We start from the raw sequence: 576,716 nt of genomic DNA, 5'->3' as shown, positions 1-576,716 counted from the left end.
CTTTGTTTTAAGTCCACGCATCGGAACAGAAGTTCCACATTCTAGTTTGCCAGACCTTTGCGTCTAGACGGAGGGACCATCAGGGATATACAATCACCTTTATTGCACAGTGACAACCGTCAGGATCTTTAGTCATCTTGAATGCGAGGAGTGACGGTCCTTAAGTGTATTTAATCATCTTCGGTCTGGACTCTAAGGCACAGTCAGAATGTTTCTTAAGTCTCCATCAGCCTCAGGTCTAGACAGTGGCATCGTCAAGGGTCCTCCATCACCTGACAAAAGGGCCATTTGCTTCACACCAAGTGTGTCGTGTGATATTTGACAGTTGGGACCCGGTGCGTGTTAATGCCACAGGAAAAGAGGGCTGCACACGGTGGAGGATTTAAAGGTCGAGGAACTTTCTGTGCACTGAATCATTTTGTGAAGGAGACAAGAGGAATGGAGGCTTGGCAGTGGGTCACAGCGAAACCGTCAGGTGACCGAAGCCCATTTGCAAATGAATTTACCTCAAAGTGTCTGCAGTCCGTTTTGACAAATCAACAGCATCGGACATTCAAAAACATGCAGTGGCCCTGTCTCACACCTGACAACAAAGCATGACGTGTGTACATTGTTTTTAAACTAAGTAAAGAGCTGTATCGTGAACAATATCTGTAGAATGATAAAAGACCAGAATAGAAATGGACCACCCACTGTCCGCGCTCGGCTTCGTGAGACAATAGACGATTTACCTAACGATCCTGGTTCCGTCAGCCTTGATCACTGCACGGATTTTCAGAATGTCCCCAAGCGCGAATATTTGGAAGGGGGATTTGATTCTTGCATTTTTTGTTTTCGTTTTGTACGTGTAACTGTGGTCCTGCCAGTCGAGTGCTGTGCAGCGCAGTGTGCGTGTAGACCTCCCTATCGGACACGTTAGGAGACGTGTTTGTGGCTAATGCTAGCGCTCGCGACTTTAAGCTCCCTCGGTAGTTGCGCCCGTCTACCATTTTTCACAAATCGCGTCCTGGTAATATGTGCCTACATAGGTACATTCTCTCTCACTACATGACACATTTGCCCTTGTAATAGGTTACTTAAAGGAGGCGAGATAAAATGAAATATATTGAAAATTTCACAATAAAAACTATCTTGTTCTTCTTTCTTTTTTTTTAACTCCCTCAGAGAAAACACGTGTATGACATCGGTAGACCCATTTCTTCTGGTTTCGCGGACGGAGATGATCCAGCCATGATATCTGGACACACGTGATTTCCCACCTGCGACAAAACCAACACTGAAAATGTGTTTGCTCTGAGGGGACAAACTTACATTCTACACAAACAGGTGGAGACGAGTGGAACTTTGAAAGCAGCCTTGCCGCGGTTTGTAAGTCTCCTCAACTTGTACTTTGGGTATTTTTTTCCTGGATAAACTTCACCATTGTGATTGGCCCTGTGGAAATAACACCGGCGCAGAGAACAAGCGCCCTGGGGGAAGAAGCCAGCAGTGTAACACGTTGGAGATTTGACACCATGTACTGTGGCGGGTGCTACTTTGTCCCTTCACTGCTGCCATAGTGTGAGCTTGTCCAGAGGGGCCTCGACAGTGCTGTCGTGTGCTGCCTTCTTCTTAACAACTGATTTCACACAGCCTCACACACACACACACACACACACACACACACACACACACACACACACACAGATGGTGTGATGGTGTCAGGATCTGTTGCCGCGCCTGTCACCAATGTGTGGTGCTCCCATTGTTCCTCAAAAACACACACGTGTTAATGTACAGACATACGTGTGGGCAGGATAGAGAAAAGTAATAAAAGTAAAAAATCCATCTTGTCCTCACCTTTGAGCGTCTGCTGCGCCGAAAGTAATGGATCTATGGGGGGAAATAAAAAATCAGAGAGGTACAACCCATTTGATATCTTTTCACTGATGCAGATCAGGTTATTATATCATCTCCCCTTCCCACACTGAGTGGTCGCAGGAGGCCTCCGTCTGGTGTCAGCTGAAAAAACGTTTTATTTCCACCTCACCTGGTCTCAATTCACTCTCAACCGGCTTTCAGTTAGCACGGCTCAGAGTGTCAAAAGAAACGACATTTCACGCAACAACGACGGAGGCTTCGCTCTCGGTCGCCCTCTGTGCTATTTTGTTGAGTTGATAGAAGTTTTGTGATTTAAAGAGTCTGATAAGGTCACTGACTTTGAAATAAATCGACTGGGAGAGAGCAGACCTTTACAGACCAGATGAAACCTTGATGAATTTAGAAGCTGACACCAGTTTCAGGAAGTGGTCTTTTTATCATTGATTTTGGACTTCTTGTTTTTTTTGTTTTTTGTTGTGTGTGTTCAGCTTGAGATAAAGACACAATGACAAGACCCCGACTTTGCAGGTTTGACCTCAGCATTTCACAGGAAGAAATCTAATCATATTTTGGCAAATGATTCATTCAAGTTGATAACTACATGTTGAATATAGGAACGGATTTGGAGAAAGCAGAAAAGACTTTGCCGTTTGTAGTAGGCTAGTGTGATATTTAAAAAAAAATTGTTTTGCCGTTTTTCACTGGATTTTATTTCTTTTGGGCAGGTGGAACGATTTTAATCCTGAACACATCGGTAAGTTCACCTCCACCCAACTGCTGTTTTTACTCGCTTATCTTTTTGTGATTTAAAGCCGGTATGGTGCGGCACCTCAATGTTTTAGAGTGGATTTCAGATACTTTTTTTCATGCTCAGTGGAACATTTGCTGTACATTTAGTGTAAAAAGGGAGTAAGTTAAGTGTCTCTTCTTTTTTGTAAATCTGAAAGATGGAAACATGCGTACACCAACACATAGTTACAGCTACAGATGTTCTCTTTTGAGCTGCAGCCATATTTGTTTACATTTTGGCAGATTATCTGTCAAACTCAAGGGGTGGATGATGGACCAGTCAGTGCCCCGGGGCCTCGGACTTGAACATCAGGGCCCTTAGTGTGCACAGTGCGAGCTGACCACCAGGCCCCTGTGTGCTTAAATGGTGAGTGGACCACAAAGGGCCCCCACACCCCTCAGCACTTACAATTTGAATGCCCTATGGTGTTTAAAACATAAACTGACCACAAGGGCCCCTAGGACCCTGGGGCGTAAAGCATGAGCTGACCACTAGGGTGCCCGGGGCTTACAGCGAGCGCTTACAAGGGACATACATGGGGGCTTCAACGGAGACGCTTATCATTTACCTTGAATATGATGACAAGCTTTTCCACTGGATACATTTCACTGGAATGGCACTGGAGGTCATGATATTCTCTGGAGGTGGGAGTCAGACTGAATGATATTAATGTGTTTCATGTCTGTGTGTTCTGCTTTGACTGAGTTATGTCTCAGGGAGTTATGAGGGAATGAGAGGAGTTTGAATGACTGAAACTCACCTCCCCTGCTCCTGCTGCTGAATGAACGAGTTAAATAACAGAGGAGCACAGGGAAGATTTAATCCGCCAAATCCCTTCCTACTGTTAATCCCATTCAACTGACTTTAGCCACATTTTGCAGTTTTGGTGGACAAAAGACAAATCTGATAGCATCTGTCTTGGTTTACACATGACAATCAGACTCAGCTCTCTTCCAGTCCATAGGTCAGTATAGTTATACATCTGAAGCTGTTTCGTAAATGGCAAAAAAAGAATAAGAAAAAAAAAGCATTACATTGAATATGAACCATGGGGAAGATAAATGCTTCCTCATCAACACGTCACTGAGTTCTTGAACTGATCCAATAGAAACCAATGACAGCAACTTGGTGGAAAGAAAAGTGACAAAGAAAAGCTGAGATAAAGAAAATAACTATATATATATATAAATAAATAAATAAATAGTTATAAGGCTAAGATATGACTGTGAATTCATCCAGGATCAAGATAATCTGCGTTGCACTTTGTGACCATGAAAATAGATGAAAATTTAAACAGAGTTACAAAGCGATTGAGCACTGCCCAAATAAGAGGCAACCGTCTCTGAACTTGAATGTGAACTGTGAACATGCTGAAAATATAGGCATTATATATATAAATGTTAGATTTCTATACAATACACACACAACAAAAGATGTTTTAATTTTTATTTCCAGGGAATACGTTATATCCCCTGCTTCAAGCCAGGTCAAGTTTCTTTATTAAGCACATACAACAACCACAGTGCTGTACATAACTTGACATCATAGTGACATATTAGATTAAAATGCATTAAAATAAAAATATATCAATAATAAAATGAAAGGCTAACAAGTGAATGAAAACAATCCACACAAAACAGGACAGGCAGAAAGCCTGAGAAAACAGGTGAGTCGTCAGTTTCACTGTCTACAGAAGGGGAACCCTTGCATTGTCAGAAGGGGCAGAGAAGCTAAGAGATGTGAATCTTTATTTGTTTTAAGATTTTAAAAACAAATAAAATAAGCTTAAGCTGAATCTTATGCTTTACCGGAAGCCATTGTAGAGATGCAAGTACAGGTGAGATGCCGTCTCTCTTCCTGGTACCAGTGAGGAGCCGAGCGGCTGTATTCAACCATGGAAGTAATTGCCCTGTTTTCTTTTCATACTTTTGTGGAAGAAAAGGAAGCGTCGCACCTCACATCTTGGGGCCTTACAGGAGGTAACACAATTTTTTGTTTTTGGCTCTCATGGAGTCACCAGACGTGAGGTCCACATCTGGACACTGTCGGAATAATGAGATAAAGTCCAGGTAAATGGGGAGGAAATATTGGACTTACATATGAAGTGGTGCTTCGTCTCTGGCCGATGTAAAAGTAGGAAGTCCTTTGCCACGCTGGTTAGGCTACCAGTCAGTTCTGCCCCATATGGGACAATTAAACAATCAACACAGATTTAAAGATCTGGAAAAATCTATGTGTTTGATTCTAAATTAGTGTGTGTCTCCTGATGTAGCGTAGCTGCACCACTGTGCACAATTTTACACTTATTCCAACCGATTTCTAACAGAAATGTCAAACTATTTCAAAATAAATGATGACCATTTTAATGTTATTTTATTTAAACTGTGGGTACTGTGAACTCCTAACTAACACTATCAGTTTGCGTTGTGTCACGGTAATGTTGTGGACAGCTCTCAATGACAGTGGTGTTGCCCCCCCCCCCCCCCCCCCCCCCCCCGCCCCCATCACTGACCCGTGTAATATTTGAGCGGCTGCCTGGATCAGAGGCCTCCCTGGGTGGAAACGATGACAGGAGGGCGTTTCACCAACACCGAAGAGATGACCATGCATGTCAATTAGAGTCGCTCTAGGCCTAATGTTAAGATAAAGTTTAATTGGTATTTCTTGTTGACTGATTCACTCTACTCTTACCCCAACCCCTTGTCTCTGTCAGATATGCCTCTTGGTTCATATACTTAATTCATTTTCCTGCCCCTGCTTGTTATCCTATCAGTATAACATTGCATTACAGGAGTGCCTGTATTAACCTGCTACAGGACCCCTGGGTGAGAATTAGCTGCTGCCTGAGTCTCTATTAACCTCCCTTTCTTATCCCCGACTGTTCATTGTGAATGAAGTTTTGCTGTGAGGTTATTCAATCAAAGACATACTCATCAGGGAAAATGAGCAGCGTTTTCTGCAAACGCATTTAATGCAGTGTTCCATTATACCTCTGAACTCGGACCCCGGAAGTCGGGGTGGTGATTTTTTCCGACCTCCCGAGTCGCAGTGGAACCGGAACGCAGTACAACATGACGACTTACACAAAGGTCCGGTCTCCCTAATGTAACTATATTTAACTCATTCAAAGTTGACGAAAAAACATTGGTTCTTTGTTGCAGGTGATAATACATATGTATATTAACACATAGTTATCGACAATATATTACATTTTTGTGAATACACTCTACTAAATATTACACACTGAAGCTTTAAGCAATTAAAATTATTATATTTTGTGTAACAAGTTTCCTAAATTTGTAGCCTTAAATATGCAAAATATCTAACATATCTAGTTACAAAGTTATCTAACTTAAAATGCACACATTTGTATAATTCTTTACAACAGACACATTAACCTTGTTCAAGTTGTCATATTAGAGCCAGATGTTTTTACTGAAGGTGTTTAGGATTTGATCTGAAAATACTCCAGGAACACTGTCAATTTTCACTGTATTTTTCGCAATCATATATTATCTAAATCAGGCTGTATGAGAAAAGTGATTTTAAAGACACATTTTTTTGAGAATTAATTCCATACATGTAAACCAGTAATTATAGACAAAATACATAGTATAAAGGAAATGAGAAATGAGTTTATATCCAATAACATTGTGCAGGAGTGAGGAAGCGTTACAACAGTACCTGTGATAACATGGTGCAGAAACTTGTGTGCATCATATCATGACACTGACATCAGCTGCTCAGACTGTACACACGCACGCACACACACACACTACAGATGTGTTTATGTGTGTGTGCCTAAAAACTGGGAATTACTTCTTGAGCACAGTGCAGTTTATCTGCCAAATTAATATTGGCTGGTAATTAAAACCAAGAGGCAATAACTGCAAAGTCATATTGATGATAAATTTGCTCTCTCAGCGGTTCTGTCTTTGAGGCTGGACTGTGTTTGTGTGCAGACATGCGTGACTGTGGAGGAACTTCAGATAGCATGAGGCTCGTTCCGCCAGCCGTGGCTTTTGTAATTTTACAGATGGCTGTGCTAATACAAGTAAACACGACTCAATCCAGCACTGGTATACCACATCCAAGAGATGTACCAACATCCTCATCGGCTCGGCCTTATCACAATTGTGAGGAAGATTGTAAACAAGTCACCTTCCACAGTGGAACTGGTGCAGCCTGTCACCTGCAGCACTTCATCTAACTGTTGCTGCTCCTTAGAAAAACGAAATGTTTTGTAAAAACATGGTGATGAACAATAGTTGTCAGTGCTACTACCAGAGAAAAAGACATTGCGTTTCTAGTGACTATATACATATATATATATATATATATATATATATATATATATATATATATATACACGATTTGCATTTGTTTTATCTAATGAAGAGATGTGTTGAATGAAAGTACATTTTATGACAGCTACTTTTTGATCAATGTAAATTTGATCCACAGGGGTGATCCACAGGGGTGCTTCTTCAAGGTGCCCTTCTCCCAGTGCGCTGGGTTTTGTAGCCTCCTCTAGCTTCTTTTCTGATCCGGTGTGTCTTCTGCAGAATTTCAAACGAAGGATTTTTGGAGGAGTTCTTACTCCCTTCCTTTTAGAAACCAATGACAGACAAAAGGAAGTGGCCTAGCAATAATTCCTTCATACTGGGGCCACGGCAGCCTCGTCTAGTCGTGTCTCGGGCCGATAAGGCTTTCTGGGGGCTTTCTGTCTCTGTTGTCTGTCAGAGTGAATGTTTCCAAGGTCATGGCTGCACACATTTTGGTATCGTCCCTTTGGAGCATGTTGAAATCATTTTATATTGTTTGCCTCTTTTTGGAGAGGGGGCTCAGTAACTTTCTCAAACTCTGTCTCAGTCACTTCCTTTCATTACATTTCATTCAATTCAGCAGATCATCTCTATTGCTCCCATTCTCCACCTTTATCCACTCACTTCCACTGTGCAAACATTTCTTTTTGCATGCTTGTGTATGTGTGAGGGAGTCTAAGTGTGCATTTGGGGGGTTATTTTCTGTGGAGACCCGCAGCAAATAAGGGGATAGAGGAGCAGTGCACAATTGGCTGGGTGCTTAACTTACTTTACATAATTGTTGCCTATAAATGCATTCCCAGCATCAGGGGTTTAAGCACCTGATATGCTTAACGGAGAGAGTGAGCGAGAGAAATGGGGGGGCTGAGGTTGTCGTAAGCCGTCCTGGCGATGGAGATGGAGAGGAGGAGAAAGAGGCAGAGACGGGTTGCACGGGGAGATGAAGGAACAGGGAAAAGGAAAGCAAGCGAATTAGGAAGCTTGAAAACCGGTACAGTCGGGCCGCCCTGTTGCCTTCGTTAAGCTACATTGCGCACGCCTTACTGAAAGCTTTATTAGAATTTACAGGAGAAATGACCCACACCTTCAGTGTGCACTTCCTAATCCTATTGTTCACTGATGCATGTGTGACACACACTTTCTAACTGTGAGATTGTACACACACACAAACACACCGAGGCGCAGACTCATGTTAGCTTCAACGCAGGTCCATCAAAATAAAAACTGAAACTAACAGTTATATTTTTTCATCATCATTTAATCTACTGGTTAATTTCTGGAGTCATTAATAATTAGAATAAGTCATCAATTAGATTCATCCACACCCTGAGGTGACATATTCAAATAACGTCAAACCAATGAAGTAATTTCCGTTTTTTTAAGTATACTACTGACATCATTCTATTACATATAGAAACAAATTATCATGTGTAGCCTTTATGTATACATATATAATAAGATAAATATTAAGGATCAATAATACAAAATAAACACAGATCAACAGTGTCTAAATTATATTAATTTTGATGAGAAACAAAAACAAAAAGCCTATATGTCACTTGACCGGACCTCCAACAGTGTAGTACCATCTACTGAACTGAAACACCATGGAGTATATTCCTCGTGTTCCGCAGATTTCCCAAATTGGTTATCATTTTCAATGACCTATATTAAAAGTGGCATCTCTTTATCATGCTTTATGGCATACGTCACACTACACAACTAGAACTTGAGCTAGCAGACACCTATAAGAAAAAGTATGGACTTTATGAGCCAGTGAGGAAAACCTTATGAGGAAATTATCCGAGGAATTTAAGAAGAGGAAAAGTGAAATTGACCAAGTAAGAAACAGGACAAGAATGAATATTTAATTTGGCAAGAGCTTAAGGAGGATAAGGACCACAGGACAGATGCCGACCTGGCCTTGTTGCTATTGGACAAGTGACAACAATGACGACAATCCGACAGAGGTGAGTTCAGTTTCAACGCCTGCAGAATAATTATTGAAAGGATTGAAACATAAACTGTGACCTTATCGTTGTCATCTCAGTTATATGGACATTTGCATTCTCTTCCCGATGCCAGAACTGATCTGAGGCCGTCATCCAAATGAATCCGATTATCCTAAGCCAAAACGTTTATTAAGTCTCGGAAGTTTGAAATCTTGAAAACCTCATGATGTTGTACTGTATAATGCATATTATGTGCAGTATGTGCCTATGACATTATACCATTGTATTTCATCACACACATACACACAACCTTACTACACAAAATATGGGCTGAAAACACAAGCATTTTTTCAGCTCCACTAAAATTGTCCTTTTATTGTTATATTATGTCGCCAACTATTAAAACTATACTGTCATATCTGTGTCAAATCATTTAACAATACCCTAACATGTCAGTCAACCTGGTTCTTTGGCGTCTGAGCTTTCTGGTTCCTTTTCCATCAGCTTGTCAACAAATGTCCAAAAAGTTGCATAAAGTTGCTTTAATAGCTAAAATAAAGATATTAAATACCGTCCTGCTTGAGGAAAAACATATTTTTTACCAGTTCTACACCTAAAATATCATTTGTGGGGCTGAAATATGTATACATTGGCATTTTGAGTCACTTCTATGTTTGGTTGACCGACTAAGCACTTATTTGCTGTTCCACCAAATCTGTTTTATATTGATATATATACAATAAGTATATATAGATGTGAATTTCAATTATTTTTTTTGTCTATCAGGACAAACAAGTTTTAAAATGTATAATTTAAAGACATAACTCTAACTCCACTGTGCTTTGTAAGTAAGTTGTATGTCAATGCCACAGGTTTTTGCATAAGATATCTGTTTTCCATTCAAATCCTTTATAAGAAGTTGTGCTAGTTGAACTAGTACTGAATGAATGACATGAATACTTGTACTGCTCAGTTTCAGAGGATCTGCAGTATCCCACTGTTTTAACACATCTGTTAACCCCTAACCCTACATTAAAACACAAAATGCCAAAGTGGAAAAAAAGGACAGGCTTTTTTAAAAAGCAGTTTAACCCACCGTCTTGGTGTCTAAAGTGAATCTATGAAATAAAAATTGACATCATTGTTGTGTCAGTTACGGACCTATTAATATATGGGTCAGGTTCTTTTCATCGCCTCTGCCATTCCTTGCTGGCTGAAAGCAGTAAATTAGAATTACTTAAAGCTTCCTTAAGTCAAAACTGAATTACTGACATCAAACATGACTCCACTGCAGTGAGGGGAGTCAATGCCTTTCTGTCCTCGGTGAAAGCAGACAGGCACACTTACCACCACTCTCATCAGCAGAGCCAGAAAGCCTTGTTGAAACAATTTTTTCCTGGTTTGGATCCATTTTTATTTCATTCAGTTTCATCCTCTCTCTTAATTAGCCTGCACCGGCTTATTCAGTGGGCCTCTCTTATTCAGTAAGAGTCTGGACGTGAGGCAAGGTCAGACCTAAGTCACCAAAGTCCACTACTTATCTGTAGTCTGGGATGTGCCCCGTTAACCTCAGCAGTAACCATGGCAACCAAGGTTGACCCAAGGAGCTGTATAGATAACAACAGAAGGAAGTCCCAGACGTTCTTAGAAGCGTATACTCTGATGCTGGAAAGCTAACTGTCCCCTTCCTTAGCGGGGCCAAATCAAGACAAGCTGCAGCATGGGTTAAGTAAGACATGCGATCATGTTTGAAGATAATTGTCTAATACAGTAATTCCACATAATCAAATGTTGTTTAAACATTATAAATAAATTAAAGCCAAATGTGACATACAGATTTTGGATGTATTGCTCATCCACTTTCTCCTTCAAGTATTCTGCTTCAGATATCGTTTGTCTCCTGAAAACACATTCCCCCGGCTCACAACCTTTCCACCACACCCTCCTGTCACCCTCCTGCTGCCTACACCCCCTGCTGCAGCAGGATGAAGGGGGGGACATTGATCAAGTGTCAGACGCAGAAGAGGGCCCGGCGGATCAAGAGCTGCTGTGGGGGGGGGGGGTTAACATAAAGTTGGAGCCCATCCACTTTCCTGTCGTTAAATCCTCTGAGCTGCTGGAGGCCGCTGGCTGTATCCTCTCCCATCCTGTGCTGGCTTGCTTTGTCTGCCCAACGTAAACCCAATCATCTGCAAGATCCCTGCTCCTCCCTGCTAAATCCCAGCATTTTCCCAATATTTTGTATGGTCTATTGGTGATGTAGCATTGATCACTTTAAGGGGGGGATACATTTTGTCCCCCCTCCCTTGCTACTGGCCTCAGAGCTGTCCCGATAAGAGGACCCCCCCCAAGCAGCATTTTCCTATCTGAGATGCTCAGGGGTGGTCCTGAAAGTGGGTGGTCCATTTTGGATTTTATTGTTCTATCGACTATAGAATGTTGACATTACAGCTCTTTACTTAGTTAAAAAAATTGTATCTGAGGTATTTTGTATGGTCTATTGGTGATGTAGCATTGATCACTTTAAGGGAGGGATACATTTTGTCCCCCTTGCCTTGCTCCTGGCCTCAGAGCTGTCCCCCCCCCCCAGCAGCACTTTCAATCTGAGACGCTCAGGTGCTGACAGTGCTGAGGAGAGGTTGTCTAATGTGGACTCGCAGAAACGTCATGCCTCACCAGTTGGAATCATTTCTCTCGTGCTGTTCTGCTGTCTGTCCTCACTGTTGCCTCCACTTTAGAGAGGCGGCACCCGCTGCTGTTCGGGACGGAGCAGCGTGAGGAGGGAGTCCTTAAATCCTCCACAGGCACGAGCTAATCCACAATGTAACTGGATCCTGCATTTAAGTTGAGAATGATCCTTGTGTGTGTATTATCTACCCACCCTGCCAATGTGCCCTCACCAGAACAATATCATGACGCTGCAGGTACAGTAGACTCCTCCACCTTGGAATTGTGAGATGCTTTTCCCATGTCCAGCATTTGTTGGACAATATGAAAGAAGGAAAATTTAGTGCATAGGAAAAATGTGAATTATCTTAACAACTTGAATTAGTAAGAACAAAGTAGGCAGAGTAGTAAGTCAAATAAAAGTAACTTTGACTTGAAATTAATACATGCATTAGTCACTAATAGGTCATCGATTAACAAAACAAAGTTTTGTTTTTCGATAAAAGATGTATTCCTAAGCAAAAGTAAATTCAATCTGTAAAAGAAAAAGAAAAACCCTTGTGATTTCAACAGAGCTGACAAGACATGATAATGTTGCCGCTGGAAAATAACTGAATAAGAACTGAATCTTTACCATATTCACAGTACTGTCCAAAGCACACAGGGCCATTTTGGTGCCCTGTGCCAAATTCTGACTGGGTGCAGAAGAGCCGCATGTAACTTCCAATAAGTCACCTTCTTTTCCCAAAGAATTTTGAGAGACTATGGTGGTTGACGTCAGACCCAGTAGAGGGACCCGGGGTCATGCTCCCCCGGAAAAGAACATTTTGCACATTTCGTAGCTAAATCCATCAATCTGGTGAAGTTTGGTAGCAATTTAGGAGGCTATATCTAGCCTTTCCTCAAATTTCTTAGACCAGAATTATGTCTGTATTATGATTTTCAGTTAATTACCCCTATCATACATATGTTTTGTGATCCTCAAAGGAATGTAGATCATTTTCAGACATACGTTTTTTATATAATGGACTCATCAACGAGAGACAGTGTCAATCATGACAAACGGTGTGTTGTTCGCCAGTTCAGGGTTCTGTCTGAGTCGCGCTTCACCGAACTCTGAATAATCAGGAGGACTGCTGTTAGTTAGTGCAGCAGCGCGGCTTCAGAACTCTAAGGACTGAGTCCTGCATGGGGCGCGCTTTCACCCCCCCCGTATCCCACAACGCCTCCTCTCCCGTCCCTCAGTCCGTCTGCCCTGCATATGCCTTTAATCTGGTTCCCCTCTATCCTGATTACAGAAACCAGGCTTTCCCACAGAAAATCACAGAGGCACAGCGTTCAGGCACAGTACGCCTGTGCGCTCAGAAATGTTGGTGATGTAGCATTGATCTCTTTGAGGAGGGGGATTTTGTCCCCTGGGGATAAAAATAATTCAGCAGATGTGGGATATGTAAACTAGAAAGGGGGCAATCCCAAGCATCCCCCCCGACAAATCACACCCTGTGCATACCCATGCCTTCTACCACAATTTCATAATGATTTGACATATTATGTCTACACAACAAAATCGATCAGTAACCTAGGTGTTATGTTTAGGGTGACACTAGAACCAGCTGGTGTTTTGTGCCTTTTTCTATTTCATTGTAGAGCTGTGTGCAGTGCTTTCTGCTTCGCAGTTGCTCTTGCACCCTCTCACACACAGACTCAACATAAGCAGCACCGGTAGAAAATCATGGCCTCGTCTTTGTCCCGTTAAGTCATTCAAGTTTTTTGCTTTTTTCAGCTTGGCATACTTCAGCATATACTCGGTGGATGCTACTTTCATTGCGCACAGGCAACAAGCCGTTGTCAGCCCACAGACCTCACCTTCACACTGGCCCTGGTCTGTGAGCAGCATACTGTGTCGTCACCCCCACCTTGCTGTGTTATGCCTAATGAGAGCAACTTTTGTCGCGCCTTGTAAAACTCTCCAATCCTCATCACTTTTTAAAGGTCAACTGTATTATCTCCACCTCTGGTTGATTTAAGGTTATCAACCTCCGTTTGCATCACAGTCCTCTTTGTTGATGAGCTGAAAAACAAACACCGCTAATTACTCCTGTCTCTGTCACTAACCACTAATCAGGGCTGATGCTGATAACAAGGACACGCGCGCACAAACACACAGACATTTACAGTGCCGTGCCCAAAGCTAAAGACACGTGATGCTTTTCACACACTGCTCATGTGTAGACAGGCTGCCCGCCCCGAAATATGTTATATGTTACAAAAAGTCTTATTTGTTGAGAACAATGGGGGATGGAGAGATATTGAGCCTTAAAATAGGATATATGTGAGCGGAGTTTAGATAGCTGGAACGTCATGGAATGATGGAGAGATCAAATAACTGTCAAATGGAACATACAGTAGATTAAGTCAATATGTATGAGTACACAAAATATGTATGCTCACAAACACAAATATATACTGTATATATAAATACATCTGTGTGTGTGAGCAGATTTGAACACTGATACAATTGTCATGTCCATTAGGTAAATGTGATGGAACAACTGGTCACAAAAACATTAAGCCACTTCCCTTAGCACAAATTATTTGCTAATGACCAAGTAAAACATTTCCACACATTTGAGTGCTGATTAGATAAACAAGTGATGACATATTAATTAGTGAGTGTTAGAGGTGCTAGTTGGAAGATTTTGTTAACCTACGATAGAGCCATGCAAGCTGTTTATCCCTGTTCCTAGTTATGCTGTGCTAAGCTAACAAGCGGCTGGCTGGGGCTTGATATTTTCCATACAGACATGTGAGTGCTGTCAATCTTCTCATGTATCTCTTGCTATAAATAGTAAGTAGATGTATTTGGAGGGACCAGCTGTCAATCATGCTGTATCCACATCTCAATGTAAACGGTGCGATACTGTCTATTTTACTCTAAAATAACATCATGCTGTATTGAAGAAGACTTAAAACTAGCGATTGAACCATAAACTCCTCAGGACAACCTTTACTGACATTATATATAAGATAATGAATTTATGTTAAGAATAATAATAATGCAATTTTCTCATAGATTTCTATAGAAACTGACTTCCTTTTGCAACTAGCAAGTCGCCCCCTGCGGGTGATTCCAGAGAATACAGACTTCAGGCACTTCCACTTTGGCTTAATTTTCCGAAACCCTGTGACTACGTCCATTTCTACATAGAGTCTATTCTAGGCTAAGACACTTTTACTCACTAAATTAATCACTTGTCTGTAAAAGGTGGTAGTCTATGTTTGATTTTATTTTTATTTTTTTTGGGGGGATTGGCATATTTATATTTAACATTTCATTAATTTTTACATTTACTATTGATCATTTCTCCTCATTTTCAGTGAATTATTGCTGTGACCTAATGCCGATCAGTCAATTTCTCTATAGAGCTGATGTCTGGCAGCAGAGAAATGTCACCCAGAGTAATATTATGGTACACGTGTGTTTTAAATAGTTTTTGGACAACAACTGAGCTCTATGGTGCAGTCGAATGAGGTATTTCAACCTATCAGTGGTTAATCAATAAAATAATCAGAAGGATTACTTCCATGTTGGTTTTAAGATTTCATGTAATTTGTTGATAACATATTAATTTCAAAATGTTTCCCCATAAATCACTGATATTGTTTCAGTGCTTTAAGACCACTTTGATGTTCAGTCATGGCAACATCATACATATATGTAGAGTGGCATAAGCATAACCGTCCTTTAAAAAAGGTTAATGTCGACTCTGGGGGCTGGGGGACTGGAGGCAATACAAGCTGCACTTTGAACATGCAGCCAACCTGACTTGCCTGCTGTGATGTTTTAATGTAGGCTATAGGAATTACAAACACTGATATGAAAGGGCTGCCATCCAAGAGATTAAGGATTTAATATTCATAGACCTCTGATATTTGCTAACCAGAACCAGAAACATATAATTTATTCTTCAGATTTACAGTAGTGGCATGTATACTTTGTTAAGTCATGGATAAATATTTCATCAGCAAGCTTTTTTTCCACACAGCTGGTTAAAGATGTAAGTTTTAATTGTAAAAAAAAAAAAAAAGAAGTAGATGTTAAGAAAAAAATCCCCCTCTTCAGTCAAAACAAAACCCAACAAAAAAAAGCAGAAGCCATGACAGTTCATGAATTACTGTGATTTTCCTGAACGGTCCTGGGACCACAAAGACAACCAAACTGAACCTTTTTCAAAACTTTGCAGAAAAAGAAAGAACAAAGAATTTTATAGAGCTCATTAGTGGTGATTCATATTTAAATAAGGTTTTAAGGGTCACGGGGGATTGCGGACTTTATAATGCCATTAGTAATTAAACGGACTAATTTTGTTCACAGTCAGAGTTGTGCACACAAAACCAAGAGGGGCAAAAACGACTGTTGATCATATGTTCGGGGAAAAAACATCTTTGTGAAGAATTAACTATGTACATTATGTTATTAAACTAATAGTGGGGTATGATTCTGCCGCAATAACACACAACTGCAGATCAAATTAGCATTCTGCAGGATATTCAGCATATTTGGCTGTCAAAAAATGGATCTCCCTGCACTGCTGTGCTACAAGCATGTGTGTGTCTAAGCGTAATAGCTGCCTCGATTATGATCTGTGTTAAATCATTTTGTTTGTGAGTGAACTGTTTTATTTACCACACCGAGTTCACCGGGAGGTGGTGGTGGCAGATTGTGGGCATTCAAAGAACAGGACTATAACACTGAAGACCTGGGTTTACATTCCATGCTCCACCAGAATTCTGAAAGCATGAGTGGTTTTATTCAGAAAATGTGACTGAAAATACCATATTCAGGAGGATGTCTCTGACCCTTGTGAGGTAAAACCTCGGTCTGTCTTTTAAAGACTGGCCAAAAAGTGTTCTCCTCTGACAACTGTGTTTACTGCTCTGGTGGGTGTAGTGAAGTCCCAATGTGGTAGCACAGTTGTGATACAATGCAACTTTGTAGAAGCAAACAGGGACCTCTGGAGATCAGCACAACTGGGAACTCCACTTACAGTTACTTTAGATGCCGTGTGTGTTCATTATTAGTGTCCATGGGGTAAACCAAACTAATTACTGAATGTCTCAAGTCTCACTGTCAGGTTGCCTGGTGTGGCATCATCAGCGACCGATAGGCTACCAAACGTGATTATTGCCTGTAGCTGGCAACCTGCACTATAGGTCAAGGCATGCCAACTGCACACAGAAAGGTTGGTACCGGGATTCGAACCAGGGAACCTGTGCAGTGATAGTACTAACCACTACAACACCGTGCAGCCCAGGAACGATGTCAATAGGCAGATTGTCTTAAAAAATCTTGACTTTTGCATTCTGTGAAGCATTTGAGCATTTTACTGCTCGCTGTTTTAGCTTTGGGCCTACAGCTTTACTGTTTGGACATGTCTCACAGTGCTCATCAGTGTCACTTTCAGCCAGTCGACAGCTCTGAAAAACACAAAAAACGAAACAAAAACTCAATCTACACTACCTACCAAACACTTAACAGCTGAGAGACGAAGTTGCAGGTATAGCTAGAGGAGCATAGGGTAGCTAAGCTAACCAAAATAAATTGTAGTGAATACTGCATTCACCAGTTGGGCACGAACTTAACTGAATGCTTAAGGTGCTAAAAAAAAAAAATAATAATAATAATATATAGAGTCTGATTCAATTAGCCAACATTTTTTACCCTAAATGTACAACCCCTGTTTCAAACAAGCACTGAGGACTCTGCATTTTAATTGTTTTATGAACCACGTGTAGCCTTGTGCAATTTTCAAAGGAACAATTGTCTACCTTGGGCAGTCAGTCATCCCTGCCACCGAAGCCTCTATACCACCCATTCCTCTTCCCCTCCTCCCTTCCATCCAACCAGGTCATCAGTCTGTGAGTCAGTGTTTCACAGCCGTGGGGAGTCTGGCAGCCCGTCTGCCACCTCATTACTGACCTTCCTCTTTCATCTCCTCCTCCTCCTCCTACACTGTCTTTTTCCCTGCTGTCACTCTTTGCTTCACTTGTTCATTTTGCTTGCCGTCTCTCCCTCTGTTCTCTTCCTCTTTCTTGCTGCCCTCTTCTCTCCTTCATCCCTGACCTCTTGCTCAGCCCGATGCTCACATTCTCTCCCCCCTCCCATCATTATCAATCTCCCTCCCTCCCTCACGCTCTCTCTGTATGCATGTTGATGAATGCGGTGCGCTGGCCGGTACCATTGCTCTTGCTTGTTCATTTTCATATAAAGTGCCATTCTGCAGCCAAAGTGCAGTGGGAGAGTGAAGGAACATATTCTCCAGAGCATTATTGGTGGATATTAAAGAGATTGCGGTGTTTCAATGCAGAGGAGAGGAAGGTGGCATGGGAAGGGAGAGAAAGAGAGATGGCTACAGAAGAGGAAGCCAAATGAAAATATAATGGAGAAAGCAAAAGGCAGACTAAGTTTTGCAAATGGCATTGCATGAACTCTTTTTACTGTATTCTCAAAAGGATACCGTGTCCATGCAGATTTTAGATTTTTGTTTGAGATTGTAATACAATGACATAAGTTGCCAGTGACAAAAAAGTTTTCGCACCGTCCTTCACTGCCCTTATAAAACAGTGTGTCATCATTTTAGCCATTCCTTATTTAAACTAATGACTCCTGCTTGCCACAAGCTAATGAGGCTGCCTGCTGCCAGCAATGGTTTTAAGTAAGATCGCGTTCCCAACAAACCATTTTTCAACTTGAAGGCAGTCGGAAGAGCAGCAACCTTTAATGAATGCAACACAATCAATAAAAAAACCAACAACAACAACAACAATAGATGTGTTGCTTTGAGATACTCAAAACCAATACCTTAAATCCTTAATGAACTTGAAGAGTAGCTGCGCTCGGTCTAATAATCCTGCATGTGCTGCACTTACAGGTACAACAATAGGCACTTTTTTCTACTTCCAAAAACTACCTTCAGAGAGACAGTGTCCTTTTAAAGGAGACGTAGTTTGCTCATATTCAGGTTCATCATTTTAATATGGGTTATGACTTGAAAAGGTTTACATGTTCTAATGTTCAGTAAACAGATCATGTCCCTTTAAGGCCCCCTTCCCGATAAAGCCCAGTCTGATCTGTGTGGCCAGCTGGCCCACTTTGTTGTGATTGGTCAACCGATTCCATCGTGTGTAGGAAGTTAATCTCGCCCTCACTTTACCCGGCTTTGTTGGGGGTGTGCCAGACTAGGTGCTAGGCGTGCCTTATGTACTTCTGTAACCTTGTGATTTCATGAAGCTTCAGTCAGACAACGTGTGTAAGGAGATTCAGGATCAGCGCTCTCTGTCGTGGAGAGGAGCTCCCTTTAGCGGAGACCTTTGGCTTTTTAACTTTGCAGACCTTTTACGTACACAAAAAACCTATATAACACACTAGAGGAAAGGGGGGAAAAAGCATGCCTCCTTTAATTTAACAGGCATATATTAGACCCTAACCCTAATTTAAAAGTTCCTTTAGATTTTGTATTAATATGGCCTAGTCTATACTTTATTATATTTTAGAAATTAACCTCTGCGTTTCCTTATGTACTCTCATTTTAATTTCCTCAATGTTGTTCGCTATTAACGCAAAAATACAGGGCCCTGGAAAGAGTTCAGCCCAGCCAGCTGCAGCTATAGAGATGGTAAAGTAACTGTAATCACTTCCGCTGTACAATGACACTTACAGGCAATTTGTGGAATAGGATGTGTGTGAGTATTACAGTTGATGCTTTAAAATTACATTGCTGTCATGCATTGGTCCAAACTGGTCACATTGTCAAAACTCTTCACACAGTCAGTGAAACAGAAGTCTCTACGGACCAAACTGTGCATCTTTTTTCAAATGCCTTTACACAAAAGGCATTCAATGACAAAATTTCGCCCCAAAAAAGACATTCAAAGCATAATGATGGAGAATGTCATGCATTTCTGCAGAAACCATACTTAAATATATTGAAAACCTAAGCAGAATATTTACATTAAAATTAAATATTCATTCCAAACAAAGCTGATTGCAAATTCAGCTGAAAACCTACCAATGTGATTTTAGTCTTGTTACGAAAAAAGACAAAAGGGGACGGCTTCAGAGGGATTTTGTTTTAGAAACGGATCACAGTAGGTTCGTTGACGCGGGACTGAAATGGAGGTTAAGGGGAAAAGGGGGAATTTAATAAAAAGTAACAATAAATAGACTTCCAGATTTTACAAAGGAAAATAAACAAAATCCAAACTCAGATGATCCAAAACTGAAACTCAGGAACGTGGATACAAAACACAAGGGAACGGAGCCACAAAGTGCAGAGCTGACACATACTAGACGACCCAACCAGAACAAAGGGAGGCACAGAGGCTGATTCTCAATGTGCGTTCTTCTCTGATGACGTTTCACGAGAACTTGAGAACACAAGTACAGTCTCGGCCAAAGTACTGTTCCAATACGAAGAACGCATCGAGCCAAGAACGGCCCACACGCCCAGATGTTCTCGCCGCGCCCCCTTTACCGAGAACGCATCGGAGCAGACCTGTGTGTTCTTGGCAGAGCTAAGTATCCCAGAATGCATTTCGCGACAACAAACGGCAGCAAGGGGAAGGAGAAAAGTCTCAGCCGTAAGTTAAAACTTGTGAAATAAATCTGTTGTTGTGTCCCGAAATGTACTATAAAGATGTTTTGAGGCGAGAATATAGCTGTTTTGACTATATATATGTATGGTTTATTTCTCAAGTTAGAGCCTATTAAAACATTTGCTCCGACGTTTTCGGAGTTGATTAGCGGCCTCGTCGACCATCCAGATGACCGGGCGGTCAGCGCTCTTGGTGCCCGCCGAGAGCAGCCTCATCTCGGCAAGTCCTTGCGGAATGTCCAGCTGGCTCTGTCGCGGTTCAACATGAGCAATTTTTCCATTTTGGGTAAATCGAACGATCAATAGCTTGTCTCAGAGCTTATAGGTATTTTCCCTTATATTTTTGTCAGAGGGCAAAGTTAACGTTCGTAGTTTTAGATGTTTATTAAATTAGAGAAGCTGTGGTGAGAGGAGAGGGAGAGCAGAGCTGTGCCTGTCTCTGTCGGACACACTTGTAAATAAAAACTGTTCGTGTCTTATTTAACCAGGAGATTCATTCTTGGAAAGCAACAATGTCTTATTTGCGGTGTATATATATTTGCAACCAAACAAAAGAAATCCCAAAGTTCTATAATATACAGTGATATCTGTTTTTTTTTTCTCCATTAAAATTCACGGATTAAATGTTTACTGTATTTCAAAGTCACCAAAGTTATAATCTGCTTTGTATCCTGTGTCTGTTTAGGTCTATTCTGTGAATCTTTAGGAGGAAAAATCCTGATGTGGCACCATCAACATGGCAAAACGCATCATGACCAGCAAGAAGAGCAGCTGTCCTCCACCTCATTCACCTCCTCCATCTCCTCTGGTTTGGGGAAATGAGTCGCTTTGTGCAGGACGGTCGTCATTTTCTGCACAACAGCATGTTCCTGGAAGCCTGAATGTTTATCAACTCTTTTGCTTAGTTGTGTCTTTAGAATTTTATACATATTCATTTAACTATTTAATAAATTTAACTATTCGAATTGTCTGATAAGAATTGTTGATATATACCAGAATTAAATGTTCTATTTCGTATAGGCTTCGCCCTCTAAGAGCTGTCGGTATTGGATTTATCCCTCACGCATGCGCAGTAGTGAAGATCTTCTTTTACGCCCCGTGCCGTGCACCGGGCCCTAATCAGGTCCACTCATCAATATAAAACAACTGCGTGACCTGATGTCTGCTCCCTCTTTTTCTTCAGCAAGCAAAGAGTGAAGTTGAAAAATAGAGACGATGTCCAAACGCTCCTCCGACGCTTACCGCCTCTGCCCGCCCTTCCAGGCAGGATATATCATGAGCTTCAACCCGCATGCCCGTTGCGAGTCTTGCCTCGGTCCGGAGCATGCAGGTGTAGCTCTCACGCCTCGGACCACGTGCCCATACTGTGCACGCCTGCCCTTGGCTGAGAAGCAGTGGCGGGCTGACGCCTTTACGGCGATGCAGGAGGTCGACGACGACGATAGCTGGGCGAAGCGCGCTAGCTTTACCGTCGACGAAGCACTGGAGATCCTGGATCCCTCATGCCGATAAGCTGAGGGTGATGGAGGGCAAGAGTCTTCCGACTCCGCTCCCTCCATTTGTGGATCACCTCCGGGATCTCCCATCCCACGTCTGGGAAATGCTGAGCCAAGCTCCGAGGCCACTGCCTCTGGATCGGCCCAGCTAGCCGGTCATGTGCCGGCTCTCGCTGCTCTCATCCGGGATCTGCCGGACCTCATCAGCAGAGCGGCGGGGCGCAAGGAGATCCCTCTGCCCCTGGAGCCCCCAGCACCTGCGCCTAGCGCCATGGTGGGGGATATCTACAGTAACCAGGCTGTGGCCAAGAGCCTGCCCAGGTGGCCCCATTTCCCCCAATTACGTTGATTCCTGTCGGAGGCCGGGGCGAATCCTGGAAGGATTAGAGCCCTGGTCGCAAGGTTCGTTCCCCTAAACCCTGGTCGGGGAAGCGAGGGAGTGTGTGTTCCCTGCCGTCCCCATACTAGAGCCCAGCCTGATGGCTATCCTTCTGCTGAAGGCAATGTTTTTCGGGGGACGCCGACCGACTCCACCCATCGCCTTGTGACCAGGTCACCACCAGGCTCACTGACAGTGCCCACCAGTGCGCCGCCCAGGCGGCAGCGGCGGTGAACAACGTGTCGTTGTTGGCGTCGTCCCTGTCATCCATTGCGGCTCAGCCAGGGGCTCTCCCCTCTGATGATCCAGTGCAACCTGTGGCTCAACATGTCTCAACTGCCGGAGCAGACGAGGAAAGGCCTGCTAGAGGGTCCAATCAGCCGCAGAGGCCACAGAGAGCAACGCTCTAGGCGGGGACGCCCCTCGGCTTCGGCTGTAGCCGCGTCTCCGGCCGCTCCACAGCCCCGCCCTCCTCACCAACACTATTCTGCGGCGGCCGCTCAACCTGCTCCGCCGTGGCGACGTGTCGGTGGAAAAAAACGACGTCCGGTCGGCATCTGGGCCAACCGGCCTCAGGAGCCGCCCCACAAACAGAGGCGCCATTGACGGGACGCGGGGACCATGTGCATGGCTGAAGCTGCAGCAAACAATGGCTCTTTTGAGAGCCAGCTACTTCTCCCTGAAGAGAGGCTTCCTCACAGTCAGTTAACTTTTTTCGGAAAGCAACTGTCACTGAAAATGCACGTTCCCCACACACACACAGATGTTGACTCTGCTCTCACTCTGTGTCATCAGAGTCACATCTCTGGTCATGTCTCACCAGGAGAGAGATCTGGTGACCCCAGACTCTCATCTCAGGTGAACGCCTCGGCTCAGCCAGACTTGTCTCACCTCTGTGGCCTCCCCACTTCTCACCCATCCGTGTGTTAGTACTGGTTTCTCTCCGTGGCACGACTTGGATACGGAGTCTGATGTCACGGGGTCCTCCCCGCACCAGCCCTTTCGACTCAGCCCTCCCATTGGCTTCGCTGAGCTCGCAGGGGGCTCACGGAGCGGCGGCGAGGGCTCTTCACTGGCTGTCGGTGATGTCCACAGAGACTCCGCAGATGTGTGCACGCCTGGTTTCAGAGCGCTACTCGGTGTGGCACACTCTGCTCTCCATGAACGGTTGGATGAGCCGAGTGATAAAAGACGGCTACACACTGCAGTTTGCCAGCCCACCCTCTCCATTCAACGGGTTGCTGGAGACTGTGATGTCATCTCAGGCCGGTGCTGAGGCTCTGATGACAGAGTTGTCGGAGCTCTTGGTGAAAGAAGCCATCTCCAGGGTTCCGTCAGGCCAGGAGTGCAAGGGTTATTACTCCCGGTTCTTCCTGGTTCCGAAGAAGACAGGCGGAATGAGACCCATTCTCGACCCCTCTCTCTTCAACAAGTCGATTATGAGGAGGCCGTTCCACATGCTCACAATAAGCCATGTGTTGGAATGTGTGCGCTCCGGCGACTGGTTCGCATCCATCGATTTAAAAGATGCGTATTTCCATGTCCCAATCGTCCCCAGGCACAGGAAATTCCTGCGTTTCTCGTTCAGAGGAGTCCAGTTCCAATACAATCGTCTACCCTTCGGTTATTCTCTGGCTCCACGCACATTCGCCAAGTGCGTGGAGACGGCACTGGAACCGTTACGCAGGCGCGGGATCAGGGTATTGTTTTATCTGGACGACCTGGTGATTATGGCCTCCTCCGAACGCAGCGCGGCTCTCCACACTGTGGAGCTCGCGAGTCACCTGACGCTGCTGGGCTTTGCCATAAATTGGCGAAAGAGCTCGCCAGTGCCCACTCAGTCCATCATGTATCTGGGTGTGTATCTGGATTCATCCAGCATGAGAGCGAGACTGTCTTTCGCGAGGCGGGAGGCGCTCGCCTCTTTCCTGTCTCGGGTTACGCCTGGAAAGACAGTGACAGCTCTCTCTGTCATGCGTCTGCTGGGCATGATGTCAGCCGGTCATGTGGTGGTCCCTCTGGGACTCCTTCACATGAGGAAACTCCAGAGATGGTTCAGTCGACTGCGCCTCGACCCCATACGCCAGAAAATGCCGCCTGGTAACTCTGCCCTCCTCCGTTCAGTCGGATCTGACCTATTGGGAAAACCCTCGAGTTTTGTCCGCGGGAGTTCCCCTGGGCAGGGTGACGTCGCACGTATCGGTCTTCACAGACACGTCACTGTTCGGATGGGGAGGAATGTGTCAGGCTCAGGTCATAGGAGGAAAATGGCCAGAGCCTCCAACCCAACACATCAATTTTCTGGAGTTGTCCACGGTGCTGAAGGTGCTGAAACACTTCGCTTCCCTGCTGAGAGAACAGCATGTGTCAGTGAGGACAGACAACAAGACGGCAGCCGCCTACATCAACCGACAGGGCGGCGTCCGCTCGGCCCCGGCTGATGGAGACAGCCAGGAGCCTCCTGCTGTAGGCTCATGCGAACCTGTGTCCGATCAGAGCTGTTGCTACATACCAGACAAACAGAATCAAGCCGTAGACTTGATGTCACGGGAGGGTCAACATCAGAGCGAGTGGAAGCTGAATCCAGCTCTCGTTCAGACGCTGTGGGCCCGGTTCGGAGAGGCAGAGGTGGATCTGTTCGCTTCACACAAAAACGCGCAGTGCACACTTTCCCCCCATTCCCCTGATACCACGCCTCTTGGCTCGTGTCCAGGAGGAACAGCTCTTGGTGATTCTGGTTGCTCCAGAGCGCACGAGTGTGTCCTGGTTCCCCACGATGATCCAACTGTTGGCTCACGACCCGTGGCAGCTCCCCTGGCGCAGGGACGCGCTGTCACAGGTCGACAATTCGATTCAACAGTTCCCGGTGATTGGTCAGCGCCTGTGGGCTTGGCCTCTGAGCGGGAGAGGTTAGAAAGCCTGGGTTTACCTCCCGCTGTTATACACACTATCCAGGGCGCGAGTGCTCCATCTACGACCGCCTCATACGCGTCAAAATGGTCTGCTTTTCAGCGCTGGTGTGTGGAGAGGGGCGCGGATCCCACATTCTGCCCCGTGGCTCAGGTGTTGACCTTCCTCCAGCTTCTGGTAGACAGGAATTTATCCTGGTCTACCGTTAAAACGTATGTTGCTGCGATCTCCTCCTGCCACAAAGGGTTTGGAGAGAGATCTGTTTTTGTGCACCCGTTGGTTAAGCGCTTCCTGAAAGGAGTCAGGAGACAGCGGCCCGTGACACGCTCTTTTGCACCTAAGTGGGATTTACCCCTGGTGTTACATGCCTTGGGGTACTCAGATCTCTCTTAAAGCCCTGTCTTAGAAGACAGCACTTCTCTTGGCCTTAACGTCGGCCAAAAGAGTGAGTGACCTGTGCGCGCTCTCCGTCTCGCCAGCCTGCCTCGTTATCAGAGAGGACGGGGGCGCAGCAATCCTGAGGCCAAACCCTGCATTTGTGCCCAGAATCCTAACCTCCTCCTTCAGGTCCAGAGTGATTTCCTTGGAGGGGTTTTTTCCTCCTCCTCATGGGAGCGAGGCGGATGAAGCGTCTCACCGTCTCTGTCCGGTGCGCGCACTGTCTCCTTATGTAGCGCGCACTGCGGCCGTCAGACAGTCTCAGCAGCTGTTTGTACATTACAGAGAACATTCTCAGGGGAAGCCTCTGACTAAACAACGCCTTTCTCACTGGTTGAGCGATGCCATTGTTCAGGCATATGCTGCGGCAGGGAAAGATCCTCCGCACACAACATTCGTGCTCACTCTACGAGGGGTGTGTCCTCCTCCACGGCTCTTTTCAATGGGATGTCAGTGGAGGATATCTGTGCAGCTGCATCGTGGGCCTCTCCGGGCCCCTTTATCGGCTTCTATTCACGGGACACAGAGTTTTTCCTAACTCACTCAGTGTTAAATGTGCGGAGCACTGCAGCCGCCACATCATGTTCCCTCACTGTTTTATTTGTGGAGCTTCAGGACTGTTACAGTGCGTGACGATCGTCCATCGTCTCCTCATAAAGCAGCTCGAGATGTGATTGATGAATCTAACTTGTTAGCTCACTTGGTTGCGATGTGTGCTAAAAAAGTGCGGACCCGAGATGAAATCCCGTCCATTTTTTTGGCCTGTCTGTTTGGCCTTCCTCCCTGTCATGTCGCCATGTGGCTTACACAGATTCGCTGCAGGAGAGATGAATGGCTTCACCGTGCTTCTGTATATTGTTGTGCTTTGGGTCAGGGAGGCATGGACTACATCCAGTTTCGCCCTTATCCCAATAGCGACAGCTCTTAGAGGGCGAAGCCTATACGAAATAGAACGTTGGTTACTTATTGTAACCTTAGATTCTATGAGTATAGGCGTAGCCCTCTAAGCTGCAGGCCCCACTGCCCCTGACGACGTCAGCTGAAGAAAAAGCCTTGTTGTTGGGAGCAGGCATCAGGTCACGCAGGGGTTTTATATTGATGAGTGGACCTGATTAGGGCTCGGTGCACGGCATGGGGCGTAAAAGAAAATCTTCACTACTGCGCATGTGCGAGGGATAAACCCAATAGCGACAGCTCTTAGAGGGCTACGCCTATACTCATAGAATCTATGGTTACAATATGTAACCAACGTTCCTCTAACATCTGACCTGTGTGGTCAGGTGTCTGCTTGAGATATTTCTGTCTTTCTTGATAAGCAGTGTAATCGCTCAGGTCAAAAAGTATGTTTATAAATAACTAATGATGTATGTGACACAGATGAGGTACAGGTACTTCTTAGATTTATATATATATTTGTGAGCCTAATTGTACGAGTCCTGTTTGCGTTCCAAGGAGACAAACAACAGTAGGTACGTATGTGGAATGTAGGCTAATCTATTTCAGTATGATTACATTATTAAAAAACCAAACCTCTGTACCTGTCAGTTTGTTAGGTATACCTAGATAATTCTGAAGTTATGCAGCCATCCTGCCTCAACCAGTTTTTATTATTTTGCTTTTTATGTGATCAGTTTTTGAGTGTTGACTATCCGTCCCATATGAATGAGTATAGACCAAATATTAGAAACACCGCTCAGTAAAACTCAGTACAGTTCATGGCAGTGATTTTGATGTTGTGAATGATGGGGTTGTACACAGTATATATATGTATGTGTGTGTGTGTGTGTGTGTGTGTGTGTGTGTGTGTGGACAGTATTAAACTGCATTAGTTTTTATATTGGTGTACAAAAAGAACTGAGGTCTAAATATATGGGTCTACCCATATATTGTTTAAAAGATGCATATTGTTTAGTAATGCTATAATATGTAAATATATCACATAATATTAGTATTAAAAATAAATGCTATATGTATATATCGTATTTGTATTAAAAAGTAATGCTACAACGCAGCATCTCTTCATTCTCAACTGCATCCTGGCTGGCAAGTACGCTCCTGTTCCCACTGCACAATGACCGAACTGCGTTCTCCCGTTCTCGGGAGAATGTTCTCCCGAGTTGAACTCCCAAGTACGTTATTGGAAAGAACACGAGTACATACTTGGGTTCTTTGGTATTGAAAAACGGCCAGAGACTATATACACAAGAGGGTAGAGATAATTGAACACAGGTGAGACACATTAGGAACAGGTGCAGACAATCACAGGGTCACAAGAAAATCGTAAGGGAACAAATGAGACACAGGGGAACAGGAAGTGAATGGAAAATAAAACAGGAAATACCAAACTGACGGTGAACAAGACAATGGATGAAAAGAAAGTCACTTAACATGAACAGAGACACACAAGGAAGGTCGAACGGCAGTAAGTTTGTTTTGAGTGTGTGTGGTGAGATTATTGTTTGGCCAAGATGCCAAACAATGATGCAGACTGTGAAGAGTTTTGAAAAAGTGGTTTCAGTATTGTCTGATGCTTGTTAGGGAGAAAAAAACCCTGTAATTTAACATGTTTAACCCTCACTAACCTAACACACCAGCAAGACAGAGGAGGGGAGACAGAGAGATCATCTGTTAAATTCAGTTGCGTAAGAAGTGGCAGGAATATGTCTCATGAAAACAGGCTGCATGCTCGTCTGGTCACAACTTTTGACTGTGTCCGTGCTGTTGCTTATTTAACACTCAGTACGCTGGTTTTTGAACGATTATATAAAATTTATACTTGGCTTTTTTGATTAATATGAAAATCATGAAGGTACATAAACTGAGTTAGGGTCAGGGCATCCAGTGTCCCTGATGAGAAACATCTGCAAGAAGTGTGTGTGTGTGTGTGTGTGTGTGTGTGTGTGCTCATGATGCACGTCACATCTATCTCTGATTTATGGCTCCTCCATTATTTGAATACCAACTCTGATTACAGAATTTACAGTGGATCAATAAAAATGTCCTTCCAACTCACTAAAAATATATGACTCAATACTTTGCTGTAAACAGGTTCATCATAATTTGTGCGCTAAATTAGGGAAGAACAATGGGTGGTGTGACTTTGTTTTACCTCTCCTCTGCTTGTGTATTCATCCATCCCTTCATAATGTGTCAGCAGACACCATAAGGGTTAATGCAAACATTAGCATGAAACCACAGCTGTGTTAGGCACATCCACTCACAGCACACACTGTGCGCTATACCACGGCACAAGTGCCCATATAACGCTTGTTGTATGAACACTCCTGTCTCGTCTGCGGGTTGACTAGAGATGTCATGAGCTTATTTGAGTCAATTGTAGGTAAATCATCTGAACATAGCTTTCATGGCAACAATAAACAACTGACATCAATCCTCCTAGACTCCTATGACAGGTCTGGACCACTCTGGTGGTCAAATCTGTGCGTATTTGAATGCTTAATCACATGTATTCATGATTTAGGAACAAATCTATTTGTACAAAACGTTTCTTGCATGAGGCCCCATGTTTGCTAATTAGCACAAAACTTGTTGAAAACTCATTAGATGTGGTGACTTTCAAAACTTCTTTATATACTCCCCCCCCCCCCCCCCAAAGAGCCAAGCAACAAATTTTGTAAGAAGTTGTAGAAAAAAAAAAATCTTCCAGTCCAACAAATAGCTGTATTTCAGTCTGGACCAACCATCATTTCTGTCCCTACAGCCATATCACTAGACAGGCTATCCTGAATCAATCCTGTAAAAGTGAAGGCATTTGTTTTGCTTTAGTAATTTAAAGAAATCAATTTACATTTTCAATGTGACACCGTGGGCCACACGTCACACAAAACTGAATAAGCATTGCTTATGTTAGCCATACTCTGACCTGTGGTCCTCGGTCTGAAAGGAGAACTCATCACAATGGTCGCAGAAAGATATGCTTCCACTTTGTTAAAGGCAATGGTGATCCTTTTTTTCTTTTACATTTTTCTTACTTTTAGACTAGTCTTATCAGTTTAATTTAAAGTTCTTTTCAATTGATAGAGGGGAACAGTCATTGGGAACATCCCTATACATCGCCCAACACCACCACTTGACATCTTTAGGGTCTTTGTGGGAAGTAAAAAGTATAATCTTGGAGTGAGTTAACTGAGGGCATGAGTCACAAACAATTTAATGTCTTTTTTTTCTGCCTTGTATTTCATTTTCCGCTACATTAATTATTAACAGATCCTATGTACAAACCATTGGTATAGTATATATGCAGACAACCATCAGTGAATTACCTAAATGCTATAGAAAAAAAGTGTTGCTTGTCATGCTAGCTCTGGAGGAGAATCATATTTTTGTGTTTGATTTAGCTGAATTATGGTCATTCGAGATAATCCTTCTGGAGGTGCTACAGCTGTTATGGGGATTTGGTTTAGGTGGTGTATTTTGTTAATTTGGTATTATTCTATTTCATTTAGTATGCATTGTCTTATTTTATTTTACCCAGGATGACACAAAATGCAAAGTGCAGGTATCGGTAAAAACGGATTTAATAAAAAAGCAACAAAACAACTGACTTCCAGTCTTTTACTGGAAAAAATGAACAAAATCCAAAATTTAGAAGATCCAAAACTTAAACACTGGTTCGTAGACAAAGAAGCACTAAGGCGATACATGGCATAGCTAAACATAGAGACACAGAGATAAGCGGGAATAAACAGACGAACCAACAAGAACAAAGGGAGGCCAAAATACTCACAGGGGCACAGGTAACGGAAGGTGAGATACATTGGGAGCAGGTGCAGACGATCACAGGAAATCATAAAAAACTTTAAAAAAAAAGAATACCAGACAGGAGCAAAAGAAGTGAATTACAAAATAAAACAGGAAATACAAAACTCAAGATCCAAACGACACAAGGGATCACAAGAAAGTGTAAACCAAGACACACAAGGAAGGGCAATCACAGAAATCATATACGATGAAGTCTTTCACTAAGACCACAAGTGTGTCTTGGTCCGAGCGGATCATGACTGTAACGTCAGAAGATTATCCAAGTTCACCATATATTTGTGTTACAATATAGAATTCCATTTTTCTGTTTTGCAGTGTCTGAGTTAGTCAGTCAAGTAGATAGCAACGTGAGAAAGGTCCAAAATATCTCTGCGTGAATACACTCTGATGTTGTGGAAAACACAACAATGGCGAGGTGTTGGCGAGGCAAGTCAAGACTTAAATTTGTTCACTCAATTGAGAAACTCCACATACAGACTAATGGTATGTGGCCACCTTGACTCGACGATGCTCTCCCTGCTGGCACAGAACTCTGTGGTCGTTTTGTGCCTTCAAAACATCAATAAAGTTTTAACCGTCGTCGCAGACAGCCTTCGTCGTAGTTTTGCCTTTCGATGTGCATGTGCTTAGGTGTGTCAGAAGGCAGAGAGACTGCACTCCCAGCGACTTGGGCTCTGACACGTCAGTTTGGCTTCTCTGCTAGTCTCCTTGATGCATCGCTTTCTGCCTAAGACATCATCTGTCTCCAGGGAAACCTAAACATTCCTTGATCTGACAAGATTTCTCTCATAACACAGAAAAAAAGTGTATTATGTCTGCAAGGTCAGATTTCAGCTCATGAGCTCTGTGTCACAGCCTCTGATTTATAAGTGGGCCAAACTACAATAACTTCCTGTTGTTGCTTTGGGACACTGAGCTTTGTAACGGAACTGGGACACAGGGCAAAGTGAATTGCTCGTATGGGATTTTAGAAGACACTGACGATGAGCTTCACAACCAGGAACCCACAGGTGTCAAGTATATCTTTACTGCAGTGGAGCCCTGCTAAACAGAATGATGTTTTTCGAACCATTCCTCTGAGTCCTGAAGTGATCCCTCTGTTTCCTTGTGCCGCACTTCCCCTGCACGCACTGCAGGTAGCCGACAAAGGTTTAATTCTGCCTGCTGCCGCTACCATCGTCTGGGAAGTCGATGGGGCTGCTAGGGGAGCTGATAAAGTACCGCTTCTTCATCGACACGGTGGTGTGGAGCATAAGTGAGATGGTGCGCGTATCAAGGTAAACACTTGAATAGAGCACTCACAGCACCTGGATAATTATTTGAACAGGTACATTTGATAAAAGCCAACTGAATAATGTATGAATGGAGCCAAAGATAAAAGAAACAAACATGTAAACGACTTTCATTTTGCTGAAAGACATTGAACATTAGTTACACATTTGACTTCTTACATTAGTTATACATTGAGCAAAACAGGACACAGGCAATGCAGTTGTACGCACAGTGCATCTTGGTTATTCATCCAACCCAAATGGTGCTGGGTCTTGCACATTGTGTAGGTGGATGATAGCTTAGGTTTGACTGGTGCCCGGGGGCCTTGGCAGGACACTGCTCCATGTTAGTCGTCCTTGACATAAAGGAGATTGAAGTCCTAAGGCAAACTGTAGCTCTGATTACTATCCTGTTTGCTCTAAAATGTGTTCAAATGTATCTTATCTACGACCCGGGTTTATATTAAGTTCAATGGATTATTATTATCTTTTGTAAACTTGTTTATTTTCACCTAATCACATCAACCAATACGCAAGATCAGATGTAACTGTTGTGTGCGGTGTCTGCCCCAAAGCCAGGCTCAGGAAAACAAGGTGCGGCAGAGCTGACATGAGCTTGTCCTATTCACTATCAGATTCATAGCACCACCTCATGGCTTGTCAAAACTTCATTTGGACACAACATCCGTTGCATTAACTGCTGAAACTCTTCGCCTTTCGGGTTATTGACGTTCAAGCGACAGTTATTTGACAGAGGACTTCTGTAGGAGAAACCGTCGAAGCGAATTGTGAAATAAATAAGATAAGTTCAGTTTTATTGTACCCAGCAGGAATAGGATTTTATTTCTCTACGAGACTATTTCTCGCACAGATGGGACAACTTATCATATTGTCATCTCCAAACAAAATCCTTTTGAGGGCCTTGGAGGATTGACCCCTAGAATTCAGACAAGGCAGCTGTGGATCAATAAAACTGAGCACTGAAAACAAGACCATCTCCGAGCAGATTGGTGTCGCTGTGATCAAACCTTCAAATATTATTCAAAGTGTTTAAGGTCCATGGGACCAAGGCCAACCTCCCTGGATGTGGACGCAGGGGGGAAATTGACCCCTGAAGCAAAGGATAGGTCAAATGAAAAATAACTAAGGAAAACTTTGGAAAACTGATACAAGCCGACCTTCCAAGATCAAGGTAACAGTGTCCAGACGCACCATACGTCCTATTATTATTGAAAGTGGGATCAATGGAAGAAGAGACCAGTGACATTTTGTATTTGCAAAAATATATAAGTTGACAAGCCACAGTGCTTCAGGAGTGTCCTGTAGACAAAACAAAATTTTAGCTTTTTGCTAAAGGCCACATTGGCTCAATGTTCACAGAAGAAGACAAAAATCAAGCTTTGATGAAGAAAAGAACACCATCCCCACTGTGAAAGAAGAGGCTCAGTTGTGATGCTTTGCTGCATTTGCACAAGGAGCCTTGACTCAGGAAAAAGACAGGAAACAAAGGAATCAGAAGATTATCCAGGTGTTCTGGAGCTTCCGTCTCAGACAGGGCCCAAAACACCCAAATGCACCCGGGGATTGAAGAGAAAACACAGTTCTGAAGTGTCCTACCATGGGTCCTGCTCTCTATCCATCTGAACATCTATGGAACGAGATGCAGCACGAAGCAGGAAACCTTCAAAGCTGAGAGAAGTGGAAGAGTTTGCCCAATAAGAGTTGGGTCAATCTACCAGCTGAGATGCGTGGGAGTCTGATTAAAAGCTACAAAGAGCTTGTTCTACAAAAAGAGCTTTGTTGCAGTGGATGCCTCAAAGGAGTGGGCTAAAAAATATTAGGGGAAGGGTGCCAGTACTTTTGTCAGTGTCATTTCAAGTTGATGTATTCTTTTTTTTTAAAAAGGTATCATACCACCAATTAATAGAAAAAAACTGTTAAATATGGAATAGATAACAGTGTGAGCCAATGTCTTTTGTCAGTTTCAACTTATTTCAGATCTCTTTTTTTCCTTTTTGAAGGGGGGGCGGTTCTTTTTGGGCTTGCTTCTATTGACCTGGTTGCTAGTTTCTCTTGCAGGATCTGGCAACACTGGAAATGCTGCTCCACTGAGATTAAATCCCCTACCCCCCCCGATTACACCTCATTTTAAGTCCAATACACCTGGTCACTATTAAAGTATAGTAACTGAACAGAGATGGCGGCAAAGACCAGATTGTGAACATAGACAAGGCAGAGCCCTTCACAAGAAACCTTATCATAAAGCCAAGTGACTACCACAAAGTTACAGTAGGTGTTTAATCCCACGGGGAGGGCTGGAGACTTTATACTGAGGAGGAGAAGATTGATGATTGTGCTCAGCTGCTGGACCACACCTACACCTGCACACAGACAATCATACACACCCAAACTCTCTCTCTCTCACACACACACACACACATAAATGTTAAGAGAGAGGAGGCACAGGAAGACACCAGGAGCCCTGGAGAAACAGCTGGGCTGTGACACGAATAACCGAGACATCTGCATCAAGCATCTGAAAGAAAAAAAAATGTTTTAATCAAATATTTTCAATTACAGATTAAATTACAAAAAAAAGAGAAAGAAAAAGAACTCAATGGCAGCAAGTTTTTATTTTTTTCTTGTCAACAATAACCCGCAACAAGGCAGAGTATGAGATCCTTCTGTGTAATCAATAAGTCTGCCCGACTAATTCAATAGTTTGGACTCAAAGGTGGCTGTGTGATACTGCAGTTCTCAGCTTGTACAGTGTGTGTGTGTGTGTGTGTGTGTGTGTGTGTGTGTGTGTGTGTGTGTGTGTGTGATTATGTGTGTGAGAGCAGCTGTTTGGTTATCCCCTCCCATGGTTTGCAGAGAACTTAGCTTGTCTGACAGAAGAAAGGCCCAACAGAGGAGGAGGTGTTCTAAATTCTAATCTCTCAACGGTTTGTCGATAACGCTGCTGGCGGTTTCACAGCCCATTCTGCTCACAGCTTTGTCAATTGGGTAAACCAAGCACAGGCCAAGATATTGCGCTCCCTTTTCTTTTCCGCTCACACATTAACTTGACGCTTCTGTTGAGTTTAGGTTCTGTGTGAGGTTATCTACAGGGAGAAGGCTTAGCTTTGCATGTGCTGCACTGCCACTCGTCCTCCTGGAGAAGTCCCATCTCACAGAGAATTGTTTGGTCTGAGATTTATCACAGTCATTGAGATTTAAATAATAAATAAGCAAAAGTCTTTGAGAAATGTTATGCCCCATCTGGGGTTGCCAAGGCCCAAGTAGCCACAAAGTTCAGTTTGTTGACTCAAATGTATTCTATAAATTATTTCCAAACATAAATTTGGTCAATGCTTTAGAGTGGACAAAGGCCAAAATAACATACATACAGAGCTATCTCAAAAACAAATCATACATTTTAACTATCATGATATGAGAAAACAAGAAAACTGATTAAACTTAAACTTCCTGACCGGAGAAAACATGTTAAAAGGAAACAGCAGTCCACCTCTACTAATTATATTAAACAATAAACCATGAAGATGGCTCCAAGTTCAACAGAGTTCGAATACGAGTGGTGTGGCTGGTTGGCACATGAGGAGGATGAGTGTGCTCCTTTGAGATCGGGGCCAAATGTGCCATCTTGGCTCTTCATATATTTCATGTAGGGGTCAATCATCTGCTGGATCAGATGAGCTCCTCCAATCAGCTCCTAGTCATGTCACACATCTATTTACATATTCAATTCAATTCAACCAATCATGCCAACATCCAGGCCACATAAATGAGAGCAAAAAAACACAACCACAGTCGTAACATCAGTTATGGGAGATCCCGGAGACTCAAGTCACAAAGATGTACACATAGGCACTGGACCTCAGTGCTGCGTTTGATACGGTGGACCACAACATATGGATAGACAGACTTGAAACATAGGTGTAGCTGTCTAGCACAGTACTAAACTGGTTTAAATCATACCTAAAAGACAGAGATTACATTTTTTCTAATGGTAGTGTGGAGTTCCCCAGGGATCGATCTGTGGGCCTCTTCTGTCCAATCTATACAAGCTGCCACTAGTATGCAAAACAATATTTCCTATCACAGACACACTGATGATATAGCTTTATCAACTGATAACTATGGCCCATTAGAATCACTAATTAAACAAAAAAATGATTGGATGTGCCACAATATCCTACAACTACATAAAGATGAAACTGATTGTTAACTAAAGACTAAAGACCAAGTAAGAAATCTTGGTGTAGTTCTGGATTCTGACCTTAACTTCAGGTACACATCAATACAGTTAGAAAAACGGCCTTTTAGCACCTAAAAAAATATTGCAAAATTTAAAGAACTCATGTCCCAGAATGGCGTCGACAAACTTGTTCATGCATTTATTTTTTGCTTTGACTATTGCCACAGCATCTTTACAGGTCTCCCGAAAAAAGCCAGTAGACAATTGCAATTAATCCAGAATGTTGCTGCCAGGGTTCTAACCTCAACAAAAAAAAAAAACTGTACTGAAATCACTGCATTGGCTTCCCGTGTCTCATAGAATTGACTTTTAAAATTGTATCGCTTGTCTATAAAACATTTAATGGGTTATCTCCTCCAGGGTTATGAACCTGCCAGACCCCTCAGATATTTAGACGCTGGTCTGCTTATTGTTCCCAGGGTCAGAACAAAGCATGGACGCATTAGTTGTTATGCCCCTTATGTCACCACACTACAATCATTTAAATATGGTCTTAAAACATTTATTTTCGACAGGGCTTTTAAAGAAATCTAGGGAAGCAATTTTTTTTAAATTTTACTTACATTTTTTAATGTATTTTTGCTGTTCTCATTCCCTTGGACTGTCCTTTTATTTTATATATATATATGTCATGATCCGCATGGATCATGACCTCTTAGCTATAGTGGACTCTGTTTTGTTTATTTTATTATTCCCTTTGTTAGCGCTTTTGATCCCTTGTTGTTGGTTCCGGTTTTATTTTGAAGTAGTTCTTTGTGTTTCCGCACTTCCTGTTTCCCTGTCTTTTGTCTGTTTTCTTTACTTTGCCTGTGTCTCCTGCCCCTGGGATTGTCTGCACCTGTTCCTAATGTGTCTCACCTGTGTTCTATTTGCCACACCCACCTTGTGTGTATTTAGTCTCTGTGCTTCCCTTTGTCTGTGTTGGGTCGTCTGTTGTGTTTCCCCAGTCTGTCCGGAGACGTCTGTTATTGTTGGTTTCCTGGTCGTCTTCCCCGATCTGTTTCTGCGCTTTCCCCCCTGGCTCCAGTATTTGGGTTACCTGTTTTGCTACATGTCGTGGACACCCTTGGTTTAATTCTGTTTTCATTTTATTATTAAATAAACTTTTTTCCCCACATCTGCATTTGGGTCCTGCTTCCTGCTCAACCTCGAGAACATATATATATATATATTCTCTATTTTAATCTTGTGAACTTATCACTTTACAGAACAAGTCACATTCACCCATTCATACAGTGTTGCTATTTACTGTGCTTTTTCTGTCTCATACACATTCAGGTTACTGGACGTCCGACTCATCATGGATGTATTTGGAAAACAGAAGACAGTGTAAAATGATGGTGCCCAATTATTTTTATTTTATCTTATTCTGCTGCTATCTCAGCCTGGCAGGAACCTACAGAGAGGGCCCTTGAATGTGTGTTGAATACTTGATGATATGTCTACCTGGTGAACATTTAAAGGCCTGTGATCAGATATCATTATTCAGATAATGTATCCACATACACCAGATACATTGATGTTTAAAACAGGCAGAAATATGGTATTTCAATTCATCCATGACTGATTATCTTGAGTTCTCAGTGTGCCCAATTAAAAACAAAGGAAATGATCTGGCCAATGTAGCAATGAATCTGTAAAAGAAGTGGAAAACTTAGAAAGTTGCACCCTGTAAAGCTTTTTTTAAAGGAAACGCTTGGTTGCTTGTATGTATATCACACACTCCCACGCTAGTAAACAAGCCATACAGAGCTTTTAGTCACAGTGCAGTGCTATGATGTAAATGAAGGGTTGTGATCCAGGTCAAAATAGGCTTGAAGCTGCGCTTGGCAACTTATAATTCAACGTGGGAGATAAATTCAAATTCACAAGGTTTTTAAAGTCTCACTTACTTTATGTAGGAGTCATTTAATCAGAACACAGTGTTTGGTCTGAAATTTCACCTTCTTAATGGCTAAGGGGGCTAGAGAGCTCCAGCTGTCAATACCTGCTACTGACACGAGCACACCTCTCTCACCCAATGTCATCCCACCCACCTGCTTGACTCCGCGCTGTGCAACAACACGGTCTGGTGACTGGACCGTTGCGACATCTGTTTCATCTACATTCCATATGTCGCTTTAAGTGGTACCTCTCAATGACCTGTCCAAGGCTGTTGAAGAAGTGGCCCACAGTTGTGCGGTTAAAACTGTTCACCCGTGAAAGGCCGGTTACCACTGGACTCCTCATCAATGGGCTGGGGTTCTGCCTCATGAAGAATGTGAATCAGTCAGGTTTCTGCCATCTGCTTCCCATCCCATGTTTGTGGGAGTTTGATGTCTTCACTGCCAGCTGATATGCACATTTTCTGACCTAAAAGACATTGGAATAGAAAACCTGACTACTTTTTCAATGTGTCTGCCCCCTAATGCTAGAGAAAACCTTGTTGCTGCTACAGTAACCTTCACTGGGAAGATCACCGGTCTCGCAGCTTCTGCAGTGATTTGCAGTATCGGCTTAGTGTTACATGGCAGATCCCATGGGCCTTTGCAACTGATCTGACTTACTTTCCCTCTTTAGTCACATCAGATGAGTTTTTTAAAGCAATGGCAGGCACACCTCTGTCAGTCTTTCTTTTCCACTGCCTTGGCATTCTATAAAATCATTAAAATCAAGAAAGTTTTCTTAGTTTCATCTAATGGGATGCTGTAACACTATTAAAATAAGCGAAACAACCCACCCACCCCCGGCTGCTATTGTTTAGCTCACTGAAGTAGAATAGTGGCTTGAAATTAGCAGGGGGATGCATCACATTTTGCCTGAAATCTACAATAGTATTCGTATTACAGTAGTAAAAGTACGAAACAAAATATGGTCTTTTTCTTCTCAATAAATTGAGTATAAAGCAGTTTCCAGAATAAACAGCGACCATGTGGGATCGAGGAGGAAGTGAGTGAATACTGAAATGATCACATGACTCATATCTTATCCCTAATTGGTGGACTTGGTGGTGTTACAATTCTCCCCATGTGAAAACTCCATGCCCCAACACCTATCTGATGTCAGAGTTTATGACAATAATAGGAAACCTTCTGAAAACCAATATTCTAACATGCACAGATACCTAATGGTGGTGGAGGTAAGAAATCCGGCAGGATATGAACTTTGCTTTTATTTGTCAGTTTCTTGCCAGACACTGTAAAAAGGAAACCAGAGCAGGTTTGTTTTATATCCTAATACCAAAATTAAATTGCAATATTTGTGTGTGGGAATTATATAAATTATTCTACTCCGACTAAGTGTGTTGGAGAGAAGCCTGGGAGACAGAAGTAAATGATGTACCTCACAGGGTATGAGCGACTGATTATTCCACATTCACAAGTTGTTAAAAACAGAAACGAAGGTTTAAAGTGATACTATTATTCAAAAGTCGTATTACTCATAGTTAATACCTGAGTGACTTAATTTTATGATGGATGCACTAAAAAATGGCTTTTATTCCGCAGTGGTTATTCCTTGGTGGACAAGAGTTCCACCTTGCAACCAAAATAATTTCTGCAATATGTTTGAAAATATGTTGGTTTTTTTTAGGGTTTTTTTGTCTGGAGGTTCAATGTTACCCACCAATTTTGTCCCAACACAAAATAAATGAGGGTTAACTTTGGGATCTTCCATTCCTGCCTTAAATTGAGCAAAGTTGTAACGATTATGGAATTCTCATGTATTTTCTGTTGCTGCTATTGATTTGTCCTGTTCTTTTTTTATCTTCCCTGTGTATATTTATATTTACTATACACATATTTTGTTACTTCAGCCCAATGTCAGTTAAAGAAACTCATCAAACGTATATACAAGCTCGAAGCATCAGCCATATGGATAAAGACAATAGTGTGAAAAATGAACCAGCTAGTTTAGAGAAATTAAGTCATCAGGGGATTTGAAAAGTCAACAAATCTAGCAAAAAAGTGACCGAGATGACAGTACTGAGACCATTTCTCCCTAGTGACCATACCCAACAGCAGAATTAAATTTGAACAACACACACACACACACACACACACACACACACACACACACACACACACACACACACACACACACACACACACACACACACACACACACACACACACACACACACACACACACACACACACGCACACACACACACACACACACACACACACACACACACACACACACACACAGGCTGTTAGCAGGGAATGTTGTGTCACCTGCTGCATGGTGATGGCAGGTCATTCTCTCTCCTTGGGGTCCAGACAAAACCTTTTCCAGGGATACAAAACATCCATTATCACCTGTGTGTCCCTGGTGGCAAACGGCAGGTAGGGATAGAGCACAAGAGAATACTTTGACACACTCACACAGACGGTCACACAATATGGTATTTACATACACACAGCGAGAGGTTTTAGCTTGTATTTTAATCATGAGCACACAGAAGCAGACACCCTCAGCGTTAACCTATTATGAGTAGAGGATCTGCTTTAAAACTTAAAAGCACACCTATCAGTACGTTGTTAATGCTTTCAGAGCTTTAGCTTGAAAGCCAATGTTCAAACTAATGTGCACTGAGGGAACATTTCAGGGCATATTTCACTTTGATGAAACCTTTATATCTTTTCAAACGCGTATTTCCATGGACATTAATCTTCAAATATTAGCTACCTCCAAAGTATGTATTCAGCAATGACATTCAGGCATCCAGATGAGATCAGAAAATGAATTTCTTGTGCATGGTGTTTGGTCAAACCGCTCTCAAAGACAAACAAGACTCACAGCTCACATTATGGTATGCTGTCTGTGCATGATTACACTCCTAGCTCTTTTATTCTCACACAGAAAACAACCTCTAACTCTGACAGTGTTTTCTTCAACAATTTTGCAAAACCTAAACCACTAAATAAGTCTGTCTTCGAAGACACACTTCACAAAAACTTCAGATTTGTGGTTTTGAGCTAAATGTCTAATCATCTATTGGATGGATTTTGCAGCTGTAGGAGTTTGCCAAAGCTGGGTTGTATTAACTGCCCTGTGTAATGTTTTAGATTCGATAGAGGTCCCGACTTGCCGGCCTATATGTGAGCTGGGTGATAGCAGCTGCCTTTAATGAGCATTCAACCAACCCAGTTCAATCATCTTGTCAGACATGGTTGTTGTGTAAGGACCATGGCCAGTGACTGTATATATTATGAAGATGGATGGCATGACAGCTCCCTAAAGAAAAGCCAAAACCTCTGGATTGGTGGCTGACTGCAGAATAGGTCATAAACTTCACCCTCTCCACATTGGCGGATTGGACAAACAGAAAAATCTAAGAATACGTAAATACATTTTTCCCGGACATGGTTCTGGTTATTCTTGGTGGGTCTTGTCACACTGATGTACAATGATTAACTGAGTTATAATGTTTCTCAGAAGTTTGGTTTTAATCAGTGATTTGCGGCCGGAGAGATTTTGATTAACGACTGAGATTGACTAGTGATTACTTGGATGGGGTATGGGCGGGACAATACTGCGGCTCCAAATCCGCGATCACTTCTGCGAAGAGCTCTAAATGAAAATGTCTTTACGTTTTGACTTCATGTTTGGGGGAGGAATTGGAGAAGTATTGTCCATCTGCAAAAACCCAGACCGAACGTGCCACAGTGAAACTGCAATTTTAAGATAATTTAACTTATTATTTTTGCACAATCATGAGGTCAATTTTGATATGTCACTTTTTTGGGTTTTTGACCAAAGTACCTGCAGACCTAATGACATTCCTATAAACCTCTGATTTAGTGTTAATTGGTAATGCTAAAATACAGAACTGACTGATGGTGAACATCATATCTGCTGAAAATCAGCATAGTAGCATTGCCTTAATGCGCATGATAGCATTCTGTGTTTAACATAAGCACCACTGTGCAGTAGTACAGCGTTCTGCTAGCATGGTTGAAGACTGTTGTATTACGCTGCTTCCTCTTTGGTGAAGACTTCCTTCTAATTAAATGACTGGATAACATAATCCTGTGCATATACAGACATTATTCCTTTCACCTCTGTCTGTACATGTTTTAACAGTACATTTATGTGATACTTAATCATAACCAGCAACTGTATCTGCAGGCGGAGCTGACACCTATTACCACGCTATTATCAACCTCCCGCTGACATCTGTGACTGTTGCAGACCATCCACGAGTCAATCATGTTCAGTTTTTGCTCATACACGTCTGTCATTATAAAGCTGCCACATTTAGCATGTAGTGTGACCTTGAGACAAAGTCAGCCCTCATTTGGTACAAAAATACATGGAATAAAAATAAGTTGCTTCAAGGGGGAAAAAAATCTGTCCTGTTCACTTTAAAGCAGATCTGAACCCATCAGCACTCAGCTTTTCACCAAAATATGTTTTTTTAGTTTTTATTTAATTAATACATTTTTTAGTCAATGAAAAATACTTTGTCCTTCAGGGCAAACTAACACGCTCCACCTCTGCAGCAGTGGTTTGTGCTCCAACGCCCACTGACAATGCACTCACAGAATGAGAGATTTCCCAGCACTGACATCCCCACCACAACTCACCCGCACACACTCACGTTCCAACTGCAATCGTGGCGAATTCGGTAAGAATAAGTGCTATTGTGTTTATTTGCGGTAATAGAACCCATTTTGGAAAACAAAGAATGTTATTTTCCAAGCTAAAGACATTTTACACTCCACTCACCCTCAATTTGGTTGAATGGCCTAATGGTTATGATGCGTACAGCCTGCAACATGTAAAAGAAACCACTGTGAATGAGGCGATCAGACATTATAGCTTTGGGGAGAATTCAAACACAGGATTTTCATTTTTAATTAGGTCTAGTGATATAGTGAATCTAACCGTTGAGTGTAAACTACTGGAAATCATGTCCTCTTTCTCTTCCACACTTTTTTGGTTTCTTTTGTGGACCTTTGGTTAATTGGCAGCCATCTCTTTTCAGATGACCATATGGTGTGTTGACCTGTGAAAGAAGAACAAATATGAAATGCTGTCACGTAAAAATGATGGGACAAAGATGCCAATGGCCTGAATTCATTCAGTCCCATAAAATGTGTAAAGGCAGTGAGGCACTTGTATATGAATGGATGGGGCCCTGTTGCTGTCGACCTCTCCTGCATTTTTCTTATTAGGTGAAGAAATTCCAGCACTTGTCATTTTAATTCTGACACTGTCTGGGGTTTTAATAATTTTCTGACACTGTGCAGGTTTTAAATGATATTCTGACCCTGTCCAGGGATGTTTACAATATCTTGTAAACAAACCAAAATGTGTGACATTTAGGGTTTCTCACCAAAATGCGTGGTGCGTATCCGTGAGGCTTAAGGAATGTTTCGAATGGATTTTCTTTCTCACTGAATATTTGCAAAGCATTTTATTTTGGTGGCTGAATGTTTACACTACTTGTATTCATTGCGAGAGGACACCTTCCTCCATGGCACTCAGACTCCTAAGTAAAGTGAATGGATTGGAATGAAACCATCTAAAGGAGGACCAAGGGAATAGTCCTGCTTGACAGCCAAAATGGCGGATTAAGTGTCATGTGGTGCGTTTATTTTACCCCCAAATTATTGAAAATAAATTAATTATTTTACTGTAACTGCTTGACGTGTGTGTGTGTGTGTGTGTGTGTGTGTGTGTGTGTGTGTGTGTGTGTGTGTGTGTGTGTGTGTGTGTGTGTGTGTGTGTGTGTGTGTGTGTGTGTGTGTGTGTGTGTGTGTGTGTGTGTGTGTGTGTGTGTGTGTGTGTGTGTGTGTGTGTGTGTGTGTGTGTGTGCGCGCGCGTGCGTGTGTGGTGGCTTAATGATTAATTAACACTGACAATCTGAACAATTGGTATCACTGTTGGAGAGCAGGTGATTTGACACACTGCTCAGTAAGTGTACACACACACACCCACACTGAGGTTTGCAAATCCAGGAGACAGATTAAACGGTATTCACAAACACAGATGTGGGCTGACCATTGCCTTGACACACACACACACACACACACACACACACATACACACAGACTAAGGGGCAGATATGTTGGCGAGCAGGTGGTGGCAGAGGCCACATGCGTCTGGCTGAGTGACAGATGAGTTTTTGTGTGACTCAGACATAGTGGCATGTCCTCTAAACCTCAGCTGATGTATGACTAACCTCTGTATGCGTGTAGCCTACAGTATGAGTGTGTAAATCACTCAGACAGTGGCAGGCCAACCTGTGTGTCTGTGTGTGTGTGTGTGTGTGTGTGTGTGTGTGTACATGCAATGAATAGAAATTGTGTGTTAGCATTTGTCCCAGGCCTTAAGGGGAGCCTCAGGGAAATACAACAGAAGATGGCCACAGTGGCTGCATGGGTGGATGATGTAATCTCCTTCATACACTGAGCCAGACCTCTGCAGGTTTGTACCTTGTGTTTCCGGCTGTGTGCTGCTACGTCCAGCATGGCTGCGGATGGCAGTAGACATCTTTCACAGTGGTAATCAGCATGAGAAGCTACCCGAATGAAGAAGTGGAGCCCAGTTACCGTATCGCCTATTGCTATGCATCAAAATGCACACCATACAAACCTGTAGCATCTTAGATTCCTCTGTGAAAACACATTAAGGACAAGGTGGGAAGTTGCCAGCGGAAAATATCTCTTTCTGACCTTGGTGCAACAAAACTACGGATGTGTGAAAAAACTGGTGTTTCCCTGGCTACTCGGCAGCACTACGAATGTTTCACAACAGGTTACAGTAACTAAAATCAATGTTTTGAAGAGAGCTGACTGATTTAGGATTGGACCATGCTAAAAAGGACACCAAAAACAATTTGCAGTACATCAACATAACATAATATTACAATAATATTTACTGCTCACAAGTCAGACAAATAAAAGCCAAATGTTTCTTCTCAAGAATTGACAGAGTTGTTTTGTACCTGCATGTTGAACAGAGCAACTGATTATATATCAGCTAAAACCGCTATATCAGTAGTCAGCATACTTGTGGTTCGATGGTGCCAGGGTGCCAGTCAGAGAGTTTGTTTGACAATAATATATTTCTTTTAAGTAGTCAAACCTACAAAGGGCCCATGCCTAACCATGCATGGTACCTAACTAACAACCAGGTATATGGTATATGATTTATGGTATAAGACCACAGTTGCTGACAGGAGTGGAGAAGAAACAGGAGAATATCCCGTTTGAGTCAAAGCGAATACTGGACAACTTAATAACGGACTTCAAACTCGCTGCCAGGGGTTGGCAGGCTACCGATGCCGACTCGGAATGGACAAGACCTCGTTCTCGTGAGCATCTGCGGGCTGCCATTTTGAAATTAGCATACCGTCAATTTTATTTTTGCTGGCCAGTGGGTGTGTGTACATCCAGGGCGTGCCAGAATAAAGGCACCAATCGCTACAAATTGTCATTTAAACTGCCACTTTGTCGTTGTCGTCTCAGTTTTCACTTGTTATTTTGCCCACAACTAAAAATCAGCCACTATTAAAAGCAAAATGCTGGACAGACCTTCAGTTTGGGGGGAATAATGAACCCATACATCACATTGTGTAAGTCATGTTATTTGGTAGAAGGTAGTATTTATTAAAACATTTACCTGTATGTTATACACGTGCTGTAGAGAAAATGATCATATCATTATAACAAGCATCCATTTAATTATCTCATCTCATCTCCTCTTCAACCGCTTATCCGTGGTCGGGTCGCGGGGGCAGCAGCTTCAGTAGGGGGCCCCAAACTTCCCTTCCCGGGCCACATTAACCAGGTCTGACTGGGGGATCCCGAGGCGTTCCCAGGCCAGTGTGGAGATATAATCTCTCCACCTAGTCCTGGGTCTACCCCGAGGTCTCTTCCCAGCTGGACGTGCCTGGAACACCTCCCAGGGGAGGCGCCCAGGGGGCATCCTTACCAGATGCCTGAACCACCTCAACTGGCTCCTTTCTACGCAAAGGAGCAGCGGCTCTACTCCGAGCTCCTCACGGATGACTGAGCTTCTCACCCTATCTCTAAGGGAGACACCAGCCACCTTTCTAAGGAAACCCATTTCGGCCGCTTGTACTCGCGATCTCGTTTTTTCGGTCACGACCCATCCTTCATGACCATAGGTGAGGGTAGGAACAAAGATTGACCGGTAGATCGAGAGCTTTGCCTTCCGGCTCAGCTCCCTTTTTGTCACAACGGTGCGGCAAAGCGAGTGCAATACCGCCCCCGCTGCTCCAATTCTACGGCCAATCTCACGCTCCATTGTCCCCTCACTCGCAAACAAGACCCCGAGGTACTTAAACTTAAAATTTTGAGGTGCTGATTCTCATCCCAATCGCTCCACACTCGGCTGCGAACTGATCCAGTGAGTGCTGAAGATCACAGACCGATGGTGCCATCAGGACCACATCATCTGCAAAAAGCAGTGATGAGATCCCCAGGCCACCGAGCTGCAACCCCACCCCACCTGACTACGCCTCGATATCCTGTCCATGAATATCACAAACAGGATTGGTGACAAAGCACACCCCTGGCGGAGACCAACCCCCAACGGGAACGAATCCGACTTACTGCCGAGAACCCGGACACAGCTATTGCTTTGAGTATACAGGGATTGGATGGCCCCAAGAAGTGACCCCCTCACCCCATACTCCCTCAGCACCTCCCACAGTATCTCCCGGGGGACCCGGTCATACGCCTTCTCCAAATCCACAAAGCACATGTAGACTGGATGGGCATACTCCCAGGCCCCCTCCAGGATCCTTGCAAGGGTAAAGAGCTGGTCCGTTGTTCCACGTCCAGGACGGAATCCACATTGTTCCTCTTCAATCTGAGGTTCGACTATTGGCCGAACCCTCCTTTCCAGCACCTTGGAGTAGACTTTACCCGGGAGGCTGAGAAGTGTGATACCCCTGTAATTGGCACACACTCTCTGGTCCCCCTTTTTGAACAGGGGAACCACCACCCCGGTCTGCCACTCGTTTGGCACTGTACCCGACCTCCACGCAATGTTGCAGAGACGTGTCAACCAAGACAGTCCCTCCACACCCAAAGCTTTCAACATTTCTGGGCGGATCTCATCAACCCCTGGGGCTTTGCCACTGTGAAGTTGTTTGACTACCACAGTGACCTCCGCCAGGGAAATTGACGATGATCCTCCATCAGCCTCCAGCTCTGCCTCTACCATAGAGGGCGTGTTAGTCGGATTCAGGAGTTCCTCAAAATGCTCCTTCCACCGCCCGATTACCTCCTCAGTTGAGGTCAACAGTGTCCCATCCTTACTGTACACAGCGTGGATGGTTCCCCGTTTCCCCCTCCTGAGATGTCGAATGGTTTTCCAGAAGCATCTTGGTGCCGACCTAAAGTCCTTCTCCATGACTTCTCCGAACTTCTCCCACATCCGCTGTTTTGCCTCTGACACGGCAGAGGCTGCAGCCCTTCGGGCCCGTCGGTACCTTGCAACTGCTTCCGGAGTCCTCTGGGATAACATATCCCTAAAGGACTCCCTGACCACCGGTGTCCACCACGGAGTTCGAGGGTTACCGCCCCTTGAGGCACCTAAGACCTTGAGACCACAGCTCACCGCCGCAGCTTCAGCAATGGAAGCTTTGAACATTTCCCACTCGGGTTCAATGCCCCCAACTTCCACAGGTATGCCAGAAAAGCTCCGCCGGAGGTGTGAGTTTAAAATCTCCTGGATGGGGGGCTCCTCCAGACGTTCCCAGTTCACCCGCACTACACGTTTGGGCTTACCAGGTCTATCCAGAGTCTTCCCCCACCCCCGGATCCAACTCACCACCAGATGATGATCAGTTGACAGCTCCGCCCCTCTCTTCACCCGAGTGTCCAAAACATGCGGCCTCAGATCAGATGAAACAATCACAAAATCGATCATCGACCTTTGGCCTAGGGTGCTCTGGTACCATGTACACTTATGAGCATCCTTATGTTCGAACATGGTGTTCATTATAGACAAGCCATGGCTAGTACAGAAGTCTAATTACAAACAACCACTTGGGTTCTGATCAGGGAGGCCGTTCTTCCCAATCACGCCTCTCCAGGTGTCTCCATCATTGCCCACGTGGGCGTTGAAGTCTCCCAGCAGAACAACGGAGTCCCCTACTGGGGTCCTTTGCAGGACTCCATTCAGGGTATCCAAAAAGGCCGAATACTCTGAACTCCTGTTTGGTGCATATGCACAAACAACAGTCAGAACAACAGCCCCACCAGATCCAACTGGTAGCGCTCCACCTCCCGCACAAGCTCCGGCTCCTTCCCCCACAGAGATGTGACGTTCCACATCCCCAGACCCAGCTTCTGCAGCCCAGGTCCGGTTCGTCGAGGTCCCCGACCTCCACTGCCACCCGTGTGGCAGTGCACCCGACCCCAGCGGTTCTTCCTATGAGTGGTGGGCCCACAGGATGGAGAGGAGGTAGGTGCCACGTAGCTTTTTCGGGCTGTGCCCAGCCGGGCTCCGTGGCAAACCCGGCCACTAGGCGCTCGCCGACGAGCCCGCCGCCTGGGCCTAGCTCCAGACGGGGGCCCCGGGCTTCCTCCGGGCTGGGTCCCTTTTCTTCTTCCTCTGTTGTCCATGGTGTCTTTGTTGAACCATACTTAGTCTGGCCCCTCGCCTGAGACCACTCTGCCATGGGAAACCCTACCAGGAGCACTAGGCTCCAGACAACACAGCCCTCAGGTTCATAGGGACACACAAACCCCTCCACCACGGTAAGGTGATGGTTCCCGGAGAGGTTTAATTATTTCCAAAGCTAAATTGATTGACCTTTTATAATAAATACATTTTCTCAACGTGCAGAATGACTGTACGTGGCGCGGAGCTGTTCTAGGAAAGACCCATATCTACTCTTCAGCGTCCTTTGGCCCGCTGTGACCGTGCGTGGAGTAGGATAGTGGCAAATGGTGCTAATGAAGAAGTGAGGGTGCTCTCTTTCACACTCTCACAATGAGCTTTAGAAACTCTGGCGCACGCGATGACCATGAGGAGTGTCAGGGCAGACACTGAAGACTTAACATTGTTTTTTATACTCCACATATTTGGACCAAACTCCTGGAGAAGTTTCATCTCTCTTGCATCTCTGTTCTTTTAAAAAGGAAAGTCATCAGCCTTGATTTCAAAGTGTTTTACTAAATCAAAATCTTTCACGTCTTACACTGCATTGTAAATGTTTCTCTTGGTATTCTCATGATCTCTTTTTAACTCTTTAAATTTTAATCTAAATGCTTATGTGGTATTGCCTGCTGTTGCTTTTTATATTTGTAATGCTTTTTATATTGTATGGAAAGCACTTTGAATGAAGTTAACTTGCCTTGCCTACAGAAAAAGCCACCAGTATGTTGCGCTTGTTGGACTGCGAATGTAATCCAATCACTGTATGTGTACCTAGGGTAGTGTTGTTCACCCTCACAAGCCAAGGAGGAAGGAAGGAAGACATATGCAATGTGTTCATGTCTGAGCTTCGCAAATTCAGGTACTCCAACACAAACCTAGTTTTCTTTCCCACACTCAATCTCAATGGTTATTGTCTATCATGATACATTCACATGACAAAGAAAATAAACTGCGGAACAAAGAAATCTGTGTTTGAGGCATATGTGTAAAAATTCCCATGTCCCTTGCTACAAATTATTCTAATATGCAAAGTAGACTTAATCCAGCACACCACCATAGGCAGCGGTTTGAACATCTCGTTCACGTTGCACCACAGGTGCTGTACTCTTTTGTCTTCTGTACTTAGGCGGCAGCTCGCTCAGTGGGCAACTATGAGAGTTTCAGAGAAGGATATCCCTCCGTTTATCTCCACAAGATCGATAAACATCTCCTTTTCAAAGATGGCTCCCTTGAGAAAGATACAGTATTCTGAAGAGGGATGGGGAGAACACATTAATGACAATAAACAATGGAAGCGAGAGCAGTGCACCTCCCCACAGGGAGCGTTAAGTGTGCCAGCATGTGCAGAAAGAGATATTCCTAGATGAGAAAAAGTAACCATAAAGAGTGCAAATGTGACAGGATGAAATGGCATGGGCCAGTTTATTTGGAAAATACAGCTGGTGTTGAGTGCATTTTAAAGCTGCTGTCGGTAGGATTGAGAGAAGTGTGGACATAGTCTCAGAATTCCAAATCCAACGACTCCTGCTCCCTCCCCCTGCACCTCGGTTCCTCCTCCACAGCTCCTCCCAGCCCGCCGTGCCTGCCTACGCTACCATGGCAACCGAAGCCAGGCAAGATGCGTAACATGATGTTCCCACCGGTGAGAAGCTAACCTGAAGTTAACACGGACTATTGTCCACGTTGATAGACTATTACACGTTTTTAGTAACCGTTGCCTCACGTTATTACCTGTGACTTTTTGTGAAAACAACATCGTCAGTGTTTTTGAACGTTAGACTACCGTAAAACAGTTTACATTAGCTTGTTTACATACCTAGCGTGAGCTAGCACATTAGCTACTGCAGTGTTACATGGTAGGCATGTAAATGAACAGCTTTATCTTCACATACATCATTTGTTGCTTTGCAGGATGACTGACACTTTTATCTATATTTTATAACATTATTAGAGCTTTGAGACTGGTACACTGGATTCAGATGAGGAAGTGAAAACAGCTGCTTCGACGAGTAGATGAGCGAGGAGAAGAAGGAGTCGCTTACATGGCGCACCGTGCAGCGGCCGTGGGAGACGGGGCAGAGGTCGACGTGTTGGCCCCACACCCGAGGACCTGGGAGCCGAAGACACAGCTGATCTTCATGTGATCAGCCAGTTGGTCCCTGCAGCGTGAACTGGTTTCATCACAAGATGGTTTAGCTTCAGACTGTGCTATATGTAAATAGTGTGCTGTGCAATATATATTTTTTTCATTTCATTTATTTATTTCAACATTATATTTTAATATTCATGCAACCTCAGTATTTGCTTTGCAATAAAGTGTATTTTGAAAGTGATCGGTTTCTCATTGCATAAATATACAACAATGGGACGATTTTTTTATCAATATACTTTTTACATCAATTCAAGTCATTACAAATATATTAATTTGGGGTAATTTGTTTCACTGGTTCAGTACTACCAATGCAGTATTTTAAAGAAAAGCATGACAAATTTATCAAAGTAGACAATGATGTAATATTGACAAGCTTTATTTGCACATGAATAAAATACAGTAAGTGTGTTGAATATTCCTTCCTCAGCTGTTCCCCCAGCACAGTCAGCATCTGTGGAGAAAAACTCATGTGAAACTATGATCCAGGAAAAAATACTCCTTACAAATTCATCACGCATTTGCCAATTCAGTACGTGAACGTGTGCTGGGAATATCGAAACGTACTTAGGATTTAGCATAGCACGGGATGCTACGTTTGGTGATAAAATAATGAAGCTAACTAAACAGTATGACACTAATGAGGGAGCATTTGGCCGCGAGAGCGCAGAAAATGACACACACACACGTCTGAAATACTCTCAAAAACAGATTAGACTGCTTGGACACGAACATATTTTCAGCTTTTATGATACAAACACCTCTAACCACTAGCCATAGCACTGTGATATGTGTGTCACATATTACTACCAGCATATAGCGACAGTTTCAACAAATATGAAAAAAAGTTATTTTTACAAATCCTACCGACAGCTTCTTTAAGTGAGCGGATGGAGTTCTGAAGGGTGTGACTTGATGCAAAAACTGAGAATGTGCGTGATAGATGGATAGATAGATAGATAAATACTTTATTCATCCCAAGCTGGGAAATTCTGGCGTAGCAGCAAGATGTTTCACACAGCACACATCACACATTAAAAAATATATACAATATTTACACAATTAGTTTAATTTCATACTTTATCTTGAGTTTGTTCCTCCCTGGAGGAAAATTAAGAAGCAAAGGAATACCATACTGTAAGAACCAAAGAACATAAGACGATGACCCACGTTTGCTGTCTAGCACTTCTCCTTCTGATCTGTACACATGGACACATCTTGTGCTGAACCTTGACTTGCCACTTATCTTCTCAACTGTAGAACAATGAACAACTGTAAAACGTCCATGCAAAGATCAAGATAGGTCACTTGTAGCTTGCCATCAATGTGTTAATGTTTTGGAAATGCATTGTTTTTTTGTAAAGTTGTCATTATTCTCAGATACGCAAAGCTTTGATTTTGAGTGACAATATCAAATATGAAGAGCCAAATGAAAAAGTACTCTGCCGTATCTCCATGAAATACTATATTCCCTTGTTCTGTATTGTGTATTATGTCCAGTACCTTATGCCAGTATCAAAATCTAATCAGCTTTAATTTTCTTTTTGTTTTATTATATTTGCTGTTGAATTATACCACCTTGTAGCCTTAATATTAATGGGAGTTAAATGTTAGTTTCGAAGATAACGGCAGCACAACAATTATTTTCCCCACATTGCGTGGTCCAGGGTGTCACAGGAATTCCAAATACATAATTCCTTTCTCCATACATAAAATAATGACAATAATTAAATTCTATTCACTCTAAAATTAAGCTTGTGCACATTGCACACGGCCAGTGGGCAGATCCAGTGGAGTGGGATGGAGGGAGCACCTCCACAGCAGCTGCTGGGAGGGAGACTATTATTGATTCACGTTCTCCACCCACACCTTACCATCCACGTGGGGGATTGCAACTTGACATGCTTCACCGGCGACATGCCTACTGCTAACCTCACTAGACTAGAAAATTCTACAGAGAGGAGAAACACTGCACCCACTTGTCAAAGTGTGGCATTGGTCTTTCATAGAGCTTTCTTATGGTGCTGTGGTCTCTCAGACTCCCAGGGAACTCACGCAATTGCAGGCAGGATACCCGTGTAAATAGTTATTGCTCCGCAGTTAAATAATGTACAGCAACAGTGTAGCACATCCTGATTGTTGTTGAGTTTGGCCTTCAATCATATTGATTTTCAGGCTTATTTCAGAACTGGCTGCAGAGCCAAGTCTTTGCAGGAGAAGATGAACCATTCTTGACAAAACAACAACACTAAAACTCCAAACCATAGCAGTATCCCTTCAAGGCTGCAATGTTCTTTGGAGATGAGATAAACAAACACAAAGATAGGCAATTTTTTGATTATCAGGCCCTTGACTCAGGAGGGGCTGCAAATGTCAGAGTGTGATGATAGGTCATGGGCCTCTCCACAGGAACAGGAGTGTGCTCAACAAATTCCTTCCAATTAAATCATGGAATGACTTGTGTGCCAAGTTGATATTTGGGTTTGGGGACAGCGGAGTCCGGTTTGCAGAAGCAAATATTTGTGCTTTGTGGGAGCGTTAATGTGCCAAAGAAGTTGACTGTGACCACTGACCTGTAGCACTGACTCCCATCAGGATGAAGTGCTTCAAGCTGCTATAGTTATGAGAAATCCGCCCTCCCCACTTCACCTCCACCTCTCCAATTTGCACGTCCTCCCAACCACTCAACTGAAGACACCCTGCACTCAGCCCTATCAGACCTGGACACTGACGACAGTTAAGTTAGCCGAAGTCAATTAAAAGTGTGATGCTGAAAAAAACCCCAGCAAAATTATTTCAATTTTGAAAGTATACGTACAGTTGAAAGAAATCAAGGCATTTCCTTAAGAGTATCTCAAACGGTATACAGTTTATATATCACATATAGCATTACACATTCCCAGGTAAGCACCAACCAGTATCAAAATAAAACTATACAACTGAAGAAGAGAGGTCAGGGGCGATGAGTGTGGTAAGTGCGCACAGGTAGTCAAAAAGATGGGTTGTCAGGACGAAAAAGACATTTGGATGTACTAATTTACAGCCCTACAGCTTCCTCAGATGATTTTTTTTGTTGTTGTTGTTGTCAGAGCTTTTCATTTATTTATTGCTATCGAGACGCAAATAAAACAAAAAAAAATGCTTCTGTAATTGTCCACCCACCCCTTTAAAGTTTTGGGATTGCATTATTTAGAGGCCAATATTAAGAGACCAATAAACAATGCAGGTAAAGGGCGGTTGTGTTTCAGTGTGAAGAGACTCACTCTCTTTTCTCAGTTGCAAAAATGACTAAATTCCCAATGATGTTTTCAACTGCTCTCACTACCTACCACCATTCTGAATGGTGCACAGAAATGTAGAATCATAATCAAGCTGGGGGTAAATGAGTACGGCAACAGTAAGTTATGACGCAAATGGCATTACGGTACTTCATTTTATTTTGCTTTTATTGTACTGAACATTGCAAAAAATTCAACAACCCAAAGTCTTAAGTGTAACTTTTAGCATTGCTACATGACACCAGCTTTCCTCCCTCCCTCTATATGTATCTGTCGCTTCCTCATTCCTTCTCTCTGTCCTCTTTCTCATCGTTGAATTATAACTCTCTGTTGAATAGAGCAGTTGGAGAGTAGGTCTGACTTTTCCTTTGATACTGCAATCGTTTCATCATATTATTAATTCTTCCGAGCATCTAATTAGGGCATTTGGAACACATTTTTCTTTGTTGCATGCCCTAAGTCTTTGAGTGTGGCAAAAATAGAAGGTAGTCTGTCAATTTTCCACAGTGGTAGTGTTTCCTTTTATTACATCCACTCCTGTTACATCAGAAGTGGACTGGGAACCCACACAAAATAACTTCCAGTTACTTTTTTCACCCACCTTTTTCAAATGTATGATTTGTAGTAATGTTCGAGGCTGCTTGAATCAATACTGAACACAAACTTAAGGTCATCCTTATTCAGCACTACATTTCAAGTTGTAAACTGAAAAATGTACTTATCCATTCAGTTGTGCTACCACTGACATTGGTACTGTGTATGCATCAACATTTGCATTCATATTACATATAAATGTCACATATAAGCAACAAGATGGAGCTTTTAGCATAATAACAAGTTACTGCAAAGAAGATTGGCAGCCTCTATGAGCCTCTGCTGCATTTTAACATTGTTTGCAATGAGGTCAAATTTGGATTTAGATTGGGCAGAATTTGATTTAGAGCACAAACAGAGTGCACCAATTTTCCAGTGGAGCACATGCATTTTCTATTACACTTTCTACTGACAGGAAATCATCAAGGTTAGTATACTCATGATGATATTTGTTACATTTGACAAAAAACAATACCAACTTAAAGTCCGGTAATCATGGAATTATTATCAGTCTGTAAAGACAATGGAATAAAATAAGGCATCTAAAACGGGAAGATACATGAATCTAGCTCAGGAATACTGATCACAACAGAATTCAGCTTAGCAATAGTCTAAAAAGACAAACTGAAAACCTGAAACAATAGACAGCACAGTTGAGCAGAATTGCCAATTTCAGAAAAGCTAATATATTCAGCTAATCTAGCAGTAGAGTCAAAATCTTAGAAGTCAAAATGCACGCTTGTGTGACAGTTGTAGCAGTCACACAAGACTGGTATAGGTGGGAAAAAACAATAGACTTTCTTCAATGGCAGTTTTGGAAATTTCTATTGACCCCCTAATAGAAGCTATTGCAGTGATAAATATAGCCGCAATAGGCGATTACAGGGTTCAAACCCTCTGCCATCTGTCCCCCTTTCATGGGATATAAACCAAACTGTAAATGGTCTGTGTATTCAACAGATGACTTGAGAGGTCTCCAGTGAGTTTGGTCATGAAAGGTATTAGGCAGCTTGAGTTATTAGCATATATGCTATAGCCCATTCCCACTTTAACAAATCAAGATGGCGCCTCAAATTTTGATCAGAGCATGCACACCAATTTTGGTGAAATTCTGTTCAGTGGCTATTGAGATACACGTTTGTGGCACCCCCTATAGGTTGGTAATAAAATGCTTTAACTGTAGCTAATCACAGCTGTAAGTTAACAAAGATTTGTGATGATTGGAGAAATGGTTATTGACAATATTCCTCTAAACCCCGCCCTTTGCGAAGACATTTGGCTAGTAGCGGCCATTTGTTTGTCCCAATGTTGATCATTTCTAATATAAATGTGTACTTTCATACTTTAAGGCAGCATACCAAATTAAGTGTTGATAAAGTTAAAATTTCAAAAGTTGTATTCATATTAACGTTTTCATTTTTTACTAATTGGCGCACAATTCTGTCAGTTTTGTTTTCAGTTATTCTGAAATTTTTTGTAGTTTTGGCTTATTCCAGCTCACAGGAATTTGAGGTATTGCAGAACAAGGATAATAATGATTGCTATGGACCTATACAAAAACAATAGGGTTCTACACTTGTATGGGTTTGAACCCTAATAGGGTTCAGATAACTGTCACCCTGGACGTTGGGGTCATCTTTGGCACCTTAATGTTGCCTAATTTACGGCAAAACGGTTCCTTTTTATTTTGAGGATGTCTCAAAAGGCAATCATGCTTTTTTGTGTATCGTCTGGTGAGATCCTGGTTTAGAGAGGCGCTAATCTGACATGCATCACTGAACCCTGCAGTTTACTCTGCATCACATAATCACTTTGTCTTGTTGTCTCTCCAGCCATCCCTCCGTTGATCAAGACTCCATCTGGAATAATTGCGCAAATATTTGTGAATATTTCTAGGCGTAAACACAGCAAATGTGAGGGAGTTCAAACCGGAAGTGAGCGGACACAAAGAAATGACAGTACATGCTGCTTAACTTTTTATTTTCAATTAGAGAACTACTTTCTTGCTGAAAAATTCAAGTCAGTCTTTTCTGTTTATTGTTATTTCAGCCGCATATGATCGTTATACTGAAATGACCTGGTCATTGCAAAGACAACGACATGGAAGCAGTCTAAACATAAGAAAAAAGAAATTGTGTTTGCATCCAATCCTGAAAAACTTTCACACTCAATGTCTATGTATATCAGGTATAAGGTCACCGTTTAGCGGGACAATGTTTTACCTCCTGTGGGGTTTGAATGTTCGAAATTAGGCCCTGTGTTCCCTCATTTTTATACACATACATATACATCAAATGCACTCATTCATTAACCATACTCTTCATTCCTGGTCAGGGTCAACATGAAGCTGCAGCCTGTTTCAGATTGAGCCCGGCACGGGGAATGTAAATAATAACGTAAACTTGTCACTGTCTTATGAATATATCAATTAAGACACAGTTGAATGCTGACATGACTCACACACACAGCGGAGATACGTATACCTGCACGAGTCACTGAGCATGATCGCCTGATTTTCTGCGTGTGTTCATGATTAAAAGGCTTTGCCAGTGTGACAGTGGGTAATATTGTGTGTGTGTGTATTATTTGCATGTTACTTGACGGTGTACCTCTTGTCCCCACAGCCACATGCACAAAACAAAAATATACAATTAACTGACTTCTTTTGCTACGTAAATTCACTGAGCCAAGGGTGTATATTTGGTTGGAGGGGATAAAATAATGGGTTGTAAATTAAATAAATAATAATAATAACACACAGCTTACAATACTTTCCTCAATAGCCAAAAATGCTGTTCACTTTGCCTTTGCATCATTGCATTATTGATGCAGACCTGATCCTTAAGATGACCATGAATGGATATGGCAGACTCTATATACATATGTATGATATATCTTTAATTTGTGCAGGCTCTTAAATATGTAGGTTGCAGTGCAGAGGTGTTGTCCACAACATTGTCTTTGATTGTCATTCAATTCTATAATTTTTCTAGGACAATATATATATATATATATATATATATATATATATATATATATATATATATATATATATATATATCTATGTTGGGGTGGCAATATTTATCAGCCCTAAAATAGCACCTGCACATCCTCCAACAGCCCCCTGAAACCATGATGTCTCAGGTGTATCTTTTTCACAAGGTAAACAGTAGAAATATAGTATCCAGGTCACCATCTTCCATGGATGCAAGCTTACATGTCAGAACTGTAATTTGGCCTGTCATCTCGCCCTGTAAGTGTTACATTTATAGGCCTTCTACAGCCTTGATGAGCAAAATGTACTGATGCTTTATTTCACATACATTTTAAATCCAGTCAAATTCCTCAGAACTATCTTTCCAGTGACATTTAATGTTAAAAAAATTTTCTCACTTTTTCAACTTCAACTTGTAGCAAGAGTTCATCAAGTCCAAAACTTTTAATGATAAAAGAAATGTATAGAACAATCAGCCCCAACTAAAAAATTAAATGTGAAATATTTTTGATGTGTTCTTGACCACTGGGCAGCTGCTTGAACCTGGAGTCAACCCCCCCCCCCCCCCCCCCCCCCCCCCCGTATCTCTACCAGTATGGGAACAATACGGTGTTTCGGTAGTAAATACACACGTATGGACTATCACTCCAACTTCTGGATTTGCTGGTCAAGCTTTAAGGCGCCATGTTAGAAAGAACGTTGTACGTCTGTTGATGACAGTGCTATCACACACACACACACACACACACGCCAGCTGTTTCAATCCAGGTTTGAAAACAATGGAGGCTTCATTTACAGAAACTTACTCACAGACAAATATCATAAAAAATATGTGAAGCTTCGAAACACAAGCTCTGTCTAAATTCAGTCACTCATGTACTCTTCCCGATGGGCAGTACATCGTTTAAGTGAGCTGTAGATTATGATTCCACACACTTCTCTTCAAATCTTCTCAGTTGTAGATAGGTAAAATATTCTACATCTTCAATCTACAAAACATGGTTAATGGACTCTATTTATATAGCACTTTTCTAGTCTCGTTGACCACTAAAAGCAATTCAAAGCACATTCATACAGCCAACAACATACAGCGCTGCTTTATACTGTGCTTTTTCTGTAGGGTTAAAAGCTAACCCTAACCCTAAACTTCATGGGACTGGGGGAAGCGGGGATCGGACCCCCGACCTTCGGGTTAGTGGACGACCGTCTCCACCTCCTGAGCTAGCTAAGCAAACACCAGTCCAATAGAATGGTGAGTGCACAGCTCCACCAAGACCCCAGCAGCCCCCTTAAATACAGTACAATCAAGGTGCACCAAATTGGACACTCATAGATATCAGTTCCCTAAATATGCCAGATTTTTATCATCAAGATCTGTGAGTTATTGCCTGGTAGCATTTCTCTGAGCAATTCTACTATGAATGTAAAGGCAGAAGAAAAAAAAAAGAACAAACACATCTTCCAGCTACAGATAGCTGGAAGATGCCAAAAAAAGAATGGTTCTGCAGAGAAGTTCAGCAGCTCAAAGTACTCGATGAATCACAGTCCATCTGGCAGATATTCGTCCCAAATCTAAATTTAGTCAGGGGCAATCAAAATCTGGCTCAATCAGTGTCTGTCAGGCGAAAAATCCAGACCAAGCCATGGCAAAAGTGTCTAAAGTTCTACTATTAAACCTAAGTACCATGACCGAACGTGGCCACGCTTCTTTTTGGAGAGATTCTGGTGTCCGTTCTGCCTTGAAGTTCAAACCTTTAAGAGGAAGGTGAAAAAAGACACAAGCAATAACAGCAACAAAATTCACGCTGGTAGCAAAGCTGCGATAAGTTTAAACTGTAATTCATGATAAATAAAAAGAATGTTGCACTGAAAGTCTAAACTTCAATTAAGTAAAATTTTATATGTATAGTGGTCGAGATCTCACAATATTACAGAGGAACCTAGCAGTGCCCACAATGAGCAGCACTTGGCGACTCCCTTTCTCTAACAGAACCAGGCTCAGTTGAGGGTGGATCATCTGCCGCGACTGGTTGGGGTCAGAGGAGAGACATTGGGGGAGAGAGGAGAGGAGAGGTGGGCGGAAAAAGGGAGAGAGGGGAGACAGGAGATGATAAGAGAGAGAGAGAGAACAGTTGTATAACCGTTTTAAGCCCTGTCAGACTGATTATCATAGACATATTGATGATGGTAATGATAACAATCATGGCACCAGTCAATAAAAGTAGTAATAGTAATAATAATAGTTGAGTAGTGTCAGATCTATATCCTGTAGCTCTGGAGTTAGAGAAAAAGTTTGTGCCATGTAGTAGTGCTATAAATACAAAGGGGGCATACAAAGGTAGAGAGAAAGTGTGACAGAGAGAAAGTCTAAAGAAAAGTTTGGATGGATTTTTATTTCACTCAATTTAAAGCAGGTCTATTAAGCTGTCGCTTTTTATTGATTTAATATTAACGAAGTTGAATAAATAGACAAATAGACGGGCACAGACAATAGAATGAGCCACGACAAGAATCCCAGACTCGCAAAGTCTGTATGCTCTCTTACCTCTTTTGCTGATTTAGCTGATTTCTATCATAATTGTTTTTGTGTGTGTGTGTGTGTGCGTGCGTGTGTCTCTGCGTGTGAATTTGATGTCCTTTGTTGTCACTATTTTATCACAGTTTTTTATATCTGCCCCTTTATGACGATGGATTTCAATCAGTATAACAGCTAGACCTACCTCCTGTGTTTTTAAATAACACGTTTTCTAATGTTGACAATCACAGAGCTTGCAAAAACCGATCATGAGCCAACATCAGCACAGGTGAAACTTTATCAGCAGACGAATAAAAGTGATGCTGGAGCCGTCCTCAGCTGTGTGTGGTAACTGACAAACACTTTGACAACTATAATTGGACAGATAGACCGGATCTGCGTTTTTTTTAAATGCAGCCATTATCCTTGATGTGCACCCAGATAAGAGAAACAAAAAGCAAATCGTCCGCGTTGTGTATGAGTAGAAATGCCTGCTGATCAGCATGCAGCCCGGGTGTTCACGCAGGCCTCTAGCGTTGCTCCTAATCAGACGGCAGACAATACAGATGAATTGTGAATTCCTAGTTGAACGAGATAATGACAGATAGCAGAATGGAACAGACTGTACTGACACCGACTATGATGAGCCCCCGCTGTTTTCCGCCTCTTTGTGTCTTTTTGCTATCTTTCTTCTCTCTTTTCGTCCCCCTCTCCTTTCATTCGCACCATATCTCTCGCTCTCCCTCTGTCTCTCTGTCAACACACAGACACTCTGTTAGAACAGGGCACTGATAAGAGGCAAACTAATTCTCTGTGGTGCTCTAACAACTGTTACCAGTAATGTCATGCACCAGACACCACAACTGATTTCATTAGCGTGTCCTGTGTTTATCCCCCATGATCAAAATGGTTATTTTGCATCTGCAGAAAAAGGAGCAGTTTTTCAAAAACTATCAATGATATTTCGACCGAAATTAATTACAGTCGTAAGATTCATTTTGAGTAAGGTTCCCAATTTGACGCCTTAGCTGGCTACTTTTTTCCCCCACTGGCTTGCTGCTCCATATCCTTGTGGAATGTTTTGGGAATAAACAAGATGATTTGTCCATGCTGGAAAACCTTTGATTTTGACTGAACTTCATCACGTTCTCTTCATGATACTGTGAACATAACATCCTGCAATATGATTATCTGAAATTACACTGTAGTTTAATGTTTCAGACATCTCATGGGTGTGTGTGTGTATGTGTGTGTGTTTGTGTGTGTGTCTGTATTTAACTGTCTCTAATAGGGTGTGTACCTTAAAATAAAAGGAAGAGCAGATGTGGCACAGAAAACAAGGCAGGGATTGAGTTTGTTCTGTTGTTCTCATACTGTACAGTGCCATGGTGTAACAAACCGGTGGTAGAACAGATGCAGCGCACACCTGATGCCAAGCAAATTATTTGCGCGAGTAGTTTACAAAGTCAATGCAAAGACTAGACGCGGATTTCCTGTCAGCGACGCAGATGGCGCGAATAGCACAAAGACCTCCTTCACTTTCATCTGATATCCTCTCATTGTATCAGAAGTAAAGGATCACTACTGCGCTGTGTGTGGGCAGCCCGACCGTGTTGCTAAGTGCATTTTGACCGGGTAAAGAAGGAACGGGCAGGGCAGAAAGTGATCGAGGAAGTTGGACACTAGCTTTAGCCCCAGTTAGCACAACCACATGGTGTGGCTTTTCCACAGCAATCCAGTCTGACACTGTGTGTGTGTGTGTGTGTGTGTGTGTGTGTGTTTGTGTGTGTGTGTTTGATCAGAGGAGGTTTGTTGGAGAAAGTGGAATTAAGAAGGGGCAGATATTCGCAAGAGTTAAGCAAATGAGCACAAATATTCCAGCAAATAAAGCGTCCGGTGTGAACCGGCACACTTAGTTGACAATGTCCTTTAATGTGCACCACAGAAAAAGGTTCAGGCAGGCAGGAAACAACTTAAAGAAACCGCGGGTATAGAAGGCATATTTGTGTACCGAGGCACAGGCTATGAAGAAGAAGAATCAGAGTCAGGCAAAGTCGGCAACAGGAAATCAATCCAAAGATGAGTGCTGGATAGTCTTGCATTGAAAGGCGAAGAATAAATCTGGCAGTGAGTGTGTGGAAAGCTGGGGTGAGGTCGAATAGTCAAATTTGGCTTAGGAAGTTTCCTAAATCTTGACGTGACCCGAAAGTATTTGATAAGCAGCCATGATAAGAACTGTTCGGATTCTGTGAATGCATAGGAAAGGAGCTTCAATGCTTCCTTTCCTATCTCTTTTAGCATAGGGTACACTAGAGCTTCCTATGTGAGAGTAAGGAGATATAGACGCCCCACAATTCATTGCGGCAGCGATATTTAACGTGACGCGCCATGCACGAACGTTAACGTTTCAAAGTAGAAGTAGAAGAGTATGAATATGACCCAGAAGAGACGCACGTCATCATGTAAGTTACTGTTACATATGAATCATTTACATCTGATGTCACAAGGTGGTAAAACACACTGAAACATGCTGATGGAGCATTTTTTGATATCTTCGGAAATTTGTAGTTTCACCACGGCAGACGCACGTCAATAACATCCGCCGTGGCGTGATGACGTAGTTTATAGTGAAAGTCGAGTCGGATTCTCTAAGCAGCGCTGTCGGCTTTTCCTAAGTCCTATGAGTCCTCTTTTACACCTTTCCTTGACCTCATGACGTTTTCCCTGAGGCCAAGAAATAGTAGATCGGAAAAGTAGATAGGAAGGACAATTTGACCTCACCCCTGGAGTCAAATGCCTCCTATACACTAGACGACTTTGAGAAGACACTGAAACGACTTTTAAAAGACGTAAGTCTGACACCCTCTCACATCTAAAGGCAATTTGTCATAAGTCACAGAGCTTTTAGTCGCATTCTAGCCACCAGCAGCCAGCCACTAGGTGTCCTGGTGTGTGTGCAATGGTCTGTGCAGAAAATATAAGCCAACAAGAAAAAGAGAAGACACTGCAGAATGTGGAGACGACAGGAACACATGCTGCAACATCGCATGGAGACTCAGGTGAAGCCTCGAACGCTGCGGTATTGAAACTATCTGGTTGCTCTGTCCCCTGCCCTGTCCCTGTTCACGCAACCAGGTAGTTTCGAAACCGCAGCATTCGAGGCTTCACCGGAGTCTCCATGCGATTGTTGCAGCATGTATTCCCCTACACACCTTTCTGCTTCCTGTTTGGAGAGACAGATTCCCAAAGTTCGAAACAGCTTTTTGACCTACTGTGTGGGATTCTCAAAATAGAGGAGAAATTTCTAAACACACGTCTCGTCGCACTTCTCTGTTGATGCATTTTGATTTGCTGCCTTTCCCTTAGTGGTGGGAAGTGTTTGTGAGATTTTGAGTGATTAGAATCAAGTCTAGACTAATTGGGTATTTAGAATGGTGTTGTGTTTATTTACCCTTAATAAATTCTCTTCAATCAGTGTGTAATTTTCATAACAGCAGGGAACTGATGGAAATTGTTCCAGGCTTAAGATTTTGTATGGATGATACATTAAATTGAAAATAGTCTACTAAGATTATTTTCAATTAAAAGTTGAAATTGCTATTTAAATTGGACCACCCCTAGTTTTTGGATAATATTAGTATTATTAGTTTAATAGTAATATTATGATAATATATCCTGTTCATATTATACCCCTGAGGGACTAGGTAGTCACCCAAGGTGTAACTCATGTGACTTTGCTGATTGTCCCAATGGCTGCCTTAAATTGTGTTTTATTTGCTTAAATTTCACATACAAGGAAGACATATAAAGAAGAAATTAATTGATAAAGGATTTTTTTCAAAAACATACTAAGCAAAGGGAAATGTCCAGATGACACTGTTGTAGTCTGCAACTACAACGAACCCTGAAGCTAGATTTTTGCTCGACGCCATTGCGCACGCCACCTGTCACGTCACAGCAGTGCCAGACTAATTTATGGTCTTTTGTTGTTTTGTAATTTGTATTAGTACAGATAATCATTGCCAAACATAGTCAGGTCATAGTTAATTTTGTCTTCTTTGTAGTGCTTGTATAGCAAGCCACACATAAATATTTCTTTGAATTGATAAATCAAAAAATCTTTGATTGTAGTTAAATACTTCTGCATCTATTAATACAGGCTATTACATTTGACTAAATATTGTGTAGCACATTTTTGCGTGTTCTGCTCATTCAAGCCTTGTAAGTGTTCCAACTGCAATTCATTCGACGATGTAGTGAAAATAAAAGGACTAACTTCCAGAACATTGCTTTTCAATGTATCTGTACCTAATTTGGATACCATTCATTTCTTGAATTGATAATGGTGGACAATAATGTAAACTTTGCAAATGTTGCAATAGATAAAGAACATTGGCAGTATCCAAAACAGATGTGAGCAAGAATGTGCAATTGCATATCAATGGTGTCACATTTTGTGACATTGGTTTGCTCACTGATGACTCACTGGCTCTGTAATTCAATATTTATAAGGGAGTTTTGGGGGTTTTGTTTTTGTTTTTTTTCTACACTCACATTGCATACAATATGTAACTTTAAAAAAAAAAGATCTCTCAAGCAGTTCCATCTGCTTCTAAAACAAATGTCAAACACATCAAGATTCCCCTCTCCTGCACACAGAACTAACAACAGAATAACACAAGCTGTTTTTCCAACAAATGTTTAATACATTGAAATTTCCAGTCGCCAAATCTGAGTCACACATATGTGCATGTTGTGAATCCTGATAGGGTATAATAAAAATCACATACAGCCTGTGGGCTGCACGGTGGTGTAGTGTTTAGCACTTTCGCCTCACAGCCTCACCCTCGCCTCACCTCACTGGGTTTGAATCCCAGGTTCAAACCAAACAGGGCCTTTCTGTGTGGAGTTTGCATGTTCTCCCTGTGTATGTTTGGGTTCTCTCCAGGTTCTCCAGCTTCTTCCCACAGTCCAAAGACAGGCAGAATGGGGCTAGGTAAATTGAAGACTCTAAATCGACTGTAGGTGTGAATGTGAGAGTGAATGGTTGTTTGTCTCTGTATGTGGCCCTGCGATAGGCTGGCGACCTGTCCAGGTTGTACACCCCAATGTTAGCTGGGATTGGCTCCAGCCCCCCCCCTGCGACCCTTAAATGGAAAATACCCTTAATAGATGGATGGATACAGCCTGTCTAAGAAGCACAGGTCTGAAGGATGATGGCTTGTTAGCAGCAGACAACAGGAGAGTGTTAGGTGCCATATGTACCGGCGATGGCAGGTATGTGTGAGAATGAGCCATCAAAATGAGCCATGGATCTTCCACAACATTAAAACCAACTGGTTTAATTTTTTCTGCTTGTCTCTGTCTGCATGCATCAGTGTACTCCAAGAGTCAGATTATGTCACTGTTGGTGTGGTCAGGGAAATTTCTGTGGATGCATTATTGCATATTTTCCAAAACCAATCCCTAGTCAAATCCCAAGTCAAATTCAATAACTCCTGAGTAAATTATCTGGTAAGGTGCCAAGACCAACAAGTTTCAAGTCCAGATCAAGTCCCAAGTGAAAGAATCAATGACTGACTGGCACATCTCAAACAATGAAATGACTGCTTTATATTGGTGTAATTTTAAGTTATCATTCTTACCTCTGACAATGTGGTTGTGTTTGTGTGTTGTTGTCGATTGGTTGGTTGGTTGGTTTGTCAGCAGGATTATGCAAAAGCTACTGAACGGATTTCCACAGAACTCGGTGGAGGAATGGGACATGGGTCAAGAAATAAAACATTAAATGTTGGCGCAGATCCAGATTGTCCAGGAATACTTTAAATTTACATTGCGAGATGTGCGTTTTTTTTCCCAGTGAATAATGCACGGATTCTGAAAAAATTGCCATGTTTAGGGAACTGATATCTATATGTGTGTGCAATTTGTTGCTGCTTGATTGAATTCAAGGGGAGGTATGTGCTCTACTGAGTGCTCTATTGATTGCCATTCTGGTTTTAGTATACATTTTAGTTCTACACTGAATGTGCGTCAGCACATTCTTTATATGAATAAACTCATGAAAGGGCACCACATACTCAAGCCTCAGAGCTTGAGGGATGTATTTACCGAGGTAACAATAACAATTCAGGTAATACGCAACTGAAAGAGGAAAACACAAAGACGGGTCCAGTTGCAAGGACGAATGTCCTCAAATGCATTTGCATGATTTTCAATCTATTCTTGATGTCAGATGGTCAAGTCAATAACTTTTCTTTCCCAGCACACATAATACAATATAAGGAGGTGTGGTTATTAAAATGTGTAAGGAACAGACACATACTGCATACTGCTGCTCAATAAAGAGACAAAAATGGCCTAAACTATATTACTCATAAACAAATACAGGGAGTGATGGTCTTCAAATAAAACTCGATAAGCACCAAGTGCGTATCTCTTGAGAGCATTTTGTAGGGCTGTATGTAGTATCAACTCTCTCACTTTGTTCACCAATAAACAGGGGATGCTGAATGACTTGGTGTTACAGCAGAGTGACTTTACTGAAATATTGGTAAGATACAATTCAAAAGCAATGTAAATATTGATAGCATGCTTAGTTTTGCCTTAAAAATAAAGCATTCACTTTGTTGCAGTCAAAATGACACAGTTTAAGTAAGACTTTGTGATTGTAATGTGTATACTTGAAGACATGGCATTTGGTACAATAACTGCTCTAAAAAGTCATTCCAAAAAGCACTGGTAGGTTGCCAGGCCTAAGGAAAATTTAAATTCAACAAATATTATCTGTGATTGCAATCCAAACCGAATTCGATGATCAAAGGCAATGTGCATAATACAAGTGGCAACCCATTGGTTTGTGAAGTGCCGTTTTGAGGGCCTTAAGGTCATTTTGGCCAGCGCCATCTTGTTTTTTTTTGTTGTTGTTGTTCTTTTTTTAACCAGAAAGGGGGTAGGCCTGTCTGCACATCTATAAACACCTGCAACTTGCACAATACTAGCTGTCCACACCCCAACGCATTACGCACCTTAGTGTCTATTTTACTCTAAATGGGACCATAATTTACTTAATTAACTGTTGAAGAGGTAGCATCATTTTCACATAAAACTGCCTTAATTTTACAACCGGTGGATACGCCCTCTGCTGGAATGGACTGTGGGCTGTATTTATATAGCGTTTTTCTAATCATATAGACCACTCAAAGCGCTTTACAGGAGAGTCACATTCACCCATTCACACACATTCATACAGCGCTGCTATTTACCACGCATTTTTCTGTCACATTCATACTCATTCGTGCACTGTCGGAAGAGGCAAGTTAGGGTTAAGTGTCTTGCCCAAGGACACAACAGAATGTGTACTGGTGGGAGGGAACGACTCTATGTCCTGAGCCACAGCCGCCCCTGTTGATAACATGCTGGTGATTCCACATAATACAGGCTTCAGCCACTTCCACATTGGCTTCACTTTCCAGACCAGGTGACAACGGAATTTTTTTTTTAAACTGTACAGTCTATGGTATTTTTAGAGGATAACATGAAAATTTGGCTTTTTCCTAAACTTGTTGGTTTTTCATTTAAATTATACTGACACCAAAATATGACCCTCTCCACTCCCAAGGTTTTGTAATGCAGGAAATGCAATGACGGAATGATAAGACCATTGGGAATACAAACATTTTTGCTCGGACACATAACATTAAGAAGAAAAACTTTTGGACTGAAATTACAATATCTTAACACTCAATGCCAAACTTCTATGGCCTCCACCTCAAATCAAGTTCCTGTCTCAGAGTGGACTAATTGAGTCTTTCTCTGTGTTCCCCCTCAGTTATTACAGTTGTGCTCCGTATTAGCATGTTTGCAGACAATATGTTGCATATTGGAAGCTCTTAGGATAAGGATTTTAGCTTGAAATGTAATATATGGTAAAAATGAAACAAATCATACTAAGTCATTTTTTTTCCACAGAACAGTGGAAAATAATAATATTATTATTATAATAGACAATTTTCAAGCAGTTGTGTTTAGTTACACAATGCTGATAAAAAAAAACAAATTGACATTAAACTTAAGTTCTGTGGACATGAATTGAGAGCAGGGAGTCCACATGTCTGTCACACAGTATCCACCTCTTTAACCACTACTTTCACAGAAAGTGCGCTTAAACTGGAACAGATAAGTCAGACACTCTGACTGGCCTTTGGTTATGATTATTCATAATAAATCTCAACTCCCAACTGAGCGGGCGCCTTGAGCTTGGTGGGCTGGACGGAGCAGCTCAGAGTTATGTTTCGCTAGTGACCTGTGACAGGAGTGCATCAGTCATGCAGCATTGTGTTGGTCCTCCATCGGGGAGATCTTTCGCTCCAACCCCCCGTCAGTGTTGTGATCCCACATAGGGAGCAGCAACAGGGCAGCAGCCCGCTAGAGGATCACTGCTTGTCAGTGAATGGCATTTGTTTCTTCTAAAGATCCCCCCAATAGTCTCTGCACCAGCAAAGCCTGCTGCTCTGCGACATAAAAGCTCCTTGTTGGTGCGCTTCAGCACCTTGTGAAGGTCTACTTTTGTTCTAGCTCATTGAGGTAACAAGCACATCAAAGATTGTCCAGCTACGCTGTTACACTATTAACAATTTCAATTATATATACTATATCTACATTAGATGTCCATACCTGTGTAATAATTGTTTTGTTTTTCTTTATATTTACTTAAACATAAAATATTTATACTTATATATACAGTATATATACTCATCATGAATTATGTACCTTCCTAAGTTGTCTCATGCTGCTGTTACACGCGCCCTCCATCTCCCCTCCATCACCCAGTCTTGGCAGACTCTTCAGATTTATCTCTTCGTCAGTCTGAGCAAGTCAATCAAACACCATCACCACCAGTGTCTGGACTCCATGGGGATTTACTTCGCCGCTCAGGACAGACGCCCTCCACTACAACATCTCCCCATTGAGTCCAAGCGCCAAAGAATCTATTCAGACTTTGTCATCACATACAATTCTGTTAAATCTGTAATGAATACTTATTCTTATACCACTTGTCTCTCCTAAATGAAATGCAGCATGATTCTTCAACAATCTGAATTGATTTGTCTTAACTGAGTTCCTTCAGCATCTTCTACAGAATCATAAAAGCGTGAGTGTGGCATGGAATGGAGGTTTCCTCTGCGAGCAACAGGTCAGGCCTTAAGAATAGCACCATCTACTGGCACAGTTCATTTACAGTAAAACGATTCTTAATACTTAATGTGCAGGGTGTAAAACATTTTTTTTCTTTTGCATGAACAAAATAAAATAAAACATTACATTTCAGCCTCCCCCCACTGCATGGTTATAAAGTGATACAGCAGAGGTACAGGTAAAGAAAGAAATTCCCCCAACTCCATATGCACCATTACACATAGATTATCAACACACCCTACCTCTGACACCGATTTATTTTTCTATACTGGGTGATTTTTTTTTTTTTCCGTCAAAGCTTCCCTGCATCAGCCTATCAAATAACAATGGAGAGTGACATGAAAGACTGTTGAAAGTCAATGACGTCTGACAAGCCATCCGGCTAATGGCCTAACACCGCTGGCTGCCCCTCTCAAAATGTGTATCCAGTTCATTTCAGGTCACTTCACATATGCATGGATTACAATTCTGTTATGCCCCCTACTAGCTTTTTTAATTATATTGTGGAAAATAAAGGTATTTTAGTGTGTGAGTCATTGGGAGATTGAGAATGAAGGATGACAGATGAGCTGAAACAGTGGGAGAATTAAAATGAAGTGTTAAGTTTTCAATATTGTAACATTTTTCTGTCAAACCTTTGGCATCTTTTATTTAACTGAATCCAATAAACACTTCCAGCAAAAAGTATGAGCATCTGTAGGGAGAAATGGGAAAAGTTGTCAAAGTGCCGTGTATTTGTTCACCCATGGGGGGACATGTTAGGACCCCTTGAGCGAGGGGCCTCCATGTGACATACTGTCTTAAAACAACAAAACAAGGACATGATCCCCCCTCAGTCACAGAAGATGAGCGTGTGTCTAATTGAATACATTTCCAAATCATGACAAATTATCTCGGAGCAAGCCTAATTGCAGACAACAACAAAAAAAGTGGACCCCAGACAAAGATGAGCATGATACAACAGCGGCCAGGCGCAGAGGTGTTCTAGCTTTTCCTCTTGGCTTTTTTTAAAAGACTAAACATAACAGAAAGGACAACACAGTAAAAATATGAAATGCCTTAAATGTCCCACAATGCCCGTTTTCACCTCAGGCTCCTGCTGAGAAAATGAATGCTGTCTGACGACGGGAACCCAGACTAGTCCTGAGGCAAACTGTACCCTTGCCTGAAACCAGAAGATCCTCAGAGTCGCCAGGCTGGGACGGAGCCTCCAGCACGTAATGCTTTATGTTTGTACTCAGCAAACATTTCAAAGAAGGTGACCTGCAGGTCAACATCAAATGAAGTGAAAGAAATTGTATCGTGCAGATCTTGATGCGCAAAGGTCGCAGTCAGCTCTGTGGGCGACAATGGCGTTTGGGCCATTTTCCTCATATTGTATGTAAAACGTTTAAAATTATAATGTTTGCTGAGTCACTAAAAAGACTTAAATGTTGTTGAATTATAATGCGATGCTAGATGCTTCAATCATGTGAAGAAAATGGGTCTGAAAATTCTGCAATAATTATACAGCCTCAGACACACTCAACACACAAAAATGTAAAGAGCTTTTCGCAAAATCACTCAATAAATCACTCAATAAATCATTGAAAATGTCATCAACATTTTGTGGACTAGGGGTAAGAGGGATAGAAGTGACAGACATAAAACGCAAGGAAGGGCCAACATAGGGGTAGGGACAGGCAGAACCCAAAACTATATTTCAGCTAATAATTCAGACTGAAAATGAATGTTGCCTACTCGGGTAAAAGGGAATTTTTGTACAGTAACATTGTACACGGATAAACTCCCCATATATAAGAGGAATAAGGACCACGCTTAGACACCACTGACATTTTAAAAAGATTATTACGGAGAGAAGCAGGAGTAGAGCAGGGTACTTATCTGTCATACTCGTCATACTCATCTGAACCCCATGCAGTCTTATTTCTCAGTGGCCGGACAGACGGACGATGCAGTCTGCATCCTCTTTCCTCACAAGTGTGTAACTGGTAGGTCGAGCCTGCCCTGATGTGTACCCGGTGTGTTTGCGTACATGTCACGATGATAGATTGGTTTACAAAGCTAATGCAGCCTGTAATCCGTCTTCCTTGTCAGCATCCTGATTAGCGGGCATGTTTGCAACAAGTTCAGTGCGATGATGCCGCGGAGCTTCCTCGGCGCTGACAGACCCCCGCCGCCACCTCCCTCGTGTTTTCTCGGAGTGGCATGTTGCTCCTTTGGAGCATCATTTGTCATGGACCAACATGTATCTTTTGCTCATATTTTTTGATGTCTTGGTCCAAGCGTCCTCGCATGAGTTCATAAAACTGTGCTAGTGGGTGTTGGTGTGAGAAGATTGAGTGAGCGGATATGTTGTGTTTGAGCGTGACGTGTCAATTTACTGTGACTAACAAACTGTGACTTTGTGAACAAAATAAGTGGTGCAGGAAGTGGAGGGCTGAGACAGAATTTGGATTCCGTGGACAGAACAGCAGTGCTGGGGTGTGGGATATATTTACTGTGATATGAGTGTTAGCAGGTGGTTATGATTAAATATTAGAAAAAAAATCTCTATTATTTTTTGGGCTTTACCATGCTTGTCAATCCACTTATTAACTGGTAAACTGTTTATCCAGTGTATGTTATGTATCAAACAAAATCCTATCCCCATCGAAATCTGATAATCACTGGTACTTCTAAATTTGACACTCTGTTATCTATTTGAATAAATTAATATAGGAAACAACATAAGCAGGGCCAGAATATATAAATGTAATATAATGTCATGTTTTATAATCACGTGTAGTTCCTGCTGCCTTGAGCAAAATCCATATAGGCTGCACTTTTTTTTTGCCCTGCCGAATAGACTTTTCAAAAGAAAAAACACAACACTGATCTCAACAAAATTATGAACAGCTTCAAACAAAGGCTAGAATTAGATTTTCTTTTTAAGCTTATGTTGTTGTTGACATTGTTTGTAAAAGAAACAAAATGTTGTTCGCAAAGTGAGCACAGTGCATCATTATTGTGCAGGCTTCTTTGGTTTCTCCAAAGTCAAGAGCAAAGATCAAGGTCTATGCATATCCATGCGCAGCAGGGTGTTATGGGTAACTGTAGGTTCCATAGGCTTGGGGAGGGTACAATGCACACACCTCCTGAATCCCAATAACAAATTGTGTGCATTCAAAGTGGTTGATCCAGTTGCTGTCATCATGTGGGTTTTAAACAGAGAATGAAAAAAAACTAAGTTAACATTGAATAAGTTCTACAAGTATGTTTCATGCAGAAGCATATCCTTGCTCATGAAGCAATTTTTAACTATCATGTCTCAGAGGCAAAGGAGGTCCGGGGTAGTTGAATGTTGGCTCAGCACCACAAGGCACGAGTCTTTGTCACCAAATACTGTAACCCACATCCAGACACCTTCAATTTCTTTCAACCACAACCATGATCTCCGGTCAACCTTAAACGCAACGTTTGGGTTGCCAAAACCAAAAAAAGATGTTAACTAAGTAGATCACAAAATGGTCATACTATGAGGCATTTTTGGAATACTAATAGGGGTCTGATTGTGTTGTCGAAAATTACTTATTGAAACATTTTGGCGTGGCGATTTGTTCACAAGAGTCGAGTGATTGGAGGTGGGAGCAGGATTCAAGACAACAAAGCAGGGAAATGCGTCAAAGAACACAGCGTAAGCCTAACGACTACTAACTCCTGAGCAATTTCATTCAAGTTGAGTCTGTATGTTGTGGCAGACAATCTCACCTAAAGGTGAGTGGAGGAGCTGCCGGGAAGCTTTCCATGTTATCATGTGACCTTTATCAGCACATGGAGTTTGCTCACTCGTCAATGGGCAAATCGTTGATTTTTAAATTTCCATTTTTTTGGAACGCCTAATAAGCATCTTGTCAATTCTGGCTAAAAAGCTGGAATTCAGAATAGAGGTCTTCACTTATCAAAAAACAATTATGTGCACAATCCCAAAAAGAGGCAGAACTGTACTGCCCATAACCAAATCAGACCAGTCTATTACTTGAAAGCTAGAACCTGATCAACACTGATTGCTATCAACAAGTTGATGCTAAGTTGTTGAAACAAAACTGTGTCTCATAATGTTAGCAGCCCTCTCTCCTGATCTTGGCTGTGATACAGGGATTTGTCTACAACTATAGGCATGTTATATAATGTATATTCTAGAAACATTTTTGTGCGACACATAGACTGAGGGCAGCTCTCTGCTGCTCTGGAGAGAAAGGAAACCATATCGGTACTCTTTTTTTTTTTTACTGAAACATGGGTTGTGTTATATTTCAACACTAAAACATTATGTGATAATTCATTACGACATATATTCATTTTGAATGGAGCCAGTAGCAGTGTAACTACAGTGCTTTACAGAGTGTTGCATCATGGGTTTTTTGTAGGCCTAATGTTGCTATGCTAGCGAGTGTCTTTGTGTCCGTCTTCGTGAAGGCTGCTGTGAAGGCTGCTATAACATCACAACGGAAAAAAAGTTTGCTGTGTCTCCTAAATGTCTGAAATGAAATAGAGAAAATGTGTCAAACTGCCAACAATTACAGCTGTCACGGATGATGAGCACAACAATAATACTCTGAAAAATGTTGAATATCACTGAAGAGAATTAGGCAAGAGAGAGGTGCGTGTGAGAGGAATGGACTCGCTTACAGTAACTCAGCTGGTTGGACGTCTGTTGACAGCTCAAGTAAGCAGTCACATGGTTATACTGTCAGATGAATATGAGATGATGAGACAACTGCGGTTCATATCCATTCAGTCCAGGTCTCTTGTTTAAGCAACGTCCTTTTGCATGGCACAGTGAGATCAGTCACACAAATGTGAGGGATTACTTCAGGACATAGTGCTCACTTCATCATTGTGTACATTTGTTTCACTTTTCCTCTTGCTAATATCTGAGTGAAATGTGAAAAACAACAGCCTGTGCTGTGCTTTCATATATATTGTAATGATGTGAGAATGCACACCCTGCCTGTATCGCACTGTAGAGAAGACTCTTCTTGCATTTCTAATTGTCTCCAACAATCATTATCGCCACTGTTCCAATCTGATAGTCATCTCACTTTCAGCTTAAAAGACACAATTACAGCTGACATTTACTTCTTGAGGTGACTTGCATGCCAACATAGTTTGGCTTTGTGACGGCAGTATGCAATTTGAATCTGAGTCCCTCTTGTGTTGTTACACTAATGGGATATTGTCTGATTTAAATACATAGTGAAATCTTTTACACATCTAGAGCTCAGAATGATAAAAAAAGTATTATTGGATTATGTTTCATATTCATCTTGTAGGTTGTTTTTTCAAAAAGATCTGCACTGTGCATTCAAGTGACTTAAATCACAGGCCACATTGCACGTCTATGCAAATATAAAATCCTCTCCCTGTTTTGATCTTCGTACATATGTGTACATATTTCATTGATTGTTCTTTACTCTGTGATTCCTTAACATACCTGGACCAGACAGGATTCATGCTGATTTCTCTGCTTTGCAGCTGTAATCATATCTACCACATTTAGTTTCCACTAACCAACTGTTGTAGGTACTGTGAAGCAGTACCAGCTGACTGTAGTCTCTTTGGACATTTGGTCCATCACTTAGACTCATAAAAATAAAAATAAAAGATAGATATTGGATGGATTACCATCCCCAGATGTTGAATACAAAGATGTTTGGTGATCCAAAAGTCTAAGCTGTCCCATAACTAGTGATGTATTTCGACATTGACTCAATGGTTTGAAAAAAACAAACATGTTTGTGGTTCCCAGGTAATGTCTTCTAAAGATATTTTGTGATCCCCTGACTGTTTCTACAGCGCTTTGTTGTTTATTTAAATATGTTGACACCTCTTGGATGGATTGCAATGGAATTTGGTGGCACACACATGCATGGTCTCCAGAGAATGGATCACTTTGGGGATTTATGGATAGATACCAATGAACCTGATGATATCCCCAGCGACCTGTAAGTGATAATAAGTAAATGTTTGATTAATGACAAGGTCAACTAAGATTGTGAAAAATGTAAATATCATTGAGCCTCACTGAGTGGCCAGTTAGATCAACTGTGATTATTTTCACACGGAGTGACGCGTGTGTCCGCCGAATATGAAAAGCCATCATCAATGGAGCTCGGATACTACGAGTCACCATGGCAACCGAGGCAAAAACAAGGTCCTCCTATGTCACGCCGTTAGAGATGGAGATACAACTTTGTGCTTATGGAGAAAATAAGATAAGTCTGAGAAAGAGGAGCATCACAGCTGCAGCTGATGAGGAGAGACAGTTTGTGTTGGAGACAATTACGTTCGATCCGATATTTTCGCCACAATTGTCTTGTCTAAGATGCTGGTATAATGGCTGGTGAGGTTGTCCGCTGCACAGGAGGCCGTGGTTCAATTCTTTTGCTCACGTCTGAAAAATGTGCAATGTTATTTAATATTTTTTTATTTCGTTTCAATCCCACCGGCACAAAAATAACGTGGCTGCAGCTGAAAATGAATTATAAGAATATAGTGCAGATAGGTAAAGCATGGTTTTAATCAGATTCCACATGTTAAACAAAGAAAACATCAGTGGCTATTTCAATTTGTTGTACAGAAAACGTTCGTAAAAAAAAAAAGGTCAATGCAAATACTTTGATCTGGTCTGAGCATGTCCGTGATATTATAATGCTGGAAATAAGGTTGGAGGATATTGTTCAGATATGTGATAGATTGTGAGAGAAACGGTAAAGTTCTACTGAATAGTCGTCGGGGAATGAAAGCATCGGGTCTGAACATCCTATCATTAATTTGCTTGACAGCGAAATCAGGTTCAGTAAAAGGGAAGAGTTAAGGAGAAACTCGTCATCTTTTTCCAGAAAATCTGCCAGTGAGCAGGTTAGCGTCACAGTGTCAGTTACCATGGTAACTGACCTACAGTTTAAGTTCACTCGCTTTCTGGAACGGAAAACCCAGAGCTTCCCTCTTTTCAGCGTTAAAATACTCAAGAGATTTAGCAGAACCTGCTTCCTGGAAAAGGGCCCATGAATAATAATAAGTCTTGTGTCCCTAAAATGCTGTTGACTTTATCAATAAGGCCATAATCATTTTCATGTTTAATGATGGTTAAGTTGTCCATATTTGTATATATTCATTGGCTCGAACTTAATATATATTGAGTCAGTGGGACCTGAATTGAGTTTTGATTTTAAATATCTGTAAGGTAATCTGTAAAAATCATAAGAGCAACAAATAATAAAAACAAGGGTTTTAGTCAGGGTCTTGACAGATGACAAATCATCTTCATGTGGGTATACATAGTGTTTCAAAATCAGATATGTCATGTCAGATCCAATTCAGGTTAAGGCCTTCCCACATACAAGCTGTACATGGCTGATCAATTTCACCACAAACATGCCATCTATCATGTCCATCTACACCATATCTATCATATCAGAGGTGGACAACACTGACCAGGCCAGGTCAGACTTAACTCGTGGACACAATTACAGCTACACTTTCAAAGATGCTACCACAGTTTAGATCAGGGTTGCTACCCGACTACAGTCTGGACGACAGGCAGGATTAAAGATCAACACTATGGATGCGACGCATTGATATATTAAAACACTTTTTTTTTATCACCCCGATCCCCTAAAGAAGAGGTGTTTCCTTTGAAATAAAAAATTACAATTGCCGTTATTTATTTCCATAGTATATTTTTTTTAAATTCACAGGGAGCCAATGCAGAGGGCCTGACGAGCCGCAGGTTGCCGACCCCTGGTTTAGATGCTCGTACCTGAGGCCACTAAATTATATAAGTATAGCCAGTCTAACATTTATACCTATAAAAGTACAGAATCTTTAGTCATTTCAGCCACACTCATACAGCTGAATGTGCTTTCCTGTCCACTCACTATAACACTGTATGATTTCCTAAATCATTTATTTGTTCTAAATGAACAGGGATGGGGACTGAAAACTGTTGTTTATTCTAGCAGTTAAAAGTACAATGCTTTAGTGTCTGGCTGCACCAACTACTCACTTAGAAATTCAAAACTCAAAAGCCCATGCACTCATGCAAATCAGAAATGTGTTGTTATTCCATGTGAATAAAAAAAAATCGCTGGTTGTAAAACTTTCCCTTGTAGCTCTCCCTGCCTTTGGGTGAACTTTTCTGTGAAAGGACGTCTCCCTCTGCAATGAATATCCATGTGTTTGGGGGGGAAAAAACTATAAAAAAACAACATACAACTCACTGAGTTATTATAGTTCAGTCCCTGACTTTGGGACATGTGGTAATATTACCACATTACCACATCTTCAATTTGTTGAGCGATTGAACGGGTCCAGCTAGTGAGCAACGTAAAAAGGTAATTTGTAAGGAAAAAATACCTAACAAATTGGGCCGAGAAATTAAATTTGAACATTTTGAAAATAATTAATATAACTGCTCCGTGAAACTGCTAGAGCGGCTTTCAGGTGGAAGGAAGATAACATATGTGGGAAGGCTAAGACACTTACTAATGATTGCCAAGGGCAAAACAAAACAAAATGTCCCCTCAACCCATGTTAGCTATGTCTCCGATTCTCTTTTCCAAAAGGCCTCTGTGAGATAATTTATCTTGCCACAAAAAAAAAAGAACTCACTGAGAACACTGAGCTTCAGTTCATTTAACCAGATTATTTCTGCCTCCGGAAGCATCTATAACCTCCCACAAATGTTTGTACCGCTCAGACTCCAGTCCTCATTTACACGAATGAGTTCAGGAGCACAGATTAGACCAAGATTCAAGCTGCAACCGGGCGTGAGCTGCAGCCGCCCGACTAGAAGAAGAGAGCAGTGTTTTCTGTCCACTAAACTGTTTGCACGCGTGAAAACATGCAGATTTCGGTTCCACCCGAAAGCTTTCGCTCAGTGAGAAAAGATGAAACCTGATCTGTAGTTTTTCAGTAGGAATACACAATTGCGCTGTTATAGGCCTCACTACCGTGTTTTCATCGCCTCCCCCCTTTTGGCAGCTGCCGCAGCAATATGACATAAGCAGCTGAAGCAAAGACACTGTCAGCCTGGGACACCACTGGGAAGTGCAGCATTACTCAAGAAGCAAGGCACAGGGAGAAAAAAAATAAAGCTTTTCTCGCTGGGCACATTTCACACCATCATTTGTGACATAGTTGTATATGAAGCTGAACATATGCATATGCAGAAAATAGTACTGGTCTAACAGCTACACAAACATTAAAAAAAGGACAGCAGCTGTCACGACCACTGACGAGACAATGCTCCAAGTATGTGTTTCCAAGGGGAGGCTCTACTTTTAACCTTGTGGCTGTCTAACTTGGGGTAACCATGGTGACTGTGGGAGCATTGCATTTGCAATAGGCGCGTCATGGCAACAGCAGAGCCCACGCATGTCACCGTACCCACGCTATACACATGGGGGGGTTCTTCCTTCTCCAGCAACTGGATGACACGAACACCTGGGAGGATGAGATGAGGATGCGTCCGAGTCATCGAAGTACAAATCCAGAATGGGTCCTAAGGGAGATAGTGCCAGAGTTTTACTCCGAGTGGAAACAATGGTACCGTGGTACTCTGTTCACTCTCTTTCAGGGATTGTATCCTATATGTTTTGTGTCCTCAGCAGCCTTGTGGGGAGCGGTATGTCTGATTCCGCTGGCTCAGCTGTTCGCTGTAAATGTTAAAGTGGTGGAGCGCTCTTGTAAACATTGAAGATTAAGTACAGCCTCAGTTTGTGCCAGGACCCTCCCCTGGAGCGTCCTGAAAAAAAATAAAAAATTGCAGCAACGGAAGGGGAGGTCAGTGGGCATGGCAGGTGTGAGCCATTGCCATGAGGCTACATAGTGTCACAATGCTCAGAGTATACACTCATGTGTCTGTAATATTTAGGGAGTTTCAGGATCCAAATTCAGACGCACATGTAAACAGGGAGGTGAAGTGAACTACTTCAACAACAAAAAGTGGCTTACAGGCTAATGGGTGGAAAGCACTTAAAAGTTCAGGCAGGCCGAAAACAAAAAAACTCGGAAAATCCAGGTCCACAGGAAAAGAAAAAAAACACTAAACGGCAATGAGGTACGAGGAAAACATCACGGAACAGAGCGGGACAGAACTGACAGGGAAGACTGAAAAACACAAGGGATGCAGGGATAAACAAACAAATGTGAAAGAACAGAAGCAGATCATCACAGGACGTGAGGGAAGAACTCCAAAGTAAAACAGGAAGTAATGAGTTCAAACGAGTCCAAACAACAAGAGCACAAATCCAATAACAAGTGCAAACCAAAACTCCCGAAAGGACCCTATAAAGTCCAACCAAACGGTTAAAAAAAAAAAGAGGAGTCACAAGAGTCTTTGGTGGGACAGATCATGAGAGTGTCTCCGGCTGGAAAACTGGCGGAGGTCTGTGTTGCCTCTTACAATCACTACAAGCACATTTATTCTCAGAAAAGAGAGCGAGAGACAGAGGCTGCTAACCATGCTGCAGATTTTCTCCTCTGCAAACCTTGCTGCGACTAGCATCTATCCAGCAAGAGAGGTTGCCCAACTGTGTGTGTGAGCCCCTAATGCCTGTGTAAATTATGAATATGGTATGTTTTGTTCTGTTTTTTTTTTTTTTTACATTAAAGGCCCATTTGTCGCCGCCAAAGAACGAATAAATTATAAATCTCTTCTTCGTGTACGCAGCAGTCGTGTCTATGAAGACCTGGTAATGTTGTTCCAGGCTAAATAGGCGTATGGAAGCCGAGGTATCCCATCGTTCAGAGCCACAGACGTGGGAAGTTAAACACTGCGCGGCGGACAATGGAAAACACCAATTACCGGAGCTGTGGGCTTCACCTCGCACATCGGCACTTGGTGGATAATGAGTCTTCATGGTTCATTCCTTCAAATAACATTCGTCCCTAAGAATATCGTATAGCAGACGTTTTTGTATACACAAACAATTGAGAGATTTGTCTCCGTTTTTTTTTTTCATAATTCAGTTAAAAAACAGCAGGAATGTACAATGGTATCCCACACACCCACAGATCCACTTTTTTTATAGACAGTATAATGATTTTGTAGCACGGGCACAACTGCTATTCTTGTATCCCATGTTGTGTAGTGCTTTGTGCACTTGGTGTGATCATTGTCGGGGAAATGCTACTTACCACCGGAACTACATAGGTAGTAGTTGGGTTTAATTCATGTCTTGTTGTTGTGACCGCTTGTCGGCTCTGGTGTGGACTTGATAAAGGTTTGTCTGCACTGGAGTTAAAGCGTTCATCAGGCTGTACGAGACACAGTAGACGCAGATCACGACAACGTATTATCCCTTGTCCCGTGTGATCCTTCCTCCTGTATGCTGACGTACTACTCTAGTACTCCTTGTCGGCAAAAGCTAAAAATATATACAGTGTGTCTATACATAATGTAGCTGTTCAGAGCAGCTGCCACAAAGTGACAACAGGTTCACAGCAGCACTGTTTTTTGAAGCTGCACATTTTGAAACACCAGAGCCATTGAAGCCGTTTGGATTTGGAGGTGCATGGCTTTTTACAGCAGTCGTCTGCAAAACGAGCTGTGGGGTGAATGAGTTTGTCTGAGTCAGAAGCGTCGTTTGATGCCCAGGAAACATTTCTGTTGGAGTAGCTGCCAAAATGCCAGGTTACTTTTCTTTCAGCACTCGGTGCACAAAAGTGAAAAAAAAACTGCATGGAAGTCTGCCAAAACAATTTTGAAAACCACAGATTTTTTTTTTTTCATTTTTAAGTCGTGAGTTACCATTTCAATTCTTAATCTCTGATTATTATTATTATGTCCATCTGAACGTACATTGACATGACACTAAAGCTTCGGTGTTTCATCAGAAATTCTTGCTGACTTAAACGTTTGAGAAACTGTAGACCGGCAGAACTGTAACCGTATGTTTCATACTTTTACTGCAACAGTATTGGCAGCAAATGACAGAAAGACAAATCATGTTAAACTGCGTTTCCCCAGGAACTATAGGGACCTTTACAGAAAAGTATAGCATTCCTGGTGTGACCAAGCTTTGTTGCAAGTGCTTGTCTCTTTTTACAGATCAACAGCGGCAGGATGTGAATGTCCTCCATGTTTACTGTCGTCGTAAGTGTTGCTCGGTTCATATAGCATTATCATAGTTGAATAGTCTTAGGCATTACTGCCAACTGGTGGACTGGAGTGGAAAAAACGTATTCATGTCAGCAGGCTAAACTCCTCTGGTGGAAACACAAGTGAACAACAGCCTGCAGGAACCTTTGAATTCCTTGATCAAAGTTCCTGGGACGAAAAGTTGCAGGTGCTTTTAGTTGTCATTGGGATGTTATTGCACTGGCCGGGTCGGGAACCCAAAGCCTCGGGTATAGGAGACCCACGCACTTACCACTAGGCCAAAAGCCCTGGGTTCTAGCATCTGTTGCTAGCACGTGTCTTAATGTGTCTGCGGGTGATGTACTGCACAGGTAGTGTTGTGTGGTGCGGTGCTCAACATTTTTTCCCTCGAGGTCCGCACACACAGCTCGCGGACCACGAGGAAACATTTGCTGATTTTTATGAAACGTGCAGTGCTTTAGAATTGTTTACTGCCCCTTCAATTCTGTAACGGTGACAATGTAACCTTTGTTTGGGAAGAGTCATAAATAAATGTTTCCACCATTTTTTTTATAGTTTAAATTAAACTTATATTTGACAATATACACAAAAATATTAAGGGGTGGCACATATGTCTTTAAAATAATATGATATCATATAAATCCTTTTTTTAAATTTAATTTTTTACATATTTCTTGGTATCAATCTTAAATACCAAACTTTGTTTCGGGTTCACAAAGTTCTCTTGTAAAGCGGTGATGGGGACATGCTGGAAAACCACTGGGCAGATGCAGGAGTCTCACAGAGTGAGTGATGTGATGGATGGTGGTGGTGGTGGGGGGGGGGGGGGGGGGGGGGGGGGGGGGGGGGGATAGTGGTGTGTTACTCCCCCCCCAACATGAAATAAATCAGGTTTAGTAGCTGCATAAAATATAATGTCTACACTTGATTATGCATGCTGACAAAGCATAAGTTCCTCAGTAAGTGGGCTCTTGAGATTAGCACTGAATGGCTGGAAACAAATAAAGTTAATAGGGTAAATAAGGTAATATGGTAAGGAGGTTCATCGGTGCAGGGTCACAGGAGTGGAATAACGTTAGACAAGGAAAAAGTGTCAGGGCAAAAAGGAGATCATTGGGTTAGGTAAGGGCTTCATTTTGATTAGCTTAATGCTTCCAAGAGTATGTAGACAAGTCCAAATGTTGACTCATTTGCGAACCGATTAGTCAAAGTGTGGGGAAAGATTTACTATAATGTCACTGCAGTAGTTAAATGTAGCATTTTGAACGGGCCTGACTGAGATGAAACTACACGTCAATGGCGGGAAAAAAAAAACTTGGCATTCTGGGAATCATATAACTGTGTGAAAAAAGACGAGACTGTCAACACTCCCTGATATAGTGACACTGTGGAGCTATTCTTCGCATTGCACAGTCAACAAGCATCTGCTGAATGGCTCGTCAGTCGAGCCGGAGGGAGAGGGAGGACAGACGAAAGACTGGTGAGGCAGACTAAGTTGGGGTTGAAGTTGTTGTGAGATGGGAGGGGTCGCCTCCCCTTCAGAGCTGAGTGTGTTGTTCCGGAAGGCTGAAAAAGTGTTGCACTGCTCGGGTTTTGTGCTGTTGTTGCTAGGTGATAGGTATTCTGAGGTGCAGAATCGTGACGATCTCCTGTCAGTCACCATAACAGTTATTTACTGTGTAGTTATTTTTACAGAAATGTACAACTGTTAAAAAAAGGATGAATATAAAGCGTTGCCATGGTTTCATAGAGTTCAAGGTGCCGGCCATGAATTGAAACTGGTGGGGACCAATGGGTCTTTCAAGAAACATTATTTTCATTTTTTTTTTTTTCATTTAATTTTTTTGCACTAGCCATCTGCATGAGCACCCCGTCATACCAACACTGTGTTCACATCTAAATGAAAAACCAGGGCATCACTTGTGACAGGCCCCACTCACTACATTAACTACAGTATCCAACACACCCTGTCAGTGTAGCAGTCGACACAATCGGGGCTGTGGTGGGGTCACTGCAGATCGAGGGTTGAGCGTTGAAATCTTGGAATGAGATTGGGGTCATGCGTTGATCAACTTGTGGAAAAGCTTTTTTTTTCTCCTTTAATATACGCATGGTCACTTCTCTGGTACATCCCCATGCAGTCCAATATAACAGACCTGCCACAAATGGTAAATTAACATTGACATGTCAGAGAGGTGTTATTGCTGAGGTCCATTTCAGCACTGCCCAAAATGTAACATATAATTAAGCTAATACCTCCCCGACAGTGTCAATACAAACTGAACTGCATTATTCATGACACATTGTGACATTAAGGGCAAGAGGGAACCCATCGAGACACGTCCGCGTGTCCACTGCGTGACCACCTACACTTGCAACCATACACCGATTGGCCGGCACCAGCTGTCGATTATGCAGTATCCATGCCCCAATGTATACAGTGTTTTATTGTCTATTTTCCCCAATTTACAACAGGAACACCATGCTGAATTGAAGAAAACTTGAAACTAGCGATTGTAAACTCCTCTGGAAAATGCTCACTGACATTATAAATCAAGTGAGAAGTTGAGTTGTCTTCTCATAGACTTTTATAGAAACAGCTTTCTTTTTTCAACGAGTGGAGTCGCCCTCTGCTGGTGATTTCCAGAGAATACAGGCTTCAGGAAATTCCGCATTGGCTTCATTTGCCGGACCAGTGATTTTTATGTACAGTCTATGGTTCAGGAATTTACAACATGATGTTGGAAGTATGTTTAATAATCAGTTGAAGCTTTCACATAGACACAAAATGCACATGCACAGAAATGTGCAGCGAATTGAATTAAATACTTGAAAAAGTGCACGAAGGCTCCCGAGCAGCCGGTATTCTGCATCCACTGCTACTCTGTGTGAGCGTGAGGCCGACTTCTCTTCCATCAGGCCTTTGCTCAAACTTCACGTAAAAATATGGACGAGCAAAAGGGGTCTTCTCATAACTTTCAAGTGATCTTAAATCTCGACACCCCCTCAGAGCACCACGCGCTGACCTTAATGTCAATCCGTGAGCTGCTAACCGTAATAAATGACTCTGCTAACAAGGAGCCTGAGCCTCGCCATTGATACAACAACATCTGTTCTATTAGGAAAAGAGTCGATACACGACTTCTGGCTGCCAATGCCCCTCTGCTGGTCTTGGCTTCTCCCAATTTTCTGTGCTTTCCAAGTGGACAGTGAAAAGCTTCCAGCCCCACTCTCTCCACCAAAACAAGTTTCCTGACAGCAGGGCAAATGAAACCCAAGAAAATTGTAGCCTTTTCTTCTGCTCCGTGTCAATCCCCCCCCCCCAAAAAAAATACTATTACATTTTTCATTCCTGAAGCGATCATTGTCAAGCCTGGGTCTTTGTTCATCATTGGCCAAAAATGAGACCACAGCGAGCTTTACTCACAGGGATACCTTTTTTCATTAAAGTGTGTTATTACTTCCCATTTCCATGATTCTAACACCCCACATCTTAATTTCCCCCCCCCCAGCCCCAATCCCTGCCGTTTCTCCAGCTCCCTCCCTCTCTGTCACTTTTCATCCCCATCCATGCCTCTCTTCCATCCATCATTCTTCTTGTCTCCAGCTGCTGCTGGATCAGCAGATCCTGCAGATGCCTCTTTAGATCCCTTGTGTTAATGAAAACGCCGACACTCCGCAGACAGCTGCAACATTAACTCACTCACCGTGTGAGCAGCCATAGGGATGGGGCCTAATTTTTACGCTCAGTATTTAGCGTGGAACACTTTGTGGGTTTATTTTTAAACGAGGAACAGTTTGAGCAGGGGCAATGATTATGTTTAATTTTCACTTCCAAATAAGTGCTGTACATAACTCCTACCTGCTGGCGTGTGCTCTCTATGAAACCCATGGTTAAAACACTATCCTAGCGGACATAAATTACAACCAAAACTATTAAAATATAAACTACAGAGTAAAACAAAAGGCACGGTCAGGACAGCTTTACAGCAGCTTTCTTTTTTGTTGATTTTTATAAAACTGATATCTATGAAGCAAGTATGACGGCTCAGTGGGACTGATATTGAACAACCCCCTTTTTTTTGGTACAGCAGATAGATTAGCTTGTTTTGAATGATATGTGCTGTACCTTTGTTTGAGATGAAATAAAAAAATAAAATTATTGTATGGGGGGAAAAAACATGCTTTCTGGCAGTTAGCTGCTTGATGCTGGAACATCGGATTGGGGATGAAAAGTTCCGAAATATATATTTATACTGTAAAGAAAAAAACTTGCCACTTGATCTGGATGCAGGTTACAGTAAAGAAAAGGAGGCAGTTGCAGACTCTGAGGACGAGCCAAGTGATGTCTCATAGCGCTAACGGAGCTGGTGGAGCTAGTGACGGAGACAACAGCGCTAGGTCAGAAGGGGTTGCATGATGCAGAGCCAATTTGGTGGTATGTGTTTTTCAGCCTACATGTTATAAATGGCCTCATGTTGCAGTTGATACAAGTACTTCAAGACAAACATGCTTTGCTTTTACACAACACAAACGGGACAACAGCAACACGTTGCCTCTCAAGCAGGTACGTCCTCATTATCTAGCGGAATGAGTCACACGGAACGACCAAAACATGCATCTGCAGCTACCAACATCGAAACTGTTTCAGAGCTGAAAATTTGTCGACCCAAAAAATAAACAACTGATTATAGTTTAACCTGTCAAGGAAGAAAAAAATTAAAAATATTCAAAACCTTTTTCACTTCCAGGGTCTCTAATTACAGGGTTTGCTGCTTTGTCACAATGCAAATACAATATGGACCAATCAAGGCATATTAATCAGGGACGAAAATAACTGTTGGTTAAAGGCCAAGTCTGTACTTTTACTTATTGGCATCGTCTTTACTTTTTCACTACCACAGCTTAGAAAACACTGTCTGTCCATGGCTTAAAGCCACATTTAGCAACTCCCCTTTGCTTTTTTTCTTGCCCAGCTGTCAATCAAAAACATACATTAGCCTACCCATTCAGAGGATCGAAGGCTAACTGAGCATTTCAAATTGATTTCCAAAGACCAGTCGTGGAGCTGATGGCTCATTGCAGAGGAGGCACAGACCTGCAGCGGGGCCGTTATGTAGCCTATTTTAAGGCTGCACAGAGGTGCAGGTCATATCCAAGGGAAAATTTATGAAGATAGAAAGGGAAGGAAGGGAGAGAAATGTGGATTGCAATGAGGCGTGTTATATCGGCGCCATGGACAGTGCCATTGATTTATCACTAAACAGCAACCTGCTGATGTTTAAGACTGCACAAGTGCTGATCATGGATTTCAGAACCATGGTCAGCGCCAAGGAGTTCAGCAATTTGTTCAAAGCTCAGTCCGATTCAGGACGAAACTGGAATGTAGACTAAAATACAGGCGACCAAAGGATAGAAAAAAAGATTTGTGTGTCCTACCCACGAGATAAGGCATCAGCCACCACATTATCTGCTCCTTTCTTGTGCTTAATCTCTAGGTTGTATCCTTGAACCAGCAGGGCCCAGCGCATCAAACGCTGGTTATGGTTATACATTTGGAAGAGAAACACAAGAGGGTTGTGGTCAGTGTAGATGGTTACAGGAGAAGAGCTAGAACCCACATACACATGAAAGAGCTGAAGAGCATGGCCAGAGTCTCCTTCTCAATAGTAGAATAGTTCAACTTGTGGCGTTTGAACGTTGCAGAGAAGTAGCACACTGGATGGCTCACTTCACCCTCACTGTCCTGCAGCACTACAGCACCAGCCCCAGAGGCGCTCGCAGTTAGGAGCAGCGTGAACGGGAGCACTGCAGAGAAGGGACTTCTCCAAATGCACATTCACACTCCTCGTTCCACCCAAATGGAACAGAGGTACTACACAGCCGCGTAAGCGGGGCAGAGACATTTTTACAGAAACACCGATAATAGCCAGCCATACCCAAGAAACGCCGAAGCCCAAGGCGGGTAGTGGGAGCTGGAAAAGACACCACAGCTGCAACTTTCACAACGACAGGACGGACTTGACCATGACCAACTTGCTTCCCTAAGTAGGTAACAATGGCCTTTACAAAAAACTCACTTCGCGAGGTTAAGGGTCAACGATGGCTCAGCCAGCCGTCCCAGCACCACCGCTAGACTAGAACGGTGCTCTGCCCACGTGTCAGAGTACACAACCACATCATCAAGGTAAACATTACACTGGGGCACATCCCCCAACATTAGGTGCATCAGGCGCCGGAAGGTGGCAGGCGCGTTCCTCATGCCAAAAGCCATCACTCTATACTGCAAAAAATTATCAGGGGTTACAAATGCGGAGATTTCCGATGCTTTAGGGGTCAAAGGCACTTGCCAGTACCCTTTGAGCAAGTCAAGCTTAATAATGAAGGTGGCCGGACCAATACTGTCTATGCAGTCCTCCATGCGTGGCGAGGGAAATGAGTCTGGGATTGTTACCGCATTAACCTTCCGAAAGTCTGTGCAAAAGTGGGGGGTGCCATCAGACTTGGGAGCCAGCAAACACGGAGAACTCCAGGGACTGCGACTATGCTTCGCCAATCCATTTTCTAGTAGGTACTCAGCCTCTCTCGTCATTGCCTCTCTTTTAGTAACAGGACAGCGGCAGGCATGTTGCTTAATGGGAGATGCAGAGTCGAAGTCAATGTGGTGTTGCAACACATTGGTACAAGACGGCACGTCACTGAACAAGGTAGAGAAAGAACCAAGTAGCTGTATAATGTTAGCACGCTCATTTTCAGGTAGATTAGACAGTTTTGATTTGATGTTAGCAAGGAACTTTGAGTTCACCAACTACCGCTTTGCTGACCATCACTAAGCACTGTCAGACCATCATCATTCGAAGTTTCAGCACAAACCAAGGCAATGGGACTTGCACCAGGGGCGGCAGCCTCCGGAGTTACTTTCTGCCTCCCATGATCAGCATCCCTGCAATGATAGGGCTTCAACATATTAATGTGGCATAACCGATTCTTTCTCTCCCTGCACAGAAGTGCAAATGACATAGTCTGTCTCCGACACCTTACGTTCCACCACTTACGGTCCCGAAAAGCGAGCTGAGAGCAGTGCCAGGCATGGGGAGCAGAACCAAAACTTGGTCCCCAGGCTGAAACTGTCGCTCCACTGCCCTCCTGTCAAACCAGCTCTTCATGCTACTCTGAGAGGAAGAGAGAGCTCCTCTAGCTAAGGAGGAGGCACGGTGCAGTCGCTCCTTGCACTGAGACAAACTCCAACACATTAGTCACTGTACCCGAATCAGACATTAATCGCTCTTTCAGTACCTTCATAGGACCGTGCAAACTATGTCCAAAGAACAAGTTCAGCTGGACTGAACCCGAGGGACTCTTGCTTGACTTCACGACATGCAAAAAGGACAAAAGGAACTCCCTCATCCCAATCCTTCTCGATATCATGACAATACTTGCGTAACATTGACTTTAGAGTCTGATGCCACCGTTCAAGAGCACCCTGTGACTCTGGATGATATGCACTGGATACCGAATGGGACACTCCCAACATCTGCAAGTTCTGTGTGAAGATTTTAGAGAGAAAGTTAGTTCCTTGATCGGTCTGCACAACTTTTGGCAGCCCAAAGGTGGTAAAGAACTTGGTCAACGCTCTAATGATAGTTGGTGCAATGATTTTCCTCAACGGAATCGCCTCAGGAAACCAAGTGATAACACACATTATGGTCCACAGGAACTGATTACCTGACATGGTTCGCGACAAACGGGCCCACACAATCAACGATGACACGTTCAAAAGGTTCCCAGACAGCGGGAATAGGACGCAGAGGAGCTGGGGGCACTACTTGATTCGGTTTTCCCACAATTTGGCATGTGCAGCAGGTTTTGCAGAAACGTACCACATCCGCCTTCAAACCTGGCCAAAATAAATGTTTCAGGATACGGTCATAGGTTTTGGTAACACCAAGATATCCCGACCATACATGCTCGAGAGCCAACTCTAAAACATACTGTCGACAACTAGTGGGAACAACAATCTGATAAACAGTAGCACAGTCTTCACCTGCATCTGGCTGTGATTCCCATGTATGCATCAGTATACCATTGTCAACCAGATATGATTGGTTCTCACCACATCCACCATCAGCGACCGCGGCAAAACACAAAGGACACCTTACCGGCCGCGATCGACTCCGTCTCACTCCTGGGAATGCAGTTCACCACCTCGCCAACAGGAGGCAACCCATCCCCAGACAAAACAGAAGCAAACAGTGAGTCACACAAATCAACATTTCCAGTCCGCTCACGTGCTTGGGCTCGGGTCAAGCAACTGGTCGTAAACACTCGAGGATGACATTGGGCCATGTCATCTTGCGTGGACTCAGGTATGGGAATATCCACCACCTCAGGAGTAGGATACACTTTACCTCCAGCAATATCATTTCCCATTATGAAGTCCACACCGAGGACAGTGAAACACGACAGAACTGCTACCTGGAAGAAACCAGTCTTAAGCTTAGAGCTTATGTGCACCCGATGGAGAGGGGCAGGCACAAAACTCATCCCAATAACTCTGACTATGGTGCTGCTGTCACAGGCAGACTCCCCACTTAAAGGCAAATCACTGGAAAGGATAAAGGACTGAGAACCCCCAGTGTCCCACAACACACCGTGATAGGACGCTGGTCCCCCCCCTTCGCTCCCCTCCCCAGGATTACCTCAAAAACAAAGAAGGCAAAATAATAATAGTGACGAAGGAAAGGCTGAAACAGCCCAGCTAACCACTCGCCCCAACCCTTCTGAGGAAGCTGTTAAAATGACCACGGAAAACCAAACAATTGACACCCACACACCAATACTCACCACCGCAGCTCACACTCACTTTAACAGACAAAACAATACAATCTCCCACTTCCTTCAAAACCCGGACGATCCCCCAAATATGTTACGTCCCGATCTTAAAAAGGGAGTAACTGTGGACGTTAAGTTGACGGAAGGAGGGATGGGAGACACGGTTTAGCCGTGTACAATTTATTAATAAACAATCAAAACAATAATGCAGATGACAGTTCTGCCAAAAAACATTAACTAAGGGCGGGCTTGCCACACAGAGGCAGAGGCCGATCCGGCCGGTCACAATAACCACCAGTCCGTGTGGCCTGCCAGCACACCGAAACGAGAGAGAGCACCCGGGATTTTTCCTGCAGGTCCTTTATCCTGGAGCTGATTAAGCTCAGGTGTGCCCTATCAGCCACAGTGGCAGCAGCCTGGAGAAATTAGGAAGAGGGGGAGGGAAGAGACACACACAGAGAAAAAACACATACTCCTATGTAACACCAGCAAAAATAACATTGAAACCTACGCGAAATTTCCAAAACGTCCAATATCCAATACTCCCACACGTCTGAAAACTCCAAACTCAAATGTATTCCTCAACTACATACAGTGATTTCACTTAATCTAACATCCCGATCTTGTGCTTATTTTATTATGATATTTTCACTTTCTTGGCCAAAGAGATGCTTGCGTTTTGTTTGTATTTTCCCCAAATGGGATTGTTTGAATCCAAAAGTGACCTTGACTTCTTTTCTAAATGCCACTTTTTGAAAGGGGTTTGAGGACGCCCCTTGCTGTGCTGTTTCCTAACAACGTGGCCCAGATCACATCGCCATACGGTTTGTCAGGCGGGTTAACGCAGAGGTCCCTGGAGAACCACAAAGTATTTATCTAACAATGTGACCCTGCTCTGTTGGCCATAAGGTTTTCAGAGCGGCTAGAGTTGTCACCTGTCAGGGGACGTTGCACCTGCTACCACCTGCTACGCCGGCATATGTTCTCCTGATATAACATATATATTACAGTATGATGGTGGAGCCAATCTGTAACTTGAAGGAGGGCACTAAATAACCTTTTTTGTAGGAAGACATCTTCAAGGTTAATCCCTGGAGGCAACTTTGTTACGCTTTTCTGAAAGATATTATATTCTTTGTGTCAGTAAAAGTGTGTGTGTGTGTGTGTGTGTTTGTTTTTCTTCAGAGGTAAGTCTACCAATATAATGCATGCGTCCAATACAAGGCCATGAAAACTATAATGGCCAATGACGCCTGGAACAAAATCATTTCCACAATGTGTCCATGACCTTGAGGGGCCTTGGGATTGTCTTTACTAACTGTGCTGGAGACACATCATCCCATATTATTCAGGTTATCTTAAGGCCTCAAATAAAAAATGATTGAACAGAAACAGAATGGACGTGGCAAACCGTCCACAAACCGAGGGGTTGGTGGTTCATTGCCGCTTCCCCCAGTCTGCATGCCAAGTGTCCTTGGGCAAGATACTTAACCCTGAATTGCATCTGACGGCTCTTTGACAACAGTGTATGAATGTGACGGGGAAAACACTGTATGAATGTGTGTCCATTTACCATTACTGTATCTCCAAATTAATGCTGATATCTTCTAATTGTGTGAAGATATGTTTTGGTAAAGATGTTGTTGATTGTGTTTACAGATTAATTTTGCTGCCCCCAAGAGGCCGACATATCAGTAAGAGTGGGTTTAAACATCCTGCTATAAACCTTTGTAGGTTCTGTGTAATGATTAATAATATCAACCTTTTGGCCATGAACACATTAAATTTTACCTCAAAATGAAGCGGATTGATCTGGTTTTGTATATCACTGGTCTGATGCACTGATCATCCATGTTCTATCGCTGCCTTCCAAGTGGAACTCCTTTAAATTGTGCCCCTTAAAGACCCCCTCGAGTCACATTTTAAAGTATATGAAAATAATCTGCTGTGCCAAATATATAATTTTTTTCCCCACAATTTTTTTAAAAATCCCCTCTGAAATGGGGCTGGAAACCATCCACTATCTCTCCCTCATTGAGAAATTCTGAGACTATGAACAACACAGCCCAACACAGCTGCTCTCACTAGGTTGACCAGCGGAAAAATATGCGCAACAAGATGGCTAGTGGGAACATCAGCGAGATTCAGCCATAAAATATTCACGAACTGTTAATGCTTATGCTAGCTGTCTGCTCGCACACCTGCCGTCCTCTCGTGGATGCGCTGCCTTTGCGTGCACTGGAAGTTTGTGGTTTCTTTGCCAACATTTGCATATTCAACAGGATGGATTTGTTTGAATTTGAAATTGCAGAGAAGTGCACATTCCTCTCCTATCCAGGAGAGGAATGTGAAAACACCTCTAATGACAAATGTTGCTTAGATACAAGTCCATGTAGTCAATGTCAGACATTTTAGAGGACATAAACAGACGAAAAACACTTGGAGGGGGACTTTAAGCTAGGCAACAACAAAATGGATGCGTCAGGGTCAGCATCTAGTTACCACACAGGCTAAGGAAGTAGCAAGTTAGGAGGCAGGTAAGGTAACACATGAAGTACAAAGGCACAAGGGAAAAGACGAGGCCTTCTGAAGCGTGAGCATTTTCCTCAGACTTATTATGAAACTTCCATGACCTCTGCCATTTCTGAAAATGGCAGCAAACACATCATAACTCGAGAGGTTGGAAGATCTGAGTGGGCGTATGTATGATTATAAAACCTTGAATAAAAACGAGGCAAAACTTGAATGCTGAATGCTAATGGAATCACGCTAACAAGGTTACAGTGACAGCGCTAACATGCTAAATATTCACCAATCTATGTTAGCAATTTTGCTGGCTTGGAGTTTGCATGTTCTCCCCGTGTATGTGTGGGTTATCTCCGGGTTCGCCGGCTTCCTCCCACAGTCCAAAGACATGCAGAATGGGGTTAGGTTAATTGGAGACTCTAAATTGACCGTAGGTGTGAATATGAGAGTGAATAGTTGTCCGTCTCTGTATGTGGCCCTGCGATAGGCTGGCGACCTGTCCAGGGTGTACGTCGCCTCTCGCCCAATGTTAGCTGGGATTGGCTCCAGCGCCCCCGTGACCCTTAAATGGATAAAGCGGTAGACCAGGCATCACCAAATGGCAGACCGCGGTCCGGGTCCGGACCCAGTGACGGTTCTGCTCGGACCCGTTAAAATTATAATATTAATAAAAAGATAAATCATTCGCACATGCGCAGCTAATCTAGTTAATACGACAGGAGTGTCATCAATAGCCAAGCCAATCAAATCCATTGTTTACCTATCAGCACCAGAGATTTGCGAGAGAGAGGAGATGACAGAAAATGGCGTGCTCAAAAATGATAAAAGTAGATGGTGAAAACCGAACTTTTGAATGATGAATGGACGGATCAGTACATGTTCGTTTTGCCTGCAGCCAGTTCTAAACCTCTGTGTCTCATATGCTGTGAAACTGTGGCATTAATAAAATTGGCACGGTCACTGTGAGACCAAACACGGGTCATTTGAGGAAAACTACCCGCAGAAGTCCGCAGTGAGGGCAATAAAATCCTCGAACTGAAAGCACAGTATGACAGATGCATTTACAGGCCAGCAACGTGCAAATGAGTGTTCATTAAAGATTGCATGGATTTTGGCGCAACACAAGAAAGCATTCAGCGAAGGGACAGTTGTGAAGGAGTGCTTAAATGCGGCTGCAGAGACTTTCCTCGCAATAAACAAAAGACGACGTGTGAAAAAATCAAGCAAATCCCATGTCAGCTTCAACAACAACCAGAAAATCTGAACTATTAGCAGAGGATGTACTGGCACAGCTTGATGCAGCTGTTCAGAATGCAGTATGCATATCCTTAGCAATTGATGAGTCCACAGATGTAACGGATAATGCCCAGCTTTTGGTGTATGTGAGAATTCTTCACAAAGAGAAGATAGAGATGTGTGAGGACCTGTTGGGTTTAATGCCACTTGAGACACACACAAGAGGAGAGGATATATATGAGGGGATAAAGGAAATGCTCACAAAAAGAAAGATTAATCTGAAGCAAGTAGTCTCAGTCACCACAGATGGTGCACCTGCCATGGTTGGGAGAGAGAAGGGGGCTGTGGCACGGATGAAACAAGACAACCCTGATCTCATAGCCTACCACTGTATCATCCATCAGAATGTTCTCTGTGCCATTCTGTCTGAAGGGTTTGCTGAAGTAATGGATACCATGATGACACTCATCAACATCCTCAGGGCATCCTTATCCCATCAGCATCGACTGCTGAGAGAATTTCTGAAAGAAATGGAGGCAGATGCAAATGACCTCCTACTCCACAACAACGTGAGATGGCTGAGCAAAGGGAATGCACTGGGACGCTTCTGGTCAATCCAAAAGGAAATAGCTGCTTTCTTACAGCAGCTCAAGAGTCAAAAAGCAACACAGTTTGCAAACTTTTTGCAAGATAAGCACAAGATAGACAGAAAAATTCTGTCTGCGATTTGATGAAAACTGTCCGCTCCTTCCATATGAAGCTGCACATTTTCAAAGAAGATCTCCAAGTGAGCACTGTTATTTTATTTAAAATATAGTTAATACATGTTTAAAAAAAGGGGGTGGGCGGCTCAAAGGTCTTTTGTTAAATTTTTTTCTTAAAGATGCGCTTTTATTTTATTCAAAAGATTCTGAATGTTTTTACATTACTTGAAATATAGGCCCTTGCTCAAAGCTGTGTTTGCACTTTTAATTTATTTTATTCAGAAGAAATTCAGTCTCTGTTGTCTGTTACTTGAAATGTAGTAAAGACAACTACAGTTCAGACTTATCGGTATGTTCAGACTTATCGGTATGAAAGTTCAGAGTTCAGACTTATCGGTATGAAGTTCAGACTTATCGGTATGTTAAAAGTATATTACTTTGAAAACACTTGAAATTTGACAATAAATGATGTAGAAATGTATGTGCGTTGTTGATTTTATTTACATCAGGGTACACTATTTCGAGTGACAACATAAGATTCGGACCTTTGCTGAGAGGAAATTTTAGTAACTGGACCACTTTGAATTTTAATTGAATACCCCTGCGGTAGACAATGGATGGATGGATGACAAGGAAAAGTTGATGCTGATAGAAATGTCTTTAGTTTTAGACACGTGATTTAAACTTAATTAAAATGAAGAAAAAAACGACAATGATGGCACTCATGGTAATATCAGGTTACTGTAATGACCTCGAGCCGGGTTTAGTCTGGACAAACCTAATTGTCATTTAAGCAACACTGCTACGATGGCTAAAATGTAAATAATAATCATAATAATGATTTACCGTGTGTGCATGTATGCAATGTGATGGCAGTATTACCATGGTTGGTAATCCTTTACACCATCCTGTGTGTGTGTGTGTCACGCATACACACTTCCCAGCTGCCATTCAGCAGATGTTTCCTGACACTGTTTGATATGAAGACGAGCAGCCGACTGTCTCTGCATCCGCTTGAGTTGAAGTTAAAGTGAAGTAATTTTCATATCATGCTTCCTATGCAGCGTGTGTGTGTTTGTGTGTGTGTGTGTTTGTGTGCAGTCTGCACCTGCTGTGATTTTCTCTGTTTTTGCCGCCCTTTTAACTGCCATTTACCGTTGCGCGTTGTTGAAGTGAGGGGCCTTCGGCTCCGATAAAGTGGCTGTGATCTGCGGCTCCTCACTTCTGCACTCGGGGAGAATGAAAAAGGAATGACGACAGCACATTGACCTTTATGATTCAGACATTCAGAAAACAAATCATTCATTATTCAATATTATTGTCGAATCTCGTTCGGACGACTAATCCCTTTGATTCTTCTAAAGGCAATGAACAACAAATCCCAAATACCACTGCATTGAGTTATTGCCATGACCTCAGACAAGCCAATAAACAGCTCCAGAAGTCTGAAAAATTGGCACAGGATAACAGAACAAGGTGACAGCACCTGCTGTGGTTCAGTGAGTGTTACTGTGATGGCACACATGGATTTGAATCAATATATTGTCTTTGAGGGGTTAGAAGTTCAGCCTGCATTTGCTAAGTGAGTCAATATAAGTAATGTAACCCTGGCTGTAACCTCACTAGTCAGGGCCCTTCTACCCTCACCTTGCCCTCCATGTGGTCAACTATTGGTTTAACCAATAAGAGAGGCACGTTGACTTAAAGGGCTTTCATTAATTACTTAAAGTAGAGTGGCAATGCAGGGCTGGGCAGTTAATGATAGCATGAAAAGGCTCTTGGATTATAACAATACAACCATAATACACAAGAAATTCACATATGCCTGTTCGGCCTCTTTCAACTTCACTGTACAATTACAATATTCATGAGTGACTGGATATTCCAGGGTTTTAGGGAAACGTCAGTACCAATGTTCTGTGTCTTCAGCAACTGTTTGTATGTATTGTGATTTTCTTTGAGTTTTTTAGTCATCACACATCAGCAAAAACAATATGAGGTTCTCCAAATAACGACCAACTGCAGTTGGCACAGCAACAATTATTTTATTTAATATAACTGTGATTGGTTTCCCACTGAAACCTGTTTGAAACTTCACAATGTGCATCATGAGATGTGGTAGCTAGCACATTTTGGGGTTTTATATATATATATATATATATATATATATATATATATATTTATATATTACACTATTTAAATAGGACATGTGCATTTGTTTTAGCTGTTGTAAAGAGTGTATATCTAAGTGTCTGTCTGTGTTTGTGAGTGTCTGTTTAAATATTTCCAAATTCAACAGCAGGAGCAGTGCTCCTAATCTTGTTATATGAGAATTATACAATGACAATAAAGGCTTCTATTTCTATTAACCTTTTTCTATTTCTTTTGGTCCAATGGACAAAATCATCACTATGTTTCATCTTTTATTCATTTTCATTTCAGAAACAACCAACAGCAGCAACCAGGAAAGGTAGTCTGAGGAATAGTAAGCCTTGAAAAACTGTGTGTATGAGTAAAGCATTGGTTTGTGTAGAGTGCTGAATTCACGAAGACAGGTAAACATGGAGGTTTTTGGCATTTAGAGGAAAAAAATTATGGGACAATTCTGACAAGAAATTCATAAATATACAAATAAAGCCTAGTCTAATAAATTAACTTCATATAAACAAGGGCATTCCTACAAAATAATGAAATGGCTTTCATTGATGATTTCTAAAAAACATTAATGGAGCAACATAACACACCACAAACACAATAAAAGGATATATTCATGCAATTTCAACATCAACGCTCTAATTGATGTTAATTGAATTATATCATGTTCACAGATGTTAATAGAAAAAAGAATGAAGTCTTGAGTTATAGTTTGAAGAAGAGTGCATTTTGGCAGACAGTCTGCGTGTATATGCAGAACTTCACAGTAACATGAGTCTTGTCATTTAATAGTATAAAAAGGCTAACATCTTTCTGCCCTCTTTATACAGGGACTTTTGAGCTAAGTGCATGTATATGTTTTTTATTTTAATGTGAACCTTTAAAAGAGTCATCACACACACACACACACACACACACACACACACACTGTATATACATGATGTTGTAGAGCTGACATAATCACCCACCACTGTGGGAGTGAGGGTCATCTACAGCTCTCCAGCTGCTCCTTTTTGAACTTTGAAATCTTTGTGAAATGTCGTGACATTCACAGAACCTATGAGAGTCACCCTTTTTCCCGTTTTTTCATGACAATGTACAGAAAAACTACACAAAGTTGTATTACCTTTTTCAACTAGGTGGAGCCCACTGAAGATGAGGTATTTTCATTCTGTAGAAGTTACCTCTGCTACTGGAACACTTCCTATTTCCATTTTTAACAGGTTTAGTCACGAAGGATTGGGAAGCCATATATCAAATATAATCGTCTTAGAGCAGCATTATAGTTATTTGGAGAACAGAATAGTCACTTAATATGAAAAATTCACCTGAAAACATTCCTTAAAAAAAAAACCCAACCTGAGTGATGTAAAGGAGGCACTGAAAGCCTTTTTAAAGCAGCTTATTGCTTTGGTATGGCAACGATTCAGGTATGATTTTCTCTTAAACAGTCTGCTGTGAGATATTTCACAGCAGACTGTTTAATGATGTTTGTGAGGCAGAGGTAAGGAGAACTGCAAGCGGAGTCGACACGAGAGCCACTGTGAACCATATGAGGAGTGTTTATGATTGGTTAAAGTTTTCATGTTGTTTAAACTTCCTGTCAAAATATGCAGAAACTTTATGTGGTGGTATGCAAAAGATAGCATGAGAAAAAGAAAAAAGGCTTTTAATCAAATCAAGAAAATGGCCTTTTCAATTAACAGCTTGTTTTCCATACTTCTAGCTTAATTTTAAACTTGGGCGATGGCGGTACCTGTTTAAATGTAATAAATATTAGCCTCAACAGTTTCTTTTTAAATTTGCAGTAACTCCCTGGTATCTAAGCAGTTTACTGATTTCCGTACATCCAATGGCACAATTATAAAATCGGGCTCAAGTTGCTGCCCACAGTCTAACGCCCTGTATCTTTTTCTACTCAAGTGAAGACGTTCAACGAGTGGTTTTCCTAGATATTTATTTTTCTTGATGTTCAAGCTCATATTCATTACATTAATCACGTAGTTCCGTTGCCCATGTGTATTTGCTGAAAGTTTATCACACAAAGAAGTCAGTAGGTTCCTTGTTTTACAAATCAGACTCATTTAATATCAAAAACAATTTTGGTAATGGCCATTTTTCCCCAAGCAAGTTAGTAGGAATAATGAAAAAGAAGCCTTAGAACATTAAATATCACACAAACAATGATGTTATTAGCTGACACGTATAAACCGTATAGCTCACATTTCCAAGTACAAGACCATGGGTCCCTTTAAGAGAAAATATACTATATATAATATATATATAAAATAATATTTTGGCTCAAAGTTGTCATTATGATGTTAAAACTGATGTAATGGTGATAGAAAAACTTGAAAAACTATCTATGCCACCGCGAGAAAATGACATTTCGATTTACAGCACATTCACCCATTGCTTAAACAAGAAACAAAGAAGAGGATAGCGCTCTCCAGGACTCTATCCCCAGCGATGGAAATGACAGATGGTGGAACAGTTTAGTTGACTAACATTTCCTCACAAGAGAAAAAGAATCCCGTTGACGAAGGAACAAAAGCAGGTGAAGGAGGAGAGTTATGGAAGAAGAGATAAAGAGTGAAGATCGGACCGGCATCGACTCCGTGGAGAGAGCTCCGGGACTTGAGAGACTTTAAAAAACGACATAGATCAGTAAGTAACACCACCAGCCTACTTATTAATACTACTACATGTTTAACTCCAGGTTATTTCTTCAAATGGGGATTTGTTGTTTTCTGCTTTGTTTTCTGTTTTCTACAGTAGCAAGGCTGCTGGCATATTGGGTTATCCATGATGCCAAGGAGTCAGAAAATGAAGTAGGATCTGTGTAGAGTTGGAAGAAAGCTCAGAACATTAGGAAATAAGGACCTGTTCGTTACGCCAAGCAAGTCTGTTTTGACTTGTCTATGCGAAGCAATACTGTCATGTTCAGTATAACATAAGGAAAACATTAATTTACCTCTATAGTGTACATACTGTCATCTCCAAAGTGGTGTTGAGAACTTCCCCCGGAGCCGGCCTGCTACTGCGGCGCCTTCACAACAGTAACCAAACAATGATACCACCGAAAACAGTGTTTATGTTAGATGGATTGTAGTCGCTGTCTCTGTCTCCATGTATAAGATCAGCCACATATGCCACATGAATCCATGAAAAATAATTGAAACTCCCATATATATAATTTTTTTTTTATCACACTGCTGCTGGTTTAGAATGAGCCCTTTCAAGACAGTGGCACATTCGTACAGTACACTGATCAGCCATAACATTAAAACCAGTTCCCCGTTTTAATGTTGCACCTGATCTATTGTCCATTTGCAGGTCAGTGCCCAAGGCCAAGTAATGCAACAAATTAACCCTGAGGCCACTGAGGTATGCTCGCGATCAGATAAATAGACTGTCTCCTTCAGACATATTAAAAGACTTTGTAGAGACATATTCTGCAGCAGGGAGAGCTCTCAATCTCGCAACGTCACACTAGAGTAATCAGTTTTCAATGCTTTCTGATTATGTTCGCTGAGCGCGTTTCCCAGCAAGAGTACCACGAAGCTGTAAAATAAGGAGAAGAAAACATGAAAATATTTTAAGCCACTTGGAGCTCTGCACACACAAATTTGCACAGAGACTCTTGGCAAGGAAGACGCCTTTTTCCCCCCACTTATGAACATTAAAAATAGGCATTAACAGCAGGAGCAGCCACAGGATCTTTCCTGACAAATGTGCTTCACATGTTATGATCATATTTGGCTTTCACTGTACTTTGTGTTTATTTATAGAGTAATGAATCACCTCGAGTTGAGTGCTGTGAAGACTAATTCTTAATAAAATGAACTCTTCATAATGCAAGAGTTCATTTTCAATATAGCTTAGTAGTTGGCATGACAACAGAATCAGTTTCTGATAAATCACATCTTAAGGAGCTCTTCAATAAAAACTGTCTATCAGATATTAAGTGCACTGAAAAGATTTTTCCCCCTCCTGCATGACAGCAAACAGTAATGCTTTACTGAAAATAAAAAAAAACAGTACATGAAATAGAAATTGTGATTCATACAACATTAACTGCTTTGCAAAACTGTTACTTAGAGTTTACATTTTGTGGATAAAGTGATAATCTTTTAAAATTACATTGTTTTTTATTTTTCTTAGTGTTAGTCCACTACTATACTGCACTGGATCCAACTTGCCAAATATGTTTGGATTTTACTAATATCAGCGTCACAGCTGGATTAGAGCTGTTACTACTATTGTTAACCAAACATCCTCCTGCCAGTACGCACTAATTAACACAAGTCTGTCCGGATGCTGGGTAAATAGATACACCAGCCACTTGTTATTAGACAAAGCAGCTCATCAATCAGTCTTCGCTGTTGTATTATACCACATTGACATTGTAACCACTGGTGAAAATCCCACGGATTATGATGCAGTATGAAATGGTATGCAACCTGCTTGGTTTGAAGCTCGCTGGTGGGTGATCTCCAACACCTGACTTTTTTAGCCAGATGGGCATGCATCAGAGGTCTGCAACCTTTACTATCAAAAGAGCAATTTTTTGGCCCTTCTCCCAACATATATAAAATTCATCTGGAGCTGCAAAACCTATTTGACCGTTAAAATGAAGCTAACACAGCTTATAAAGGTTTTATATATATTTATAATAAATGTAAAACAACTTTAGTTTGTTGCATTTATGAAATTATAGAACAACAAAAAGAAAACTGTTGACCTGCTGTTTTGAACTGTAATAACAAAGGAAAATACCCAACGCTTATGAAGAAGAGAGAAAAAAAACTGGCATGTGTAGGCCTAGTTTGAAATAAAACACAGAACTATGCAGGCCTATTTGAGTCCTTCCCTTATTTGTGGAGAATTAATAAAATAAAAGATGAACCACCTGCAGGTCGAACGTAGAGGCGGCAGGCTCTAGTCATGAAGGATGTAGTCCTGGTCCCCACAGGATGAATTCCACTGGCAGCCACAACATGGTAGCAAATATTAACGTGACTGTCAGTGTCCTGAAGCTAACAATTTAGCAGGCTAGCAGGTGGATAACGTTATGCAGGAAATGCAAAGGCAGTAAGACTGAGAAAAAAGGTGTGTTGGAAATATCAACATTTTTCTCAGATGTGTAAATTGTGAGGAAAAACTCTATATGACTGAAAATACAATAAATCATCTGTCCATTCAACAGAAAATTAACTTCCATGGCCTTCGCCATTTCTACAAATGTTGGCAAACACATCGCAACTCATGAACTCATAGCTTTCATAACTTTTTGAGGTACTTAGACGTGAATACCACACGACGGGGGCGTTCACACGCATTTGAAGGCAGCGTTTGACACGCAAGTACGAGTTTCACGTTTCTCAGTGGAACGTTCAGACAACTCATCATGAAATTTCACCAACGTTAATGATGGTTTATGAAAACTGGGCTCCACAATGTGAAAATATGATTCAGGGAAGTGAACCCTCACTATGTATGTCACCGCCTGTGAGCAACATATCCTTTAATGTTGCTGAGGTGACAAACTGGAACGACAAGATGGTATGCGCTTTCTCCAGTGGACACTTATGAATTCAAGATGTCAAGCCGTGGTGGCCTGTTGTGATCATTATCATTATGAGAGAGCCAGTGAATATGCATGAATAACAGCTGCAGCAGCAGTCAATAAAGCATGACGCTGATGAAATAAAGGCTCAATGATCACCTGCTTTTGTGTTGGGAGCGCTGTTTGCTTTCACTGAAGCACAGACACAGTAAATATACAAAATGGCAATCACACTAATATTGGTTTGTGCATGTGGTCCGACAAATTAATTGATTGCCAAAAAGCCCAACACATTAAATCAGGACTTTTAAGCACAGACGGCCAAAGGGAAAGGACAGTTACTCATAGTTGATTTGACCACTGCAGTATCGCTAAATATCAAGAGCTAAATTAAACTGCAAGTTCAATCTAAGTTCAGGTCATCAATAGCAAAATGCCTTAAGCATGGGATATATAATTTCTAAAGTCTCCCTGTTTGAAAAAGTATTTCATTTAATAAGGACAGCAGAGAGGAATTTATTTAGAGGGCATTGCTTATGCATGCAATTAAAAATCAGATCTACTGGGAATACCACAGAACTTCCTAGTTAGGTTTCATGCTTTACGTCAGATGTGGAAGACAGAAAAGCAGATTAATAAAAATGTGGGTGTGTCTTCTGCTATTCATAGAGCAGATGTGACTCAACATTTAATTCCCCCATTTTACATAGAGATACTAAAAATAAGACTGGCGCCCATATTAATAAAATAGGATTGCATGCAAACGCGTCCAGTCTGGATGTTGTGTAATCCTCACAACATCCAGGCAACTTGTGACCAGCTCCCTCCAACAATCTCCCTGCAGCTAAAACCCAGAGCAGCCAAATGCTCATAAGTTTGACAGAAAACTGTGAGAGGGAAAGGTTCAATCAAGCGCAATGAAGGACTCTGCAATGCATTTTATTCATACAAGTGTATGGGAAGGGCTTTTTTTTTTAAGCTTTGAAAGTTCTCGTCAGGCATGTGTGCTAGTTTCACAAGACAGCTCCCCTTAAGTCCTTTGAAATGGCTTTAGTGTCGGCTGCAAGCACAGTGACTGATTCCATGATACAGATGACATCTGGTTGCTTACACCGTGAGGGCTCAACAAAGGATTCTGTCAGACCACATCTCTTCAACATGGTAGGTTACAGTGGAACTATATATGTACGCAGCCCTGCAACACATAAGTAACAGGTTCAAGAACCTCTTGTCTGTAACATAGCCAATGTAACTGTAAAATCAAATAAATATATATGTTGACGAGACAAGCAAAAGTAGCAGTCAGATCTGACAGGCAAGTTGAAATCCTGACCAGGGTCAAAAGACGGGCAGACAGAAAATGGTGACAAGGTTGTGATTTGCAACACCTGGCAGGGAGCAGGTGGAAATGGACTGCTGGTGTTCAGGGACACCTGTCCACCTATTAATTCATGCAATTATATGAGCAGCCAATCGTGTGGCAGCAGTGGGATGCATAAACTCATGCAGCTCCAGGCCAGTGGCTTCAGTTCATGTTCACATCAAATATCAGAAGTCCCAGAGATCAGAAAATGTAATTTCCGGGACTTTGACCGTGGCATGAGAGCTTCAGACTGACTTTGTCAAATGCAATAAAACATCCAGTGAGCAGGAGTTGTGCTCAAAATGTCCAGTTGATGAGAGAGGTAAGAAGAGAACAGCGAGACTAGTTGGAGCAGACAGAAAGTGACTCAGATGACTTCAATCAACAATTCTGAAATCTTAGTTCTTTTCATGTATTTAAAAAAGAATATGACTGATGGAACAAAGTCTTCTTCGTGATTGTGAGATTTGTTCCTGGCCCCCACATTATAGTACAAAAAAATTATTCACCAAAAAAGTAAATCCTTGACTTCTGTGGCGTCCAATAGAGTAACACACTAGATGGCCCTGAGACTGTTTTATACCTCTGTGAGTGTTAGCCGTGCACACTATGAGAAGTGCAAGCACCTATGTGATTAAAATCAAAGTCTCCCAGCTTCAGACAGAACTACTCATGTCATGTTACCAGCTCAACTCATCTATGATTTGGCTCAGCTGCACAGTTTCTCCACGCTGAGGTTTATCAGTTTCTGTGAATACTTCAACAGTGAAACTAACGCCTCCTCCTCCTCTTCCACCCCAGATTCCTGCCTGTTCCTGAAAAAAAAATCAAATGTTGCCCCTTTCCACATTTATTTCCCCTCTCTCAACCTGATTTCCAAGCATGTAACAAAGTCCTTTCCAAATTATCCATGCTCACACACACCATAACCACACTCCATCTCTGCAGCTCACTATCGTAATCTCTCCCAGCATAAAATATGTCCTGTCTCCGCATGTCAGAGGCAATCAAATGTATCTGGTCCTGCAGCAGTGAAACTCTGTGTCCTTGTTTCGTCCACCAGAATCTGCATTGCTGACCCTGCACGTACAGAACAAACCACAGTTCATAGCAAAGCTCCAGTGATCGCCCCCGTTCCAGCACAGATTCCCATCGAGACAAATCAAAGCCACATACTTGTGTCGAAACCAGATGATGGTGAACGGGTGTGACCCTCCCCAGCCTCATATCCTCCCCACTGTTGCAATCCATCACAACAGAAAATGAGTTCCGTCTCCATTTGTGAGAAGCAGTCGGGTCTGGTCAGCCTTATCCACACATTGCATCATGTCTTTGTTGTGGTCAGAGATTGGTACAGCGCGGCAGCCAGCATCAGCTACGCTGTTAGTAATAATACAAGATGATGAAGATCAGGCCATGAGTTTGTTCCCAATCCCTTCATGACTGAATATCTGCTGGGCCTTAAAGTTCATTAATTTCAAAGTGTCATACTTTGTGGTATATCATCTTACTATTTATCATTTCTTGTCAATGATTCACTCAAATTTATTCGTCTGTCCTATTCTTCCCACATCGTTTTTGAGTCATTGTAACTTTTAATGTAAATACAAAAATTGAATTTTCATTTCTATCAAATTATGGAGGATAGATTGTCCTGCAGATATTTTCTGCGATGGGAAAATAAGGACACATCAAACAGAGGAGAACGCAGTTATAACTACTGTGTCTATGCCATAGGCCACGAGAGTGCCTCACCATACCAGTTTTACTGGTGCCCAAAGTCCCAAAGAGATATGAACTAATGGTGAACAATATTATCAAAAATGTGTAAAACAACCCTACCAGCACCACGAGTACAAACTCACTTAGGACGCAGCTTGAGTGTCACACGTGCTGGTGAAGAAGCTCCGCAGTTGAGATTGATGGTCGTCTAACTAAACTTACTAAGACTTACACTCCGCGGTCACACTAGCAGCTTTGTGAGGCTTGACTTTGACACTGGTACTGCTAAACACCTATATATGCTCACAGTGACAATCCTAATGTAATACGGTTCACCTTGTATACCAAAGCCACCATGTAAGAGTGTTAGCCTGTTTGTTGGCAAACACAAATGTCTGTCATTTACGTGTCATTTAGACAAATATTAATTAAATTCAATCAGGATAAGACGAATTAATAATGACATTATATTTATTACAAATTTAACAGAATGACACAGATGATTCTGGTTTATTTTGACCTGCTTTCTGATGCGCTTCGGCAGTGACGCTCACACTCACACCTAAGGTCAATATAGAGTTTCAATAAACCTAACTCCAATCTGAATGTCTTTGGACTGTGGGGGGACGCTGGAGAACCTGGAGAGAACCCACGCATACATGGGGAGAACATACAAACTCCACAGAGAAAGGCCCTGGTTGATTCGAACCCAGAACCTTCATGCGCTATTCACTACACCACCGTGCATTCGAGCAAAGTAAATCCCCCCCAATGGAGTCCAGACACTGCTGGTGATGGTGGTGGATGACTTGATGAGTTTATAGAGAGAAAAATGTGATGAGTCCTCGCAGACTGGGCGGTGATGGGGAAGTGGAGGGTGCGTGTAACATCAGCAAGATGGTAGGCTAACAAGGCAGGTGTGTAGCAATGCTATTGGATAGATGAGACCAGCTGATGAACAGCTGATCACTGAAATGACAGCCCAGGGAAAAAACAGCAAGACACAAGTGTGCACATGCGTGAGTGGATGAACAGCAAGATGAATGAGGAATAAACTGCATCCGAAGGAAGCATGAGAGTAGCCTTCCTGACTGAACTTGTCAGGTTACTTTTTTTTAAAAAAGCCATTTTAAACCACAAATATGCCTTTAATGACTTCCCAATCTTACAAAGTGTCACACTTACTAACCCTAACCCTGTACTTAGATCATCAATATGGACCTTATCAATGGTAAATGGACTGTATATAGCACCACTTCTAGTCTCATTGACCACCCAAAACGCTTTGCAGTGCAAGTCAAATTCACCCATTCACACACACATTCACACAGTGCTTTTTCTATCACATCTCATTAATACACTGCCCGCACAGCCGTCACGGGCAATTTTTAGGGTTAACTGTCTTGGCCGGGGACACAAGAGGAAGCTGATGATCAAACCATCGTCCTTCTGGTTAGTGGACGACCCTCTCTACTGCCTGAGCCACAGCCGCCTACAAAGTCCAATACTCCTCCAGACATTTCACACAAAAGCAAAAATGCTGGTGCTATATTATAGTCATTTAATCTTAAAATCTTAATGTCTCTGTCTGTTGATTATGACTGTACAACATATCATTATAATCACTTCACAAGTTATGGAGGCAGTTCACTTAGAACTGAAAGCAATCACTCCAATGTCTGTTGTGGCTAAGGGCAACTGGCAATGGAACAAACATCTAGCTCAACTCTGGAGACAAAGGAATCTAACTATGACAGAAACCTCTGATCAGATAAATGGACCACAAAACAGAATACTATTTATAAACCACCATTATGACAATGGGAACTGCTACAATAGTACCACAGGGCTTTTGTTCTGTAGTGTGACTGAGACTGTGATGAGAGTGCAGTGGCAATGCCTGCCAAACACACCACTAACTATACTGACAAATTTAAATAGCAAGGTGACCTTGCGGCGCAACGGACCAAAAATGAATAATCTTGAAAGGTGCTCATCACATCCTGGAGTCAACTGCACGCCGCCACATCTATCTTTCCTGTCAACCTCCTCTTTGTTCCATCTAATGAAGCAGAAAAGCCATAAAAAATAATGTTCGAGAGAACCATGGCAGTTCAGCTTTATTTGTGTCGCGGTTTGTTTGGTGTGGTAAAAAAAGGCACTCAGGGTATGAGCCTGCATCCTTGAACCAAAGACCATCACAGGGATGAGAAATGACTGCGGGGAAATGGGTTATTGAGACAGTAACACCCACGGATGTGCACTTGCTCACACAATAGCACCAGTCCTACAAACACAGGAAATAAATCCTGAATTGACCTGGACACACTGTTGCATTAAAAGGTCTGAATGGATGCATAGACTTCGGCCTACTCTATGCTCTCATACACATGCACACACTCACGCACAAGACACAATGCACCTAAATATCAAGCACACAAACACACACTCAATGTGAGACTCTATCAGGGATGATGGAGAATTTAATGGGACTACTTGTGAAGTAGAAAATGTCTAAAAACTTTTGTCAGAGTTCAAACGAGGGATGGTGTCAGCCTTGAGTTTATAAAGTCAGGTTTGTGAGTGTGGAAGGCCCCTCTCTGGAATACTTTGATTCAACAGTGATATTCCCAGATGGGGAGGAGTGTGAGTCACTTGGTGCAAATGTGTATTTAGTATTCATTAAACATGAGGTTGGTTGGGGTGTCGAGAAGTCTGGAGGCTCAAAACAAATCAAAACTTGAATAAACACCAAATTTTTCCCTCCTTTTTTTAAAAATGGAAAAATGCAGCTTTTCTTGCCAACAGATCAAATTTAAAACAAGGTCTTAGAGTCTGTACTTGAGTAAAATGCGCCAATGCAAATTTGCTTATACTATTCAGGCCTTGAACACATGAGGAAAAGCAAACTTTTGGGGCATATTCAGTTGATTTCAACAGAAGAAAAACACATGGACAATCTAGGAGGCAAAATTAAGATGAAAGATAAAGTTCAACTGATGAAGTCTGGCATATAAATGTGTGCTATTTACCAGTCCAACTTGATAGGGCAGACTTTTGAACACAAGGAGAGTAGAACAGTCAAAATCAATGACAATAACATGGAATATTAGCTGTGTTATAGTCTTTGCTTTCATTTAAATTTCTTTTAAGGGTAAAAAAGGCTACAGTAGTAGCACGAGCATACAATGGCTACCACCTATACCGTGTCAACATATGAATATCATTGCTGCATGATGATTACCATACAGTTCTCTGTCACACTATCTCTCTAACTCAAATTAATGTTTAAATAACACCCCTAAAATACCAGATTTCCACGTAACCAAAATGACAGACATAAATATTCACTCACTCACAAGAATATTTGAAAATTGCAAATTACACTTAGCAGTATTCTCTTCTCAGGAACATTTTTCCTGAGAACTGTACTGATGCAAATTTTGTAAATTTGCATCAGTACAGTGGTCACTGTATAAACTATGTAGCCAGTGATACTAAAGGAGTGCAGGTAGTTGATGCAGATACTTGTCTGTGTGGGATAATTGTTCGGCGATCTGTTGGTAATACCTCAGGGATCCAGTAGGGGGGATCGCGCTTCTGGAGTTACTATTCTCCTTGTTTAAGGACACAATTGACTTATTACCACTAGCATTATGCAAAACCTTCCCTAGAACATTCATACATGTCACTCGCTCTCACACACACATGCTTAACTGCAGTGCTGAACAAGATGGCAAAACCACGACATGTGAGCAAGTAAAAGTATTTTTGGATCTTGGATCTTTTTCAATTTACTCATTACTGGCTCATGAATACTAACAATCTTTAGAACACATTTTTTCTCATTACAGAATGCTTGAGTGAACTTGATGCATTTAATACACATCTCAAACATTTGGCACAAATATACCTATCGAACTCACTAAAGAGGTGAATTGATCTGCTCATTGATTCTATAAGTTGTATTGCGTTGACAGGTTTTGGATACTTTTGCGACAAAACCTTATTGCCACATTGAATTGCATGTATAAAAAAAATAATGTAATCGTTTGTGTTCTTATTCAGAAGATTTTGCTAAAGAAATGGAAGTGCTGTGTCAACTTCCACCTGGTTGAATAATAGATCATAATACCGGCTGGCGTTGGTCTTCCCCTCGGCCTTGATCAATTACCCAAACAGCCCTGCCACTGCAAATCGATCACATTCCAAAGTGCAGAGACACCAGCACATCAAGACCAAGAAATATTTTCTGCACCGCAGACTGCCAAAGTTTTCCATTTGTCGCAACCAGACAGGCAAACATCCCCCGGAAAGTATGATGAATGTTTTATCTGCCTGCTTCTATTTATCTGCCATCCTGTGTATTTAAAGAGAGAGAGATTTATGCACCCTGGCACTTCCACATACAGCGCCAGGTGAACAAAGAGCAGGACTACTAGGGAGTTGGAGGATTGGAGGTTATCTTAAAAAGCACCTGAAATGCAAAGGCTGCCACATGTATGTCTACAAGTTTGTATTTGTGGATGTGTGCCTCTTTGGATATTTGCATAATGAAGTCCCCCACAGCACTAAAGTGGAAAGAAGAAAAAGAAAGGCAGCCTTCCTGCCACCTCACCGAAAGAAAGACAAAAGCAGAGGCAGAGAGCGAAAGTGAAGCAGCTCTCCTTCAACGCCGCTGGGAATGTCCGACAGATGCTGACAGCTCATTTCCATGAACTGTCTGACTGTGGGAAATATCTACAATATACTGGAGCAAGTGAAAGGAAGTAGGAGGCAGAGAAATATGGAGGTCCATGTCGAGGTGAAGCCAAGGCGGAGATGAATAGCGGGAGGATGAAGGCGACGTGAGGACAGGAGGAGGAACATAAACAGATAGCTGAACCTTAGGGGGCATGGAAGGACAAAGAAAGACAGAGAAGGCAAAGGAAACAAGCTAGGGGAGTCGAAGCAAAAATACCCAGATGTAAATGAAAGTCTCCATGACTTGCTAGAGGACAAAACAAAAAATATGTATGTGTGACACTTTTGCTCTCATATCCCGGCACTGCTGTGTGCAGGGGATGTTGAATGACTGCCGCAGCTCTGCAGCTGCATTTCAGCTCAACATGGCCTCCAGTGTACTGAATCCCACTTTCTTGCACACATGGATTGTAACTCCACTATAACTCCTATATATACCAGTGTTTCTCAGCACCATAAACAACTGTCAAATCCTGGTTTAGTATCTGGAAGGATCTTTTGGTCTTTGGTCAGGACATGATCAGTAGAAAAAGCGCATCGTGAAATCAAGAATCTGTGTCCTGTCAGACTACCTGTCTACCTACTAGTCCGTCCTACCTACCAAACATTTGTCACTGCTATCTATTGCTGACTAGAGCTGCAACAGTTGATTGATTAATCGATTAGTAATCGACTGTTAAATTAATTGACAACTATTTTCATAATCGATAAATCGGTTTAAGTGTTTTTTATGGGAAAAAAAGTCTTAAATTTGAATATTTTCTGATTTATTTGCTCCTCTATGACAGTGAACTAAATATATTTGGTGCGTGGACAAAACAAAACATAATCCTGGGGGTTTGGGAAACCCGATCCACATTTTAACCATTTTATGACATTTTATGGAAAAAAAACAATCAATCGCTAACATAATCAAGATAATCCTGAGTTGCAGCCCTATTGCTGACATAACAGTCTGTTCTAGCCCAACGATGGAAGGTCAATAGGCCTTCTCCATCCAACTCTAACCACTATGTGATTTGATAAAGGTCAATAATTGACTTTAGTGCTCATAGCAGCAGAAGCCAAACCACAGTGGAGGTGAGAAGGTGAGGTAGCACGGCTGAATAATCTACAATTCTGCATCAAAACCCTGGGGATCTCAGGAGGCGTGGATCCAGATGGTACCATTTCCATATGTTAGCCACCTGTTCTACTGTCAATTTCAGGTCTAGACAAAAGGACAGAGTCCACACACTGTGTTGTTGTAGTTTCCATGGGTGTAAGGGTTGGTAAACTTGTGTAAAGCAACCAGGCTTACCGCAACATACGTGGCAACTTGGTTGTGCCATCATTGAATGGAATACATTTATGATTCATTGATTTTTCTGGAAACACACCGAAGAGTGAAATGGTAAATGTAGGTATTGTGACCAAAGACTGTGTATAAAGAAGAGGCTGAAATCATCTTGATCGCCCCTGGTGGCTGACTTCAATGTAGCTCATTATCCCCACGTCCCCCATGTTATATTTTATTTTATTATTTTTGTAAGATGCTTTCTGTCATGTAAGGTACTTTTTAGCAAACTGATGTATGGTAAAGTGTTCATTTTTCTAGGATAAGTGTTAACCCCTAACTCTAACTTTAATTGGTTATTCCATGCTATTAACAATGCTGTGAAACCTCATTATTGACAACCGAGACTGACTCACGATTGGTCAAGTGCGTGTATTGGCAGGACCTCGATATAAAATATATGATTGATTTGAAACATCGGTCTTCAAAGGTTAAAAAATGAGAAGTTTTTGGGGGAAACCAATCTCTTTTATTTTACAAAATGAACATCATGCTGTTTTTGAAGAAGACTATAGATTGAGACAATAAACTCACAAGGATTTACTAATGTTATAAATTATTTCAGTCATTTTCCCAAAGAGTTCTATAGAATCTTCTGTATTGGCTTCATGGGTGAATCCATACGTTTATCAGTTCAGTTGCAAGCAAATGTAAAGGGTTACACTCACACGCTGAGTGAAGAAGACCACAGGCAAACCTCCACATTTTGATTTTGTTCCCAGGGATACATGTAGGCCATTATTTTCCCTGATTTAACAGCTGATGTAGATGGTAGTTAGCACAAAATAATCAATGGCTGTATGCCTCACTTACAAAAGTCTCACAGAAGCAAATGCACACCTTCAAGTTCCCTGATAAACACAAAGTTAAAACGTAAGGCTGGCTTGTATGAGAGAGTGTGGGGAGTCACAGGTGATGAGAGGAAAAAACACTCACTGACAGATTGATTCATTTTCATTTAGAGGAGGAACGGAGTGTATTTAAGTATTCAGGTCGGCACTTCGTCGATCCCAGAGGGAAATTACTTAACCAAAGCAGAAACCCACATACAGTACAACACAAGAAAAAGCTGAAATCTTGATTCTCTATGTCCGTCCTTGACACTCTGGTCAAAAAGTCCTTAAATCATAAAGTGGGCCATCATGCTCAACCTCACTGTGGCAACATCGATCCTGCTCCACTTACATTTACTGTATACTGTTATTTTTAGCTGTTCCACAACAAGACAACTTTTTGTCTTAAAACTTGCACCTAAACAGCAGTGAATAAACACCTTCCCCCCCCAAAAAAAGCTGGACCTACCTACGATGGTTGAGCTATTTAAGAATTTACAACTCCGTGCTCCTATGATACCTAATATGGCACAGCATGATCTATAGAATACATGTAACCCTTTATTGTTTGCATTCAAATGTCCATTATCAAAATTACAAATTTCAGATCCAGGCCCAGTGAACTATAGTCACTAGATCCTGCAGTATAGGCTCAGTGCCCAGCTTGGACTGTTTGTGAAGGTACAATTCATGATGTTGGCAAAGTTATGTCTAAGTTGTGTATTTTAAAGACTTTTAGGATGATTCAGAAAATTAGATATCATCACAATCACTGGGTGAATTAGAGTTAAATTATGTTCACGGTGACTTTAATGCATCAGCGTCTGTATCTTTCTTATTTCCAGTCTTTAAATTGTCTCTGATGATACATCGCCAGCAGCCTCCTCCTCCTGGTGATTAGTAGGACTGGGAAGAAAAGTGTGTCTGCTACAGTACGTAGTCATTTCAGTTTAGTTCTTAAATGTAAAATGTGTAGATGCTTCTTTGACAGTGAGTGACATCATTTTAACGTTGCACCGGTAACATTGGGCATCATGTTGGGCAAAATGTAAAGTTTTGAAGTGTAATACTGCTTCAATCCATATCCAGACTTAATAAGTTCAATCTTAATTAACAGCAAACAGATTTAAAGTAGGGGTCTAAATCCACATACCCACTAAGAACTGCTTCCAGTTTTGGTACTGAACAAAGGTAGTGGACTTAAATCGTGAAATTTAAAAAAAATAGTCCTGAATGTGTCAGGTTGTACAGAACAGGTGGCAAATGCAGAGTGCAGTAAAATAATATGTATTTCAATTGAGGGAGGGACAAAAAAGTCCAGCGACCAAAACAATCTAAGAAGTAAAACAAAAGCAAAATCCAACTCAGGTAATCCAAAAATCCAAACGGAGAAACACAAGGAGCAAAATTACAAAGAAAAAAAAGCATTAAACATTACGGGGGGCAACGTGGAGACACCGGAAAAGTAAACACACCGAACACAAGAGAGGAGAACAGGACATGAAGCGACACGAGAAAAGAAACTACAAAGTAAAACAGGAAATAGCAAACTAATTACAAGAAACACAAGGGATAACAAAAGTAACTTAACCAACGCAGAGATACTAGGAAGGAACAAAAGGAACTTTAACAAAGATGCACAAGGAATGCAAATCAAGGGAATAATGAAATGAAAAAAACAGAATCTTTAAGAAGTTCAGATAGTCTTTGAATAGTTCATGAGTTCATAGAATATTAAGTTCATAAAATTATTACAGTATGTATGTAGATCCTATTAAGCTGGGAAACATCACCTAATTAACTTGATGTCAACAGATTTTAATCTCGATGACAACTAATTCCTCTTCTTTTTAAATCTTTATATGGAGAGCATGTGATCTAGTTCTTAAAAAAAAATTTTTTCTTGTACCAATGAAAAGTAGTACATAGGATTACAACTATTCATTATTTTTGTCATAGATTAACCTGAAGAAAAAAAATATGACGTGACTTCATCTTCTTCTTATTTTGTCCAACCGGAATTTTAAAACCTATGAATATTTATTTCAGTTATTTTGCAGGCAAAAAAGGAGCACATTCTCACATTTGAGATGTGAGGGCTCTACTCTCAAGTTTTTAAGATGCTTATAAATAATTAGGGGGTGCCAACAGAGGTTTTGTCACGAACATTAAATATGAATCAATCGCAAAGTCAGAGCTGAGAGTCTCTGCTGGCTGAGGTGAGGCAGAGCAACAGAATGCTTTTTTAACATCCAACATTGTTTTGTGTTTTGCTTGGAAAGGAAGGGAATACCTGCGGGATACACACACATACACAGACACACACACACACACACACACACAGAATTAGACATCGGCATGTAGATTGAGGCACATCCACTTTCAAATACAAAGGTTACAGATACACAATATGGAATAAATCATGCACCCAAACAGATGAGGACTGTCTACTGTACACATACATGTTTATTTAACCCTGTTTGCATTTGCAGACATATGCACACAACAAGGGAACAATGCATACACTCATCCACACATCAAGTCACAACAGTAAACATACCAACACAAATAAATGCAAAATCACACATTTACAAATGGACAACAACACGACTTACTCATACGTGCTCAGTGACCTCGCACGCTCTCATCGTCTACCTCAAAACACATGCACGCGCCACATGCACGCAAAGCGTTAATTGACCTGACCTTTTGTAATGTCTCGACCGCCCATTCCCAACTCCTCCAGGGTGGCCCCTGATCAGCCAATATCCCGCTACGCTCCATTAGGCTGAAATTTCAGAGATAACCTGCCTGTTTCCGGAGTCAAGGAGAGAGAGAGGTCCAGGGGTGGAGGTCACGAGGGAGCTGAGTTGGTTGGTTGATTGATTGATTCGTGAATTGTTCGATGGGAGGCACAAAGCCTATATGCATCCCAGAGTCATCGGTATGTGTGTATGTGTGTGTGTGTCACTTTGGGTTTTTAGAGATGCAGTTAATGCATCTTGGCATTAGTGTGTGTGATATATGGGCATCTATTGTCGATCAGCATGACAGCAGTATCCCCTGTTTGGTCCTAATCTCACCTATACATCCATCTTTCTCTCTCTCTAAAGCACACACCATTACCCCGACAGCCATTGTCATCTATGGCTCTCGTCACATAATGCCATGAGAATAATGTAGTAATGTCCCTTGGCATTTTCAAAAGTCACCTCCTCAGGGTGCTTTTATTTGCACAGGTTCTATATCAGTGCTGCTAAGGCTGTTCCGGAAGTTCCACAACAGCCCTATGTATAGATTCGTAGCATTTCAAAGACTTTCATAGACACAAGCAATGGTGGCTGTGATCATGCTAAAATCAAAATTAAACACAGCCCCGCACAGCCTCTTTGCAGACAATATATATGGAGGATTTACTCAATTAAATTAAATTTGCAAAATAGTCCATAGACTTTTAATCTAAGTGCAAAATGTTTTTTTTCTTTTTTCCTCAATGCAGGGTACACTGATTTAACGTTGTTGTCTGCTTGTTCTTCTTTCAAAATGTGCTCATTACTGTCTCCTCCACACAGTTGATGAAACTGGAAGTGCAGACTGATCAGGGTTTTTTTTTTTCCCCACCACAAAAAAGCCCCGGTCCATCTGTCCCTATATCTAATTATGCGTATCAAACAGCATCTCAGATGGTGCTGATCATTCACAAACCCCGTTGGAGCTAAATTTGAATTAGCGTTTTCTTGACACTTTTACTGTGAGCCTGAAAGCCTGACTCTGCAACTGACTATAAGCTTCATTAGCGTATAAGCAAATGAGTGCTTTCGCTTCAGCAGACGCCTCCGTCCACACAAGCTCCTGCGGTGCAATTGCACACTGAGTTGGCTTTGATGCCTCATAGACAAGTTTTTTGAATGTCCGCCCAAACATAACCAGTGTAGACACTATTGACGTTAGGCCAAGCACATGGGTAAAGTGCTCTGGAGCATAGCTACAGACAGTTGCAGTGCAATTGTAAAGACAACGGATAATCCAACTTGACGTCATGCTGGTACAAATGATCAGTCTCAGAAACTTCACAAACCCCCCCGTGCCGCTTTAGGGTTTCTGTTAGGGGCTCTCCTAGTGTTTTGCTATTGCTTAAAGGAGACATATTATGCTCATATTCAGGTTCATAATTTTACTTTGGGTTATTACTTGAAAAGGTTTACATGCTCTAATGTTCAGTAAACACATCAGTTTCCACATACTGTCCATTCCTGCAGCTCCTCTTTTAGCCTGTGTCTGAGACACTTGGTTTTAGCTCCTGTCTCTTTAAGCCCCCCTTCCCAATGGAGCCCAATCTGCTCTGACTGGCCCGCTGACTCACACTGGGTGATTGGTGAACCACTTCCAGCCCATCTAGGAAGTTATCTCTCTCTCTCTGTAGTAAAATAGCCACTAGACCTACCTTATGTACTTCCATAAAATGGTGATGTCACCATCTCACAGCATTATCAGGTGTTTTCTGTTGGGAAGAGGCGCTCCCTTTACCACAGACTTTGGACTTTTTTTTACTTGGCAGACCTTTTACATACCCAAAATACATAAAACATTAGAGGAAAGGGAAAAGTATATATCTCCTTTAAGTTAAAAAAAAAAAAAATCTGAATTGAGAGTCTATAGACAACATGAGTTGTACATTTTAAAGATTGTAAAGACCTCTGTGATAGACTTGTCTGGATCATGAGCACATCTGTTCACGTCCTTTGTTGAACTCGATTGATGATTGATCAAAATGGGTATAAATTAACTTGTAACTACACATACACACACACACACAACACACACACACACACACACACACACACACACACCAACACAATGATGGCCCCTCAGGTGAGCAGAGTCAAAGAGCTTAATATGAGGTCAACCTCCTTTTAAACCTTCCTGCAAATTAGTGTTTGAAAAGATGACAAAAGGTCAGTGGAATTACCCTCAGCAGATTGTTCTGGCTTGCAGCACCTTCGCCATCAAACAATCACACACTCACCTCACACCCTCTGGAAAGTGAACAGCTACTGGTGATTTTCCCGCTGTACCCGAAGCCACAGTTCCTTTCCACCTCCAGATCCTGTGGCTCTGCCATGTGGGGGGAAGGACGCCATTAGAAAGATGAAGAGAAAAAAAAGATGAAATGAAGGAGAGATGGGTGGAAGGGGAATAAGTTAGGTTATTCATTTTAAGCATGAACACACACACATGCACACAGTCATCATCTGCCAAGCTGTTTGTTATTTAGGCCACAACATAAATGTCCATGGGTGAAGTGTGTGTGTGTGTGTGCAGACATTCAGAGCCACACATCAGCCCCAACCACCCAAACCTCAGCGACATTTCTCCCATCCATCCATCTCTCTCCCTCCCTTTCTCTCTTTAATCATACCCATACATCTCGTCTCTCTTCTCCCTCTCTCTTACTCAGTCATCCATCCAGGGTGGAGGGCTGCCTCCGTCAGGTCTCAGGGCTGATCACCACATTTCATCACACCACACGTGGGTTGGGAGGGAAATCTCGATCAGTCACAGTGTATGAGTGTGAGATGGGCGGGGGCAGAAGAGCCCTTTGTGTCCACAGGTTTAATTACACAGAGCTGAAGTTGCATTCAAGTTGCACCATGAAAAGGCAGCCTCACAGCATAAGTGGCAAAATTAGATCATCACCACTGACATGAAATTGTGTTTGAGATTTTGTTTTCCAGTTCAAACCACTGAAGAGTTTAATTGAATCAAAAATATGTAACCTATAAAAGGAAATCAAAAAACTATATTTCTACAATTCTTTTTCATGTTTGAAGCATTTTAGACAACTGAATATTTCATTTATCTGTATGTGCATGTATGTCCATACTTTTTCCAGAATTCCCTGTAAATTTTTCAGAGCATATTTGACATCGAAGTACAAATATAAATTAATTAGTTATTTTGTATTATATTATTATATAAGGGCTGCACGGTGGTGTAGTGGTTAGTGCTGTCGCTTCACAGCAAGAAGGTTCGGGGTTTTGTGTGGAGTTTGCATGTTCTCGCCGTGTATGCGTGGGTTCTCTCCGGGTTCTCCAGCTTCCTCCCACAGACCAAAGAGATGCAGATTGGGATTAGGTTAATTGGAGACTCTAAATTGACCGTAGGTGTGAATGTGAGAGGAAATGGTTGTTCGTCTCTGTATGTGTCCCTGCGATAGGCTGGTGACTTGTCCAGGGTGAACCCCGCCTCTAGTCCAATGTCAGCTGGGATTGGCTCCAGCCTCCCTGTGACCCTTAAATCAATAAAGCGGTAGATGATGGATGGATGGGTATTATTATATAAATAAATATTATTATGTAAATGCATGATTTTAAAATCCAGCTGTTTACATATTAGATTCTGACTGTATGCTGTTATGTTGCCAAATAATTGCCAGAAGACTGTAGCCAGGTACTGTATCTCACACAAATCCATGCTGCGGCTGCATCTGGGAAACTGTTCCTAACTGAGCTGGACAGCATATTGGTACTTTCAATTCCGACGTTAGTTGTTCTCGGACTGATTCTCATTTTAAAAGATTAATATAAAATGTGTATTTTAATCATCAACAGGGGACAGCTAAAAAAGTAATTAGCTATCACCAGGATAATCTAAATAATGCCCTGTTGATAGGAATTAGTTATCCTTCCGCCTGTCATTCATATGCGAAACTAGGGCTTCGGTCGATACCATAGTGGCAGTGGTAGGTACAGAGAGTGTGTAGCTATGACGACATTTATCACTGGCCGCTGGAAAATGATTCACGAGACTAGAGACATTGAGACGGATTGTTAGTATTCACGTTTAGACTTCAATCTGTAAACACAAATATTTTTCACGTACTTATATGGACCGGGGAATAACTAAAATCAAATTCCATACTTTTCCATTCTGCCTAGAAACCCTGAAGGTATACACAGTAGGATCACTAGGGAAGTGCATGAATTCCCACAGAAACATCATTTTTAAAACATTTTAATTGATAATCATTCCTCTGACTCCCATGTTTGACACAACCGTCTTTTCTTTCCTTTATGTCTTCACCCTGATGTTTTCAGTAGAATATCACTTCTGACTGTTAACATGGTAAAAACTTGTTCAGTGCCACAGATGTTTTAGTAGCAGCAGCAGCAGCATCAGGGTGTTAAATAGAGGAGTTACAGTAGCAGCAGAAGCTCTAATAGCCACATCACTCTCCCCCCAGCTCTCAGTCGCTGCTGCAGTCACCTTCATTCACTTTCACCAACACCATCCCCCTGTCAAATGGAGAGCCATGCCTCTTTTACTTTGTTAAAAATATTTCAAATTTCTCTTTCCTTCTACATTTTCACCTTTTGGAAGAGGCCCAGTGAACTCTGTACTGATCTCCCGCCCTTTCTCTCTCTCTCTTACCCTCTCTCTATTCCTCCGCATGTCTTTGCACCTTAGGTTTTTAAGATCTCGGGACTTGGAGGGTGATTTCATCCTTCACTGGGCCATGAAAGCTCTTTATAAGTACAACGCCACCGCTAGCACATTAATCGCCTCGGCCATATTGATTTTTGTGTTCTGTTGTGCAAGCCAGCCTTTGGTTTGGGGGGGGGGGGGGGGGGGGGGGGGTTACAGAGGGAGAAAAGTTGTGGAGGGAAATAAAGAGAACATTAGTAGCTGGTAATTAGACTTGTTTACTGTATAATGAGGTGGTTTGAAACTGGAAGTGAGGGTGAATTAATATATGCATGTGAGTTTGGCCCTGCAAGTCTTGAATAAAGCAGACACATAAATTAATATAATAAAACCCCTTAATAAATCAGGAAGTACAGGAACTAAAAGTGCAGACAAAATCAGAGCACACACACACACACACACACACACACACAATTGTGATTACAAAGGTTTTAATGTCAGTAGTTGTCTGTACAACCAGCTGTATCTACTGTGTCTGCAGCACATTAGCTTGATGTTTTTTTATCATGGTTCGAGAGCACTTGTGTTATATATATCAGTGTGATAGTGCAGGTTATTACCTGTATTTTCAATTGTCACACAATAAATGAACTGTTAGAATAGGTCTGGAAGCTTTTTTATGAACATGAATTTGTTTTATTAATAACACAATCTGGAGCAATGAGTTTGTTCCACAATAATACATTTTAGATGTCCATGACTAACCAAGTCTGAAGACAAAATCCAACCAAAGTATATTGATTTTGTAGTGGGCTGTGAGCACTGCCAGGATGGCTGTAGTGCACAACAGTAGAGTGACTGAATCCACTTTGGCCGCTGCAGTGTTTGTGTTTACAGTGAAGGTTCCATCACTACATGTGTTGACAGCGGCTGCAAAACGTACAGGGGGTCAAATTCAATAGGGTGCAAGTTTGGATGTCAGGAGGTAGAGCTCAGCTCCTCCAGTGTCAGAGTTCTGGCCTGAAACATCCACATTCAGACACAAATGTCGAGAGATGGCCCCTTCTTTTTGAAAATATTCCAACCAATACCTGTGATCGTCTCGCAGCAGCTGGATGTGTCGCTGAATTAGACTCAAATTTACACACGTGGCACAGGAGCAGTAAGTTCATTCTTTTTTTAAGTATTGTAATGTGGCATTTTGAAATTGTAGCAGCCTCATTAACCAGAATGCTTTTCTGCACAGCAAATAAGGTGACGTGTTGCACACTGAAAACAAAGCAGCAGTGCTTAGGATCAAGTCAGCACCATCAAGTGGAGGGATGTTTTATTTCCTGAAAAAGAACAAGTATAATTTCCTGTAAAGAATCACAATGGGTTTTCTTTTTGGGGGGGGACTCAAATTACTATAGGGATGTTCCAGTTTTCATCTAAAATGTTGGGATATTTGCCTTTGAATTGCCATTACTGCATGTAAAAATATTTATTAATTTATGTAAATACAAAAGGAATATATAATATATATTATAGCCAATATGAACAATACAAGGACTTTGAAATTACAGCAGCTAAATCGCATTGAATTGTAGTTCTATTACTCACTCAAGTCATCATTAACTGTTTTCTATACAGCACACACACAAAAATAATTGAGGATCTTTTTGATAAAAAATAGGGTTAATATATTACAATCATAAAAAATTCTGTATATACACTGAAAGAGTTTACCCCCGATGGTCAGCACCAACTGCTCCAGATGGGTCCGTGCCTAAATAATTTATGAATTGAAATATGTCGGTATATCTTGGCAGAGCGGGTTGATAATGTTGAGAAACTTATCACCTGCTCACAACCCCTTACCAGGCCAAATAAATGTATGGGCCAAAATCATGAAAATATTATTGTAGTTCGATGGAGAACTTTTGTTTTTGATTCGGCTGTGTGCTCAAAGTTCACATACAGCTGTTATTAAGCAGAAGGGCGAATGAGCAAACCGGTCGATCCCAATGATGAAAGCGTCACAGCATATCTGAGCGAGTTTCAGCAGAGTGGAAATAATATTTCACAGTGGATAATTGTTCACAAAGACTACAGCTCTCCCTGTCAAACGTCCTCAGCTTTAAAATGCAACATTGTTAATCTGCAACATCAATTCAACAGCAGCTGTCTAAAAATCCATCTTTCATGGAGCAGAGGGCTCCAAGAGCATGGAGTCAAGAGATTTAGCTCCATTTTTGCTGCGGTGGCATTAAAAAGTGCTGAACCATTCACTTAAAAGGGATTGAGACCAAACGGAAGTTTTGAAATATGGTATTCCCTTACCCTTTATGGGGACATTACAGCTTAAATTACTCAACAGACACTCGCCAGAGGGAACAGTAGGAACCATCAACTTTCTACTTAGGAACAATGAGACTGGAGAAATAGCCATGACTGGCTGTAGCAGCACCAGCAATACTAGACTATGCACTTAATTGTATTAGGGGCAAGTATGCACTTCTGTTTTCTGGATTTACCCATTCAAAAAATCTGGCTGTGTTAGGCACTATTTCTGGTTTTAGGAAACATTTAAACACCAAACACACTAAGAATACTGACCAACAGGTTGACATTGAGGTTGATTTAGGCTGTGCAGAAGAGGCAGTGACATTTGAAGTAGATGAGACAGCCTCAGCATTTGAACTTTTGTGAAAGTCCAATAGCAGCACACAAATAGTTTTATTTCATCTATGCAGGACGTGTTTTTGGAGATTCATATTCAGGGAAAATATGCAGATTTACAGTCCTTATCTCCACAGGACACAGGAACTAAGAACAACGTAGAAGAAGCATTACAAAAGTTGGAGACCCATTCACACACTTAAATTTGGAAGCTAAACACTTCACTGAGAAATGGGGAAACGTTAAACCTGATGAAAAGGTCTTTGGCACAAGATTTGACAGTAGAAGAAACAAAAATAAGTTTGCATATGTTCCCATTTTGGAAACAGTGAAGACAATTTTGCAGAACTCCCTGACATGTTCAGGCCCTGGTACATGCCCAAGGAAGGTGTGTATGCAGACTTGAAATATGCTAGTAATTTCAAAGAAAGTCCCCTATTTCTATCCAAAATGATGCTTTTGACGTTTTATGACGGCTTTGAAATGTAAAATCCTTTGGGCTCTAGAAAGGCTTTACATAAATTAGGCACTATATATTTTACACTAAGGAATTTCCCCCAATCTTTAATTCGTCTTTGATCAATATCCAATTTTGTGCTCTTTTTAATGCACAAGACAAGGTCATGGTGCTTGTTGCGCAATATGCCTTTGCTATTTGGGGATTTCAAACAGGCACAAGTACTGACAACTTCTACTTTTGCTCCTACAGATTGTTAATATTGTACTTTCACCAATTCTGTCAGAAGGCATGACCATTTACCTCAAACATTCATCGGATCCTCAACCAGTTATTTCCTGGAATGAATCTCTTGCCAAAGCATCACTTCATGATACATTACCCTGGTAGCATATATATATATATATATATATATATATATATATATATATATATATATATAACAGGTACTATAAAGCCAAACATAGTTTCTTCAAAGCACACTTCAAAACTTAAGACAAAAAGCACCAAAGTTGGATGGCAATGTATCAGAAAATGTACTTAAGGTAAACTTGGTAAGCTTAAAGAAGGTCTAGATATTGCTTGCAAGCTTAGAACTGTATTGTCCATTCATGTGTTTTCTGCCTAGTGGATAAAACATCACAGAGTACTGCCGTGACTTCTTCATCTGTACTGAGGTTGCATTTGAGATGCCCTTGTTTGCTAAAATCAAGGCTATTGCTGTTAAAGATGACAATGTGTTTCTCTCTGGAAAAGTGATGGAAACCATGTATTTTGATGAGCATTACAATGCATTTAAGGCCAGGCTGCAAACCAGACGGTGTTCCAAAAGTGTTGCACATAAATAGGCTGTGTTAATCCAAACTGTTTAATGTTCAAATGAAGTATAGAACAATGTATGTGGTTCCATATTTCCATTTTATGGAGACACTTGGTTAGTGATTTTATAAGCGTTTTTATATGAGGAAATGTTTTGCCCTGACAATAGAGTTAAATAACGTTTTTGAGAAACTCATCATTTTGGTGAAATGTGTGATTTTTATGATGTGGTATATTTGAATAAAGCAATAATGAAAACACATTTCGTTAGATCTAATTTGATACCACAAAGAAGTAATTAGGAGTCAAGTTGAAAGACACTGATACATGTTAGAGACTTTTAATCTATCAGAGCTGGATTTTGACTGCAAGACAGTAAATTATCAACACAGTAGTCTGTGACATCAACACTTATTAAAGTTATTTTACCCTCTAGTGTTAACTTTTAATAACTCAATGTGGTGTTAATGAGCGCTGAAATTTAACTCCATCAGTGTTGATTTTTTTGTCGCAGAATAGTAAATTACCTACACTACAGAGAATAATATTTACACTGTCCAGTTATTTAACCTGTAGTGTTAAGTTTGAATGACACAAGTGTGTCCAATAATTGTAATTTGGTCTGTATTACATTAGCTAACAAGTTAGACCATTGCTGCCATTATCAATAAAACAATATACCCTACTCTATGTTAGTGGATGGGACGTGGACCACACTTTTAGTAAATGTCAAAAGAAATTTTGACAAAGATGGTTTCTGCAATTTAGGTAGTTCTTTTCACGCCGACGCATGTTCAAGTGTTTATTTTCTCTAAGTTTAATTACAATTAGTTAATTCATAAAAACTAGGGGTGAAATGCAATGATAGACAGCTGAGACTGACTCGTGATTCGTCCAGTGCAGGTATCAGAAGGACCTCAATACAATGGTTCCATTTCACGATCACGACTGTGCTGACTCTGGCCTCAAATTACATCATGAGCGCAAGATGGCAGCGCCTGTATGCGGGATATATTGGCCTCATTTTTGTACAGTGGGAGGAAGTGGAAATGCATTGTCCATCTTTATTTAAAGGTCTTGGTTTACATAGATCGTAATTGAGGTCTGTGGAGATTGCAGCAAACTTGGAATTGCTATAATGGGATGGTGCCAGGAATTGAGGCTAATTTGGAGAGACTGCACCTGTTTTAACCTTTAGCCTTGACACAACACCATTCATTTTCCAGTGGAGCTGTCTCTATGCTACAGGTTTGTTTTGAGTGCACCAACTGGCAGATATTCAGAGAAGCAGCAACTGGGGAGGGCGGGGTAGACCTGGAGGAATATGTGTCATCTGTTTGTGGTAACATTGATGACATCACCACCACCAGGAGAATAACCTTCTGTCCCAATCAGAAACTATGGCTGAATGGAGAGGTATGGCCTCTTCTGAAGGCAAGGGACTCAGCCTTCAGGTCTGGAGAAGCATGGGCACTGAGAACAGCGAGGAGGGAACTGGAAGCTGGCATCAAAAGGGCAAAGGCTACATCATGCCCTCAGGGTACAGGGTCATTTTTACACCAACGGCCCTGGAGCAAGTGGAGGGGCATAAGGAGCATCACAGGCTACATAGGGAGGGACACTGAATGCCCTCGGGATCCATTTCTTCCTGGTGCTCTGAACACTTTCCATGCCCGCTTCTAGTCATCCAACTCCTCCTGCTGCTGTTGGGACTAAAACCATCTCTCTGCAACTGGGTCCGGGACTTTTTGACAAACAGGTCACAGTCAGTTAAGATTGATGGCGCCTCACCTTCCACCATTACTCTCAAGATTAGTTCGCCACGAGGATGTGTCCTGAGGCCCCTGCTGTACACTCTCCTCACACACAATTGCTCTGCAAGGTACCCGAGCAATCATATAGTGAAGTTTGCAGATGACACAGCAGTGGTTGGACTGATCTCCAACAATGACGAGTCTGTGTACAGGCGGGAGGTGGAAGAACTTGTGGACTGGTGCAGAGCAAACAGTGGGGAAGACTAAGGAGATGGTTGTGGACTTTAAGAGGAGAGGCCACACCCACCCTCCTCTCTTCCTCGGAGGAGCAGCTGTTGAGATGGTGTGCATCTTGAAATACCTGGGCCTGCATATCTCCAACGCCTTTACGTGGGCAACGAACACAGCCGCCACCAATGCCTGTATTTCTGTAGGGAGCCTGAAGCGGGCCAGCTTCAGCCCTGCTGTCCTGACCTCCTTTTGTGTAGTGGAGAGCATACTGACATCCGACATCACTGTTTGGTATGGGAACTGCTCTGTGGCTGACAGGAAGGCGCTGCAAAGAGTGGTTAAATCTGCTCAAAAAATAATCAACAGCAGACTCCCTTCCTTGGATGACATTTATGTCAGAAGCTGCAGAAGCAGAGCATCAAGTAACATCAGTGGTGGACTGTCAGGGCCATCAGGGACTGAACGTGGATGAATTCAATTACGGTTTTTAGTACGTTATAATTATATTTTCCAGAAAGAATATGTTTGTTTTTTTCTGAAGCTGAGGTAGGGGATTTTCCATATATCCGTGGACCAGCACTAGTAGTATTGCTAGCCTTTCGTTGAAGCTGCCATTTCTAATTTGATTCTAACTTTGACTGATGTGTGTCATCAGCCAATTCAATTTTGATGCGTAGTGACAGAACGCCCTAGGGGCCCAGCGATGTGTCAGCGTTAGCCCCCACTGACCAAGGCCGGCAAAGGTTTTGTGCGGCACTTCCCTGAGGGTAACTACGACAGCTATGACTGGCTAACATATAGCACAGAGCGGAACAAGATATTTTGCTGGCCGTGTTTGCTTTTAATACCCTGTTATGACTGAGATTGTATTGTGTATGGTTGTGTGTTGTGTGTTTTCTTTGCTCTTTTCTGTGGCCTGGATGTTTGCATAATGTGTGATTGGTGGAGTGAATGTATGTTGATTGATATGTGCCAGGACGAGGAGGTGATTGGTGGACCAGAGCCTGCAGATGATTGGCCCTGCCTGAGATATAGGAGGAAGCAAGATGGCACGTTTGGCCCCGGTCTCACTGGAGCATACTCACCCTTCTCATGTGCCAACCAGCCACAGTCTTTTTCTGTTTAACTTGTGCCATATGTATGATTTAGTGTTCGTTAAAGTAAGTAGGGGTGGACTGCCATTTTCCTTAAACACCTTTTTCTCCTATTTTGTGCTAGTCAGGAAGTTTAGTTATTGCCATTTTGTTTACTCAGATCTTGTTAGATTAAATTGGTGATTTGTTTTGAGATAGATTTTTGGGGTTGTTGTTTTGGCCTTTGTCCACCCTGAAGTTGAAGAATTGTCAGTGCACTAATGTTGTCGCTATACTTTATAGAATCCATTGAAGCTGCACGAACATCCGGGGAACCTTATGTCGAAGCTTGTTTTTGTGTGATGTGGTGTGCGTGAGAAATCTGGTTGCTGCGTGACATAACGGAAGATCTGGTGGTGATGCTTCAGTAGCCTTTAGCTGTTAGAATTCACAGTGGTGTGCACTGTGGTTGTCAAAGATCAACTGTCTCGTTGGTGTTACGCAGTAGTGCATATAGTGCACAAAACTGTATTTTGTCTGTGTGTTGTTTGTTTGGGGGTTTTTTTTGGGGGGGGGGTTCTGTTACTGAAACCACGGTACGCTACTGTGTATCATAAAGGATCCCACCCACCTAGCACACAAACTGTTCACCCCCCTCCCCTCAGGTAGAAGGTTGTGCAGCCTTAAAGCCAGAACAACAAGGCTAAAGTGCACCTTCTTGCCAGAGGCTGTGAGACTTATGAACTCCCTGACTTAAAGTCTGTCCTCTTCAATTTTACTTCAGTGACTGCATGGATGCTACTAATGCACTTAACTGTGTTCTATTTACTATAGGCTACTTAGGTCATTATTTATTTATTTAGACGGCATATTTTAGCTATGACTGTCATTTATTGTATACGCTGCTGGTCCTGGGTAACAAATTTCATTCCCTCATGTCTTAACATGTTTGAATGAAATAAGCGACTGAACTTAAAAAGTTTCATCTTTTTTTTTTATTGAGTTATTTAAAAGTACAAAGACCATAGCAGGAAACTCCTGCATCAACATATCTATTTTATGTGTTTTATTTAACATGTATGTATGTGTGGACGAAGCATGAAGACAGTAAAATGCTAAAAGGGGGTGTTTCATCTTGGTGGGGCAATTATTCTCTGTGGATTTGGCACTTCTATCAACCCCCACAGTCAGTCGATCCATTGTTCATGTAAAAAAATATTGATTATTGATTGATTTAAAGTTTCATTCTGCTACTTGGATATTCAATATGCAGCCAAGCCAAGAGAGGATCTGGTATGAATTTGTTCACCTTTATGATTTTTATATCAGTTTAATTGTTATTAACCAGGCAACATGAAACAATTTTGATGTGACGAGGCTAAACAGCAGTTTCAACCAGACAAACCAACATTTCTCAAAAGCAGGGTACTGAGAGCACCTGCAGTCAATATCGTACCACCATCCGTCATCTATATGGATACAATAAAGTGTTAATTAAAAACACTATGGATTTCAGTTTTAAGTACCCGACACTCTCAAGGTAAAGATTTTCAATTCTGTCAGGCAGCAGATCGGAGGTCCAGAGGGGGCAGCTTTGAAGATGTTTGTGCAAAGCAAGAGTTAAATATCACTGTTCATAGAGAATACTTCTCTCAACAACACTGCTGGTAGTGAAATTCAATAATGCTAACCTGACACATTAATTCAGCATCCGTAAATCTATACTTTCCCACAGCATCAGTCATGTTTGACAGAACAGTGCGCAGCTGAGCCAGTAAGTCCAGGACTGATGGAGAGGAGACCGACTGCAGCGGCCTTTCACTGTTACCTCAGAGGTTATATTGGGTAGGTAAAAACAGAAACGCAAATTCTGAAAGAATGAAAGGCAACTTCACACAAAAAAATCAAACAAAGGCAGCAGTTTCCCTCTACCAAGGAGCAGAGGATATGTGACTTTGCATGCTTGAACACACAAGCTCTGGATTTCTGTCCCGATCATGAAGTCCTAAACAATGAGTGAGCGAGCTGTAATTTCTTTTCTGCCTAGAGACAACAACAACTAAATCTGATTGGATAACTTTATTTCCAAGGCTTTAGGTCACTAACACTCTCATTTCTGAAGCAAACTTGATTTAAAATCAGCCAAAAATTAGAATTAAAAAAGATAATTATTATTAATTGATATATGTTAAATATGACATTTAAAATGCTGATATGTTGGGCCTTCTCTGAAGTCCTAGAAGTCCCTAAGGTTTCCGCTCTGGTAAATAGATAGGACAAGGTGCCAGGACAAGGACCTGATTCGACCACGACACCTGATCCTGCAGATGATTGGCCCCTGTTTGAGATATATGAGGTGCCAAGATGGCGCAGTCGGCCCCGGTCTCACAGGAGCACATTCATCCTCCCCATATGCAAAGGAGCCACAACTTTTGTATTTGAACTTCGTTATAGCTGGTGCTTTAAGTGTTTATTAGAGTAAGTAGGGGTGGACTGCCATTTTCTTGTAACAAGTTTTCTCCTGTTTTTAATAAAAAGTACTTTTAATACGGAAAAGCGAGATACGGGATTGGGCAGTTTCTCTGTTTCATATCTCTGCCGGTCTCCTCTTCTTTTATCTGCTGCTCCTGGATTACTCTGATCACCAGGCCGCACTTTAACCCCAGAGAGGAGCTTTTAGATGCCTATTTAAATAATCCAAACTTAAGGTTGTTGTTTGCTTTTCTTTACTTTCACATCATCAAAACAGAACTTTAATAAGACTGTTGATGATGGTAGTTATGGCTTATTTTCTAATTTGTGACCTGGCTGACCCGGACGCAGCCTGGCTCTGAAGGAAGAAGCAGTGATACAGATCGGAGAGCCCAGCGTGGGCTGACTCCTAGCAGCTACCTCTCCACGTTCTGTCTGCTTTGTGTGTGAGCGCACTTTGTTGGATGTGTCTGCTCTCAGTGTGTAGGTGGTCCTCAGCATGGCTTTGTGTGTGTGTGTGTGTGTGTGTGTGTTTTTGTAACCGTCTGTTTATCTCCCCTCTCTCAGACACCGGGTCAACACAGTACCTAAACCTGGCAGTGGATGCAGGTTCTGCTCTTATCGCTGTAACCGTTGCCACCTCATCATGTTTCTCTCTCTACCTCACTTTCTTTTTTATCTCAGTGTCACCCTGGAACATATTGGCAAGAAGAAAAAAAAAGATCAATACCACTCTCATATCTGTGTGCTAGCATGGTCTTCCAGCCGAGAGATAGCCTAGCCTACAGACTGGAATACGGAGAAACAGCTTGTATACCACTCTATTTCCAAATGCTTCTCATTCAGTTTAATTTGTTCAGAAACAGAAACATAAAACTGACTGATTTTGTTGATGTAATGGGTATTTTCTAGTAGAATGTTCAAGAGTGAGGTTTAGGGGTGTCGTTAAGTTTATTTTGAAAGGAGAATTTGTGATTTTTCAGTATTTCCCTTTCCTCTCGTGTGTTAGGTTTTTGGTGTATGTAAAGGATGTGCAAAGTTGTAAACCCAAAGTTTGCTGAACACTCCTGAAACACCTTGTCAGTACTTCTGTAACATCATGACATTACAATGGCCCGGAAGTTCATAAGGCATGCATGTCTAGCATCTAGTCTGACACGTCCCCAAACAAAGTCAGGTAAAGCGAGAGCGGAGACTGACACTTCCTACATGCACCGGAAATGGTTGACCAATCACAACCGAGTGGGCCAGCAGGCCAATCAGAGCAGAATGGGCTTTATCTGGAACAGGCCTTAAAGAGACTGGCGCTAAAACCATGTGTTTCAAACAGAGGCTGGAAAGAGGACCTGCCGGAATGGATTGTCTGAGGAAACTGATGTCTTAACTGAACATTAGAGCATGTAAACCTTTTGAAGTATCTCGAATTATAATTATGATTCTGAATATGAGCATACATATGTCTCCTTTAACAGGCCATGGGTAACTGATCACAGTAATGCCAGTCGCTAAGCTAAGCAGATCTAGTCACAATCTGTCTCCAGCTCCACAGGGTTTATGCAGCTAACACATAGAATAGTTAAATACAGCATGTATTTATAAAAATGCACTAATAACCATTTAGGTCAGTCTAGGGAAAAATGTGATTACTTAACCACAAGGGTGAGCTAGCAAAATATGCTATTTTGTAATTTGGGTGAAACATCCCTTAAACCTGGCACTTTATCTGATATCACCTTAACTGCTGTGGTTGAAATCTGAAATAAAGATTCTAAATGCAAATCAATGTCTTGAGTATTTTATTGTGCATGAATAAACCTTTGCAAAAAGGATCAGAGCATCAAGAGATAGACTGAGCGAGAAGCTTTGTCGGGGTGATAACAGTGTCAGAAAGAAAAAACAAAGTACAAAGATTAGTTATGGGAAGAAAATAGTTTAGCAGGAGGAGGGGAGGGCAGGCTGCATGGGTCACATAGGTCAGGTCACACATTTGCAGAGAAAAACATCTTAAAAAGAACAAAGAACATTGTAAATCAATCCATTTAATTCCATTAATTCCCTCCCTCTTTTATAATTTATGATAACCTTAGCAAATAAAACTAAAATACAATCATTAAATATACATAAAACTATCACAAAGGCAAAACATCATACTCTCATGAAAACATCAGGGAATAACTTTTCCAAAAAACTGCATTAACCAAGAGATGTGAAAGTGGCGTTTATGTGAGGCAAGATGTAATGTGTAAATGAAATATATAATGAAACAGATAAATCATCAAGACCATTAACAATGTCAGGTATACAGTCACAGAAGATCTTCCATAAATACACACCAATGCATGGTTTGAGTAAAGAATTCATAAACTGTGATTTGAAAAATGCTGAGGCTATTACTGCGGGGAAAGACCCCTAAATATATGTAGCAAAGCTAAAAGTAGGACAATTAAAAAATTATAATCAACTACACAAAAATGTCAGAGTCACTGTCGACATTGTTGACAGGAGGAATCCAGCCAAGTGTGCCTTTTAATACACAAACATCCTCCTGCGGTAGTCGTACATATCATGTCATGCCTTTATGCATGTCAAAAGCATAGTGCAGAAGCAAACACCAAGGGCCAAAACAGCAAAAATAGGAACCAGAGTCTGAAACAACATGGCTCCCCAGGGTCCAAAATTGTCATTCAGGCAGTCCATAGCACTGAACCCAGCATGACCAGATGCCCGGCAGTGTGATGTTTCAATGATGTCAATTATCTTATGTTGTCATGAGGATCGTGGGCAAGCCCACAACAGGCGTCATCTGTTACAAAGCAGCACACATCAGCAGCAAAGGGGTTGTTACATGATAATTCTTCAACTTGTATCCACAAAATACCTGTTAGAAATGCAACCAATGTTGTTTCACCCAGTACAAAATGACCAGCCTGTGTTTGTTGTTCTAGATTACCTTAAACTTGTAAATTCTAAATTTTTCTCGCTTGTTTATTTTTTTACTCTAATCTTTAATCTTTGAGAAAGAAATCCTGTCTTTACTTAAAGCACTTCACTGGAGTCTTCACACAATATTATTAGTGCACCCAGTAATCGCTGTGGTCTTAGTAAACTCTTTTTAGGTGGACTCATCAGTACACCTCCAAGTTTCTTCTAATACGTGGTTACATACCTTTTCGGTACTCTAACCTAGTGAAAAAGGGGCTCTAAAACTATTAAGACAGCAATTATTTTTTGATCACAATTTCAGATTCTCACCAATTAATTCCCTTGATCGCAGCGGGGAGTGAGACCAGGCCCACTGTCTCAACCCGCCTCAACTCGTAGTCTTCTGGGGTGGCTGAGGAATTTCTTTCAGGACGTGCACAATCGCCTTTGAAGACTGGAATCTAGAAATCATCACTCGAGCAATCCCACTTCAGACACCGAGTTTGTAGAGGGAATCTGAAATAAAGATTGTAAATGCAAACTGTTGTCTTTGAGTATTTTATTGTGAATGAATTGTCCTTTGCAAAAGGATCAGAGCATCAAGACAGAGTCATGCCAGTTACATTGTCAGTAAGAAAAACAAGCCCAATCAGTTTTGGGAAGAAAGGAAATTGGCAGGAGGAGGGGAGAAGCCGCATAGGTCGCATTGGTCAGGTCACACATTTGCAGAGAAAAACATCTTATGGAGAACAAAGAAAATTGTATATCAATCTGAAAACATGGTAAGAACATTGTACAGTAAAATTCCATTACAACTGGGCTACTTCCCTCTGCTCGTTTTTTTTCTGAGTCTCAGCATTGCTCCCCAAACAGCCTTAGCGTCAGGGTTTTTCTTTTTTCATGGCACCCTGTTGCAAATAGAAACATCAGCCAGCTGGATGATAGATGGCATCTTGTGTTATTGTGTGAGAAACGTCTCCTGGCAAAGTCTACAGTACCTGGCCTGTTAGGCAGAGGATGATGATGCAACGTTTTACTGTAATCATCTCCCATTCATGAGCCACCTCCGAACATTTAGCGTCTATCTCACTTCATCTGACTTCCTTCCGTCCTCATAACAGTTTTGACTTTGAATATGGACACGACTGCCCGCAGCCACTTTCCAAGCTGCCTGGTGCCACAAAAACAAGCTGAGATGGCTTTTCACCCTTTACTGTAATATTGAGAAAATTGTTGTGTTTGTGTGGTTGTGTGTTTGGGTTCATCATGACCACTTGTTGCACATCACCACCAATCAAAAGGCCTCGCAGCGAGGTGTGTGCATTCACGGCAGCAGTGAAAGGAGCAGGTAGCAGTTCAAAGACTCACTGTGTGACTATGAAGGGGGATGAATATAGATTGCTTTGGTGAATCCAAAATGAAGCAGCGATCTGTCGGCATTAGCTCAATGTGAGGTTATCTGGCCGGGCATGACCAACTTTGTTTTCTGGTGGAAATCACTTTTCAACCTCTGGTGTAAAAATGGCCAAACGGGAGCTGCGACAGTGAGGGCACTGAGTAAATGTCAGCCAACTCTGCTGCATATCAATAACCCTCAACAATTGGTAATATGTTACTGTAGTTGAACATATTTGGTTAGAATTGTTTTTCATCTTACATGCTTTAAAAATATATATTATTGTAAAGCCTAAGTTGTCTCAGAACAGATTTAGTCCCTAAATTAGGGAAAATATTATTTTTAATGTTCGTCATGGGGGGAAATTGACCCAATTGTAGTGACCTGACAGAGATTTTGTATATGGCAATTACATCTTCGATTTTTGAGAAAATTCATCAGGGATTATGAGTATACACAGTATATATATATTACTGTGAGGAGGGGAGGGACTTTTTCACATAGGGAATATCTTTTCAATAAAAACTGTACAAAAAACAAACATCCTGAGTAACTGTGACCAGTGGCCAGACAGGATGCAAGGAAGGAAGTGGGGAATGAAAATATTTTAACTATTTCATTTAAAAAATATATATATAGTAATGAAGCAACAACCCAAATGTACTGTACTCAAATACTGTTAACACTTTAATTTATGGTTCATGTAAATATAATACAAAAGATAGAAACTGTCAATGTTTGCTTGTGATGTACTCCTCTTACGTCTTCACCATCAATCACTTTCTTTTTACAGAACTTACTTTTCTTTGTCATCCTTCCTCTGAATGCTGTTAGCCATTCGAAAGCATTAGAAACTTTTCTTCACAAAATAGGCTTCACCATTGTGCTAGTTGTTGTATCCTACTCCCTCTCTGTCACCATGGTCGCTCCCCTCTTCGGCTCTGACAAACTAATCATTGCTGTTCGACATTAATAAAAGCATCGCAAACGGAGCACGAGCACAAGAATGTTCATATTGCCACATGCAGAGATATCTACCTGGCGCAGATCAGCATTGTGTGAACTAGTTTGAAATGGGTTTGAATATAGGTGATGTTCATTTGTGTTGGTCCCACGATCTAGCTTTAAGCCTTCAAAAACAGATGACATCCCTGCAATAAACCATTTGACATCCCAGAGAAAAACATTGCGATCGTCCATAGAAAACCCCATTTGGACTGCAAATAAAAAATATACCAACAGAATAGATGGTGCTGGATTCATCCAGAGACAGTAGGATCACGTTACCATTGACAAAGTTACTGTTGCTGAGTCGTGTGTGTGAACTGTACTCAGCCCTCTCAGTTTGGGGACAGTGTGGATCCTGCTGCTACTGTATGATCACCACAGACAGATATTTAATAAAGTCAAAGAAAACGACCCATTTCAAATTTATTTGGTCAGTGTGAGACAACAATTTGAAAGAGTTGTCGACGCTGTGATGCTGAAGGAGGTGGAACTGAGCTCTATAGATTTAACCCATGACTATCATATTTACAGGAACCAAAAATCCTTTCTTTCATTAATAACTTCTCCAAACCATTGCAGATAATTACTTAAAGTCCGACATTGAAATTCAGTTAGTACTACAATCATTGATAATGAAATGTCCTGCCAAATAGCTGCTTTCAGTCAAGCTGTGCGGCAAACTTTTTTTTGAAAGAATTGTGACCAAAGTTCAGATCAAAATTGTGGATGTTTATTCATAATCAGACATATTAAATTATATATTTTACCTCTGCTCCATCCAAGAATATAAAGATATATATATATATATATATATATATATATATATATATATATATATATATATATATATATATATATATATAAAGACGTAAAAGTGTAATACATTAAGAATGGACACTGTATATAATGGCATCATTGCCAAGTGTAAGCCATATTGACTGTTAAAAAAAATACTTGTAATATTTATAGCACAGTTGTATTGCTGTATCTATTATCATTAAATACTGTGTGATTACAGCTTTGTTGCCCTGCCTTATCAATAGTTAATCAACTAACGATGTTAATGATTAAAAGTTGTACTTGTTGGCACATAAATGAATTTACTCCTTTTTTTTTTTACAGCCACAATATAAAGGGTTATGAACCATTAATTAATTCAGAGGTAAAAATAATTTGTTGCCGCAGAGGATTAGAAGAACAAAGCAGCAGCACAAACAGGTACTTGGCAGCCTCCCCCTGTCCATGACCGTGTCGAGGTTAAAGAGAGGAACAGTGATGGGGAGTCCACTTTACAACCAGCCAGTCTTTGTCTTTTCGCATCGCTGGCATCTCCAGCCTTCCTGCACATGGAGCCAAATCGGAAATGTCTCTAGTTGCCTCTCAGCCCTTAAGCAGTCATTAACCTTGCTATTGTGTCTGCACACATACTAACACTTACAGCAGGGGTTTGGCAACCTCTGTGTGCAGCCTGTCAGACAATACAAAATAAGCATCTCAGAAGAAAAAAGAAAACAGAAACTGCAGTACAGCAATTGTGATTTCTGCCACGAAAGAAAACATAAAAATATGAGACTAACATGTCCTTCAGGGTGGTTACCTCTGACTGTCAGGTCACAGTCAGGATGAGCACCAACACATGTAGCTGTTACGTGTCACCACTAAAAAACATCACGGCTACTGTCGAGATACAAAGTCTGACATTGCGCCAGTGGGCGTTGTTCACTGCAATGAAAAAAAAGCAAATCTCAGCATCATTCCAGCTAGAAAAATGGAACTAAACTACTGTAGATGAGTTACAAGGACCAATGCTCATGGATGAAGCTAAACCTCTTCAGTGGGGTTTGGTGTCCAACAAGCAGCTTTCATAAGACCACCTTCTGACAGAGAAACTGTTACACAGACATTTTTTTCCTGTGGCGAGCGAGCCGATGGCTAAGAAGCTGGAACCTCACACCAAACCCATTTGGTCCTTTCCACAATCTGAAACCTAAGGGGGGCGTCACGGATCTCTGCATGTCGTCGCACCGCCTGAAGCTCAATCTGGACTGAAGACTGAGATGCTTTTCCTTCCCCATCAACGACCTCTCCATCACCATTCAGAACTCTTTGACTGCAGCTCAAACTGCAAAGGAATCTGGGTGCTGCTGCGAAGCTGCCGAAACCATACAAGAAGTACAACTGTTTCAAAGAGTCTTGAAGAACCGTCAAGGGGAGCATTTTACTGATACGGAACAAGATATTGAAATAACACTGATGGACACTGTGGCAAGCTTCTCTGCCACCCTGGTATGGCTTCAGATTTATGTCATATCTCACGAGCACGATAAAACATTATATATATATATATATATATATATATATATATATATTTATAGCCTTGAATGCTGCGGTTTCGAAACCGACTCCTGAGCCACCTCTGCCCTCACACACACCTCTGGTTTTTCAACAAGACAGTCTGAACGAATGACTGTCTTTACAAGCCGCCCATGTCACTACTACACTTATACGAAGAGCATCATCGTCACCCTCTGACATTATGTGTGTTCAATAATTTATTATATGTAGAAAAACATATATTGGCCTTTGCAGGAAAACGCTTCCGTACAGGATGATCACAACCGGAGTCCTGCTGTTGCCAGCTGTTGGTTACTGAGAATGCACAATCTCACACTTGCTTGTGCTTTCATGGAGGCCTGCACACACCTGGAACATTCGCTAACACTCACACGCACGACAATTTATGACACAGATGTTGCCTTGTCAACATCACCACAGAAACAGCATGAGTACACGAAGGCACTGTACACGGACACATATGTATGAGCAATAACAAGTAGAACATTCACACATATTCACAAAGCCACTATTATGCTTTCACGTGAAGTTTCAAACTCGGCCATGTACATTAAGACTATTTGAGGCACTTTAAAAAAATATATGATTTTGGAAAATTAAACCAAATTTACAGTAATTACAAAAAAATATTACTGAATTATAATGAATTAATATATACAGTGCATCTCTTTCCTATGCGCTTTGTCTTATCTGTGGAACTCGTTTTTGTCTTTTTGATCATCCTCATCCCCAGTAGCTGAAGAAACCCTGTGTGGACATCTTATGCTTCATAGCATCGCCAGTCCTCCTCCGGCAGCATTTGTCGACTCCCTGTCATGTTTCACTCAATGAACTTCAACAACAAAGTTCTGCACAGGAACAAGAGGCAAGAGAGAAAGGTGTCGCTGTGTATCTTTGCCACATCTATTCTAGACTTGCTTTGGGTGTGAAGTCTTAAAGGCCTCACATTTGCCCCGGAGTGATATCTTCTTCCTGGGATGATATATGATGGACATTGCACGACAATCTCCTTGTGCCCGGTGTCCTCATAAAAATCGAGGACGTTAGCCTGCTTGGATTTTATCAGTTGCATGGACATTTATTTTGTGAGTTATCCAATCCACAAAAACAAACTCTTTGCTGTAATTCAGTAAATGAGTGGTGCTAGTCGTGTAGCTGTACACTCAGCTAAAGAGGATTTGTTAGAGAGTAAAATGTAACTTTACAATGACAGTGCAGAGACAATATACACAAGTGCAGGAATCGAAAGAGTAATAACAAACTAAAATCATGTTGTGGCAAATAAACATGTTGGCATGAGCTAGTTGTGTTGACAAGTTGTGATTTACCAAAGGCGTCAGGGTCGCAGCGATGTCTTGGTTTGCTCGCTCTCACTTCAGTTTTGAGCGTTCACTCAAGTTGTCATCTGCTCCCTCCCTCTCTCAAATTTTTTTTCACTCCTTATGTATTTTGTCAACTGGAAAGACGTCATTGAGCAATGCATGACTAGACGATTGCCCTATTAAAACTGGGTGAGGTCGAAATTGTCAAATTGGCTTAGGAAGTTTCCTAAATCTTGAAGTGACCTGGAATTATTTGATCTACGGATGCACGATATGGATTTTTTTCAGCCAATACCGATAACCGATAATTGCCTGCTTCTCATAACCGATAATAATTTCACATTTTTGTATTTTAAAAATAAGTTCACAACTGTAGCTTATGCACCCCTGAGGGTAAAAAGGCTCACATGTGGTGAGCTAAAATGGATTATATAACATCCCTATCCCAAACATTTGACATCCCAATTGTTAACACAACAAAAACAAAGAACAGTTCTGACCCAAGGGTTCTGACTTCAAATATTACTTTATTTTGAGTGAGGAAGGTTTTCCTGTACTCTGGCTTTCACATAACAAAGCTTATCAAATATCCTGCATATGAATTCAAAATGAATTAAATGCACTAATAATCTCAAATCAGATAGGTTTCTAACGCTAAACACACAGACGCCACACAGGAGCAGCCAGAGAGCTGCTTGCCGCTTGTGAGACACGGTTTCGCCACAGCCGGACTAGATGCCCGCCGGGGAAAAATATAATTTTATCTTAACACACTATTGGACTATTTATCGGCTATAATTTAATTATCCGATAGATAAATAATAGTATAAAATTCCCACTATATATATCGTGCATCTCTAATTTGATCAGCAGCCATGATAAGAGAGCTGTTAGGATTCTTTAAATACCTTTTAGCATAGGGTAGGAAGGAAAGGAGATATAGACCCCCCAACAATTCATTGCGGCAGCGATATTTAACGTGACGCGCCATGCACAATCGTAACAATCCAAAATAGAAGTAGAAGAAGTAGTAGAGTATGAATATGACCCAGAAGTGAAGCATGTCATCATGTAAGTTACCTTTGCATATGAAGCATTTACATCATCATCAGTGGTAAAACACGATGAAAAATGTCTCGTTCGGTAGTGCAACTGTGATTTTTGCTCTCTACTTGGATATTTGTAGTTGTTTTTTGCTCTGGTTCCCAGTTTCTTCTCGGTAACTCATTTTTCTTTTTGTACCTTTTTTCCAGTGTGTGCTTCGCTGCCATTCCGACGCTGTGTCCTCCCTCGAGTCTGCCTGCTTCCTGCCGTCGCCACCTGGTTATTCTGTTTTGTATCGGCATTCTATTTGTTGGTGCCCTTTTTTGTAAAATAATTGTGAAGAACTCTATTTTGCCTGTCTCCACCTCAGTTGGTCCGGAACACTTTATAATGTAACCGTAACAAATTTGCTTGTAGTGATGAACCTATGAAGTAGTGTCACTCAAATTGTACAGCTCCCCTTGGCTGCATGAAGCTTTATAGTGAGTTTCAGCTCATTGTTGACCTGTTTGGCCCATAACTTCACAGCGTTGGTTCACTCTGACTGCTCTCATAGTGTTGTTGTAGTGCTATTACCAGCCCACTGTCCACTAGTTGACAATAGCTTAAAGACATAAATGCATCACTTTATTTGATAGAGTACCAGCTGATGGCCCTAGCTTGTTGTGCGATTTAATCGGTGCAACAACGTGATTTGGCTTGACATGTTTCCCAGGTCAACTATTAAAAAGCATGATTCAGTTTTTGGTGGGAGAAGCACGATGGGCCATATTTGACAGTAAGCCATTTTTGTCATTTTGGAGGACCCATTGTGCTATTAGGTGTATATTTAATTTGGAAAGCTAGGCCAATTATCATCTCAGAAAGCACATGGAAGTTAGCCTTGCCAATGTTCAAATGATCACATCATAAAGGAGAGGTATAGTTAGTGTTGGCTGTCTCCCTTTCATGGGTCTGTCATTGTCAATCGGTGCAAAATAATATATCTTCACTGCAGAACACTAATGTAGGGGGTGCTGTCAGTGCAAAGAAGACAGCTTTTACGAAATCAAATTAGATCCAGGTATCAGATGACAATCTCTGGCTATTACAGAAACATTGTACAATAGCAAATGCATTCAAACACAATTATGTGTATATAACTATAGAACTTTTGGACATCTGATGTGGCGACACGCAGAGGACAGCTCTGCTGTGCTGAGGGGGGTCCCAGGTTCAACACTGAGTCCCCCAGTAAAGTTTTTATTTTCAACATCTAGATAAATGGCTGAATGTACAGGTGAGTTTTTCACGCCTTCTGGCAAATCTGCGACAAAGAGAAAATAATTTACACAGCAAATTGCCCAATGAGTCTAACCTGCTTGTGAATATGCAAGATTGTTGGTAGTCCAACCGTAACTAGAAGCTATAGAAACCTTGCAATTATTTATTTTTTCTGAGATGCATGTATATTTCCATACTGCGTCTCAGAAAAGCCGCAACAGCTTGTATGTAATCAAGCTGCTGAGCAGTCGACTCAATATTTAGTTTTCTTTTTTGCACTCTTATAATTCAGATTAATCTTCTTCCTCCTCATTTTTCTTTCATTGTGTTTTGTTTTGTAAAATTGGTTTTGGATTACACCGAAAGGAACTAAATAAATCATTATGAAATAAAATCATCTACATGTACTATTTAGGATTGATCCTGATGTAGCCGTTTTCTATGTATTGGGTCCACATTGAGAAAAAAAGAGCCGACTTTGAGATTGAAGTCATAAATTTATGAGAATGAAGTCATAATACCACAAGAAGAAAAAAAAGTTATAGTATTGCAAGAAAAAAGTCACATGAGAATAAAGTCGTAATTTACTAGATTATGTTAAAATATTTTGAAAATAAAGTGGAAATATTTTGTGAGTAAAGTCATAATTTGACTAGAATAAAATCGTAATATTATGAGATAGAAGTCTTTAATTTGGTCTCTGTGTTATTTTAGTGGAGAAATGTCAGAAGAGCGGTCCCATGCATTAAAATAAGGAACGTGGAGTCACTTTGTGATGCTGTTCTTCAGTCTAGGTCAACAAGAAAATGCGATTAGTAAACGTTTATCATGGACGACATGATAAACGCAATTACGTTCCTGTTGTCAGTGTGGTACGACACCAGAGAACGTTATTTCTGTAATATAATATTAAATCAAATATTTTTTTTTCTAGTAAAACCTATTTATTCTTCTAAAATAACGACTTTAGTCTGATAATATTACGACTTAATTCTTGTAAAATTCCGACTTTATTCTCTAAATATCCCAACTTTAATCTCAAACTCACACTTTTTCCTCAATGTGGCCCTAAAATTCCCTCATAGTTTTCAATGTTAAAGCTGCATTTCTTTTCCAACTATTTCTTTAGCAAAAGCAACCAGAGTTTACCAACAAAATTTAAAACATGAAAAGGCCAGACTATTTTTTCCGTATGCATGTGGTGGCTCGGCTCGACACGGTTTGGCTCAGCTCGTCTGACCAGCGCGACATTGGGTTTGCTTTTCCATTACAGCAGGGCTACCCGGTTGTGGTGGTGCTCTCAACTGATGATACGCCGCCCTGAGTTGATGACGTATAAAGCCACAGCCCACTCTTGCTTTTTACCTTACCCTTTGTGCAAAGGTTGTTTGTAGGTCTCATGATGGATTTCCAGGCAGTTGTTTTGATTTGGCCCGGCATCTACCACATATTGGTTCGTTCACACTGGACGCGGTGCGAAGTTTGGTCGCAAGCAAACATTTCTGTTTATTCGCGTCATACATGCTATTATTTGCCCGTTCTTCCTTCCACTTTTTCCGACAAATCTCATCTGAACAAACACACGCAGACAAAGACACACGCACCCGCATGAACTGTTGAATGAAAAAAAGGCAGACAGGAATGAATGGGAAAGCCACGTGCACACACACGTAAACATGAACTGTTGAAGGAAAAAAAAGACAGACAGGATTGCCGATGGCAAAGCTACACTAAAAAGTGGATGCGCTAACTGTGGCTAAAGCTATAGTGTCCAACTTCCTCGTTCACCTTCTGCCGAGCCCTCTCCCTTTCCAGCCGGTCACGATACAAATAGCAACCCGGTCGGGCTGCGCACACACAGCGACCGTAGTGATTCTCCCTTCCCGATCCAATGACAGGCCGTCTGACGAAGCGCAGCCTGCTCGGAGGAGGGGCTGGCCCGCTTTGGCCCCACTCCAGAGAGGGTCCATCCCGGATGCTTCTCGGCACAGTAAAAGCAGTAATGGAAAAGCAAATCAGCGTGGCGCGGTTTGGCTCGGCGCGGCCAAAAGTGCCAGTGGTAAAGGGCCATATGAGTCCACACCTACACTAGTTGCCTTTGAAGTTGTGATGAATTAAAGTGAATTAAATGGAAAAGAGGGGGGTGATAATTGGAGTTTGCTCTGTGTCCTTGTATAGTTGCTAAACTGTATAATAGATCTGCTTCAAGTACACTTGTAGAAAAAAAGCTAAAAGACGTGGTGAGGTTACATAACCTTGTTAACATCTGTGTGCGGATATTAAGTGGAGCATTGCATGTAAAACGCAGCACTCCAAGCTCCCACACTGTGTGAGACACTGACGTAACAAGTGCGAATTCTGACCCTGTCCTTACACTTGAATCTGAGAGTTAAAAACAAAACTGAAGTAGTATCCCCAGAGGAGATTTGTGATTAAAAATGTTCAGAGTTGTGCCTGGCATGAGTGAAGTGTGATTTGTAAGAGGATGTTGCAAGCTGAAAGGTCTGTACGTCCAGAGACTTTAATTCAATTTCCTCACTAATGCTACTGTAATTCATCTTGTGAGGACCATGAATGTCTGCATCAGAAATTGAGGAAACAATGAAAATGGGAAGGACACACCGACATTAAGGAGAAAAAAGCCATTATTACCTTTTCATTTGGACTTGAACGCAGCCAGAGCAATCATCATTTGGCTCTTGCAGCAACAGCCTGTACAACACACCCATAAACACACGCTGATCAGGCCCGCGCGTCCTCATATCGTGTATTCACAGTAGCGGGTCTGGTCTGATGATACCCCTACTGATAGCAGGATGGTAGCCCAATATTTCACTCTGTGTGTGTGCCTTAATAACAAAATTACCTCTCGGTGCACTTTGTGTAAGTGATACATGACAGATACTGGACAAACACACACACACACACACACACACACACACTTTCTCACCTGCATGCACTTTTTCTCGTGAATGCCAGGAAATAAAACAGATGGCACACATTTCCACAAAAGCTGAATGGAAACAGTGGGAGGGACATGAGACACAGTGGAATGGGTTGGGTAATTAGGCCCAGTTTTAAATATTATGACACTTTTTCTATATCTCATATCTAGATGTGGGAAGTGCCTGTTCATTCCTGAAGTAACGTTTCCACAAAGAATTCTTCTCTCATAGTTTTCTTTTAATCCTACCTGCAGTCATAGGTGAAACCTACAAATCCACAATTGTATTAGCAATCTTTAAAGGGAATGGGAGATGACAGTGGCTTATCGCAAGACTCTTTTCAACCACGTGTCCAACACACGATTTGAAAGACCTCAATGCATTTGCACCATTGAATCACATTGCATCATTTCAGACCATGTGCTCAGACCAGAAGAGGCATTGAGGAACAACGCAAGCAAATATTCCACCTTAGAAGTTGATGAAATATCAGCAGCCTTTTAAGACGCACAGTAAATGTATTGGTTCCTTCTACTGAGCTAACAATAACTAGTGAGATGAAGATGAAAAGGCACCACAGACTCCTCAGGATGGCAGTAGAGGAAGTGGTGTGGGTAGTTTGTTGAAGTCTTTTGTTTGTTTTATCTGCCTTTGGCTTCCACACAAGGTGGGATTGGCTCCAGCCCCCCCCCCCCCCGGTAGACGATGAATGAATGAATGGCTTCCACACAACAGCTGAGATTATTGGCGCAATTTACGAATATGAGTAACATTACATTAATTTAGACGCTTTTGTCTGTTACCCCAAATAGGCAAAAACAGCTCATTTAAATTTTTGTATTATTATTTTTATTGAATAATAAATTTAGGGAGTAAGGTGCAGTCTGAACAGGTGAGTTTTCATTCTGCGACAGAAGCATTAAAGGGTTTCTGCTGTCCTGATGTCAATGGGGAGCTTGTTCCACCATGGAGGAACCAGGACAGAAAACAGACGGGATTATTTTGAGCGGTGGCTGCCTGCCCTTCACAGTGAGGGAGTAGCAAGCTGTTCGGCAGTAGCAGAGCAGAGAGACGGGCTTGGGTGTAAGGTTTGACCATTTTCCGGATCCATTCGCAGCACGGTAGGCGAGTACCAGTGCCATGAATCGGATTTGAGCCACGACGGGAAGCCTGTGCAGGGTTCGGAGGAGCGGTGTAGTGTGGGAGAACTTTGGTATGTTGAAGACCAACCAGGCCGCTGCATTCTGGATGGGCTGCAGAGGTTGAGGTTGGATGTCACATGTCGGCAGACCAGCTAGGAGGGAGTTGCTGTAGTCCGGTAGTAAGATGACAAGAGCCTGCACCAACACCTGCGCAACACTGAACTGGATCACCCTGCTATCCATTTCCATCACCCTTCTCTGTTTCCATTAGTTTGTTTTGTTGTTTGGTAATTTTTCAAGGAAAGACTGGGTTTGTAAAAGATTAGCCTGCTCAGTGTTTGTTGCTCTGTGTACGATGACACAGCAAAAAAAAAAAAGTTAAAAAAAAAAGGTTAAACTGACAGGATGAGGCTCAAGGCAGGTATTTCTTGGCTGATTGATCACTGATCGTTAGGAGTTAGATTTAGAGAAGAGCCTGACACGCGTCCAGGTCACGCCCCCTGTCTTGCCGTCTGCATACACACTGCACTTTTCTATTTTCAGTGTAAATAAAATCCTTTATCATTGTCATTGGCAACGACACATGGTGTAGGACCGCTGCGCCTGCTTGGTTTGATAGAGTCAAGACAATTTCGAATACCAGGACAAAACGGCTACCAAAGCTCTTTGAATGTGACTTTTTATTTTTATTTTTTAACTTGGCCTCCAGCTACACATCACCGTCTGAGAAATGCTCGCTTAGAGAGCTTAAACAGTGCTTTACATACCAAGTGAAATCAAATGTCAGATACTTGGTTAAAATAAACAGAGACATGAATTTGTATGAAAAGAGAAAATAGAGGGTCGATACCATATTAAATTGAAAGTATGACAAAGCTACTAACTTTTAAAAGTGTTTTGAATGTTATTGTGACATTATTATTTTTAGATAATTAGACTACGCCCCCAAACCTGGCTGTTTAAAAAATAAATAAAAAGCAAAACATAAGGTGTTTATACCTGACACTTTTCAAAGTGACCTCTGTGTCAGAGGATCGTATCACGGGCCACCTCCTGCCCCTCCTTTACACAAGGACGGTTTGATGAATTAGAAAATAAGGTCAAACTTTGATGCATTTTCACAGTAACTTTGCAGCTGAAAGGGTCAAGTACTGTAGCGCAAGGCAAGTTTATTTGTATAGCACATTTCAACACCAAGGCGATTTCAAAGTGCTTCACATAAAACATTAAACGCATTGGGAAGAAACACATGAATTCACATTGAAATACAATAATTAAAAACAGAATAAGACAAGTGATAAATGTTACAGTGCAGTATAAGAAATGCAGAGATAGTTTATTTACTGAAAGGCAGCGGCAAACAGAAAAGTCTTCAGTCTCGATTCAAAGGAACTGAGAGTTGCAGCACACCTGCAGTTTTCTGGGAGTTTGTTCCAGATATGTGGAGCATAGAAAGTGAATGCTGCCTCTCCGTGTTTCGATCTGACTCTGGGGACTGAAAGCAGACCTTTACCAGACGATCTGACTGGTGGCACAATAGAAAGTGCCATGACTTTTCCCACATCACTGACTTCGTCTGTCTGCTAGAAGTGTGCTTTAAAAAAACTTTTGTTCTTTTTCAACTTAATTGTTAATTCCAACTATACAATTGCAAAGAATTCAGAACCCTGAACTTATTTCATATTTTTAATGTTACAGCTTCCTGCCAGAAATTAAAATTCCCACAATGACAGAGCAAAAGCAAATCTATTGAAATGGGAGACAGCTGAAATATCCTATTGCCATAAGCATCAAAACCCTTTGATAGTTGAAATTTAGCTCATGTGGTTCCCATATCATCTCCCAAATGTTTCTACTTGACTGCAGTGGTCCTGTGGTAAATCCAATTGATTGGACAGGAATTTGAAAAACACATCTTCTCCATGTAAGGTCTCACGACTGATGGCACATATCAGAACAGAACTCAAGGCCCGAGTCGCAGCTTGCAGAGCTCAGGGACAGGATTGTGTAGAAGCACAGATCTGAGGAAGGCACAGCAAGAAAAAAGTGCATTGGAGGTTTCCAAGAGCCGCTGTGTTCTCTGTAAATCTCAAATGGAAGAAGTTAAGGAGAAAGAGGACCCTTCTTACCACTGACCACATGGCCAAACACGAGCAATCGGAGGGGAGGGGCCTCCGTGACAGCGGCGAGCAAGAATCCCGGTCACTCGGGCTGAGCTCCAGAGAGACTGGGAGAAACTTCCAGAAGGACAACAATTTTGCGGCGTCACGTCTGGTTTCCTCCAGACGTGACGCCTCGAAATTGAGGCCAAGCAGCTCAATCTTGTTTTCATCAGACCAGAGAATCTTGTTTGTCACAGTCTGAGAGTCCTTTAGGTGCTTTCATGTACAGTATCTCACTGAGGAGAGGAGGGGAGAGGAAGGAGGAGGGGGGGGGGGGGGGGGGGGTTGTAAGCGTTGTTTGTGTATTGAAGTTTTGATGTATGCACACATTGACTGATAAACTGAACACGTTGAATTCAAGCAATTTTACACTTCAATTATTTGTGTTTCTCAGGTTGGAAGTGTGGCACTTAATTAACAAAAGGGCAGCGATATAAACTACACAGCAAAACATTGACAATTAAACCTCCTGCAGGATTAACAATATTGTTGTTGTTGTTGTTGTTGTTGTGTCAAGTCATTTTCAAGCTCACTACTGCTTCTGTGGTCTCAGACAATGATCTGTCAATCGCAATATCCTGGTTTTAACTGTAAATAATCAGTACATTGTGGTCACGCCAAGAATAAATAACCATAATGTGGACCAAAAGAGGGGTGGTCTGAGGCCAGAGCCAACTGAAACATGGCTAGGTTGGTTTGCAATGTGCAAATGGTTTTGGGATGGTTCAGACCAGGGACGGACTGGGACTAAAATAGCCCTGGACTATCTAATTGTAATTTGGCCCATGAGCTAAATCAGAAGTACTCCTAGAAAAATGTATAAAAATGCTTTTCTGAGGGGATGAATGAGAAGAAGCTCATCTGTTTACCAATTAATGATAAGTATTGGGAGACGCAGCACATGTACGTGATGCGTAGAAGCAAAGTTCTTAAGAAATTTCTGAGGCTTTGCGATGCAAAATTTAAAAAAAGTTTGAACACAAAAACTTTAAAGCTGTCTGTCAACCTTGCAGGCATAAAAAGGAGCTTCTTTTTTTTTAAGGTTATTGCTGGAAAAGAAAAGTGGAAAACAATAATGTGAGGTAATTGTATGCTAATGTAGGCGAAGGTGCCTGGAGGGTAAACGAGTACACAAAAGGAGTGTCAGGGGGTGAGGCTCGGAAATCGGCTCCCATCTGCTGCAGCCGCGGACTCGAACGCAGCGGACAAGAGATGACAGCTGCTGGAGGTCAGAGACACACGGGGCACAGAGCATCTGTATTTGTAGCCGAGAAGAACTGTGGTACTACTGTGTGTGCGTGTCAGAGGGACAGATGCTGGCACAGCGGGCACACCGTCCCCTGACAGGTGACAACTCTAACTGCTTTGAAAACCTTATGGCCAACAGAGCAGGGTCACATTGTTAGTTAAATACTTTCTGATTCTCCGGGGGAGCTCACTTTAACCTGCCTGACATGCCGCGGGGACGCCGTTAAATAGGTTCTTTAGGAAGTGCTGCCAGGGCTTGCATCATGTCCACGATGAACTGCCAACATCCAGACCAGGTTCGCTGTGAATTCTGTTCTGTGTGTGCAATACTAACATTGAGGCAGCAGCAGTTTGTTGTTGAAAGAATAGTTGTGCAAAATTGAAGTTTCAAGTAGTGGAGCTGAAACTGTGGAGTTTGAGGGATTTCACCCTAATTTGTTGACTTTGCAAACAGATGAGATGACATTGGGAAAAGGAGGTTGACACTCATATACTGTGAATTAGACGCACCACTCTACCCTTGGGAAAGGTCAGGACGTTATCTGTGCTTTTTTTGCTATATTCACACAAACCTGACCGCCGCTAAAGATGGATACAGACAAGGAAGGAGTTTAAAGTACGTTTTGTCACGAAAAACACATGCGACAAGTGACACGGGAAATATGCGATACACACGCGAAATAGGAATTGTTTGTCACCTTGACCATGGATGTCAAAAAGAAAAGCAATCAATATAGCGCAAGATACTCTTATATTGAAAGAAACAGGAAGTAGTTTGAGCGGACGCTCTCTGTATTATCTGAGAGAAATAACTTGAAGCGTTAATATGTGGCTCCACATTAAAGTCAGCTCGAAGTTACGCTCATCATCTGTTGCAGTGAAAAACGCTCAACATGACAGAAACAAGTCCCACATATAGCCTGCGCGATGATTTTTTTCAGAAACACGGAAACCCAGTCAGCTGACTAGTGGCCACTGTTACACCGATTTTGGTTGGCAGCCAAATACTCTTACAACATTAAAATGTCTATCGCTGGATGAGAAAACAACATTTTTATTTTTACTGATGTCAATTTGTATGATAGTTTGATCAATCACAAAACATGTTAAGGATTACTTCAGCATATAGCATTCAATTCATCGGTGAACATATGTTGTTTCACTTTTCTTTTTGTTAATTTCTGAGTGTATTGTGGGAAAACAACATATGTTTACATAAATACTATGCACATTTCAACAATATACAATGGCCAAATGCCCCGAATAAAACCTATACTGTAATATGTAGTACACAGTAAATTCTGCACTATAATTCTAAAGGACACAGCTAGGGACACAACCTTGATTTGACACACCATATAATTAGCAAAGCTCCTCTGAATATTCATTGTTAGCAATTGACATGCATATAAAGGAAAGGTCCATTGTGTTTTTATCACTTAACGTAAGTGGATCCACTTCATTTGAGCGTTTTTCTCTGAATAATAGACATTCATTTTACTTATATTGTTTGAAGTGGTAAAAACCATGTTGTATAAATTTTTGAGGCAGGAGTTGCCATGATGTCTGGCATTGGCATAATATTGAGGCAGAGAATACCAGTGAAGAGTGTTGTTGTGGTTTCCAGGTTGACACACTCACTGCCTGTCACATCACAGCTCACACAGGAGATGGTTCACTGACGCGTCCAGATATTTATCTGATAGATATCTGGACATGTCGGCGAGGCCTCAGTGAGTCACTTTGGCCTTAATGCTTTTATTGGAAAATCTGTAGTTCACAGGAAACAATCTGTGCTCGAAGTTAAAAGGATGCTATTAAAACAATAGTATTTGAATTTAAATACTTCCTTTGTGTTGATTCTACATGAAATCCATCATTTTACATTTAAATATCCATTATTACAAACTTCAGTCTTAAGAAAACAAAATGCGATTAATCGCGATTAATCTCAGTAAATTGTGCTTTTAATTAGTACTTTTTTAATTGATTGACAGCACTAATTTTTTTATCATAAAATCAGTAACATTTAATAGTGTGGGAGCCTGGGTGACAGGTGTACGTGGGTGGTCACATGACCCGATCATGTGTCAAGCAGCCAGTAGTCAGGAAACGCTAAAGGCCTGCTCTATCGCAAAGCTCTCTTATGTTGGTGGTAGGTTTAGACTTCTCTGTCAGGATAAAAGTGGTGTTCATAGCACAACCATTCCATCTTTCATTTGATTCCCGCTCAAACTGTCAGCCTTCATTCTCCGCCCTTGAAAACAAGTGGCCTTAGGCCAAGCTGAAGGGCAGAGCTGACAGGGATGAGTGGGTTGCCTTCATTCCCACCCCAGGTTTGCTGGGAATAAATGGATAAGTGCCCAATATTTGAAAGTAAATTCCTTTTTCACCTAGGCCGATGATCAGAGTAGAACAGGTTTATCTTCTTGGAACAGGTCCACTGGGTGCCATTTTGTCAGATTCTGACACTGTAACAAGGTAGAGGTGGCTGGCACAAATTAACCATTCACACTCCAATAATGTTTACTCATTCAATCAGTGGGTGGAGCAGCCGAGTTCATATTCCTTTCACGTCACATTGACAGAAAAGTTGCAGGAGCCTTAACAGACAGGAACTTACTACAAGATACAAAAATACATTTTGGTTTCGGGAACAGTTTGATATTTTTGGAAGTATGTTGCAAAGAGTTAGATGAGAAGATTGATAACAATCTTATGTCTGACCCTTAAATATGGAGCCTTCTTTGGACGGAGCCAGGCAAGCTGTTTTTTGGTTATCCGCAGTCTCTAAGCGAAGCTTCACTGGTGTTCTTTAAATGATCTGTGCATGAGTATTAAATCATTATTGTTAAAAATGAAAAATATGAAATATAATATAAAATATGACCATTTTGATAACAATCTTATGTCTGACCCTTAAATATGGAGCCTTCTTTGGACGGAGCCAGGCAAGCTGTTTTTTGGTTATCCGCAGTCTCTAAGCGAAGCTTCACTGGTGTTTTTTAAATGATCTGTGCATGAGTATTAAATCATTATTGTTAAAAATGAAAAATATGAAATATAATATAAAATATGACCAATCCCTCTTATTTTTCTTACTGCACATCCTGCGATGTTAAGAGGCTGTCCCCCTTTTGAAACAATGTATTACTGTACAACCATATGTATTCATTTTACCGCAGACCTCTAGCGGTAGTTATGTACACGGCCGCCAGTGGACCTGGTAAGTCCGTCAAGTTTGTGTATTTTATCGATTTTTCCTTATATTCTGTAAAGTATTCGTGCTGATTCTCTAACCCGTCACCCTAACCCGTGTATTTAAAGCCCACGATGCTCTGAGGCAGGAAACGGTCGCCGTATCACCTACCAAGAAAAGGCAATGTGAGAAATGTGTTTGTTTTTTTCAGCTTTTTTTTATGTGCTACAAATATTTGTAAAATAGCTCAACTCACTACACCCCCCCCCCCCCCCCCCTTTATTTAAAACTAAAATAATGCTATTAATCTGGTCACATGGATATTGAAAATGATTATTCCAAGATGCTAATTAATATAAAGTCATGCAATCTCAGATTAATGTAAAACGAGCACATGACATACGTTCAACTGTTACACCCTTACTTACTATTATCTGGACAGGCTCCAGTATGTCCAGAACTCAGCTGACAGGGTTCTCACCTGAATCAAGCCCTGGCAGCACATCACTGCCACCCTCATCCATCTTCTCTGGCTTCCGGTCAAGTCCCGCATCATGAACAAAATTCTCTCCCTCACCTACAGTATAAATCCCTCTGTGCCCCTATACCCAATCCCGCAGCCCCCACACTCTGGAACTCTCTCCCAGGAGAGATCCTGCCCAATGTCTATCTTGATTATTATTATCTATACTGCTTCATCCTTTAGGGGTCACGGGATGCCAATCCCAGCTGACATTGGTCGAGAGGCAGGGTACACCCTGGAGATGTCGCCAACAGATCACAGGGCCACATACAGAGACAAACAACCATTCACTCTCACATTCACACCTTCGGTCAATTGAGAGTCCCCAATTAATCCAACCCCAATCTGCATGTCTTTGGACTGTGGGAGGAAGCCAGAGAACCCGGAAGGAACCCACTTAGACATGGGGAGAACATGCACCCACACAGAAAGGCCCTGGTTGGTTTGAACCAGGATGCGAACCAAGAAACTTGTTGTGAGGTGACAGTGCTAACCACTTCACCAGGGTGCAGCCTTATTATTATTATCATTATTATTGTTATAATTATTATTATAATTATGTGGTCTCTAACTGGAGTTCGAGACCACGAAATTGATATTTGTGCACATCCAAAAACCTGTTGAGATCTAGTTGTTTCATAATACTTAAAGTGTTTTTATCCTTCTATCCAGAAATGTGAGCTTTTCATTTGGACATGCATCTCTACACCAGCCTTGCAAACTGTTGTTAGTTGGTTTGTGCATATCGCACAGAACTGATTGTAAACAGGAAAGAGTTTCAGTGTCGCCAACTGATGTAAAAGCCCAGGTTGAGGCGCTCATCCCAAATGTGCTGTATTTTTTATATGTTGTATGTTTTACCAGGAATATGCCCATTGAGATTCAAACTGTCTTTTTGCAAGGGGGTCCTGGCCATGATAGAAGCTTAAAAAATTATCAATGCATGAAACAAAGCACCAAATTAAAACAAACCACATGAAAACTGGTTTGTACATAACAGAACCAAGCGGTACATAATAAGACAGCAAATTACAAAAGGGAATTAATCAATGCTCAAAATAGGACACGTTTACATGCTCCTGAAACCCGAATTATAACGCCATATCCCACACGTCTTCATCACCAATACCTATATGGAAGACGCCATATATCACTCGTATTAAATTCTGAATATTGCCACAGAAAAATAGTGGAATAGTACTGTGCATGTAAAAGCACTCAGTGATGTTATGTGAGACTGAGTCAGTAGACAGAAGTCCACATCTGTCACTCTGTGGTGTTTATTGTTCACCATTTTGTTTTAGTTTGAACAGAAATGGAATGCAAATGGTAAAATGACTGACCAACTTATTTTGCGACTGTAACTCTTGCACTTGTGCACACTCACTGTTTTCCTCTGCATTCATCAGTTATTTTGGTGAGTGCAGCGTTATCATAACTAGACTGATCAAAACATCATGATAAGAATAAAATGTATTTATTAATAAAGCGTTTTCTTTCATTATGGTTAATATTCCTTTTGAGCAGAGCATAAAGGGCAACTAATGATGTGGCTGTAACGAGACAGAGAAGCCTAACTTTTGGTCAGCTTATAAACTTACCCTGCTGAGATGAAAACATAGAACATTTTTAAATTCATATTCCACCAGGAGTAAATGAATAGTAAAACACAGAATGTGCTGCTCGTGGTCTTGGCCAACATTTCCAAAACCAGAACTCGAACAAGTCAGAGCACAGAAAAATAGACAAGAGATACTTTTTTGAGAAAAAAAAAAGTTTTTGTCCTTGGTGATACTGTAGCAGAGGAAGCTTTGCCTCGACCAACATGGAAATATGAAGACACAAGTCAGAGCCCTGTATGAATCATCCAGTTCTTATTTGCACATATGTGTGTGTGTGGTCAGATCTTTCCGCAAACTGTAATGGTTCAGTGGCCCATCTGTGTGTATATACTGAGAAGGGAGAGATGTGGTGCAGACGTGTGTGTGTGTGTGTGTGTGTGTGTGTGCGCGGTTCTGACAGCTAATCTGAGCAGGTGTGGTTTTTGAACACATACACACAGTAAATCAGTTAAGTCTTGCTGTCTGTGGATGATGCATGATGCCACTGGAGGCACATCACTCACGCTGTCATGACACATTTGAGGCAAACACACTCAGAGATTTCTCCTTTCGACTTTTTCCCCCCACAGATGACGAGAGAAGTCCAGATTTATGTGGTTGGATTTTTATTTTTTTTGTGTGGGTATGTGTGAGGGTGGGGATTCAATGTCATTATTCTATCAAACATTAAGGTGGGTGACATTTTATATTCGACAAAAACTTATGTGTAAAAGAAAAAGTGAAAGAAAATTAGGAGATTTCAATTAACATCTGATCTGGATGTCTTTCTTTTCAGTGTCACAGCAGAGATTGCGTTGCTGTGTTATTGCGTCTGTTGACATCAGAGGGGCCACTAACCTGAAGTCTGCGCTTTCGATTCCAGCGTACCCTAGTCCGCATGCCGATGTGTCCTTGGGCAAGACACTCTTCCGAGAGAGTACAAATGTGACAGAAAAACAGCAGCGCTGTATTTATGTGTTTGAATGGGTGAATGTGACTTGTACTGTAAAGCACTTTGAGAGGTCAATAAAGCTAGAAAGGCACTATCTAAATAGACAATTTATTACGCTTCCCCCATCATTCACAGATGAATCACATTTAGAACCTATGACATCAACGCTACCTATGGTACTGTGGGAAAATAGGTGCAGGCATGTTTTCAGATTACTGGCATTGACTTACCCTTTTTAAAAATTTTTGCTTGGTCTGTGAGGCTATTGCATTCATCTTTCATTGCGAGATTTCAATATCACAGTGGGATAAAATAAGTAAACCAAATAGATATATAATGCAAATACACACACACACACACACACACACACACACACAGAAGACTTTAAAATGAATTGTATTCAGAAGAAAGAAAATGGGCCTGGGGCTGAGTTCCACAGCCAGTATAGATAGTCAGAGAATAGAAAAGGATTTATGTTCAAGAAATATAATGATAAATGAGTCAGTCCACCCTTTAAGGCCTTTTTTAAAATAATGTTGAACTTGCTGTAGGCCGTACTTGATCCCTCTGCGTGTCTGTCTAACATGACCTTCAAAATGTGTGGCACCTTTGCACAACAGGACACTGTAACATGAAGCGTCTTATGAGCTCAGTCTTCCGTGGTCTGTGTCTCCCCCTGATGTCCTGCTACATCAGCTGGCGGAGCTGTCAGTGTTAGACATGGTCTGTGGGTTATCAGCCGTGGAAGCTGCTATCCGGTGTAGGACAGGACAGTCGAGCAGACGGGCTGACAGGCTGACAGGTGTCAGCTCCTCAGGATCCAGACTGATCCAGACCTCTCGCTTGCCAACAGGTGGCTCACACTGATATATCATGCACACTAGCATGCTCTGGTTCAAACACACGTTCAAACACACCGTCAGAACAGCACACTCCCTCAGCAGTATCGATGTGTATACAGATCAGCATGTACGGTCGTGCAGACAGTCGGACTGGTGCACAATTTGTGGTGCGTCAGTGTGGTTATAGTCACGAGCAAAGGTGCAAAAATCACAGACGGGAATGTGTCCTGAATACCAGCAGAGAGGAAAACACAGACCAGGAACACAATATTTACTGACATTGCACACGCATGCATGTGTAAGCAATCAAATGAATACTTCTGTATCCCATTAATAATATTGACACCAACAAATAATGTACATGCATTTACATGCAATGTACTTTTAAACACTTAGCTGCCCACAAGTCAGCTCCCAAAGTATCCGACAATGACTTTGAACTAGGCCTGCAACTAACGATTATTTTCATTATGGACTAATCTGCTGATTATTTGCTCGATTACTCAATTTGTTGTTTGGTCCACAAAATGGCCGGTGACGTTTTTTTGTTCACACACCAAAACAATGTAGTTTACTGTCATAGAGGAGCAAAGGATCGAGAAAATATTCACATTTAAGAAGCTAAAATCATAGAATTTTTTCCTTTTTCTTCATGAAAACTGCCTGAACTGATTAATCGATTATCAAAATAGTTGGCGATTAATTATGTAGTTGATTGCTAATCGATTAACTGTTGCAGCTCTTCTTTGAACAGCTTTGATTGACGTTTCAGAAATCTACTAGAAAACCAGTACAGAGAAGAACACAGACTGAGAGCGGCCTGATATGCTTCATCATCCTCCCAAAACATGAAGCTGCAGGTTACATAACACTAATAAATTCTGAAATAAATGTCTTCACTTTACATACACTGATACATTTTTGCATGTGTGTGTGTTTTTACAGTAAATAAACCAAACTACCTGCGCTGCTTAAGGCTAGCTCAACTTTATCACACACTGCTACCACTATTTTCATTGATGTGGCCGGCAGTTTGTTCAGTAGCCTGTACAAGTCGGATGGGTGCGCGGAAGTGAATTTTGTCAAACAATGAGGATGTGGCTATTTCCTGGAGGAAGCATATGCCAGAGAAAAGTTGATTGATTCATGTTGGGCCTTACTCCTCTCTAACAAAGGTACAGGGGATGTGACTGATAGTCTGTGTTGAATTGTTCTGCATGAGAAGAGCTCACCGAACACTTGCCTTAACAATAGATTTTCTCTACACAAGAGGGGTTGGCTGGGTGAAGTGTTGAGGTGAAAATAGGTGTTATCCAATTGTAATTTATTTGTGCACCAAGTAGGAGGGAAAAAGAGACATGAAAAGCGAGCACACTGTATATGTCACTGTGATTCCCATGTATTACTTGGACTGTGGCGGTACTCCGCACCTTCACTTGCTCTCCCTCTCTTTCTCTCACACACACACTTCACACACACTGACCCGGCTGTCACAAACAGACCAGCTGCAGATCCAGGAGAAATCCCACCCGCGTCAGTGGCCCCACTGTTCTCTGCAGTCAGGCAGGATTCAGTATGAACTTGGTTAGGTATCGCTTGTCCCTGTACACATTCACTTGACAAGCGCAGACAGGCCGACCTCGGTTTAACAACAACAATGCTCATACCGTGTCGAAACCCCAAGCATGCAGGGAGATGATAACTTAGCACTGGACATTTTATAACTACTAAACTGCCCATCGAAACACCCACCTTTTAAAATTAGTCACCAAGGGAGGAGCAGGGAAAACAGGTTAGAAATGTTTCATTTGAATTATTATTGAGATGTGTTGGAAGAATGTCATAAAACTAAGTGCACTGTATTTGCATGTGTATTTATGTATGAGCACAACATAGCTTTTATAATGGTTTGTTGTGCAACTTTTTTTGCAGTTTTCTTTTACTTATTATTACTACGACTACTATAATGATGAGTGTGCATTTGTTTTATTTGATACACACTAACGTATACCCTTCAAAAGTGTTTATCTTTTTTCCTTTTTGTGGACAGAGCCTTTTGCAGGAACTTTGTTTAGGACTTTCATTATAATACACCCTGACAAGGTGTTTTGCTCTCATAGCCCCCCCCCCCCACACCCCCTCAGAGGTGTCTTTGATGCATTTACACAATGCCCATCACCCTTAACACAACAGAACATCCACACACATACAAAAACATACACTTCCCTTTAACCAAACAACAGAGTGATAAGCAGCACTGAGAACTCAACGTTAGCCACTGACGTTGAGTGGGGTTTTTTTAGAAGAGGGAGAAAATAAACAGTTTTCTCGTAGACGGCTCGTCGGCTAAAAATAGATCTGTAATTGGACACAATCAAGTGGAAAGAGATGGAAGATAAACAGAGGAAGGGGGGGGGAGTGTGATGACACATGGGTAAGAAGAAAGCAAGGTCATGCTATTGTGCCATCAATACAAAAGAGGTAAGACAGTTGCTCCCAGTGAAAGTGGTCAACCGTCAGTGGGAATCCATTTAGCTCATGGAGGATCACGTCATCTCATGGGCCTTTTGTTATCTAGTTATTCTACAACAGCATGGTTGTACAAAGAACGCAGAAAGCCTCTGCTCACACTGGACGTGGATCAGCTGCAAAACTATTTTGTCCAAGCAAAAGAAAACTCTCTGCATTTATGAATGTACACAGCAAAATGCTCCCTTGCCCTTTTACAGTCCACATTTAATCTAGTAACTATAATGTCACATGTAAAGGATATACAGTAAATTGAATAGACATCCATCCATTCATCTTCTTCCGCTTATGCGGGAGCGGTTCTTCCCGGCAACACTTTCCAGCTCATGGGGGATCCCGAGGCGTTCCCAGGCCAGATAGGATATGTAGTGCCTCCAGCGAGTTCTGAGTCTACCTCTAGGTCTCCTTCCAGTTTCACGTGCCCGGTAAACCTCCGCAGGGAGGGGCCCAGGAGGCATCCTTACCAGATGCCCGAACTACCTCAACTGACCCCTTTCGACACAAAAGAGCAGCGGTTCTACTTCGAGGTCCCTCCGAATGTCTGAACTCCTCATCTTATCTCTCAGGCTGAGTACAGCCACTCTGCGAAGGAAGCGCATTTCGGCCACTTGTATTCGCAATCTCATTCTTTCGGTTACTACCCAGAGTTCATGAGCATAGGTGAAGGTGAAAATTAACAGCTACATATTTGCCAATGGAAATGTTTGAAACAATGGATACACAGCAGCAGACAGATGCACCTTCTCGTTCCTGATCAGAGACCACCTTTCCCACCTAAATAACAACTACTGCTAGCACATGTTATAACTATCTAGGTAATTAAACCAACATTAGCTCAATGAGTGACTGACTGACTTCGTACTGACTAGTCTTGAAATGGGACTCTGTAAAAAGGTTATACATGTACTGGAGTATTAGCTGCATACATATGTGCTAAAGGATTGGCTAAAACTGCATGAACAAGGCAAAAATATTGAGCATTTTCATTAGTTTGAGACATTTAATTTGGATAAAATGGCAGTGTAGTTAATATTAAATAAATGTAGGATCAGACTCATTTAATTTGAACACTGTTGGCTACTTCGCTAGTACACACACACAAACACACCCACACACACACACAGTCAACCCTTGACAACAGATTACAGCGTTTCAGCAGCAACACTGGTCTAACGTTCACTTCCAGGAGATCACAGCAAGGGCAGCCACCATAAAAAAAATTAAGTGGCTGTCATCTCTGATAATGAAACCATTACAAAAATCACTTTATATGAGGAATTTGGAAAATAAATGACCAAGGGGTCTAGCTTTGTCATTAGAGTGTGTATTAGGCCTATAATATAATTAAAAAATATACTGTATATCACTGCATCTCCTGAGGCAACAGGAGCTACATCCACTGATGTGTCTTTTGATGACAGCATTGATGTTGGACCTTCACGAGTTATTGATGAAAAATACAACATTTATAATGTGTCAGCTTCAGGCTCTCTCAGCTTTTAAAAGTAGGCCGTGGACAATTTTACATTTTTGTTGAAATTAGTGGTCTATGGCCAGAGGTGGAAATAGTATAGTACAATATAGTACAGCTACATAAAAGTAGCAGCATCCATGCTGCATGCGCAATCCCAAGGAAATTTGCAATTCTGTGAATATTCAACTGGTGTGGCCTAGGGCCTTTTTTACACAATGGTATTCTACTAATGACAGGCAAAAACATAAATTAAAAGTCTACATTCATACACAAATCTGCTGATGGCCAGTGTCCTAATTTGCACAATTTTTAAAAAAGTCAACATAAACAAGGACTGGCTAGCACGTAGCCAAATGCTCTTAGCAAACCACCAAATGCAATTGCATTATGCAAATCCTGAGTTTCTAGCTTCACGTAAATCAATCTCCTATGTGGAATAAAAAACAGCATGTTCGTATCATCAACACAGGTTATTATTATAATCCAGAATTTACATACTGTGAGAGGATGGGTGACAACAGATATTGAAATATATATATATATTTAGAGAGGGAGAGAGAGAGATTTAAAAAAAAAAAAAAGTTTATTAAGGTTTACCAGAGAACATCACGGTCCTCTACCAATGAAATGAAAAAAAAAACACAACAACAACAACGCAAAACAAAAAAATAACTTAAAAAACAGAATAAATCAGGTCCTGAAAACGTAGTGAAAGATGAGCTCTCCCTCCTTCACTGAACACACGGCCGTGGTGAAACACCACTGTTTTAAAAAATCCTGTATGTCGTTCATCAGAGAGTGGAATCTGAAATCCACTCTCACTCTGGCTCTTACCACAGACACGTACATTTTTGTCAGCTGGTGTCCGGATACATTTCCTATCTTGTCTTTCCTGCTTTTATAAATCAGCAGTTTGGCCTGACCAACCACAAAATTCAGCAACTGCCACTTTTTAGCATCTTGTTTGCTTGAGCCAGCACCAAAAATAAAACAGTCTCCGTAAAAACTTCCCCACAGTCGAAAAACACCGTTTTTAAAATGTTAAAAAGAGGTTTCAGTCCAGATAACAGTGAATGATGGTCTCCGCGTGTGGACAAAATGGACATGTGGAGGACATGGTGGGATTTATCTTGGACAGAAAGAGATTCACTGCCAGAGCCCCGTGGAGGATCCTCCACTGCAGGTCTCCAGACCTCTTGTTCAGTGGAGGCTTGTACAAGAGTCTCCACACCGGCTTGCTGTCTCGTGGTAGTCTGTCCTTCCACACCATGTCCTTCCCCTCAGTTTCTGTACATACCTTTCCAGTTTGCATGTGCAAATCAGCAGCAGTGTCCGGTGAGTCAGCATGATGTATTTAAAAACCAATGTCCGGAAAAGGGTGCCACAAGTCGGGGGCTCCGGTTCCATTAAAATAGTCCCACAGCATCTCCTTCTCCTCACTGTCCAGTCTGTTGTTCCACTCGTTCAGAATGGTCCTGGTGTGGCGGGCCGACCTCAGGCCCAGCAGGGAGGCCACTGCCTCTGTGTTCTGGAAACCAGGACGAGCAGCCTTCACGATTCCCCTCAGTTTTGTCACTCCAGCTCCCGTTAGTCTCACGGTGAGTCCGGGTCTGCTACCATCGTGGAGATCCAGCCGGGCCCCCCACACCAGAGGCTCTTCCAGGAGCCAGAACAGAGATGCTGCAGGTCCTAGTTTGGACCACTTAAAAAGTATCCACGCTTTAAAAAGTCCTTGATAAAAATGAGGCAGTTTACACAAAGGGACAAAACCACAGTCCACTAAAAACAATGAAGCATCGAGACCCAGACCTGCTACCCCCCTTAAAATGGTGCTGGCCACTGGCCTCCATACGACATCATCATTCCCAAATAAAATCTCTGCATGAACTGTAGTCTAAAAGCAGCTGTCCGGCTCACTAAGTCCACCAATCCCTGCCCACCCTCCTCTTTTGGCAGGTACAAAACACATTGAGGAGTCCAGTGTAGATCGTCCCAAATTTTTTTTAGGATGATCGACTGGATACTCTTCAAAAGACCAGCAGGGGGCTTCATACATTTCAGTTTGTGCCAGAAGCTGGATGCTACCAAGTTGTTTATGATAAGCACCCTGCCTCAGTATGACATGTCGGGAAGCAGCCACCTACATTTATTCAACTTTCCCTCCAGTTTGCCAACCACCCCTTCCCAGTTCATTGCCGTGGTTCCCTGATCCCCCAGATAAACCCCCAGGTACTTTAAACCCCCTCTCTTCCAGGTCAACCCACCTGGAAGCTGAGGAAGACCTCCCGCCCATCTCCCCACAGCCAAGGCGTCACTTGGCCCAGTTCACTTTGGCCTCTGAGATCTTCTGAAAAACCTCAACAATGTGTTAAGGCTGGGGTTAGGACCGAAGAAATTGCAGGAGACCAGGGACAATAACTGCTTTCAAGTTTTAATTTTTAACAAAAGTTCACAAGCCCCATGGGAGGGAAACAAAGGGAATCTTCTGGCAGCGTGGCTAAGTCATGACCGTGTTTAAGTAGAGGAAAGGGTGATTGCTGGTGATGCTGGACAGGTGTGTGTCATCTGTGAGGCCAGCCACTTCTCCTGCCATAACCTGAAGCAGAAACAAAACACAGGGGAGAGGGGAGAAAAGGAAAAACAGAAGCAACAAAAAACCGAGACCATCACAGTACCCCCCCCCCCTCAGTGGACGCCACCTGGCGGCCTCCCAGGCTTGTCCGGGAACTCCCGATAGAAATCAGCGAGCAGAACAGGGTCCAAAATGAGGGCCTTGCTGATCCAAGACCTCTCCTCAGGGCCGTACCCCTCCCAGTCTACGAGGTACTGGAAACCACGGCCCCGCCTGCGCACATCCAGCAGGCGGTGGATCGTAAATGCAGGATGACCGTCAATGAGCTGGGGGGGCGGAGGGGGCTCGGCCGGAGGGCTCAGGGGGCTCCTAATGACGGGTTTGAGCAGAGACACAGGGAAGGCAGGATGCACCCTCAAAGCGGGAGGAAGTCTAAGCCTAACGACACTAGGGTTAATGATGCGTTCAATGACGTATGGCCCGATGTACTTGGGAGCTAGTTTGCGTGAATCAGTGTGAAGAGGGAGGTCACGTGACGAGAGCCAAACCTCTTGCCCAACCTGGTAATTCGGAGCAGGGGTCCGATGTCGATCTGCCAATCGTTGGTTTCTAGTAGCTGTCCGTGTCAAAGCTGTTCGGGCTTCTCGCCAGACACGGCGGGCACGGCGTAGATGGGCCTGGACTGAGGGGACTGCAACTTCAGACTCCTGACTTGGAAATAGAGGAGGTTGATAACCCTGGGAGACCATGAACGGGAACATACCTGTGGCAGTGCTAACCAGGGAGTTGTGGGCGTATTCAATCCAAGGCAGGTGAGTTGACCAAGAGGCTGGAAGACGAGATGCCACACATCGTAGGGATGCCCCCAGGTCCTGGTTGGCTCGTTCCGTCTGACCATTGGTTTGTGGGTGGTAACCGGACGAGAGGCTGGCTGAAGCTCCCAGAGCATGACAGAAAGCTTTCCAGACTTGGGAGGCAAACTGGGGACCCCGGTCAGAAACAATGTCCTGGGGGATACCATGGAGACGAAACAAATGAAGCACAAGAAGGTTGGCAGTTTCTAATGCTGAGGGGAGTTTAGGCAGAGGTACAAAATGGACTGACTTGGAAAAACGATCGACAAGGGTAAGAATAACTGTATTACCATCTGATGGGGGTAAGCCAGTAATAAAATCCACAGCAACGTGCGACCAGGGGCGATGAGGTATCGGCAAGGGCCGGAGGAGACCAGCTGGATCACGGTGAGATGACTTACTGCGAGCACAGTCAGAGCAGGCGGAGACAAATTCTCGGGTGTCAGTAGACATGGACGGCCACCAGAATCTCTGCTGAAGCAGACCTAGCGTCCTATGGTATCCAGGATGGCAGGCCAGTTTGGACGAATGACACCACTGGAGCACAGACGACCTCACCAAGGGTGGAACGAAGAGCTTACCTTCTGGGCAGTGCTCCGGAATAGTATGCCCGCGGAGAGCATCCTCCACTTCCTGCTCAACCTCCCACCTGGCTGCTCCAATCACACAGGAGGACGGGACAATGGTTTCAACAGGAGCCTCCTCAACTGGGGACGTGAAGTGGCAGGACAAGGCATCAGGCTTGGTGTTTCGGGAACCAGGGCGGTAGGTAAGAGTGAAGTTGAATCTTCCTAGGAAAAGTGCCCACCGTGCCTGACGAGGGTTCAGCCTACGAGCAGAGCGTAAATATGCAAGGTTTTTATGATCAGTCCACACAATGAAAGGTTGTACAGCACCTTCAAGCCAGTGCCTCCATTCTTGCAGGGCCAACACGACTGCTAGCAGCTCCCGGTTCCCTACATCATAGTTCTGCTCAGCTGGAGAGAGGCGTCTGGAGAAGAAAGCACAGGGGTGGAGCTTGTGGTCGTCTGGAGATCGCTGGGAGAGTATGGCACCCACCCCTGAGTCCGAGGCGTCGACCTCCACGATGAACTGCAGACCTGGGTCAGGGTGTACTAGAACAGGGGCACTAGAAAACTTTTCCTTGAGGATATTGAAAGCAGCCTGTGCCGCTGAGGACCACACAAAAGCCTTCTTTATTGAAGTCAACTGAGTGAGTGGAGCTGCCAACCTGCTATAGTTTTTAATAAATCGTCTGTAGAAGTTTGCAAACCCCAAGAACCTCTGGAGGAGTTTGCGAGTGGTAGGAACCGGCCACTCCATGACAGCTTTGATTTTGGCTGGATCAGGTTTTAATTGGCCTTTGTCAAGTATAAAACCCAGGAAAGTAACAGTTGAGACATTGAATTCACATTTTTCTGCTTTAACATAAAGCTTGTTCTCCATTAGCCTCTGCAACACCGTTCTGACATGCAACACATGTTCCTTTACATTCTTGGAGAAAATCCAAATGTCATCAAGATACACAAAAACAAATCTATTCAACATGTCTCGCAGAACATCATTAATCAGTGCTTGAAACACTGCAGGAGCGTTAGTTAGTCCAAAAGGCATTACCTGGTACTCAAAGTGGCCAAGGTGAGTATTAAAAGCAGTCTTCCACTCATCCCCCTCCTTAATTCTCACCAAGTGGTAAGCATTTCTCAAGTCCAATTTGGTGAAAATCACAGAGTCATGGAGGGGGGCAAAAGCTGAGTCAATAAGTGGTAGAGGATACCTGTTCTTAATTGTGATTGCATTCAAACCTGTGTAGTCTATACAAGGACGCAGGGATCCGTCCTTCTTTTCAACAAAGAAAGACCCGGCCCCCACAGGGGACGATGAGGGGCGAATGAGGCCGGTCGCCCGGGAGTCCTGGATGTACGTCTCCATGGTTTCTCTCTCAGGCTTGGAGAGGTTGTAGAGTTCCTTTGAAGGGAGAGGAGAACCAGGGAGTAAGTCAATAGCACAATCATAAGGTCTATGAGGGGGCAACGAGAGTGCCTTGTCCTTGCTGAACCCCTGCTTGAGGTCATGATACTCACTGGGGACAGCTGATAAATCAATCTCCTCTGGGAGGCTTGGAGAGCTGGGAACTCTGGTGGGTATGGCTGAACGTAGACAGTTAGCATGACAAAAAACACTCCAGTTAACTATGGAGGCCGTGGACCAGTCAATATGTGGATTGTGAATCTCAAGCCAAGGTAGCCCAATTACAACAGGAGACATGGGTGAGGAAATTACATACATTGCTATCAGCTCGTGGTGATTGCCAGAGAGAGTTAGGGAAATGGGTTCAGTACGATGGGTAACTCTGGCTAATAGCTTTCCATCAAGAGCTAGAACCTCCTTGGGTTTTGAAAGAGCTATAGTTGGAATATTAGCCTGGCTAACAAGTTCATTGTCAATGAAATTATCGTCTGCACCAGAGTCTATCAGAACTTGAATGGGCAAGGTGTCATATGCCCAGCGTAGCATACCTTGGACTTGGATCCTCTTGCTTTTTGAGGGGGTTGAGGTTAGGGAAGTATGGCTCACCAACGCCCCCCTGCTGGCTGATGAGCCTCCCCTTTTGGTCGAACTGGACACTTGGCCATGGGATGTCCTTCCTGGCCACAGTAGAAACACAGGCCGAGGTGGAAGCGATGTTGTCTCTCAGCTGGAGTCAGCCTAACTCGTCCCAGCTGCATGGGGTCCTCAGAATTGGCTGGTGGATGTGAAGTGGCTTCAAGGTTACCACTGAAGTCTCTCAAAGGGGTTGGTAGCTGCTGGTGGGGCCTAGAAGTTGAGGAGGAGAAGAACCTGGCTCTCCGACCCTCAGCCTTCTCCCTTTGTCTTTCCCTGAGTCTGTTATCTAGTCGGGTGGCCAGTTTAATGAGTTCTTCTAGGGATGTAGTTTCATCTCTAGTGGCTAGCTCATCCTTTATTTCTTCAGAGAGTCCCTTTAAAAATACCGCCTGTAAAGCTGCCTGATCCCACCCACACTCAGCAGTTAAAATGCGGAAGTCCAGTGCATACTGGGAAACTGAGTTTCTACCCTGGTTCAAGGACAATAACTGGCTGACTGCTTCTTTACCCTTAACGGGATGATCAAAAACCCTTCGCATCTCCGAAGTGAAAGCTGAGTAGTCTTAGCACAAAACAGGGTTGTGTTGGGAGAAAGCTAATGCCCAGGCAGAGGCTTTATCAGAACACAGACTCATAATAAAAGCTGTTTTTGATTGATCTGTAGCATAAGTAGCTGGTTGCTGACTGAAAACCAGTGAACACTGGTGTAGGAACTGGGAGCAAGTACCTAGGTCACCGGAGTACCTGGCAGGGATCGGGATGAAGGGCTCACGAGGCAGGAGAGACTGAGAACCAGGAGGAGCAGCAGGTGGTGTAGATTGAGGTGGAAAACTATCGGTGGTCATGACGCTGGTGAGCTGAGTTGCCACATGGTCCAGCCGGCCATCGAGCTGCGTCACACTGGTAGTGAGCTGTTGCAGAGCCTCCATGACTTTCCTCAGTGTGGCCTCGTGTTGGCTGACGAGCGCACCTTGAGTCGACAAAGCATGTTTGAATTGTTCGGTCTCCGCAGGGTCCATTTTAGGGCCAGAAGATTCTGTTAAGGCTGGGGTTAGGACCGAAGAAATTGCAGGAGACCAGGGACAATAACTGCTTTCAAGTTTTAATTTTTAACAAAAGTTCACAAGCCCCATGGGAGGGAAACAAAGGGAATCTTCTGGCAGCGTGGCTAAGTCATGACCGTGTTTAAGTAGAGGAAAGGGTGATTGCTGGTGATGCTGGACAGGTGTGTGTCATCTGTGAGGCCAGCCACGCCTCCTGCCATAACATGAAGCAGAAACAAAACACAGGGGAGGGGGGAGAAAATGAAAAACAGAAGCAACAAAAAACCGAGACCATCAAACAATGTGTCCTAAGCTATCCACATCTTTTTGACCCTTTGTAAAAACTATGATGTCGTCTCCATAGGCTGATACAGTAAAAGGTGTATTAAAACCAGGTTAAACCAGGCCATTGATAGACGACCGGACATTGTGCAACATGGGTTCGATAGACAAAGCATATAACATACCCGACATCGAGCAGCCCTGCCTTATCCCCCTGGTCACTTTGAAAGGTTTACATGAACCACCATTAATTTTCTATCAATGTTTTCATACATTACCTTTATCTTGGCGATGAAACCAGGGCTGAGGCCGAACCTTCGCAGCACTTTCCACAGGTAACGGGGCTCAACCCGGTCAAAAGCCTTTTACTCATCCAATGAAACTAGGCCAGTATCTAAACCCAATGAACCAGAGACGGTCAAAAGACACATCGTCAACAATGGACCTGCCGGGCACACAGTAGGTCTGGGTCCTGTGGATGACCCAGTCCATCACCTGTTTCAGCCGGGAGGACAGGACCTTGGACAGCAGTTTGTAGTCCGAACACAGAGAGACTGGCCTCCAGTTCTTTATGTCCATTAGGTCACCTTTCTTAGGGAGGAGAGTTAACACTGCCCTCCTGCAACTCTGCGGAAGCGAACAGTCCCCAAAACTTTCGGTGAACACATCCATAGTGTCTGTTTTCATTTCCTCCCAGAAAGTCTTGTAGAACTCTGGGGGGAGACCATCGATGCCAGGGGCTTTTCCCCCTTGCATGCTCTGTAGTGCTCCTCTGAAAACCTCCTCTTCATTCAGGGGCCCCTCCAACTCCTGGTTGTCATCCCCAGAAACTGTGGGCAAGCCTCTGCAGAACACATCGAAAGCCTTGTCATCTGCCGTGTATCCCGTACTAGCAGGTCGGAGTAGAAGTCCACGGCTCTCCCCCTTATCTGTGACGCCGTGGTTAGCTGCTGTCCTCCTGCTGAACGCAGAGCGTGGATCATTCTGCTCTGGCCATTCTTCTTTTCTAGCCTGAAGAAAAACTTTGTCGGCGAGTCCATCAGTGCAGCGCTCTGGAACCGGGACCGAATCAGAGCCCCCTGTGCTTTCAAACCGAGTAGGTTTGCCAAGATGGCTTTTTCCTTCCTGAGGTCATCAACACAACCCCGATTCCCAGCGGACTCAGCAGAACCCTGCAGGTCCACTATGGTCTTTTCTAGATTTTGCATAGACTTGGCAATGTCCCGAGAAACATTGAGAGTGTACTGTTGACAAAGCTGCTTGATGTCAGTTTTACCCCGGTCCCACCACAGCCTCAGTGAACTAAACTCTCCCTGTCTGTCCCTAAAACCTTTCCAAAAGTAAATGAAAACATTCCTAAAGTGTGCATCCAAAAGCAAAGCAGTGTTAAAATGCCAATATGCAGATCTGCTTTTTATGTGAGCAATATATACATCGCAAGACACACATGAATGATCAGAAAAACCAACAGGTGATATAGTGCACCCCTTAAAAACATTAAGATGGTGCGTGAAACAATAAAACCTGTCCAATCTAGCCATAGTGAAAAAAATGTCCCTGCTATGAACCCATGTGTACTGCTTTTGCGCCGCATGCCGTTCTCTCCACACATCTGCCAAACTGTGTGTCTCCATCAGCTGCTTCATGGTTTTTTTTGAAGGAGCATGTGGCTCACTATGATCCTGTCCAGTACATCATCACTAGTGCAGTTAAAATCTCCCCCTAAAAACAAATACCCCACTGGGTCACACTCACTCAAAAAAAGAACTCTATCAGGTCCTGAGTTTGGAGCATAGACATTCATAAACACCAGATTAAAAAGCTGATACTTGGCTCTGACTACCAAAAGCCTTCCCTTCACCATCTCGTCCACACTGTGGGACTCTGGCAGAAAATTCTTTCAATTCATTTCAATTTCAATTCAATTTTATTTGTATAGCGCCATATCACAACATACATTGTCTCAAGGCACTTTACATAGTGAGGTCAATATTACAATATTACAGCGAAAACCCAACAAATCCCACAATGAGCAAAGCACTTGGCGACGGTGGAGAGAAAAAACTCCCTTTTAACAGGAAGAAATCTCTGACAGAACCAGACTCAGTTGTGGGCGGTCATCTGTCTTGACCGGTTGGGGTGAGGAGAGAGAGGAGGAAGAGAGGAGAGGTGGGCAGAAAGAGGGTGGGAGGCGAGACAGTAGGAGAGAAGAGAGAGAGAGGACAGTTGTACAACCGCCGCTGTAATCTCTACCAGACTGATACTTATAATTAAAAAATACAATTATGTTGTTGTTATTATTAGTGATGATATTAATATTAATATTAATAATAGCAATAATAATGACGGGTTTGGGTCCTGCAGCTCTGGGGTCAGAGATACACTAGGAGAGATAGAAAACACAAACAGGGTTAGTGACATGTACTGTAAACATATCGGGGGATGGGGGGGTAGTATAACAGTTGCTTTAATTTCTACCAGACTGATACTTATAATTAGTGAAAACTGATACTTATAAATACAATGATGTTATTAATAATAATGATAGTAATAATAATAATGACGGGTTTGGATCCTGCAGCTCTGGGGTCAGATCTACTAGGGGAGAGAGAAAACAGAGTTAGTGACATGTAATGTAGATACATGGGGGCAGAGAGAGAGAGAGAGAGAGATTGAAAAAGGTGGGAGAAGGAGAGAGATATAAAGGGAGAGAAAGAGGGAGAAGGAGAGAACGGGAGAGGGAGAAAGATGCTCATGATATAAGTTCCCCCAGCAGTCTAGGCCTATAACAGCATAATAAAGAAATGGTTTATTAAACACCTGAGCAGTTCTAACTATAAGCTTTATCAAAAAGGAAGGTTTTAAGTTTAACTTTAAATGTAGACAGGGTATCTGCATCCCTGACACAAACTGGGAGCTGGTTCCAGAGGAGAGGAGCCTGGTGGCTGAAGGCTCTGCCTCCCATTCTACTTTTACAGACTCTGGGAACCACAAGTAATCCTGCATTTACAGAGCGAAGTGATCTATTGGGATAATATGAAACTAGGAGCTCTGTAAGATATGATGGAGCTTGATTATTAAGGGCTTTGTAGGTTAGGAGCAGTATTTTGAATTCTATTCTGAATTTTACAGGAAGCCAATGCAGAGATTCTAACACTGGAGAAATATGGTCTCTTTTTCTAGTTCCTGTCAGAACTCGGGCTGCGGCATTTTGGATTAGCTGGAGGCTTTTCACAGACTTATTGGGGCATCCTAGCAGTAATGAATTACAGTAGTCCAGTCTAGAAGTAACAAAAGCATGGACTAGTTTTTCAGCATCCTTTTGAGAGAGGATGTTTCTAATGTTCTTGATATTGCGCAGGTGAAAGAAGGCTGTCCTAGAGACTTGTTTTATGTGTGAGTCAAAGGACATGTCCTGGTAAAAGGTAACTCCAAGGTTTCTTACAGTAGAGCTGGAGGCCAAGGTAATGCCATCCAAAGTAACTATATGATCAGATAATGTTTCTCTGAGGTGTTTAGGGCTGAGTATAATGACCTCAGTTTTTTTCTGAATTTAGAAGTAAAAAATTATAAGTCATCCAGGCCTTTATGTCTTTAAGACAATCCAGAAGTTTGTCTACCTGATTAGTTTCATCTGGCTTTATAGATAAATACAGCTGGGTATCATCAGCGTAGCAATGGAAATTGATGTGGCGTTTTCTTATAATATTGCCTAAAGGAAGCATATATAGAGTGAAAAGTATCGGTCCCAGTACAGAACCTTATGGTACTCCATGTCTCACTTTTGTATGAATGGAAGATTTGTTATTAACGTTAACAAACTGAAATCTATCAGATAAGTAAGACTTAAACCATTCTAGTGCTGTTCCTTTAATCCCAATGTGTTCTAGTCTCTGTAACAGAATTTTGTGATCGATGGTATCAAATGCAGCACTAAGATCTAAAAGGACGAGAATAGAAACATATCCACTGTCTGAGGCCATGAGAAGGTCGTTGGTAACCTTCAGTAGTGCTGTTTCTGTACTATGATGTTTTCTAAAACCTGACTGAAAGTCTTCAAGCAGACTATTCCTGTGTAAATAAGGAATAGTCTGCTTGCAAATAGGAGAGCTACTCCTCCGCTGGTGCTGCTAAGATGACTTAGAACAACCTCCCCATCCCACTCCCACCTCCAGTCTGTTCCGTTTAAAGTGTCGCTGTGCGTTTCTTGTAGCGTTGCTATGTTTATTCTCTTAAGCTGTAAATGCTCAAAGAGGCAAGCCCTTTTTTTCACAGTGGAGATGGTAAAATTACTCATAAGATCAGACATGAGGAGAGATACACACATTAAAAACGATACAAAAGTTGAGACTCACAGCAGACGGACCGACTTACATGTCTTCATTTTCCTCAACATTTAAAAGCTCAAGTTTGACCCTCCGAACCAGATTCTTTAATCTGTAGAACTCCTGTTCAGTGAAGCCCCCTTCACCTCTAAGGTTCATCTGAGCTCGCACTGAGGTCAACAACACCATCTTGTCCCCAAAATGGTCTTCAAACTTCACATTTTTGCGGTGTTTCGTTTTCTACAAAAATTGACACCACAACTTCAGGGAGGGAAAGAAAGGGAATTACCTGATTTAATGTGCAGCTAAATGACTACCCCCCCATCCTGCTAGAATCGACAGGAAAATATGGATGGGGGACAAATTATACTTCATAAGAAATGAATTGGTCGTCCTAAAATTTCATGGCACACTTTATCTCGCTTCACAGTGCGCCGGTTGACAACCACTAGCTTAATAACTAGCTTAACCACTAAGCCAAAGCCAATTAACATAGGCCACAGCGTCAACATTAGCATGCAAACGAACTTCATCTGAGCAGCAGACTTCACTCAAGGATGGGGAGGAACAGAGGGCTCAGATTTCTTATGAGTAATTAAACAATCCAACCTGAATTACAGTACGAAAAAAACAAAAAAACATTTGCCTTTTCCCCACTGTTTTAGTACATTCTCAGTCAGTCTACATTTGGTCAGAGTTAACTTTGTTTAACAACAGATCAGCTTGAGTCAAAGTGCACTCTTTAAGTATGTGTGTTCACGCTGGCACCAGTCCATGTGACTGGCACGATCCTACCACGAGGCAGAGAACTGTTTCAGTGTAAATGTAAATCCGGGTTCTTGGAATTAAAAATAGCAGGATCACCATCTACTGGAATTGTTGGATCTATATAACTGGATCTTCTCTCACATTGAAAAAACTTGACCTGCATTTACAAAGAATGCTTTTAGTCTCTGTTCTGCTCGCCTTAGATATTCCATTATTCATATTCTGCAACACCCGCGACCCTTAAATGGATAAAGCGGTAGACGATGAATGAATGAATTTTCTGCAACATCATACCAGATCAGAGCAATGGAGTACGTGCAGAAAAAACAAGAAAATACTTGACATAAGAAACGTGTGTTACTCTCTCATCAATTTCCATATTCTGAGTGATATATCAGACTTATTTTGTTGTGACAAATAATGTATGTTCGCATCCATTGACACAATATAAATAGTACACTTTGAGTTAAACAGTTCAAGCTTCGACAATCTTTGAGAAGACAGCACATCTCTGGCTTTTAGTGCAGGTAAATAATGCACACATTGAGTATCCACATCATCTGTTCACGAAATTCTGTCTTCACAGAGGTGATTCCAAGTTGTCTCACCTTGAGAATAAGTTAAATGCATTAGAACCAATTGTCTGGCATGTCAAAGTTGGTCAAACTTAATTTTTTTGGGGGGGGGGAGTGACAGACCTAATCAATAGGACAAAGGGTCATGACACAATAAATAAATATGGTCATGATTGATCTAAATGTCTAGACCAGTATTGCTCATTGCAGGGCTCGCAAAGCTTTCATTGGGAGCTCGCTTGACATCCACCGCAGCCAATAAAAAAAAAACCTAGAGAGACGCCCGAGCTCCGAGGTGTAATTGAACGCATAAGCGCAAGTTGACTAGTGCATAGGTAGCAAATTCTGTACCCAGGCCCGGATTAACACCCTACGGTGCCCCAGGGTAACTACTCTTGAAGTGCCCCCCTACTCTGATTTTACATGTAAAACGAAAGTGACATTTAATATGACATGAACACCAAATATTTACAAGAACATATAGCTATAGTAGAGGCTTATCGTACATACTACAGAAAAAGAATTTCAATTCAGGTGCAAAATATATATATATATATATATATATATATATATATATATATATATATATATATATATATATTGTTTGCACCTGAATTGAAATCCTTTTTTGTACTTGTTTGCATATATTCCAGTAAATATGTATATTATAGAAACCTCTTAAATGTTTATATTATAGAAACCTTTACAACGGTTTGCCCCATCTGTCAGTCTAAGAATAAATAGATCTAAACAGAACAGAATGAGGTATAAACAAACTATGTTTACTAACAATCAAGCATCTCCTCTACTGACAAATGTAAGCCTCAGCAACTGTACATTATAGATTATTTACATTTTATATACGTATATATATTATATATTTTAATTATACATGTTATGAGCTCCATCGAGCCCATTCAAACTGGCTCCCCCAGGTTTCCTTAAATACATTTCAAATGTAAAAATACTATTTATGCTATGGCTTGTCTGAATACTTGTATGGTTATTATTTACTGATATGTGCATCCACATTGCTCTGCAGTATGCTCTGCACACAACACAATTCAATGTTTGATCATTAGTCAATCTCAATAAATAGACATCCATCTTGCTATAGTCCATTTTAAAATGATGTGCACCAATGAGGAGTGACATCATCACATTCATATAATGTCTGGACTGGTCCTCACTGGTTCGCATACAATGCGCTCACACAACGTTCTGAAACAGGATGAGCACTTTATTCTTTGGCACACAATTAACTCAAAAAGAATGTTCTTACAGTAAAGTTGAAATACTTTCCAGCGCTCTGAAAAAAATCGGTAAAGTGCGACAATCATTTTTCTTTGGTTGCAACAGTGCGCCTGACAGCTAGCTGGTCTGCCTGTGTGTAGCATTAAGTATTTTTCCCCAACAGCCTAGAGCGAAGAAGAATACCATGGTCTGAGCCAATCAGAGGCAGAGAAGGGGCGGTCTCCCACCGCCCCTCACACACGGAGCACATACAGAGACGCAGACCTACGATAAAGAGTGAACTTGTCTAGAGTCTCGACAACGCTCGTGGCGACAGGTGTAACAAATGTTTTGCTAGTAAAGGCAGTAACGTAAGTGATCTGTGGAAACATTGAAAGTGAAAGTACACTCTACTTCTGCTGGTCAAAGTTACAGACAAGTCCAAAGCCCCTTCACAATGGCAGCTAGTGGGAGGATGACAGAGGAGAGGGTGCTGAGGGGGAGTTTCAATCAAGATTCAGTGATATGAATAAGTACAAAGACATTTTCAGCTTTAATGCATGCCTACTTCTGCTCATCCCAGTATTAAGGAAGGTCTAACACAGTTTTTTATGATTGGAACGACAGTGGGTATCCTTGCATTGCATATTGTATGTTGTGTGATTACAAATTAGGCAGATATGTGAGTCTGGAGTGGATTTTGTTTTTGTGGCGACTCGCCTGTTGACTTAATTCTGCCAGTGCAGCTCACTTGGATAAAACAGTGAGGATCACTGGTCTAGACACTTTACATTCCAAACTTCAAACACGTTTATTAAATCACCCGTTAAGTCTGCAGAGCAGAGGGTTTTTTTTGTTAGCACATCCACTCAGATGTGACCAAAGTTTGGTTTATTGTTACCAGTTTAGACATCCATCATTCTATGCAATGTCCATGGATTCAAATATCCAGGTGAGCAAGTTCTACTTGCAAACAGTGAAGCAGTTGACATGTGGTAACCAAATCCTTGGCCCCCAATTATTGCCATTTGCACAATTAATTATAATTCCAAATGGATAAAGTTAGATAGATTACCTCAACCCAATTGTCATAATTTTTTAAAAAACATATAATAATAATAAGGTGAGTTCCAGTACTGCCTGTTGTCCACAGAGGCAGCAGGTTCCTCACATGCCCAAAGCAACATTGTTGCATGTAGTCTGCTGTAAATGACCTCACTGAATGTGTGACCTCATGGGCAGGCGGCAGAAGAGAGGGGGTTTTTTTTCTCTCTCCCTGGTGATGCTCCAGCTGTCAGCACTCCCTAAATGACTGATCACTTCTACAAAGTGTATATAAAATTGGAAATAGTCACCGGGTCCGGAAAATGAAGTGCCTGAAACCTGTATTCTCTGGAATGACCAGCAGTGGGCGACTCACTGGTTGCAGAAATAAATCCTTTTCTATAGAAGTCTACAAGAAAAATATATACTTCTAACTTGATTTATAACGTCAGTTAACACTTTCCTGAGGAGTTTATGGTCTCAGTCACTAGTTTCAAATCTTTTCCAATATAACACAATGTGCATTTAGTAAATGATGGTCTCATTTAGAGTAAAAACACCGGAGCTTGGATACAGCGTGTAGGTGGGCGCGCCGTGGACGAGCTGTCAGTCAGACCCACCCCCAATCCTACGTCTGGTTCCAAAGAAGCTCAAGATGGCACTGGTCGAGCGTCGGTTAGGTCACTTAGTAGCACTGGCTCCCCATTTGCGGAGGCTTGAGTCCCCCTGCGGCTGCGGCTTCAATTCCAACCCCGGTCCTTTGCTGTGTGTCCTCTGCACTCCCCCCCCCCTTTCACTCTAATGACTTTACTATCAAAGAAGGCTTAAAAATGCCCATAAATATATATATTTTTTTAAAAGATGGCACTGGTCACAAGCCACCCATTCACAACCCGACGGGTGGCTTGTGCCCTTGACACCTTTGCATTTTATTCTAATGCTTCCCTCAGTCAGTTAGTGTCATGCTGTTACTCAATAGGATATTGTACTGGTGTCGCAACAAAAAAGTAATATTCATTAATAAAATGAGTTACTGTCTAAGGAACAATTGTTAAATGGTTGCCAACTTGCCTTGTCTTGGTGGCATCTTTTAATAACAACCATAATTCTGCAAGTCAACAAACTTATTGAAATGAATTCTAAATCATTAATCATGTTCAGGTGTGCTGCACAGATACAGTTTAAATGACTGTTTTCACCTCCCTTGATTCTGTGCACATCCAGTAATTTTTCAGTAAATATAGTTTTTTGCAAAATGCAACCACATGGTTTCCATCACTAAATTTAAATGACACCCTTGCGTTGACCAGACTGCTTGCTTTTATTAAAATCAGCCCTCTCTACATGGGAAAAAATGTCTAATTGAAGTTTCTCTTGTTGTTTTTCTTTTGATATGTTTACAAACACCAACAGAACATTTTTTACCTTGCAAAGCCTGCTTTCAATTCTCAGTTTAAGGGGTGAGAAAGAGACAACTAAGGTGATAGTGGGAGGAGGAGGCTGGCAGGAGGGAAAAAAGGAAACAGGGACAGCTTTGTCACTTCATGAGAAAAAATTTATCCTGTTCCTTGGATCATTTGAACGCATCATAAACTCTCTCGCTCTGCCTCTTACCTTTCCTTTTCTTTATGCAACTCTCTCTCTCTCTCTCTGGCGTCATTTGAAAGGTGCATGCCTCACAGGTTTGAGTAATATTCCCAACTGGCTGTCAGATTTCATATGAGGCAGCTTCCCCCCCCCCCCCCGCTAACGCAGCAGGCAAGAGTGGAACCTCAAAGAGAGGCGGCATTAGAGGAAATCATTTCTGGACAGCAGAAGAAGAGGAGACGAACGAGTGGAGAAAAATACAAAGCGTAGACTGTCTCGAACACCTTCTCATTAACTCACAAACAAGTAACATAAGTTAAATTCTTCTGATTTCAGGAACATACACTTCATAATGCCAAGAGTCAGACTCTGCTGTCATTTGTAGTAGCTCAAAAAATATTATGTAGATTCAAAGTTAAGACAACTATTGAATTCTCTTGAAAGATCATTCTTGCACGATCTCCTAGCCCAAACAGACAAGGTTCAGTTCCGTTCAAGGTACAAATAAAAATATCGAGAAAAAAAGAAAGTTGTCAGCTCACTTCTCTGATGAAAGAGCCCGATGAAGTCACTTCAGTGGGTTTGCTGTTTCTGTAATGATCAAACATTAATAATGAAAGTCTTGGAACAGGTGTGAAGGAGCTTTTGTTTGTCGCTTATGAACTCTTTCTGGAGAGCTGTCTAAAACTGTAACCCTGTCAAAACACGAGAAAAGTGGAACAAATATCAGAAATACATTCACGCAGAATTGTCACGTTCCATTGATTATGATCAAAACACATTAACTACAGTCACAGTAGCTATAATCACCATCCATAATCCATATCTTTCATATTAACATTAACTTACTGTAAGGAAAAAGGCTCCACTGAGTATTTCTTATTCTTAATCTCCTTATTTTTGGTTTTCTGATGCACAACTTTTGAAACATTTGATTCAGTTTTGCTTCACCCATACCAGAGTAGCAGCGGTTTTTGGTGAAACAGCTCTGCAAACCCACTGTACACATACTGATCGGGAGCAAAAGACACACATACAAAGTCACTGACTTTGGTATGGTGAAGACCGAAACAGGCCTGGAAGGAGAGTGAATATTGGATTTACATCTGTCACACGGCCATAAACAAATCCATGTGGATGCAGTGTTGCCAGATACAGCTGATGGTTTCCAGGCCAAAAACTGTTCAAAAACCACCAGAACACACAAAAAGATAGAAGATATTTTTGTGTGGACCAGAGTGTTGCCCCCCATATAAATAAATATTTATTAGATTTCACTCCATACAGATGTGTGTGTGTTTGTGTGTGTGTGTGTGTGAGTGTGTGTGTGTGTGTGTGTGACAGTGTGTGAGAGTGATTGAGTGAGAGAGATCTCAACTTAAAATGTAGAACAGGCTCTCGGTTGCAACTTTAACAGGCCGCTGAACTTGAAATTTAACATTCAAACTTTAATTAGGTATCACAAACAGCAGCCAATCAGAAACTTTTATTTAGTCTCCAGCTAGGTGACATAAACAAGCACACCCAGCGAGAAGAGATAATGAAGAATGAATGAAGTTACCTGAAAGAGAGCAGTGGACTTCACATGACAACAATGTATAATGAAGACCGTTTTATAACGCTGCAGTACGGAATTCATATAAAATGAAACTCTGATTTCCTTCCCGGGAAGGCAGCACAGAGCTGCCTGTCGAGGTGTTGGAAAACGGCCAAGGTGTCTCCTGTTTCCAGCTGAAGGTACTTGTTTACAACTTTGGTTTCCAGAGTAATCAGCCGTAAAAGAGTTAGGCACATATATATTGTTAGACTTATCACTATATATCTCACTCAGGAGTCGTGCGGCATTGCAGTGCTCAGCACCTTCTGCCCGGGAGAAGTGTAACTTCAGCGTATCTTCTTTATCAAGTATTCTGTCGATGCAGTCAGCTGTCACTAACCAGCGAGTAACACTTGGTGAAAGCAATTTCAGGGGACACCAATGCTGGCTGAAAAGGGCGAACCACTTGTAGGTCTCTCTGATCGAGATTGCTGGGGTAATGCTGCTTCTAAGTCAGGGACATTGGCACACGCCATTGCCCCTGATAAGTTGTAAACTTGGCTTCCTCCGTTTAAGCAGAGTGTAAACTGAATGTTGTTGACCAACCATTATACTTGCTCCGTCAGTAGCATTCCCCGCCATATTCTTGATTTTTAGCCCACAGGCTTCCAGAAAAGTCTTGACACTAGGCAAGCTACGAGACTGATGTATTTAAGTTGCCCCGTGAGCCTTCAGGGGCCCGGTGTCTGGTGTTGCAAAATTTGCAATGTGCCTTGGAATCATCTGTAACTGTTATTATCCATTGTTTCAGGTCAGGGTGTCACGGCTCCCCTTTTCTGTGTTTTCGGTGTGTATCTGTCTTGTGGTTATGTATGGGTGTGAGCGTGTGTGGGTGCTTGTGTGTGTATTTCCTCCCCGTAATCAGCAGCTCATCACCCACACCTCATCCTCATCAGACACAGGCAGTATTAAGACATGGACCTCGCTGAGACACGTTGCCAGAATTTTATACCAGTTGCAGAGATGCAGGATTGGATTCTGGAAAAAACAACTCATGCCACAGACCAGCACTCATCAGCTGGCTTACCTCCCGTGCTGCCTCACTCCACACCACGTTTGGCTCCCTGTCCGAAGCATCAGGATATGTGCACAGCAGCTATCATTGCCCAGCAAGCCTCTGCTCAATATTCTGCACGATATCAAATCAACCTGTTCCTCCTTTTACCCCTCAATCCGTGTCTCCCTGCTTGTTCTGAAATGTACCACCGACCACAATGCAGGGTGCTTTTCCCATTCTTTGCTGTTTGTTTTCTTATATTTCCCCCCGCCTTGGCTTCTTGGTCTTACTTCTACCGACATAATCTGACCAAAAACACGTGCCACTGCTTTCAGCGCATGCTCTATGATATGATGTTGAAGGTTGCAAAATGATTGTGTGTGTATCCAACTCACACAAGCTTTTGCAGTGTCAAAGTAAACTGCAGGTGGCCCAGTGTGGTAGTAAAGGTAAGTCATATCTTCCTCACCAGATTGAATAAAAAAATGATGTCATGTCAGAGTTGTGCTGCTTGACTGGATGTGGAGAAAATAATTTAGTTGAATACACTTTTCTGAATATATTGTAATTTGGAATATAATGAAAAAGCCCATCCTGGCAACACTTTGTGAATGCTGATGTTGGTTTGGACTGTTGGATGTTTTTTATATATTGATAAATAACAGTTTTTATCCCGCTGCCCCCAAAAACTGATGAAAGTTAATCCTGTTTTTTCAAGTTTGGCGTGTACAAGGTCTATACTAGTATCCACCATGGACTGTATATAAAGATGGATGACATGACAGCTCCCAAAAGTGAGACCAAATCATCTGATTGCCCCCTGGTGGCTGGTTTCATTATAGGCCTCTTCAATGTTAGCAAACCAAAAAATCAAAGAGGGTTTGTTTTAGTTAATGCTATAGAAATGGGGTGAAACATTGATCGACAGCAGGGACAGACTCGTAATGAGTCGAGCGCATGAATCCACTCCATGATTACTAATGTGCAGACTCCAGCTCCTCATGATGTAAAAAAAACAAGATGGCAGCAGGAAGTGGAGACACTCCATACATTCATTGATATCCACTGATTTCAGGAAATAGTCACAATCCCTCTGATTTACATGTTGAAATAAGCTTTTCCTCTCTGTTCACCCACTGTGTATTACCAAATTAGCTGCCAGAGATCAAGAAAGTTTTTTTTTTTAAATCACTTAAATCACTTTTAAATCACTGGTAATCACTTATTACCAGTTTTCCCTCTGGGCTAGCTGTAGCTGTTTTCTGTTCAGTACAGACCTTTGTGTTTGACCCGGATCTTTACAAGACTTGTTGCCATTAACAAGAATTCAAAAAATGTTGGCAGAATTGTTACAGTTCTAGTTTCACAAAGTACAACTCAGGGCTCATTAGCCCATGGATACTATTTTTGGCTGCCTGCAGAGTTTGGCAAGATTCACTTCCACAGTTTGGTTGACTGACTTTCTTCGTTTTCATCAAGTGAGCTTAGCTTTTTGTCCCCATAAAGAAGACAAGTTCCCATTATGTGAACCGATCAAGGCTCAAAGTTTGATCCATTTAGAGTTCCACACTCAGATGTTGTGTGGGTGAGTAAATGCCACTCTGTGGCAGATATATTCACTGTGGTACTTCAGGATGTGAGATCCATCAGCAGCACCAGTACTGTGGCAACACTGTTGGTGCTGGTGTGTAGTATATGAGAGCAGAATATTAATAATTTCTGGCATTAATATTTTTCAGGTTTTTCGGACAATTAATTACGTGAACAGTAGTTACCTGATTACTGTAAACCGCTTGTACATGGAGCTGGTGAGTCAGGAATCAGATTTCCTCTTCCCATGACCCCTGACCCTATTCTAGATGTGTCATTACCTCTGCCAAGAAGGGTAAGTTTTCACACCTGTCCAGTTGTTTGTTTGTTTGTTGTTTGTCAGCATGATAACCAATTCAATTTTTATAAATTTTTTTCACTTCTATGACATTGAAAGATTGTTTTGGGGACATTTTGACTGATTTCCCAGGACTGATGCATGGATATTGGTGTGGATCCAAAGGAAATTTGGACCTAATGGATTTAAGTGCTGTTTCATATGGGGATAAGTTATGTAGTGAATAAATTATGTTTTTAGTTTAATTACTTCCACCATGGAGGTTATGTTTTGGTCAGTCATTTTATCAACTGATCATTCTTCTGCAGTGGAGAAAATGATTTCACGATCTTTCCTGATTCATGATTGTTTTTTTGGCTTGGCTATAAGGCATTATTGAATTTGAGGGGACGGTTAGGCCTTGGCAGAGGCTCCACTGAATGACTAGTTTTCCTGTGATACATTACACTGCCTGCTGATTTTTTTTTTCCTCTTTGAAAGGGGCATGTATTAGAGGAAATACTGTGGTGAGAGCACAGATTTTCATTGGAATGCAAATTTGTGTTTATTTTGCAAACAGATATTCATTGATGGACAAATTTAGACTTCTAGAGGCTATGCTGTGTAACCGTCAGTTTTTGTCTGATATTGGATTTGAATAAGTGAATGCAGTGCTACATGTAATGATCATTCATCCAACTGCTCGGTGGTCACACCATCACTTTCCATGTCTTATCATCCATATGCTCTCATGTAAAAAAAAAAAAGCCTGCAAGGAAGGAAAATACATGATAAAAAAAAAAGTTTATCTGGTATGTCTAATCACCTACACCAATAAAATAGTCACAATCATTGAAACAGGATAAACATCCATCTGTTTTAAATCTTAGATTGTCACATACACTCACATAGTTTTTTGTTTGCATTTTGGGTCCTATCTATTCTAAAAAATTGGGAATTGTGGTGATTTAATTTTTGAATATTGAGAAAAATTAACAACCATCTATAACCCTGTTATATGTACTGCGAATAATATATACCTGGTATTGTGTAGTACGTCCATGGTCACGTCCATGATCACCAGGGTGCAGCTGACACAGCGTCCAGAACGACGTACATCCCAAAAGAGATCAAGAGGAGGACACAGACGATGCGGAGGAGGAATTGAAGTGACAGGGGGAAGAGGGCTGCGTCCAGACAACACAGACTGAAGAAGAAGAGCTTCATCTCTCTTCTATCATCGTGGGCAACATGAGATCGCTGGTTGATAAGATGAAGAGGACTCAACGCCCTAGTATGGACTTGGAGGGAATCCTGCAACTGCAGGGCCATGTGCTACCATTAACAGTCCAGGTGGACAGAAGAAAATCGGAGAGAGAACAGAAAGGAGGCAATTATCTACAACAGATGAAAGGAAACATTTCTGCAGCCCTGAACCATTGCTATGTTCATACGACATACCCAGGGAGTTCTCACGTGCCATCTTGGTTGTTGCAACTGCGTGTGATGTGATCCACTCAGTTACCAGTGATCTCCAGGGGACTGCAACTGCTCTGTGCTGATGAAAATGCACGTTTATATTCACTATTCACCACATATCTAGTATCATTACTATTGTAGTGTTGTTTTTACTTACTTTACTTACTTATCAACTTTCCATTTACTAATTGCATGTTGTGTAACCCTAACAAAGGATTTTCCCTCCTGGTATTAATAAGCTTTTTTCTGATTGTGATTCTAAAATTAATCCAACGTGTGCGGTCCGTTTGGACAAAGCATTGATAAAGGTCAGTTTTGGCTGGAAATCCAGTGTATTGCTGAAGCTGTCAGCGGCTTTACCCACATTATGTCATGAGTGCATCAGCCCCTTATACTCAGACCTTTCCTCAGAAAAATAACAGACACACCAGAAACAAGAATGTGGAAGGTAGAGGTAGAAAAAGGGTAGGAAGAGGCAGACTAAGAGCCTGCAGTCCGCCCGGCCAGCCAGCACTCAGTAATTTGGACTTAAAAAGGTCAGAGCTGCTGATGGCTCTATCCATCTTAAAAGCGAGCTGACCGGTGAGAGTGGGTTTGGGGTCAGGGTGGATTAGAGAGAAAGAGATGGCGATAAACAACAGCTTCACAACAACAGGTGTCTGCTGATGTAGCTCCAGTGCAGAGCATATAGAGGTATAACTTGGTATAACTTACGCTGCATGTGTACAATTTATCAAATATCTTCATCCTTTCTCTTTGTACATTTCATTCTCCAGTGAGAAGATGCAACAGGCTTTCTGATGGCTCAATCTGTCTAATTTGGCGGCTGACCCCAATGAGCGTGCACCGAAAAACAGTGGGAAGACGAAAAGAAGACAACACAGATGCGAACCACAAAGATGATGAGTAAGAAAAAAACATATAGGGATTTGGCGAAGAAGACTCTGGAGAAGACTCACAAAAAAGAGAGAAACAGCCAGATGGAAGACAGAATGAAAGGCTGTATTTTGGAGCGAGATGTGGATTTTGAAATTTGTTTGAAGGTCTGTGTCCAGCACCTCCATCATATCTAATACCCCTCTCCACCACAGGCTGTCCACTGATGGCTTCATCCATCTAACATGACAACAAACCGCTGCGAATTGCTTTGGGGGTCGTGATGGGTCAAAGCTAGAGAGAAAGAGAGGCAGAAATAGAAAGAGGCAGAGAAAGAGAACGGCGAGTGCATCGCTCTGTAATTCAGAACTGGTAATGATTGATCCAATCAAAGATCAGTATTAACATTATGGGGCCATGTGAAATATGGCTGGGGTTTAATGAATTCCTGCCTTCAAAAGAATCTCACAGTCCACCAATTTGTAAATTGCATGAGCAGCTTTTATGTTTTATTGTATCTTTAACACTAGTCTAAACCTGGGAGTTCTCATTATTTCTGACCTAGAGATCATCTGTTACAGTTTTTTAGTGCACTGTAGACAAGCTCTGTGTCATTTTTGATCACAGCAGATATTTTCCAAACAACGCTTTTCCACAACTCATCAAAAACACATTTTGACTGTTCACAACAAGCTCATTAGTGTTATATCAAAATGACCTTCACCATAAGTGCCTGGCACGCGATCAACATTTTTTATTTCCGTGCAGTGAAAAGGAAATGCATTCAAATAAAATAAGGAGTTCACAAAGCTGCATTTCCTGGTTATTTGGTTCCCGTTTTAGGTATTATTACTCTGCAGTTATTATGCAACAACTAATGTTATTTTTTCATAGCATTAAGACAGAGAGGGTTAGGGCTGCACATGGGCAGTGCTTTGGAATCACAGCTGACAGATAAGTGGTTTAAACTATTGTATTTAAGTGAAAGTTATAAAGTAATTAAATCTGGGTCAAAAAATGTACCTTAAGTCTGTTTTGTAGTGTTTCTAATCATCACATAGACATTTCTCTCCTAAAAAAAAATGAATCAAGTTTAAAGGTCCCATATTGTCACCTTTCTGGTGTTTTATTTGACATTTTTGATATTCTTAAGAAGATATATTTGGGGTTTTTTAGTACCAAAAACATCTCAATATGGTTTTAGAACTCTTTTTAAGGAGCTCTTCAAAGAAACAACTTTGGCCTGTCTAATTATATAAGTTATGAGCCTCTCTTCTGATTGGCCAACTGCGTCTGACTGACGCACGGCCAGGCCAACCATCTTCTGTCTGTTCACCGTGCTCAGAGCCGGCTCTTTCCGCGCTGTACCAGAGCGAGGCAGCTTCTGCCCTTGATTGATTTGTGTTTCTTTTTAACATGAAAATGGAATTGAGAATACTAAATTAAATATTTACAACTTAAAGTTTACAGTAATATGGAGTTCAGCTAGAGTTTAAATAATTCTAACACTAATGAATTTTGGGGGAAATGAGTGTAAAACTTACATTAATTATGCCATTGAGGAGACGGATTCCTGTAATATGTGAATTTTAGCCCCTGTGGGTTCAAACCTTTTAATTAATGTTGCAGTTTGAACAAGGCAAAGCTAATTATAATTTCCTGAGAAATATCAAATGAAGCATTATCGGATCATTCAAATCTAAGTAGAAAGGAGGTAAAAAAAAAATACATGGAACCAGATGTAGAATTAGAGGTGGGTGTGACTGAGAGGTCATTCATTGGGTGCCCACCTGCAACCATGCACCCATTGAACGGACCAGCTTATCAGTCATCCTATATCCATGATCCTGTGCTTTATAGTCTATTTTATATAAATGAGACCACAATTTACAAAACATCAACTTGAACATCATTCTGTATTGAAGATTTGAAACTGGCAATTGAGACCATAAATTCCTCAGGAAAACATTAACCGACATTATAAATCAAGCAAGGAATAGAATAATTTTTTCTCATAGACTTCTATAGAAAATGACTTATTTTTACAACCAGTGATTCGCCCTCAACTGGCCATTCCAGAGAATGCAGGTTTCAGGCCCTTCTGCATTGGCTTCATTTTCCGGACCAAGTGATTACATCCATTTTTATATACATGCTATGGTTAAGATGGATAGCATGTTAGCAGTAAGCTAGCAAGCAACAGTATTTTTTTGGCCTGCAAGTAGTAGAACCCAACTGATCAACCTAAATAGCCAAGGCAATATACCAGCGTATATTAGCTGATGACAGAATTGGGAGTATACAGAATTCCAGGAATATTATATTTGTAAATGTGTCACAAATCCATTGTTTGTACACCATAGATAGTGACAAGTTTATTTTTCATCTTTAAACTAACCGTCCCACTACATTGTTTTTGTTTACAATTGATAAGAAAATTAAAATTAAGGGAACCTTATTTATGTAATGGGTTGTGTAAATAAAATTAACATAGTCTGATATAAAATTATCTGACTTACTTTTCAAATTTCAATTTCAATTTCAGATTCCACAAAAATTGCTCCTCAGCCTCCAAACTTTTCAACCACATATTTCACTTTGACATGTGGATGGGTTTTTGTGCTGCTTTCTGGTTTGATGAAAGGCAGATCAATAAATACTGTTGAACAGACCTGCAATTTAGAAGCCCCTAGTATATGACTTTAATGCATTCCTGCCAGACAATTAAAAAACTGTACTTTCATTGGTCATGGCAATTGTATTGTATTGAATATCAAAAGTTATTTTTGAAACACTAGTGTGTTCTGCTGGCTGAATTGTGTCCATATTCATGAACGGCCAGCAGTCATCCTTGGGCAAAAATGAATAAATATGTGGTGTAAGTTAGTGTTGACATCACCATATTCCTGAGAGTCACACTGGGAGAGGATCCAGGAGGAAACAAAGGATGGAGAGGAGGAGACAAGGAGGAAGCAGCAGTAAAGCTCCTGTTTGAAGGGGAGATGAAGGGCCTGGGGAATGAGGAAGGAAAGTGAAATGAAGAGAAAGGTAAAAGGTCAAACTCCTCCTTAGACAGGTTAGAGGAAGGAGAGAGGTCAGACTTAAAATTGATGGGAGGGAACACAAAGAAGGAAGGAAGAGAGTAAAGCAATTCAATATATATATGCTAGAACATATACCTTACAAATGTTGATGAAAAAAAATACTCAAATATACAAAAAATTTAACTCACACCACATCTTTGCTGGCATGCATTATGAAAGGTAAGCTAATTGTATTGAAGGTAAACTGATAGCAGTTTAAATCTTAGACAGGTCAGTGAAAGATGAACATTTTGGGAAATGCATTTTTTTTAGATTCTTACCCAATCCCCTAGAAGAACAATGCTTAGCACCTGCAAACCTTTTAACTAGCTCAGTTAAAAGTGAAAATACTGTTTCTCAGTTTTAGTGAATAAAGATTCCCAGATTTCTATTTAGACGTGTTGGACACATGCTTCAGATACACATTTGTTAGATATTTGCACTAATGCTAACTACCGGAACTAGCAGTGTGTGGAATGCAAAGAAATGGAATTGTTACTGATCGTCTGATGTGAAACCGATTTTTTTTTCTTCAAATTTCCCATTATTCATTGTGGGGTTTGGTGGACTTCCTGATGGGCTTTAATTCACCTTACATTCACTGATGTCCAATACTTTTTGAGACACTACAAACAATTGCCGGTTCCATCTGTGTCCCCCATCCAGCCCTAATTGGTTGAGGTAAAGTGTACTCTTCACGTTTGGACTTTAAGAAGAAAGAGTCGAGAGAAAAAATCTGCGAGTACATTTTGGAGAAAGATGAGAGGAGGCAGGGTGGTTACTTGATGTCCCGGGAGAGTGCGGTGGCTGGGCGGACATGACAGACATCTTGGAGGAGCGCTTTCAGTCCGTATGTTGCCTGTCAGTCGATAAAGTTTCGCCCTGTTGCACATCCACCCAGGAGAAAGACATTTACAACCGAGCTGTTGTGAACATCCAGAGCACTCGCGCGCACATGCACGCACACACACATTTTCAGACACACACACCTAATGCATGGAAAACCAAATACACAGGAGAGGAGAGATTTACAACTCAAATGTTGTTAACATGAGGCCTCTTGTGGAATACACACACACACATACAAACGCACACGGCTGATTTTAGTGCTGCAAGACTGAAGCCATTTCAAACACTCATTTTGTGTAGCATGCTCTCTGCAGCCATTACACACAGCTAAGTCACTCAAGGGAATTATTATTACAGTATTATGAAATCCAGGAGGCCTGTCATGACAGCATCACAGACACCTCAGAGATATTCTTGATTGGAACATGCAGTATGTAACTGTATACTAAGGCAGCATCTGTCTCTTTTCATTACGGCCTGTTGTTTTTGTTCTTCAGGCAACTGCAAAAATAGATGTTTGACATACATTAATGAACATTTCTGTAGTGTAAGCGTATGCATTCATTTAAAATATGCCGTACGTTTGTATTAATGAAAGATTATATATTGATTGCGTGCAAGTCATGAATTTAGGCCTCAAGACCATATAAAAACATGTAGACTAATAAAGATTGTGGGGGGGGGGGGGGAACCTGATTAACATAATGTTATACATTAGTTACTTTGAATGGAATTGTATTAATAATATCAGGCAAGAAAAGTTTTGATCAATTGAAACAAGTTTTACCAAATCTTGTTTTCAGAAACTTTGAAAACTATTCAATGCTGAAGTGTTACTTTTCTTTTCATTTGAGAATTTGTCTCACGTTTTTTTCATTGAAATAAGTGACACTGCAGAATTTTGCAAAAAAACGCTAAAAAAGCTGTGAACATAGATATATAAACTGTGAATTGGACTACGCTCACTTCAAAGACGGCTGATACACCACTTACACAAACTTTGATGGTTGAAAAAGAACATAGTGGGTTATCTTCAGGTGTTTCACACAGAGTGCGTTTCAACTTTTATTAGCTAGAGGGTAGTTCAGGAGTAGTCAGTAGACGGTGTTGTTGGAATCATCATTTAACCTTATTTGCATATCTTATCATCATTTTTAAATGATATATTCACGTTTTAAATTGCTATATTGCTGACAGTTAGATGAGAAAGTTGAGACGACTTAGTGGGTTAAGAATAAAGCGAAAACCAGGTGGTGGTGAGCTTTAGGTAGCTTAGCTAGCTTAACATGGAACGTCCTGTAAATTCACAACAAAATTTCCCAAAATGCTAAATCTTTTCTTTAAATTTATCGCCACGGAGCTCTAAATTAGGACCGCTGGGATTTTGGGTAAATATTTCCATTTGTTTGGTCTTTTTTTTTCTATAGGAGTTCATCAGAGGTGGATTAGGTTTGACCCCGAAAGGACTATACTAATTTATTTATTTTAAACAAAATCTGACTAGTCATGTAGTGAGGAAGCAAGTTGGTGATTAACCGTGCTACAAACTTCTTGCAAAGCACAAAACGTTTGAAAATGACATTTAGACATTTTCCTCAGATTGTTCAGTCCTAGAATGTTCATGATGCAAACCATTTGAACACACTTGTAGCTGCTTTCTTGCATTACTTGGAAGTTCGCATAAATTGCTGAGTGAATGTTCCTACCCCCCCTGGGAGCCTGTTAAAAACCCTTAAATCCAAAACCAAACTACATGAGCATCAGTGGACTGTCAAAGCTTACATTTTATACTTCAACTATGAATCATGTAACCATGCTACAGGCTTGCGGTTTGCCGCATTAAAATTAAACGCTTGTACTAATTAGACTACTTATACTAATACTGTGTAATATTACATGAACAGGGTCATAAATTTAATTACAATAGCCTTCACTGGAGAACTGCGCCTTCAGACATAAATCCTGTTATATATTAAGTATCTTTTAAATCGCCTGGGAACCTTCAGCCTCCTTTCATTTGGCACTGAAGAACACCGCTGTACATACACACGCTAATTGTCAGGACGAGCTAGAAGGCATTCACTTTCAAATTAAAAGTAAAACCAACAAAGCCTGAATTTAAAATATGAATGAAAAATAGAAAATATGGAGAGAAGGTAGAAAATGTAGTCAAGAAATCAAAATATTAAACTGTTAACAGTTAAACAAAAGCCCTGAATGCTGCACTCTTAATATGAAAGCTGCAGGGAGTATGGTCCGACACACACACACACACACCCAGAGCGATTTCCAAATATGGGGATTATTAATTGACAAAATGAGTTTGACACTGGTCTGATAGATGTGCAGTACAGCGCAGAAGGCAGACCTAATCACTCTGGGCCTAAATGGATTCATTATGACGACGAGTGCGACACGCAGCTACTGCCACTACTGCAATGCAGAGAGAAAGGGCGGGGGGTGAAGGGGGGGGGGGCCTTGACTGGAAGACTAATATAGCACAACGACAGCAATAAAATCAGCTCTTGCTTTATGACAGGACATTACACTGTGCTGAGAGTGGTGCACGCGGAGGGAAACGGCAGTAAGTACAGGTTTTATATAGTCCCTCAGGCATTTCATTGTAAATGCATGTATGTAGATTGAACTAATTAGCAGTTATCAAGATTGTGATTTCAGCTCTGTGTGACTGTAACAGGTGCAGCACATGTGGCCATGAACAAATGGCACATACAGTAGTGGGCACACTATGTGTTTTTTTTGAAGTACAAAAGACACACTTGATATGGGAGATAATCACCACAGGTGATCACATAAGCATAATGTAGCACTTTCGCAATCTGTCCCTGCATTAACATCACATTAACTTAGACAAATGACCCCATGCTTCAACTAATTGCATATAATTTCCCTGCTATCATAGAGAACAAGAAGTGTGTTTGTTTTCTTTTGCAACAAGTTCGTACTTTGCCCTAAATTGGTTTTATCATAATTTGTATCTGCAATTCTATTCTTGAAATCTGCGAAATGTGCACATTTTGCTTGTTTAGATTTTAAAAAATTAAAAAATTAAGACCACTCATATATTTCCTTACTGAATATTCAACTTAAAGTTGGAAAATTATACCAAACTTAACTAACATAATTTTTCATAATTCTTTCTGTCTATGTTTTGGCACATGCAACATCTGGTTAAAGACAGGGAGCGATTGTGGTCCTGGTAAAATACTGAAAAAGTCAAAGCTAAAATCTTTCCACATCCATAAACAGTGCTTTTCCCCCCCACTTAGACTAACCACAGACAGTGACTCGGGATGTGAACTTCAGTGTTAAGTGTAGGTGCACCACACTCTGTATGCACAAGATGGTTGATTTGATTAGTAACAATAAAGACAGATAATTACTGTGGTATCTGACTAATTGAGCTTACATAATTTACAGAAAGAATTGTATCCTTTTGTAAATTAAGCTTTGAAACACTTTTCATAAGCTATCTATGCATAGCTTTGCTAAATTAGATCCCGTAGAAGGTTTAAACTAAGCCTCACAGCTGAGGTGGCTCTTAAAGGCCATAGTGTCACTGGGTGGAACACAGACTTTGGCACAGAGGAAGAATGAAAGAGAGCCACGGAGCAGATTAAAACAGACTGCTAAAGAGGGGGGAGTGGGAGTGGGAGCGGATCAGCGGGTAGTTGTTCATCACAGCATTGTTTTATCACAGTACAAAGAGGCGCCTTGTGTTTAGAGCATCAGCTCTGGGACCAGCTCCTTACTCTGAGACATTTGCTCAACAGTGAGTGTGTCTATGTGTGTGTGTGTGTGCTATCTGTCAACTGTGAAAGGACAGGTCTCAAAACACGTTGACCTGAGTTTGATTCTCTCCAGCTGTTTCCGTTGTTACTGTACAACAAGCCAAAGGCACCCATTCGGCGGAATGACCTATCTCATCAGTTTTCATGTGGAGAAAGGTAACTCTTACTTTGCAATTTGTCCTGATGTTTTCTTTTCTTTTGCAGTAGCCTAAATGAGGCTCCCTGAAAACGGTCCACCATCTATAAAGATGGCACTGAAACGTACAAGACACTTTAGTGTCAACAATGCCTCTGCTCTTTTGCAGGCCTGTCATTCAGAGATTTCACATCCAGCGCGATTAGAAAGGTTTCTTCAGTATAACATATGTAACAGAAAATCACAGGTGACCACACTTTCATGGATTTTTTTTTTTTTTTTTTTTTACAGTAGCAAGTTTGAACAGACCTTTTCCACTTGTGAGGAAATTTATGATTTGTATTTTGAAATAGAAGCGTATGCACCTCATTCCAGATCACTGAGGGGTTTAGTCATTATACTTTTACTTCAGGATGACCAATGTTAGGTCCAGTGACGCCAGGTATCCACACAGATAGACTAGACTAAGCTAAACGCATTATGATGTGTTACTCTGTGTTTTTCTGTGTTACTCTGTGTTTTAGATGAATCGTGATCCCGCTACTGCTTAAAGGGGGGTGGGGGGAGTAATAAGGAAGGCAAATTTAGACTCTGCCGACGGGTCATTTGTATCTCACAATCCAGAAGGCTCGGCTCAAGAGTGCGGCCGGTGAACTTGGGACGCAGCTCGGGACATGAGCAGCTGCCAGTTCAGTATCATCTTTATCTTTAAGTATCAGGAAGGATTTGTATGTGACTTGAAAAAAAGAGATTGCTTAAAGAGGGGGCTCTTTCCAAACTGGTGCCTCCCCTGTGGCATTTCACCACGCCAGGCACTCACACTCCCAGCTGTGAAGGGCACTCCACGTGAAGAGGACAGGTGTGAGAAGAAACTGATTCTTACGATGGAAGAGTGCACGTTTGTCACCATGGATACTGATAAGTGTTTGTTTGCCAAGCTGCTGGGACACATTATGCACGGTTTCCCCACAAATACACGGCATCCCCAAGAGTATGATATGTTATTGGATAAACACAGCAATTAAATTTATGGACAAATGAGGAATGTTCTCTCAATCCTCGGTGCCGCAGAGCTCCATCGTCAACGCTCCGCACTGCTGCTCTCAGCGAATTTCATATGCCTCAGGAAATAGTCCCCGAGAAAAAATGCACTACTCTATGAACTCCTCAGGCTACATCCACCATAAAAAAAGGTTTTAGTCTTAGAGTGCATCACTTCTGCTATGTTAACCTTTTGTGTTGGACTATGGAAACGCTGTTGGCCTCATTTTACCCGGGACCTCGGGTATGGGAGACCGACGCGCATACCACTAGGCCACAACCACGGAGTTGCGGCGCAACCCACTAGCACAGGGGTATTCAATTAAAATTCAAGGAGGTCCAGTTGGAGAAATTTTCCTCAAGCAAAGGTCCAGAACATCATAATGTCTAACTTGCGCTATGATTCATTGCCATATTGAAGGAGGCCCGTTGTATCAGCATCTAGTCTAATCATCAACAACTGACTGTCAAATCAAATAAGTAAAAAAAGGCCTAAATCCAATAACATTTCAACAATGTTAATTGTCAGTTTTCATATTGACCTGGAGGAATTATAAATAACAAGTACTCTAATAGTGTTCTCTTCTAACTTCATCCAGCACGGTGCTTTTATCACTGCATCTGCGCAACTCTTGAAGATCCAGAGACTTTTCAGCCAGTTAGTAATGGTGCGCTGAATGCAGTATTACTCATTTACGATTCAAGGGGAACTTAATGTCAGCAGTTGATTAAGATAAAGAACACCATTACTGCTTTTTGTTTTTTTTAATTCACACAAGATTTCTTAAGATTAGTGTTACAAAGCATTTTAAAGAGGAATAAAAAACAGCTGATAAGAGCGGGAAAAAGCACAAAGACCGAGAAACAAATAACTAAACCAAAGCCGAGTCAATAAAAGTCTCACTAATTTCACCAATGCAAGTAAAACAATAAAGAGTGGTTGATAAAACTACAACAACTTTGGAGGCTCCTTCTATGAAAGCAGTTGTTTTAAAGCTGACACTGTAGTGACTTAGTCTGCTTGAGGGCTGGGGGATGTCCGTATGTTTGTCTCCTCCTGTCATCCTGGCGATCAGGGAAGTAACTGCAGATGAGTGGCATCTGTCAGCTTCAGCTCAGAAGAAGTCTCTCTTCCCTACAGAAAAATACCCACCATACTGCTTACTCAAGTTGAAGTTGTAGTTTTATTTTTAATTACAGCAGGTCTCACTCACTGCTCAATTTTTTCATGAAATTTCAAGAGTTGGATGTAACACAAATCAACAAATTCCCACAACACAACCAAATACACACAACGCCATGACTCCATATCCACCATGCTTCACAGATGAGCTTGCATGCATTAATGTTATTTGTATGTGTGTGTTGAATTGTAATTAATACATTATCTTGATTTTGAGGTCACGTCTCCACAATGGCTTTTTACATTTGTGTTGGCATAACGTTGTAATACAAGAATAAATACACACATTAGTTTTTAATTGGTAACTGTCAAATGAAGATGATGATGGAATAATGATGTCATGCTCCTTTGATTGCTAGGAGTATGCCATTGTCATGGCGATGGGGTGCTCCTTTGATTGTTAGGAGCCTTTGATTGTAAAAAATATACGAACTCAGTGTGGAACCAGCAAAAGTCAGTCATTTCAATATCAGAATACAGAAAGATTGATATGAGTCTTACCTACTAACATTAACAATCTACAATGGCGAAACCAATTCTTGACAGCGAAACCAATCACTACTTCAAGTGGAAGATCAAAAAACTGGAGGAGAAACTTGAGGAATCCAGTATCTTCTGGAAGGATACAACTGTATCAAACTCTCACAAAATAGAGTCTCTTGAGAAATTCAAGTCTCAAGCTGAGAATAAAAACCGGGCTCTGCAGGAAGAGGTGGAAGCTGCCAGAAAGATGGAGCGGGAACACTTGCAACAGTGCCTAAAAGAAATTGCAATACTTCAACAGAACAATTCTGTCTTGCGGGACGCCAATGACTGCAAAACAAAAGAGCTGGCAAATCTTGAACAGCAGATTAAGGATTATACCCAGAATAATAGAGAGGGTGTGAGTACAGTTAGTGAACCGACAGACGAATCCACGGTACGCCTGCAAGCAGAATTCGACCAGAAGTTGGCTCGGCAAAAACGCAAAGCAGACAGGGCACTGAAAGAGCAGGCAGAAAAACATGAATGTGAGATGTTAAGGATGAAGCTACAGCTCAATAAGATGGGAGGTAATGACCAGAGTAACAAATACATGTTACACATGCAAGCACAATTCGACCAGAGGTTGGCTCTGCAAACTGACAAAGCAGACAGGGCAATGAAAGAGCAGGCGAAGAAACATGAATGTGAAATGGTAAGAATTAAGCAACAGCTCAATGAGACGAAACATTTCAACAAAAGAGTGGTGGAAGACCTGGAAAACAAGCTGAAGGAAGTAAAAGGAAAAGTCACTGGGGAAGAAATTAAATTAAAAAGCAGTGTTAGAACTTGTGCACTTAAGTACGAACACCAGATATACGATTTGAAGAAAAAGGTAGTGGCAATGGAAGAACTGAAGAAGAAGCAGGCTTGGACAGTGGCCAAATTAGAAAACAGTATCACGGACAAAAATGCAGAGATCACGAACAAAGACCACGAGATTGCTCTTTTAAAGAGGGGAAGGGCAAATGTAGATGGTGAATTGAGTAAAGAAAAGGAAAACATTGCTCATCTACATGCTTTAGTTAAAGTACTGAAGGGCAAAACAAAGGATCTGGAGGATGAAAATAGGAAGCACCAGGACAAGTTGAAAGAAGAACGTAGTTTGCTATATGTGTCCAATAAACAACATTGGGAATTGAGTGAAACGGTCATGCTTCTCACCAACAAACTGAACGCCAGTGGTTTAGAGCTTAAGCAGCAGAAGGCTGAGGCAAAAAAATGTGAGACATGTCTGCTGCGCATCAAGGAGGAAATACAGGCTTGTCTGTCCGACATTGATGAGCCTAGAAAATTAAAAGGCAGAATTATCAATTTGAAAAGACTATATATAGACGGTGCAAAAGTTATAATGAATGCGAATGATACGATGAGCTTACAGGATGAGGTTAGCATCCTGAAAAAGAAACTTGTTTTCCATGAAAGGATCCAGAAGAATCATGACAAAGACAAGAGGAACTTGGAGAAGGAACGAGCGAAAGTACATGAACGGTTCGATAACACAAGGAGTTTTTTGATAAACGTAATCAATGAAAAGACCATGCAGGACATATTGAAAAACTGAATCCATAGAACTGCCAATGCTCTCCCGTCTGACGTCTAATTCACATCATGGCCTTCTCTCAACAGAGAATTTGTCCCAAGTGTTCAAATTCAGACCCTGCTGCCTTACAAGATGCCGATGGGGCAGCCAGGCTAAAGAGTGACACTTAAAATGAAAGAAAAGATGGCCTTGTAAGATAGCTGTTATGGATAATGATTTACACACAGTTCACAAACACAGACAAATTGTGTTTGTTTGTTTGTTTGTTTGTTTTCATGACGGACACTTGAGTCGATGAAAACAAAGAAATTGTATTTTGAGTATTTTATGTTAAGGTTGGGATAATAATTTAGCAGTCATTTTTGTGCCGTAATGACAGACAGCTGAATTTGTGAATAAAAACAATTTAGTTGAATTCTTGTGTATCGTTAATGTAGCTGGGATTTCGTGTTGAGAGTGGGGTTAAAAAATCTGTCAATTCTTAAATCTCGTAACTTTCACTGTCACAATTAAAGATGATTGGTCGTCCTAGTGGAATTCTGTAGGGGATGGTCCTTGTTTGTGGAAGGAAACTACTTTTCTATTCTTTCAGTCTGTGCTGTCAAAAATCTGCTTTGTGGTTACCTCAAGGCTCTTATCATAGCTGAAGACAGTTGGGATAACATTGCATTCACTAAAGTTGTTATTTTTAACAATATCACCACATTGCCAAATCTCAGCACTTAGAGTAAAGATTACAATGTGAGTACTTTTTTCCTACTTTACTTCTTTACATGTCTGGTTGATTTGCCTGGAGTATAACATGAGGCTACACAATTCAGCTGAAACTGTCATCTATGCATAGATATGGTGACATAGAACATATGCCGTTATTTTGTTTTAGTGTTTTCATACAATTACTATGTGGGTATAAGCCTTTTGGAATAAAGTCATTCATTATGTTTATTTATTGCAGAGGAAAAAGTACGAGACGTTTAGACTGAGACCAACTGTACCCAACTGAAGCTGATCCTACAATGATTTTTTTAGTTCGACCCCAATTTATCAAGAAACGCAGATTTGCTGTAGCTTGTAATGAGCGGTTATCAGTGTGTGTGATTTGATTTGTCAACACATTTTCAGTCTTCTCCATTAATACCCACGCAGGTTTGCTAATGACTTACGAGGCCCTCGTGGTGGAGCGGAGCTGCTTCTTTGGTGAAATGCACTGATAAAATTTACAAAGTGAGCAATAATGGATGAGTAGTTTATACTAGGTGATTAGGCTAATGTGCGTTTAATTGGCAGGAGGGAGCTACTTTTGTCAAGGCATGCAGAATTAATGTGGTAGAGTAGAAAAGAGGTGTTGAGCACCATGCTTTTCAAACAGATAATGAAAAGACACCATGCGACGGCTGCAGACACTTATCATTTCAATGTGAAATTTGGAAAGTCGTTATTTTAATGATTCCCTCCATCAGGTTCAAATTCCCTCTCAGCATGTTTTGTGACTGAACATGTTAAAAAACGTCATTAATGTTTGCACAAGAACACTAACGTACTCTTTCACCTCCTCACATTCCTTCTTAGTCCCACACAGTTTAGATTAATTGTGAGTGGCACTACGTTAACACACACTTTGACCGAACTCGATAGCCTGATCTGATTTGCTCGGAACCTGTAAGTGAAGCCACAGCAAATGAGGTATTGACCTGATTAGAGAGAGGGTATGTAACTGTAGACCAAGCAAACCAGTCAGGGAAAAGGTTAGTGGCATGTTCAGAAAACAAAAGAAAAATCGTCCAAAAAATGTGGCACCATTCTGCATCCCAGCAGCAGCAGTTTACATTGGCACAAATGTAAGTGAGCACTTTGAAGTGACCTGGTATTCAGCATTAATTGGTCACGAAATGTGATCTGATCTTTATCTAAGTCAAAAACATAGAGGAAAAAACTACAGTAGTTTGTGTTTGTATTGAACAAAACCACCAAGTGGAAAAGTTATTGCTCAAAACTGCCTTTGGCAGCAACAACCTTGAACAAACACTTCCAGTAGCTGAGGATAAGACCCGCACGGGAGGATTTTTTGACCATTCTTCCCACAGAACCTCTGCAGCTCTGTCCCGTGTTCTTATGGGATGATGTGGTGTGAACGGCTCTCTGAGGTTAGCCCACAGTGTCTCTAAAGGTTTTAAGGTCCGGTCTCTAACTGGGACACGCCAAGTTTTTTAGTTTACACGTTTAGGGACACTGTCCCTGCTCCATCACCCAGCTTTCTACCAGGCTTCAGCTGGCAGACAGCCACCCATATATATCATCTGGTAAGATTCAGACACATATAAAAAAATATGTGACTGACACCTTAGATTCCTCAAATGAACTTGAAACTCTCTTGAGCACAGAAAATAAACAGCTATGTCTGAAACGCTGTATCTGCTTCTTTGATTATGAAAAAAAAGAAGTTAAACAACCTGGAGCTGAACACACTCAAAACTGTGGAGATGACAGTGGACTTCACGAAGAGCCCCCCTTCGCTGCCCCCCCCTTACCATACTCAACAGCACTATGTCAGGTGCAGACTCCTTCAGGTTTCTAGGATCTACTATCTCCCGAGACCTGAAGTGGGAGTCCAACATCAATACAGTCATCAAATAGGCCCAGCAGAGGATGTACTTCCTGTGGCAGCTCAGGAAGTACAACCTGCCTCAGGAGCTGCTGATCCAGTTTTACACTGCAGTCGTCAAATCTGTTCTCTGCACTTCAATAACTGTCTGGTTTGGATCGGCCACCAACAAGACAGGAACAGCCTCCAACGGACAATCAGGTCTGCAGAAAGGAAAATCTGTGCCGACCTGCCCACCATCCACGACCTGTACTCCTCCAGAGTCAGGAAACGGGCAGGGAAAATCACTGCTGACCCCTCCAACCCTGAACATCACCTGTTCCAACTTCTCCCCTCTGGTAGATGATACAGAACACTGTTCACCAGAACCAGCAGACACAGGAACAGTTTCTTCCCTCAGGCTGTCACGATGTTGAACAGTTGATATCATAGTGACATGAACAATCATCTCATAACCATAAACCCATATTTATAACAGCACCTTCTTGCACAATGCACCATTACACTACTCATGTTTACAATTTTTTTTTATAATTTTTTTTTTATATATACACTTTTTTATCCTGTATATTATAACTAAATGTTATATGTTTGTGTGTACCTGTAAATTGAGCAAGAGTCCAATTCCTTGTAAGTGTTACTTGGCCAATGACACCAATTCTGATTCTGAATCTGATTCTGATTAAAGGCACCAGCCAGCATTTTGGGAAGGAAGTTTGCAACTCCCACGCTGCATTTTTGCAAGAAACATCCAAACATGGATTTCAATATTCTGCTGCATGTGATTTTTGTTGGATGTGGATGAATTCAGCAATGATGACTTTGTGTATCTGTGTGAAAGTGTTGTTTACAGTTTCAACAGCGAGAGAGTGGATGGATGGATGAACATGCACTTAAGAGTGCAAAGAAAAAGCGAGGGCCCTGAAGATGTGTGACGTCTTCCCTTCCAGAGAGTTACTCACATCATTTGAGCAAGAGAGGATAACATGAGAAATGTCGCGAGCTGGAGTCACCACTCATCCTCTACTGAATACGTGATGGGGTTAACGCTGTAATCCACCGAGCTGCCAGGACGTCCCTGAGCTGATCAAATGTCCTAGCTAAGCAAGAATGGATAAGTAGTTTTTTACTCGGTGATTAGACTAATGCGACTCTAATTGGTCGGGGGAGCTGCTGGTGTTGAGGTATGCAGGTCTGAAAGGTAGAATTCCCCACATAGACACCAATACGTCAAGGTTGGCTGAGATCATTTTTACTTTTCCTTGTCAAGATACAGTATGTTTCCCCAAACATGTGTGCTTCAAACACAAGCTCCGAGCATACAGACACTGACTTTCCTGAAATGTGTCCATAAAATATATAATGCATATTCATAATCTGTCCTGTATAGTTTTTTTATTAATTATGTTTTTGTGCTATATGGAAAAGAGGAATGTGATTTATATCAGCAAGTCAAAAAGTCTCCATTCATCCTACAGCTCTATGTTAACAGGTATTTATTTTACTTGAGAAATAATTCACACACCAAACAAAAGTAATTAACACACGAGTTGCTGATCAACTGGTTTTCAGATTACTTCTGAATGTGTCCGTAACAAACCACAACTGAGGCCGCAGTTTGTGTTTTGTCACTTAGAAACAGAAGCACATCTTCTCTGTATCACCAAATACAGTTTAACAGCACCACAACCCTACTACAGCCTCCAAAGTGATTATACGGTTGAATCATGTTTCCCCTTTAGTTTATCTGTTGATAAACTAACCTGCACAATATCCTCTGAACAGACTACTGCTCCTCACAAAACAGTGTCAAGGCACCACTGCTGGCCTTGTTAGAAGAACAACTTTCCCCCTGGGGCTGAGCAGGACATGGGGTTCCGCCTCGGAGGAAACATTTGCAACATTCTGTCACTGTGGTGTCTGGCTGTGATGCAGAGGGAGCTGACGTGATTGAGATCAGTGGCGCAGATGTTTACTCTGAGAGAAAAGCAAAGCTCACTCAGCAGGAAAAAAAACAACCCAAACGGGTCAGGAAAGTCTCAAGTCTTCAACAAAAGTTGAACAAGGTTTTTGTTAAGGTGATAACCTCAAGATGACCCCCTCCATGCTGAAACCACAGATCCCTTTACAACAGAAACTGTGTGCTCCTATGAACTTGACAGACGCACACTCTGGGGATGAACATGAACCTTGTGTATGCATATGTGTGTTTGACTGTTTGTGTATGCTTCATGACAGTCAATCGGTGGGTGCAAATTTGTGAGTTGGATCTGCACTTGCGGGCTGCACGGTGGTGTAGTGGTTAGCACTTTCGCCTCACAGCAAGAAGGTTCTGGGTTCGAATCCCGGTTCAACCCGGGCCTTTCTGTGTGGAGTTTGCATGTTCTCCCCGTGTATGCGTGGGTTCTCTCCGGGTTCTCCGGCTTCCTCCCACACTCCAAAGACATGCAGAATGGGGTTAGGTTCATTGGAGACTCTAAATTGCCCGTAGGTGTGAATGTGAGATCTGTATGTGGCCCTGCGATAGGCTGGCGACCTGTCCAGGGTGAACCCCGCCTCTCGCCCAATGTTAGCTGGGATTGGCTCCAGCGACCCCCCGCGACCCTTAAATGGATAAAGCGGTAGACGATGAATGAATGAATGAATGATCTGCACTTGCAGGAAAAGTTTGACATTTTGGGAAACTATTTATGTTTCTATGCTGCAGCTAGGAGACTGTTGTCCTAGCTTGGCATACAGACTAAAAACAGGGAGACACAGCTGGACTGGCCACGTCCCCCCCAAAACAATGAGCTTTGGCCATGATAACACACACCTGCATAAGAGTTTTGAGCCAATAAGCTACGAGATGAATAAAACAATGATCATAAAATGTTTCATTCAGAGCAAAACAAAATCGGAAAACTGAAAAAAGGGCAAAGGTACAAGACTATGTACATAATTATTTCACAAGCGAATGAACTACTCATCCCATAAGCCATTGCGAATGAATTTTCAACAACTTTAAACCGACAGTTTAGCACACTACTTACATTACATCTCGGAACTCTGTGTTTGGTCAGAAGTCAGGGTTGGTGGGATTACTCTGACTCGACAGGGCATTCGAGTTGCAACCTCCGACTCCGAGTTGTGAAATTTCGTCAAAACCTGACGCCCCAGATCCCTGTTCCGGGTACAATGGAACGTAGCATCACTAGCCGACGTGAAGTTCAGGGGAGTAGTAAGCGTTTCCACGGTAACAGCGATTTCCACCAATCACAGACATCGATGTTATACTTCAGGATTGTGGGTAGTGTAGTATTTCTCAATGACATTGCGAGGATGACACGGACTTATAGCTTCTACATGTGCATGTACCATATTTTCACAACCTCGTAGCTTATGGTGAGTCGACCTTGGATGGTTACGACCTGAGCCGTCTAATGAGAGTCACGACAACTCTGTTCACTCCCATGGACCTTTTTTTCCAGCAAGCATTTTGGACATCCGTTGTCGCGACTCTCATTTGACGGCTCTGGTTACGACATCATGGTCATTGGAAAATATGCATGGGAATTTCACTTCCGGAACTTAGCTGTTGCACTCTATTGTGCTGATATTTAAAATGTTTACAATTTTCACCATCATACTTAAGCATGTTAGCAATGCTTACACTTGCTTAGTGAAATAAGGGGGATTACAGCTGAGGCAGGGGACAATTAAAAACAAACTTCATGGCAATCCATACAGTAATGTGCCAAAAGCTATTCTTTTTGTTTTGACCATGCACAATTCACACAAAACAATTGAATGAGATATGGACAGAAGTGTGTGTGTGTGTGTGTGTGTAATGGCAGTGTCAGGAGCAGGGCCTGAGGTGATGATGGTGCTGAGGGATTAGTAAATGACCCTATATCACTCTTGCTGGTGGAGAAATAACTACTTACTGACATTCACTACGCAGCCATAGCAGGGACGTGTGTGTGTGTGTGTGTGTGTGTGTCTGCTACACAACTACCTGGGGGAGTAATGGGATTTCTGCCTTTGTGTTTGGCGAGAAAAAGACCAATTGTGTGGACTTGCCCTTGACTGCCTCTGCTGCTGGACAACCTGGTGGTTGAAATATAGCTGTTAGGCAAGAGTGTGTGCGTGCACCCAAGGAACTACTTTATTTTCCCTGTATGTGTGTCTGCATATACTTTGGCTTCAGAATTATACTGTGTTCACCACACTTGCACTTTTTGCACACCTTATTGTGTTGTAGATTTAATTATTAATGGATAAAAAAACATTTTTTCCCCCCATCAATCTTCACCCAATAATTCCCATGGAAAACATGTTTTCAGTACTTTCTGCAAATATATTAAAATCTGAAACTGAAATTTCTCATTTACTAAAGTATTTAAACCCGTAATCCAGTAGTATGTCCCTCTGGCAGCCTCTACAAACTTTGTTTTGTCGAGTTTATTCCAGTCTCCCTCGCAGATCCTCTCAATGGGAGGAAAGTGTATTTGTGAACTGACATCATATTTCCGCAGATGTTCAGCAGGGATTAAGTCTGAGCTTTGGCCGACCCAGTCCTGAGCCTCTCCAGAGTTCGCTTGGCTGTATACTGCAGGTCAAAGATGTGCTGAGAGGTGAACTGTTGCCCCAGTATCAGGTCATGCTCTGAAGCCGTTTTTTCTTGATGGACCTCTGTATTTGGCTGCATCCATCGTTCCATCTGACAGTAAACAGTACTTCTTCAAATACTGGTTGAAAAGTTGATTCTGTGGGAGCATCATTACAACCATAGCATTTGTTGACACTAAGAAAAATGTCAAATATTTAAAAAACTTAAAGAAATAGGTGATAAAACAGCACAAATCACACAAATCAACCTCTGTGTCTGTGAGGCTGCCACATATTTTTTTCCCTTCCAGTGTTATTTCCACTCCAACAGACATGACATTTGATTTCCGTTTTATGAGTATCTCCAGGTTGAAGCAGTGACCTGATCTGTGCAGACACCTGTAACAGCCTGTGACTGGTGTCGGACACTGATTCAGTGATGCCTCAAGTCAAGCGCTTGCCTAAGGAAATCAAACTGGAAATGAAAATGGGTTGTTAGAAGAAGCAAGAGGGAAACTGTCTTGGCTACGTTGTCATGAGCTGAACAGGACCTGTCTGAGCTGTCTCGTGATGAATTTCCTACCTTGAAACGACATGAGTAGCCAAATAATATTGAAGCCTTCAGTATTTTAGACGACTTATAAAATTGCCAGACTATACTTGGTAAAATATATTTTTATAAATACTGTTACACTGCACAAAATCTGTGTTAAAACAGCTCTTTCACAACAACTGAAAGCCACAAAATTAGACTTATGATGTAGTTGTCGACTGGTACTTAAATTTGGACTAGTGATATGCGATACCACTGATTGTCTTTCTGATCTGATATCAAGTAAACACGAAGGCGGTACCACCGATGCTAATGTGTTCAGAAAAGTTAAATAAAAAAGTAAGCTTTGTCCAACTCCTCGCCACATAAGGCAAAGACTACTCTCAATTTTCCACTATTAAATTGAACTGTAATGAATTTAATCATGTTTTATCCTCACGAAGCACTTTGTGACTGGTGTCTATGAAAGGTGCCATACAAAAAAAGATGACTTACTTACCTGCAGTGTTGTTTATTCTTTGATCAGAAAGAATTCTCAGATGCAGCAAAAAAGTGTAGAAAAATGTCATCAAACTGTATCAATAAACAGTGCATGGTCTAACACTTCCATCCAAGACACCTCTGGATACAACCTGTCGGGACGCGGTGATTGAAACTGCCCTTTCAATCTGCTGTCAAGGAAATGTGATGCGTGAGAAAAATACAGATTAGACTGATCAGCAGGTGAATGTGCATCTGTCTAAGTGAGGTGCTCCCAATTAAAAAACCCAGCGAAATCAACAGCTATGGATTACATCATTTTAAGATTTGATACAAGATTATAATTGTTAGTATTATTTAGCTAAGTTTATCAGCCCATCTGTCTGTCTGCCTGAACTTCCTGAGATGGAACTGTATGTACTCTCTCTCCCTCTCTCTGGGTCCTCAGCGTCAACCCCAAATCTTTTACCAGATGACTGAGCTGTCACTCACTCAGTATTCGGTATAGTGTGAATGTGTGTGTGAATTGAGGGTATAATACATGCAGGACTCAGACACTGCCACACACTCGGGCTGTTTTTTTATTTAAAATTTGAACATTTATTTGAATGTAGGTAGAGAAGTTCATTTTCAATCTGTAATGACCTCTTTAAAATTTAAAATATACAGTCTATTAGTATCAGACCATCTGAGGTATATCCACATACAACACATGTACTCATGTATAATTAGTTTGGTATAACACAATACAATATAATACAATAATAAAATAAAATAAATGAGTAGAAAAATGTAGCTTGTGGTTCCCCCTGCAGATTCCCCAAATTAAATAGGCACTTGTTGACATTTTTTGTGGTGGTCTTTTAGTTAGCTTAGTTAATTTGTCTTCACCTTAAGAAGGTTCCTAAAATAGATTTTAAAATCATCTTGGTCTCTGATTTCTTTTCTTTTTCTGCACTGTATTTGTTTCTCTGTATACTGCTTGTATCCTCCTCTTCATTTACATGATCCTCTTGTGGTATAAGATAACACATCTCATGAGTAAAAGAATAAATTAGTAAGCAAGAAATGAGGAAAAGATCTTTACATTGTTTTGCCCTGATTTGTTTTCTCCAGGTCATTGCTGGTGGCTGGGTTAGGGACATCAAGCACAATGACGTATATAGTTTGACCATAACAATGATTAAGGCCGATCTTAAAACAGTCACAGCTCATACCAGGACTGGGAGGGCAGTGAAGTGCAGGAAACTGCTTAGCGAGGTAAAAAAAAAAAAAAAAGTTTGGCATTAATCATAGAGAGAACTAACTGATGCAAACTTGTGCAATCTGTGATCAGAGTGATCATTGAATGATAGATATGGATGAGTGCTGCCCGCATAACAAAGATGAAATGTATCAACCACAAGGTCTTCAGTGACTGTGTGCAGGTACTCCTTTCTTTACAGTTGTAGAATATAAAGTGCAGGTTTTAAGTTAAAGTGAGGTATCTATTTTTTTTTCTTCTTTTACATGAGGTTACCTGGTATTCAGAGAGTCACGGATACAGCCGCTAACCAGAAAGTTATCCATAATTGATTGTCGGCTGGATACAATAAATTCAGCAACTGCCTTAGAAAAGATGAGGGTGTGTCCAATGTGCTGGGAGATGGCTACAAATCTTGAATAATGACTAAACGATCTAACAATGAATTGATATCACGAGAAAAAAAAAATCATATCAAGGATTTATGAACCTCCATCAGCATTAATATTTGCACATTATGAAAAGGTGAAACATTAAAACACATCCACTTGTGTAAGTCTTTATTCTCGCAGCCAGCAAAACACTGGTCTAATTTCCCCCCTGGTCTGAGCCACTGCCTGATGGGCCACCCAGCAACTGATTAGATTATCGCCCTTCGCCCTCCTTCCATTTATGGCATATTCAATCACCTCTGTGTTTTCATCCACAGCCACTGGCAGATTAGCCCAGGGCTTCTAGGCTGTGATTATGGCCACCCCCTCGAAATGAATCTCCACTAATCATGTTATCAGGAGCCAGTAACCTGCTGCTGCAAAAAACACAAAAGCCTAATGTGGCTGAAGGCTGCAGGAACAGAGATCTAAAATGAAAAATGTATGATTAGCCGAGCACAGAGGGGGTCCCTATATACAATGCTAAAGAGGGACAAGGGGACAAACACTGATAAAAGAGAATGGAAGAGATAAATCTCATCTACACTGAAATTGGTAGCAAATCTGGTGTTCCGTTATCTCTCAGTGGAGCTGAAGCAGAGGGATAATAAAATGTTTTCAACAGTCACCACAAATCTCACTTTACAGTTTTTTAAAATAAAGCACAGCCTTTAAATAAGCAGCTGCATCCTTTTTAGAAATGCACATCGGCAGAGAGGGAAATGTAAGAAGTTGACAAGATTTCCACCAATAAGCAGGAAAAAGGTTGGACAAAAGATAAGAAAAGCCATGGTTGGCAAGTGCAGATGTAGAGAAGCAAAAACTATGCAACATGTTGCGATCCACTTCTGCAATTATCCCAAAGGAAGACACATTTAGCAATGTAGCAAATACAGAGAAAGGAGCAACAAGCTGGACTTTGAAAACCATACTTGGCACGGATGATTGGGAATTAAAACAAACAGATACAGAGTTGCTCCATCTCACTGGTAGATTTATTCTTAAGAATTCAGATGAATCAATGCAATTCTGCACAGGCTCTGTGGAGGGCAACAACATCTCATCGCCACGTCCAGGCTGCAGCAACGTTAAAGGTGGGGTAGGCATTATTTGTGAGAAGCACCTTCTGTCATATTACTTTCTCTCGTAACAAACCAATAGCGATGAATACATTGAATGATCCGACACTGAAATGAAAACAATTCCTCATCTATGGCCACGGCAGGACTGTAAAAAACACGACCAATCGGAGAGTTTAGGTCCGAAGAAAGTGATTAGATAAACCGTCTTTCTCCTACCTGCGGGCACTCCGCTCGTTCACCACAAATTTGGGCGCGTGACCAGTCTCCTGCACGGCGTCGGCAAACAACCGGAGTTATGGAGCTACGGTAAGCAGCCGAGTTGCTGCATTGAACTAAAGAAGAAAAGATTTGCAGAACGATTTGAAGTGCCTACAACAGATTCTGGTCACGACAGACAGAGCAGTAGAGGTGGCTATGGACTTAAAGAGGTTGGATACTATGAGGAGTGAACAGAGTAAACATCGGTGTGGCTCTTCACCGATGACGTCAACTCCGGGAGGAGAAGAGGGTGAAAGGTGATTATCTGCTTCATTTGGGTGAAAGTGGTTAATGTGTAAACTGTGTAACCAACAGAATTGTTGGAAACCTTGTGTGTGTATCAGCCAGCACTCAGTTAGCTTTGCTGGAGGACACTAGCTAAGTAAGCTAACGCTACGTTAGCTTGTGTGTATCTACAGCTAAAGCTGCCTGTGTGTTCGCCTGGTGTCTTCACTGTAGCTATGAGCAAATGTCGTTTGATTGTTTATCTATATCTGCTCTGAACTGGACATATCGTCAAGTGTGTGTGTGTGTGGAGCAGGCGTGAGAATGCCCGGTGTGCGTGGCTAGAGGCTTGCAGTAGCAGTTGATGTGCATGTTGCAGTCTGTCTGCAATAATAAATGCTGCAACGCCGGGCATGAGGGGCAGATCCCGGAGCGATGCAGAGCTTCGGCCCTAGAGAAACCGTCTCCCTGTTCCCAGACTACGGTCCGGACAACGGGCACGAAATAAAATGAAAAGTACTGTTCAATGTAAGGTAATATGAACATTTCACTAAGTTGACCTCCTTTCTCTTATACCAGGAACAGCAAGTTGTACATGAAGAAGTCCAGGACCTGTCTGCCACAGACCAGAGCACTGAGACCAGACGATCCCCATCAATAGCTAGAGCAGCAGGTCAGCAGAGGACCAGGTGGGTCAGCTCATGATACTGTAGGTTGAGCATGAAATGGTAACATACTTATGTACAAAAGCTACTTTAAAATCCATAAAAAATTCCAAAGTGTAAACATTTATGCCAGGTGGGTTGTTTTAACTTTTTCTTTTACAGATTCTGAACCTCAGAACTACTTGTTATGATCTTCATTTCTATCTAAACAAAGTCATAACACATCAATATGAAAGAGTTGCTGGACCACCAACAAATCACTAAATCAATTATCCCCCACCCTAACCCCCACAAAAGGTGACAGAAAACTGTGTTTGTCACTGCAGATAATGCTGCTGTAGTGTTGTCAGTCTTTTACAGTAATGTTGATCTATTATTGTGATATTCTTTTTACAGGACCACTGCCTAAAGGTTCGACGAAAGCAAAGCCTGAACCGTCAGCCAACAGACCTGCTTTGACACTAGAGCTAGGAAACCCTGTGCAGAAAGTTTCTTCATTGTTGTACATATGTGGTTCATGCTAATATTATAATATATATTTGGTATATTGTATGATGTTCCAAATAAATAAACAGGTGTCATGACACATTGTGTTGTCAATATTTGTGCAGCTTGTAAAGAGGTAAATGTAATGGTTGGATTGTTTATACTGTGAGTATAAGGAAAAGGCCTTGAATATTTAAAAGATTTTTATTCCAACAATATAGAGCAGGTTATGCAGAACATAAATAAACATTGGTATTGCACAAAATACTTTGTGCAAAATGTAAACCTCCATATGTGGCAGCCTGGACACGGGAGTCATGAAGTGGCCCACAGCACTTTCTTTCCACGCCTGTGGGCAGTTCTGGCAGACACAAGTAGGTTGACCTGCAACGGAACGGCCCGGTGGAGCAGCATCTGCTGATGTGAGGTGTAGTAAGTGAAGCAGCAGGCTCGTGTCACGTCACTGCTCCAAGCTCAGTCCTCGAGTTCTGGCCTGTACAGTAACACATGGTTAGATTAGATACATGATAAATGATTAGATGTATGATTAAATACATTGAACAGAGTCTGGAGTAAACTCAGTCTGAGCTAACAACACTCATTGTGGAAGCTCTGACGTGCTAAACAACATGTTATGAGTCCTGTACAAAATTCACCTTCATTGTGTCACAGACAGTAACAGAAAAAAAGGGCAGAAAGCTACGAAGCTGCTGCATCATCGTCACAATATGGCTGACGTGCTGAAGTTTAAAAATATAAACTCAAAACAAACGTTGTCTGTGTAGTATTGCTAACCGTGTTTATGTTTTAGCTTAGCCTGCAGCAGCCTGTTGCTAACTAGCCAGCAACAACTTATTGCATCACAACTCTATTTTCAATGAGATTTCCCAACACAAACATGTTAGCTTGACAAATGTGCCCACCGACAATAGCCATGTTCATTGTTTACGTTTATATTATGATAATGTTCGGTGTTTTCTTACTTGTGAATGAGCCACGAGCAGTCAGTTGGCATGTTGTGCTCCGCTCATGTCTTCCTCCTCCGACAGACTCAGAGTCAGACTCAGGCAGCGATGCACGTTCATGTGTTTTGGGGGGAGGGGCTTGGGACGGAGGTCTGAAGGAAGTGAGTCGGACTTTGCGGGGGATTTTCGAAATCATCTTTTCACCAACTTCCATAGTATTGTCTTTACTATCAACAGTCCCAACAGGCAGGAGAAAACACAATTAACTGATCATACTTCTTTTGGTCCTCTGGTGGAATCAGTTTAGCCATTGTTGCCGTAATGTGAATGTCTTTTTGAAGTGGGGCACATCATGGAGCCTGCGCACAGAGTTGCCGATGAGTCACTGCTCATGTGTCTGGCCATCTGATGAATTTAATTCCAAAAGTCACTCTCCAGTTCAGTCTTGACCAACTCCTGAGGAGGAATGTCTGGGTCCAAAGCTGCTAAAATGCTTATAATGATGGATAATGTACACTGGGATTATAGAAACCTTTTTGCTAAAAAAAAAAGAAAAAAAAAAGTTGATTGTTGTTGTTCAAGAATAAAACGAAAAACAAATCTTGTTTTTGCACTTCTGTCTTTTTTGTGTCTCATTAAATCAGTTGTACACAGTACTGTCAGCAAAACAGACATTTTCTACATGTGGACTGCATCGTGTGTGGTTGTCAACTGGTAGTGCACAACAAACCACGTCAACCAGCTTGTCGCTTATATTGTCTGCCATTTTGTGCTGATCAGGTAGAATTCAGAGAGTTCATTACTCCAAAAGGCTGCCAGATGTTGGTTGAAACAAGGTTGACAAGTGTAGAGGGGAATTTTCTAACTCCAAAGTTGAGGGCAGCTGAGTCAGGTGATAATTCTCTGTTGGTTGGTCACAAAGTATTACACCTTTCATATTTTGCATTATATTCTCAGTGCCGCTTTAACAGATGAGTTTTTTTACAATACTCAATGCTTGGTCTACTTGTCTGAATCACCTGCCAAATGGCAAGGCAGTTTGCCATTGAGCCAGTCGTCCAATGGAAACGTCCCTCCTTGTCCATACATGGCAGATTTTTAATCAGTTCAGTGTTGCTAACCCTGTGTGTTGGCAGGAGGGCCCAGGGGTTCCTGCTCTGTGATTACAGCTGCCTTCAAAGTGTTGCTAATTATGTTAGTGCAGGCCGCTAATGCACTGCTTTTAATTTGGATTGCCAGCTTCACTGAATCCTATCCGGTAGACTTAATCACTGAAGGAGAGGAGGCCATATTTCACGTGGTGGCACTAAGGATTTGGGACAGTATACCTCACCTGCACTGACGGAAGGGGGGGAGAGGGAGCAATGCTAAAGAACTGAAGTGCACATTCATTTATATGCTGTGTCGACACTGTGTTACCTACGTCCGGGCCAATTAAACAGACACCCTTCAAAAGGAAGAGTTTCACGGACAGAAAGAACAGGCCTTGTAGGAGAGAGGCCGAAACCCAGAGTCATCACTTCACATCTCATTGATCCAAAGTCTACAAAGTCATGGTTTGGAATAAAAAAATAAATAAAGAGGCCAACTAAGCGATGATACCTGATTGTCTGTGTCCACCCAAGAGCCATAACAAATAAGCACTGACCTTGTTTTATTATTATTACCATCATATCATATTCATATTTTCCTATCACTTTTTTGCCACCTAAGTTTAGAAGTTGAAATGTGAAGCCAACATCAACTGCTACGTTGTTACTACTTTGTATCACATTAATGCCACAGACTCAGCTCGTATGGGTAACTGTAGGCTTCAGAGCGCTCAGAGGAGCCAATCATATGCCTTATGAATTTCAACAACGCGTCACGTGGACCTGTCATCAAGCCGGATGATTGGTTGATTCAACCAACATTAAACAGTTTTGTTTTATGTTAAATGTGATACAACAACTTATAATCTAATATCACCTCATTATTCAATAATTCAAGGAGTGGTAACTATGAAACAATGTTGTAACTCAATTTGTGGAGTAAAATTGTGGAACAGTCTGCATGTCTACAGCAATGTCCAAACATTATCCAGTTTAAAAAAAATTATAACGATATGATCCTCACAAAAGACAGGGATGAAAAAGGGCTTTGATCACCAGGTGTGTGTGTGTATATGCATAATGCATGTATGATATGTGTATGTTTATATGCAAATGTGTATATGCTTATATATTGCTCGGTCTTCAAGACAATTAAGGTTCTATGTATATAGTTATGTAAATTATGAACTGTATGTTACTGTAAATATTTAACTAGGGGTGACAAATGTCAAGCTCTATATTGTATTTCTTTATTGTACATAATGATTTAATTATTAAGGGTTAGGATTAAATAAGTTTATACTTCCTACTTAATACTTCCTATTAAAGGAAAAATCTATTTTTTCTTTTCTTTTATTTCTTCTATTTTGTTGGATATGTTTTCACAACTGCTTTTTTGTTGTTGTTGAATTTTACATGCTTGAAATAAAAAAATAACTAAAAACAGTACTTTCCTTTTCTCAATAGTTTCGAACATAATTAATGCATTCGTTTATCCTGCAGGGCATCAATTTAAAATTTAGTAGTCAGTCATACTAACAAGCAATTTTGTCATCTTGTTTGTTTTCAGTGCCAACAGAGGGTAATGGACTTCTGCAAGAAGACCACGGACCAAATTTGAGGTCAACGCTGTAATACAACACTTCAAATCTCACATCATGAAAGGCCATTGAATGTGAGGTGTGCAACAACTGAAAGCATCCAGCTTTTCAAAACAGGACATTCCAAAATATCAGAGGTTTTGTTCGACGACGAGGGGCTAAACTTTAGGTGAAAACTGACCTAAATGAATTTAAATTTCATTTGACAAAACCTGTTTTTCATTTCCAATCTCACACTTGTGAGATTGACTTATTGTCATTCTTAGCAGTAGTTTTGTCTTTAATTCCCATCAATGACTGGCAATGTTCTGTGCATTTATGTTACGACATAAAAAACAGTAAAATGATTTATTGCGAACAAGGACGGGTGGATGCTGTTCAAATCAAAAAACAACTAAAACGAAAAGAGAACTCTATGAAAGCAAAGTTTACAAGTAATCTAATCTCTCAAAATAAACCGAGTTAAATCAAAACCTACTAAACTACCTCATTTTCAATACAAACAAAACACATTGGAAACAGCACCCCTGTTCCTAGTGAGTCTAAAGATAATCTAATTTCTAAAGGTGAATGTGCACAAATCAGTGATCAACAAAACTAAGCCTGTGCAAATCCCCAGGTTCTTAATGAAATTAACAAAGGTCTTCTATTCAATATGTAATAAGCCAAAAGGCAAAAAACACAGATTGCACTGTTCGCTAAATGTCTCTATGGCGTACTGCAGGGTCAGCCGCCACGAATGATGTGTCCGTTCATCCTTAAGAGAAGGGTACTCTTGATTGATGGCTGTGATTAGAGAGCCAGGCCAGGTTCCGCGCGAATCAGGCCCACAGGAACCCCAGGAGCTGCATCTAATCCCGCGTGAGTAGAGAGGGGGCGGGCCTATAGCCGTAACAATTTGCTTAAAACTTGTTTTAGACCTTCTCTTTTTTGAAGTCAAAATCTCAAAACCCCTTTCTCCCGTCAAATGAAATACATGGATGAGTGAAAGGGCTTATGTGCTGAGCCAAACATTGGTTTCAATGGTCTCATTGATTGATTATTGATCAGAGTAAGTGCAAGGTATTGATCACTGAGGTTTTTTAACGTGGCTGGCAGTGACCTCTGTAGCGTTCTATACTTATACTCCTACTTTTACAGTAATACTTCATGTCAGCGTCAGATACTTTCTCTCTACTCCAGCAATATGATATATACTGACCCAAGTAATGCCTCTATCTTCACTCCTCTCTCACCCTTTGTTCTCCACTGATATTCTGACTTTACACACGCCCCATTTCATCTTTAATGTCGCATTCAGTCTGATACTTGAAGATTTACTCGTCAGCATAATTGCAATATTATTACTGAAATCGAAGCACTTGCTGCTTGAAAGTACATTGTAAGACAAGGGAAAATCTTATTGACATCTAACACAGAACTCAATGATGCATAGTGTTTTATTAAAGTAATTTGCGATGGAAGCGTCACCTCATGCCACTCTTCACGCCCTCGAAATGCAAAATACCCGGGTCTCTAGCCAAATTCACACAAATGCACTCTGCTTGCTCTCTCCTCCATCAACTTAATAGAAAAGAGACTTCATCACAGACCCTAACCCATAACCAATTTTCTTCAGTATGCTCACTCTGCTTCTCCTATGTCTCTCTAGCTGCTGATCCTCTCAGTCCCTCAAAATGTAACGCAGCACAGCCCCTTACTGGAGTTTTCTCAACTCATATCCATTCACCTCAATCTCCTGCTAAACTCAATCTCCCTGTATGATGGATAAAATGTTTCCGTTGTCTTCCATCGATCATTGTGTCCAAACAAATTTCCGTCAGCAGTTTTACATAGCTCACTTTCCTCCTCATCCCTCTCTCAGTTTTGCTGTTACCTCCAGCTGCCACTTCGTCCAAGGTAACTGACTGCAATGCAAGCTTCTACTTTGACTATTATTCTTCTTTTTATTATTATTGTTATCTTATTATATTTCGATTCTTCTTATGAATCTATATAGTATATCTTGAAAATACACAAATATTTGCATACAAATACAGTCAAAAGACAAAGTATGTACAGAAGTGTCCTCTGTTTGTTTTAAATTATGCAATCTGTAATTATTTTCATTTCCAGATCTTGGAGAACACAAAAGAGATTTTCATAGCTTATGCAGAGATGCCTATTCATAATTATTGAAAATGATCCACAACAAAAGGTTGGCTAAACCAAGGGCACCGCCTCAGTGTAGCCAACCTCACTCTGGTCTTCTCTGAAGTCAGAAGTCATTGTAAGTGCTTTACATAACTTTGAAGCAGACTGTTTTTACCCAACGAAAGTTCACCTTTTCAATCTTTCAGCCACTCTCCCTCTCCACCCATCCCTCCCCCTGCTTTACATTGCATATATGTTGACGCCCTACGCCTTACATTCATCTCCAGGGCCCATGACACCTCTCGCTGCAAGAGGAAATTAGTTTACCGTCAATTAGCATATTACTCCTATTAGCGCAAATGCCCTTCGCCCCTGTTATCGCTAAAGTCTAATGAACAAAGGCTAATTAGAAATTAATCTGCCCCCCCCCCCCTCCTTATTTTTTTAAATTAAAAAACGACCTTTGAACACTATTATAGAATAAGACAAGGTTTTTGTTGTGTAAAATGGATCATTAATTGTTAAGTGTTATCACCCAGGCATGAGAAAACAACACCAAATTTCATATTAAAAGCTCAGATTATCAACTCAAATGGTACAATAAATGTACATAGCAGCAAGTTTGCTCAGAATTGTGTGTGTTTTATGAAAGTTTATATAAAATAGGGCTTTAAAGTAAACCCCGGACTGTACTCTGAAGATGTACAATCACCTTTAAAATGCTCTAATGACAGGGTAGGAACGTATAGGAAGTGGATTCAGTTTGCATGGCGGCATCGGCTTTATGAAGCTATTAAGTCGTATTCATTTTATAGCTGACAGGGACGAAATTGGTTTCTTTGTTGACCTGACAATGTAATTATATGCCAATTAGGAAATGGCACATAAAAAGCCTCTGTATGAAAAGGTGCAGCCGGTTTGCTTTGGAGGGATAATTAATGTTGTTGTTGTAGTGGAGAAAGGTTTGGTCAAGACCAAAGACATGTAATGATGCTGCAGGAGTCAAAGGATATACTCGTCGACTGTGTCACATGAGAAACTTCTGAAAAAAAATGGTGCTGTTCCACTGCCAACTCTCAAATCCTGGAAAACAGAGGTTCAAACTACATTTGAATGCATCACAGCACAAACAACAAATATGAGCCACACAAGAGACTTTACAAATCAAATAAAGTAAACGGGCAAAAGCACCATTATGGTGCTCTAGCGTCAGCAAAAACAATACAAGAGGAAATAGGGATTTTGTCATGAGAGGCACCCGGTTTATCAACTCAAATTCCTAGCATCAGCTTCATGAAATTAGAGTTGTTGTTTTGTGTGAGTGTGTTATAAGAATATTGTAGTCCAACCAGAGACAGAGATATCTTCATTTTCACAGGCTCTACTGAACATGTTCAACGCCTTGACAAAATAAGGAACCCAGTTGATTTCACAGTACACAAAGCTTTGATCACTAACTGACCCTGCACGTTAAATACTGATAGCCATTTAGTTTAGTTTATTTCGATCACCTAGATACACAACATCACATACATAACAAATAGTAAAAAAAAACTAGGACTGCAAGCAGTGTATGACGGGGACCAAGCTCTGGCGATAGTTTCTGTATAAACAAAGTATTACATATTACACTCATATTATTTGCAGAAGATAACAAAACAAAACATTCCCATTCATATACACATGTATAACTCACTTTTATATTTATTTGTCTTTTATAGTATTTTTTATAAATCTTTGTAGCGTGTTTCACATTTTCATTTCTTCATCTAAAAAATGCCACCGATATCTAACACATGTGCATGGACCTGCCGATCAAAGTGTCAATTGTGTACATCAATACAGTCTGGGTTATGGACCAAAAAGAAAAAGAAGAAAAAATGAACCCCCATGTGAAACATCAGTGTAAGAGAAGCCTATTTGTTGCCCACTCACTCACATAAGGACAGGGTTGTGTGTAAGAGTGAAGTCGGTGGAAATGCACAGCAGCGCTGTGGCTGGACAGAATCAGTGAAGACAGTGACAGAGGACTGCAGCTGTGGCTGTTGCACTGCGGATGTTACCCTTCTGTCTTTGTGTTTGGACAAGGTCGGGGACAAATAAAAGAGGGTTTATTTTTGCCGTTTTCTTTCACCTCTACAAATCAGCTTTTCTTCTCTTCTCTCCACGTTAAGTCTGGATTTAACATCAGATACTGTGAAAGGTCTTCCTGTCAGAGTATTTCTATGTTTATCTTGACAGATAATGCAGTTGCTTCACCCGCTTCCACCTTAAGTGAGATAGATATTTCATACAAGGCAAAGTTTAACGCTGTATTAGAACTCCAACCATGAGGGATACGAAGAATCAGTGTACTGTACGTGTGCTTTAACATTTCTGAGCAGTAGTCATCAGTGTGGCTTTGTACAGAGCTGCCACTTCAGCTCCTCTGCTTCTGCCTTGGCAGCAGCTCAATAACCTCAAGTTAACACTCCCCTCTCATTCGCTGCAGCCATCGTTCTTTTTTTTTCCTGCCTACCTCTCCTTCGCTCTCTATCCATCTCTGAAATGTGTTGACATTGTGCTCTCAGTCTGTACTCCCCTCCCTCCAATCTAAAATCAGATCAGTGCCCCTGTCCCTAACCTCCCACTGTTTTTGATCTTCCTCATTCAGTCCAGGAAGTTAAACTCACTCCATCTCTCCCTCTTTCCATCCTGATTGAAAATCATGAATATGATTAAAGTAAGTGTAATTACTACAAAAAGTGAGCCTCTCAAACAAGGCCGATTCAGAACGAAATCAAGATTAAATGGGTCGGGCCAGCTATACAGCAAATACCACCTCCTATTAGTACAGTCACAAAGACCTACCAGATTCACCAAACACATGCTTTGGTCTGAATAGGCGGGCATGCACGCAGCTCCCAAGACTGCAACAGGTTAGTTGAGTACACACAGTTCCCACAACTGCAATAGGCTCAAAGAGAGAGAGAGAGCCTCCAATGGTCTCCTCTGTTACTTGAGGGGTGAGGTTGATGAGGAGCATTGGACATGTGTGCACCTATATTGTATGAAAGGGGGAGGGTAGACCTTGGAGTGAGGAAAGCATTAGAACCAACATCTCATTTGTCAACACACTAAACTTGATTTCACTTAATTACTTCAAGGGGCCATCCCAAGACACATCACCAAATACCCACCACCTCCTATACTGTCTATTAGTTCTCTGTCTGTGTGGCAGTGGCGTGGTCCTCCTGAGTTCCTCGCTGGGCTGCACACCTTTTCCTGATCAAGCTTGTTATCTCCTGCATTACAGCTGTGACTCTTCGACTGCTCGCCGCCAGATTGTTTTGTTTCGACCGTGGGTTAAACACTCGGCAAGTTGCTTCTATGACTTTTGTTTCTTGTTCAGTGATTTTCCTGAAGCTGATTTGACCTTCTCTGGACGTTTTGCTCAGTTTCTGAGGCAGGCAGTGCCAGTTATAAGCAGCCAGTCCTGGAACTCAGTCACGCAACCATTGCCGAACTCACGCTACCTCGCTCCTGCTCCTCTACATAACTGCTCAATGTTGCCACCCTCAATCCACACCCTCTATTACTTGGAAGACTATAAAATCTGTTAAAACTTTAATAAAGTCTGGTCGTCTGCATTTAGGGTCCAAATTCTAGCTCAGCCCTGAACACTTTTAATTGCAAAAAAAGACAAACTGCACACCCTGAACTGTCAGTCATGAGCTGACGTCATGATGAACACTGTCTGCTATCATGATGTAATGCAAGTAACCAATACATGCACGTCATTCCGCACCATCCGAGACTGTCTAGGTTTGTGAATAATGAGTCAAAAAAGTATCAAATTATTCCGTTCAGGGTGAGTTTCTTGAATTATTTATTATGCATAATTAATACATTGTTTATATTTTATTATTATACTGCACAGATGTGCAATGTTTAATTTCTTGCATTGCGAGTGGTGATAGTGTTGGAGAAAAAATGGGGGTGGGGGCATTGTCATGTACTGTAAATACCCTGTTTTGAGCCATTAGTTTGGTTTTCAATTTACAGAAAAAAAGGCTGAGGGAGCAAAGAACAGGCAGCTAGCGGGCCGTGAGGAAATATTCGCAATATAATCGAAAATATAAGCTACTTTAGCATGAGAGTAAATGTACTTAGTTTCACTGAAAATGGCACCCTTTTCTTAGGACATGATTCTTCTAAGTGAATCCAACTCAAACATACCAAGTAAAGAAGCCTTTTCAACCCAAAATTAAAGGTAACTTTAGTGTTTAGAACAGGTTGATGTTAGTATTTACATTGTATAGTGGAGTAGTTTAGTTGATGTTGTTTCAACTTCGCAGAGAAGTAGCGCACGGGGTGGCTCAGACCATCCTCACCATCCATCCTGCAACAACAGCACACCCCCATAATTACTGGCATCTAGTTTTAGCTTAAAGGGAAAAGAGAGGTTAGGAGCAGCCAAAACAGCAGCACTGCAAAGGAGAGACTTGGCAGCATTAAAGGCATGGTCACAGTCTTTGTCCCACATAAAAGGAAAAGCAGGGCTACAGAGCTTAGTAAGGGGAGCAACCACCACAGAGCAGTTTTTGCAAAGACATGGGTAATAACCTGCCATGCCTAAGAAACAACGAAGTTCACGTCTCATTGAAGGTGAAGGTAGGACAAAACAGCAGCAACCTTGACATCTACCGGATAGACTTGTCCATGGCCTACTTGTTTAACTAGGTAGGTAACGTTGGCTTCACCAAACTCACACTTGGCAAGATTAAGGGTTAGCGGGTTAGGATACCTCTGCTAGCGGCTTTAACACCTCTGCTAAGCTGGAAAGGTGATCCTCCCAGGTGTCTGAATTCACCACCGCATCATATAGGTAAATGTTACAGTGGGGCACATCTCCTAAGACCTGGTGCATCAAACGCTGTAGGGTGGCTGGGGCATTCCTCATGCCAAATGCCATCATGTGTACCGCAAGAAACAGGTGTAAAAAAAAATGCAGATATGTCAGAAGCTCTGGGAGCCAAAGGAACCTGCCAATACCCTTTAAGTAAATCTAACTTTCTGATAAAAAACAGCTGTCAGCTATCAATGCAATATTCAAGGCAAGAGAAATACATATGGCACTATTATATCATTCAATCTATAGAAATCTGTGCAGAAACAAGGGGTGCCATCAGATGTTGGTGCCAGAATATATGGAGAGCTCCAGGGACTATGGCTAGGATTGGCTAACCCATTTTTTCAACAGGTATTCGGCTTCCTTCTTCATTATCTCTCGTTTTTCCATTGGACAGCAATAGGGATGCTGCTTAATAGGGGCAGCAGGGCCAACATCAATATCAAGCTGTAAGACATCAGTGCAAGAGGTTACATGATTGATCAAGATGGGGTAGGATCTGAGGAGTTGAACTATATCACTTGCTGACGATCAGGCAGGTAAGACGGTTGTGAGTCAATGTTCTAAAGAAACTCAAATTTGACAACGTACCACTCCGCTGAAAATCAGAAATCTCCAAAACTCATCATCAGTTAATGATCCAGCTCAAACCACAGACGCAGATTTCTTAGTGAGAGCAGCAGTCTCTGGTTTTCTTCCTGCTTTCCTTGGAATGGTAGGATTTTAACGTGAATGTGGCACTAACGTGTCTTTCTTCTTCGCTCAGGTGTATGTATCACATTATCAGTATCAGATATTTTGCTTTCCACCACATAAGATCCTGTAAAACAGGCCATGAGGGCAGAGCCAGGCACCGGCAGCAAGACCAAAACCTGACCCCAGGTTGAAACTGCTTTTCTGTCAAAACACTTCTTCACACTACTCTAATATGAAGAGAGAGCATCTCTTGCTAATGAAATGGCATTATGCAGCCTTTCCCAACACTGTGACACAAAATCTAACACAATAGTTTTTTCAGTGGAAACTGACACAAACTGCTCCTTTTGTGAAAAGGAATAATTGATGGAGTGGATGTTGATTCAGGGAGACGGAAACAATGGATGTCTTAAGCAGAAGTATTTATTATAAGAGCTCAATATATATCAAGGAGATTCTTGTTTCGTTTACACAGATCAACAAGGTGGTCAGTGTATGGCGCCCCAAGATTATCTTCCTGTTCCCGGTCTTTGTAGTGTATTTAGTTCAGGGTAATGTCGTCATCTCCCCGCGACTATAACACCTCGAGAGAGACTTCAGCTGCTCGATGATTGTTGTGGCTTGCCACAGACAGATTGACCTTGCTTGGTGCATGAGAAGACTTGTCTAAACAGGGGAGGATAGACAAAATTCCACGACATTTTGTACTTTCATAGGACCATGCACATTGTGACCAAACACAAGTTCAGCAGGGCTAAATCGAAGAGACTCCTGTTTAGCATCACATAAAGCAAAAATAACAAAACGTACTCCATCATCCCAGCCTTTTCCTGTAACATGACAATACTTCCTCCACATTGACTACGAGGTCTGATGCCAATGTTCAAGTGCCCCTTGTGACTCTGGGTTGTACGCACTAGCCCCCTGAATGGGGGATATCTAAAATCCTGCAAAGTTTGTTTGAAGGTTTTGGAAAGGAAGTTAGTCCCCTGATCAGTCTGCACAACTTTTGGCAGTCCAGAGGCGGTAAAGAACTGGATTACAGCTCTGACGATGGGTGGTGCAGTGATTTTACACAGCGGAATTGCCTCAGGGAACCTAGTGGAAATAAACATTAGAGTGAAGCAAAACCGATTCCCAGACATTTTTTTGGGCAATGGGCCCACACAATCGACGATGACATGTTCAAAAGGTTCACCAACAGCAGGAATGCGGGGGGGGGGGGGGGGGGGGCTGGAGGTACTACCTATTTGGGCTTCCTCACCATCTGGCAGTAGGGACATTATTTACAGTACTGACTTACATCAGTTTTTAACCGGGACAGAATTTTTTTTTCAAAATACGATGATGTCATTTTGGTATTCGACAATTATGGGGAACCACTTTTTGGCAGACAGAAACCCAGTCCTCGACTTAATCAGCTCTTGCTTCACTAGAATGTGAGAACCATTTGTGCATCAGAATGCCTTCATCCACTTCTTCACCTACTAGCATCCTCAGCAACATCAAAACACCTGACCAATGATGGATCTCTTCACCGACTGCACTTCAAGGGACAGAAATACAGGAACTGGATGGGTAATCACCAGCTCTGCTGGACTTTCAGTTTCCCCAAGAGAACCATTCCCAAACTCACCAACAGGTGTCGCCTACAGAGTTAAAACGACCTACCAGATTAACCAAATTCATGATCTAGTCTAGTACTTGAGAGGTCAGGTTGGTGAGTGGCATTTGACACAGGTATGGAAAGGGAAAGGCAGGACCTGGAGTGAGGAAATTAAAAAAAAAATGCACTTGGGCCGTAACACTGGCTGTTGACGCTGCCTGATGGACAGGGCCTGTCGGAGTTTAGATTTACAAGCATACCCGTGATAGGAGCATCTGTCTGCATCCTCTCCCCTGACGTCCATCCATCCATACAGTCATGCATCTCCTTTGTCCTTTTTTTCAGACAGCAGGGTTGTATGTCAAAGGTCTTTCTACCTTTCTGTCTGATCTCATCTGGATCTCCCTCAAATCCTGTCTCCAAACATTCATCCACCCACTGACAGCTTTTTGTAATCAATTTCACTTTGTAGTAAATGTTTTATCTGGTTCCCGTGACCCCTCTCTTTCATCCAACTGTTTCATCAATGCTTCATAGATAAGATTTTAAATGTTAGCTTTGCTGCTTAATTACTGATCTAACACAAATGCAACTTCTAACCGGATGATGAAAGAGGTTGAAACATCTTTTGTCTCGTAAGCGATTCTTGGAAAAAAAAGAACTTACGTCTCTTGTGAGGCTCTAAGTATGCTAACATCAGCATACAAACATGCTCACTGTGAAAGTTTTAGCAGAAGAGATTTGTAATTATCTCCCCCATACATACTTATCATGAATACACCCTTTGTGCTGGCACTACAATATTAATGCCAAATTGAGTGGGCATCTTCCAAATCTGCGGCCTTTACCATACCTGAGTTTCTGTGATGTGGAATATGGAAGAAATTACAACTCCCATAAGTGAAGCCAAGTCCTTTTGATCGTCAACTGGTGGCTGGCTGCTTTATAGGTCATCATCCCTGGCTCCTCCATGTTAGCAGACAGGACCGCCCCTTTATTACTGTTACTTATTACTCTTGTTTCTCCCCATTTTTTTGAAGCATCAAATAACTAATTAAAAACAAACTAATCAAAAAAAATAAACACTTTAACAAACATCAGCGTAATAGGAACTACTTAAATTCTGGGGGAAAATGTATTTGCTTTTAATTTTTAAGTAACATAGAGGAGCCAGGGACTCTGAGCGATAACACCGCCAGCCACGAGGGGGAGATCAAGAGGGCTTTACTTTTGGGAGCTGTCATGTTGTCCATCTTCATGCACAATTACTGGGCATCAGGAGACCAAGATACCAAAACCAGGTCCGTACAGACTAAATACACCAGAGAGATGGTGCCGATTATACGCAGGTGAAACACATTAGTGCAGGGTAGACGATCGCATAAGTGGAAGAACCCACAATTTGCAGGAAGTGGGGATCTGGAATGAGATGAGAGGTAAGAAACATAAAAATAAAACAATAAATGAACATGACGTGTCAAAATAAAACAACAGAGGACCTAAGCAGCAGGTTCAGACATGACAATAAGATGTTGATCATATGGCACAGCCCTTCTTGTTGTTATCAAGATATTTCAGTGTGGAAGACCAACCACCCACAGAGACTGAATAGACAGACGAACACAACATAAGAGAAATATCCCTCTGATCATCAGGGGAATGGATTCAATACTACACAACAGACTGCGCAGATCATGATCTCCCCTGTCTCTGTGTATATGTTTCCATTCATGTATATATCAGAAGCTGCCTGTAGCTCAAGCACTGTCCATTATTTAGTTATCTATATTCCTCCCTCCTGCTGGCCCTCCTCAATCCTCAACAAGGCAGTCCACACTACCTAACAGGCACCGTCCTGTCTGCTCCTCCATGTCATGGTTTCTGCCCCCATGAACTCTGTTGACTCTTAAGTATTTTTGTTTTTCTTCATGGACAGTTATTCGTGCTTTAATTATCTCTTGTGGATTTTGATTTGGCTATTTCCTTTATTACTATTCCTTGTGTATCTGTTATGTTTGATTCTTGATCCCTCATTGTTGGTTCCTGTTTCATTTTGAGTCCTGGTGTCTGCACTTCCTTTTCCTCTGTGTCTGTTCACTTTACTTCTCTCATGTTTTTGTGATTGTCTGCACCTGTTCCTAATGTGTCTCACCTGTGTTCAATTTGCCCCGCCCCCCCACCGTGTGTCTATTTAGTCTCTGTGCCTCAGTTTGTCTGGGATTTTTTCCCCCCAGCCTGTTCCTGTGATGTCTCCTGTGCCTTATTCCCTGTTTTTTTTTTATTTGTATTTTGATCTCTAGGGGTTTTGTTACTTCTACCTAAAAGACTATCTCTTTTTGATTTGTATATTTAAAAATAGTTTTTATTTTGCACTTTACATTTTGGGTCGGGCTCCTTTTCAAACCACAACACTCCCCTCCCCGAAGCAAAACATTGCACTCCAGTAGCAGCCAAGAGGCTAAGCTAAGCTATCTCATTGCAATATGGCTAGTAATGCTATTAAAACACCACGGCCTATTGCATCTGCTACACAGGAGGTTACATCAGTGGGACTACTTCAGACATGTCAACTCATTTACGCCAACATCAACCCGTGTAGAACTACATGGAAACACGAAGCAAAACACACACACAACCTACACACTCTCCCTGCAGTCTTTTGAGACCGTTCAACTGATTCAAACAGGGAAAAATAAATAAAAGCGGCGTTTGGTGCATTTATAGCCGCGGATTCCTGCTTTGTATAATGAAACAAAAGCCCAAACAGAACCAACTGTCCGAAGCACCACTCCAAGGGCTCCACAAAGCTAACGGCCCAGTACCTCACCGCACAGCGGCTGTGAACACCTGTCCCTAGTGACATTGTCACATTAAGCAGATCTTTGCTGTCTACAGATGATGAGCATTCTCATATTCCTTCTGAAAATTTTTTGAGAAATACAGTGAGTTCCATAAATAAACAGATGTTAGTTTTTTCATTTTCTTTTGTTTGTATTTGGTCATAACTACTACAATACTACCCATTTTTTTAATTATTAAATTATCTGCTTTTGTTTGTTCAACAAACACATTCAATATTTTGTTATTTAAAAATCAAGGACATTTCTATGGTATTTCTCCTTTTTTGCTGTATCAAAAAGGTTCTGAACAATGGCACCACTGCATAGTATTGAACCGAACTGTTAGTTTTGTGAACCGTTACACCCCTAATTATAGTTGTTCTATTATTTAATGTAATTATTGGTAAGAATGAATACGTTTGAGTGTACCTGATTAGAAATACATTTTGGTTTCAAACATTCTTCATGTTCAGCAGCCTGAGCAGCTCTCCCTCTAACTTTATTTTCTTCTTTTTTTTGAAAAGCATTCATTCCACTTACATTTTACATGTGGCTCTAGCGTGACTTTATGACTCCTCTCATGCTTGCTTTGGCTGTAATTTACAGTTTTTCCCCATTGGTTTGGCTCATTTCTTGAAAAAAAATTACATTCTCAAAACCCTAAGATCATTTGGCAAAACAGTCTTACAGTTCAGCACAACACCATAGTTTACTTGCAAAAGCTCATATCTCTCCCAAAACTGTTCACTCATGCTTCAAAACTAAATTCCTTTCCCATATAAATAGTCAGTGCCACCAAAAGGCAAAAGATCCTTCTCAATTTCTTTGGCTCATTTCTCGAAACAGACGTTCTCAACACTCTTGGTGCTTTTGCCAAAATAACCTGGATGGTTCAGCACAACACCATGGTACACCTGCAAAAGCTCATATCTCTCCCAAAACAGTTCACTCGTGTCAAAACTAAATTCCTTTCTCATATAAATAGGCAGTGCCCCCACAATGCATTGTGTAAGCACTGCAAGTCAAAATGTTTAGATGTTTTGTCACTATGGCAGAGGACCATTGAAATATCCCTCATGTCCACCTCTCAGTCTTAGCCCAGTCCTTCATTGACAATGGTTACTGTACTAGTTTTTTTTTGTCTAGCTAACAGAATACAATTGTGTATGAAACTGAAAAAAAAGGATTTTACAGTAAGAGTACCCTCCAAGGTTTGACATCAGACATTGCACTCATATTACCAAGGAAATTGTAACCATTTTTATTCACACACAAAGTAACTTCCATACATCAGAGTTAAAAGAAAATGTAAACAGCACAATATACTGTTATATGAACAAATGAAAAAAAAACTAAAAACAAGGAAAAATTTTTGTAGGATACAGTGCTGTAAATAAAGCTGGAGATTCAAAAATAACATTTCTTCACTGGTCGCTGTCCTCGCCGTCCTCCTCACCCTCCTGGCCATCCACACGCTGCTGTCTGTCTGGCCACAGATTCTCGTCCACATCACAGCGTATATTCTCCCTTGCGATGCAACAAGGGATGAAAACGGCGGGCATGTTGCAACCATCCCCTGCTCTGATCTCCTGTAATATCATCACACGCAGCGTCCATTGCATGGAGCAGGGACCTCTGATTTTGAGCCTTATGTTTTGAGCCTGAAAAAGGTTATAAAGATAGACAACCAGTAACTGACTTACATGTACATACTGGTACCGCAGCTCTTTCACTCTATCATAGTTCCTCTCAAATGGTACCGTGTAAAGTTGCTTCATGGTCATCTGATGCTTGTTCAATATCCGGTCTATTGTGGAGATGCTTATAGAGTTGACATTTTGGAATATGGCATTGTCTTCTATGATTGCAGTGCGGATCTGTCTCAGTGTGATGGCATTATTTGCCATCACCATGTTACAGATGTCTTGTTCTTGTTGGTCATTGAGAAGTTTTCCTCTGCCACCTGTGCGAGGTTGTCGTCCAATCCTAGACATACAATTCAAAGGACAACACTATTACCTTTCGTAAAGTATGCCTTATGTATTTCTTACAGAATGAGTTACCAATGTAATTGTATTGTTGTTTTACTTACAGTAACTTTACAATAATTCTAATGCGTCACTTCACAGTGACTGTAATACTACTACTGTAAAATGTATCATCAATAATTGGATAGTTTATTTTCTCCAATATTTTTGTCATTTTTAGTGTCATAACATCCCATTGAGGTAAGATATTACTGTAGGCCTATCACACACACACACACACACACACACACACACTAAATGAATAGGTAAATGAGCAAATAAATACATTTCTTGCTTTATGCACAGTGTCCTTAACTGTTTTCCCTGCGAAAGGTTTGGATGATCGAGGAGACTGTAGAGCGGGGCACATTAGGCTGCACTCGGCGACCTGCCTCCGCCATCGAGGCGATGGTTGATAACATGGTCTATAAGTGTGGCCCGAATTTCATCCGGGACAGCATGGTGTCTTTGTGCTCCTCGGCCTCTTCCCCCTATTCTACCACCACGCACCCTTACTCCTCCTCCTCTTCTTCCTCTCCTCGAGCAGGCAGTTGCCCTTGTTCATTTACTCGGCCAGGTGCCTCCATGTTCAGAAATTGTACTGGTCCTGGTCAAGCTCTATTCATACATGTTTGGCAGCATTCACAATCATGGACAGCACCTGTCAGGTAACTAAACATGTTGTTTGATTGGTCATCTGAGATGTGTGAAACTCCTCCTTTGTTAGTCAAGTTCTATTTTCACCTGACTGTCAATTAATCAATTTATCAAATGTTCCAAGAGATTCATATATGGTATTCATGGTATTAGGTTCTTGACTAATTTTGACAATTGAACAGACTATTGTGCATGTGATAACTTATACATGAAATGATGCTGACATGTTTTGGAGAGAACAACCATTAGACTGCGAATCAACAATCAGTTTAGATCAACAAGTGGATTCAGTTGGAAATTGTGCTAAATGTAGGCTAACTGTGCTAACTGTAGGCTACCTGTACTTAATAATTTGCAAAGATATACTAAGACATTTGCAATTTGGTGAAATTAATGAGACATTCACTTCTGTTGTGAACAATTGCCATAACTGTCATACGCTCACGCATGTGCATTATCAGTGTCGACATTGCTGCTATCAGCGTTAAGTCAGCTGGTCTCTTCTATCCAATAGCATTGCAACACACCTGCCTCGTTAGCCTATCATCTTGCTGCCGTCTGTTTAAATATGGTTTCTCTCCCCCTGCCTTGCGTACTTTGATCACTCTGCAATATATCACAAGTTTTTTTTGCTTTTTTACCATTTTATCATTATACACGTCAGACTCCGGATCGGATCTGTTCAAGGCCATTTTACTAGTTCACGTTCAGCTTTCGGATACTCCAAGTTCTACAGCTCCCAGTCTGATCAGCATCACGGCTCCAGCCTTGCACCGGCGGCACCTTTAAGCACCTCTGCAGCAAGTATTCTGTCGCTTGGTAGGCCACATATTTCACGCAAACATTTCACATTGTTCAAGTTTTGCGAGGGTGAGTATTAATCTCATCTGCCGCCGCCGCCAAGTGAAATGTTTGTCAACTAGCAGCTTGTCCGTCACTCACTGCAGCGTGGCCTCAATCACAGCTGAGAGTCATTTAGTCTGTCAGCTCTCAGCAGCGAAGCATCCTGTGGCTCAATTCATGGCATTCTCACATAAACCTAAAGCAGCAGGTAGTTTTCATGCTTCTGTTTAAAACCGCTGCAAATAATCAGCAAATTTAATTAGTGTGCCTGATTCACTGTTTGGATCACTATCTGGCGCTCACCCTCTTCATTCATTCTGTCAATTGTAAATCTCCCGACCACTGCTGATCTCTCCCCTTGTCAAACCGGTGTTCCAGCTTGACTGGTGAATATTTGTTAACTGGTGATATTTGTTTACATATCAGCCTATCTGAACAATTCCAAATATTTGTGGTTGATGTGAGTCGCAGATTCGTCATATCCATAAAAATTGTGGTTATCAAAACACACGTTAAAAAAAGGGGAACACCAAAAGGCGGCCCTTTGTTCCTTAGGCATACAACATGAAATCCAGTTCATTGGGAAATGCTGCGCAATAAAACACTACGGTTGTATTAGAGAGAAGTCAAGCCAAAGCTCCTTCCCCCATTGCAGTGCTTGTTAGTGTAAAGTTGATATCCTGCATCTCTCTGTCCGATTGCTTGGTTCTTATGTGACCCTTTGCAGATTGGATTTAGTGTATTTTTTGAGCCTGAATTTGTGGTGTTTTGTGAGAAAATTCAAAAGTTCAATAAAAAAGATTACATTTAAATAAAACACTCATATCAGACATTAAAGCATGTGGCATAGCAATATTGTGAATGTGTGCTAGAAAAGCTAAAACTATGCGAAAGTACCGCATACACAATTGCTGAATAAATGCAACAGAATACATATGGTTAAAAGGGACTTTATTGTTAATACATTAATGGACTTTCAACACCATTGTCAAAAAACACAAATTGCACATTGACAGAACATCAGATAGGTGACTTGCAGCGGCCAATATGTCAAACGTCATAATTTCCACACAATACATGTCCGGAACCTCTGTGGGACCTGTCTGATCTTCTCCACAACCACATCCCCTCCAGAGCACTACGGTCAGCTGACCAACTGTTGTTGGAAGTGCCCAGGTCCAGGCAAAAAAACAGGGGGGACAGAGCCTTTGCAGTAGCGGCCCCCCAGCCTCCCCCTGCACATCTGTGCAGCCCAGTCTCTGAATATTTTTAAGTCCCATTTAAAGACCCACCTCTTTTCACTAGCCTTCGATTGGTGTCTCCTTTTTTTTTTAAGTGCCAGTGCATAGTGTTCCCTGGTTACCTTTTTAAATTTTCTTTTTTGCTTTACTTTACCAATTGTATTATTCTTTGTTTATCGCACTTAAGCACTTTCTTGTGAAGCACTTTGGTGTGACTCAGCCGTTTGTAAATGAGCTATAGAAATAAAATTGACTTGACTTGGGATACCTGGCCTCACGGCCAAACATAAGGAAGTAGGTGGAGAACTTAGTTGTCAGCTGCTTTTTTGTTCTTAGTGCAAAAAGCGCTGACTGGAGGTTACTGTCCTAGGGATAAGGTTTATCACCCACCAACTTAGTCAAACTTATTCTTCTTTTCCATGGACTTGGTAACGTAACTTGGGCATACAGCGTAGCATAACGCAACACGGCTAAGCATAGGAATGTTAAACCTTAAGTGTACTGTATTGATTTGAGTCGATGTGTTCACTTAATGTTGTTGTTATATCTATCAATAGGTTATTTTGATGTTAGGACCCTGTGACTAACCCTCTCTTAACCTGAAACTCTTTGTCCTGCAACAAATGGCCTTATCAAAGAAGCACAGCATGTGGCTGAGCCGATGCAGCCATTTTGTAGTTTCTTTGTTCACCTCCATCTTGTTTGTAGTACTTCTTAGACCTTTGACCTTTACGGCCACCTAGTCTGTGTACACACACACACTTATATATATTTCGTTTGTTAGATTAGATATTGTTGTTTCAACTTGTCTTTTAAATAAATGTTATTAAATATGCAGTCTGGTCTATTTAATGTTGCATATGTGTGAGTATTGCCAACCTCAGACTGGCAGAACTCCAAATCCTTCAACCTCTGCTAACTACCAAGGTGGTTATTATGGTGGTAATTATTCATTTAATTATTACTAAGAATTCCAAATTGATAGTTAGCATATTGTAAATGAGACTGAATCAATTGAATGGCTATCATTTTCCTTCCTTTGAAGGGTGATGCCCTGAGGAACTTTGATATTAATTTAAGTTATTAGTTAATATTAATATTGAATTATTTTAATAGCCATAACTGATCAATTATATTGCTTAGACAGATGGTACTTTCACCAATGTCCAGGCGCAACACTATATATCCCTAGTCCTATCTTGTACTACCTGAATTTTATCCTACAGTAATCTATGCTATACCTACAATATATTCTTACTTACCTATATTAACCTCCCCCTCCTTTAATTCTTTAGTCCTTTACTTAAACATTCTAAAACTGGCGGAGCTCGCCTAGTCATAAAAACTTGTTCTGATACTCAATTTTTTCCTTCTAAATCCCATGCTCAAGTATCTTAAGAGCAGGCATCTTTTGGGCCCGAGTGCTGTGCTTTTCCCGACCTCAGATAGTAACCACATGTACAGGTCCTGGTTTTTCTCTTAAAGCATTTTCCCCAAACATTGGTCAGGTCATTCATTTCAAAAAGGTGCCGCAACCTCCGCAGCTTTGCAAGGCCTTCCCACAGCGTCCCTTCAACAACTGGGCCACTGGTCTTCCTCTGCCTATGCTTCCTTGTTTGCCTGATGCCACCATGATCGTTTAATCATAACCCGTCTTTGTCATTGCCTATGGGCCATAGGCAATGACAAAAACAGGAAAAGAAAAGATATGAGGCATGTTAGTCGGTGTGGCATCAATAGTGTTCATGTGTTTGTGGATAATGTAGTGTAGGGTGTTGTGGCGTAAAATATCAAACACCAAACTAAACAAGGCATAGCAAAAGTCTGTGGGTGCTGGCAGCAGGAGAGACATAGCGAGAGACAGGAAGCCGTAGCCTGCAGAGCACTGGGCCCAGGTGCTCCAGATCTGGCTGCGATTACCTCTTTTGGCTCTTGACCTTTGACCTAAGCAGACAAACAATGACTGACACAGCACACAAACAGGGGTTGTCACAATATCAGCATGAAAAATAAAATCTCAAGCCTTAAACTGCATATGGTAAGCATCTGCATATACCTGTTGCGTTTGGTTTCGGTTTCACATACATTACGGTCGGTCATTAACGTTACCAGCCTGAAGACAGTGGGAGTGCTGTTGTCAGAGGAGAATGAAGGAAGCAAATAGAAAACACAAGGCAAAGAAACCAACACATGAAGTTAAAATTCACCGTGATAAAAACCCCGGATCACCAGCAGTACAGAAGCAGCCACTCTTGCGCTGGCTTCTCTGTCGCCGCATTTGTCTCCCATGGGGAGGAGTGTTTAACATCACGTTTCATTTTACAACTTTGAACTGGTGTCAACTGGTGTGTTATTTAGGCTATTTCAATGTCATTTTTTTTGACTGAGTTTTAAGTTAAATGTAGCTATAAACATAGTTGGATAACGTTGGCCATGAAAAAGAAACACAAACGAAAAACCTTAAAAAAAAACACAAACGAAAAACATTACATTACATTCATTTAGCAGATGCTTTTGTCAAAAGCAACTTACAATAAGTGCATTCAACCATGAAGATATTACCAAAAAGTGAAAGAATCAATAGAGTACATTAAAATGAGCGCTTGAAGCTGTTTTTGCCTATTTGACCAATTTTTGTCTGTTTTTTTTGGGGGGGGGGCATTTATGGTAACACGATTGAAGCATATTGGACATACTGCGCAAAGAATACATTGTATTGTATGTACTGTTTTGCATCGGTTTGGGCTAATTTGGTTATCAGCAATAATTTATAATTATCAAAGATAATTATGAATTATGAAAATCAATAGAGCTTATTACCGTAATTTTCGGACTATAAGACACGCCTTTTTCCCCCATTTTTCGACCCTGCGCCTTTTATAATGGTGCGGCTAATCTATGGATTTTTACAGCTAACGGCCACTAGGGGACCTCCTTAATCTAACAGGTTACAGTCCACCAACTTTAACTCTACGGGCTCTATGACCGGTCCGCAGTCCGCGGTCCACAGTTAAAGCAGCGAAAAGCAACTTTCGCTCAAGTTTGCGAGTGGATCCTGATGGCGTGGAGGAGTGTCAAAACATCCACGATCACCAACGGGTTCCGAAAGGCTGGACTGCTGCGTGATGAAGAGGAGGACGCCGCCACAGGCTCAGCTGAGGCCCTTCAGAGGCTGTTCGATTCCGACAGTGACGAAGAGGAGTTCGTTGGTTTTGAGAGCGACAAAGAAGGAGAGAGGAGAGTGGCTGACGAAGCCACCCTGAGCCTGTTCGTTTCCGACAGTGAAGATGAGGACTTTGGTGGTTTTAGTACGTTATGCAAATATGCAACTTGTTTGTTGAAATGTTAATAAATGGGAGCTTCCTCAAGCAGCCGTCTCTTTCCCGACAATCCCCTCTGTGCACGAACTCTTACATATGGTAATTAACCATTAAAACACCTGCGGCTTATAGTCCAGTGCGGCTTATTGATGTACAAATCATTAAATTTAGCTGCTGCGGCTTAAACTCCGGTGCGCCTTATAGTCCGGAAATTACGGTAATCAATGTTAATAGCAACGGGGCACGACCCGGAAACCGGGACCAATAACCAAATCGTTAATTCAGTCTCAAGAATTAAAGGTGTTCACTCAAAATGTTCATATCTGGTAGATATGAACATTTATGGAGTGAACTGAAGGTGTGAATTCGAGCACTGACTGTCAACCAGCTACTATCACAAAACAACTTCTCTTTAAAGTATAACAGCATTTATTAACTTTAGCAATATCAATTTACAATCAATACTACTTTTAATCAATAAATGTCTATTATAAGCTAAGCTACCAATCATATATCATTTGCTCATCATATGAAAAGACAACAACAAGCAAGTGAGTGTGTGTGTGTGTGTGTGAGTGAGTGTGTGCACAGGCGTGTGCCCGTGAAAGGGGGAGGAGGAACAAGATGGCGGACGTGACCTGGGAAGTCAAGTGGCACCAAAAAAAGGTGGGGCGTGAGACCTCAAGTTAAACGGTGGCTACCTTTAAACATGTGACTCTAACAAGAGAGATCGGGACGAAGTTAACTTCGGACCAGAATCTCTCCAGCACCCACGAGTGTGTGTAAATGTTTGTTAGTAGGAAAGCAAAGGGAAAGCGATCAAAGCAGCAGTAAGGCTCATGCGATGATGACTGTCCAGCACCTGGTCTGGGACGCAGGGGCGCAGCGGCTCAGCTTGTGAGCCGGCGCAGCGGCTCAGCTTGTGAGCCGGCGCATCTCTGGTCTTTAAACAGACGACAGCGTGCTGAGTTCAGACACGATGGCAGAGCAACACACAATAGTCCGACGTGGTCGGACACAAATCACAGTCAAGCAACACTGATAATAACACGGTTATTATAGCAGCAATAAACGGGACACGGAGGTCCGGTACAAACTTCACAACAATACACAGTAAGTTAACTTACTGAAACACACATAAATAATCTACGTTCTGCCCAGAGCTAAAGCCTCTTACTGTACTCCTTGCGGGGGAACAAGCGTGTGTGGTCCGTCCTCGGATGCGGGGATGCGGGAGCCACTGCGCTTTCTAGCGACTGGCGGCGGGGTGCGCGGTCCTCCGGGGTTCGGATCGGACCGACGGTCGACTCGGTTGAAAGACTGTGGGTTCAGATCTTTCCTTCTGCAGGGATCAATAGACAGAGTGTTCCGTCTCGGCGGCTCTTGTCTCGGTACCAGCGCGGTGTGCGTTTCCAAACGCGCACAAGGAAGAGGAAAAAAAATAAGCGGATTCCGATTCGTCCGCCGAAGTTGGTAATCCTGGGGCCTGGTTCAGCTGCGTGCACGGTCACTTCTTCTGGGTTCTAGAGTGATCGTCGCGGTGGATGAAGTCTAGATTTAGAAGTGGTTGCCTCCTTTGTAGGTCAGAGGAACCCACCTGATCAAAGTGGGTTTCTTTCCTGGAGAGCGATGATCGGTGGGCATCACAATGTTTTATAGAGTCTGTGACGTTGCGCGACCCCTCGCGGTACCGTGCGGGTCTCTGCCAATGAGGGATGCGAGTTGGGCTATGTCAAAACCACGCCCTCAAGTGGGAGATGCGGGGTCTCCGCAGGTCGCCGCGGGGGTCCAGGGCTCTTGGCGTTCCCTTTCTTCAGAAGACCACGCGGTCAGTCTTCTGAGATAACATGTAGGCCGAAATTGTCCTATACCCATGGTGCTCGTGCACAACAATCCCCCTTTTGCTCTGAAGAGTGGGATGCAGTTCGCAGTGTTCAGACCAACTCAAGGGCTGAGCATCTGTGGGAAAGAAGGGGTAACCTGAGGGTTACTGTCCATGTATTCCTGAGAATGGGAAAGAGTCAACAGCCTATGCAGTTCATACAGTTCAGAGAGGCTTTGCGTCGGGGCAGTTAATGGACAAAGTCTGTGCTGTTACCTGAGGCAAAGTCTGGGCAGAGTTTTCTAACTAAGCCCAGTTGCATTCAAACATCACACAAATCAAAACACGAGATGAAATATTAACCATAACCCTTCCCTTGCTGCTGTTTGGTCATCTGTGATGGCACAAAACAAAAAGAAAAGGAAAAAGAAACAGGAAAGGTTGTTAATGGTTAATACGCTAGCTGGAGTTAGCCAGTGGAATGGCACAGACTGGTGTGTGAGATCGTGTCTGAACGAGGAGTCCAGTCTGGCCTGTGGTGTTTTGCGTGTCTGCATGTGATGTGTGCAGTAAATGCCGTGATGATTCAACCACTAAAAAGACTAACTGACTTGGTGTTTTGGAAAACCGACGACCTACTAGTTTACTAGTAACTTAATTATTAGTCTAGTTAGTCTAATCGCTTTGAGACTTAGTTTACCAATTTGGTCCCTTCAGCTTGACGCTGTCTTTGAAGGGTGTCGTCTGCGGTGAGGTTTTGACCTCTGAATGCGTCCATGATCTCAATCTCCGTTTCGGCGGTCGAGGTTGAGGTGATGGAGGACAAAGTGTACAGGTCTCCTTGGGGAGCCGTTAAGAACATGGTCTAGTTTTCAAGGGTTAGTTTAGTGGATGGATCATGGCGGTTGTAGGACATGAGCTTCAGTGGCAGGTCTGCTAACGTGCCAAGCTTGTCCTACTTACTTTTACATGTATTAGGGTGTAGTACCATACTATGTCAGATGTAACTGTGGGAGTTATGTAATAATTGTTCCTATTATTACCAACTAAACACTAGTTCATGCTGTCTGGAAGCTGCTGACAAAGTCTAATCATGCAAAATATAGAAAAGCAGGAAGTAACATTTACAGTGACTCTGGTACCCTGGAGGATCTTATCCAGGTCATGCAATTGTTCTTGTTGGAGGAGGAGTCTCTGTGGCTCTCAGTGACGAACCAGAGTCTGACTCCTGTGTGAAAGGGGAAGGTCCTGGGAGTTCTTCCCTTTCAAGGCTGGAGGCTGCTTGTTCCTGGTGGACGAGAGACTGCTCCTGGGGGAAGGCATGGCTTTGACCCCCTTTGCTATGTAGGTCCCTCTGCTGATAAGGTGTTTGGCGCTACTAGCGCCACCTACATGCTTGCTAGCAGGCTGCATGCATGTCTTACATGCCAGCTGCACATCTCCTACTTACCTGCATGTTGAGGTTACTCGGTTTGCAGTGCAAGGTGACTCTGGTCACAGCTGTAGAAGAGGAGGGACTTCAAGTCTGTCGGACCATGGATCATGGATTGCTTCCTCTGCAATTCCTCATTGCAGGCAAAGATCTTAGTTACAAAGGTTATTCTCTTGGGGAAAGGAAGGAGAAAAAGATCACAGCCTGCAGGTCTGTGTGAGAAAACCTTGAAGGAGCTACAGCTCCGGCCACTAGGGGTGCTGGCGACTTATTTTACCTGTCTGTAAATGCGCTACCTAGGGCTACGCTGAGCTCTGGTGGTAGGTCGCAAGAAAGGGTGAAAGGTGCACAGGTGTAGCTAATACCTGTGGCTTACAAGGTAGCAGTGTACTGCTGAACATTTGCTAAATCCTATCTTATCAGGAATTTAGTGAGGTGAACCGGCAGGGATTGGACCTGCAACTGTGGTGGTTTTTGCACCAGGTTCAAGTGAGCTGTGTAACAGCTATGTGTATGCCTCTGACCACATGGGGGCAGTACAGGGCTGAGTGTGTTTCTCAGCGAAGGAGAGAAAGGCTTGTGGTCAAGAAAAGATGACGATTGTCATGCTGCAGTGGCTGTGGATTCACAGGCGGCAAGAAGTCAGAACCAGGATCAGGTTCTGGAAGAAGAAATAGGCGTGGATACACCTCACTACCACTTCTTGGGTGTAGCGGAGTTGGCGGCTTGGCCACTCAAGAAGGACAGGAAAGAGAGGGCACGGGTCTTGTGTGTGACGGTTCAAGAAGTGTCCTGGGTTCTCTTGGTTCCACCCCCCAACCTGCAAAGGGAACTTTGGCAGTGGAAGGGGCACTTACCCGACCTGGTTATGCTGGCGAGGGACCAGCATATAGTCTTGTTAAGGGGTCCGGCGGACCTGGGGGAGGACGGGACATGTCGAGCGGCTTTGCTTTCTCCGTCAGACGTCTTCGGAGGAGACGTGCCCTTAACAGGTGTCACAAACCTTCCCTTTTTGGCTGAGGGAGGTTCTGCAGACATGGTTCGACTCGAACCTGGGGGTGGATTTGGTCATCACCCCCCTGTCTGTGTTGCCTGCCTTGCTGGCGAGGTGGCCGGCGTCTTTGGGGTCCAGTTTTGCCGTTCACCTTAATGCGAGGCCTGTCATCACCATCGAGCGCTATGTTCCCTGGAACTAGGATATTGGCATTGCCTTTATATCCTCTGGAAGAATGCACGCGTGTTGTGCATTCTAGCTTGCAGCAATCGTCCTTTCTTCGTTCAGAACGCAAGGAGGTGGGGCTGAAGATTGGTGGGTGTGCGTCCCTTGTTTGTGGGGCACCCATGTCCATCAAGCAGGCTGGTGGAGATGCCCGGTGGTCGGCTGAACTGACGAAATGGGAGACTGCCCCGGCAGGGGTCACTAGGCTACTAGCGTGTGTCTCCTGATAACCTGGGTTCATCTGCTCCATCGGCTGGAAGGCATCATGGAGCAGGTGTCGGCTGGTTAGGCCAGAAGAGGACATCTCTTCAAGATCAGGAACACTGTGTGGTTCCTGGATGGCCGTGCAGGCAGCGATGCTTACCTTGCTGGTGTGGCCTTCTTCCGGGTCGCCCTCAACTCTCGGCTGAGGTGCCTGGATCTGCTCCTGCAGATTTGTGTGGTGCTCTTGCACCAAAGTCATCTCTAGCTGGACTTCTGGCCGCAGACTGAGATGTTTGTGCACAGCTTGGTCGCTGTGATATACCTGGGTGAGCTGCTTCATACTCACCAGGTTCGGATCCGAGCTCTCTGGCTTCCCGACCGGGTTGTTGGCCTGCCCAACTGGTTCCTGCAATGTGTTTCCGCAGGTGTTAACCTCAAAGCTGTGGAGGTTATCTTGTTATCTGTCCTCTAAGTGAGAGGAGGAGGAGAGCATCCTCTAGGTCTGTGTCGCTTGGTCTCAGAGGAGCCTCAGCTCCACCCACCTGGGGTGTTTGGGGAATCATCTCACTGCTTAGTGAGTTCACCCTGCCCAGTGGGTTTGTTGTGAGCGGTGACAGCAGTGGTGCTGACACAAGTGCACAGGTGAAGGCTTCAACCTGTGGCTTACAAGCTGCTGTCCTATGCTGGTTGTTTGCTCTAAAAACCTATTCTGTTGGAATGGTAATTAGGTGAGCCGGCAGGGGAACGAACCCGCGACTATAGTGTCATGAACACCAGGCTCCAAACAAATTAGTGATGTGCATTTGCAAACTTGAACAATTCACCATGAATCTACTAACTACAAATTACACACTGAAAGTGAACCTAAAAATCAAACTACGCGTCTGCTTGGCAGGTAGCACGAGATGCCTAAAAAAAAAAAACAATTATAATAATTGAGGGAAAATGAATAATTCATAATTATTGATATCAGGTTATTTTGCATGTACATATGGCAATAAAGCTGAACATGTTCAGAGCTTCGCACCGGTTGTCATCATGTTCAGGCAAATGATGTCTGTTCTCACACGGTGGCTCCATTGGTCAGAACAAAACGACATCCGGCCTCACACGGTGGCTCCTATCTTTGATAATTATAAATTATTGCTGGTAACCAAATTAGCCCAAACCAATGCACAACAGTACAGAGGGGTAAGGGAGAGATTAGACATTATACTCTGACATCGATATATTTTGGCACGTTCATTTGTCTCCTAAATACTTTGGAATAGGATCCAATGGCTCCTAGAATTTATTTTGTCTGGAGCCCTGGGCAAGCTTTCATATTCAATTTAAAAAAAAAAAAAAAAAATGAACAAACAACAGTGAAGAGCAAGCTCTTAGATGTGATAAGGTAGTATATATCACTTTATATTTGTCAGGTAGGTGAGCAGGAAGCAGGACCCAAATGCAGGATGTGCAAAAAAAGGATATTTAATAATAAAGCATACAACTCAAAAATCCAAACAAGGGTGTCCACACTACGTATTAAAAATGAAAACTGAAACACTGGAGCCAGGGGAAAAAAATCACAGTGATCAAACTGGAACAAAAATCACAAAGACAGACCGGGAGACAATCATAGTTACAGACTCGGGGTAAACAGCAGAAACAGACTAGGGAAAACAACAGGAACAGACTGGGGAAAACCACAGGAACAGACGACTCAGGACAGACTAGGGGAAAAACAACAGACGATCTGACACAGACAAAGGGAAGCACAGAGACTAAATACACACACGGTGGGCGGGGCAAATTGAACATAGGTTAGACACATTAGGAACAGGTGCAGACAATCACAGGGGCAGGAGACACAGGAAAAACAAAGTGAATAGACACGAGCCTGGGAAACAGGAAGTACAAAAACGAATTCAAAATAAAACAGGAAATGCCAAAACACAAGATCATGACAATATTCTCACTCAATTATTCTATCAAGTCTAATTAAAGTCTGACCTAGGGATAGACCGATATGGAGAGTCTCTCATTACACAGGGGCCATAAACTGTTGGTAACATGGATGATGTAAGGAGCCCATTCTCCTTGTGGCTGCAGTTACGTACGGTGTGTTTGTAAACTTTGAAAGAGTGAAAAGTACAAGATATAAGGTAGCGTTGACCACCGGCTCACTGGCTACCATGCTTTCTGTTGTTTACTACACTGTTCTTCTTCTTTGGTTTATGGCGCCACCGTTATTTACTGCCACCTATGACCGCCACATGTCATTACACTGTTTTCCGGCTGGCGATCATCAGACCCCTGGTCTGCTCGCAGTCTACGGGTCTACATGGTAATTTTGGTGTGAAAGTGGTATATGTGTTCGCTTGAGTTCAATATTTTCATCTCACGCAAATGCAAATTTTTGCGTGATCGCGTCTGTACATTCACTTTTGTTGTGGACGCAACATAAAACTGCCCGCTCAGCTTGGAGGGAGGGAAAACCTCATTGTTGAGTAAACAATTTGTGTCAAGTTCGCTGGGAAAAATGCACAGCAAAACGAAAATATGAAGATGAACACAGGACGTTTTTAACAAGAGTGGGAGAGTTTATATTTTTTTGTTTAACGTAATGGCAAGCCATTCTGCCTTATATGCCAGGCGTCATTAGCACATTTCAAGGCTTCAAATCTTCAGCGCCACTTCAGCTCACTCCATGTTAACATCGACCAGGAATTTCCAAAAAGGACTGAACTTCGCAAGCACAAGTTAATCACTTTGAAAAGTCAGGCAGAAAAGCAGAAACAGTTGTTCCAAAAATTTACGAAGCACTCAGAGACCATAACGCTTGCATTGTATCAACTGGCTTGAACATTGCACAAGCTAAAAAGCCATACAATGACGGGGAGTTACTTAAAAAATGCCTCAGTGACGTTGTTGAAATCTTGTCTCCTGAAAACGTCAAACTAAAACGAATAGTATCAGACGTCCAACTGTCCCGCCAAACTGTTGAACACAGAATATTGGACATTAACACGGCTATTGAATTGCAGTTGCACTCTGATCTTCAAGAATGCAAGTATTTTAGTGTCGCATTGGGTGAGTCTTGTGACCAAAGTGGATTATGGATCTGGCCTTTTTGGTCACATGCTGTGTCACTTGGACAGACTAAACCTGACCCTGTAGGGTAAGTTAAAAATGCTGCGTGACCTGGTGCAAAGTGTGTTTGCGTTTGTCAACAAACTGAAGCTGTTCAAGACGCATATTCAAAAGGGAGATTTAGCGCATTTTCCTGCTCTGCTAAAAGCCAGCAGGCAAGTCACCAGCGCCGCCCTGAATAAGCAAACAGCCAGATATGCAAGACTGGATGAAAACCTGCACGAAAGCTTTGTGACCCGGTTCCGTGATCTACAACTAAAAAGGCCAAAGATCACGTTCCTCGTCGACCCTTTTAATGCGGAGACATACTGTTTGAAAGCCCCGCTAGTCACAGATGAGGCTGCGGCTGAGTTGGAGATGATCGATCTTTGTGAGGAGGACCAACTGAAACCTGCTTTAAGGGAAGGCACCATTGAGTTCTGGAAAACTGTGTCAATGGAAAAATACCCCAATGTCAAATGGGCTGCGGTCAAGATACTGTCAATGTTTGGGTCAACATACGTCTGCGAGTCTGTGTTTTCTACCCTGAAACATGTGAAATCAAAGCATTGATCTGTTCTGACTGACACGTGAAAGAATTGCTTCGAATGCCAACAACGGAGTACAAGCCAGATTTGAAAAAGATTGTTCAAGGCAAGGAATGCCAGCAGTCCTACTAAGCAAAATGCATAGTAAGAGAAAAACACTGTTGTAAATTGTTATATTTTTGTTTGTGGACTTTGTTGTACTGAGAGTTTGTGTGTGTGAGACTGCAAACAATGTTCATTGTTGAAAATGACTGGCCTGTGGTCTTAGTACTGTAGGAATCCATTTCTGTCATTATCATGTTGGTGTGTGACATTTACAGTAAATCTGGCTGAGCAGAGGTGTGTGTGTGTGTGTGTGTGTGTGTGTGTGTGTAATGGATGGGGGGATGTTCTTGTGTGTATGATGTGGCTCTTTGCAGTAACACAGTAAAACATTTGGCTCTTAGTCTCTGACTGGTTGGCCGACCCTGCCCCAGGTCTTAATCCTGACTGACATTGTTATTTTCATAAGAATCAATGGAGTTAGAAACCTTTTGACTGGAACACAGCCATTTTAAGGGTTCTATATTTCTACATTCTTCGCCAGTTCATTTTTTTTGTTGGCGCTTCCTTACCCCTTTCTCTAACTCTTTCGTTCTTCACTTATGACTCTCCTTCTGCCTTTTTTCCCCTCACTTTTTCACAAAACTTTCCTGGACTGAATTTGCTGTATGATGTAGAGCTTTATAGTATCCTCCTCAGCTTATCTCGGCGTTCTTTCAGCTGAACCAGTGGGCACCCATCAGTATTTCATGACTATTGCAATCCCCCATTCTAGAAATGACAATTATTTCTCTAACGTTTGGGAGGAAACATCATCACTGGCTGGAGGTGAGTGGTGTGGGTGGCAAACAGCCCAGATGTGACACCAATGACCGAAATTTCCCTTGGATTTTGTTAAAAATGTAAAACAACAGGTTGTGTCCAATGACAACTATCTTTCCAGAACCTTTAGCATTATACAGGCGTACATCTTACTTCTTGTATGAGTTTAGCTGAATCAGGGACTAGAGAGTTTGCTGTGTCGAAAATAGCAGGGACTTGATTTATGACTTATGTTTTATATGGCATGGAGGACCTTGTCATTTTTGATAAATAAATAGTATGTATCTTTCTGTGGTGGAGCAGGATAAAAAATCAATGGTCAAAATGAACATTCAATCATAATTTCATCTCTAATCAAAGAAGGAGAGCATCTGATTAAATGCAAACACCAAGATTCTATTTGAGGATAATATTGGAATTTACAGCTTAAAAGATGAGAAATGAATAGGGGCTGTATGAAATATGGAAAACAGATCAGGGGAAATCAGACTGCCCATACCTGCCAACACGTATTAATACTTTAACCTTGTGCTGCCGAATGGAAAATGCTCATACACAATGCTGAAGCCATCAGAGACTCACCTAATGAATTCACAAATCAAATCAGCATCTAGTGAACGCAAATGGTGGTGGAGTAGCATCGTTCTTAGTCTGAGAGAAAATGATTGTGTGCGTATGAGAACACAAGAGTGTGCTGGGTGGCGCTGAGAAGCAGAGACAAACATTCAACCATCTCTATTCAACTAACTCTCGATATAATTGGATGTACCTCAGCTTGCGGTGCTGACCTGACCCTCCCCGAAATGTTTCACCACCGTTAAGAATCAATAACCTGTCCAGCCTGAAAAAGTTCCTCGTGCTAGTTAGACATGCAGACCTGGTTGCTCAGTATGCACGCTGAAGCACCCATCAGAAGCACTTAAACGTTAACCATCGTAGTCTGCTAATGCACACAGTCCCAGTAGGTGCTACAATGGGTGTTACATCTTAATGAATTCTTAAATGTTAATGAAAATCTATCTAAAACAAAATGTGTCTGTTCAGCTTGGTTGGGAGTTATTCTTTCATGGCGTGTAAAGACTGGAGTGAAAAGATTTTTCACTCCAGAAGACTTTTTTTCACAACAATACTTTATGGTAAGGATGCTGCAATAGTTGAAAAATACACCTACAGCTACAAACCAGACTATATTACCCAGCAAAATACTCATTCAGGCCTAATATGCACTTTCTTTATTGGGGTTTGGAATGTTTACCAAACATATTGGCACAAACTATATATATTTTTTAATGTTCTCATGTAAATTGATAACAAAAGCACAAATGTCACCTTTGGTTGGCTTGTTCAGGTATATTTTTTTATGATGGTTTTCACCTTATTTTATTGTGCGAAGCTGTAGTGATGGCATTGCTAGATCTGTGTTTGAAGGAAATCCTATTATCTGTGGTGTTCATTGGTGACCAAGCCCAGATTATCCATGTAGTAGTTGTGTCCTAATTCAGGGGCTCCATCCTTCTGAGGGTGCATTTGTAGACCGGTTGCGACTGGCGACAAATGTAACGACTTTTTCGTGTTTTATCCAAGATTTTTGGAAGCACGTACCGTTCTTACTCTTCTCAAGGAGCAGTGCGTGCTGCCGATGGCCCCTCCCCCATCCTACAGCACTCCCAGCTGCAGTCAAAGCAGGAGATGACGCGTCCACACTGCAAATGAATCGCGCATGCGCGAAGCCGCCGGGTGATCCCTCCCTTGTTTAGTAAGGGCAGGATGTAAATGTAAAATTTTCTGTCTAAAGATGAATCACTGCATTTATAGTGACATACAAAAAACAAGAATCCACATATTTATGGTGTTTTTTTACTCCCTCTTTGTCTCTCCCACGACATTATTCCTCTCTGCTACAGCGACCATTACAATTACATGCACATGGCCACTTATGCAAATAAGGTGATGCCGTCATTTAGCGACTTCTAGTGACTTTAAGGACAGCCAATAGCTACTTTCCATACTGAGGAGTTGGCAACACTGGGCTTGAAAAACATAACGGCGTCATGTGTACACATGCAATCACATTTGTGTAGCAGCCACCTGTGAGGAGCAGTCCAGACAATTTATGGATGTGATGTCACACCTCAATGGCGCACATTATTTTAAAATGAACTAATGTAGGATGAAAAGCTATTTATTGATTGAGACTGACTAATGATCAAACATTGAATTGAAACTGTAGATGTACTGGGCAAACTGCAGGGCAATGTGGATGCACGTCTCTCAGTAAATAATACCCATCAGGTATTCTGACAAGCCATATTATAAATAATATTTTACATTTTAAATGTATTTTAGGAAATGTTGTGCATCGGTTTGGACTAATTTGGTTAGCAGCAATAATTTATAATTATCAAATATAATGAATAATAATAATAATATATTTGATTTATAAAGCGCTTTTCATGTACCCAAAGCGCTGGTATAAAAAGAAAGAAATAAAATAAAAGTGGAACGGGGGGGAACTAGGGATATGCAGAGGAAAAGAGGTGGGTTTTTAGGCGTGACTGAAAGGTGGTGAGGGAGTCGGAATCACGGATCTCTTGGGGGAGGGAGTTCCACAGCCTGGGAGCAGCCCTGGAGAAGGCTCTGTCTCCAAAGCTGCAGAGTTTGGTTTTGGGGGTGGAGAGGAGACCGGCAGAGGTGGATCTGAGGGACCGTGGGTTGGTAGGGGGAGAGGAGATCAGTGAGGTATTGGGGAGCAAGATGGTGGAGGGCTTTGAAGGTGAGGACCAGGACCTTGAAGGTAATTCGGTGGGAGACAGGGAGCCAGTGTAGTTGTTTTAGGACTGGGGTGATGTGGTGCCAGGATTTGGTGTGGGTGATGAGACAGGCGGCTGCGTTCTGGACCAGTTGGAGTTTTTTGATGGAGCTGGGGCTGATGCCAAGGAGAAGAGAGTTACAATAATCTAAACGTGAGGAGATGAAGGCATGAATGAGTCGTTCTGCGGCGGGGGGTGTGAGTGAGGGTCTGATCTTGGCGATGTTACGGAGGTGAAAGAAGGAAGTTTTGACTATGTGGCGGATATGGGGTTCGAGGGAGAGGGTGGAGTCGAAGATAACGCCAAGGTTGCGGGCCTGGGGAGATGGGGAGACAGTGGTGCCATCGATGGTGAGTGTATCGAGACCATCGAGACCAGGTTTCTTTAAAATAGGGGTGACAGCGGCAGTTTTGAAGGCAGAGGGGACAGTTCCGTGGGAGTTGAATAGGTTAGTGAGGTAGGGGCAGAGGACGGGGAGGCAGGTTTGGTAGTTGATTTGGAAGAGCTGATGAGTTTGGAGATTTTGGGGGGGGGTAACCAGGTCAAACTGGGAGAGGCGGCAGTGGGGAGGAGGGGTCAGGGGGTCAGGGGAGATGGGAAGGAGAGGGTCCATGGTATGTGCTGGAGTAGAAGCAGGGGGTGATATGGGGGATAATGATTGATTTATTAGGTTGATTCTATCAGTGAAAAACCGGAGGAATGAGTTGCAGAGATCAGGGGTAGAGGTAGGAAGGGAGTTGGTACGGGCCTGTAGGAGGTTGGTCACTGTGGAGAAGAGGGTTCTGGGGTTTTGGCAGGGGTCCGTGAAGATGGTGGAGAGGTGGGCAGATTTGGCAGCGATGAGGGCGTCTTTGTAGGCATTGATGTGGGTTTTGTATGCTTCGTGGTGGACTATGAGTGGTGATTTTTTTGTAAGTCGTTCAAGTTGGTGGCCAGTTCGTTTCATGTCACGGAGTGCGGGTGTGAACCAGGGTGAGGAGGTGTTGAAGGAGACTGTTTTTGTTTTTAGGGGTGCCAGGGTGTTAAGGGAAGTAGACAGGATGGAGTTTAGGTGGTTTGTGAGATCGTCAGGGGAGATGAGGGTTGAGTCCAGGGTGAGGTTGGTGGAGAGCATGTGAGAGAGATGGTGAGGGTCAATGGATTTGAGGTTGCGGAAGGTGATTTCTCTGGAGAGGCGGAGTCGGGGGGTGGGAGAAGGCATGGTGAACCGTATGAGTTTATGGTCAGAGAGGGGAAAGAGGCATGAGTGGAGCTCGAGCACCGGTGTGTTAATGGTGCAGACGATCTCGAGGATGTGTCCTTCGTCGTGGGTGGGGAAGGTGAAATGCTGGGTGAGTGCTAAATTTTCCATGAGAATGGTGAATTCAATGGAGAGTTTGCAGGTAGGGGAGTCCATGTGGATGTTTAGGTTTGGAGATGTAGCTAAAACCAGGGGGGGATGCTTGGTTGAGGGAGAAGAAGTCGTTGGGTTGTTGCCAGGTTTCAGTGATGAGAAGGAAATCCAGGGTGTTGTCGAGGATTAGTTCATGGAGGGCAGGGGCTTTATTGTTAAGTGATCGGGTGTTGAGTAGCGCAAGGTTGGCAGAGTAAGAAGGTGGTGGGAACGGGGCAGGCCGGAGAGGTCTGAGGTTGTCCCACCACTCGATGGAAATGTTGTGCATCGGTTTGGACTAATTTGGTTAGCAGCAATAATTTATAATTATCAAAGATAATGAAGGCCTGCCTGCCTGCCCTCCTTCTCGACTGGCGAGAAGGAGCAGAGTTCGGCTGGACCACCGATGAGGGACGCGTCGATCGGCCCACCGACTGGCGAGGTGGAGCATACTTCGGCTGGACCACCGACTGGCAAGAAGGAGCAGAGTTCGGCTGGACCACTGACGAGCGGAGCGTCGATCGGCCTACCAACTGGCGAGAAGGAGCAGAGTTCGGCTGGACCACCGACGAGCGGAGCGTCGATCGGCCCACCGACTTGCGAGAAGGAGCAGAGTTCGGCTGGACCACCAACGATCGGCCCACCGACTTGCGACGTGGAGCAAGGCGTTGGTCGGCCCACCGACTGGAGGCTAGGAGCAGGCGATAGTCGGACCACCGACGGGGAATGTGTCTATCGGCCCACCGACTGGGGGCGTGGAGCAGGCGTCGGTCACGAGTGTGTGTAAATGTTTGTTAGTAGGAAAGCAAAGGGAAAGCGATCAAAGCAGCAGTAAGGCTCATGCGATGATGACTGAGGTCCAGCACCTGGTCTGGGACGCAGCGGCTCAGCTTGTTAGCCGGCGCGTCTCTGGTCTTTAAACAGACGACAGCGTGCTGAGTTCAGACACAATGGCAGAGCAACACACAATAGTCTGACGTGGTCGGATACAAATCACAGTCAAGCAACACTGATAATAACGTGGTTATTATAGCAGCAATAAACGGGACACGGAGGTCCGGTACAAACTTCACAACAATACACAGTAAATTAACTTACTGAAACACACATAAATAATCTACGTTCTGCACAGAGCTAAAGCCTCTTACTGTACTCCTTGTGGGGGAACAAGCGTGTGTGGTCCGTCCTCGGATGAGGCGTTGCGCGAGGCGGGAGCCGCGGCACATTCTAGTGACTAGCGGCGGGGTGCGCGGTCCTCCAGGGTTCGGATTGGACCGGTGGTCAACTCGGTTGAAAGACTGTGGGTTCAGATCTTTCTTTCTGCAGGAATCAATAGACAGAGTGTTCCGTCTCGGCGACTCTTGTCTCGGTACCAGCGCGGTGTGCGTTTCCAAACACGCACAAGGAAGAGGAAAAAAAATAAGCGGATTCCGATTCGTCCGCCGAAGTTGGTAATCCTGGGGCCTGGTTCAGCTGCGTGCACGGTCACTTCTTCTGGGTTCTAGAGTGATCGTCGCGGTGGATGAAGTCTAAGTTTAGAAGTGGTTGCCTCCTTTGTAGGTCAGAGGAACCCACCTGATCAAAGTGGTTTTCTTTCCTGGAGAGCGATGATCGGTGGGCATCGCAATGTTTTATAGAGTCTGTGACGCCTCGCGAACCCTCGCGACGCCGTGCGGGTCTCTGCCAATGAGGGATGCGAGTTGGGCTATGTCCAAACCACGCCCTCAGGTGGGAGATGCGGGGTCTCCGAAGTCGCCGTGGGGGTCAATCGACAGAGCGTTCGGTCTCAACGGCTCTTGTCTCAGTACCGTTGCTGTGTGTTTCCAAACACGCACGTGGTCACTTCTTCTTGGTTTCTAGAGTAATCGTGGCGGTGGATGAAGTTAGAAGTGTTTACTTCCTTTGTAGGACAGAGGAACCGACCTGATCAAAGCGGTTTTCTTACCTGGAGAGCGATGAGCATCACATTGTTTTATAGAGTCTCTGATGTCACAAGACCCCTCAAGGTGCCGTGCGTGTCTCTGCCAATGAGGGATGCGAGTTAGGCTGTGTCCAAATCACGCCCCCAGGTGGGAGACGCAGGTTGTCGCAGGTTGCTGCGGGGGTCCAGTGGTCTTGGCTTCCTTTTCTTTGTTCGGATTCTTTCTTCAGCAGACCATGCGGCATTCAGGGTTCTGAGATGCCTTTAGGCCAAAGTTCTCATATACCCAGGGTGCTCGTGCACAACAGTGTAGATAATATGAAAAAAGTGTTGCACACTCTAGCTCCATATGCATATCTCTGTTCATTCTGACGAAGTTTCGGCCCTTAGGCCTTCTTCAAATCAACAATCATTGTTGCGCCAATATTCTGGACCAGATCTGGTCCACATTCCATATCCACATCCGGTCCACATACCTCATGGAATAATGGCGCTTGAGCGGTCCACTCCTGTTAACAAGATCTGGGCCACAAGCAAGTCAATGCAATGCCACATGTCAACCAAAGGTGAACCAAATAAATTAGAACTGCCCCAAATCTGGCCCACAGTTAATTTTTATTCTGTCCCAAATCTGGTCAACATTCCATATCTTCATCAGGCCCACATACCACATGCAGTACTTGAGCGGTCCACTCCTGTTTACCAGATCTGGGCCACAACTAAGACTGCATTTCAATGATAAATGAACTGTAAAATGAATTACAGTAGAAATATTGGCATTTGTAATATTTGAACAGAGGTATCTATACTTTGACTTAAGCAATAGACTGTGAAATTTGTCCATTAAAAAAAAAGAAATGTATGTGCTCAACTACTCCAAAGACCAAGGGTTATTTATGTAAATCAGTATCAAGAGCCATGTGATTAAACTCAGAACTGTCAACTTTAATAAGGTGAAATGCAAATTACAGAAACTTTAATAACATGAAAACAATGTGATACAATTAGAGTAAGTTGACTATACAAATGAACTTACAATACAAACTATTAACCTTGGCAATGGGAACCAACTGGACATTTATTGAGCTCCTCAAGTTTCATTGGTTTCTTGCAGGCCTTAAAGAGATGCACAAACAATTAAACATTGTTGACTCAGTAACTGAACCCCGATCACACAACACAACAGCGATGAAGTGCAAAACACAAAAAAATATTTCAAAACCAAATTAACTGAACAAGAAAAACAATGAGTTTATTTTATGTTATTGGGAGGATTTTTTTTTTTTCAAACTATCAGGCACGTTCTGTGACAACTTTCTAAAAGAAGAAGTTGAGATCAAAACTATAGCAGCAGAGATAAAAACAAACAAACATGGAAGTAGATGTTATGGTCATGACGAATTGGAACATTAAATTTGTTGAAAACATTTGAAAGAAGACGGAATGACAACACATAGCAGCTAGCAAATCCTAGCCACTCCTCAATGTCTTTAGGCTTGCATTTTCATCAAAAATTTCCACAGTCCTGCTTCATGTGTTTTCAGGGTTCTACGGGACATTAAACTGTTCTGATAAGTTAATTGCAATAACATTATATGATTGCCATTGTTCATAATATTTCTATTTTTAAATTTTTATCTCTGATGCCATTCTTTTATCTCATCCCATGTTCGAAGTTTGTGCGAGTCATAGGAAGTGTCATAAGTCTTTCTTAAAATAAATAAATCCTGACTAATAACAAAAAAGAATTGTGGTCCTTAAGTTTGCCATGATTTAAATTTTTTTTGTTATTGTGTTTTGCACTTAGCACCATCATACTAAGTTTAAGGAACAGTTCATGCAAAAATCAAAACAAACAAATTTACCAATGTCTCGTTGACTTTTGACTTATTATTTCTGACTTACGGGTTTCTTGGGCAATCTGTCTGCGCTCCTCCCTTTGCTTTCTCCCTCCATCTCGGTCTCCAGCAAGGTGAAGCCATTTTTTAATATAGGTTTCAACCTCTTGATTGGTGTCTGTTTCCGTCGATTTGTTGTTTCTAATAGTTCCTAAAAAAAATTCAACATCGTAAAGCCTCGGAAGAATCACACAAATTTCAAAATGTTTTTGCCGTGTCCTGGTTTACCAGCCCCATCAGCAACAAGCTTGACACCTGCTAGGAAGATCAGACTGTAACTCCTGCAACTCTGTTTTTTGCTTAGAAAAATTCTCAGTCAGGCCAGTGACGTGACCTCATAAATTGATGTCAAAATTCCCACAATGGTCAGGCTCTAGAACAAATGCTTCACAGCTTATTTGACTTATTCTGTGATGTGATGTTTTCAGCAAAATAATTTAAGATGGTTGAACCTAGAATAAAATTTTAAAAATGACCCTTTTTACTTATACTATTCCAATACTTATACTTAGGCATACTAGGCCAATATAACACTTACCAGTGATGACATCCTTCAATTGCAGTCTGTGAAAGGCTGTTTTTCCATTGATACCACGCAAGGGAGTTGGTAAAGCAGTGTTTCATGACCCGCCAAACACTATTCTTTACATCCACTCCACCGATGACACTCATAGCAGCAATCTGAAAAAGATCATGAAGATACATGCCTTAACATTGTTTGGACTCTGGAGCTAGGGCTGGCCAGGGCTTGGTTGTTCTTTATTGCTGACTGTACATCAAAACCAGGTCCTTTTACATTTGGGGCTGGAGGCAACATCCGTTTGGCAGTAACCTGGCCATCACTGTCACTCTCAAAAAAAATATTCGACCTTTTGGGGGGAGAAGTAGACATAAAAAATAAGACATAATTGCCTCTTTCTAGATGACTAGTCATTCACTGTGTATAGTTCAACACAATACTGTATCTGGGTTTCACCAGATACATGCAGTATGTTACTCATGTAAAGATATTAGGGATGCACCAATTCTGAAATTCTGGGTCGATAGCGATATTTACAATAATAATTTGGCCGGTTTGTTTATTTTGTTTTTGTTATTATTATTTATAATAAACCCTTTTGCAGGGAAACAATGCAATCTTTATTATAAAGAATAACTGAACTGGTTTAAAGTATTCCAGCCCTTCATCACACTATCAGACAAATTTATGAAACATACACATTATTTTTGTGAAAATTTACTTTTTCAAGAGAATGGACAAATGTTTTTTTTCTTGCACTTGTACTCAGTACATTGTTGAACAATTAACAGCACTATTATGAACAAATAACAAATATAAAGTACATAATGGTCTATGTTGATGGGACTAACATAAAATGAATGAAGTAAAACAACTTAATATGTACAGTCAGACTGTTGGACTCTACTGTTGTAAAGGGTTGTAGATCTTTCACTATAAACCTAGTCACAGCACCAAAGTACTCATTCACCGTCTCCTCCCACTTGGTGCAGCTTTGAAGGGCTTTGGGCTTAGATGTACTTTCACAAGCAGTTTCGACAGATCGCTTGTGTTACCGCCTTTACTTGCTAGGTATTTATTTTCCCTCCACCAGCGCGGTGAATAGACACACAGGACTTTCTTGTGGAACCGAGGCGTTGCTGCATTCATTATTGGACATCAGCTGAAACATTAGCCGGACTTCTAGCTGCTCCGCTCCTTTTCTCTCTCTTTCTCTCGCACCACGCACGTACACACACCACACCGCACATGCTCAACAAACTGCCCCATTCACAACAGGAGCAATATTAAATATACAGGAGTGGTTTCCTTTTCAGAAAAAACAACATTTGTATTGCTTATACGGAAACTTGGACACTTTCTGTCATTTTCTTCCGCCTGTTTCACTGTTATCACTCAGGAGCCCGTTGTGCGATGGTATTAATCATCCGTGCAGAAACATAGGGAGCGATACAACATTGACCTTACTTGGAGCCTGAGAAGACTCGTCTTAACAGTTTCTCTGGGAGGATAGACGGAAATTCCTCAACACCTACCATGATTCCTTTGTATCTAGGGCGGGTTTCACACAAGATGTTTACAGCTCCCAATGCATCTTTTGTGTTTTTGTCAAATTTGCTCAAACATTCAAGTCCGAAAAAAATATGTAATTTTTCCACAGCATTTATCATCTACAACAATACAATGTAGAATGGCACTTCAATACTTACTGCTTCTTTCGCCTTTTCTTTCGGAGGTGAACCTCATCATCTTCCTCTGCTGTCTGAAGGTCGGTCTGGGTTTCCGCTTGAGGAGGTTTCAGATGAGCAGTTTTGTAGTTTGCTGTAAAAACAAAGAGAAATTACCTTTTAATATTTTGAATCAGTAAACCCTTACAGTAAATATGTTATGTACATACCAGCGGAATAAAAAGTTCGGACATTAAAGGCATCCCACATGTGTCCAGGCAGCTCCTCACTTCTTATGGCCTTCACCAATTCGTCCAGTTTGTAGTTAACTGGCCACTGACAGATTTCACCATTTACCCAAAGTGCTGGAACTACTTCAACCTCTCTAGTTTCCACAAATTCCACAATGTGTAACATAGAACAAAAAAAGGCACAAAGTTACTAGTTCTAAGCGTGTTAACATAGTAACCTTTACTTTAACAGCAAAAAATTCACATCATTTTAATTTATTTTAAATAATCTCCATCCATTCATTCAATTTGTATTTGTATAGCGCCAAATCACATAATACATTGTCTCAAGGCACTTTACATTGTGAGGACAATATTACAGGGAAAACCCAACAAATCCCACAATGAGCAAGCACTTGGTGGAGGGAAAAAATGTCCCTTTTAACAGAAAGAAATCTCTGACAGAACGATTGAGGTGAGGAGAGAAATGGGGAAGAGGGGAGAGGTGGGCAGAAAGAGGGGGAGAGGAGAGACAGGAGGAGAGAAGAGGGAGAGAACAGTTGCACAACCGATGCTTTAATCTCTACCAGACTGATACTTATGATTTCAAAAAAATTACAATTATGTGTCATGATCTCGTATTTTGTGTTTCCTGTTTTTATTTTGAATTAGTTTTGTGCACTTCCTGTTTCCCTGTCTTTTGTCGGTACCTTGTTTCCTGCCACTTTCATGATTCTGTGTTTTGTATTTCCTGTTTTATTTTGAATTTGTTTTTGTACTTCTTGTTTCCCTGGCTCGTGTCTGTTCACTTTGTTTTTCCTGTGTCTCCTGACCCTGTGATTGTCTGCACCTGTTCCTAATGTGTCTCACCTATGTTCAATTTGCCCCGCCCACCGTGTGTGTATTTAGTCTCTGTGCTTCCCTTTGTCTGTGTCAGATCGTCTTTTGTTTTTCCCCAGTCTGTCCTGTGATGTCTGCTCCAGTTATGTTCCCTGGTCGGCGTCTGTTGTTTTGCCACAGTTTGTCCTCTTGCCCCTGGCTCTAGTTTTTTCAGTTTACCGGTTTGCTACATGTCGTGGACACCTTTAGTTGGATTTTGTTTTTTTTTGTTTGAAACATCGTAAGTCTGTTTTCTTTTCTATTTATTAAAGACTACGCTAAGTGCACCTCTGCATTTGGGTCCTGCAGCTCTGGGGTCAGAGATACACTAGGAGAGAGAGAAAACAGTTAGTATCATGTAATGTATATACATGGGGGCAGAGAGAGAGGGAGAGATATGCTCATTATATAAGTTCCCCCAGCAATCTATGCTTATAGCAGCATAATAATAAGACTTGGTTAAGTGAACACCTGAGCAGCTCTAACTGTAAGCTTTATCAAAGAGGAAGGTTTTAAGTTCAACTTTAAATGTCCATCACATCACTTATAGGCAGGCTGGACACCGCTGATGCTGCTTAGACTACACTATGAAATCCTGGCCATAGAGTTCCCCAAAATGCTTAACAAATGATCTTAGTAGTGAGTTAGCAAAGTCATTTAACAGCAAACAATATGTTGGACTTCCCAAAATGTATATACTCACTGACAACAGCATAACATTTTCATAGACCTCAGTAGATAGCACATCGCTCAAAACAACTTGACCTGTGTAGAGTAAGAACTGCCTAAGTTCTGTTGCCTTCCAGCGCAATCTCTCATCAAGTGCCCTTGGCCTTCCTACAAATTGTGGGGAATGTAACCCCTGAGAGCAAGCAATTTGCCTGAAATGATAGACTTGCCTGGATGAAATACGGACATGCAACTTGAAGCAAGTGCCCATCCACAAATCAAGCAGACGACGCACCACAGCTAAACATACTAAATACATATATATTCATTTGGAAATCCACTGACCATAGGAACAGATGCTTCACAAAATGGGGCCTGTTGTACATGGTGGTCTTCATTCTCTGCATTTCTAAAATATATCAGTTCTTGCTCTAGCATTTACTCCCGGGAATGTCATGCGGTGATTCATGTAAATGCCTGACTGTACACATTTATCACAGCCACTGTATCCATTGAACAACTTAATACCCTTAATAAAAGCCCTCGCAGGAGCTTCACAGATTACTGAGCCCACAATCAAGCAGTAGGTCTTACCACTAACAGCAAATCCACTACTCATGGATTTCAGCTCACAGACCAGATCATTCAGATATTCTGACGATGACTGGGGCTTTGAGTTCCCACAGAAAAGAGCAATCAGGACAGGTTTTCTACTATACCCCTGGAGACTTCCAATTTTTTAAAGTTCAGCTGTACAGTTCTGGCCAATTTGGGAAGACCATCAATGTTCAATTGTAATTTGAAACAGTGATGTTTCGGGACAACTGATGAAAGTTTCCGAAATATTCGGCTGAACATATTTTGTATGCCAAAATAATGGAATGAGCCACCCACCAAGGAAGCAACACTATGGCAAGTCTGTGTTTTAAGAATTGTTCTTGCATCTTTTGGCAAAGAAGGATGATGGGCTTTCAGTATAAACAAAAGGGCAGACAAAGCGATCAATGAAACACCAAATGGGTTTTCCAAATCTCTCAAACAACTCGCTAAATCATCTTTAGGAAGCTCAGCCCTCCATTCCATGACTATCCTCATCGCTTGTTAATTCACGTTCCCCATTACTATCTGATCCACAGTTTGCTGGCAAATCAGAGGTTGAAGCGCATGCTCCATGTTCAAAAAGATAGACCTCTTTTCAAACAACTTGTGACTCTTTTCACAGCCCTTTTCCTGTAATTGCGTAGTAGTAGTATTCCACTTTTCCCACTCCATGAGACAGCAAATGTTGAAACAATTTGTCTTTGAGAATGACCTATCAATAAAGGTTGTCAAATATAGTCAATCTGAAAAAGAAATAAGAAGCAACATTTTAAAATGACATTTCATATAATATAGCAAGAATGCATCACATGGAAGCAGCTTACCTTAATGGTACTTTCCAGAGAACACGTGCTAGAGAATTTCTTTAACATGCACAATGACTGTTCATCACACAAATATTGCATAACAAGTATATAATGTAGGACAAGCACTTTTTTCAAAGTCATATTATTTTTTTCTTTGTGATGAGCTCATGAAAGTACTTAAATAATGTTCATATTACATATACTGTGCACTTTACTTTGGACATATTATAGTTTGATGCTTAAGCAACATTAAACTTGAAAATTTAAAACATTTATGCTAATAACGCGACATTGAACGGATTGAGGACGGCATGAGCCCAGCAACATATTAAAAGGAGTTCAGCGTCATACGAATTATAATCACGGTGTGTGGCGCCTTGGACAGCTGATCTGTTTATAAAGTTGGAATGTTTCAGTCCTGTTGTAACACAGCCACCGGCAAGAGACATACCCATAAAAAGCAAAAAAATGGGACATAAGAGCGACAGATCGCTGCCTAAACGCGCACTATGCATTTGCATAAAGATTTCATAGATTCATAAAAACGGAGCACTAGTAATATCTTCCGACATTACAATTTAATGTACCGATTCGGATCTTTATAATTACTCCAGAATATTACAAAGATGCGGTCAGTGAAACGGTGAATCCTCCACCCCCCATGTTGCTGGATCACTGCCTGTTCTTTATCCATGTTGAAATATTCATTGGACGGCTCAAACGGCAGGCAGCATAGTCGCAACGTGTTGCCTTCACAGGACGTCAGAATTAACTTGTCACGGTCCAACTTCCCGTGAAAGCAGCGTCGTCTGGTTAAACGTTAATGTTTAATGAAGCGATAAAAATAAAATAAAGAAAAATGGGTAAAGAAAAAACCTAGCTGGCATCAGTTGATGTTAGCTAGCAAGTTTCATTCTGCCAATGTCTCTCCTGAAACATTTAAACCTATTTCTAATAATTTTATCTGAAAGCCAGAGATGTCAATAGTTGGACTGCTATGGCTTAATAACTCTTCAAAGGCAATAGCTTGTTCATGTTCAAGTCAAGTTAGCTAATTTGCCGTCTTGAGAAAGCAAATTGTCTCAACCCCCTTCACATGAAGTTCAAAAACGGTTAGAGGGTTCGAACTGAGAAAAGCTAATGCCAAATAAAATATAGATGGCTTAACGTTGATTTTGAACTTACAGTGATTTTTTTCATCGATGGCTTAACGTTGATTTTGAACTTACAGTGATTTTTTTCATCGATGAAGACCGTTAACGTCTGAGCGCGGTCTTCAAGGTGCAGCTTTCTACGTCGTTTTAAAATATGCTGCATTCAAAACCGATCCGAAATTGTAAAACTCCAAACGCTGACACTATGTTACCCCCAAATCAAGATAAACTACAAATACAATGTGGTTAAAGGTCCATGAAAAAAAATGAAGAGTTCAAGAATGTTAGTGTTGTAAGTAGATTTTTTAATAGTTATGATATTTTAAATGACAATATTAATCAACAAATGAAGTTATTTTATTAATTCCATATTTTATTGCAGTTTATTTTCCCAAGAAGAAATTTGTGTTGCACTCAAAAATGTCTCAGCCAGGGGCGTACGCAATGAATGGTTGAAATGGTCCACAAATCTCAATGTAACCGTGCCTTCGTGTGCACTCAGCAGTCACGTTTGACATTGGTGCTGTCAAGTACAGCCAAAGCCTAAGAAACTTCTTTGGTTGAATTAAAATATATTTGGTCTTCTGGTTTTAGATTTAATTTGTTTAATTGATAATTTTACCTAATAGATTGGACAGGAATTGAAACATCTCTAACCTGTTATAGGAGCATTTGTGGGATAGTAATTCGTGACTTGAAAGGAATTAAGAGGGTCAGGGGCTTCTGAACTTAAGGGGGCAAAGGGTCTCAGCCAAATACAAAATATCATGACCATATGTATTATGCTTTGCAAGGTTTTAATCAAAGGCTTCTTCTCCAGTTATGCTTCCATAGCTAATTTGAGTATGGAGAGACTGAAATGCCTAGGAAGAGGGGAAAAGAGAGGGGATATGACATACAGCAAAAGGCCCAGATTGGATTTGAACTTAGGTATGGCCTTGCTAGAAAATGTTGTACAAAAGGGTAGAACATGGCACCCCGTTGGTGCATCTTGTTGAGCATATACTACAACAGACTAACTGATGTGGCTTGGGTATTTCCTGTCTCTCTTCACTAATAAAACACGGAAAGTAATTCTCTTTTAACCTACCTACAAATCCTTTCCTCAATTGAAAAGCAGACCACACATTTAGGGTGTTTTTGTACATGGTCAGAGGCTGCAGTGGACGCTGATGCCCAGATATGGAATTTTTATGGTGTGTGGACCCTTTTGCCTGTCCAGGAGGGTTCACAGCAGTTTTCATTACAGCAGTGTATATGCAATTAACCAAGAGGTAATGCTAGCTGGCTTTGAGATAAATATATGATGCCATAGGCAACAGAATAAATAACTGGACAGTATCTTCATAGTGACAGGTGGATTTGCTCCCCATGAACAAATCTGAGGGACATCTCCTCCGGCCGTCTGGGTGGATAGTATCAGGAAAGACCCCTCACACCCTGTTTCCCACTTGTTCACCACCCTCATCTTTGGCAGGCTTATGTGGACTCACATTCAGGTTAGCCAGTAACAATTGTACCAGGTCTTTGCTTAAAGTGGCTCAATACTGTACACAAATATTTGGGCCTAAATTGCTTTTTCAATTGTGGGCCCTATTAGGCTCAGTGTCTGCTTAGCTGGTGCTGGCTGTGCCGTACATTAGCCAAAATTTTGCCAAATATGTTGTAAAGCATTTGGTCCATACTTGCCAAGTCATATGTGGACCACTTTAGGGTCACACCCAGATAAGCCAGTGTTGACTGTGCCGTATCTCTGCCAAATGTGGCCCAAATATGTTTTTAAGTCACAGGGCCACATTTGTTTCCCCATATATGGACCACTTCAGTCTCACATTCAGGTTATCCAGTAGCAATTGTACCAGGTCTTTGCCTAGAGTGGCCCAATACTGTACACAAATATTTGGGCCTAAATTGCTTATTCAATTGTGGGCCACACTTGGCTCATTGCCTGCTTAGCCAGTGCTGGCTGTGCCGTACATTAGCCAAAATTGGGTCAACTATGTTGTAGAGCATTTGCCATGTCATATGTGGGCCACTTTAGGCTCACACACATATTAGCCAGTGTTGACTGTCCGTATCTCTGCCAAATGTGGCCCAAATATGTTTTAAAGTAACAGGGCCACATTTGTTTTCCCATATATGGGCCACTTCAGGCTCACATTCACGTTAGCCAGTAGCAATTGTACCAGGTCTTTGCCTAAAGTGGCCCAATACTGTACAATAATATTTTGGCCTGAATTGCTTTTTTAATTGTGGCCCACATTAGGCTCACTGTCTGCTTAGCCAGTGCTGGCTGTGGCGTACATTAGACAAAAGTGGGCCAAATATGTTGGAAAGCATTTGGTCCATATCTGACATGTCATATGTGGGCCACTTTAGGCTCACTCCAAGATAAGCCAGTGCTTAGTTTGCCATATCTTTGCCAAAGGCGGCCCTCATCTGTTTTGGTTTATTTGGGCCATATTTATTATTCACTACATGGGCCACTTCAGGCTGACATCCAGATTACACATTGCCAAGAGTGCTGCTTTAATGCCAAATATGGGCCATATTTAAATTGCCACATTTGGGCCACTTGTGGTATTTCATATTTCGACCATTTCGGGCTCACATTCATTTTGTCCGGGCCAGAAGGCCAGCAGTGCCGCATCATTGCCAGAAGTGGCCCACATCCGGATGCTATCTGGGTCGTCTTGATGAGAAGACTGACATATTCCATTTTCAAATTCAAGTTCTAAGAGCGTGATAACAAGTAAATTCAAATACTATGGCTGGGGGCGCTGTTTCACCTATTGCATTTAAATATTGTCCCCTGAAGAGCAGCTTAAGTCTTTGAAAATGAAAAGTCAAATGTTTTCATTTAAATTTTCATATTGTAATCAAAATGCATTATCAGTTCATTATAGTCATAGAATGGCCATACAAGCGTGGGAAAATGAAAATAGGATTATTCCATTTTCAATAAAATTTTTCCTCAAAGAACATCTGTGGAAAATTATAATGCGATATTGTGAAATTAAATTTAAATTTTCACATTTACATTATCATTTTAATTAAGTCCCCTATAGTTTTCCATAAGAGCAGTTATAGTTGACAAATATATCAACACACAAATGTTAAAAACATGTGTGCTGTAATAATATACACACTATTCATTGTGTAACTGTAAAATGTTGATAGACACACACGTTTGTGTTTAAATAACCACAAAGTAATTATTACGTAATCGTCAATTACTTTCTGGTCTTTCGATGAAGCAAAATTTGATTTCAGATTATAGACCATGAGCTTTTGACCTATGGCCCCTCATAGAAATGGATTATGTGTTAATGCCAGTGAGGGCTGTGTCATGTTAGTTTATTTTGTGATATCAGTGCAGCAAATGTTTTGCCAATTCATGTACTGTATACAGTGACATGTAACATTCAGCAGGTAGAAATATGTGAAACCGGGTCAGTGTGCAACAAAAAGCACACCTCATCTGAATTTCTTCATACTGGTTTGACAAAGTTCAATGCTCAGAGGGAAAAGCTGTCTCTTGAAAATCCCAATATTCAAAGAGAATTTTACAACAGAGAGTTCCGCAGTTACAGAGACCCTGTCCCTATAACATTTCTTCTTTGATCCCAGGACCGATTCTGATCAGAAGCTTGCAAGTCCCTAACTGTGCAATGTTTCATATACTGTAGAGTGCAAATGGGTGTAGTGAAAAAGACAGGTTTGAAATTTCAAAATGTTTCCTTCTGAGAGAAGTTTAGTGGGATTTACCTTTGCGAATGGAAAATTGTTACTTATCTAGCTATGAAGGATGTTAGTAAGACAATCAGACCTCCATCCATCGCTGGAATCGCAGTTACTGACTTCTCAGGCAGTATGCACAAACGTTCAGCACAGATAGTGTCGCCGTCAGTTGAGAACACCCGTTCACTAGGTGTAGAGGAGGACTGGACGCATAAAAACGAAAAGGCAGTGTCTGACAATAAATGTGCTGGTTCCACCACCAGGCAGCAGGGTCATCAGACGTAAACAGGTTGGTGGGGTTTCCTTATACATATGCATCTCCTTCTCTGCCTGTTCCTGGATGTACATGGTCCTTACAATGGAGACTTTGTAGGATGTTTGCTGGGAGGTGGTTGCTGAACAAACAAAGAAGTGACTTATTATCATCGCTAAAAAGTCTTCAAAACATCTAAGCCTAAGACTTTTTAATGCTTAAATTCCTCCTCACTCCATCATTCTCGTGCCTTTTCTCTGACCACATTTTTGTGACATCACCATCCACTCCACAGGCACCCTCTGTTGAATGCAGGGAACATAGTTGGCATTTAGATCAAACATTTGAATGACTGAATAGAAGACAGTATATATTTGTACATCAATAACATGATATTGCCTGCTCAGATGAAACAAACAACGGATACAACGTTAGGACCTAACGTTAACGTTACTGTTACTGTAACATTAGGTCAGGGAGTTACCGTTGGGTAGCGAGCTTGCTAGCTTAACTCTGTTTGCTTACCTAAATGTCGGGGATTCTACGTCAGAGAAGGGATGCAGCTTTTTCCCCACATGTGGTAACTTTTCTGTGGCACTCCCATTTTCTCCGCCCGCATTTTCCCATGCTTTGCTGCTAAGGTGAATGGAGTTTCACGCTGCGGTTTAACATTAGCAGCAGTAGGTTTGCTACTAGCAATTTGCATACATTTATCTACGTGGAAGAAAAAAAAATATTTCTGTAACGTTGTTCACCACAATTTTAGCAAGCAACTTGTTTCACTAACGTTACTAGTTTACTTACCTGATAGCAACGAGAGTTGCCAAGGATGATGAGGCAGGACAGGGAGACCCCTGGGCACGTCGAACATGGTACACTCCTCGTGTTTAATCATGGACTTAGTGCATACTCCAAGGCAAGAAAATAAGTGTCTCACAGGTGTTGCTTTTTGCCGACGTAAAATGAAGCCACACTTTTGAGCGCCGCTTACTGTGCTTCATAGCTGCAACACGACAAGCGCCTGGAAGTATGGTGGCCGGCTGGCCGCTACGGAGACCAAAAACTTGCGCGTGTTAAATTTGGAACCAAATTTTCCCAAACCGTAATTTTTGAAACGGTTCCAAGCTGGAACTGCTTCTTGATGCCCAACCCTATCCGCGAGTGAGGTTTACACACATTGGCACTGCATGCAATTGACTGGCTGGCCACCGTTACACATGCGCAACAAAACATGCAGGAAATAAATCCCCCTTCCAAATATTTGTGCTTGGTGACATTCTGAAAAGCCGTGCAGTGACCAAGGCTGATGTTACCAGGATCGTTAGGTAAATCCTCTATTGTCTCACAAACATGAGTGCTGACAGTGGGTGGTCCATTTCTACTTTTATCGTTCTATTGCACTATAGACAGGTATTGTTCACGTTACAGTGCTTTACTTAGTTTAAAAAATTGTATTTTGTATGATCTGGTGAAGTAGCATTTAACATATGAAGACCAGAAGGGGGGAAATCACATGCACCCCCCCAGCAAATGGCACCCTGTCCATGTCCATCTTAGATTAGCTATATCAGACAGCCATTGGCTTCCCTGGTCCTTTGAGATAGATCAATTCCTCATTAAAACAGTCACCAGGTTTTTATGACTACAGTGTTCTTCAAATGAAGGAGTCAACTGGCTCCATGCTGGTCAACCCTGCTGGTTTGTTTGAGGTTGTGGCTGTACAAATCTATTTAATGACTTTTAGCAAACTAGACCAATTACACCAATATCCCCACAGAGTCTATATAGATACAGCGCATCCGCACGTCACTTTTTCCACATTTTATTATGTTACAGCCTTATTCCAAATTGGATTTATTGAGCAAAAGCTGTGAATAATTCTATAATAGTTCTATTTTCATTTTCTTTTTTTCTTTTTTTTAAATTTGCAAATATTTCAAACAAAACTTTTTTCATTTTGTCATTATGGGGTATTGTGTAGAATTTTGAGGGGAAAAAAGAATTTAATCCATTTTGGAATAAGGCTGGAACATAACATAATGTGGAAAAAGTGAAGGGAATACTTTCCGGATGCACTGTATGACCATTTCAATAGAGGATAGCTTCATTGTCATTATAATTAAGGTATGCATGTATTCTGTACAGCTCCAATTTTCTCTTGTTTCTTTCCAGTTCTTTTCTCACCACAAATACCAGTTTTGCCGCTCCCATCTCTCATCTGTGTTTCACTCACTGTCTATTGCCACAAAGAGGTTTGCAGCTTAAATTTAATGACTCATCCTGCAGTTTAGAGGACAAATAGTCTCGGTTGGCAATTCACATCCATCTGGATATGTTCAGACACAGGCGTGTGTGCATATGTACAGTGGTTATTGAACTTTCTTTCAATTTTCTCAACCACTGATTACTCATTAAACAGCTCCCTCACACAACATTACGTCCTCCCATTATGTTTCAGCAAACATGCCAATACAATCGGACTGAATTTACTCACAGTATTGTAAACAGTTAGAGCTGCTGGCCAATTTATTGGCAATGTATGGAACACTAACACACTTGGGCAATGCTGCCATCAAGATGGGCTTTAATACTATAAAACTCTAATATAGCACTTCACCTGGTTCTCTTTGAATGTTTTCTACAACTTCTCAAAGGATGGAGCCTCATAGGATCAGGTGTTTTCCCAACAAGGACACTCCTGTGATCTGGATCTGCTGACAGCACTAGACATTAGACTGGAGTCATTCAGATGAAGAATGGCCTCTAACCATTAAACTACTGTGTCGTCCCTGGGCGTTCGGGGTTCTTGAGGCAAAAAGGTGGTGGTGGGTTCCTAAGAACCTTTTACCTACCACCATCTGTGCGTATGTGGCCCCTAAGTTTCCATTTATACCAGGACAAGCGTTAATCCTGTGCTACAGTGCTCATTCACAAATTTGGGGTCTTTAGCTGCTGCTCCCCCCTTTTCCCTGCCAGAACAGAGTCATACCACCAAATATAACCTATTGCGATTATTTAAATTAATTATAATTGTCTATAGTGGTCTTTACTGAACTATGAAATATACTTGAAATCAGATAAGTTAAATTATGTAACAAATTTAGATTACCTTTTGGGAGTCATATATATTCTTGTGTCATATGACTTAGAGAGGTTAATGATTTCAGTCCTGTGTGTTTTGTTTGTTTAAAACCATGATCTCTGAGAAACTACTGAAATGAATTCCACATATTGGTCACACAAGTCTTAGTCACATTTAATATTGAATTGACAATTTTTACATTAAACATTACAGAAATTGTAATTACAGCTCTATTTGCATAGCTCTTAATCCAAGTTTGAGTTTTAGAGCAAAAAGCTGCAAGGCATCCACATAAGTGTCTTTACAATATGCCTGAAGTATAGCCAACTGATTTCTGTTTTCATCTGGCTGGAGTTTTTCTTAATATTGCCTGAAGGAAAGATATATCGGGGAAATAGATACAGAGTATACAACAAAGGACAACTGCATGGGTGGCTTTGGCTCAGGAGATAGAATCATCCACGAACAAGAAGGTCAATGGTTCTATCAACGTGCCGATGTGTCCTTGGGCAAGACACTTAACCTTAAATTGCCCCTGATGGCTGTGCAGGCACTAAATTAATGATGAGTGATAGAAAAAGTGCTATAGAAGCACTGTATGATTGTGACTTCTACTGTAAAGAGCTTTGGGTGGTTGGTAAGACTAGGAAAGTTCTATATAAATATAGTCCACAGACCAGAGCTGCTTTTAAAAGTCATTATTCTGCTTTAACATGGGTTGACAGGACGTCATTGGGGCCTCCAGGAGAGAATAGATTAAACTTGATGGATATGCCCCCCCCACAGGTCAGACAGAAATATTTTTTGTTGCACTCTCACTCATTTGTCTACCATTGAAAAATAAAAATGATGTCAATTTTTGGTGTTTAAATCTACAGGACACAAATTAACTCTGGTTATTCCTTTTATAAGTCCAATGTAAAAGTTTATGTTCCAACAGGGTTTTCCCTATAATAGTGTAGGCTTGGCGGGCCAGTTTTGTTGCCCCTCTTCTTCCTCTCTCATTTTCTGATTGGTGAAACCAACCAATTTTCTTTATCTATCAAACATCCCAGACAGATTTGGCCATCTCTGAACACAAAACGCCTGTGTGGGAACGGTTCCTCATTTCTGGCAAATATGTCAAGTTTTTCATAGCTCCTGTTCAAATATTTTGGATCCTACAACTCCTGTCAGATCAAGAAAACTGAAAATCCTCTTTGCTATTCAAATAAGAAATAGGGATAATGCAGGAAAATAAAACAAACATATGAAAGATATACATATTATCTCGTGTAGGGCTGGGCAATATAGACCATAAATCATATCTTGATATTTTTTAGCTGAATGGCGATACTCTCTCTCTCTATCTATAGATATATATAACTATAGATATATACAGAATACACAGAGCTGTGCAAACAAGGCACAGCAAGGCTGAATGAAGCTTGCAACGTTTGTTTCGGTGCAGAAGGCTGCGAAGGCTTCAAGTTCTGGGTTGCAAGCACAACGGTTAAAACACTTCTCGTACTGCATTTTATGGCGTTGTTGTTAATGGTGGTAGAGATTCATCATGCTGGAACTTTAAGTTGAAACCTTTTTGCGGCATTCTCTACATAATATTTAAGAAATTAACAATATTTGAGGATGTATTTGTATTGAAGTAAAGAGCTGGAGGGATAACAGTGTGTTTGACAAAGTTATATGTAACTTTGTCAAACACATGTCAACAAGTTGTCATGACCTTGTGTTTTGTATTTCCTGTTTTATTTTGAATTCGTTTTTGTACTTCCTGTTTCACTGGCTCGTGTCTGTTCACTTTGTTTTTCCTGTGTCTCCTGCACCTGTTCCTGATGTGTCTCACCTATGTTATATTTGCCCCGCCCACCGTGTGTGTATTTAGTCTCTGTGCTTCCCTTTGTCTGTGTCAGATCGTCTGTTGTTTTTCCCCTGTCTGTCCTGTGATGTCTGCTCCTGTTATGTTCCCTGGTCAGCGTCTGTCGTTTTGCCACAGTTTGTCCTTTTGCCCCTGGCTCTAGTTTTTTTCAGTTTACGGGTTTGCTACATGTCGTGGACACCTTTAGTTGGATTTTGTTTTTTCGTTTCAAACTTCGTAAGTCTGTTTTCTTTTCTATTTATTAAAGACTACGTTAAGTGCACCTCTTTATTTGGGTCCTTCTTTCCTGCTCATCGTGACAATGAGTATACACTAATGAAGAAGACTTCAACGTTACTTTGGACAATCGAGCAAAGGATGCTTGTGTCAAGTGGCAATGGAGCAGGACCCAAATACAGTGCAAAAATAATTATTTTAATAATTGGTAAACAAGAAAGACTTACATTTTAGAAGTAAGAAATAATAAATTCCAACAAAAATCCACTTGGAAAAAATCACTGGGGACCAAAACCAAGAAACGCAGCATGGAAGACATCACTGAACAATCAAAACCGACAAAGGGAATCACAGAGACTATAGACACAAGGTGGACAGGGCAAATTGAGCACAGGTGAAACACATTAGGAACAGGTGCAGACAATCACAGGGGCGGTAAGAGAAGTAAAGACACCAAACAATAGAGAGGAGAACAGGAAGTCAAGACACACAGGGAAAGGGACTTCAGAATAAAACAGGAAATACAGAAATCAGATTAAAACTAGGGATAACAAAAAACTAAACAGACCAAAGTTCACAAGAAACAAGAGTTCACCAAAGTCTTTACAGATTACAGAGTTGACACTTGCAGTGTCTTTCTGCAAGAGTTTTGCAGATTCTTGAAATTGTGTAATTTCCTGGCCACCGTAGTTCATAGTGCTTTAAACAGTCATTATTTTTATCCATGCTGGTACAATTACATTTCAAAACAACAATCGGAGTTACTGAAGCGTGACTTCCTTCATCTTCTTAAAACAGTAAAAAAAAAAAAAATCCACCACAGTATTTTCATCTCTAGGCTAACCCCCACCTGTGGCTGTGAAATGGGGCCATTCAGCAGGCTGCTCAGCCTCAACACCAGCTTTCTCCTGTGACTTCCACGGCCTGGTCTTTATTTACAGTTTAAGTTTTTCTGGGACAACAGGCATCTTTTTGGAACAGACAGGCTTGTACTTACTGTAAATACTGTAATATATGGCAGTCTTTTGCTATTTTCATATGGCATAGAGCATGCTAACACCACTGACCATGACCGTCCAGACAACCGGCTTGCACCTGCATAACAGTCCATCTCAGACTTATGTCCCCCAGGCTATGGTTACTATTTTGTTAGTTCCACCTTTAACAGTAAATCATGCTTCACAGGACACGAGTCCTTTAAATGTTTATATCAAGTCAACAATCCCTTACGTAATTACCACCAGACATAGCCCTAAACACCATCACACAAAACAAACTTATGGTGTGAATTTTAATAATCTCAGATCCATATACATACATAAACCGTCATCTGTTTAGCCACCCCTGAAGAAAGGAAGAAAATTAAGATCTTTTAAACAAGACATTTCTTCACTTGATTTTAGAAAACAATATTGTCTGCTTGTTTTAAACTGAGACATAGCTCAACAATGACGGATCAGCTACTCTCATCGAAGCCTCACCACCGAACTACAATTTTGTATACTCCTCCAGGAACGTTTTTTTATTTTTTTTTATAGATGACAGCACAGAAACCATTCACAGAGCTTCACTTTGTTTTAAACACATAATTTCTTTACTTTCTAGCAGCCCTCCCATATTAACAGTTTACAGATTACCCAAATGATGCTTTTTATTTTTCCAAATTAATTTAAATTTGCTTAACTGTATGACTTTTATTCAACCTACTCAGAACAGATGCCCCACTTTAGACCTTGTAATAATCCACGGCTTGTCTGACAACTTCTCAGTTGTCGACGACGGTGTTGTGCTCTCTCACGGAGAAGGCCTGGATTCAAACACAGAGCACTCACACACAGAAAACAGGGAGATAGTTGAGGTAAGTAAAGGGAATTTATTTTACAGTCAAACGGAGGACTGGAGTTCCAGGCTGTGCGGCGGTGATCCGGGACTGGTGGGCTCAACCCCAGAGATGAGCTGGGAGCGACCCCGGGGACTTGATCCAGGCAGGTAACTTGAAGGTTGGAGGTGGAGAGCTGGACGAGGCAAGACAGCATAAAAAAGGAGACTGGACCTGGAGCACACAGAAATCGAGGTAGGTCGTCTTAAACATAGAAGTTTGATCTAAGCACATGCCACAACCTGAGACCTGACGTAATACCACGGAAGGTGACTCTACAATCTGGCAATGAGTGGAAGAATGAGCCAGTCTTAAATACTGCAGACGAGATGATGGCAGGATTGGCAGCAACTGTGCAGGCTTGATTGCATCCAGGAGAGCAGAGACCACGGCGACGCCCAGCTCCAGACACAGTCTGGGGACACAGGCAAGAGGGAAGGGGAGGCAGGAGAACAAGGGGAAAGAGGCGGATCCTAACAGTAGGCTTATCTGATCAACGGTTTTCTACAACATGATAATCCAGACTGAACTGTAGGGACAAGCTCCCTTTCTTCTGAAGTGGCTGCACATTTTAATGATCTTTTTTAACAGTAAACTAAGGTGATTCCTTGACAGAGAGGCACTACTAATCCAACACTATCCCAGAAAACTTTGGAAATCAAACAATTAAATCGGAACTGTCAAGCAGCAGAAAAAAGATGGAGGTAGAACTGTCATTTTCAAATCGAACAGCTGAGTATTTACTATCAGGAAATTGAACGAAGAAGAAAAGAGCACTTCTCAAAACTGACAACGCGAACAACCCCAAAGTCCTCTTCTCGTCCATTTTATTAACCCTGTTTTATATAAAACCCACAGCGAGACATCTCTTTTATTCTGATGGTCCATATCTATGGAACAGCCTGTGGATATTTTAAAGTCAAACTCAGGACTTACCCTTTTGTCAGACTTTAGTTGAATTTGGTTTATTTATTCATCTGTATCTATTTATACATCTCTTATATGTACCAACTCTGATTTGTTTTCCCTTTTATACCCCACTTTTTATTTCTGTTTACTTACTCCTTTTCTAGCATTTTATTACTTCTGCTTTTATCATATCTTTATCTATTTCACATCTCATTTTATTATTTTATTTTTATTTGACCGTTATCCATTTCCCATGTCTTTTAGCATTTTATTATTGCAATTTTATCTCCATCCTTTTCACATCTATTTTGTCATTTCATCTATCTTTATTCACCAGCGTTTTCGTCTTTCCTCATCTTAAATTTATGTGATTTATGAGTGTTTCCTCAGTTCCTGTTAACGTTGCTCTGTGGGTGCGAGGGGGTGGAGAGATGGGGGTATAGTTTTTTATTGCTTTTAGTCTGTAAAGCCCTTGCATTGTTTGTATGAAAAGTGCTATTCAAACATATGATTGATTGATTGATTGATTGAAGACATCAAGCTCTGCAGGGTGAATTGCTTATTTTTACTCTTGCATCACAAGCAGGTTACATCATCAGTTTTTGGTTTATGGGGTTTATATGATCGCCATGACATTTGGTAAAACCATTCATGTAACCTCAGGATGAAGTGTAATAAATGTGATGATCCTCAGACTTCCTATTCAGGCTCAGTTCACCTGTGTGTGTAGTGCTGAATATTAGCATGGGGGGATATTCGTTTTTGTATTCATTTTTCTGCTTTAGTATTTAACTTCTTCACCTCTGTACAAGGGGGCTGTACGGTGGTGTAGTGGTTAGCACTTTTGGCTAGCAGCAAAAAGGTTCTTGGTTCAAGTCCAAGTTCAAACTAACCAGGGCCTTTCTGTGTGGAGTTTGCATGTGTTCCCCGTGTATGTGTGGGTTCTCTCCGGGTTCTCCGGCTTCCTCCCACAGTCCAAAGACATGCATAACGGGGTTAGGTAAATTGAAGACTCTAAATTGACCGTAGGTGTGAATGTGAGAGTGAATGGTTGTTTGTCTCTGTATGTGGCCCTGCGATAAGCTGGCGACCTGTCCAGGGTGTACCCCGCCTCTTGCCCAATGTTAGCTGGGATTGGCTTAAATGGATAAAGCGGTAGACGATGGATGGATGGATGGACCTCTGTACAAGGAGAGGAGACCAAATGTTCCTAGAGTGAAACTGCATATCTAACGACCAATAAAACTGTGCCATGGTCAGTCACTATAGAAAGCATTGATTAAGTTAAAGGCAATTACACTCTGAAAAAGTCCTCAAGATGCAGGTGCAGTTGTATTTTTAACCTTGTCGAAGACGAAGGAACTGGAGAATGCTTTGCATGTTTGTTCACCTGGAATCACTTTATTACGTCTATTATAAGTCTTCATCATGGGAAACACTGTTTCTTGGTTCCTTTACATTTAAACGTTTTTAACCCTATGCTTCTGTCAAAAAGACTATATTTCTCAAAATTTAAGCTTGTAGAAGAATAATAAGAAACTACAATCCCAAATCCGTCTTTCTTTCTACCTTCCTTATGAATGGTTCCTCCACAGATAATGGAGCAATTCAGAGGCAATACTGCAGATTTTTTTTTCAAACCAAACACTACTTCAGGTGGTTTAACAGACTGCTTCCTTCTTTCTGGGTGAAAATGTAACTAGTGAAATCAACCGTGGTTGTTGGCACTGACTCCGTACACAGCAGATGGCACAGAGACGCCAACATGCGAGAGATATACCGTCTTACCCTCATCACTAAAGGGCACGTTTTAATGGGGGAAGAAATGGGAACATTTCTGGCTTCAAAGCAAAGAGAACTTGATGACTCACTTGCTGTTAGTATCATAAACAATTTGTCGATACAAATGGCAACTGCATACTCAACAGCAACTGTCATCCACCAGCTGGATTTTGAAAGAAAGTAATTTCCGGCTCTTTATCAAAGGGAACCGAGAGGAAAGCCACTGAAATAAGCCAAAGAGACCAGTAGTGAGTCACAAACGAGGGGCATGAATTAATGACAGAATAATGGAAGTTCCATTACTGCAGGCCACTTGATGTACCGTGTTTCCTCCTTGTTTCTCTCCAGGGGGAGACGGAGCAAAAGCTATTTACCTTTTTTTTAATTTCTCTGTGTCTGAATCACGCTCTCCGTCTCTTACCGCATCGGTCCCCTTCCCCAGAGTAAAAGCTATTAACCATTTAGTTATCTATATCTCGCTCTTAATCTCCTCGTACTAAGTGCTGTGGCGCCAGAGCATCGAGATAACAAATACACATCTGCACGCAGTCCAGCTCTGAGTACAATCACAGTCACTGTTCACCTGATTTTGTTCACCCGTGACAAATTAGCAAACACTCCGAGGGTGCAATTGCAGATCTGAAATGCTTTTAAATGTCGTGCTAAGTTGTCATGATGGTGGTGTGTTTCTTTACTCATCCTCCTCGTTATGGCTTTGTTTGACTAAACAGTGCAGCTAAGTATTATTAGACAAACAGTTTGGCCTTGTGTGTGACTTTAATCTGACACTGCATTGATTCCTGTTGGGAAAAAAAATCCTATTTGTCTCTCCCTAATTGCAAAAGGGTCACACAAGAGCAGGAAGTTGTAGGGATTCAATGTCTTTGTTAAATGGACTGTATTTATATAGTACCTTCCTAGTCCTATTGACCACTGAAAGCACTTTAATGCACAAGTCACATTCACACACAAAAAACTAAATTTTTGTCATTGTTATTCACTTTTTTCCCCATTTCACATTCCCATCACATTTCAATATCTTTGAAGTTGTAAGGACAACACCGACTGATTTCAGACATATGAGAGCTGACTATTCATAATGAAAAACAGTCAGATAACATATGTAAAAATAGAGAATAAGCATGGTTTGTTCTGATATGACTCATGACTCGAAAACCATTTGGACCCAGGCTTGATCACACAACACAAAATGCTGCTGGCTACATTTCATCAAGTTTTTTTTGTTTTTTTTCATGAGTCCCGTAAGTGATAGTAACATTGTACTTGACATGTTGTTCTACAATTAACATTTGTAACAAAACAATATTTCCCTTGGACATTTTGGCTAATATTTATTCTTCAAAATCAATTTAATGCCATAAGTTCCTGGACATTTATCCTACTGACCACTATTGTGATGCAGTTGAAACAAATTCCATTGCAACTTTTGTTGCATTTGTATAATGAAACTTTAGCTGTCCGTGATGTTTGTGTTTCTCGTACATCCTGCCATCCAGTCCATTATAATGAACCTGGTTACATATACAGTTCAGCCTGAAGCTAAGTTGTTGTGAGTTCAATCTCTTGGGAGTCAATGGCATCCGCACAAAGCTTCAACAACGGTTTGTCAGATTTCATGGACTTGCTAGCTATTCTCTACCCATCTCTCTTTCTCTCGGATTGTTGTGACAGAGAGTAATTCACCATATACACAGCTGCTATGTTGATACAAAATGAATCAGAAGTATGGCATTGTTCTGTTGAAAACAGCATTTGAGCTTCCCACCCTGAGTATGACGTCAGAGAAAAATGGTTGCCGTGTGAATATGGTCTGTGAAGAAATGCCCAACAGACAGGGGTAAGAAACACACACAAACACACACTACTACTGTGGAAGCCCGGTGCTGTATCAGATCAGAGAGGATCCAGCTGGTGTTTGAAATGAGACTGGTCAGAGGTTAAAGAGACTGGATACGTGGTAGAGTGGAGGTAAAAAGGAAACAGTAGAAAGACAGAGAGATTAACAGATCTCTCTCCACTATAAATCGAGTTGTGATAAGTAGATTCTAGTGTAGTGTAGTGTAGTCAGTAGTCCCTTTGTCACCAAGCTTCTGGCACCACCTCCACACTCATACGGAAACTTGGCTGTGCCAATTTCTGGTGAGTGAGGACTTTCAGGCATACTAATGAGATGAGTTTAAATGCAATTCCAGCTGCACAGTTTGCAGCATTTATTCTGGACAGAAGAGACAGACCTTCAATATTGTTCATATACTATGTATAATTATCCCTTCTAGTTGTGCACCATACAAATAATCCATTACATTTGTCTTATTGCTTGCAGAAAGGGTATGTTTCCACATTTGTGTAATAGAGGCTATACATTTTTGATTGTATTCCACTATAAAAGCACAACACAATGACATTAGACACATTGCTTAAGCAACATTTACACAGGGCAGCTCAGCAGCTTCAGCCGCAGGGTACTGATTCCATTATAATGATATATCTCAAAGATTCTTTCTGACTGACAGTTGATCCATCCAATTACCCAGTTCTGCGACTGTTTCAGAAGATGAGGGGTTACTTTTCACATAGTTTCTCCTTCCATCTACTAAACCTTTATACGTGGAATGTTTGAAATGTTGCTGAATGTGCAGTTACATGGGTTATAAGCGTCCTCTGAGACCATATGACTAAATTATTTAGTAAGTCGAGTAATCATGCTGAATATTATAATTAATAATAATAATATATAATATAAGACAGAGTTGTTATGACAATGTGCTTCCAATAGAAGTCTATCTATTCATGCATGAATCAATGGCACTACATTTTGTATCAGAACGCTTGTATTGCTATGCAATAATAAACCTGAGGAGAGCAGTCAGATTATTGATAGAGGCCATCAATTTTAATCATGTTTATGATTTTTCAAAAGAAGCTGCTGCGGCTCAAACTGTTAGAGGTTCATCAAAACAATTTAATGTTGGCCAAGGGACTATTTATATGTTATATACTATATATACTGTATGTTAAGGCCTTACTGTTTAACTCTAATCAGGGGAAAGCATTATTTTATTTATTCTACATGGCCAAGTGCTCTGCTTTATGTTAATAATAATAATAAATCCCTCCTTAGCAACTACAAGTCCCCTCTTCCCATGCATAATCATCAAAACACAATTATTAATTAACATATATAGACCAGCCAGTCAGCTGTCTTTTCATGCAAAAGGCACTGTGAAGAATTTTTAAGCAGTCGTTAGCTATTCTGGTACTGTCAACTTCACTGTGTGGAAATCAGTCAGGAATGTGCTTCCAATTGTGAAGTTTTGGGGGGGTGGGCGGCTTTTTGCTGCTTTCTGTGGGAGGTGAGAAAGCTCATCGTACATGTAGGGTGTGTGTCTTGCAATGTGGAACAATTTACTTATGTATTATTTACATTGAGCACCTGACTGCAAAGGTATAGCACTGAACAAGTTCATGCTAATAAAAAAATGTTATGGCACAAAGTATAGTCTTCATTGACTCTGATACTTGATGTCCAGTTACTCTGGTAACTAACAGGCCCAAGTTAATACCCTAGGGTGCCCCAGGGTGACTACTCTGACTTTACACATAAAAAAGTGACATTTACCTATGGCATGAACACCATAGATTTACAAGAACATATAGCTCATGGAACAGGCTTACCGAAAGTACTACAGAAAAACAATAAGAGACAACCAAAACATGACAAATGCCATACAAGCCCTTACACTGATGCTCACATATCACAGATCAATGCAACTTACATCCCAATTCAACACGTTATGCGCCCAAATACAAATATTGTTGTAATATCTCCATATTACAACTATATATATATATATATATATATATATATCAGGTGTACCTGACACCCCGACACAATCATCCTTCCTTTAAAACAGTTTTCTCCATCTATCAGTCAAAGAATGAAAAGATCTATACAAAACCAAGATTTCTGTTGTGCACGAGCACCGTGGGTATATGAAAACTTCGGCCTGCTTGCATCTCAGAAGCCTGAATGCCGCATGGTCTTCTGAAGAAAGAATCAGAACAAAGAAAAGGAAGCCAAGTCCCCTGGACCACCGCAGCGACCTGCGGCAGCCCCACCTGGGGGCGTGATTTGGACACAGCCAACTCGCATCCCTCATTGGCAGAGACCTGCATGACACCGCTAGGGGTCTCGTGACGTCAAAGACTCTATAAAAGAATGCGATGCCCACCGCTCATCACTCTGCAGGTAAGAAACCCACTTTGATCAGTTGGGTTCCTCTGTCCTACAAAGGAGTAACCACTTCTAACTTAGACTTTGTCCACCGCGACGATTACTCTAGAAACCAGAAGAAGTGACTGGTCAGAGGTTAAAGAGACTGGATACGTGGTGCATGCAGCTGAACCAGGCCCCAGGATTCCCGACTCCGGATTCTGGTCCGAAGTAAACTTCGTCCCCGATCTCTCCTTTTGTTAGAGTCACATTTTTACACACAGTTTAAAGGTAGCCGCCGTTTAACTTGAGATCTTACACCCCACCTTTCTCTGGCGCCACGTGACGTCCCCGGTCAAGTGCGCCATTTTGTTCCTCCTCCCCTTGTTCATAGGCACATGCCTGTGCACACCCACTCACACACACACACTCTTGTTGTTGCCTGTTGTTGTCTTTTCATATGATGATGATATGATATATGATTGGTAGCTTAGCTTATAATAGACATTTGTTGATGAAAAGTAGTATTGATTGTACATTGATATTGCTAAATTTAATAAATGCTGTAATACTTTAAAGAGAGGTTGTTTGTTGTTATTTGCATGTACATTGTGATAAAGGCTGGTTGACAGAGTCAGTGCTCAGATTCACACCTCCAGTTACCTACATAAATGCTCATATCTACCAGATATGAACATTTTGAGAGGACACCTTTAATTCTTGAGACTGAATTGACTATTTGGTTATTGGTCTCGGTTTCCGGGTGGTGCCCCGTTGCTATTAACATTGATAAATAAGCTCTATTGACTTTCATAATTCATAATTATCTTTGATAATATGACAATTATCTTTGATCATTATAAATTATTGCTGATTAGCCCAAACCGATGCACAACAACATCAACTCTTTAGAAACTTAGAGATATTATGCTGATTTGAATCCAGCTCTGGCTTCCCTCTGATGCGCTAGTGCACGGAGCTCCCAGCAGAGCAGAGCAGCAGAGTAATTTTTGTAGAAAACCTGTCCAGGGTGTACCCCACATCTCGCCCAATGTCAGCTGGGATTGGTTCCAGCCCTCCCGCGAAGTGGATTAAGCGGTAGACGATGGATGGATGGATGCTGGTAACTGACATGAGGCCACTATCAATGTTGGAGGATGAAGGGTTGAGTAAAATTATTGATATCCTCCACCCTGGTTACACTCTTACCTCAAGGACCCATTTCACCAAACTTATGGAGAGGAAGTACAAGAAGACATTCCAGGGAGTGAAAAGTTCCGTTAAAGCCACCAACAGCAAAATTGCTCTCACCACTGATGTATGGATAAGTGTAGCCACTGAAGCGTACCTTGGCATTACATGCCATTACATTGAAGATGACTGGAACATGAAGTCAATCTGCCTCACAATGCCACTGGAGGACAGGCATACAGCGTTCAACATTGTTGAGTGTTTGGAGTAAGTAGCAGCCAGATTTGAAATTCCTCCAAGCGAGCGCTGTCCGACTCAACTGTCAGAGGGGAAAGCAATACCTTGACTTTGAAGCTGACCAGTGGAGCCTGCTTAAAGAGCTTTCCAAGGCCCTTAAACCATTTGAATGTGCCACTGTGAACCATTCCTCCATAGTCAAGTTCTACCACCATTGTCTGTTAAAGAGCAATTTGATGTCAAAGATGTTTTTTTTAAATCCGATTAATAATCGATTACTCGACAGATTAATTGGTTTTCAAAATAGTTGTTAGTTGCAGCCCTAACGCTGACGCTGCATTTTATGTATGTGGACTGCCCTATTGAGCGCAGTGGGTCTTAGAACATTATATTTCAAACAATTTAAGCTGTATTAAGGATTCCAATGAATTGTTCGATTCGTAATGCGTACCAAAAGGTTCGATACAAATACGTGTATCGTTACACCCCTAATTCACATAGTAACATCACCCATCGTTGCTGTTCTTCCTCTCCTGTATGCATATACTCAGTATACTCAGAAGCACCTGCCAATGGAGCAAGGCTACAATGACAATCCCCTCTGCCAGAACCAATATCAAGTGAATGTGTAAACAGAAAAGAAACCTTTATGAGAAACTCGGCGGACAGCACTGAAAAACTGATCTCCATTCTTTAAAATGTCATCAGTGTCTAATGCTCCCTTCAGGCTTATAGCTTATCCTACAGATGTACAATTCTGTCAATTCTCGATTTTCTAAGATCCGCCCCCCATGGCCTCTGCACTAAACATTAACTATCACCCTGGATTTCCACTGGATGCGGAACTGCTGCGAAACGGCGGCGCAGCGTGTCGGCTGCGTCTTTCGCCGTCCGCCAATCCCCACCGCCTCCGCCACAGTGGTGCGCTGCGGTGCGGCCATGACGTCACGAGGACCCACGAGATCTCGCGAATTCACGTATGATCGCGCGATATAACAGGGTGTAGTTCCTATAAAGAGAACCACAAACCAACAACCAGTTATTTCCATCCAGAAGAGTAGAAGGGGAACAACTCGGTGCTGACCTGCTGATCTCTCTCTTTTTTGTGGAGATTATTGTGATTTTACCATGGGTAAGTACAATAGTTATAATTATATAATCAACTTAATTTGGGTTCCTTTTTGAATATATTGTGAAAGTAGTAGGCTGCTTGCAAGACTGCGGAGGAGGGGTAGAAGGAGAAGGAGCCAGCACTGGGTCAATCCACTGAACCAGCACAGGACCCAACAAGGAGATTTTTATCATCTTGTGGCTGAACTGCGATTGGACAGTCAACGCCATCACTAATACTTCAGGATGAGTGCAGAGAAAATGGATGAACTCCTCTCAATCATTGGCCCTGAAGTCACTCGACAAAACACTAACTACAGGGCTGCAGTAGAACCAAAGCAGAGACTGGCTGTTGGACTGAGGTGAACTTAACATTACATACAACATAGGTTTGATCATTTATTTCCTAAATTAAAGGCACGCATACAAAACAGATAGGAAAAATTACAAACAACAAAATCTAAGAATTCTCTTTTAAACTAATATATACATCTAAATATAAAAAAACAGAGCACACAACTATTTACAGCAACATTAGTTATCTAACTAAAGGTTTGTGTAGGGGGTGCTGCCCTCCTCCCACTGTGTATCCTGATCCGAGGCCAGCATGTCTGTGAATGGGCCTATTGGTCGGGGGTGGGATAATGGCCTGAAATTACCTGGCCTAGGAGTGGGGGTGTGGAATGTCGGAGTGGGTCGTTGACCTGAGTCTGTGGTGCTTTCGATGTTTTGCAGCAGGTTCAGAATACCAATTTTGGCCTGGTGCCTCATGTTCCGGTCCAGTTTATGGAGGAGTGGAACCAGGCTCATGGCAAAGTAATAACTTTCATCAAGCTCCGATTCAGGTCTGGGAAGCGGCTCCTGTTGAATAGACAGAAGCCGTTCTTCCACATCAGCTGTCTGTGGTCTGTGTCTCATCCTTTGGTCTTTATGGCCTTGAGGCACCCTTTCTCTTGGGCTCCTGTCTCACCCCAGATGTAGTGGGCCCAGATTTTGTTGTTGAGGGTGAAACAGTCTGTGGCACTGAAGCACTTGAAGGACCCGCCTCATCAGATCCACACATTGACAGTGGCGTTGATGATCTTTCCTCCTCTGCCAACACACCACTCAAATTGCTTTTGGGACTACACAAAAAAAATACACACACATTTAGACCCTCAGAAACATTTATGTCATACACACAATAATTATTTTTAAATGTGGATATTGAATTGAAAGATGATATTGTCATCAATACTGTTACATAATTTCATACAGACCTTCTGTAGGTGGGGCACAATAAAGGACATGATTTCATTGTACTTCCATTCCTTTTGACAGCCTCCTGCTGAACCGCTGGCAAACACTTTTTTCCGGTTCTTGACAAAGCTGTCCCTCAGTGTCTGTCATTTTGCCTTACAAACATGAACTGAAAAAAGAAGAGAGACAGATTAAACTAATAATCACACATTCAACTAATCTTTTTTGTTTATTCACTTCACAGATACTTGGCTTCTGGGGACTCGTTGATCAGCCTTGCCTTTAACTACCGCCTTTGCCACACAACTGTAATGAACTCTGTACATATGGTGTGTGCTGCCATTGAAAAGGTCATGATGCAGACATTTTTGCCCCGGCCGACTGAAGACACGTGGAAGGAGGTAGCACAACGCTTCTGGGAAAAGTGGAACTTCCCAAATTGCCTGGGAGCAATTGATGGGAAACATATTGTTATTCAAGCCCCACCCCTGTCCGGTAGTCTGTACTTCAACTACAAGAAGACTTTCTCCATTGTACTTTTGGCACTTGTGGATGCAGACTACCGATTCAGGTGCATTCAGGTGGGAGACTTTGGAAGAAGGTCCGATGGTGGTGTGTATTCCAGTTCAGATTTGGAGAGGGAAATGGAGAACAACACCCTACATGTTCCTCCTAGGACCTCTCTGCCTGGTGCTGCTCAACTCGGGGATGTCCCACATGTTATGGTGGGTGACGCAGCATTCCCTCTGAAGCCCTACTTAATGAGACCCTACCCAGGACATAACCTCATCCCCAGGAAGAGGATTTTTAACTACAGACTCTTGAGAGCAAGGATGGTAGTTGAAAATGCATTTGGCATTTTGGCGTCACGATGGAGGATTTTTCATCGCAGGATTAACCTGCACCCCCAAAATGTGGACAGGCTTGTGGTGGCAGCATGCATCCTGCACAATTTCCTCCTTGCCCCAAGTGAAAATGTAAGGCTGCTGGAAGAGGCAGAAGAACTGGGGGGACACATGGCGCCAGTAGGACACATGGGGGGAAACAGGGCATCAAGGGAAGCCTGTGCAGTTAGGGAAAGCTTTGCCACTTTCTTCATCTCCCCCGAGGGCACTGTGTCCTGGCAGGACAGAATGGTCTGACTGTAACACTGTATATTTGTATTGTGTGTATGTGTATAGTGTTTTTTCTGGTGTGAATTATTGTACAGTAATAATGTTAAGTTCTGTGAATTGTGAATGATTTGTATTGTAAATAAAAAGTTTGAAAAACATTGGTTTGGCCACTTCTTGTCAGCCCCCTTATTTGCAAGTGTGAAAGTAACACCTACATGTCATGTGGTCAGGACACCAACAGAGAGGCACTCTCTACAGCACAACCCCCCACAATATACTTAACTCAAACAGTATTGTTGTAACTCAGCAAAGACTTTTCACTTTAACAAATGTTACAATATTAAATAAATGGTTAAATTATTGATATGTATATATATATCTATATATACATATCAATAATATATATATATATCTATATATATATATATATTTATAGCTTAACTCAAATTTCACTTACTTCATTACATAACCTAATACATGTCAATAAGGTTCTTCATGCAACTCAAACAACCCTGCAATGTCTGCCTAATTCAAAGTTTTTAATGATTTTATAGCTAGACAATTAGTCATTAAATGTATATGAAGAAACTATTTGCTTTCTATCTGCATTTCTTGGACAAAATTAGTGACTTACCATCCACACCCAGTACTCCTGCTACTGTTCTCCATGCCGAATCCCTTTTTACGTTGTCCTTATAAAAAGGATGCGACGGGTCATAAAGGATTTGGTGATTTTGTACTTGTATGATGAGCATCTCCTCATCCATGGTGACAACAGGATGAACTGGTCGCTGAAAACCTCTGACCTTTTGACTTCAGGTCTGTCTCCGCCCATTATGACATTTTCAAGGTGTAGTGCAGTGAAATATGATCCGCCGTGAGCACGGTGTATTTTATTTTGACAGTTAAAGTATGTTTTATTTTTGTTTCTGTGCTCAACTTCCTGTCCCGCACGACCTGTTTTGTGCTGAATTGCAACGTGTGTGCTCCGGCGTCCGGCAAAAATAGAAACCCTGCGTATCTTCTCCGGAGGGCTGCGGAGCGTCGGAGCTGTGACGGAGCCGTGCGGAGTCAGTGGAAATACACACATTGACTTTAATTGACACGTATCGGCTCCGTCGCCGTTTCGCAGCCGTTCCGCATCCAGTGGAAATCAGGGGTCAGGGGTTAAAAAGCTGTGTTTAGTTTCAGCTGTGTTTAGTTTCAGGAAACTTTTTGAAGCTGCTTTTTTTTCGAATACAATAGTGTCTTAAAAGTTTTAAGGGATCCTGACTTAACCAGCCCACTGGATGTAAAAACTAAATGAAACTTTTGAACTAAATTGAAAGGAGGCCACTCTGAGTGCACCAGACCGTTCACTGCAGCCCTGTCTAGGAATGGCCTTGTGGTACTTTTTTTCCATTTGGGAGCAGTAAATTGCTCACACTTTACGTATTTGAACAAGCAAGCATGCCTTTAATCCGCACAGAGCTGCTTTCTTTTTGCACACACATTTTGACTCTGCAGGAACCAGAGCTAGCGGGGCTGAACCAGGGGCCACAAGGGCAAAGAAAATGTTGATGTGAAAAGTAGATAACCAAGAGATTTTGTTAGATTATTATTATTATACAATTTTAGTGTCTCAGAATCATTTATTTTCCCATTTAACCCTCCCTGAGAGTGTTATTTATGACATGTCCTACACTTACTGTCAACAGGGACAGCAGCTATTCCTGCAGGAGAGTGCAAGTTATCTAGGCTACATGCATACATTGACTAAATAGATTACCTCTATGGATATCTACCAGTGACCCACTGTCAACAGACTGTAATGGTTTGTGTCGTTGTTTTAGAATTTAATAATAATGTGGCACCAATTTAGACAGTTGAATTAGTCTCATATTATCAGAGGCTATCCTGATTCAATTGATCTCTGATCTCTACTCTGAAGGATCTGAACAGAGCAACACATGGGTGCAAAATTAAATTTTAAAAAACATTTATAATTGTGTACTATCATGGGATAGGCGTTAATGGATATGTCTATGAATAAAAGGTGTTGTGTCCACTTCAATTTGTGCCGGAACCCACAGCAGTCAATGTTAACAGACAGTAACTTGTTCCTGACGGGCTCTGGGGTTGTTTCTCTGGCGACAACATGTAGTTACTGTGCAACTAGTTCCAACCAGTTGTCTTCATCTGTTCCAGCAATTGGAAGTCAGCAGACTTTCTCCCTCGGCAGCGCTGTTGATTTCTCCGGAGGCAGTCGGAGCAGGCATGCAGCCAGCGTGACTTGCTAGATAAGTCTAGAAGGGACTGGCATTGAGAAAATGACATAAGACCCCTCGGAATCTTGATCACAGCTTGTGCCACATGAACACACTCTCCACCGTTTGCATGTCATACCCCTTCCCTCTCTCTGCCTCTTTGTATTTGATTATCAAACAAAAGAAGAAAGACATTTTTAAAGTGAAGCTGTGGTAATCTAAAAGTTAAAAAAAATAAAAAATAAAAACAAATATTTCAAGGCACCTCTGCTCTTCTGGTTCAATCTGTTGTTGACTTGGTGAAGACTAGAGGAGAAACAAGCCACATGTTTTGACAATAACTCTCAGAAAACACGCGGTGGAAGAGAACAAAAGTTGCAAGGCCAAATATTATAGAAAAAGTGAGAGAGGCAATCTGTTTTATTTCAACGAGACCGGGCGCACATCTGATGGATAATATTCTGCCCAGCTTTATATAACTACAACACCATTATTGTTGGGAATGGAAAACTACAAGTGTAAATTAAATAATTTAAAACCAGGTTTTGACAGAAATAGAATCAAATAACGTTTGGGGCATAATATTCGATAGAAATCTTTTGGATTTAAGTAAATTTAATTTAAACATTTGCTGAGTAATACTGACTATATTACATAATATTGAAACAGCTCTTACTTGTCGTTTCATAGTAACATATGTGTTTGAAAAGGTGAAAGTGTGCACGTGTTTGTTCTCTGGTGATGAGTACAGTGCTTTTGATGCTTCCCCCCCCCCTTGACAAGCAAAAACTGTCAATATAAATCAGAGATGAGGTCTCGTTGAAAGTCATTGTCATTCTGGGCAGAGTTTTCTTGTTTATACCTGTTTGCCTTGTGTCCACATGGTCCAGTTTTAATCCACCATGCTTCGAAAGTCGCCTTAATCTCTCTGACGTGTTCAAAATCGATCGTTCTTGGGAGTGGGTAGGTTTTGTCTCAGTTTCACTCAGTGGAATAGTTAAATTGCAGGAGGGAGGAAAGGTGGATCCTTGGGTGCATAAATAAACTTAATATGCTCACTATGACCTCTTTAACAGCCTGTGACTGATGCCTGGACAGGGACGTCTGCGGCTTTTTTCTTGCAGGAGATTTTCTATCCACTCACTAAGGTACTGTAAATGTGCATGCAATTTAAAACAGTAGATAACTGTTTTCTGTTGGAAATGGTCAGGGGCAATCCACTAGCTTCTGGTATAAAAACAAAAGGTTGTGTTTTTTTTGCATGGGTTCACCAGATTCTCAGGTTGTTGCTTGGTAACCTCGTAGTAGTGACAAATCTCCAGTAAGAACCAGAAAGTGTTAATTATTGAGTTTACTGATGCTCATATTTGGATTTCTTTACTCCTTTGTTCAGAGTCGGCTAGCTGTATTCCTCTGTTCCCATCATAGACTGTGATGACCGTAGTCACCAGGTCAAGAAAATGTAGACAATTTGTGAAAGTGCCTGAAGTCTGTATTCTCTGGAATCACCAGCAGAGGACGACCCCACTTGCTGCCAAAAGAAGTCAGTTTATATTAAAGTCTATGAGAAAATGACTCATTAATAGTCAAATAGACCATAAAACACGGTATACATTGGAGCGTAGATACAGCATGATTGACAGCTGGTTCCGTCAAATCGATGCATGGTTGCGGGTGTAGGTGGGTACACAGTGGACGAGCTGATCAAAATGCTAAACTTGAGGGTTCAATACGGCAGCTCACAAACGAATGGGTGATATCACAATGAGTTGGCGCGTGGTTCCCATGCAGTTGTTATGTGAACCATGCTAACCACCTGCTGGCTGCAGCTTCATATTTAATGGACAGACATGAGGTCGGAATGAATCTTCTCATTATTTTCACATAACGCATCATTAACAAACCATTCAACTCCACGCTGAATGGTTTGTTAATGAAATAATCTGCACGTTAACTGGGGTGTTGTGAGGGTGATCAAAGTCTTATTTACGTATATCTTCAGAAAGTGTGCAGGTTGTAGCGCACCCAAATCACATTTTCAGTTTTTTCAGTGTTTGTGGAAAGACACTCAGGTCTCTTCTCTATCATGTACAAAATGATTTTCATGTCGATGCCTGCTCAGAAAGCCCTAAATATCAGCAACAGTAGGAGTCATTACCTGCGTTGGGAAAGATGACAAAATACTTACTTTACTTACTACTGCCCTGATGTCTTACTGACATGAATTAAGTTGGTGACCGGTCACATTATGTTCAATAGAATATCCACTGATCATCAAAAGTCCTCTCCAGTCTCCAGACTGCTTTCTCACTACTGTAAGTAGTTTTTAGTTTAATGCATTAAGTTATACAGACATTAAGATGGCATCAAAAAATACATAGGGACAGAATCCCCTCTATTAGCAAAAGTACGAATAATTCACTTGAGTTTTAAACTCTGTGATGCAGTGTCTGCTGCAGGTTTAGTCGGCTCTCTCTTTCCGTTTAACGGTGCCAGAGATGGGGCTTTGGAACTTGTGAATGTAAAAAAAAAAGAAAGTTTTATCTTTAACGAATTAGAGAATGAGGCCTGTGCCTTAAAGGGGCAGTAAGCGACTCTGGAGAAAGCTTGTCTCTCTCCTTGTTGTTGTAATTTTACTGCCCTGGCAGAGTCGCAAACCCGCGATCTCCGGTATGGGAGACGGACGCAAAAAATGAAGACTTGCAGCACTACCCGCTAGCACGTCTCTTAAAGGGCCCATATTATGCTCCAGGCACCTTTTCAGCCTGCCTCCACGTATATTTTGTTATCTGGGGTGTCTGCCAGCCCATGGAGAATGAAAAGAAAACAATGAGTCGTTGATTCGTGGTTTGGGTTGGCTGTGCAGACGGTCTGTAAACGAGCCATTCACAGCCCGGGCGTCAAGTGTCGTAAGTTGACTCCTGCTACTGGTGCAACCACGCCCCCGACCTGAGCAGCACCTCCCCCCTTGAAGTGCGGAAAAACAGATCGCGTCTACGCCATAATTTTCTACCCGCAAGCGAACGACGACCGTGGGCATTGCCAAGCTAGCGGCCGGCCGGGATATCGTTAAGTTCTATCGCGCAGCCCCTTGTGCTCTGTGTGTAATTATGGAGAACGCTTTCGCTGTGCCTCCCGGGTCTCTACGTCGTGTATGTGCCTTGTCACGTGCGACTGTTGTCATGGCAGCGCAACGCCATAGTTGCGCAGCGGTGGAGCGAGGCGGAACTTTGCGGAACACGAAGGAGTGAGCAGGAAAGCGCTGGAATCGACCATAGTCTCACAGGGCTGTTATACAGAAAGAGGAGGGTGCTGTGTGGCTTGATCCTTGAGGTGTTTTGACATGGAATGGCAAAGACATGTAGTGCACACACCTGAAAACCAATGTAACTTGTGTAAAAGGGGGCATAATATGGGCCCTTTAAGGTGTCAACGAGTGATATTTACAAACTGGACTCGCATTGTTGTGTGGTGAGGTCTGCACCATTATTTTGTTGTCATTTTACAGAGCCGGTGCTCAACCGAAAACCAGGATATTTTTTTGCCGCACACACTGAACTGACAGCTGACTGGCGGTGAAGAAATATTTGCAGATTTTTACAAAACGTGTATTTCTTTAGAATCGCTTACTGCCCCTTCAATGCTTTCACACATGCGCTAAAACCTTAAACTCATCTGGACATTACCCAGAGGTGTGAGAAGGCTTAGATCTGAATCAGCTGGAACAGATATTTAAAATGGGATAGGGGCTTTTAACCTGGCAGCAAAGTCTGTGTATTGTCCAATTCTGCCCACGTATGAATAGAGCAGGTTCCACCCAACACTTAAACTGTTTCCAGTAGTAAAGAATATATAGATGGAAGACACGTCTCCACTTCTTCCCACTGTCCAAAATTGAAGCCAAACTATCAGAGGCAGGTGCTGCCATCTTGCACTCCCGACATAATTTGGAGCCAGAGTCTGCACGGTAGTGATCGTGGTGTGAAGCAGACGTACCAAGGTCCCGCTGATACACAAGCTCGACCAACCCTGAGTCAGTCTCAGCTGTCAATCGTGGCGTTTCACCTCGTTTTCATAGCATCAAATAACTTATTGAAACCAAACTTGTCAGAAACATGAACAGTCGAACACCAGGGGGTGATCTGGCTTCACTTTTGGGAAGCTGTCATGACGTCCATCTTTTTTACACGGCCTATGGTGTGAATGCTTTAGTGTTGTGATACTCAGGACATTGTCAGGATGTTAGAAAATGATTTGAGAGGAAGCTTAGGGATGGTTAATGGAGGTAAACTCAGTAGCATTAGATGTAGGAGTTACTGCATCTCTCTGGGTCTGGGGTAAACATTGTTGAAGAACTACCTGAGGGTATGTTGCAGATGGCAGGGGTCGCTGTTTAATGTAAACCTCCCCCAAGACGTCTGTTGAAGCAGAAGAAGAGGTCGAGACAAATAGATAAGGGTGTTTGCATCTATTATACAGCAGAGACAACACATGACAAATCCCATACCAGACATCAGTGCTATCTATATGCAGCTCTTTCTACCGCTGAGTCAGGAAAGGCACTGGTGAGGGTGGAGCAGAATATGAATATGCCCTCCCTCTTCCCTCACTGGAAAATCCCCAGCGGGGGCAAAGTAGTTTTCATTTTAAAAGTTTAACTGCTGGGCACAAAGTGTCACACAGTTAACGTCCTACTGAAAAGCCTTTTCTAAGTGAACGTGAGCAGGAGTCAAGTTTCCAGATTTCACTTATGTAAGTGTGAAACATTTAAACGTGGGGGCTCTAAATATTTTTGTATTAATTATTTTTGAATAATTTATACATTTTTATTTAATCATGAACTTGAAACTAACCATTTTGTCAAGGCTGGATAAATGAATAAGGGACAGATTCCTAGACGTTCAGTCTTTCACTGAATTGACTTTTGGGACTGCAGCCTATCCCAGCATGCACTGGACAGAAAGATGGAAATTATCTGGACATGTCACGAATAATTATAAGGCACATTGAACTTCTCACATATGCGGAGCAGGGGGTTGTTACGTGTTCCAAGAGTATACAAGCAGTGTGCTTTCTGCACTGCATCACTGACACAGCTAAAATGCTTAATGCTTGACATGATCGGTTGTTGGACTCTCTTGCATCTTATGATTAGGTGAAGATGCAAAGAGATCTAACGTCTAAGGTCTAACTCATAAGGCAAGTTATTTTGTACGTGCTAAAAACAACAACATTGACAGTTTCCTAAAATAGCACCTCTACTGGTGACAGGAGTTACGCAACACATTTTTTTCTGCCTCAGAGCATTGTGGGGTTTTATTTGCTTTACCAACTCATGGTTAATGAGCTTGTAAAGGTAAGGGGGAGGGTTAGGGTGACACGGCACAGAATTAGCACGACTACTCTACAGAATATAAGGAAATAAATTGAAATACTGCACTGTATATGTGCATATAGGAAGCCTAAAATAATTTGTACGTCTGTTTTCACCATTGTGAAATTGTTTGTTTCTTTCTGTGTGTGTGACTTTCTGTGTGTGTGCCCTGGACCCTTTCACTCACCAGTGTGCGTGCATATTGTTGATTCATTTTAACGCAGCATTCATCTGTCAGAAATATGGTGTACAACACCCCTGCGCTCAAACTGATCTCTGTGTGTCTTTTTTGTTCTCTCTCTCTCTCACACACACACATGTAATTTCAATTATTTTGGTCCCCACAACATTGGTAATACCTGGACTACACACACACACACACACACACACCAAAAAAAGTAGCGCAAAGGGGCAACCAAGCTGAGAGAGAAGCCAATTAGCCTGACCATCTGCTATGGAGACTAGTACCAACACTTGTGCATGCAGGTGTGTGTGTGTGTGTGCAAGCATGGGCTAGTGTGTGTTTTGGCACAATGCAACTGTAAAATGTCAAGCTAATCCTTCCTGCCAACAGGGTCATATATGTTGAGAGAGAGAGAGTAAAGACAGGTGCAAAAATGTGGAAGGAGAATGGTGTGAATGTATGACAGAAGTCAAGTAAGTAAAAAAAAACAAAGCGCAGGAAGGAGGGTCAGAAGGAAATGGAGGGCCTGGTGGTGTAGGAGAAGCTAACAGCTCTAACTTCCCAGTCACATTAGATGATGAGATTCATTAATTTTGACCTGCATTTTTCACCACTGAATTATGCAGTGAGCCTACGGCAGCATTTTTCTGTATACTCTTACTTTTTCTCAGCAGTAGCAGTTGATGTTTTCCAGGGTTCCTGCTGTGATTTTAATGCAGGTTGTTCCACCATTGTAAACAACACTTATTTTCCAATTTAATGTATTTTTACTCATCATTAGAAAGTTATGGGAAGCAGTAATTGGTGCCAACAAGAACTACAATATGAGTAAATCCTGTATGAAGGTGATCAGTATGTGATACCGTGTCCTGTCCAGATAAACTTTAAACATCAAATACTTTGGTCAAGCACATTAGCACTGTTGTTTCCATTGTAGCTTTGGGTTTAGAAAAAAAGACTGTACAATTCCCATTATTATTTTTAAATTTAGTAAAGTTAACAGCATTGCATCAATAGAGTCAAATTAGAATATCTTTTATCAGGGTTCGTTGAATGAGGACCCAAATGTGTGTTTAAGGGGACAAAGGAGATTTTAATAAAAATTTACAAAAAACAGACGTCCAGTCTTCAAAGGAGTAAATAAACAAAATGCAAAAGTCAAACTCAGGAACATGGACATAAAACACAAGATAACGTTAAGCGACCAGAGAAGGACAACAGCAAGTGAACGCAGAATAAAACAGGAAATACCAAACTGAAGGTGAACAAGATAATGGATAACAAGAAAGTAACTTTACATAAGCAGAGACACAAACAATGAAGGGTAATCAAATAAATCAAAACCAACAGTTCACAAGAGTCTTTTCAAAAAAATCCATATGTCTTGGACCAAACTATTATATGTCATTCGTAAGAAAAGAAAAAATCAAAATAAATAATAAAAAAAGATGAACAAATTTGATTTCATTAAAGGTTTAAAATAGAATTCTCATGTACAGCAACTTTGCTTTTTCTTCCGAATGTAATGGTGTAGAGAATCTAAACATCTAAAACTAAACACATAAATAAAGTTGGATATACTATCTCAGTGTTACTTGTGCTTGTGTTGCTATTAGTTTGAAAATCCTGTTGCAGTGGTTCTTTTTTTATTACTTTGCTTTGATAAATCACGTTTTAAGGCACACATCTGAGAAATGCATCCATTTCCCTGAAGGGGTAGCTATGATTGGCATTGATTCTACATCAGTGTTGTTCTGCCATGATTATTAAAACAAAGGTTGTTTTGGCCGATATCTTTGCTTTTTTTGCGGTTAAGCATCAGAAGGAGAAGTTGGAAATAGAGAAGAAAATAATATAATTGAGGAATTTTGAGCATTTTAATCTCCTTTAGATACTATTGGTGTTGATTGGTTCCTGGGAAGGCAAGCTGGCTTCTACTGCACTAATTAAAACCAATTTGTTGAAATTGCAAATGGATGCCCCAATTACAGTCAAATAAATTCCAATAGCAAAGTGCAAACCATTCAATAGTAGTTTCGTTTTTTTCAGCCTTTTTATTCGTCAGGGCAAATACCAGTAACAAAAGCTTTCAAAATAACCAATTTAAATCTGGATTTTCTTGTTTAGGGATCAAATTGCATTGTAAAATTCAATCTGAGCTTTAAACAAATTGTTGCTTTTTGCCGGGGTGAAACACAGCCCTGCAGAACAACCAATTTGGCTCTGTGTAATGAGTCATGTCCTATTATTTGTTTGAATGAGGCTTAATTTAAAGGCACAATAACCACACTCTTAAGAAACGCATTGTGTGTGTGTGTGTGTTGTGTTTTTCTTGCGTGTGTTAGAGTGGTGGGTGTGTCTGGACTGCAGCAGAAGCAGGGAGTGTAAGTATGATGCGTTCAGAGTCTTTAATAGGTGGCAGTGCTGAAAAGTGAGCTGGTTCAGGTAATTATGAATTCGGCTCTTCGAGGCAGGATGGCTTGCGAATTAAACGTGTGAAAGCACTTAAAATTGATTGTGTGACTGCAAATGGACGAATGCAGAATTAGATGCTCAGCGAGTCTGACGAGTCTGTAATTATCTATTGGTGTTTAAAGTAATTACTTTGTGGATTTGGCAAAAATACCATTTCCAACCGTTTGCTAAAACCTTAAAATCAGCTGATTAAAGAATTACTATATTACAATACAAATAATTTAGCAATTTACAATACAAAGGTAAAAGTCGATAGATAGATAGATAGATCACAATCTGACTGCGATGACAATTTTCATAGAACAACAATAAATGTTTGATACTCAACAAAGAAAAGTTAGACTTTTACCAATGAAGACTAAAAATCTGGTACAATCACAATCTAGGGAGTGATGTCCCCTGGCAAGTACTTGTTTCAAACATTTTTGAAAGCAAACAGGAGGGTGTCTCCAGGTTTGACTTATATTGCTTGGACTCATTTCCAGTTTATTTTCAAAGGAAAGAAGAGCCCTCAGCAAAGACCTGCCACAATGGTGTAATCTACAAGGGATTTAAAAAAAAGTTTAGAATAAGCACTTTATGGATTATTAAGTACCGGACAAAGATCTACAACCCCAGACACCCCAATACAGCCAACTCCTGTCGCCGTCTCCACAGGGATCTCGAGAGGGTTTTAAGCTCCCAGCAGCGGGACATTAATCCTGATGACTTTAGTGACCCTGGAGTCCCTGAGGGTCCAGGTACACTATGGGACTTTAGACTTTCCCAAAAGAAAGTAGATTTTATAAGATGAAGTGGTGAAATCTTTGGTCATTAGTCCGCAGCAATAGTCCAAGATTGCATTGTGACACTTTGTATAATCATAGGAGACCTGTGTCAAAATTATGTCAATGTCAGAAACAGTGTTAATTTGGTTAAAGAAAAATTTGATGTAATATGACTTAGTTGAGAGAATCACGTGATGACACAGACGTCAACAATGTGTCAATATGTCAACTTTATCAATATAGAATATCATTGACAAAAACAGAAATGACTGCAAATGAACCAAAAATAAAAAACTTTACCGGAATCTATATATTTTGGTTGATGGAAAAAAAGCGGAAATTATCCAGAATGTTTTTTTTTTCTTTTTTCAAGCATAATCTTAATGTCCTTATTTGGATGGCTGTGAACTTGAATCACCTTTCTAGTGATTATGCTATTCTAGCTATTATGTGCCTGTATGCACTGTAGGAGGACCAGATAACATACAATGAAGGGAAATAAACGTGATCAGAACATAACGGTTGACATTTGAGTGAACTTCAATTATAACTGTCTAGAGAGAAGATCTGAGTGTGTAGTATTGTCAGGAGAGAAGTCCTGTGGCTACAATATCACTGGGATGAAAAGCACAAACCTTTTCAACAGAAAAAGTGAGCTAACCTCAGTGTTACACACAATCTGGGGAACATTGTTTCGTTGAGGGCCATTTCAATTTTAATAACATCATTTGAGGGCTATACTAAATGATTGAACACATATCACACTAACCTCTCCAAAGCGATGGTTGGAACTACTTCTCTTTGTTGTGTGGGTGTCTGATGTCAGATGGTCGTGATGATGATGCTACTCGCAGCCGGCTTTAGCCATAACAACTTTCTCTTACAAAAAGTCTATTATCTATATATCTACACTATGGAACAATTTTAAATTGCAGCAGCAGCAACAAGGCGCCTTCACGAATTCTCCTGAATGATAATTCAGCTTATCAGCTGACTCAACAGAATGCGCCAGCATAACATTGTCACTGTCTGAATGTGGTCTTGTGAAAGCTGCTTGTTGCAGCCAAACTCCGTTGAAGACCTTTAACTTTTTCCAGGAGCATTTGTCTTTGTAACTTGGGGCGTTTTAACACTTGAAAGTCCAGGGCAAGGTCCGAACCAACGCTTGTGTTTTGTCACATTGTGTACATTTGAGTAAGTTTTGGTTTCACATTTTACGACATCCTGTCGTTATCTAAGAGGGCTGCGGTTTCCTATACTTCTACTGGTTTGTAGATGAGCCTGCATCTGACGACACTGTGTTGTCAATTTGTCAGGTAGCTTTTTCTTTCCGTTTTTTTCTTCCCTATATGATAGCTAGCTGCCTCAACTTCCTGTAAGTGGTCCTAAAGTCCAAACCATCCAAAAAATTATTTTCACACAGATAAGGCACGGAACCATGGATCCAAGGCACCTCGAACACCTGCAATTTTGGTCCTGGCTGGTATTTGGAAGGGAGATTTAGTTCTTGCATACTTTGTTTTGTTGTGCCCGTGTCACGTGGTCTGTCAGGTGTAAACCTCACTCACCGACACATTACGAACCCTGCTAGACACTACTGTTTTATGCCATTCATGACATAAAAAAATATTATTTTGTTCATGCATTTCTGCTCTGATTTTTGTATCTATAAATTGCCTTGCAGGTCATATTTGTATTAGATTATATACAGATTGCTATTTGTTTTTCCTTTTACAATGTCGTAAATAAATTGAAGGGTTAATTGTTTTCTGTGACAAGATTTTAATATTCCATGGAAAACACAAATCACAATAAAAGTAATTAATTTATTTTTATATCATAAATAACTGTCTTTTAACATGTGTTTATTCATATAAGTATGGCACTGTAAATGTATACATTAAAATAATATAATTATTACAATGTGGATAGTGCTTCACTTTATCTGTTTGATTTATTTAAATTTCTGCATTTTAATTCCTCCATAGCCATATGCAAAGAGTGGCATGTATACAAAAGCACGCCTGTAAACTTCACACCAAATAAACTGAAACAAACCTATTTCAAGTCTAGGCTTTTAATGATCAAGAAAAATAGCATAAGACTCTCACAGATCTACTCCACACAGCTTATTTATAATCTGCATTATTTTCGTCAAAGGATTTTCATTGAAAGTAGTGACCTTTGACTTGCGACGGCTCACAAATTGGTCTCTCCTGGAAAGCAAACTCCATGTGGCGCCTGCGGCAGAACCTTATCTGTGGTGAAAGCCCTTGCGAACCACACCAGTTCATCATGAGGGAGAGAGATGGAGGGAGGGGGGCATAAAGGAGGAGAGAGCAGGACAAAGATTATTTTAAGAAAAAAGAGCGGCCCGGAGAAAATGGATGGACAAAAAGTAGAAAATGAAAGCTACCGGCATTTAGAAAAGAGATAAAGAGGGTGGGAGACAAAATCCCCTCCTGCTCCAACACCTCCCCCATCCATCTGTCAATGACAAGTACTTTTCTGAATCTGTGACATTCACACATATACATTCTCCTCCCTCCCTGCCATTCATGCATCCATAGATCCATCCATCCTTCCTTTCATCTTTCTTGACTTCTTTTCCCTTGTCCCGTGAGAAATCATCAGCAAACACTGTGCGGGACTTGGGAAAAAGTGAAGCAAAGTCCATCTATACCTCCCTCCAATCGTCCAGCCATCCCTCATTCCCAAGGCAAAATACTGTTTGCAAGCCACGCACCAAGTTTGGTAAAGGCAAATGTGAGGCGATATAGGTAGAAACACTAAGTTAAATAAAAAAAGGGTTATTAACTGCCCAAAATTGTCTGGAGCCCAGACTAAAGCATTAAGGTGATGTTAGGATAGAAGAAGGAAGTGGCCGTGCTGTAGGATTCAGGACATGACGGACAACCTGAGTGAAGAGTGGAGGGGGTATTACATCTTCTTCAGTCTTGCTGCAGTGTGCTCTACTGTTTAAATCATTAGGCAACAGTGCCATCAAGTGTCCTGAAGTGATTTAGGTGGGTGGTGGTTTTGCATTAGAGTTAAATAATAATAATGAGTGTCTGTACTCTCCTGAGCTGAGCCACAGGCAATTAAAGGATTTATATATTCCTGGGTGATACATTTAATACTAGTGGGGAATTGATTCCCATTTGATATAATATATCCAAGTTAAAATAGACACTCACTCTCAATATCTAAGGGATAGATTATTGGGTTTGATTCAGCCGGTATGTAATATGTATCTGATGCATTGAAATTACTGCTGAAGACTACTACATCTGACACAAGCTACCAAATGTCTATAGGTTCAAAACTATTACATTAGTATGCTTTAGTTAGTGATAATAACATGAGTGAACTGGAACAATGTGACAGTGATGTGATCAGCTTGAGAGAACTCGTCTCACTCTGTTGGATTTGCTGGAACACTCTCATTTTTTGAAGGTGAACAAATATATGCAATGTTTGCAAATGCACGCAGGTAATCAATGTGCCCCGCCATCTTGAGACTACTGCTTACTCCCGTAGTGCATCCTTCTGTTGTTTCCTCCTGACACGTCCCTGATAACAAGGGTCAAAACTGGTGGAAACGCAGGCCCATTTGCTAGACAGCACAAAAATTCAAATAACCCTGAAAAGAACTGTTTTGATAACCAGTTCCCTGTTGGTGGAAAATGGCGAGGGGTGGTGGTAGTTACCTCACAAATGATCGTTGGTTCGGTTCTGGGTTTATAATCACCGAGCAAATTCATGTAATTTAGACTCATCTTCCATATCCATATGTGATCCTGTCGTATGGTATATGAGAATACATATAATTTTTTTCCCCTTTTTTGTTTCCTTCTTGATTAATTCATTTGTTTTCTTATTAATTTTTCTTCAATATACTGGGGTCCATTATTTAAGAAATCTTTTTCCAGTATTCTGAAATTGTTTCAGCGTTTTTTACAAAAATACATTTGTGTATTATAATCCTTGAACAAATCTACTATACAAATGTTCAAACTAAGAAACATGACAAACAGGGGGTAATTAATCAAATGGTCACAAATTGTATTTGCTTCAGTGATGCACATTACTCCTGAGGCGCAAAATTATAATCATGAGATTATGCAGTGTATATATAATAATACTTTACAACTGATTTCTCATTGGAAACAAAGCTTTAAGATTATGAAATGCAGACTATAACTCACCGCTGGTGAAGTCAAAAGGTGTGTATATATATATATATATATATATATATATATATATATATATATATATATATATATATGGTGGTTGAGGCTGATGGAGGAGTTTGCTGACAGAGGTGGAGATATTGATTTGTAAAAAAATAACTAATTCATTTTAACCACAAACTTTTCTATTACTTACAGTTAGAATAGAATAGAAGAGAACTTTATTGTCCACCAGAGTGGAAAATTGTCTTTGGCTCACCAGTAAAAGCACAGAGGCATGAAGACTGACAGTCGTACAGTACAAACAGCAATGACAGACAGGGTTAGCATAAAAGCACCATAATAGCAGCATAAGAGCCACATAGAAACAACGTAAAAGCAACATGAAAAATGACATAGGATTACATAAAAGGAACATAAAAACTGTTTGATTTCTGTGTGTCACTTTGTTGAATTTAAGATACTTATGGCACTAGGTATAAAATAATATTTGAAGACGTTTTTAGTGCCCAGTGGGACTCTATAGCGCCTCCCAGAGCTCAAGGGCTCAAACTGGCTGAAGAGAGGATGGGAGCTATCTGCCAAGATACTCCTTGCTTTTTTCCTTATCCTCTCAGTACAGAGTTGGGTCAGGGGCACTTCGGGTTTGCCAACTATTTTGTATGCCATTGAGACAACCCTGGAGAGTTTGTTTTTATTTCTGTGGTTTAAGTGACAGTACCAGGCAGGCAAGAGATTTGTATACAAGTTCGAGAATCGGCTGGCTTACCACCAAGGCCGCTGAGTCTTCTAAGAAGATACAGTCGCTGAGAGCATTTCATAAAAATATACGCTGTTTCCAGAGAAGCTCACCTCAGAGTCAAGGACTGCACCGAGATATTTGAAGTTTTACACAGCTTCAACAGGTCGGCCATCTAGTGAAACTCGCTCTGTGATAAGCACTGGTTTTGTGCAGGAGGTTCGCTCTTTTGTTTTGAGCACATTGATGTGTAGCTGGCAAATGTGACGAGTGATGCCCCCCCCCGAAATTTTTCACAGGGGTGGCCAGATGGGGCGACTGAAAATCTTGGGGTGGCACACAAAAACCCATAACCGAATTTCAGGAATTCTATTATGCCGTTGTAGTATATTTTGGAGTTTTGGATTTAAGTTTTGGGTTTTTTTGCCTCAGTTATTAAATACTCTTTTTCCTTTCTTACCTTCAATAGGGTCCTGCTCCTTCAAACCCATGACACTTAGACCTAACTATACTTTTTTACCTATTATACAATATACTTTATTGATTTAAATGGATAGTACCTAATGTTAAAATATATTTTACCTAATGTAAAATATAATTAACCTGTAAAAAAATATCAGATAAAAGCAGAATTTACTATAATTCTGCTGCTCTTATAAATATCAAATACAAGCCGCTGGACTAGCTGCATTTGTTTTTATTTATTATTGTACCTAGACCATACTTTTTAACTATTATAAAAATATACTTTATTGATTGAATTGAAATGAATAGTACCCAATGTAAAATATCAGATAGAAGCATTTTACCACCATGTAACATACTATGCATATGCTACTGCAACTCTACGGGGGGGGGGGGGGGGGGGGGGCACATTAAAGCTTTTGAAACATGGTGTCACACTATTATTTAATGGGGTGGGCATTAAATAATAATAAAAGGGAGAAAAGTAGAAGGGAGAGAACGCATCCTTGTGGGCAGCCTGTGCTCACATTGAGAACCTCAGACATATTTCCCCTGACACAGACCCTCTGTGGGCGGCAAGTAAGAAAATCTCTCTTCAGGAGAATGTGGGCTGAAAGCTGAACTGAAGTCCACAAATAAGACCCTGGCATATTTTTTAGGATGCATAAGTTTCGTTATTGAGCGAGTTGAGAAGCGTCAGAACGGCATCATAAGGTGCTTCTGTCACTCTTATAACTGAACCGGAGTGGGTCCAGCATTCTGCCCGGTAAAGTAGTCATGTGACTGGCTGTAACTCTCTCCATTGCCTTGCATAATACGGAGGCTTTTTTGGTACAGGCCTGATGATATAAGATGTCGATGAGCTAGGCACTGTACATGTATCTAAGGCTCAACTCCCTGCCCCTACTCCTTGCCCATACCCCTCGGTTTTGCGGGTTCACGTGTAGGGGTAGGGGTGTCTCAATTCCCTCTGGCATCGAGGGGGAGGGCTAAGGCAGAGGGTTAGATGGCCCTCCAAACAGAGATTTTCCAGACCCACACTCCAAATGGAGGGCTGTGAGATATGCTTTGCGAATCACGGGCAAGTCGGCCGAAAAAAAATGTCCGAGGCAACCAAATAAACTCACAAATTTGTGTTACAACCTTTGTTTATCATTTCAATATATTATGGCGCTTTCTTCAGTGTGATTCACCTGTCCTGTCATGCCAAACATACTGTAATTAGCATGTTTGTTATTTGAATATTCTGGGTATGTCACCATAGTAACTGCAACAGCCTCTTTACAATGAAATCTCTTGTCATTCCAGGCATGTTGAATCTCCGGTAAAAACACATCGCGTCTGCCTACGTGATGACTTGTCGCGTGCGAAGGGGTTTCCCATTTCATAGGGGTAGGTTTTCAACCCTTTCCTCTTGAAACGGAGTTAAAAAAGTTAAAAAAAAATGAGAATTTGGATTGGGCCTAAGAGTGACTGAAACAGCCTGGTAAACACTCCTTTCAAAAAACATTCTGTTAATATGTTTTGCTGAAACTGACAATCTCACAACAGAAAAAATTACAACAACATAGGGCAAGTTTTCTGAATAAAAGTTGATGAAAGAAGATTAAAAAAAAAAAAAATCTTAATAGAAAAATCTGTGAAAGAATGAAGATTTTGATCTGATAAGTTGTTTGTTTAGCATGTACACTTGCTGTGCTTGTTGGAAGCGTCTGTCCTCCAACTCATACGACAAACTTTATTGTGGTAAAATCGACCAACATCGACCATTTCAAAAAATCAGCATGATCACTTGACAGAATATAAGCAAATCCATTTTAAATACACAAACTTGATGGACTTACCAGGTCCACGGTGACCTCTAGTGGCCGTTCACATCACTACCTGCAGTACATTCTAGAGGTCTTTAAAACGTGTTATGCTGCATCAAAATCGACATTGTTGGTCGTATGAGTTGCCGGACAGGCTCTGTGCTTCCTTGCTTCCTTGCTTCCCCTTTGAGTAGTCATGGTCTCTGAGGCGGATGGGCACGTCACACTGCAACAATACACACATGTTAGGGTGAGGAGCTGGAGTGCAGGGGAATGTACTGCAGACAGTGTTTGCATTTTGTGACAAGTCATACTGTTGCAGAGAGATGGGTTATTTCAAAAAGTTATTTGACAGGTACAGTAGTATAGTGGCAGTAGATGCAGTATGTGGTTGTGGGGAGCATCTGGGCGGACAAAGGCGTATATGACAGGATTAATTCACCCATGTGAGAAGTGGGGCTGGGGGTCGTGGCTGAAAGGCTGGTTTCATTTTAAACCATGTGTTGTATTTGATTAGGTTTGTCATTCAGTAGCTGTCACTGAGTATTTTTATGTCATCGTCACTATGGAATTTATAGTAGAGGTATAGAGTATTGAGGTAAAATACAAGTAATTAACATTACAGTTAAGTACAGTACTGCAATAAAGGCATTTGGCTACCATTTACCACTGCTTGTGTGGTAGTGTATTACCTTTTTGACCACAGGGTGGCAGTGGAGGTTTACTAATGTCTCCTGAGCAGCAGGTGCAGCTCCAAAAACTATCTTGAGTCCATTCTGCAGCATTGCAGTCAAACCACTCTCTCTCTCTCTCTCTTGTTGTTGTGTGTGTTTTTTCATTTCATTTGTAGAGGACCTTGATGTTCTCTGGTAAATCTCAATAAACACTGTGTTTTCAAAATCAAATCTCTCTCTCTCTCTCTCTTCCTCTTGTTTCTCCTGTATCTGTGTTTCTCTCAACCTTCTCTTCATCGTCCCTTTCTGTCCTTGTTACTTTCTCTGTTCTTCCCCCTTCTCGTTCCTTCTCCGTCTCTTTCTGTCCATATACTTACAGTGCATCCTCCTCCCTATCACACATTTCTTTTTGAGCGCTGCTCCAGCTGGCCGCTGGTACTTTATATAACAATATTTTGTGTCCCGGCAGCCTGCGACAATCCTTGATACGGAGTTCGGTGGGAGTGTGTGTGTGTGTGAGTGTGTGGTTTTTTCTCTCTGTCTTCCTGCTGCAGTCTTCTGCTGTCATATATCATGTCCAGCTGGGCTCATAGCCATTCCGTCTCTTTACTCTTTTAAGTAAACAGCCAGCGCAACATTAGCAGCATAGAGTTCACTGATGTCTACATAGTGTGTTTGTGCAGTTTCACACACCACTCACTCTTTCTTCTTACCTACTACTGTTTATATAGCATGCCCAGCTGTGTCTACAGCCATACATTATATCTTTTTTTTTTACAATAAGCAGCTCAACTAAAGACCGTCACACTTTACAGCAGCAGTAGAAAGAGCATCTTTTAGGAAGCCGCGGGAGACGAATCTCTTATCTCTCACTGAGACACCAACTCAAAAGTGGTTACAGTTCACTCACATATAAGAAGTATGTGTTGATATATGTTACATTTGTAATGGAAAAATTTATGAAGTTGAAGTCGACAGTCAGGCGGCCGGATACCACATCTTAAGCAGAAGCGTTTATTCAGAAGATCAGTATATTGAGGTTTCTGGGTCGATACACATATCACAGACGGACAGTGCAGTGACACCCAAAAACCTGACTTGTCCCGGTCTTAATGTCTGTTTAACCCCCTTAAAGCCATGTGTTGTAATCTAACTTAGTGAGAGGCCCCTTACCCTATAGTGTCTGTCCTCTGTGCCTATGGAATTAGGTTGATAACATTTATGACACAGGTTGGCATGTTAATGCAGGGGATAGCACTCTAAGAAAGTTCAAACCTTCTTACCACGCTATCCAATCATAACGACCAGCTGTATGGGTACTCTGGCCTTCTCCCCCACCGCAATCTGTCCAGGCGGTACCCCGCCTCTTATCCAATGTCAGCCGGGATTGGCTCCAGACCCGCAATGACCCTAAAAGGATAAGCGGTAAAGATAATCAATGGATGGAAGTTAGAACATGCCCCTTCTACTGGCCATAGTTGATGTTGTTAGCTTTCAAGTGCACAATCGCAGCTATAAATCTAAATTCAGTTTGTAATAATGAGATAGATCACCGATACAAATATAATTAAAGCTGTGTGCCTTTACGTTGAAATGTGGAAGGGGGTTTTATTGACTCATTTTGGCATTCCCATGACCCTAAAAGACAACTTTTTTACCAGTCCTGATGTATGTGCAAATTATAACCACTATTTCAGCATGTTTAGACCCTCAAAAAGCCAATTCACTTTTACAAAGAATAAGAAGTAGAAAAAGAGTTCTCACGATTACAATAGGTCAATGCTTGTCAGTAGTCTGGCGTAGTCAGACTAATACTCAAATGCGTATTCGTCAGGGACCTCTCGGTTAATTTTAGATTTCCTAGAGGCGTTACCAACGGACCCAGAGCAAAATGCCTCCGGCCGCAATTGGATAGCAACGAATCATGTGACATCTGTCGAGGGGTGCGAAAATGTCAACAAACTAGAGCAGAGAGGAGATGTTAACTTAGCGCGGCATAACAGAGGTTACAGACAATATATATATATATATCACAGAAACGCAGAAATGCATCACAACACAAAATACTCAGTCTCTTCCCGAACGCGTCCCCTGTAATGAGAGCTACGGCCGCCCCGTAATATGTATAAACATACCCATAAAATGTAAACAAAGGTCAGGCTAGCTTGTAAGTGGCTCAGGCCCTAAATACACTTGGACATGAATAAGTTATAGTAAATGCATTAATGATGTAGCACAGTAGGACATAATATGGGGCCTTCAGGAGGTGGCCCAATGTTACACATGAATCTGCTCTGAAATGGAAACGGATGGCCACCAGAAAGGTCGAGGGATTTCGAAACAGCATTATTGTAAAATCTTCTTGTAGTTTTATTGTAACCAGAGCATACGGCTCACACTGGTCTAGACACAGGACTCTTACCCATCGCACAAATCAAATTTCTCATGTACAGTTTCTGTATTTATGAATCTACATTATTATTATATTCATGATTATGTCAGTTAAAAAACCAACAGACTTGTAAATACATGTGTGCAAAGTCTATATATGCATGCATGCATGTGTATGATGTATTATTAGTGTATGTATATACATTTTTTTTTAATGTATTTTTTCCAGTGTTCTAGCATTATATTTTTTTATTAGTTCATGAATTTATTTTGATTGTTTCTTCAGTTGTGGATCTGCTATTAGAAACTGTGCTGTAAAAACAGCCAAACAGAGAATTTAATGAGGTTTAAAAGTTGAGTTGACATGCATCCATTCATTACAGACTTCTATCGTGGTTGCCGTCCGTTGTTAATAATGGTAGGGAGGTCTCAGTTATTTGTTTGACATGGGTGGGAAATTACAAAATTATGGCAAAACCTAGTCAACTTCATTTTTCAAGACGGAACCATTTAACATCTTCATTAGGTGACCATGACTAAGCAAGTGGCATGGAGTCATTAGGTTTCAGTAAGATAAAATAAATCATTAATAGATGTTGCTTACTAAGCAATATTTAATTAGGTCAAATTGACCACTCTAAGCTACCAGTGAAACCTGAACAAGTACAACTACAATTACAGAACCAGTACGCAAACTGAACAGAATAAGAATGTGTTTGAATGTTTATGAATTGGACTTTCAGTTGTATAAGAAAAAGAAATGTGATTTTCTTTTTTATAAGATACACAGTCTTGTGGTGAGAAATATATGCCAGTGGGTGATCTGGAGTAGATTGCCTGGGGAGACGTGATACGGATCACCTCATCAGACTCTTAAATTATCACACCACATTAATTTATCAGCCACAATATCTATCTTCTTTTAAACATGAAATGCATGACTGATTTCCCCCCTCACTAGGATCTGTGGCTTAACCTATTATTAAACTCATTTACAGTCAAGCTGATCGCTCTGATAGTAAGTGACGCAACAAGATCCTAATCTTTGAAGAAAAAAAACATTCACCCGCGCATAAATCCTGCGTTGTGAGTTCAATTTTGTAAGTCTTTACAGTGGCATGGTACTGTGTGTGCTCCATATGATGTCCTGCGGCAGAAAAAGCACTGAAATTCAACCAAGGGAAGACCGGCCATTGTTTCATTCAGATAAATTGACCTTTTGCAACATATCGTATCACCAGCTGAACTGTCGCTGATGTGAATGTCCAGGTGTTTGACGCTAATCACCACTAATCTGATTTACGTGCAGCTCCCAGGTTCTCAGGGACCGTTAACACACACATCATATTTCGGCTACAGTTTGCACATCACAAAACTGGGTTGTGTTATGCAATTCAATTACCGCTAAATAGAGCAAAAAAAGTCGACGCTATGAAATTATTTTCTGTTACAGCAGGAGAATCTTCCTGCTGCACAGTTAAAGGCCCAGTAAGAAAGACTTCTGCTGCTCCACGACCACAAAATGTCAATAATGTACGGTATCTGCACAGGGCTGAAATATTGATCCTCACCGAGGACTGTACCTCCAGTAGCCCGAGGCCTCAGAGTTCAGGCTTTCAACACTCACATATGAGAAAGTTAGTTTGAAAAAAGTCATCACTGGTTTATTGAGGGATTTTTCGATGGCTGCCATAGATTATTTTTACTGCAGCATTGTTCTGGATCTTCGCCTTTCAATTATGAGTTTACACTCGTGCAGGTAAAATCACGCTGTTGGTTGAAAACTGAACCCAAAGGTTCAGTCAATGACATTCTTGACTTTAACATCAGATTACAATGAAATATTGTGTAGTGCGTCAAACCCGCTGAGAGTTAACACCTGGCTTTACAGATCCATGCATTCTTTTGAACAGACACAGACAAAGATCTAGCTGCTGAAGTATGGGAAATGACACATATTTAAGGGTGCACACACACTTGGCCCGGTTGATCCGTGCCAAGGCACGATTGCTTCTTGCTTATACAGTACCCCATCACGTCATATACGACACACGCATTGATTGTCGTCATCGCAATGCGTTGCTTGGTTTTTGAAAATGCGCGGCCTTGTTTGGGTTTTAGCCACATAATGGAGAGTATCACATAAAACATGGTAACAGTATTGACTTTGTGTTTTTTTTTGACTCATTTTGGTGCGGCACGGCCCAGTTTAGTTCGACATTGCAAGGCGACGAGGTGCGTTGAACCGTAGGGTGCAAATGAAGAGGTTTTTGCTCAGGACCACCTTCAATGCTTGTGCTCGTATATGTGATCTTGAGCCCACCTCTCTCAACCGGGCCACGGTCGGGAAGCCGGTTGCACTCACACTGGTCACCAGCTAGACTTTAGCTGTGACTCGTGCTTAGGCACGGTACGAATGCCAAGTGTGAGTGTGCCCTTAGTTAACACATGACATTGGCTTGTACAGTAGCACTGGTTTGCAGGTGACATTTGTTGTAGGCATATCAATCCCCGAACAGCTCATCCTGGAAAAAGCAAATCATGCAATTGGTAGGAGGGGATAGTGCCCTACCAATTCTGCTTTCATATTATTTCCTTGCAAACGGAAGAGATTAGGTATTAGATCAATTCAGTATAGCTTATACCATGTATATTGCTCACATGAATCATAATCATTAGTAAAGACACTGATGTATGCTTTATGAGAATAGGGCTCTTTAAGGGAGAAAAAGGCATCCCTGGCCAGATCCATGCTTATGATCTGCATGATGATTGTTACCTGTTATAGTGCAAGACTGGCACACCCAAGGGCAAGAAGGTGGCACCCCCCCCCCCCTCCCCCCAGCTGATTAAAACACAATGCATTGGCTGTTTATATGATTTGAAGTTGTAAATGCTATCAGTCATTGCAAACTGAGTGGGAGTGACAGTGTGACAATAAGCTTTCGTTGTAGACATATCGCAGCTGCTCTAGAAAAGATCTATGAATCTATTCACAGAAAACTGCTTTATTCTTCCCATATAATTGTCATGCAGCAGACTTAAAACTCATTTTGTCCAGGAAACGTCTGTTCTCAGTCAGCCTGGGGAAGGCAGCTTCTCAGGAGCTGCTGCTGACTGGACTGAATGGACCCAATGCTTCCGTAGCAACGTTGATGAGAACGTTCAGCACTGTTTCTTCATGCTGGGTATTTCATCGAGACACAGTCCGACATTAACCTACTGCTTGCCTCAGGGTTTTCTAAATGTCACAGGACTGAATCACATTGGATCATTTGCTGGAACATGCAGGTGCAAATATGATTTAGCTTAGCGGCGCCCCGTGTGCCATTTTGAGTCCAGTTAGTCAATGAATTGTGCTGTGATGTTATGTTTGAAATGAATAATCATCAAAGTCATAATGCACTGGACTCTCAATAACAAATGCTTTTAATGTGAGGACTGTTATGGGGTTACTGGAGACAGACTGGACCCAAATGCAAAAACTCGAAAAAGACGAAGCAGAGTCGACAGGCAAAGGGATATCCCAAAAAATGGGGTCAGAGGCAGGACAAGGGCAAGAAGTTCAGAAACAGTACATTGACACTTTAAATGATCATAATTTCACAGAAACATGTTCTCATGTAATCATGTGTGTGTGTACTGTGCAGGTAAGCAAATGTAAAACGGGTAGTAAGTGAAAACATGTAGCGCAAACCTGGGGGGTTACACATCTTTGGGACAGTTGGTTATTTACACCTACACCTATCCATGTAAATTTAGCAGCTGGGCTCATTCATGTTTAGACATAATTGCCTCAAATTGCCTTGTAGCTAACTGTGAATACAGTATTAATAAAAATAACAACAACAACAATGATAATAATAATTACAATAGGTCCTCACTCCGACTTTGTCAATGGACCTTGGGCCCTAATAATAATAATAATAATAATTACAGTTCTAATTGTGTGAACTTTATTTGTGCTGCATAGGTTGGAAGCAACCTATTGCTCCAACTATTTTCTTTTACATTTACTTGACACATAAATCCACTATAGTGCCAAGAAACTGATGTAACAGTGAGGCAATGTTTGTGTGTTGCACATCTTACAGCAAAGAAATCTAATTATAATTCAGACTGAGTCTTCATACAAGTGTGCAGCATGTAGACCATTGATCTCATTGAATAACTTTAATACCTGACATTAAAATGCACCTCCGATGAGCACAGAAATTGGATTTTCCATGCCCTCGTCAAATGCAAATTACTGGGCGTGTTTTTTTTACCATTTGCATCCATAATAAACACTTGCTTGTTTTCAAGGCTCATTCACTGAGACAAATCCAGTCACGTCTCCTGGATGGATTTGTGCAGCAGAGGTTGCTTTTTCTTTTGTCGGCACTTATGGTTACAATCCAATCACCCAAGCTTCTATTTATTGCTGCATGGACGTGATGCCTTGTGGAAAGGTAGACACAGAGGATAGAGACAGCAGTGTTACATGGTTCACCGGATAAATGGCCAGCTGAGTAACTATCCAGTCACAAAGGCGCATTGTTTGCGTGTCCGACATGAGTTGATTGTAAATAATAAATGGTCTATTGCACCAATTTGCACTGTGGTTTCACTAATCGGGGCATTCAAAAAGAAGCTTGCCTTATGCTTTTGAGTTCCCCCCCTCCATGCTCCCATGACAGAATACCCTCCATGAGAGAGGAAGGCTAGAGAAAACAGAAGAAGAATGCTAAAAAGACTTAAATTCCACTTAAACAGTATCTCGTGTGAACCTGTATATAACACTTTTGGGTCAACAAAACATCAGACTTTGACACAGTAGACTCCTGTTTGTGATCCTGACAACCATTACATTCAATTTAGATTTTAATTGGACTTAGTCCCTCACAAAGTTGTTTTAGTGACTAAATCCTACCAAACATTAGCCTTGGTGGTGTCTGTGCAGTAAACAGTTGTGACAAATGATTGTGTCCTGATCAGAAAATACATAAAATATGTTCTATGCTGGGTAATAATAAACTACATACTGGATATTTGAAGGACTTTGAGGAATTATCACTCAACTCTGCAGCTATGAAGCATTTTAGAATCTCTCCACTGAATGTCTTGGTTATACAGCCACGCTGCTTAGCATCAGCATGTTAGCATCAGCATGTTAGCATCATCACTGTGATCATGTAAACATGTGGATGTTAGCGTCTTGCTCTGTGTCAAATGTGTGGTGTTTTAGGTTTCTTTCTTGCTGTTATTCTTTTTAATTGGCTACATGCCTCTAAATCCAAGAAAAAACACACTAACACAAACACACGCACTCTCTCTCTCGAAAGCTCTTGGCCTCACATCCACAATCCCTGATAACCTTTGCTGTTCAGGAAAATACCATGTGGCATCTGTGAAATATGGACGGAATTCATTTAATTTTTTGGTTTTGTTTATATATGCGAGTGTGAGAGATGGAATAGGTCACCACCATGCATAATAATGAGTATGTGAACATAAAATGTATTTGTCACACTCATGTGCTGCTGATTGTTAATAAATGCATCTGTGAAATGAAAGTGTGTGTGATGAGTTTGTGTGCACCTGAAATTAATCATGTAGCTACAAACTGACGATTCATTAGCCTAATGCTCTCATATTAAATTGCCTCACGCTCTCAAACACTGTAATGGATTGAAAGTATTTACCTTCGATACAAGCGTTCCATCATTAACTAAAATAATTCAAATGGGAAATCACTTGTTTGTCTTTATTAAATTCTCATTAATAAATTACGTCTTGATGTAGGGAAATAATGTTGCGTCTGCCCCGTCAAAACCCTGTGACAGACATCTGCGTTTCACAAAGTGTCTTCAGCTAAGTGACAGAGCATGGTCAGATATTACAAAGGGATTTTAAAGCTGTTTATGTAGCTTTAGACGTAATTACAAGGAATATTCTCCGTCCTTAAAGGAAGATTTAATCATTTATTTTTCAACTAATTTGGAGATACATAGTTTACACCGGACAAAATGCAGGAAGAACAGTGTGCATCATCTTGCTATCTCAAACTGCCATTTTGATGCACAAGAAAATGTTTTTTCTTTCTTTCTTGTAAATGTCCCCTCCGTCCCATTTACTGTGCCACTAAAGGGATTTATAGCAATGAAATTGATCATTTAATGGCAGTTTGTCCTCCACTTTAGAAAAAGGAGGACAGCCAAAATCCCTAAAAGCCACAAAAGTGTTGTGCTCAGTCAAATTGTTTAGTGGTCACCAGGATTGTCTGAAGCGACTCAAAGGATAGATCGGTCTCACCTACCAACCCTGCATATCCCTGATGTTGGAAACTGTGTCGCCGTAGACCAGCGCAGTCTCCTGTAGCTCAGCTCAGGTCATAAAATCATTGGGACATAAAGTTTAAAAAATATATATTTTCTTGCTGTGCTCTTGAAGTAAAAATGTTCTAGTTTGAACAGTGTGAACCATGGTTATCCAGTCTTTACCCTTGAGTACTCAAGAACATCCTGCTTGAGTCACGATATAGGACTGCTAGTTTGATTATTATTGCTGTCAGGGTTTGCTTTGGGTGAAAAACTGAGACCACCAATGTCATGCCCTGTATTGTGCATTATCAGAAATGACTAATCAAACTGTTGGTTGTTACTACTAACCTGGTGAAAATTTTTCTCAACCAGCTGATTACCATATAACGTTCAGGTTTAATGACACTGTGTAAAATAAATGTGAATTCAATTCAAAATTGGCTTCAAACGTTTGAACTTCAAGCATTCCTTGAAAACTGAGCAAACCCAACGTGGTGACAAAATCCATGTGATATGGCCAAATGTGCCAAAACAAGAAGTTTAGAGGAATTACTTTTTCAAATATAAGTGTGGATGCAGCACTTGCTTTTAATGAAATATGCTGCAAATATCATCCCAATAAGAAACCAATTTTCAAAGCCTTGGGGTGACTAGAGGTCAGATGCAAGCAATTAAAGTGAAGGTCTTCCCAACAGGGAAGCCTGTTAGACTGTCACGAAGCAAATATGTAAGGTGTGGAAATGTTTCTTGGCAGAGCAGCTCAGTGGTTGTGGTTCGCTGAGCACAGACCACATTTTTCTTAAATGTGCAGTATTCGTGTGGATCAGTGGCAGGAGACCTCGAGGGACCTTTCTGGTCAGTGAAACCCAGATATGCAGTCGGTCCGATGCTCTGCAGTTTGTCCTGAAGTTTCCTCCGTCTGACTTTAATCCTTTTACCACAGGGTGATATGGAAAAAGGACAAACCTTAAACATAACTACCTCATCAACCCCTTAAAATAAGTTATGTTTTGTCTGGGTAGGCCTCAACTTAGGTGCCATTAAAGTGTGACTCATCTGAGATACCCTGGGAGGCTAGAAAAGCCTCTTTGTTGTTGCCAGTTCTTTAGCTGTTTGGCATGGCACTGAACAATTTCTATGAATATAATCTAAATATCTTTAGATTCCCTTCTTACTGGAGAGTAACAATGTGCCTTGCAAGTATCCACACTAGGCAACAGGAGCATATGGAGTGCCTCGGGACACTTCTCCTGTAGTACATCCTTTGTGATGATTCTCTCTCAGAGAGCAGATGGAATGGTTTCTCAAATGTTAATTAGCCTCCTATTGCAGTCGTTTTGGAGAAAGAAGTATGTGATTTATGGAACAAATAAGACAGGACATGGTGAAGATGATGAATGTAGAATGTATCCATGTTTTCAGGCTGTGTATAACATAGCTGTAACGACAAAAAGGAAGCTGTTACCTTATGGACCAAATTATCAAAACACTTGGATCCCAGTGTTTTCTTTCTTCTCATCGTGGATTTCTTTTGTTTGATGTTTCCTTTTTGTTACTTAAAAGACTGAAAGTCTCTCTTTGTTTTCCTGAATTAAAATAGTTCTTTTTATTTGCACTTTGCATGTGGGTCCTGCTCCTTCACCTCCTCACAATAGTGCTGGCAAACTCGAGGCCACAAAACAGCAGTTCACAAACCAACGGGTGACGTCGTGGTGGGTTGCCACTTGGTGTAAAAACGTTTTGCATGTTAATCTCAGCTTTCCTGTCATCTCCCTATTGTCATTTGCACTGTAACTCTTTTCACACAATCTAAATGTAGCAAGACTATTTAGAATCTAATTTGTGGAGACAGTTACATTTTTCCTTGGGAGGTATCTCTCTTAGTACATTTAGTCTTTAATTGAAAAAAAAAGTTTGGGTTCAGTCACAGTATGAAAAGCCCAATTACCCCACACAATGTCCAATTCTCAAGTTCATCCCAAAATAGCAACGTCTCTCCTTGAAAATCTCCTCACAACCCACCGTGCATTCTGGAAAAGATTGTGAATGCCTTCCAGTCATGATCCATTAGTTTCTCTTTATCCTGCTGAAATATTATTGCAGCCAGCTCGCTCTTGTGCATCTCAAACAACCTATTCATCAGGTGCATCCTACCAAAGCAGCTCAGTTCACAGGGCTCCCAACCCATGTCACTGAATCGGTCGCTGTGTCCCTTCACAAAACATCTTATTACTTTGAGTGCTTCACCAAAATATTGATTTTTAAAAACCCTATACACCAGCAGCAGAATACTAGGTTGGAAGCACATCATCTGAAAAGGTGTAGATTCTCTTGCTCATGACACTTACCTCCATCAATAAGCAAAAAAAAAGACAAATATAAACCAAACACAAAACTAAATAAATGAAAATTTAAAGTGAGAAAACATAAGAATTCGTTTTTTTATTAAAGTGGAGCAGAAACAATCACCTTTTGTGCGGTGTCTTTGTGCCCTTACTGTGTGTTTCCACATTGTTAATCTTTGTCGTGACATGGCTGCCAGGCTTTTGTTCTTGGCATTTTCCTGACTCCTGCTCTGTGACATCTAGCTAAGTTTAAGTCAAACTCTTTGTTCTCCTTCTCACCTTTTGTTCAAATGATTTTTTTCCTTTTACGGTCTGTCATCACACTCAGCCCTTTGTTCCCTTATCTCCCAGTTCCCTACTTTTTGTTTTCTTTTTTTCTTTATTCAAGTCTCGTGTTGGGTGTCTTGATGGTTCATGCACACCCCAGGCAAATGTGGCATTCTGGGATGATTTTCTCTTGCTTTTCCCATCATCCCTCCATACTCAATGTTCTGTCATTGTAGCAACACTTTTTTTTGTTTCACTCTATCACTTACTCTGTCTTGTCCTGTCTATCTTATCCACATAGTTTCTCTAAAAAGCTAAAAAAAAAAGGAAATTTATACAGAGTATTTACAACATTGACATTTCAGACTGAAATCAGTTCACTCGAATTACCATAATTACCTTATAGTAACAAAGAGCTTGCGCAGGGTTTTAGAATTTTGGTGTGGAGCTACCATGCGGGCGGTGTCACACCTAATTAAACAATGTGTTTTGCAACCAGTTGTGATTTTGTAGTCACAGGTACAAAAACGTGTTGAATAAACATTTTGTCTAGCTACCGATGACAATGGAAATATAGCTTGCTTGCTAAGTGGCATTTCAATCGAAGCTAGCCTTAGTCTGCTCAAAATGTCACTCTCAGTGGCATTCTGTGTGCAAAAGTTTAAAAACCAAGTCAAACTAAGAGAGGATCAAGCCGCTGAGCGCCGGAATATTTCTTCAAAGGAAAATCTGCCCAAAGAGTTGCTAGATTTGTAGCTAGGTGTATTTTAGTTGTACAGTTTGTTTGTCTTAAAATGTCACACAATCTTGTGACAAACTTGCTAAATCAGTTAACTGTGAAGCAAGCAAGCTTTGGTAAATATATGCTATGCATAATGCATATAGGCTATATATAATTGCATTCGATTGTCCTGTCCCACACGTTTTATCTTTGAGCAACTTCTAGTGGCTGAGTAATTATGACAGAGGCAAAGAGGAAGTGCGTTGATTATAAAGACTGCATTAGTAGGGAGAGAGCGTTTATGTGGTTGAATGGAGCAAGAAACAAATCACATCTACATTGGAGACCACTCAATGTTCCAGTGTCGTATTTTTTATCCATGGCTTAATCATAACCATGACCTCTACCTGAACCTAACCATTTACTGTATTACTGTCACCATGGTGACATAGCTCAGCAGTCAGTACATTCTGCGTTTTTATTATAGATACCAATCTGTACTCTAAGCTAAAATAGTTTTGAAAGCAGCCAGTGTTATCAGAGGTTGAAAACTCCATCACTGCAAGAGTTGAACAAAGTTTAGCTATTAAGCATATACTGTACCAAAGGAAAAGAAAACAGAGATACTATGAACCTTTACAGTACCTGTACATCAGAATGTGTACTGTGTTTTCCAACTTCAATGTGATTTAGGGTGTCGGAATGGAAAATTCCTTGTTATAATTTAACTTATGTGGTTGGCTAGCACTAGCATGTTATGGGCATGTTAGCCTGCCAAGTAGTCCTTCAAGTAGATAATCTAAATCTTTCCCTATCTCTTTCACTTTGCATTGCCCTGTTCTTTCTCTTTTCTTTTTCCTCATTCTCTCAAATGAAAAAAAGAAGACAATTAAATAAAGAATACTTCAAAAAGCCATGCTGCGGTGATTAATATATCAGATAATAATGTCATAGCTATAATGAAATAATAACCTACTTTAAAGGGAAATGACACTGATTGACTGACTGACACTTGAGTTATGCAGTGACTGCCTGCCACAGTAAGTCTCTCATGTTATGACAGGCTGCCAGTGGCTTTCACTGTTCTCTCCCATTGAAGAAGAGTGTTCGAGCGAGTGGTACTTGAAGCGCATTGATTACACTGCAAAAACTCAGCTTAAAAAAAAGAAGAAAAAAAGTAATATGAGGGATATATCACTTAAAATAAGCAAAATTTTCTGTCAACAGAACAGGACATTTGATTTACCGAGATTAAGTAAAACAAGTGAAAAAAGATATAGCCATATAGAACTCACAGATATCTTAACTAGTGTGGCAGGACTTAAAACAAGTAAAATGTTCTCGGTACAAGGAACATGTTTAAGACTTATTTTTCAATATGTGGGAAAATGTTCTTTAATTCAGCAATTGCTAGTGTCATCATCTTGAAATAAGGCTATATCTCAAAACCAGTAAAGCTACACCAGAAGCAAGAACATTTATGTAGATACAAAGACATTTAAGAAGTATTTTCTTCATTTGTAGAAACCTTTATTTAAATTTAGCATCCAATTGTATTGCAGTATTCTTAAAATAAGGCTAGATGCCATTGACCTTACAGAGAAAAATACCCACTTAAAAGATAAATGTAATAGAATGACTAAATGTGATTGCTTGTAGAGCTTGCTTAAGTAAAGATATGGATCTTAATCCATTTCTTCCTCATTACTTTATTGTTTTTAATTCTGCATGCAAATTGACATAGCCAACAAATGCTTCAGGAAAGAGACTCCTTGATACACCCAGTTATGAGATAAATAAATAATAAAGGTACTGTAAGGATTGGACCAGACTCTAGGGTCTGGTCCAATCAGAATTTAGGAACAGTGGAAGCCAATAGAACAGTCACACAGGACACAGTTATACATTTTTGAATACATGTATTGAACAGTTAGCAGACAATAAGTAGGTTTTCAAATTGAACCTAGATTAGGGCGTTCTTATCGTCATCATATCACACTGATCAGGAGTCACGGCTTCTCTCTGGAACTTTGTTTTTCCGGTGTCTGCCTTTTTCAGTGGCCCACTTGTCTTCAGGTTATTCAAACTGCAGGTATTTTATAGCCTGTGCTTTCTAGAACCACACATTTTGATTCCCCTGCTGGTGCATTCCTCGAAGCATTTGCTAACAACTATGCTGTCTTATGACCAGGGCTGATAAATTTGAGCCTCTCAAATTCCTTTTGCTTATGGCTTTTGTAGCTTTGCAGACACTGGAAGATGGAACTGTGTCTTTCATGATCTGTGAGGGAATCAGGAAGCCAGAAAATTGGCTTGTATTGCCCTTTATAACTTGTAACCCCCCTCCCCTCCAGGAAAAAAAAACAATCAACAGATAAAATAAACCTGAACAATGGCTCCCATTGGGGGCCTCCATTGGGATAGTTACTAACCAGTACGACCCACATCAGCATCATGAGTCAGCAGTCATTGGTCCATTGGATGTATAAATCTGCAGAAGGATAGTTGGAACAAGCGCAGGGAGACAGTGGTTTGTCCCCACCCCGGAGGCCCAGAAATCACACCCCAGGCCCAAATATAACATCTACTTTTGGGCCTAATGTCTATATTAAAGGCTGTTGATGATCCCCTTTATAATGTAGCAAATGAACAGTGTCTGTGGAACATCCAGTTTATTCGACAACTGTGAATCCTGACAGACACAGTCAATGACAATGTTTTGGCTGATCAAAGCAATTTCTTTGATCATTTATCTTCCGGACATTGTCTGCCTGGTGACAGTGCAATGTGTTCATGCTCACATTGGGAATTTAAAGGCTGTCGTAGTGCATGGTAACATCCCGGCACTGATATTTGGAGGAATCTTTATTTATAGCCCCAGTGATCAGCTGTGTTCCACTGCAAAAACGTGTGCATTGTATTTACATATTGTTTCATTATATACTGTTTGTCATGGAATCATGATTTAAACATTTTGATTGTGGCTCTGAGCTGTGGTTGGACACCTCTTGTGCTAATGTTGCTTTCTGGGATGCTGAGGAGAGAGACACCGTTGGACACGAGCAAGACATTGTTCTCCCTCTTCCGCGGCAGTGGACTCGGCAGCAGAGCCGTGCTATATTCGGTTTCCCCAGGTAGTCAGGGGTGATGAACAGTAGCATTATCTTGACAGCAGGGCAACCATTATGTACTGGCACTCGCTCCCACACAGCGGGCGGGGGGAGCCTCTTGTAGGAGAGATGCTTTGCTCAGCTACAGCTCAGGTACCCACACAGTGACAGGGACATAAATGTGCCTCTAGTGACTGTCACAGCTCTGCTGTCCTCAAGCATAGACACACAGCCTCTGCTGGTGTGTGTGTGTGTGTGTGTGTGTGTGTGTCTCTACCTTGTGTGCATGTTGTCCTTGAATCTCTCTGTCCCCTGCATGTGATTTCTTTCCCTTCTTTCCCCTATTGTGTGTTTGTGTAGTTTGTCACCTGCCAAGGTGCATCGGTTGAAGAAAGGGCCGAAACAGAGAGAAAAATATGTGTTTACCCAATTCAGTGATGTGAAGTGTGACATATTGTACATTTGACATACATTTCTGTTGAGTTGCAGACATACAATTTGGTCAATGTAAAATTTAATATATCAGGCTACATTTTTGTGCCCCTCCCATTCTCTCCTCTCCTTCCGTCTCCATCCGATTACCCTCCATTGATTTCTCCTTTATCTCTCACTTCCTCAACCTTCATCATTCTCATCATTCCTTTCTACTGCATAGCGCTCCTTTCTTTCTCTCTCAATCCCAAAAGCAGATCTCTGACAGAAAATAAATAAATAAATAAAATCCTTGGTCTTTGTCCATCTCTCCGCCCTCCCCTCTTTTCCTTCGCCCTTCCTCTTTCTCTCTCGTCTTGGATGTCGGAGGAAACTAATTTAAGCTGGAGGCCTTGGCCCCCAGGTCTTTCCAATCTTTCAAAACGGAAGAACTGAAAATGAAAGGGCAGGTCCAGATATTAAATAGGAAAAGCTTATATTTTATAACTTATATGTCACAGCTTTGGAACCTCCGCCCTAAGAATCAAGTTTAAGCAAGTTGACAGAAGTAAACTGTTAAGAGAAGCATAAGAACACAAACACACATTAGATGATTTTGTCAAAACATCAAATTAAAGCAATAATAGTTCATGGTGTTGAAAAAATGTTTACATAACTGAGAAGGGGAGCAGAAGAGCATGTGTCCTTGCACAAGCTGTGCATCGCATTAATGAATTAGACAGAACAACATTAATTAAGCACAGCTCACTGCGTGATGTTGCTGAACCAGGAAATTTGTGCATCCACTGTGCAAGCACCACGTAATACAGTGTCAAGAGGTCGTGGCCATTTCATGTATGTCTGTGTGATCAGGCGGCATCCTTTGGAGGCCAGCTTACAGCTCACAGATATACAGCCAGTAGGGACCCGCACTAGACATGTCGGTCTACTAAATTATATTTTCTGTTGTCGTAGAACAAAGTAATTGTCGTGAGGAATTTTTCTCTCAAATGTTTCTTGCATTTTTGTGTCCCTGTCTTGCATTGCGGCCTGCGGGCGGTAAAGAATAACAAAGTGTCTAGATGTCGTGCAAATGTAATATTCTGAGCCCCGGCACCGAGGCCAGAAAGTTGCAAACAGTTCACTCAGTGAGACAGACACAGAAAAAACAGATCAGAGGCAGAAAACTAAAGCTGTTACTAAAGAGGAGAAAGAGTGACAGAAACTGCAGAGACACCAACATGGATGAAACAGACGGAGGAGGAACAAACAGCGACAGATGAAATGAGCCACAAAAAACTGAGAGAAAAAAACCCTTTCACATCAGACACACACACACACATCCTCTCTAAACAGCCATCCCCATTTGGACCGGGGAGCACCAATGTTAGGTACTGAAACGTTGCCATTAGTTAGTTGTGAGCAGCCTTGTGATTGTAGCATGTTTATAGAATTGCAAGGGTCTTTCAGATTTCAGCTGAGGGAATCTCAGTATTAAGTGCTCAATGTGTTCACTTTTATATCTTTTTCCAGTACCAGCCATTTCCTATCCTGCTTTCTTGTTGCTGCCGTCGAGAACCGCAACAGATGCAAATATTCTAGAAGAAGTAAAATGAAAGGGAAACCTGAGTAAGAAGTGCTGACTGAAGGGTTTGATCAATATGAAAATGTGAATCATGACCTTCACATTCAGCACATTTAAACCCAACTGGACACCTCCGAGAGATTTCAGAGTGACTTATTACGCCGGGCAGACACTAGGTGGGTCGATTCTTTTATCCCAGAATGGTCACCTCCGACAAATTCTGCAGTCCAGCTGAATTTCCGCCAGATAGCTATTTGTTTGATATTCAGTTTGATGGTGTTCACGACGTCTGATTAATTGCCTGCATTTCAGTAAGTACCGACATTTTTGTCAGCCATCATGGACATTTTTCAGACTGTCCGATTTCCCAAATGACTGATGTCTAAAGATACATCTCTTCCTTAAAAAGGTAGTTTTGACTGAAACTGTGCTGTTATACCAGTAGAACTAAACTTTGCTACAGAACAGACCATAATATCCACATCTTCCAGCCACCTGGCTCCACATGTATCTTCCTTTCTGCTTCATAGTTGAATTACACAAAGGAACGCTGCCTTTCTCCCTTTTCTGTCAGTATTTTTTCAATATGCCTGGGAGTATTTTTTGAATTAAACCTTGCTGCAGTCGGACAAACCTAACTGTGAACGCAATTGTATTTGTTGCAATGTGAAGGTAGCGGGCGCATGTGCTGGCAGCAGAATTGAAAGAGGTGAATCAACACAATGTACAAGATTAATGATCTTTTTTTGCCGTGCGTCTATCCAGGGGACGTCCATACTGATGGAGAATCTGTTATAAAGCGGAGTGTGGTCATGGTCGACCAACAACTGACTGACACCATTCATGTTGGTTATTTCCCTTTAATTTGTTGAGCGCCGTAAGACAGAGACAATACAGGAGTAATACTGTACAATAAGAGTAGACAGATACTCACCATTTTTATGGTTATTGATAGCGGCCATTTTTAAGCCGATTTCCCCATAAGATAATTTGGTCATAAAATGCGCTACTTTTGATCTGATGCAGCCACTGTCACTACTCTCTGGACTTCAGCAATGTCCCGTCCATGATGGTTTGTTTGTTCAACTTCATAGTTTCAAAGTTTTGTGTTAAGAGTTTGTATTCTTCTAAATTTTGACACTTTTTTACTACGGACATATATCCGTTTCAAATATCAGTTAGCGGCCTCTTAGATTAGTAATAATCGATATCGGTTTGTGACAGATTAATACATGTTGCATCATAAATCTTCTCACTTCCATCTTACATTGACCATTGCTTATCAGTCCTCAAGACTGCAAATCTCACTTAATGATTTTGTTTGTATTGTCAACTTCTCTTTGGGATGGTCATCCATCATCCCCTCAAAAACTGTACCAGGCGTGCACTGATGGCTCCTAATGCCAGGGGGGAATCAAACATTGACCCCTGTTGAGAAATTCTGTAATGTGAAATCAATGAACTGTCTGTAATGCATCAAAGAGAGAAGAGAAGGGGGGAGATGTATTGTTGGAGAATGCAGCTTCATCGGGTAGTCTCTGTTACTTTTTGTGTTTTGCAAGTGAGTGCAACTTTATTCATGTAGGACTTTACAAAGTCAGGGTTACATCGACAGAGACCATGCATAACACACGCAGAAAAAACTGACTTGGGCATAATCAGGAAACATTGTTCTGGTGACCTGGATATTAGACCATCACATGGTGGACACCTTGTTTAAAGAATTTAGCTAAGGCCATTCTGATAAGTAGTCTCTTACTGCCCTCTCTGGTTGAAAATGTTACATGTGCTTCATGTCTGACCACAACCCACCCAGACACAACTAATTAATGTTGGATGGACAGACAACCCAAAAACATGATTTTTATGCCTCTGACTATGGCTGTCGCCAGCCTGGAGGAATTAAAATACAGCAGAATCGGGAAAAAAAGAAAAAAAGGTTTGATATCAAGTTACATATTCCCATTTAAATATATATATATATATATATCTCAAAATTTCAATGTCGCATTCACTGCATATTCGTGCTGCCCCCAGGTGCCAAAATTTACACAAACAACAACAATTCGTTGAGGCCGACTTGTGTTTCTTGTCCCATCTGACATCTTTTGAACAATGCTCACGCGTGCTCAGAGCTCAGCAATGAACTCAAACTATAATCATCATCTGCCTTCACAGCTAGCACAGTGCCCAACCTGAGGGACAACGCAGCGTCCAAACACACACACGCACACACACACACACCCCAAGACCAACTGAAACACACTTAGGTCTCTGTTGAAAAATAAACAATTCATGTTCAATTTTCAATTTCCTATGGGGGAAGAAATATAGTTATTCAAATAACAGCAGGAGGGGTGTTTGTGATTTAGGCTGTTTCACTGAGTTAAATCTTACATAAAATTTCTTTTCCTTGTGCGGCTCTGAAATGAGGGACTACAGTAAAGCAATGCGTCGCAGCAGTCTCTTTTCTCTCCACAAGTGTTTGCGTCGGCGCTTTCCACTCAAGCATCAATGCAAATGCAATGCATCTTCTTTTGATCTTCTCCTTCTTCTTACATAAAATTTTAAATAAATAAATCACATGTCTGCAATGAGCACAGAAGTGACAGTCCTTGTCAAAAAGTATCCTGCAGCGCTGGTGGCAGTTTTCTTGCAGTGCCGTCCCGCCCCCATTACATGCATATTGTGGAAAGACGAGTGTGTAGCTCGGCAGTTTGATAAACGCGGCTTCTGACACTCCATCAGTTTAATTGTGTATTTACTTTCACCTCGGGCACTTTCAGAACTTAGACCCCCTCCAAACATCATCACAATAACAGTACGCTTGTGTGTGTGTGTGTGTGTGTGTGTAACGCCTGTGTCCGATGAAGTGAAACTTTTTGATTATGTATATACTGTTTGTGTGTAAATGTGTGTGTGGCTGAATGGGCACTATTTCTAGTCCCTAGCTCTCCACTGGGCACATGAGCAACGTAGCCAGCAGGAGCGCCACTCAATTCTCTCTCACACACACACACACATACACACGCATACACACACACACAGACACACACACATATGACATCACTGTCATCAACGTGGCTCTGGTTATTCCCTGCAAAAAAAGGGCCACGAAAAAAACAGTATCAGTATTTGGATTGTGGAATCACAAAGTGGACATACAAGATGTACAGGTATGTGATTGCACAATCCAAATCTTCACCAGAACATGACGGCGGAGTGAACATCCGGTGAGTCAGATTAGTTTCTGTATGTGGTTCACAAAGTCAGTGTACACACAGCTGGCGAAAGGAGAAAGATTTCCCCAGATTTATCCATAGCAACCTGACTGGCCTGATAAACTGATAAATATTTGATTAAGTGAATTCCATTGAGGTACGTACCCTTCAAGTTCTTTCTGTTCTTGATTCGGACAATCTTGTGAGGCCGTCCGCGAGCATTGCCAGCGTGAGATTTATCTTTGCAATCTTGGATCTCCAGGGGGACCATACCCACTTATCACTGCTGTTGACATACAGGCTGGAACTCACTGAGTCAGAGGAGTGAGACCTGCGATGATGTAGTCCCTGAGGGAGCTGGAACAAAAGTTTTCAAACCTCGCAAAACACCATGATGTTGCAAAACGGCTCAAACCCGACAGGGAATATGTTTTCATCTATCCACCGTCAGCTTTCAATTGTTCACACAGGGGGGGGGGGGCTCTCCCATTGGTTATAAAGACCATTCAATCTGGCCATTCTTGGACATATGCGTGCTGTGGGGATCCTTCTGGTGCATGCTCTGAGTTACGTTCATCTTCAAAATATTCATATTTGGAATTAATTTCTACATTATCGTCATGCTCTTCCACTGCATTATGTAGTTCTATACCATATTATCTCCAATGCCCTCTGAACAGTGAATCCTTTGCTAAATCTTTTGCTCTTATTGTCGGTGGAGGATGGTAGTGGCAGATTGACCTATACACTGTGATGTAGAGTTATTTATCGGTTTTGTCCCTCCCCTGATGTGCAGGTGTGAGCTGAACAGTGCGAGAACATTTTACATGTTTAGAATATTGTGCATGTTCCCACAAAACAGAGGGTAAAACGTTTGGGAAAGCAGAAGTTTCTCGGTGCTTGGATTGTAACCATGTTGCGGCTTTACTGTGTACTGTGTGTGCACGATTACTGTGTGGGTGTCTGTGTGTGTGCTTGCATGCGTGAGTGTGCGCATGTGAGTGAGTGTGTATGTGTGTCTTAGTGTGTACATGGGTCGAATTGACCTGAACAGTGTATGAAGGACATAAATGTGTGGGGGCATTGTAGCATGTGTACTAAAATTTCCTTCACAGAAAATAAGCTAAGGCCATCGATTGAATTTGTATAAGGTTTTTTATTTTTTTTTATTAAAAGTCGAAACTCGTCAATTTGACCCAAATGCCACACAAGGGTTAATGCAGACATGGTCGGTACATCGGTAGGTGGTCAGAATCAGGCAAACAAAATACCCAGAAAGAATAAGTCAAGGGCACAGATCACAAACCAGGAAACTACACTGCAACAACTGCTGGAAGGCTTGTACCAATGATGGAGATGAACCGGCACAGGGACGACAGAGCACTAGACATGAGGCTGGCAAGATTCTGCTATGATATGTTTATATTTATATATGAATGATACTTGGTTGCTTCAATGTGCTTGTTTTACATAATTCTGTCTGTGTGCCTCAGTTTTCAGTCGAAACGGTCGAGCAGTAGTATTTGCTGCCTTTTTTTTTTTAAATGTCATTTTAATTGCTTCTGAATAATTTAGACTTGTAAATACTTAAAGCCTCCAGTGTCCTCGTAAACTGACCTCGCCAGCGATGTGCAGCACTGATGAATCTGATGAATGTAACTAGGTATTTTGTTCATGGAGCCTGAAATCTCATCACTCACTCAATTTATTAGAATCAGAGGAGTTGTAAGAATAATGATATTTTTTAGACAAGAGATAAATGTGCTGTGTCCTGCACACCAACTTTTTTTTTTACATAAAAATTACCTTCGTTTCACCACACCGGTCCGTAATTTATAACATCCTCTTAGAAGGCAGACAAGCAGCAACATCTCTGTCGCAATAAATAACTTGGGCCGCGGAGAGAAACTAATCTCTGGCTGGCTCTCCAGTGCACCTCGGAGGCACAGAGTTGAGTCAATTTAAATTTCTGGCAAGGCAAAGGCAGGAACTTAAGTTGTCAGGGGGCTGATGTAAAGTCCAAGGCCAGCTCCTGCCGAGTGGGAGGAGAGCAGTTGCACTTAATGACATCAGCTAAATACGCTCTATTATTCCATATCAGTGTCTGCACAAAGACAAAACCCCGTAAACATCTACAATGAGGTACGTTGCTGGTAAAATGCACCGCGATGTGGAGGAATTAAAAGGTCTGCCCTCATGTTCACAGCATAACCTTTAATTCTCCCTTTTAAGCATCGTTTAAATCTCCTCCCTCTCAGAACCGATGAGGGGACGATGAGGATTTCTCTGCGTGAGACTGCTCTCTTTCCTCTTCATCCAGAGTTTAGGATAATAAATCAAACTGCCGGCCTGATTGGAAAATTGTTCTCACCTAGTGGGTTCTCTCCCATTCATGCAGAGAGTGTGGAGGAACTACAGAGAAGAGACAAAGTGGAAAGACAAAGAAAAAAACACGGAAAAAAAGATGAACTGAAAGAAAAATACTGAATTAAAAGCAAAAAAAGAATGACAATGTAAGAGTAGAAAAGAAAAGACGCTGTGCCCTCTTAAAAGGAGGGATAATTGATTTAATCAGAAATCAGCATTTCTCATGAACGGTGGGGGTTGCATTCATTTGAGGAGGATTGTGAACCAGAGATGCAATTGCTCTAATTAAATTGATTGTTAAAAACTTTTGTGGTTTTTTTGATTAAACTTAATTGTAAAGGCACGTGCAGCTGATGCATAACTCTGCATACATGTATGGTTTGTTTCAGGATTGTTTTACATACAGTGACCGAAAGCACCTATCACGAGAAAGTTCATCTTTCATCATATCTGTTTTGTACATGAGTGAAACTATCTCAAACTAATTGTGTTTGAGTTATCTTCATTTTCTGTCATTCATATTGTCAGTTTGATTCAGACCAGGCTGCTGACATGTTTGATTCTGACCACAGAATTTTAATTAATATAGGAGTTGCTCTATTTCCTCCATTTTCGTGCTGGTCAGAATCTCTTGAGTTTCAGACAAAGCCGACCCTTGGCATATGCTGTATACGGCAATCAGAAATCTTGCCTATGGCTCCGACATTGCCAGGGCGCCCTCTGGTTAAAACCAATGCAGACTAGCTCAATAAAAGTGAAGCTAAAACCTCTCAATCGCCCCCTGGTGGCTGCCTGCCTTAAAGGGTCATAAACCCCACCTTCTCCATGTTCAGACATGGAGCAGGCGAAAGGGGAAAGAATATTATTTTTTAGTTTGTGTCTTAATTATTTTTCTGATGAATTTCGATTTAACCATTTATGTGATGCTATAAAAAGGGTGACACGCCCCGATTGACAGCTGGGATTGACTCGCAAATGGTTGGGCAGATGTTATCAACGGAAGTTTGATTCTGCAGCTCCATCACTCCATCACATAAGAAGGCACCATCCATTACCAGGTCATTTTTGCTTCCTTTTGATACAGTGGGAGGACAAGGTGGCATTTTTTCAATTTTTAAACATGGTCATTGGATCCAAATCTGCTTTTCTTCCTGTTTGTTGTGTGTGCAACCAGCATTATGCATTTTTCACAAACTTTAGCCATTAAGCCTGACGATAGCTTGGGACATGCACATTCAACAAGGTCTTCCAAATTAGAGATATTTTGGCATGCAGTGTCAAACATATGCAGACACTCTCAGTTGGCAATTTAACACAAGTTGTATAATTTCTTTGATTAGGTGAGGACACAACACCTACTTGGTTTCAGCAGCATGAATTCATTTTTGGCCACTCAGGGGTGAGGGGGACAAGCATTAAACACAACATTGCCATACAGCATTGTCAAGTGACAAAAGGGAATGTTAGCAATTTGCCCATCCGGTTGAAATTCTTATACATATTTTGAAGCACTTGAATATTCAATTATCACTAGAGCATATGTCATGCAAGAGAGCCAATAAAATCCAAATGGAATGGTCTCAGTTGTCATGTTGACATTCAAGGTGTACTGATTGATTTACAACGTCAACTCGTGTGTTGAGGAACCCGCAAGAAAGCATTCCACCTAAACGCTGCCAGGAGCCTTTAAGTGGCACAGGAAATGAATCCTCTCTACCAAGCTAACATTATCTAGCAAAGATAAAAAAGGGCAACATAACATCCATTCACTCTTCTAACAGTTTATTTATTTGAGATTCATTTACAAAGAAACATTTCAAAGACTGTTCTTGGGCAGCTTGCCCTGCGTCCTAGATGTCTGCTGGGATTGAAAGCTAGCTTCGCAACGTTTTCATTGCCAAGCCTGAGGTCTGTGTGCTCAGTTAGAGTTGACTAACGTTTGTGAACTTGCCACCGTACAAACTTTAGCCATATAACCTTCGAAAACAACTCAACCCCACCCGTGCATGCATAGTGCAAGATACGTGTACATTGACCAACACAAGTTTAAGGTCACATAAAGATCAGCAACATCAATGTCTGTTGATATGCTATGGGAATCAGAGAGGTTATGCTGTACAAAAACGACACGCTACTTCTGCTCTGCTTCTGATAGACAACACTCATCGCACAACCACAGGAGTTCCTTGTCAGGTGTTGTGCCTCACAAAATGGAGGACTTGACCGTGTGGTCCTTTGTTGCAAAGGCAAACGAACGGACATGAAAAACTCTGATTCCCAGAATGCTTCACCTTTCACACCCTGGTGTGATATCTCTTCCAAGCTCCAGTTGCCATTGGTCACCGTGTGTCCCAGGCGCCAGGGGGTCAACAGTTAGTGTTGAACATCTAACTCTTTGGGGACACAAAAGGACACCACACAGCAGGACTGCTGCATCTTTCTGGACACACAAACAGCATCCCAAAAGGACATAAGCATAGCATAATGCAACACAGATAAGCATAGGAATGTTTAACCTTTGAAATGTACTGTATTGATTTGAGGCAATGTGTTCACTTGTTGTTACTGTTATATGTTTTCATAAGTTATTTTGATGTTAGCACCCTGTGACTAACCCTCTTTTAACCTGACACTGTTGTGCTGCAACAAATGGCCTTATCAAAGAAGCACAGCATGTGGCCGAGCCGACACCTCTGATGCCGCCATTTTGTGTGGAAGGTCATCTCTTTGTAACAGACTTTGTGACAACTTTAGAAATCCCATCAACCTTGTCACTTTCTCTGTCAGTGTAAGTTTGATCATAAACTATATTTTAAAAATATGTTGGGAATGAATAGAGATCTGAATTAAAAACAGTCAGTACGTTTTGTCATCCTAACATCAGCAAGTCACGTAACTGAGTGTGAGAGTTCAGCACCAGGGACAGCACCTCACACGACCTCTGGGTGATGAATCGCTGTGTGAAGGCTGCTGAGAAAAGACAAGTTCTCCCTCCTGATGATTGTGTTTACTTCTGCTTTTAGAGGGTAAATACTCCAGCCGGCAAAAGTACAGAGTGTTTATCGCAATAAACCACAAACCTGAAGAAAACAAATTTAATTATATCTTATGATGAAAACACGCCAGTGTTCAGTTTGTGCTGGAGCTTTTCGATTTGTTTCACAACAAAATACAACTCATCTGTCAGACACAAAGTGAAACGGATCACTCATTTCTTTTCTTTCCCTCCCCTCAGCCCATTTTCACTCCGCCTCAACCCAACTTCTTTTTTCTTCCGTCAAAGTCTAATTCAGTTACCGCTCTTGTTTCCCTGCCACTCCCCTCTCCCCATCTCTCCTCGTTATGCTGCCATTTAATGTGACAAGCCTTTTCCTAGAATAATAAAGCATGCCCTCACTCCCCACTACAACACTTGTTATACACCATGTTATCTCTTCTGTGTGTGTGTGTGTGTGTGTGTGTGTGCGCTGACAAGTGATGTGCAGATCTGTTTGCCCCTCAGCTGTTTTAAATGATTGCATGACTCATAATCCTCATGCACACCCAGAATACCGAATTACAGGCACGTGTTATCTCAAGTCCTTTTCACAGGGAATTAGTTGTACACACTTTGAATGAAAAGTGTGCTAATGCTTGAGGATTACAGCATATTTAAGCTCAAGGATGTTTTTTTTTTTGTGCAGTAGGGAGCAATTATGATGGTGGTTGGCCCCTTGGCCGCACAGTAACGTGACAGCAGTCTGACCAAACTTTAAATGATCCTTTAGCACTGAGGTACCTTGAGGGAAATGTTACCTGGTTGGTGTGTTAGAGGTATTTATCTAGCGAATATAATGCTTCAAAAAGGCATGTTAGTGAGGAAAAAAAAATAGAAATTATATTACATTCAGCAGAAGTTTATCATATATGAATGAATGCACCAGCAAAGATGCACACACACACACACTACTTTTTGAAAATGTTCCCAAACAAATCCCCCCACAATGGGAAGGGATTCAACAGTGTGTTTGATTTGTTGGCCAACCACATCGCAAATCAAAAGCGTTCTGAAAGGCTACACACACAGAGGAGTGAACTGTGTCTGAATGTTGAATTGTCAGTTTCAGAAAGGTGTAGGGACGACCAAAGAAGTCTCGGCCCTGACGTATTAACTTAAGAAGCAACTTTGACTGTGGTGATACTGAACAAAATACTTGGCATTAAACCACGGTGCAAGGAAAGGAAAGCGCAATGAAATAATGCTCTCTTCCCCCTTTATCTAGGCCGTCAATGTGATGAGACCTGCCGTCACAGGGAGTAGCGCTTAGTGACATTAAATCTGAATTATCAGGCCTGCATCAAGAACTTAAAAAAGAAATTGATCTCATCCCTTTGTGAGGAAACCAGAGGAGATATTCGCTCCTTCACTCCGCGATACATGTCATTTAAATCAGGAGAGACCAGTGAATGAAGAACTGATATTTATTACAGATTTGACAGAATGAAATGTAATGACAAAGATAGAGATATAGTCTTTGGTGCTTAGACTCCATGGGGAGATATTGAAGCAGAGGGCATCCGACCTGAGCAGCAGCAAGTAAAAGTGGTAATGGTGGTTGATGACTTGCAGGGGCAGATGAAGAGATGAATCTGAGGATGGTGAGAAGAGCGTGCGGCGAAGGAGATGTGGAGGGTGCGTGGAACAGCAGCATGATGCAGACCTCCTATCCCTGCAATTCAGGATTTTCTCAAAACTATACTGTAAACTGTTGTAAAAACATGTTGGTATTTTTTTTTTAAATGAAGTATTTAACTGCTCTAACCCATCAGAGCAAAACTAGTTAAGCCCTTCATCTCTGCTGTTTTTTTCGGGGATTCCATCCTACCCTTCCCAAGCTCCCGGCAAGGGGGAAATCTGACAAACTCTGACAGAAATAGTTATTTTTTCAATATTTCAAAATACAAATCTACCAAATTTGATGCAAACGAATAAAGCACAGCAATACTACATCCATTAGAACTATGGGTGATTCTCCATATGAGCTAGTTGGAGTGTGCCATAGAGGTATTCTGCATCCTTACAGGTGATCTAACTGTAAAATCTAATGATTTCCAACACTAATGGCTCTGAACAAAATACTCTCATAAGACATCAAACCCTGTACCTCCAAATTGAATATTTATTACACAGCAACCTCTGTTTTACCCATGCCCGTATAGAGAATTAACCTCTGCGAGGGAATAGGAGACTTTATCCACAGTCTGGAGAACTGTGTGTAGATTCAGGTGAATCTGAGATTTCAAGCAATTTTGAAGATATAATTCTGTTTTGATGAAAGAAATAAGACAAAAATTATGTTTGTGTGGCTTTAAAACATGAAATCCTGATTTTAGGCTTCAGCGGTCTCGTTGCTCATAATGTGATTTTCTTTGCCTGGCTACAAATGCGAGACAGTCTAATTTCATAAGATATCAGATGTGTTTAAAACATCACATTTCAAGTGTGACTGCTCCTAAATGTCAGTCATATAAATTGACACTTCAATGCAACTACTCAGGCTTATTTCACAAGAAACAAGTTTTCTGAAGTGACAACTTCTGAACCTAAAAGTGGTGGAACAAGCCCGGCAACCTTCTCCAAACAGCGACGCTTTGATAACAGATGCAGACACAGAAAGATCAAGTAAAACATGTCAAGGACAGATACAGGGTTTACCATCAAATGCTTTGGACAAACATCTGTCATCTGATGTGATGACACATGATCTGACGACTTCCAACGGCTGATGTTAGCTTTAGCTGAACTTTTTTCATGGCCACAGTGGAAAAGAGGAATGATTCCATCAGCTAATCCATCAGCAATGTCTGTCCTCTCCTGAGAAACTGCAAAGATGAGTGATCTCATGCACTATGCAAGGTCATCTTGTCTGTGGCAGGGCGAGACAGTCGATGGGGAGCTGAAGACTGTCTGGGGGTGTCATAGTCACGTAATTTGTGAAAGACACAAAGTGGTAAATACAGAGTGTTTCTATGGAGATAGCTATTCTGTTTGTGAGATGACGACAATACTCTGACAGAGCTAAATACACCTACAGAGACCGGAGATTGTCTGGGGATGCAATTCACCGTGAATCTGTTGGTCTGAGTAGCGAACCAGAAGTCTCCTCAATATTGAGCTCTTATAATAAATACTTCTGCTTAAGACATCCACGGTCTCCGTCTAGCTGATTTAACTGCATCATAAGCTCTCCAGCATCCCTCTCAGCATCTTTCAGCTTACTATTCTGATCTTAGACCTAACTTTACTGTTTTGGGTTCAGTCATATTATTACACTTGTATTACAACAGCTGTTTTCAAACAATCAAAAGCTCAGATATAACCATTGTACACAACCTTCTCAGCAATAGCTGGTGAACACAGTGGAGGATTTAGCAGATAAAGTCCAAAAGATTTTGCCCAGTAGTTTAAAGAGGGAAAAAATTTGGAATAAAATAGTGCACTTTTTCCTATCACAAGAAAAACTGCTCCAAATTACAGCCAATGTTGCTCAAAATCTGCTGCATGTGTAAATTGTGATGGCCACTTTATGTGATAATGGGACAAATCGATTATGTATATCCACTTATGTCCCTCACATCAAATTAAAACTGCATCGAACCCAAATTACTTACATGAGATCGTCCATGACAACCATGTCTGTCCATTATTGCACTACATGAAGACAGACAGTGCTGCCTGCGTCCTTAATAATGGTGCTGTTTAAAAAGTTTAGCATTGCGATTGTATAAATAAAAGTTGGAGAGGACAGGTATATAATGGGATATAATGATATTAATTTAAAGGAATAGATTTAGAATAGGTAGCCTGCTGCTAACACTTGTGAGAACACAGCCTTAAATGGCTGCTTAAGACACAACAGCCTGTAACTGGACGTTACAGTAACTCAGCAGTTTAACATTTGTAAGTTGTGCCATGAAATTAGTTTCTTTATCTGTAGAAACCTTGAGATGACCCAGGCGCCATAATATGAAAGTGTATATATATATACACATATTGGCGGGGTGTAAGAATCAGGCAGGTACAGCATACATGGAACGCCATAACCAAGTGGATGGCATGGTGTATAGGAACATCTGCACAGAGTATGGGCTAGAACAGGGGTGGGCAATTCATTTTCCCAAGGGGCCACATGAGAAACAGGGACTGTTGTGGAGGGCAGGACCAATAGGCTAAACTTAATTCTGCTCAATATTAATTTTATCTCTTTATAAAAAGCAGTAAATTGTAAGGTCTTTGATAAGCTGCGACTGGTAAGAGTAAATGTTATGATTAGGACATGAAAAAAGTGAAGCCGTAGACATTGTACAACATGCAATTATGTCACTATTTAATCAACATCCACAAAAGCAATTGTCAACAAAATGTGCATGCTTTTGCCATTTTTCAAAGAACAGGATTAAATTAAGTTTATACAAAGTGTTATTATCTTTTTGTTTGTAGTCTTACTACCACATTTGCTGTTTTTCAGTTCTTTTGTCTTTATCAGTGAGAGAAATGTAGTCTACGGTGGGCTTGAACAAGTGCACTGAAGTTAGGTTGAATGTCAGAGGTGGATATGCGAAGGACAGCTGACAGGTGATCATCAGTGAGAGAAGATCTGTATCTGTATTTGTTAAACTTCATCACTGAAAATGTTTCTTCACATATGTAGGACGATCCAAAGAGAACCAACATCTTCTGAGCATGCCTCCTCATGTGTGGAAAGTTCTCCTCTTTGAGAGAAGAATAGAAATCCAGCAGTGATACCGACTTAAAGCGCTCTGACAGCACTGTATCTGACTGCAGGTCAATGAGTTCGAGCTGAACATCACTGGGTGCATTGTCCATACTGCAAGAAGAAATCATGTGCATTTCACCCTCAACTGTTTGAAGTCTTGAAATTGCCTTGAAAACACACCATGCAGTGCCACTAACATGGATGAGTACCTGCGGAGTTGATCGGTTGATGGTGTGGCTTCTTTCAGGGTTTGCATGTGGGTGAGAGTGTTACCCTCCAACTGCCTTGAGAGAAACTGCAGCTTCCTCATGAAAGCATTCATCAGGCTGTGCATTTCATGTGCAAATAGGCCCTTGCCTTGCATTTTGGTGTTTAGTTCATTCATTAGTGCAGTCACATCAACAGCAAATGCAAGATCAGCCATCCAGTTTACATCTGAGAGCTCTGGGATGTATTTGCCTTTCATATCACAAAACTCTTGAATCTCTAGTCTCAGGTCCCATACTCTTTTAAGCACCTTGCCCAGGCTGAGCCACCTGACAGCTGTGTGGTAGCCTATGTCACCATGTTCAGTTTCATGCTCCCTCCAAAAGTGACACAAACTGCCTGTGATTTAATTCTCTTGCCCTGATGAAGTTAACAGTTTTAGTTATAACATCAATAAGATGGTTCAGTTTTAGCACTGACTTACACAACACATTCTGATGTGTAATACAATGCAAAAATACCAATTTCAGTTCTGAGTTCACTTCAGTCACTTTATCTTGCATCCGCTTCAAAAGCCTGACATTTTTTCCTGTCAGATTCGGACAACCATCAGTTGTAACACATGCCAGTTTGTCCCATTTAAGTCTCAGTTTGTCAAAACATGCATTAACTTCAGTGAACAAATCACTCCCCGTCGTCGTCCCTTTCATTGACCGCATTGCTGCCAGCTCCTCCGTTATCTCAGTCTTTCGTTATCCCAGGTACAAAAATCCCTAACTGGGCTGTGTCGCACAGACATCACAGCCCTTGTCCAGAACCAAGGAGAAAAGTTCGAAATTGTGTGCTTTGCTTTGCAGCTGAATCTCCAGGTTTCCCGCAATGTCCTCAATCCTTCTCGTTACGTTTCGCCTGGAAAGTGGCACATTCTCAAACGCCTCTTTTTTCTCTGGGCATATTAGCACAGCAGAGTTGACCAAACACTCTTTAATAAACTGACCTTCAGAAAATGGCTTACTGTTATTGGCGATTTTGTGGGATATCACAAAGCTGGTCTTGACTGCTGCATCCCTGGATGTGCAACGCTTGGTAAAAAAAACTTTGTTGCTTTTGCAGCTTAGCTAGCGAACCTACAGATATCCGTGCCTGCTCTGCGTCAGTCAAGTTGCTGTATTTCTCTGCGTGTTTAGTATTGTAGTGGTGATTCAAATTATAATCCTTTAACACAGCAATCCGTTCTCCGCAAACTAAGCACACGGCTTTACCTTTGACTCCAGTAAATAAATACTTAGAAGTCCATGTTTGGTTAAAAACTCTGTATCGACCTTTCTTTTTTCCCCAAGAGCTGACATTTTTGAGGGATAACAGCTCATTTGCGTCCATGCTAATGTCTCTTGTGAGCTCAGTTCGCGGCTCGCCAACCCGGGGGTCCGATACATTGCAGTTCTTCTTCTAATTCTTTTTGATTACGACTTTCAACCAGAGAAGAAGAAGCTGAATACGCTCGCACAAAAAAAAAAGCATCAACAAAAAACAGTTGCCTTCAAAATAAAAGCAATGCAGTTGTATTCCATGCTTGATGTACACTTATTTAGGTTAGATTGCTAACTTCCCATTGACCTCACGCGCGCCGGGTAGGGAATGGTAGACGCCTCCAAAGGTGGTTGAGAATGACCGAGCCAAGATCCTGTGGAACTTCTGGTTCCAGACTTATAAATGGTGATGGGGAACCATGGTCAACACACAAGAGAAGGAGGCCTTACATAGATGTAGCAATCACAAGCGACAGCAACATCAAGAAGAAGGAACACAAGGAGCTCACAAAATACCAAGTGCTGAAAGAAGAGCTAGAAAAAGATAAGGCAATCGGAGCACTTGGGCTGTAGCCCCCAAACTAGGAGAGTGGCTCCAGCAGATTCCAGGAACAATGCCTGAGATCTCTGTCCAGAAGAGCGCAGTCCTAGTAACAGCTTAGATACTGCGCAGAACCCGCAGGTTCCCAGGTCTCTCGTAGAAGACCCAAGCTTGAAGGAGGCAACTCAACACCATATTTCTCCCCCCCAAAAAGAACAAAGATTTCCTAACTTTGTTTCTAATGATATAATTCTACAACTATAGAAAAATTGTATTCAACCGGTCTCCTCCCGTAAGTGTTGCTCCACTGCCATTTAACTTAAACTAATCAGCAACACAGTGCTCTAAGTCTCTTCAAGTTCAACCACCCGTGTCAGAGAGGCAAACTCCTGTCTCGCAACAATGACAGGGATTCAAATGTTATTGTTTTGTCTTTTTCTGAAAAAATAAAATAAAAACGACAGATGCTGGAAGCGTCCATGATGAGATGAGCATTCATAAATTATAGCCTTGACACTATAATTGTAATGGGAAAGAAAATGAACTATAAAATTATCATTGCCCACTATGTAATAATTATAGTGACTGTAATGGTGGCCTAAAGTGCAGTGGTAATTGGGATAATGGCTGATGGTGAAAAAAAAAAAGTGTCTGGATAACAACATCTATTATGTTTTGCCAACAAATGCTAACTGTAAGGTGAAGCTAATTTGAAACAATGACAATTTAGAAAAAAACATCATAAAAATGTACAATTTTTTTCCGACATGCCTGTCTCCTAGATTGATGCTTCTCTGCTGACTCATAGAAAACCACACAAAAGGAATACACCAGGTCATCAGCAGTGGAAAGAGAACTAATGTGCAATACTTGCTGTGATTTTTTTTGTCTTTTTTTAAACAATGTGCATTACGCTTTTTATCTTCCCAACCTTTAGAATGAATCATTCTTATTTTCTGTACATTGCCAATGGTCACTTACTGCCTAAACACTTACTACTAAGAGGAGATGATGGGACTCATTACACAGGATATGGCATACAGAGACATCATTATGCGCCCACACGTACAAACACACACATCCAAATCAGGCTCATAGTAAACATACTTATTTACAATCTGTTGTTCAGTACTGCTATTTACACATTTGCCAACTTTCTAAGGTGCATAATTGCACATGGACATACCTGGAATCAGCAACAGCAAAACAGCTGTCATCCAACTAGTATATGGTGAATATACAGTATGTGCAGACAATGAAGATCACATTGTATCATAGGGTCATGATGTGCTGTCCATTATTCTAATTTCCAAATTCTAAAGCGCACATGATAGTCTAGTTTTCCCTAAACCAACCAGTGGGAAACCAATCAGCTGCCATTAAGTATTTTTCAATCATCTTTTATACATAAACCTACTTATATAAAATATGTTACCAAATACCAATATATATATGAAAACAAAACAAACAACATGAAATTCTTTGTTTATACTAAATCTTAGTCAGTTGTCACAACTCTGGTAAATTGGCAGCATAGACTCCACAGCAAAATTTTAACTGATATTATTAATCAAGTGAGAACTAGATACATTTACTCAAGCACTTCCATAGAAACTTTTTGCAAATCACTTTTTGGTGATCGAGGCTTCAGCCACTTCCGCATTGGTTTCACTTTCCGCAACCTGCACTACGTCCATTATTATATACAGTCGATGGATGACACTAACCCCTGGCTCACTGGCATTACTCCATATCGACCCCAGATATATGGATGGATGGATGGATGGATAGATGTAACACAGTGCGTGCCTTCTGCTTGTGGTAACTATTCGGTCTGCTTACTAACGCTCCCTCGCGAGTATTAAATAAATGGCATACATCCCCGTCGTGTCGGGATCCTGTTGGGTTAAACACAGACACACTATGGACCGTTTAGCTTCAGGCATTTTGTTGTCTTGTTGACTCATGTTGGATTATTTACTAGCTACGTGCCACCAGAGCCATGTAGAGAGACTACCAGAGTTAAGTGAAATGTTTAGTACTGTAGGCATGTGCAGTGATGTTTATGTTGCCTGTAAGTAGTGCAACTATTTCAGTAAACAGCTCTGGCACTGAAATGAGGCACCAAAATCTGTGTAGTGATTCGGTCCGGTAGGTGTCCATACCCAACCCTACTTGTCAGGACTTTCTGGAGTTGCAGGTTGATATCATCCCAGTTGAAGACTGCTGAGAAGAGAAAAAAATCGCTGCTCAGACTGAAAGCCTTGAGGTGGTTTTTAAAAGAAAGAACGATGACTTGGAAAGATTTACCAGACTTACCAGAAAGAAACAAAGTGAAGAAAAGAGGCCTCCTTGACAGAAAGAGATGTATGTGTGTTTAGTACTTGGTGGTGTCCAGATGTATGGGTGTGCACTGCACTTCTCTGTTGTTCTCGTGAAAAAAAAAGAAAAAAGTACTGTTCAGGAAGATCAAAAGTATCTTCAGAGCAACAGGAGGAAACTTATCTCAAATCAATGCTTTCTGAAGTTACTTAGAGCTGTAGTTTGCAGGTTGACAGAAACAAATCTCTAGTTTTATCCATTTTATTGACTTTGTTAGATCTATAGTTGGAAGCTTTTCTTTTACCACCTTTTCTCTGAAACGAAAGGCAGAGATTGTACTGTTTCACACCCTTACTGTGGGCATTTATAGCACGTTCACTTTCTCGCTTCTCCAGTGGAGCAGTTGGACATTGAGTGTCTTGCTCAGGGGCACTGCGACAATATTTTTCCAGCACCGCAGGGAACTCAAACAAGTTAAGTTCACAGGCCCCGCTCCTTCAAACCACGAAAACGTCTTGTACGGGAAATTTAGCAGCCATCACTCACTCTCTGACTGCTGTCCAACACTGACTGCATCTCACTGTGTGAATCATTGTCCACTGTGTCACCTTTAACAGCAGAACAATGATTTCAGACTGCCAAGCTGTTGATGCGTGTGTCACTTTAATCTCCTCCCCATCAGCTGTTAAGGTAGGTTTTTCCTTCAGCACCTGCCCACACACACATATACATAAAGGAACACAAGCTTGTCCATTTACCATGGTACTTTTGGAACAACCAATTTTTCAGTAAGTGCATTTGAGGACATTTCTGCATGTGTACTATTGATACTGATATTACCAAATACCTCAGACTTCAGGCATCTCAGGAATTTTGACCATGTTTCTTCGAATGACCAATAGAAGAAGAAAAGGGTCCTGATCTGAAAGGGACCCAAGGACTGTTAGACCCGATCCCAACAGGCCGGACAATTAGTCTCAAGAGTTGGTAGACTCAAACAGACCCAGACAGAAAAAGAACACAGTCACAGTTCACACTCTTCATCTTGCCTACAAAAAAAGAAGAAGCTCATTTTGCATCATCTCAGACCAATTTAAATAATAGATTCACACTCTGTCACAGACATGAGATCCACAAGAACCAAACATGACCCTGTGTGGCCTGCACACTGGAGGTTGAGAAGATATAGTCAAGATGTAAGAGTCAGAGCCAGCCCCTGGCATAGGCAAATGCTTAGGGCACTGTCATCCATGGGGGGCACCGCAAACATTAAAGCTGTGACTCGTCGCCAGATTGGTTTGTTTTGACCGTTGTTAAACACTCAGCCAGCTTCTTCTATGACTGTTTAGTTCTTGTTCTGTGACTTTCACGAAGCTGATTTTACCTTCTCTGTTTTACCGTTTCTGAGGCAGGCAGTACCAGGTAGAAGCAGGCAGTCCTGGAACAGCCCAAGCCTAGAACTCAGTCATGAAACCATTGCCAAACTCATTCCCTCAATCCTCTCTTGCTTGAACGACTATTAAATCTGTTAAAATTGTCTTTGAGTTTGGTCGTCTGCATTTGGGTCCAAATTCTTATTCAGCCCTTAACACCTATGATTGCAAAAACAGACATACTGAGCCCCATAAACTACAACATGATGAACACTGTCTTCTATCATGACGTGCACATTATTACGCATCATCCAAGACTGTCTAGGTCTGCCTTTGAGTTCATAAAGACTGACATAACACTGTCATAACCATGACATGACACCTGTCATAAATATAAATTAATGCTTATGACAGTTGTCGTTAAGTGTCATTCAGTAAGTTATGTCACTTTTGATGCAAAGTTGAAATTGTTTGAGATGTCCTTGTTATGACAACTTGACATAAACCAAGACAACAAAACCTGTCATAGCAGACATAACTGGCAAACCTAAAAAAAAACCATTTAGCTTGATATCTTAACGCGACATTAAACCGTCATAATAGGATGGTTTTGACACTCGCTGTCACAAGACCATTACAATTGTGTCATAAATGTTCTCTTCATGATACCACGTTTCTGCATCCATCTACCAATTTTCCTTCTGCTCTTATCTGTATTTGAGCGCCTAATAGTTTTTAAAAGTTCTTCCATTAGTGCCATTGCATCAACAACTGGTCACCCGTCTCTGAACTGATCTGCGCCCGCGCCTGATTTTAAAACTCTGAAAGTACATCAGTCTTGTTCTCGTCGCTCAATGCTCCACTAGCTAGACAGAACAGCGCCCCACGTGTGTCTACAGGAAAATTGCATCTTTATAAATTGTCTTTTTTAAGATTTGTAGAAAATGTCAGTTTATCATTCAACATGAATGATCTCTCAAACATTGCACTTTTGTCAATAAAAAAGAAAGGTGCTCCAAAAGCTCTCATAATCATGGAAAACTGTTTACAAGTGTTGTTATGGGCGCGTAACGTAACGTTTACGTTACGTGACAATCCAATAGGTAGATCCCTCCGCGACAGAGACGGACAGGTCAGGAAATCACAGGAATCAGGAGTCTCCTCAAGGTTTACTATTTGAGGTGAGAAAATACGAAATAATGGCATGTAATGCGGATTTTATTTTTTAAATTACATTATAACAGTGACGTCAGTCCTTTTGTGTACAGTCTATGGTCTTTGCCATTTTAGGTAAAGTTAGCGTTCAGCAGCCAATGGTAGTTAGCTTAAATTGGCTGCTAACTCCGTAGCCTTTAAGTACTTACAAGCAAAGTCCTTACGTCTCTGTTACAAGGCAGCCAACAGGCTATTACGTTAGTAGCACAGAGGTTAGGAGTAGGGCTGGGCGATATATCAAATATTATATTGTATGTTGAAAAATAATTCAAACTTGATATAGGATAAGACAATATTTCTGTATATCGAGATTTATGTTGTGTTAAAATTACGTTATAAGTTTCTTTCGTGGAGCCGCCAGTTCGCCTATTTTTCCGCTACCCGTCTGTCTCCCACACACACACACACACACACACACCCCGTCTCCCCGCCCCTCCCATACCTGCTCACTCACACAGTCCTGCAAGATGGAGACAGACGCCGATGAGAGAGAAGAGTTGGTGCGTGAAACCAAAAACAATGGCTCGATCATTTGGAGGTGGTTTGGATTTAAAGTAAATGATACGAAGCGGAAAAATGTATTCTGTAGAGAATGCGGCTCACCTGTTGCGACAAAATGTCCCAGCACCTCAAACCTCGTTCACCACTTACAGCAGTGCCACAAAATGCAATAGCAGTACAATACACTTATTTATTTTCACTAAATCTTTCGAAAGTTGCAAAACATTTGTTGCAACCAGACTTTGGAGCTGTTCACTGTCTGCCGACAGACTTGGCCACGCCCACTGCACCGGACATGCTCCGACAGACAGAGACGCACAGATCTGTTCTCTCCTCAGTACGCGGCTACTCTCTCCATTCGAATTAAAATAAAACCTGTCAGATCGCCCTCCCTTAACTGCAGGTCCCTTTTTGCTTTAAAAAAGGAAAAGCGCAACACCGCAGACCAATGAACAGCCCGCTGCAGCGGCAGGGCTCCGCCTCCCTCCGTCAGGAGCAAATGGGGGACGCACGTCTCATATTGCTCTGAGTCTATGGGGCAACAAATTAGATTATGATGGACCGCCACAGTCTAGTCAAAGATTGAAAAGACTGGAGTCACCAGTTGTTGGGTTTTTTTGCCGTGGCGGCGAAGATTGAAACGTTCCGATGGGAAACACTGTTATTTCTTTACGGGAAAAATATATTGATATACATCGAGTATCGCAATCCAGCTAAAACATATGACTTTTGGTCCATATCGCACAGCCCTAGTTAGTAGTATGTACTCCAGTTTTCTTGTTTTTAATTTTTAATTTTAAACAACTAATGTAACCTTAGCCGCAATGACATGGTGCTGTGTTCTTTGCTTAAACAACTGTAGCTAGATGGATACCCGTTACAGCAAACGTGGCGGGAAGGCTGTGGAAAATAATGAAGCTAACCCTAAGCTGCTACAAGCTGTGGAGGAGGACCTGGCACAAGAATGTGAAGAGGTCCCTATTCAGCCAAAGAAAGCCAATGAAATATTCCCAGAAAAAAACAAGTAAGTCTATTTTTTTTATTTTTTTTTTTACTACTTTCATCAGCAGGGCTAGAAATGTACTTACTTACTTTATACTAATATATATAGTAGTTGGCTGATTGAGGCACATATTTCCATTTTTGCCTATCTTTTCAATAAACAATATGCACAAAAGTACTGGGAATTGTGTTGGTGTACTGCAGTGCAACGAATTTATGTATGCTAATGAATTAGACAAACGGAGGACACAGATCAATATAATGCACTCTAGTACACCACCACCATTCACTGACCTCAATAATCCCCTTAAATTACTTCCTCTGTTGCAGTGTCTCCAACAGGGGCATTGGAGTTGGCCAAACTGAAGGAACAAACCAAGATGGATCGACAGAAGATTGAACACCTTGAGGAGCGCATTAATTACCTGGAGGGGGCCAACAGGGACCTGAAAGCTGACAAGACTTCCTACTTTCCCAAAATTAAGGAAGCCCCTAGCACTCCCTCATCTGCAGGGAAAGGTACAAATGCACTACAATTAACATTCATGCACTACTAGATGTTCAAGGAACTTGTGGAGGATAAATTGAAATAGGCTGGGTTTTCAGGCACAGAGTGTTAGGATATATTATTATATACAATTGCATTGTTGTTGCACACCTGAGATGTCTATTTTCCCAAGCCCTTCCAAAATGTTTCCCATGTAACCTGATAAATCTCTGATGATGGCATTGCTACACAGAAAATGATACAAAAACTTTTGCCCAAGCTAGTAATGTTAGCCACTGAGATAAAGTACAGCCATCATTGTATGCTACAGCTAATGCTCTGCTAACATGTTAACAGACACACACACTCAAATGGATGTTTCACCCACTGTTGCTGCTGCTAAAAAAATAACTCTGAGCTGTCCTGCCAGTAAGTTGCTCTGGGAGTATAACCAGAGTACAATCCAGTGTGACTTGTGGGTGCTCTGGTTCTGTTCCTGCTTTTCCCTCCACCAAACAAACACCTAACTGTGTGTGTGTTAATTATCAACTACAGTGCAAGCAAATAATAATTAAAGTCATTATCTATAACAAAGCCTCTTTTTGTACATGTGCAGTTGTCTGCTTTCAAAAACTCAAGGCAGCACCAAGAGTGACCCTGCATTGAAAAAAGTATATTCTTAGTTTTTTGCTTTGTTTACTGCTTCTCCAGCTAACCCCACTTTGCTTCCCCGAGGCAGAAAGACTGCTCTGGAACTGTCTTCATCGTCAATATCGACATCTCCATGTGCCTCATCTTAGATTTTGTACAATATCGTTTCTTGCATTGCAACAGGTGATTAGTGTTGGAAAAATAATTGGGGGGTTCTCATGTAGTGTAAGCAACATTTTGGGGAAGGGTGTGCCGATCAAAAATCTCGCTTGATCTGTGCTTCGAGTTCCAGTGTGTATAATTCAGTATTGTATAGAATCTAATAATCATAATGATGTTTTGATGAGTGCACAATCGCATGGAACAAAGCATTTTTTGTGTTTTACCTCAAAAAGAGCTCATTATATCTACATCAGGAGTCGGTCCTCTATCACAAAGTCCCCCATGGTTCTACAGTAGCCCAGAATGGACAGAGAGAACACTGGCTTTAGAGAGGGCCCTTCACATTGTTATGTTACCTAAAGTTCAAGTCTAACTTCACCACTAGATGCCACTAAATCCTACATGCTGAATGTAGTGTTGAGGTGTAGAATAAAGCAGAATCTGGAAGGATGATTTTAGATTGTAATAGGATAACTCATCCCGACTGCAACACCGTATCCAGCCGAAGTAACAACAACCACGCAATACCACTTCCTGTGTACTATCTAGTGATAGTAATAGGTATTTATTAATGAACACAACACTGAATTTATGAAGGAGGGATTTAAGGTTTAGGACAGTTGAGAAAAGAATGTTTAACTTGCAATTTTCTGCTTAAATGCATGACTCATTTAACAAAAGTTAAAAAAAAGTTGCCATCTTGTCCGGAACTAAAAACTGCTGCATGACAGGTTGTCAGTATGTGTTTTCTGTCTTGTTTCGACTGCCCACGCTCTAACAGCGTCCTGTGGTATTTTATTCTCTGCTCTTCTCCGCCTCTGCAGCTGCTGCACCGCTGCTCTGAAGGCCTCTGTTAGCAATCATTAGTCTTGATCGTTAGCTGTAATTGTCTTAATTACAATCTCATTTGTCTTCATCGCTTTCTTTCGCAAGGAGAGTTTAGATTGCTCTGATTGAAAAAGACAAGCTAAATCAATTTGCCGTTTAGGTCCACGGCAGGACACCCGCATGTTTGTCGACAGATTGCGAAGGCATCACTGGACCGCTTCAGTTCTGTTTGGAGCTAAAATGTTGAGTCATGATTGAATCAGTTCCATGTAGCAGACACAGGGAGCAAGTAAACAACTCTGTGATTGTAGGTACTGATTAGTACCAGTTGTTACAATGTGGCAGACCTATTCAAAGTTTGAGAATGTCACCTGGAGTGACTGCGGTCGGCTTTGTTTCCCCTCCAAATGTAAATGCTAATGGATACATTACATTTTCAAATAGCAGACTGACACCAAATACCTGTGGCCATTAAGTTTTTGCTCCCACTTCAAATCCCAGCAAGAGTTTTATTGACCATACAAACCACCTGAATTGAAATGAAGAAAGCAAAATGAAGACAGAAAGATGAAGACAAATACATGTAACACATTGTCATCAAAAACGTTGGGATGAATGAGATCTATCTCACTTTTTGAGTTTAAATGAAATTTGTAGCCGAGATCTCTGAATGTTCTTACATACAGTATCTAAAAGGTGTTGTAGGGCAACAATCTCAAGCAATCAGGCAAACAGGTTGTGAAGATGAAATCTGCCAAACTTATCGGGAGGTGAAATAAAGGCACTTAACTCAGACCTGCCTTCCATGCCACAGTTATTTTTCTGTGTGGTGAGGGATTATTACCAACATTCCGGGGGGGTTAACCCTTGCCTTCTTTACAAGCTGTCTCATCATCTCTCCAATAACATTGTTTGCCCTGCTTGAACTCTTGTTAGTGCTGTCTTCCTGAATTTAACTGAATGCATTCCTGTACTTAAGTACATTTTTTGAGGTATATACACATGTATGACTGTAGTTAACCCAGCAACATTTCAGAGGTTAATATTGCACTTTTTACCCCACTACATTCCTCAGCTGGAGCTTCTTTGTAATTAACTCATTAAGGGACTTATTTCTTCATAAACCATGAGGTTGGTTTTGGATGAGATACTACTTTTTATAAACTTAAATTCCATTTTGCTGGTAAAATGTCTGTACATTCTCTAATCTAATTAAATTTCACACAAAATTATACTTTATTTTATGACCCAAAGCCAACCAGCTATCCCTGTTCCCCAAAATCATCTACTCTAGGTATCAAAAACCATGAAGAACCCTATCAATTGACACAAACACATGTATTGACACATACATTGGCCAAAACTTCACATGCTACCTGATGTCAAAGCTGCTGATAGGCTATTTATCATTAAAAGGTTTGGGTCCAAACAGATGTGTGATAGATGTAAATTATGTTACTTTATATTTAGGCGGATTATTGACAGAAAGGGCATACAGTAAGTGGAATGGGGGTGGGGTTTTTGTATTAGTTGGCAAATCACTGACTAGTAAGATACAAAGTCTATTACATGCAATAACTGGATCTGTGTTGTGTTTCCTCCTGAAGTCAAGTATCAATTCCTTTGTTTTTGTGGTGTTCAGTGACGGGTTGTACACTGAACACCACTCTGACTCATCTCCCCAGTGATGAGCTATATGACGGTTGTGTTGTTTGGCAAATTTAATAATGGTGTTGAACTGATGTGCAGTCATGGGTGTATAGGGAGTAGAGGACTGGACTCAGCACACAGTCTTGGGGTGCGCCAGTGCTTAGTGTGATGGAGGAGGAGAGGAGGGCGCCTGTTTTAACTCTCTGTGGGCGATTGGTGAGGATGTTTTTGATCCATGTGCATGCTAGTTTGCTGACTAAAATGTCCGGGATGATTGTATTAAATGCAGCGCTGTAGTCCATAAAGAGCATCCTCACTGTGTTCCATGGGTGGTCCAGTGCTGTGGGTTGCTATGGCGATGGCATCTTCAGTGGATCTATTAGCTCTGTAGGCAAACTAGGGTTGTGAATCTTCACTGGTCTCGCGATTTGATTCGATTACGATTATCCTGTCAACGATTCGATTCGATATTACTGCACATCATGGCTATGTTTTCATCAATGAATCAAAGCAGTCAGATTTATATGAACTCCCTTTTTATTTTATTATTTTAACTGCTCTAAAAAAGGACACTTAACAAACAGTAACGTAGTGTAAGCTATTTTATTCATGTTATATTACAATTTTTTGGGAATCTGTTTTTGGGTTGCCTCATGAAAATATTGAGTGATTTTAGTTGGGCTTTTAGTGTGAAGGGCAGAACGGAAGAAGGGGGAGGATGCGCTGTAGTGTGTTTGACGGTGATAAAGAAAGTTGTTGTGATGTCTTGGATCACGCTGGTACATACGCTTGGTTACAGCATCAATTCTTGGCTGAGCTGGGTCTGCTATTACTTTGGCAGGCGTTACTACAAGTAATTTTGAACTCTAAAACTTTATTGTCCAGCCGCGCTCGGAAAATCATCAAGTAACAACAGTAGTCTATTATCGATTATGGTCCATCACTGCATCGATGCAGCATCGTCCTCGTCCGCATCGCGATGCATCGTAGAAACAACTAATTTCAACACCCATCAAACTGACTGGTTTTAATGTGATGTGGTATTAGTTTCGCTTACTGGAGTAAGTGCAATTGGTCACCTGAGTCATTCAGGTCCACGGAGACTGGCTTTTTGGGAACAGCATTGTGGTTATTGAGAAGTGTTTGTACGTCTCTCTTCATCCAGGGCTTCCGGTTAGGAAACAACATTATCAGCACAGCTTTTGATGTAAAATATCACTGTTTCTGTGTATTCTTCCAGGTCCCCTTGGTCAAATAAATCCCAATCTGTGCGATCAAAGCAGTCCTGCAGCTGTGATAAAACCTCCTCCGGCCAAGTTGTAATGGTCTTAATAATTGGCTTTGTTGTTCTTCTCAGGGGAGTGTATGCTGGATACAGGAGCAATGACAGGTGGCTTGACTGTCCAAGGTGAGGGAGAGTTCCAGTTTTGTCACCATGTTTATGTGGGAATAAACAGGATCCAAGGTATTCCCCCGCCTTGTTGCACATTTCACATGTTGGTCAAAGTTGGTGAGTACTGTTTTAAAATGTGCATGATTAAAATCCCCTGCTGTGATGTGTATGCAGTCCGGACGGGCTCACTGCTGTTTGTTAACAATTGCTAGCAGTTGGTCGAGGGCAGTGCTAATATTACCATTGGGTGGGATGTAGACAGCAGTGACGATTACTACACTTAGTTCAAGGGGTAGATAGAAGGGTCTGCATTAGGGATGGGCGTGAGTGATCGATTCCTCGAGTAGTCCTTGTTTCAAATGAACTTGATTGGTGAACAACGACACTCATAAACAGAATGCGTTCTCGCCTTTCTCCCGAACACGTTGACATGTGCAATTTCCTGAGCAAGGATTTAATGCATTCTAGGTTTTCAGAAAAACTGTGTTTCCAAATGTTTGTTTCCTGTGTAACGTTGAGCCTCGGTTTTTTTCAGTTGTTTTTTTTTATCATTACACGCCTACAGCATTTGTTTGACCTTAAGTCAAGAAAAGTGTGACCCGCAAATTTAAATAGGGGTTGTAAGGAAAACACATTTTGAAGTTGTGAAAAATAAATCCTTAAAGGATGACTGTGACTGTTTTTGATTGAGAATAAGCATCACATGTTGTGTAGGCTGAATTGCTGTCCATCGTTATTCCTGCTGAAAGATGCGTTGCGTTCTAAAAATAGATTTAGAAAAACGAGCACACGATTGTTCCTCGAGGAATTGATGCGATCCCTCGATCTTGGGATTTACTACTGGTGCCCATTCCTAGTCTGCATAGGAGGGCTTCAAGATCAGGACAACAGTGTTTGGCATCTATCCTGCTGTTGGCGCACCAGTCATTTTATAAGTACATACACTGCCCCCCTCCTCTGCTCTTAGCCGAGTCCTTATTCTGTCCAGCCGGTAGCTAGTGTGGCCTGCTAGCTGTACTGCGGCATCCGGGATTATTGCTATTACCAAGACACTTCAGATCTGGACGAGGGTGTTTGACGTGTACGTCAATTGCATGCGTGGTGGAGCTGGCGTTCGTGAGGAAGATACTCGGAAGTGGAGGTCTGTGTGGTTGCTTTCTTAGCCTAGCCCGCCCACCTGACCGGCATCCTCGCTTTTGCTTGTGCTCTCGCTGCTGTCTACGTCGCTTGCTGGTCCAGGTGACAATCCACGGTGACCCTGGTGGTCTAGCGATTTCTAGCGATGTTGTGAGCCTTCTGGAAATCACTTGTGATTGCTTGGTTGTAGCTTAATCCGATGTCGGTTAAGGCTTGTCGACGGTTTTTGGGTTGAACCCAGATCACTAGAGTGCACAGTGTTATCATAAAAGCCTGTCTTGTGATATACCACTTTTTTTCCTTCACAATCTGTATACCATCAAGTGGAGCCTTATAAGCACGAGGAAATATTAAAGTGATGGGTTTCCAAGACTTTACAGTGTCAGACGATCATGAAGTCTGACATCAGCTGGTTTGCTCTGTGACTCCCAGAGCACAAACAGTGGCAGCACCGGTGTGTGGGGTCAGTGATCTACTCAGTCCTCCTCAGCTCTTAACAGCTGCTGTTGTTGTATTAGAGGATTGTTTAAATGAATTAGAGGATTGTTTGGAGGAAAGTTGTTGTGTGACGAAATACAAAGCAAAACAAAAGAATGTGAGAGTTGATATTAGCTGTTGATACTGTAGCTTGTAAACTTAATTTTAGCTTATAGCTTTACTGACTTACTTCACCATAGAGGCTGGCTTTATTATTGTGTTGTCAAGTAATGAGTTCAAGATTAAACATTCAACACTTTTTCACCATATTAACATGATTTGTGAAACTTTGATGTGGTGAAAAGAAAATGAAACACCACCACATTACATGATCACACTAGAAGCATAAACTGATCAAACTGTAAAAGCTATCAATAAATATATATATTTCGTTTCCAGAAGTATACATTCCAGCTGTGGAGAGTAGCTCATGATCTGTGATTTTTGTTTGCACAGCTTTGTACTGTACACACAGTATCTTGCCTTGAGCTGAGTTTTTTCCGTGCCATCCAAGTAATTGTGGAGGTACGCAAGCCTGATGAAGTTGCACCATTCCTGCCTGTGGTTTGGAAGACCACTTTCGCCTTTTTAAAGAGCAAAGTCTTCTGCTGAGATTTCTTCAGTGCTGTTGTTGTTTTGACCTCACACCTCAAAGGAGAGGAGGGTGAAGCTCTGCACCTGAATTTACACTCCATTGATAACCAGGGCAGTAAGGCCATTCTGACTCTTACTTCTTAGAAAGATTTAACTTCCACTCATTGGTGGCCAAATAGATTTTGTAAGCAATTTCCTCAGTTTACTCTGGATGGGAGGGATGAGTGCAAAGTTTCTATAGGTCAGCACCATCTTGTTTTCAATCAACCAGCAAGCATGTTGGCACACTTTGTGCCAACATGCTTGCTGAAGTACATTTCTTCAGTAGGTCAGATTGCTTTTAACGGGACGTCTATCGCATCCAAAAGAAGAAAGGCATTTAGGTGAAGATGCTGCTGTCGAATTTCTACTAAGGATGAAACACCAACAGGAAACACACCTGCTGTTAGAAGCGTTTCTTCAGATTCTCCGTCACGCAAAAGTTTAAATGTGTTTTTTGATCATTTCATTATTTGCCACGTGGTTGGTTAAATTCATCAATAAGGCTCAATACAGATTGATATGATGAAGGCCTTCAAGTTGTTCCTGAGTTTCCACCCAATACTTTCAATATTTCCACGACTGAGCACAGTAAGGGTGAAGCTCTCAGCAGGCCACATTTGATGTCAGCAATAATGAATGTGTGTGTATACAGTACATCCATAAAGGAGCTGCCATAGCACTCCGACAGTGTTGTGGTTGCTGTGGACTCATCTTCCCCAGGCACAATAGAAAACTGTTGTGTTGCTCTCACTTTTTAAATACACTGATCATTTTTGATGATGTTTTTAAACTGGGTTTGTCAGTAAACATGCTGCCTGACAGGCTGAAAGATGAAGCAGGGGATGATTGAGGGAGACGGGAATCAGGGGTCCCACTGACCAACAAACGTATCACCACTGTGGAGCCACAGTTGGCATGGCTGCAGACTGATGAATAGGGGGCACACAGCATATGTTTACCCTTGGGCAGTCTAGCAAATGTGATGAATGGGTTTTTACAACCTCATTTAACCTGAGAGTTTTATGTGAAGGCAGAGGTTGGGGTACATGAAGTAGGTTTGGTGAATTTCTTATAGCTCAGACAAACTTCACGATTCAGTCAAAGATGCCTTTGGTCTCCAAATTATGTTTTGTCACAAAAGCACACGCGAGGAGACACCGTAAATCACGCTCGACCCTGAGTTGTCTTAAGCGATTTCTAATTGGCTGTACTGCGTCAACGCCATTGACGTAGCAGCCTACACACTCCCTGCCAGTCACAGCACAGTTCACACTAGAGGATTTGGCCTGGCCGACATGTCCAGATATTTATGCTAGATATCTGACAGTGGCATAGGCGAGGGAGAGTTGCACCTTTTTTCCTCCGAATTGGGTTTTTTGTCGGCAAGCTCCAGAATTTGTCGCCGAGTGGAAAATTGGGCTTAAAATCTAGTGAGAACTCGTCATTACTCACACTCTACCCTTCTCTCAGCATGCTATCCTGTCAAAAGATCCTCGTGGCACATTTTGCCAGAATTAAAGCTATTAAAGTGAAGTGATAAAGTCAAGGCAGTTCCTGTCATTTCCTATAGGTTCACGAGTATTTCATGAACTTCAGATGTCTCATGGGATGAAGGAAGTGACTGTGCCCTATGCTACTGTACGTAGCGGTGCCGTGTTAATAACAATTAAGACAGCTAGCATATTAATGTCACATCTGTCACACTGAATGCTATGACGTAGGAATATTACAAGAATGTGATTCTATAACTGGTAAAAGATACTGTGAATCGATGTAAGATAAGTGTTATTCACAGATGCAGAGTAAAGACACTAATCTGTGCACACTGATCTGAAGTATTTCAGGGAATCTGTCAAATGGAAAAATGCCTACGGCTCTGAAGAAAAAAGTGGAGATGTGTTGTCCTATGAAATCATATCAAGCCTTTGATTTTAATGTTTCAAGACCACTCTGATGATTTATTTAGTGCCCATCACCTCTTCTTCCTCACCCCTGGGTGGCACTATGAGTTTGAGAACCACACGGAGTAAAGAAGAGCGGGAGGAGAGAGCGAGAGCAGCAGAGACTGATGCGATGCAGCACAAGCGAACGCTGCAAGAAATGCATATTAAAGCAGGGGGAACTCAAAGAGGGAGAGCACAAGAAGAAACTGACAGTGCAAAAGAGGCAGAAACAAGAAAACAAGACGCTTTGTCAGGATCCACCTTTTGTATGCTGCTTAGATTCCCTGCAAATCGGAGAAGACAACTCTGTGTGTGTGTGTGTGTGTGTGTGTGTGTGTGTGTGTGTGTGTGTGTTCTTAATTTCACACAGTGGATTGTCTGTGTTGGCAGAATGAATGTTGGCAGTGAGAACACACACACACACATGTCTCTGGGATACCCCTGATTCCACTTGAAGTACCGCTGTCATCTTCTTCTGTCGCTGTGTAATCCCGGCAGTCTGTTGAAAAGCCTCCTCAGCTCAAACCTAACGGGAGAAATTAGGCTGCCCCCGCCAAACATGTGAACTTTGCTCATCTCCAACGCCTCTCACACCACCACAGGGATGCTTGGGCATGCTTTCTTTAATGAAATCTACGTAAGTTTGTCAATTCTTTTTTTTTTCTTCTTCATTATTCATTATTCTTCTTCATCCTGCTTTGTCCGGTATGACAACACGTCATCAGGGGTAGTGTTGCCTCATCCTCTGTAGCTTTACCCTTGTATCAGGAAATCTATCATAACTCCAGTGTTTGTAGTTGTACAACTACAACGAAGTTTCAGGGCCACATTAAGAGAGAAAAATTGGTGACTTTGAGAATAAAGTTGTATTATTATAAGAAAAAAAAGTCATAATATTGCAAAAAAATGTCATAATATGAGAATAAAGTCCTACATTTACAAGAATAAAGTCAAAATATTACAAGAAAAATGTAATATTATGACAATAAAGTCGTAATTTTACGAGAATAAAGTCGCAATATTAAATTATTTTGGTGGAGAAATGTCAGAAGACCAGTCACATTAAATAAGGGAACCTGGAGAAACTTTGTGGGGCTGTTCTTCAGTCTAGGTCAACAGGCAAAAGCGTTTAATAAACGTTGAACATGGATAACATGACATTAACGTTCCTGCTTTGATTTCAATCTATTTTCTATTAAATGGATGTAATATTTCTTTCATTATTATTTGATTAATTTCACAGGTTTACAAAGCCCGATTTACAACTCAAACTTGGAATTGCGTGAGTAATTTGATGTGTCTATCCACTCCAACCTCCCCTTTACACTGACTTTGTCACCCTGGGCACAAAACCGAGTCCAGAACCTGCTGTACACCTGTTGTTTTCAACCGTTTCCAGGAAAACAGTGCACACCGTCTTGAGTTGGAATGTGCCCCTTACATCAATGTCATCTGACCTGCTGCTTTGCCCACATCCCCTCGAGGGGGCATAGGTTTCGTTTTGGGTAACTTGCTGCATTCGTTCATCTTAACGACCGTGGAAAGATTATTCAAGCAGGTAATTTAGCATTAAATAAATCCCTATGAAGAGGAATAACTCTCAGAGCAGACATTTTAACTTTTGGTAGCAGCTGGAGCCAATAACATTAATGACTTTCCTGACAATGAGCGAGCGTGTACAGCTACAGCGCCCTGAGACTGGAACACCTAATTCCGGCCTTACACCTAACGACTTTCAAGCGATTTCACTGTCGTAGACAAATTTAACGGTATAAAATCATGAGAGCTTTGCTTGAGCTGAGGCACGCTCGCTTCATCTCGATCGCATGGTCTGCGGTGGTGATCTGAACAGTTTTAAGTGGCTCTTTTTCTCGTCCTGACATTCCGATAAAATAAACCGTGTTTAATATTAACGTAGGTTGTTAGTCTTCGCTCACGCAGATGGTTGACGTGACTCCAGAACCAAACAGGAAGCAGAGAAGTGTGTAGGGGTCTGGGAATACATGCTGCAACATCGCATGTAGACTCCGGTGAAGCCTTGAATGCTGCGGTTTCGAAACTACCTGGTTGCGAGAAAGGGGGCAGCGCAGGGGACAGAGCAACCAGGTGGCTAGACTGCGAGGAAAAACTCTGTTACTAATGACAAATTTTCTTTAGATGTGAGAGGGTGTCAGGCTGAAGTCTTTTAAAAGTCTTTCCAGTGTCTTCTCAAAGTCATCTAGTGTATGGGAGGCATGAATTGACTGCATCCATTACTGATACTATTTTATATATCTATATATATATAGATATATATATCTATATATATATATATTTATACATGTTATATATGTGCTTTGTACATAGTTAAAAACAGTGGCGGCTGGCTAATAAAGGGAGCAAGGGCACCGCCTCCCTAAAGCCACATGATAAATAATAAAAACAACAATACATTTTAGCATGTGTGTGTTTGACATAAGAGTAAAATATTATAGAAAATCATCAAATCAAATACCGATTCAATATATGAACATATGGCATAAAATGTAGCCAATCAGCGTCCTCAAATCAAATGCGAAAAGGGTGATTATTTTAACACCCCCCAAACGAGCCCAGAGCTGCCACTGCTACGTTCTTATGTACTGCAGTGTTTGGCCACTAGGTTGTGCCTTTGAGTAAGCTAAGAGGGTTTTGTAGCTGAAGTTTGGTGGAGTTTAGCTCTTCACGTCAGAGCACTTTACTCCTCATGCCCATTCAGGTGTTTAGTTTCCGCACCAAATCAAGGTCCAAAGGGGGGTCCAAATGAATACATATATTCTATTATTCTATTATATTTTATCCTATTATATTACATAATATCACATATTATATCCATCCATCCATCCATCCATTAGCTATACCGCTTTATCCTTTAAGGGTTGCGGGGGGGCTTGAGCCAATCACAGCTGACATGGGCGATTGGCGGGGTACACCAGGTCGCCGGCCTATCACAGGGCATCTATTATATCATAATATACTGTATATTATTACATGTTTATGATACTGCTTTTTTTCCTTGTTTGAATAAAATTATTTTAGTAGTAATATGTGTTTTGAATATTTGTTTTTACTTTGCTGCATTAAATCATACCTCTGACATTGGTTGGATGTGACACAGCCCTAAAAAAAAAAAAATGTCATCAATAATGTTGCAAATTTCAACAAAGGTATATCTCTGCATGTCTTTACTAACTGCAACGTAAAAAAAAATTGGAAAATGCAATGCTTTTAATGTTGCAGAACCTTAGGTTTCCTAACAGCCCTTGCACAGACTCAGCTCTCTCGTTGTGGAGATTCAGCGCACCCCCTGCTAAGATTCAGATCTTTCTAGCTTTGCATGCAAGGATATCTGGTAGATTTCTAGTGCAGGAAAAATAGGAATATCTGAGAGAGCAACGCAACCCAGAGCAGTCTGTTTCAGAACGCAAGGGGGGCTTGAGGAGTTGTGCATGCTGCGATGAAATGTAACAAGTTGACTTACATGTGCACCGAGATACCAAGTTCAACTTTCCCATAGGAAGAGTGAGCCAGCACTGTAATTAGTTGCTAACTGAGCTTAGTTTCAGATTTCCCCCCTCAAAAACCTCCAACCACCATCACACATCCAGAAAATGTGCTTCTGCGTGGAATAAATTGAAAAACCACCTGAAAACTTGTAGTGCTTATTTGATTGTTACATTTTCCTGAATCCAGAGACACTCACCACTTTTCATGTAGAATTAGGTTGATTATGAGCATTATTCAGCAGAGTGTGAGAGGTAGCAGTTATTGGGTTTCTATGTCTGTACTTGACCACTACTATAAATTCTGTTTGTACGTAGCTGATTTGCAACTACAGCTATATTTTGTTAGACGTGTACTTGCAACCCCTTCATTCATGTATCAATAATTTAAGATTATAAAGTCAAGATTGCATGTTTTCATAGAAACAGTAAGCTCCAAAAGTCTGACACCACTAGTTAAAGGTATACTGTAGTTCAATGATTTTGAAGTGGGGTTGTATGAGTTACTTCCACTTCTACTCCAAACTCCGTTAAATGACATCTCTGATCACCATCTCCATAAGGTAACATATTAACTATGCGTAAGTAACTCATACAACCCCACTTCAAAATCACTGAAATATCCCTTTAAGACACTTCTATTTTGTATTAGTTGGCGCAAATTTAAATGTTCTCAACATGTTCCACTGTCAGTATCATTGACTCTCCTGTTTGTTTCCTTACGTACACCCTAAAGTTACTGCCATCTTGATTTAACAAATAGTGTACCTGTAATCAAGTTGCTTTTTCTATCTCTCAGGGAACAAAGTTGGATGATCTTCTGATGGCGGGTCACTTTTAGAACTTTACAACTGATCCAGTTTCTGCAAAGTGTTTCATGCACTGCCCCCTGAGTAACCTTTACTCTCACACTAATTTGACACTGAAGAAAGCTCGTCTTTGCTCAGAATAACAATTTAACTTTCGACACTTTCACTAAGTCTGATAACATTTTCCCCAATTTTACAATGATCTGCTGGAAACTTAAGGCACAGCCTCATTTATAATTGGTCGACACTGGCTGCAAGTTGAGTAGCTGAAACGAGCCTCAGATGAACTGACGTGTGTCTGTGAACTCATGCTGCAACAGAAGGGATACAACTCAAAGAAAGCAGACCTTAAAGGGATTAAGTTGGTCATTGCTCTTAATTTGCTTAAATGCGATTCCTGACCTAGAGACAGAGCATAATCTTACACATTTATTCATTTTACATAACACAACTTCTGGTGTTCTTACGTGTTTCTGAATCATCAAACTTTGTGATTCAGATTTATAAATCATTTTTTAAGCGTGGACACAAGTTTGTGTTGTCCCCTGCATTACCAGTTTGTGTCATGATTGAGGGAAACATGTGCCTTGGAACAGCATTCTGCAACAGCATCACCATCATCATCATGATCAAAAGGGGGGTGAAAATGGATTTCACAAAGTGATGACACAAAAGAACATCCATCTGAGCAGGTACTATACATCTGATTGAGTCATACAGCCTCAGCGGTCAAAAATTCACCCCGAAAAAGTAAATACTCCATAAGCACTTGTTGTATGAAGAACTGCTTTAGTGCTTTGGCCTTGATTGGGGTCATCCAAGTATTTTATCTGACTATTTACTGCTCATACAGTGATGAACAATCTCAGCAATTCACCACTCATGCTTACTTACAGCTCTAATTACTTTAACAGTTTCCCCACCTATGATATCTGATATATGATTCTGTCTATCTGTCACATTCTGGAGATGTTTATCCCAAAACAACACAAGTGCTGGGGACATAAATGAAGTGAGGGATTTGAGGATAGGCGGTGAGACTCTTTTAATGCTGAGATATAAAATGATTTCATTAGACAGGGAAGCTTTTTGAACTCATCAACACATTGAGTGGGGAGTTCCTGGTGCCATCGCACACGGAGCAACGATGGAGGAGATGAGGCCGGACTATGGTAGAGGAGAGCTGGCCTGGTGGGACAGGGGTTGACAGGGGCTCGGTTGGGGCTTCACCCTGGCTGATTTCCAGCATGACAGATGGTATTGAGAGTAGGTATTTGGGAACTTACAAGTAATAAAACGTGCCTTTAAATCTGCCACATGGCTGTCTCTCCAGAGGCGTTGGGTGTGAAGGGATGCATGCATTCGAACATCATTTATAATTATTGGCGAAGAAGGACATAAAAGAATTACAAGTTTTATGCTTAGCCACTAAAAATGTCTATGTCCCTCAATGAGGTCCACTTTCCCCATTACATGTGCCAGATGGTTCCCATATCTCAATCTATCGGAGTGAGGACACATTAAAAGATTAAAAGCGTCTGGTGTATACACAGAACTGATGGACAGAGATCAACTATCTGGAATACGTTGCAGATGAACATGCTTGGTTATCCAAGGAAGCAGCTGTGTGCTGTTCTCATAGGCTGGGGAGTAAACCAGATGTACATTGTCTAACCTATCCTCATGCTTTGCCTTTTTTGCTCACCTCGTATTGCTTGAGTGCAGGCTCTTCTTCGCCTCATCGACACACCAAGTAACCAGTTTTTTAGGTACCGTTTAACACGGTCCATGTATCCAGCGTCCTGGTATTAATCCTACACTCATGGACATCATAAAGTTAAGTTTCACATTTATAGACACATGTTGATGGAAACACCACGTACAACCGTGGTGCTGCTGTTCTGGATGACTGTTAACACTGTGATTCAAGTGGTAACTCACTGTGTAACCAACACTCAGTGATGCCTTCCTGTGGCCAGGGACATCATGTCCGCCGGGGATGAAAGGGGTTATGCTCCCTCTCCTAAAAAATGAAAAATCTCATCTCTTTGCCCGCCCACTCCTACAATTTCAGTTTCATTTACTCAATAAATCTGTGAACTGTGACAGAGTGATTTTATTTCCCAGATGTCATAATACAGATGAGGGAAGGTCTGAGTTGATAAAAAAAGATGATTATATGCTGATCTAGGAGCATAAATCCTCACTGAGGGCATGGCAACAATTTAAGGCTCATAACCATTATGAGCAGCAGCAAATGCTTAGAGGACTTTTTCCATGTGCCCTGGGTTTGACCTCAGGCTTCATCATCTTTTGATTTGGTGAAGGTTATTTCGCTTCACGCTGATTGCCTTTCCATTTTAACCCCCCACCAAAGAAGATAACAATTATTTTCATATTGGGATTTACAGGTAACTTGTGATTTTAATATTCTCATAGAAAGAAGCTGGAATTGAACATCATTTGATGACAAGGAAATAAAAGGAAATACAACAATACATCAATGAAACTTAATCTAATTTTAAGTGGAGTTAGTTTATTATTTATGCAGCTACTTCCACATAATCTCTCATCCTTTGTTAATACTGCCAATTCTATAACTAGAAGATTGACACATTTCATCGTAATATGTTACTATACTGTATATACACTCACAAGGTGGCAGTGAAATGTACAAATAAATAGCAAAAATACTCTACTCTAATAACAATATCACCTGTTTTATTAATGTAATGAAATTAAATTATATAATTTCCCTCTGAAATGTAAGTATTAAATAACATAAAATCTAAATACTCATCGAATGTATAGCCTGATAAATGTAATTTTTCACCACTGAGGACAAACTTGTAGACAATAATGGCTGCACTGTTAAAATCCATCACAAATGCATATTTGCACATGACGGTTTTCTATTGAAACCAATTGAGCAAATATGCCATACAAAAAAATCACACCCTGGTAGATAGTATGATAAACAGGAGGCTGTTATCAAGCCTGAAATATTCAAAGAAAAAACATCAACCTTGGAAGAGAGTATTATTTGAATACTTGTTCTGCAAGACTGATTCCACTCATTGTAATTTCAACTCTCTACCTTTATTTCAACATGTTGCCATTCTTGATGGCCTGATGCTGGAATGTACTGTACTTAATGTTTTCTGCCTTGGCAATTTTATACCATATTTTGTCATTCTGTCAAGATCCAGAGAGCACTTTGCTGTGGTGTACTGTAATTGGACTGCAGGCTGTCCCTGCTGTACTTTCAGACGGCTGCTGCTGGGAAGCAGTCAATATTTGGATTTGAGATCATCCCTGTAATAAATTTTAAGTTACTTGGAAGGGATCAATATTCAGAAATTATTCCCTGTGCGTTTTCTTAGAACCGCTTGACTTGAGAGTGACAGTGTTCCTGGTAAATCCAACATGACAGGATGACAACATACCTTCCAACAACTAATGTGTGTGTCTGTAATATGTCTTCCAATACTTTTTTCTATAAAGGGTTCAATGAGTTGCTGTCTTTAAGAATTATTTTGTGTGTTTTTTTCTCCTATGAAAATGCCACTCTAATGAATAACAAAACAAAAAGTCAACACACTTTATGCGATGCTTACATATACGACAATTAAGACAAATCGCAGTTAACGGCCGCAATGAGACGGGCTCTGACATCACATTTGCAACCGATCAAAACTGATTTTTGACTGAGTTTCTGACAGTCACATTACATTAATCACACGCCCAGTCAATCAAGACAGATAACGCAAACCCTCGATCAAACATCATAGCTGTTTTGAATTGAACAAGATTGATTATGCTATTTATTTACAGGTAATTGCTTTTCTTAATGGGATTAAGAATTAGTGTCTTTAAAGGTCACCAGGCCACATTGACCACTGACTTGCTGAAAGGTCCAAACTGTCATACTGTATGAGTTATCCCTCAAAGTCATAGTGACTGATATTGGTTATTGATGAACATTTTCTATATAAAGCTGTTATTTACAGAATGCTATATTAGAGCTACAGTGCAGTGCAATTAAGTGTGACACACTCAAAGGTGTTGAGGGTGACATATTTGCCACATGCAGAGATTAATCTTCTGAAAAAAATACTGGACCCTGATGAGCTTGGTGATGTTAATTTTAGAGGGATCAACACAATGTCACATTCTTGTATGAATATAAAATGTGCTTCTCTTCACATATGATATCGTGGCGTTTCTGTGAAATTCTTGAATTCTATTGTCATGTCAAGCTACAGCATGGTCTAACATTAGAAGAATCCTTATGTCGTTCCAAAGCTGCTGGGTTTGTCAAGTTCCTCAAAACGCAGCTAAATTTGTCCCGTGTAGACATTTTTCTATATCCTAATGGTCTAAGGTATCAAAGTGTTATTAATTCATGGATGAGTGAAATATGGCATTTGTTCATAAAACAATTTTTTCCTACTAATACTGAAGTTAGGATTGTAACTAGCTGGCCCCAGCCCAGCTGCCCTGAATTGTCACTTTCTGATAGCATCCAGTCTGCCCTGAGGAAGTAGTTCTGAACAGCGGGCCTATTATAACCTCTTGACTTGTAAAAGCAAGAATGACATGATTGACGCAAACCAGCCATCATCTCCACCTGCTCCCAGCAAGAAACCATGTTCAGCGTAGCCGAGAAAATTTTATGTAGTTATTAGTGCAAATTTGAAAGTTCATATCCCAGACCAGGAATAAAGGACTGCTCATAAATCCCTGTGGGAGCTCAGGGTCAAATCCAACCAGGTCTGAATAATGAATTGGAAGCAATGAATGTGAAGTGCTGTTTGAAGGAATGTTGCTGCTTTTTAATGCAGAAAAGCTGGTAAACATCAGTGTCCATTCGTGGCATGTACTGTGTTGTTGTGTTGTCATGTAGCTCAAATAATACAAGTTTAACGTCACAGAGCAGAACCTTTGCTTTGTTACAGTACACTCTTAGTTATGACCTTGGTTTGACTGAATTATTAAAGAAACAAAAGGTTTATTAATGATATTTTGGCAGTGTTGGGGATGAAGTTTGGCAGGTAGCACCGCAGCTTACCATTGTATATTAAAGAGGTGCACTTAGTTGTGACCTTACCATTAAGAGTTTTCGCACCTTTAAAGTGCATGTTCCAATTGCCAATACGTGTGAATTTGTTTTTCCTCTTACGTGTTAGGCTAGTCTCGTACCCAGTGCATGCTGGGATAGAACCAAGGCCTCTTCAACCCTGAAAAAGGTGACCAAAAGAGAAGAGATGATTTACAACTTCCATCATTTGTAGGAAAAGTGTCCCTCACTGCGTTTGCATTATAATTTGTCAGGCTCTCCTCCGCAAAGGAGTAATCCAAGACTGTTGGATTCTACTTTACTCCACCAAAGCCACATTTGTTCAAACCACCAGAATCTAACTGTATTGCTCCACTGAACAGGAATATAGCAAGCTCCAAACACCAGATAAAAAAATGGTTTATTAAATACATGGAATGTTTCTCCATCAAAGTGAGGGGTTAAACGTGGTGATGTAATATAATAGATAAACCAATAAACTGCAAAAACATAAAACGGTGTCACATATTACTCTCTGATGTGAAAAGTGGCTGATTGGATGATTCTATATTTGGCCTGTGGACAACAGCTGAATCCAGTATACTACAATTTGAAGAAAAAGAAGGAAATTATTTTTAAATATTTGCCAAAATTATGTGATTAGTAAAATTTGTTACACTGACTACATTATAATGTATTGTGCCAAATGGTTGCTGTGAAAAGGGTCCATACTGCATGTCAGAATTATCTGAACCAATGGATAGTAGTTATCATGAAATAAATAGCTGTTGTACTTAATACAAATAAGTTCAGCAGCACAAAAGTAGTAAGTACAGTGTTTTGCTCCTAAGTACTAGCTACATGAACCAAACTTGCTACTTTTGACAACAAGGTTCATTCAGTCATTCCTGTTCCACATCAAAGCCTGCCTACGTCACCCAAAATACATTTTCACCACCAAATCTCCCAGCAGAGCCAATTTACTGAGAGCCTCCCTTCATACCAAAATGGCTGCAAATCACCCAGAGGGCAGTCGCAAAAGATAGTTCTCAATGAATTGAAGTAAATTGAGCTAATGGCTAAAAGGCCGATGAATTTTGACAAAACTAGTATTGATTATCAGAACTGAAATGAAACAACACATAATGTCAGTTCCTTCATTTTCAAATCTAAACTAGTGTAACTGTTGTTTCTACCACATATATAGAAACAAATTAATTTGCCAGGGGGGGAAAAACAACCCTTAGAATGTTATGTTTTTGGGCTACAGATCCTTGGCAGCCGCTCTCATTGCGGACTTCCCCCACCCCATCATTTTCAAATTATCGGTCTGCAACCCAAACTCAATGCAACGTAATTCAGATTAAATATATTGAAAATGCTGATGATTCTCTTACCTCTGAAGCCGCAACAGGCTACTTTTTTTACTCCCCAACACTGAGCACTGGCGTTCCACTTGTGATAACAATATGACTCTAAACATGTCCTTACCTGTATTACATTTAAATGTTCAAATATACCCGTGGCCAATTTGACCAAGTTTGAATGGATTTTTGCAACCGTGTTGGTAAAAGGCATGAACCTGATCCAAAATTCAACAATAGCTATAATTAGGTCTGACACAGTGAGTTGAATCACTGCTGTTAATAAAGGGTGAGAGGAATTATCCAGATAGTGATCTGTGTCTGTGTGCCACATTTACACAAAAGGGTTACATTGTTTAACAGGAGCCATAATGTAACAGGGAGACTGGCACTAAGCTTACTTAAAAGTACACACATACAGTATAAACACACACACACACACACACTCTGCAGATACAAACTTTGCAGTATCCTTAGGGATGGTTTAGGCCATTCAATGGACCAGAGCCAGCTGCAAGCTCTTTGTCTCTCTCTCTCTCTCTCTTCCCTCTGTGACATGGAAACTGATTATTTCACTCATTCTCTCATGCACCAGAAAGAAAAAAAAATGCTTATGTCAGGGTTGACGTCTCTCAGAGTGAATAACAAAGAAATAAAAATGTCAACCAACAACAGGGCCCTCTCCTCAGCGCAGATTAAACGTCTGTGTTGACGCGGCACATCTCGGCTATATTTTCACACAGAGAGCTGAAAGGACTCCTCGACAAAGGCGCCGCCGCATATCAGGAAGAACATTACAGGAGGTATTTTTGTAAACCTGGAATCAAACCCGCACCTGAACTCTTGTCTTGTGAAGAATTCAGCAGACTCATTCTTAACGTCTGAGACGAGGGGGTGGAGGATCATCTCTGACTTTCTTTCATCTTGGCTCCTGTTTCTGTTCTTTGATACTCTGATGGCAGATCAAAGATTTTTTTCCCATCCAGCTGACGAGCAGATATTCAACAGGGATATCATGTTGCCTTAAGTGAAATTTGAATAGTTGCATGTTCATTAATGAGGTTCATATGAACAACGCTGTTGTATGAACATCTTGGGCTTGCTTTTTTTTCTTGATACTGCCCAAAATGGGTGTGTTACAAAATAGGCTGTCAAGAATGAAAAGCCGTTATTAATATCGGGTCAGATTTGTTTTCTTATTCGCTGATTCTTCAGTTTTTTTTTCCATTTACCAGGTCTTACAACTATCTTCTGTACTGCAAACTACTGAATTCGCATTTGACTGTTTGTCTGTTGTACGAAGCCCAGCCCTTGTTTAATCTGTCTCTTTCCCTCCTGATGTTCCCAATCTGAAAGTGTGTGTGGTCCTCTCAAAATGTCTAGTGTCCTACACCAATGACCGCAGCGTCATTGTGTGTGTGTGTGTGCTCGTGTGTATGCTCAGGATATTGTGGCTGTTTGAGTGTCTACTAATGCTAGTTGCAGAACTTTTTCTGTGTGTGTGCGTGATGCATTGTGGGCATCCCAATGTTTAGGTAGATGAGGGATTAACAGATTAATATGGATAATATGAATGAGAGAAAATATTGACTGTGATTGAACATTCATCCGAAAAGCTGCTGGATCATTGGAAATTTTGATATTTGGAGAGTAGGCCACAAACACACACAGTGAAAACTGAATAGTTTTGAAAAGCCATGTGGAGGCCGTAGCTGCTTTAAAGCATTTACTGTCAAAAGCTTCTTTAATCATTTCCTATGATCTAAACATTTAGTTTTTTATGCAAAACCATGTAAATGAGATGCCTTGTTGATAATTATAATAACACAAACGTGTGCAGAGTCTCAGTGGGAGTATGTCAGGGAGAGGATGAAACTCGTCGGATCACTGACCTCCATGTTAACACTGGAGGAATGTCAGAAGGACTTTAACACCGACCATAATAAATCACCGCGAACTCCCAGAGTGAACTCTGGGACGTCAGGACAGTCCGTGTGTGACAGAGAAGTATTCCAGATGTTTATAGTCCGTCGCTCTGTGCGCATTCGATGCTTCATCACAAAGCAAACACTGGCGCTCCTTGATTTACCTTGGCTGACCTCAGTTAGACAGATCGCTGAGCAGTCCTTTGAGTCCTTTTGGTTTTGTTTTGCCGTCTGGATGAGTGCTTTTGTTCAATCTTGTTCCTGAGACAGCTGACGTGTGACATTTGGTGTTTTGCTGCTCGAATTTTTTTTTCTGATGTTGGAAAGATGGGTCCTGATATGTCCCACTAAGACATGTTCACTTCTTGATGCATATGTATTATTATAATCTTATGACATTATCTTCTTGGGTATTCCTTCTCTCCAAGGAACGACACAGCTGGTATGTGTGTGGCATTTTATGTAACGGAGTGTTTGGGTTTTTTTTTTGTAAAGCCTTTATCACAGAGCAAAGGTAGAGAGAGATGATTGAGACAGAAGAAGATGCAATAAATGTCTCTGTCCTGCCGGTTTCGGACAACATTTTTGAGTCTGGGTTTGGGTTTGATTTGGTCATGAAACTATAGGCAGTGAACATTTGACTTTGTGTGTTAAAATACCAAAAGCCAAAATATAATACTGCCTTTTGTCAGCCATTCGTAGAGTGCCTACAAATGTAACAGGGGTAAACAGGGAAGCTGTGATCATGGTAATAACACCACCTGCGTGACATGAACATACAACATAAACTCCATGTGTCAGACTCAGGTTGGGTTTAGACAGAAAATCCAGAATGTCGGCCCCTTCAGGTGGGGATGGTAACTACTCTCTCCTCGGGTAGTTTTCAGACTGGAATATGTGGCACTGGAGTCTAAACCCCTAAGCTATTGGGTAAACTGTTCACATTCTTTGTGTGGAAAAAAGACTAAAACGTTTTTCATTTCATATTTCAGAATATGATATAAAGCTGAATTTTATACAAGCAAAATATAAAGGCACCACTGCACGTTTTCTCTCAAGGCCTCCCGAGGTTTCTCCCTATCAACTCTTTTTGTGGCAATATTGTTCTGTTCTCATTTCATAACCTTGTGTTATTTTCAGCATCTGTTTTTATCTATGAAACTACAATAATGCCACTGGTGGAAGGCAAAGGACGTCAGAACCGATTCCCATGCCGTTATTTAAGCTTAACATTGTATATTAAATATTTAGTGCTAGCTTCAGCAAGGAGGTGGACACCTTAAAGGCATAATTTGTAAAAACTCTCTTTACTTTATCTATATATCTCCCCCCCTCTCCTCATTTATTCCCGGTTCATTACACTGAGGCTATGTGTTTCTGCAGTCAGATGCCAAGTCCCGGCTGGGTTTCTTAGCACCTCGTGGCAGTTTACCTTCTTGGTTCCAGTTTGATTCGCAGGGTGTACGTCCTTGAGCCAGTGTGAAATGGCTCACCAGCCCACAACCACCTGCTCTCACATGGCATGAGGCCACAAATCTTCATTATACACTTCAGTAGAATACACAATTGGCTGAGTGAAGAGAGAGAAGGCTCATGAACAAAAGTGTCTCCTCAGTATGTTGGTAGCTTGCTGCATTTAAATATTTGTAAAATATGTGTTTTTGGTCAACAAGTGAATCTTACAATTCAATTTAATGACCAAATTTATTTTCACTCAGATGTGATAAAGATTTGGAAAAAGAAATAGTGATGGGTTGGCTTAAATTTTCAGTTGGGGGGGATGGGTTGAGATCATCTCTCCACTTAACCTCACAACTGTTATGACCACTCCGTCATAATGTCACCTCTAAAGAGAAAAATGGGCTAAAACATAAAAATGGGCTAAAACAGGGAAAAAACTAGCTAATACAAAACGCCGATATAAACATTTTATCTATTGACAGAAAATGTTAAAGTCACAAAAAAAGCGGTGAGCGTGTCCTTATTACACTGAACTTGCTATGTTTAGAGGTCCTTCTCTGTTTTTCTTTTTTGTTGTTTTAGCCCATATGCGTTGGAGTGAGGCTTGTCTGCTGAAGGTAAAAAATTTAATGGACCTGTGAAGATGGATTATATTGTTGCATTTCAGGTGACATATTATGCTAATATTCAGGTTCATACTTTTAATTTGGGTTACCACTTGAAAATATTTACATGCTCTAATGTTCAGAAAAGGCATCAGTGTTCTCATACTGCCCATTCCTGCATCTCTTCTTTTCACTCTCCGTCTAAAATGCCTGGGTTTCTTTTAGCCCCTCCTCTCGATTAACCCCAGTCTGCTCCGATTGGCCAGCTGGCCCAGTCTGTTGTGATTGGTCAACCGATTTGAAAATGTGGAGGAAATGTCACCAGAGAAGTGGAGATTCTCAGATTGCAGGTGGGGTTACCCTAAAAGAGTCCGACTGTGACATCAGAGTGGGAGAGAAATCTGAACCAGGCTGTAGGGTTTAGCCAGCTCACAAACAACAGGGTTGTCTTTTTTCACAGTTAGTCGGCTGGCAGGCTCCACATGTATGTGCATAAACACTAAAAAAGGGATTTTTGCATAATATGTCACAAACTCGCCGGTCTCGCCAGTTTTGAATGGACAGATTGCTTGGCCCCACTGCTGTACAGAGACGTGTTCACCTGCAAAGTTTGGTGAAGTTTGACCCGCGACTCGAAACCCCATGCCAGAGAATGAGTTGTCATCGCCGTTGCGGTGAACACGCTGCGCCTCGATCGGTAACGTGACTTGTGCTGAAGAGTCCAAGCCCCCACTGCCACACAGCCCTGTTTGCTTATATTGTTCCCGGTGTCCAAACTGCATCAAATTCAACACTGCGGTTCCTCGGCCCCCAAGCAACACGCCAGTCAGGTCTCAGGTGGGTGGGAGCAGACGGAGATCCCTTGCATCACAGTAAGATGTAGTGTTCTCTAAGGTCAAAGCCACGCTTGAAGCAACAGTGCAACCATTCCTCCCACAATCCACTCTCATAACCAGTGTTTATGCTGAGCAACATTGTATCCATGCAGGATACACGGTAATCATCTGCCGGGAGTGGTGATTGCAGAATGATCGATCCATTCTGCCACTTTCACTGTATACCTGCTTGCAGTGCACACATCTCACTGACGATTTGTCGGTGGCTACTCAATTTTTGTGCACTTAAGGTGTATTTGACAATCAATTCATTCCTCTTGATTGCCTATCAGCACCCCCAGCGTGCCCTCCCCCCTCCCCTCACTACAAATGAGTCCCACTGTGACACTGTGCATTTGATAGAGTCTCTGATTTGTCTCAGTATGTGGCTCCAGGCTCAGAAAGCCACAGTGCTTTGAGATCTCACACGACTCGAGCATTGCCCCCGCTTCCATAAGGTCTTCTTCTAGATCATTAAAAAAATTGTGGCTATAACCTGCGTCATTTGCTGGATATTTATGTGCGAATAAGAGAGAGAGAGAGAGAGAGAGATTGAGACAGCCGAGCTCATCCAGTGATGGGATTTCTATCCTGTAAGTATGATTGCTGTCTCTCCTCCACTCTGCTGTTTGTTATGCATCGGAAAAATAATACTTTCCCTTTGGGAGGGTTGGGAAATGGTGTATAAATTGCACTTACCTCTGGGATGGGTTTGGAGCACTGTGAGTGTACCAGACAATCATCAGCTTTATCTTACAAAACTCCCTCTCTTATACCCATTGTTTCTTTGTCAGAAACAAAGAAACACAAACACACACACACACCACCACCACCCTTTTATTACCCCCTGTCTCTATGCATTCATGTATTTGGGCGTGTGTGTCAATGTATCTCACGGGTTGAGATGTCCTTGTCAATTGCAGAACATCCATCAGCACATCCCACTGTTTTGGGAGTGACATTGTGTGTGTGTGTGTGTGTGTGCGTGTGTGTGTGTGTGTGCGTGTGTTTGTTTGTGTGTGTGTGTGTGACAGACGGTGGATCAAATGAAATGCCACAATTCTATAAAGAATTTGCCGATACTACGCTTCATTGGTTTGTGTGTGTGTGTGTGTGTGTGTGTGTGTGTGTGTGTTTGTGTTACAGGTGTGAATCCTTGTTTACGGACAGTTTGTCTTGCTTCTGTCTCCACACAAGTGTGTGCCCTCTGTGTGTGTTGTCAGAGTAGCCGAGCATTGTTGTTGAACAGCATTGGTCTGTTGTGTCTCCTGTGTGCAGATAAAACAATGCAAACAACTTTTGACCAACACATTTCCACGGCTACTTTGGTAGACATTTAAAATGTGCATCATTCATACCTGATCAATAACGGGGGTTAACACGTGGTGCTTCATGAATGACCTCTCCATCACATACAGCACTGAAGCCACTTCTGCTGGGTGATGGGGATCTTCCACTCCGTGCTGCACTTGTATTCCACTCTATTACAAGGGTTATAGCCTGCAGACAAGACTTTGTTAAATAAATTATTGTTTGAAGTGCACGCTGTTCCTATTGTAGCATTGATTTCCCCCAGCCGAGACTCAAAAGGGAATTAATTGGAATGCCTCAGAGAGATTGCTCTCTGAACTCCAAGTTGAGCTACACACTCGACTTCTAACTGATGTATGTCAGCAATACACCAAACGTCACACTGCTCACGGAGCACTTGAAACATGAAACACACACATTACCCTGTGCTTAGGTGTTCGTCACAACCAGGTTATATTTTAAGTTTTTACTCGTGTTTTTATCCTACTGCTTTCATTTTTTGATGATTTAAAATGTACACTGATTGAAGTCCTAGACACTCTCAATTGCACTCAACTCAGACAAAAATCCATAAATATGGATTGTGGGGTGAAGCTGCGAAACCAATTGAATGAACAGTAAAGATGACTGGATTGCTATGGCTACAAGGCACAGCAAACGTGAAACTAATTCTCACGGAGACTCAAGTGTCCCATGAGAGCCAGCAAGCACAATAGCAGAAACCTGGAATTAGCTCCCTTAAATGGAAACGATTTTTTTCCCCATCAACCATCCGTTATCTATACCGCTGATTCTTTAAGGGATGGGTGGAGCAAATCCCAGATGACATTGGACTAGAGGTGTGGTTCACCCTTGACTGGTCAGCTGGATATCGCTGGGCTGACATAGAAGAGACAAACAACCGTTCACACTCACATTCAAACCTACAGGCAATTAAGTGAGTGAAAAGATGGTGACGATGCTACAGACCTGATTTGTTTTCAGCGGCGTGAGCGCAATGCAAAAGGGTATATATTGCTTGGTTAGTGGCCATCAGTTGCACACTACTTTTTACGATGCATTGTGGGATACAATGAGTGCACTATATATGGTATAAGAAATAGAAGAAAAAAAAGCACAAGAAAATGGCGAAATCACTATAAGTAGTGGGTGATTTTGGACACATCCCTAGACTAACAGGGTGAGGAGGGCCATGTGTAAAGTCAGGTAGAGGATCAGGTAGCAGGCTTTGTCTGAAACCACTTCTTATTTACTATACACTGCACTGTGTTTATTGCCCACCCTTTTAATGAGTGTTCTAATTCTGTGAAATGCAATGAAGCAAGGTTTTCAGCGCGATATCCAGCTGACATTTTAAAGATGCAAAAATCATGATGCGGGGGTTCTCTCCGGGTTCTCCACCTTCTTCCCACAGTCCAAAAACTGATTGCAGATTGGGGTTAGGCTGATTGGAGACTAAATTAAGTTAACAACCTGTCCAGGGTGAACCCTGTCCAATGCCAGCTGGGACGAGAGCTGACATTGTCCCCGCAACTCTTAATGGATAAAGCAGTATAGATAATGGATGGATGGATGGATGGAGTATACAGTAAACTATTGTGTCTCTTCTGGGAGCAGTGGATTGAGTGAATCAGGGAATAAATTGAGAAACAGCATGGCAAAGGCAGAATATGTTAATGGCCAGTGGTGAACAAGGACAACGTGAGATGATGATGTTTGTAAATGTGTGCACTCATTACCCCTTCTCCACCAAATTAGCTCTGGTTCTTGGACAAGTTCTGCTCAGGATTATCAGAACCATTGTGCTACCCAGTGAACCAGCCCACACTCCCACCAGTTTTGAGCAGATCCACTGTAATCAAGAATGTCTCTGTAACGGAGGGGTTTTGCACAATGCAAAACAACAGTAGGAGCAAGATGGTGGATCAAACTGATCATCTGCGAGTATTTGTACTGTTATCAAAGACACTATTTGTCGGCAGACCATTGCAAGCTCTTCAATTTTTCACATGCCTCATCGTTGTTGCTTTCGTCATCCTCATCTTCCAACAAATAGAAAATGACACGCCTACGATGACATCATGGTTCCTTCTCTGTTTTTCTGTTTCCAGTTTGGGACCTGAGTTTTCAGATTCTGACCCAATGTATTCTTGGCTCCAAACGATTCGAAGTTTGGTGCAAGAACAGTAACTTGTTCCGCATTGATGATGAAACAGTAAGATTGTAAATGTACACAACGTCTAAGCCACGGAAATCCTTTTGCCAAACATTATCAAAGCTCTCTTTTTGAGATTTTTTTAGATTCTTTTAAATAATTTTAAAGCATTTACAAAGACCACAGGTCACAGAAGTATATTCACCCAAGAGATAAAACACAAATGAACAAAACAAGAGGTAGCAACAGCAAAGTGTGTTTAAAGTTGTAAAAGGCTTTGAGCAGACCCTCTAGTATTGAATGAATAATATCCCAGCATAGTTTTGTTACAAATTAGAGGCCGGGAACTAATAATATAAAGAAACCAGGATTGCAGCTCCTCTGCTGTTGTGTTGATTTATTCATCCATCCATCAGTTAAGCAAAACAGTCAACTGTCAGTCAATCTCTCAGACAGTCAATCAGGCAGTCAGCTGCTGCGTCACTCAAACAGAGCTGAGGGCAATCTGAAAACTCAGTCATGCCAGTCACTCAGGAAGGAAGCCAGTCACCCCATCATGCCATTTAACCTGGTGCATCTCAACAGTTTCAGCATATCGCCTCAACGGCAGCTCGGAAACATTTCAGCTTGTAATACATTCACACTTATTCTGAAGAGGCTGAGTAGAAAATGGAGAACTAGGGGAAAAAAACCCACAATAATTTGTCCCAAGAAGGACTATTTTCATGCTGTGCCGTGTTCCACAATTTGTTCAGTGCACGCATGCATTCAGTCAGCTAGGCATTCAGTCAGTCATCCATTCAAGCACTCAAACAATCAGTGGGCTTGTGAATCAGTCAGCCATTTTAGCCAGTCATCCATAAACATAGGCAGTAAAATTCAACCATTTCAGGACACTAACAGTGGTTTGGTTTCACTGGGAAGGTCCACTAAGTAGACAGCACAGCAGCAAAAACAAATAAAAATGTAAAATGACATTATTAAAAAAAATTCTTGTCATATTTTGGTGCCCATCTTTTTGGCTTCATAATGAAATTCCAAGATCTAAGGATTTATGAGAAAACATCAGTATCTAATAATACAGTATGATACTTTTCACCATAGGCTGTACAGTTTATATAGATGGACGTGATGTGACGTGAAAGTGAAGCTTTCGTCTTTTCATACTTTAGCTGCAGTTTCAGTTTGCTCTCAGTTTCTGCCTCACAACTGCAGGACAAGGGCTGCATCGCTATGAGGCCCTCCTGAAAACCTTTAGAAAACAATGAGCATACCCAAGAGTTGTGAAAAGAATATCATTGCCTGTAACGCCGGGGCTCGAACAACAATTACTGCTCCAGTTCTCCTCGCAGTGGCCGCTTCCATATCAATCACAGTGCCAACTTGTCAGGGAGGCACACTTCAGCTGTATGTATTAAAATGCATGAGGTTCTCTGAGTCAGGACCGTATGAGGGGGGGGGGGGGGGTTCACTGGCTATTTACAGCCAGTGAAACACTTAACTTTAAAAGGAGGGAATTTTCTTGTATTTCACGTGTAAGTTATAAATATTCATAATAACAGACATTTATTGACTGTAAAAAGTTGTTAAGTTGTACAACCAGAATTCCAAAACAGGTGGTTTGTTATTCTTACCGATGTCAGTTTTTTAATTTGCCTTCCAAAAAAATTAGCATTAGCAATTAGCATTACACTAAATATTCACGGATAGGTTTCGCCAATTTGGTTTGTGATTGATTGAATCAATGTTTCCCCTCGATGCTTCCCCTAGCTGTATGAGACCATTCAGTGAAACAAACCCATACACATTGTGTACAGTAGTACGCTGATACCAGCTCTGGAAAAGAATCCCTTGACACGTCCTGTATATACTGAGCTGTAAGCTGTACGCCTGTTAACCCTGTGGATATTATTCCAGATCCCTGCTGCCTTGCGGACTTTGATGAGACTGAGACTTGTGCCTGTAAGTTTTATAACTTAGCATTTTGATTTAACTATTTGTATCGTCCCCAGGTGGGTTTTTTTCTCCATTTATGGTACTGTCATGACTCTAAAAGCCACGTGAAAATTCTAATTGCCATGTGTTCTTGTACCAAAATAAAACTTGTGAGCAACTTGCAAGCTTATACTTTGTATATGCTGTCAGTAGTTTCTGTATCTGTAGTTCTGTAACACAACATACTGATTATGCATATAGTGGACTCACCTCTCTTTTAAGATGTCATTATACCCTGGGTGGGAGACAGAGGTGGAACTTTTACCTTGCCCCCTTGGTTCAGAAGAAGTAACTATATTTCAAAATCGAAGACAAATTATGTGATAGTAGTTAGTGATATGGGGGTCAGGCGGGTTCCTCTTTTAACCAAAGATTCATCCCACGTGCTATTCATCCAGATAGAGAATGTGTGTGTGCAGGTGAGCATTCGACATTAAGTGCTGCGAACTATATCACATATGGGCCGCAGTTTATTTGAAACAACCTGCTCCAGCAAGATTTGCATTGCCGGGACCCAAAGCAAAACGGGAGGAGGTCAGACCGTAGACGTGGTCAGAGGCAAGCAGTGAATAGCAGCAACAATGGCATGGAAAAGAACAGGACAGGTTGATCTTTATTCATTTCTTAAAAAGAAAGAAAGACAGGTGAGATATGAACTTGATTTCTATGCAGACAATTATGATAATTGGTTTGTTTTACACAAAGGTAGTCTTTGGATGTAAGCTTGCTTGCTTGATACTCAAACAGGAGGAGGAAAATAGCACCAAGACACCTTATACATATGCATTATCTGAGGTAAGTGCATTAGTGAATGTTCCAGACATTATTGTATATGCTGGAAGGATTTGCAATGTCACATTGAGTTTGCCTTGGAAAAAGTAAATACACAAAATTTGAGTGTGTACTTTTCGTGCGTAGTTATCTATCCCGGCACAGCAAACCATATCTGATAAAAACACACTTTCAGAAAATGTATTATCTGTGAAAAATTTTAAATTAACACACACACACAAAAGTCTACCTGATAAGTTTGGGGATTTTACCCACGTGCTCAAGATGCATCAGCAAATCTTCTTTTCTATACATCATTTGTTTATCATTTATCATTTTGTTTTGATCAATCATGAAAATGAAAATTGTTTCCATTATATTCTATAAATAATTATCAATGGAATAGATATGTCCACTGGAAGGTTATATTTGCCATTATATTTCCCAGGAAAAAAACACAACAAAAATATGCCTGTAGCAGCATCCTTGTAGTAAAAATAACGTGTTCTAAACTTGAAAACATTAAAAGCTGCTCTTATCCACAAATAAATAGAGACTTCTCTTCCAACAAAATCCTGCTGCTATGGGCAATGAGGATATAATTCCTGAGACCATAAAAACAAAACTGTAGCCTATATCAAAATCAAAACAGCCGATAAGTTTGTCCCACCTCTCACACAAAAATAGTGCTTTCTGTGGAATATGTGGTAAAACAAACAAAACAAAAACAGGGCACAATTAAATCATGATCGACCTGCAACATACATGCCATGCTAAAAAGTAGCTTACGACGTAAACACGACGCGCATTGTCTCTACGTCTGTGATGTTCAGCCGTAAGGAACGTAACGTACGTCAGATGTACTTACATCACGTGCCTCATTTGCTTGCAGCGGTCCGCCATACAGTCTAAAGCTCGGTGATAAGTTGCGTCTTGAAGTTGAAACTTGAGATGTAAAATTTTGTATAGAAATTTTTTTTTTTCTTAAATTGTACATAGGTAGGAGCTGGAGGTCGCTTCTCCTCTTCCAAAAGGGCATCTCAAAGACTTAGACAAGGCACAAACCACATCTTGTGGCAGTTGTAATACATAGTCACAAGAGTACCATTCCACCGGATGACGTCCTGCAGCCCTCTCAGCATTCTGTCCATGAATAGCCTTCCAGTCAAAGGTGCCTGTAATTAACATTCAAAAATGATTACTTACGTAATGACATATTCATCAGGACTCAAGCTTCACAGATCAGATGAATCATCCTTCTATGAAAAGATACTATATCTTAGATATGCCCTACAGCTATATACATTTTTAATTAGCCAATTAAAGTTGACGGAGCATTGGAATAATTCAATAAGAGTTAGCTAATTAACTTAATTTTTAAAAATGATGTTAACTACCACATAATTTTTTGTGAGAAACCTCTTTCCCCAACAAAAAACTGTCACTGTACTTTAAGGTCCCTGAGCAAAACAAATAAAGGGCACAAAAACTTAATTAAAAGTTGAAGTATGAATTTATCTTTGGAAGTCATGTTTGTTTTATGCTTTGATATTGTTTGCTGTTGTAGGGAACTTTGACCAGTATATTCTGGCATATGCTCATCAAAAATGACCACTTGAGACTTGCTGGTTTGTAAACAACATCGTCAGTGTTTTTGAACGTAGGCGACCGTAAATCAGCTAATATTTGCTCGTTTACGTACCTAGCGTAAGCTAGCACGTTAGCTACTACAGAGTGTTACACGGTAGGCCTGTAAATTAACATCTTTATCTTCACATACATCATTTGTTGCTTTGCAGGATGACTGACGCTTTTTATGTATATTTTATAACATTATTAGAGCTTTGAGACTGGTACACTAGACTCCAATGAGGAAGTGAACACGGCTGCTTTGACAAGTCGAGTGAGGAGAAGACGGAGTCGACTACGAGGTGCAACGGGCAGCGGCCGGGGGAGACGTGTTGGCCCGACACCCGAGGACCTGGGAGCCGAAGACATAGTTGATCTTCATGTGATGAGCCAGTTGGTACCTGCTGCTTGAACTGGTTTCATCCCAAGATGGGTTAGCTTCAGACTGTGTTATATGAAAATAGTCTGCTGTGCAATACATTTTTTTTTCATTTCATTTATTTATTTCAAAGTTATATTTTAATATTCATGCAACCTCAGTATTTGCCTTGCAATAAAATGTATTTTTCAAAGTGATTGGTTTCTCATTGCATAAATATAAAACAATGTAAAGATGACTTCATTTCTATCAATTTTGAATCGATTCATGGCATTACAAATATATTAATTTGGGATAATCAGATTCAGTGGTTTAGGACTACCGATGCAATATCTCAAAGAAAAGCATAATCCATTTATCAAAGTAGACTGATGTAATATTGTCAAGCTTTATTTTGCACATGAATAAAATACAGTAGGTGTGTTGAAGTCAGCATCTGTGTAGAAAAGCAACATGAGTTTGTGAAACTATGATCCAGAAAAATTATTTCTCCTTACAAATTCATCACACATTTGCAAATTCAGTAGGAGTACGTGACTGTAGCCACAGTCGAGCACAGGCAACGACACGTCTGGAAAAAATGTCTGAACGTGGAAAAAGCTAATGCATTTTCCACAACTCGCCGTGACCGTGTGAAGAGGAAGTTGTGGTCCAGTTGCCTGAAGGAGCAGGGCTACAACAGGTCTGATGCCTCATCACCCATAGGGGAGCACAACATCACTATTAGGAAGCTAAAAGTGAATCCAGTCCAACACTTTGCCCAAGTCAGAATGGGCAAAGAGCCCAGCATTTGAGACCCTGCCCTGGGTGCCACCACTAATAAAAATGAATTTGTAACTGGCATCAACAGAAAATCTGCTCTCATATCTGTGCCATGTTCTGCCACTGCGGGCCGCCCACACACACACGCATCTATTTTTTTCACAGCGCCTATGAATTATTTCAGTTTCACCAACACGGTTATACATTGCAACAGTGGTTAGATAATGACTAGTATTAGCATACTTCTGTTCACACGTTAAACTGACAACTTAAATCTCACCTCCAGGCCTCTGAAGAATATAAAGGGCTGAGTTGATGGATCTCCCCAGCCATTGTCTCATTCAGACTTGTTTCTTCTGCTTTATTCTTTTCTTTTGTATCAATGCAAAAAATTATTACAGCAAGTTGTCGCACTGCACCAGTCTTGAAGGTGTTTGTTTTGCAACCTCTTCTAATGAGATCACGTCAGAGAGGTTAACTCATCTTAATAAAATCCTGTAGTGTATGATATGCCATAATTTTAAAATCTTGGAGTATGTGCAGGTTTGAGGTTAGAATGAAGAATATCTGTGAAGATTCTCCACTGAAGCGTGATTTCACGTAGTCTTGAGTCTCTTCTTCTTTTTGGTTGTATTGGTCAAAGGAAAATGTATTTTGGGTTAATTGCTGCTATCCAATGATATGCAGGTCAGACTCACTAGTAGTGACATCATTTTGTGGGTATACCCCTGAAAGTACCATGTTCTGTTTACAACCCTACTCCGCAACTTACACTGTCGACAGTGTCAACATCGAAGTATGTTAAGTACAGCTTTAACTCGTGTCTTGATTGATATTAGTACTACTGTTAACACTTGAAAAGTAGTGTCAAGTATAATAAATACTGTTTAATAGCCTGTGACCAATAAAAAGGAGTGGGTAAGAACAGCTCCACTCCAGCTGAGGAAGCACCAGGCCCAAAGGCTCCTAACTACACTGATGGAAAACTTCACCTTTAGCCCCATGCAGCAGCATACAGATATGACCAGTACAAGTAAAACCAAAGGTCCAAAACAGTCCCAAAGATGATCTCTGCAACAGTTAGTGATAAACGTAATGTTCTGGTTTATTTTGGAAAAAAGAGGGACAATTTGGGGAAAAAACTAAAAGAGATACAATAGGAGGAGCATGAAAATATTTTCACAAATGAAGCTCAGGGAAATGCCACCATGTTCTTAATCTGAAAACAATGTTAGAATAATGAGTAATTTACAAAATTAGTCTGAGATTTAGAGAGTTGTTAGTGGTTTACATCTCGTATAAGCCACAGAAGGTATTAGAACATTTGGGAGGGCCTTCAAAAGACATGGCCTCTTTTGTGGTGGCCAAATATTGTAGTTTAACTGACACTTTCTTTGTAGCTGTTGTTTTAGAGATCTGGTATGTCTGACTTTTGGCACAGTGGGACAAGACCCACCCACTTTTAAGGACCAATAACATTGGACCCACCCACTTTTACCATCTCTAATTTAGCGCATCTGTCTATTCACTCGGTGTTACTTTCAGAGCACCATCAGTCAAATCCATTCCGCTTGTGGAATGCCTCAATAAATGAAACTCCATACCGCATTTTCACTACTCACTTGCCTTCCACACTCCTGCTTTCTTGACACCCCTCAAATCCATTCCGATTGATTTGCTCATTGAGTCCGTATCAATCAAATTCTATACCGCGTTTTCCCCACTCCGGCTACACCGAGACACACAAGCTGCTCCCCCACTGAGGCAGCAGAAGACTGCACATAGCACCATATGCTGCTCAGGTGGGTCTGGCTGTGCTCACATACTGTCACTATAGAAGCTTGGCATGTTGATGAAGTTTCATTTGTATACCTTTTGCTTTTAAAGGCATCATGCAAATATTATATGTTGTTTTGTTAATTTTTGGGAAACCTTGCCAGGTATGTGGTAATTGTTTTTTGGCTATAAAAGCAATTTCTTAGGTAACAAGGGTGAGACCTCCGGCATGAGAGACGGACACATTATCAAAAGAGCTAAATCCCTGAGCCTGAAATTCAGTGACGGGTAGTGATCTTCACAAACACTGCAGGGCACTCGACTTGCTGGCCTCTGTTACACTTAATTAAAATGCACCAGAATATAGGAAATGGCATGTTCTCTCGTAAAACAATTGCGCGGGGAGGACCCACCCACTTTTTATTTTGCTTCTGATGCCGATGCTCAACACCACTAATCACTTGACCTTTAAAGCCTCAGGTCAGAATATCTTTATAGAAAGTAGCAGTGTGAACAACTCCAGATCCTGAGGAAAATTTTAGGAGGTGCTCGGTGATGGACCTGGGCAAACACAGTAACTCACCTGAAAATAATCCTCTTGTTTAATTGTCATTAAAAAAATTTTTTTTAAAAATGAACGTGCTTCAAGCTCCTCATCAGTGCAATAACGATAGCAGACATTATAATTCATATTAAACAGGTGAGGTCAATCATCTGTTTATGAACAATCCAGAAGCCGCCATCCTGGAGGAGGAAGGTGTAAACTGTAGGAGCAGCCTCACACAGTGTCAGACAGCTAAACACAGCATTAAATATCAGAAGCCCCACATGATGTACTACTGTCAAAGAGCTGCCCAATTACGACCTGCAAATAAAGATACATTAAAAAACACAAATACAAAAAAATACTTTGTAAAGGAATACTTCAGCGTCAATAGAGGAGAGGACAAGGATTTCATTAGAGGCTCAAAGTGCTCAGTGGATAGAACAGATATCGGGAAAATACCTGTGTATAATATGGACAAAGCATATAAAAAAGCCTTGGAGGAGAATTAAGACATACATAACTCTTAAAGATTTGAAGAAAAGAAGTTTGCAAACTTTACCAAATGCCACAAGACACATTTTAATACATGTTCGGAAAATCAGTTTAGTGAAGACAAATTGCATGAGCCTTTTTATTCAGTTTGCCCAGGTCAGAATTTACGTGCGTCTTAGGCTTTGGTCTATGACCGAACAACTTTATAGCTCATCAAATTCCTCATCTGTGCTTTTTTTGGTAAGTGCTAATTAGCACCCTTGCCAGACTGGCAAATGCAAATTGGTCTGGTTAAGTACGAACCAGTGTAGTTGGTCACATGTGCATCATTTTATCCTCAGACATCAATGGTTCGAACTGGTCTTGAAGAGGTCTTGAAGAGTTTTGCACATGACCACAAAACACCTATAATATAATCCACATGCAGCTGTCCCTGTCCAACAGCTCAAAGATCTGATGTAGAGGATACTTGAACCTGAAATATGAATGAGAGCTGATCGTCAGAAGCCTAGAGCAATAACATGTTGTAATGAGGCGAGCAATATGCAAGGCTCAGTCTATCAATCACAGTTTTAACTTTCATTAAGTTGAAGTTCCCGGAAAATGTCCTCACACTGTGCCCCCAGCAGCAGTTCGTCTGACCGATTATGCCTCGCACGTGCAGAATAATGGACGACAGGGGACCTTGAAAATGTTAAAACAATCACCTCTGAGAAAAGTTCATGAGATTATCAGACAGTAAGTAATATGAGGGTAGGCGGAAATTCCCAGATTACTCAAATCACTCCACTATCTGCTATATTCAGTGCTGCTTATATATATTTTACAGGAAGCAGACGATGGGTCAGTGGCTTGATGTATGACTATTATCAAATACACAGTATGTCCTTTCACGGTGTCCCTGAGCAGGTTTCTGCTGTCAAATGATGTGTGCAGCAATTGCTCACCTCCCTGTGAACTGAGACGAGAAAAGTATTTTTTTTCTTTTCATAGGGAGACGATAATGTTTCTGATGATGTAAACCTCTATCTCCACTCAGCTGCTGCGCAAACGACGGGGGTGAAATTGTCGGCCCGAGATTACAGCTCCCTTAAATCAGGTGAGAGAGAAACTTTCCATTTGAGCTGATCCTATTGGACCCTGCAGCTTATGCTGTTAAGAGACGAAGCTTTATTAAAAATGTTTTATTAAATTTCATTTTTTTGAATGATTTATTTAATGACCACTATGAGTTCCCACTTCAAAGGATACAAATACTTTGTACTCAATATTACAAGTTACCTCACAAAGAATCTTACCGTGAAAATGAAATTCATGAATCACGAGCAGCCAAAAATGCCAAGGCTTGTACTCTATCGCGGAGTTCCATGTTTTTCAATTACATGCACTTCTACATGGAGCCTTTTTATGAGCAGGTGGTGTCGGTTCCAGGATTAAAACCTACAGCTCATCTGGTTCGACAACAACTCAGCCCATGATGCTTCTACTACAGCTCATTGTAAATAAAAGTACTTCCGTACAGTTACTGTGTCTCACAGCAACGATTTGTGAAGAATGCTCCAGACTTTGCTCTATTCTAGGCTTCCAAAGCAGCACATACTGCCACGTGGCTGTCAATATGTTACAGTTTCAAAATTGATCCATCAAAGGTGAACAAGAGCAAAGATGTTTCTCTTGACAGTAGAACCTCCATATCGCATGACGCTTGTGTTCAATGTACTTAATGTGCAAACAAATGGGCTAATATGTCGAAATGGCTTGTTTCCTTTACAAATTATGTTAGAATCTTAACTTCATCTGTCATGTTCTGTACAGTAATTTGCTGTGGCGATCATTGTACTTTTCATTCAACAATTAGCTGTACTAAAGACCCCACGTTAAGAGTAATCACTTCTGCTCATACGCAACTGTCTCATCTTTAGCCTTTCATTAAACATTAGCACATCTCTTGACCTGATCTAATGACACTTCTTGAGTTTGAACAAGATTTGTGAGGCAGTTACAAAGCCTTGTTGTCCTCTCTTCTTTATCTACCTTCCTCACATCTCTCCGCCTTCTTATTTTCTCTCTGTTTTACCCACTGCTCCGTCTACTCTCCCGCTCTCTTGCCTGCAGTTGAATAATGAAAGAGGCAGGATGATAAAACGCGATGTACAAAGATCGCACATCCGTTTTCTCCAGATGCTATTTTGTAGTCGTACGATCTTGTGGCATCTTAATTGACTCACACACGCGTACCCGTACACATACAACAGTATTTCTTCATTCTCTCGCGTCACATGAAAGCAGTTGATGAAATCAGTGTCTTTAGATAAAACAGAGGGTGGAAGGAAGGTGGCAGGAGGGCAAAGAGGAGGATCACAGGTGTTCATTGTGCGGGTGTGGAGTTGTAAACCTCAATATAAGTACAGAGGTATATCAAACCTTTTTATTTCTGTCTTTCATCCTTTATCTCTCTGAATTCTTTAAAACCATGCATGGCAGCAATATGATCAAAGGAGATGCCAGAGATCTCAAATCTGAGGTTGCACAGGGGAAGTCTGCAGATCTATAACCACCACAACTTTGCTTGGAAAGAAGATATAAAACTTCAGGGATTGCCTTAGACTCACTGGAGAAGAGCTGTTGTGGATTTTTTTAGCTAACTGCAGTGCCGTGCAGTGTCCGGCCCCTCCTGGATTTTTACAATTAAACACCTCGATGAGATGTAAAATGTTCTCAAAATGAAACGTGACACAGTTTCGTCTGAGGATGTATTTACAAGAAATCGATAATGTGTGAGTGCATCTTTGCTTTTAAATATAAACTATAGTTGTATTTACACTGTCTCTGCAGCAGTTTTATAGTTAGATGAGAGATTAGAGATTGGCCTCAGTGGAAACTCTTGAAACATCACAGAAGACATATCGTTTTGCTTGGGGGAAAAATGCAGGAATGGGGGTTTGGGGAATTTGAGTCTGGTTTGAATAAGTTGTGTTGAAAGTTCTCCTTGGAGTGGACCTAACATCTCTCTCCCTCTGTCTCCAGCGAATATACTTCCCTGGCAAGAACAATAGTTTATTTTGTATCACTCATCTCTGTCACGAACGATACACGGTGGAACTGGACCCAAATGCAAGACACAACACGGGATAAAATATAACGTGATTTAATGTGTAATCTAATATACAGTGCAAGGTGCACGTGTCCGGGGTCTCAGTGGTGAGAGGTTGTGGTGGTGAGCTCTCCAGAGCGTGCAGAGTGAATCCCACAGTCCCAGTACGATACGTGACGTTCCTCCACGTTGCGATGGCGTCCTCCGAGGGAAAAAACAAATCCCACACCGTGGAGGCAGGCAGGCAGGCAGGCAGGCAGGCAGAATGGTTGAGGCAAGCAACGAGGGAAAACTATAATAAATGAACACAAGAAAGGGTTAGCTACACAACAAGCTAAGGACACGGGGAAAATGACAGAGGTAACTGGAGCCAGGATCACAACAACGATACCGCTCTTGCTGACTGAACGATCTGGCGACGAGTGGATCTCAGACCGGTCTTCTTATACTGAGGGGGAATGATCGGTGATGATCTTTACCTGTCGCCACCTGCAGGGAGAAGCCACGCCAACCAACACACAGACAGACAACGAGCAGGGGAGAAACATGCAGGATGAAACACAGGGGGAAAACAAACAATGAAACAAAAAAGGGGAGAGGAGGGCTGCCATGATACCATCATGACAATCTCACCATCAATAAATGAACTTAGACTGCTCATTTCCAGCTTTGTGTTACTCCAGATCCTTCTTCTTAATGAACCCTGTCACTAAAAAAACAATTCTGCATAACCCTGGATGAATTAATGCAGCAGTTTAACAGGATTACTGCTGTTAACCTATAATGTTCCATGTCCACATTTTTAAAATAAGTCCTGTCTGGTATTTATGGGCATGGCTACCATGGATGGCTAAGGTTAGGGAAAGATCATGGTTACAGTGTAGATTTGTTTAGGGTTTTAGGCCAGGGGTGTCAAACCTCGGGCCACATCAGCATTATTGTTGCCCTCAAAGGGACGGTTGTAACTGTTTAAAAGTAACTACTCCTTAACATGTTGTTAAATATGTCTGCATTGAATTCAATGGTGCAAAGACAATTGTTTATTCCAGGAGGTTTTATGAACACGGCACCAGGCAAAGCCAACTAAAATGGATGAAAGGGTTAAAACCACTTAATAATAACATTTAAATATGTGGGCTAAAAGGGTTCAGTAAATAGACTAAAGCAGCAGTGTGCAACTTTTGTACTTTTCTGGCGGCATCTGGTGTAAAGTTGCAAACTACAGCCAACTAAGCATCGGGGACACTTTATGGTGGCGCACTTCTAATTATATTTCCGGTTTACGGCAGTGCTGGAAATTCAACGTGGATGCAACGTATTCTGGACCGTTTTCTGCAAACGCATTTAATGCTGCGGTCCATTATACCTCGGAACTCGGACCCCGAAAGTCGGGGTGGTGATTTTTTTCCGACCACCAGAGTCGCAGTGGAACCGGAACTCAGCTCAACACGACGTAGCAAACATGGTACTATGTTAACTCATTCAAAGTTGACAAAAAACATTGGTTCTTTGTTGCAGGTGATTATACATATATTAACACATAATTATGGACAATATATTCAATTTCTGTGAATACGTTCTTCTAAATATTACACACTCTAGCTTTAAGCACTTAAAGTCCACTTAAAGTCATTCAATAAAGGAGGGGTATAAAATAGCCAAGCTGAGGGTTCTCTCCTGTCGCACGTCCTGAGTGGGGCCTTCCTGGGGTTCACTGCACGTACACACACCAGACGCCACACCTGAGTTACAGAAATCCCTGCCAGCATGGTGCACACACAACAAGTGTTTCAGAACCGCCGAATCCAAGTAACAGTGTGTCAGATTTCCCAAAGGGTACTCACACCGCTTGGCAGAGCTCCTCACTCTGCCGATGCATGTTCGTCGTGTTGGAACACTCTGGTATGTCCCTGCAACCAGATGGCGTCCCGGGCTGAGGCACAGTCACTTGCTGTCCTCTATCGTCGGTGCTGTGCCGGTCATGTTCCTCCGCTATCCGCTCACCAGGCATTCCGCTGTCATCCTCCTACCTGTCCGTGGTCCCTTTTGTTTCCGTATTGACCGCGGTTCACAAAATAAACATGCATTGTGGGAGATGTTGGTCATGGTCACTGTACGATGTAAAACTATTATTTTCAGGCAAACATATGCCTTTTAAGCTCTCGCGGGCCACATATAATGACGTGGTGGGCCGGGTTTGGCCCACAGGCCTTGAGTTTGTCTTTGACCTGTAGAGTAACGTTTTCAGGAGGTAACTGAGGTGTAGACAACAAAGTGAGAATGAGCTTGTTCATTGGTTCACCGCTTGCGCATGCATACAGTCAAGTCTCCTGAAATTCCAAAGATGGCGGACAACAATGTAACACCTCATGTATTTTCTTTGATTTTACACTTTATTTAACTTCAGTTGGGCCGGAGTTAGGGTCAGGATTTGTTGTTGTTGCAGACTAAAGGGAACATCAAATGACAACTTATTTTTATAACATATCAAAATTAAGAATAAATTGCTTTTAAAATTGCACTACGCTGGTTGCCAACCACCGCTAAAATTAAGAAGAAGAAGAAGAAACAGAAGTACGAGTCTTCTGTATTAACCAATCACGTTGCAATTGCTTATCGTGTGTGGGTCTGTCCGTCCACCACTTTGGTCCAGACTGAAATATGTATTCAAGAACTGTTGAAAGACCTTTTGGTTCATCAGTAATGGACCTTGTCATTTTTTTGTGTGGACTTGTGATTGCACTACTGATTCATAACCCTTTTTATTCTGGTCTTTTCATACTTTCGTTAAGTTATTTTCTTGTGTATTAAATACATTCAATAGGTTTTGGAGAGAGAGGGAGAAAGTGAGGTGGGCTCCTTTGATGTATTGTTGAGGTTAGGGAGGAGTTAACTAGCTTGTAAACTTGAGCCTGCCAGTATGTTTCTCTCTGTTTGCTAAAATAACAATATATTGACAAGGCTTAGCAGGATGAATAACAAGCTTTGAATGCCTTCATTATTCATTTTTGTGTTACTTTAGTGAGGGACCCAGAGCACATTGTGGTTGAGGACCATGTACCCTGATCAGTCACTGAGCACAATCATCACCTTGTACACAGAACGTTAGTTTGGTATGTCAATCATGCCTCTGCTATCCATAACCTTAGTTGTATCTATTATTGTGTCTATAATTATGCATTAAATCCCTTGTTGTACAAGTGTGTGTTCATGCCTCTTACGAGCGATGTGCGTTAGTTTTGTACGTCATAGTTCACTGGTATGAGAGAGAGGAATTGCAACACAATTGTTGTTCACATGGGGGTTTGACAATCTCGTAGCTTATAGGTTTTACACCCTGTTGCTCAGGGGAAAGTATTCAAAGAGCAGTGTACCGCGTAATTGCTGAGAAAAACAGACACAGCCATTGGCTCGTAGGAGATCAGAAACCAGGGACTCTAATCATCACATATAGATCTGCAGATCCCCCCCCCCCCCCCCCCCCCCCCTCCCCCTGCTGCTTGACAATGCTGCATTCTGATGTTTTTTTAACACTTTCCAAGTGAATGTGGCCAACTACAATACAGTGGTAGGAAAGTGCCTGTTACACAATGAAAAGTGTGAACCTTCTTATTATTATTAATGACCAAATCAATTGACTGCAACCACCCTCCATTAATAAAACACAAGCGCCTCCGAGCTATCGATATCGCATCGGAGAACGAGGTTGGGTTTCAAACTTTAAAGGATTTAGATTAATTGCAAGCAATCAAGGCTTTCCCATTTTTCAACATTACGCTGTTTACTGTTTGTTAACACAATTAATTAGCTGAATGATTGAGACTATTAATCTCTGATAGGGAAAATTATAAGCTTCACTAGTTCTAGATCATCAATCTGTCATTGTATACAGACACACTGTGAAAACTAACAAGGGCTCATTACACACTAATATTGAATGTGAATCTGAGGAGCTGGGGGACTATTCTATTTTGAGTTTAAGGTTTTTTTGCCAAGCACCTGCCTTTTACATCCCAGTACATATTTAATTCCAGCATGAATTTATCATTCATTCATTCATTCATCGTCTACCGCTTTATCCATTTAAGGGTCGCGGGGGGTCGCTGGAGCCAATCCCAGCTAACATTGGGCGAGAGGCGGGGTTCACCCTGGACAGGTCGCCAGCCTATCGCAAGGCCACATACAGATACGGACAATCATTCACTCTCACATTCACACCTACGGGCAATTTAGAGTCTCCAATGAACCTAACCCCATTCTGCATGTCTTTGGAGTATGGGAGGAAGCCGGAGAACCCGGAGAGAACCCACGCATACACGGGGAGAACATGCAAACTCATGAATTTATCGTATCTATTAATTTCCGCCATTTCATCTTAGTGCCATTTATTCTACCCCATTGTCCAATATGTGGTTAATTGAAAATATTTCTTAATTTATAATGTAGTTCTAGTTTTACTTCAGTTTCCGAGTTAGTTCCTTTATGGGATATTCACATTGAACTTGATCCCAATTTTTAATATATTTGACCATCATTCCACCACTGGTTATGTTCAGAGATGTTTAATGAGAGTCGTGACAACGGAAGACCAAAATGCTTGCACGTCACAAGACTCATGTAGACTTCTGATAGTTCCTGGACGTTCTTTGCGCACAATTAGAATCCATTATTCAGAGCTACAGAATTGCAGTTTTTGGTAATTAGTAGTCAATAAATGTAGGCGCATGTTGATTTGATTCAGATGTGCTGATAGTGTACTATCTGATTATTTAAACGTCTTACCCTTAATAATTGCAACACAGACGGTCCATTGACTCCATTCTGCTGCTACTCTAATGCGCTGCTGCTCACTTCCGGGAACTATGACAGGTGAGTGTGAGGTTGGCACGTGTGACAGAAACCGGGCAGAGTCACACATAGTTTAAGTTGTAAGTATGTTTTGTTTTTTTTCATTTATAATTGTTTCTACGGTGAGCGGCTGTTGGTCTGGTGTGTGTTGGGTGACCCTGGGTGGCAAGGATGTTTGCCACAGTGTGAAAAAAAACTGTACTGCTTCAAAAAACAGAAATGAGAAGGGAACAGAACCAGCCACAAGTTTGAAACAAACCTCCAGTTAAGCCAAAGGGAAAACTGAGGCAGGTTTAAAAAAAAAAAAGAAGTCAACTGTCTATTGTAAACATCCATTACAGTTAACAGATCGGGTTCTTGAGTCAGTTGTTAAAAGTCACACAGTTATCCTCTGTAATGAGGAATGTAAATGCTGGTTTACTGTTGTTATTAATATGACTCTGTAATAAAATGTGTTTTAAAATATGTTGTTGAACTCTTGGCTTGGTTACAACCTGTGTGATTGTACAAACATTTCAACTTCTTTCCCTTTTGGACTTCATGTAGCAATCTTGCTGTGTTCCCAGATCTCAAAGATTACTTGTGGTACGATTTCATTTTACTGGTAGAAAAACGATGTTCAAACTCATAAAAAATAAAGTACAAAGTCATACTGTAGAGCAATTATCCTTTAAATCTTCATTATAAGATCCATTGACCTCTTAGTTGCAGCAGAAACAAGCTGTTTACGCAACACTGCCATTTTTTTAACAACATAAAGTTAATAAGGCAAACTAAACAGCAAACAGTGGAATATCTTTCCACCTGCTACAGCCTTGTCTTCACCAACTCCTGAGCGAAGTATCCAATTCTGTAGCAGCGCAATTCTCCACATATTCACCAGCTAGCTTCTGACTTATGCCTGTCTGCTGTCCCTTGCTGAGCAGGTATCGAATGGTGTATTTATTAAAAGCTGAATATATGACATTGATGAGAGTGGTGAAAGTGAACTGTGCTACACAGAGCTGAGAGGGAGCACAGGGCAGTGTTTGGTGATAATTCTCTGGCACTAAATGCAATACCTTTCACATTACGCATCTTTATATGACCCATTGTTTATTTTCTTTAAACGGAGAGTTACCCTGAAGTGTGTCCTTGTCTTTTTTTCTGAGTGATATGTGACAAGTTTCATGTTGAAAGCTCATGTTTGAGTGTGCAGCTGGTTGAGTGGTCCTTCCAGGATACCATCAGAATGTATCCTGAGGGTCAACGGTTGGATTCCAATGTTGGACTGTTGTTGAGTTGGACTGGATGTTTGTTTTTTTTACATGGTAAATCGAGCCACTTCTTTGAGCAATCTTGGTACAAGAAAGAAAATAAGTTATAAAATGACATAAAATGCATATTTACTCCCCTAAAGGAAACAGGAACTGTTTTAATGATATTTTTTACATTATAATTACAGAGTTACACAAGTACCAAGCTTTTGGGTCTCAGTAGTACGTTTACGATTGAAATCAGATTATTCATTCACGGTTTATGATATATGATCAAAACTGCATCATGTGCCGACAGGTGTGTCTTGATTTCTCTGGCAGATGTTCTAATTCAACCAGAGGCCTGGGCTATGAAGCATGATTTGCAGTTATCAAGGTTACTTCAGGATTAATGAAACACCAACTTTTGACAGCAGCTGCTAGGATTCATTTTACTTGTTTGGGCTAAACCTCCCTTTCTCACTCCCTCGGACTTGCTTCATTTCAGAGATATTTACTTATTGTCACAACGTTTCATTTCACTCTCAAATACCAATCTCAAAAAACTTTATCCCTGCACATGCACAGATGTTTTTCCATTCTGTTTATTCCGTTGCTGTCCCTTCTAATAGACTGCATCAGTATAAACATCAAATTTCAGGTCTTTATCAATGACTGTTACAAGTCATAGTAGATATTGTAGATATTGTATAGGTTTTTACAAATTCAATTCCTTTGATGACAGTCTGAGGCTGCGTTTGCTACCCCCAGTATTCTGGGACCTGTAGTATTAAGGGTCAGTAAGCGATTCTGAAAGCAATACATGTTTTGTAATATATTTCCTCGCTAGCTGTCGGTTCTGTGTGCTCCCGGGAAAAATGCGGGTTTTTCGGCTCAGCTCCAGTAAAATGACAACAACAACGAAGAGAGAAACAAGCTTTCTCCAAGATCGCTTAATGCCCATCCACACCTGCTGTTACCTCCAGTCACCATGGACTGAAATATTAAGGCATTTAAAGTAATACCCAACCTCATGCAAATTAAAATTGCAATGTGTTTATATATTATATCTTGCTTTAATGCAAGCAGGATCAACACGCAGCATCAAAACATACATTACAGAATCCAAGCAGTTGGTTATTACTGTATATTCAGGTGTGTATTTTAGGATATGAGTGCAGACATAATTAAAAAAGCTGACTGCAGTTTGTCCTTAAAGATAAAAGTTAATTTTGTAAATCTTCTACCACGACAAAGTTCTAAAATCTAACGAGCAACTTCATCTCTGTCTGCATTCCACATTCTAACACATGATGAGTCAGGGAAGTGCACTGGAATAAGTTTAGGCAAGCCCAGCGCTAACCATGCAATTTGTCACAGATGACTGAGTAGATGGGTTAAACTTAATTAATATTTTAATGGGAAAATTTACCTTTTGTGTGCTCGACTTTCAAGATAGATGAGTTCCACAAACTCTCAGTCCAAGTGAGGAGAAAGTCTGAACTGGGGGAAAGAAAAACTTCCATGGTGGTTTAACTGACTGTGAGCTTTGAGTTTGCATTATATTCAGTAGTCTACTTTAAAAAAAATCATATACTCAGCTGGAAAACCCTTATATAGGCAGGAAAGTTATATGCAAGATCATCTCTGCTGATCTTCACTAGAACTCAGTACAAACCACACACTGTAAATAAAAATGGACGCCACATCTTCACCTCCTCCCATAGAGCGAGCGTGAAGCCAAAATATTGCAGACACAGGCACTGCCATCTTGTGCTGATGATGTCATTTGGATCCAGAGTCACTGTGATAAGAACTACCTAAGTTGACAGAAACACAATTTGGGAAAAAATGTATTTCACATTTATTTTGACTCGTTTTCGTTTACTGAGATGCTTTTCCTCCCAGGGGAGGCTTTTCCCATCAACAACCTCTCCATCACCATTGAGAACTGGTGATGGAGAGTGGCGACTCAAACTCCAAGGAACCTGGATGTGGCACTGGACGACCATTCGCTGTCCTTCACTCCCAACATGGCAGTGACGACCCTACCCAAGTTCTCCCACACTACACCGCTCCTCCGAACCCTGCACAGGCTTCCGGTAATGGCTCGAATCCGATTCGAGGCACTGGAACTTGCCTACCGTGCTGCGAATGGCTCAGGCACTTCCTACATCCAGAACATGGTCAAACCTTACACCCCAGCCCGTCCACTCCGCTCTTCTACTTCCAAGCGGCTTGCTTTGCCCTCACTGGGGGGGAGGGGTGGGCAGCCTGGTTTTCTGTCCTGGTTCCTCCATGGTTGAACGAGCTCCCTATAGAACTCAGGACAGCAGTAACCCTCCAATGCTTCCGTTGCAGACTGAAAACTCACCTGTTCAGATCAGCGCCTTACTCCTTAATTAAGAAATAATTAAAAAAACTAAATAATATTACTAAAATGAGCACTTGAAGCTGTTTTTGCTTGTTTGATACATGTTTATGTATTCTCTTGTCTCTTTCACTTCTTGGGTAATATCTAATGGTTGAATGCACTTATTGTAAGTATTTTTGGACAAAAGCGGCAGATAAATGAATAAAATGTAGTTGCATTTCCCGTCTGCAAACATGGAAGAGGCCGGGTATATGAACTATAGTGGTTGGCTTCACTTTTTGCCGCTGCCATGTCACCCACCTTATATATACAGTCATATATATTGTAAGAAAAGGTAAAAACATGTCACAATGAAAAAGGAGGGAAAACTTGGCCGCTGTGTTTCAACCAGTTACAGTATAGTATAGTATTTACTATCGTGAATATTCAACCATAAGCTTTGCTCTGTGTTATTGGTTATATGAGATGACATGGACTCACATCTACATTCTTATAAAAAATATGTTATCACTTGGTATTTTCATCTCAAAAGCTGTGGAGGACAAGGTAACAAACGAATTCCAAGCTTATTTAACCAAAGTATTCACACTGTCTAAATCTTACCATAGGTCTATCGTCCTTGGTTCTTTTTATCTAATAAACTTTTTAGCTTGTTGTCGGAAACGGCCTTGTGCTCCTTTGGAATCTCATTTTCCCAGAACTCCAACTTTATGATAGGCAAACAGAGATAGAGAGGAGGCATCGTTTGAGTTGTGACTGTGCTGGAGGGCAGATCCACCGATTTCATCCCGACAAACGACAGTTACAAAGTACCCAATAAAACACAGAGGACGTCTGCAGCTGTGACAACTGTATGAAGTCATTTATTCACCCACTTCAGGAAACTTTACCATCTGACACATGCACTTGAGATGCATACTTGCTGATTCCGCATGCCTCTTTAGTTTGCACAGACTCCTTCCTTTTCCCTTCATTCTGATTCATGGTGACTCAGGTAGTGTGTGTGCGTGTGTGCGTGTGTGTGTGTGAGTGCGTGTGCGTGTGTGTGTGTTGAAACAAATTGAAGTCCGGCCAACAGCATTAAGCCATTTGTCATGGATGACAGAGTAAACGGGGTAGTCTTAATGAATATTTTAATTGATGCATTACCTTATTGAACTTTTGCCATCTGACTTTTCTCCCGGCTGTCTCCAATGGTTTAGGCATCATTCCTAATTAATAGGCTGGTTTTCTGATGCTGACAGTCTGTTATAAACAAAAACGTATGCATAAGTTGTTACGCGCAAAACATAGGCATTGATGCATATGTAGAGTGAACACATACACACACACTAGCTGCAAACCATCCTAATTTGAATAAAACTGTCAGAACTCCATTCATCTTTAATATATAAGGGAAGTCTGTAAGCGAGTTCAGTGCATTTCTGTTCGCTAGTCAAGCTCTTTTGAAAACATACTGCAGCAAACACACACACACACAGTCAAAGGGTATGATGCATGTGTGCAGACAAGCATGTACACGCAGTCCTACAGACGGAGCAGATAAGTGGTGTATTTGAAAAGGAAGATGCAAAGCTGACAAAGCTGCTGACAGTCATCAGTCACAGCAACACATGTCACTGCATTTCCTTCCTATTCTATAAAGACTGCTGCCCTTAAAAGTATCTCCTCAGATGATGGGCTGTCTGCTTGACTTGTTTATCTATTTTCCTCCCAATAGAAGTCCACATCTTCCTTTTATGTAGCATGGTTACATCTATAGCCTTGGTGTGTTTTCTCTTTTAATAGAAAGTGTGATATTTTGATTAAAAAAAAAATGCCCTTTTAACTTTGCAAGAGAAAACTTTTTCAGGACTGCCAATGACTGTATATCAAGATAAAATATGCATCTCCACTTCCTCCAACTGAACAAAAATTAGGCCAAAATATTGTAGCTACAGGTGCTTCCATCTTGTGCTGGTGACATCACTGGGAGCCAGAGTCTGACCCATTGTTAAAGTGGAGCAGAGAAGCAGTATCGATGTCCCACCGATACACAAGCTCGACCAATTCCAAGTCAGTCTCAGCTGTCAATCATGACGCCTCACTCCGTTTTCACCAGTGTGATAATAAATACCTCAAATGTCAGAAGCCATATTTAAAGCCCCAGTGTGTATTTTTTTTTTAATTTTCTGGCAACATCTAGTGGTAAAGATGCAAACCGCAACCAACTGAGCAACCGACAGGGACACTTTATGGTAGTGCACCGCTAATTCCATTTCCGGTTTCCATCAGCGCTGAAAATTCAACGTGAATGCGATGTATTCAACACGACGTAGCAAACATGCAGACTTACACAGAAGTCGGATCCACCTAATGTAACTATATTTAACTCATTCAAAGTTGACGAAAACATTGGTTCTTTGTTGCAGGTGATTATACATATATGAACACATAGTTATGGACAATATATTCAATTTCTGGGAATAAGTTCTTCTAAATATTACACACTGTAGCTTTAAGAAAAAATATTTTACGTGTATTTTTTTTCTTTTGGTCCATGTCCCATCTGCTAAAATGGAGGCAGTCAAGTCAAGTCAAGTCAAGTCAAATTTATTTCTATAGCGCATTTACAGACGGCTGAGCCGCACCAAAGTGCTTCACAAGAAAGTGCTTAAGTGCAATAAACAAAGAATAATACAATAGGTAAAGTAAAGAAAAAAGAAAATTTAAAAGGTAACCAGGGAACACTATGCACTGGCACTTAAAAAAGGAGACACTAATCGAAGGCTAGTGAAAAGAGGTGGGTCTTTAAATGGGACTTAAAAATATTCAGAGACTGGGCTGCACGGATGTGCAGGGGGAGGCAGTTCCAGAGTCTGGGGACCGCTACTGCAAAGGCTCTGTCCCCCCTGGTTTTTAGCTTGGACCTGGGCACTTCCAACAACAGTTGGTCAGCTGACCCCAGTGCTCTGGAGGGGATGTGGTGGTGGAGAAGATCAGACAGGTACGTGGGGGCGGTAGCGGATGGGGAGCCAGTGGAGTGATGCGAGGACCGGGGAGATATGTTCGCGCTTTTTTGTGCAGGTGAGGATTCGGGCGGCTGAGTACTGAACCAACTGCAGGCGGCGGAGCTGTGATTGATCAATGCCGGTGTATAGAGCGTTACAGTAGTCCAGTTGAGATGTTATGAAGGCATGGATGACTCTCTCTAGATCACTCTGGGGCAGGTAGGATTTGATCTTAGCTAGGGTTCTCACGTGGAAAAAGCTTTTCCTAACTACTGCACTGACCTGCTGCTTGAGCTTGAAGTCACTGTCTAAAATCAAGCCAAGATTTCTGACAGAAGGCCTGACGTTAGAGGCGAAAGGGCCCAGGGCATCGGTGGAGAAGCCCGTTGATGATTTGCCAAAAACAATGATCTCTGTCTTACTCTCATTGAGGTTGAGGAAGTTTGCACCCATCCATGCCTTGATGTCAGCCAGACCGTCAAGCAATGGATGGAGTGCAGCCTGCCCATCATCCCTTAAGGGGAGATACAGCTGGATGTCGTCGGCAAAGCAGTGGAAGGAGATGTTGTGTTTGACCAGGATTTCCCCTAGGGGTAAGATGTACAACAGAAATAGAATGGGACCTAGTATAGAGCCTTGAGGGACCCCGCAGGTGAGGGGGGCAACAGAAGAGGTGGAATCTCCAAGCTGGACAGAGAAGGCCCTGTCGGCCAGGTAGAGCTGAAAGAACTTCAGGGCTGTGCCTTTGATGCCTACGTGCTGCTCGAGTCGAGACAGCAGGATCCTGTGATCCACAGTGTCAAAGGCTGCTGTAAGATCTAAAAGCACCAGGATCATGGGGCTACCTGAGTCAGCAGCTAGGAGCAGGTCATTTAGGACTCTCAGGAGAGCAGTCTCTGTGCTGTGGGCTGTTCTAAAGCCAGACTGGAATTTCTCATAAATGTTGTTGTTAGTTAAAAAGGATTTCATTTTCGGGGAGTGGGGTGGCAGAGGTATCAGAAGGCCTGAGTGCTGCAATCTTTTCGATGAAGAATTTTTGAAGGCTTTCACAGAGGAGCGGGTGTGGGCTCAACAGGGGATTCAATTCGGGGATTTATGAGAGAATTTAGTGTATTGAAGAGAACCTGGGGTTTGTGACTGTTTCTGGAGACCAGGGAGGAAATGTACTTTGATTTGGCGGTTTTAACGGCTCGGTGATAATCCGCCAAGCAACTTCGGAGGATTTGGAGGGACACGTGAAGGCGGTCCTTCTGCCACTTGCGCTCAGCCCGCCTACAGGCGCGTCTGAGGTTACGCGTTGCATCGTTGAGCCATGGTGTTGACTGTGCTTTAGTGCGTTTGGGCTTGAAAGGGGCAACGGAATCCAGAATGCCAGTGCAAGCTGATGAGAACGTAGAAAGAAGCTCATCAGCAGTATACTCAGAGCTAAAGCCCAGTGACGGCCTACTCAAGTGAAATTTGCCCAGCAGTCGAGGAGTTAAGCATGCGCAAGACCCGTTTGGAGACACTAGGGGTACTACCAGGATTTATGACCTATGGTGCAGGCAGTCAACAGGGGGCGATGGAGATGTTTCGGTTTCACTTTTGAGGAGCTGTCATCTAATGCATCCTTATATCCTAACTTATATCCTAACTTTTAATTACAAAGCGTTGAAAGGGGCTGGTAGGCATATTTGTTTAACTTTGGACTGAGCAAAGCAAGCTCCTCTGGTTCCAGTCTTTGTGCTAAGCTGAGCTATCCGGCTGCTAGCTGGAGATTAGTACTTATCAAACGGACATAAGAAGGTTTTCAATCTTTTCCTCCAAACTCTGGACAGGAAAGGAGATACAAACTTGAAAATCTATAAACTGATTCTATGTTCTATCTTCTAAATGTGGTCGGCAAAGTAACTAGTTGAGTGAAAATGTTGAGCAAAAGGTAGTGAAGTGCAGTGGTGTATATAATATGTACAAAATATTTAGTATAAAATAAAAACACTCAAAACTTCTCCTAAGAACAGTACAGCAAATTTCACATGCAGTCTCAACAATTAATGTTTTATATTTTTGGCAGCTCAAAACAATGCATATAAAAGGGGGAGGCGTTTGCCCTCCAAACTTGAGTTTGGAGTCCCGATTTTGATTAATCCCAGTGGGACATTCAGCTATGGCTGCCAAGACCCATCAATCACAAACAACAAAAGGTCAAATAAACGTCATAAGACATTCTAGACGTGCCTACCTTTAATCTTTATCTTTATTCCTTGCTGTCACTGTACAACAGCATCTTGGCCAAAGTCAGAGTAAACAGAGCCTGTGAGGACATACTGGTTGCATGGTTTAAAAAGCACTATACTACAATTCTACTAAAAATGTTTGTGTCCTGATATAAGCAAGGTTTTTAAATAAAAGACACAAAGGTGTTGAATTAAATTATCTTACCAGGTGCAGTATGTAAGTGTAACGGCTGTAGTATGGTCGCTCAAACACCACTCAGACCAGGATTCAGGATCTGTGCATTTAATCCTATGGAAGCAGCGAGGGACACGGTCAACACACACAGGCTGTCAGGCACTCTGCCTCAGTCTCCAGCACAAGATCTTCCAGAGTTTTGCCAGGAAGATGCAGCTGCGTCACTACAGCGTCATTGTGCGCAGTTAATGAAAATTCCCCCCGCTACAACAGGTAACATGGAACTATGGACATTGTGGCAGAGAATATCACACAGGTTTTGAGAATGTTCACACAAATTTTAAAAAAATCGAAAAATAATGATATATGAGCAACATATTGACACAGCTACATAAGTAAATCAAAATGCAAGTTTTATTTCATTATCCACAGTGTTACAATTAGCAGTTGTAAAACGGTTGCTACACTTGTAGCAGCTAAGGCCAACTCCAGCCAATGTATTTATGGTTTAAGGTTCACAGAGATGAATAAAACAATGAATAAAAGTTCTTCAAACCTAGTTTAAAGAAATAAACCTGTGTTTTACCTTTTGCAGACAGTAAAGCCCATCACTCCATGAACACAGCATTCAATTTTGGAAACCATCTGCATTGCCCTCTTATACTTAAAGTGACTGACAGGACAAAATAAATAAAGATAAAAAAGGTTGTTATCTAAGAATGATAATACATCGACTGATGTTATGCTTCAGGCTGAAGCAGCACGGGTGTGAATTGGACACCCTTTAAACAATTGTTGGATTGTGTTTCACAGTGTGCAGAGGTGAAGCTGTGCTGTAACAACACGTAGTTTGATTTCCTGAGTATTTTTTTTCTTATTTTGTTTAAGTTACACATATAATGATGAGCACAGTAAATACATTAAAAATTACCTATGTGAAAAGAAAAAGCCTGCTGAGTGCGCCTGGACTCACTTCACCACTTCAGACAGAAAAGGATATTTAGAGTTTTTGACTTGGGGCTGCCAGACCACAAAGTTACCTTGGATGGAATAAGTGTTCCCTTTTTTTGTCAGTAGTTGCTCGCATCTCCACATTGACTTGTTTTTTCTCCCTTCTTCTGTCTCTCTATTCACTTTAGAATGATTGATAGGCAAAACATCACAGAGTACAAAAACACACACACACTTTCTATCCCATGCCCACCCCTTTGTTTATCTCTGAGGTATCTGCTGTATTTCTATATTCGGACCAGTGAATAATATGACTGGGGGCCTCTGGGAGGAGGATTGGCTTATTATTATGTACAGGCTCCTGAGTTTACACTGACAGGGTTATGGCAACAGACAAACACAGGTTTTATGCTTATATCTTTGTGAGGACAATCATCATACTCCAGCCCCTCAGCCATCTCATTTAAATGCCAAACGCTGATACTAACTGTAACCCAGACATAATTAACCATAACCCTGTAAACAAGTCTTGACCATCAAACAACTTTTGTGCCCAAAAGTGATGTCCCTTTGTTTTTATCATCTGGCTTTAGCGCAAATGAACACTCGTTAGACTTTATTCGTTTTTTTATTTTATGGTATTTCATCATTATTTATTTGATGAAACTATCCAACGATCACAGAAGCTATCACCTATAAACATAGTTTATTTCAGAGTGTGTGTTTGAGTATACTGGATGTGTTTATAAAAGCAAAGTGTCTGCTAGAGAGTGTGCCTTTGCTGGGAGATTTACATACATTTGCTAATAACAGTGTGTCTCTGTATATAGATTGTGTTCATTTATCTGTGTTTGTGCTTCTCCCTCTTTCTGTATCTCTCTCTCTCTCTCTGTGTGTGTGTGTGTGTGTTGTGTGTGTGCGTGTCGTCTTCTGAGAACTTAATCTAAAGATATCACACTAATCAGAGATGACCTGGATAAAAAAAATGGAGAGAAAATCTGTGATTAAAGTCAAGTCAAAGAAGACGACTGCAGGGTGGATGAGAGAGAAATTTGAAGATAGAAGATAAACCTTGACAGGCTATTTCACACAACTAACAAACAGGATATATGGCAGTAGTTCCTAAGACGTGAAGGACATACAGGAGGTTTGTTGACCAGCTCCTTCAGAGAATGTCTTATTCAGGTTTTGTCAATTTGGTACCAGGCTGTTAAGATTCTCCTAACACGTAGGACTAGTTGTGTCAATAATAACAACACATTTTATTTGTGAAGAGCTTTTCCACATAGTCAATATATGCTTTAGATAACAAGTTAATAAAAAAGATCCTATTATATGAAATTCACACTCATGCAGACTGATGGGCATGTACTCATTTGCTGCAATTATAATGCTTTCTAGAATTTTTAAAGCTACTGTGTGTAATATTTAGAAGAACGTTTTCACAGAGATTTAATATATCGTCCATAATTGTGTGTTCATATATGTATAATCACCTGCAACAAAGAATGCTGCTTTACAGACAACCCATCTGGTTGGTTTTTTTGGTGGAGGACTCCCTGTTCATGTTACCATGTAATCTCAAATGAGATTATGATTTACTTAATAGAGGGCGTCAGTGTTACTATAACTTTCAAAATAACTTTAAATAGTCCAACTAGTTCACATACTCTACAGAAACCCCAGCTACACCGAATGCAGAGGTCAATGTAAGAACATCCTTTAATAATAAAAACTCAGAATAATTCATCAATTGATTAGCATTTTAAAAGAAAGAGTGAGCAATCTTAGTGATGCAAATGTCAGCACTGTGTTGTATAGAGGGCAAGTGTTGCACTTCTTCACTGGTTGTGGTGGATCAGATGAGTCAGTCACACATGCGGTTGTTCATGCCGGCAGTCATTCATGAGGCAATAAACTGCAACCAGACATCAAGGTGTTGAAATTAACTTCAAGTGTCAGTCTGCATGACAACAATCACCTCCACCTGCACTCCAAACCTCTGCTCTCTGCAATGATTCTGTGTCTACAGGCTGCATTATGCATTATCATGCAATATTTATCTTCCTTGCTCATCAGTGCAGCATCGTTTGTCTGTCAGTTTCGTTTTTTACTTTAATCTCAGCCGTTCTCTGATTAACATTCAACTTGTCAAACAACCTGTTGGCAGGCTGCTGTGGTTACACCCGTCATGTCAATCACCCATACATGCCCACACAGATGGCAGGCACATCCCCTGCCTGCTGCCATTCCTGACCGATGTAACTGATGACTTAATCGCTGCCTCCTTTGATAAAGTCAACGCTTGCCCCAAAATTAAAATAGGAACAATAAGTAAAGATGTTTAAGACATTTTGACTCAACCCAAAACCAAGGTAATATGCAAATGACCTAAGTATATCTTAAAGTTGGAAAGTGCATCAGATACATCAGCTCATTGCCTACCATAATTATATGCTGTAAATACCTTGAGGGGTCGGCTAGTTTAGGTTTCATGCACCGGTGACTCAATTAGCTAGTTCTTTTGCGTGAATGCATACATCGACAAATGTGATGCACCTCAGAGACCATTCCTTGGGAGACCAACCACTGGCCTGAACTCTGGTCTCCTCCCCTTTCTTCCTTCCCTTCCTCCTCTGCTCCTCTGATCCACAGACGCACGGAAAAATGGAAGACATGCAGGAGGCAGAACGGGAGGTGGAGGAGGAGGAAGGGGGAGATCAAACACATGGCAATCTTAAAAGAGAGGAAGAAATCCAATTAGGGTAAGGAGAAGAAGGAAATGTATGCAATCAGAGGATTTCCCCACCAAAAGCAACGGCGTAACCGGCTCTAAGACTCGTTGTTTATGCATCACAGGAAAGGAATGAAAGTCTGTGGAGAGAGAAGTAGACTGCGGCAGGATAGAGAGATGGGTCCATCAATAATTGGGTTATAAACCAAACAAACCTTATTCTGAGTTTGGCCTAATAAAGCATATTGTTTTCGCTCTCATTTATTAATTTTCTCCTTCCCATACATCAGGCAAAATTAACAGGAAGATAATGTTATTTCAGTGAACATGATAACAGTATTATCAAAAATAATAATAGGCATCACAAGTAATGTCATTAATTTATTTAACTGATCTAAACATTTCATTAAGAGTTAATTTATATAATGCAAACTGCATTACTCAGCCACGCAGATAACAACCATAACGATGGATGGCAAAGGATACTGCAGGGATGATGCATTTTGAATGGAGGTTAGTATAACACTGGTTCCCTCAACAAATCGCAAATGAGATTTTCTTCTGTGCCAAAAAAAAAGTTTATGAACACATCTTTTAGTCAGCAAGATAATCACAAATTAACACCACTTTCGTGATTTATGTAGCCTAAATACAATAATCAGAAGCAAAAAGACTAATTTTATAAACAAACTACATCACGGTCACATGCTTTCAATGTCACTGCCACAAAACTTTCAACTTGCAATCTACAAAATCCTTTATTCTTCCAAATTAAGAAATAGTTTGTAAGACTCACAGTATAAACATAACAAGGCTGTAAAGGCAGTGTTAGCAGTTAGCAACTGCCTCTACTAACACACGTAAAGGTATAAAAACACAAAAGTCACCACTTGTTCTGTAAGAATGTAGGACTGACTTTATAACCTATATTTACAATGACATAGGATATCGAGTGATTAAAATAAAAATGTTGGAGGCATTACTCTATATGATTTCAAATTGTACTTTAATCTTTCTTGTTGTCTTGCTGTGTGAGTGCCACATCTTTAAGGTGACATATTATGCAAAAATCACTTTTTCAGTGTTTGTGCACATGTGTATCTGTGGAGCCTGCCGGCCCACAAACTGGGAAAAAAGACCACCCAGTTGTTTTTTATGTGAGCTGGCTAAACCCTACAGCCTGGGTCTGAACAACTGGTTTAGATTTGTCTCCCACTTTGATGTCACATTTTGACCATTTTGGGGCTTGCAATCGGAGAATCTCAACTTTTCTCGTGAAGGGGCGTGACATTTTCTACATATTTTGAAAACGGTTGATCAATCATAACAGACTGGGCCAGCTGGCCAATCACAGCAGACTGGGATTTTATCGGGAGTGAAATCCAGGCGTTTTAGACATGGGGTGAAAAGAGGAGCTGCAGGAATGGGCAGTATGAAAACACTGATGCCTTTCTGAAAATATCAGCATGTAAACCTTTCTAGTGGTAAACCAAATTAAAAGTATGAACCTGTATATGAGCATAATATGTCACCTTTAAAATGCTCAATGATTAAGACTCAATGACCAACATACACGTTGTTATTTATATATTTTTAATTCCGGAATGAGAAAATGGCTGACAGCAACAGCGTGTTAACACAAAGAGGGAAATAAAACTGAGGGAGGATGGATGAGTCCCCGGAGAGGTGGAGGATATCTGTGTATTTGGAGCGGCAATGCCCCTCAGTATCTCTCGTCTTCTAGCCTTGCTGTGCCTCCACTCTTGAGATTTGTTGGGAGGCTTTGGTGTGTGTGAGAGCAATAAAGCAGGACCTCATATTTATTTCATCAAAATGAATTCTGTGACTGCCTGTCAGTGTGTTTACCTTTGTGTGTGTAGAAGAGTACTGCAGTTGGCAAGGTATTGTTATCTGTCATTGCATACAGAACATCTCTTTTCCATACGGTTGAGATACTCACGGTGAGTCATGCCACAATCAAATACACTCATGGATTGTGATGTGTGCACAGCCTACAAAACCTTCTATCCTTAGACCCCAGTAAACATTCCCCAGTAGAATCCTTTAACAGGGGAAAAAGGACACGGAAGATGCCTCATGGAGAGCCACAGAGGAGGGATCTCTCTTACAGGATGGGTTGACATGCAACAGACTGTCGTGTTGCTAAATCACAGATTGTACAGAGAGCACCCAGTCTCTGTAGGACTGAACGTAACCAGCTCACTGATGTTTCCTCTTTTGGAATTCCCCTTGATCTGCGATCAAAAGTTCTGACCATATGTTTTTTTTTTCTGTAAAAACAACAGGAGTCTGGGTAATAAGTAATATTTATATATATATATATATATATATATATATATATATATATATATATATATATATATATATGTGGATGCACCAAAATAAAAGCCTCCTCAGGGATTGCCAGCGTGAAGCTTTTTATGTAGAGAAATAGCAACAAGTGTGCTATACCCAACACTTAAAATAAATGTACGGTAACAACTATGGATTCTAAAATGAGACTTATTTTTGCTTCTTCTTTAGCCACGTTAGTGTCAGGGCTGACTTTGTTGTTGATAGAATACCCTGACAGCTTTTGGATGAGTTCTGTACAGGCACGTCCACTGAGTTCTTAAAATTATGGCCATCCCTAGATGTTTCATAAAGCAACAGCAACAGCATTTGGTTTAAAGTGAAATGTCTGGATGACAATTACTGTGTCGCTTGCCGTTTTTAAACAATACCATAATCAGGTAAAATTTTTGTTTGTTCAGTACTTTGATTTATGACCAAATACTTGCAAACTGATTTAGCTAGAGTCTTTATGTGTAATTCTTTAAATGCTGTTATTTTATCCTGTAAATTGTCAAAAAAATTGTACTTCTTAATACTGTACACATTTGAGTGTGTGATTAAGTGAGTTACACCATTCGTCGAATGTTTGACCAGCAGGAGACAAACTCTGTGTTCTGGGAGGATGTCATAGTCGAGTTATGAATGATTGTATGAAAAACAAACAAAAAAATGGTTAAACCTTAAATTTCACACCCTACACAGCTTTATACTTTTTCATATAATTTTGTTTAATTTTTAATTTTAAACATCTGTATCAGAACTGGAAGGTAGGAACACTTGGAAAAATAGTGTTTCTGTAAAAAAAGAGACACTCAACCCGTAAAGTGATGAATATGACATGATGGCTTCCCATGTCACTGCTAAGCAGATAACATCCAAGTATACCCAATGTCCCAACCAGATGACCCCAAAGTCTTGACATTAACTAGGCTTGTCTCTCAGACATATCCACACGGATGAAGGAATGCCACCTTCATCTAACCTCTATAAGACTTAGTCATGCTGGCCAATCAATCTCCAAATCAAAATATCAACATCAAAATCTCCTCTCCATCCCTCACAACTATCAAGGTTCTCTGTCTCTGACCATGTTGCATCTGTTTCCAGGTCATGCCGCTTTGTGCCACGCGAATTAAGAACATTTTGTAGACTAATCTATAAAATAAATGAGAATTCAACACAACTATCATAGGGATTAGTTTTGTGGTTTAGTATGGGATGAAATTCAGTTCACAGGCCAGGTTAGATAAGCCAATTGCCAACACATATATTGGGATGTTACATAACTGTTCAAGTAGAAAGTAAAACAAGGCAGTGATCAAAATGTGGAGTTAATGAAGGTTGACAGTTCAGCTCGATCGTCAGCATTCTCTACAGAAGTACAGAGAGAGAGAGATCGCCGCTAAACTACAGTGAATTGTCAAAGCTGCTCCACTGTGGAGAGGCAATGGGAATACATTAAAACAGAGTTGTTAAGGGCTTTAATGACAGGCATCAAATGATGAAACAGAAAAATAAAGCCCAACACTCATGGCTGCAGTGACTCAAAATGATGAAAAGGTTTTTATCCAAGTGGATTTTAGGTTGGCCTCGGAGTGGTGTACAGTCTAGCGGGGATAGATTGCTTGAGCGGCAGTGGCAGATGTTCCATGATCAAAAGATTCTTCATACAAAAGATTTGCTGATTGGTTGGACTTGACGACATGATGAAATTATCTAGAAATGTTTGGAAACATTGTTTGTCAAAATCACCGCTGCTGCAAGTAGGTGTTCGGATTATAATTAGTGGGGTTAAAGTAGTCGTGCTGTGAGTAGAAGGACATGCATTTAATTCTGGTTTAGGGAAGCAGATGAGAAATGCTATACCCTCCTAAAAAAAACAATGTGAAGTTTTCTTTGAGCAAGGCATTTGTATCATTCATTTGTTTGCATCTGTGGAACTGCAAAGAAGACTTATCAAACAAGAGAAGTCTACAGCCATGCTAGCAGCTCAGTGAGGCTGTACTGAGCCATGGCAGGGTTTTAAGCAGAATGCTAACGTCAGAATGGTAACATAGGGTCATCCCTATGTTCCCTCATTTCTGTGTAATTTCCCCCCCCATGGAAATAAGGCCCTATGTTCCCTCAGCCATATGTTGTAGGGTTGAGGGAACATAGGGCTAAGGGAACATAGACACACTCCCAGTAAAAAGCTAACAATGCCAATGCTAGCACTCGGTAATCCATCCAGTATTTGGGTCTAGTCCAATACCGTGGTGGACCAACATCCCTTGAACCACAGTGATTCCATTTCCAGTTGCTACAAGGTCAGATTGTTCAGTGTTCTGGTGATATAGTACTGAATTGGTTTTGGGTTGAAGCAGTTTCATGAGAAACTCTGACTTCTGTCAAAGGACAGATTGTATTAACTGAGACAGTCACTCCCCCTGTATGGAATTTGAATAAAAAGTGAAGGAGGACACAGAGTTGTCACTGTAGTTTGTGTGTGAAGTTTTGGGAACCTTGTACCTACGATTGAGAATTCCCCAACACACGTTTCCAGCGTTAGATGCCTTTAGGATGAAAAGCGTCACGACCATGAAGACGCGGCAAATGCATAAGTTGTGGGATGTTATGATGAATGGCTTTAGTTTGGACAAAACACGCAGGCTCAGGAATTAATGATACAAAGGGAAAAGGAACAGAAGGATTGTATTGCATGTATCTGATTATATCACATCACGTCATACCCTTCTCTAATTTTTTTTCTTGTCTGTGGCTGGGATCCTTTGAGTTAGACAGCAGTATGGATCTTTTAGGAATGGGAGATGGCGAGTATTCTCTCACAGGACCATTTACAGCTTTTCAGTTCTGCTTCTGCGCAGATGACATATGAGAAGTTTCTGTTGTTTTGCATATATATTTATTTACTTGGTTTTCCTTCTTATTCCTCCATCCGGGTGTTTTTGAAATAGGCACATAAGTCCATACCTTAATATATTTCTCGCTTTTAGCTCCAACAACCTGTCAAGCTTCCAGGGACCTTATTTTTCAACAGCTTTTCTAGTATCACTGGTTACATTTCATGTGCCAGCAAATGAATTAGTGTTTTGTAGACAGTACAGATCACTGACTGTTGCACATAATTTTAGTTATTTCTCTCTCCACAACACAGCGAGCGTCCTCTCAAACTACTTCCTGTGTCTGACCTTTCAACATAAGAGTATCCTGCAATATATTGAACAGTTTCTTTCTGAAGTCCATCGTAAAAGTGACAAACAATTCCTCTTTTTCGCACGTGTATCGCATATTTTCCCGTGTCCCTTCACTTGTGTGTTTTCGTGAAAAAACATAATTTGAAGCCATTTCTCCTGGTGAAGGATTGTGTAGTGTGTGACCCCCGTCGCAGATGAGTCATGTATTGTGAACAGCACAAGGACTGAAAGACTGCGATTACAAGACAGCACCTTGTGTATTTTAAACAGTACGATCCTACGACTTTGAAAATCGCCTGATTCTGCCTGAGGCATAAGGTGCACATGCACAGACATGAAAATACATGCAAACATGTGAAGGCACAAAGGAGTCACTTTTTCTTTCCCAAATCACACAGATAAGTGCACACTGACAAACACACACTGACACCATTAGAGGCAGACAGTTGACAGCAGGCAGTGGTGGCAAACTGTGACAAGAATCACACGTTCTTTAATCACAGAGGACACACACACACACCTTTATGTGATAAAAAGGACAAAACAGGACGACGTAGAGTGAGGGGGAGGGTAATGGGATAGTGGGAGGGCAGAGGAGGAAAGTAGTGAGAGCGAAGACGACATATTGCAGCGCCCTGGAAAAAGATGAGGAGATAAAACACGCTTGAGAGGGAGCAAATGAGAAGACAAGGGACCAAACAAAAGAGGACAAGGGGATTCCCTGCTGGAAAAGGCATGAGAGGGCAAGTGGAAGCAGGGTGGCAGAATAGGTGGCCAAATGACTCACCTCAGCCCCAATGAAGTGTACCAGATGTTCAGCTGTCAGGTGTTATGAACGTTGTTGTGTCCGCTGTCATCTGCTGCTACAGTCAGCAGCTTGCTCCCTAGTTGTCCCTTGTCTCATTCTTCATCTTTGTCCCTTCTATGTTTTCTCCATCTCCCCATTTTCTCTTCTGTCTGCTCATCTCCCCTGCTGCCCTTTGAGGTCATTTATTCCTTCTTTGCAATCTCTTTGTGAAACATTCCTTTTTGAATTCAAGGAGGCGCTATCAACAGTTGCAGAGCGGACTTACACTCAATCAGAGCAACGAAATGTGTGGTGTTGTGCAGATCCTTGATAGCAAATGTAACTAACTTCTCCACATCAGCAGCGTTGGCATTGGGCGCTCTTCTGTCACTCGTCCCATTTTAGATGGAACAGTTATGATTGGCCGGAACAATGATTTTGAAGATAGACAACATGTCTCTACTTCCTCTCACTGTTTAAACAAGTAGTTGAAATATCTCTTATATGGGCGCTGCCATGTTTCACTGGTGACATCATTTGGAGGCCAGTCTCTGCGCAGTAGTCATCATGGAGAGGTAACACTTATCAAAGTCTCGCCCATGCCCCCTTACCAATCCTGAGTCGCTCTCAGCCGTCAGTCATGACGCCTCACTCTGTATTATAGCACCTGACAATTATTAAAAAAATAATCAGAAACATTAACACTATGGTATGATGTGAGATATGTGTGATAGGAACTATCTAAAATGACAGAAACTTTTTTGGGGAAAAAAATAAATGAATGTGTTCTTATCAAGAATATGACCGATCAAGATGCTTTGGCCTCACTTTTTGGGAGCTGTCACTTTATTAGGCTATAAATGATCCTGATCCCACTCTATGGGATTGATTACAGCAAAGTTTATTGCCTTTCTTTACAGGGAAAGACGATGAAGGTCACTGCTTTCAGTTATTTTTGTATGAAAAACGCCTCCCCACCGTTCTTAGCTTTCACAAAACAGAAAAAACCTGGTGTGCACAGCAAATTCATGAGTGTTAATTTCGTTAGACGAGAGGAGACTAAATATGTTCGTCAACGACCCTTTTTTCCATGACTAAGACGAGACGATGACGAGACTGCACCAATGTCCAAAAACGCTGACTAAGACTAAATGAACATGCATTATTGTTGACGAAAAAAGATAAGACTAAAATCTTTTGCATAAAATAAAAACTAAGATTAAAAAGCTCTCCTTTTTAGTCTATAATCGTCTCTACGTTTTCATCATGAGATAGAATATTCAGCTGTAACGCCTTCAAAATATTCTGAATGAGTTTGTGCTGTTGCTGCCAGTCTGTGGCTGTTGCTGCTAGCCTGTGACTGCAACACGAAACTACATGGAGCAAGAACACAACACCCATAGACAGTAGCGAACACCACAGATTTCTGCCAGAGCGCCGACGACATGCTAGGTAGAAGGAAGAGGCTCGATATTTGGCCGCATTTTGCGTACAATGATATTGACAAAAAGTCAGAATGTGTCATTATAACTGACGGGAAGCACTGCTGACAAAAAATATCGGGGAAAAACACCACCAACCTTAAGCGACATCCAAAGGCTAACCACCCACACATTCAGGTAAGTTAACTTAAATTAACGTCTCATAAGCTAATGCTGATTGGGTGTGGGGGGCTTCACTTCATAATCAAAATGAATGTAATTAGGCATAAAAACTAATTTATATGCAAGGAAATCAAGTTTAATAATAACATGTAATATTGCTCCAAATATTATCAATAATGGTGTGTGCAATACCATGTATAACTTGCATGAAGTTGGTAATTTACTTTGTTATATAAAATATATCTACCTACAGTTTTGATCTTAGGCTTGTCATTAAGTTATTTATTTCCACTATAACACTTGTGTTCCTGATATTATTGCATTAATGAGGCCTCATTGTATTTATTCTTACCATAGATTTGGTCAAGCAACCAGCCAGGAAAGAGGAGAGGCCATCTATGTCAGGTGCACTCTTTTCTCACATCAAGTACAACCCAGACTCCCAGGAACAACGCACCAAAGAGGAGGCTATAGCTAAATGAGTAGCGCGGACAGCCCACCCTCCACGGACAGTAGAAGATGAGGAATTCCTCAACATGATGGAAAAAACAGATAAAAGATTGACCGTGCCAAAAAAGACCAAAATTGCAAATCTAGTGGACCAAATGTACCTAGCTGAAAAGGTCAAATTCAAAAACAGACTGGCTAGGGCCCGCAAAGTAACCATTGGCATAGACATATGGACTAAAAAGGGGCTCACAGCCTCCTTCCTTGCTGTCAGTGCTTGTAATTTCAATGTTCAGGACAGTAAAGCTGAACACATACTCCTAAACTTAAAGCAAATGGTTCACCCACATACTGCCCATTCTATTGTTGCACTTGTGCTCTTGTGGAGGAGTTCACAGAAGAATGGGGGATCCCAAAGGAAAAAATTCTCATGATTATAACAGATAATCGAAGCAACATGGTTTCTGCATTTCGCCACGAAGAAGAGGACACCAGTTCTGATGAGAACAATTCCCAGGATAGTAGTGATGAAGAGGAAGAGGCAGACGAAAGGTCAGTCTGTGAATGGTGTTGGTTATTACTGTAATAGATATTTGATATTGAATCTAAAGAGAATCTGAAATATGTTTAATTAATTAATTCCATGTAGTGATAATGTGCTATTGTATACATTAATAGTTATTGTAGGATTTTTTGTTAAACTTTCTATCAGATATGGAACCTTGGAGAGGACCCCATGTGTGGTCCATACCCTTCAGCTTGTCGTCAACATGATCAAGAAGGACCAAGCAATCAAACGTCTACTGGACAAGGTCCGGCAACTGGTGAGACAGTTTCGCAAATCATCTGTTGCCACAGAACGGTTGCTGGAACAATGTGGACTCATTCTCATCAAAGACTGTCAAACCAGATGGTCCAGTTCTTTTTTGATGTTATCTCGCTTACTCAAAGTAAAGGACCACGTGATATCAGTGACTGACACCATGGGCTGGGACTGTCTACTGCCCAGTGAATGGCAGAAGGTGGCCATCCTCAAAGACTTGCTCCTTCCATTTGCAGAACACACAAAGGTGCTTGAAAGTGACACAAGTTGTTTCTCCCTGGTTGTGCCTGCACTACTGGACTTAAAGAGCCACCTTTCAGACTTCTCCCTTGCTCATGCCAGGAGCTACAGGGATGTAGCTACAGCAAGTTTTCTCCTCTTGCTGCAGCTGTTTGTTTTGTTGACGCTAGTGTGTCAGCAGAGGCCCTGATTGACTATAATATTGACGACATGCAGAATCTCCTCAGTAAAGCTGAAGAGTACATCACTCGCAGTGTACCATACCAGGAAGAGGTGACAGATGATGAGGACATTGGAAATGCAGAGGTCTCAGAGGCGCCTAGATTCAAGTTTTTTAGTGCCCATCGGCCATCAAGGCCAAAGACCTCCAAGACCTCCATCAGACAAGAGGTCCAAAAATTCAAATAAGCCCTGTCCCATGCAAACCCGGGAGAATCGGGCATGGATTTCTGGTCTTCTCAAAGCTCCACCATGTTTCCACTGCTGAAACTTCTGGCATTAGACCTTCTGGCAATGCAAGCTTCCGAAGCCTTTGCAGAGCGGGTCTTAAGTTTAACTCGAGACCTTTCAACTGGAGACCTGGCCGCCGCATAAGAGCGAGAGTTACATTAGAAAGAAGAGCTTTTTTAAAGCTTAACAAAGTCTAGAGTGATAACTGCATACTGTTTTCACTAAATATCCCTCAATTCAAAGACACACATTTTTTCTAGCACTCTACCTTTTAATGGATTTTGCTTACTGTTGCAAATCTTGGCTTTGAACCTGATTGTTTAATTGAGTGTTTAACCTAAAGTGGAAGTTTCAGCAGCTGTAGTAAGCTGTAGTAACAGCAGAAATATTAATTGTTAAGCCTTGTTAAATCTCATTTGTTATTTCTCAAGACCGACCTAGAATGTAAATAGGTTGTATTTTAGGGGTACAGTACAGTAGGCCTATTCTTTTCCGTTTTTTTTTCTTTTCCGTTTTTTCTCGGTATACTTATTTTATTTCTGCTCGGAACAGAAAAATGATACACAAGGCAACCAAAAACAGTTTTAAAAACCTTTGTAACTTGTCAGTCGGAGTCTGTTGGGCCCCAGCTTTTGAATTGTGTTGGTTCAAAATAAAATACCCTTCAGAAGAAGTTCATCATTTGTGAATGTGTCTCTTAAATCAGAAAACCACATGCGTTTAACAAAGTTGCATTCAACAAAAATCATTCAACAGGTGTATTTTGTCAGGTAATTATGACATTTAACCAATATTTGAGATGTGTGAAACACTATTTGACTGAAATGGTTATCGGAAATAATCCCAGAAATAATTTAAAAAAATATATATATATTTTGTCTAAAACTTGACTAAGATATATTGAGTTTTCTTTTGACTAAAACTAGACTAAAATGACGAGACTTTTAGTCAACTAAAACTTGACTAACAAAAAAAGATATGTGAATGACTAAATATGACTAAAACTAACAAGGACATTTGGCACAAGACTATGACTAAGACTAAATTAAAAATAGGTGACAAAATTAACACTAAAATTCACACAGCTATTGGCCTTGTGTTTTTTGGGTGAAAAAGCGTGGAGGACTGGAACGTTCCTCTTAAGCTTGTGTTTTTCATTCCTTGCACAACAATCTTGGGACCTTTCAGAGTGCACCACTGTAAGCATGTACCATAATATCAGTGTGTACTCTGTACCCTGCCTTCAAGTGTTACCATGTACAGTACAGTAGAATAGGTGCTATTAAACCTTTTGAATGATCTAGTTTTTTTTAGACCTCCCAATGTCTGTTTGTTGCAGACTGTTCAGAAAGTTTGGCTTGGAGGCCTGCACACACTCAAGTGTCAGTGTTTTTTTGCCTGTACAATACCAGCTGCCATTCTGTTTGCCAATTCAGTGACTCTCTATCTTCAATCTTTCTGGGTTTTTTTCATCAAGCCCTGCTCTTTCCCTCCACTCCCCCTTTGGTACTGAATACGATAACATGCCTTTAGCTTTTGTTCATTTTCCTTTTATCTTCTCCACTTTTACCTTTCTTTTATATTTCCAGTCTCCAGATCAGAGCAGGGAAACAAAAACCTGTCCTCAGTTCATGCTTTGGGTCTTTTGTCATTTCGTCAAATTTCTTCCGTATGACAACTTCTGTTTTTTCCTTGGCTCTGTTTTGATGCTTCTTCAAAGCTTTCAAAGTTTTCTTTTTATCTGCTAAGGAAACTTTAAAAACACTTCACACCAGTGGTTCCTGTCCTGACGTGCAAGGGAAGCCGTGCTTGACCTGTTAAATCCAAATCCAAACATGAATTAGATGATGTGGAAGTGATAGCTCTCCTTACATCTGATATCAGAACAGCATTATGTCCAATAAAACATCTGATGACGGATATTGCAAACTGTATTATACACATATGCAGATGTGTGTAGAAACGGTGCTGGCCCATTAGAAAATGTTTTTTATTCTTCACTTTTAAGAGACAGAAGGTAAACAAATAATTTATGAAGAGAAGTTTGAGAAAGCATATTGTTACACAAGTAGAGCAGCTGCGTTAAAGGATAATTCAATCCAAAGGTTATGTTGTTTGTAGGCGAGAGATTGGTTGTGTGATGGTGTGTCTGATGACTGGAGAAGAGAATTAAGATTTATTTGCTGCAAACTAGCAGTGCAATCTATGTGCAGTTTGGGCTGTTTGTCAGTAAATAAAGCAACCTCAAGACCTGAAACAAGTTCCTGTAATCTCACTGCTGTCAGATGCCCTGCAGCTCTGCCTGCCTATTTGTAAAAGTCACAGCATGCGACTGCTACTGTTTTTGCTTTTGGCTAATGGTGTCTACAGTACAGAGAGTACATATGACGATGGTAGAACCAAAGCTCATACTTTGGTAAACCAGTGTATCAAAGTTAGTATTGGACATATTTTTTACAAACCAGATTGACTGGAAAAATGTGTTTTTGTGTCCGGATGGAAAACTAATTTCTGTCACACTGTCAGAGACTGTTGTGGTCTTTGCTCCAATTCAGCCGCCTGTCATCCTGTGTACACAGGAAACCCAGCAACCTGTTCTCACCTCCCCTGCCCTCCTCTCATTCCCTCTCTTTCTCCCCCCACTTCCTCTCTCACCTGGTGGGACTATGAGATCTGTTCTCACTTTGCCGCACTCCCACAATCTTTTCCTGACCTGTGAACCTCCCAGCACGCACACACACACACACACACACACACACACAGACAGACAACACACACACAGATTATCTTATCTTGCGGTAAAACTTAAATTAATATTTTCAAACTACAGCTCCGAGTGTACAGTATACCAGATTTATTCATAGGGTGGACAGGAACACAGCTCTACAGGAATATGCTAGTGTTGCTCCAACTATCTATACAGACTGTAAAGTTAGATGTATACTTGACAAAAGGTCAGCGTTGGGTGGAGATATTGTACGTGATCGGGTCAAAATTGCGTTCTCTATGCATTCTGTTTTGAATATGGGACTATTCCATATGGGCACCATGTAGCAATGTTCTGCTCTACCTGACTTTATAGAGAAAGTCATCTCGTCTTGGAATATGGACACTCTTCAGTGTCCAACTTTGTACGTAATCAATCTTTTTTTTGTAATTTAATTTCACTTTATGGCCCCATTAAAGCAGACTTACAGCACAAAAAGGTGATAACGCTTGTTATTGGACCTAAAAACAAAATGTTAGAAAAAAAACAGCAGTGCACTTTAAAAATACACATTACTGCTCTAAATAGAACACACATAAGCACACACAGGACTCAACCACTCTAAAATAATTCACGGATACACTTGCAATAACTAACTGTGCAATATTTATGTTATATATTTTTTGATATTCCATGTACAACTATATGCTACTGCTCGGTATATAGTATTTATATACCTTTGGTTGTTTTTTTTATTTAATGTTATTTTTTTGTTAAATTTTGTACATACTAACCCTTTTTTGTAAATTTCTTATATATTCTTCTGTCCACTGTGCTGCTGTAATGCCCGAATTTCCCCATTGTGGGACAAATATAGGTATATCTTATCTTATCTTATCTTATTACAATAAAACGGTAAAAAATACCTGAGCCAGAATAAGTCAGACTAAGTTTGAAGAAAATACAGCTGACTATTATTTTCAATCGGAAAGACTCAAATCATTGCAGTCAAGATTTGCAAACACTGATAAATATGTTATACCCAATGTAAACACTTATTGTATTCCAATATTTATATCAGTATAACAAAAATATAAGTGCATTTATGTGGGCCTACTCTCCAATGAATTTTTTTTTAGAAAATAGAAATGATTATGTCAAATAACCCCATTGCAGGCTTGATTTAAACTTGTCTGCACGGGGCTAGAAATAAGAAGAATGCCAACTTTGGAGACCGGCAAGATTAAACTCACACATGAGTGAGTCCATTTGACACAATGGACCCCCCTAACCAATGGGCCTGATTTTCGTCATTTCCGAAAAGTGAAAAATTAATACAATGTGATGGGTAAACTTGTAGTCTTTGTCGTCCTCAAAGCCAGTGATTGCGCTATCTCAATCAGCCCGTCTGTCTTCTGGAGGTGGGGATGTCCTCAAAAAAGGCACTAACTGCTTTAAAGTGACATCAAGCCTCACTATCTCATTAGTGTCCAGTTTTTGCTTAATACTAGGGCTGGGTGATATTGCACAAAAAAATCATCTCTATATGAGAAAAATATTGATACAAGACAAAATAACTAAAACCTTTCCACTGTATAATTTTCAAATACCATCAATAAAACATTTGCCAAAAGCTGTCACAAGCAGTGGAAAGCAACAACAATGACAACTCACATTTTGTTTCTCTAATTTATTTGCTTTTACTGAAGTTAGAAGTCAGGTGGCATGGTGGTAAAGTGGTTAGCACGGTTGCCTCTCAGCAACCAATAAGGACCTTTCTGTGTGGAGTCCTGCATGTTCTCCCAGTGTCTGCGTGGGTTTTCTCAAGGTACTCCAGCTTGAGAACCAGAAACATTCACAAAAGACACGGCAACAAAACAAAGACAGCCCAATTATACAAGGTAAGAGTAGAGTTTCATAAAAGAATAGCATGAGATGAGCATGAGAGTTCTTCTTGACTGTGGGGAGGTGCAAAAGAAGGATTTTTCTTTGATAGTATACTCATGGTATGAGACAGTCAGAAGGCATAGGGCAGCAAGGTCTGTGACCTGGGTTCATATCCTGAGCAATTTGATTGGATTCAACTCTACCCTCTCACTGGCAAGAGAAGCACTGTACACAAAATTCAGCTGTAGCAGCTCCTCATCTTTAGGTGACACCAATGGTTTCACCAGTTAGAATGATGAAAGTATATGAACCCATTAATTGTGACAAAACATCACTAGCTTAGCTATGTTTGTTAGAGCAAAGATGAACAAGAATCTGTAAATCTCGGGGAAACATTTCTTTTAACAGGATGATTTCAATCCATCGACCTCTGGGTTACAGGCCCAGCATGCTCCTGCTGTGCCACTCTCCTGTTACTCTCTCCCGATACGACTCAAACCCGCAATTCCTGGCATAGGAGGAGAGTGCCTTAGTCATTAGGCCCACTGAATGCTATTGATTGCTAATCATCAATCAACAGGAATGTGTGAATTTAGAGCAAAATACACTTTGGTGGAAGATAGCCATGATCCTTTGACCTCTGGATTATAGACCTAACAGATTTCTGCATAATATCTACTCTGGTGCTAGGCTCTCTGGGAAAACATGGCTTATTAGAGGATGATTTCAATCCATGGATGTGACATCGATCCAGCTCTCAGTCACTCATGATGAAAACCTTCAATTCCTGTTTTTAGATTTACATTCATGTTTCATCACCTGTCATGTTCTAGCAGCGATCAACAAGCACCTATGAATTACAGGGAAAGGTGCTCAAAGCAGATGGTCTCAATCAAGACAGTCATATCTCAAACATATAGGTCGTAATGATAGCTTATGACGGGCGTTTTTTCGTAATTTTTAAAGACCGCAGACCTCTAGCAGTAGTTATGTACACAGCCATTAGCGGTCAGCAGTGGACCTGGTAAGTCCGTCAAGTTTGTTTATTCCAATGGATTTGCTTATATGCTGTAAAGTAATCGTGGTGATTCTCTGCCTGCATTTCAAAAAAGTTCATTAACCATGCGTTGGTGAATGAAATAAGAACCCACAAGGCTTGAGGCAAAAGAAGAACAATGCAGTATGTGATAAAAAACGTCCATATCGACGTTTCCTAAAATAGTGCCTCTACCAGTAAGGAAGTATGCCACAATTTTTTTTTCACTCTTGGCCACTTTATTTGCTTTACTTACGTATGTTTGATGAGCTTGTAAAGGTAAGTGTGATGGTTTGGGAGACATGGCACATAATCAGCACGATTACAGATGTTACCAAACCATCTAAATACACAAATTTGATGGACTTACCAGGTCCACTGCTGACCTCTTGCGACAGTGTACATAATTCCCACTCTAGGTCTGCGGTCTTTAAATTGACTACTTACCTCGTAATAAGCTGCTTGGTGGAGGACAGTCTTAGCCTGGCATAGCCACACTTATTCTCAAATGCGTATTACCTCACGTTGTTTTCGATTTCCTTGAGGCGTTACCATCGGACGCAGAGTCTGTTGAGCGATGGGAAAATGTCTACAGACTAGAGCATGCAGAGAGGAGAGGCCTGAAGTAATAATTACACAATGTCTGAGAACAAGTGTTGCCGTTTTTGTGGGAGACATTTGAAAATATAGGGTACTTTAAGTGAAAATCGGGTTCATCAGCGGCAGTCTTGGTTGTTTACAAAAGTCACTTCCCTCCGCATCGTGGTATAAACCCCGCCTATTATCAGATAATCGGCTGTGATTGGACCGGCAAGTTTTCTGCCGGGGGAAATCACTTCCCAATGGATCCTGACTGTTTTTTCTGGCAGAGCAAATTTAAATGAGCCCCCAGGATTCGTCTGGGTCCCAGGCTAGGACAGTTCTCAGTCAGTTTGTCGTGAGTCTCGGAGGACTTGTTGTCTCAATCCATCAGCTGCAGGGTTCTGCGACCAACACATTGCTGCTGCACCACTCTGCTTACAGTTGCTCCCCCCGATGGGACTTGAACCTGTAATCCCTGGTTTAGGAGCTGTCACAGGGGGTGCATTAACTCCCCAGATTGGCTATTGATCGCTATACATCAAGAACAACCTGAATGGTTTTGATCCTTGATCTCAACGTGTCAGGAAAATAGCTTTCCTGTGCTCTGCTGTTGCCCCTCCTCGCTGTGTTCTGTCTGTCTTTGTGTATGGAGCTGGGTGGAGTTTTGGAGTTGCTGCTGTCTTCTTTCTTCTCACAGTTTGCTATTTTTGCCTTGCTTTGCCCTAAACCTCTCTCTTGGTGTTCAGCGCTACCTGGTTCCACTCAACTCCTCATACGACTCTGTGATCTCCGGCTCCCTGCCTTACTCCCTCCTGCCCAGCTCCAGCACCCAACTAGACTCTCTTAACTGGACCCGGACCACCACCACTCTCTGGACTCACATTCTCACCCCAGACCCAAAGGCTCACAGCAGCTAAGACTCTTGACCACATTCACATTGTACAATAAACCTACTATTTTGCTATTCAATCAGTCTGAGTCTCCTGGGTTTGTGTCTGAAATTTATGGATCTTAAAAAGTTTGGTTCAAGTCATTCTGACACAAGGGTATTTGTTTTTTATTTTGTATTTCCTCCAAACAGGGTGAAAATAACACACATTTTAAGCAACTCAGTTAAGCAGCCTCTGCAGCCCAAGAGGCAATTCATTCTGTTGAGCTCAGAGTTTAAGTAGTTGGTTTCCATGTGCAAAAAAACCCAAAGGTTATAGATCACTGGACCAAAGCTCTAACTGCGTAGTCCCACTCACTTAACAGAAACACAGCCGGACAGTGTATATTCATGATCCCAAGCTTCTTATACTTGAAGTATTGCCAACACTGCGATTTATAATTCTTTATATTTTAATGGTTTGGCACTGCATATTCAAAACGAACACTGTTTTTTGGGGGGTTTTTTTACTTCTATTTCTATTTAACTGATTGTCAGTTCAGTGTCATTCTTGAACTCCCATCAGTTTACATGGTAAAAACACAGAGGTCCATGGATTAAAAATCATCCTGTTAAAAGCCCTGTTTCCCAAAGATTTACAGATTCTTGTTCATCTTTGCTCTAAAAAACATAGCGTAGCTAATAGCTAGTGATGTTTTGTCACAACCAATGGGTTCATACATTTTTGTCATTCTAAACGGTGAAGCCATTGGTCAATGTCACCTAAAGGTGAGGAGCTGCTACAGCTGAATGTTGTGTGCGCTGCTCCTTTTTGCCAGTGAGAGAGTTGACCTGTCAATCAATCAATTCAATCGGGCACTTCTTTTCCGAGATCTTCCCCACTCACCAAAACTGCATTGTGCAACAACAGACGTCCGGGACTCTGAGTGAGAATGAAAGAAGCGCTGTTCTCCATATTATAAGTCAGCGTAACATCAAAATGATTCTGAAGCTGCTTCTTTTAGATAAAACTGTTGCACAATGCAGTTATTAGAAGAACAATTGATTACTGGGCCATGCAAAGACTCACACAACCAACTCACAACAACTGAAAAACGCCTACAGGACTCAGTAAAAAAAATGTTGAAATAACTGTGCCTCCTGAAAAAGCACACTCATAACAACCACACATACACACACACACACGCACACACACACACGCACATACACACACACACACACGCACACACACGCACTGAACTCAGTAGGCAATTGGTATCCAGCGTAGTACCCTTCATATCAGCATACATAGATTCATGTGCACACACATATCTGTTCATAGCAGGATCCCACTTTATACTCCACTGGATGCTCAGTTTGAAGGATTCCACAAATAGCACTGATACACACAAGCACACACACACACACTGTACACATACTGTACTTACACCAGTTCAGAGTTCTCACAGCAGTTGGCCACTTTAATTTCAGTTCTCCTGTGCGCGTGCATGCACACACACGCACACACACACAAACACACACACATACACATTGAAACACCCACACTGCTGCATGCTTTTAAAGATAGGGGAGTTTGATTTATTATGCATTTCCCAGATAAATTATGTACATTTTGATTCCATATGGTGCTGAATAAATCTCATTTGGTTCTTGTTAAAGCTCCATCACCCTAAATGAAAAATTCATTCTCGAGTCAGACGTCGAAAAAAAATATCTCCCGGAACTGCTTAGTCAAGTGCACTGATTAAAGTCTGCATTCTATATTCTGTGTTCAAATCAGAATCAGGAATTTGTTTAAACAGGAAGCTGACAAAATGTCATGAAAAGCCCACTTCATTTTAAAATATATCTTTCTATCAATAATGGTTGAGCTTGTACTGATTTCCTATTTAAGCCAGATATGTGTAATAGATTTGATGGATTTATGTTATGTAATTACGTTCATGCATCCCACTGGCCTCAGTGCGTGCAAGTGCATAACGTCTAAAATTAACTTTTGGCTCGCTGTCAGGATGTGGTGGACTCAGGGAATCAATTTTTTTGTGTTTGCCAAAATTTGTCCCTATAAATATTTTCACGCAAGTTCATCTCCTCTGCCGATGCCAGGGATTTTTTTTGTTTGTGTGTGTGTGCGTGTGTATGTATGCCAGATGGCAAAGGAGTAGGTTTGGTGTAGATCAGACGCTATAGGGAGCGCATCATCTGTGATAGCTTTGCCTTTATGGTCAGAGTGTCTGCACAGTAAGACAGCGGGGGGCGACAGCTGAGAATGGGCGCAGACCAATGTTGTTGAGAAAATAAAATATATCCATAATTGGACACCTTAGATGACTCTGTTTCTTAACTTTTCCCTTTGGTTTCATCTTGTATTTGCCTGCCTCTGTCCCGTCTGCGCTATCTGCTCAACTCTCTCCCTCCTCCTCGTCCCCTCACGTAGAGCTGCTGTCCCCTTCATCCAATCTGTGCCGTCCCCTTTACTCTACCTCCTGAGGCTAGATGTCGATTCACAGGGAAGGAGAACTTCAGAGCAGTTGAGGTGAGAACTCGTCCAAAATAGTCTCTTACTTTAACTCTCCCACACCCTTTCAATATTCTGATAACTGAAGCCTACTTTTGTGGCAGGAACCACTTCAGCTTGCTAAAAATATAACAGAGTATTTGAAGCTAGGCAAACTGATGATTAGAACCTTCTTGAGCAAATGGGATACTTTTTTCAATTATTGTTGCAACAACGGCACATATCTGCTAAATTAGTATTTAGCAGTTATTGTACTAACGAGGAATAATCTCAGTCTGGGATCTTTCTAAACTCTTTTATATGAACTATTCTTACCCCGGCTTTCATGATTTTGCATGGTCTTTAAAATGATTTTGTAAAATCTGATAATGCAATTAAATCTAGAGAGAATCATTTCAATGACAGTTTGAGGTTTGAGTAGAAAAAGAAGCATAGGTATTGGAGTGGTGGTGGTGGTGGTGTGTGTGTGTGGGGGGGTAGTTAAAACATACAATATATAGGTATGTAAAGCAAAAGTGTTTGCTCCAACCTTTTAAAAGTTAAAAGTGTTTCAAGTTTAAATGTTATTCACCCATCTCTTCCTACAACCTCAACATACTGCTTTCTACACCTGTAGCATTTTTAGCATCATAAGTAAAGCGTTAGTTATCACATACTGTGCTATAACATGCCAGGAGACAATGTGTTTGTCACTAGCTGTGACCAAGGTTATAGGGTTTGTTGAGGCTCCAGACTCTCCGCACATACACAAGGTCCATTTCACATGACCCCACTTCCAGATTTCAGATGCTGCTCATACCCACTGTTATTTTTAATTATTAGGAGCTTGTATGCCGGAGACTGTTAGCGGTGATGGATGAGGGGGAAGTGTCCAGAGTTCTCATGATAAAACTCCTCACCATACTGTCAGTCAACCGCGTTGAAACTGCTTCATCCCTCCACCGTCCACTGCCTCATGGCTGATCTGAAAATGCATCTCTAATACCTGACCTTGCCTAACCCCTCTCTTCTCTCGTTGCGTTGTCATGTCTGTATTTGTATTCTTGTTGATACTTTCTATGCCTCTTTCGACCCTCGCTGCCCCTTGAACTCTGCCACATTCATTTCAAGCCACTTCTCTTCTGCAAATAAAGCGTTCCCTGCGTAGATGCAGTCTCATGGTTATTTCCACTTTACTTGTCTCCAAAGCTTAAAGGGCCCATATTATGCCCCCTTTTACACAAGTTACATTGGTTTTCAGGTGTCTACACTACATGTCTTTGCCATTCCATGTCAAAACACCTCAAGGATCGAGCCACACAGCACCCTCCTCTTTCTGTATAAACAGCCCTGTGAGACTATGGTCGATTCCAGCGCTTTCCTGCTCACATCTCGCCCCCCCCTCCCTTCGTGTACCGCAAAGCCCCGCCTCGCTCCTCCCCGGGTCTGCTGCGCAACTACGGCGTTGCGCTGTCATGACAACAGTCGCACGTGACAAGGCACAAACACGACGTAGAGACCCGGGGACGTAGAGACCCGGCCGGCCGCGAGTCTAGCTACGCCGGCCGTATCGCTCAGCCCTAGAGCACATATGATCTTGAAAACGTACATTTGCCTCCTCCGGGGCTTTGCCTCGGACTGTTGGAAAGGCTTCATCTTTCAAAAAGAGATGGGTTGCCAGTCCGGCGTTATGTTGGTCTGTACATCCAACAACAGAGCAAACATTATTATCTCTTTTGGCCATGCCCGCGGTCGTCGTTCGCTTGCGGGGAGAAAATTATGGCGTGGACGCGATCTGTTTTTTCCGCACTTCAAGGGGGGAGGTGCTGCTCAGGTTGGGGGCGTGGTTGCCCCAGTAGCAGGAGTCAACTTACGTCACTTGACGCCCGGGCTGTGAATGGCACGTTTACAGACCATCTGCACGGCCAACCCAAACCATGAATCAACGACTCATTGTTTTCTTTTCATTCTCCGTGGGCTGGCAGACACCCCAGATAACCAAAAATACCTGCCCAAGGCAGGTTGAAAAGGTGCCTGGAGCATAATATGGGCCCTTTAAACAATATTTTACCTGTGCTTCCTCTATGTGTCTGCCGTTCTGCTTTTATTTGTGGCTTTCAAGTCCCATCTTCCTGCTCATTTTTTTTTTTTTGGTGGCTTTTTTCTCTTTTGTTCATCATTCAATTTTTTCTTATGACCTGCTGCATGATCTTTTAAACTTAAAATGTGAAGCTTCAAAGATTCATTTTGCTCATTATTTGACTGTGAACATTACAGTGTCAAATGCTGCTCAGCAGGGTTTTAGTCATTAGGGAGCTTTTCTTGAAAGTAGAAGGGCTCTGCTCAGCCCACGGAGACAACAAAGTCAGAGCAGTGAAACATGTTCTTTTTGTAATATTCTTTTCTGCGGTAAATGACCTGGTCAGAAGGAAATCACTGCGAGAATGTTTAAAAAAAGGACTATGTCCCCTCTCCTTTTTTCAAAGGAGGAAAAAAAACTGAATCTTGCTGTATTTCCTCTCTGAATGCTGGCCCAGTATAATTGTGTAATTTATAGTAACATTCTTAAGGATTACATGATAATGTCTTTAGAATGTGGTATTTTTAAGATGATGAAGCTTTTTTCCTTGATTATCAGTGCTAAACTTGTACAGCTCGTCTGACATAATTTCACTGCCTTGTGGCAAAATAATAAAATAATGTGAAACAGAAGTCTGTTTTATTGCTTGAGTTTGAATTTGGGTCCATCCATTTTCTCCGCAGTGCTCACAAGTTCATTTGCATTGGCCACAGCTGTGTGGCTGATATTGGTAGCGACGGCATTGTATTTTATTTGCATTGAAAATGTTTGACGAGGGAAAAAAGAAGATATTTGTGAAACTCAACATTTTGTGGGTGCATCCATTTGTTTTCCCCTATAATGTGCAATTTAAAAAAAATGCTTTGGTAAATAAATGACTGTATTATTAATGTGTAGTCTCCCCACGGTCACATTCATTTTACAGTTTCCCTGTTCGAGACCTGATAGTTTATGATTGATAATTTTATAGATCCCTCTTTACTACAGTTTACAAAAAAAATGCACTGTTGATGGTTGTTTAAAAAGGCAAGGTGGACGCATTATCTCAGCTCAATATGTGTCTGCAGGTCCAAAACCTCCACCAGGACAACAGCGCATCTGTGGATATGTAGCCTGAGAGGCAAACGCAGGAACAGAATAATGCTTTGTGGTTTTTTTTCCATAAATCTAATATCTGTGAGCTCAAGGTAGAAAGTGAAGGTGACTCAGACGAGTGCAACTACATTTAACATGACACTTTGGAGAGATTTTAAAGGGGTAAATTAGATTGGAAAGAAGTGGGGGGGGACGACAATAGAATTTTGAAAAGTGAGGGAGGATATACCACCCCCCATCCCCAGTGGAAATTATGCCCTTGGATGATGCTCATAAAATGTCTTAAAAACATTGCTCGTCTTCTCAGCCAGGTCAAGAGAATGACAATTGCGTGTCGTTGATGAAATATTTATCTTGATATTATTTCTGGACATAAGAGTTGAAGGTAAAGTGATGGATTTTGATGGATTTCTTCAAATTTATATGAAAGCAAACTGCTGTATGCACACAGCATAATACTAATAAATACAGATCAAAATATGACAAGTTCAGAAAAAAGTAAACAAAGAATCATATGTAGGTAAATAAGTGATATGCAAAAATATATATACATTCCCATATACAAAGGTTGGGTACATTGTGATATCTGGGAGATGCTTCTAATGGTTATGATCTATGGTTTTGTTTGTGGCTGTGGTCTTTGGGCGACTTCTGTTCTGTATTTACTTGAGTTAAAAATCTGTTCCATGTTTTATTACAGACTGATATGTTGTTCCATGTGTAAGCTGCCATTTTCTCAATTGAAATGTGTTCTGTAACCAAGTTAATCCAGTGAGTGAGTCATGTGGCAAGATTTTCTCGAGTTCCAGTTTTGAAAGATTTTTTTTTAGTGATAGAGAAATTAGTAATGGGTTTTTATATTTAGGCCGGAGGGGGGACATCATATGATATCACCCAGCAGGCACAGCAATGGGGCCTGTGGGATTGTGCAGCTCAAGATAGCGGCGAGTTTCTCGCTGGGCAGGGGCCAAGTGGCGTGAAAATAATTGTCTGTGCCAGTGAACAGGTGTCCATGTCAGCAAATCCCATTTACTTTGGCTGATGTCGACTCTGCGGAAAGTTATATATTGTGTAAGTTCCACATTAATGTGAGAAGTGTTGCAGTTCAGGGATTTCTTGGCCGGATGTACGAAGGGAAAGAGCTGCAGTCGAGGTGCTTTAATAAGAAAAAACAGGCTTACATGCAGATGGGGAGAAAAAACTGAAGGTCCTGCATTTTGACCAGCGCCATCTTGGATTTTTGGAACCAGATGTAGGGGTCGGGATGGGTCTGACTGTGCGCCCACCTACACCTGAAACCATGCACTGATTGAACAGTGCAGGCTGTCAATCATACTGGATCCATGCTCCAATGCAAACCATGCTTTACTATTTACTATTAGTGTATTTTACTCTAAAAGGACAATCATTTACAAAATGGACATCATGCTGTATTGGAGAACACCTGAAAGTAGTAGTAGTGAGTGTGAACACGACAGTAAGATATTTTTTCAAAAATATGAATCCGGAGTGCAGGTTTGGGGGAAAGACGTCTTGTTCCCTTGTATAGTTTGGAGTGTAATTAGATTGGTTCTGGATCTAAATTTTGTTTTGAGTTTGTTGTTTGTTATGCCAATTTTGCATTTAAGTATGTGTTTGAATTGTTGTAGTGGAGGAACATGGCTCCCCACCTTGTATATCTGCATTGGTGTACCGTATCATACTGTATCAAGGAGTTATTTTGGAAAAAAACTCTTCATATGAAGTGATTACATTAGTCATTCTGTTTCGTTGCTGTGATGGAAAGCAGACCGGTGCTGTGCAGCTGGAGGTCCAGATTGTGCCAAACAGAGGATTACATACACTGATGATTCTGTTATATTTTTTTTTTTAGGTTTTCCACCAGGCTGTCAGATTTGAGTAGATGTGTTATTCTTCCTTTAATTCAGTTTCTTGATTGACTGTGGAAGGAAGGGAAAATCTGCGATTGATTTGGTTTTTACATTTATTTTGTTCCAAATCTTGCCATGCATGTATTTGTGCTTTGAGTCCATTAAATGAACATTGTAAGCTGTGTCCCAATTCAGGGGCCGCTTCCTTCAGAGGCTACATTTGCAGACCATTTGTGTCACTGCAGCGTGACTTGGCTGTCCCCTTTTGGAGGCTCCTTCAAATGCGACCGACAAATGCCTCCTTCCATTCCCGAGCAACAAAGGTTTCAACAGTGGATCCTTCCCGACTCAACCTATCCCAGGATTCATTGTACACCGGACGATAAACCTTCAAACCGTGGGCAACTGCTGCTCCGTTGCCAGGCAATAGTGGTAGGGGCGGAACACGCTGGTGAAGGCAAACAGGAAATCCAGCGTAGAACAGTCTCACTTTTGTCACATTTTGGTTTGGTCGTCACGGTCTACGCCGCAGACAAGGCCCTGAATTGGGAAACAGATGTAGTTGATTTGCCAACTGAGTGAAATTTTGTGAATTGAGGCACTGAAAACAAGTAAGGGTAGAGTAAAGATTGTTCCACTGTTTGAAGCCATCCTCTTCTTCTTCTTTTTTAAACTATTTATTATTATTTTATTATTGTTGTTATAATTTTAAACAATCAAGTTTTGCTGGACTCCATAATTTCATAATGTTTATCCACAGGCTTAGGCCCCATCTGGACTCAGTAAGAAGCTCGAAATGAACCTTTTGAGTTTTAATGTGAAGTGGTGACTGAATTAATAGCATTTTTGGGCTTATCAAACATAACTGATGGGGGAGCTGAATTTAAAACAGATTTCTTTTTAAATTCTCATTAATGTAGAAATTCAGTTACAGGCCTCTCATTGCTCTGCAGCCTCCAAAAGCCTCAGACTATGGTCTATTTTTTTTTATTTTTTTTTACTAATTCTATTTGTTTCACCTAAATGGCATTTACTGTATATGTTGCTGGATACAAGCCCTGCTGTTGATGGAAGACGCTTACGCCAGAAACAACAGTGCCAGGACCTTAAATGTATATAGCCTTATCCCTTATCGTCGATACATTTAGAAGAGTTAGATGGAGTGAAGAGGAGGACATGGAATTGGAAGACTACAAAGAACAAAATAAACAAATAACAGAAACAGACAAAGTTCTACTAAAGAGCTGCTTTAGATTAATGGCTCATCTTCCAGAAGTGAGCGCGACACTCTCTGGCTCCTGGTCTAAACGTGGCTGGGTCGTTAATCACCGTTGTAACAGATGAGACCATGGCCATCGATATGACATGGGCTTAAGAACATTTGCCCATTTTGGAGTCGGCCCCCATTTTAGTGCGTGGGACAGCGGCCAAGTGCCACGCGCAATTACTTCCGTGTATAAATAGTAAGCACACACAAGTGGTGGAGTACGACACCTGCCGAGATTGGGCATATGGTCTGCATGTGTGGGTGTGTGCCCTGAAATGTCTTCATTTTTGAGGACCAAAGATGAAAGATGAGAAAAGTTGCGTAACTCTTTGGAGAAGGAGATGAGAAGATTGCAGAGTTTTGTGCATGAAGCTTAGCATCTGAGCTTTAAAACAAAAGAAACACTGCAGCGAGCCTGGTTCTTCAAAGAGTTAGTACAAAAAAAGAAAATAAATAACTCTCAACTACTTAAGATGTTTTATTTGCAAATTTAGCATGAGTCCATTTAGCCAGCACCTCTGTGCACTTTCTCTGGCAAGGCAAACCTTGACAGTTACAGTTTTGCGAGCACATGGTTTTGGTTTTGTTATCTAGAAATGACCAATTTTCCCACAACTGGTCACCTTGCTGTGACCACAACACTTTGAGAAGTGGCAAACACCCACTCTGCTGTGACACCTCCGATTTATCTGAAATGTACCTCTAAACCTCTGGATTACAGTAAATAGACAGGTTAGCCGAGGTTCTTTTCCGCTTGCTTGCAGTCTTTAAACTTAGCCAAGCTAATAATTGCCTGACTCCAGCCCTGTAATTAACACACAAACAAGAGATTAAAATCCAGTCTGAGAAAAAAAAAAAAAATAAGGGAACTTAAGTGCTTCTGTTCAGCATCACTTTTTTGAGGTTAGAATGGTAGAACGGACGAAATCACAAATAACAGTTCTATATGGTGTTCCATATTTTGGATGGTTTTGTATGTTGCCATTTAGGACAGCATGCTAGGGCATTGGGTCCCAAAGGATTAAGGTGGTAAAGCAACCCTATGTAGTGACTGATTAAGAGCTGAGCTTCAGGTGACTGTCAGAGGTCACAAAATGGCCACCTGGGGTAGCTTTGACACCAAATGAATGAATGCAGAGAATACCAGGCCTCACTACCATACCCTCATTGTCCTTGTTGTCATTCTGCCTCTGTTTTCCTTTGTATCTGCTCAAAATAATTTGGAGTATGTTTCATTAACAGTTCAAATCAAAAAGCATGTCAGGAGTTTGATTGTGTGCTGTCATAGGGGCAATAAATACTACATGTTCAGTGTTATTATGCTTGCCTCACATCATGTCCTGGATGGAAGCGAGCTGCTTTTTACTGTCTGTGGACATACATTATTTAACCGCCTGGTTTCCATAGAAATCCAATTATCAGATTTTGGAGTACAGAGCCAGTGAGTGCTCCAGAGGCAAACCTCAAATGTATTCTAACAAATCACAGAGAGAGATTAGCTCCAGACCTTTTACGCACACATGCAAAAAATAGATTTCACACTCCCCTACGTATACACAAACATACAAGCAAATGCAAACAAATCCACCTGATTAGAATGTCATCATCTAAGCCGATGGTGGAATACAAATCACTTTTCTTGCCTCAGAAACTCAGCATGTGGAATTATTATTTTTTTTTTACTCAAATTCTGGTGCAGTAACATTTTTACTGAGTAAATCTGTATGACATTATACAAATTGTGATCGAAAGCAAAAACAGTTTTGCCACTTTTCCCTTCAAAGTAGTTACCCTGTGCAGCGACCATTCCTACAACTGTTGCTGACATGCTGCTGACATGCACGCATCCTGTTCTATAACCAAGTAAAGCAACATCTGCTGGATTACCTCCATTGAGTCAAAACAGAAACACGAACAAGCTTGAATTTCATGTTGGGGAGGAGGTGATCGTTTTGATGAGGCCCAAACACTGTAGCAAGCAACAAGGTATACCCAAATGCCATTGTGCCACAGTTTAGGTGGTTTGTATTTTGGAATTTTGTCTTTTCCTCCTGAGAAACTCTTGAGATGAGCTATCTCAGGCACTAAGCAAGGCCATGTTATCTATGGCAAGCTGGCTAAGTCGGTGAGCAGCTACAGGCTGTCTCAAGGTGTCAGTTGCGGTGAGATGAAGACATTATTCTGACAGAGCTAAAGACAATGAAACAGACTGGAGATAGGCAGACTATCTTGGGACACCATACTGTGAACCTGTTGATCTGCGTAGCGAACCTGAAGTCTCCTCAATATTGAGCTCTGATAGTAAATATTTCTGCTGAAGACATCTCTGGTCTTGGTCTTCCTGATTCACCATCCACCCCATCAATTATTCCATTTCAGTTTCCACCTAATGTCCTCCTTCAGACTCCTCAGAATGGTGCAGTATGACACAGTGTGACCCTGGGGAAGAGATTCACAGTTCACAACCCCATGAATGTCAGCTCTTGGTTGACTGGTCTTAGAAACTGCGGGCTCTTCCACTGTGGAGACTGCTGTTTGCTTGTAGCTGTAGACCCAACTCTCATACTGACACACAAGAGCTACTGCTTAGACTTGCTACATATGCATTACGCACATTAACATGCATCATTTTTTGATTGCACCTGGTAGGGGTGCTTATATTGTTGTTGCAAAACGATCACAAAGGTTTATAAAATGACAACAAAGAGACATAACTCAACTTCAAAGATATTCACCCCAACAATCAAGCCATTGTATTATTTCCTGCTCAGCACTCACTTTTGCCCATGGGTCTCTGAGCTCCCAAGCATCCATAGAACCAACACTAATGAACCTTCAGCGAAGAAGCCTCTTGGATGTGGATAAGTATGACCTGGATGAATTAAAATGTCAACAGTCACTTAATGACAGTGTGCTATAGTGTTATATAGTGTATATTGTTTATCAAGCAGTATGAAATTAGGTGGTTCGATTTGGTTATAGAACATTGTATCTGTTAAAAATAAAGCCTCATATTTTCAAAATTCAAAAAAGGTCATGTCAAAGTAGGTTCCCCTTTAACCAACACATTTTTTTTTTGTCGGCATTTGGAGAAATCGTACAGAAAGCATCAGCATTGGTCTATGTACTGAATAAGAGCCTCCTGATGTGCTGAATCCCTTTTTGGCAATGACAAAAATGTATTGGTTGCTCACTGAGACACCACTTACAGCATGAGACAGATGTGATAAGAGAGACTACCAATCCACCTGAACTGACAGGCCAGGGTTACGCCTGATATGCTGCTAGAACATTCATAGCATATGTTAATGATAATGTACAGCATCCCGGATGCTTTGTTTTCAATCCTGAAAGGTGCAGTAAGCGATTTCAAACCAATGCACGTTTTGTAAAAATCCGCAGATGCTCCGCTTACTGTCGGGTCTGTGTGTGCAGACCCGACAGCCCCAGCTCTAACAAATTAAAATGGTGCCAACCGCACCACACAACACTGTGTGCAGTTTGTAAACATCACTCCTCATTGAATTAATAAGACCCCATGATGCGCTACAGTATGTAGATCAAGAAGTGCCGCTAACGCATCTCCATGCAAACTTAATCACAATGTTGTTTATATTCAGCTGTCTCTTTTTTACATCGATTTAGAAAAGCCAAGATAGAATTGAAGGGAAATATGTAATATTCCTCAAGCCTTATTTTTTGTATGAATATTATTTATACAGTCTCAGTCTTTTAGGGGATACTGTTTCCACTGCCCCACGGCAGAGACTGAAGGTAATACGGTGCATCTGTGGTGGTGTGATAAAGGTTTCTGATCAGTAAGTGACTCAGTGGTTACTTGACCATGGCCTCTTTCATGAGGATTAGTGTGTCAGAGCACTAACTTTTGGGCTTAATTCCGCCTCTGTGGTGTCCTTACACTGTGGCGCATCACCATGGCAACATGCACATACAAGAAGCCTGCCCACTCACTGTGCAGGGAGAAATGCATACCCTCTCACAGACGATGATATGAACATAAACTAATTGTTGTTTTGCAAAACTACACGAGTGGAAACAACGGAGCAAACTGAGTAAAGAAACAAAAAGGTCTACAGGAAGGTTACACTGAACTAACAGCCAGTAAGAAGAGCAACTGTGTTTACACAGTTTACTGTAGGCAAAGTATCACAATGTGTCTTCCTGCCATGCCAGTTGTGAGCCTAATTATCTGCACATTTACACTCTCTCCAGCAATCCTCTCGAACTCAGGAACAGCAACAGTGCTGCTTTATTTCAATCATTTATATTACGTCTATCGTCTTATCACAAACACAAATATTAAAACACAAACTCAATTTTCTTTCCTTCAATCACTGTTTACTGAGGTGGTCACGATTACCAACAATACCTCAAAGTCCACTGATTATTTCTTAATATTGCTATAATGTTTTCAGTCTGCGTGCTTGAACAGTATCTTCACAGCGGAATCACATGCTGTTTCCATTTAGTTGTGTTGCAAAAGGTGAGGTCAGTTAAAAGTAGATGATTTGCCATAATTCCTCCAGTGATTAGATCAAAACCTGTCATAGCTTAATACAAACAAGCAAGAATGTATTTATCAAGATATGTTGAGATATGTTTACGTAAAAATGAATGGCTGATTATTTTGAGGGCATTTCTACAAAGTGGATTTTTTTCTTGCTATGTATTTTGTAATCTTTAAATGAATTAATATTAAATTATCTAGAGGTCTCTTTGAAAAAAAGGATGTATTGAATCGGGTACTGATTTTGTAGAAACTAATTATGTATGGAAATGGTGACAGTGTTCAGTTGCTACAGTTACAATTAATTCATCTAAAGTGACCATCAGCATGACCTTGGGGTTTGCGGCGATTGAAGTTTTAAAATTAAATATCTTAATATAGCATGATCTGATTTCACTGAAAATGTGTCAGATTAAGATCATTGACGGTATAAGATTGTCAGATCACCCATCCCAGCTTTTTCTTCATGGACATTTTCTCCTGTCATTAGTTTCAAATGGCACAGTTCTGTTCAGTGCTGTAGATTTCAGACTGGAGACTGGAGGAGTTATGACTTGATGTGGACTATAAAAAAGGAAAATGTTGTGCTGTGCTTTAGTATTGCCTTTTGAAGCTCTGACAAAATGTAATGAATAATTAATAATGTGCAGAACATCTCCATAAGCTCACACTCATTTGCAGTTGCAGCTACTGGCTGCGGAATACATTCAGAGAAAGCTCCAAATACAGATTGAAGAAATTAGAGTTTCATTATGAAGTTAGTTAGGAATTTACACATAAATTAGTACTTTCATAGATGCTTTGATTTTACTACTTGCAAATTGCATGCTCAACTGTTTTCCATTTAAAACTGTTAAGGTGTCCTATTTTCACAGGCACATTAAGCATTTACACAACATGAAAAAAAAACTTTTAGAAAAATAAATATTTTTTTTCCCCATTGAAAAGAAAAAATGGCTTCACATTGACTTGACAACACTCAGTCACATGGAATCCTTTCTATAATAGAGCAAGCAAGCAAACTTTACTCATACAATGCGTTTAACAAGTGATACAATGAAAAACAATAAGTAATATATAAGAGGGGAGCAGGTAAAGCCTTAAAAACTACAAGTTATCTAAATTAGGGTGCGTTCACACTTGACCGGAAACAAAGTCAATGCAAAGACGCCACTTGAAGCAAATGGCGCGACGCAGCGTGAGACATGAAATTCAAGCGAAATAGTCGTGTGAAGCGTTGACATGATAGTCAATAAGCTTTGAGATACTCCCTCCATCACTGTCGTCAGATGTCCTGTCATTGTATCAGGAATGGACGATCACTATTGTTGCTGTGTGTGGGCACTGCAACCGGGTCGCTATTTGCTTAGTAAAGTTGCGGTTGAAGAAGGAAAGGGCTGGGCATAAGGTGACTGAGGAATTTTGGACACTAGCTTTAGCCCCAGTTAGCACAACCGCCTTGTGTGCCTTTGCCATCAGCAGTCCTTTTTTTCATTCAACGGTTAATGTTGACCTGCGTGCGTGTGTTTTTGTCTGCCTGGGATTTCACTTGTCAGCCCGTTCCCTTTAGAAAGATCAGCATCAAAGGAGCTCAGCGATGTGCTCCAGTGGCTCTACCTGAGGCTCCGGCGTCCCTCCACACAGTCTGAATGCACACACGGCTCATCTCACAGCAATCAGGATGGATATAGTAACACAGACGCCCGGCCTTTAATTTATTTATGAATGTCCTCCCCCTGGTGACTAAACAGATGCTTTGCTCAGGTACAAAACAAAATGTGTGTGTTCCGCTTTGTATTAAATGCCCGTGTGTTTGTGAATGTGCCTCAGTACACACTTGTAATTGGATTCATTGCCAGCTTATATGGATGCACACATTTGTGTGCGTCTTCATCTGTGTACAGTTTGTATTTGTATTTTTGTCTGGGTCTCCATGACAGCAGCACCGTATGTTGGCGATAACAATTGCATGCTCCACCACTGCGTGATAGCTGAGAATATGTGCAGCTGCTGAGTATAGTATGTGTGTCCACCTGGCTGCGGGTGCGTTTGTCTGATCATAGTGTGTGTGTGTGTGTGTGTGTGTGTGTGTGTGCGCAGTGTGCAGTTTTTCATCTCAAGGGATTCCTCCCGTCAAAGCTGAGGCAGGTAACTGAGGAGGCGATGTCGGTCCCTTTGCAGATGCCACTCAAAACAGCCTTGAGGATCCGCTGCTGCCCAGACATGCTGAGGTAACGAATGAACACACACACACACACACACACACACACACACACACACACACACACACACACACACACACACACACACACACACACACACACACACACACACACACACACACACACACAGTGGTGTTTACTGTGAATGGGCCACAGCTCATTATCACAGAGGAAACCGAGGAGGGAGAGGAAAAGAGGAAGAAAGTGAGACGGAGAGAGAGGAGACAGATGGGAGTAGGAACAAATAAAAGACAAACAATAAAAGTGGTATGAAAAAAGAAAATCTTCAGAGCATTGGGAAAAAAATAGGATCAAATAAAAGGGACTCAGAAAGGAGAAAGGAAGTAGGGAAATCAGGAAGCCTGGAGGAGGGAGTGAACGAGAGGTGGTGCGGATGTGAAAAAAACAGCATAATCTTGAGATGGGTTCAATCATTTTACATTTACATGAAATCATGACATGAATTCAGATCGGCATATGCTTTTGTCCAAGGAGACAAGTAAGGTACAAGACACAGTAGAAGGCAAAAACATCAGGATGCTATGATGCTCACTATCGAATTCCACTTGACACAAGAACTGCTGGGAAAGGCCTATTTGTTGAACATTATACAGACACACACACACACAAACACAAACGGAATTGCTGCCTTATGGTCTTAGCAAGTGTAAGTGCAACTCCGGAGTGCTATGCATACTGTATTTGAGGCAAATAATAAACAATTAAAGTGAACAAACACAAAACAAAATGCTTTTATATTTCGTTTTCGTTTGTTTACATTTGATTCATTTTCGAGTTTCAGTCTTTCCAAAGCTCCCCTGTCCCCGTTGTGCTTTCAGTGTAAATCTGGTATTCACGCTTATGTGTTTGGAACACACTACACACTCTGGACCCTTTGTGATTATGTAATATTGCACTGGGACGCAGATTCAGTGAGTGCATCCCATCACTGTTCAGCTTCATTCTTCGGTGAGTACAGTAACCTGTCTCTTCTGAAATGCAGCCGAGCATACCGTCCCTCTGTACGAGGCCTTAGACAGAAATAGGATGTTGTAGACCTGAGCCAAAATGTTAAATTTAATTTATTCATTTGAGCACGCAAGGACTGCATACTTGATTTGAGATGTTCTGTTCCATTACTGGAGGAAGTGTGATTTTTGGTGTGTTGCCATGTTGCTTGGGACTAATATTTGTCCTTATGATGTGGTGATTAAAAAGACCGTCTGCTCCGACACGTCACCGCCCTGGTCCTCGTTTTTTAAGGTACCACTGACTCCATTTAGAGTCAGATGTCAGGAACCTCACATCTCACATCAGCTTGCCGCTCTCTGATTCTGTGTCCTTATTACATCCTCATCCACCAGGTGGTGTGGTTTCTCCACACGACACAGTCTGAGGGATTCCTGCAGCAGCCAGAAGGAATCCACCGAGATAAACTGCAGAATGCCTCTGACTTCAAAACACAAAGGCAGCGTGCTGTTATGTTTTAAACATTGACCCGAGCTGACTCAGCGAGCAATTCATTATGCATCTTGTTGATGTATTAGAAGAAGCTGCAGTAGAGTGATGTAGTACTGGGATAGGATTTAGTCTTCTAGTATTAAAGATGCTCACCAGGAACTTTGCCTATAGAGTGAACATTTTACTTAGCGTTTTCCATGTGCATGAGTCCGCTGTGCTTGACATTCATTCAGCTGCAGCAGCTCAGTTGCACCTGGGAGCTGCACCGCTGGCCACCGAGCAGCTTCACGGGAGGAACCGAGTGCCATGATTGAGGACTCTGTTTAGATAACAGAGAGAAAGAGAGGGAGGGCCGGGAAGGGCATTACTTAATTCCTCCAGAAGCTGTCGTGTTTCGCAGCTGGACTGAGGCCGATTTCTCACCCGCCTCTTCAGCTGCGGAGGCGTGTCTGGCCAGGTGACAACGATGGCATTTCAATTTGGATGAAACACAAAGTTGTCAATAAAGGATGTACATTTTTTGCTGGAGGCACTTGCACTGTAGAGCCCGTTGACAGCTAAACTGTGGAATTTTTCAGAAGCTTTACAGGCGGACACTCTGACTAATGGCTACTAAACTGTGTTCTCAAAATAATAGAGTGCGCAAAGCAAACTATATATTTGCTACAGTATTAGAGGGCTTTTACTGAAAACCTAAAATGTCAGCCTCTTTGAGACATCAAACGTGAAAAATGTGCATTTTGTGTTTCTCTCATGTATCATAGCATAAACTCTTTTATTGCTCATGCAACCAACAGCTTCAACAGCACCATAACACATTACTCATTAGAACTGTGTGAAAAGAATTGTGTTGGTGCTAACCTTTTGAAAACATTTAGATTATAGATTGAGGCTTTGACCAGAACGGTTATATTCAGATGGAGATTTAAGTTTGAGAGCTGAACAGCGGTCCTAATTTATTTTTTGCTTTTTCTTCTACCTTTTTTTGTTGTTGTTGTTGTTTTGATTTGCTGGTGAAGGTGACAGCAGACAAGAAAAAAGTGACTGAGTAGGGTCATACATCCATTTGGTTGAGTCCACATACAGCATGTTTAATTTAAAATATTTCATTTGCTTAAATAAATAATATATAGTATTTTGCTGTTCTTTGCCCTCCACAGGCAACTGTCGCTCAGGAGTTAGAGAGGGTCGTCCACTCACCAAAAGGTAGATTGTTTGATCCCTGGCACTAGAGGAGCCGGGTATCAAACAATCTTCTATTATATTATTACTATATTTTAAATTATGCGGGATAGAAAAAGCATTGTGTATAGCAGCACTTGCGTGAATGTGCTGTAAAGTACTTTGGGTGGTCGATAAGACTAGAAAAGCACAATAATAAATACAGTCCATTTTTTCCATTCACCATTTTTTCCATCCATTTCAAGGGGCAGTAAGCGATACACATTTTGTAAAAATCAGCGATTATTTCCTCACGTCCATTAGCTGTCACTTTCGTGTGTCAGCCCAGGCGCTGTAAATCGAAAACACAAAAGTTGTGCAGACCTCACCACACAACAATGTGAGTGCAGTTTGTAAACATCACTCGTCGACACCAAGAGACCTGTTGGCTGGCACTGCAACTCCGCGGTTTTGGCCTAGCGGTAGTCTCCCATACCCCGAGTTTGCGGGTTTGCGGTCCAACCAGGGCAGTAAAATCAGAACAACAACAACAAAGACATTTCTCCCAAATTGCTTACTGGCCCTTTAACCTGAAGCTACACTTCAGCAACAATACACAAAATTACTGGAATGGCACGCTCATACCTCCACCAAGCCCCGTCAGTCCTCTTACATTCAATCAAGCCACACCAAATGACACACAGCCTCCTAAATATGTTTTTCATCAAGATCCATGCATCATTCCCAAGGAAATCTGTCAAAAAATGCAAAGATGCAGAAAGTGAAATCCAAAACGTCACGGCTCCTTTCTTGGCCCATGTCCCATCCTTCCCTCAAGTTTCGCGAAAATTTGATTTACAGCGGGATTACGCAAAAAAAACAAAAAACGGAACAAACAGACATGGGAGAGAAGATAAGAGAAAATAACTTTCCCGGCAGAGGTAATGACCGTCGTTAAAACTAATCTTTAGCCTGACCTGAGGGCTCATTGTAAGCTCCGTATTGCAAGCCTCATTGCAGAAGGTCTTAGCTCCTCTTAAGCCCGAGTGGGCTGCTGGTTGATTCCATATTTAAAGGATACATGGTGCCAATGCTCACCTGGGGATGACAGGATTATAATACAAGAACAAAATTGGCATCTCCGGGATATGCCAAAAAAACAGTTTGAGATGACCCAGTTTGAGGACTGTCACAGTCTGCTCACCTCCATACTGGCTCCAGTAAATTTCCACTCACTCCACATCTGCTCCTATCTGCCAGCCAGCCACACCCACCTCATTAGTTCATTCCCCTCACCTGGTCTCGCAGCTGCATCTCATCCACAATCAGACCCAGTATATAAGCCTCTCCAGTTCACAGACTCAGTGCCAGATTGTTCTTTGCATCGACGACAGACTTGTTTGGACTGATTTCTCGGCTTCGACCCTGCATCACACCGACCTCCCTGCCACGGTAAACACCTCTGCCTTCTGCCCCCGACTACGGGCTTTGTCAGTGTGTGTCTAGAGCACTGTCTGCCTGTCTCCTCGGCGGCCTGGCTTCTCCCCGTACCTGCTCTTCGTCGTGAGTTTGTTGCCTCATCTTCCAGAGCTGTGTAACGCCCCGGTCGTCTGGACTGCTCCTGGGTGCCTGCTCTTCCGCCTGGTATACGTTACAAGCTGCCTTTAGCCTGTTTTCTCTGCCAACCTGCTGGTCTGCTACAATAAAGGACATTGCCAACTCTCCCCCTGGTGTGCTGCTCTTGGGTTCAATCCCCCCGCCCCGTTGCAAGGACGTTAATATGAGTTTTTTTTAAAAATGCATTAATACTATTTGTGAAGTTGTGATGCACAAATGTTAACACTCTTCTATCATAGCATGTGACCAAGGGGTGAAAAGATTCCAGGTAATGTAAAGTTTATCTTTGCCATGGCTAATTAAAATTTGGAGTGCAACTTTATGTACAGTACATAACTGCTTTAATTTCCCTAGATAGAGACACAAAAGTAGGCTATAATTATATGATGTAATTAGGCAGCAGAGGCACAGGAAATTACACTGGTATCTTCAAATCTTGAGGGCAATGATAAAATATATCATCTCATAAATTATTACCTTCCTTAGAACCTGTAACGTCACATCATGTACTTCATGGTGAAACGCCATGCTATTTTTACTTACAGTACACTTGCATGATTAATCTCTGGAATGTAATATTGTAAAGTGTTAGAATACTGTATTGTGTTATCAAATAGCAGTTGTTTAGTAATGAATTCTGCCAGTGTGGGGGGGGGGAAAAAATAACCCGAAAATAATACACAATATACAAAAATTTCACGGTATTTCTTTAAATAAGGTTAGATGAAGTTATGAATCAGTTTGTGTGAGACACACTGCTTGAGTGCCGTTCGTGCTAATGAACGAGTTGATGGTGCCGACGTCTGGCTTCAGAGAGAAACTGGTATTTTCAGGCTGAGAGGTACCTCATTCACGGCTCTCCTGTCTGCCTCCTCATGGACACCAGATCAGCGTGGCTCAGAGGATCAGTAGCACGGAAATGTCAAAAGTCTCACGGTGAATCAATTCAAATGTCCGGGTTCTGACTTCATGAAGTCCACGGTTTCGAGCCTCTGATAAACGAGGTGCACATCAAGGGGTTGGGAACAAGTATTCTTACTTAAGTACTTGACAGCCAGATTGAATCCAATCTTAACGCAGTTTAAACACTGTCAGAAAAATCAGCCACAGATGATGCACTGTGTACTTCTGTTGGTTATGTCGATGTCTCAGGTGTACTGGATACATATATACAGAAATATGCCTTAATTCATCTGACACGTAAGCAGTAAATGTCAGGTTTTTGTGTAGTCTTTTGGAAACAAAGAAAAAAAATGTTTGCAAAGTGGATGCATTAAATTCAATGGATGTCTGATCTTCCCCACATGCTTCTGAGGGGATTTTGGCTTCACTCCATTCTGCTTTCTTTTTCAGTATTGCAAAGCGTTTAAAGGGGCAGTAAGCGATACACGTTTTGTAAAAATCCTGCGCTGCAAAAGATCTTAGTTTTTGACTCAGTCCTGGATCTGTAAATCGACCGCACCACACAACACTGCAAGTTCAGTTGTAAACATCACTCTTCGACACCTTAAGAGATGTGGTAGCGAGTGGCACTGATCTGTAAAACAAACTTGATGGGAGAATGTGCTAACCTGTTAGCAAACTCTGACCCATGCCTACGCACATTGTGGAGACAAGTGGAATAGGCGACAGATGGTGAGGTAGTGAACTGAAATCAGACTGTAGAAAGTAAATGTGAGATCAACGATTATAAGTATTGATGCCTCACCACAGCAGCCAACTTTGTTTCTGCGGACCTCGCTGCTCACTGTCCAACTCAATCTGCTTTTAGGTATCCTTCTGCTGTGGCCACCAAATAACGTTGTTTCCTGGGCATCCACCTCCCCTACAGGCGAGTCTATCGCAGTGTCTGAGAAGTTGGTTTTTTTCTTGTTTTTTGGGTCTTTTCTCACCTGTTGCCATGATTCACCATAACGAAAGAACGATTGCATACCGGGCTCATTAATATACAGATCAGCATTCATGAGTTTATTTGCATTGACTATTTATGGTTAAAAATGGGCGTGTAAAGGGAGGGATAAGAGGCTGATTCACGTACGCAAACTTGTAGGTGATCTGTGATTCATGAGGAGAGGAGGAGATTGCTTACAGGTGTGGGTACGCAGACAAGCTCTCTCCAAAATCACTTACTGCCCCTTTAAGTACCTCCCCAATATTTGTAATTTGAGTAGGCAGGAAAGACATTTGTCATTGAATGACCCCACACATTGCTCTAACAAGTGTCTTGGTCTAAAGTGTAACTTATGAAACCTGTATAGTTTACATCCTTGTTTTCTTGCTCGAGCATGTGCACAAGAGCAAACAAAGCTGGACCCACTGAGATGAAACTTGTGGTGAAAAACTCCACAGGGCATCAGGGATATAAATCTGGGACAATTGGAGTTGAAACCATTGAAGTCAAGTTATTGTTCACTGAACTTCAATGCACAGGCTGGTGCTGGCAGCTGCAAATACAAAAAAGCATGCAACAGTACTTGTATGAATCGAATGCACAAAGACAGGCCGCACGGACAATAAATCTTCATTAAATAAAATAATAATAAATAATAGCGTCAGTGTAGCGTGCAACACTGTTGTTTTATCTTATGCTCCTTTTGTTTTTTTCTCTCTTCATACTCTCAACCTGAAGAGTTTTAGAAAGACTGTTTCTCTTAACAACTGCAACTTTTAGTGAGCTATAACTGCAATTAAAAATATCAACAATCCAAAGGACAAACCAAAAAAAAAAACAGCTCTACATGATTAAAAATGTTCAGGGCCAAAATCTACTAGTGAGACTGATAAGAGGCTAGAAGTAAAGAGAGGGTTATTGACCTTCTGATTCAGCTCCTTTTAACTAAAGTAAAAAAAACAAAAAAACATTGGTTATTCAACAGAGTGACGTCATTTGAGCATATTCACATTTATGGATACTACATTTACTAATTGTGGAGACCGCATTGTGCAATAATCTGGGTCCTCATTATCACACTCAGTAACACTCTGGCCTATTGCCGAAAGAGGAGAGCGTAGTGTGTATGTGAATCCCATACTGGTGGCCGTCTCCTTTGTGTCCAGGTGTCCCTGGCGGAAGTGAACGGCCAACGGAAAAACTGGTAGCATAGGGAACTGTCTCCTTTTAGCTTGGACTTACTCCATTTTAGAGACTCTTAGATGCCCTCCATGTCCCTGCTTTTACCAGAACCCTTTTATTTATTTTAGCCCCATAGTATTTTATTTGATTGTTTCAGCTATTTATTTGTCTACTTTATTGTAGTTTGATGAGTTTTAACTTTGTTTAAACATATTTAATAAATCACTCTGCTACTTATTCTCTGATCTGTACTCTCCCTGGTCACACAAAGTACTCTTGCACCCGATAGATCAACAACATGCAAAAAAATATATACATGAAAATAACTTCTTTTTTGTCATCCACCATACCCACCTCACAAATTTGAAAAATTAAATAACATGGTGTCATTTATCTTTAGTTAAGTCAGATGACTCCATATGTAAATCAGTAATTGGCCCGCTACAAGGTCTTGTCTTCAGAAACTATTAACATTTCTCCAAATGACAGGGGAGGGATTAATGTCCCAGAGAGCAACATTTACACTTTCTGTAGGCCCTGACACTATTAAAAACTAAAGGATAAAGCATTTCCCAGGACTCTTCAGGATGATGGATTGCAGTTATAGCTCACTAATGACTCATTCTCCAAAGTTGCAGATGTTAAAAGAGAAACAGTCTTTCTAAAACTCTTCAGGTCGAGAGTATGAAGAGAGAAAAAAATAAAAGGAGCATAAGATAATCTATACCTCGGATTCAGTCGAAGCAAAGAAGTTATAGAAACGAAAGAAATATAAGAGTGAACATTGGTGTTACGTTCAACCACTACAGACAGCTCTTGGCGAGTGAAGTAATCAAGTTTTAATGCTGAGTTTAGGTTTCCGCTCGCCTAGAAACTTAACAGCTTTTACATCTAACGTTGACAATGTTGCGATAGCAATAACTAAATGGTCTGTTGAAAACACTGACGTTGTAAAGTTTAGCCAAAACAGATTTTGTTTCTTTCCCACACGACAGGCCACAAACTAAGTCCCATGTCAGACTCCAATCTTGGCTATGATGTCCAGAAAGGCAAGTGAAGTCCCAAGTCCAATTAAGTCCTACACAAGTCATGTGCCACTCACTAAAACGTTGTATTGTAATAATGCATAATTAATAATGACTCCCACACAATATGACAATGTTGAGCAGATCCAGATCAATGGGTGGATCCAGGAATGTTTTATTTAACATGGTGAGACCGGGCGTTAACCTTGGTGGAGGTACGCCCTCTCTAAGCAGCCTTCTAGTAAATCATGTGGAGTAAAGCAACCAAATTCAAAGTCAAACATCGGTCATCATTGGTGTCAGTAGCAAGCCTTTTTGCCACACAGAACTTTTTTTTCTAAACACGAAATGTGCACAAATATATAAAAATTTGCCATGTTGGACATTTTTTAGAATACTATATTGATTTAGTTTTGAGACTTTAGTTGTGTATAGAAACCCACTGCATGTATCTTGGCTGCAAACGTCCGGGTGATTCATCTGTTGCCTGTGTAAGTAAGAGTCCTTGTGTAGCCTTTGCATGCAGCCCAACATTTCCGACCGTGCCGACTATAAACCGCCACACACAGACAAACACACACATACATGCATGGACACATCCATTTATGCAGACACTCACTTAAGGGTAAACAAAGCTTTCCACGTTAGTTTTTAGGGCTATATCCAGCCCTTCATTATTTATGGGAGAACTAAATCCACCTGGAGTTTGTACAATAAAAAAACCAAATTGTTCAAGGTGTTTTTGTCAGCAGTGCCCGTACAGGATAATTTCCCTTCTTTCAGACACCTCCGCCTTATTAGATAATGAGTCTGTACTGAAAGTCATCATAAGGACCCTTCCAATACTGCCGGAAAACAAACGTCAGAGTTTATTCTTGCTGTCCTCCTCAAGGGACGTCCACCTTGAAGAAGAGGGTACAAAGTTAGGTTACCTAATATATGGTCTCATCTGCGACTATAACCTATACGCCTTCATTTAACAAATATGCATTTACTGCAATCAAGCTTTTAATGTACAAAACATAATTTTCACGCATTTGGCATGAAGTTAGTCTATGCGTATTGCAGTATGACCAAGGAAATGCAGTGAGGGAATAAGGTGAAGTTGAGGGCTTCTGAAGGACTCTGCAAACACCCACAATGATGCTCGAAACCTCTGCTGACTCATTTGACACCAACTCTAGATGAAAGCTGATTATTAAGTCCATAAAAGGGACTCATCGCAACGAGGATCAAAACATATGACTCCCCTCTGCCTCCTCGAACAATTGCCTCAGAAGCACCAAGTTATTTCAGCGGATGACTCTTTGGCAAATGAGCTCTTTGATCGGGATACTGTTGAGCGATGAGAATTACAGCGATGACATCTCAGGCGGGCTTGCGATTTACTATACATGTGTGGTTTTGAGCCGATGCAGAATTCGCTTGTTGAGTGATGCGGTGCGCTGTTGAATCAAAAAGTGACCAGTCTTCTGATTCAGCATCAGTAATTCATCAAAGAGCCAATATAGAAGTCCATGAGTGTAAGAGCTACTGACAGGCCCGCACAGTACTTACAATTTTTCACCGTTCATCCAAAGTCATCTTGTTGGATCAATCTTGCAGTTAGTGAGGCTCTGTGCTCTTTACAACATATAGTTCTTTTTTTTTTTCAGTTCTGGTACGATTACTGCTGTGGCTTTGTTGTTGGGAGCAGAAGTGCTCATTTTTTCATGCCACTTTGAAGCTTTCTTATGTCTTAGCATTTTCTTTTGTACTCTTGCGCTCTGGTACTATTATAGCTTTTGGGGACAGATTGCAACTCTGCATCTACATTCTTATTTTACTACACATGCTATGTGTAGTGATAAATATATATATATATATGTATATATATATACATATATATATATATATATATATATATTAGGGCCGGGACTTTAATGGGTTAATTTCAATTAATTAATTACAGAAAAAATAACGTGTTGAAAAAAATAATGCATTTAATCGCACTTTTCTATGGCGACACGGAACCTTTCTCAGTTCTCTAATTTCTGGCACACCAGTAACACTGATGCACAAGCTGTGTCTAAGCGGTGTCACCAGCAAACAATCGACCAGATGATCAAAATAGCGCTGATTTGCGGAGCTGCAGGAGAGCGAGAGAGGGATTGTGTGGCCAATGGGTTTGTTGTATCAAACTGTTATTTCAACTGTTTTTGTTTTGTTGTTTAATATTTCGATGATAGAAATGGCACTCTATATTAATCTGTTGGTCTGTTTACTTTGCCAAAGAAGTTTTGTGTACGGTTTTCAATTTACTTGAAAGAAAAATATAATAAATGTGTTTTCAAAACATTGAGTGTGCTTGAGTTTAAAAGGAAAATAAAAAAATGTTGTTTAAGTTCATGTATACTGTATGTCTCTTCATTGATTCAGTCGTCAACCAAAATTTAATTTGAATTGAAAAACTAAATTGAAAATATGATTAATCGAGATTAATTAATCACAAAGCCTCTAATTAATCAGATACATTTTTAATTGAGTCCCACCACTAATATATATGTATTATATATATATATAATACAGATGTGGGTGTGTATGCATTTATGTTTATATACATGTGTGTGTGTGTATATTGTGTCTATTTCTTGGACATATCCATCATCCGCTATCTTGTATCTCAAACACAAGGTGATTTATTAACCTGTTTCTTCTTTCCACAGGTAAGTCTGGCAGCATGTTTGCATGAACTTATTTTTCTGGGCATTTTGAAGTGTCACATTAGATAAAGTTGATGGATTGTGCTAAATTTGATTAAAAAACCTTGTAAAAAAAAAAGTATATACGCTCGCTTGATGTTGTTTTTGCCTTTTGCTTAAAACAGTTAATGCGCAAAATGCAAGATTGAAAGAATAATTTCTGACGTAGCGAACAGTCAGCTCACCTGACTGATCAGTGGTTTCCGCAGTCTGATTTTCCTCCAAGCTTTGGTTGAGTGACCAGTCGTGTTATTGCCCTTGCTGCCACTGCATGTGTCAGAATGCCGTATGATAACTTGCTCAGTTGAAAGTGAATCCTGCAGACCTCCCTCCATGTTTCCTATCTCCGTTGCCAGTCATACAGCATATTTTATGGGTAAGTTGCCAAGAATAACTATTGTTTTGTTTTGGTTTGCGACCTCTTCTGTCCTATAACAGCTGTGTTACAGTAGGCCTGCATAGCCTATACTGCCATTTTCTCACAAAACTGGTCAAGTTTATTCGCTCCAAACCAGTTGATGGAAACGCACATAATTCGCTTATTCTTTTTTGTGCATATCATTTTTTCAACGTTTGCTTAAAACTTACTTGACATTTAGATGGAAACAGCTATCAAGGCATCAAAATTAGCATTAGTTTGTATTGAAGCCACTCTTTTTCTTTTCCACATATGCTCTTCTTAGGTCTTCCTCATTCCAATAACAATGTAGAATGAATTCCCTAAATGCAAACATGCCTTTAAGTCCCTTATGTGTGTATTCAACAGTGTAAGAGACATTTCCGGTTTATGCTTTCAAAAGAAACGGATGAATGGTGAAACTGCAAAAATGTTGCATTTATGCTCTCTCCTATTTTAGTTTTTCCCCTCATGTTTGTGATCTCAGCACTTCTGGGTCTCATCAATCAGTGTTTTCCAAGTATCAAATAAAGGTTAAATGAAATAAAGATTGACGTGACCTTCTGCAGCTAACTCCTAGCCATGACTTCAGCAGTGTAGAATTAAAATCAAGCTGTCTTCCGCCTGCCTTGTGGATGATTCTGTGGTAGAGGAAGAATAACCTTAACTCACCTTTATCAGCGACTGCAGTTTGAGACGCTGACCCTAACCTTCTCTAATCCAACAGGTCCAAATTTTGTTTATGTTCCTATTGAAGCCTGTAACTTTGCTCCGCTTCACTTAATTAATATGAAATTTGGCACAGACAATGTTCAGATGTTGTACTATGGATTTCTTGAGGAAGGGGCTTCATTACATAATGAATATTCACTCTGAATATAATGGAATCTTTCATTTATGTTGTGTTCCATCTTCATTTACTCTCACCCAGTCACATCGATACTAATTTTACACCTCTGCTGAAATCTCAGCAAGTGTTGTCAGTGTAATACTGAGAGTATTTATATAGACCTTGTAGTTGCAGAGATATACTGTCTTCATTTTGGTCATGTCATTTTCTCCCCACTAGACCAGTGAGTGATAGTCTGAATGACCGGTCCGTGTACTGCTGGCTTCAGGATGGCAATGATCCAGTCTGACAAGAGCAGACGTGAGCAATTAGCATCAGGCTGGATGATTTAGAAGTATGGGAATGATGATGTGAAAAAGAAAAGAAAAAATACATCTGCCCCAGCAGAGCAGAGCCAATTTGTCATAACATATTTTGTTAATTAATGCATTTATTCTTTATTTCCTTTGGAAAATTGGAGAAGGTGACAGAGGTCAGGTGAAAGGGTGGGTGCGCCAAACAAGTTGTGTTCATGCTAAAATGGGGTGCTAATGGTGTCACTTCACTCCAAACATAGTCTATGACACACGCCCGACCCAAGTCAGATTTTGTGGAGGCTTTAAATACAATTTACCAATATGTTGCTCAGTTGGTTGATTGGTTGTTTGGTGTGTTTGTTATTTTGATTGTAGAATTATACAATAACTACAGAACATATTCCCACGAAACTTGGTGGAAGGATGGAGCATGGGTCAAGAAAGAAGCCATTACATTTTGGCACAGATCTGGACAAAGGGGCAAATCCGGGAATGTTTTCATCACAGTTTTTTACATTGTGAGATAGGTCATTTGATTTTTCACCCTGAAAAAAAAAATCTGGCCTATTAATGGAACAGACATCTATGAGTCTGTGCAATTTGGTGCAGCTTGATTAAGTTTCTGCAGTGTTGGGTCTTGGTGGACGTATCTGCTCCACTGTAACTTTTTGTATTATAATTTGGGAAAGGAAATGGCTAGACAGAGATGGGACCATGCAAAGGTGTCTGTCAGTATTAACATTTGTGTAATTAATCTTATTAGCCTTCTTACATGCTGCCAAATGTAGCTATCTGGAACAACTGTGTGCACATTTTAAAATGTTGCAGCATATATAAATCATTTAGGTTGCTCTAAAATGTTCTAATTGTCCAAACTTCCCCTGAATTTGTGATCAGGTAAACTCTGCACACCACTAACAGACAACAATTACCACTTCCCTCACAAATTGGCAAAGATAGATCTCAGCTCATTACTCCTTATCTAACCTTCCAGCCTCCTGGTTTAGTAGCACACACTTTGAAGTGCACATACAGAAAATCATTAATCTTACAATTAGTTTTATTGATAGTAACAGGTCTGTCTGTCCACGTATGTCCACTCCCCCACCTTTCTTAAGTACAATTTGTACCAAATTTGGTAGTAACCAGGGGGCGGGGCAGCAGTATGTGTGTGTTTTATGAATTTTGTGGGGAGGGGGTGCTCAACCCTGTGCTTATCCTCACACTGTCAGTGTCCTGCTTCTGCCCATGAATAAACAACTAACAAAATGATATTCTGTGCCCGTGTTAAAGTGGGAAATGGCCAACGCCGCTGCTTATAAATAAAATGTCAGCCTAAATTCCAGCAACTCATTTCAAAAGTGCAGCATTTTCATTAAACCTTCGGCCTGGGTGAGTTCTTTGAAAAGTACCTTTTTGAATAACAATGTGTCTCATAGCATTTCTGAGAACGCTCGTTTGTATACCAACGACAGGAAAAAGCACAGTAGCGACTGAGTTGTCACAGGATTTATCTCTGCAGGATCGAGGGGGGGGGAAAAGAAAAATACCGCAGCCCACACCAACCAAGCCAGGAATATAATGCTGTCCAAACCAGTAAACAACAGCCTCATTTGGAGAGGTACAACAATGAACATGATCACTGTGCTTATAATTAGCTCCTCAGTGTGACTGTTGCATCTCCCCTTAGCTGAAATATAACAACAACATGCAGCCAGGCTTTTAGAGAGCTGTGACTCTGCATGTGCCTGCCAATAGCTAAGTCTTTATTACCTTGATGTAGAGGATTCATTTTTGTCCCAGTGCCATTTTTGTCTAAATTGAGCTGTCTGGTTTTCCGCCAACTGCCCCTATGAAGAAACAAAATGAGAAAAAAAAGAAGATTGAATAAAGAATTGTAAAAGTACAATCAATATTAAGTCACAAACCAGCATGCACCTTGTAAATCACTGCTGTCACATCACAAAGAAACGTGGTGGGTCTACCCCTTCCAGCATTCACAGCAGACACAAGAAGTCCAGATTCACCTTGCCTGTTTAGCCGCTGCCAGCAGCAGCACCACTGACCAGAGGTGATGAATGGACTGGGAAAGACAGACACTTTTTTCCCCCCTTTGGATGAGAGTAAGTTGTTGCTTTGGTAAGCACTACCACGATGATGTGGATGTTGTTGGTAGCCAGCTGCAATCGCCTCAGTTTTTCTTGCTCGAATCTCACAAAGGCTTTTTTTTTTTCTTGCTTTTTTTTAACCTGTCCTGCCCCGCAGCCTGGTATACAGTATGAGGAGCTGAATACCTTGTTGTGCCAAACAGATTTTACTTTAACAGGAGAGTTTAAATATACTCCCTTGATTGTTTTATTATTTATTTATTTTATTATAAAGGACCCGAGACCACATGCCCCGGGGACAGCCATGCCCCACCCCAAGGGAGAACAGCAGAGAGCCGCCGCCAGACAGCGAGACCGCGGGGGAACCAGGGATGACAGCCCCCCCAATCCAGCCAGAGGCCACCCCCCCCCCCCCTCCCCGAGCGCAGGCAGAGCCAGCGGCCGCCAAGCCCTGCGAACCCGAGGCCCCGACTGCGAGAGAGCCGGCAGGGGAAAACAGCGGGAGCCCCACCCCAATCAAATCAATCAATCAGTAACCCCCGCCCACCAAACGCCTCGCCAACTGTCTGCCCCACAGAGTCCTAAGGGTATATACATGTAGTGAGTCTGTTATCATTGGAGGTAGATCTAAGTCCATTTTGTTATCCTTAAATCGCGCCCGAATTATGGATTTAAACAGTTGATATTCAAGATATCTATTATTGCTAATTCCATAGTGTGCCACTAAGTCCTGGAATGGAATAACAAAGGCATTCTATCATCCTTCACCTATTGCTATATATTGTATCTTTATGCAGGGGCCCAGGGAGTAGGACCCTGTCCCTGCTCGCATTAGCGCAGAAGGGAGGTTTTACAGTTACAGTCTACTTTGAGTCTACAGAGCATACAACCATACAAGACAGACAACAAGCCTTCATTTAGCTGGCGTATAGATTGTAGGGAATGTTTTGTTTCAGGTGCAGGTGAGATATGAAAAAGGATCTTGGGAGTACATGCAAAATATATATACTCATTGGGACTATTAGAGGTTTTATATAATCTTACTGTTCAAATAACACATCTGTTAATTGTGTTAGAGCACAGTGGTTCATATTATGAAGACAGGAATCAAAATCAATGAAAAGTTATTATGGGGGCCATTATTTGATCCAAAGGATAGTAATAATGGAAAATAACAATCAATGCATGGTCACCTGGTATTAAAAAAGCGGTCTCTTTATTGTGTTTGTTTACAATATGCTAATAAGTTTGGCGTGACTGTTGAATTTATGAATAAACATGGCACGTCCCAGGTATCATATGCTAAAGCCAGGTGTAAATGCAGGCTCAGCATATGATGTGTGATGTGAATGTGACTGTAATGGTCAGATCAGATCTGGAGGTGATCTTACTTGCATTTTGATCAGCCAGGAATAAATGCAGTTCATGCAGCCTGACAAGACTTTCTAAAGATTTTTTGGGGGGGACTAAGATGAAATGATTCTTAACCTTCACAATGTTAGCTCAAGAGCTAAATAAAATTAGAAAATAATCTTTTGAGAAATCAATTTACCTCTTTTTATTTTGCCCATATCCCATCTTCTAACTTAGTAGTTTGACTACACAGCGGAAGTTCCTTGTGATTTATTTCTTCAATTGTTTCCTTGTGACCACATCTAGCCTGCCTTTCCTTGTGTTCAGGATCCGGACGCCAGGTTTTACCAAACCTGTCAATCGTTGGACTATGGGAGGAAACAGCAGCTCTTGGAGGAAGCCATGGCCGACCCAACATGCAGGGTTCCACACACAGGCCCAGGCAGACTGGGCTGAAAACTCTGACCTCAATGGAAAATGTCTTGAGGTCAAGGAAAGGTGTAAAGGAAGACTGATAGGACTTAGGAAAAGTCGACAGCGGTGCTCTCAGAAAGCGGTTGTTATTGACATGGTGAAAATACAAATTTCCGAAGATGGACTACAAAAAAGGCAACGGCTCCATCCATTATTTTTCAGTGTGTTTTACCACCGTGTGACATAAGATGTAAATGCTTCAATGCAACGGTAACAGTGTTGTTCTACTTCTACTTGGCGCGTCACGTTAAATATCGCTGCCACAATGAATTATGGGGTGTCAATTTCTCCTTTTGCTTTTGAAAGGAAGGAAAGCATTGAAGCACCTTTCCTATGTATTTAGAGAATCTGAACAGCTCTTATCATGCCTGCTGATAAAATACTACTGTGTCACTTCAGGATTTTGGAAACGTCCTAAGCAAATTTGACAATTCGTCCTTACCCTCTCTCTTATGGTGAGGCAGCCTTTCATGGATCACGCCATGAAGCCGTATTAATCATTTATATTTTCTTAAGTTTCCTGCTCCTGTTGAGGAGGCGTGTGTCTGGGTGGATTCGTATTGTCCCTCCCATTGTCTTTACCTATCTTCTATTCCTTGACCTCAATGGAAAACGTCATGAGGTCAAGGAAAGGTGTAAAGGAGGATTCATAGGACTTAGGAAAAGCCAACAGCGGCACTCAAAGAATAAGACTCCACTTACACTATACTACGTCATTATGTTACAGCGTATGTGCCTCTGCTATGGTGAAACTACAAATTTCCGAAGATGGACTACAAAAATCGCATCTTATAGTCTAATTAGCCCCCGCGTTCTTAGCGGGTTGATTCATGCAGGCTAAACAATGACAACACGGTGAAAAATATTCATTCATAACCAGGTTGGAATCAAAATAAAAACAGTAACATAGGCTATGAAACTGAAAGGAAAAGGTTATCACATTGAGAATGTTGGCTCTCGCTCCTGTCCACTCATATTCATCAACATGACCACCTTACGGCATGAGATGGAAATGCTCCATAGACAACTGTAACTTACATGATGGTTGGATTCTGATTGTCCTTCCTATCGTCTTTTCCTATCTACTATTCCTTGACCTCAAAAGAAAAAGCTTACAGTGGTGCTCAGAGAATCGGATTCCACTTTCAATACGTCATCACCGACTACAAACTACAAATTTCCGAAGATGGACTAAAAAAAACGCAGCGGCTTTATATGTGTTATACGTGTGGCATTATATGTAAATGCTATTTTTTTCTGATTGAATCGTTTACATTCCTGCATTGGCCCGTAACATTAAAGGAAGGGTAGGTGATTTCGAAAATTGCCCACAAAGTCCGACTCGCTTCCTTCAGACCTCAGTCCAGGGCCCCTCCCCCCACAACACATGAGCACTCCCACCCCTTCCTGAGTCTGACTGCGTCGGAGGAGGAAGACATGAGCGGAGCACAACATGCTAACTGACTGCTCATGGCTCATTCACAAGTAAGAAAACACTGGACATTATCATTATATGAACGTAAACAATGAACATGGCTATTGTCGGTGGGCACATTTGTCAAGCTAACATGTCAGTGTTTGGAAATCTCATTGAAAATAGAGTTCTGATGCACTAACTTGTTGCTGGCTAGTTAGCAACAGGCTGCTGCAGGCTAAGCTAAAACATAAACACGGTTAGCAATACTACACAGACAATGTTTGTTTTGAGTTTATATTTTTAAACTTCAGGGCATTTCAACCATATTGTGACGATGAAACAGCTGCAGCACCTTCAGAGCTTTCTGCCCTTTTTTTCTGTTACTGTCTGTGACACAATGAAGGTGAATTTTGTACAGGACTCATAACATGTTGTTTAGCACGTCAGAGCTTCAACGATGAGTGTTGTTAGCTCAGACTGAGTTTACTCCAGACTCTGTTCAATGTATTTAATCATACATCTAATCATGTATCATGTATCTAATCTAATCATGTGTTACTGTACAGGTCAGAACTCGAGGACTGAGCTGGGAGCAGTGACGTGACACGAGCTTGTGTCTACCGTAACTGCCCACAGACAAAATAAAGTGCTGTGGGCAACTTCATGACTCCTGTGTCCAGGCTGCCACATGTGGAGTTTTGCATTTTGCACATACAGTATTTTGTGCAATACCAATGTTTATTTATGTTCGGCATAACCTGCTCTATATAGTTGGAATAAAACTTGTTTAAATGTTCAAGGCCTTTTCCTTATACTCACAGTATAAACAATCCAACCATTACATTGACCTCTTTACAAGCTGCACAAATATTGAGAACACAATGTGTCATGACACCTGTTTATTTTTTGGGAACATCATACAATATACTAAATATATATATTATAATATTAGCATAAACAACATATGTACAAAAATGAAGAAACTGTCTGCACAGGGTTTCCTAGCTCTTTAGTGTCAGTCTGTTGGCTGACGGGTCAGGCTGTGCTGTCGTTGACTCTTTAGGCAGTGGTCCTGTAGAAAGAATATCACAAAAATAAATCAACATAACTGTAAAAGACTGACAACACTACAGCAGCATTATCTGCAGTGACAAACACAATTTTCTGCGTCACCTTTTGTGGGAGCCAAGTATATTTCATTTAGTGATTTGTTGTGTGTTATGACTTTGTTTAGATAAATATTGAAGATCATAAGTAGTTCTGAGGTTTAGAATCTGAAATTTTTTTTTTTAAACAACCCACCTGGTATAAATGTTTACACTTTGGAATGTTTTACAACATTGCCATATGGATTTTAAAGTAGCTTTTGTATACAAGTTTGTTACCACTTCATGCTCAACCTACAGTATCATGAGCCGACTCACCTGGTCCTCTGCTGACTTGGTGCTCTAGCTGTTGACGGGGATCGTCTGGTCTCAGTGCTCTGGTCCGTGGCAGACAACCTCCAGGTCCTTGACTTCTTCATGTACAACTTGCTGTACCTGGTATAAGAGAAAGGAGGTCAACTTAGTGAAATGTTCATATTACCTTACATTGAACAGTACTTTTCATTTCATTTCCTGCCCATCGTCCAGACCGTAGTCAGGGAGCAGGGAGACGGTTTCTCTAGGGCCGAAGCTCTGCATCGCTCCGGGACCTGACCCTCGGGACCTCCCCTCATGCCCGACAGCGTGATGAAAACACACAGAGACTTCTTGCTGCATTTATTATGCACACAGACTGCATACTAAATCGTGGTCATGGTTTTTACAGTCCTGCCGCGGCAACAGATGAGGGATTGTTTTCGTTTCAGTGTCGGGTCATTCAATGTATTCATCGCTATCGGTATGTTACGAGAGTTTCAAGTAACATGACAGAAAGTGCTTCTCACAAAAAACGCCTACCCCACCTTTTAAATTTCGCTGCTGCAATGAATTGTGGGCTGTCTATTACTCCTTTACTTTCGCTTTGGAAGGTAGAGTGTACCTTACTTCATTTCACCAGGAAGGTCCCATTGAGATACAATATCTCTTCTTCCAGGGAGTCCTGGTCAAGATGGCATTAAATGAAAACAAAAAGTTCCATTCACAGATACAAAGACAGATGACATTGACACATAATAAAACACTACAAAGCAAATAAATCCAGATCATTTGAATTGGAATTTTGCGGTGTAATTTACCAAGTTAGATGTAGATGTATTCTGTAACTCATGTGAAGTGCATCAGCTGTTTTCAGAAAAAAAAATAGAAAGATAAACTAATAAATCGAAGCTTTTAGAATCCAATTAACCCTCACTGAGAATTCTTCATGGTAGCTGCTTAGGTGGATGCACATTGTGCATCCAAGTTTAACGCTCCATCTGCCAAGGCCTCCTTGTCTGAAAGTAAAATCCTGCATGGAGAGCAACACATTGCTGTAAGAGTAAAAAGGATCAGGTAAAATGGTATTTAATGAATATTTAACATGTTTATTGAATTTATACAAAAGATGAGATACCACCCAGGAAAGTGGGGCCTCCGTGGGTTTTGAGTACTTCTCGTCATCGGCTCTGCCCACTTGCCAAACACAAATTTTCAAAAATTCTCACACGCAAATTCTGCTGCATTTTGCATTTCAAAGGCGCTTGTGTTAAATAACTATCTGACTACATGCTGCACAGCCGGGGACAATGAAGTGAAGACAGACAGCAAAGGCTTCATACACCAGATCAAAGAGCAAGACATAACACAACAAACCTGACGGCCACTTTGGCAACACTGCTGAAGCTAACAACTGGGACAAACACCTCCAGAGTTTACATTGTTTACAAAAGATAAGCATTTATATATTTAGTGTAAATTCTTATTTGTTTTCTCTGAACAACATTAACACATTGACACCTGCATATATTATTATTATTATTATTATTATTATTATGATCATATATATACTATATTAAAATAGCATTTATGATCCCAAACTTGGGATATGGTAGCTCTGTAGTAACTACAGACAAGAAACTGACATCAACCATCTCATTCAGTTTCAGAAAGAAAGTGGAGAAGTTTAAACGTTTCTGGTTTCCATCGTGTATACTGTAAAAGCCCTGCACTTAAGACAAGGAATCACTCAGTGGGGAGTAGGTTAAAAAACCGAAAACAGCAGTTATCTACTCGATAAAGAAAGAAAAACTCAGTGGACAGAACCTGTTCTTAAATTATTAAATCCACAATAGGATGCACAGAGAATATGAACAACAAATTAAAACCAAAGGTTGTTTGTACATAATGGCTGTATATACAGAGCAGTTACTCTCAAAATAATAAAAATGTGAAGTAACGAATGACAGCTTTTAATGTGTCATTGTAATCAATTGCCTGAATGATCCCACACTTATGATGCTCTACATATGGTTCCTAAATGCTTACCCCTGTTTTGACAGAGACACAGGAAGAATATTAGTTATTGACAACAAGAGACAGGATACTCGTACGCTCATGACACTTAAGTTTCAATTTTCTGAACAAAAAGAATCGGGAGGATCTGAAGGGGAAGACCCAACGCCTGACTTTACAAATGAAATATTATGAAATGCCCTTGTTAATCTCCCAATGGAGAGAAAGTGCAAGATAAAGCCATAATGAGAGAGAGAGAGAGGAAGAAATAAATAGACATCACACAGAGAGAGGCTGCCTTTTAGTTAAATGCACGCTGAAAGACTCCGACTCCCACAGCAATGACTCGAATGTGCCACATACAGTGTGGGTTAATGACCATGGCCCGGGGGAGAGGAGAAGTGGATTTACAGAGTAATTCAATACCCTCTGTCTACTGAGTGTGCGTGCACACCATGCCTCAAACTCAAACATGATCGTTCACATCAGTTCACAAACTGTGATACTGGGAAAAGAAAAAAAAATAATAGGTGACAGTCTGATTACTCTACTAGCCATTTTGTGAAAAGGCCATGTGTGGAACCACAGAGATGGTGGTAAGGTGCGTAGAGGGTAGGGTGGGGACCAAATGTCAGTGTTTGATTTTCAGTTGGAGTTGGAGAGAGAGCATGTAAGACTCACCTGAGTTGGACAACGAGCAGAGAAGTCTTGATCAAAGACCGGACTCAAACACAGAATAATTACAATCTCGTGATGTAACCAACATAGCCCACATGTGATGTAGCCAATTATTCTGTGTTGAGCAGATCCAGTGGCTGCTGGAATGTGCAATCCTGTTTCTCCTGACTCATCAGCCAGGTAGGGGCTAGTGTCTCCAGCAGGGTCCTATGTGTGTGGAACGATGGAGGGACACTGGGGAGTCAATGACATTCAGAAATTGGACACTTTCTATTTGTTGTTGAAACCGATGTGGCTTGCATTAAAACAACAGCTAATCAGCAGGTAAAGTTTGGGGATCTCCTTCTTCGAAATGTTCGTGCTTAGTGATATTCTAAAAAAGCTGTGCAGTGATCAAGGGATGATGGAACCAGGATCGTTAGTTAAATCCACCGCAATGTCTCCACGGGACAAGCGATGACAGTGGGAGGTCCGTTTCTATCCCACTATAGACTGTTCACGTTACAGCACTTTACTTAGTTAAAAAGTTAAAAATCTCTTATTTATGTATTTTATATGGTCTATTGGTGAAGTAGCATTTATCACTTTGAGGGGGGATACATTTTTATCCCCGCAGGGATAAAAATAATTGAGCACAGGCGGAATGTGAAGACCAGAAGGGTCAATCTGAATGAAAAAGAGCTAAATTAAATGTAAAAGTAGTGCCTTTTATGTCTTCAGAGCAGAAAAGGAAGTTGTGTATCTCACATACGGAGATCAAACTCTCTTGTAGAGCTGTTATTTGGAGTCTCAACTGGTTGACTCAAAAGCAGTCCTGTTTTCCTTGGGTATAAATCCTTATCATTATGGTTATGGGTGTTTTGCTCTGTTTCCAGTCATTGTTCTAGGCAAAGTTAAGCTACGTGAACTGGATGCTGGTTTCCTTTTCAGATATGAGTGTGATATCCATTTTAATATTGGACTGGCAAGAATAAAAAAAAATCCACTTGGTGCTGTGATTTCACTTTGACAAAGATCTAAAGCATGAAGGCATCATCACTAAATCCCCTTTCAAACTAAATACACTAACGTCTGGCTTCATTTCTAGGTCAAGTCAAGACCAGTCCAGTGTTGATGGAAATATGAAATGTGTGTGGACACGTTTATTGTTGCCCCTTTACTAGCGAAGCGCTATTACAAGTGTCATGGAGGCAATAAAGTCACCTCTGTAGGTAACTTCCCAGGATTTGGCCATTTCAGCCACCAATTTGATTCGTCCCCATTCAAGCAACATTCAAATATCATTCAGTTGTTGTTGAGTTCAAAGTTACTTAAGTAAAAGATTTTTAAAAAAGTAACCACCTTGACATGGTCACTGGCCTCAATTACTGTTCCCTAGCGATGATTTACTCTCTGGTTTCTGTGCATTTTTACCAGACTTTGATATGATACGGGTAAAGAGGGAGCTATGTAGCCTGACACAAGTGCTCTCGTGATCCCTTGTTGGCTATGAGTGACAAAGCTTTGGTACTTGATAGTTCCCCAGCTCCCAAATCTATTCCTGATAAAGATTAACAGAACAAAATCAGTTTTAACAGCACAAATCAGTGACCTGACCAGGAGTGAGTGGCCTGTTACCTTAGAGGCTTAACTCAAAGCTTCAATGCACGTTCTCAGCTAATATTAGGGCATTGGTAGGGTTGTGAAAAAAAGCAGCAGAAAGAATCACGTGTTCACCCAGCAGCAACAAATCATAAAAAAAACTCAGATCTAATCAACCAATCATTGGATTACAATTTCCTCAACACCACCTGCTTTATTGAATCCTCTCAGCCTGAGCTTTGTTCATGAGCTCTGGATCACTGCTCACATTACATTTCATTACATTACATTCATTTAGCTGATGCTTTTGTCCAAAGCTACTTACAATAAGTGCATTCAGCTATGAAGATATTACCCCAAAAAGTGCAAGAATCATGAGAGTGAATAAACTTTTATCAAATAGGCAAAACAGCTTCATGTGCTCAGATGTAGATATATTTTTTAATTTTTTTCGAATGATTCAAGAGCTGACGTGCAGTCTGAACAGGTTAGTTTTCAGTCTTCAACAGAAACATTTAAGGGTTTCTGCTGTCCTCTGGGGAGCTTGGTTCACCATTGAGGAACCAGGACAGCAAACTCACAGGATTTAGTTGAGCGGTGGCAGCCCACCCCTCGCAGTGAGTTTGGCTGGAGCAGATTGGATGGGCTGGGGTGTAAGGTTTGACTATGTTCTGAATGTAGGAAGGGACTGAGCCATTTGCAGCACAGTAGGTGAGTACCAGTGCTTTAAACCATTTAAATAGGTTTGCTGTTGATTTCACTGCTCACTGAGTTTTTCTTCGTTGGATAAGCAGCCGAGCCAATCAGAGCCTTGTAGGTGGTATGAAGAGAGGAGCATTATCTCTTTGTGCCAGCGACAAAGAAATAGCTAGAAATAGATGAAATTCAAACAACTTATGCAGGTTTGTGTAAGTAAAGGAGAAGAAATAATGGTTGCATTGGCACCTTTCCCTCATTCACTCAGCATGACAAACATTAACTGCTCCTCGCAACTGCTGAAGCTCACTGCTTCTGAGTAACGAACAATGAATTGGACAGAAAGACTGAGTCACTACAGACAACTAACCATTAATTCTTCACGTTGGGCGTAAATCAAGAGGAGCGGAATTACCCAATATGAATGTAATTCCTAGGGCTACTGGGCTAATTTCCAGTTCGTCTTTAAAATATTGTTTAATTGCTTATGAGCCAAGACCTTATTAAAATATTGTTTCCTATTACTTATAATCTAACATAATCGAGCCTCACCCAAAGCGTAATTTCCGTAAAACTTTGCAGTCTGCTGCTATATCACAGACACTTTGAGGGTTACATAGCCTGCTTTATAGTATTTTATTTTTTTTCTAAAAGCAAGCAATTTATACAACTGCACCATCACTACAAGTGGCAATATATTCTTTACATTCTGCTTTTAACCTACTACAGCAGTCTTTGGTCAAGTTAAACTTGTTGTTAAACACGAAAAAGACCAAATTTATGGTCTTTCACATTCTCGTTCACCATCTGACTGCACAGTTTTTACACAAAATGGCACTCATTTAAAGAGGATAACCTCTTATAGGTACCTTGGCATCTTGTTTGATAACAAGTTATCTTTTGGAGTCCATATAAATAGCCTTTTAAAAAAAATGCTCAAAAAAGATTAGTCCCGAGTACATTTTATCAGTATTAGATTTAGATTATGGTGATGTAATATGCATGCATGCATCAATATCCCTTCTGAAGAAACTGGATGTTGTTTATCATTCTGCTTTGTGGTTTGTCACTGGTGCAACTGCAAGAACTCATCACTGTAAATTATATGAAATGGTCGATGGACATCACTTAGAAGGAAGACCCATACCCTAGTTTTTATTTTAAAGCGTTAATGGGCAAATTACCACAATACATAAGCAGTCTGCTGAAACTCTTCTTCAGCCTCCAACCACACGAACAGAACTGGGGAAATCTCCCTTTTGCTCCTATGCACCACATGCGTGGAATGAGATGCAAAACCTACTGAACTTGGACTCCTTGCCCTCTATAGACATTTAAAAATCTTCTCAACTCTGTCTTCATAGAACACTGTCATTGCTTTTGATGCTTTTAAATGTATTAATGTCATCTTTGTTTGTATTTGTATGGAACTTTTTATTTAAATTTGCTGCCATCTTGACCAGGACTCCCTGGAAGAAGGGATAGTGTATGTCAATGGGACCTCACTGGAGAAATAAAGGATAAATAAAACCAATCAAGTGAGGCTATGTTTTAGTACAGCATCAAAAAAAAATAATGAATATATTTAGATTTGTCATCATCTGATAAAACCCTGGTTATTGCTATTGTTTTATATTTGAAATACAGAAATGAATATACCTTTTTTGGATAATTTTCTCTGCAGTTTTGAGTGCCCCAGTGACAATATTGTCCGTTGCACTCTTTCATCCTCAGGTTAACATGAGTCGTGACAGAACGGGTAGAAGTGTTTTTAAATTAACAAAAAGACATCCAGCATAGTCACACGAGAGAGGGGAATAAAAAAAAGTGGGTTGTCACCCTTGATACGAAAGAGGAGATTGGAGGAAAAGAGAATGGCATCGCCCCCCAGTCAGAGCAAGAGGGAAAACTGAAGTGACACACTCAAAAAAAATCACCCCACAGCCAAAGAAAGAGAGAGGGGAGTAAAGAAAGTACTGAGAGACAGAGAAAAGCAGAAAGGAAGTTGTCCATAGCTGGAGGGCAGTGGAGCTTTCAGAAACCAATGGAGGGTCAAAGTGATTCATCAATCACAGCAGACAGCTCAGCGAGAGACAAAGAGGAAACGTGGAGTTAGGACTCGGGACACTCTCTGATCACTTGTGTTAAAGCACAGTGTTGTGTTGTGGTTGTCAAGCACCCTGGAAAGCTTCAGTTCAAAGGTTGGCGCCAGCAGAGCTTCTGTTTTGGGTTGCTGGTTGAGTGTTAAGGTTTCGAACAGGGGAATGGGGACAGGGGGACTTTGTCATAGGAGGAGTAAAGCTCTGGTTCATGGAAACATTTGTTGCAAGCTGTTAAGACACACAGTAAAGCAGAGTGAGGTGGAGTCACCTGCCACTCAGTGTCCAAACATTCTTTAATTCTTAAAAGAAATGTGTTTGGAATAACTGCATAGATTATGACCATGGACAGCATATAAAGATGGGAAACAAATCTCCACTTTCTCCAACTGTGGAACATTTATCCAAAATATCCCGTAATAGGGTGCCGCCATCGTGTGCCGATTACATCATTTCGAGCCAGAGTCTCGAAAGACCTTTGGGAAAAAATGTCTTTGTATTTTGTGTTTTTAATTTGGTCCATGTCCTATGGAGCCAGCCACCAGGAGGCAATCCAGATGTTGTGACTTCTCTTCTGGGGAAGTGTCATGTTGTCCATCTTTATATACAGTCATTGCCACAGGGCTAAATTGTAATGGCTAGATGACTGGTTCAGAGCATCTCTAAAGCTGAAGGTCTTGTTGGGTGTTTCTGGTCTCCAGTGGTTAGTACTGTTGTGCATCTGTAGGGGCTAATTTGGTTATTAGCAATAATTAATAATTATCAACGGTAATTGAATTATAAAAATCAATAAGGCCTATGAATCAATGTTAATAGCAACGGGACACCAACCGGTAACAATAACCAATCAGTCAAATCAGTCTCAAATATTAAGGGTGTTCACCCAAAATGTTCATATCTGGTAGATATGAGCATTTATGGAGTGAACTGAAGGTGTGAATCCCAGCACTGACTCTGTCAACCAGCCTTTATCGCAATGTACATGCAAATAACACAAAAACAACTTATCTTAAAAATATAACAGAATTTCTTAACTTTAGCAATATGAATGTAAAATCAATATGACTTATGTTAGTAAATATCTATCTTCCGCTAAGCCACAAGTCATATATCATATGATTATCACAATGAAAAGACACAACAAGCAAAAGTATATGTGTTTGTGCGTGTGAGTGGACAGGCATGTGTGTGTGAAAAGGTGAGGAGGAAAAAGATGGCGGACGTGACTTGGCAAGTCACATGGCGCCAGAGAAAAGGTGGGGCGTGAGACCTCAAGCTGGGCTCCTCCCAGCCCGCCGTGCCCGTGCACGCTACCATGGCAACCGAAGCCAGGCAAGGTACGTAACATGACGAGAAGCTAACCTGAAGCTAACACGGACTACTGTCCACATTGATAGACTATAACACGTTTTTAGTTACTGTTGCCGCACGTTATTACCTGAGTCTTTTTGTGAAAACAACATTGTCAGTGTTTTTGAATGTGGGCGACCGTAAATCACATTTTATATTACCTTGTTTACGTACTTAGCGTTAGCTAGCACGTTAGCTACTACAGAGTGTTACATGTAGGCCTGGAAATGAACAGCTTATCTTCACATACATCATTTGTTGCTTTGCAAGATGACTGACACTTTTTATGTATATTTTAGAACATTATTAGAGCTTTCAGACTGGAACACTGGACTTCGATGAGGAAGTTAACAAGGCTGCTTAAACGAGCAGTCGAGCGAGGAGAAGAGGGAGTCGCCTACGAGGCGCACAGTGCAGCGGCCGTGGGAGACGGGGCAGAGGTTGGCGTGTTGGCCCGACACCCGAGGACCTGGGAGCCAAAGACACAGCTGATCTTCATGTGATGAGTCAGTTGGTCCCTGCTGCTCTCACTGGTTTCATCCCAAGATGGTTTAGCTTCAGACTGTTCCTTTCATTTATTTATTTCAACGTTATATTTTAATATTTATGCAACCTCGGTATTTGCTTTGCAATAAAGTGTATTTTGAAAGTGATTGGTTTCTCATTGCATAAATATACAACAATGGGAAGATTTTTTTATCAATATACTTTTTTAATCAAGTCAAGGCATTACAAATATATTAATTTGGGGGTACAAATTTATCAAAGTACACAATGATGTAATATTGACAAGCTTTATTTGCACATGAATAAAATACAGTAAGTGTGTTGAATATTCCTTCCTCAGCTTTTCCCCCAGCAAAGTCAGCATCTGGGGAGAAAAGCAACATGAGTATGTGAAACTATGATCCAGGAAAAAATATTCCTCCTTACAAATTCATCACGCATTTGCAAATTCAGTATGTGAACGTGACTGTAGCCACAGCTTGGAATATTGACATATACTTAGCATTTAGCATAGCACGGGATGCTACGTTTGGTGATAAAATAATGAAGCTAACTAAACAGTATGACACTGATGGGGGAGCATTTGGCCGCGAGAGCACAGGCAACGACACACACATCTGGAAAACTCTCAAAAACAGATTAGACCGTTTGGACACAAACATATTTTCAGCTATTATGCTACAAACACCGCTAACCAATAGCCATAGAACTGTGAACCTAGAACTAGCAGCCCTAGCAGCACACGGTCACAGAGTGCGACAATAACATGGAAAATAAAAGATAAATGAAACAGGAATAATTACCAGTCAAGCAGAACGCAACATTTGTAATTCCGTTAGCTCTCGTTGCTTCTGTGGAGCCACTCCCATGTTTACATCTGCTCGATCTGCTTCCTTCTTTTTAGCTCGTTTTTGCTCGTGGTCTTTGTCGTATATGCAGTTTCTGGCAAAGGAGCCGGACAGTTTTTCCGATGCTTGGCGTTTCTCTGCCGCGGTGTTTTCAAACTAACTCCGCTTCTGCTGCCAGCTCCTCGTTGTGAAGACGTGAGCTTGGTCGTGACCGAGCGAGTGAGTGTGTGCACAGGTTCTGCAGCGCTGCACAGCTCGTACCCGGATGATTGACAGAGTGGAGAGACGCCCCCTGGCTGTGATTTGGGATTTTTGTTCGGGCGCTGTGGATTCTGGCAAACGGCATTAAAGGCAGTAGAGGGAGCTGAATGACCCAGAGTCCGTCACAGACGATCTGTCTCACATATTACTACCAGCATATCATTATTTTTGCAAATCCTACCGACAGCATCTTTAAGCACCCACAAGTGTGTGTAAAGGTCCTTGAAAGCAAGAAGATGAAGTAATCAAAGCAGAAGTAAAGCTCATGTGATGATGGCTGAGATCCAGCACCCGGTCTGTGTCCTTAAAGGGCCCATATTATGCTCCAGGCACCTTTTCAGCCTGCTTCCACGTATATTTGGTTATCTGGGGTGTCTGCCAGCCCATGAAGAATGAAAAGAAAACAATGAGTCGTTGATTCGTGGTTTGGGTTGGCCGTGCAGACGGTCTGTAAACGAGCCATTTACAGCCCGGGCATCAAGTGACGTAAGTTGACTCCTGCTACTGGTGCAACCACGCCCCCAACCTGAGCAGCAGCTCCCCCCTTGAAGTGCGGAAAAACAGATTGGGTCTACGCCATAATTTTCTCCCCACAAATGAATGACGACCGCGGGCATGGCCAAGCTAGACTCGCGGCTCGCGGCCGGCCGGCGTAGCTAGACTCGCGGCTACCGGCCGGCCGGGATGTCGTTAACATTCTATCGCCCAGCCCCTCGTGCTCTGTGTGTAATTATGGAGAACGTGTTCGCTGTGCCTCCCGGGTCTCTACGTCGTGTTTGTGCCTTGTCACGTGCGACTGTTGTCATGGCAGCGCAACGCCGTAGTTGCACAGCAGACCCGGGGAGGAGCGAGGCGGTGCTTTGCGGAACACGAAGGGAGGGGGGCGAGATGTGGGCAGGAAAGCGCTGGAATCGACCATAGTCTCAGAGGGCTGTTTATACAGAAAGAGGAGGGTGCTGTGTGGCTAAAAGGGGGATAATATGGGCCCTTTAACAAGGGAATGTAACAGGTGGTAAGTCTGTTCACATCAATTTTTTCTCAGGTTCGGATTTCCCAGCCACACCAACACAGCGAGAAGGACAAAGGTGTATGCATAAAAGTAGTATATTATATTTCTAAAGTTCTTTAAAATAGATACATTAGGGACAAACCATTTTTCTTTAAAAGCACAGTGAAGCAGTCAGTTCAGGGCGAACAGTCTGCATTAGTGTTCGACCGATAATATCGGCCGATGTTTGCGTTTTTTACGTGTATCGGCATGCTACGTTCGCCGATAGTTCTTTTGGGAGGGCAGATCCGGTCGCCTATCGGGCCCGGCTCCGCTCACTCCGGAACCATTTACCCAGCGCCGTCGCGCTGCCTCTGCCCTAGGCTGCCGCAGCTGCCACAGTAGCCCAGCGCCAGGAATCCTTCGAGCTGGACGGCCGCTGTCAGCTTTAGACACAACAACAGTTTGCATTCTATGACAGGAGCAGGCGTGTGCAGTCTGCCCTTGGATGGGGGAAGCGGAGGCCGTGGCGCTGGCAGCAACTGATGGCAGTGCGCCCCTCCTGGTTTGGATGGACGGCGGTTGACTCAGGTGAAAGCCTGTGGGTTCAGGTCTTTCCTTCTGCAGGGATCAATTAACAGAGTGATCTGTCGCAACGGCTCTATCTGGTACTGGTTATGTGTGTTTCTCCACACAGAGAAAAAGAAAGAGAGAGGAATGGGGAGGAAATGATCACCAAAGAGTTGTCTGATCCCAAAGAAGCAACACAAATTGTAGTCGCAGATCGGTCAGAGTCCCCATGCTGACCCCTGTTCACTGTCGGAAGCGCCTACAATGGGCATGTGATCAACAGAACTGGACCATGGACCAATGGAAAACGGTGGTCTGGTCTGATGAATGCTTTTTCTTTAACAACATGTGGACGAAAGGGGGAGTCACTTACCTGGGGAAGAGATGTTACCAGGATGCACTATGGGAAGGAGGCAAGCCGGGAGGCAGTATGGTGCTTTGGGAAATGTTCTGTTGGGAAACCTTGAGTCCAGCCATTCATGTGGAAGTTACTTAGACACTTACGACCTACTTAAATGATGTTGCTGACCAACACCTGTTCATGGAAATAGTATTCCCTTATGGCAGTGGCCTTGTTCAACTGGTTCATTACTGGTTCAGTAATGTTTTAGGAACACAACGAGTCCAAGGTGTTGACTTGGCCTCCAAATTCCCCACATCTCAGTCTAAACATGTAATAAAGTAAAAATTTGCAGATAATATTATAATTTTTCTTAATGTTAATGGATAAAAGCCAATCAAAATCATAAAACACTAAATGTCAAGAAAGGTTGGTTTCAGGTTTATATTTAATAATGTCGACATGTTCTGTTCCACTGATCCACAGGCTGGCGGGTCGAACAACACGGGTCACGAGAGCTAAAAGCTGCCTCACTAGACTTTTTTTGTCCTGCACTTCAGACTAACTGAAAGGCCAGTGCCAGAGGACCAAATGGGGCATTCAGGTTCGTACATTAAAAAGCTCTTTCAGACAAGTGGGCCATTGTAGGACCATGTAGTGAATACCAAAAATCAATGCCAAGCTAGGTTTGCTTTTGGTCCTCGTCAGCACTCAGGTATATATTAGTATTAGTGTTATTATGTGTGTAGGTTTCAGTGACACCCTGTTTCAATGTGCGCGTGCCATCCTTGACCCTGCCTGCTGTAATCCCTCACTGTCTGACAGTTGAGTTCAGACACACTGATTCTGGGCCAGACCTCTTGGGCAGCGTCCCTCACAGCTAAAAGCCATCTTCTCTGCAATCCTCACCTCAAAGCAATCTATTCAGCCTTGAAAAGCCCTCTCTCTTTGTGTGCCTTTACCTCAGGGTGACTCTTATTTTGACTGAGTATGATCTCTCTCTCTCGCTCATTCATCTGTCACTTAAAGACTGGAGTGATGTAGTGGCTCATCCAAGTCGATTGCTATTTTTACTCCGGGTACACTTTTATCAGATTAGAATTACCACTTGATATATTTTCAAGAGTAATTTTGTATGTATGTTCTTCAAATCCTTGTGATTATTGAATGTTTCAAATTGTCATGGTAAAAAAAAAAACACGTTCAGAAGAGAGAGAGTGTGTGTTTGTGTGTGTGTGTTTGTGTGTTACAGAAGCTATAAATATTACGCTCAGATTAATAAAACCCACATTTGATAAAAGGATCTGTAGCCTCAATGCCAGGCCCCAGCTCCAGCTGACAATGCCAGCAGATGTTGTTCACAAACATTTCACATCATGCGCCGGTCAGGAATCAAAATTGAGAGCACGAGCCAAGCACTATCACAATTTGTTTTATTGCTTTACGTTTGCCAAAATGGCACATTTGTGGATAGCCTGAGCTCCCATTTAGAGCTAAAGACTGTTTCAGTGTGGGAAAAAATCATTATGATACTGAGAGTCATAAAAACCCACATTATAAGGAAACAAATTCCACTAGGCATCTATAGCCTCAAATAAACGGCATCATAATTAAATGAACAGGGTATAATGAATTACCAAGGCCAGCACTATGTTTTTCTTTTCTTCTTTCTGAAATAAGACAGAGCTAAATGATCAATGAAAAACAGGGGCCATATGCAATTACAGTGTGAAAACAGAGAGGTACATATACAGATAATCTTTGTTGTTGTAGGGGATCACTGTATTATTTTGGTTCAGGGAAAACCCCAATACATTCCTATGCAAAAAGTGAATCTATTTCTTTTAAGTCCCCCTCCACTCAAACTCTTTTGAGTGGAGGGCGACTCCTAAAACTTGTTTTTCTTCTGTTTCTGTCCTCTAAAATGTCTGACATTGACAATAGGGACTTGTATCTGAGCAAATGTTGTCAATATAGAGGGTGCTTTCACATTTCCTTTCCTGGAGTACTTTATGTGCACTTCTCTGCTATTTGAAATTCAAACGAATCCTGGGAAAGCTCTACGTCACAAATACAGAAAACCCATCGTTGACAAATATGTAAATGTAGGCAAACAAAACCTGAAACTTCCAGTGCACACAGGGAGTGCCCTCCATGAGAGGACAGCAGACAGTTAGCGTTAGCATTAGTAGTTTGTGAAAGTTTTATGGCTGAATCTTGCCAATGTTGCCACTAGCCATCTTGTTGCGCACTTTCTTTCACCGGTTAACCTAGCACGAGCAGCTGTGTTGAGTGGGGCGCACAGCCTGTGTTATTTGCATATGATCAATATTCATAGTCAATGAGGGGGGAGAGAGTGGATGGTTTCCAGCCCCCATTCTTTACTGTTTTTGGGTAAACAATGTTAAACAAAATATTATGCACAGCAAACTATTTTTAAATACTTTAAAACGTCACTAGAGGGGATTTTTAAATAACTACAAATCTACATACAGTTTGAGTTATGACTTACTCTAGGCTTAGATGGTGGTCAATAAGGTGAACATCTACAACATACTTTAGTACATTCATTTAGCAGACGCTTTTGTCCAAAGCGACTTACAATAAGTGCATTCAACCATAAAGATATTACTCAAAAGTGCAAGAATTAATAGAGGCCATAAATATTCATCAAATAGGCAAAAAACACTTCAAGTGCTTATTTGTAATTAAGTGCTTTTTTGTGTTATATAATAAATTCAGGGAGTGAGGTGCAGTCTGAACAGGTGAGTTTTCAGCTCGCGACAAAAACATTGAAGGGATTCTGCTGTCCTATACGGGATTTAGATGACCGGTGATTAGCGAGCTTCCCCTCGCAGTGACGGAGTAGCAAGCAGTTTGGCAGTAGCAGAGCGGAGATGACGGGCTGGGGTGTAAAGTTTGACAATTTTCTGTATATAGGAAGGGCCTTCACAATTCGCAGCCCGATCGTATTGTCCTTCCTATTTACTATTCCTGTCTGCTATTCCTTGACCTCAGTGGAAAAAACGTCATGAGGTCAAGGAAAGGTTAGAAGGAGAACCGATAGGACTTAGGAAAAGCCAACAGCAGTGCTCAGAGAATCTGACTCGACTTAACTATACTACGTCATCACTCGACGGCGGATGTTATTGACATGGTGAAACTATAAATTTCCGAAGATGGATTACAATAAACGCAGCTCCTCCCTCAGCATGTTTCAGTGTGTTTTACCACCATGTGACATCAGATGTAAATGATTTATATGTAACAGTAACTTACATGATGACGTGCGTCTCTTCTGAGTCATATTCATATTCTTTTCCTTCTTCTTTTTGACCCTCACCAATATTGATTCAAGCATTTTCTAATAAGAATACTTACAAATGAAAATTTCAAAACCCGAACAAAAAAAATTGAACTGCTAATAATGCAAAACTGACCACCATAAATTCTATGTGAAAATGATGAGTAAATGATGAGTAAAATGTGACAAATATATACACACAATTAAGTTAGTGACATATTTTAAAAAGAAATGAATGTGAATGAAGAAACAATTTCAAACTATGTACTGCTGAGGCCCTTTTCACAAGTCTCTGCTCGACAACGACATGCTCAAAATCAAGAGTATATCTCTGCAACTACAAGGTCTATCAGTCAGATATATCGGTCAAAGTAAATGAAGAAGGAATACAACATAAATTAGATTTAAATTTCGTGGGAGAAAAAAATATATACCTGCATTATTACATTGAGTGAATATTTTCTATGCAATAATGCAGAAGAAACAACAAAAAACCATACACAATCCATGGCACAACATCTTAACAGAAACTGTGTGAAGTGACAGAGCAAAGTTATAGGCTTCATATGGACATTCCATGTTCTATTTGAGGTTTCTCACAATAAAACTCATTTAATTTCACTTATATGGCTCTTTTAGTATTTATTACATCTTAATACAACTGTTTTAGCAAAGACCAGTGTTCATCTCTCTCTACAAACATTCTTTGTAGTGTTGCATAATGATGTCAGAGCTGATGGTAGGGACTCATCTCAGTGTGAAAGTAGTCTTGGTGCTAGCTAACGGGAGCATATTTATGGATCAAGCACAACTTGCCGTGACAAAACATCAAAGGTAAGACAAACATCAAAGGTGAGACGTAGTTCATTTTTGTCGCTGTTTGATGCAAGCTTTTTTTTTGTTGCTCTTCTTCGGCTGCTGGTTTGGGGAGAGTTGGTTGATGAGTGATGAGACTCAACGTCGGAATCGGTGGACTCAAAGCTTGCTTGTGTTAGCATAATGTCGCTATTTAAAAAAAATCCCACACATTGGAGATCTGGTCCGAGTGTCAGCCTTTTTCCTGCTTGGCGTCCAGACCGTAGTCGGGGAGATGTGCTCTCGCTTTCTCCAGGGCCGAAGTGTTGTCTCGCTGCGGGACTAAACCTGTTTACTATCTCAACAGCGGTAAATAACACACTCAAATAACACAAGCTTTTTTCAGGTGAAGTTTAATTTTCTGCATACCCGAGAATGGGAGTTGCCATTACCGGGAATGAACGTAAATACAGTGTGATGCGTCAACACATTCTACGCAATTTGACTACTTTACTTGACGAGCAGAAACAAAGACGTTCTTTTCGTGATTGGTTCTTAGCAGTCAAGACTCGACTACCAGCAGTAGACGCAGCTCGTCGTGGCTCCAAGATAAGAAATACCTGCTCTTACTTTTCACCATTGCGGATTTTCTCTAACTAAGCAACCAACTGCAGCAGAGCTACAACAGTTAACAGATTAGGAAGCGACTACTAAATTTATCGTCAACTATTTTGTGAGTCGATTAATTTAGTTCAAGTAGTTTTTATGAAAAACAAAAGTCAAAATTCTCTGATTTCAGCTTCCTTAATGTGAATATTTTCTGGTTTCTTCGCTCCTCTATGACAGTAAACTGAATAACTTTGGTGTGTGGACAAAACATAACATCGTCTTGGGGTTTGGGACATACACAATCGTTATTTTATGGACCAAACAACAAATGGATTAATCGAGAAAATAATCAGGAGAATAATCAATAATGAAAATAATTGTTATTTGCAGCACTTCACTGCAGAGTCGACAATCTACTTCCTGTTTACACCTGAATGGTCATGTGACATGTGTTTTCAGGTGTGTTACTGTGGACAGAGATTAGACAGTGTTAACATTTCTCCATTAACTGTGTGAACCCCGACCTGGACTGACTTGGTGGTTATGTTGTAAAGTAGAAATAAACAAAGTCACAAAGTTATACCTCAGCAGGTAAACTAGAATGTGACTCAGTCAAGCCCAGACCTCCACCAAGCCCCAACAGCCTTCTCATGAAACCAGATTTAAATCCAGAATTTTAATTGGATCTTCACCAAATCTCTCGCACTCATAGAATCTGTCACTAAATTTGTCTGATTGTTTTAACCCAGATCCATAAAATTATGCTCTGTGAATTGTGCGAACATGTCAAAAAAAGGGATAAAGATCCACACCAACATTAAATGGATTATTTCTTGGTCCATGTTCCATCCTTCCACCAAGTTTACTGGAAATCTGACAAACAAACAAATGGTGAAAACATCAGCTCCTTGGTGAAGACAATAATTCATGGATCCAGATTAAAACAGGTTTTAATAATTTTATCAATATTGATTATGAATTATAATAGTTATTCATGGTAAGTGCTGAATGATGTTCTCTCTGTCGTCACCTCAGGTTTTCCATCATACTCTAATGTAGTAAATTACATTTTGTCTGATATAAAAAAGTTGTTTCTGCTTAATGTTTTAAGAATTACTGTAACAAAAAATACTTTTACAAGTACATAATTGATCCAATAAAGATTATTTTGTCTAAATTTGACTCATCTGCATTTGACTGGGTGGAATGAGGAAAACAAGATGTTACAGTTCTGTGTTTGTGGTCCTTTTCTCTGCAGCAGCGAGGGTGGAGGAGGAGGAGATCCTTATCAGTGACGATGAGGAGGCTGCGGTTCGCGCGGAAGACGAGATGTTGGCCTTGAGTCTGCAGGTACGGCACTTCACCTGCAGATTGGGACACAGACTCATCATCTGTGCAGATTTGACAAACTGAAACTGGTCGCGATTGTCTTTGTTCATTCAGGCCCAGTTCGACCAAGAGGAGGCTCACAGCAGACCCCAGCACGACCACCATCATCATCACAGCCACAACAGGGTGAGACACTCATTTACACACTACATTTCAAATCAAACCTTTATTTTAAAGTGCTGGATTAATCCACCACTGAAAATAGTCCCCATCAAATGTTTGACGAATGATTAATGTTTTCATGGGGACTACTTCAGTAGAAAGTAGTTCTGGTGAAAACTGTCGGCGTTGATCTCTGTATGTGGAGCAACGACGTTTCTGGAAAGACACGCTGCAGATTAATTTTCTTAATACTGTGACTCAAAATTAAGATTGGATTCACATCCACAGTTCTGATGTACATTCAGAATCAGTCCGACTATGAGATGGCCAGATACAAACATTTTCGTTTCTCTTCCTATTTGTAATTTATGTGAATTAAATAAAATTGCAAGTATTAATGAATTTTAACAGCAAAACTGAAAATCATCTTGTGGCAACACTGTAGAAACAGCTCACCTGTTCCAACTCCCATATCTCAGGCGTGACACAAGGTGCCTACATGCGTGACACAACGCACTTACGGGCATGACACATGGCACTTAAAAGGTGTGACACAGCATCTACAGGCATGACACACGGCGTCTACAGGCCTGACACAACGTGCCTACATGCGTGAGACAACGCACTTACGGGCATGACACACGGCACTTAAAAGGTGTGACACAGCATCTACAGGCATGACACACGGCGTCTACAGGCGTGACACATGGAGTCTACAGGCGTGACACAGCTTTGACAGGTGTGAAACACAGCTTCTCCAGGCGTGACACACGGCACCTACAGGCATGACACACGGCACCTACAGGCGTGACACAGCATCTACAGGCATGACACACGGCGTCTACAGGCATGAAACTCTAGGGGTGTTATAAATAAATAATAATTCTACGATGCATCGCAATGCAGACATGGACGATGCTGCATAGATGCAGTGACGGACCATAATCGATTATAGACTTTTGCCGTTACTTGTTGATTTTCCGACCGTGGCTGGACAATAAAGTTTAAGAGTTCAAAATTACATCCTGGTAGTAGTAACGCCTGCCAATGAAATACCGGCCCCAACTCAGCAGACAATTGATGCTGTAACCAAGCGTTTATTGTTACGCCTGTACTGTATAATTTATACAAAATAACAACACGGAGACCGTAGCATGTGAAATGGAATAATTGATGGAGTGGATGCTGAATCAGGAAGACGGAAACCGTGGATGTCTTAAGCAGAAGTACACAGATCAACAGGTTCACAGCGTTCGCCGTCCCAAGATAGTCTGCCCATCCCCGGTCTTTGTAGTGTATTTAGCTTTGAGTAATGTCGCCATCTCCCCGTGACAATGACACCTTGAGTGATATATATATCACTGTATATATGACTGCTTCATTGATTGACTGAGATTCATTGATTAAAACGTAGCCATGATGTGCAGTTATATCGAAAATGGAGCATGCATCGTGACATCAAATCGAATCATTGACATGATAATCGTAATCGAATCAAATCGTGAGACAAGTGAAGATTCACACCCCTATTACACACCTAGGCATGACACAGCGTCTACAGGCTTGACAAATCCCGTCTACAGGCGTGACACACGGCACCTACAGGTGTGACACAGTACCTACAGGCCGCCTGTGACTGCGACACTGTAACGTGGTAATGTCGTATATTGTTCACAGGGAGACGATAGCTATAATTTTCCTCATCCTGTCTATCTGCTCATCTTTCAGGCTCTTCTGGAGTTTGAGGAACATCTCAGCTCCGTCATGTCCAACCAGTTGACTTGGAGGGAAAGATTTCCCACCAAAACCTTTGAGTCTGCCACCAGCGTCGGGACAACCCAGTGAGTCCAGCGGCTGGTCAGACCTGCACTTTAGTGTTTCTACTAATCTGCCTCTGAAATGTCTCACACCTCTTTTCTTTTCTTTCGTTCCAGGTGTCAGATCTGCTTCTGTGACTACACTGCCAGGGAGAAGCTGAGGGTGTTGCCATGTTTTCATGACTACCACGTCCCATGTATTGACCGATGGTTAATGGTAAACAGCTCACAGAGACAGGCAGCGACGCGTTTGTGCACGTTTCATACACTGACCGTTTCATCCATCTCTTCCCCCCTCAGGATAATAGCACCTGTCCGATCTGCAGAGTGAACCTGGCTGACTGACTCCCTTGCCCTCCTGACCCTCTGACCTCTGCAGGCGTTTGTAGTGCTAGCTGGCTGTTCATTAAGTTCATCTTAGTTCATTTCCTGTTTTATTTTGAAATACATTTCCTGTGCTCCTTTGTTAACTTCACGTAACCTGTGTTTCCCTGTGATTGTCTGCACCTGTTCCTAATGTGTCTTATTACCTCTGCCTTCTTGTGTATATAGGGTGTGGCGGAAATGTCCTTCCTGTCTACTTTTCCTTGCCCTAGGGGGAAACGTCATGAGGTCAAGGAAAGGTGTAAAGGAGGACTGACAGGACTTAGGAAAAGCCGACAGGGCTGCTCAGAGAATGCGACTAGACTTTCACTATACCACGTCATCATGCGACAGCGGATGTTATTGACGTGTGTCTGCCGAGGTGAAACTACAAATTCCGAAGACGGACTACAAAAAACGCGGCGGCTCCATCCATCATGTTTCAGTGTGTTTTACCACCGTGTGACATCAGATGTAAATTATTCATATGCAACGGTAACTTACATGATGACGTGCGTCTCGTCTGTGTCATATTCATACTCTTCTTCTTCTACTTTGGATTGAATCGTTTACGTTCGTGCTTGGCGCGTCACGTTAAATATCGCTGCTGCAATGAATTGTGGGGCGTCTATATGTCCTTTCCTTTCGCATAGGAAGGTCCAGTGTTAGTTAGTTTAGTTAGGCCTTTGTATTCCTTTCGGAACATAGGCCATCGATGAATCGCTTCCACCCTCGCCTGTCTTGGGCCCTCTTCTCCAGCTGTTGCCACGTCAGCCCTTCCTTCTTGAACTCTTGCTCTGTGCTTCTTCTCCAGGTGTTCTTGGGACGAAGGAGGCATTGAAGCTCCTTTCCTATGCATTTAGAGAATCCGTACAGCTCTTATCATGACTGCTGATCAAATACTTCCAGGTCACTTCAACATTCAGGAAACTTCCTAAGCCAATTTGACAATTGGACGTCACCAATAGTCTCTGTGCCTCCTTTTGTTGGGGTTGGTTCATCTGTTAAGCCATGCTTTGTGTGACGTTACATGTAAGCAGAGTTTATTATAGCTCCTCCTAGTGGTTGCTTACAAGAGTGCGGCCACCTGAATTCCTCATTTTTTTCTCTATTCGTTACTTGTGATCACATGATTAGACCAGCCATTTTGTGTGGAGATTGTGCACAGTAACATACTCTGGAGCTTTCTCCTGTTTAATCCATCGCCATATGCCCATGTTGAGCCTTGGAGAAGCTTTGTTTGTAAGTTATTTTTCCTGTTTCCTGTTTAGGGACAAGTATTAATGCATAATATGTTGTTATAATTCATATTTTAAGAAAATAATAGATAATTGCAAAAGCTTTTTTGTAGCGTAGCCATACATCTCTGTTATGTACTATTAAGCAGCCATTTGTGTTTTACTTAATCTTTTACACGGTTTAAGAAAGTTTTCTTCTGTACGTAATTTCAGTTACACAAAAAGAGCACGTTGACGAAGACAAACAAATAAATGAAACTCAACCTTATTTCCACGTCCATGTCATATTATAACAACACAAAAGTGCTTCAGCCAATCAGATCTCAGGCACGTGGTACCACAAATGGGCTAGACTGTATGGTCAGATGCTGATAAAAGGAGTACAAACACAATTTAATGTTGCTAGAGCAGAACAATAACAGTTTGCACCATCAGCTTTGTAAGCTCCAAATGTTTGCTGTGTTGTATCTGCTCCCTGAAACTCCTGATTGATGAGGTACAGTGAAAAAAGCAATTGCTGCGTCATAAGGTGCTCCATTAAGTTTGTGAGCTAGGATCAATCAGCCTGGAGCTAACATGTTAGCATCAGCGAGCCGTGTTGTGATGAGCAGTTCAATCAGCTCTTACAACTGGCGAATTACAACAATTGTCTATTGCTCTATTTATTAGAGAAATGCGTTTGCTGAATGAAAACGTTGACACTTCTGGATCAGCTGATGGACAAGATGGAGGAAAAGGAAAAGGTGGATTAAAAAACATCTAACTACAGACTTCCACCTGAGCTGTTTGTTTTTGTTTTTTTTCACACCTCCACTTCATGCTGGAGCCGAGCTTTTATTGGCACTTGCATTTTATTCCAAGTAATTATCCCCCCTCCAACTTGTTAGATGGGTTTAGGTTCCATCATTATTGAAAGTGTTTTGTAAACCTCATGTTGCTGATGCTTTTGTCCAAAGTGACTTACAATCATAGGTAGGTACTAGTTAGGGCCTTGCCTAAGGGCCAACACTGGAATAACCTGAAATCGAACCACAACCTTCTCTACCAAAGTCAGTGGTGTAACCCACAAAGCAATACCAGCTGCAACATAACCAAAATCCAAGCTCAGAAAATCCAAAAACTAACACATGAACGTGGACACAAAACACTAGGAAACGTAGTAACAAAGTGCAGCGCTGACACAAAACAAAGTACTCTGTCCCCTTGCAGCTAAACAGCTGTTAACTTGTAGAACTCTGGGTAACACATGCACTGAAAAAAAAATCCTGTTAAAATCAGTGTATGGGACTTATCAGGCACAAGCGGAGAAGCTAACAAACATTTTGTCGAAGCCTTATTGTTGACAAAGTTACTATTGGCAGGAATCAGGTCAGGCTTATTTGATGATGTATATAACCATACAACAACTTGACCTCATCCACATACGAATATCATACACAATACAATAATGTAGTTCACCTAATGAACATGTTAATTCATATTTTTGTCTTTTATTTCTCTGGAGAATAACCTGATTGTTTGTATTGTGCTTCGCTGAAATAACTTTTCACTGAGGAGCAATGCAGTTTGCTGGGAATCTGTGGCTCCCGTCTGAGTTTTAGTTTCGGAAAGCTCTCACCCTGCTGATTGGCGGTGGCAGGGGTTGAACTTCTTCCAATGTGCCACAAGAATGATAATGGGCTTTTTCCACTCATTCTGGGCTGTGTCATTTTGGAGAGGCTTTGGAAACAGTATGAATTTTGACAGCCTGGCAAATCTGCATTCATGGATGTGTTCCAAGCAGACTCTCCCCACCCTTTTTAAAAAAAACTATTTTCTCAGGAAATTGTAAGGATGGACTTTAAAGAAAAGTAGAGGGCTACTTGTTGTATATGGTTTTAAATCAAATGTCAGAATAAGTCTGATATGAAATTTTGCAATGTAATCTTATGACAGTGTAGTGTAGACCACGTGCAAGTGAAGGAAATAAACCTAAAAGGCATAATCACACCTGATATTAACGTATTCAGTCTATATTCAATTAAAATAACTGCACACTAAAATAATAGATTAATCATTGTTTTTATAAAAGAGATGATTGCTGCATTTGATTTTCTCCCATAAATAGATTTAAATTTAAATGACTGATGGCTTTTCGCTCTAATGGGTTCTTTGCAGTGATGTTATGTCTGCTGACTTCTGGGAAAATATATTACGTTCCACAATGTGGGGCATTTGTCACCTAATTGGCAGAGTTCTGTTATAGAGGAAGAAGAGAGGATATTTGATTAGTTTTTTCAGCAAGCGCCTCACACTCATTATATATATATGTATATATATATAGGTTGCACTTTGTGATTTGAAACTCCTATGCGCCATCATAAGATTTTATTGTTGGGATACATCTACAATTCGTTGATTCTGCCCGTAGAGGTTACCAAAGTCAGACATTTTTCAATCCACATAGGGACATGAATCACCGAAGAACCCACTTTGGTTCAAACTACTTCAAATGCACAAACATAAAAAAAGGTGATATTGTGTCAAATGTCTCCAAGGATGCACTCGGGGTGAACTCAACCTTTAAGCCAAAAAGGAGAAGAAGCACTTAAAAGTGCTATGAGAGAAGGGAAGTTTAATAACCATAGACATAGCAAGGGCTTTGCGAGTGGTGCTGGTTGCGTGTTGTTCCCTTTTAATGTGACTGAACTTCATGACATGGAACATATTGATCTGCAAAGCCACTGTTACAGACAAATTGATGCACCGACCGTGTCTGAAACTCTGGACATAAAAACACAGGACCTGTTTCTAGAGCTGAGGTCACAAAGACGAACACAGGTCCAAAGGGGGCAACTGAGAATGTGCTGAATTCAAAAGACTCTTAACAGTAGTAGCTTCAAAGCTGTAAAAAGTCAATAACTAATAATTTCTATTGATGGTGAGACCATCTCACTAACTTGAGTTACACATGATATCAGGGAGGTAACAGCCCTGGACATTCCCCCCAAATGGGTCCGACCACCATTAATTGATATGCCAGTAAATTAATTGATATGATATTAATTGCAATGCCAGTATTTGCTCGTTTTGCTTCTAGATCTCGTCACTTCCAGAAAGTGAGTCACTGTAGCACACTGTCTGCCCTGAAGGAATTGATCTGCTCAGAGGGCGTGATATAACCTCTTGTCTGGTTAATGAAACAATTTAATTGTATTTTGTCTAAGACATTATCTCACTGCACAGTAAGGTGAGAGAAACCCAATAGTTCCCACAATGGGCAAACATTGGTCAACAGGTGAGAGAAATGACTGAAGCTTTTGACAATCGACCACCATCTGCAACCACTCCCAGCAAGAAAGCATGTATGACGGCAGAGATAAACATACGACACATATAATACAAATCAACCTGACATGGCGACAGGAAACAGCAGTCAGGTATTTTATTTTTACAATTTAAAATACTAAATATGACAACATCCCGTCTGCAAAAACCCTTCAATGTTTCCGTCGCAGACTGAAAACTCACTTGTTCAGACTGCACCTGACTCCTTAAATCAAAAATCAAAAATCAAAAAATATCCTAAATGAGCACTTGAACCTTTTTTGCCTGTTTGATACATGTTTATGTACTCTCTTGATTCTTGAACTTTTTGGGTAATATCGTCGTGGTTGAATACACTTATTGTCAGTCACTTTGGATAAAAGTGTCAGCTAAATTAATGAATGTAATTGAATTAACGGACATGATGGCAAGTGGAATTGTTAACTCATACACATACTTTGTTGTGTAAATTATAAAGCAATGCACAATTTGACTCTTTGAACTCTTTGCTGTGAATTTGCAAAGCAATGTATTGGTGACTCACTCTGGACTCAGGCCAAACCAGTGGAGCACAGAACTATTTTCCGGCCTCAAAATGGCCGATTGTTGTTAGTTGGCAACTTCAATAACATATGCTGTTAGGGCATATCACCCAAAATCACTAATGTCATGTTTTTTTTCCTGAGATTTCTCCCCATCTGCCTTTATGAAGGCAATGATGTAAATCCTCTGAGGCAGAACACAAATTTAATCATTGTGTGACTAATTTACTGCTTTAAGGGTTCTGACATCTGCCATTTCTGATAAATATGCATGGGCAGAGAAATCACCTTTACATCCATTTTGTGGACTAGCATTTTAGGCATGACGTGGTATAAGAAGTGAAGGGTGCTGAGGAAAGTCACAGCTGACACTGGCTTTGAAGACTTGCTGTAATTCACCTTACCTTAGTGTGGAGCAACAGGAAGTGTCATGTCAGCACATTTCAGCCACTAGAGCCATGTGTAGAACTCTACTTGAAGCAACACATATACATCACAGATGAAATCTGATCTGGAAATTCTCACACACACACACACACACACACAGTCACACCTCTGCTTCCAAACCAGGAGTGCTCTACTAATGACTAGCAGAAGCACTCGCTTTATGGACGATGACCTTTACAGGTAAGGACCATTAAGTCGAGAATGTCTGGGGAGAGAGGGAACACCTGTAGAGGAAACATAGGATGGAGAGAGAAAAAAAGGTTTTCCACAGGTCTTGTCAGTTAAAAATGAATAACCATTTTATAGCTGTGTTGGGGGAGAGAAAGAAAATGAGGAAAGGCACATGGACGGAGTGGCGGCGATGGATGAAGAGATCACATGTGAGGAAGGGAGATTTTTTGAGAAGCTGGAGGAAAGATGAAGGACAAACCCTGGGAGAATTGCCTTTTATACACAGCCCTGTAATCTCTTCTGAGAGGGAGAGAGATAGAGAGAGGAAGAGAAGTGGAAAGGAGAGGCATCAAAGAACATTACATTCCTTTCCTGTTGAGATGCGGCAAGGAGGAGAAGAAAAATAGCAGAGGACTCAGCATGAGCTGGAGAAAGGGTCTGCTCTCCCATCTATCCATTTGGACTTTAAAGCTGAGGGACTGTAGCAGCTGTGAGGTGACAGAGAATGAGCTGCATGACAGCAGGGTTCAGATAAAAAAAAAGAAAAAAGTTTGGATTTAGAAAAAAAAGGAGAATGAGAACGCACAATGTCGAGTTTTTGCAAAACAAGGGGATGAAGTGGAAGGAATGTAGCAGGGCAACAGAGAAACTAAAGTAAAAAAGATGGAGGAAAAAACAGATTGGCATCTTGGCAAGGAATAAAACTACAGTAAAATTAGAAAAAAATTGCTTCAATTTCCTACAGAAAGGAGCAGTGACGGCAGGCTAATCTGTTTTGTTTGTCAATCAGAATTCCTAATGCACTCACATCATGCACTTTCTCCTCCCATCAAATCGTCTACTTTGCTTGTGTTAATCCGCCCAGCCCTGCCAAGAAGCACATATATTCCCAATCTTATATAAACTGACAATCCCTCCCTTAAGGAAGTCAAAACCGTTTAGAAGAAGCTTTGCGTTTGTGGAATGTTTTACTCAAACGAGCGTACACACACACACACACACACACAAGCACACACAAACACGCACGTGTGCCTTGCCAAGACCCCATATGCATCTAATCCTCAAATGACTGCCTCCTGGAAGCTAAAGGGGAGATTAGTGGTGAGGCTGTGATTGTTGTTACTTCATGCTTTGTTTTCTGCTGTATACTGAAAACTACAGTACACACATGCACCTGACAGTAAAAAAAAAGGGGGCCACTCCAGTTTTTTTTGCATTCATTATAGTTGTTGTTTTTTTATCGCTAACATGCATTGGTCCAAACTAAAGTAAACTTGTCAAAACTCTTCACACAGTCAGTGAAACAGAAGTCGACGTGGACCTTAGTGTTAATCATTCTTCACTGCTTTCACACAAAATGCATGACCACATTTTTAAATCCATGAACTCTATTCTAATTCATACTCCACCAACTGCAAAACACTTCATATTTGCATTTTTCATATGCTAACAGTTTTTAAACTGTTAAAAATCGCATTAAAAACAGAATGATGGAATATTTCATGTATTCCTGCAGAAACCATATTTAATTAAGTAAAAAAATCTTTAAAAAATATATACAATAAAATTAGATAAAAATATTTCCAAACGAAGCCGACTGCAGCTGAGAGCCTACCCAGGTGATTGTTTCGTTACCAAACAGACAAAAGAGGACGTCTTCACTATGATTTTGTCTGGAAACGTGGATCATGGAAGACAGCTTCGTGGAGAAAGAAGCGGCAGGGAGAGGGAGAAGGAGAGGAATACCAAGAGTGGTGGTCTCTGGTGACGTAAGGGCCACAATAATTGACCATGTTGTAAACCATGGTCTCTCTTTTAGGGAGGCTGGTGTTCACTTCTTCACCTGAGCCCTTTTTGCTGGTACCTGCTCGAAAATAACATGCCCAAAATGAAGGTGTCTAAAATGTCTAAAACTACAAGGTCTATATGAATAATATTGGTATAAATGTAACACTCAAAATCTGTATGGATTTTACTGAGTCAGATTAAATTATGTTTTGTTTTTTTACTTGACAATGATGGACCTATACCTGACCCATCTTCTCGGTGTCTTCTTGGCAACATAGAAAAACAAAAGCAGATCCTTCTAAAAAAAATAGTGTCTAGTATTCTAGTAGTTATGAACATATACAAACAAAAGAAACATATTTTTAAATGGAACTCGTTGTGTTTTTTACTCAATTTTCAAGTTTTTTCAGAAGAGAGATGAGAATGTCAACATTTTCTGTAGCTACACAGATCTGCTTTATGTGAAAATGTCACCTGCAGTGTAAGATACCCTCTCACTGGGGATAGACGTTCACCACCAAACTAACAGCGTTACTGTGTAAGGTAATGTGCCGTAAGCTTTGTAGCTTTGACGTGCAGCTGTAGGTCATATCAGCAGCGGGTGCTTCAGACAGTTGGTTCAGTTTGGGCTTTTGTTTTATTATACAAAGCAGGAATCCGCGGCTATGAATGTACCAATATTTATTTTGCCCTGTTTGAATCAGTTGAATGACTGCATAAATGCTGCCGGGATGAGTAGCGTTTGTGTTGCTCCGTGTTTTCGTCTAGTTCCACCTAATGACACGCTGGGCTGATATCGGCGTAAATGAGTTGACATGTCTGAAGTAGTCCTGCTAAGAAAGATGCGACAGACTGTTGTTTTAATGGCATTACTAGCCATGTAGCAAAGAGCTAGCTTAGCGTAGCCTCCCGGCTGCCTGGAGTGCAATTGCTTTGGGGAGGGAAGGAGCACACAGCACGCTGATGCTCATGCTGCCTCGTTGAGCGAGATTTCACACGATTTAAGCTGTATTTAGGATTACAACAAATCGCTCGGTTTGTAACGTGCCAAACGAAAGCCCCGTACCGAACGGTTCAATACGAATGTGTATCGTTACACCCCTAATATATAGATATATATATATATCTATATATATAAATATATATATATACACACACACACAAATTGTTTTCTCATTCAAATGAAATTAAGTTTGACTTCAACTGGAGCAAATTTACTGAAAACAGAACAATAACTCACACTATATACAAAACTATATACAGAACTACACTGTCCTTTGTTATCATGTCACAGCATGCAGCAGTTCTTCTTGGAAGAGAGACACAAGGGGACCTGGCATTTCCTGCAGTATGTAGGGGTCCTCACCTTAGGGATGCCAGCGTCATGGCACCTCCTGCAGTACCTCCTGGTCTGTTTGGAATCACCTGTATAGAACATAGGCATGCAGGCTTGTGGTGCTGCTGCAGCTGCTAGTCCCTTAGCAAAGTCCAACATCTGAGCAAAAAGCTCCTCCCTGAATGTTTTCTGGTTGTGTGGCTTCATGGTGGAGTCGTTCCTGATCTTGAATAGCTCCTTCTTAAGAAGAAAACTGTTCACAACCTCAATGTCCAAAAAATAAAAAGTTTTGTCGTCGTAGACACTGTAGTAGCCAAGCAACGCCTCTGACAAATCCACACCGCCCATGCTGTGATTATAGACAACTACAGTGTCTGGTGTCTGGCAGATGGATTCGAACTGGGCCAGTGTCATCGATTCCCTGGGGAAGTGAAACGTATACGATGATGACTTTCTCCAATAGTCCGATTGGTGCCGGACTTGGCAAAAGTAACGTTGGCAAGGAAAATATAAAAAATACTCTCCTCAAACATTTTCCAATTTTGTTTCACACCTGTCCGCTGTCTCTTGGCTGTGTTGGGATTCATGTTGCTATAATTGTCCTGACCACCGAACAGCTGGAATAGTGCAAAGGGAGACCATGATATTGTGGTGTCAACTGTGGGGCCAGGGACCCTGGCTGGCAGGTACCAAATGTGGTTGGCCTGACATCCTTCTCCTCCCTGTTGTGCCACCTTGACTCTTCCTCTCTCCCACAACCAAAGTGTAGGAGGGGCTGACTTGCGTGGCAGTTTTCTATTTTGGGGGGGCTGCAACTTGTCAGGAGTCGCTGCTGACAAGTACTTAAGGAAGGGGAGCTGGAGGACGATGGGAGCAAAGTGTGCAGGCAGATCTTGATGGCTATGGAGGGAGGGTTGTTAAATACCGGATTAAGTAATGTACTATACCGTACTGTATCGACGTCATATAACCGCCATTTAGATTCAACTGTTATGAACCGCCTCTTCGCCACAACAAACATGGAGACACTCACGAGGATCAATGGGAAAAATAAGTAAGTGGCAGTCAGTTAATCAGTAGTGTAGGTGAGTGGATGAAGTGGAAGGTATGGTGAGGTGGGTGTTGTATGGTGTAAAATAAAGAATCCAAAAAGCCAAATTTCTAACAAAGGAAAAATGTGTCTGGAGCAGGAGAGGGCCATGAGCAGACTGGTGAGCCTTTTATATCTCAGCCAGCTGCCCTGGATGTGCTGATTGGTCTCAGCTCCTCCCACCAGGTATCACCTGCTTAGACAGAGGGAAGGGAGAGCACACAAAACCACAGTGACAGCCAGAGGGCCGTCACAAACTCTACTGAGGAGTCATTCATTCACATAATTTTACACCGGAATCAGCAATAAATAGTACGATGGAGATTGCATACTTTTCTAGTAATGGAATCTGATAATCCGGAACATCACTGTCATCCCAGTCTTCTGGCTGCAAAAGATCCTCTTCCTCATAAGAGGATTCAGAAGGACAATCATGGGCCCGCTGTCTTCAGCCAGTAGCGCAAGAACCTCCTCAGCTGTGTATCTCTTTCTGCTTGCCATTTGTGAATAGTTTTCTAACAAAAAACAACAATTGGTAATCGCTGGACTCTCTAAGCTGTACGTCATGCGTAATGAGCTTTATGGAGCTAATTTAGTTATATGTGAAGCGCTGAGCGATATCTCTGCAGCTGATTCGTCAATCTGAATGATTGACACCTCTATCGAACAGGAAGCGCCATTAGAATTTTAAGGACAGCCTCTAAATCCCAGTCACCAACATTCGCTAACAATGACAAAACAAACTCGCCCTATGGAATCTGATAAGTGGATGCCGTTTCACAATGTAAACAGTCCCCTGAACACAGAGTGGCGGAACAAGTGGGTTCCTGTGGAGTCCAAAGCTGCATCAATAGTACGAATATTCCCACAAAACAGGGAAGATGTGCATCCTTGAGTGATAATTGAACAAGGCGTATTTTTTACATTAAAATGTATTATCATTTTGGGTTTTATATCAGCATCCAAAGGTTGCCTCCCACAGTAGGGAGAAGTAAAATATTTGCAGATTTGCAGGAAATTGCCGTGGTCGACATGGTAATACGATAACGAACAATACGATAAAACTGAGGGATATTCGGGACAGGGTGCTGGCAGACAATATCACTTTTGCGCATTTGGTTTCCAGTACCAGAGTCCTAGAGAGACATAAAATAAAGATGAAGCAGTTGTACACTGCACTGTAGCCTTTCAGAGAAATGGTGAATGTGGGAAATAACTCCGGCATCAATATGTCCATGTATGATGACAACCAAACATGGTACATACAAAGCTATAATGTTGTTTAAACTTTGGATTTACTGTATTTTAGAGAGTAATGGAAATGGAAGCATGGCAAAATGCACATCCACTCATCTTTGGGGATGAAGTTGAATTCAAACTGGCAAAAACACATTGCAGGGGAACAAATGTGAGTGGACAGACATGGTCAGTGGATGTCCCAGGCCAGAGAGGAGCTATTACAATGTGAGCTGCACTGTCCAATGATGGTTTGCTCTTACACAAACCAAATGATTGGCCCCTACTGTCATGCCCCCTGATCTCTCCCTCTCTGTGTCTGTGCTTGATTGCAGGGTTGGAGTCAGGTACCAGCCTCCACAGCTGCCAGCATTCACCTAATCATCTACTTAAACCCAGCTCAACCTTCCAGACCTCGCCGGATTCCAGACTCTGTTCACACAGTTAGTCACTCTCATGCCTATCTTACCTGTTTGCAGTTCTGAATCTCGTTCTGTCTCCGCCTGTGTCTCTGCGTCTGAGTCCTATCAACCAGTCGTAGCACCTACAACAAGAGGCTCATTTCCTTTCTGGATGACCTTCATAATCAACTTGTGCCTGTGGCACAGAGAAGTCGCGGGGCAAGAAACTCCCCCATATTCCTTGTTGTTTGGGATAATGTGGCATTCTACCACTGTGCTGTTGTCACAGGCTGGTTTGCTGCACATCCAAGGATGTCAGAACTGTTCGTGCCTTCATACTCCCCCTTCCTAAAGCCCATAGAGGATTTTTTCTCTGCGTGGAGGTGAAAAGTTTATGACCACCATCCACATGACCAGATGTCCTTACTGGATGCCATTACTGTAATTCGGGGTGTGGAAGCCCTTCACCTTAAGACTGCCAGGGTTGGATTAGACATTACAGAAGATACTTTCAAAGATCTATTGCCAGAGAAGACATAAGTGATCATACAATGCATGATGTTTTTGTTTTGTTTTTTGTAATTATTGCAGCCAATGAATTTCAGGATTGTCTTTTTGTCTCAACCTGTTGTATTACAGTAGTAAAAAAAAAAGTGGCTTCAGTATGGAACAATGCTTGTTAGCAATTGAAAAAAAACCTGTAATGAAGTGAATAGAATATAATCTTTAATTGAATCATGTGAGTCACTTTGATTCACCTCTATTTTTGAAAAACCAAGAAATACATGTCTTTAAGATAGGTTTCAGCAGACTCAGCAACCCGCCCAGGATAAGGTTTGTGAGTCACTGAAGCGACCGAAATCCATGTGTCCTCGGATTACAAAACAAGGGCATTTTCACACAGTTCTGTGATTATGTATTTAAATACTTTCTTTTGAGGGTATAAAGCAGCTATATCTTTTAGCTGTAATATCCAGACATATTTTTTCTCTGTAGTTGGCTTTTTCCAATAAGGAGATAATGTCAGAACGCCCACCATCACAGCCTGAAAAGCAGAATTCTTTGGTGGAGATGCCAGAGACAGTTAAGGAAAAAGGACATTGTTTCATACTTACCTAGTTATACCTACAGTATAAGAATATACTTCTGATGTCACACCTGTAAAAAAACTACTGATAACATTCAGGAAAACTTAAGATTTTAGCTCTAAAATGGGCAGTTACAGACAGGTTTAGGGATTATTTGTTTTATACTCCATCAGTGACAGTCTACAGTGACAATAATCCACTGACCTGCATGCTGAACACTGCGAAGTTGAATGGGACCGGACACCAGTGTGTGTCTGAGCTGCCAGATTTCAACATAACTCTAAAATACCGCCCTGGAAGGATAAACACTGATGCAGACTTTCTGTCCCGCACACCTCTAATCATGGAAGACTACATGACTCAGTGAGTGGAGCGTTTTCACCCGAGATGTTAGCAGTGATCGTTAGTGCAACTGAAACACAGATACAACAGGATGTGGATAGGATCTCAGCCATTACTTGTAATCCAGCAGTCCAAGATATAATGGTTGAACAGGAACAGTCAGAGATGTGAGTGACACAACAGAAGAGTTGGAAGCTCAGCTTCAAGACCCAGTCATATATTCGAAGTACAGCAAAAGCATGAGCAGAAACCAGACCGTCAAACAGTGAGTAGGGAAACGACCGAAGTGAAACAGCTTTTACGTCAATGGAACAAGTTACATGTCTGGGAAGAGGGCCTGCTGAAACAATAAACTGTAAACTGTACCCAAGTCGTGTTTCCTGACAAGTACAAAGATCTGGTCTACCAGCAGCTTTATGCTGAAATGGGTCACCTGGGGTAGAGAGAGTTTAGAAACCGAACCAGAGACATGTTTTATTGGCCTGAAATGCAAGGTGACACAACACTTCATAACTAAAGTTTAAAAGTGTATTAAACAGAAGAAGTCAGCTGTCCAAAACATGGTTCCCAATAATCGCGTACCTGCTATCGCACAGTTTGAGATGGTCTAAATTGATTATCTTCACCTGGAAAAAAAAGCAGGGGAGGGTATGAGTACATTTTGGTAATCATTGATAACTTTACTAAGTTTGCACAAGCCTACCCCAACCCACAACAGGTCAGGCAAAACTGCTGCAGACAAAATCTTCAATGATTTTTCCCTGAAATTTGGCTTCCCCACTAAAATTCATCACGATCAGTGCAAAGAATTTGAAAATCAGCTGTTAAGAAGATTGCAGAAATACACAGGCATCTTGAATTTTAAAAAAAAAACACTCCCTACCACCCACAAGGGAACCCTATGGAAAGAAAGAACCGCACCTTGTTGTCCATGCTGAGGACCTTGGATGAAGAGAAAAAGCCAACTGTGAGTATCTGAATAAAGTCATCCATGCTTACAACTCTACAACAAGTGAGTCAACAGGGTATTCTCCTTTTTACTTACTTTTTGGGAGAACACTTCATTTGCCAATCGGCCTGATCTTCGGGCTGAGTGCGGAAGAGGAGGGAAAGTCGTACCAAGAATATGCCCAGAAATGGCAGTAGCAGATGAAGGAGGCATATGACATTGCATCTAGGACAATCAAAAAGACGACTGCAAGAGGAAAACTTCACAGGAAGAAAGCGAATAATGATTCAAGAGGGGTGGGCCGTAGTATGAGGAGGCATACCCCAAGCACAGTTCCACCTGTCTGTCATTGAAAGACTTGGTGCCATTGGAGCTTCCCTAGTTGGTCACACCAATGTGATTTCCCATAGTGAAACACCGGACGAAGTTGGAAAAAGAAATATAATACTTGCTTACCTGGCTGTCATTGGTGTGGAGGCATAAAAACTGTACCGCCACCTAGGCTCGTCTTCTCTTGCCTCCCCTTCATCTTCATTGGAGTCTATACGACAGGCAAACCTAATACCACTTTCACACCAATATTACAATGTAGACCCGGGTTTTTTAAACACGGGTCGACCCGCGTTTAATTGGCAATTGGCCACTTTCACACTGCGAGCAGACCAGGGTCTGATGATCGCGTAGTGACAGTTGGCGGCCATAGATGGCGGTAGAGAGTGGTGCACGCCGTAAAAATAAAGAAGAAGTGTAGTAAACAACAGAAAGCATGGTAGCCAGTGAGTCGGTGGTCAACGTTGCCTTCTTTCTTGTACTTGTCACTGTCACTCTTTCAAAGTTTACAAACTCAGTGCAGTTTTCAGGCCAAGCCTGGCCCTTTAAGCAGGTGGCCATATGGGTTTTGAAGTGTGTGTGTGTATGAGAGAAGAAGAAGGTTGGCGCTGTGCGATGTGGTTGTGCACGTAGCTGCAGCCACAAGGAGAATGGCTCCGCACATCATCCATGTTACCGACAGTTTATGGCCACTGTGTAATGAGAGACCGCCTGATGAGGCCGTGTATGTCCGCCGAAGGGTTGAAATGAAGTACCCCGTTCTAAACCTCATTGATAATCCGGATTGTGTTAGTTGTTACCACCAACGAGCCAAAGCTAGGCTAAGCGAGCTAGCTACATGCGAGAGGTCTCTTTACTGCAGTTGGTGAGGTAACAGCAGTTACCGACGGAGGAGTTGAGCCTTAATTGCCCCCGTTGCCTCTGTCATCGCGCAAATTAGCGGGTTCACCCGGGTGTGACCTTCGCATCAATGCTGTTCGGAGGTGAAGCCGATTATTACCCGGGTCTATTGCAGAGTCATTTGAGATGACCTAGAGGAGTCTTTTACTGCTGCAGGACCATTTGATGTTGTTGTCACTTCAGCAATTCTTCTTGTTAGGAGACAGTGAAGTGCATTCTGTCTTTTATATGTCAAGAGAGAGAGAACAGAAAACTCAACTTAACTCAACTCATTTAATACATTTAATGTTTAATGGGATAGCCAAAACTTTTCTTTAAAGGTCCAATATACAATATTTAGCCTTAGTAGAACACCAGGAGCCAGTTACACCAGCAGGTCTTTACTAAGCCCGGTCCTATATGCTAAGTCTGTTTTTTTTAAAACTTCAGACATACTTTTCACTAATGGGTGAGTATTTTTTTTTGTTTAATCTAATTTAATTCATATTTTATATTTACAATTATCATGATGATGATGTATAGGCAAAAAGGTGAATCCAATAATACGCATATATTTGTTAACTTTGTATAATGCAGTTATCTGTCAGTGTCAGCACCATAGATGCACATATGCATAGCTGCCATTATTTTAATGTGTTTTAATTTCATTAAAGTTAATTGTAACACTTTGACCACCTAAAGGAGATACACGTAAATGTTACACGTAAATGCGCAAAACTGAGGGGTAGAGGCAAGGGGTGAAATAGGATTAAGCCTAAATGTCCCCCCCCTTCCTAATTCTGCTGCGCAGCACCTTTACCTTTGCGTCAATCTGGTCATCTAAAAGGTCCATTCTCAATGAAGTGAACCCAACCCTGCTGGGAATAATGGTTGTTCAGCCTCTCAGTATTACACAGAGGCCAGAACATTTCTAATGCAAGATGATGTCATTGCCAAATATATTCTGCATTGGTTGTGAAGGTAAATCCATATAGTTACCTCTGGGCAAATTTCAATGAGGGTGCACTTATTTGAACCCTAATTATTATCCAAAGCCTGTGGCAGAGCGAGTGATATTTTAAAAAATATTGCACATTGTGAAATTGTTGGCTTTGCTCTTTTCTTTTAGTGTGTGGGTACATGTCTCTATTGTGTTCTGTTTAACAAATAAGCTTGTATGGACTGTTGACTTTTGTGGTAAATGAGAACGAAAACAATTTGTGAGGGATAAGAAAATACAAAGTTGAAAGGCTGAGGCTTCCCCTACCTCTCTCACGTCTTCAACCAGATGTTGAATCTAGATTAATGAACTCACTTTATAATCAGGCCAGGTGTGGTCACCTCTATTTCGGGGGCCTTTTAATTAGGTGTCTCCTCATAAATACAAAGAGGAAGGGACGGTGCTCTTATCAGCAGACCCAAAGATAACTTATATCTCTCTTCCTTCCTCACCCTTTTACTCCCGTTTCCCCCCTAGTCATTCACTCGTTTTCCTTCCTCCTCCTCACAGATATTATTTTCCAAAGGACCTGCCACCAGAACCATTTAATAATCCCAAAGCAATTTAAACTCATCTCCAGGTGCAGTTCCTCACAGACCCAATAACAAAAGCAGTAACCCCCTTATTCCCTCAACTTCAAGTATTGATTGTAAGGCAAGGCTAATAAGGGCGAGAAGGTCATCTCTGCCCTATTTTTGGGGAGGCTGTATGAAATTAACTGCAGCCCGATCAATTAAAGTGACAAGCTGCAGTCGTGACACATTCAAGTAATGGAACCTACAAGGAAAGCATGTTGAAATTAGAAAAAAGTTGTTCTTGGTTTGTGTGTGTGAAATGGGTGCACATACCGTTAATCATAGACAAATCAATTGATTTCATAATGTGACAATGATAATGATTGATAACTCTCCCAATAGACCAATAAACTGTTCCTGGACAAAAAAAACACCGGGGAGAAAAACCCTGTCATTGTTGGTTTTCTGGAGCTTATTTCATTCTAACTAGATAATTATGCAAATTACATTTTATCATGTCAAGGTGGAATACCTCAGTACCTGTCTTTCCTTTTCAGACATACACCTTCTACATTAACCTAATAGCATTTAATATTATATGGGCCTCAATTCTGAAAAGGCACCAATTTATTTTACACAAGGATCATCACAGCGGTCTTACAGACATGTAACATTTTGTATTAAATCTAACATGGCTGAATTGAATGTCATCAGAACTACAGAAGGTCGCAAATTCACAAAGCTCACCATGCACATGAGATTCCTCTCACACCATCTATTTTTAAAAAAAACTGGGTCAGAAGAGGTCAAAACCTCACTTACATCCACAGTTTTACATTACACTCCTTGGCAGTCGCATGGGAATTCATTTTCAGCAAAACTCTTTTAACAGCATGTGAGCCAACATGAATTTATGAAGAGAAACAAGACAAACTTCAAATCTTTCCTTGTTGCACATTCCACAAAAGGCAGCAAACTTTGCTCTAAAACTTATAGTGATGAAAGTTATGGACAACTGTATCAGTCATCATATTTAGAGTGGAATCCATTTTGCCTGACTGGTGATTTAACACTTAACATGAGTTCCTGCATCTCTGCACTCAGGTCGTCCTCATCTGGGGTTGCACATCCATAGTCATCCATCATTATGAGAAATGACCGACCTCTCCAACCTCACCACCCACCAATGGGTGTTATGCTTTGCACTCTAAACATCATTTGAAAATAAGTTACATTGGGGATGCCAACGTTAAGAAATGGTATTTTTGAAGAAATTTAAAACATTTTAACCCTAAATACTACTGCATTGATGGTTGCCATCGAGTCCCATATCCAAATCTCAATAACCAGCAATTAACTACACATACAGGACTAAAGAAACATGATGGTGTGTAACTGTCAACCTGCCAGCTCGTTAAGTATATCAACACAATCTTATAGAGTATCATCAATAATACAATGATAAAGTGTACAGTGAGTTAAATGATGCCAAAATGGAACATTCAATTAACTATCTTTGAAATGTCTATGTTAAGCTCTTTGGCTAATAGAGCCACAAATGAATATCAATGATTATCTCTCTGATATAGAGCACACATCATTTGTTTAAAGAGTTTTTCTTTTCTTGTCTTTTTTGCATCCCTGCTTTATTAGTCACAGTGGAGAGACACCGGAAAGGCAGGAGAGAGAGGGGCTGACAAGCGACAAGGGGCCTGGGCTGGATTCAAACCCGTGCCTCTGTGGTAAGGACCCAATCTCTATACAAAGGTGAGCTACCCGGGACCCGAGACCTTGACTCAAAGTATGACTCAAACCAATCAATTAAATTGCTCTTATCGTGAAAGTTTAATTTGGCATGTCATGTTGATATTTCATTTATTACTTGAAGAACATCTTGGTTCTTTTTGAGCAGGTTATAATATGGTGACAAAGACCATGAAATAAAAAAAGGAACTACAGAGGAAAAGAGGAAAACAGGTCAAGTATATAGGTAAAGGATGCGGCCGGGACAACGTGAAAAGGTAAAGTTTAAAGGTAACCCATTTACTTTCTCGGCAAATATAGATATGCTGATATGCAACAGTGTATGAAACAGACACTTTGTGATGATTGAGGATTCATCATTATTACTGTAAAGTAGTACTAACATCCAACTATTTTACTATTCCGACCATTACTAGGAACGTGCATTCAAGGGGCAAACCTGCTTTAGATTGTAGTCACCTCTTGTACGTAGATTTTGCACAATGCACTAATTAACAATAGCCGACCGCTTGTATAGACAGGTTTGCTCATTTCCAAAAAAAAAACCATTAGACACAGAGGTGGGGTAGAACACATTCACACTTACTCATTGGAGGTGAATTTGTATGCGGAACACATCCTTGCATTGCAATTTTTTTTTCTTTTTTAAACCACACATTACCCATAATAAGCATCTGCCAACCCTGGCAGCTACATGATCTATTGAGAAACAGTAGCTAGAAGCAAGTTGAGGTGGCATGCAATTAGCCTATTTACAGTTTGCCCCACAGGAGGATGGAACAGGCTCATGGAACACACAACGTAACACATTTGCCACATTGACAGTCATCACACTGCTCGGATCAGCTGTCACCGGTCCCCAAACCAAAACTCTTAATACATGTCAAGCAGGGTATTCGTGTATCAGCCTAAATACACAGTAACAGATGGAACCCGAATCTAATCTTAGGTTAAGTTCCTCAAAACCCTAAAGGCTGACTCCAGACCAGGGCAGATAGGTGCAGTGGAGAACATTTAATCTAAATAAAATAAGGTCACAGATTGTCTGGTCAGTTGGCAGGCAGGCAGGGAAACAATATCCAAATTACTCAGAGAAATGTGAAGGAAAATATGTGTGCAAACCATGGAGACAAACAGAAACACAGACGAATGAAAAAGAGGATGGGGGAGCACATAGACTAAATACACGAGGGAGGAAGGGATAACTTAACATAATTGGGGTGGGTTGGGGGGTCCTGTTATTTGATGTGTGAGGATGTGTTGCAGGGCAGTTGTATTAGACAGACATTAGCTTTAGTTGAGTGAACCTAACGCAAGTGGAAAATTAATGTAAATGTCACATGGCTGTATGAGGAGACAATTAATACTATTATAGTACTGCAACATAAAAGTTCCCTCATGTCAGGATCAGGCTTGTTTTTAAATACATACACAAAATGGAGACATCTGTGCCCCACAAACACTCACACTATGGAGTGAATTACCAGTGAGCTACAATGTGAGCCCTGTGTTTTTCACCTTTAATTGTTTACATTTGGTCATAGAATGTAAACAATTAAAAGAATGCCAAATTAGTTATTAGAAGTTACTGTTTAACAATGTATGCACATGTGGAGGCAGCTGTGACTGGATCATTTTAAAAGTGAATAAACTCTGAAAAACCTAATGATTGTCAGGCAGGTTGTGGGCTGGGTTTTCTTTTCACATTCCAAAGACATACATGTCCCTGGTAAAATACGGTGGCGTGGTGCTGCAGTTTGTTTAACGTTTGGAACACGTAGCGGTGCATTCAAGTATGTTGAACGTTTGAAACCAGCTGTGGTGTCATGAACGCTGTTATAAGGAAAATGTGGAGCCTTATTTTGTGTTTGGTAGACAAAAAGTGAAAGGAGGCTCAGATGTCAGAGCATCCGTAAACACAACACAGTCAACAGGAAGAAGGCTTTTTTTGCTTGCAACCACATTATACGGTTGAGACAACAATAACTGTGACACATAAATACAGCTGACAAAGTGCTGACTGTGATGGACTCGGGTTCTGCAGCAGGTTTGTCATGCAAGTGTCACGAAACACAAGAAGCTGAAGGCAGTGGCTGAGACACGGTGAGATGTTGTCGCTGCTTCCCCTCTTGGTAAATATACATTATATCGAATGAGAGTTTAATTTATCCAGGCCATGGTTTGCTCACAATTTCAGAGTTTCTTCCCAAAAAGTTGTGCCAGACTCAGTTACAAGGTTAGCTGAGTTCCATTCCCACAGCCGAAATCCTTTGATGACAGAAACAAAAAAAGAAAAGAAAATAATTCTACCCAAATTACAGATCTTCTTCCATCCTCCTTTTTAGTGTTCATAGACTCTTCCTGTCTTTTTGACAAATGCTTTTAAGGTTGAAAAGAATGTTCCAACTGGCTGAAAAGCTCAAATCACTAAAGGATAAAAAAAAATAAAAAATCTGCTGCCATTCACATCCTCTAAAAGATAAAGAGAAGTCAAGGGTGGGCGTTCAGGGGTAAAATATTTAAATATGAATGGATCTTTGTCAGGTCAAAATGACATGTCATCCACAGCCAAGAAGCTACAGGAGAAAGGGAAAAGAGGCCGAAAGAGCCTTGCACACCATGTTGCCACCATTTCCCATCATTGATGAGCCACAAAGGATCCTCCATCAGGTCAAACACATTTTGTTTTTCAATCAGATCCTTGAAAAGCTTTGCTCAGAACATCCCCTCTTTCTTCATTTTGCTCTTCCCTTCAATGTCAAAAATTGCATGTCCCCCATTATTATGTGTTATTAAATGCCACTTTTCAGGGAACTTGAAGAACTTTTAAGTTCAATAGTGATTCATTCTGACCTTTTACATTTGATTGGCTGGAGCGCAAGACTCTATCGGTTTTTAAAAAAGCTTTTCACATTAGGAGTGAGTGTGTATGTGAGCAGACTGTGTGCATGCGCTAATTTACTCCCACGTTTTCGAATGCAATTGCTCATTTTATGCATGTTGTTGATGACTGTGAGACTGCTGTTTTGAGCTCCTTCAAAAGTGTGTTAGTGTGTGTGGTATTTTAAAGACAATATGTGTGCTGATTTAGGCCGCCACATTCGTATTCAAAGTGCTGCTCTCTGGTCTGTATAACCACTCAACCGTTGTGCTATCTTCCAACTGCAGCCACACTATTAAGTTTAGAACTTTCCTGTAACAAGTGTGGGGCAGCTCCGGTCACAAAGAAATACCTTTTTTGGAGAGACGGAATTATCCTTTCATGTCCTTCAATTTTCTTTTCTGTTCACTTTTGCTGAAATTTTTTTCCCCCCTTGTTCACTGACTCTTTTACATTTCATTTTCATTGTCTGTCTTTACTTTTGCTCTGATCTTTTGTTATCTCACTCACTTTCTTTTTCCCCTCCTCCCTTTTCTCACTCTCTTCCCTCTGTCGCTCTTGAAATCGAGTCTTTGGTGCTCCTTCAGAGAAAGCAGGAATGTTTCTTCATCAGGGCGAAGTGGACCTTGATTATATTCAGCAGCACCTCCTTTTCAAGTGGAGAGGACCTTTCTGTCATGGCCTGTGTGGGAAAGGCAGACAGAGACCATTCACAAAGCTTTTTATAAGACTCTATTAAAGAGAGCCTCTTCTTTCTCTCCTTCTCCTATTCTTTCTCTTCCCAATTTTTTCTCTCCCGCATCTTTCAGACTTCTTTATAAGGCCCATTGCTCGCCTTCTCCCAAGCTCCCTCGCTCTCCTTTTTTTGAATAAGGGGCCACCTTATCCTTCCTTTTCTCAGTCAATGACCTGCTTTTGTACTCAATACTTTTCTGATGCATCTAATAAAAATGGTTGCACTGCAGGAAGGGAAAAATGCTAAGTTGTTAAACGTAGTATACCAAGATTAAAATCGTATGTTTTGTGAGGGCACTTTCATGCCATGATGCCTCTGGCTTTCAGGGAAGTTTGCTTGTGCATCTTCTTAAATTAAAAGCAACTGCATTTAGCAAAAGGTGAGTAATGGCACTGTCGAGAAAATGTGCACAATCTAAATCTGATATGAATAACTACTTTCTGAACGCACCATTAGATCCATACAGTTACATGCAAAAAGCCAATTTGATTTTATTGCCGCTTGAACCACAATCAAAGAAACTAAATTTCTATCAAGTATGCTGATCATTTGTGCCTTTTTGTCAATGACACCATTTTGATATTTCATGGGATTTGTTGACTGTTAGAAAAAAAAGATATATATCATTAAACCAGATGTATGGTATTGTTGTGCACGAGCTCCATGGGTATAGGAATACTTCGGCCTACATGTTATCTCATCTATTGATCCCTGCAGAAGGAAAGATCTGAACCCACAGTCTTTCAGCCGAGTCGACCGCCGGTTTGATCCGAACCCGGAGGACCGCGCATCCCGCCGCCAGTCGCTAGGAAGCGATCGCCGCATCCGAGGACGGACCACACACGCTCGTTCCCCCGCAAAGGAGTACAGTAAGAGGCTTTAACTCTGGGCAGAACGTAGGCTATTTATGTGTGTTTCAGTAAGTTAACTTACTGTGTATTGTTGTGAAGTTTGTACCGGACCGCCGTGTCCCCTTTATTGCTGCTATAATAACCACGTTATTATCAGTGTTGCTTGACTGTGATTTGTGTCCGACCACGTCCGACTATTGTGTGTCTGAACTCAGCACGCTGTTGTCTGTATAAAGACCAGAGACGCGCCGGCTCACCAGCTGAGGCGCTGCGCCCCTGCGTCCCAGACCAGGTGCTGGACCTCAGTCATCATCGCATGAGCCTTACTGCTGCTTTGATCGCTTTTCCTTTGCTTTCCTACTAACAAACATTTACACACACTCGTGGGTGCTGGAGAGATTCTGGTCCGAAGGTAACTTCGCCCCCGATCTCTCCACAGCTTGATTGAATTTCAGGGGATGTTTGGGCCTTGCCGAAGGTATGTTCTAAACTGAGTGCCATGCCAGTTATTGCTGTGATCTCAAGCTAATGCGCTAGCATTATTTGGTGATGTAGTTTGTTTTGAAAGTCATACAGAAATGCATCTACATTTTGTATCTTTTCCAGGTGGCTCCAAAGAAAAGACACTCATACTCTGCTAGATTCAAAGATTTGCAGGCTAACAAAACCCCACAGACCATTCTCCAGGGCTGAGCAGTGCTGGTTTTGGAACAAATATTGTTTTATTCTTTATTCTGTCCCCACTCACCAGCGCTCTCAGCAAGATATTTGGATGGAGCTGTACAGTACCCACAGGGAGAGAAAATGGGGACATGTTCCACTGATCAAATAGTTTATTATTTCAAATCCAAACAGAATAATTTAACATTAGCCTCTCTCCAACGCTCCATGCTTTTACTCTGTCTATGTCTTTTTCCTCCCTCTGTCCCCTCTCTGATATGTACATATCTTTGATTTCACCAAATGAAAGAACACAGTCCAATGAAAACTGTATGATCTGAGACCCTGTATGTAGGCCCATGCAGATAATTAGCCTGTACGGATTTTCTAGAAGGACAACACTTTTTCATAGTTCACTAGGAAGTGAATTAATCAGGGAGTAAGATATTGTTCCAGAACTCTTGAAGTTCAGCTCCCAGAATGCACCATGAAACTGATTATTTTCTTTACTTTCTGCCCTGAGTGATGCCCTGCCCTGCTTCTCTAGTATTTCTTCGACCTCTAGACAAGTGGTACTTGATCTCGACCAAACTTTGTTTTACAGTTGTGTTGCCTCCATAATTCTTAAATGCAAGACATTTGTAGCCGCCCAACCAAACTTAGAGGAAAGAGAGGTGACCACGAACCCAACGTCCAGAAGCACAATGGCCACGGCAGCACTGCACCAATCTGGACTCAATGGCAGAGTGGCCAATCCTCCCCTCAGTGTCATACTGCCCCTAAAGGACTCTCAGACTGTGACAAACGAGATTACCTGTTCTGATGAAAAAAAAATTGAATTGCCATGTCTGGAGGAAACCTGACAAGTAATTAGAAATTGTTGTCTCTAGAAATTTATTCCATCTCAAAACTGGATCTCTGGACCTCACTCAGCCTCAGTTACTTGGGTTCTTGGTCACCTCTGTTACCAGTGTCTCTCCAAGGGCCCAGAGATTGCTCAGTTTGGCAAGAAAGCCAGCTCTACTGAAAATATATAGAGCAATGAACTCAAATATCTACTTAAACTGATATTAATTTCCAACATTTTAAGATTTAGAGCGCACAATTATCAGATGTTGACTCAACATCTGAGATTATAATTCTATCACAGGACACATATTGCTGGTCTTTTGTTGGCTACTGGGAATTTTGTACATTAAAGGTTTTCTTTAAAAATTGTACCTCCATTAGAATATTGTTTGGAAATTGGAAATACTTGAGCAACCCGCTGAATTAGGGCCCAGATGCATTGTGGTGGATCCCCTCATGACAAGACCACAATCATACTGGAGTTTAAAGAGCCTCTGTCTGCCCACACATTAACTTTTCTAAAGCAAACCCCATTTCAAATATGGACCTCCAGAGACTAAACTCAGTGTCCTGTAAGATGGATCTATATTGTGGTGAAAATTTAATTTAGACAATCCCAATAGAAACAGAGTAATGAATATTTAAAAGGACGAACTGTGTCTGAGAATGATGACAGCTGAATATGTTTGAATATGAATTGTTCTCAACGTGGAAATGAGAGTCATAGAACCGAAGATAAGGTTTGTTTTTTCAGGCCACAAAAACTAGTCAAATTTAAGTTTTGGAATCCATCCTTCGGTTTTCAGTCCAACAGCTCTGCCCTGGAGTGAAGTGCCTAAAAAACACAGATGTCAGTTGTCGTTACTTTTATGTAATATGAAAAGCACCAGCGACACCCCACCAGGAGTAGAGGGAGCCCAACAGAGATGTTGGGAATCTCAGAGAGGTAGAGAGACAAACAGTGAGCTGATGTGGGCAACCAGAAAGATTTGACTACTTTCTCAAAGAACTCTGTCTCACTGCCACAGTGCGCAGAGAGATTGAGAGACGGTGAAAGTAGATATTCTGTATGTATATTTCATTAGAAGAACTTGGGTTTCTGTTGTTTTACACAAAGACGGGAGAAAAAGACAAAAAGTTTGACATCCTATTGAGAAAAAGAAAGACAAGGACGTCTGTGTAACTTTGAGAAAGGTGTATCTGTGGCCATATAGAAAAAAGGAGAAAGGTATTGAGCACAAACAAAGTTTTTATTTTCACAATCAAACATGTGAGTTTCACTTGATAATATATAATGAAATAAGTCAAGATGCCATTTGTGTGGTAACATGGAGCCATCATGGCAACTTACTAATGGTACATTAACTGTTATGGCCGTAAGCGATCATCACATTGGATACTGTGCACAGTCATTCATGTTCCGATTAAGCCTCTGAAAAGCTTTGGCTGACCCTTGACCTTCCCTCTGGCGCCTCTTTGAGGTTGTTATTTTTACTTAGGAGTGAAATGCTTTCCCAATTGACTGAATGCCATTTACTTTGGAATAGATATTCTTGGTCTCCAAATGAAGTTTTATCCACCACCTAAAGCGCTTTTCAGTACAATTCACACAAACATCCACCCAACGCTTGGTCTATTTACAGTCCTTTTTCTATTAGAAATAATTGATTCATACATAACCATCGGAAGCAATTTAGGCTTAAGTGTCTTGCCCAAGGACACTCCACGAGTTGACTGGAGCAGCAGGGTATTGACCCATCGAACATCAGGGTAGTGGATGACCCTCTCTCTCTCCTGAGCCACACCCGCCAAATTACACACAAGAACAATTTCAACTTCTATTGGATGGATTGCGACAAGATTTGGAAAAGACATCTGTGATCCCTGGAGGATGAGTCTCAGTGACTCTAGTGATCCGTCCCTCGTGAAATCATTGGCTAAAAATTCAATTGTGTCCAATATTTGCCAAACTAATGACATTGCTAATCCATGGTATGGTTTCATTACAGAATGGTTCAAAATCAAATTGATATATTTGTGTCCTACTAAAAAACCCCCCAAAAAAACATTTTTTGGGTGACATTCCTTCATTCTTCTTCTACATTTGGAAATTCTGTGACCCAGGAACAGGAAATTAATTTATATATATATATATATATATATATATATATATATATATATATATATATATATATATATATGTTTGTGAAAGAAACTCAATCTGAGAGAGTCAAATTGAAGAAATGCCACCTTCAAATAAAGCTCTCTAGCACTGAACATCCTAGTCATCATTGCCAATCAATCGCTCCAGCATTACATCAACATCAAAATCGCCTCTTCATTTCTCACCCCATCCAAGTTTAAGGGAAACCTGTCAGTTATGTTGCATCTGTCTCCCGGTCATGCCACTTTTTACTACACAGCATTAGAAAAATCATGCTTTAGATGACCCAGTATGCCACCCAGCTCTTGGCACAAGCCATGGTTATCTCATTCCTTGACCACTGCAGTGCCCTTCTGTTGGGCCTCCCTTCAAGTCCAGTGAAACTCTAACAGATGGTCCAGAATACGGTGGCGCAACTGGTCTTTAATGCAAGTTTTTCTCTCGACTTCATCTTTTTAGTATAACTTTAAACTCTGGACTGCTAGTCTCCTTAATGGGATGGAGACAGTGGACTATCATGAATGGACAGGATGAGTGTAAGAAGTCAAGAATAGAAGCTGCTGGTCGTCTGCAAATGTGAGGGCTAGATGATGTTCCCTTAGGATGGTTGAGAAATTGGCAGTTGATGGCATTTATTACATCATAAATCCAGAAAATGGCACCTTTGAGAATAGCATTAAATCCTATAAGAGCATTTATGGTTATGGTTCTCTCATGTAAGTCATGATGCATCCATATACTAAGATATAAAGATGAAAACACACACACACACACACATCAAATCTGAATACTGAGGAACAAATGAACACATATAAGGGAACATGTATTTCAATGGGGTTCTGCCCTGTTAATGATAGAGGTTGTATTTCCTGCTTCATTTCCTGCTGGACAGGTGGGCGGGCTAGAAAAAGGTTTTACATCTGAAAAAAAAATCAAGATAAAACATTATTGCACAGATAAAAAGAAAGAAAATGTCCAACCAGTAGGGTAATATAAACAGCTTGGCTATACAACTCCATATTGTTCAATTAAATTATCAATAGCTCTGGCCATTTTACTTGGTGATAAAACAAAAAAGAGCACAATCTTTCCAGTTGGGAGATTAGACTGACAACAATTACCTGCGAGCTGAATAGCAGATTTGCAATTTTTCAGTCACCTTAAAGGCAATACTTTTGCAGGTAAAAATGTTGTGAGAATAATAAAATTAATCCCACATATTAAAACCTTTGTTGTAGTTTTTTTCCAAATGTGATTACTTTGTGCTATGCTTGTTTATCATGTATTTATGCACTTTCATAATTCCCACATTTCATAACACACACACCATCAAGTAAAGAGTAACAATCACTAACTATATAAAATAACAGAACAATTACAACAAGAAGATACTCTCATCTTAAAGGATGTAGGTAATTTGAGGCAGGGAAGAAACCCTGCACAGCCATTAGTCCACCAGCTATGACCGGATTAGTCCCACATACCATCGTCCTAAGTCATTTCACGTTGTGTTCTATTTTCATGTATGTTTTGGAACTTTATGAAACCATTTATTGACATATACAATTGGGTAAACAATAATAAACATCACACATGAACAACAAAAAACAGATACAAAATGTTTTATTTCTATGCAAACTAAAACAACAATGTTGCAAAAAATGTGTGTCTTTTTGCAACAAGAAGTTACATGACTAATGAGTCTTTCTTTGTTGATATGTTAAGATATGCAACACGGGGCTCCTATAATCTAATCACTTATTGATAGAGTTTTATTGATAAAAATGTTATGTATATGGATACTGTATGGTGTGTGATGACTTCTACACATAGTCAAGCAGAGCTGCAGAACCCACCAGCACCACCACCACTATGGAGCACCATCTCAATGCATGATTAATTTGCTTACTACACCATGCATATAGTAAATTCAATAAATGTGAAATATTTAGGTGTTGTAATTAAGTCAGGATATACTAGGTTATCTAATAATTGTCAGGTGGACCAGTGCATCTGAGAGCAGTGTTACTGACAGTGGTATCTCACAGCAGTGAGGCAGACCAGTGTGGGACAGTGGGTCCTTTCATTCTGTGGGCTAATAGGCAGCAGAAGTAAATGAGTGAGTTACACTGCAACTTATCATCCTGTTGTCATAGCTTTGTTTGACAGCAGTTCTCGATGGTGGTGGACCAGATTTAGTGAGAGCAGTTTCTGCTGCCAGAGCATCTGACAGCAGTGAGTACCGAAACCTTATTTACTGACAAACAGCATGAACGGCAAATATATTGCACTGCTAACTCACAGCTACACTGCTAACTTCTACCTCTCTGCTCCAGTCTTCAGCCTCACATCACACACCTATTTTCTCTATCTCTCTCTCTCTCACCCGCTCACTATTCACACAAGGTATGCACTGAACCATCCCTTAAAGCAGCTGATCTACTTGTGTAACCATATTCTGTCTCCAACTTCTTAAACTTACTGCGGATGTTACACAAATATGATAAATCAGTGTAACTGACCTGCTGCTGCCTCTCAACACTTGGAAAGAAAAGACTGTTGGAGTGAAGTTTCCACACTGTGTGTGTGTGTGAGTGTGTGTGTGTCCGTGTAATAAAGTGTGCAATGTACAGTCCCTTACTGTATCTCAGAACTTTAGCAGCCGAGTCAAGGGCAGTTTTACAAACACTGTTTTCTCTGTAATATTGTGAGGTCTAAACCTCACTATGTAAAGTGCCTTGAGACGATGTATGTTGTGATTTGGCGCATTCAGTTGAATTGAATTGTCAGTCACCCATCACAGATCCCAGGTTTGATGCTATATGTACAAAAGTAAAAAAAAAAAAACTGCTCTCACCTTTGCTTGACTAGCTCCACATTTTGTCAACGGGACGTGGTCACGCCTATGAAAAGTACTGAAACCAGGAGCATGTCAAGCTACCTTCCAGAGACTAAGCCTGCTGCCACTACAGGAGGGAAGTAAATTACAAAGTAAATAAGTGCAATAATGCATTGATTTTGCAAATTCTTTATGGGACAGGACACTTCTGAGTTAATCAGATGTAACGAGAGATACCATTCAGGTTTGATCTGACAGCACGCCACTGGTAAACATCCTCTGCAGAAGAAAGTCAGATACTTTCTGCCTGTCTAAAGTACAAAAATATGGAACCTGATCCAATTTGACCAACAACGTTGACCGTCTACATCCTATATGCCATCCTTTTGTCGTCCAGGGGGCACATTGTTATCAACAGTGCTTGTGATCCACATTGATCCAGTCACATTCATCTCCGTCTCCTGCTGAAGGCAATATTGCTCCTGTATATCAACTTTGAGGGCTTTGGTCATCAGGATAGATGGTGTGGAGACTGTTGGAGTGTACATTGGGGATTTGTGGAAAACCTTGAAAAGCTGTCAGGTCGATGAGTGAAGCAGCATGCTGCCATCGTTCAGAGAAAACTCACCAATCAATGTAGGAGCCATCAGTCAGTCAGAGACACATGAAGAGGGAAGCCGTCTATTATTACCTTCAGGCTGGGGACAGAGAACTTTCAAAGTATGAACAGGTTTTACAAAATTAATTGCATCACACAAACGTTCATACCCAAGATGATTTCTTCTTTAATTTTGTTCCCCCTTTTCTAAATAACTGATGTCTGTGTAATGTAGCCACCTCTAAGTCCATCTCACTGATTAGTCCTTGCCTAGGGCGATGATAAATGCTGAAAATACATCATTACGTAATTTGCTGTGTGTGCACCTGCAAGGTCTGTTTACTTTTAGCGAAGTGAATGGTCTGCCTCAGCACATTAATGGTACAGTCACCGGCTGTTTTGACTATCTTTACCTGCTTATGTCCCAAAATGATCTCTATTTTCTTTATCATACATGAAAAGGGCGTGGCCTGTGGCAGAAGTTGTTTTGTCTGCTCTGCTTTATTTTCTAGTCTTCTACTGCCATTCATGCTCCACTTACACATATACACATAGAGAGAGCCAAAGTGAACTTCCAGGTTCTGTTCCACCTAATCACTATAGAGATGGACGGCAAGACATCTCCATCGCCTTCTGGTGGCTGGCTGCAGTATAGGTCATTAACCTTGCCCCCTCCATGTTAGCGGATGGGAAATGCATTCCAAACGAAAAAAGTTCCCAAAGATATTTTCTGTCATCTAAGGCTGATAAATGTTGATGTGTTGATGAATGTTGAACAATGTTTTATCTGTGCGGATAACTTTTGTAATTAACTCACAAAGATTTCAATTTCTTTCAGCAACCGTTGTAGTTGAGCTGATGTTGTCACAGGGAATATTGTAAAATATCAGTGACATGCTTCAGTTTTTCAGAGAGATTGTAGTAAGCTTAAGAAGCTAGTGGAACAGAGACATTTTTGTATGAATGTTTTGCATAAACTTTTAAGACGGTGCCTAATTTCATCTCATCAGTTTCACTGTCAGGTCAAATCAGATCACACGGTAAAAGTAAAAGCTATGGCTAGTGAAACAGGCGAATTAGAATTAGACAATTCTAATCCTTAACTTCAAAAGGTTATTGAGGATGAATGATTTGAGACCTAAATTCCTCACAAATCAGCCTGAGCAATGGTCTTAGCAGCCATGCACAATGAATGTGGGTTCAAGACCTTCATTCACACATCTTTTGTGTTGTCAGTTTCTCTTCCAGGTGTAACTTGCTTGACAAAAATATTCTGACGGGCTCATTCAGGGCCACTCGACAGCCTTTCAGGCTCTTCGTCAAACAGTGTTTCGCCCCTTGTTGTCCTTGAACTTTCACAATCGGCTGCAATCTGATTTATGCACTTTTAAATGTCAGTGCAAAAGAACTGATTAAAGTTTTAATGGTTTTACCTTTTAAAGCATTGTTGTTTGGTTTTATTGGTCCAGGGTTGAAGATACCATTCTCTGAGATTTCTCCATAAACCCTGCACAGTGGAGACTTTCTTTCCAGACACGTCGTTCCATCAGTCTGGATAATCCAGACTTCACTGTAAAACATGTTGGTGTGTGTCCCTCAGTGAGGGATGACTGAATATCCAGAGAGAGACATCTTAAAATTAAATTCTCTCTTTACATTTGAAGATTTGGATTATCAAAAAGAAAATATATTTTGTTATATTCACAATACTAGTAGCAGTAGTGTCCAATACCCAATATGTTGATACTATGAAGCAGTGTGTAGCACTCAAGTCTGGGATTCAGATTCAAGTCCGAATCGACACCTGAAAACTCAACTTGGACTTGAGCACTGATTACTCACACTTGGATTCAAGCATTTATAGACAAATTTTTGCTAGTTTTTTTTGTAATAGCCCACAATTATAATCAGTAATAGGTACTGCTAAGATGCCCAAATAGACACCCTGAATCCCGCACTTTTTTCTACAAATTTTGCATGTTACAAATTTAACCTTGATAATGGGAACTTGACTCTTCAGTGGTGACATGGACTCGGACTCATGGTTTAGTGGCTTGACTTGAACGCAGCTATCAAGCACCAACTTGCTCTTTTTTTCTTTCTTGGAAAATCAAATTGTAACAAAAGTCCATTCTGCTGGCAGTAATTACTGAAACACTGTGCATGAATCTCCCTCTGCAACCTACTGCATTTAGTTACTGCCTTAAGTATCAAACGCCCCTAAAAGGCAATAATGTATATGGTAAAAAACTTGTTGCTTTCAAAATAATCCCCTCAAACACAGACACATTCAAATGTCAACTAATAGATATCAAACTTGTTTGCTGTTATCAGAATGGTGTAGATCAGTACGTTTGGAGTGACCCCCAACCTCAGCAGATGATCATCAGCCAGTGGTGTATTCAAAGGATGTCCTGGGTCAGGATCAAGTCAGACTCATAGATGAGCTCATTGTGTGGGAACAGAAAAGACAGCATTCTACCAGTGAGACATGCACACACAGCACTGTGTGTATTTTGGCTTTGGGCATTCGGCTGCCAACCTTTTCATCTGTGCTGCAGCCAGGGCAAGGAAATCAAAAAGAAACATGAATAAAGTGACAGTCTGTATAAAGAATTCACACATCCGCATCTCCTGAATAGAATTTTATTATATTTAAAAAAAAAAATTTTAAGCAGCTTATGGTGGTTCTGAGGTCACGACGTCCAGGGCACATATTGGGTCACTGACACTGATGTTGCACGAGTGCTGAATATGGAGCAATATTGCTGATTTGTGTGTCGCCGGAAAAATTTGTACCATTAAAAAGAAAGTCCATTTCTGATAACTTTTGATACAGAGGCTTCAATGAAATAAAAAAAATGGATTTCAAGTGTCTGGCTCAGTCTTTCAATTCAAGTTCTAATGAATAGATACTTATTTTTTTATTTAATTAAAGTTATATTTTATTATCCAAGAGCCTTATAGAAAACAAAGACACCCTCTACCACGTTTCATTGTAGGCACTGTGCAGTCACTGTGGTGGTCCCGGCCATGTCCACACCAAACATGATGGACGCCATCTGATCCAAACACATTTACTTCAGCATCAAAAGAGAAACGTGCAGAACACAGATACAGGACACTGCAGGAGAATTATGACTTCCATGGTGATGGTGCAACACAAACATGATAAAACACTCTGTTTATGGGAAAAGCACACCCCTAGGTACTGGATGTTTGCCTAAGGTGTTTTGAGCAAAGTGTAATAATCTCAGAATGAACAACATATCACATTTGCAACTTTATTTTTATCACCTGATGTTTTAAGATCCATCTGTTGTTTTGATTTGGTTCTTCTTCTTTTTTTACCTGCTTTTCTTTATCTTTATTATTTTTTGTATTTTTCCTTGAAACCTATTCGATAAAAGCTGCATGAATAAAGTGTATTTTGAATTGTTTTATTGTCATATTATTGGTTTGTGAGCAGTATAAAGTGGCTAAAATAAGAATTTGTTATACATCCTTTTACTGTTTGGTAGCGCAGAAGGCGCTGGCTACAGCAGTGACCACCATAATCCACGGAGAGCCTGTTGAGATGGTGCAGGAGTACAAGTACCTGGGTACCATCTTTGACAGTTCACTGAAATTCTCCTCCAACACCGAGGAGATTCTCAGGAAATGTCACCAGAGGCAGTACCTCCTAAGGAAGCTCAACTCCGTTGGAGTAAGCAAGATCATCCTCCGGACAATTTAACAACTCCTTCATTGAGAGCATCATCACCTTCTCCATAACCTGCTGGTTCCACTCTACCAGCCTCCAGAACAGAAACCGCCTGCAGAGGACTGCCACTGTATGTTCCAAAATCATTGGATTACCCCTCAGAACTCTGTCTGCTGTGTATGAACATTTAACATGCAGGTTAGCGAACCGGATCATGCAGGACCCTTCATACGCCCTCTTCTCATTGTTTGAGTGGCTCCCATCGGGTCGCCGGCTTCGCTGCCCTGCCTGCAGGACACAGAGGAGAAGGGCTACCTTTGTGCCAAGGGCTTTCCAGCTCCTCAACTCATAGCCCCCCTCCTTACACACATACACACACACACACTTACATTCCACACACACTCATACTGCCCCCCATGCCCACACAACTTACATTTGCACATACCACTCCATATAAATGTGGACTTTGCTGTGAACTTGCCAACAATATTTGGTCACATTTGCACTCCGTATGTATATATGTATCTATCTACCTCATTGCCCATTTGCACATTGTTTAACTTGTACATTCTTGGCACATATTTGTTGTTTTTATTTTGTTTTTTGTTTTTATTCTGTTCATACAAATGTATCTATTTATTCATAGTCATTTTTGTTTTTTGTTTTTGTCATTGTTTGTCTGCTCTACTTTCCTTACCTTAATTACCCCCTGGGGATAAATAAAGTTCTCTTGAATCTTGAATCTTTAGACAGCTCGTGACCCCCATCGTGGTTCCAGTGTAAAACGTCAACACGTGAAATGGAAATATTCCTCAAATGAAATAAAATCCATTACGTAAAAGTAATGTTGTCTTATACTTGGTCATCATCATCTCTCACTTTACTTGTTACCTCTACCAAGGAGGTCTGTCGGCAGGATACTGAAAAAATGACTTTCTGTGAAATTGATGAAAATGAAGAAACCATTAACTTTAAGAGTGGATGCAGGATTATTTATATATATATATATATACATTGCACTTTAGATAAAATTTGCACTTGGCCCGCTCTTGACAGTGTGCATGCCAGATATTGACTAAGGATTGTGAGATTTAAATTATGCATATTTACACTGCACTCTTGTTTTAATACCTTTTTTATACATATAGGAAGTGATGTTTTCATGTTTGTTTCATGCATGGGTGTTGGGTGACTTGGATTGTTTTAGAAATGCTTTGGCTCAGCTTTTTACAGCAGAATTTCAAGAACGGAATAAACTGGCCCATTAAAGTTTTTACGTTTAAGTACAAAATATTTTCCTTACATGCAAAGAACTAAACATACACAGTCACAAATGTTTGGAAGTGTGTCTCTTTACTCTACTGCACATGGTTGCTAATGACTCAAATTGCCTGTTATTTTATTAGTACCTCATTGGCTCACTGCATTAATCAATGCAAATGTGCAAAGTAATTGAATTATGTCATCCTCCCAAACACGCAAGGGATTTCTTTAACGACAATGGTCTTTGTTGTCAAACGACTAAATATCTATTTGAAATGTCTTAAATTTAGTTGGGTCACCACATATCAGGATGGTACTCTCTTTCCATCTACTTCACGCTCATGCTCACGCACACACACACACACACACACACGTGCCATTTGTAATGGCAATAGGTATCCAATCCAGCCTTTCTGTGTTATTTTAAATACTTAATTAACTCCTTGTAACCCAAGATAAATTAGCAGCGCATATAATTTATCTATCTCTCTTACACACACACCCACACAGACACACACACAGAGGGATGGCCTCCTTATGAAAACACATGATATGCGCAGCGACCTTGTTAAGCTATCTGGACAGAAATTAAATTAATGTTGATTGCCGGAGTCTTGCAGTATTATTGGTTAAATGGGCCAAATGAAGTGTGTGAGAGAGAGAAAGCTGGGACGAAGAGATTTAAATGAGGCTGCAGATCTGGGTCAGGGAGGCATCTTACTAATAGTAATGGAGTCTGTGAGATTTCTAAAATACTACAGTTCAATGCCAATAAATCTAAAGAAAACAATATTTGAACATACGCTTAGGTCAGTGTCAAGAGTGAACGTATTATGCTCAAATTGCATAATCATGCTATTTTGAGAGATGACAGCAGTCGTCCAGTGGTTGTCCAGGAATCTATAGTTCCCACTCAAAACAACTTCAATTACAATTTTCTGAAAGTTTATTGTGGGATTTTTGCCCATTGGTGGCAAAAAACAATACTGCCCACCCCAACATTAACAAAGCAAATTCGTTTTACTGCTTTTGCTGTGGAAAAATAAAGTCAAAGAGAGAGAGTGTAATCCTATAAGCTTATGACTGAGTGAGTGTATGTTTTTGCACGTTTGCTGAGTAAATACACCAGTCTGTCACAACATAAAAACCTGTTCAAGTTTTAATGTTGTGGCTGACCAATGTGTGGATTACATGCACATGCTTTTTCCAAATGTGTGTTTGCTGAGCTGGCGAGAACAACACCAGGCCCTTTCAGCAGGATCCAGGTCAGAGAGGAAAAAGTAGAGGGAGGGAGAGAGAATGAAGATCTCCACTGACCTGAGAGAGGTAGAGGAAGACTTAAGGAGCATAAGGGGGAGGGAGATACAACTCAGGACAAGAAAGGTTAAAAGGGATGTTGAAATCCTAGAGCAGAAAAAAAGAAAGAGAGAGATAAATTTGATGGTCAATCTGAAGAGGATGCAGGAGGAGGAGGAGGAGGGGGAGACAGGAGGAATAAGAGGCACAGAAAAGAGCGGAGGGGAAAAGACAAATGAGACGAAAGAAAGAAATGAGTCTGGAAAAGGGGGTGAAAGCATGTGAGAAGTAGGTGAGCAGTAAATAGGGAGAAGTGGGAATGGAAGCAACTAAAGTAAAAAAGTTGCAGTAAAGCTCGGAGGCTGATGGCTGATTCTGAGAGTGCTCAGCATTATCCAGTTCCACGGCACAGCGAGGCTTCTCCATCCAGGGTTGCTTCGTCTGACAGTGTGGCGTCTGCAGGTGTTGTGTCCAACTCTGTAGCCTACTTTCAACTCTTTACCACTGTACACAATACAGATCTGTGGCTTTCCACAGTAGGTAGGTTAAAGCGCAGACGAGTTCTCTCAGGCCACCCGTCTTCCTCATCCTGGACATACATGAGCAAGCTGATTTGAAGACTTCTCTCAGATCTACAGTCAAGCTTCTTTCGTCAGGGCTGCAACCTCTTTCTCTGAGCCGCCGATTCTTTTATACGTGTACAACACCTGCCCCCATCCTCTAACTGAAATCAGGTAGTTTGCGGCTCAAAACTTTATGGTTTGAGGGATGCGCATGTTGGCTCCATTGAGTGACCTGCAGTAACCCTAACACTGCATAGATCTGTGTCTACTCTCAAAAAAACACAATTCCAGCCCAATGTGTAAATCAATGGAGAATCAGAGAGGTCCCTAATGGTTTCATTTCAAAAGGCAAACGTTTCACAACAAACTGAGGGAATAAAGAGTTGGTGGGATTTTTTCTAAAGGGGTAAGAGTCTTGGTGTGACTTGGGATAGGGTTAGATGGGGTGAGGTTGTCCGAACTGATCCAGAACACCTCCAGATGCCTGATCCAGTCATATTCAGATTGCCGTCGGCTGTGTGCATTTTAATCTACGCTAATGTTTTCCTATACCAGACATATTTTCCTTATAATGATCTCATCTGACGTGTAAACAGGTCTGTGTCACTGTCATTCTTGTGGTCATGTTGGGAAAGGGTGGGATCTTCAGAGGTGTTGCCATAGGCCCCCGACAAAGCCATTTAAATGGTTTACAATTTAAGTTGTCGAAATTCCGATCGGAGATTGCAGTGCTGGTGACTTCACGAACGAGTGTTAGCATGTCTGTGTTCAAACGGTGTGACAGAAACCTTGGGATAGTGCCTGGTCACACCAGTAGGCAGCACTGGTGGAAGCTTGTTAATAGGGAATAATCTTTTTTTCAATGCAGATAAAATGATAGTTTCCTCCTAACATGGCCTTTCCTTCAGAGGTCAGCATCGTAAAAAATTCTCACTTTACCCAAGACGTCACCAAGTAGACCATTATCTGTGAATTCATTCCCATACATGGTGATTTAACCAGTCCATCATGCAAAGAGTGATGGTTTCCACATGATCTCTGTGTCCTGGTGAAGTGTCTGGTTGCCTTCTTCACAGGGTAGCCACAACTGGTCCCAGTTTTATGGATTGTGAATATGCATGTACAGTGGTTTCTGAGAGCATTCAGACCCTTTCACCTTTTGCACACATAATCGTTCTGAAGATCGAATTTTAAATGGCTGAAATTAGTCTGAACTCAATAATCATTAAGGCCACACAAAAAAAAAGTTTTTAAAATTCATTAATATAAATATACTATAAATACTATATATACTACTTCAAGATGTCCAAGAACTTGATTGTGCTGGTAAACTGCACAGATTGGACAGAGTTTAGGAAGGAACATGCCTGTGTTTAAGGTTCCACAGTTCACACTGCATGTCATCACAAACACCAAGCCGTGGAGTCAAAGGACGTCAGCAATGCAATAAATAAGGAATAGATCAGGACAAAGTTGGGGGGAAAAACATGAAAACATTTCTCAAGATTTCCCTGGAGTGCATTGGCCTCAAAAATGAAATTTACAATTTGTAACCACCAGGGAGTTCTACGGTAAATGGTCTGGCCAAACTAAGAAATAAGGCAAGAAAGGCTTTGGTCAGGAAGGTGTCTAACAACCCAATGCTCAGAGGGACGGGCGTGTCAGCAACACTCCATCAGTCAGGCCTTTACGGTAGAGTGGCTAGACAGAGGCCACTTTGAGTAAAAGGTAAATGACAGTTTGCTTGGAGTTTGCCAAATGGTATTCAAAGGATACTGAGCACATGTGGCCAAAGATTTTCTGGTCTGATGTGACAGAAACACCAGGCTTTGCCCATCACCTGGCTAATAACATACTTGTACAACATGTTACAACTTGTAACAATGTACTATTAGTACTAGATATGACTGTATGTCATTCTACAAAACACTGAATGTAGTGTATTGAATGTTGAACACAACTTTATGAAATTGAATATTGAACGTGGACTGATGGGCAGAATTTATATCTATTGTCTTTACGCATTAAAATCAACATTAAACAGTGGTGGTCACATTATACATAAAACAATCAGATAATTGGCAAAATTGGAGGCAGTGCTCATTTATTGCCATGAATGCAGAAAGGACAGGTAGAGAGGATAACAGAGCAAACAATATCAATATAAGTTATTTCATGTAAGATCAGATAACACACACATAGAGCAGGAGTGGTGATAGATTCTATATGATATCCAGATATTCAGAATGGTGTTAACATTAGGCTATAGATTCAAAGTTACGCTAGACAGAATTCATTGTGCCGCATAAATGCATTACAATAAAATGATTTAATAAATAATAGGTTAACGTTGTTTAATCAAGAGTTCCTATCTGCGGTCATGACATCTCAGTGTCTATGCCCTTCTGCGTTTTTAATGCCATGCAATAAAGAGGAGTCAGATGCTGAGAGAGGAGATAAAGAGACAGTATCCAGTGAGACAACAGCAGCCCTGCAGAAGATCCCAGAGGTACAGACAGATGCTAGTGTAGACGAGGAGACCCATCATTTTGATTATTTTGCTCATCCTCAACCACAGGATTTAGCCACGTTTTCCATTGCCATCCTCAGCAACCCATGAAACACCCCCTGCTAGCTAAAGTTTTTAACAGCAAGCATGGCATCAACTGCAGGTGGCTGACATACAGTGAAAAAACAAAAACACTGTATTGTTCTGTTTGTTTGGCATTTGCACCTGCAAGTGATAGTCCTTTCATAAAGGGAGGACATCCACAGAGATAGTGCTGATGCTTACTTTCTGTTGGCTCAAAGGGCAGATGTAAAAAGCCTGCTGGCTAGCAAACAAATGTCTTTACATCATGATAATAATAATAATAATATAATAATAATATATTTAATTTTTAAAGCGCTTTTCATGAACCCAAAGCGGTGGTACAAAACAAGAAAACAAACAGAGAAGAAAAAAAAAAAGTGGAACGGGGGGAGGTAGGGATATGCAGAGAAAAAAGAGGTGGGTTTTTAGGCGTGACTGAAAGGTGGTGAGGGAGTTGGAATCACAGATCTCTTGGGGGAGGGAGTTCCACAGCCTGGGAGCAGCCCTGGAGAAAGCTCTGTCTCCCAAGCTGCGGAATTTGGTTTTGGGGGTGGAGAGGAGACCGGCAGAGGTGGATCTGAGGGACCATGTGGGTTGGTAAGGGAAGAGGAGATCAGTGAGGTATTGGGGAGCAAGATGGTAGAGGGCTTTGAAGGTGAGGACCAGGACCTTGAGGACCAATTGAAAAAGAAGCGTCAGGTGATGGAACGCATCATAAATGTGATAAAAGTGATGGGCAAATGTGGACTTACTTACAGCATATATGCAGGGACAGTACAAAGGGTTCTCTCCATTTCTCTCTGCCTTGAGACAATGTATGTTGTGATTTGGCGCTATACAAATAAAATTGAATTGAATTGAATTGAATACATTCGTTAGAACATATTATAAATAAAAACTACACGGAAGTAAGAGCTGAACTGTTGCTTCATGTATTCAATTTCCACCACACCAAAGAAAAAGTGGGCCGATCTTGGGCGTGAAACTCCCGGGCCTGCTGGAAGCTGTTGTTCTGTTCTGCTGTGCACTTCCCTGTCCACCTGCTGCAGCGGAACATCACCTGTGGACCCCAGGCCATGGAAGCAAGCATCTGTCGAGATTCAGTGTGCACCCTGACTTTTGCATTTTAGAGTCATATGGGACAGATATCCCCCTAGAGAGCTGCACATGTGTGACATAAAAGAAAAGGAAGTCTCTTCTGAAACTGAAGCTGATGTGTGCATAGCTTTACATAATCACACCACGCAGCTCGCTGAGCAGCTCGCTGAGCAGTACCCTTCGCGCTGAAACAGTGATAAATACTTGATATATAGAAAGAAAAAAACATTTAAACAATGAATCAAAAGTCACATTTTGCAACCAGTAAAAACAATATATGTATATATTTTTTTAAGGAGTATGCAGGCCAGCGACTTGACTGTGGTTACAAACCATAATTCATACATGAATGACACTACTGTGGGAGAGTGATTTTGTGCCAAACTGGCATCTTGTCACCCAGCAGTAGATCAAACGGTGTCTTTGCCAAAAGCTCTGTGTATTTCTTTAAGAAACACTCAGGAACATTGGGGGTAAACAAAAAATGAGTGAGATGGAATAGGGCCAGCGGTCAGCACATGACCTTGTTCTGGTCCCAAACAGATAGCTTCGTCATCTGCTGTGTGTGTGTGTGTGTGTGTGTGTTCACTCGTGTGTGTGTGTAGATAGCAACACCCAGTGTCCCCACACCACCTCTGTCACACCACCCTGCGCTCTCTATTTCTGTCTCCTCTCTTCGTTTAAACTCAAACTGTGAATGAAAACGAAACAGTGGAAACAAAGTAAACGTCGATACATTTTGCTCGATACCTCGAGTAGTTTCCCTGCTCATTTGAGGTAAAAAAAAAAAAAAGGTTCAGGGATGATGGAGAATTGATGTGATGAAATTCTTTTTGTCGAGTACCTAATGACACGGGCTACATGGGATCAGTCAAGTGAAGTGTGGAAAACAGTTGAAAAGTATATCTTGGCACTTTTGAAAATGAGCTGGGTGAGTGTTTCTCTCCTCACAGAAATGTTGTACTGACGTCACATCGCAATTACTGACATTTCTTTCTTGTCTGTGTAATGAGCACATCCTTCAATAAAATGAAATTTACTGCGGCGGTGCTGTGGTTTTCATCCTTTCTGTTCAATCTTCTGGTGTTCGCTTTTATTTTACTGTCTTTAAGTCCTATTCATGATGTAACTGTTTTCCACTCTCTCATGCATCTTTTATATTTTGTTCATTATGTCTTATGTAAAGGGCTTTGAAATGGGACATACAAATAAACGTGTTACATGTTGTCAATGTGGCACAAACTGATTACGTGTAATGTTTTTTTCAGATCTTCTATTGAAAGGTTGTTTTGGTTAGAAATAGATAGATAGAAAAATAATCAGGCTGAAAACAAACAAAAAACCCAACGCATTTAGAAGGAGCGTGACACAGACTCTTGGGATTAGCTAAATCACAGTGGATAAGGTTCAATTTGATTTATAATTTACAACCAGGTCTCCCAGTAAATTTATTCATTCGGAGCCCTCCTCTTTAATCCCCTGCTCAAGAGTGAGCCTCATCTAGCCTGCGGAAACCAGACTTTGACAAGTCACAGGTTCAATTGCCATGCATATGCATGGGGGGGAAACATTAATAACCTATAGGAATCTCAATTTCTGTTGGTAAAACCATATGGGAACTGGATGAATGCGATAAGGTCATGCATGCAATCAGTTCTGACATGTTATTAAAATCAGTGGTATGTTCATGTGAGATTTACTGTTATATTTATAAGTCTAAAAAGTATCAAGCTTTGCCTCAGTACATGCTATGTATTGGATTTATGAACTTTATGTTCCCAGTATTATTGTGCATATTAGAAAATAGTAATACAACATTGCTGTTTTGTATGTTCGTTGTGGTGTTTCTGTTGCACAGCCTTTGACACACATGGGTTAATGTACTAATGTAATACCCCCCCCCCCCACACACACACACACAAACACACACACGCACAGAGTAATCTAATAGAGCACTTAGTTCAAAATGATTATGATAATTCGGTTCCTATTGCCCCCAATATGACAGCATGACATTTCTAGTGCTGAATATTTTTAAACCCCTGTTGATTTTGGATTCAGAGTCTCAGACATATTTGACATCAATTAGTTCACTTTTTCTCTTTTTTCAATTGCAGACAAATGCACCCAATGGCGAAAGTATCGACGGGAGTATACAAATGTATATATATAGAAGTGACACAGGGAAATATGCGATAGACATGCAAAACAGGAATTGTTTGTCACTTTCACAAAGGACGTCAAAAAGAAACAGTGATGAATATATTGCAGGATACTTTAATGTTGAATGAAACAGGAAGTAGTTTGGGCAAACGGAGAGAAATAAGTAAATGTGGTTCCCCATTAATGTCAGCTCAAGGTTACGCTCATCATCTGTTGCAGTGAAAACGCACAACATGACAGAAACAAGCCCTGCATTTGTCTGCGCAATGATTTTTTTCAGAAACAAGGAAAAGGTAGAGAACATGGGTGAAGAGTGTTGTTGTGGTATCCAGGTTGACACACTCACTGCCTGTCAGGCATATCTGGAAACGTGGGTTCGCCGACGTGTCCAGATATTTGGCTGATATACATATCTGGACACGTCTGCGAGGCCTCGGTGAGTCATATTGGCCTCGATGATTTTAGTGTAAATCTGAAGTTACAAGTTAAAAAGATGCTATTAAACAATAGTATTTGAATTTAAATGCTTCCTATGTGTAGTTTCTACATTATTTCCATCATTTTAAATTTAAATATCCATTATTACAAACTTGCAAAATGTGCAATTAATTTGTCGTTTTTTATCGATTCACAGCACTAACACACACACACACATATATATATATATATATTTATATATATATATATATTTTGCCCTGTGCAGCCTTCTTTCATACCCAAAGTCAAACTCTATATTGCTGCTCCTGTGCTCAGTTGTGTGTCTTCTGTCCGGCCGCTAAAAGGGAGAGCTTGATTAGCCAACTCACTGCGAGTAGAATGGTCCACCTCACGTCAAACTCAATCTGACAGTTTTATTACCCATTAACCCCCCCCATCCGGACATAAACTGCACGTGCGGTCATTTTTGATGACGTCATATTGTCCTCTTATTGACCTTGTGTGACCTGTACCTGGTTCCGGCCTTTAATGACACCCTCATAAACTGCAGCTGTTGTTATGATCTTGTTTTGACCTTGACTTAACTTTTAATGTAGAGTTATAGTTTGTTTGTCCCATGACTGGAGTCTCCCCGAGAACCCCCCCCCCCACTTGCACCTTTCCCCTCCCCTGCATCTGCACCCCTTCCTTCGTTCCCAGGGTCATAAATTCCATTCTCCCCCCTCCCCGACGGCATCTGCACCCCCAGCCTGACAAACAACCCACATATGCCCCCTCCTTCCTGTCATGATCTTTTAAGACGTTAGTCTTTCTGTACTCTTTAAGCTGCTTGAAACAATTTTCTCAACAAAACAAAAAATAGTTTGTGTCGATACTACCGTGTTGGAGTTGTTGGAGTGCGAAGGAGACTGGAGGTGGCGAGGCGATCTCCGTTGGCCACGATGATCAGCGAGACCCCGGTGACGGCCTTCAATGCTGGCTGGTCTGCTCCGAAGAAACGAATGGTTCACCCTGAGTGCATCTGCACCCCAACCTGCGTGGACTTCTCCCCCTCGATATATGCCCTTCCTTCCGGTCACGATCTTTATAGCAGTTAATTCATTCATTTATCCGTTTAACAGTTTAATTATACTCTTCTTTAAATCTAAGCCTATACAGAATTGAAGTGGGAAGACAGAGTAGACGCTAGAGCCGTGCACATATCAGAAAACAGAACAAAAGGGCTACATAACTAGTGGCTACACGACTAGATTTAAAAGTCTCGGACCCACCAACTCCTGAAATTGTCTGAGCTTCTTATCAGCTCTACGTTTCGTTATCGTAATGAAAGACAAGGGAATCAACAAACTCCTAAGTGGGTGATCACAGGCAGCATGAATTTCCCGACACTGGGAGCCAGACCCCTTCTTTGATACAAACCATCGCCTGAGCACCCCCAAACACACACACACACACACACACACACACACACACACACAACCCCCAACGATCTCTGTCGGTCAGGTTGATCAGCAAGACCCGTCTGCTTAACCTCTTCATCTGGGGAGTGCAGCAGGGTCCCTGTCATAAATCAACAACTAAGTGTTTTAGTTACTTAAGTGTTTCCTAACTCATGAAATTGTCAAAAGCTTCATATCAGCTTTACGTTTCGCTCTTGTAATAAAAGACGAGGGCAATCAAACTCCTAAGTCGGTGATCACAGACAGCATGGACATCCCCACACACACACACACACACACTCACACACACACACACACACACACACACACACACACATTTCCAGCAAAGCAACGTTATCTGCTTTTTTACAACTTTGACCAAATGGCTGAGTTTCGAAGATATAAGGATGAGCTTGGAAAAAATCATCTCCATCACTTTACAAGTCTTCTGAAGAGAGAGACAGAGAAAGACCAAGAACCCTCTATTGAAAACGCTGGTATGTAAACCTATTGTGAGTACTTTCAATTTCTTTAGGATATTTGATGTTTACAGAGGTCTAAAAACAAACATATTTTTCTACAGAGCATAACATGATTACCTTCGGTACACTACCTGAGTTTGACATCATAGACACTGATTGTGAGTATATTGTTATACTATATATTTTAACAATGACTTAACCGCAAACATTCACCAGTCTCTCTCTCTCTCTTTTTTAGATTCAATGTCTGAGTTGTGAGATTGACCAATTTGCCAGCCAGCAGCTAAATCTGGAAAAAGAACAACAACCACAGCCGCAGCAGCAGCAGACATACTCTGTAACATCCAGCCCAATCAATCTGTTATCACCCGACCCGGACGAGGTGAACGGATTGAACGAGCAGCAAGACGGGCCGATTGTTACAGAGGTGGATCGTTAGAGGGACCGAACCACCGTACCAGTGGTTTTCGTGTTTCCACAACCGGCAGACCAGGCACCTACCGCTGCCTCAGCCCTCCCCTCATCACCAGCACCCGTCTCTGGAGAGACAGCAAGCGGCCAAAAAGTAAAGGATCTACCTCACCATTCAGTGGTCAAGGTTTCATCTGACTCAAGAGCTCCGAGGGTTCGACGCAGATGCCAAATTGATCCGAGTAAGTTTATAGTTATATTTTTTAATTTATGGTCGAAAACTCTACACAGAAGTAATACTAAAAAAAACTTGGAAAGTAAACAGGATGTCATTCCTTCTTAAAAGGGTCATACGTGCATCCCTATGTACGTAACGGTTCCTCTTTTTACGATGTCCCAAACATTTCTCTCAACAAGCTGTTATGGACACAACTAGGTTATGAAAAACAATTTTTTTTAACTCTCTCTTTTTACGCAGGAGGAAGCTCACAGCAGAGGGGAAACTGCTGTCGTAACTGCGCTTATATCGCAGAGAGGGAGCTTCTCAATCAGCAGAAAAGCGAAGAGGTGCAGCCTCTCCTTCAACAGAGACACGCCTTCAACAGAGACACGAAGAATTGCAACTTCTCAATCAGCAGAGACATGAAGAGGCCCTGATTCAGCATCGACGGTTGTAGGAAGTGACCGCCTCTTTACTGCGTTTCATGCAGTGTGCAAGACAGGAATAGGTGATGTAAAGGGTTCTGTAGAGGAAGTGTTGTGTGATTGTTACCTTTTTTTTGGGGGGGGGGGGGGTTGGTTTGATTTGATTGATTTTTGTTATTCTTTTATGCTGTGTACAATTGTTTTTCCGCATCTGCTAATACAATGGACCTAAACATAACTGACATGTGTGACCCATTTTTCGCCATCAACCGTGCCATTGCACAGATCGAAGCAAATCAACATGAGCAACCAGATAACCAGATAAACCCCAGTAAAGAACCCATGAATGCAAATAACATCGTCAATGTACAGCATCTAGATTTCTATGATTTCTACAATGCTTTAAATAATCTGCAGAATCAACAAGGTGCGGGAAACCCCGATCTCCAACCCCCAGACTGCTACTGTAAATGATCAGGAAACAGTGCAGCCCAGCTGTTCTACTCATAATGCAGTTGATGCAGCTCACCAGGAATCATCAACAATTAGACGCAAGAGATTTAACAACGTCGAAATTGTTCAGCCTTTCGACAATGTTAGGCGTGAAGAGGAGCTTAATTATGCAGAATATTATTCTAGGGTGATGGGTATGTTGGAGACTTCTGCCGAAAGAGCCTTTCAACAGACGTGTCGACAAGACGTGGTCTAATTTGAGCTGAGAGGTGATAATCTGAATCATGACGCCTCTGTCATCTTGAAAGGGGATGAGGGTGACCGCGATTTGCTCAATTCTTTTATTGACCGCATTGTGGAATCAAACATGACCGTTAGCGTCAACAGTAATCTGCATGTAGTAGCTCAAATCATAAGAAACCCTCATGGTGCTGGTAAAAGACTTTTAGCAGAAACATTAGACAGCAAAATCTTGAAAAAGAAGAGACGTTTTCTATACGTTGTCGAGAATGAGCACAACAGTCTGTGTTTTGGTATGAATGTAGCTCATCTGCTCAACCCTAACATCACAGATAATGAAGCCCTAACGATTGGAAAAAGGATGCAAAATAGTGCGGGAATGAGCGATGACACGGCTGTAACTGTGATTGATATACTGAAATTTGAAGCCCAACTCAACTGTAAAATTGTTGTGTTATTCAGGACCGATGCTAAACGCAATCTTTCTAAATTTGAAACTGACAGCCCTAGGAAAGACGATACTCTGTTCCTGTTTCTGAATGAAAACCACTATTACGGCATCATCAGCGAAAAAGCCTTTCTCGGCTGTAAAAACGTGTGTAATTATTGTTATGAGGGGTATAACAATCCGGCAATGCACAGATGTCCGGGTCATTGTAGCGTGTGTTTACAACCAAGTTGCACCGATCATCTGAAACGTGCTTTAGTCTGTCCTGACTGTAATAGAACGTGTCGCTCACCTTTGTGCTTTAACAATCATAAAGAGCCAAAAGACAGACCCCTGGTTCAGAAATACGTCAGTCAATGCAACATCTTTAAAAAATGTCCGAAAGTGTTCGAAGCTGAAATGTAAAATTTGCGGCTGCACTGCTGAAAGCGAGGCCCACCGTTGTTACATACAGCCATTGAAACCAGAAAAAGAGTACAGTGAGAAATTGATATTTTACGATTTCGAGACGTATCTAGACGCAAAGGGTGTGCACGTCCCTTTTCTGATGATGCTGTCTCGGCTGTGGTCCACCTGGAGAAAAAGGACACTTACGTAAGGCTGCTCTTCCTGGACTTCAGTTCAGCCTTTAACACTGTCATCCCACAAACCCTGGTGAACAAACTGGCAATACTCGGTCTGAGCCCATCTGTGTGCAACTGGGTCCTGGACTCTTTAACCAACAGGCCACAGACTGTCAGAATCCACAACATCTCATCTCTCCTTGTCATCCTCAACACCGGCTCCCCCCAGGGGTGCGGACTTTGCACCCCAGCCCAAAAATCCATCTACAGATGTGCGGCAGAGAGCGTCCTTACCTCCTGCATCACGGTGTGGTATGGCAACTGTTCTGCTGCAGACAAGAAGGCTCTGCAGCGGGTGGTGAAGTCTGCCCAGAAGATCATGGACAGTAGCCTACCCACCCTGTCAGACATTTATGCCACCAGGTGCAGGAGGAAGGCTTCCTGCATCATGAAGGACTCCACCCACCCTGCTAACGGACTGTTTGCCCCTCCTCCCCTCAGGAAGAAGGCTGCGCAGCATCAAGGCCAGGACAACCAGACTGAAAAACTGCTTCTTCCCAGAGGCTGTGTGACTCTCTAAGCCTCTTCAGGGTTAATGCTCTGTTGTTCTGGTCTGGGCAATAACTGCTGCTGCCCTTATATGCTGCTAGTAAACAACGATCATGGGCATGTGCTACTTATTTTATTTATTTATGGTGCATATTCCCCTCTCAGACTACCTCTCTTACACTTATTTATAACTTCCATTTACTGTCTATTTATTGTGTATATTCTTCAGTCTTTGAGTTTCTGTGTTCTATTGTGTTGTTTTTGATTTTTTTCATCTGTATCCCCCGCCCCCACCGAGACCTGAGTGCATAATTTCGTTTCCTTTCATGTACCAACGTGATCTGGAAATGACAATAAAATTTCTTGATTCTTGATTTTCTGGTATGTACAAAAACGCTGGACGGTAAAATATGGAACGCTTATGGGGAAGATTGTGCTGTACGCTTCATCTTGCATTTCAGAAGGCCCCTGTTCAAAATCGCTCACAACTCCCAAGGCTTCGACAGCTACCTACTTATCAAAGCTATGCTAACGTTAAACATGCTTCCTGGTCTCACCATGCAAGGTAGTAAAGTGATTTGTTTCACAGACGACGAAGTATGTGGATTCGCTCAGCTTCCTCACCATGCATTTAGCTGACATGCCAAAAGCACTGGGGTTTGAAGATGCAGTCAAGGGCTTTTTTCCACACGGGTTTAGCTCTGAAAACACGCTAAACTATGTGGGTCCCCATCCTCCTCCTCAAACATATGGGCTAGAGCGAATGAGTGGCAACGGTAAGAGGGAATTTGAAACATGGTACGAGACGGTGCGTCATGGTACATTTCATTTTAAAAACGAAGCCGTTCGTTACTGTCAATACGATGTGGATATTCTCTTTGAAGCCTGCTGCATTTTCAGAAAGGGCTACATCGGTGAGACAGGTGTTGACCCTTTCAGCTGCGTCACCATCGCATCCGCCTGCATGAAAGTGTTCCGTAAAAGTTTCTTAGCAGCAAACACACTCGCCATCCCATCACCAGACAACTATCGTAGACAGTTCAAGTCATTTTCAAATGTCAGCATCCAGTGGTTAGAGTAGCTAGCGTTCAGCGAGAACATTTACATTCAGCACGCACAGAACCAGGGGGAGAAGGCCTTCAGACAAATACTTTGTAGATGGCTACGCAGAGATGGGGGGTGTGAAATCGGTCCACGGCCTACGAGTCTTTGTCATGAGAAAACATGAATGGCTTGAGATGAAAAAATCAAACCCAGGGGTTCAGGACTTCCTCAAACGTTACAACTCTCCTCAGCCTCTCTCCCCCCGCGATGCTCTTTACAGAGGTAGAACTAGCCCTGTCAAACTCAGATACACAGCAGCTGCTAATGGAACTGTACAGTATGTAAACGTGACTTCTCTGTACCCTTACGTTAACTGCACTTTTCCGTACCGCCTAGGACACCCAGAAATCATCTACACTGTCTGTCTTTGTAGACTATATGCACACTTTCCTGAAGGGAAAACAGGAAGCCTCAGGTTACCACGCCGATGCCGTAGATGAGGAAAGTAGAGCCCCATTCATCAGGGACTACGAGGCCAATCAGGGTATTTTGTTGGACGCTGACAAAATAAGTTAGAACGCTGCTAAAAGACAAGTGTCAAAGCTGTGTTTAAACAGTTTCGGGGGTAAAGTAATCTGAACCAGACGGTTCTAGTCAGCGAACCCGAGGAATTCTTTGGTTACATGTTTTCTGAGAAATACAATGCAAAATACTTTGCACTCATCAACGACGAAACGGCTCTGATTCATCATGTCATGATGCTCACTCAAAATGTTTTTCATAAAGGAAAACACAGTCGCATCATCAGTTGAAACAGCAACTACCTGATCTTGTTAAAAAACCCTTGAGACAGATTACAGGTAAATATATTATCGCAGCAAATCTTTCCTTCGCAGAAAAGTTTTGAAGACCGCCGTCAGGAACCATCATGGGCATTTATTAATCGACTTGACGACAAAGTGTTCAAAACGATATGGACTGAGGACGGGTTTATTACCCAGCCAGTGGCCCATCGTCTATCTGCCCCGATCAAGATTCTGTTAATTCATTCATTATGTCTGCTCGTATAAAAAGGAACGCTACTTTACTGTGGGCGTTGTACCACGCCACACCTCGGAGACGTAAAGATATTCAATATATAGCTGAAGAAAATGTCTGTGTGCAGGGGTCCCAGCTGGTGAACTTCTCAAATCCTCTGTTGGGAGAATGAGGAATTACTACAGAGTCTACAGCGCCGGCCGTGTCTTTGTAAAAAAAACCTGCGCTGAATTGGGTTTTTAACGACTGCTCTGGAGAGTTGAGCAACGTCTCGATCATGGATCTGTAAGGATGAGTGGCGCTGGATTGCAATATCAATCTATCTAAGATTGTATTCAGAGGATAATTGAGAAGAGTGGGGGCATCGGCTACCAGGTCTGAACTGTCAACGTTGGTAATTTTACTCAGAGGTGCAGCAGGGTGTCGTTTAAATCCAAATATTTATCCCCATCTCCGGGAATAAAAAATGTAATCAGTCCGCTATCAGTTATTGCGGACATGGGTAAAACCTCTGTTTTTTGCGTCATCGGAGCTGAAAATAAATCCAGCTCAGCCATGCTGCATTCTGAAGATTTATGATGTAAAAGAGCCATGTTTCAAAAATAACTTAAAAGATGTCTGGCGATCTGGATCCTGTTGCTGCTGCTGCCTTTGAAGACTTCCTTCCTTTAACTCGGTTTCTGGCGACTGATTTTCTCTTATCAGCGCGACAACATTTATTACCCCCCTGTAATACACGTTGGCCTGGGGGTCTCTTTATTGCTCTCCTGGCCAAAACCATTGTACCTCCGGCTCCCTCTTGGTTGTTGTCACCCCCGGTAAATTTACTCACAGCACGACTTATTACATCCGATGCAATATTTTTAGCAGCAGATTTAAGATGAAGCTTAGCGACTGCAAAACCGCTTTTGACAAAAGGGATACAAATCTGAATAGTTTCGCAAATATAGACCCTATACCCCTCCCGTACATGACGGGTGAGCCATAAAAACCGGGGAGAGACCCTCCAGCCTGGTTCTCAAGGTAGCTCACGAAACGATGAGGGTCTTGATGTATCATCTTGTCTACAGCGGTCTGAAATGCAGCTTACGTTACACTTGCCGTATGTGAAGTGTACGGGTTGGTTTTGATCTGTTTTAATCTCGATATGAATGTTTTCTACGTGTTTCTTCGCCACTGGTAGGTAGTAGGCTGGGCTAAAAGACTGAGTGATAATATTGCCAAACTTGCCTTGTATAGGCACGGTTCTCAGGAGAGGAGCGTACGCGTCTCCTACCAACTGATGGCGTACTATGTCGCTGTAACAGTAGAGCTGATAATGTCCGGCTTTTATATCGGCGGGGTACGGAGCTGAATTTGGAGCTGAATTTGCCTTAATCTGAAACCATTCAAACGGTTTCATACCCAGCATGTAGAATCTAATTTTGCAATTGCTGGTCTCCGCATAATCAAATCTCTTTTTAATATTACTGTACTTAAAGGATACGTCCGTTCGTAGTTCGCGTGGATGGGAGTTCAACTCATCCTGAAGCTGATATAAGTCATCGTAGTAGCCGCCTCTAGAATTTTTTGACAATGTTTTTCACCGTTTTTGCGTCTCCATTCAAAATGCGCATCCTCTTCGGGGAGGTTAAACCAGGTGTGAGGATATGTAATCTCCGTCAAAGCGACTTCCCACAGCCCTGCCAGATCAACATGCTGAGCCAGATCCATCTGATAATTAGAACTGGTATTATTTTTAAATACGCTGAGACTAGCGTTTGAAGGCAAAAACCCCTCTCCCTGTGATTGATCCATGGTGCTCTGATGCTGAATTTTATACATTCACCAGATCATCTGGCCAATTTCTGGCCAATTACGCCATTTCACTAATTTCTGTTTCTCCCCTCTGACGACGCGCTCATCCAGCACATGCTCCACTGCGTAAATCTTATCAGGAGCCACATTTACTTTTTGCAACTCTGCTTCATAAAATGCACCTTTAATGGGCTCTCGTCATTATCTTTGAGTCTGAAGACTGGGGGGAGACGTGGCACACATTCATGTACCGTAAACACCTCTTCAGTGAAGGTCTGTTCGTATTTCTTATCAAACACACCCCCACCCCGCTTAAAATTCATCTTTAACTTTTCACTGTAGCGTACAGGAACGGCTCCGTTTTGAAAAACTTCGAGGGTGTTTTCAACCGTCGCCTGCATAGGTGCCATTTTTATACTTTTATGATAGCTATGATTATATCCGTGAACCAAATCCTGCAAAACATCCAGGTACCTGCGGGTGTTTTTAGCCATAAAATACCTCCACATTTTAGTTTTTAACGTACGGTTAAATCTTTCTACCACCGAGGCTTTCAGATCACTGGCTGTAGCGAAATGAATAATTCCTCTTTTCTTTAACATGTTCTGAAAAGTCTTGTTGAATAATTCTTTACCAGCATCTGTTTGTAACTTTTCAGGAGTTCCGCTGTCTTTAAAAATTGATTCAAACACTCTGGTCACTTCAGTTCCTGTTATTTTCTTTAAAGACCTCACATACGCCTTTTTGGTAAATATCTTCCTTTTGCTTTTTCATACTTTTAAAATATGTACAGCCAGCTTCATCGCTGCGGTTCCTATTGCAACCTCCTGTAATAATGGAGTCTTCTCAAATCATCGAGGGCAACTATTGAGTGGTTTATTTGCATGCAATGTTTAACCACATCTACAAACAAAGTGTACACAGTCATCAGATCACACAAGGTTAATGTCCCCATCTCCTGCATCATTCATTCATTCATCATCTACCGCTTTATCCATTTAAGGGTCGCGGGGGGTCGCTGGAGCCAATCCCAGCTAACATTGGGCGAGAGGCGGGGTTCACCCTGGACAGGTCGCCAGCCTATCGCAGGGCCACATACAGATACGGACAACCATTCACTCTCACATTCACACCTACGGTCAATTTAGAGTCTCCAATGAACCTGACCCCATTCTGCATGTCTTTGGAGTGTGGGAGGAAGCCGGAGAACCCGGAGAGAACCCACGCATACACGGGGAGAACATGCAAACTCCACACAGAAAGGCCCTGGTTGAACCGGGATTCGAACCCAGAACCTTCTTGCTGTGAGGCGAAGGTGCTAACCACTACACCACCGTGCAGCCCCCATCTCCTGCATGATTTATGAAAAACTTCTGCTAACGATACTTCTGACCTAGTCTCATATCTTAAAACTTTGTATTGCATCAACATATCCCAGGGCATATTCAAGGCTGTCATACATGTGTATCGTACTCGGTACATCATATGCTCAAATTTAATTATTTTAGCATCTTTATCATCATCATCGGTACATTGTTTTTTATAATCTTACCCAAAACATCAATTAACACAATACTAGCGGCATGTTCATCTATCAGCTGCTCAGATTTTCTGAAAAACTGTCCCATGATTTTATCCCTCGAGCCAGAACTCTGGATTTCTGCAAAATCTTGATTTTTAATGGGTAATAAAACTGTCAGATTGAGTTTGACGTGAGGTGGACCATTCTACTCTCTCATGCCCACCTGGCACACTGCTCCGCCTCTCTCTCCTACAGCTGAGAGCCAGAACCACGCTCACCTCCACATATACCATGTTCAAATCATACAATCATATTCAATCACAGCAGTAGGAGAGTTATATTCCTCTGAAAAGTTTTGAAAGAAAGCTTGTAGGGAAATGGTCATATGTTTGCCCAAACCTTGCTCCTTTTCATTTGTGATATGAATGAATGAAGTAATTGTGTCATCAGGTGCCGTGCATTCATTCATACCATGTAGGCCTATATGAGTTGCTGTGCTGTTACTTGTTCTATGCTAAAAGGTATTTATGTATTTTCTTATTCTACTGGTGAGTAGTGGGTCAGTGGTTTTCATGACTGAAGCTGTCAACCCCTTCAGACAAAACACAACCACTGAGCCCCCCATTGGAGGCTTTGGGGACTCATTCATAAACAATTTGCAGATAATTGTTATTGGATTACTTTAAGACAGAGTTTTAGGGCCACATTAAGGAAAAAAAATGAAAGTGAGACTTTGAGAATAAAGTTGTGATTTTACAAGAATAAAGTTGTAATATTATGAGAATAAATTCGTAAATTGACGTGGAATAAAGGTATAATGTTATGAAAACAAAGTTGGGATTTTACTAGAAAAATCATCAGGAAAGCAACATCCTCTGAAAATTTTAATTACACTGAATCTACAATTGTGTGGTTCTTTTTTCTTTCATTTTTAAAAGGCCGCTGTTAAAGTGAAAGGAGTAGAGAGTGGGGAAGACATGTAGCAAAGGGATCCAGGTCGGAACCGAACTTGCCACTGAAGGAGGACTCAAGCTTCCATGCATGGGTTGCCGGCACTACCAAGTTAGCTAATGGACGCCCCAATTGTGTGTTTCAGTTGAGTGTGTTCACCTCGTGGCTCCGAAAAAGGAGTATGAATTTTGATGTGGGCCACAGCATCAGCCAATATGTTGCCTTCAGTGCACTACGTGGAGGGAATTGCAAAGGTACGGGCTATTGTTGCCCGGGAAACAGCCTGTTTGCCCTGATTGACTGAGCTGCCACTCTGGAGAAAGAGCTTAAATAAACAGGTTTTTTGTTTTGTTTTTCTCTTGTGGCTGCATTCATACGATAAGCCCATCATTAGAAAAGTTAAATCAAATGAAATTGCCCATATCATCCAATCTTGTGTTAATATATTTTGCCACCATAACGTCAGCGATGCCCTCTGCCCCCAGTCACGTGACTTTGTTTATATTCTCCCACAAAGCACTGCATGTGAAAGAGGGAAAGCCCTTCCGCCTTCACGTGAGTTTTTGTGTCGCAGCCAGCCGTCAAAGGCCTCACCAAGCATTTCTGCTCTACACGTTATGAAGCTTCCCCCAACGGCTAATGTATTCAACCCCCTGCTGTCATGTTTATGAAGCACTTGCCTTCACAGTGATTTCAGATTGCTGCTTTCTGGTTGTATATTACAGCCGACAAAGCACAAATAAACCGGATTGTTACTCTCTGCATCAATTTTCCCCCGACGTTATCATCCCAGCACTCCACCACTGCTCTTGTCTCTTTCATATTCCTCTTCTCTCTCTCTCCCCCTCTCTCTCATTGCCTTCCCTCTCCACTTCATCCCCTTGACACTTTTTCTTTTCTTTGCCTTTTTTCATGTCCTGACCTCTCAAAATTCCCCGACATTCCTGCATGCTGTCACTGCCGCGCCAGGGGGATTTGGAGGGATGATCAAGTGAAGATGATGTGCTTTGCAGCTTTTTTTCCCCCCTTCACTAACCCACCGCGGCTGTATAATACTTTATCCGCAACAGTTTAGACGACGTGATGATGCTCAATTGGTGCCAGCTCCTTTACCCACTGATGCTTGTTACGCTGTCGACTAAGCATAAAAAAAAGAGGCGCTAACAATATTCTAGCACACTCGAAGGCCAAAGAAGAAAGGCCCGTGTTGCTGTTGAAAGAGATGTCAGTGGAGGAAAAAAGGGTGGGAGGGTGCTTCTGAGGTAAAAACGTCTGATTGAAGGTGGGTTTTGAAATAGACAATTTAGGGTGGAAAAGACGAAGCAAAGCAGGAAAAAAAAAGAAGAAGTAGGAAATGCATAAGGAGGCAAAGGCTTTTCTGGGTGAAGTGTAGACTGCAGGCGAAAGCTGTGATCCTCTCTCCTCTCTCTCTCATGACACACTTCATGAGTTGCCAAATTACGTGGAACTTATGAAAAAGCACTTGAACAGGCAATTATTTTCCCCCTCATGAAAATCCCTGTGTTAGTGTCGGCTTATTAGGAGATGAATTTGCCTGCCATTTAGCTCGTTGTTTGTTCCACAAATGAAGGCAGAGACGGCAAAGCATCAGAGACTTTATTAGTCTCTGACACACACACACCCGTGTGAGATACACACACCGCTGCAAAGATTAAATTGTGTAACAATGTTATTCATAAGCACCTGAGCATCTTCAGACGAAGAAGACCAAACCAGATATTTTTATTGACTACTAATATGCTTTGCAAGTACATCTCCCAGCAAATGGAATGGCTGTCTTGATCAGGCTCAGTGGATGTACTCAGCACAGGATTTGTTTTAAACAAAAGATTGAAGTTAATGTCCCCCTGGAAATATATTAGAGTTCAGTTTAAGGAAAATCTGTGATAAGCCCCGCTTTAGCTTTTCTATACAATCCTGAGGGAAGTATCTGGCTCTTTGTTAGTAAATGTTCCACTATGCTTAGCCAGTCACTCATTGTCTGTCAGCTGTTTGGTGCTGAGCACGTAGAATCGGCCCGATGAGAGCGGAGAGAGGGAACAAAAATATCAAATCTGTGTGAGTCACACAGTTAAAGGAGACATATTATGATCACATATTATGCTTTTTACATGCTCCAATGTTCAGTAAACACATCAGTTTCCTCATACTGTCCATTCATGCAGCTCCTCTTTCCAGCCTCTGTTTGAAACCAAGTGTTTCAAATAGAGTTTCTCGCGGAGAGGAGCTCCCTTTACCATGGACTTTGGGCTTTTTAACTTTGCTGGCCTTTAATGTAGACAAAAAAATTGTATAACACACTACAGGAAAGGGGAAATCTGAAAAAAAGCACGATGTTGTAGCGACCCTCAAATAACGCTGAGAGTTTAGCTGGTTTTCCACGTTCTTTATTGGGTTATTGAACACAGGCTACTGTGGGCTAAGCCAACACCAAAACAATAAACCGAGCACCTCCAAACTGAGCTCTCATCCCGGAAGCCTCTCTCTCATTCCCACCAGACGTCTCTACCAACCTTGAACACACCCACTCTTCCACACAACTCCGTTGTAGGCAGACTAACTGACTGACTGAAAGGCTCCTCAAACAGGTTCACTGACATCAAGGAACTTTAGCAACTGCGTTAACATCAACATTTCACTTGGATTAATATTACATAACAGCTCCATAACCCCCAGTCCGTTACAATATGTCTCCTTTAAACATGGAGCTTAATCTCCCTACAACGATCCATAAATCCAAAGGGAGCTGTGCAGTCAGCTGACAATTCTCTGTGTTCTTCCCTTTAAAGAAGCAATTCTAAAATAACACACGTTTTTTAAAAAACTGTGAATATCTCCTAACGACTTGCTAACCACTAAACCAAAAGCCCTGAGTTGCAGCACCACCTGCTAACACGTCTCTTAAGTTGTCGTCGACTGAGTTTGACAAACTGAATTCATATTGTGGATTTACGTAGCCAGGGCTGAGTTGAAAAACACAGATTTTTTTCCAGCACAACCCCTTTTAAGAGGCCCCTCACACTTTCAGACTGTTTTCACGTTGTCATTTCATACAGTCACTGGCTGGCCCTTTAGGTGTCAAGCAGACGGATGAGTGGTTTGAAGATCAGAGTTTAAGTTTAATGACGTGTTTCAAATTCAGCTGATGACGTCAAGGGCACAATAATCCCTCCTGCTCAGACTTCGGAGGTTTCTTCCCTGCCCGCTAAATCCTTATCATTGAGGAAACATCGAGGACACGTTGACCACATTGGTGGTGAGGTGGTGTAGGCCACATTCTTTTAGCAGCATGTACGAGAATGAAGAAGAAGAGTCTTTGGCCACAATGAAGTACTGCCTACACAACAAGCATCCTCTGTATAAGCAGAAGTATGTGAGTTTATTTGCAGTAGAGCAGAGATGTAAGTTCTGTGGTTGAGTCATTTTGTGACACACACTAATGCTAGGTGTAAGCTGATCTACTTGTGATGCTGTAACATTGTCAATAATGGGTGAACGGGGCCTTGGAAACCGCGCCATATATACAGTGTTCAATGATAAGTAAGCTTTCATAGGCCAAAGAATTGATTTCCTGCCAAAATAAAAATAGAGCTTTATCCTGTATCCCATTTGCCGCGAATTTCATTTCCAATCATCTCGTTCGGGAGGGATTTTGATGAGGCAAACTAAATATGTCTTAACCCGAAATCAACAGGGGTCTGAAAATATGCAGCACAAGAAATGTCATGCTGTCGTATTGGGGGGAAAAATGGGTAAGGCATTATCATAAAAATGCACAATAACAATTTGAACTAAGAGCTCTGTTAGATTACTGTGTGTGTGTGTGTGTGAGAGAGAGAGAAAGAGATGGAAAGCAGCCTTGAAAACACTAAAAGATGTTTCATCATTAACCAATGTTAAAAAGGTCTCTCTCTTCCCAAATGGAATCCGTTAAAAAATTTGCAAACGTCCCATGGAAAATGTGATTATCTCTACAAGCAGAACTGAAGGGTCTTCGTTGCATTTGATACATTTTGCTTTATATTATAGTCAATTGAAATGCTGTTTACATCCATTCTACTGGCTTATTGTTTTGACTGCATCAATCATCTGCACTCTGTAGTAAGCGAACGGTTTGCTGATGTCTTTGTAGAGAAAACAGAAGACGCAGTGGATCAAAGATCAGTCTTTAATCATTGTGGACAAACGCTGTGCCTTTTTATCTAATTCTATAAAGCAGTGGTACACCAGGGCACAATATCCCCATCTGGAATCAGCCTCCAGGGTAGGCTAGGCAGGGTTCATTGTTTATCCAGAACCAGAGGGAACATAGAAAAAATTTCAAACGTAGACTCAGTTACTTCAGCATCTTTAAATTAGCATTACTTGGATTGGTTGTAAACGGTGGTTGCCTTTACTACCTAATTTTATAGTTTTGGACTGATGCCAAAATCCTATACAATAAGGCATTGATGGTATCATGGCAGCCCTCCTCTCCCCTTTTTTGTTTCATTGTTTGTTTTCCCCCTGTGCCTGTTCCTGCATGCTTCTCCCCTGCTCTGTGTTGGTTGGCGTGGCTTCTCCCTGCAGGTGGCGACAGTTCGAGATCATCACCAATCATTCCCCCTCAGTATAAGAAGACCGGCCTGAGATCAACTCGTCGCCAGATCGTCCAGTCAGCAAGAGCGGTATCTTAGTTGTGATCCTGGCTCCCATTATCTCTGTCTTATCTCCTGTGTCCTTAGCTTGTGTAGCTAACCCTTCCTTGTGTTCCTTTATTGTAGTTTTCCGTCGTTGCTTGCCTCAACCATTCCACCTGCCTGCCAGCCTGCCTGCTTGCTTCTCACCTGCCTGCTCTGTGTTGGATTTGTTTGTTCCCTCGGAAGACGCCATCGCCACGTGGAGGAACGCCACGTATTGAACTGGGACTTTGGGAATCACTCTGCATGCTCTGGAGAGCTCACCACCACCACCTCTCACCACTGAGACCCCGGACACGCCACCCCCCGCCCCTCGTGCACCGTACATAATATTGAACATTAAATCGCGTTATTTTTGATCCTGTGTGGTGTCTTGCATTTGGGTCCAGTTCCACTGTGTATCGTTCGTTACAATTGATCTAAACCCAGATAACCAATACTGACTGCTGCGGTGTTCCGTAACTTCATTGATTTTATTAAGTTCCTTTTCATTTCAGTTCTATTTACACTTATCTCTGAAAGCACACATTTATCTAGATTTCACAAATTTTTATTTTTTCATCCTTCTTAACCTACACTAAGATCCCTGGTTTCGCATCCGTTCGCCAACAGTTGAAGCTGTGTTGGTTGGGTCAGTATGTCTTTCAGAGGTGCTTGTTGAATAGCTTCAGAAACCTCCTACTCCCAGACCCCATCTTGTCGTGTAACACAGCACAAAAATGTGCTTTGCATTTGGTGTAAACGCAACATTATTCTTCAGATTTTATTTTTAAATCAAATTGTAATTTGCAGTGTAAATTAAGTCATCCAGAATAAAATCAAACCTGAAGTCCTTTTTTTTTTGTCATTTTTAGGGGTCGATGTGTTTGTCTATTCTTTTGTCACATCTTTGTGTTGACTGTGGTGATCTTTAGTACGTCATATTGTTTGGACATTTGGTTACATGAAAATACTCCAGGGAAAGAATTCAGTTGTTGCATCATTTGCACCTGCATTTGGAAACAAAAGCGTAGTGTAACAAATGGTGCTCAAGACGAATTACTAGATGTGGAAAAAAGCAGCAAAACATTCGACCTAAGCAGGCGCTGATGCAGATTTTGACACCAGCAATTTTCAACTCTGCCAGAGTGCAGGAGAATTACTTCCAAATGTACAAAATGCAATAAAAACACAGGAGGCTCTGTAGTTGGATAAGGTTCTCATTAAGAACAAAGAAAATGGTTGTGAGACCGTAGACAAACACAATACAAAACACTCAACATCAATTAGTAGGAATGATGATAGATATACAGAAAACCTAAGTTGTACGCTAGTGAAACTTCTTGTGTCCAAAATTAACAAGCAGGCACGCACACAGTGGCAAGAAAGGAGTGGACCATTTGTAATGATCTGCATTTTTGTAAAAATTAGTTTAGATCCATTTAGACCAGAAGTCCTTCAGAGGCAGATGCGACTAACTGTGATTCATATAATTGCGTTATTTTCAAGACACATGCCTGATTAAATGCATTGCGATTCACTTAAGTACACCTAAAAAAGGTGAAATGCATTGTGGTAAATATTTTGTTTACTTTTTCAGTGCCCTTAAACCGCAAAAAAACAAATCATGGTTTTCCACTTGCTCATTCAAATCGATTCATATCGAACGCTGCATATTAATATTTGTATATGTCCTTGGTGAACAGGCCTCTCCACTAGACAGCTAAGCTTCTGAATATGTCACACAGTGTTTTTCACACACACACGCACGCACACACACAAGCAGTGCAAGCATAAAGTGCATCATCACTGTCTTCATGAACTTGGCGAGCAGGCTCAGCCTGTGAAGTAGATCACAGCAGGGGAGGATAACATGACACACAAAGCCTTTAAGCCCATTTAAATGTGCATTGGGTGTTTGACGGAGGAGAGATGATGTGCGCCCATGTGGGAAGTGTGTGTGTTTACTGGTACATGTGTATGTGCGAATGACGGAGCCTGTGGTGTGAGGGAGAATTGGCATGTCGTTCTTGTCAGAGGCGGTGTGAGCATTATTTGGTGCAGACTTTGAAGCTTAGACTTGGCGTGTTATGCGTGTATGGTTGTGTGGACATATTTCTTGTGAGGACATTTTGGTTGGTCCTCAGAACTCCAAAGGGGTTGTTTGAGGTTTTAGACTTGGATTAAGGTCAAAGGGGTGTGGTTAAGCATTTAGTTACATTAGGGTAAAGGGTTAGATAAGGCATTGTGTGTGTGTGTGTGTGTGTGTGTGTGTGTGTTGGGTCTAACTTCTGAGTAGACCTTTGGTTTAATCTCAGTTTAATATACAAGCACTACATTCCATAAACAGTGTACTGTAACTGGGTTGTGCACACTCCACATGCAGACACATACTAAAATGCATGCCTCGTGTACAATGGCAAGAAGATCATGCATTATTGAATGTTTATCTGGTAGCTGTGGATCAGAACTGCACAATGGAGGAATTCTGGACTATTCCTCGTACAGACTTGCTTGAGCTCTGCAGGTTCTGTGGCTCTGTAAAGGTCGTTTCACAGTGTCTCAAGGTTTAAGATCTGGGCTCTGACGGAGACACTCCAACAGGTTTCTTAGTTTGAGGTCATTTTGTGATAGACGTCATGGGTCAAAGATATGACATTAGACAAAGGCTAGTGGTACAGATGACAATATTTAACAGTGGAACAGGCTTTAAGTGTCGTTGGCAGGGTGGAAGAGAAGTGGAAACTTAGGAAAATCCAAACTTTAACCGCAGGCAGCAAAACAAATTTAATGATTCAGGAACCAGGACAAATAACTGGAGACAGGAAAACTGGAATAGAAGACTGAGGAGCACTGAGTCTAAATACACAAGTGAGGTACATGTAAGTGGACACAGGTGAACAGAGCCATCCCTGGCAATCAAGGCGACCCCCAACCCCAAGGTATTTACAGTACATTACAACCCCCCCATGCATTGGTTACTTGCATCACATGATGATAGCAGGCAGTGATCATCATGATGTCAACTCATGACTGATATTTCAGTGGGCGCAATTTGTCTGTTTTTGTAATTAAAGGAGTTAAGGGCTGAGCTCGAATTTGGACCCAAAATGCAGACGACCAGACTCAATGAAAGTTATTACAGATTTAATATTCTTTCAAGTAAGAGAGGGTGAGGATTGAGGGTGGCGACGTAGCAAGGCATGCAGAGGAGCAGGAGCAAGGTAGCGTGAGTTCTGCAATAGTGCCAATGGTTTCATGACTGAGTTCCAGGCTAGGGCTGAATTCCAGGACTGGCCTGCTTAAACCTGGCACTGCCTGCCTCAGAAACTGAGCAAAATGATCAGAGAAGGCAAAATTAGCTTTGGGAAAATCACTGAACAAGATCAAAACAAAGTCATGGCAGAAACAGGCAGATTGTTTAACCACGGTCGAAACAAAACAATCTGGCGGCTTGTAGTTGGAGAGTCACAGCCTAAATGCAGGAGATAACAGGGACCGGTGTGCAGCCCAGCGAGGAACTCAGGAAGACCATGCCCACTGCCACACACACAAAGGATTAAACACACAGCATTAAAAAAAAGTCCTTTGCAGGGACGGATCCTAGCAGTCCAGGCCCCGAAGCAGCGAAGCCTCAAATAAATTTTTTCATGTTTGTATGTTTTGCCCTTTTGTACCCTGCGCATTGCTGCATGTTCTTCCAAACAACAATTCTACTTTAGTGTCATCAGTCAACAATACATTTTCTGCGTCTTCAGCTTGGCAAATTTCAGGGGGTTTCCTCTGTGGTCTCCTGCCATGGCTACCATGTGCCATGATCTTCCTATGGATTGTCTGACTCATCGCTAGCAGTGTCCTGTCTCGCTGGTCATTCTGCTTTGTCTGTTTGGAGGACTGAGATTACTTCATTATTTTTCATCAACAATTTGATTTGCATGCACAAAAATGTTTTCTTTTTTAAAAATGTCTTAAAATAGCTCTAACACACATCCAATCTGGTTTCATTGACTGGGGACTAGGTTTTCTAACTCCTGACACCAGTTAGCTTTTGTTCATGCCATTAGGATTTTTTTCCAACCGACACTTTCAAGGTTTGAATGAAATATCCATTGTGCCAATGGACGTGCTTACCAAAGTGCTCAATGTCTACAATGATTCACATTAAAAGCCAATGTTGAAGCTGTCAATGTCATGATTCTGCCCCCATGAACAATTGAACTTTAAAGTATTTTGGTTGTGGACTAGTTTGTTACTTTGTGTTTGCTTTTATGATTATATTCTGTAGTTTCCCTTGTGTTTAGGTTTTAGTTAAGTTACCTTTGTTATCCCCTGTGTTTGTTTATCTATGAGTTTGTCATTTCCTGTTTTATTTTGAAGTCATGTACCTGGTGTCTGTAGTTCCTGGTTCCCTGTCTCTGGTCTGTCACTTTACGTTTTCTTGTGTTTCCCTGTGACTGTCCACACCTGCTCCTGATGTTTCTCACCTGTGTCCAATCTTCCCTGGGGTGAGGTCGAATTGTCCTTCCTATTTACTATTCCTATCTACTATTTCTTGACCTCAGTGGAACACGTCATCAGGTCAAAGAAAGGTGTAAAAGAGGACTCATAGGACTAAGGAAGGCCGACAATAGTGCTTAGAGAAATGATTCGACTGTCACTATACTACGTCATCACGTGACGGCGGATATTATTGATGTGCGTCTGCCGTGGTGAAACAAAATTTCAGAAGATGAACTACAAAAAACGCAGCGGCTCCATCAGCATGTTTCAGTGTGTTTTACCACCTTGTGACATCAGATCTAAATTAATCATTATGTAACAGTAACTTACATGATAACGTGCATCACATCTGGGTCATATTCACACTCTTCTACTTCTACTTTGAATCGTTAACGTTCGTTCATGGCGCGTCACGTTAAATATCGCTGCCGCAATGAATTCTGGGGCATCTATATCTCCTTACTCTCACATAGGAAGGTCCAGTGTACCCCATGCTAAATGAGATAGGAAAGGAAGCATTGAAGCTCCTTTATAAGCATTTAGAGAATTTTAACACGTCTTATCATGGCTGCTGATCAAATACTTCTGGGTCACTTCAAGATTTAGGAAACTTCCTATGCCAATTTGACAATTCGGCCCTCACCCCTGGTGTATGTAGTCTTTGCGCTCCCAGTCGTCTGTCAGTCCGTCTGTCATTATTGCTCCAACCTGTCCTGTCTGGTTCTAGTCCATGATGCCTGTTCTGATGTTGTGCCTTGTTCCCTGTTTTTTTTTTTCATTTAAATTTTTTTTTAATCTACAGTGTTTTTTAAAAATTACTACCTGAAAGACTGTATGTCTCTTTTTGTCTTCTTTAATACATTTTTTTTAATAGTTTTTTTTAATCTACATTTGGGTACTGCTCCTTCACACTTAACAGTCAAGTGGTTTTGATTCCTTATTTCTATCTGCTTCAGAAGCTGAGAAATGAAAGTTTTAGTGACCTTATGGCATTGTATCAGGTCACTCTTCACTACTGGCTCTGACAAACTCGCCCTAAATCTTCCTCCTCCCCACTCCTCACACACATTTCTCACCCTGAGCCACGGCCGGCGACTCAGCAAGTACATTGAAGTCTGTGTCTGAATCTTCTAAGTCGTCGTCTTTGTTGTTTTCATCCAGTTCATCCCCTCACTCAGGCTGTCAGACCTGGAGTGAATAGTGACTTTTGCAACTGAAAAGCACTGAAAAAGCACACTTAATATTATTCCCACAATGCATATGGCCTTGTTTAATCAAATCACAATGCATTTCACCATTCATGTGTCTACAACAAAATAAGATGCCATTCACTTACATTGCATCTAGCTCTAAAGAACTTCTTAATGGATTAAACGTATTTATTCAGAAATGCAGATCACAAATGGTCCACTTACTTCTTCTTGCCACTGTGTGTGTGTGTGTAATAGGGGCTTTGGCACGCACATTTGTTTTTGAAAGACAGAATTTTGGGTGCGGATGTTGGTCTTCCCCTGCTTACATGAAACGGCAGCACTTACTCAGTCAGCCTGATAAAGAGAGCATTATGGAAGCAATCCATTTGTGTGGGGAAGGCTTGCAGATGAAATAGAATAGTCAGGGTGCTGGGCGAAAGAGAATACAATTTGATGCATTACTCAACATGTCAAAAAGTATTTTTTCCAATTTATTCCACGCAACTTTAGGAGAGTTAGAGGGGAATTTTTTTTGAGAGGAGCCAGTGGAGCCCTGTGTTGCTAAGAGCGATGGAGGTAAGAGGAGACAAAAAAATAAGGCAGAAGAGGGTGAGTAAAACAAGCAGTGACAATATGCTTAAAACATTGCACTATAGGCAAGGTGTTAAAACACAAAGCAAGAATTGTTGCCTAAATCAAAGCTAGGATGTGGGACAACGTTCCCCTCCCTGCTTATTAAGACACAACATTGACCACATTGATTTATTTAAAAAAATATTTTGAATTTTCATGCATTTTAACCCCAAATTTTTTGCACACATTTCTGACGAGCACAAATGCCATGACTTCACTGTTTTCAGTAGGCAGCTTCTTCATTGCAGGCAACATGCTAGGACAGATGCAGTGACCTGCTACGTCTGCAGGGTCACACGTGGCTGGAGCCTTCCACATAGTGCACTGCGAGTTAGACCCCCGCACATGTCACCACGAGGCAAACACATTTGTATAGACATACGAGCGCATTCGCACTGAAGAGTATCCAGTTCACCAAAATCTGTAGTTCTTGGACTGTGGTGGAAGGAGACCATAACCCTACACAATAATGCCCTAGGGTGCTGCAAAGCATTAGTGCTAACCAGGGATTTTCAGATTTCTTTAACGCTATTACAAACCTCCTTTTCAGGATGTTAAACAATGGATCTAATATTATAGCGTTGAACCTGCACACTGCTTTGAAGACAGGGAAACAGCATGTCTGTAAGGGTGCAATTCTGCTACCCATAAAGCGCAACAGTGACCGCCAACTTTTTCTACGGCTCTGGTTCAGGAAGTGAATTTCCCATTCATTTACTCCTATGACATTTCATAAAATCCTGATTTAAAGAGTTTTAAGCTTGGAACCAAGCCAATAAGCTACGAGATGAATCATTACCATAAAATGTTTAATTTTATGGTAAAGAAGTATTGGAAAATGGGGAAAAAAGGCAAACGTACAAGGCTGTACATAATTATAATTTTTTAATTATATTAAGAGCGAAGGAACTACTTGTTGCAAAAGCCATTGCGAATGCATTTCCAACTACTTCAAACCGACAGTTTAGCTACTTCTTGACCTTCATCATCATCACTAGTATTTATATTGTTAATAAGAATCTTGCAATGTATTGCAGCTTGTTTTGTGTGCGTATATTGTGTATAACGATTGTAGAGTTCAGTGTTAACAGTGGGTACCAGTAACTCATGCTGCATTCCATTACATCTCAGCACTTGGAGCTCGGAACTCAGAAGTCAGGGTTGGTGGCGTTCCTCCAAGCGCAGTTTACCCCAACTGTGTTTAGGCCCCTCCACGCCACCAACTGTGCGCTTTACCACGGCACGAGTGCGCATATGACGATTGTTGTATGATGCTCCTGTCTCGTCTGCAGGTTGACTAAGATGTCATGAGCTAATTTGAGAGAGCTTAAGATAAATTATGTGAAAATAGAGTGCTCGGTGACGATAAACAACTGACATGTTAAGCCAACAACTCTGTGCGCAACATGCCAACTGCCAAATATTTTCACTCCCCTGGCCATTACAGAATAGTGGCAACATAACGAGGTAAAGAAATGAATGAAAAAAAATAAATATATATATATATATATTTTATTTTATTTAAATTAAACATGCATAATTGCTTCAAAGTGATGAAAAAAAGACTCATAAGTGGAAATTTTGGTTTGATTAAAAGCAAACCAATTCACATAACTCCTACGACAGGTCTGGACAACTCGTAAAACTTAAAAAAAGAAATTGTAAAATACGAGAAAATTGGTGAGTGTGGGAAGTTCTCCTAAATCACTCATGCACGAATGATTTAAGAACACATTTGTGTGTGCAAACGGTTTCTGCATGATGCCCATTGTCTGCCCAGCACCCACACAGCAGAACAATACAGTCAGCAGCTAGCTGTTGTACATATAGTAGCAAAAAAGCCAGATTTCTTTTTTCCTGAGTGGATGGTGGAGACCAAAATGGAACTTTGATTATCAAATATTAACATTAGAAGACGGTACTCTGGGTTGTAGCCAGTTTATCATAACTTGTTGCTGCAACAAAGTGAGATTGCTTTTAGCAATGAAAAGTGCTTTATAAATGAAATTTATTATTATATTATTATAAGTAGATCAATGGAGCAGCGCTGCACATTACAAGATGCAGGTGCATTGTCCATCTGTGATCTAGCTCTGTTTCCATATTTTTTAATTGAAAAAAAAGAGCGAGGCAAGGGAACGAGGGCGCATTGAGAGAAAATGCGAGTTGAAAAGTGCATCTTGACAGAGACAAAAGTGGAACTTATTTGCCCTGTTGTTTTATTGTGGTAACCCTCAGTGGGCAGGCTCAGAGCTGTTTTGTCCCAGACATCAAGCACCTTCACCACCCCAGCCCCGGGGAACACTGGGACGCTGACCTTCTCCCAGCAGGGTGTCGATGAGGCACTGGCGATGTGCCTTCTGACTGTTACAGCCACAGCCGGTCTGAAACTCACACTTAATAATTTCGGAAATACTAATTGGTTCCCTGTGCTCAAATGCAAAATTCAGAACAGCTCTTTCGTGAACAGTGTTTGCACTGCTGAAAGCAAATCCAGCACCGGCTACAACACTGCTATAATAAGTCGATATAGCTGAACTACTCAGGGTCTATTTTGCTCGTTTGATTGTGGTTTATGTTTCTCATCCTCAAGGAAACTAACCCAGATGTTTATGACATGATGTTGAGTAAGGTAAATTTCAGCATAGAGCCCTTTAGAAAGTTTATTTTTTCAGTCTTTGACACAGCAATCATAGAGTGCTACAGAGAGGAGACAGGCTTGTTTCTCTTATTTCTATTTTCTTTCCATTAAAATGTTTTCAGGTTTAAACATATTTTTGAAAATGAAATGTGAGTCAGTGTTTACATCAACTGCCTTTGTGTAAAGAAAGTGACATGATTACACCCCTAATCAAACCCCAGTAACTGGTAACGCTTGCTTGCTTTTAAATACATTCCTTGGGCTGTCTGATTGAATAAAGACCTCTAACCAGTTGGTTGGACTGGGAGTCAGTAGATTCAGTAGATTTGGGAGAAATCCCAGGGGACAGTACCAGTCTGAGCTATGGTGACCAGATGAGAATGGGTGAAATTCGGAAAAGTTAAACAGTTGGGGGTGAATTCAGCTGTCTGCCATTAGGGAACGAAACACCTGACAGTGTTGTTTGTAGGCCAGTGTATAAATTATTATCACAACCTTAACATAAGATAATTTCATGCGAACACGTCGGATCACTCCTTCACGTGGCTGCCTGCACTTTCCCTGTCCTCGCGCCTGCACTTCATGTTCATCTCCACTGGAAATGAAACGTGTGAAAAGACCATTCCCTGACCCTTCACTGTGAAATACCAGACAAAACGCCTTGTGTGCATCTTGTAAGGCAGCAGTAATCGAGTGGTATTTCCCTCCCCACTCTTCCCGGTACCTGCAGCAGAGTTTCTGCTTTTTGACTCCATGTCAGCGATATTTTAATATTCCTCCGTTATTTTTCATTCAACAACTTCATAACACCGCCCTCGCAGTAGCTGTTTGTTAATTTGCGGTACTACCTACAGAACTCATGCAGGATACGAATTGCTGGAACAATTCAGATCTGGGTGCAAGTTGACAAAAAAAGTGCTTCACAAAGATCATGATTTACTGTATTAAGGCCATAACTAATCAAAACTCTGGCTCAGTCTAAATTTTCGGCACAATCAGGACAGGATTCGGGACAACTGCTTGTAATGTGAGACTGTCCTGAATTTTGCGAGGCCTCTGTTCACCTTAGCCTGGGCCAATTCTGTGGACTAAACCTATAGACCCGAGTGCCTTTGGTTACTCAGTGCACGAGCAAATTATTTGCTGTCAAACCTGGAGTAATGGTTGTCATCAATACCACTCCCACAAAAAAAAAACTGCCAAAGTGATCAGCAAGGTTTTGGAGATTTACATGACTTAAATGATTTATTCATACTAAATACTTAATGTATATTAAAACAAGGCATTGGAAAAAAATGCCACAAAAAAGTAATGATGTAATTGATGGCAGCACAAATGCAGCCCCACCACCCCAGCATCCACCTGCAGACTCCCAGGTGGTTTCAGATATTTGCTCATCACTCCCCATTATCTCTATGTACTCATATCTGGGGGAGGGATGATGTCGGAGCTAGACGCCGAACTCTAACCATGTCCTGCTGCTGAGTTGTCTGACTGAGGTCAGCATCTTTGTTTAGTTTACGAACATCAGACTTTTTTTTCAAAAAAGTCAATCAGTCTTTCAGAAACTCAATATACTTAATATATATACATATATACTTAAATCAAAGTTTATCCGTTCTGTATTTGTGGTGATTCCTTAAAAAGAGAGAAATGGAAAACAGGTGGTTGTTGTCAGCAGCCTCTGCTGTTACAGAAAATCTGTGTAGTGTGAGGAACAACCCTGATCTTTTCATCAATGTACAACCTCTTGCTTAGCGCTGAACATTTCCATCTAACATGTTGTTGTTGCTCTCACCACCCACACGTGCAAATCTCATCTGACAGGCACTTGGCGAACCTGGGGTAATCGCAGGCTGAAATAGAAGGCGACGAGACAGGCACATTAAAAAATCATGGTGATGTAGTGTGACCATGTTAGAATATATATGGCAGTTTCCTTTAACGTCACAGTGCGTACTGTAGCATAGTCTGTGTCTCACAAGCTCCCACTTCTTCCCATTCCCTCTCTCTCACACACAGTTCACTCAATTACGCAGCACTTGATCATCAAGGCTTCGCGTATGACACCCTCTCATCGCCTCTGCACTCGTTCCCCATCATGCGTACACACATCATCACATACCACACACACACACTTATCAGCCTCTTATCATTTAGAGTGGTGGTGGTCGGAGTTGTGATATCCGTCTCATTAATGCAGCCACTAATTACTGAGGCCTGAGAAACAACAGAGGAAACAATCATAAGAGGAAGTCTGAATGTGAACTCCATTGAGACTTGTGCTGCTGCGTTCTGCTCTGAAGGTGCAGCTGGTGAAGAGGGACTCAGTATGCACACACACACACACACACACACAGTAAAAAAATAATGCAAGTACATATGCTCTGCATCCATACAAATGCAATTACCAACTGTGCAATCCTTTATGCTCTATGTGCAATTATTATTACTGGTCTGTATAATTATATTTTATATTTTGTACATATCCTATTGCTTTTTTATACTCCGTTATTAACCTTGCTGCTGTAACACCCACATTTCCCCATTATGGGATGAATAAAGGATTATCTTATCTTATCTTAAATGATGCATAAGCACCTGTATGCACAAACAAGTAGAAAGGTAACACAAACATTCACAGAGGTTCTGTATATATGCAGAGACAGCCATGCATGCACACACACACATTCAGGTACACATAAGTGTCAAGGTTACAAACGCAATGGCAAAAAACCTTTTCTGAATTTCTTAGGCGCCACACAACCTCACCATGTCAAGATTCTCCTCCACCAAAACATGACCAGATAGATCGTTTTTGAATCAGAGTATTACGACGTATGTGGTCGTTTCAATCGCAGACCTCTGGCGGTAGTTAATTGCACGGCCACTAGAGGTCAGCAATCTCATAATTGAGATTTCCTGGCTTTTTTCATAATAAATAAGGTCTAGGGGCTCTGTTTATTGACCGTTTTGACACTTTTACGGTACTTACAGACAGATACACACAGCCTGCATTCAGCGGATGTTTTTTATTTCCGATGCGCCAGGACTTAGTCACTGCCTTCAGCCTTGCCCCCAGTGCTCACCATCAACACGAGAAAAATCAGGAAGCAATATCATTGCACAGGCTTCCTAAGGATATTAATACAAGAGACCAGAACTAACTAGAATTTGCGAGCACAGTTTGTAAACATTACTCGTCCACACCTTAAGAGACGTGCTAGCGGGTGGCACTGCAACTCCGAGGTTTTGGCCTAGTGGTTAACAAGTCGGTCTCCCATACCCGAGGTTGCGGGATTGCGGCCCGGCCAGAGCAATAAAATCACAACAACAACAAAGAGAGAGACAAGCATTCTAAAATGTCAAAATTAAAAATCGTTTACTGTCCCTTAAACTAAAAGTGCCAAAAAGACTTGACATCTGCAGTTTTTTTCAGCTCACTGAGGCACTACTGGAAGTAGAAGCTGTCAGACTTGTCAGCTGTCATTTTATACTCCACACCTGCTTTCGCCGGCATCTCACACAGTCAGATCCGGTCCATCCTGAACACACCTAATGACACATGTTGTGGGATTTCATTGCGGGATAGTAAGGAAAAAGTTGCTGTCCAGCACAGTGAGACCAACGGAGAAACAGGGTGTGAATGAATGGACAGGGGACAGACAGCTGTGAGAGTTGTACAAATGGAGGAAGGCATCACATCATTCAGAGCTGTTTCTGTCTGTCCCATTCATTCATGTCCCATTTGTCTGTGTTGGACATCAGCTGTACTGGTCCTAAACTATCCCACACTGCATCCCGCATTTTAATACAATATGGAGGGATTTGCAAAACGGTCTTTACACCATACAGCCATAAACTTATAGCCCTGCACCAATATGCATGGCATACACACAGTTGTCACACAAGTAACACACTATCACACACACACACACACACACAAACACTACACTATACCCCACTATATGCCATAATACATACTGTATTAATATTCACACCCCCAGGCACTAACACACACACGCATAAACACAATAGTAGACACCCTTATCGTGAAATACACACAAAAACATGCACACGTGAATGAACATGTGCACACACCTCATTTGCACTTACAGATATGTATTCACATTGTTATGCTCTATTATTTTTCCTGCATAGCGGTGGCATGTTATTAAGAAACCTTTATGAGAAACACACAGACACACACACACACACACACACACACACACTGTTGTACAGCGTCTGCTAATTATGAATAATAAAGCAAAGCTTTAAATAATTGCCACGGTGGTCCTTTGGTGCCTCTCCAGCAGCTAAGTGGGTCACATTTGATGGAGCGTTTCCTACCAATCGGTCCAACGCTCAAACCCTTGATAATGGTGAGGAGGTCTGGCCATTCACTGGCATCCCGCAGATTTTATCAAATATAGACAGGGAGTGTTTTTGGCAAAAAGAAAAAGGTCTCTAAACTTGGGAATTCTCTGCGTGACATTTCCTAATATGTGGGGAAAATATATAAGATCCCTAACCATTTGGGGGCACACATCATGTTGGGAAGACGAGCACGCTGTCACTCCAATGTGGTTTTGGGAAACAGGGAAATGGAAGCTTTTGCACCAGGGAATCCCAGAGTGAGTGCCAAGGTAATGGAACCGGGAGTACGGGGAGTTCTTAGAAACCTTTTGTTATAGCCCCAGCGTGCTACTGATCTTGTGCCGTAATATTCCCTATGCTAAAGCCCCCAATTAGATTATGGGAATCCGAGATTTCGTAATATAGTCTTAAATGTGTGCTCTATCTCCATGCACCAAAAGCTACATTACATTAAAATTCACAGTTTAGAATCATCAATTATCCTGTTTCTGAAGTCAGTGGCGTTGGCACAAGCTCACGAGTCCCAATAGTGTATTTCCACCTCCAAGACATCCATATGTATTGAGTTAATTTGGAGTTAAACTCCTCATTGTAAATTTCTTTCATGATATTCCCTGTACTGACGGTGAGTATAATTTATAGAATTATGTGTAAGCCTTCAGTTTGTGGCCTGTAAATAGCACATGATGAGCCAGTTCTCTGTCGGCACATGCTTTAATATGTCACCATATGTATGGGGATTAACTGGTATTGAAATTCCCTTCCAAAGACAATATCAATTATTCTGTTAGTAAAACGTACTGTACTATTCCATATATAGCCAGCTCTCTTGATGATGCCACTGTAATTTATGCATAATGTTCAGTGTAGTCATTAACTCCCAAATGTACTAATTCCATAAAGCCTTGGATTTTTATTCAAATAGGAACATTTATGTATAGAATCTTTTTTTTTAAGTTATTTTGTGTGCTTTAGACGGGAGTTATTAAAAATACTTTTATTTAAATTGAAATCTGAAGAAGATCCGAGTATTAAAAGGCTGAACATTATAGAGTTGTTTTTTTTCTTTCTTCATATATGATTAAATGTGAGAGGCCACTTAAAGGTGTTCATTGTTTTAGGGGGCATACTGCAGATTTTACACACGCATGAGTATGATTCACGTTACTTGTCCCGAGGAGTATTACTCAATACTGGGAAAACAGTATAAAGGTAATGTGGCAATTGAGGGAGCTTTCTGTAAAGTCAGGAAAAAATAAAAACAGAATAACACTTCAGGATTATCTAAGTGTATTCATTTTTTTCACTGGAGGTTGCTACAAAAAAAACCATGCAAATGGATTTTGAAAAATGGATATTTACCAAGCAAGGCGTCGCCAATCAAAAATGCTCTCAATTTGCATTATGGGAAATGTAAGATGTAAGGATTACTCAGCTTCTGATACAATATTAAATCCCCTGAGTATCTCAATAAAATAAAAATTAAACAGACCATCTTGGAACCGTACTATATTTAAATGTTAATAACAAGTATTATATAAACGTATTAGTATTCATGTTCTTTTAAGGGGGTTTAAAAAGCAAGGTTCGAATTTGTGTATTGACCTGTAGCCAGGGTGGCAACAAAGACCTGTTCCCTCACTAAACAAAGATATATACAGAGCACTATAAAACAGGGGTTTTAGAAAGGGGGCAAACTAAAGCATCACAACTGAAATGTTCACAACTAAGATTAATGATGACATTAAAGAGTTGCCCAGAATTACTAGAGCGTCAAACTTCCGATACTTAATTTTCTTTACTCGTAATTTCGAACTCAAAGTTTAATATTAAAAGGCTAGATGTTTCAAGAAATCAGTTGAATGTTAATTTTTTACTTTGACATGAACATAAACATAAGGATTGACTTCATACCCTTTTCTGGATATTTCAACTGGCCCCAACAGACTCCATCAGCAACCAGAGCTTGCATGTGGTCGAAGCAAGTTTAATTCGACCCAATGTAGTACAGTGAGTTTCTTCTTATATATCTTTATCTACCATTCTGGCAAAACCATCACCAAAAACTGAGTATAACGTAATTTTAACTTTTATCAACAATTTATTATCCCTTTCATACAAAGACTCAAATTGCTCTGTACATATACTTTTTTTCCCCATCAAACCTTTTTGGCTGAGACTAGTTTTAACTTTAGTTGAAGGAAACTAGACTAATGTCTTTTTACCTCATCTTTTTGTTGTTTGCTTTGTTGTTTGCTTTTCCCATACATGAATAAGTAAATAGAAGTGAATCTTACTTTAGGATAGAATTTTGGAGTTGATAATTCATTTAAAAGATAGAACAGCAGCTGCATTGATTCTCCCTGATAGTGACCATTCATTCAGTCCTATATCTCTCTAGTCTGTGTATCAGGGACACGGGATGGACAGTTAAATGAGGTATGCAAGGTAAAGAACCAAAAGATCACAAAAGAACGAAGATAAAAGGAATGAGACAACACTGGGGCACTTTGAATGGAGACATTGGATCATGAATCACCTCAGAGTGACAGAAAGACAAGAGGGAAACGTCCCAGTCTTGATTAGAGCTGTGGTCTCGGTGCTCGTCACCTGCCACTGACAGCCAATAAAGGTCGGGAAGCCACAGGGAGGCTTAGCCACTAATGTCAGCCATTCACCTGGGAAATGAACATGTGTGTGATTGTGTGTGTACAATGGTGTAAATATGCGTGTGGGGGCGTATCTCCCATGTTCCTGAATTGGCAGAGCGGTCTGTAGGCAGTAATAGGGATGATAATAATACCCTCTCAGGGTTGGAAAAAAAGATATTCACATCTTCTGAGAGCTGTCAAAGGCCGTCAGAGGTGTCATTGGGTGCACGAATGTGTCTCTGTTGACTGTGATTACTGATCTATATTCAGGTGCCCTGTCCATGGGTATCCGTGGTGACATTGTTGCTATAAATCTCTGTGTGCTTGTTCACAAGTGTGGAAGGATCCATCTTCACTCTCGACAGGTTGTCATATGATTTCAATGGTGCCAGTTGGCAGTAAAGAGCACCATGTAAGACCTCAGAGAAGTCATTTTATCACTGACATTTAGAGAGGCCACACTTATAGGTAAGAAGCATAGAGAGAATAACGGAGAATAGATTGCCTTTCTAGAGCTGTCTTTATATTTTGCAATTTTACATGGTGTTAGTCTTCAAAATTATGCTTCTTTGCTCAAATTATCCAAAATCTGGGGAATATTTTCACTTGCTTCCTGGAGAAAATACAAAGAAATCTTAGTTGTTCAGTTTTCTGGTTTTAGTACCTATAACATTTCCTAATGTCAGAGGGAACGCTTGACTCTCTTCGATAAAGGTCAGGGAGCTGTCCGGGACACCTTTGCAAGTAAGTTCAAGTAAGTTCAGAACGTTACTGCTCTATCCTGGAAACAGTCTATTATGCTGTTTTGTTACAATTAGCCCAGCAGTTGAACGTCTTCTAATTCACGAGAAAGGCCGTCAAATGTTACCTCAAAGACAATGGATTTCTCCATGGTTTGATATATTACATGAACAAAGGTCAGGGACTGTGTGTATCGTGTTTGTATATACTATATGCATTTATATGTGTGCAAATCTTTAAATACCATGGTTTTAAGGTTTCAGATCATAAGACTGACCTCTGTGCAACCGGAAAGCCACCTGAAGGCACTCTAAGCCACCCCAGCATGACATCAACATCAAAATGGCCTCTTCATCGCTCAACGTTTTAAGAAACCTGGTGGTCATGTTTGATGACCAACTATGCTTTTTCATCTAACTCCTGGTCACGCTGCTTTGCACGATACAAAATTGAAAAAATTCAGGCCTTACCTGACTCAGTGTGGCCCCCAGCTCTTGATGCATGCCATGTTATTTCTCACCTTTATAACTGCAATATCCTTCTAGCAGGCCTTTCTTCAAACACCTTATAACCCTTACAGAATTCTGCAGCACATTTGGTCTTCAATCACCCTAAAAGGGCACATGTCACTCCACTGCTCATCGACCTCCCCTGGCTACCCATGGTTGCCAGAATCAAATTCTTTTCACTAATGCTCACCTACAGAGCATCTTCTGACTCTGCACCGTATACTTGAACTCCATCATACAGGCTTATGCACCATCTTGGCCAAAACATTCCTTCAAGGATAGTCATCTGGCATTACCACCTTTGCATTCCATCACAGTCAAGACTTGATCTCCTTTGTGGTTCCCCATAGTGGAATGAGCTGCCAAATTGAATGACACCAGGGCCATCCCTCAATCTTCAACAACCCCTTGAAGACTCATCTAGAGGGATGTAAATGTATATCTTTATATAAAGTGGTATTATGTACCACAAAGTGAAAATAGTAAATAAGTGACTTAAACTGGAATTTAAACAATCCTCCAGTGGGATTAGGGAAGGTATAATGGCATGTATGGCCAGTGAGATTATGTATCGTGGTGCTCATTTTTTAAATGTGTATAAAATACCAAGAAAGATGAATCAACATTACACTGGCAGACTAAGTTTCACAAAGGTAGTGTTAAATGCAAAGTTACTGTAAAGAAAGGTGAGGCCTTCATTGTTCCAATTTAAAATTAGATTTTTATCTGAAGGGGGACAAAATGTAATCTCAGTGATTGGTTCTTGGAGTAATTGATGGTGACAGACAGACTGGTTTGGATGTTTCTAGAGTCCCTGGAGTTTTTACTGGGTTTTTTCAGCACCATTCTGAGTAAAAACTCAGAATGGTGCTGAAAACCAAACAAAACATACAGTGAGCGGCAGATAGGATGATGAAAAGGCCAGAGGAGAATGGCCAGACTGGTTGGAGCTGACAGAAATAACGATAACGATAACCCAAATAACCACACTTGTGGTGAGCAGAAATGCATCTCAGAATGCACAACATGTCCAAGCTTAAGGTGGATGGTCTACAACAGTACACGTCCACATCAGGTTCCACTCCTGTCAGCCAAGAACAGAAATCTGAGGCTGCAGTGGAAGAACATGGAAGAACATGGTCCTGGTCTGATGAGAAGAACTGAGGTTGTTTTGACAGCAGAAGGAGGAACTACCAAGCTTGAGTATGGTGTTCCTTATCAAATGTGCAGTGATTGTACATAAATTGAATTATGACAATACCAGAAAAAAGAAACACACTGTAGAATAAAAAATGAATGAAATTAAAAATTCAAACACTAATAGTATAGTATCCGAGGGCTATGAAGCTAACAAGTTAACATGCTGATCAGCACAGATTATACTGCATCAAAGACCTCAACCAACTAGTGTGGTATATAATTTGTATAGATTTGGAGTGAATGGAAATCTCAAAAACTAGGACCTTAGAATGTTACCACCCACACTGAATAACACATGCAAGAGTATGTCGTACAGTATTCAAGTGAGTTTTTTTTACACTCTCCAAGGTCATGAAACTATGAAATATTCCAGTTCAAAATATTTGTGTAGCCAGCATTTGTGAGGTAAAAAAAACAAAAAACATTGATGGAAATGACCTTGGAACTCCATCACCATACCTGGCAAAATAGAGTGAAGATTGTAATCACATTGTGGATGATAATCATAATTTTGGGCTCTAAGGCTGCAGAGCACAGTCAAGGACTTCAGTTATTAAGGAGCTGGTCTCCAGACATTGTTCTGCACACTTTAGCAATTAAAGTACACATCAGGGCAATTAGAAAGCATTTACAAGTTGCTCTTTGGTGTTGTTCATAATAACAGGGTCAATGAAACAACCCTGAGAAGAAAAAAGAAAATCTTTTTTTTTTCTGGGTGGGACTCAGAGTAGCAGAACTGATCTGAGCGCTGGCAGTTGTGTGGTTGTATAACCCCCAACATACTGGACTATAGATGGTCAGTGAGATGAAAAAAAGGCTGCATTTGCCTCTAAAATCCCTGCATGACCTCGAGCCTTAGATATATCTATCTATCTATCTATCATTTGATTTCATTTACTGTATCTTGGCTCCTGCTGTGTACAAATCTATGCAGGAAACTATACTCGTTTTCACAGCTCCAAGATCTGGCAGTGATCCAGATAAGCAGTGGTGTGCATATTATACAAGATCCTTAGTCCAAATTCCCAACAATAACTGTGAGTTCTGCAATTTTTTAATTGCAGCACTCAAAACAAAAAGTGTCGTGCTTCAATAAAGCACTAAATAGATTGACAAAAATTAAAAAGTGGCCCAAAGAAAGGATTATGAGGTAGGAATGCAAGTGTGGTCTTTGTATTTTCATCAGTGTTTCCTCATCCCAGGACGGGGCTCAAATCATGATGACATGATAACATCAGAGGTGCGATGCAAATCCTGCCTGCGTTTTGTATAGACTACTACTATGTATACACTATATGTACTTTATTTTTCCTGCAAGAGTTTTATGACATGATGATATGATACGTACCTTTTTTAAGACAACATAAATATCTCTAACTTAGTGTTTTGTGTTGTTACTTCGTTGTAGAGGTGTGTGCAGCGCTCTTGCTCAACTTAATTGTTTTCATATTCTGTGGTGTTCTGGCCAGTGGCACCTATAGTTCCTGTTTAGGAATTTCTGTCCTCTCTTGGGAAACTGTCTGATGAGTTGGTGCTCAGGCACCAAGCGAGGTCATCTTATTTATGGCAAGCTGAAACAGTCGGTGGGCTTTCTCAGGGTATCATGGTCGCGGTGAGATGACAACATTACTCTGACAGAGCTAAATACACCTGCAGTGACCATAGATAGACAGATTGACTTGGGGCGCCGTACACCGTGAACCTGTTGATCTGTGTAGCGAACCGGAAGTCTCCTCAATATTGAGCTCTTATAATAAATACTTCTGCTTAAGACATCCACGGTATCCATCTTCCTGAATCAGCATCAACACCATCAATTATTCCATTTCAGTTCCTACATATGGGCTGCTACTAGAGCTCTGTGACTTATATCATAATGCTACCAATCTTACTGCAACTAACAAACATAATTATCAGTGAAATATGATTCATCATTCCTCACCAGAAAAGTTCTCTCGGCATGGCCACACAATCCTGTTACTGCTCAGTAAAGTGAAGGTCAATGGAGGTGGTTTTTGAGATAAATGTTAATGTCACCTAACGGGTGAAAGAATTGTATATGTAAAGTGTCAACTGTTCAGACTCAAAGTAAAGAGACACAGTTTAGGTTGGCCTCTTCAAATAAATCCAGTGGAAAATTTCAGATGCATCAACTGCCATGTAGTCCTTCAGCTGGAAATAAAATTCAAGGTTTCTCAGACACTGGAATGCACGTCCTTTAGCTGGCCAAACTGATTACGTTGCTATAAAAGGAGCTGATCCATGTCCGTCTAACTGATGTTCGACTCAGACAGCGCTCAGTTTTTATCTGCTGCTTGGCATATTGCCAGGCAATCAAAACCTGACCTTTCCTATCTATCTGACTTCTGTTTGACTTGCTGTATTCATGTCACATGGAGTGAAAAAAATATCAATTTTCCGGGAGAAAACTTGCCATCTTCAGGTTTCATGGTGAGTTTTCTGCAACTTTTTAAAGAAATACCAATAGCAAATTATACACTCATTTTAAATAATGAGGTTGAGAAATGTATTTACATTATTCAGCATTATTTATTAACATTCCACAACAGAATATAACATTGTGCAGTGAAAAATAACCCATGTTAATCTCTTAAGAGCTGGAGTCCTGATTCTCCATCTATGTAATCAGTTGTTCCTGAAAGACTTTTCGCTTCCAGTCCCTTCTTATCTTAGCAGGCCTCAGTCTGTCAAGTTCATGACATTATAGGGGGCTGATTTGGCTCAGGAGATAGAGAGGGTCGTCAATTAACCAGAATGTCAGTGGTTTGATACCCGTTTCCCCCAGTTCGCATGCCGAAGTGTCCTTGGGTAAGACACTTAACCCTGAATTGCCTCTGACAGCTCTTCCCGCAGGGGGTGTGGGTGTGTGATTGGGTTTCACGTTGCACCTGTAACCACGACAAACAATAATACCATGGGGTCTTGAAGTAGCCATCTGCGTAACTGCTGCCGGGGGACGTCAAGTTACTCTTTAAGCCTGTCGTGGTCTTGGGCTACTAAAAAGAGCATTGTTTTCCACTTAACTCTAAACACTAACCATCTTGCCTCAAAAAACATTGCTCTCCTCTGATGATTATGAAACACCGTATGACAAAGAGTCCGATTGGATTGGAAAGCTCCAGGCAACACAATGAATCCCAACCTGAGCCCATTTTATATAATTTGGACCCAGCCTGACTCAATTTTAGGTTGCCATTGGTCGGACCTGGGAACACACTAAAGAGTCCTGGATATTGCATGTCAGTATGGCACCCCTACGGAAGTTGCTGATTGGGCACATGCACTGAAAAAATGTTCAAGCTTTTATAGATCCCTTGTGTCTCTGGGCCCATTGAGCATGAGTACTAGAGATCTTCTCTGGCCAAGCTGGTTGAGATTAATCCGCATTAAAGACTTCCTCTGGACATGCCAGCTGACTTCCTGTTAGCTCACTGCACGCATGAATGGCATGGATGACTTAATTGAACAGATGTTCTAGGCTTTGCAAAACTGGACCTGATGGATCAAAATGTGACAAAGTCACTCTGTGGTGTCTGTGGCTATATTACAGCCACTCCTTTGGTAATGACAAAACAAAGTTTGGGCCAGTGTGTCACATGATGTGTGGCTGCAGTGTCAAAACCGCCTCACAGCCCCAGTGGACCTGTGGAACTCAGAAGTTCCAGTTGCACTTCAGCTCTCTATTGATCTATTGGAACATTTGTTTTGTGATACTGGGTAATCACTCAGGGGGGTAGCTCGCAAAGTAAATGTTTTTCAAATGTTTAAAGAAAGAGATTTCTGGAGGAAACTGAATCTGCTTTAATTCATCAGAACTTGACATATTCCTCCACTGCCACGCAGATGCTTATTCTCCAATGAAATGAATGCAGCAATTTAACACACAACACCTCCACAACAGTCAGCAGTAAAAATGCTCCTGTACCTCCCTGCAGTGCCAAATGCGCAAGCCACAAACTGAGCGTTGGCTCTCCTGACGTAAATAAAGCTTTCTTTATATAATCATTATGATTCGACGTTGAGTCAGCTCATACAGCAGCACCTTGTTTTTCATTAAACTGGGATCATCAAAAAGCATTTTCTCCCTTTGTACTCTGGAAATGGCGCTGCCAGCGGCAAGCCCACAACTGGGAAACTGGGTCAGTGGCTTTTTTTAACATAGACCTATTATGAGCTTGACCGTCTCTTCATTAATGTAAAAAATAAATTAAAGGGAAAGAAAAGGGAAAATGAAAACAATAGCAAGCAAGCGACCCATTTCTGGAAGAGTTCTGCAGTGATTGCAGGTGTGTAAGCGTAGGGTGGGATGAGAAAGAGGTGTGTGTGTGTGTGTGTGTGTGTGTGTGTGTGTGTGTGTGTGTGTGAAAAGAGACGAAAAGGGAGACAGAGGCAGAGAAGTTTCTGTTTTGACTGTGCAGCCTCTTGTGCAGAAAGATGAAGGGAGAGGAAGAAAGAGTGGGTTTTCATGTCCCCCCCCATCTCCTGTGTTGTATGAGTCTAGCCACTAGCCACTCAGGGTTATGTCAAGTCTTGCAATTCTTTCTGCATCATTCCTCCCTCAGGTCATCGCTTCATTCCCTCTGCTCTGATCAAAGGCACAGCTAATTTGAAGAGCAAAACACAACTCCATGTAACGGCTCGGCGATATATCATGTTTAAAATATATCAATATATTTTCAAACATGATATAGGATAAGACAATATTGTGTTTATCGAGATTTATGTTGCGTTAAAGTAACGTTACAAGTCCTGCATGCAGCACCAACACGGAGACAGACATAAACGAGAGGCAAGCAGCCGAAGAGGAGTTGGTTAGTAAGATTAAAAATAATGGCGCAATCAATTGGAGATGGTTTGGATTCCAAGTGTTAGATGTGTAGAGAATGCCGCAAACAGGTTGCAACTAAAAGTTCGAGCACGACGAATCTCTACCACCACTTACAACACATCACCATGAAGTGCAGTACGAGGAGTGTGTAAAAGCTTGTGCTGCAAGCCACTTGAAGCCTTCGCAGCCCTCTGCACCACAAACGACGTTGTTAGCTTCATTCAGCCTTGCTGTGCCTTGCTTACACAGCTATGTGTTTTCTGTTATGCAAGAAACTTATTTTATTTAAGGAACATTTTATCAATGCCCGAGCGCCGACCAGCAGGAGGCTGGAGAAGGCCCTCTTGTATTTGTAAGGATTATTATTATTCTCTGCAGGTCTCCAATTTTTCACTGCCTAAACGTGTATGAAAACTCCCCAAATTTGCGGACTTGCCAGACTGGTCAACAGATATGTAGAAAATGAAATCTTAGCATGGACATGGCAAAATTAGTCTATAGCGCCCCCTAAAGTGATGCCCCGACATTGCATTTATCCCACATGTACAAAATCTGGGTGGCATATATATCATGTCAAGACCTACAAAAAAGCCTCCCATATTGAGTGTGTCGTTTAAACACCTATGACATGAAAAGTTATCAAAATCCTGAGTTTTCGTCAGAGGGCGTGGCCCAGAGGGCGTGGCCCAGACGACGTGGCGAGTTTCGATCTTTTGCCATGAAACAGGAAGTTGCTCATAATCGGAAGTACATGGTCCGATCTGACCCAAACTTCCTAGGCATGATAACAGTCCCGCCCTCAAAACATCTACGTGTCAATATTGACCCCATGTCATAGTGCCACCTGCTGGGAACAGGAAGTCACATGTTTTATACTTTTACATCCTCTGCGTGACAGATTGACCTAATCCAGTAAGGCTCAGAATAGCTCAAACACTTTGATGGTGTCATCTAGACAAATCTGTGAGTTTTCAGCAGACGCCCTCCCCATGGCATGGTGGCAAACATCAAGATGCCGCCATGAAACATCAGACGGCAATAACTCAACCCTATGTGGTCAAATCTTTACCAAATTTGTCAGGCATGATAACAGTCACGCCCTAAATACATTTGCATGTCAATATTGAACCACAATTATAGCGCCAGCTACTGGCAACAGGAAGTTACAAGTTTTGTACTTTAATGTCGTCTGCCATGCAGGTTGACCAGATCCACGTCACATTTGGTTGTGAGATATTGTGGATATCATATTATAAAACTTTTGACCATGTATTAAACGGTGTTGCCATGGCGACCTATGGTTCGCCATCAAATATGACTGTGTGTTTGAGGGACTTGGGATGCTTAGAATCTCATGAAACTTGGCAGACGGGTTAAGATGGGCGAATCCTGATGTCTGAAATGCCTCTTTAGTCTAATTGTGCCAAAATGGCTCGCCAGCGCCCCCTATAACATTTCAAAGTCAAGGCCCCCAAATTTAAATATGATGTAGATGAACGAAATTTGGTACGCACATGTATCATGTGACGACATACAAAAACCCCTCTTGGAGCCATTAGCTCCGCCAACCTGGATGTCGGCCATTTTGGTTTTTGTGTGCAAAATTGCTGCCTTTCTGGACATTTCCTTACATCATCTCCTCCTACAGAATTAATCACAGCAGCTCCATATTCGATCCTTGTCATCTAAAGACCTTTGTGGTGAAAGGATATCAAAATATTTTCATTATGTCAAACGCTATGGGCTTTGTCTCCCGGCAAAGTTTGATGTTGCTCAATGATAGATGATCTTCCTCTGCATTGTAGGTTCACCAGATCCACCTCAAACTTCCTCAGAAAAGCTTAAACACTTTGATAATGCATGTGGCGACGTCTGTGACGTTTCATCTGACGCCCTCTCCCTGGCAGGGCGGCACATTTCATGGCGGCACATTTCAATGTGCCGCCATGAAATATCAGAATGCCATAACTCCACTCCACATGCGAATATCTTCACCAACTTTCTCATGAATTATAACAGTCCCTCAACACATTTGCATGTCAATTGAGCCATGGTCATAGTGCCACCTACTGACAACAGAAAGTATGACTCATGTGACAAACATCATCCAATTTACATGGTGCACTCAATACACCCCGACTTGAGCAAGGGCCCGCTTGACACTGCTAGCAGTTTGAAAAACTGCACACGACAACATGCTCTATTACAATATTATTATTATTATTATTGTTATTTAACAAGCCAGTAGTCTATTTTTCTGATATTATGTGACGTTTGGCACATGTTGATTTGGCTTGGAACTTACTTAGTTTTTGTTTTATCTTTAAAAAATATTGAGATATATATTGAATATCGCCATTCAACTAAAAAATATAGAGATATGATTTTTGGTCCATATCGCCCAGCCCTACCTCCATACATAATCAGAGACTTCTTAGTTTTTCTTTATTTTTTATTTCTTTCTTAATTCCATTAATCTAATATTATGATACAAAAGTCGTCATGGGAGTTGAAGGAGAATTGAAAAGGAGGCACAGATAATGAATTTGACTGAAACATTTGACCACTCTCGAACTGGGGCCAAACAGACATGTTTCATGTCTGTTTGGCTAGATCAAAGTATAATAGTAACGCGCTGTTAGCTGTTTGTACTTCAATAGATACATTACAAAACTGTTACTGCTAAAAGATAATATGCCATGCTGTGAACTCAACCCAAGTCAGCATTAGCAACAATTTCTCTTCATGTGCTCTTGTCACTCTGTGTATGTTAGTTCAACCTACTGAACTCTAAGCTAGCTAAATGTTTTCCCCCATGCCTACATTGAGCCATGCGTGTCCTGTAAAGTCTCCAAATTGAAAATGTAAAACTCCACTGTGTGCAGCATTGCCTGAAACGTACAATGTACAATAAACCAAGTAACAAGGCAGGGGTAAAAAAACAAGGACATATACATATTGGATATACACTTTGATCTAATATTTTTGAGATAATTTATTGGTTCTTTTAGTATCGCCACATATGCTATATATATGCTATACTGAATTGAAAACAGAATAATACAGATTAAACACAACAATCACCAATATTATTATTCATATCACTGAACGTAATCAAACTACTTTAATCCCATTAAATGTCAGCAGTTACTCTGTGCCTGACATCCCAGACAACATAATTGAGAAAGTCTGAAAGCAAGTGGGATAGCAAGGGCGGTCTGAGTGTTTTCGGGTATTCATATATCGTCTCATTATTCCATCAGGACAGTTTTTTTTTGATAGTCTGACCTTTTCAGTGCATTAAAACATGGGCTAAAGCCCTCAGGCTAGACTCAGAGATGTAATGTGTGTGTGTGTGTGTGTTTGGTGCTGGCGTATGTGTGTAGACTGTGTGTAATATGTGACGAGGGTTTGGTCGGAGATTTGTTTTGGTTTGTTCACGTCCGTTTGTTAGGACCTTGACTGAGTCACCGTCAGCCCAGGTTATTCTTATCTTGCTTAAACTTGCGTTGAAGTTTTGTCCTTGTGCATCATAGGGGAGTTATTCATTATGTGGAAGGGTGAAGGCCGGGAAACAGTTTGTTCTGGAAACAGAGCCTCAGTGTCTGATCACTACTAGGCCATCCCGGTGCATCCTCTACACTGTAATCACCTTCCTTCTTCTCCCCCATGTTAGCATTTATTATAGGCATTGGGGTCACTATGAAGCCAGTTGTATTAATTTGACTACTGCAACGACATCTTTACAGGTCTACCGAAAAAAGCAACTAGAAAATTGCAGTTGCAATCCAGAATGCTGCTACATGGTCTGCCTCTCCATGCTTTGTTGTTCCCAGGGTCAGAACAAAGCATGGAGAGGCAGCTTTTTGTTTTTATGCTCCTTATTTGTGGAACAAACTTCAGGAAAATCTAAGGTTCACTAGCACACTACAATATTTTAAATCGGATCTTAAAACATTTCTTTTTCTACAGGGCTTTTAAAGAAATCTAGGGAAGCACAAATGTCTCCTATTTTATTCACATTTTTTATGTATTTACTGTTCTCATTCCCTTGCACTTTCCTTTTATTTCATTTAAATTTTAATGCATATATGTAAATATATATTTTCTAATACATTTTAATTTTGTGAACCTCTTGTCTGTTTTCCTTTCACATTTTAGGTATTGTTATATATTTACTGTATTGTTTTATTGTTTATATTTTATTGTTCTGTGAAGTACTTTGAATTGCCTTGGTGTATGAAAAGTGTTCTTCAAAAATAAATTTGCGTTGGCTTATGATATCAGTTATATTACACATGCAGATGCGAGTGGAAATGGTACACGCACCATATAAAGATTACTTGAACCCTATCTTATTCCTACAGGCAGCAGTATTAGGCAAACAAGCACATTACAATGTGATTTATCATCTCCGTTTAGGATCTGCAGTAAGTTTGAGACATAATATTTTTACACAAGCTGTCTTAAGGGATATTTCTGTCCACTGGAGCAGAGAGGCAGGAGTTAGCAGTATAGCTGTGAGCTAGCAGTGCGATATATTGTCAGTAAATAAAGTTCTGTACTCACTGCTGTCAGATGCTCTGGCAGAGGAACTGCTCTCACTTATTCTGGTCCACCATCATCAACAACTGTTGTCAAATAAAGCTATGACAACAGGATGATAAGTTGCAGTGTAACTCACTCATTTACTACTGCTGCCCTTAAACCCACATAATGAAATGGCTACTTTTGCACTGTCCCGCACTGCTCTGCTTCACTTTTTGTGAGATACCCCTATCAGTAACGCTGCTCTCAGATGCACCGGACAGTTATAAGATATCCTGGTGTGTCTTGACTTAATTACACCACCTTGATGTTTAATTCATTTTGATCTCACCTACACAGCTTAATAGCTTTGTGACTGCATCCATGCATTGGCTGTCACAAGGGACGATACAGTTAGCCCACAGTTCAATACGTTACCTCGGTTCTTGGGTCACGGTTTCGGTTCGGTTTCGGTTCACATTTTGTGTGTAAGGAGATAAAAAATTGCAATTCACATATTCCAAAATTATTTTTTTATTTTGATTATAAGCTAAGATATTTTTTTTTCTACATTCAGAGACATTCAAGTGAATTTTAGAAGTGTTTTGATTTGGTGATGAAAGCCCGAATCCCCAAAAACGGAGTAGGGCTGCAAAATCCTTTGCAATAAACGTCCCCACTGCAGTTGTTCTTTTTTTTTTTTGTGTTTTTCTGAACCGTTGGGATAGGTTTGTTGGAATGCATCAGCAAGAGATAACTGTTTTTTAACTAGCGGTGTTACCTGCTCAGCCGTCCGGCTTCCAGACACGGATGCTGGGTGGTGGCGCCGCAAATGTGCGCTCATATTTGAGGTGTTACCACTTTCATAGCCGAGACATGTGAGGCAATGTTTGCACACAGTAATTGTCCTGTTGACTTTGTTTGTTCCTTCATCACTGTAGTCAACGCTGAATCCAAAATGCCCCGCTTCTCTCCTCCGCTCGCCATGTTGAAAGTGATGTAGGAAATCTGACTCCAATGATTGGATATTTACTCGGCAGTTAGGCGTGTCCCCAACATATGCTGCGATCAAGTGCTAATCTAAAGCTCCGACAGAGCCAATTCAGCGAGAAATACGAAGCATGGAAACATGAAATTACATGAAATTTTTTTGCAAAACCGAAAATAAAAGTGCGTATTGAACCGTGCATGGCCGTACAGTTCAATATTATATCGAGAACTGTTGCATCCCTAGCTGTCACACAAGCACGGGACAAAATCTGTCACAGACATACAAACACCTGCATTCCATGGTTTTTAGGTTCAGTATTAAGAATATAGCCCTCATTCTAAGTAACGATCACTGCTGGTATTTGCTTGCTCATAAAAAGTCAACTCTTCATGGATATTATTTATTTATTTTTATACTTTCTATATAAAAGAAACCGTTGATTGATGACATAAAACATAATACATAGCCTTTAATCTAATGGTCTTTCCAATCTTTTAAGAAACAATCTTTTTATTGTAATGCTAGCAGTTATATGCTGCATGTGAATGGAAATATTTGTGTGCTGCTTTGTCCATCTAACAACAGCAGAATCATTCATGGTCACTAGATGAATCCCACTGGTGACCCCGACTTTTTCAACTAGCCCCAACAGGAGTGTTTTAACTTTTTTTGACTGTATTTTGGTTTATGACCAAATGCTGTGAAAAACAATGACTATCCCCATCAACGTTTTACTTTGTGCTAATTACCAGACATTAGCAAGTTAAGCTGAGATGGTAAAGGTGTAAAAACAATATATCTGCTGAACATAAACATGTCAACGATGTAATTTTAAGGATGGTAGCAGGCTGACTTTAGCCTTTAGCTTAAAGCAAATCTGTGTCCAATGGTTTGTTCAAACCAAATGCTCACTTGCACAGGGCGATGCAAATAGCGCAAAAATGTGAAATTTGCATCATGGCACAAAAGCCATTTAGCTTACAGATCCTCCCACCGTTGCTGACGTTAGTGTCCAACAGAGAATGGGCGAATAGTCTTGGGTTTTGTTTACTAACATTATTCTTGCAAGTATATATAAATGATTCAGTGGACAAACTCGCACGAGTAGGTGTGAAAGCAGCATAAGGGCAGCATCACAGCAGCTAATGTGACTGCAGCCTCTTGTCCTTGCTAAGTGGAGAGACTTCAATATACCCATGGTTATGAAATCAGATCACGAATCAATTGATCAGAAATAGATTAACTCTTTATCATCAAATGCCCCTGAAAACATTAACTGTAAACAGCTAACAGCTTCGTGTCAAGATACAGTAACTGGAGCTCTACGAAATAATTATTCCTTCAACTCTATGGACATGTGACATTTTGGAGAAATTAGGTTTTCATCCCTCTGCAGTTCAGATTGATAGATGTGGGAGTGGAAGATAAGAGTATACTCTGTAACAAAAGAGTTTTATTGGCCCTGTAGATGTCACCCTGTCCGTCACTTTAGTTTATGATAAATCACTGTAGAACTTCAGTCTGCTCTTCTTTGTAGCACAGAAATAATAGAAGGTTGTTAGATTTACACCTAGACCACTTTTGTACCAAAGACCCTAATGAAGACTTTGATTTGTTCTCTTGCACTCTATATTTGTCTGTTGTTCACAGTATATGGACCCGGTTTATCAGATTAGTCGCTGCTAGAATTCTATTACACAACTTTTCAGATTAGATAAAGGCACCTGTGTATTCTTGAGGATACAGGCTTTTTGTACCTTTTGGGAAATGACTGCACTGTAGTGTTTCTGCTTTATGTTCATGTACAGAATCTTTTCAGTCCACATTAATCACATAATCTCATACTCCTTCCTTTTCACTCAAGTATCTTTCTCTCTTGTCATTCCAAATTCTACCTGACACTTAAAAAACTACTTTGCCAAAGCAATATGGCGCCATGAACGAGTTCTTCATGTTCTTCATGAGTTCATGTAACCAAATGAATTATGAGTCTGGACTGTTTGTCTTGATTGTTCATCATCACTGTTTGTTTGATAATATGATACAGTGTTTCTTTCATCTATAACTACGTCTTAATATAAATCAGACTCGCTTCCCCTCCTCCTTTTCCCACTATGCAGCAAGCTTCGGTTTTCTCCAACCATTTTTTAGATCCAGCGCTAGGATCCTCCGTGGTTACCATGGCCACTACTAGTGTGGCCCACTCACCTTTCTCAGTTTAACCTGTCACCTACAAAGTGTGCTACATCCAGCAGTTAACTGCCAGGTCACACAGAGTGTGCTTGCACATTAAAAAAAATATATATAGATCTACATTTTAGGGATACTGGGTTGTTTTTTCCCCGATTGTTTCTTGGAATGTGACCTTTCCTTTTTTAAAATTTCACTCCATAAAAAAGTCTGTCAGCAAGGTAAGCTCAGTTGGAAAAAAAGGGAATCATCTTACTCAATGGGCAGGAGAATCTTTCTATCAGCTGCCTGAAATTGGCTCCACTTTGGGTTTACACAAGAGAAACCTTATATCTCCAATTGGTGTCTTTAATCTTCTCTTTCAGTAGACAGCCAGAGTCCAGACCACAGTTGAGATGTAAGCCCAATCCAAACATGCTTTATCAATGTTTAGTCAAAATTATTTTTTGAGTGACTTGTTGAGCCCTATCTTCATCCTAGGTAAAGGAATAAATAAAGGACAGCTTGGGCAAAGACATGAGGAAAGGATGCAGGATACTGGTATAAACTGATGCGTTGGACAGCACCAGTGCAGAACATAGAAATGAGAACAGGAGGATTTGATATCATAGTATGTCATATCACTGCATCATGCAGTAAATCATGTCTTGCCAGGTAAAGAAATATCATTTAAAGGCAGTTTAAAGACACTACGCGCTGTTGTGATGATCTGATCTAAGGCTATGTTTGATTAACCACCAGCACACCTCAGGAAGTGTTAAATAATTCATTGCAAGCTAATGGACAGACAAATTAGTGGGCCTAAAGAGAGGACTCCCATGACGGTGAGAGTGTCTCATCCTCTTAAGTCTCCATCAGGTCCCTCAGAGGCGCCTGAGGTAAAGGACAGAGTGACATGAGAGAGGGCCAAAAGAGGAGGAAATGGCTTAAAACTGAAACAAATTAAAGTGTTGAACTGATTATTGTAGGGTGGAGAGGTGGTTTAGGGAAAGACAAGTTCCTTTTTTCCTTCTAGAGCAGACTAATACATCGACTCACCCAATATATATCTGCTGATATTATTGTGTAGCAGACAGAGGTTTAGGGTCACTTGAATGGGAAAGGCGTTTCCGACTTTTGGACCCCACTGTGTATTGATATTATGCTGCCGGAACAAATTGAAGCACGGAAATGCCAAACATACTATATACATAAATTGTTCACCAGCACACACCGATAATTCAAAATTCAAAACCAAATCCAAGGGATCCTCATAGAAAAACATGTCGTGATTATTAAAATATATATATTTGTGAAGCTAAATGTTGTGGCACTGGTTTGCTATGCCAATCCATTTAGTAGATGTTGAGATATATAACTGGATATGTCAATGTTGTGTCCTTCAGTCAAGACTATTAGTAAGTCTGGGGGTCAACAAAGTCATGATACATCCCCTCAGGTCCTGGATGTACCTACATTAACGCTGCTGCATCAAAAAGTTGTTGAAATATTTCACAGGAAAACAACCCTGTTGTAAAGTTGGCCTCATTGTATTACCACAGGAAAGGTCAGATAATTACCATAGGTATAAGAATCCATCCTCTGGACACCATGAAAATATTTATCTAATTTCCCCCACTCAGAGTTGACAGTTACAAGCAACTCTACTCAACATGGAAAGACATGACAACAGCCTGTGCTCTGTTGTGGTGGACACCCTCACCTATGGAATGCAGATTCAAGGGAAACATCTGAAAACATAGGTTGCTAACTGGCAGAATTTATAGTCATGGCAAAGGGAGTAAAATTCGAGAAAGCATTATCATTGGATGCAAAATGATTAAATGCCCCTGAATGCAGGATGACTCACCAAACAGCTGAAACTGTTTTACAGCAAGCGAAAAGACAGCTATTGACATGTAAAAATACTATGATACATTTGGCAACTAACAACAGATATATAACAAAGTGATTGAAACTGCAAGAATGTATTTTTAATGATTTCATGGGGCCTCTAAGTGCAGCTTTTGCTACAGTGAATCATGATATCCTTATGATTAATCCCATTGATGCCATTGTCTTCTTTTTCATTGATTCTGGCCTCAGTTTCGAATATCGTATCAGCCAAAGAGAAATATCTCCAAGCTTTGATTAGATCAGTTTTTTTAAAGATGCAGAAACTCACGACTGGATAACAGCGACGGTTACTTCAGACCCCAACCACAACAAAATGCAGGTGCTAGACTATCAACTAAAACCAGCAAAAAAAACATTACTCCCTAATTTTAGCATCAATACTCCGCTTGCTTTCGATTGACTTTAAGATCTTATAAATATCTCTTGAGTCTCATTAAACACAGGCTCTTGATTATATTTCAGAGCTGTTCTCCCCCTGCCAATCTGTGTTGACACTGACATCCTCAGATATGAAAATGCTAGCAATCGCTTATCGTTGAAAGACTGGAGGGGATCACGCCTTTGTTTTTAGGGCGCATAAGCTCTGGAATCACTTTACTGAGCTCAGAAATACCAAATCACTGTCTTCCATTACATCACTTCTTAAAACATATATCTTCTTAATACACTCTTTTTTTTTATCTGTTAGCCTTTTAATGATTAAAAAGGTTTTGTGTGGCACCTTTTTATGTTTTACCTGCTGTACGTTTGCTATCTACCTTATAATCTGTAAGGCAGTTTACAGAGCAGTGTTTGTAATAAAAAAGTTATGACCATTATTATTATTGGTATGAACACCTTGCAGTTTAACTGAGGTGTGCAAATCTACAACTAAACACATAAACAGAGTCTTGAATACAAGGCCAGTCTGCTTGTGCAGCAAATGTGCGTGAGGGCTGTTAGCTTCTATTCCCTCAGCACTTTTCTGATGTCAAACCATTCATTAGTTGTTGCTTGAGGGTCAGTGCATTGTGATGACAAGGTCAATATCCTGAACCTGAGGAGAGGTTTCAGAGAGGAGCCGCTATATGCCTCAGTACAAATGTACGATGTGTGTGTTGGGGGGGGGGGGTTATGTTATTTGTAGCCATTCATTACTTGCAGGGGGCTCTATGAGGTGATCACTGATAGTGACTCAAATATCCTGGACATGTTGGACAGAAACAATATGTGACTGTAAAAACTGTATTAAAAACTGTATTCTGGACAGTACACTTTCCTTTTGCCCCCACATCAGCAATATCACACGCACTGCATACTTTCATCTCCGGAACATCCCCAGACTCCGCACCTCCCTCTCCCAACACAATACACAAGTCCTTATTCACGCTCTGCTCACATCCCGCATAGGCAACTGCAACGCCTTCCTAACTGGCACCACAAATAAACTCACCCGCATCAAGGGACCACATCACACCCCTCCTCACTCAGCTCCAATGGCTTCCTGTGCCACACCAGATGAATTACTAAATTTTACTGCTAACCTTCAAAGCACTCCCACAACCTTGCACCCCCATACCTCTCAGACCTGCTTCTTCCGTACACTCCTCCCCGAACACTATGTTCCTCCTCAGATGCAGACTCAGCACTATGGGTGCCAGAGCCTTCAGCTGCACTTCCCCAAGCCTTTGGAACTCTCTTCCACCTCACATCTATCAACTGGACTCTCTTGACCAATCCAAAGCACAATTTAAAACACATCTGTTTAGATTAGCCTGCCTAGATTAGCCTACCTTCCACCATGTCCACCTTGATTTTACTATTGATACATTTGTTGTGCTTTTATTTATGTTTTTGTTAATGTTTTGTAAGGTGTCCTTGTGTGAAAAGGCGCAGACAAATAAAATGTTTTATTATTATTAACTGTTTTTTTTTTATCTACACAGAACTATAGGACTAGAAAAGTCAATAAAAATGGCAGAGCTCTGTCATGATGTTAACAGACCCTCACTGATTTCAGAGTCGTAATTCTATACAGACATGTAAAAGGTTCTTAAACAAGGGGACGCCATGTGTTTCATTGTACACAAATATGACAATATAAAAGGGAGTGAGATAGAGAGAAGAATGATGGGGACTTTAACTGATGATTAGTTGTAATTGAATCTTTATAGTCACCTTCAGACCAGCTTCAGAGGTCTTTGGCATATACTCTCTATCTTCCACAAGAAAGGCAGAGTGGTGGTGGTCACTGTCTAACATGTGATTGCAACATCTCCCATAGTTCCATTAGGTAGATGTCTCATGACTTATTGTGGTGACATCCTCCTTGTTTCCTAATCCACAAAAGGCTGTACTTGCACACCATGATCTCAGCTTCTTTTAATTTAATTGGCAACACAGCAAATGAGGTATACTGTATGTTTAGCTATAGCTATATCCTTGTCACAAGGAAACCAAAAGTGTTTATAAGAAACACACATAAAAGACCAAGTCTAAGGAGACCCGCACAAACTATCAGTCAATAGGTCACGAAAGATATAATCAAAAGCATCGGCGTATATATACCCCAGTCACGCAATGCAAACTTTTTAATATAACAGGTAATATTATATATTTTTAATATACACACTGGGTAACATAATGGGCAACATACACAATGGCATGAACGAAGAGTCACATTTAAAGTATCAGCCCACAGATACTTTGTACAGTGTGATTGTCTGCTGTCAGATAGTGTGTTGAACTCACCTCTGCCACTTATGCACAGATTGTGATTTCAACAGTGGCATTATAACGCAGAAAACTCAAAATGAATTAATGCACTAGTAGTGCATAATTTTTCTTGGTATGATATAACCATTGGTTGAAGTGTTTTACTTAATTTATCATTTTCATCTTTAATGAATGGATAGACACACAGAGAAGAGAAACAATGTATTATGTTTTAAATATTCACTTCAACAGAATTTAATTCAACAGACGATAAGTTGCAATGGGAGACGAAGTGCCACATCAGCAGTTAGTTGAGTTAGTTTTGCTTTGTTCTCGCTTATTTGTCTTTTTCTTTCTCCGAGACATTAACAGTCGGTCACAGGTTTCTGAGGAAAAGCCGAAATGTTGGAAGTGTGTGCGATTCTGTGAGAGAGAGGGAGCAGATGAGTGTTTTTGTGCACATATACATATTAATTAATCTGTCACAGAGTGGACAGTGGATGAAATGATTTCCTGGTTTTGTTCATTTATATATTACGATTACATAATTAAAGTGAAATACATTTTTTTTAATGACATTAATGACATTCAACAAGCATGACTGTAATTCATTAATAATGGCTTCTAGGACATTTGATATTCATGTGACTGTGGGTGTGTTCACTCTTCCATTTTTTGTGTTTGTGTGTGTGTGTGTGTGTGTGTGTGTGTGTGTGTGTGTGTGTGTGTGTGTGCCACATCGTCCTGATTCTGCAGCATCATCACTGCAGCCCTCCCTGTACAGCAGAGCTCGTTTATAAAAAAAAACAACCAGCCCAGATTCACCACCTCTGTGTGTGTGTGTGTGTGTGCGCGCGCGTGTGCTTGTGTCTGTGGTTGTCCATGCATGGACATGTGTCCGGCCATCCCAGATTTACAGCGTATCCTCTCATTCATCATGAAAGACACAGAGAAAGAGAGAGAGCGAGTGAGATTGGATGGTGTAGTCTCTCTCTGGCTTGAGGAGCAGGAACATTCAATAGATTAACCATGCTTTGGTCATTGTCAGTGTTTCTCTGTACTCGTTGTGTAACGGTGGAGGCCAGGAGGTCATGCAGTGCTGAATCCAACCACCATATACAGATACGTTCACCCATTCTCAAGAGACATGACGCTCTCAACACTGAGAGATCAATCTCCTTTTGTAAACGTTCCAAAGTAGGAGCAGAGCACATCAAGATGGGCCGCGAGGAAACATCAAGCTGATTCAGTATCAGTTGGGCAGCAGACTGTCATGATTCTGCCCCATGACTTTTTTGTTGACTCTTAAAGTCTTTTTGTTTCATTCATGGACAGTTGATTTTTGTTGTTCCCTTGTTGTGCTTTTCCTTGTGTATTGGTTTCTTGTTCCTTTGTAGTTGTTTCCTGTTTTATTTTGAAATAGTTCTTTATGTTTCCGCACTTCCTGTTTACCTGTCTTTTGTCTGTTCTCTTTACTTTGCCTGTGTCTTCTGCACCTGTTCCTAATGTGTCTGACCCGTGTTCAATTTGCCCCGCCCTCCTTGTGTGTATTTAGTCTCTGTGCTTCCCTTTGTCTGTGTTGGGTCGTCTTGTTGTCTTCCCCAGTATGTTCCTGTTGTTTTTCCCCAGTCGTTTCCTGTGGAGTCGGTTCCTGTGATTTTTCCCCAGTGCGTCAAGACATTGCTTCTGTTCCCGTGCTCATGGGCACCTTTAGTTGTATTGTGTTTTTGTTTTATTGAGACACTGTAAGTATGTTTTCTTTTATTATTAAATTTCCTTTTTTTCGCCACCTCTGCATTTGGGTCCTGCTTCCTGCTAAACTGTGACACAGACATCAGAATGGATGTAAGTGCAGTCATCACCAGTTATATGTTTATTATCCTATTACCCTGTAACCACCATAAATGGTTGTGCTATGCAAACACACATTTTGTACTGATGAGTCCATGCTGCATCCTGGAGGTTTCAGATTTTTTTTTGTCGCACACCCCCCAAATCTGATGGGATTGGTGCCATAGGTATGAGCAGAATGAGATTTGCTGAGGGGGATGCGTGGGATTTTCCCCCGTTCTGGTTTACATATCCCCGCCTCTGCTGAATTACCCCCGCCCCCCCTCAAAGAGATCAATGCTACTTCACCAATATAAAATACCTAAAATAGAATTTTTTAAATTAAGTAAATCGCTGTAATGTGAACAGTCTATAGCGAAATGGACCACCCACTGTCAGCGCTTGTGTTCGTGGAAACAATAGGTGACAGTGCGGCTAATATACCAAATGATCCTGGTTCCGTCAGCCTTGATCAATGCATGGCTTTTCAGAATGTCACCAAGCACGAATATTTGGAAGGGGGATTTAATTCTTGCATGATTTGTTGCGTAACAGTGCTCCCCCTCCGCCACCCGATGACACCTGATCGAGTCGCTTTCTTTTGCATTGTCTAAACAATCCATAGCTGCCTTTTCAATCTAAGGTCTATCACTTCTTCAGTTACAAGTTACATCTCTCAGATGATATGAAAACCAAGGCAGATCTTTCCAGTGTTACCAAAATGAGAAGGTATAGCCTTCACTCCACTAAAACCTAACTGTGAATTCATCAGATCACAAAGTCCAAAGTTTAGAACCAGGAAGTTTCTCTCAAATAGTGACTAATGTGCCAGGTTAATGGCAAATATATGTCCACAGTCAATAATGTTCTGCTGACTGCACCAACAACACTTAATAGCAGCTACTGGATTGTTAAACAGTGAAAAATGCAATGAACTGCAGATGTGTCATCAAAATTATTATGGCAGCCTGGAGTGAGACACACGTCATGAACTCTATTTTGATACATTTGATATTCAAACAGGCAGAGAGAGAGAGACGGACCACTGAACATTGGCAGATTAGAATCATAATGAGTTTTAAAATGAGTAGTGATTATTTTACATGTAAAAGTAGAAATGCTAATATTATATATGGAGGAACATTAAAATTATAAATCTTAGATTGTCTTCACCTCTCTTGAAAATGCTTAAATATTGCACCTTGAACATGGCTATAATATGCACTTTATATTGTTTAATGTAACAATTTAGAACTTTTTATGTTAATACTGTGATGCCATTATAGCTGTAAAACTGTTGACAGTTATTACTTCATTTATTTTGATTTAGAAAACCGCTATAATTATAAAACTTTGCCGAAATGCAGTAAGCTGTGTCTACGTGGAACGCCTTCTAAATATAAATCATATGAGCTGAGAAGCCGGAGCCAGGGAAAGAGATACTCATATGCATGGAAGTGGCAACACATTTTACGCATTGTTGCTTCAGATCAAAATACATGCTGCTTTCAAAAATGCATACTATTAGTGAATCATGAGTTTTTTCTTGCCCCAATGTAATGTCTGATGACCACGGGCATGGCCTAAACATGCATTGACCATGTGTAGTGAGCCGTCTATCCTCCACTTTGACATTTTGAGTTTTCGAAAGTTTGACCCTGATGATGTCATCAGGCTTCATGCATCTTAACTCTTAGTAACTCATATCTTAGCTTCAACTGCCTACAGTATGTTGTCTTGAATCTTCTAATCTTGCCATGACGTTAATTGACTTGACTTAATAGACACTCAATGATGGAGTGACTCGTTTAGGTTTGGATAATGTTTATTTCTTAAATACGACAACTAATGCTTCCATTGCATTTGTGGTTAAAAACATGTTAAAGTACCTAAAACTTGTATTAACTTGAATGACCAGCAGAGGGCGACTCCTCTGGTTGCAAAAAAGACATCAGTTTCTATTGAAGTCTATGAGAAAATGACTGTCCATCTCACTTGATTTATAACATCAGCAAACTTTTTCCTGAAGTATTGATGGTCTCAATCTCTAGTTTCGAGTTCTCTTCAGTACTAAATTATCTTCCATTTTGTAAATCAAGGGATCCCATTTAGAGTAAAATAGAAAATACGGCATGGTAGGCATCGGATTGTGAATGACAGCTAGTATCGTCCAATGGATGGAGGTTGCAGGAGTGGGTGGATGTGCAATTGACAAGCTCAGTCAGGTTCACCCGCCCACACCCTTTCCGAATGTGGTTACTTGGGGTTTTAAAAACCAAGATGGTGCTGGCCAAAATAATAAATAGTTCACAAAGAAATGGGTGACATTACCACTTGGTTGTAGGTCACCTGGCTGTTGGAAAGCGCGCAGAGCGCAATACACATGTAAAATGCAGGAAAATAAACTGTCAAAAGTATGTTGTGGTTTTTTTATCAAAAAGCTCTCTGCCATGTTTCAGCCATTTAGCGTAAGTTAAATCCAATATTTTACGCTGCCTGTGCGGAATGTATCTCTTCCATCAGACATGCATGGGACAGATGACTGGAAAACGTGGCTGGATGCTTTCTGTGTGGAGATGTCCCAATAAAAAGGAACAACAACCTTGCACCTATTCCAGCTCTTGCTGCTGAGAGGCAACAGTCATTATTGGCATAATCACAAAAGATCATCAATGTCAGCGTCATTGTTTGTTCAGGGAGGACAGCCACAGTTCCAGGTATCACATCAGGCACTGGGTGCTTTCCATATGTTCAGGCACAGGTCCAGTTGTTGTCCCCTCAGTTTGGTTTTGTATATCTCGTATTTTACTCCCAGGTTTGTCTAATTTAATCACATATTTTTCCCCCCCTGTGAGGATCTCTTAAAATGCACAATATCTTAGCAGACACGACAACAATAGCACAGGGTAACAGACTTATTCCATATGATAAATCTATAAGCTGTGAGTCTTTGTAAGAAGCGGCAGCATCAGTTATGAGGCTGTGTGCGATGAAGCCTCACAAAGCCTTATGGATTTACATCCACAATATCAACAAGACCTGCAGGCAGCAAGTGCAGCTATGTGTGTGTGTGTAAGTGTGCTTATACACGTATACACACAAATTGCCCATTGGCTCTTGTGCGCACACACACACACACAGGCTTTTCTTCTCTTACACACATGGCCACAAATACATTCAAACAGCTCCCTCAGGAAAGCAGAATGCGTGTGCGTATTTGTGCGTGTGGGGCAGAGTGGATGTATTGCAGTTCGCTGCATTATTGATTGTCCCGATTCCCTGGGGCATGTGATACAGACTGGCCATGTTGATTTTCCACTTCTCTCAAACACACACGCACACACACACACACACACACACACTTTGCCTCAATAGTCACACACAGTAAGGTTTAAGTTCACAACAAGTATTTACGTATTGTATGTGTTGAAAGACTGAGATAAACATCGGGACAAAGAGTAAAGATTGACAACCCTTCCTCACCCCATAGCAATACTACAATCTACAATAAAACAATAAAATCTACAATACACACATACACACACACACACACACACTAACTCTAAACCTAACCCTACCCTAACCTCCATACGGACTCTTTCGGGGTGTCTTACATCCGTATCAAGTCACCTTGTCGCCTCCCCCTACTTCAGGCCACCAGTATAAGTTATCAAGGTGCTCTCTGAGTCACCCGGAGTTTGCTTTTATTATTCATTTGGCTCACATGGAAGGTACAGAGACATAAAACTCCTGTTCATGTTCAGTGTAGCTAAATCGGGCTGAATTGTTTTCACCAGAGTAATTTCAGGAAGATCGTGTAACTTCATATGATAACAGGATGTCAATAAGACAAATTTTCAGAGAGATACGTTATGTCAGATTACACGGATTCACAGGTTTATTTGTCTGCACAAAGATCAGCCAGATTGCCATCATACGGACGTACCACTGGACCATGTACCAGAGTTCCATTAAAAATCACAAGTATTGACCACTTGGGGCAGCAAAACACTTGTTGAGCATTGACTAACAAAATGCAAGGGAAGGAGTGCAGCTCATATATTTGTTAACATTGCAGCCCCCCAAAAAAACCTGCGGGTCATTGCAACACATAAATTTTTATTTATTTTTTTGGTATTCTTCAGTAAACAAAGTTGTGGAGAATTTGTATACATTTTTTTTTACTTATAAGGCTTGCATGACAGTCCGAGCTGCAAAATGTACAATCCAAGTAAAAGTTCTTGTTACATCCTGGTGAATGACATGTTTTAATTTTTTTGGTTGTTTTTTTTTAATATTGGAAAATATTACCTCTTTGGGTATTGCACATGGAAGTTATTCAAATGGAAGGTCTATTATCAAGCAGTTAAGAATAGTCACACAGCAGCTGTTCAGCTATACAGTATATACCCATATGAAACGACACATAGACTGTATAAAGATGGACAAAACTTCTCCACTTTCCTTCGTTGTACCAAAATGAAGCCTGATTATCCAAGATACTGGTCCTGCCATCTTGCGCTTTTGACATAATTTAGAGCCAGAGTCTACAAAGTAATGATGGTGGAGTGGATCTGCGGTATGAAGATCCTGCCAATATATGTGCTTGACCAGTCGCAAGGTTGTCTCAGCAGACTTGATTTAACTTTGACCTTTTAGTCTGGCCCATGTTCCATCCCATAACATGGAGGAGGAGGTGTTCATGTACTATTCTGTGGCAAGCCACCAGGGGGCGATCCAGATGATTTATTATGATTATGACTTTTTCTTTCTTTCTTTCTCTGAAGTATTTCAGTCATTGTTGGTTAGTGGCTCCTCCCCCTGACTGAGCTGGCCTATCATTGTCCATGCATCAATAATAAAAGAGGCACACTTGAGGGAAGACTGTCTCAGTTTGATGTGGCCATATGTAAAATAATTATTAACAGAGATGTCTGTATTTACAGAAGAAGTGGTTGCTATCATTTTGTTAACAGTGGATAGAAGAGATAAGGCCTGAAAGAGTTGTTGTTTGTTCAGATTCAGCTGCAGCTCTTAGTAGCTTGAATTCAAAAGAAACAATAAGAGATGTTTTTTTGTTGGAAATATTAATGATTTTGTTGAGAATACAAAGCGATGGAATTGATGTACAGTTCCTGCTAACTATGGAGTGGAGGGTAATGAGAAAGCAGATGAGATTGCCAAGAGAGCGTTAAAAGTAAATGATAATGAATAATGAAAGTATCCTTTGGAAAAGGTGAGGCCAAGGCCCAGTCCCAATCCTCTCCCCTAATGAGAACACTTGCAATGAGTACCCTCCACAGTAGAGTCTCCTCAAAGAGGGAAATGAGAGTGAAGGTATTGCCCTATGAAATGGGACACCACTATCATTAATATTATGCAAATTAGCGTAGTGAACGTGCTCTCCTACGTCACACGCAGCATCGACGTGGCGATTGAACCCCAGTCCAGTAGATGGCGGTAATACACTTTGCCTGTAAACTGCCATCAAACCTTACAGAAGAAGAAGTAAAGGTACTATATTTCATTACGTTTTAAAATGCCGGTCCCAGCGGTTGTGCTGCCGTTTGCATGGGCTATGTTGATTTATCTCCGTTTGATGAATCAACGGGGAAGAAATACACAAACCAGAAGAATCGTCGCTTGCTGAGTTCGCAAGGTATCCTGGGTAATTCATGATACTCCCTTGGCTGGAAGTCAGGTACCGACCTGGCTAGCTGCCGAGGGATGATTTGAAGGGGAAATAGGCACTCCGTCTTGCTCCCTAAGTATTGGAACACCCTACCCCTCCGCGGGAACGTGCAAATTCTATGGCTAGGGCTCAAATCTAGGGGGAGGGGGTGTATTGGGACAGGGCCAAAATCTTTCATAACAGAAGCAGTGAGGGGTTCATGGCAGAAGAAGTGGGACCCATACTAAAGGGACACACTATTACAGCATACAGAATTAATCAATTAATGTGATGGTTTTCAAAGGAAAATGTCGAAGAGAGGAAGTGATTTTCTTAAGATTGAGATTTGGACACAGGATTAGTCATCTCTTTATTTAATGAATAAGTGCATGTCAGATAAATGTGATTTATGTAATGTAGTTGACAATGTTGAACATGTAATTATGAGGTGTGGCAAATATAATTTGGAGAGGAACATCTTGCGTGATAAGGTTTATGAATTAGATCAGGGATGGGATTTGGAAGGGATCTTAGGGATGAGTGAGAAAACTAGGGAATGCTTTAGGGTGCTTTTGAGTTTTCTTAAAAATTCAGGGTTAGATCATAAAATATAGTATATGCTATTATTAATGTTTATTTTATTTATTTATAAATCTAAGAAAGTAACCTGAAGTATATGAAGCCTGGGGTTACACACTGCGGTTACAGTAGGTGGTGGTATGCACCTAAAACGTTGGTTTGCGGTCCGCCATAAACCAGAGAGAAAAAGACGCTCTCTCTCTGCTCATCTGTTTTTGTGACCACATGTTACCCGTGAGAGTTTTGTATGAATCAGACATTGTAGTGCTGAAAGGTTTGGGGTGGGAGGTTTGGAGCTAAGTAAATTTGGGTTAACCTTTACACTGTATACAAGGGGACGTAGCTGAGGAGCTGTCACCATGTCCATCATCGATATATATGGGCAGAGGCTCAGTTATTTGCTCAGTTGCAGTCTAGACAAAACCATTTGGTTGGAGAAGATCATGGTTTCAATTAAGATCGGCCCTCACATAATGTTAACCACATGTTAGAAAGCTTTTCTGCTAGAACTTCTCCTTTGTGACTCATTGAAGTGGTCCACGATCCACGAGCCTCGGTGCAAAAAGCATGTCTCATTTGAATGTACACTCAGTGGGTTGTTTATTAGGAACAAATTACTAAAAATGTATGCAGTCTAATACAATAATTTGTTTCTGTTGGAACTGTAGAGTTGTTGGTTGAACGGTTGTAAAAGAAAAAATGAAAGAGTTTGATTTATTACTGTTTTGTTGTACTGTATTGTATTACATTTGCCGGCAGCTCTTAATTTCAGCACCAGTGCAGGTTGAAGTATCTGTACATATATAATAATAACAAAAAATGTAAGTCTATTAGGAGAAAAAAAATTTGCTGAGGTTTTGAAAATAAGCATTGTAATTAACTTGTATCCCCTCTTGTATCCTCCCCAAAGTGATGTCACACACACACACACACGTGAAAACACGATGGAGAGTTCACCAGTGAGCTACTTGCAAAAGGCCCTTGGTTGTTCAATTTACTCATCATAACTGAAAGAAGCTCATTTGTGGCTTAATTGGACTGCTATGCAAAGAGCAACCACAATTATTGATGGGGAAAATGTTATGGACATAAACAGGAACTTTGGAATTCAAAGCGTGATCATCTCCATGTTCATAAAATTCTGACTTATGAGGGATTATTCAATACAATTACAGACCATCTCTCCCTGTTTGAGCTTAATACCCCTGAGCCATCAAGGTCCACTTAATAGCTCTTTCTGCAGCTTACAACCCAGGCTGTCATACACTTTTTTTTCTTCCACCAGAATAGTACAAACCTCTTAGATGAATTGGTTATGTTCAAAGGGGTGATCCAACACGCTGGAGCTAATTGCAATATAAACTCTCCCAAGAAGAAAACAACATTCTGTATGTTGAGAGCACTCAGTGGAGAAGCAGCGAAAGTTAATTGAAGAGACATTGCTTTATCCTGCCGCCTTAATTACACATTACGGTCTCAAGCGATGCAGACTGAAAGAGGGTTTTGTGGAGTTCAGACCCACACTGGAAGAAGTGACGTATTCAAAAAATAACTAAATCGACCAAAGATCAACTAATCAACTAAAAGAGCATCTATTAAATGAGCAGAAATAATTCCCGCAGAATTTGGGGAATTTCTGCTTTACTAGTTTGATGTGAGGGTATTTGAGGACAAGACATAACTAAAGCTTAATGTGTGTATATATATATATATATTGTTTTACAGCACAATATAAGCTCAATTAAAGAAGCATTATCTCCTCAGCAAAGTGTAGTAAAGCCGGGTCTATCACTGTGGCACCACTGTAGCAAGTGATGGAGCCAAAAGGTACAGTAACACTCCAGAGCACCACCTGGGCTATTTTGTGTGGATGCGCAGCTGAAATTTTTACTTTTGAGCTCTCCCAACAGGATGTAGCGCTCATGTCTGACAGTTTTCTTTCCATTCAGTCATACTTTGACAGAGACATGGCATAAGTGGAGGTCCACCATGAACTAAGATAATGTTTGAAAGGCGCAGGGATACCAACACATTTTGGCTTTGATTAAATAACCTCATTAAATTCAAGTGTTGACATCTGAACCAGCTGCAAAAAGCTGAACCAAATCAGTGCATTGTTCTACTATAATATTTGGCATTACTGCTATATTTGTTAGAACAGTCATAGCTACTGCTTGTAGACTTTGAATGTTTCTGACCCTGGCGCCTCCTGGTGATGGTTAAAAAAAGGCAGTATGACAGACAGCAGTGCATACCGTATTTTTTTAGTTTTTCCTACTATTACCCATTAAAGGGGCCGTACACGTTTTGTAAAAATCTGTGAATATTTCCCCAAAGTCCACTAAACAAATCTGTGCTTTTGGTTCAGCCCTGGCTCTGTAAATCATATACAAAAAATGGTGCGGATGGCACCACACGACAAGTGCAGTTTGTAAATATCTCTCGTCGACACCTTAAGAGAGGTGCTAGAGAGGGGCGCTGCAACTCCGTGGTTTTGGCCCAGTGGTTAGAGCATCAGCCTCCCATACCAGAGATCACGGGTTGCCGCCCGGCCAAAGTTGTAAAACCACAACAATAACCAAGACAGAAACAAAATTTCTCCAAAATCGCTCACTGTCCCTTGAAGCAGCCATAAAAATCTTGTCTCCATTTGATAGTTGACCTTACAGAAAGAAACAGAAAACAAGAGCAAAGACGGAGAGGGAGGAAATGCTACAAAGTTTCCTCGACACAGAAATGTGGTAATGTATGTCCACATTTGTCCACATGACACTCCCCCCAACAAATGTTTACACTGTAGACGAGTAATTATAGGCTTCACAGTAAACAGTAGTAGTCAGACTAATGGAAGTTGATCATGGAGCTAATGGGATTGCAGTCTCAGATTGTTCCCTCTCAATCTGCAGTGTACAGACTGTACCTCTGCTGATATCTGATCACTTACACAGATTAGCAGGCAGATCCAATCACACACATTAGCATTTTTGCTCTGCGGGCCACATTAGCGCCTTGCATTTCAAGCATTAGTCCTCATCCAAATAAGATATCTAGGTATAGCACACATTTTAAGTACCAAGTGAAAATAGAAGAAAGGTCTCTTTAAGCCTGATCGCCACTTTCAATAGTGCAGTAGCTGTGCCTGAGCTCCACTTCCACTGAGAGGTGGAGAAAGGTAAAGTGGATGTGACACATCATGAATCAGGAATTCAAACCAAGTCTTCCCATCTGGAACCACAAATTCTTCATTAGTGATTTAACACACGCTCATTAGGAAATGCACATGCACGCTCGCACACCCATACGCACGCACACCGGAAACCTGGCTCACATGCAGTACCAGGACATGGGGCACGCACACACAGAGTGACTCATTAATGCTCAATCATACTCAGCACATTCTGCTCTTATGGAACAAAATGGAGAACTAACAGTTCTCCACTCCCTGAATGATAAATGACAGTGTAAGTTGAACACTGTAGAATGATAAATGAGGTGGAGAAGGCAGGTGAAGTGCTGTTACAGAATATAAAGCATGCGCAGCAGCCCGTGAAAAAAGTTGTACTACAACGTGTTTACTTTGTTGGTGTTGACTGTCAACAATTTTAATAAGTCTTCTAGAGCAGAAATGGATCCGTTGCTAAGTTAGTGATGATTCATATTTTGCAAAACAATTTTAAATGCCAGTGCGAAGCTGTGGCAAGGAAAAAAAAAAATGTTTTGATGAAAGACATGTCAGACTGGCATAATATCCTTTCATTGAAATTTTTTTGACCAGTGATTTTACACAAAAGAGGCAAAAGGGTAGGAAACTTTTGTGAAACTTCAACAAGTTATTTAGCATCATCATTCAACTGCCTTAACCCCTCATAAAGACAAAGAACTGCCTTATACTGTATTTTGGTAAGAGTGATATTGATAGTCAATCATGCGAATGCACCTTTTCCTAGTTTCCAAGTTATGACACTTGTTACTGTAGGAGGCAAAGTTCCAGAACAAAAGGGGGAGCAATACACACGTGCAAATAATGGAAAATGACTCTTGTAGTAAGCCAGCTGTTTCAGTACTGTGTGTTTGCATGCATGGTAAATTGGCCTTGGTTGTCACAAAGGCACCTTGGAAATGCAGAATCTCCCTATTCAGACACTTGTCTTGACTTTTTTTTTTCTAACTGCACTAGCTGTTTCATGTCATCCAGTCTTATATTCCATTGCCCTGCCTGAGGAGGAACTGCTCTGCAACACAATGGAATGGCATAAAGCACTGTGCCTGCAATTAAGGTCCTTTCATTTAATAACATATGTTTAACAAAAGCGGGTTCAGTGGGAATGAAAGAGCACAATTATCTTATTCAGTTGCATATATGCACATGCTCTTATTTTAATTTTGAAGAAAAAAATTAAGTTAAACGTTAACCTTCTCACTCCGCCTCAGTGCAAGGACACGCAGGAAATGCACGTGAGTGGATCCAAGACCAACGTCGGGTTTCGCGGAACTCGCCACGATTGCAAATGCAAGCGTGCAGTAAATCAGTGTGTGGCGAGAGTCCAAGGCTTGCCTATAGCGTGGTGCAATCTGGATAAGAGGCTGGAACAAGATGAACATATTATTAGTAGGAGGAATATATTATCAGCAGGTGGAGCTGGGGCAGGCTTCAGTAATGGCTAAAAATAAGTACCTCTCACCCCCTCCTCCCCTTAAAAGGAGCCAGCATTTTCCTAATGACTCCAGGCTGGCTTCCCCTGACAGGGAACTGATCTTATCCGAAAGGCACTAAGTCACGAGGCGCTCAAATACAAAACTCCAAATTTACACGTAATATAAATAAGAGATGTCCCAGGTTTCCTTATCTTACACCCATTGCATGCAGGGAAAGTAGTCAGGAGTCTCTGCCCCTGGCTAAAAATAAGCACAAAAAGAAAAGTAGTGGATAGTAGCCTTCCAATTACCTAAGTAAAGTAGACTTTAGTGCGATAAAGTATACATCTTACCGTATGGAAATTAACGGCTGTCTGGCTCTATGAGCTGACTGAAATTTCTGAAAACCGATTACATAAAGAACATCCATATGATCAGGTCAGGAAAAAAAGAAGGAACATTCTCATTTTATGTGGTTAAGGTGGAAAGCTGGCACATGTTCTGGTGGGGTCTGCATAATCCATTCATTAAAATGCTTCTCATCCCCCCCAAATTTGCATAAAACGTGTGAGAAGAATCATTCAAGGAGCAGACATGGAATTATTTGAAAACTTCACGATACTGTATCAGTATCTTCGGCAGAAAAAGGAAAATAAAAGCATCACAACATTTCAAATAGCTTCAGTCACATTAAACAGAAAAATGTAATAAAAATTGAATGAGTGATCTCGATATGCACATATACACTCAAACATACAGCGTACGCAGCAAAGCTTTTAAGGCCTGATGGCAAGAAAGAATCATACTATCCTTCACATCTGTTTGGATTCCTATTCAGCTCTCACAATGAGCCAAGGAATCATGATGTGTATGGAAATGTAAAGAAGTTTAGGAATAGACTATGCTGCTGATGGGATTCTCTGAATGAGTTCAGTGAGGGGACAACACACACACACACATACACGTTATCCATTGAAGCAGTTTTTTTTAATCATTGTTAGGGCGGCTGTGGTTCAGATAGTGAGGGAAATCCACTAATCACAAGGTCGGTGCGAATTGACCCCAGCTTCCTACATTCCATGTACCAAAGTGTCTTTGGGCAAGACACTTTGGCACATGGAAATTGCCCCTAACGGTTTTTGTATGAATGATATCTGATGGAAATGCACTTTGTATTGAAGTGCTGTATGAATTTGTGTGTGTGTGTCGATTTGACTTGTACTGTGCACTTGTCGTTGATGAGACTAGAAAAGCTCTATATAAATACAGTCCGTTAAGATAATTTTGAAAGACATTAGGGGAAAAGTCCACTGAAGTTAATTAGGGCCCGAGCGCTGACCAGCAGGAGTCTGGCGAAGGCCCTCTTGCTCGTTGCCCTCAATTTTCACTGCCTAAACGTATATGTACGCCCACCCACCTTTGCAGACTTGAGAGAAATGGGATCTAGTTACACATTAACCTTCAGTTAAAACTAAAATATCGAGGTTTGTGGTGTGTGTGTGCATGTGTGTGTGTGCATGTGTGTGCTGGGTCAGGGGTGGGGACTTCTGTCTTACATTAAGATTCATTTCTGACTGCCATCAAGCCAGAAAAACAGGAGCCTCTTTTGATTTATTAACATAAAGGAGTGAATAATCGCTCATCAACATAACGCTTTGATAAAAACGATTTGTATTGAACTTTTCTTCACAATGTTAAAAAGTGTTATACAAAGGCAGATAAAATAGACAAAGGAACGTGAGTGCAGAAAAGCAAAACAAAATCATTAAAGAGATAAGATCAAATAAATAGTAAAAGCTGACATCAACCGTTTCCATAAAGCTTTTACCAAAATACATTTATAAGAAGGGATTTAAAAGAAGCTTAGAGACGTTGGATCAGTGGGCAGTTTCACTGTGTGGAGGCTTGAAGAGCAACAGCCCAGTCACCCTCTGTCACAAGCTGTGACCTGAGAGTAACCAACAGGGCTCCATCCGGGGGCTCTCAGTGGTCGAGGGGGCATACGCAACGAGGCAAAATCCGATGATAAAATGGTCACAAGGCACAAAAATAACTGAGAGGGCCTCAGTAGAGTGCTCTGAGGGTTAAACAATGCAGGACACAAATGCAGAATGCAAACAAAAATGTTAATTTAATAAAGCTTGAAAGGAGATAAACTAGATTACGGTCGAAGAGGAACAAAGTAGAAAAATCAAACATAGGTAAACATTTGGTCGAAAAACACGGGGATAAACTAAACCAATGAGAAGACATAATGGAACAGGATACAGGGGTTATTAAACACAGGTGAATCAGATGAGGAACAGGTGCAGACAATCACAGGGCAGGAGACAAGAAAAGTGAAGTGACAGAAAACAAGCAACAGGAGAACAAGAAATGAATGTCAAAATAAAATAGGAAACAACAAACTCGAAATACCACAAACAAGGGATAACAAAAGTAACTCAACAACAGGCAGAGACACGCTAGGGAGGAAACAAGAAAAAAGCTACACAGAATACAACCACAATACAATCTTTTCAGAGTTCAAGAGTTCTAAGAGTCTAAGAAGTGCATACCACGGCCAAGGGCCTTTAGTCACCTTAAATACAATCAAATCACACCAAATTGGACACTTATAATTATCAGTCTAAATATGCAGGATTTTTTTCATTGAGATCCACCACCTGTAAAAATGTGTCAATGTTACCTGAAAGAAATATTTAATAAAAGGATCCACCCCTTTGTCCAGATCTGTTCCACAATTGGATGGGTTCTTTCTTGGCCCATGTCCCAACCTCTCAAGTTTCGTTGAAATCCATTCTGTAGTTTTTGCGTAACCCAGCTGACAAACGGACAGACAAACATGAGCTTCTTATCCGAAACAAAAATGATTATGTGGTCACAAGTCTACTGGCACATTAATCTCCATGTTTTATATTACTTTTTATTAATCAATGCATATGTCACTGTGATAATTGGTGATGTATTATTAATTTTAATTGTTATCTGTACTGTAGTTCTTCACTTTTCAACAAGCCCTCAAACCTGTGCATGTCGTATGTGGTAAAAACATCAAAATCGACCCAAAATTCCTAAAATGGCGTCTCTAAGTGTGACAGGAGGTACGCCCACAAATACTTTACGCCCTAGAGCATTGTGGGATTTTATTTTATTTACCAACACATGGCTGATGAGCTTGTAAAGGTAAGGGTGATGGTTAGGATTAGGGTGACATGGAATATAGATAGATAAGATGAACCTTTATTGATCGCCCGTAGTGGAAATTCAGGATTGACACACTCACGTCAAGCAGCACAGGGGAAAGTGTGATGATAAAATAAAGTAGAATAGAACAGAATCTGAGGTAAATATGATAAAATGGAAATCCTATT

At 41.3% G+C, this 576,716-nt stretch overlaps 1 protein-coding gene across 2 annotated transcripts; it reads left to right on the top strand.

Annotated features, from left to right (window-relative positions):
- The first annotated feature begins 461,385 nt into the window (after positions 1-461,385).
- On the top strand, positions 461,386-466,136 carry LOC118319864 (E3 ubiquitin-protein ligase ATL59-like). Of its 2 annotated transcripts, none has more exons than XM_035650564.2 (6): positions 461,386-461,416; positions 463,245-463,336; positions 463,430-463,501; positions 465,206-465,318; positions 465,412-465,511; positions 465,595-466,136. In XM_035650564.2, exons 2-6 carry the CDS (start codon positions 463,316-463,318, stop codon positions 465,637-465,639), a joined length of 351 nt encoding a protein of 116 aa, XP_035506457.1. In that variant the 5' UTR covers positions 461,386-461,416; positions 463,245-463,315; the 3' UTR covers positions 465,640-466,136. The 2 variants fall into 2 exon arrangements, with proteins under 2 accessions (XP_035506457.1, XP_035506456.1); XM_035650563.2 differs by lacking the exon at positions 461,386-461,416 and adding an exon at positions 461,460-461,746.
- Positions 466,137-576,716: the final 110,580 nt, after the last annotated feature.

The sequence above is a fragment of the Scophthalmus maximus genome, chromosome 9 (genome assembly GCF_022379125.1).
Source record: "Scophthalmus maximus strain ysfricsl-2021 chromosome 9, ASM2237912v1, whole genome shotgun sequence".
Lineage (NCBI taxonomy): Eukaryota > Metazoa > Chordata > Actinopteri > Pleuronectiformes > Scophthalmidae > Scophthalmus > Scophthalmus maximus.
This window is presented reverse-complemented; position numbering and strand designations above follow the sequence as displayed.

What these genes read in the sequence shown, in the direction of transcription:
- LOC118319864 (XM_035650564.2), top strand. Translation starts at nt 463,316, where the DNA reads ATGTTGGCCTTGAGTCTGCAG. An exon ending in ATCATCACAGCCACAACAGG is followed by an intron (nt 463,502 to 465,205) that starts GTGAGACACTCA and finishes CTCATCTTTCAG; the next exon opens with GCTCTTCTGGAGTTTGAGGA. An exon ending in ACCAGCGTCGGGACAACCCA is followed by an intron (nt 465,319 to 465,411) that starts GTGAGTCCAGCG and finishes CTTTCGTTCCAG; the next exon opens with GTGTCAGATCTGCTTCTGTG.